Source organism: Sciurus vulgaris (genome assembly GCF_902686455.1).
Source record: "Sciurus vulgaris genome assembly, chromosome: 18".
Classification (NCBI taxonomy): domain Eukaryota; kingdom Metazoa; phylum Chordata; class Mammalia; order Rodentia; family Sciuridae; genus Sciurus; species Sciurus vulgaris.
Window position 1 is genome coordinate 9,357,963 of NC_136479.1, and position 532,367 is coordinate 9,890,329.

The window sequence follows — 532,367 nt, forward strand, 5'->3', positions numbered from 1 at the left end:
ATGCGCCGTTTGATGGTTTTCTTTTGAATGGTCTGAATTGTTAAAGCATTGCCATAGTTCTTTAGTGACTGCATATCACTCTTACAGGTTATGTTTAGGTAAACACAGGGAAGAGCAAAGAGAATTAGTTTGCATTTCGTCCTGACTGGTGGAGTAGGAAAATGCGTTGTTCTGAGTACCTGTAAAATTTTCCTGTAATTCACACATTAGGAGCCCAAGATAGAAAAATACTGTTGTTATTTTCTGAAAGGAATAGAGACAGAGTGTAACTAACTTACCTAGACATTACAGCCTAAGGGAGTGGACAAACAGAAAATAGATTAACCACCATAGGTCGCTTTAAAAAAAACCAAAAACCTAGGTCTCAATTTTAAACACTTATTTTATAAAGATAAAAGAGAATTCAGCCTAATGAGATAGATCAAAAAAGAAGCCATCAGTTAGCTTTAAAACAAGTCCCATGCTCTAGTGGTTTGTGTTTAATGTTAAACTAGCCAACTTTATGGATGCCTTTTTTCTCTAACACATAATGTGGGAAGTTGATTACTATAAATGTAAACAAACCAGAGATCTCCAGTAGAACAAGATTCAAGATCTTCATCAAGTCTGAGGTGCATACTCCCTGAAACCTTTTGGAAATTGGTTTTGGTTTTTGTTTTGGCGAGCTTTCCCCCCATGTTCTGTGATGAATGCTTCTGCTTAAATAGAAAGTTCTGGTTCCAAACTCTTAATATAGTTCCCTAAAGACCCAGTGAAATCCTTCTTAAGAATGGTCATTTTCGGCTCAGTAGTAAGTAATTGCTCTTGGATTTACAGAGAACTTATTAACAATTGATATAGAGATCAGAGATTCTTTGGTATGTAAGAGATGCACATTACCATTGAATAAAAATATTTTCATTTTTTAGTCTTCAAAAATACATTGTGTCTGAAATCACACAATGCCTTTTTACTCAAGATTTGCACTTCCCAACCCATTTCTGAGAAAATGCAACACACACAGCTGACGCAAATAGTAAACCGCACAGTCCTCCTCCAAGTGGTTTGTCATTGGAAACCATGCCTCTCTAGGGCGCTGGATGATCACACTCCGATGGGTCAGCCCTGCACTTCTAATTAAATCGGCAGTGCTTCTTTGTGCCAAGTACTTTTTTCTAAGGGCAAAGGCAGAAACTGCTAAGACTGGTGCTTAGAAAAGCAGTTGATGTCATTAACTTCCCTGCCTCTGAATAGGATAATTATGAATATTCAGGGAAGAATTCACTCCATTGACTTTCAAAAGCTTTGACCGGCAAGGCCCAGCACCAGCAAGAAAGTGAGAAATTCCCATTAATTACTGTCATGCCAAGACAGAGAAACTTGAGGACAGGGTCTTAATTTTCTTTAAATTCCTACTGTCTAATGTAATGCCAGGCGTAGAAGGGTGCTTGATGAATGTTAAATTGGATGATCCTGCCCTTTTATACTCATTTAGGGCTGTTGAGACACAGGACTAATAACTCTGAAAGATATTTTTCCAAGGATATATTGCTATTAATAGGCATGTGCTTGCAGGATTAGTTTGACAGCAGTTTTACCTTCAAAACTATGCTCATTCAAGGTCTGAACCCCATCACGACAGGTAACTCCCATCTTCCATCTACCAGCTGGCATTCCTAGCAGACCCTCCCTACCCCACCCGCCTCTCTGTATTTTGGTTTGGTTTTCTTGGTGCTGGGGATTGAATTCAAGCCTGGTGCATGCTAAGCACAGGTTCTACCACTAAGCCCACCTCTAGCTCCTCTCTTTTTGTTCTTTTCCTTCTTCCTTAAATTATCATCCCTTTAAAATGAGTCAGGGTCTCAGTATTTGTACCATTTAATAAACTGCAGAGTGCTTGCTTTGTTTTGCTTTTTAAGATCTAAATTAATCTCTTATGCTTCCAAATACAGGCTGATATGAAAATTCACTGATTGACCAGGGTTTTAACAGATGAGAATGTGTCACACAAATGGACACTGGTGTAGTTCCACACCTGAAATTTTTTCTGCAAAAATATGACCACAGGCTGGGTGCAGTGGCACATGCTTGTAATCCCAGAGGCTCAGGAGGCTGAAGTAGGAGGCTTGAGAGTTCAAACCCAGCCTCAGCAACTTTGCGAGAACCCTGAGAAACTAAGCACGATCCTTCTCTAAATAAGAAATTTAAAAAGGCTGGGAATGTGGCTTAGTGGTTAAGTACCCCTGGGTTTAATCCCAGTACCAAAAAAAAAAAGTACAAGTGTACAAAGATTTACCAAGTTGTTCTTTCCAGAATTTTTGAAATATCTCCAAACTGGAAACAAATTAATTGTCCATCAACAAAAACGTTTCAAAAAAAGTGATGGTATTTCAATATTATGGAATAATATGCAGCCATTAAGAAGAGTGAATCAAGCCAGGCTCATGCCTGTAATCCAGCAGTTTGGGAGGCTGAGGCAGGAGGATGGAGAGTTCAAAGTCAGCCTCAGCAACTTAGCAAGTCCCTAAGCAACTCCATGAGACCCTGTCTCTAAATAAAATGCAAAATAGGGCTGGGGATCTGGCTCAGTGGTTGAGTGCCCCTGAGTTCAATCCCTGGTACCAAAAATAAGAAGAGTGAAACAGCTGAGTGCTATAGCTCAGGCCCGTAATCCCAGGGGATCAGGAGGCTGGGCAGGAGGATCACAAGTTCAAAGCCAGCCCTAAGCAACTTAGTGAGATACTGTCCAAAAATAAAAAAAAAAGTTGGGGGGGGGCTGGGGATATGGGGCATGTTTGAGAGACCCTGGGTTCACCCCAAAAAGGAATGAAAATAAAGAGTGAGACAGACTAAGTGCTGAAGTAGAAATACATTTAAAATGCATGGCAATGCAGAGGAAAAATGATAGTTAGCCCTCTGTATCTGTGAATTTCACATCTGTGGTTTAAACTAACCATGGATCAAAAGTACTTGGGGAAAAAAATTGGTAACTCGGTGGTAGAGTCCTTGCTTCAAATGTGTGAGGCTCTACAAAAATATACAATTAAAATACTGTGTCTCTATGGAATATGTGCAGATTTTTTTTTTTTTTTTTGCATTTTCCCCTAAATAGAACACTATAACAACTATTTGTGTCATATTAGTATTATAAGTAACTAGAGATGATTGAAAGCATATGGGAGGCCACGGGTAGGCTGTAAACAAATAGGAAGCCACTTTATAAAAGGGACTTGAGCGTCTACCAACTTTGGTGTGGGAAGTGGATTCCTGCACCAGGCTGCGTGGACATCCAAAGACAGCTGTGTCTCTGTGTGTGGAGTGTGCACCATGAAATTGCTTCGGAGCATCTAGAGTTTCCTCTCCCTTGATTGCTCTGCCCCAGATTGTCACATCCCTACTCTTTGCTGTCCCTCAGCTTCTAAGCCCGTCCTCAGGGCAGAGCATCCCCTGATCACCCTGGCCTTCCGCCAACCCAGATCACTCCTTTCTTCACGACACTTTATTGTGATCTGAAATGGCTGTTTATTCCCATGCTTAATGACCCCCTTCTCCCCCTAAAAACCACCCCATCGTGTTGTTACTCTCCTCTGTGTTCTGGGCACCAGACATTGCCTAGGCTTGATAGAGTGCTCAGGAAAGGATTAGGAGAGGAAAACATTTTTTTTTCCCTTTGGACATTATAAAACTTCTTTTTTTTAGCGGGGGGTTGTTTTCTGGGGATTTAACCTGGGGATCCTTTACCACTGAGCTCGATCCCCAGCCCTTTTTTATTATTTTTATTTTTATTTGGAAACGTGGTGTAGGGCCTCCCTAAGTTGCTGAGGCTGGCCTCAAAGTTGTGATCCTCCTGCTTTAGCCTCCCCAAGTTGCTGGGATTATAAACTTGGGCTACTGTGCCTGACATAAAACTTATCACAGTGCGAAAAGATACATATTAAACTGCAAATGTGGACTGGAAAAACAGTTTAAAGGTGGAGTGCTTGTGTGAGGCCCTGGTTCCATGCTCAGCACTTGCCAAAAAGGAGAAGAAACAGTAAATGTGAGGTGTGTTTGTGACAGGGGATTGGAAGTACAAGAGAAGACCAATGGGAGAAGAAGAAAATGCAATGTCTTACATTCTTGTGTTTGCATTTTCCTTCAACAAAATGCTTTGGTTTTTAAAAATTTTTATTGTTTGGTGCTGGGGATTGAACCCAGGGCCTTACACATGCAAAGCATGTCCTATATCATTGAATGACAGCCTGGACAACAAATTGCATTTAATTTTTTTTTTTATTGAGATGAAATTCACAGATAAAATTGTCCATTTTAGCTGGGCATGGTCGTTCACACCTGTAATCCAGCAACTCCAGAGGCTGAGGCAGGAGGATCATAAGTTCCAGGCCAGTCTGGGTAACGTGGTGAAACCCTGTCTCAAAATAAAAAATAAAATGGGCTGGGGATGTATCTCAGTGGTAAAGCACCAGGTTCAGACTCCAGGACCAAAAGAATTAATTAATTAAAACATTATCCCTTTTTATTTTTTTGGTACTGGGGATTGAACACTGGGGTTCTTTGCCACTAAGCCACATCCCCAGTCCTTTTTTAATATTTTATTTAGGGACAGGGTCTCACTGAGTTGCTCAGGGCCTTGCTAAATTGCTGAGGCTGGCTTTGAACTCACGATCCTCCTGCCTCAGCCTCCCAAGCTGCTGGGATTGGCGTGCACCACCACACCCGGCCTAAAACATTATCCATTTTAAAGTAAGCAATTCAATGACATTCAACACATTCATTGTATTTTTCAACTACTGTCTCTATTTAGTTCTAAAACATTTTCATCACCCCAGAAGGAAGCCCGGTAACCAGAATCGAGCTATTGTGGACAGCTACTATAAATGGAATCCCCTAATAGGCCGATATTAGAGATGGAAAAAACACCCAAGCGTTCTCCCTCCGCGCAACCACCCCCGACTCAACACAGAGGACCTCACCTTGGGTGTGGAGAGCCACCAGGCCCTGCTCTGAGCTACTCCATGATGTGCAGAACAGCAGTCTCAGGCTGTGCCCGGAGATAGCCCAGGTTATTGGCTCAGCTTGCCCCAAGCTGCTGCATTTTGAGTGTGGGAGTTAAGGCAGAGAGGTGACCACCAGGTGTCCCATACAGAACTTACGGAAGGGAACAACCCCCAACCGCACACTATAACCATAAGTTACAGATCGATGAATGAATTAATTATACTAATAAAAAATGACCAGCTGTGAACTTGTCAAATCAGAAGCGCATGGATGTATGGGAGTATGGAAATCATCAGAAGAACCAGGTCCAAGGGTTGTCCACCTCTCAGATGTCCTCCTCGCCCCTGGAACCCAGAGGCCATCAGGGGAATGTGTCAGGAGATCAGCAAGGGGCAGGCCTCTGGCTGTCTGTCCCTAGCGTCAGCTCAGCTCAGTCTTCCTGCTTGGCAGGATCCACCTTGAAGACCCTGGCCGAGAATAAGTTCTACACTCTGACGGCATGCAGGCGAGCAAGTTCCTCAGGGGGGTTCCCAGCCCCAGCTGACCCGCAGGGACCCATTTGCCTGTGTCTCCCTGACCTGGCTCTCAGGGTAATCTCCTAAAACGCTGTTGCCACCTGGACCCTTCCTCAGTCTTTCTGTAACCTATCTGCATCTTGGTGTAAGTGTGATTGTGGACTTCAGTGTTATCGTCATCAAGACTGGAAGAAGCACCTGCGGTGGCCCAGCCTGTGACTACCAAGGATTCGCATGCTCCATTGCAACCCATGAAAATGGCGTCACATATGACATTCTGACACTGTTGAAATACACACACCTGTCCCCTCTGTGTTAATGGCACAACGTGTTCATGACTCTGAGTCGCTGAAGTCGTGGGCGTCCTCTGCACCAACAACCAAATCTGCAGTGCACACCAGCAGGGTGTCCTGCGACTGAACTCGGTCCTGACACAGGCTGGAGTTGGCGCACACCCCACAGTCCCGAAGGACTGCTCTCACTTCAGATGCTACCAGCAAGTCCCAGATGGAGGGCTGTGCTTCTGAACCACCGGCTGTGACTTGGGGTTCCTACCACCCGCTCCTCGGGTTGGGTGAACTTCTCAGAGTGGCTCGCAGGACCCAGGGAAACTCTGTCCTCGCCTTTACCCATTGACCATGAAGGGGATCTCAACGGGCACGGCAAACATGGAGGACCGGCACAGGGCAAGGTCCACGGAAGGGGTGGAGCTTCCCCACCCAGGCACGCTGTCCTCCGGTAGGCCAGGAGCTCTCTGAACACTGTCCTCCTGGGCTTCTGCAGAGGCTGCACTACTTGGCACGATTGATTAGATCATTGTCCATTGGTGTCTAACTCAACCTTCAGTCCCTCTCCCCTCCCTAGAGGCTGGCTGGGGCTGAAAGTTCCAAGTCTCTAATCATGGCTTGGTCTTTCTGGTGGTGTCAGGAGTTGCTGTATTAGACCAAAACCCACGCCTGTCACCCAGAAAAGTCCAAGGGATCAGGAGCTCTGTGTAAGGAGCAGGGTCAAAAGTCAAATACTAAATCGGACACGCATCCCTCCATTTCCATTCCACAAGTTTGTCCAGGAAATTGTAAGGGTTTTAGGCGACCTGTACTAAGAAAAGGGGACTGAGACCAAATATATGATATACCTATATTGATTATTCTATCACAAAGACTGTGTCAGGCCTCTTTCACGTAGCATATTTTCAAGGTTTATCCATGCTGTCGCAGGTCTGAATGCTTCTTTACTTTTTTTATTCCCCCTGCTACTGGGGATCAAACTCAAGGATTCTTTACCATTAAGTTATACCCTGGGCTGGGGACATTGCTTGGTTGGTAAAGTGCTTGCCTTGCAAGCACAAGGCCCTGGGTTCGATCCCCAGCACCGGGAAGGGGGAAAAAAAAAAAAAAAAAAGCATCCTTCTCTAAGTTATATCCCCAGTCCTTTTTATTTTTATTTTGAGACAGGGTCTCATTAAGTTGCTGAGGCTGGCCCTGAACTTTCGATCCTCCTGCCTCAGCCTCTTGAATTGCTGGGATGACAGGCATATACCACTGTGCCTGGCACTTCATTTCTTTTTAGGACAGAGTAATATTCCATTATATGGATAAGACAATTTGTTTATCCATTCATCCATCGAGGGCAAATTGACTTTGTAATTAAAGAAGTTAGCCAGGCACAGTGGTGCACACCTGTAATCCCAGCAGCTGGGGAGGCTGAGGCAGGAGGATTGCGAGTTCAAAGCCAGCCTCAGCAAAAGCAAGGCCCTAAGCAACTCCATGAGACCCTGTCTCTAAATAAAATACAAAATAGGGCTGGGGATGTGGCTCAGTGGTTGAGTGCTCCTGAGTTCAATCCCCAGTACTGCACCCCATAAAAGAAGTTAAAAATAAGAGTTAAACAGATAAAAATCCCAATGAGGTGGATAGCCTGGTTAATTGTGCCACCCAGCTGTCAATTTCTGATGTCCGTGTCATAGCTGTCATTCATTATGGACGAGTTGAGCTGCGGGTCAGAGGCATGTGGGACCTCTCCGCTACTTTTGTAGCTTCTTGGGAGTCTATAATTAGTTTTTCAAAAGTTAAAAGATAAGAAACTCATACTAACCCAAAGGCATGTTTTCCGAACTCAGAACCCAGGCAAAGTCACAGAGCTGAGCCTGGTTCCCAGTCCCTCTGCCTTCCTTGACAAAAGGCGTTTGGGAAGGGACTAGCATTGGGGAAGGGGTTTTTTTCATCTTTGAGAATTTTATAAATACAGGTCAGCGCAGAGAACCATAAACACGTACCTTCCTAGAATCCCAAGACTGCCCGTTGTCAACATCTTGACACCCTGCTTTATGTCTTAAGATCGGAAATGAAGCAATTCCAATACCATGTTGCCATGTTGCCTCTTTGACTCCCCAACCGGGTTCCATTCTGCAATTCTGCTGTCACATACTCGATGCAATCCCTGTGACCTATTTTAAAACACATTTACATAGAGCATAATCAATGGCACACTATTGATTTAAAATTTGCATATAATATATAAAACCTGCTGTTCCCTTCAAGCGTTTGGCCGTGAACTGCTGGAGAGTTAGTCGGTTTCTGTTTGTACTTCTGTTTATCTATTTATCTACTGTGGTGCTGGAACTTGAACCCAGAGCTCTGAGCATGCTAGGCAAGTGCTCCACCACTGAGCTACATCTCCAGTCCCTATTATCTTTTTTTTTTTTAATTACCCATTTCCTTATTGATAGATTTTTAGGTTATTCCCATTTTTTGTTTAGTTTTTTTTGGGGGGTGTGGAACGGAGATTGAACTCAGGGGCACTCAACCACTGAGCCACATCCCCAGCCCTATTTTGTATTTTATTTAGAGACAGGGTCTCAGTGAATTGCTTAGGGCCTCACTTTTGCTGAGGTTGGATTTGAACTCGCGATTCTCCTGCCTCAGGCTCCCGAGCCACTGAGATTACAGGTGTGCACCACTGTGCCAGGCTAGTTTTTGTTTTACCAGCAGTACTTGTCCAAGTCTTAGAATCCTTTCTGATGCAAGTCATAGAAATTTAAATTCAAACTGAATTCTACCATAAGAAAACATAATGATGAATTCCAAGACAGATCTGACTGCATAGTACATTGGCTCCGTCCCTTAGCAATATCATCAACGATTTACTTTTTAAAAAAATTTTAGTATTTGGTGGTGGGGGTTGAACCCAGGGCCTCCCACGTTCTAGGCATGTGCTTCACCACTGACTCACCCTTTGGCAGAAATCTGTCTGCTTTGCTCTGAACTGGGTGTTGGCTTTGTCCTGAAGTTGGTCCCAAGAAGACTGCAGAGTTCCAGGTGCCCAAGTGTCAAGAGAGAAATAAGAAAGAGCGTCTTAGCCGGGTGTGGTGGTGCACGAGACTTGAGAGGCTGAGGCAGGAGGATTGCTGCATTCAAGGCCAGCCTCAGCAACTTAGCAAGTCCCTGTCTCAAAATAAAAATAAAAAGGACTGGAATGTAGCTTGGTGGTAGAGTGTCTCTGGGTTTAATTCCTAGCACTAAAAAAAAAAAAAAAAAAAAAAAAAAAAAAAAGAAAGAAAGAAAGAAAAAGAAAAGAGAAAGAGAAAGAGAGAAGGAGAGAGAAAGGGCCATTTTACTTGCAGTTTTCCTAGGAATGAAGAAACATTTCCCAGAATCCTTGTAGGAGGTTCTTCCTCTTATGTCATTGGCCCAAATTCAAATTCAGTCACATAACCTATTCCTGACAAGGAACCTCCCTCCTCTTCTCCACTGTGGTAAATATACATAACATAGAATTACCTCTCGGCCACTTGTAAGTGCACAGCCCACGGTGTTAAGCACGGTACCATTCTGCTGCAACGTCACCACCATCCTCCTCCAGGACTTTTCCATCTTTCCCAGCTGAAAGCTTCTCCCCGTTGGCCCCCACTCTACTTGCTGCCTGTGAAATTGACAACTCTAGGGACCTCATGCACGAGGAGTCATACAGTACCTGTCCTTTTGTGACTGGCGTATTTCACTGAGCATAATGTCCCCGGAGTCATCCATGTTGCCGCGGGTGACAGACCCTTCTTTTTGAAGACTGAATAATATTCCATCGTCCGCAGGTCGCACATGTCTCTGGTCTGTTCATCCTTTGATCGACACTTGTGGGCTGCCTCTGCCTTTTGGCTACTGTGAATATGGATGGACACCTGTCTGCTTTCAATTGTGTAGGCGTCTATCTGGAATTGCATGTTCACTGTGTTGACCGACTTACTTATTTGGAATCATTAGGCTGTTTTCTTTAACATTCCCACCAGCGAAGCACAGGTTTTCCAATCTCTCCACATCCTCACCTCCCTTGTTATTTTCTGGTTTGTTGTTGTGCATTGTCTTTTGCTTTCGTTGGTTGGTTTTGCAGTCCTATACCCTCAGGCCTTTTGGCTTGTTTTTATTTTGAGATGTGGTCTTGCTAAGTTTCGGAGATTGGCCTCACACTGTGATCCTCCTGCCTCGACCTGCCAAATAGTTGAGATTATAGAGGTGCACTGTGGGTGCGTTCTCCTGCCACACCCCGTGTGGATGAGGGAAAGAGTTTCCGTCAGAGGACAGAAATAGTCAAATAAACACAAGAACCAATAATCTTTTCAAATGGAAGGGGCTGTGATGGATTGGGCCATGCCAAGATCTGGCCTCAAAACCAGATGGAAAAGCTCACCTTCCCTTTATTTATAGTCACATAGGTAAAGGGGGACCGGGAGGGACTTCTGTGAGGAACAGGATGGGGGAAAGTCCTTTGCTTAGAGAATTAGCATTTCCTCAGGGGTGAGCCACCTCTGCACAGGGCCACCTACCCCAGGCTGTCTCAAACAGTCCCCCATGACTGCCAGTTCCTAGGAATCGAACCTCAGTACCCCATGGCTCTGCCGAGCCTGATCCTGCTCAACACGGATGTCTTCCCACAGTGCACCAATGCACTTGGCTTTTTTCTTTTTTTTTTAATATACAGGCAAATGTGTATGAGGTGGTATTGCTTCAACCAGTCATTATTGTTGCTGGTCGCACATTAAATCTCCTGGGGGAAACTTAAACGTAACTAATCCTTAGAGATTCTTATTTAATTGGTCATGGGTGGGACCTGCAGGGTGGTGAATGTTAAGTACATCCATCTACTTCTACTTGAGGCCAAGTTTGAGAACCACTGGCCTATTGGCAAATTATCTTTGAAACACAAACGGTGAATGTTGGAGAAGCAGTTACGGTGTTCAACGCTGCTTGGAAATGAGGGTCCCAAGTCCGTTGAGTTCTCGTTCTTGCTGTGTGGACCCAGTTGGATTATTCATGAGAAACTTGGAATCGGAGTAATGTTAGCCCAGATCATTAAAATAGAGTACATCATCTTTGCAGCTTAAGTTCCTCATAGATTGACAGGTTCCTGATAAATTGACAGGCTCCCATTTTAGTATAACTTTCTGGTTCTGTGTGGCTTAAGCTGCATTTAACAGCTTCATGGAGATCTCGCTCACCTGTCGGAGAATTCGCCCACTGATGGTACCATTCAGTGATTCTGGTATCTTCACACTCATGTGGCCGCCACTAAATGTCACGACATTTGTCTGTTCGAGTCTGGATCAGTGGAAATGCAGTGTGGTATGAAATGAGCCAGGAGCAGCCAGCAGGCAGAAAGGAAGTAGGAAAAGGAGCCTCAAAAACGGATAAAACACAGAGATGTGCACTAAGAAGCCTGTATTGTGCAAGACTGAAAAGAAGAAAGGAAGGACTAAATCAATAGTGGACGATGGAGATGAGGCTGTTAAAACTTGTCAGTGCCAAAGTCATAGGAATGACCTTGAACCCAAGAGCTCTGTCTCTAGGAGAGTCCATTGACCGGTTGGGTGCTGAACTTGGCTTTCTTACCAACTCCTGTGGGTTAACCAACTTTTCAAAACCAGTTGTTCCGGTTTCCCTGGCCACTGGAGACAATCCTGTGAGTAAATCTTCTCCACCGCTCAGGCCTCCTTTCCCAAGCCCATCTATCTGGGGGAAGAGCGCTTAGCCTGCGGATCCCAGGTGCCCCCAGTGACTCAAATTCAGGCATTGTTAGCAATCGTTCACCCCGGGCTTCCCTGTATTTCAGGGCTTTGTTCCTTTGAAACAGAAGGGAGCTAGCTACCAGGCCCATGGCCAGTTCTGCTCAGCTCTACCCCTGTACTGACAGAGCTCGACTCCCTAAAGGAGTCTAAAGGTGCAACTGGCTCATCATTCACACCGGAAAGAGCTATGTCATCACTAACCATAGTGCCATTACGTCCCCTCTGAGCCCGTAAAAGACCCATAACCTGAGAGAACAGAGAAAACCCGAGAATGATCATTCAACCTTGTGAAATTGATTCATTTGCAGAAACCAGGCCCATTATTCCTGAGCTATTAACGTATTGCTCGTTGTGTTTTAGAGCTGAGAGTCCCACTCCTTTCATTCTGGGGTCCCTGCACAATCTTTTCAGATCCTTTGTTGGGGAAGGTGCTTTATAGATGGGAGCAGAGAACCCTGCACTAGGTAACTAGGTTTAGTAGGGATTTTTTGTTTTGTTTGTTTGTTTGTTTTTGGTGTTGATAGAACCCAAGGCCTCGCTGTCCCTGGCAAGGGCTGTACCCCTGAGCTGTTTGTAGTAAAATACAAACAACACACAATTAAACATATCGTTATTTTATTTAAATAAAATTTTTTTTAGCTGTCAATGAACCTTTATTTTATTTATTTATACGTGGTGCTTAGACTCAAACCCAGTGCCTTGCATATGGTAGGCAAGCGCTCTACCACTGAGCCACAACTCAGCCCTATAATTATTACTATTATTACTTATTTATTTATTTCAACTCTGGCGAGAGAACTCAAGGGTGCTTAACCACTGAACTGCGCCCCAGGGTTTTTTTGATCCTTTATTTTGAGACAGGGTCTTGCTGAGTTGCTAAGGCTGTGAGCCTCCGGCCTCGGTCTCCCAGGTTGCTGGGATTACAGGTTGTGCCACCACAGCCTGCTCATTTCTCTTTTCTTTCTTTCTTTCTTTCTTTCTTTCTTTCTTTCTTTCTTTCTTTCTTTCTTTCTTTCTTTCTTTCTTTCTTTCTTTCTTTCTTTCTTTCTTTCTTTCCTTCCTTCCTTCCTTCCTTCCTTCCTTCCTTCCTTCCTTCCTTTCTTTCTTTCTTTCTTTCCCAGCATCCTTTCATTCTAATACTTGTGGCAGCTGCCACCTGTCCAGCGATTCCGTCCAGATCTCTCTGTCCCTAAGGTGTCATCTTGTGCCCCCCCCCCATCTTGGTCCTTATCCACCATTTTCAGCCCCTCCAGGGCTTGGAGGACACGGCGGGCCACAGTCTTGGAGCCTCTGTGAAGTGGCTGGTCGTGACACCATTTCTCTGACGTCCCCCATAGATCTTGGCCGTGGAACCAACCCCAGCGCCACCCGGAGGTACAGGTGCCGCACCGTGGAAGCGGCTCCTGTGCAGAACCAGTTCTCACCCTAGGGAGCGAGCTCTTCATGCTCAGCTTGGCTGTGTCGGCCACTCGGGGACTTCCAGCTTGCCGGAGTTTTGGGGGGAGGCGGCCAGAGCTCTGGGGAACTCTCCTGGTTTACAGTCGTTCACAGGAACTCTGGCATCGTGCGGCCTCCGCGCTGCCCGCCAGGGGAGAAGGAACTATTTCTTAGGTATAACAGTTCAGTGGCTTTAGGAAAGCTCACGTGGAGGATGGGTACGTGGCTCAGTGGTGTGGTAGACTTGCCCATGTGACCGGGCACCCTGGGTTCAGCTCCTAGCACCACCCAAAATATGTTTAAAAAAATTTTTTTTTTCAGTTTGGCATGATTTATCTTCAGGACGTTTTCATCTTCTCTTAAAGAAACTCTGTACCCGTTAAACACTAACTCCCCACTTTCCCTTCTCCCATTCTTATTCTCTATTTTGCCTTCTGTTCCCACAAATTTGCTTATTTTAGCCAAGTCATTAAAGTGGGGTAGCGTAGTGTTTGTCCGTAGTGCCTGGCTTAGAGCATTCAGCTTAATGTCCTCAAGGGTCATCTGTGCTTTAGCATGAGGCAGAACCTCAGTTTTGTTTGTTGGTTGGTTGGCTGGTTGGTTGATAACAGGTATCAAATCCAGGGGCGCACATCCCCAGTCCTTTATCTTTTTCTTTTCTTTTTTCTTTTAATTTAGAGACAGGGTCTTGCTAAGTTGCTTAGGGCCTCGTTAAACTACCGAGGCTAGCCTTGAACTTGAAATCCTCCTGCCTCAGCCTCCCAAGCTGCTGGGATGAGAGGTGTGTGCCACCACGCCCGGCAAAATCTTCTTCTTGTAAGGCAGAATTACATTCCACTGTATGGAGAGGTCACACATTGCTTGTTCATTCCACTTGGGTTCTTTCCACCTTTGGCTGTTGTGACTAGTGCTGTCCTGATAGGTGTGCAGGTATCAGAGTCTGTGCTTCTATTCCTTTGCTGGTGTATATTTAGAAGTGGAATTGCTGGCTGGGTACAGTGGTGTGCACCTGTAACCCCTACATCCCAGGAGGCTGAGCCAAGAGGATTGCAAATTCAAGGCCAGCCTGGGCAACTGAGTGAAAGTAAGCAATTTAGCAAGACCCTGTCTCTAAATAAAAAAAGAAAGAAAAGAAAAAGGACTCAGGATGTGCACCCCTAGGTCCAATACCCAGTACCCAAACAAACAAACAGAAGAGGTTCTGACACGGGATACAACAAAAAATGCAGACTCACTTCACGCAAAGACGCTGGTTTCATCTCATTCTTGGAACACAAAGGGTGTCTAAAGTCGGTGGGGCCAGAAGAAGGGCGGAGTGTGGGGTGAAATTGATACGGAGGGAGAGTCAAGTCCTGCAGAGCCTGCATGATAAATGCGCCCGCCACGCCAAGCTCCCTGCTTCTGCTGTGGTTCCCCATCATCTCTCCTCTACACAGTGTCTACGGTCATCTCAGGTCATTCTTCTGTTCAGAATGGTCTAGCGGACGAGTTCCCGTCTCACAGAGACGAAAGTCAGTCTTCAGCACAGAATGTAGAGCCCTGTATCCCCTGGCTGCAGCCACCTCTTTGATCCCTCTGCTCGGCTACAATGACCTTGCTTAAACATGCAAAGAATATACCCACCCCAGGACCTTTGCAGGTACTACTTCCTCCACAGGAACACTTAATCCTTACCTCCTTCAGGTCTTGATATAAACGGTGACTTAGCAAAGAGGCCTTCTCCAGCGTATGTATGACCACCTACCATACTTAATAAAGGTGTAAATAATGACATGATCTTCTTTCACTGGCCCATTTGTTCTTTATCCACTCCGTGATGGCAGAGGTGACATCACATTCCAGTGGAATGATGTAACAGAGTGCTTCCTTGCACAAGTAGGTGCAAGTAAGGAATTGTGTTTAAAACACCCCCGTACTTACCACGTGTAAATGTGCATCCAATTCAGCCATCTCCTGGGCTCAGTAGGCCCAGATCTTTTCTTTGAGGTGTCAAATAAAAATCACTGCAGGGATAAGACCCTGCACTGACCTGAAGAGACCAGGCTAAAAAAAAAAGAAATCAGTGTGAAGTCACTCATGCTTAAATTCCCTGTCACCAAGCTGAAATTAAGTTATCTGGCTTTCTGAGAAGTTAGGAGGGAAAGTAAATAGCCAAAATTTTCAGACAGGCCAGCTTCAATCTGCATGATAATGAATTTCCCTCTGTGCTAATTCTCTCCTGGAAAAAAAAAAAAAAAGCATCCCGATGTGACATCCATCAGTTGCTTTTCTATTATTCTGTCTTCCTGCTCCCCTTACCAGGAGAGTAACTTTAAAATAATCGATCCATCCACTTTTTGATCTAATTGTTTCTGCTTTCTTCAGCCCTTTTTTGTCTAGAAAACCAGCCTCCTCTCCTCAGCCCATGGGATCACTGATTCTGTTTTATGGAATGAAGTGTTGCCTAATTCTAGCATGAAAAATAAAGCCAAGTAAGATCTTTAAACAAATCTGGGTGGACGCCGTGGTGCACGCTTGTAATCTCAGCAGCTTGGGAGGCTGAGACAGGAGGATCACAAGTTCAAGGCCAGACTCAACAAACTTGCAAGGCCCTGTCTCAAAATTTAAAAATTAAAAGGTCTGGAGATGTAGCTCAGTTAAATCTCCTGTTCCCCACCCCCCACATATGTGTGTGCACGCACACACACGCGTGCACACACACACACACACAAAAAAAAAAACTTAAACTAAATTTGTTGTAATTTTGTCTGTGACACATGGAAAGGAACTCACTCCCCTACTGAATGGGGTTCTTACAGATCAGCCTCCTGGACAGTGAGCAGGGTGGGGGTGACCTGGAGGGGCGTGGGAAAGGTCTGGCACAGAGTACTCGAAATGGGACCATTTCTGCATGACCTCTTTGCTCTCTTGGGCTACAGGAGTCTGAAAGTGGGCCCTGCCCACTGCCTCCCTTGCTAAGGCCCCTGTGCTTAGCAAACTCAGAGTATTTGTCGCATCATTGAGTGAAATGAATGAAAAGATCCATCCATGGTATTCGGGAGGGAGGGTCAGGAGCTGCAGTCCATTGACTGAATGACCACCTGCAACATGTGAGCAGATGGCAGAGGAGCCAGGAGCGGGGATGGGCAGGAGCAGGGCCCCCAGATTGGGCCAGTCCTAGACTGGCCTTATCTGCTCAGGCCCCGCTCCTCCAGTCTGCTTCCTAGACCAGGCTGGATCAACAGCTGACTCTGCCTTACCAAGACAGGATTTAGCCCAGAGGCGGGGACTGCTGCTTTTCTGAGTCAGATCTGTGCTTGGGTTTTGCTGACTCGTCTCTTTGAAGCCCTGCAACTGGCTCTGTGGGGTTGGGATTATCCCCTTAGGAGATAACGAGGTCCAAACTGAAACCCTAACTGGCCCAGGATCACAGAGCCATCCTGGAGCACAGCTGAAATCCACACCCAGGTCAGCCCGATCCCAAACGGGGCTCCTTAGCCACGGTTCCCCCAGCTTCGAGCTCCGAGTGTCTGCCATCTGCTCTTACCATCTGGGCTGTTATTTATTTAGTGCTTTCTCTTTAAACTGACACCTTTTGTCACCAAGTGAATCTACTTTAAATGGAAACTTAATTACTACAAGAAATGAAAAACAAAGTGTCCTTTGCCATGAAAAGAAGGGAATTTTGGAAATACATACAAAAGCAATAAAATATTGTTATATGTTGGGCCAGATGCTCCGACCCATCGAGGCCCACTCTCTTTGTTCAAAATGGAAACCAGGAAACCCTGGAGATGTGTTCAGGATAAAGGGGATCAAGTGAGACTGTCCTGTAGAGCCAATGGGGATGCTCAGAAGAAAACGGAAAGGAGAGGAATTGTCCTTTGATCTGATGCCATGCCGTCTAATATGGTACCTCTCGCCACACACAAGCTTCTCATATTCCTGCTAGCACCGACTCAGGAGCCTCTGGTGGCACCGTCCCTGGCTTCAGAAAATACTCGCAGACCTCTGTGGCATCCTACCTTGATGAACTTCACGTCTGAACATTAGGAGGAGAGATGCTGAAGACTTGGCCTTTCATCTCTGTGAGGTGGGGGATCGTAAGGGGCCAGAAATGCAATTCCTTGAGCTGACATTTGATCTAGTCCCAAGGAACAGGCCAAGGGATCAGTGGCCCTAGACAATAGGTACACTTTCTAGGGACATAGCGAAGTCAAAAGGTAAGGGTGTGTGGCTCAGTGGTAGAGTGCTTGCCTAGCATGCACAGTCTCTGGGTTCCACCCCAGGTATCAAGGATAAAAAAATAAAGTCATCATGCTGGGCTTTAAGTGTTTTGTTTTAGTAACTGGGGTGAGTATATTCTCATTCCTTTTTATTTTTTATTTTTGAAACAGGGTCTCCCAAAGTTGCTGAGGGCCTCGCTGAATTGCTGAGGCTGGCTTTGAACTTGCAATCCTCCTGCCTCAGCCTCCTGAGTTGCTGAGATGGCAGGGCTTTGAGAATATTAATAACAGTGTTTGGAGGAGGATACGGTAGGGAGGGGCATCGATCATTGTGGGGCAGCAACAGAGGGAGAGTCAGGGTGTGCATGTGTGCGTGCGCGCATGTGTGTTACTGGGGAGCAAACCCAGAACTCACACAGACTAGGCCAACACCCTACCACTCAGCTACAGCCGCAACCCCTAGGAGATAGCTCTGTCTTCTGCCCTGAGTCTCGCTCCTCAGACTTTCTGGAAAACAACTCAAGATGTGTGGAGAGAAAGGAAAGACATACCTGGAGGAGGAGAAGCAGAGGAGGAAGTGTCCAGCCGGAAGGCGACAGGACTCCTCTCGGAGCCTCAGGTTACAGGGCCTGGCTGTGACAGCGACATTGGAGGATCGGGTGCATCTGTCGCGTCAGCCCAGGGATATGGAGTCAGGTGAGGTCTGCGGCGTCTCAGAACCGACCTGGAGCTTGGCTGGTTGAGGGACGAGGCTGCCAGAGTGGCTTGGGGGAGAGGGGGGTTGAAGTGAGGTGGCATGCTGTCTGTCTCACCCTCCTCTCCCTTGTCCCTGTGTGTCACCTTGGTTATTTTAGAAGGCGTGAATCTTCATTGAAAGGTGAGATAGAGGTTTGGAGGGATCTCTGTGTTGCGTTAAAGTTCAACTCTTCAGCAAACATTCCCAGTCACCCTCTGCCAGGCACCAAGCATCAGGCAGCTCCAGCTGCGGAGACGTGGCCCCTGTTCTCGGGGGTTCACGGTCTTCATGGAGAGTTGCTCTGAGTGACATATGGATGAACATGAAGGACAGGTCGTAGTTTAGAACGCAGGCTTTGGACGAAGCAGGCCTGCCTGGATTCAGCTCCTTTCTTCTTTCCAGTTCTGCAAGCATCTCTGTTTCCTTGCTGAGGAATCAATATTTCACAGGGTTAACTGCCAGGGTTGCAGGATTAATCTAGATGGAGACTCAGCACAGGACCTGGGATACCATAGAGTTCTGTAACTCAAAACTCTTCTAATCAACAAAGGAGAAGGTGAGGTAGCACGGAGGGAGAGCAGATAATGAGCAGCTGAAGAAGCTTCGGGCAAGAGGTGGTGGTTTCGTAGGTGGGTCAGAGGTACCAGGGCCTATGCCGGGTGCAGGACCCTGCAGGAAGATGCACACTCTCTTCTTAGAAGCCAGTATCAAGTAAAATTTATTGGAGCCCATTGGTTTGGACTCAGCTCCTGCTGAGAGCAAATCAAAATGGAGTCGCTCATGCTAACGAGCTGCCAAACCTACACTAATTCGTTCATCTGATCTTCCAAGACAGAAATCAGGAGAGAGATGAGAGCCAAATTCTCAGACAGACCAGTTTTAGCTGGCATGGTAAGAAAGACCCTCTGTCTTAACCCTACAAGGAGAGCAACCCTATGCTCACCGACTGCTTTCTGGGTTTCTGCTCAGGCTCCCTCGTAAAAACCACTGTCCCACCAGGCTATCTCTAATTTTAGATGAGAGGCTACTGATTTATGAACCATAAATGAAAGCTAATTAGGTCATTTAACTGAATCTGTTGAAATGGTTTCTGGTGCCGGTCAGTATCAGACCCAGGGCCTCGTGCCTGCTAAACACATGCTCTACCACTAAGCTGCACCCCCAGCAATGAGCCAGGGCTATGGAATAGGTTATTTAAATTGGTCCCTACAGCCTGCTGCTTTGTGTACAAAGGTGCAGGGACTTCAGCATCCTGGTGGCAGGTTCCTAAATGGTGTTCTGACCTGTCTGTCCACAAGAGAGTCACTGGAGGAAGTAATGAAGAGCAGAGTGGGTTTCCATCCCAGAGATTCTGGCTCCGGAGTCTGCCGGTGTGAAAGCTGGAACAAATAAGCATCCTAAACACCTGGAAAACACTCACCTAGGTTAGATCATAGGTAGAAATTACAGCCAAGACCGCGAACCAGGAGAAGACAGAATATGATTCAAGTGAGTCTTGATGGCCTCCTGGCGCTGGTCTCATGGGTAGCCCATTTGTTACTTCAGAGTTGAAATTGGTTGCCATTTCTTGAGTTCAGTACCTGGTCTTGTGTGAGGGGTCCAGAATGTAAAAATAATTCATTCATTCATTCATTCGTTCATTCTTTCTTTCTTTCTTTTTTATTGTTAAGAAACAGAATCTTACCACATTGCTCAGGCTGACCCTGAATTCCTGGGCTCAAGAAATCCTCCTGCCTCAGCCTCCTGAGTGGCAGGGACTATGGGCATGTGCCCCTCTATGTGGCAAAAACAAACACCTCCCCACCCCAATTTCTAAACCAAAGCTGTTTGTTAGAACTTTCTACAGTGATGGAAATGTTCCCTATCTCTGCTGTGGCTTGAAATGTGGCTAAAGAGACCGAGGAATTAAAAGTTATTTGAACATATTTAAATGGCCACGGGTGGCTGTCACATTGGTCAGCAGGTTCTCCGTGCTGGAATCCTGCTGAGCACACAGAATGTGAAAGGCCCCAGTGAGAGAGCCTGCCTGGCTCTGGGCAGAGTGGGGACACTCTGTCTCTGTGCCTCTGTCCCTCACATTCGGGCATACATAGCTGGACTTACCAAGTTTGACACAAGTATCATGTGACTCCACTGGGTGTAGCTTATCAGTGTCACCTCATGATCTGGTTTTTCTGTGATTCATATAGAATTTAAAAACTCTATGGAATGGGAAAAATATTTTAAAATCAGCCATCTGATAAGGAGTTACTATTCAGAAAGCATAAAGAACTCTTACAACTCAACAATAAAAACCAAACAACCCAATTTGAATGTGGGCAAAGGACTTGAATAGACGATTCTCTGTAGGAGATGTTTACGTGGTCAAGAAGCACAGGAAAAATGTGCTAGCCAGTTAAGGACATGCAAATCTAAACCACAGGGAGACATCGCCTCTCCCCCCTTTGGACGGCTGCTACAGAGAAAGCCGCTAGGGAGAAGCCTCTGAGGATCTGGGGACACTGGAGCCCCTGGGCATGGCGGGAGGGATGTGAAAAGGTGTGGCAGAAAATGCCAAGGAGAGCCCTCAAAAAATAAAAACAGAAGTATGATGTGGCCTGGCAATTCTGCTCCTGGGTATGTAACCCAAAGGATTGAAAACGGGGACTCGAACACTCATATGACTTATGACTCTCGTGACTCAAAAGGTAGAAGAAACCCAAGTGTCTGGTGGCAGATGAATGGACAGTGTGTTATAGTCACTCAAAAGAACATTACTCAGCTGGGCATGGTGGTCACACCTGTAATCCCAGTGACTCGGGAGGCTGAGGCAGGAAGATCTCGAGTTCAAAGCCAGCCTCAGCAACTTAGTGAGGCCCTAAGCAACTCAGTGAGACCCTGTCTCTAAAAAAGTATATTAAAAAGGGCTGGGGACATGGCTCAGTGGTTGAGCACCCCTGGTTACAACCCCTGGTACCAAAACAAACAAACAAAAAGCAACACTGTGCAAGAGTGATCCTTGTTGACACTGTTTATAAACCGCTACCTACATAAGTAAGACACGCAAATCTTGAGGCAGAGCTCACAACTGCAAGGTAATCACCTTATAAACAGCTGGCTGAATCAGACCAATCTCCATGGCAATGACCTTGATGGACACTACTATTATTGGGTTCTACAGTTAGACTGAGACTTGGAGCTCTGGCATTAATGCAGCCACCTTCTTTGGATCCCAGGCCATCCTTTGCTTTTGAGCCTGTCAATTTCCTAGAGTTCCTAGTAACCAGAAGGAGAATAAAATGAATTATCCCACTTTTTACCCAAAAGTATGTTGATGTACAACGAGAAAGGAAAAGACCAGGGTGGAGAGAGAGAGAGCCGGTTGCAAAGTCAGCGCTGCAGCCGAAGTTCCCCGACAAGGCCGATTCTGCAAAGGCTCTGGCACGTGGCTCTCTATTTTAAATCTCCGGGGCCATGAATTCACTGGTTACAGTGAAGAAAACCCCAGCCCCTAGACACAGGGTTTCTGCATTTCTTTTTCAGTATTATGGATTGAACCCAGGACCACGCACAAGCCGGGGAAATGCTCTGTGTCTGAGCTACATCCTCCTCCCCACCTTTTTTCTCTTTATTTTGAGACTGGGTCTGACTCCGTTGCCAAGGCTGGCCTTGAACCTGTGATCCTCCTGCCTCAGCCTCCTGAGTAGCTGGGAGTATAGGTGTGTGCCACAGAGCCAGGCTCCAGAAAAAGCTTTCTGAGAAATAGAAGCATGAGGCCTGAGGATGTAGCTCAGTGGTAGAAAGCTTGCCTGGGTTGATCCCCAGGAAAAGAAATCATTTATTGGTGGATGAATGAGTGAACAACACGTGTTATAGTCATACAGTGGATTTTTCCCCTCCTCCCTCCCTCCCTCCCTCCTTCCTTCCTCCCTCCCTCCCTCCTTCCCTCCCTCCCTCCCTCCTTCCTCCCTCCCTCCCTCCTTCCTTCCTTCCTTCCGTCCTTCCTCCCTCCCTTCCTCCTTCCTCCCTCCCTCCCTCCTTCCTTCCTTCCTTCCGTCCTTCCTCCCTCCCTTCTTCCCTCCCTCCTTCCTCCCTCCCTCCCTCCTTCCTTCCTCCCTCCCTCCCTCCCTCCCTCCCTCCCTCCTTCCCTCCTTCGTCCCGTCCTTCCTTCCTTCTTTCCTTCCTTCCTTCCTTCCTCCCTCCCTCCCTCCGTCTTTCCTCCCTCCCTTCCTTTTTCTTTCGTGGGGCATGGAACCCATCGCCTCACCCATGCCCAGCAAGCACTGTCCCCGCTGAACGTCACTCCCAGTCCTACGCTAGACTATTATTACTCAGCCTTGGAAAGGAAGGAAATTTTGGCCCTGGCTACAAAACGGATGAGCCTCGAAGACCTTACGTGTACTCAGTGAAACAAACGAGGCTGGAGGTTCTGCTTCCGTTGCTCTGGCTGGGACCTGGCCTCGGCCTGGTGTTTTAGCAGGTGACCCCGAAGTGAAACTGGGGTGGGGGCCACTGTCCACGCGTTTGCCGCTTACTGGGCTCCTAGCATTTGAGCTTCGACCCAGATACCCACTCAGGGAGGCCTTCCCTGAACCCTCTCCGCTAGACACCCTGCTTCTAGTGACAGAGGCTCCCTGACGGGGCTTCAGCTTCCCACGCTCTTTCGGTTTCATGATAGTGTGAAAGCGATATGCGTTCAGTAGAAACCGCACCTTGAGTTTTGCATCTGGATCTTTTCCTGGGCTAGCAACGTGCATGCCGATCATCCCTGGAGAGGCTGGGCAGTGGCGGCGAGCCCCGGCACCCAGGCATCCCTGCGATCAGCGGGAAGCAATGGACGCACGGGAGCGTGCCTGCGGCTGGCCAGACGCTGGGCAGATGGGCTGCAGCAACGCATTTTCAGGTTCCGATGGGTTTGTCAGAATGTGACCCTGCACTGTAGGCGGGAGAGCACCTGGGTTCGCCATTTCCAAGAGCACTTTTCCTTTTATTTGTTTATTTTTGTGCGTGTTGCTGAGATGCTGGGGATCAAACCCAGGGCCTTTGCATGTGCCAGGCAAAGCGCTCTACCCTGAGCCACGCCCAGCCCCTCAGAGCGCCCTCTGAGACCTTCACTGTCTCAGGGCTGGCACGCCTCTCCTCCCTGATCCCTGAGAGCAGGAGTGGCATTATACCCCTGCTGTGCCTTCACAGTCTGGTGTGCCCAGGGCACCATAGACCCTCCGTAAGTACTGAGTGAATAGGTAATCAGGATTCCTTTTTCTCAGGCAGATGATACTCCCTAACCACTTTGACCTGTATACCTGGCCAGTGTCATGTTATGTCTGGCTTTTTTAGTTGGAGGGGGCGTCTCTCCATGTTACCCCCGTTGGTCTCCAGCGTGTGTGCTCAAGCCAGCCTCCTGCCTCAGCTTCCCGAGTAGCTGGGACTGCACTTGGGAGCCACCACACCCAGGTGATTCGTACTTTGAACATGTTCAGGGTTGCGGGAGTATGTGTTCATTGTAGAAAAACCAGACCGTTGAAGTCTGTGGTTTCCAAAATCTCGTGGCCAGATCTGTATAAGGTGCACTGCTTTAAGTGGATTTTAAGCGCCCGGCACAGAGGCACTGAGCACGCTCAGGCTGAGGCACGCCCATCACCACCATCTGAATTCTGAACGTCCTCCTCCTCCCAAACTGAAGTAGCAGACTCGTTAGGCAATAATTTCTGCCAGGGGAAGGGTGTGCAGGGGCCTCACTCACCTGTAAAACCAGCTACTTGAGAGGCTGAGGCAGGAGGACTGCAAGTTCAAGGCCAGCCAGGGCAACTAAGTGAGACCCTGTCTCAAAATCAATGAAAAAAATAATAATAATAATAAGGGACTGGGGATGCAGCTCAGTGGTAGAGCGCTTGCCTAGGTGGGTCCCAACCCCAGTATAGCAAACAAACAAAAAGCAAACAGAACAAAACCCCAGACACACAAACAAAAGACCCTGTAGAGTTCCTTGATTCTCCCTATGGGCCAACTCCAGTTAACCACTCTTCTGCTGTCCCTGCAGATTTGCCATCCACGTCTTCATGTAAGAGGGTCACGTGGAATCCGTCCTCTTGTGTCCGGTTTCGTTCGCTTAGCAGAACATCCTTGAGGTTTGCCCATTTTGTAGCATGTGTCAGACTTTCTTTCCTTTTTTAAGGCTGAATAATATTCTACCCATTTTGTTTATCCATTCCGTCGTCAGTGAACTCCTGGGTTGCTTCCATCTTCTGACTGCTAAAACAAACATGTAGCTATCACTGTCAACTTTGGGGTATAAATATCTGTTGCAGTCCTTGCTTTCAATTCTTTTGCTTGTATACTGGGGAGCGAAATTGCTGATTCATTCAGGAATTCCATGTTTGACTTTTTGAGGAATCATGATGTCGTTTCCACAGTGGTTGAATCATCTTTCCTTCCCAGCAATAGTGCACAAGGATTCCAGTCGTCTCTTCAGATCATCATCAACATGACCTGTTTTGTTCTCAAACGTCACTCATCCGAACAGGAATAGAGTGGTACCTCACTGTGGTTTTGGTTTGCATTGCCCTGACCATTGCTGATGTTGAGCTTCTCTTTTGTTTTTGTGGTGCTAGGTATTGAAACCTGGGCCTCACTTGAACATCTTTTTTGTGTCCTTATTGGCCATTTACATATCTTCTTTGGAAAAATGTCTGTTCAAGTTCAGATTCTAAGTCCCATCTTCCCTTCCCCTCAAACTTTTTTTTTGATATGCCAGGGTATCCAGTTTTGTGCCATCTTTTTCATAGCTACATAGTACTCCACAGTTAACAAGTTATACAATTGCTCAAACTAATTTTACAGGTTAAGATATTTCTTGCTATTTTAAACAACACGAGGATGAACGTCCTTTTTCTCGATTTTAACATATTTTTAAATTGACAAAATTGTACATATTTATGGGGTACAGGTGGCATTTCAATACAGGTATATGGTGTGTAATGATCGGATGAAAGTAAATCAGCTCATCTATTCCCTCAGACATGTATCACTTCTTTGTGTTGGAGACATTCAAAGTCCTTTTTATGAGCTGTTTTGGAATCTTTGAAGGCTTGCTGTTAATGATAATTACTCTATTCTGCTGTGGAACATTAGAGGTTATTCTTCTTGCCATTGGATGAGTGTTTTTCTCCCGCTTTTTATGCATTGTATTTGTACACAATGGTGGGATTTGTTGTCCTCTCCAAACATGCACATGATACAACAACAATCATTTGTTCAATATCATTCCCCAGTATCTCCCCTGTCCCTCCGTCTCTCCCTCCCTGGGTCCCTCTCTACTCTACTGGTCTCCCTTCGATCACCCCACCACCTCCAAACTTGCTGTTCCTTTTTTCTCTCTAGCTTCCATGTGTGAGAGGAAACGCAGGATCTTCGACTTCCTGAGCCTGTCTCATGGTGAACGTGATGTTCTCAGTTCCGTTCATGTTCCTGAAATGACATGATTTCACTCTGCTTTATGACTGAATAAAACTTCAGTGTGTGTGTGTGTGTGTGAACATTCTTTTAACCAAATCTTCGAAGACTTCCTTAATGCTGTAAAATAAATTTCCTGTTTGTGAACTTCTGATCAAAGAAGCTTCCAGAACCTCTCAACCCACATCTCCTGATGGCCCTGGCAGCAGAAATCCCGTTTACACGGCTGCCTGGGGCTGTAGGCGAGAGGGCTAGTGTGTGAGTTCAACGTTCAGAAACACATTTTATGCTTTACCCCCTGTAAATATAACTGCGTCCTGTTTCTTTCGGGTTGAAATTGCCTTTGTCAGATTAGTCCGGCTGGTGGCTCTTATTAAATACGGTGAGTGTTCCTACGCAGGTCACGGCAGCCAAGTGAGACTGGAAGAGGATCGCCTTCCTTTCCAGCCAGGGAGGAGAGTCTGTTTATAATCGCTGGCAGAAAGACTGGCCGATTTCCCATCAGCGAGCCAGACAAATAACACTCGTTGGAAATTTTTGTTTGTTCACAATAAGCTTAATGTTTTTGTGATTCAGTTTCTAATTAAACACAGATTTGGAGAATGATTCTTGGCCTTGTCTCCTGACTCTTCCTGGACAAACATTTGCGCTCCTGTTATTCAACCATCGGTTTCTGGAGACGCGCTGCTGTCTGTCTGCGCTGGCTCGAGATTCCACGGGGCAGTGACACCAAAGACTCCAGCTCTGGTCAGTGACTTTGCACCGGGGATGACTGGGAGGTGGAGCCGGGCTCTTGCTTCTCCTGTGTGGACATGACCTTTGCGTTGTTCATTTGCATCAGTGGTCACGGGTGGATGCGCCAGTTCTGGGCAGATGCCGGGACTCAGACGCACTTGATTCCGCCAGGTGCCAGGTGTGTGACCTGGGCAAGTGATCCAATCTCTCTGTGCTTCAGGTTCCTTGCCCATAAAAAGCCATGATAATGACGACTTCCATTAGGGTTTTCAAGAGAATTAATGAGCGTACCAATGCCTAGCATGCCCCCGGAGTGTGGAGCAGCCCCCGGGTGAGTACTTGCTCTCGTTGTTGCTGCTCATCAGCATCATGGTCAGTGCCTTCGGGATCTCATGGAAATCTGCAGGAGAACATTTGAGAATGCAGAGTTATATCAAGAACTGTATTTGTGGTGATAAAATTTGTTCTGTACATTCTATTCTGAGTTCCAGTTTCCCTAGACCAGAGCCAATTGAGCTTTTTTTTTTCAAAAAATTTGTTTTGAACATAATCAGGGCTCCCATTTCTTGTAAGGAGGTACCACCTTTCAACTCATAGATTTGTGTGGGCCAGCAGAAGAACTGGCCTCCAGGTCGTACTCTGACGCATTCACAGAGCAGATGCTCAATGAATTCCTGTTGAATGCTGCTCAGGGATTTAGCTATGAGCGATTGGGGGACACACACCCCTTCCTCGGTTTTGATCAACTTTCCACGTCTTTGCAAGCGTTCCTATTGTGTTTTCTGGAGTGGTGGCCCGAGGTGGCCAGGTTTGTAAGGGTGATTCCACCTCCTTTCCATGAATGATTGAACCAAGGTGGACTTCTGGCTCGGGAATTGCCAGCAATTCTATAGAGGAGAACGCTCCTCCCTGGTCGCTGCTGCTTCTGGTGTTGGCCGGCAACGCTGATGGTCCCTGCCTTGGAGAAGCATCTCTCCAGTCCCTGCTTCTGTCATCGCATGACCTTCTCCCTTGCGTCTCTGTCCATATATCCCTCTCCTTACGAGGGCACCAGTCGTTGGATAAGGGCTCATCCCACTGACCTCATTTCAACCTGACCATCTTCAAAGGCCCTATTTCCAAGTACGGGCACATCCACAGGCGTGGGGAATGTCGTGGTTTGGACAGGAGGTACCTGTGTTAATGCAGGAGGTGGGATGAGTTCTTCCTTGCTCCCTCTGCTCCCTGGCTGCCATGTGGTGGCAGCTGTCCTGCGCCATGCCTTCCGCCATGACGTTCTGCCTCACCTCCGCGCTAGAGCAATAGAGTCTGCTGATGAGGGCAACGAGGAGCCCCAGTAAACGTCTCTTCTTCCAAGTTGTTCTGTTGGGTATTTTGTTCACAGCTGCGAAGGGCTGACCAACTCAGGAGGGCAGGTCTTCAACGTCTTTGGGGGGACACAGTCCAGCCCTAACAATGGGTGGTGGTGTGCGTGCTGCTTTTGGGGGTCCAGCGCTCTGTACGCTCTTGATTGATGAAGAATGATGGAGGAGGCGCCAGTCTCCAGCTGGTCCAGAGCCATCTGGGGAAGAGGACACAGTCTGTGTCCTTTGATGGGAAGGAGCTGGGCGTATCTGAGGAACAGGAGAGGACAACGTACCTGAAATGGCATTCAAGGCAGAATAGAGCTAAGCTACGTGGTGGGTCTCTGGACTCATCTGAGTGCAGACCCTTCCCCCTGGACCCCATTCTTGCTAAGGGGCAGTATGGGTCCTGGATTACCCAAGTGCCCAATTTGTTAAGAGAAGCCAGAAATCTAGACTCTTAAAATGCGAAATTTCCCAATTAGAAAAGGAACCAACCTAGATGCCCTTCAACAGGTGAATGGATAAAGAAACTGTGGTATATATACACAATGGGATATTATTCAGCCATAAAGAAGGATAAAATTATGGCATTTGAAGGTAAATGGATGGAATTGAAGAATATCATGCTAAGTGAAATAAGCCAATTCCAAAAAACCAAACCACTCTGATAAGTGGTTGATGATACATAACAGAGGTGGGAGGTAAGGGAAGGATGGAAGAAGGTTGGCTTGTGAAGAGGGAAATGAAGGGTGGGGAGGGAGTGGGGGAAGAAAAGATAATAGAATAAGACACCTATCATTACCCTATGTACATGTATGATCATGCAAACAGTATGACTCTACTTTGTGTACAACCAGAGAAACAATAGTTGTACCCCATTTGTATACAATGAATCAAAAAAATATAAAAGGTTTATAACAAATTCACTTTAAGAGGGCTGCCCCGAGCTGTGGTCTTGGACAGGGCAATGTGGTGTTCTGCAGGGAGGGGGCCCAGGGTGTGAACACCCCAGCCTCTTTCCTCTGTGCTCTACTCTCCAGCCAGTACGGAACCTCCACTAGCTGAACCCAACTCTGAGCGAGAGGGCAAGGATCCACTCTGCTGGTGTAGTCCGGACTGGCCGGGCTCCTGAGGCAGGAAGGAGGAGAGGAAAGGTAGAGCGGATCCAAATGGGGGAAAAAATAGAAAGAGTCATCTCAGGAAGCAACTCCAAATGTCCTCTGCAGCGAGGAAGAACTCTAACTTCCAAAAGATGGAAAGAGCTACCTGATAGTGTAGCACTCACAGTCAACCTGGTGGGACTAGACGTCAGTTGGGAGGTTGGACCCAGTGATCACTGAAGTTCTGGTCAAGAAGTTTGAGAGATTCAACGATTCCATGAAAGCTGCTGCCTACCGATTGCCCTTCTGCTTCATCTTGAGAGGAGTAACAGTGTTAGTAACAATAACGACAATGACCAACGCCTCTGTGATGGCCAGCATGCATGGCTTGCTAAGCATTTGCATGTATCAACTTATTTATTCCTAAGACCCTATGAGGCAGCTACTTTTACTGCTTCCATTTTACAGGTCAGTAAGTTGAAGCTGAGGAAGAGGTTCAAGAACTCACTGCAGGTCACACAACTAGGAACCGGCAGAGCGGGGATTTGAACCCAGGTCTCTGCAATGGATGGGTGAAGCCGGACAGGCAGGAAATAGTAGTGGTCTTGCAGGGAGAGTGAGGAAGAGCACAGAGGTCCTCTGAAAAGAACAGCGCCCCAGGAATAGGACTGTCTGAGAGTGGGACCTGAGCTGGCTGGGCCGCTCCCCAGTGTGCAGACGCTTGGGGCTGTAGAGCAGTCGGCTCTCCAGCTTCAGTTCTCCCTGCGGGCTCACCAGGGCTCTGTCAGCTCTTCAGTCTGGCTGAGTCATTGTCCAGATGAGCACCCAGACAGAGCTCCCCTCCAGATGGGCCTGTGAGAGCTAGAAATAATAAAGCTGGGGTTCCGCCTGGAACCAGAATTCTCATGAGAGAGAGGACGCTGGAGACGGCCAGAGCCCATCAGCCTTCCTCTTTGCTGAATTCCAGGCCTGCTTTCTGTTAACCAGTGCATCCTGGCACACAGAGGGAACAATGCCTGCAGGGGCCTCCGACCTAGAACACCCAACTCATTGTTTTTGTGACCAGTGAGAGGGAAATTCCAGCTTGAGGGCCACGTGGCTCATAGTGGGGAAGTCTACTTTGTTGTAGAAGGGGTTGTCAATAAAAAAAAAATTTTTTTTTTTTTGTACTAGGGATTGGAACCAGGGATACGCTACCACTCAGCTACATCCCAACCCTTTTTATTTTTTATTTTGAGACAGGGTCTCACTAAGTTGCCAAGGCTGGCTTTGAACTTGTGGCCCTCCTGCCTCGGCCTCCCAAGGCACTGAGATTGCAGGCGTGCACCACTGCTCTTGGCTGAGGATCGATTTCCTTACGTTGAGCCATCCTTGCATTCCTGAGGTAAGCACTACTTGATCCTGATTGTTGTGGTTTGAATTGTGTCAACCCAAAAGGTGTGTCGGAGTCCTAACCCCCAATAGATTGAATGTGACTTTATTGGAAGTGGAATCTTTGTAGACATAATCAAGTTAAGATGAGGTCATTAGGATGGGCTCCAACCCAATGTGACTGGTGTCTTTCTAAGAAGAAGATAACATGTGAAGGGCTGGGGACCCAGCTCAATAGTGGAGTGTTTGCTTAGCCTGCTTAAGGCCCTGAGTTTGATTCTCCACACTACAAAAACAAAACAGGGGAAGAACACCACGAGACACTAAAGGCAGAGATTGGAGTGTGGCAACCGGAGCTGAGGAATGCCGGGGTTGCCCGCAAATCGCCAGAGATAAGGAGAAGCAAGGAGGCGATCCCACCGGGCCCAGAGACAGCACAGCACTGCTGACACCTGGGCTTCAGACCTCCAAGTTTCAGAACTCTCCGACAATAAATGTCATGCAGTTTATGGTATTTTTATGAGAGCAGACCTAGGAAACTATTTCAGTGACATACACTAATCCCCCTTATCCACAAGTGAGGTGTTTTGAGACTCCCCAGCAGATTCCTGAACCAACGGAACGGACTGAACCTTGTAGACACTGTTTTTTTCCTACACACGGATACCTATGATAAAATTCAACATGCAAATTAGGCACAGTAAGAGATCAACAGCAATATCTAAAAGTAAAATAAAACAATTCTAGGAATGTACTGTGATAGAAGTTATGTGGCTGTGGTCTTTTTCTTTTTCTCTCTCAAAACATCATCCTGGACTCTCACCTTTTCACTGAGAGGAAACACTTTATGGATTCTCTTTGGCACATCTGAATGGCCAGCATCACTACTCTTGGGGCCATTATTAAGTGTAATAAGGGTTCCTTGAACAGCACTGAGATAGCGATACTGTGACAGTTGGTCTGATGATCAAGAAGTCACAGGCAGGTAGCGTATACAGCATGGAAACTCTGGATGAAGAGAGGATTCGTGTCTCAGCCAGGAATAGGGTATGATGGTTCATGAAGCTACACAGAACTGCTTGATTTAGCACTTGAGGATGGTTGCTGGAATTTTCCAATTTCCCACAGTTGACTGGACAATTGAAAACTTGGAAAGTGAAACTGTCGATAACAGGGACCTAGTGTGTGGGACTCAGTTACACAATATTCCATTTAGAATCTCAGCCTTTATGCACGTAAGTGAATGACCTATCATTGTTTCATATTTATCTTATCTTTTTTTTGAATCAACATGACCCCCATCTCACATCCTCTGGATAGCTTTAAGATTCACATGTAAAGGAAAGGTATTCTTGGTTCATCTGTTTTTTTGTTTTTGTTTTTGTTTTTTTTTCAGTGCTGGAATCAAACTCAGCCTCACACCTGCCAGGCAAGTGCTTTACCACTGAGCCACATTCCCAGCCCTACCCTTCAGATTTAAAAAAGGCATCACTTTATTTCAGTCATCCTGTTTCCATTTTTTAAAAATGCCAATTTCTTGGAACCTAATGATTCCCCAAGTTATTGCTTATAATGGTTACAACAGAGCTAGTAAAAATAAGAAATTGTCTAAGAAATACCTTTCGTAGCCAGGCGCAGGGGTGCACATCTGTAATCCCAGCAACTGGGGGGGCTGAGGCAGGAGGATCTCAAGTTCAAGTTTGACCTGGCAACTTAGCAAGATCCTGTCTCAAAATAAAACCAAAAGGCCTAGGGATGCAGCTGAGTGAGAGAGCATCCCCAGACTCGATCCCCAGTGTTGTCAAGAAAGAAAAAGAAAAAAGAAAGACCTTCCATCCCGCACCCCAGGGCCTATGGAAACCCCAATCCTCAATCCTAGATTTCTGGCTCTTCCCAGAGGTTTAGGCTTGCCTGGCTTCCCCTGCCTCTGGAGGTCCGGCCTGTGAAGTGCTCCCTCTTTCCCGCAGCAGGTCAAGCCTATGTGACTACACCTTCTTCTTCAGCTTCCACAACTGCTAGAGTTTCGGGGTGGGGAACTGTGGGGCGCACCTTGCAGAGCCCTCTGACTTTTCTTACCTCCTCTTCTTGCCCCGCCTCTGCTCCTCCATCTCGGGGTTCCCCGGGGAGCCCAGCTTCTTCTCTTTCTGCTTTTCTGTTTCCCCCTCCTTTGAAGCCTTGGTTCCACGAGACCCGAGACCCGAGGCTGAGACGGAAGAGGAAGCTCACTTTCCAACCCAAGAACTTAGCTTGCCCACCAGGGCAGTTTCCTCCCTAGAAGGAATTCTCACTTCCCCTTTAAGGCCATATAACTTGCTTGATTTAAAAAAAAAAAAAAAATTTATCTAGTCATCAATATTTGGACTTCATTAAGATGAGAAAAGATGGGTGAAGAATGACCCAGGCATCTCTGGGCTGGAAACCCTGCAGCTCTAGTACCGATCCTAAGGCAGAAGGGGCTGTGCGTTCTATGCACGGGATGCATTCCGATTCTCACACGGACACTGTTAACTATCCTTAGTTCTGGCTAAAATGACGTTCTAGGCCGTGGCTCAGTTTTTAGCTGGTTCTCCTTTCTGTTCCTCTCTCCTCTTGTCTTCGACATCTCTGCCGGAGTCAGTCGCCTCTACAAGTCCTCTGGCTTATTTGGAGGGTATCTCTGGTCCTCGCCTCAGTGAGAGCGCAAAGCTGACTTGAATATCGGATCTTTGCTTCAGAATGGACAAGCAAGTTTGGCCCTCTCCATCATGCCCAATAAAAGACCAGTCACAGAAAAGCCAACTCACACTGGCCTAAAGAATTCACAGGATTTATTGGCTCCCGTGGGTAAAGAGGCCAGTACTTGAGGTGCTACTTCATTAGGGCTCCAATCCTGTTCCTACTGGAGCTCTGCTCGACCTAGGGCACTGGGAAGCTCCTGGGCTTCTTTCTCATCAATTTAGAAACAAGACTGCTGTTTCCTCACGCTTTGCTCTCAGGAGTGAGGAAATGTTTCATGAAGAGATGTTAAAACCACACTGCTCATTTCAGAAACGCAAATTAGAAGTGCAATGAGATACCGCTCCCTATCCACTAGGAGGGCTTTCATTAAAAAGGCAGAAGAACAAATGGTGGGGATGGGGAGAAACTGGAAACCCCGTGGTGCATGGCAGATAGGAATGTGAAATGGTACAGTCGCTTTGGAACTACAGTGGTGCACACCTGTAATCCTGGCTACTCCGGAGGCTGAGGCAGGAGGATCACAAGTTTGAGGCCAGCCTCAGCAACTTAGACCCTGTGTCAAAATAAAAAATAAAAAGGGTGGGGGATGCAGCTCAGTGGTAAAGTGCCCCTGGGTTCAATCCCCAGTACCAAAAAAAAAAAAAAAAAAAGAAAAAAAAGTCCTTCAATTGATGAATGGATATCCACTGATCTATCTATACAATATCATACTACCGGACAATAAAAAGGAATAAAGAACTAAATAGAAGCCACGACATGGATGAACCTTGAAGACATCACACAGAAGTCAGTCAAAAAAGATCATGGATTGTATATTCCACTGCATGAAATGTTTAGAAAGGGCAAATCCATGGAGAAAGGAAGTAGATTAGTGGTTTTCTGGAGCGACTATAAATGGGTAGGAGGGACCTTATTGAGATGAAGAAAATGATTCAAAATTGTGGTGATGATTGCACAACTCAGTAAATTCACTGAGATTCATTGAATTGCGGGCTTAAAATAGTGAAAATGAACGCTATCGGAGGAGAAGACAAAGGAGGAGGAGGAGTGGGGGTGGGGGATGAGGAAACATTTTCCAGAACGTTCCTAGCAAACCGCCTTTGTGATTCACTGGGCCAGGCTGTGGCTTGGGGAATGGCACGTACCGATGGCCCAGGCTCCCATCCCTGGACCTGGTATGGGCTCTGGGTAGGGCGCGCTGCCTAAGGAAATCAGCACCGTGCTGGTAGAACGGATGCCAGCTAGGCAGCCACCAAGGCGCCACTGCACCCAAGACCGCTTGGGACCACGGCCCTGACCTGTCACCTCCACGGTGACTTCTACTTCTCTGCCCAGTATGATACGGGAGAGAGGCGACATGGGAGAATGGCTTCCTGAAAACCTGGTTTCCCGGTAACGGGAACTAACTGTCCTGGTGTGCCTGGAACGGAATGGTCTCCGGGGATGCAGGACTGGATATGTTGAAGCTGGGTGAGCCCCAGGTGAACAGGGAGGGTCTGGCCACCCACCCACCTCGCCACGGAGCAGTCCACAAGTGCTCCCAAGGAGCCAGAGCAACAATGGCGGCTTTTTTTTTGGAGGCCGAGTGATGGGTGGGAGGATTTCTCTCCTGTCCTGACTTTCTGCAGCACTGACCCGCTTGACAACTGACCATGGAAGGAGGGGCTGGTGCTATTGTCCTGCCTGCACGGCACTGTGAACCCCTGGCCCCCTGCCCGCTCCGCTCAGGGGGTGCCCTTCATCACAAATAGGCCAGTGTTTCCACAGAATTTAATTTCATAGATCAGTGAATCTTCCAAAATTTGGGGTTAGGAACCAAGTCATTTCATTTTGCCAAATTAAAACAAAACAAGACCCAAAAGTTCCATCTCCCTCCAGCATGGTTTCATAAAAGAAAGAGCATATACATCCTCATAACGTCACTTCAGAAGAGGGCTGGCCTTTCCGCTGGACGCAATTAGCACAACGAACAAACTTGCTCTGGTGTCCCTGTTCCCTGGATTCACCCGACACTGGCTGCCAAACACCCTGGGGAGAGGAAGCAGGGCTGCCGGCTCTGCTCCCGCCCTGCTTCCTGCTGCTGAGGACCCGCTGGAGGCACCTGTCATTATACTGTGCAGGGGGGCTGGGTTGTTTTTGTTTTTGTTTTGTGGTGCTGAGGATCAAACCCTGGGCCTCTTATGCGAGGTGAGCAGCCCACCTCTGAGCCACACCCCCATCTAGCAGGTGCAGGGCTTAATGTCATCAGCTGCTCAAGGGGTACAGCCAAGGGTCCCCCCACGTCAAGTTCTCAGGGAGTCAGGGAGGCGCTCGCCTTTTCAAAACCCTCTTCGGTCTCGTCCTGGCTGTGGGGTAGGTCAGGGAGGGGAGCTGCCAAGCCAGGAGGCTGCTGGGAGCTCCCCATGTGGGTTATTAGAATGAATTGCTTTTTACCAGAGTGGAAAAGAACAGATGGGCCCAGAGCAGAAAGGGTCTTTCTGTCTGTGCTCAGCTGACATGGAGTCCCCTTGGCGATCACAGCAGAGCAGAGCCATGGGTCTCAGATACCCTGTGGCATGTCCTTGAGGCCCAGGCGTGGACTTCTCATCTGCTCTGATGAGATGCATCTCTCTCCTCCCCTCCTCCCACCTGCATCCTACCTCGCAAGAGGGTTTGATATTTTCACAAGACGACATATTTCCGAATCAGATAAGAGGCTCTTTTCCCCTGAAACTCAGGAACATGAGAGACAGATTGTTGGGGGTGATGAAAATATTCTGAATCTAGACTGTGGGGATGGTTACACAACACTGAGTGTTCTGACTGCCACTAATGGTAAATTATGTGCATATCTTACTCCAAAGTAAAATGCCTGGGGCTGGGTCATAGAGCCCTTGCCTAGCATGTGTGAGGCCCTGGGTTCAAATCCCAGGACTGGAAAAAAAAAAAAAAAAAAAAAAGATACAATGAAAAAGAAAAAAAAAATCAACAAAAATTGTGAGAAGAGATAGATATATTACTTAGCCTGATTGACTCATTCCAGTGTGTACATATATCAAAACATAACATGCCATAAATATATAAAACTCTAATTTGTCAATTAAAAATCAACTTCTGGGCTGGGAATATAGCTCAGTTGGTAAAGTGCCTGCCCCGCAAGCACAAGGCCCTGGGTTCAATCCCCAGCACCGCACACACACACACACACACACACACACACACACACACACAAAATCAACTTCTGCTACACACGAACTCCCAAGCAGGTTGTTAGCTGGGTTCCCTCTGGGGCAGAGCCTTAAAGGAGGTCAAATTTTAGAATATCAGAGATGAAAGAAACCCTAGAGGACATGTGGTCTCCCCCTCATTCCACAGAAGAGGAAGATCCTGAGGTTCAGGGTGGGAAAGGGAGGTACTGAGGCTGCACAAGAAATCAGGAGGAAGGGGTCTGCACTTCACCTGTGAGCTTTGCCCTCTGCTCTTGGTCCTGGTGGGGGACCTGGCAAGGAGCAGGTTGCCTGCATCTCCCTTTTCATCATCATGGGCTAAGTCAGAGAGGCCACCAACTGGTTGTCCTTGAGTCAGATGGAGCCGCCAGACCTAGTTTTTAAATTTTTTTGGTAACACCAAAAAAATGAATCGCCTAAAAATGAATTGCCAGCATTTGAAAATCAGGCCAATTCACATAAAAATCCAGGTTTCCGGTTGCTTTTAACAAATAGAAAGCTCTGACAGGATCGGGCCCTCATATTTGGCAATTGGCGACAAGGGGAGCTGACAGGCACGTGTTCTTTCTGGTTCTCCACAGCCACTGCCACTTCCCAAAGCTCCCCCCGCCCGACCCTCAGGCTGTGTTCCCTAACACCAGCCTTCTCCAGTCACTTTATCCATTTATTTGGTCCTGGGGATTGGTCCCAGGGGCTCTTAGCCACTGAGCCACATCCCCAGCCCTTTTTGTTTTTTATTTTGAGACTTTGAGACAGGGTCTCACTAAGTTGCTTAGGGCCTTGCTGATTTGCTGAGGCTGGTTTTGAACTTGGAATCCTCCTGCCTCAGCCTCCTGAATTGCTGGGATTACAGGTGTGCACCACCATGTCCAACTTTAGCCACTTATTTTGTTTTTCTTTCTTTTCTTCTCCTTTTTTTTTTTTTTTTTTTTTTTTCAATATTGGGAATTGAGTCCAGGGGGCATTGTACCACTAAGCCACATCTCCAGCCCTTTAATTTTTATTTTCAGACAGGGTCTCACTAGGTTCTCCAGGTTGGCCTTGAACTTGTGATCCTCCTTCCTAGCCTTGCTCTAGCTGTCTCCACTGCCTGCCTGCCCTGGGAGGATTGGCCTCGTAGCTTCAGCCCTGGGCTGCAGAACTGCAGGTCTCTGATGTTTGTTCATAGGAGGTGTTTGGGCAGATGGTGCCTTGCTCTGTGTCTGACTCTCTTGTGCTCCATCTACACCGTGGCCTCAAAATACCATCGGCCAGCTTTGGCTTCTCTGCAGTGCCTTGCTTTTAAGAAATGTTCCCATTTTTTTGAAATTGACCAAAGGACATTATTATACTATGTGCAAATATGTAACAACAAATCCCACTACTTTATATAATTATAATGCACTAGTAAAAGAATCTGAAAAAAAAAGGAGAAATGTTCCCATTTACAGTTACAGTTGTGGAACTGGGGGAGAAACAACTTGTCCAAAGCAGGAACCCAGCACTGTGTCTGAGTGGATGAGACCATGCAGAGGTCTTCCCAGGCCATGAAATACTACTGGGCCTTAACAGGAGGCGAGTTCTGACACCTGCTTCAGCAGGGCTGAGCCTTGAAAATCCTGTGTTGGGAAAAGTAAACCAGACCCCAAAGAACACATTGTATAGGCTCCACTTGTTACGAGGCACCTAGGACAGGTGAATTCACAGAGAAAGGAGATTAGGGGTTACCACAGGTTGGAGAGAGAGGGAAACAGGGAGTTGTTTAATGAGTTTGGAGTCTAATGGGTTTGGGGTGATGAAAAAACTTGGAAATAGTGGGAATGGTTGTACAACATTGTGACTGTAATTAATGCCACCATATTGCACACTTAGAAATGGTTAAAATGGGGCTGGGAGTAGAGTTCAATGGTAGAGCACTTGCCTAGCATGTACAAGGTCCTGGGTTCCCTCTGTATTACTGTCAAAAAGAAAAAAAGGTTAAAATGGCATATTTTATGTTATTTATAGATGTGTGTTATATACATATAATATGCATGCAATATATACATATACGCACACAATGTGCATATAACATATACATATTATATATGCACATATTGTATAGGCATATTTATATATGTAATATAATGATAGAAACATACAATATATGCATATGTATATGTGCGTGTAATGTATACATGTATGTATAACATATACATGTTATATAGTTTGTTATGCACATACAATATATGCTTATATATGTTACATATTTTATACAATGTATATTATATAAAAACATATATATGACATGTATAATATACCATATACTGTTTATATAATATATATGTTATATATCAACACATTGCATATTATATACATTTTACATGTTATATGATTTAACATGTTATAATAAGATATAAAATATAACATGCAAATGTTTATATTTTATGCATATTAATAATTATAATACATCATATAGATTACATGTATATAATTATATCTGTTCTATTTTATGTATATATAATGTATACACATGCACATATGTATAAATCATATATAAAACATATACATATAAGTCCACATCTATTTCTCTGCCCAGCTGTCCATCTTACTACAGTCCAAGAATTAACAAGGTGTCCTCCCAGCAGCCAGGCGCCCCAGGAAGCCCACATGGTTCTGCTGCACAACGCTTCCAGGAGCAGTTCTACATGTGGGGCCCGGAGATCAAGAAGGAACCAACCCCCTGTTGTCACCTGAGACACAGCAAGGAGGCGGTGACCCTTCCCTTCCAGCTTTGAACACTTGGTGGCCCCGGCTTGCCCCTCATGGGTCACTCACCTCTGCCACCTGTCGTCTGTGCTCACGCCATTTCCAGTTCATAGTCCTCAGCACAGCCGTGATGCCTCGCCCTCCAGGGTGACAACCTGATGGCTGTGCCTTCGCTCTTGGCTGTGGGGATCCCGGCGTCACCTGGGCAGGAATCCTGTCTTGGTTTTTGCTCCCTCGGCACAGTGCTTGGCCTGTGGTAGGCTCTCAAAAAATATTTCATTAACGAGACTTGATGCCCGAGGGAAAAGTGTCCTGGGGATCCGAGAGTCCTGGACAGTCCTGTGATCAACCCCCACCGTGTCCCCAGCTTTCTGGCTTGCTTTAGCTACAGTCATTTTCTTCTGCTTGCAACCAAAAAACATTTCTTATTATGTAGCCTTGAGTCTCAGTTTCCTCATCTGTAAAACAAGGGTAATACCTGTAACTTGCAGTCACTCATTTTAATAAAGCGTACTCAGCAGACTCCATCACCGTGAGGAGGAGGAGGAGGGAGAGGGAGCAGGGACTATGTGTAGTGTTTATCCCTATTGCCGCAGTGACAAACGACCGCGTACGTCTTGGTTGAAAACGACTCATACGTATTCTCTTACAGTGCCAGAGTTCAGAAGTCCAAAGCGTTGGCAGGGCTGCATTCCTTCTGAAGATCCTGGGACAAAAAACACATTTCCCTGCCTCTTCCATCTTCTAAAGGCTGCCTCAATTCCATGGCTCATGTCCCACATCATAAGCACCGTCCCACCTCCCCTGACTCTGAGCCTCCTTCCTTCTTCGTACAAGGGCCCTTGTGATAGTGACAGGGCTCCCTGGCTGCCAAGCCAGCCACTGGCCTACCGGTCCCAGCAGAGAAGCAGTGGAGCAGCCGAGTGGTGAAGCCCCTGGGTGGCGGTCTGGTGGGCTGGGCACCAGGGCACGCATGACCTGCGGCTGCGTGGAGCCCCCCATGTGAGCGTGGCGGGTGGGCCAGGTGCTGCGAGCCAAGGAGCGCCAGCCTGTCACCCTTCGGTGGCCAGGCCTGCGTGCAGCTTGGACACCTGCTCCACACCCACTCCATGCAGTGCTGCCTGCAGCCCGGAACCTGTAAGCACAGAGCATCCCCTGACCTTACCCTCCCACTGCCCTACCTGTGGGGCAGACCTGAATGGAAACAGGGACTCGAGAGTTGACCCATAGGGTTAGCATGTTTCCAGACCCTCGTTAGCATCAATGTAGACCAAGAGCACTGGTACTTTTTTCAAACCCTAATTAGGATAAGTTTGGAGCAACAGCAGCGACCTGAGTGCTATGTAACCCCCAGCCCAGCACGTCCAGTGGGCAAGTACCTGGGTCTTTTTCTGTCCCAGCAGCTGCAGAGAGTGCTGTTCCTGTGTGCAGTCTTCAGTAAATCTCACTGTCACGCTGGCTTGTCCTGGTCTGTGGATTTCATTCTTTGAATTCACATGACAAGAACCCAGAAAGAAGATCCGCAACCCTTCTCGGAGGCCTGCAAGCTTACACAGACCCCACCCACCAGCAGCAGCGGAAAAACTCCAGTCTCAGCGCCAGCAGAGTCAGGGGATCGAGTTGCACCTCAAAACTTCGGCTTCAGTTGCACAGCACCCAGGTGAAAGACCCATGAGAGTTTCCCCTCCCAAGGTCCTGCGAACTCATCTGCAAAGCCTCTCTCCTCACATAAGGTAATAAGTGCAGGGTCTGGAGAATAGGATGTAGATATCTTTGGGGGTCATTATTCAGCTACCACTCTATGTGTCCAAAGTTTTGGCTTCTAACTATTTATGTGGAATATGCTGTGAAAAGTAAGTGGTATTTCCTGTCCTCAAATGGCTTACAATCCTGCTGGGGAGACAGTGTCTATCACAGAGCCAGGCGGCATGGTCAGTGCTGCTCTGGGAGGCAGAGAGGACAGATCACAATGAGGACGGTGGAGATGAACATAGGAGGTTTTCCTCTTCCCCTGGGAGTTTCCTTTCCTGGGAATGACATTCAGAGGAACCATGGCCAGGTGCCTCTTGTCCCCTGGAGGAGTGTGATAGAACATCCGTGCCTTCTCACGCGGTAAGCAGGAAGTTTTGGGAAAGGTGAGGAGGAGTCTCCCTGCTAGATCCCTGAGGTCTTTCTGCTTGTCTGATGCTTTGGGGTGTTTCATTCAGACTCTGGGGAGAAGGTTCTGACTGTTAAGCTTGGCTCAGGGCCTGGCAGGTGCACTGATGGTAAGGAAGTAGTGAGGAGTGAAAGCAAGGGCATGTTCCCCTCCTCTGACTCCCCAGAACCTTGGGGAAATGGCAGCAGGAACAGGAGTGTTTCTAGCCAAAGTCAAGTACAGAATGTCAACCACTCCCTTATACACACTCGAGTTGTTTAGTTAAAGCATGAACTGTGCAGATCTTCCATTGAGATAGTGAAACCACTGCCCACAGCCATGGAGACAGGCATGAGCAATTCAGCGAGGTATCTAGGGCACAGACCCACAGTGAGTGTGTCAAAATAGACTTTGTGCACCCCCCATTCCCCACGGGTTCTGGCACATTGCTGGGATGCAGGCAGTCGCTGAGTGTCCAGTCCTCAGCTCTCACCTGGCCTGACCTGGACCTGTGGGAATTGCATTGCCTTGCATCTCAGTAAAGATTAGTTGGTGTGTGTAAGCTTTGCAGCAAAGTCCTTAAAATCTATCTGTGAATGTAATCTTTTCTTCCAAAACAGCTTTGTCGAGTTATAATTCACAGTCACATGTGGCATGATGACATTCCAGTCAACCACACAGGACAGTGAAGCAATAGGCTATTCCATCTAGCCCTGGGGTGCTATGTGCTATATCATCTGGGTTTGGATAAATACACTCTGTAATGTTCATAAATGACACAATTGCCTGATGAGGCACTTTGGGGACGCATCCCTGCTGTTAAGTCATGCATGTGCAAACCCACTCGTGTCAAGCGAACCGTTCACTGGTTTTTAGTATTCAGTGTTGCATAATCATCACCTCAAGCGATTTTAGAATATTTGCATCACTCCCCAGAGAAAGCCAGTATCCATTAGCAGTCACTCCCCATTTCCTTCCAGGGCCCAGTCTCCAGTCCTAGGCACTGCCAATTGGACTGTCTTTGTGGATTTGCCTATTCTGAGCGTTTTATAGAAAAGGGATCATATGCTCTGTGGTTCTGACTGCTGTCGTTCATTTAGCCCAATGTTTTCAAGGTCCATCCATGTTGTAGCATGAATCAGCACTTCATTCTGTTTTTCTTATTTGCAGAACATTTTTTAATTTAATTTGTTCTAATTGGTTATACAGGACAGTGGAGTGCATTTGGACACATTGCACACAAATGGAGCATAACTTCTCATTGACTGTACATGGTGCTAGTCACACCAGTAGTGCAATCATACATGTATAGGGTGTAATAATTCATTCCTTTCTATGGCCAAATAATCTTTGTATGGAGAGACCACATTTTATTTATCCATTCCTCAGTTGATAGGCATTTGGGTGATTTACACTTTTGGGCTATGAGCCGAGAGTAATGAGAGTACAGAGAGAAATGTTGCAATGGACATTTGTGCATAAGTTTTTGAGTGGACATGTTTTCAGTTCTCTTGGGCTTATCCCTAGGAGTGGAATTGCAGAGTCTTATGGGCACTTCCTGTCTACCCTTTTGAGGAACGTCTGTTTCTTTTCCGCAATGATGTGCCATCTGACCTTCCTAGCAGCATGTAGGAGGGTTCCTGTTTTTACACATTCACTGTAATACATTTCCTATTTTTTAAAATGGTCATCCCAATGGGTCTAAACAGGTTAGACTTTGGGGTTAGATTTGCATTTCTCTGATGGCTAAAGATAGTGAGCATCTTTTCATGTGCTTATTGACCATTTGTATATCTTTTTAAGGTAAATGTCTCCCATTTTTAAATGGGTACAATTAATTTTTTATGAACCAGCAGTCCATAGTGGGTGTTCTGAAGACAGGCAGGTTGGATTTGGATCCCACCTTGGCCACTTACTAGTCCATGGCCTTGACCATCCCCTCTGGACCTTAGTTCTCCCACCTTCACAATGTGGAAGGACATAGTAGACATGAAACTAGCTCTCACTAATCTTTTTCTATTTTATTATGTGCACCTTGGTAATCTTGTTTAATCTGCTTGACAAGTTTGTGAAATAGGTATCATCATCTCCATTTTACCAGGGAGAAAACTGAAGTTCAGTGAGGTGCGGTAATGTGTCCAGGGCTACAGAGCTGGTAGGAGGCAGAGCCCATTCCTTCCGGGACCTGCTGGACCCCAGCATTTTGCTCAAATGTTAACCTCAGTCAGCTTTTTTTATCCCCAAATCTGCCTTTCCTTTTGTCATTTCTGCTGTTCGAAAGCAACAGTAATTTAGCAAGTGCTACCAAGGAATCAGAAGAACCCAGATAACAAAGTCATCAGCCGCTCATCTAGGCAGAGAAAAGACACAGCAACTGTGAGAAGAATACAGCTCATCTCGCTCGCTTTGGGCTCACTTTAGAGACTTCACAGTCTTGGCCTGGCCTCCTCCTTTAGCGCAGCTCAACCTCCCTGGAAAATCCTAGAGGGAAAGGACCAGTTTTGTTCTTTCTTCTGGAACGCTCCACTTAGGATTTCCATGTAGTTCCCTAGAGAGACATTGGGTGTCACCTGTGAGTTGTGTGAAGTCAATTTTCCCAGCAGTTGGCAGCTTGGGTCCTTTTCCCCCAGAGCTTCTGGTCCTCTGAGATCCAGCATGGAGGTGTATTCATTACTAGGACTTCTGCCCCAGCTCTGCCTGGTTCTCGCTTGTCCTAAAGAAGAGGGCTCCTGCAGATGGCTAATCTTCAAGTTTGAAGACTCCAAGGCTGAGGCCAGAGACCTCCGATGGAAAGGAAGATGTGCTCAAGGAGGAGGGGGGAGTGTCTGCAAAGTCTGGGGAAAGTGCTTTCTCCCAGAATTCCATGCATTCTGCCCACAGGCTTGTCCATACCAGGCTGTGAGCAACTGGGAGCAATTTGAGAGCAGAGACTATTTATCCCTCTTTCCTCCCCCCTCTTTTCTTCTTCCTCCTTCCCTCTCACACGTATTTATTTAATTTTGGTACCGGGGATTGAATCCAGGGGCACTCAACCGCTGTGCCCCAATCCCCAGCCTTTTGTGTATTTGAGTTAGTGACAGAGTCTGGCTGAGTTGCTTAGCGCCTTGCTATTGCTGAGGCTGACTTTGAACTCATGATCCTCCTGCCTCAGCCTCCCGAGCCGCGGGGATCACAGGTGTGTGCCACCGAACTGGACCCATAAGTATTTATTGAGTATGCCTTATGTGCCAGGCTCTGGGCATACAGCAGACAGCAAAATAGAAAAGTTCTCTTCCTTCCAGGAATTTCCATTCTAATTTCTTATTTATCCGTATGTTCTCAGCACCTGGCACACCATAGGCACTTCATAACTGCTTTCATAGCCTGGTGTATACTCTTCCAGTTTTCTTTCATGCATATCTGAACATGTACACAAGATATTTCAATTTTAGGTGGAAATGGGATCATGCCTTAGTACCATTCTGTGACATATCCTCCTCCACTTATTGTGGCCATCTTTCCATATGAGGCCATACACATTTGTGATTTCCCAAATGTTTTTTGGGGGTCACTGAAATCTGCTTTTTAGAATGCAGAAAAGATTGGCTGGGACTTTGAGTCCATTCCCTGTGAATTCTCAGGGTCTGGCTAGGACGGGGGCAGGGCTGGCAGGGTCCATTCTCACGATCATGTCTGGTCCCTCTTCACGTGTCTGCCGAATAGGTTCCATCACAGTTTGTTTGACCACCCTCCCTTGCTGGACTCGGAGGTTGTTTCCGGTCTTCTACACAATGCCATGGTGAATGACCTTGTTCGTCTTTTGTTTTATGCGTGGGGAATACATTGCTAGAAGCAGTATTGAATGCTGGGTGAATGCTAGACAATGCTGAATTCTCTCCAATGAGGTTATATTAATTTTCATTCCTGATAGAGTGTGTTATCAAATTGTGATCTTGCTTATCTGTGCATACACACACATATTTCTTTTTCATATCTTGGACTATTTTGTGTGTGGGGGGGGGGGGATAGGAATTGTTAATCCAAAGAAGCTTTTCATGTGTCAGGAAAAGTCATCTCTTTGTAATTTGAAATGTGATTTTTTTCTTATGTTATGATTTGCTTTGCTTTCACGTCTTTGTTGTCTTCTTTTTTTTTTTGTACTAGGGATTGAAAACAAACCGAGGGGCACTCAACCACTGAGCTAAATCCTTGGCCCTTTTTATTTTTTATTTTGTGACAGTGAGTTGCTAAGTTTCCCAGGCTGACCTTGAACTTGTGATCCTCCTCCCTCAGCCTCCAGATTAGTTGAGATTACAGGCCTGCACTGCTGTGCCTGCCTTCCAAATTTTTGTTCTTTTAAGTCACTCTTTCTACTAATCTGTCTTGCAGCTTTTCCTAGAGTGGAATTGCTTGGTTACAAAGTAGAGTAGCTTTAAAAGGACTTTGGATACATACTGAGTCTTAGATATTATATATTTAAAAACCAGTAACTTTTATTGGTTGAGAGAAAAGATTCCCCTTATACCACTCACTCGTCAACTTGGGCTGACCTTCTCTAATAAATACTTCCACCCACTTTTTAATTTTCCTATATTATTTGAAGCAAATTATTTCATCTTTAAAGATCTCAGAATTTAGAGAAGTCATAGTCTTTGCATAAGAAATTCGCCACCTCTCTTCTCTGTTCTTCTAGGTATTGGCAATGGAAAGTTCCCCCCTTTTGCTGTTTGGGAAGCTGTCCCTGAGAGGCCACTTGCAGGTAAATATTTAATCACACTCCTCGCGCCCCGGGTGGAGTCCTGCTCTCATTTTGCAGACAGGAAAAACAAGCATCCCGTGGATGAGTCAGCCAGTCCTGGGCCTTTCCTCGTCCACTGAAAACTTCCCACAGGTCCCCAAACTCTGCCTCAAACACGAGTCTCCACGTATTTTTTGATTCTTTCCAGATGTGGGCAGGACGTTGCCATGGGTCTGTTAATACGTCCAGGTCTTTCCTTTGCCCGCTTCTCTTGGGATGCTGCTTCCATGACTAACAACCATGTTGATGTGTGCTCCCTCCTGGATCTTTCCTTTTATAAAATTAGTTTCTTAATCGACAGACAATAATTGCACATCTTTATGGGATGCAGTGTGAAGTTTCAGTACATTGCGAATGATTCACTTCAAGTATTTATCCATCGCCTCAAGCATTTACCATGACTTTGTGATGACACTAGGCAGATCCTCCCCGTAGCGCACTGGATTTTTAAGATACAATGTAAGGGGCATCTGGCAGCACAGCAGACTCTTCATTTCCCAGTCGAGGCCATCTGGCTGCAGAGGGAAAGAGGGGATGGTGGCCGGGGGTGGGGGGCATAACACATGTGGCCTGTGAGTGAGAGAACTGATGCTTGAGCTCTTTGGGGGCTCCTTCTGCTTACTCAGAGTGCATCAGAAACATGACCACTCCCTGTTCTCAGTCACCATCCGGATGGGAGAAGATCCCCAGCACAACCCCCAGAAAGACTAGTAACTGAGCAACAGAACTTGCCAGTGGCATTGCCCCCAGCCTCCACCCAGCTTCCACCCAGCCTCCACCCAGCCTCCTCCAGGCCATTTCCTGAAAGCTTCTCCTGCTCTTGACAGGCCCCCAGTCTCCCTCTGCAGCTGCCTTCACTGAGGGACACAGGCACTGGGGCGGGAGGTAGACACCATGCTGACCGCGGCCCTAGGAAGGTTTTGTGGTGGCCCTCTCCATTTAGGTGGCACAGTTACTGCCAGGGTGTTGGAAGCGGAGACATCAGGGCATGGCACCATCCAGAGGTTCACTTTATCAGCTTGGAGGGGCCGCAGCTGTCAGCCTGCTACTCACAGTCTCATGTGTGCCTGCCGCTGTGCCACCAAGACCCCACCTATACACCGGCTCAAGCTTCCAGTTCCCCAGGGATGGGCATGTCGTGATTCTTATTTTACACCCAGGAGGAATTGGGTAGAGGTGAAGAAACTCCTTGAAGCCAGCAAGTCATGAGGCCAGAATTTTGGATCTAGGCCTTTCCCACCCAAAGGTCCTTGCTCTTAATTTTTGACTTATTTTTAAATCCCTCCCCCATACTGGAATTGAACCAACAAGGACCTTGAGCATGCTAAGTCACAGCCTTTTTCTTATCTTTGGATTTTCTTTTGATTCATGGGGAGGGAATTCAAGAGGAGTAAGATCAGGCAAGGGGTGACAGGGTATTAGCCAGCGTCACTTTTCCAGGTTCAAGTAGCGTCCACCCATTGGAGCCTCCTGGTGGGACAGCGTGTTTGCAAGGAAAGATGTGTGGCTTCTTTGGGGTACTCCTAGAGATAAGGGGCTGGGGGTCTTCAAGGGAGGACTTCCTATTCCCTGGTGGGCCACGCTGGACCTTTGGAACGAACTCATATTGCACTGAACGAGCAGCCTTGGACATCCATGCACAGTGGAGGCTGTGGCTGGGGTCCGCTCTGCCTGCCTCATTTGGACTCTGAGCCACTGAGAGAGATACGGACACCACCATGCAGGAACGGAATGAAGGCCTCCTCATATTAAATGTTCCATAACGACCAGAGACCAATTTCACGCTCTCCACTCAGCCCCATTAAATTGAGGCCCCCCCGTGGTGGGGGTTCCCAACTGGGAGCTCCCACGCGGGTCAGTCCCTGAGGTGAATTTGTGACACTACCCTTCATCTGGGTTCTCAAATTAAAAACATAGGCAACATCCTTCGCTCTCCCAAACCCTGCATCCCATCATTGACCATGGATCTAATTTATTTTCTTTACATCATTTCAAAACTTTCAGCAAATTTTATTAAATTTACTCCCAAATACATCTCACATCTTCCGAATCTGGCGCGTCTGTTCGCCCCGCCGCCCCGTCTCCAGCTGCTGCATCCACCAGCTTGGGGATCAGGGGTGGCTGTCCACTCTCACATGTCTGCAGCTTCCTCTCTTTCCCCACAGAAAACGGTTCTCACAAATCAGGCAGGGGCGGAGGTCACTGGTAGAGTGTTTGCCCGCATGCACCAGGTCCTGGGTTCCGTTCCCAGCACCACGCTGCCCACCCCCACCATCCGCCAGTCAGGCAGAATGAGCTTTTAAAAATACAAATCAGATCAGATCCTGTCACTATTCTGTTTACGATTCTTTGATGGCTCTTTTCCCACTGTCTATAAGAAAACTCTAAACTCCCCTGGTCTCTAAGGCTCCACGTAAGCTGGTTCTGCCACCTTCCCCTGATGGACTCTGACGCAGGAACTCCGACTTTCTTCGGGTTTCTACCCATGCTCCTGATCTAGCCAGCCCCAGGGCGTGTGCACTCACAGCTCCTTCACTGGTCCTACTACCACTGGAAAGACTGGGTGCCCTGTCCCTCTGCTTATGTGCCTGCCTCTCCTGCAGAAAACCTCCCTTGCTCTGCCGGGCAGATCTCTCCACTTCTTAAGTTATAGCATTCCTTTTATTTTCATCTGATAATTTATCCCAGGTGGTGTTCTAGATAGAATTATGTCCTCTAAAAGGGTAGGTCCACCTTCTAAACCCTCAGTACCTGCGAATGTGACCTTACTTGGAAATAGGGTGTTTGCAGATGTAATTTAGTTAAAACGAGGTCACACAGGTTAGAGCAGACTAATGACTGGTGTCATAAGAAGAGGGAAATTTGGACATAAGCAGGCACAGGGGAGGACACTTTGTAAAGACGGGAGCAGAGATTGGGGGGGATGTGGCCAAGCTAAGGAACCCAAGAACTACTGGTAGCCCTCAGATGCTGGGAAAGACAGGGAAGGACTCTCCCCGAGAGTTTCTAGAAGGAAGAACCCCACCAATACCTCAGTTTTGGACTTTTGGACTCCAGAGCTCTGAGAGTAAATTCCCATGGTCATAAGCCACCAAATTGTGCTAATTTGTTACCTAGAAAATGAATACAGCTAGTAATTATTTTGTTTGCTTCTTTTTTATATTTTAGATTTTTCTTTCACTTGACCAGACTTTTATTTCATGATCTTTTGTATCCCTGGTGCCCAAGTGTGTGGAGCACATAGTAAATGCTCACCAAATATCTTCGGGTAGGTCAGCTCTCCCATGTCCAATCAACCAGAACACCTTATCAACTTTAGCTCACACTGTGTTCATTGCTTTGTACATCCTCTGTCATTTCCATTTCTGTTCATCACCTCCCTCTCACTTTTAGTTTTTAAAAACTTTATGGGAGGGGTGGGGGGGAAGGGAAAAAATAACAGAATGAATCAAACAACATTACCCTATGTAAATTTATGATTACACAAATGGTATGCCTTGACTCCATGTACAAACAGAGAAACAACATGTATCCCATTTGTTTACAATAAAAAAAAAAAAAGAAAAAAAAATGAGGATTAGTGAATAAAAAAAAACTTTATTATTTTGCACTGCTGGGGATTGAACCCAGGACCTTACACATGTTGAGCAAATGCTCCACCATTGAGCTCCAACCTTGGCTCCTTCCTTTCTTTTAACACAGATCTGATCTTAGTTTTCTGCTCTAAACCCTTTTACTCTCTTAACCATTGCCCATGCTTGTTGTTGGGCCTTGGGCAAGTTCTGTAGCCTCTCAGCCTCTGTCTCCTCATCTGTGCAAAGGGAACAATACAGCACCTGCCTTACCAGATCAAGGTCAAAACTGACCAAGAATCAATGCAAGGCATGTCACATCAGTGTTATGAATGCCAGCTTCTGTTCAGGTCAGGCTATGTGAAACACAAGGCTCTATGATACGATATGAGTCCGATCTGGCTCACCCAACAACTGTCAAAATGATGAAAAAAGCAAGGTTTGCCTGGCATTGTGGCCTGCTGAAGTTTGGAAAAGACATCAATTTTGAAAGCATGGGTTTGCATATCATTATATGCATGAAGAAAATGCATTAAGGGAAAGATTTAATGTAGGTTCACATTTATATTAAAATCATGTCATTTGCACCAGAGATGTAATTTTAAAAATAGAAATAAAGGAATTCACTTTAATCATAGCTGTGTATCGATGTTCTCCATTTCTGAAATCCTTTTAATCAGGAAATTTCAAAAAATGGGTGGTAACACACATCAGAGCAATTCTGAAATTTAATGTGTGCAAATTATTCATATATTCATAATTTTATTATAGCACATAAGATTTGGGGAATCGAGTGCAGGGTAAAGGGAATATCCATTAGCTACTATAAAGAGGCTCCTAAGTGAAATGAATTTAAATAGTGTAACTACCTTCCTACTGACTTGGAGCTCTTGCCAAAGCCCTTGCTGTTTAATAAGTTTGGCAGTTCTCATTGATGGGAAAGGCTAAATTAGTGGGAACTTTTCTTTATAAAAAAGCTTTCTTTCACAAAATGAGACTTTCTGTAGTACTGAACCAGACTGTGATGTGGCCAGCTGCTTTTCTGCAACTGCTTTTGTTTGTTTGGAAAAGCTTTAAAAACGGGCCCAGCCAGGAAGGGAGTACTGATTGAAAACAGAAATATGAACAGGCGTTGATATGAGAGCTAGCCCAGGAGCTCCCGGCAGGAGGAGCATTCTGTGAATGATTAGTTATGAAGAGCTGAAACTCACCTAAGCATTAGGAGGAGCGGAAGCTTTGGCTCACATTCTGTGGCCTGGGAGGGGACAATGGAGGACGCGCTCTGGTTTGAATGTGCCCCTGGTGGGACCTTTAAGAGGGGATCAGATCCTGAGGGCTCTGCCCTCTCCTCGAATGAATGCTGGCATCATTATAGGCGTGGGCCCGCTATAAAAAGATGGCTCGCTCTCTGCTTCTCTCTCTTGCTTTTGCCCCTCCACCCTCTGCCATAGGCTGACACAGCAAGAAGACCCTCACCAGATGTGGACCCCTTGATCTTGAACTCCCCAGCCTCCAGAACCAAGAAATAAATTTCTGTTCCTTTTAATCACCCAGTCTGTGTATTCTGCATTGCTGCAGGAAAGGACTAAGACAAGCAGTTAGTTAGAACGTTCTGCTTATCCTTCCCCGTCTCTTTCTCCCCGCCCCCATGTGTGTGATCTGACTTTCCCACCTGGTGATATGTCTATTTCTGAGCCCATGTCAGCAGGAGTGGTGGGTCTCTCAGAGGGAACTGTTTGACGGGAAGATTCTTTGATGATTTTAATGACTCTGGGGAATGTACCAAACCACGAGAATTGAATGATGACCTGGCTCATGCCCAGCAGAAGAAGGGAACTTTCTTCACTGCTTTATTTTATTAAAAAGCAAGATCTTGCCAGGCATGGTGGTGGCTGTAATTCCAGTGATACAGGAAGCTAAGCAGGAGGATCATTAAGTTTGAGGTCAGCCTTGGCAACTTAGCCAGACCCTCTTTCAAGATAAAAAAGAAAAGGGCTAGGGGATGTAGCTCACTGATAGAAGGCCTGCCTACCATTGGCAAATTCCTGGGTTCAATTCCCAGTAGCAGAAAAGAAAAAGAAATGGGAAGATCACAAAAGACTGTGATTAAAGAGCTACACTAGATTCAAGGAGACCAGATAGATGCTTTGTTTGAAATTTGGATCGTGGACTAGGAAGGATTTATTTTTATTATGCAATAAACGGCATTAATGGGAAATGGATGAAATTTGAATCAGATTATATGATAGTATTGTAGCAATATTAATTCCCTGAGTTTTGATAACTATACTGTGGCTATATAATATACACTGAAGTATTTAAGGAAGAAAGAAATACCATGTCCGTAAATACTCCTAAATCATTCATAAAAATGGTAATTCTATAAGAGTATAGTAGTCTCCCCTTATCAGTGGCTTTTCTTTCTATGATTTTAGTTACTTGTGGTCAACCATGAATACTACCAAACCCTATATATACACAGTACAATGAGAGAAAGAGAGAGAGAGAGAGAGAGAGAGAGAGAGAGAGAGAGAGAGAGAGAGAGAAAGACCATATTCACATAATTTTTATTACAGTATATTGTTATAATTGTTTAATTAGTTATTGCTAATTTCTTATTGTGCCTAATTTTAAAATTAAACCTTATCATAGGTATGTATGTAAGGAAAACAGTATATACAGGGTTTGATATGATCCAAGATTTCAGATATCCTCAGGGCTCTTGGAACATATACCCTGGGGCCGGGTGTTGCTACTGTCCTCTAGGGAGGTAGGATGATAAAGCAGATACAAAATGTCATAAGTTGAGAAGTCTAATAGAATTCCTTGTACCATTTTTACAGATTTTCTGTAAGTATAAAATTTTGTCAAAACAAAGCTAAAAACAAAATGGCACAATTAGGGAACTTTCTGCCATTGTGTCTCGGTGCTGATTTCACTACAGTAAATTTTCTGCAAAGCAGTTTTCAGGTAGGATGCAATTCTTGCTCACGTAATGGCTATTATTGTTATATTTTTTAAATCCTATGCATGGAATGCACTAAATACTATAGAAAAATTAAAGATTTGCTCAGTACCTGGGCTCTCTGGAGAAGAATTAATGAAGCATTTTTGCTAATGTCAGAAGTGTCAAAGAAAGTACAAGGCGAGTTGCTTTTCAAAATTTCCAATGCAGCACTGGGGTGGAGGGGTGGGATGGGGTGGGGAGGGCAGCAGTGAGAGGCCCTGGGTTTGCAAAAAAGGAAAAAAATTCTAATACTTCTACACATTTTGCAAATCTTTTAGATGGTGTAAATATTTATTTGCATTCACCTGAGAGGTTTATGAGGCTTATAATATAGACTACAATGTTGATACATCAGGTCCTTCCAAAGAATTCAACTTAGTTTTCATATACACACTCTATTTTAGCATGTATATTTTGCTATGTGATATTTACATAAATAATTATAATAACAAATACAAATGCCATAAATAGGTTGGGAACACACACGAGTGACATTTGAAATTAGCGCACAACTCAGTGAATAGGAATAAACGCTCGGCACTTTCTTGCTGTGGGTGTCAGTCAGGGTGTCTTAGGCTGATGGGGAGTGTTGACTAACCCACCTAGTCTGTTAACTGGAGATCATGTAGGAAAATCTACACTTTGTTAAGTAGCGAGTATTTACTGTCAAGTGATCAACCACTCCCCTTCCTGTGGATATTTCACCAAGATATCCTGAGCCCTGGTAATAAAATGTTATCTAGTCATCTCCCATCACTAAAGCAAGACAAATATCAACAGGGGAAAGGCTGACAGCTCCTGATGTCAGCGTGTTCAGGGGCTTTCTACATTCCAAGGTTTGCAACACCACTTGTAAAGCCAGCACTGTATTTGAGGAGTTAGCTGGTAACATTTTTGTGTGGATAGGATTGAGCACCTACCTGTCTGAGACATCCAGAAGTAGCTCCATTGTATTGGTCAGGAGTGTTTTTTTTTGTCTGCCGTACCCGTGGATTGAACCTAGGGGCACTTTACCCCTGGACTCCATCCCCAGTCCTTTTTATAGTTTTTATTTTGAGACAGGGTCTCTCCTGCTAGGTTGTCCAGACTGACCAGGAACTGTGGTCCTCCTGCCTCCGCCTCCGAGTCACTGGGATAACAGGCATATTCCACCGAGCTCACCTAGCTTGGCAAAGGCTCTCAAGCAAAAGAGACAAGAAATGAACTCATCTCTGTAAAGGAAGAGGAATTTATTGGCCTGTGTAGATGAGAAGTCCACGGTTACTAACCTCAGGCGCTGTTACTACCAGCAGCTCAAACAAGTAAACATTTCTATTAAATTTATCTCTTGTGGGGGTGGAAGTCCACACCGGTGATCCCATTGACTCAGGAGACTGAGGCAAGAGAATCTCGAGTTCAAGGCCAGTCCAACAACTTAGCAAAACTCTCACATTAAAAAAAAAAAGGGCTGAGGGTGTAGTTCAGTGGTTGAGCATTTGCCTGGCTTGTGTGAGACTCTGGGTTTAATTTCCAGTACCATAAAAACAAAACCAAAGAAAAAACCAAAAGAACTCTCATCTTGTCCACAAGACACTGAGATTCATTAAAGGGGAAAAAATCTTCCTGCTGGAGAAACATCCTGATTGGTCACAAGTGCTCACACACTGAGCCTAAGGTGTGCGGATGGTAATATGTCTCCATGTGGGTCCCTTAGAGCACCAGTTCTGTTAATGGGTGTTCCGTGAGAAAGGCCCATTATCACAGGCATTTGGGAAACACTGGGGTCCACAGTATCCTCAGTTGAAGGTACTGGGTTCAAAAGAAGACACCCTAAGGCACTTTGGCACGCTGGGGACTCTGAATCAAAGGAGATCGGAAGGCCTCCGGGGTGAAGTCTCTCTGACCTCCTGTCCTCATGTCTCCTACCTGTCTTTCTCCTCCTCTATCCCCAAGCAATTCTTAGAAACCAGAATAACCTCTTTCCCAAGGTGAGTCACAGAAACTAGAAATATCACTCCAACCGTCTCCACCCTTCTGCATAGGAGTGGGCCACAAAGGAATGTTCTCGCCTACCTTGTCTGGTTGCAGGTGATAAGACCCTCCTTCTGGAGGGGTCCTGCCCCTACCCAGGAGGAAGGAGTGCCACGCAGAGGCCAAGGAGAACCTGAGTACCGGCCTCGCCAGCTCCCCCCAGCCTGTTCCTGTTAGGTCATGGTCTTTGTCCAGCTGCATTTCGACACGGCTGTGCATTCTTCATCAGATCTCACCATAAAAGTAGACGGCTTCCCCTGAGTCTTTGAGTCTTCCTTTCTCAAGTTCCACTTAAAACCTGGGTTAAGTCAATGTGTGATGTTTTTCTATTGTGGATCTGTCTTCGGATCCAGCAGCGTGGGCCCTGATGCTTATGATAAGGAGGAAAGGCACGGCCCCCTTCTGCCCGCACACCAGACACTTGCCGGAGCATCCAATACACAGACGTGCATTTTGTGGAACGCGTGGTTTCCCCAAATTCCTTTGCATGGAAATCTTCCTTTTGGTGATGGAAACCAAACCCAGGGCCTTGGGTATGGATGGCAAGCTTTCTGCCACTCAGCTACACCCCCAGTTTTTGAACTCTTTCATTTATGGAACTTTTTTTTTTTTTTTTTTTTTTTTTTTTTTTTTTTTTTTTTTGTGGTGCTGGGGATTGAACTCAGGGACTTGTGCTTGCAAGGCAAGCACTCTACCAACTGAGCCATATCCCCAGCCCCGGAACATCTTTTAAGACTAGTTTTTCCTTTAAATTCATTTTAGGAAACACTGATCTCTGCCCTTGAATGCTGGGTAGTTGTGGAAGAATGGGATTTTTTGATTGAGATAAAAACCGTAGTGAATAATAAAATAATGTTCAGTGGCAGGTTTTGGTGCCCAAATAAATTAAAAATAAGAAGTAAAATAATAAGATGATGGAAGTTCCTCAGAGAGCTAAACATAGAATTCCTATTCGGACCGGAAATTGAACCATTTGGGGTCTACCTATGAGAACCGAAAACATGTCCACATGGAGATTTGTACATGACGGTCAGCGGTTAGAGCACTTGCCCTTATGTGTTAGGCCAGGATAAATCAAATGTGGTCCATCCACTCAATGTACTTTTATTGAAGCATAGAAAGGAATGAAGCCCTGATATATCCTAGAGCATAAACTTTGAAATCATTATGCTTAAGTGGAAGAAGCCAGACACAAAAGGCCACTTATGGTATGATTTTGTTTACATGAAATGTCCAGACTTGTGACTGCTTATAGGGACACAGGTTATTTTGGGGATGTTAAAAATGTTCTGGAGCTAAGTTGTGGTGTGTATTAGTCTGTTTCCTCTTACTATAACAAAATGCACAAGGTTGAGTACTTTAGAAAGAAAAGAGGTTTACTGAGCTCACAGTTCTGGAGACTGAAAGTCCAAACAGCATTGTGCTAGCTCTGTGAGGGTTCCTTTGGCTCCTCATGGTGGTTGACATCACGTGGAAGGAGTGTGTACCAGAGGGAGAGATCACATAGTGAGGCAGCATGGGGACCAGCCTGGCAACCTGTCACTATGGAAATTGAGTAAAATAAAGTCTCACTCTTCTCATCAATTCATTGTGTCACCAATGTGTGTGTTCCAGAGTTACTTATACCTTAGGAAAGTATTTCCTCTAGTGTACTGTAAAAGTTCCTGAACTTGACATCTTGGTGGGAGAGGTAAACAACCAGCTAAATAATTATATCATCTTTATTTTTAAGCCATAAATTATATATATATATATAATATTCATGTTATTATTGTTTATAAATAACAATAGCATTTAACTGATACTGTTAACATTTCTGATGTACAATATGCTTAGATTATTAGACTGTATAATGCTATCAAATATTTGCAGGTGGGCTTTGCTGGCATGGTACAAAATGTACTTACTACATTAACAATGTTCCTGAAATTCCTCTAGGTGGTTAGAAATTGTAGAATACGGAGCTCTTGAACTTTTAAAGATACTTATCCTACAACCTGTGTGACATGCTGCAAAGAGGTCGTGTCCTTGACCCAGGCCCCACAGTGGTTGCCTGCGATGCCCTCCCAGCAACCACACAGAGTAAATACTAGCCCCCGATGGAGGTCTCATCATGCCACAAGTCATGCAGCTAATAAGTGGCACAGTTGGGACATGAACCAGGACTGACTGCCCGATTCTAAAGACCACCATCTCTTTAAAAAATGCATACTAATTACGTAGAACAATGGGTTTTGTTGTGACATATCTGTACATGAATCTATCATTTTTATCATATCCCTCCTCCCTACCCACCCCTTGCCCTCCTCCCTCACCTCCCCACCCACTTCCTTTTTTCTAATAGTCTCCTTTCTACTTTCCTGTTGTAAAGAGCATCATCTTGCTGGGCAAGGTGGTGCACGCCAGTAATTCCAGCAACCCTGGAGGCTGAGGCAGGAGGATCACAAGTTCAAAGCCAGCCACAGCAACTTAGCTAGACCTTGTCTCAAAATAAAAAATAAAAAGCACTGGCTATGTAGTGCCCCTGGGTTTCAATCCCTAGTTCCAAAAAAATAAAATAAAATAAGATTGAGATCTTAACCTACACCCAATGCAGCCTTTATTCCATATATCATCAGTTATTAAATAATTTTACATTTTAATTACCATGGTGTATAGATGGATTTGATGGATTTAAAACAAATCCAAGAATTCTCAAATTGTCTGCTATTCATACAAATACTACAGTTTGAAGTGTTTTTACACTTCAAAAATATCACTGGAAAATGTGCATTTAAAATCTCCTAATTAGGCTGGGGGTGTGACTCAGTGGTGAAGTGCTTGCCTGGCATGTGGGAGGCCCTGAGTTCCATCCCTAGCATCCATAAAAACCCACCCCCCCATCACCACCAGTTATAATTAAGATGCCTTTTATTACTCTAGTTGTACTTGTGAAGTCATGAAAATGTATCGCTCAAGCCTGCGGTGGGAGCAGAGGTAATGGTCCCAGCTGCGGCAGAGGGTCCATCCTCACGTGGCTCCATACCTCTCCTGGGTTGGTCTAGTCACCGCTTGGCCTTTTCTGCTGGCAGAGTCTCAGCTGGCACCACTCTCCAGAGGTAGAGTGGGATGCCTGATCCATACACCTGATCCGTCCCACAGACATCTTCATAACGACCCACAGGGAGCTCTGCACCTCAAGCTCTGCAGAGTTGTAGGTCCTGGTCCCCAGAAGGACACATTCTTGAATTACGACATGACAGGAATCATAGCAGAACCACAGGCTGTGCCAGGATATTTTGGACCCCCATGCCTAGCTTTCTGCAGGAGGCAAGGGGCATCACCAGGCTAAGAGGAATAACTGGTCCTGATCAGTAGGAGAGAAGGCTGCTTTTACACAACAGGGTCAGGGAGGAACATCTGTGAAACTAGGTGATCTACTTGGGGGTGTGTCAATCTGATTATGGTGACTATAATAAAGTACCTGAGATTAGATGACTTATAAAGTCAGGAGGTTTGTTTAGCTCACAGTTCTGGAGGTTCGAAAACATGGCACTGAGCTCTGCTCTGCTTTGGTGGGAGTCTCATGGTGGGTGGCATCACACTGGCAGGAAGATATCTCACAGCGAGACAGGAAGCAAGAAAGAGCTGAACTTGTTCTATAATGACCCATTCTCATCAGAAATGATCTACTTTGTAAGACCAGGATTAATCCCTTCGGGGGTGGTGTCCCCCATGATCTAGCCCCCTTCGATTAGGCCCCACCTCTTAAAGGTCCTGTCACCTCAACACCACTACACTGGAGACCAAACCTCCAGAGCATAAAACTTTGGGTACATCCTCAAACCTTAGCAGGGGGCTCCCTGGCCCTTCCTCGCACTAGTGAAACTGAATGACCTTGGTCTGAGAAGGACACGATTTGCTTAGACCTCTGGGTTGAACAAGCAAGCCATTAATACCCATTCAGGGGAGGGTAGAAGGTAAGGAGAACTTGGGTGGATGGTGGAGGAGAGGGTGTGTGTCCTTTGCAGCCCCAAGACCAACCTGCAGTGACAAAGGCTATGGTGTGAATCACTGATGTCCCTCTTTGAGTTTCCCCTCAGGGAGGAAGGATCAGGCAACAATGGAGGGCTGCTTCTTGAACATGCATGGGGAAGTGCGAGATGGGGCTGCGGTGGCCCACTGGTCCCTGAGATGTGCTGTAGGGGACAAAAGCAACTGACTTCCCTACCTAATGTCACCTACCACTGCTTGCTCACTGGGACTCAGCTTCCCGTGGCTGCTCCCAACCAGGCCTGGGCACTGTAAAGATCATTCTGCAGGACATAGCATTCTCTAAGGGGCAACTCTGGCTTAAGAACTCCCCATCAGCTGGACGTGGTGGTGCACACCTATAATCCCAGTGGCTCGGGAGGCTAAGGCAGGAGGTTCTCAAGTTCAAAGCCAGTCTCAGCAACTTAGTGAGACCCTGTCTAAATAAAGTATAAAAAGGGCTGGGGATGTGGCTCAGTGGTTAAGGGCCCTTGGGTTCAATCCCTGGTTACCCCTCTGCCATAAAAAAGAAGTCCCTATCAGACTGGTCAAGCTCTTTGGATTGTGCTACAGTCTGAGCCCCTTTTTCTCTTGTGATGAGGATGGAACCCAGGGCACCAATATGCTCGGCGAGGGTTCTGCCACTGAGCCACAGCCCAGCCCATAGTTTGAGTCTTCCTACCCGATTCCCGTCTTTCCCTCTCTTCCTTACTGATGTGAGCTCAGGAGCCTCATCTCCCTTCTCTGGCTTTTCCCCTTCATTTTTCCCAGGTGTCCCCTATAATAGACGCCATCTTGGCAACTGCTTCTTGGAGGACCCCAACTAATGTTGGAGTTTCTTCCCCTTTCACCTTGATCTTTTTCCAGCTTGGTGTTGGCACCATGCTTTCTCCTTAATGGCATTTTCACAATTTTATGTTCTGCAGTTATTACTTTATTGTAATTATTTTGCTTCCCCAACCAGACTGTAAAGTCTAGTGGGTCAGGCGCATGTCTAAAAGAGGTCACGGTTGTCCCAAGGCTCCTACCCCAGTGTCTGGTATACAGCAGGCACATACTCCGTATTTATTGGGCAGAGGCTTTTTCTCCATCTCTCAAATCATCTAACGATGCAGACACTGTGTCTGGTGGTGGTTGGTGTTTAAAGTGGAGATAAGAAGTGTCACAGGGAGAAGTCAGTGATTAAAAAAATAAAGAAAGAGAAAAAAGAAAAAGAAATCAAATTGCCTTGGCACAGTGCACCTCACAATTGTGAACAACTGGGACACCCTGGAAATCAAAGTGAAGTCACTTTGAAAGACTCTGAAAGAGCTGACGGAACGTGGCTCTTGTAATGGAGCCAAGAGGAAGAGTTCAGAGGAGCTGGTCTTCAAAGGGAATCTTCAGGGAAGCCAGCAGAGCCTGGAGAATTGGCCCCAAACCAAATTAGCCTTTTCATGTCCTCAAGCAAACGGGGCTTCTGGAGATGTGCGGAGATGGCAGCAGGCGGGAGGCGGGGAGGCACCGCTGCACACTGCCCTCCCCTTACAGGATGGCTCTCGGGCGCCCTGCCCTGCGCCTGCCTGCTTGGATCCCAGCCCTGAGCTGCTCCTCTGAGCATTAGGCTCACTCCCTCAGGCTCTGTTTCAAGGTGAAGAAGAAACTCACCTGTCTGCAGTTCATGGGCTCACCAAAGCTCCAGGCTTCCGTTTTGGTGTTTGTTGTTCCTGTTAGTTTGGGGTTCTTTTGTTTTGGGTTGCAATACACTAGAAAGATGTGCCTGGTGATATTTAGTTATCAAAAAGAAGTTTCTAGTGAAAGTAAACAGGCAGTGTTGCATGGCAGCTAAGTCAATGGCTTTGGACCCTTGTTAGTCAGTATAGTTGAGGTTCTAGTGCAGTAACAAATACCACTCGAATCGGGGGTTTATTTTTTATTTGTGCATCTGGTGTCCTAGTTTGCTTGGGCTGCCATGACTTAATACCATAGACTGGTTAGTTTAAGTAACAGGTTTATTTCTCAGAGCTCTAGAGACTGGGAAGTCCAAGATCAAGGTGGCAGTAGACTTGTTGTCTAGCAAGGACCTGATTCCTGGCTTATACACAGCCACCTTCTCCCTATGTGTTTCCCTTGGCCTTTCCTTGGTGCATGTCGAGAAACAGAGAGTATACAGATTATTCTTCACATAAGGTTACCAATCCCACCACGAAGGCAACCCCCTCACGATTTCACTTAAACTTCATCACCTTCCAAAGGCCCTTCTCCAACACCATCATACTAGGGATTAGGGCTTCAACACGTGACTTTGGGGAGCATGAACGCTCAGCCCATAATAGCATCAGCTGGGGCCATGTTCACATCACCCCCATTGGAATCCAGGCCCACAGGGCTGTCCCCCCGTGCAGCATTCACATTCACCATGAGCAAGGGAAGGAGAGCGTGGCTCTGCAAGCTTCTGCCTTCAGGAGACACGTACCTCTCCTGTTTGTACTTCCTTGATCAAAAGCAAGTGCACACCCACCTGTAACCCCGTGGGAAGCACAGTCTTGCCTTGGGCTCAGGGGGAGAGGAAAAGCACACTACTGGGGACAGCTGTCGTGACCACAGAGACCCAGTGTGGATATTGCTGAGAAGTGCTTTAAAGAAGCGATTAGTGTTTAAGTCAAACTTGAACAAAATCCTTTTGGCCAGCCCATCCTGAACCATACAGCGATGGAGACTCTGGGCACAGTTTCCAGGGGAACCAGGTGGATACGACACAGAGGTCACTCAAAGACATCAAGGGCAGGTGAGGGTGGGTGTGTAGTCAAGGGCTTTGTGAAGCTTTCATTTGTGTCTACTTGACTGGGCCATGGGGTGACCCAGATATTAGGTCAAACTGGGCTGTGTGTGTGTCTGTGAGGGCATTTTTGGACGAGATTAACATGTGCCCTAGTAGATCGAACAGAGCAGACTGCTGTGCCTAATGTGGTCGACCTTGTCCAATCAGTCCATGGCAACAGAGGGCTCCTCCTGCCTGCCCGAGCCGAGACATCGGTTTTTCAGCCTTGAGCTGAAACATCGCCTCTTCCTTGGGTCTCAAACCAGGGCTCTGGGGCTAGAACTTGCAGATTGGCTCTCTGGGGACTCCATCTTGCTGGTTGCAAATCTTGGGACTTCTCAGCCTTTATAATCACTGGGTTTGATTGCTTCTAATCTCTACATACATATAAAGACAGAACCCCGCTGTGATGGTTTGACTTAGGATTTGTCAGTTTTACAATGGCTGAAAGTGATATGCAATCAGTAGGAACTGTACTTTGAATTTTGGTCTCTTCCCAGGAGATGATGTATGGTACCACCCCCTCTCTCATGCAGCCCCCAGCCAGTTGCTCAATCAGGAGGGAAAACCACACCGTAGTGATGTGTTACCCGGCTGTGGTGTGTGGTAGGTCACATGCATTGTGAGATCTCCAACTCTCCATGTTTTTTATTTATTTTTTTCATTTTTAAAGTTCACAGGCTTTTATTTTATTTTATTTTTTACATGTATTATGCCATGTTTAACAGGACATAACCCCATTGTAAGTCAAGGAGCACCCAATATTCATAACATTGTTTCCGTTTCTTTGGAGAACCTTGATGAATTTCAGGCCTGGTTGTCCCTGGCCAAGTGAAAAGTCTACTGAGGGTCTTTAGAAGACATTGTGAACTTTCTGATTGGGGTTAAGGTTTAAAGGTAGAGATGCTCTTGGATGAAAACTTGCCTGTAAATTGGTAATTTTGGAAAAAAAAGAATCTTTTAGTTGGATGACATTTTCCTTGTAGAACAAGCTTCTGTGCAGACTGTCAGAATCCAAGGGAAGTCACTTTTATCAAGCACTAACCAAATAATAATAATAAATAAAGCCAGGGCTTATGAAAGGGGGCTCTCAGGCATGTGTGCCTGAGTCACAAAAGACTCTTCAGGGACCCTGGCCTTGCATAAAGGCCACTCACACAGACAGTACTTCTGGGAGGACATCTGCCCAGCAAAATCTGTTGACTCTAGCCTGACAACATCTCTTATTGAAGATCTTCATGGCCAAGGATTATCATGGTTTCAAAGTACCTAATCTTCCTCACCTGCTGCCTCAGCGTTTTGAACACACTCAGCTTACCCTGACATGCGTATTCTCAATGTCATGCTGCGTTATGGCCAAACAAACATCATTTTTCTTTGCAGAGTCCCTCTCTGATTGTTATTTCGGGGGACAACTAATGGCTTCAGAAACTTCAGGCAGCCGCTTTGCTTCCCTGCTGCTGTGAGTGAGGGGCAGAGCTTGGGATCTGTTTTTCTGACTGCTGTGGGTTCTCCTCTGTTCTTTCCATGCTGAGCAAGGTCAGGCACAGCACTCTTTTGGTGATATAAGGACATCGACACCTTCTCTCGTGAAACCTGAAAAAAATCTTCACATGAGTATCTTGCTGTTTCTGTTTTATTGTTATTCTGCTTAGTCCCCAAATCACAGTCTTTGAGAACTAGAGAGAATCATGGAGTTAATTAAATTTTCCCAAATTGTGTTCCACAAAACTGACATTCCTAAATGTTCATAGGGTACCCTTGGGAAAAAGGAATTTGGTATTCATATAGGTTTGATAAAGTCATCCTCCTTTGGGAGAATCCAAATGGAATTTAACATAGTAAAGTTTGAGACACTGATTATACTTTGAGGTGGAGATTTCAAGTAGGCAGCTGGCACATGGGTCTGGATTTCAGGGGTCAGGATGGGGTTGGATATGCAGGGTTTGGAGTTAACATGTTTGAAACCATGGGAACAGATGAGACTGATGCTGGGAGAGTTTAGATGAAGTAAGCAGTACGTTAGGTCTGGAGGTGCTGCAGCTTTCTGTGCTCATTTGAATGGAGCCAAGACCCTGGATGACATTGCTGAGCCAAGTGAGAGAAACCAGGACACTGATGGATTAACTGGCTCCCCTAAATCTGATTCTACCACTGGACTTTGAAGCTATAAAGCCAGTCAATTCCTTTTTCGCTCCAATTTTTACATAATTTCTTATGGAAAGAGTCCTGCCTGGTACGCCATCTCCCAGCCTCTTTGCATGTTTATCTCAGTCTCCTCTTAGTCTTTGCTTCCTCATATTTCACCTGTTCTGGAGCATAAGCAGAATTAAACTGTTACTCTCACCTTGAGGAGCAAATGGGAGGGCATGGCTCACCCAGGTCTCTGTCTGTGGTTGACATCTTAGGTTTCACTTAACAATTGGTTGATATGGCTACAGACTTCACTTTTATTTTTGGGCTAGCAACTCAAACTAAATGTGTGTAACTTATGCTAGAGAGGGCCTTATTGGAAGCATTGCAGGATTCCCCACAGAATCAAAGATGGAGCTAACCAACAAACCTGGGTGCATTAGTCTGTTTTCTGTTGCTGTAACAAAATACCTGAGGCTGTGTAATTTGTAAAGAAAAGAAATTTGCATAGCTCACAGTTCTGGAGGCCTAAGAGCATGGGGCTGGCATTTGCTCAGGGCCTGAAGGCAGAACTACCCAAATCCCTTCCATGCCCCCATGACTCAACAACCTCCCAGGAGGCCCCACCTCATAAACATCCCACCACTTTCTAACATTACCACAACGGGGACGAATTCCCACACACAAATCCTTGTAGGACACAGACCGAAGCCCTGGGGAAGGGAAGTAAGCAGAGCGACCCTGAGGAGCCCCAGCAGACTTCTTTTGAAATTTCCTCTGGCCTAACTACTCTGAGGCCTGCACTTTACTCACTAGGAGTGGGCTTTAAGCTACTCACCAGGAGAGACAATATGCTGTGGGGAGAGGAGATGAGGCCAGAAGCAGCCCCTGGCTCTGGTCCCTGGGAGCCTACCCTGAGGGCTGGGCTGGGTGACAAGCCATGAGGGGCCTGCCACCTTCTCTTGGAGAATGGAGCCATCCTGGGCTTCTCTGAGTTGCCTACAGAGCTTCTGCAGGTCTCTGCTGCTCTTAAGGCCGAGGGAGTGTGTCAAGGGAAGCCTGCCTCTCACTCTGCTTTTCCTCTTCCTTAAGCTCCCTACACTTTAAAACACTTTCCTATTCTAATATAATCATTCGAATGATGCTTCAATGGAAAGAAGTCTTTTCCTACCCTAGTTCTCCTGTCTCCTGGCAGAGGCAGGAACTGTCACCAATCTCCTGTATCTCTTCATGTGAGCCTGTGTGTCTGGTCAGAATTTTTGCTGCTGTGACTGAAAGACCTAACAAAGCTGGGAGTCGTGGCACGTGACTATATTCTCAGCAGCTTGGGAGGCTGAGGCAGGAGGATCACGAGTTCAAAGCCAGCCTCAGCAATTTATCCAGACTCTAGGCAACTCAGTGAGCCTCTGTCTCAAAATAAAAGAAAAAAGGGCTGGGAATATAGCTCAGTGATGAAGCACTCCTGGGCTCAATCCCCAGTAATAAATAGATAAATGAATAAACAAAAATACCTGACAAGGACAATTTTAGAGGAGGAAAAGTTTATTTTGGAGGTCATGGTTTCAGAGGTCTCAGTTCATAGATGGCTGGCTCCATTACTCAGGGCTTGAGGTGAGGCAGAACATCACGGCAGACACGTATGGTGGAGTAAAGCAGGTCAGAACATGGCCACCAAAAAACAGAGCGAGCGAGAGCGCTCTTCTCAACAGACAAAATATAAATCCCAAGACATGCGCCCCAATGACCCACCTCCTCCAACCACACCCTACCTGTCTATGGTGGTCACTAAGTTAATCCATTCCAGTGGATTAATGTACTGATTAGGTTAGGCTGTCAACTCAGGCATTTTACCTGTAAACTTTCTTGCATTGTCTCTCACATGAGCTTTTGGGGGACACCTTTTATCTAAACTATTTTGCCCCAGGATCCCAAAAGTTCATGTCCATTTCACAATGCAAAATTTACATTGAGTCCATTTCCAAGCGTCCCCATAGTCTTAGCAGTTCCAGGATCGCCCAAAAGTACAAGCTTGAAGTCTCCTCTGAGACTCAAGGCAAATTCTCAGTGTAAGCCCTGGTAAAATTCAAAACCAAGTTACATATTCTCAATCTATAAAGGCACAGAGTAAACATTTCCATTCCAAAAGGGAGAAATCGGGGCATAGAAAGAGAATGGGACCTAGCTGGGTAAACAATCCTGTAGCTCCACGTCCAACATCTGGGGCCCATGGCATCCTGATGTTCTCTCCAAAGGGTTTGTATCTCTGTCTTATGATCTTGCTGGTTGCAGCCCACCTGGTCACTCTTTTGGCTTGTTTATGCTTGATTCCTGCAGCTTTCCTCCCCACACATCCTACAGTATCTTTTACTCTCGGGGATCTCCACTGCAGCTTTGGCTTCCTTCTCACTTCTTCATGCATTGTCCTCTCAGGGGCAGCCTGCAAGGCTGCAACAGCCTGCAGCCTGTTGTACTTTACTTGGCCTCCCAGGCCCCCCTTTGCTATCTCAGCGGAAGCCTCCATAAATCCCTAATTTCAGCATTTTGCAGTCCTACAGAACCAGCACCCCCTGTCTATGCCACCATCTTGAGCAGTAGCCCAGCCCCCAGGGATTCTGGTTGCAGCATACCTAGTGGCCGAGCATGGTGGAACTTGCTAGCCACCCTTATGTAAGCCGGGGGCCTACATGGTCCTTCTCAAAGCAATTTTTTCTTTTATATCTTTGAGCCTGAGATGGGTATGGTCTTGCCAATTCCAGAGATGCCCTCAAGTCATCTTTCCTATTGTTTCTGAGGAAAGTCTCTTTAGGGGTTGTAATGTCTTTAATAACCAATTAATGTCTTTAATAACCGGAACTAATGTCCTTAGTTCTGGTTTTACTTGCAGTTTTCTGGTCAAACTGTAATTTTTATAAAAATCTTTTTGCTTTGATTTCTGCATCTGGTTGTCACAATTATCTTGGCTAAAAGTTGCCAGCAATACCCATGCCACGCCCGAAGGCTGTGCTTCCTTGAAAGTTCCTCCACCAGATTAGCTAGTCCAACACCAACAGCCTCACAGGAAGTCTAAGGACATAGGCAAAATGTAGACAATTTCTTAGTGAGGACTAAAATCAGTGGCCTCTAGTCCATTTTCTAGCAGAGTATTCCTTCTCTTCTGAAACCTCAGGAGCCCAGTCTTTACTGTCCACAGACCTATTGGCATTCTGGTCTTTTGAACTTCCACCAGAATCTCCCATTAAGCTCTGTTGACAACAATTAAAAAGTTTTTTCAACGTGCATCTCTAAACTTCTCAAAATTTTCTCCAGAAAAGCTCTATGGTCAGGTTAGTCACAGCAATGACCCCATTTCTCAGTACTGATTTCTGTTTTAGTCAACATTTTCATCACTGTGATCAAAAGATCCAATAAGGACAATACAGAGAATGAAAAAATTATTTTGGGTTCACAGTTTCAGAGGTCTCGGTCCACGAATGGGTGCTTCTACTGCTCTGGGCCTGAGGTGGGGTAAAACTTCATGCCAGAGAGTGTGGCAGGGGAAAGCAGCTCAGGACATGGCAACAAGGAAGCAAAGAGAGACTCAAATTCAGGGTTTTGATTAATATCTTAGTTCTAACTTTTTTCTAGGCTGGCTCAAATTCTGCATTTAAAAATGTGCTGCTTTTTAAAAAAAGTGTTGCTTTTAACGTCCACATTTTATTTCATTGTCATAATTTTAACATGTGTTATGCACTATTTTTAAAACACAAAAACCTGTAAAGGATAACAAAACTACATTAAAGTATTCATTCAGCTTAATGAATAAAACTTAATACTTAACAATGAAGGCTGTTTTGAATTCTCCTCCCTGCAACCACTCCAGAATCGCTACACTGAATTTGGAGTTTGTTTCCTCAAATTTTAATTGAGTTCTGTATTTCTGATGGATCTTAAGACCCCTCTACATGGGTGCTGCATTCAGCAAACTCAAGTGATTTCATTTGTTTCAAGGAAAATCCAATGAGTAAGTCGGTCTGTCTGTCCATCTGTCCATCCATCCCAAAATGCCTCTAGAAGGGTATCTATCAGGGACTGGCCAAACAGAACACATCGGCAGCCGGTCTGCAATCCCTGGGATATGGCCAAGGGTAACAGCAATAATTTTTAGATGCTTGGACCATGCATAGTTTTTCTATCTGCTTATTTGTATTTTCTAATTTCAGCAATGGAACATGGATTATTTTTATTTTATTTTTTAGTGCTGGGGATCAATCCTGGGGTCTTGTATATGCTAAGTAAACACTCTATCACTGAACTACATCCTTAACTACCACACCTTTTTAATTTTGAGATGGGGGTCTCCCTGAGTTGTGAAGGCCGGCCTCAAACTTGTGATCCCTTGCCACAGCCTCCTGAGTAGGTGGGGTAGCAGGTGTGTGCCACTGCCCTCAGTGGATCTTATTAATAGCAATAACAAAACACTCCAACTCCCTGGTTCTCCTTGTTTTAAGTGCGGTGCAATTGTTCCTACATTCGGAACCTGGTGGTTGTGCTTGACTTTGACTTGTCCTTCCGTCTCTCACATTCTGTCATTTATTACTGTACCTTGTGGTTTTCTTAAGTACATTTCTAGCTTCCTTGTCAGATTTCAAGTTCTTAAGGGGCACAGACTTGGTCTGGTCTCTCCCTGGGGCTTATCACAGAGGACAGCTCATAAACAGATGCTCTGGAGATGGTCATTGAACTTGCTGCCTGATGCCCCAGGCTTAACTGCATCTTGCAACTGTCACCTGGTTGGGAAACTTCCTCTAAAAATAAGCAGTTTCTGTTTCAGATACCGCTTGTCCTGATATTTACATTCCACCTTACCCCACCCAGCCTCAAACTTAGAAATGTGAATTGAAGGTGGTATTCAAATCCTTAGCACAGTGCTGACGGCCCCCAGAAGAACCAATGGAATGAGGTCGAGTTTGTTTGTTTTTCCCCCCTCCACACTCAAGCTGCTGTCACTACATTTGCTGGGACATTCTTGAAGATATTTTACTTGTCCTTTCATGCTGTTCTTTTTGTTGTTCCCCGGTTTCTCTCTGAGATCAAGTTCCAGATGGCTCAGCAGTGCTTCCAAAATGAGTATTTTGACAGTTTGCTGCATGCTTGCAAATCTTGTCACCTTCGATGTTCCAGTACCCCTCCTCTACCATGCCAGCGTTACTGTAATGCAAGTAAGTAAGACTGCTTCAGCAACTATGCGTTGGTGTGAAGTATTCTATATCGATTATTTTTTCGGAGGATAAACAGTATGGGGAAGATGGTGAGCTTTTTCTGAATCCAAAAGAGAAAGGAGACAAAATGATTATTCAAACCTGAACTCAGTTTTATTCAGCACTGTTAGCAACATAGATTTTCATCTGCTGTTCTAATTAAGTGGTATTTAGAATTTAAAAGTCAATGCTAGTGAATTGGGGAAACTGAATGGCAAATAATTCATATTTGATGTGATATTATGATATCAGCCTATTTCCTTTCTGACATTCTTTTAATAAAGGTATGAACAATTCAGTGAAAGGAACAAATGCCATTCTCTGGACCTGTTTGGGCCTGAGCTTGATGATTTCTTTGGCAGTGTTTGTGCTGATGTTCTTGCTCAGGAAGATGAGCTCTGAACCACTGAAGGATGAATTAAAAAACACAGGTTGGTTTGGTGGTGATCTTTCCAGTCTGTTTCCAAGAGGGGCTGTTGCAAGTTTCATTTCCTTTTCTTTTTTAACATTGACTTTTTCATCTGGTCACGGTTCTTTCAAGTGTGTTAGTTGATAGCAATGTTAGAGGCAAGCAGCCTTCATTTGGGCATTCATGCCTTCTTTGCAGATCTCCTGACAGTATCAGCCTTCCCCAGTTCTTTTCTTGCTAATTAATCACTCTATTGAAGTCCTCAGGCTTTCTTGGAAAACATCTTTGACTAAAGTTAGAACACTGATTAAATGTCCTACTGTAGGAAACTGCGAGCCAGGCCTGCTACTATCAGGAAAAGCATACTTGGCAAGATATGTGGTCTTGTTTTTAGTACAAATGTGTTATTTGCTTGGATGAATGTTTTACTACTGAAAAATGCTAGAAATGAATAACCAGTTTCTCCTGGATTATTTGAGTATTCATCTGAAAAAATAATTGCTTATTAGGCAGTTGAGAATCAGTCCCAGAGAAGCCAATGTTCTGCTTAAGTGCCTCTCAAGATAAAAATATTTCCGTAGCACCTTTCCCCACGTTCTGATTTTAAACAGAGCAGCAACTGCCCTATTTCTTTATACATTTATTTTCCATGCATAATCTGTAAAGCATCACCTCATCTGCTTTCTAGTGCAGGGTTGGCAGGTGATGGTTCCATGTAATTTACTAATTTTTCTCTTATCCTGGGGTCAGTAGAGAAGTGGAGAATATTTTAATGTAAGATAAAAATTGTGTATATTTACGGTGTACAGCATAATGTTGGATACACACATGGTGAAATGATGACTAGTCAAGCAAACCACCATGACCATTTCCTCAGGTACCTTGAAATTGACTCGTAGCTAATCTGTGTTACACAGTACAGTGCTAGCTAGAGTCATCAAGCCCCACTGGAGATCTCCAGATGTATTTACCCTACATAACTGCAACGTCAGATCTTTTGGCCAACAGCTCCCATTTCCTGACTCCTGCCCATGGTACCCACTATTCTGCTTCTACGTATCCAACTTCTTTAGATTCTACATATAAGTGAGGGAATGCAGTATTTTTCTTCCTGAGTCTGCCTTATTTCTGAGGGACTCCAAATGTGACATTTAGAAGATAAAAGTTATACTGTAGAATGCTGGGAAGTAGAAAACTTATCTTCACAGGTGTGGTTGGTCATAATAAGACTTTTTATATGATCATAAGAGATTCACTGAAAAAAATTCACCTGCTATCAAAAGCTCCGTAAGAGAGCCTCTTTTCTTCTGTGTTCTAAAACGTCACCAGAGACTGATTTTGGTGTGCTGTATAACATATGGGCACTTCTGTCATTTTCATGTGGGAAGATAAGGTCAAAACCTCAACGCCTGCAAGGGTCCAGTGGGTAACCAAGGCAGGTTCTGGGCCAGGTGGTGGCTCTGCCAACGGGGCCCAAGGCAGGCCTGAAGGTGACAGCTGCTCTCGACTCCAGCCCATTGTTTCCGTGCTGTTTCTCTGTTGCCACATTTTGTTCTAAAATTTAGTCTAATTGTCCAGATTCACATGTGCAATCTCTTGATTTTTAAATGTGATTGTCACAAGCAAACACACATAACACTGTCCCCAAACCAACCACACTTTAGAGCCCGGCGTGGTGGCCTGTGGTCTGTTAGTCTACCACTCCCAGTTACTGCTTTGCCCTGCGGGGACATGAAAACCGAGGGGGGTGGGGGTGAGGTTAATGTTTTTGTTTCTCGCCATCAGGCTCTGTCCTGCTGGACGTGGCTAATGCTGACCTGGACGTGGCTAATGCTGACCTGGACAAAAGCAGGACTGGCAACAGCACGGTCCTTCCAAGAAGCCTGGGGTACACGGTAGAAGAATGCACCTGCCCAGACTGTGTCAAGAGCAAGCCCAAGGTCGATTCTGACCCCTTCTTTCCGCTCCCAGCCATGGAGGAGGGTGCTACCATTCTTGTCACCACCAAAACCAATGACTATTGCAAGAGCCTGCCAGCTGCTTCAGGTGTCGCGGGGACAGAGAGGTCGACTTCTACCAGTAACTAACCCTTTGACTGGTGTGGAGCTGCTCCGAAAATCGTCTGTCAGAAGATGATGCTTCAGGTCCCTTTGGGGTGACTGTCAGTGGCGGACACGTCACTTTCTGTCCGCTAGTTCTGGAAGTGGTTACATGCATTTCCCTAACTCACTGTTAGGAGCTCATCTGTGGAAACTTCCTTGGTTTCATGATTAAATTCTTAACTCAATGAAAAAAAAAAAAGAGTACTGCAATCTGTAGACCCCACAGAGTTGAAACCGGGGAGGGGTCGACCACGTGTGGCACTCTACTGAAACTCCAGACAGGTTGGCGAGGAAAGTCAGTCTTATTCAAAGCCAGGTTTGAGAAAGACAGTTGATCATTTTCTTTCTCAGATTTCTATCTTCAGGGACTTGGAAGTGAAAGGTGGCGCAGGGGGACAAAAGGCAGGAAATACATGTATGCAGCTTTGGCTAGGCTGTGCTAATCAGAAGCAAGCCACAGACCCAGGTTCCCTGGTGCCCCTTAGGCCCCCAGCCTCCATTTTTCAGGAGGAGGAAGTTCAGAAGTTAAAACAATACGGAGCTTCTAATCTCAAAGGGCTTCTGTTTCAGACTCACACTTAGACCACCTCTCTCTGGTACACACACACATTTGGACAGACTGGATTTTTTTTGACTGTTAAAGGAAAGCAAGGTTATCCTGGGTATTTCTGTGAACAGGAGAAGCCTGCAGTCAGGCTGATTCAGCACCTGCATGCACAGGTGGTTCTAGGCCTTGCAAGCTTCCAGCCTAATGGGGACATCAGGCATTAATATAATCATACAAGAACACGGATAGCTGCAAACTGATAAATAGTCCTGAGCACCCAGGTGCATGTCATAATGATCACAGGTACACAGAAGTAGGCTTGCTAATGTGCTCAGGACTGTTCTGAGTGCTTTACTTGGACTAACTCATTTAATGTGCACAAAATACAAGCAGGTAGATCATTATTATTTCCATTTTACAAAGATGACATAAACGGAGCAAAGTAACACAGCCAGTGAATGGCTGTCCCTACTTGTGCTGCTGTAACAGCAGCATACCTGACACTGGGTAACATATGAAGAACGAAAACTCATTTTCTGGGGCTGGAGTTGTGGATCTGTGGTAGACTGCTTGCCTGGCACGTGTGAGGCCCTGGGTTCAATACTTGGAACCACGTATAAATAAATAGTTAAAAAAGCCATTGACAACTTAAAAAAAATCATTTTCCTACAGTTCTGGAGGCTGGTGAGCTCAAGATCCAGGTGCTGGCATCTGGGGAGGGTTTCCTAGCCATCTTCACAGGGCAAAAGGTAGAAGGTCAGGCTGGCTCAGCAGGGCGGGAGACTATAGTGGGCTTGACGACCTTTGTGAGGGAGCCTTCACGGCCTACTCAGTTTTTTATGGCTTGACTTCTCCATATCATCATATTGGCGACATCTGAATTTTGGAGAGGACATTCAAAGTAGAGGTGGCAGAGCCAGTGTTTAAATGAACAGCCTAAGACCAATTTGTTTTACCCTTCCTGTCAACTGGATTGCACTTCCTAGTTTACATCACCTTGGGCTGTTTTCTTAGTCATTCCTGGGGGAGGGTTTCCCTCCTGGGGTTTATGCAAAAGGACTTAGGGTCTTATGGACAAGCCCTTGGGTCATCTACTGGCTTTGGTCAGTTAGGATGCCTACTGGCACCACAGCATAGGCTGAAGGTCTTGGGGCTATGGCTTCTGCACACATTTGGAATATGGGGGAACTTTGTAGGGAACTTTTTGCACATTTGGGGGCCATCACTGCTTCACTGAGGGCCTTCAGGGTTAGAATACAGAACAGGGGTTAAAGGATTAGCTCCTGGAGCCAGAATGCCTGGTTTTGAATCCTGGCTGTTTACTAGGACATTACAGACCTTGGGTAACTAGGAGAAAGTCACTGAACTACTTACTTCAAACTCAGTTTCCCTGCCTGTATGATGATGATGATAGTATCTACCTGGGAAGCCAAGGCAGGAAGTTCACAAGTTCCAAGACACTCTCTGAAACTTAGGGAGACCCTGTCTTAGAAAGTAAAAAGGGCTGGGGATGTAGCTCAGTGGTGGAATGCCCTGGGTTCAATCCCCAGCACCAGAAAAAAAAAGTTCATATATATATAAACAGTGTGTAAGAGTGTGTGCTTTGTAAGTTCCTTATCAGCTGCTGTCAGTTATCAGTGTCGTCTAGTCCCCTTGAGGTCTGGCACACACTCTTTCCTGTTATGTGGCCACTGAGTGTCGGCCCCAGGATCTCCTGCTCTCTCTCCTTCTACCTCCCACTACTCCAAGCTCCTTGAAGAGTTTAGATTTCCCAGACACAAGAGTTGTTGCCTTTAACCTCTTGATTCTTGCTGTCCAGGCTGATTCATGTCAGATCCCACAGGCTAAGGGCTCAGTCCTACAAGACAGCTCCCCACTTCAGATGCCAATCAAACGTTCCAGGCTGTGCCCTATGCTTCTGATTCACTGATGATAAACTGCAGTTTTCACAACCCTCCTCCTTATGTTCAATAATTTGCTAGGATGGCTCACAGAACCAGGGAAATACTTTATTTATATTTATTAGTTTATTATAAAAGATACAGATGAAGAGTCAGAGGAAGGGGGCAGGGTGCTTTCTTGGGACATGCCATCTAGAAACAGCTTGAATCTTGCAGTGCTAGTTTTAAAGAGCTTCATCTTCAGACCCTCCCTGCCCCTTCCCAGAGGTTGGGAGGTGAGGCTGAAAGTTGGAACCCTCTGATGACTTGGTGTTCCACCCCAACTCTATCACCTCATTAACATAAACTCGGGTGTGATCAAAATGGGCTCATTATGAGTCAAAAAAGACATTCTTACTAGTGAGGAAATTCTCAGGGTTTTAGGAGTTGTGTGACAGGAACAGAGGACAAAAACCAAATACATTTCATAGTATACCATACAAAATTAGAACTTCAGTAAACTACCCTGTCCCTCCTATTACAGAGAGAAGGTCTGAGACAGGATCCGCCTGACGCCTGCATGAAGCAGGCATGTGCTGCCTTCCAGACGCTCTGGAGGCAGGTGACCAGGCCAGGCTCTCCAGGACTCAGGCACGATGACTCCTCAGTGGGAATAACAAATTAACAACTATGAGGTGTAACTTTAAAGATGGGAAAATCAACCTCATCGACCAGACACAAGAATTCCCATTTTTACACTCTCTCCCAGTCCCTACACATAGCTGTATTTTGGCACGACTACAATATGACATTCAGACTTCTATGCTGGGGGCTTTTTCCACTTTTTGTATTATCATTGGCATCTTGCCACATTTGTTACCGGACCCAAGTTGGTCTGCCAGCCACCTGAAAATTAACACTTGAGAGTCAAGAGTTGATGGGAAAGAGGACTGGGGAGATAGTTCAGTTGGTAGAGTGCTTGCCTTGCAAGCACAAGGCCCTGGGTTCAATCCCCAGCACCTCCAAAAAGGAAAAAAGAAAAAAAAGTCAGCAAATATCCCGTGGATATTACAGGGCCAACCAGTCTTATGAATCAACTTACTTCTGACACTGACCCTAACCCAGGGGCAAGTTCCTCAGCCACCAGCAGTGAGGATAGGTAGCAGTTGGAAAAATGTCTGCTGGATCTAAAAAAGTAGAGTATTTAATAATGAAAATGTTGGGAAGGTAGACATGGTTATTTACATTGATCCTACTTTGGCTACAGATGCCAAAGAGGGGCAGGATTACACACAACAGGGGCACGGCCCCCCAACTCTCCTCCTTTCCATTATCCACCCTTTGTAATTGAGAATATCTCAGATTTTTTTTCTTTTTCTTTTTGGTAGTGTTAGGGATTGAACCCAGGGCCTCCGTTGTGCCAGGCAAGTGCTGTACCACTGAGCCACAGCTCCAGTCTCTGAACTTTTTTCTTATCACCACTTTTTTTCCTATTATAAACAATGCTGCAGAGTATCCTTCCCCAAAGAGTTCTGGGCCATTGCTGAGTTGTTTCCTTAGAGGTAAATTCCTGGTATGTGTATGTGTGGGTTGGGAATATATGTTTACAGGCAAAGTAGCAGAAGACTGTGGGGACTCTGGAGCTACAGAAAAATGGGCTGGAATTGTGGCTCCATTTCCTAGGTGTGCTTGGTTGTAGTGTTTTCAACTACAGATCAAAACTTACTACTGGATCAATGGAGAAAGTCTCTGTCAGCATTAAAAAAAGAAAGAAAATGAGAAGATAATACATTACCTACAGAATTGTTAAACATCTCAAACGTTCGTGTGTGTGTGCTGGGTTATGATGTAAAATACTTTTTTTCATTTTCCACTCTGGATATGAACAAAACAAACTGGAGGGATCCTTCTTCAACCTCTCTGGATACCCTTCCCCATTTGTAAAATGGGACAACGACCTTGCTTCCTTTGGGAATGTGCAGCACTTGGCTTTATACTGCATCTGTCCACCTTCTCCTTTGCAACCGCCAACACCGGGTCCCAGGCACTATTACCTCTGGCCGGGAAAAGCCAGTAGCCCCTTAACCAGCTACCTTTCTCCCCTTCCCCATTACAATTAATTCTCCTTCCAGAAGAGCAAGGTCTTAAGACCAACGCAGATTGCGTCACTCCGTTTAATTTCTTACAAGGACCTCCCTTCCCTCGCCGCCTAGAGGTGGGCGGGCAAGCTCGGGGCACCCAGCGCCGCAGGGGCTCCCGCGTCCTCGAGGACCGCCCCCGCCCCGCACTCACCGCTCCTTCCTCCTGGAATCCCCCTCCCGGGGGCTCCCAGGTCCGGCTCCCTCTCGCTCTGCAGGTCTGGGCCCCGAAGTCGCCTCCTTAGCGAGGCCCTCCGGGAGTGCCCTCTGCCCGTGCCCACGCTAGTCCACGGCTGTGTCTCCTCGGGTTCTCGCCCAGGTCGGGAGCCCTGTTTTCCCCTTACTCATGGCCTTGCTCACTGCGGCAGCACTGAGGTGTGGCGGAAAGCGCCCCTCACCCGACCCCGGCTCACCGGCAGCGGCCACCACCTCCGGGCGGTCCCCGTCCCAGCCCCAGCCCCAGCCCCAGCCCCGCCAGCGCGCCGCCGCCCGCGTCCGTGTTTACCTTCCGGGCCGGGGGCGGGGCCTCGGCGGCGACGAGCTCTACTTCCGGGGCGGGGCGGCGGGCGGGGCGCGCGCTGTCTCTCGGCCCCTGTGGAGCGCGGCGGCGGCAGACGCGGCGGCGGCGGCGCGGCGCAGGCACCCGCCGGGGGAGCGGCATCATGAGCGGTGAGTGGCGGCCCCGCCGCTGTCACCCGCCCCGGCCGCCCCGGCTCCCGCCGCTGCAGCTGCACTCTCCGGCCCCGAGTCCCCCCGCCCCGGTCGCCCGCAGACCCCGGCCCGTCTCCCTGGCTCCCGATCCCGCCACTGGTCCGCCGGGGTCCCGGCCCCTGGCCCCCTGCAGGTCTCCGACCGCCCGAGGCCGGGCACTCCGCGTCCCCTGACTCCTGTCCCCGGGCACGGCCTGCCCCCAGACCCTCCCCGTCCCCCAGCCCCGCGCCCCGGTACCAGACCCCCAGCTCGGAGCCTTCGGGTGGGCAGTGCCTCCTGCCTGGTAGACCCGCCTGAGTCCCAGTCCCGGCTCCGGCTGCCCGCGCCCTGCCCTGTCATCCCCCGCCCAGGCCCCTCGTCGCCTGGCACCCCGGCTCCCCCCGGCAGAGAGCGCCTCCGGGCATCCTTGGGCGGCTGACCCCGGGACCTGCTGTCAGCAGACCCGGACCGGCAGCTCCGGGTCCCCGGGGCTCTCTCGGCTCTCCAGCCCCTTTGTCTCCCGCCTCTCTCTTATTCCCTCTACCCCTGACCCCCAGCGCTCTTCCAGCCACCAGTTGTTCCTACTTACTCGCTCCGTTTCCCTCCCCGGTCCTAGGTTTTACATTGGGGTTATTCCTCCCTACTCCAGCCCCTTCCATTTCTCCTCTCAGCTCATCATTTGAGGTCTCTCTTGCCCTGTCCTGCAACACCTTCCCTTCTTGCCCAGTGCTGAGCCCATCTGGCGACTGTTGCTTTGGCCCAGCCCCTCCCAGCGCCACCAGAGAAGTGGTGGGTGGGTTTGGTGGGGAGACTGGAAGTTAGACGGAGGTAGGTGGGTGTAGACCGCTGGTCCTGTTTCTGAAGTTTAGTGCCTTGACTCTGTGTTCTCCCTCCTGTCCTCCCTCTGAAGAGTCCTATTGGTGTTTTGGTGCTAAGTCATTCTTGTGTTGTGTGTGGAGATGGGAGTGACTCAGGGAAGCCTCTCAGCTGGTCCCTGACTGTTTTTCTGGCCACTCTGGGATCTGGATTCACTTAGGAGGACCCGCCTACCGGCATACCGCCTGTTTTTCTCTCGCTATTCGGTTGTTTTCAACAATCCCCACATCCAGTGCCCTTGGCTCTAGCCTTCCATCCAGGCATTTCTGGAGGTATTGGAGGGTGGGGGTAAAGCAAAGGTGATAATTTTCTTTTCATGTTTAACTTTTATCTCTGTGGATCTTAAAGATAAATTATGTGCCTTTTGTGTTTGCTATTTAAGAGCAAGATTTATGAAATTGATGCACCTAATGAATGGCCTGGTGACGGGGGTGTCTGGGAGATAGTCCCCCTTCCATTGCCAAAGCAAATGATTGGCTCTAATGAAGGTTTCTGATCCTCAGACATTAGTGATACCTCTGCAAAGATGTCATGAGCTGGCTTTCACTCCGAGGTGATGTCTCTGGGTATAAGTACAGGTTCTGGAGCCAGACATTTGAGGTTGACTCTGCTACTTAAAGGTGTGTGATTTAGGATAAGTTACTTGACCATTCTGAAAGTCCCTGCTAAATGAGGATACATAATAGCACCCGTCTCCTAGGCTTGCTGTGGCCACTAGATAACATTGGTCAGGTAAACTGATTGGTACTGTGCCTCTCACATGGTCCACTGACAGGAGCTTAGAGCTGTCATTGCTGTAAAGACTCCATGTGGGGTGGAGTGAGGGCAAGGCTGTTTCTTGGAACTTGGGCTAGGACTAGGCAATCTCTCAAAATCTTTGTGGCCTCATGCATGCTAAACATGCGCTCTGCCACTGAGCTGCACCCTCAGCCCCAACATTTTCCTTTTTAAAATTTCTTTTCTTTGCAGTACTTGGGATTGAACCCACTGAGTTTCATCTCCAACCATTTTGATTTTGAGACAAGGTCTCACCAAGTTCCCCAGGCTGACTTGTTCTTGGATCCTTGTGCCTCAACCTCCCTAGTTGCTGGATTACAGATGTACACTACTGTACCTGTCTAATCTTTTCCCTTTAACATGGCTAGGGGGTCCTTGCCATAAACTCAGAGTTCTGGACCATTCTCTCTTTTGCCTTTATCAGAGGAGGAAATGAAGTTGAGAAGCCAAAGGAAATTGATCAGTTTCTCTTTCAAGGAGCCACTTAGTATCAAAACTCTTTTAAAACTTCCATTTTTTAATTTAATGAAAAAATCATTAGGTCTAAAGACAAATTATAAAAGGAGACCAAAACATAGAGATAAAAAAAGGATGAAAGCCTTCTTTTGGAAAGGTTGCAATTGAGGTGGAGAAAGTGGTTGTTGAGGGTGGAGGGGGAAGTCCAAGGGTATTTTTAATTGTTTCTTGAGAATGCATTTTAAAGTGAGTTTCCTCACCTGTGAGATTGATAATTGACACTCAATAAAGTAAGTGGTAGAGAAATAATTCCTCTCTTTCCTTTGTAACCCTCCTCCCCTTTTATTGGGAATTGAACCCAGGGGCATTTAATCACTGAGCCACATCCTCAGCCCTTTTTGTATTTGATTTAGAGACAGGTTCTCAGTGAGAACCTCCCCCGTTTTTAAATAGAGGATTTAAAATATACTGAAAATGGAAAGAGTAGTATAGTGAACCGTCACACGGATTTGACAGCCTGTGATAATTTCATCTATCTCTCTGCCCACTTTCCCTCTTCCCAGGTTATTCTGCAGCAAGTCTCAGATGGTATATCCTTTTATCTGAACATATTTTAATGTATCTCTCTAAAATACAGGAACTCCTTTGTAAAGACACAACTTATTTTTGTTACCATACCTATGAAAAACAAGTAATTCCTTAATAGTATCAAATATATACTCAAATTTCCATGATTGTGTTATGATTTTATTTTATAGTATACTTTTAAAACTCAGCATCTAACTTTACATAGTAAAGTTGGTTTGTCTTTTAAATCATTTAGGTCTCTTTAAAAGAGACTGTTTTTAGTGTAATTTCTTATAAATTTTTTAGAGTATTCACAGAATTGTGCAGACATCAATTGTATAATGTTTCTGTCACCCCAGAAAGAAGCTCTGTATTTATTAGCGGTCACTCCTCACACCCACTCCAGCCCCTGCTGCTTGTTTACTTTCTGTCTCTATGCATTTGCCTGTTGTGGATATTTCGTATAAATGAAATCTTGCAAAATGTGACCTTCATGTTTGGTTTTTTTCACTAACTGTAATGTTCTTGAGATTCAATCATGTTATAGTCTGTATTTCATTCCTTTTTTTGGCCAAATAATGTTCCATCATGTGACCATTTCATGTTTGGTTTCTGCCTTCATGGGTGGATGGACATTTGGCCTGTTCCCACTTTTTGGCTATTAAGAATAATGCCGCTGTGACATTTCACACGCAGGCTGTTGTGTGGGCAGTTTTTCATTTCTCTTGGTTCTTAGAGCTGAGTGGAGTCTCGGGGTCGTATGGTGATTTGGTTTAACCATTTGAGGAGCTGGGTCACACTTTCCACTGGGCTGCAGCATTTTATATTCCCAGCAGGATGGAAGGGTTGTTTCTCCACATTCTTCCCAACAGTCTTGGATAATTGACATTCTAAGGGGTGTGAAGTGCCATCATCTCTGTGGTTTTGATTTGCATTTCCCTAATGACTAGAGTGACACCAAGCATCACTTTATGTGCCTGTTGGCCAACTGTATTGTATACTTTGGAGAAATGTCTATTCAGATGCTTTGTCCAGGTTTAAAGTTGGGTTTGTCTTCTTATTGTTGAGCTGTGAGAATTCTATGTAATTGCTGGATACAAGCCCCTTATCAGTGTATTTGCAAAATTTGTTCTTGTTTTAGTTGAAGGAAACCAAGTCATTTTTCCTGTGGATTCTTTGCAGGATTTGACTGATTGCCTCTTTTTGGTGTGGCTTAACATGCTTTTCAGTTTCTTTTAGAGCCTACAAATTGGTAATTAGAATCTGCTACATTTTTGAGTTAAAAACGTTTGAGTAGAGTCAGAGGTCAGATGGGTTCAAGGATTAATACATCAAGTGCAAATAACCAGGAAGTGGTATGGCCCTAGATAATGCAGACACGTGATGAATGGTATCGTGAGGCCAGAAACCACCGAGATGACCATTAATAGGGGAGTGGAAAAACTTAATGTGGTATGGTCACATGACAGAAAACGCTCGAGGATGTTAAAAGGAATAGTGTGAATTTAAACCTATCACCTTGGCTACATCTTTTTAAAGTTCTGTAGAAAAAAAGCAGGTATAGAATCATACCTAAAATGTATGCTTTGACACAAAGTAAAGCATGCAGGCAAGACAGCATTGTGAATTCATGTGCATGTGTGTAAGTAAACAAAGTGTCAGAAAGACACCTGCCGGGGGTGTCTCTGGGAGGCAGTGGCCCCAGTTGGTTTGCTTTCCTTGGAGAATTCTGTAGATAGGAATGCTTGATTGCCTGCCTCCTCTGGCTAAGGAATTCTGATTTCCAGTTGATGCTTTTGTTCCTACTGGGAAAGGAGAACTAGTAGGGCCAGAAAGCTGTTGTTCTCAGGCACAGTCTTCTGTTGGACTATGCTGGAAGGTCCTAGGTGCACCTTTCCACCTGTGATTATTCTTCAGGAATTGTTCTGACGTTTGAAAGACACCGAAATCCCGGCTCTAAGGATGGGGCTGTCAGGTCCAGAGAGGTTGAATGATTTGTGGAACAGATAAGCTCTAAGGGCCTGATGGGTCAGAGTTTTGGGCTTAGTGGGTAACTTATGGCTATTTCTTGTCTACTGTTTTTGTACATTTTGGCCACTTTTTTTTTTTTAACCCAGGAACACTCAACCACTGAGCTACATCCCCAACCCTTTTTTGTATTTTATTTACAGACAGGGTCTCACAGAGTTGTTTAATACCTCGCTAATTTGCTGAGGCTGGTTTTGAACTCGTGATCTTCCTGCATTTGGCTGCCTCTTCTCATTTTTCTGAAATGTTGAAGGTCATGTTTTTCTGCTTGGCTTTGACTGGGTTCTCTCCAGCAGCAACTTGTACTTGGAATAAAGAATCAGCTGAGGGCTGGGGAGATAGCTCAGCTGGTAGAGTGCTTGCCTCGCAAGCACAAGGCCCTGAGTTCGATCCCCAGTACCGCAAAAAAAAAAAAAAAAAAAAAAAAAAAAAAAGAATCAGCTGAAACAAGTGAATGGAAAAAGAATTCCTGTGGTTTTCATTCAAAGCAGAAAAGGGATGCTATTAATATATTTTTTCCTCAGGAAGGCATGGGGTCCGCCTGTTATGTAGAATGTGAGAAGTCATGTTGCTGTCTGCATACATTCCGCCACCTCGTCTGCTGGAGGTGCGGAGGACTACATCCCACCAAGGACTGCTGCTGTCATGTGTATGACTGTCTGGTGACTAATAGGAAGTCAGATTCTTTTAAAGTTGGAACTAAAATCCAGGATTTCTTGGACTTCTCGAGATTCTGGCAGTGTGAACGGCCCTTCTAGATAAGCACCTGCGTCCTGCCACCCTCTGTATACACAGGCTGTGCCTGCTCAGTGGGTGCTGGTACCCTGAAGCGGGCAAGAGGTTCTCAGAGCAGGTGAAGATCCACTCCTGTGTGTAAAGCACAGATAAGCATGTGGCACACAGCCAGGTGTACCTTAAATCTGTGGTGTTAAAATTTCATGGAGTGCGTGATTAGGATAAAAATGTCTAAGATGAACCCTAATGGGGAAGATAATGAGAAAAGATTGTGAAACATGATATAGGATGATGTAATTGTATCATCATATAAATATTTGCATTTTGCTATTCCCTCACATTTTAGGATACAGCTTTACATTGCTGTCTGGACTCCATACGGGTCACTTTTATGGATGGCATCCATATGAACTCTTTGCTGGTGGAGACGCCTGCTGGCCTGTCTTCTTTTCTTGCTGTCTTCCTCCCTTCTTTTCTGTCGTAAGTAATGATGCAGGGAACGTTTTGGGCAAGTTATGTCTTTAGGGTGATTTCCCAGGAGTAGCACTGGTTGCCTTTTTTTTTTGTCAAAGCAGTTGTGCTAGTTTAAAATGTTGCCAGTAAGGGTCAGGTCTCCAGTGGCAGCAGAGACTGGCCAGAAGTTCAGGAAACTTACTGGTGGCGGTTTGGTGCATCCTCTATCATTTTGCTAAGGGCTGTCCATTGGTGTCTGTTGGAGCAAGCTAAGTAAACTTACAAAAATGGTTCTGCTGGAGTGCTGCTGTGTGTATTAGCCAGCACTCTTTTCATTTGAATGCGGCAGAAGTTGATTAAACTGATTTCAGCAACATGGGAATATATAGTGTCTTTTTATGAAAAAGTTTAGGGATAACTCTGGCCAGCTTCAGACTCGGCTGGATCCAGGTGCTTAGGGAATCATCAGGGCTATCTGTCCAGCTTTCAACTCTACTTTCCTCTCTTTTGGCTTCATCCACAAGCAGCCTTTCCTCCACAAAGGCAAGAGAGCTTCCAGCGGCTCTTGGACTACATCCTATAACATAACAATATCTGGACAAAGAGTGGGCCTCTTTCCCATGTGCTCCAGGTAAAGTCCTAGGGCTGAATCAGGTGTCTGGTGGCCCACATGGTCATCCTGGAGCCTGTCCCTGTGAGTCTGGTTGGCCGGGTGTGGATCATGAGCATGGTCCAGAGTCTGAGGGTGGAGTCTGTTCTGCTGTGTGCCTCCGTGGAGGAAGAACTAGAGGAATGGACTGTTGTAAATTTGGGTAGAGTGGTCAGGAAGGCCTCACTGGGAAGTAACATCAGAGTAGAGGCCTTGACCCCGTGATTTTGCTCCTGAGCAGCTGGAAGGAGTGAGAATTGACTTTTACTGAGGTGCGAGAGGCTGTGGGGGACCAGGTTTGGGTGAGGACTTTTCCTGGCCATGGCTTCTGCGTGCTGATCCAGGAACCCCTAGAGGTCTGTCCAGTGCTCCTTCTGCCACCCAGAAGCACTCTGTTGGGCCTGGGGCACTGCTTCCTCGGAGGAGGGAACCAGACCCACACCCATCTCATTTTTCTTTGCCTGCGCCTGTGGATGCTGTAATCTGCTCCTTCCTCCCCCAACTTAAAAAAAAAAAAATTAAAGCAAAAAAGCCAAAATTACATTAGAGACAATTATGAGAAAATATAGAATATACCTATAAATATATCTTCCTAGCACATTAAATATTTAGGTATTACATTTCTTTGTTCAAAGATTATGTATGTGTTCTACATGATTGCATTGAGTCTACCTTTGAATAAGTTTTTCTGCTTTATAGCATTTACCCATGTTCCTTCTCTTCACAATTATTTTAAAAGGCAGTAAAACATTTGGTGAAATTAATGTACTGTGGTTAGTTAGCCTTTTTGCCATTGTAGCTAAAGAAGTAAATTCCATTTGTGATGTTCTAGGACAGGAGTGGCCAATGTTTTCTGTGAAGGGCTGGATACTAATTATTTTCTGCCTCGTTGGCCATCCGGATGGCCTCCATCCCAAGCACTGTAGCATGAGAGGAGTCGCACGCAATACAGAAATGAAAGGATGTGACTGTGTTCCAATAAGACTGTATTTAGAAAGACAGGTGACAGCTGGATTTGACCAGTGGGCTGTAGTTTACTGATCCCTCTTCTAGGACGCTGCATTGAAAATCTTTGTCCCCTTGATGCTGTGTTCAGGCAGTCATTGTGTTGTGGAGGGAAAAGCGTTGGTGCAGCCGTCCTGGATATAACTCTATTTAACTTGGGCAAAGTATGGAACTTCTCTGACTCTTCCTCTTCAGAAAATGGAAATCAAAGCAAAAGTGTAGTTCTTTATTCAGTACCTGGAGGACAGAGGGACTGTGAAGTCTCTATTTATTCTTTTTCTCATTTCCCCATTTCTTCCCCTTTAATATTCAAGGTGTTAAAAGGGTATTGTGTGTATATGTGTGTGTGTGTGTATACACAATCCTTTCCATATATATCTATATTATATATATATATATATAATATACACACAGGTATATGTGTATACATATGTATATATATGTGTGTGTATACACACATTCTTTCCATATATAGGTGTGTGTATATATATATATAAAATACACTCAGATATATGTGTACATATGTATATACGTGTGTGTATACACACAATCCATATATGTGTGTATATATATATAATATACACACACAGGTATATGTGTTTATATATATGTATATATACACACACAGCTGAACAGCTGGAAGGAGTGAGAATTGCCTTTTACTGAGGTGGAAAAGCTGTGGGGCAGCAGGTTTGGGTGAGAGGAGCTGTGTATATATATGTATATATATGTGTATATACAGGTATATGTGCATACATGTGTGTGTGTATACACATAATCCTTTCCATATGTATATATATATATACCATATATAATATACACACATGTATGTATGTGTGTGTGTGTGTTTAGCTTCTGGTGTGTGCTGCACATTGTTTTTCAGAACTCACTGTGTCAGTATATCGCTATCAGTGGGTGCACCTGATTTACTGTAGCTTTAGCACACAGGGAGTTTCCTTTTAAATGTGTTTTGGTTAATTTAATAGTTATAAAATGTTGTTGTATGGTGGTTATTAGTAAGTGTATAATTAGCCTTTTTTTAACCATGAGGGAAGGTACACTTTCTCTTCAAAATATTTGCACATTGCCATTGTAGTATTTTTCCTACGGCAGAGATTGGCATGCTGGGCTTGGGCAGGCCGCCTGTGTTGTAAATAAAGTTTTATTGGCACCCAGCCATACCCATTCATTGCCTATTGTCTGCAGATGCTTTCATACTACAATAGCAGAATTGAGTAACTGTAACAGAGCCCCCATGGCTTGCAAAGCCAGAAATATTTACTACTTTGCTCTTTTCAGAAAATGTTTGCCCATCCCTGCTCTAGAGAAAATTGATGGCTCTATTCTTTGCTCATTTGTGAATTGCTGTTGGTTTGATCTTTGATCTTAGACATCATGAGCCCATCTGTCTCAAGGCAGAGCCTGCCTCTTGCCACTGTGTGATGGTGGCCAGCCTGTCCTTTTGTCCTTGCTCAGCAGTGCCACTTTACCCCTCAGTCCTGGGAGGAAGAATAGCCATCCGTTCATCTGTGTATGCCTAATGTTTGAGCAGATGGGCTACTGCCTTGTCCACTGCTGACATGCTTGGGACAGCTGCTGTGACCTGGGTTGGTCTGGTCCTCCCCATTTAAAGCAGTCCCTGGAGAACCGCAGAAGGAAACATCACTCGAGTCTCTGTTCAAGAGCTGCTGAGTGTTCTGTGAGTGGGGGTCCAGTCACTCTCCCTGTCAGCCCCTAATGGGCTCTCGTCCAGGGTGTCATGACTACCCGCAGTCCTTTCTGTAACAGGGAATATGTCAGGGATGTGACTTGGCTGGAGGGCTAGGGAAGCGCAGTGCAGAACAGTTTATTGTGCCCTTGAGGACTCTTGGCAGGAAGGTTTCTCTGAGAAGGTACCATTTGAGCCAGTCACCAGGAGATTCGTTTTCTTTGGTGATGCTTCGCAGAAGGAGCCTTTTAAAGTTGAACTGTCCAAGGGGTTAGTCTGGTCTAGAGGTTGGAAGGCATGAGTTTGGGGATAAAATGTTGGCTTTGTCACCTCTGGTCTCTTTCGGTAAAGGATCCACGTTTCCAAGCCTTAGTTTCCTTGTCTTTCACAGTGGGGCCGCCAGCCCCGACCCTACAGGTAGATGATACACAAGTGTACTGTGTATCAGAATGGCAAGTTGTGTTTGGTTCATGAAGATCTGACTGGAACACAGCTGTAAAAGAGTGTAATTAGGTCCCAATGAGGTGATGTGAAAATCACCAGGAGATGGGGCATTGCCAGTATGGCTGTGGGGTGCTGTTGTCACCTGCCAATGAGCGGCAACTGCCATCGAGAGGGGCACCCGCCCAGCTGCAGCTTCTGCCTTGCCCTGCTGTCTGCACTCCCTGCGCCTCTTTCATTTCCGTCCTCTGCCTGGCATCGGCGGGTCTAGTGTTGGTTGTGGACCTGCCCCTGGCATCTATTGACCGTTCTTTCTGCGCTTCTCCGTCACTTCTGGTCTCTCTCCATTTTAAAAAGATTTGGAATGGTGGTGTGCTTCCCCGGTGGGGGGAATTAAACAATAGCAACAGCATTGTGCCGTCCCTGGGGCCAGCAGTGACGCCTGCAGGTGTAGGTGTGCTTCAGCAGTGGCAGGTGGGTGGTGTGCCTGTCCTCTGCAAAGGTCTCCCCCGGGTGAGAGGGTGAGGGCAGATGGCCGTGTGATTATGGTGTGGCTGCAGCCTGCTGGGGGATCTCTAACGTGGGGCTAAATGTGGGCAGCCGTGGATCTGGAATCAGACTCTATTATTTATTTTCATTTTTAAGCTCCTCTCCTCCTCCTTAGTTCTGGGAGGGCTGTGATCTGTTAGATTCAGCCCAAAGCCTGCTCGTTAGCACCTTGTGTAAGGCTGCTGTCACATGACAGTGGTGGGGGTGGGGAGTCTTGAACGCAACCCTGTGGCACACAAAGCCTAAAATATGGACTGTCTGGCCCCTTATGGGAACTGCTCACCGACCCCATCCTAGGGTTTGCTAAAGGTGCAGGTTTATCCAGGGAACATCAGAAGCACAAATCGTCAGAGACAGCGCACTCCAGACACACAGGCAGGGGTGCAGTTTTGCGGGCATGTTGAATGAATCGCGCGGTATCATATTGTGTGTCCTGTAATCTCAGTAAGTTGTTTATACTGTATTTGCGCTTCCTGATGTTCTGACCACTGTGTAGATCATCAGTGCAGGGTCAAGGAGTTCAGAGCCTAAGGGCCAGCCCGGAACAGCAGGCAGGCCAGGGTGGCCACCCCAGGGCCTGGAGGAATGTGGCTGCAGCTGGAGGGGCTGTGGGAGCAAGGCCTGGTTTTTTATTAATTCGGGGGATAGTATGCCATCCTGGCGTGCCGTGGGAATTGTGTAGTGAGAAGGAGTGATCGATGTGGGAAACGGACAGTTGCTGGGTCATGGTCTTGAGCAGGTGAGAGGAGGTGGGATTCAGAGCACAAATGCAGGTGTAAGTTACTTAGCTTTTGGTAACCTCAGTTTTGCCATCTGTAAAATAGGCTGGTTAAGCTTAGAACTTCTCAGCTGCGGCACTGTGGATGTTTGGGGCTAGATGGTTCTTGGTGGTGGAGACCATCCTGTGCACTGCAGGTGTTCAGCACACCCTAGCCATCTACCCACTAGATGCCAGTAGCACCCTCCCAGCTGTGATAGTCAAAAATATTTCCATACTGATCCAGATGTTAGGGGCTCTTATGTCAGTCGCTCCCCTCTGGGTAATTAGAAATGTGCAAGAGAAGCGAAGGTTTTCTATTGTGTGCTTCAGTTAGGACTGGGTGTTCCCTGGAGTCCTCTCCTTCTATCCTTGGGGGAATCTCCTGCTGTTGTTCCTCTGCCTTGGGATGTTCTCTTGGCAGCATTTGCCTGTTGCCGTCCTCACAAAAGTTGTTCTCTTGTGGGTGGCCTTCATGTAGAGGTGACCATTGTTTTAAAGTGAGCAGCACAGTGGCATTTAGCACATTTTCAGTGCTGTGCAGTGATCACCTTTTCATCAACCAGAGGACGCCCTAACTTCTTCTCTATCCCCCAGGCCCTGGCGACATCTAGCTGTGTGTGTCGCTGGACTTATCAGTCTTACTCTTCCCAGCATGGCTCGAGCTTCGAGCTTTGGGTTCTTCAGTGAGCCTCCCCTCCTCCCCCAGCAGGATGGCACACTGAGTCATGGAGACCAGGGCCCTACCTCCAAATTAGCTCTGGCATTGCCGTGTGATCTTGGGCAGAATTCCTGGCACAGGGTATGCCGCCTTTTTCTTTTCTCTCATTCCTGCCTGTGTATTGCAAGGATTTCACAATGAAGAGTAATGTCTCCACCAGGCAGTGAGAGGCAGCGAAAACACCACTATTTAAATATGTATGTGGCCTTGATCAGGTGGCCTGCCTGCCTCTGGACCGCCAAGGCTGTTGGCAGGGGTGCAGAGGCACGTGGAGAGCACCTGCTTGCAGTTGCTCATTGCCCCTCCCCGCTCCCCAGGGACCCTGTTTCACCTTTTCATCCTGCAGGACACTAAGCCCAGGAGTATGGAGTAGATTGCTTTGCCTGTTCTTTGGAGTTGAAAGGACTGCTTGGAAACAGAAGTCTCGATGCCTCTAGGGATATAAACTGCCCGCAACAAAAACAATGAAATCTGGCATGTATAAAGTCCCTGGTGCACACTAGGCCTGTTCTAGGTGTGCCATGTACGTTCCCTCGCTTCAGGGTCCTAGGAGGTAGCCTCTCCGATGAGGAGCGGAAGCAGACAGGTGAGTAATTTGCCCTAGATCTCATCGCTGGTGGACCCTCTCCTGTTCTTCCACTCTTCCTTCCCAGGAGGCCCGATAGCTTGAGTGGAGACTGCAGGCAGAGGGCCAGAGAGTCGTGGTAAAAATTAATGTAGAACCTTAAAGGATCTAAACGTGAAATTAAACGTTAGATCCTAAGGATTCTACACATCAAAGACAAAGAGAGACAACAGGTGGCACCTCCACCAGGTGACAGGATTTCACCAGTCGTGTGATTCCTGGTTGAGAGAGTGGCAGGATGACCAGAGCTCTGATGGGCTTGTGGAGCCTGGAGGGACGCCCTGAGCTGCCGTTACATTTCCTATTTTCATTTTGGTAGTGATCTAACCGGAAATGGGAAGAGAGCCTCTTCTGGCTCCCTGGTTGGCGGTGTTGGCTGGGGCTGCCCCTAGAGAAGGGAGGGAACAGGAGGGCTGGGGTTTGGTCTCTCTGGTGTCACCGAAAAATGCCTCTAGAACTGGCAGTGGGCTGTGGCTGCAGGTTTGTAATAGGGGTGAGCAGGATTTAGCAGATGGCACAGCCAGGAGCCAGTGGACTTGGAGTTGACTCCCTCCATGACACTTGGGTTAAGGTCACTTCCTCTCTGGGCCTTGGCGCTCTCTGTTGAGCCCCTGTACCTTCTATGTTAAGGGTTGAATAAGCCAGTCATGTACTGACTTACTCATAGTTGGGGCTTAGCAGCTGAGCATGGGCTCCCTGTCTTCTTGGGTGGCTGCAGTGCTTGAAGCTGGAAGATTCTTCTGGGCCTTGGTGTGTGTGTGGGTGCATTCTCTTCCATGTCACTGGGAGAAGGTAAGAAAGAGGACATTGATTTCTCTGCCAGTCTTCACAGGGTCCCTGGGTTTGTAGACTGCAGAGTTAGGAGAGCATGATCTCATGCAGAAACCAGTACCAGGGAAGGAAAGTGATTGTCCCTGTCTTATGACCACAAGCAGCTTGGCCGGGATGAGGACTCATGTCTTATGACTTCCTGCTCAGTGTTCCTCCCACTATTCCTCATAGCCAGGGGCCTCTCTGGGTGCCTTACCATTAATAAGTGGCCTCGAGGTCACCTGGGCACCCTGTGTCCTATGAGACCCTCTTCTCATAGCCTTTCTTCAGGGCTAAGATGGCCACAGGTGTCCTAAGGTCGGGGTTGTCTCATTTGAGTGCTTCTGGCTTGCAGAGAGATCACAGCTAGGGAGGTGAGCCTCTGAACTGAGACCTATATAACCTCAGGTTGCTTTTCTGTAGAATACAGGCTGCCCCCCAAACCCATGATGAAAAGAGATTTTGCAAAGTAAGGCAGAGGAGGCTGCTCACTTGTCACCTACAACAAGCAGGTCAGCAAAGTACTCTAGGAGATATCTAGGATTATTATGCATACCAGGAGGTATATGTGCTAAATTCTTGCTGTTCCAGTATAGATCAGGAACCAACCAACGTCACCTGGAAGCCTGTGAGAAACGCAGAATCTCAGGCCCCACTGTCCACCTTCTAAATCAGAACCTGCCTTTAGCAAGATCCCTGTGAGATGCATATGCATGTTAGTTTGAGAAGCACTGTGTTAAAATATTGTCGGTAGTGAGATGATGGAAATTATTTTCCTTATACTTTCTTTAAATTTGTTTTTATTTCATTTTTTCGCATAAATTCCTTTTATGATGTGAAAAATAGCAAAGCATTTCCAGGGACAAAACTCTGTCAAGTTTCCCATTGGTATTGCCCAAGGACAAGTAGTTGTTGGGTCTAGCGGTGGGGAAAAAGGAAGACAGGCCTGACTTCTGTATTCTGATGTTCCGGAGGGAAGACCAGAAACTGTAGCTCCCACTAAGCAAGGAACAGGGTTTATCTTATTTTATTTTTGGTACCAGGGATTGAACCCAGGGGTGCTTAACCACTAAGCCACATCCCCAGTCCTTTTTATTTTTCATTTTGAGACAGGGTCTCGCTAAGTTGCTGAGGCTGGTTTTGAGCTTGCAAGCCTCATGCCTCAGCCTCCTGAGCTGCTGGGATTACAGGTGTGCGCCACCATGCCTGCCAGGAGCAGGTCTATTGGTAGACAAGTGTCAAGGCAGATGTTGGAGGGTCATGGGCAAGGTAAGGTCTGTACCCATCCTGAATAATGATGGCCCTGGCCATTCTGTTCTGGTGGGAGTGGTGTATACTTTCCTTGTTAAGAACCTCTGGCAGGAAAAGTGAATGTGAACATTTGAGGTGCCAGTTGTTTTCCTGTGTGTGGAGTATCAACTTCCTGGTTTTCTCTCTAGGCCTGGAGTTAGGCCGGAGCCTTGGTGTGGTGGTCCCCACACGAGCTGTGGGGGGCATTCTCGTGTCAGAATCACATCAGTTAGTGTTCAGTTGGAGCAGATCTAGACCTTTATTCTTGTCCACAGCCCCCCGTGCCTGGCCCCTGCCTGCCTGACTGATCTTTCCTTCTCCTTTTTTGTGCTCAAGTCACAGTGGACTTCTTTCTAGTCCTAGAAGACCAGAGCCCTCAGCTGCTTGCTGTGCCTGGAATTTTGTCCTTCTGTTTTTTTTTCCAAGTCTGCTCCTTCTCTTTGTAGAGGGCTCAGCTCATGCCACCTGTGCACCGAGACCCCATGGCTACACTGGCTAAATGACCCTCTTCCTATCTCATTGCGTCGTTTGGTTTTTCTTTATGGCACGGCTCTCTAACATCGCTTCCTGTAGATTGTAGTTCTGTGGGAAAGTGGCATCCTCGGCACTTACGACAGTGCTTGGCACGCAGTAAAAGTTAAACACATTCTGAGTGGATCAGGGCACACAATTGTTTGATGCCTCCGAACTGGTTTCCCTATGCATCGTTTGGTGTCCTGGCTTACAGGGTGGTTTTGAAGGTTAAAGGAGGTGATGCATGCAGAGTGCTCAGCTTGTCCCTTACATGTGGGAGTGTCCAACACATGGTGGCAGTTGTTATCAACTGACTGGCCTTTGCTTGACTGGCAGGGATCAGGGACTATCTCTGAGACAGTGCCCTGCTGCACCTTTCTGGTACAGTCCATGTAGAGTTGCCCATGACAGAAGCAGCTTGATGGCAATTCAGTCCCTGTGGTATGGAGCATCTTTTGAGTTTGAGTATCCTTTGAAAGGCTGGGCTGTGGGTCTGGTGCATCATAACTTGCAGCCTTGTCTCTGTTGATTGGAGTCATTGTGCTTCTGTGGAACTATTTTAGAATAACAGTGGCTGAACTGGTTCTTCTTAAACATAAGTTTGGTGCATGTCATACATTTCATTTGGGAATGCTTTTGGCTGCAAGTAACAGCCAGATGTGTAGTGTCTTGAACAAATGAGGGTTTTTATTTGGTGAGAGTTACATTGTTTCTAGTATTGGTTTAGGAGTGATATCTGGTATGGTGTTTTTCTAATTCTTTTGACCTTTCCCTGAGACACTTGGCTTCATGGTGGCAAAATACTGCTTTGGTCCACCTAGCGTGTTTACGACTAAGGCATATGGATGACCACTAAGGTGTGTGGGTGGAGGAAGCATGATGGCCTGCATTCTGTCCCCTGTACCAAAAGGCGTAACTTCCCCAGAAATCTCCCAGTGCTCCTCGGCTCACTTCTAACTGGCCGGACTTCCTGAGGTCATCTTACTGCTGAAGAGGAATTATTAGGGTTTAGTGTGTGTGGCTGCGGGTGGCGTGGGAAAGGAAGCTGAAGGTGATGATGAGATCAGCCAGCGAGCAGGGCCTGCCCTCCTGGGAATCTCATCCTTTATGTTAGACTGCTGGTTGTCAACTGGGGTCAGTTTTACTCCCTAGAGGACATTGGCAATATCTGGAGACATGTTTGTTGTCACAACCCAGGGGTATATGTGTGCTCATGGCATCTAGTGGGTAGAGGCCAGGGATGCTGATGAAACCTACAGTGTCCAGAGTGCCAAGGTTGGAAAACACTTAGTTAGACCATTAGCCTAATGTTCCCCAAATTTGAGGAACATGTCCCTGTTTTCCTGTGATGCGGAAACAGGCAAATGGCCCAACGTCATTGTGATGATGCAGATTCCTGGTACCTCGTCTTGCTACTGATTTTGTTAAATATCAGCAAAGGACTGATCCTAGTTGGGGACAACCACATACTGTAATGTCAGAAGGCTTCATTAGAAGGCTAATGTCCAGCAGAACTAATTAAACCTCATTGCATTTTAGGATCACAGAACAATGACAAAAGACAATTTCTGCTGGAGAGACTGCTGGATGCAGTGAAACAGGTAAGGAGAATGCACGCCGTTGACTTTTGGGCCGAGCAGGTGTCAGATAATTAAGGTAGAAGTTATTTCTTGCCTTTTGTATGAAAGAGTTACTTTGTGTGTGGGAATGCTGTTTTCCCCAGGAAATGGTAGAGCAGGAAGGTGGTCCAGTTAGGGGTGGAGGAGGTCTTGTGTCTTGAGTTTCGAATCCCTTAGGAGGACCTCGTTCCCCAGTGATGTCCCTTTGGGAGAGCATTGGTGAAAGGAGATGGGCTTGGGCTCAGACATGGCTGGGGTCACAGGCCAGCTTCATCTCTTTGTAGCTATTTGTTCAGGGGCAGTTCATCTGCCCTCTCTGAGCATCCCTCTTCTCCCCAGGATCTGGTCCCCAGCTCTCCATTGGGTTGCCGAGTTGCCCAGGCTGTCCTCAAACTTGAGATCCTTCTGCCTCAGCCTCCCAAGCGTCTGGGATTACAGGCGCCCACCTCTGTGTCTGGCAAATTATATGTACTTTTGATCATGACTTTAGGAATCTTACAAGTCTGTGATCCATAGCAGAGTTTCTGCCCCTTTAAAAGAGAGTAGTGGATAGTAGTGATGGTCATGTATAACATTGTGAATTGAATTTTATAGTTAAAAATGGTTAAAATGGTAATTGATGTTATTTCTATTTTGCCACAATAAGAAAAAGCTAATTTGGTTTTGTTTGTACTCACACTGGATAGATTGTCATTCATTAAAACCGAATGACTGGTTTGAAGGCTGATCCGTGCAATCATAATTTTACAGCCAGTCATAACAACTTGGGGCTCTGTCAAAGAGGAGCCGTCCCACAGGTCTGTGGAAGTCTTAATCACCGCCTGTCGCGCGCTCCTGGTGTGGGTGGTGGGCGGCTGGCTGCCGGGGCAGCTTCCTCGAGGTCTGCAGAGAGCCGTGTTTTCTGCTTCCCCGCCAGCCTGTTTTCCCTTGGGGCTGGCTTCTGCAGAGTGGCTGCTGAGGCTTCCTTTACGTGGCAGAGATGTTCACCTTCTTAACTCTTGTGCTGTCACCAGGGCACAGGAATGCCCAGATGCGGCACCTGGAATTTATGACTCTGTGTCCTACTCCTGACCTTGAGGGTCTGTGTGGGTTGTTTTGTGATGTTTGGAGCGTCCCGGGCCAACAGCTGATCTCAGCAGTTTCTTTTTCCATGCAGTGCCAGATCCGCTTTGGAGGGAGAAAGGAGATCGCCTCGGATTCTGACAGCAGGTAAATGTGTCCCTTCTAAAACTGCTTACTGTCAAGAAAAGGTGGCAAGAGATGGTCAGCTACTTCTGCAGTTGTCTAAAATATTTTCACTTTCCCATAATTTTCCTTTTAGGGATGCTTTTCTTTCTTTCTTTCTTTATTTTTTTTGAGCTACTAGAAATTGAACCCAGGACCTTGCACATGCTAGGCAAGTGCTGTACCTATATATCTCTGGCCCTTTTGATTTGATTTGATTTTTATTGGTATCAGGTATTGAACCAGGCTCTTAACCACTGAGCCACGTCCCCAGCCCTTTTTGTTTTTTATTGTGAGACTTTGAGACAGTCTCACTAAGTTGCTTAGGGTCTCCCAAAGTTGCTGAGACTGGCCTAAACTTTGCAATCCTCCTACCTCAGCCTTCCAAGTAGCTGGGATTACAGGCATGTGCCACCATGCTTAACTCTAGGAGCCTATTTTGAGGGAACTACTTGAAATTCCTCTCTGTGTAAAGTTATTTTTACGATGATTTGTAATTATGAAACCTCAGGAACCTAAATATGTAATAACTGGGAAATGATTAATCAAGTGCAGTGCAGCAATAGGCTGAAATGTTATATAGCCATTAAAAATGATGCTGAAATAGATTTAAAATTTTTTTTTGTAGTTGTAGATGGACAGCATGCCTTTATTTTTATGTGGTGCTGAGGACTGAACCCAATGCCTCACATATGCTAGGCAAGTGCACTGCCACTGAGCTACAGCTCCAGCCTTCATATAGATTTTTAAAAGCAGAATAATGCATATGTACTAACTTAAAAATTATATACTTAGTAAACATGCTTGTGTCATAACAATGAAAAATGTAAGATACCTAATTATATGGTTGCATAGTGGCCCTAGCTATGTTAAACAACAACTCTGGGAAAAAACACACCAAAATATGAATAGAGGCAGTGCTGGGGTATGTATACTGAAAGTCTTTATGTTTTCTAGTATTTTTGATGCTTTTAATTTTGATCATGTATTCCTTTTATGATAAAAGTGTCCCCAAACTTGCCGTTGACATTATGACCCAGGAAAGACCGACATAATTGCATAGGCTTATAACATTGGCTAGACGAATGCACTTTGGCAGAGGTAAGAGACACACAGGCGTCCAGTCCTTGCTGGAATTGTTTTGTGATGTCAGTCAGAACTGATCCATGGAGAGGCTGAGGAACGTTCCAGCTTGGTGTTTATCTCAGCCTGGAAACTGTTCCTGTCCCCCAACCTCTTCTTCCAGCCCACCCAACAGAGTCAGTCATTCTCTTTTCATCCTCCTGTTCTTCTGGGAAAACTTAATGGCCATGAGCACAGCATGCGGGGCCACATTAGCAGAGCAATGGGGATTCTTTAGAACTGGCACAGATTGAAAATGATACTGCCTCTCCTTCCCTTCTTTGTTTTCCTCCACCACATTTACCACCCAACAAACTACATTATGCTTTTAAATTTTGTCCCTTAGTTGGCTCCTGTCCCTGTAAGACCAGCTCTTGTGTTTACTGATATATGTCCATTGCCCAGAAGCATCTAGAAGTTGCTCAGTAAAGATTGGTTATCCTGATGAGTGTATTACATTGTTTCTTAGCCAGGTGTTCAGATGTCTGTCTAGGCTGTGAACTTCAAGGGCGGAAGTGCTGCTTCCCCATTTTTTTTACTCATCAGCATTTTGCGCAGACATTTTGGGTTTTCCATGTGTTAGGAGGCTCAGTATATGTTAAGCATCAGATTATTAGACAGATGAATGGACTCAGTTCTTCCTGAAGGCCTACTATGGGGCCTGGCCTTGGTAGAACAAAGTTTATCTTTTGGGATCCAGGGTCTATCTGCATCAGAATTCATCTAGGAGGTGTATGAATTAATGATGCAGATTTCACATCCCAGTCTAGATCTACTGAACCAGGGTGTGTGTGTGTGTGTGTGTGTGTGTGTGTGTGTGTGTGTGTGTGTGTTTGGGGAGGACTGACTTGGGAATTTGCATTTTCAGTAAGCTCCCCAGGTGGTCCTAGTGGACACCAAGCTTTCAGTCTAATCGTTCCTGGCCCTGGAATATGGAGGTAGTTAAGGGCTCACACTTCCCTGGCCAGGTTGGTCTGTGTGTGTGCGTGTGTGTGTGTGACTGTACATGGTGTGTGTGTGTGTATCCATGACTTCTTCATCACTTTTCTTCATAATCGTGCCGTCCATGTCCTAAGAAAGGCAGTCGCATTCTGAATGTTAGCTTGATGTGTTCCTATATAATAAGAAAATGCACTGCTATGCTTCTATTATGTAAAATGTTATTTTTATAGTAGAATTTAAAAAGTTAATTTCTTTTACTATCACTCTTGTTCATCTCTAAAAGTAGCACCCTGCTTAATATTAATATACTGTTTTTATTGCTTTTCCTTGTCTGATTTTGATGCTTTAGAACAAACCTCAGGAGGAGCAGTGGTGTTATGATGTTTTAGTTGATGAGAAAACACACTTAGGCAAGATTATAAGACCTATGTTAGACACCTTGGAGGTGTTAGAGTCAGGAGTTGGACCCTGGTCTCTTGGGCTCTGTAGTATATAGTTGGCCCTCTGTGTCTTTTGTTTTCGTTGTTGTTTTTTTTTTTTTTCAGTGCTGGGGATTGAACCCAGGGCCTTGTGCTTGCAAGGCAAGCACTCTACCAACTGAGCCATAACCCCAACCTGGCCCTCTGTGTCTGTGGGTTTCACTCCTGTCGGTTCAACCAACTGCGAAAAATATTTAAAAAGGGCCAGTAGTGTATCTGAGTGGTAAAGTGCTTGCTTAGCATGTACAAGGCTTTGGCTTCTATTTCTCATACTAAGGAAAGCGGGAAGAAAGGGAGGGAGGGAGGGAGGGAGGAAGGAAAGAATTGTACCTGTACTGAACATGTGCAAACTTCTGTTTGGCAATGCAGTATACCACTGTTTCCTAGCATCTCCCTTGTATTAGGGAGTGTAAGCTAATCTAGAGGTGATTTAAAGTACATGGGAGGATGTGCATAGGTTCTGTGAAAATCCTGTGCCATAAGGGACCTGAGCGCCCTTGGACATTGCATCTCCTGGGGCTCCTGGAACCAATCTGCCATGTATTCTTTCTGTTCAATCACATTTAGTGATTCCGTTGGTTTTGAGGCCAGGTTTCCAAAATAGATTTCCCCCTTGCAGAATTTCTTCCCAATTATTAGGCCCTGGTTGTATCTTTGGAGTGTGTTTGGCTGAAGGGCAGCACCAGCTTTCCAGGGAAAGGCTGTTTCATGGTCCCACTCTGTGGGTGGTTTTCACCTGGAGACAGAGGGGCAGTGGCCATCTTGAAACAGCTGTGTTGTGGCATGAAAAGGTGGATGTGTTCTCCCCATACCAAGTATCCTGGCTCCAGAATGCAGCTCCAGTCTAGGGTGCTTCCTGTGGCCCTCTGCTGTTCCCCTGGCCCAGTCACCAGCATCTGTCACAGGATGGCTTCTGGCTTCTCGACTGGCTGCCGTTCATTCTTGTCCTGCCTCTCCTGTGCTTCCTCTGTGTTGGGGGAGCATTCTGGAGAGCGTGTGCTGTCTCGTCTTGTCAGGAAGATCTCCCCACTCGCTTCCCCAGTCCTGCCCTCTGCACCATTTCCCTGTTCTGTGTCGTGGATTGGCAGATGTTCCTGGTAAAGGACTGGATTGGCCCTTGGGCCATGCTTTGCCTACCCATGCTCTTTACCGTCATCTTCCGTTAGACTGTTTCAAATCGTACATTCATATGGTGAACTGATGACCCCTATCCTGTCTGCTCAGCTGGATGACAAGCTGGAATTAAGTCTGTTTCGCTCATACTTACGTCCACAGCACCTGTACATAGTAAGTGCTCAGTAAATATTTATTGGATCATCATTTGTTAGTTACCAAATGCGTATTTGGTGTCAGGCTCTGTGCTGGACAGTGGGGCTTCCCAAACATTTCGGACACATCTCTCTCCCCCTCTGGTGGCTTTCCAATCACTAGAAAGACAGTCCAGTAAGGCAGTGACTACCAATGGGATGCTGAGGGCTGTGTCTAGCGGGTGTTGCTGCTCCCTGGGCGGGCCATCTTGAGGGCGTGTGGATGCTCGTGGCCTGGTTGAATTGCATCCCGTCTCCCTCAGTTGTGCAGCACGCCCCCCTGGGTCTGAAGATGGGGTGCACCTTGTGAGCCGTGAGAATGGAGACTGTGCAGCGTGCCAGCCCCGGAGGAATGTCGGTCTCATCCATGGCAGGATGCTCTGGGAGTCTGGTCTGCTTGGACACACTGGTCCCCAGCTTAGGACGCTTGCCCATCACTCGCTGCCTGTTGATGGCGAGGGAGCCTGCCGAAGGAGTGGAGGGCAGCTGTGAATGTGTGGGCTGCGTCAATGCGTGTGTCTGCTCTCAGAGGAGCAGCTGAAGTGGGGAGCTTTCTTCTTATGTAATGGCGGGCCCTTTTCTGGGTCCCCTGGGGAAGCAGGCTGTCTGGTGTGCGTGTCTTCTGTATCAGTCTTCTCCAGGAGTCTGAGAGGCAGCATCTCCTGGAAAACAGGAGGTGATTGAGAGAGATTCGACTTACAGGCCAAGTGCTGTCTTTGACTGCCACTGAACATTCACTGTCTTACGGAGTTCTGGACAGGTTTGTCAAGTGTTGCTTTGGTTGCAGCTGGAGTCAGCAGGTTGGGAGGACCATCCCCAGGAAGCTCTGAAAGGATAGCCGCTATGGTATGAGTTTGTCATACCCCCTAAAATTCATGTGTTGGAACCTCAGTTCTTCAATGCACGTGTCAGGAGGTGGGCCAAGTGGGAGGTGTCTGGGTGATGGGGACAGACCCCTCATGAATGATTAGTGCCTTTCTCATGGGAATGAGTTAGCTATGAAGGAAGTTCAGTTGGCCTCTGGTATGTGCCTGCGTGCCCTTCCACTTTCTTCCTGTAGTTGAGAAAAATGAGGCCCTTGCCAGCACTGTGCTTTTGAACTTCCCACTCTCTTGAACCATGAGCCAGAACAAACCCCTTTCCTTTATAAATGATCCAGTTTTGGGTGAGTTGTTATAGCAACAGAAAATAAGCTATGGCAGTGGTACACTGGTGTGTCTGTCAGGACTCTTTGATAACAAGTAACAGAATATTTACTGAGGGTATTGTGAGCTTGGAAAACCCATGGCTAGCAAGGTTGGGAGCAGGAAGGAGTCAGGCAGCTTTGGAAGGCCCCTAAGTCAGAAGGAAGAGCTCCAGAAAGTGTTGCCTTGGAGGAGTGGCCCTGTAACTGGAGGAAACACCGGCTGTTTTCTTACTCTTTTCTGTTCAATTGACATTCCAGGGAGGAAGCATCTGACTGGCCAAACTCAGGTCACTCGGCTTCTTCTGGGCCAGCAGCAGCAGCAGGATTTGGCTGAAGGAACTTTCTGGGACCCTGTTGGCTTCTTTTAGTGCAAAGCTGTCTACTTGGGTTCACTGTCCCAACAAGTGTGCAGCCAGGGAGGAAGAAACGAACCTTCAGAACAAATAGGGGCCAGGTGCAATAGTGCAGCCTGTGATCCTGGCTACTCAGGAGGCTGAGTCAGGAGGATCATAAGTTCAAGGCTGGGCTTAGCAGCTTAGACCTGTCTTAAAATAAAAAAAGGGCATTAGTCAGTGGTAAAGCAGTCTGTGTTCAATTTTTAGTACTGAAAACAGAAACAAAAACATGGGTGCTTTTATAAAGGTGGAGTGGTGGCCAAGCCCAGCAGCTGTTCGAGGGTCCAGCAGTTGTGGTGGTGACCTTGTAGTGACAGTGCTGTGCAGTGTGAGCATGCTCTTGTTAAGTCACCCGTCTCATTTTGTCCTCACAGCCACTCGGGAGTAGGTGGGCAAAAGGGGACAGTCTTCCTGCTTACGGGCATGGAAGCGTGGGGACTGATCGATCATGCAGCATTGTTTATCATCATCTCCCAAGTGCTGATGGGGGACTTGTCTGTACTGGATTGGGGATCGGAACCCAGACTTCTGGTTCCAGTGTGGTCCTCATTCTCTAGCACCAGGTCCCCTTTGTTCTTATAGCACACACTTTCCTGAAATGAGAGATTTGTGTCACTGCAAGTATTTGACATCATTTTAGATGTTAAATGTCATGGTGTTAAATTCCTTTCAATTCCTTTCCAAGCTCACTGATATCAAGGGGAAAGACTCGGTTTGATATTAAGTTGAACTAAATGAAATTGCAAATATTTGATCATTTTTGACCTACAAAAATGTCAGTTTGTTCAAAATAGTTTAAAATACATGTCTCTTATACTTCTCCTCCCCGCTTCTGAAGTGTGTAGAGGTTTCAGTCTCAGAACTTTTTTCCTGGCCATGTAGAAGCAGAATTTAATTGTTCAATTTCATTGACTTGGAGGCCTCCTGTTTATGTCACGTGATGCTGGTTATAGTAGCAACGTGTTTTTTTAATTTTTAAAAACAGGTATATTTAAGGAAAGGGAGTCAAATTTAAGACATATAATTAAATTATAGTGCAGCTGGGCATGGTGGCACACGCCTGTAATCTCAGTGGCTCAGGAGACTGAGGCAGGAGGATTGTGAGTTCAAAGCCAACCTCAGCAACTTAACGAAGCCCTAAGCAACTCACAGAGACCCTGCCTCTAAATAAAATACAAAAAGGGCTGGGGATGTGGCTCCGTGGTTAAATGGCCCTGGGTTCAGTCCCTAGTACCTCCCCCCCAAATGTACACATCCTCCAATGTGACAAAGTGTCCAAGGTGTTGGTGAAGGCTGGCGGTGGGGGAAGAGCGTGCCAGCAGGACCAGAGTGCTTGCTGGACTTTAGGCCTGCACCATGCCCATTCTTCTAATGCCAGAAATCCTAAGTGTGTGTGTGAGAGAGGGAGGGAGAGGGGGCGGGAGGGGGAGGGGAGGTTTGTTCCTTCGATCTTGTGAGATTGACAGCAAGATGCAGCAGTCCTCACATGGAGTCTAAAACCATCTTTAGGGGAAATGACAGCCAGGACTTGATTTCCCTTCAGGTCTTGTCCCCAGAAACCTCCCCAGGAGGAAGCGGTGGCTGTCTCTGGGCTGTCATGAGTGCTTGCTGTCACTTTCTGTCGGTGTTGCTTTTAGCTGTTTTCCCCTGAGAACAAAGGCTCATTCTTGTGGTTCATTAAAATTATCCCATTTTCTGCCAGACTGGCCTGTGGTGAGGATTTAAAATAGCTTTTGATTATTTTGCCTTCTAGAAATAATGGCCCAAGAACTCAGCAGGCCCTGGAAGTTACCTCAAAGGCTAGATATGTTACTGTTCCACAGAGGCATCTTCTTCCATGTGGACCTACAGAATGTAATCCAGATGTTTCCCTGCAGAATTATAAATAGTAATGAAACAGAGGGGTAGTGAAATGATGTGGGGTTCAAGCCTCAAGAGTTTGAATCTGGGTGTTGCTAGTTCCCGGTCATGTTGTGATTTTGGGCAGGTTTCTGACTTTCTTGTGTCTCAGTTTCCTCATCTGTAAAATGGGGATAGTGCCATTAATATTTATATCATGGAATTGAGAGGTAGCTCATGTGCAGGTCCTAGAACAGCACCTGCCAGCTGGTAAGCTTTCAGTAATCGTTAGCTATTGTATTGTCCTTGTAATTGCATGTGAAGAATCTTCACACTTAGTAGATATCCACTGTACGTGGGTCTGTGCCATGGCAAGTGGCACCGAGTTGGCTTTAGGCCTGCCTGTCAGAATGCTTGAATGCTGCAGATGTTTGTCAGTCTTTCAGGTGAGTGGGGCAGGAGAACCAGAGGGTTTCTTCTTTGAGAGTGTGCCAGGGAGCAGGGTGTATGTGTGAGTGTGTGTTTGATTTTTCTTTACCTATTGAGGAATTAGAAATAGCTTTGGACTTTTCAGGAAGCTAAAAAACAAAACCAGCTGCCCTTTGCTGTTCCCTAATGTTATTCTTAATGCAGTTGAAATTGTCACATGTTCCCCTGGACACTTACGAAACCGAGCAGCTTTTTGGAGGCATTTTTCCTCTTTTCAGCGTCTCTGTGGGTTCATAGGTGACTTTGATCTTTGGTGTGTCATGTGTTTCTTGCTAGCCTCTTTAGTGTGAGGTGTTGACTGGGTGTTATAAATCTTGTTATGCTGGCAAAACTCCCGGGGTTTAATTGGGTTTGACATCCACCCTGAGTACTTTATTTCCACTTAGAGACTCCCTAGTAGATATTCACACATATGCCATCTAGACTTGCTAGGCAAGTGCTCTACCCTGAGCTACATCCCCAGCCCTGTGTTTTTATTTCACTGTATTGATCAAATGAATTGATTTCTTTTTGGAAAACGTTTATTTTTAGCAATTGTGGAATTCTAGGACTTTTAACAAATCTGAGCATCTCTGTATCCAAATTTAAATCACTATTTATCTTTTATGTATTGCTGGTTGCTAAGAAGGAGCAATGCACGGCCCCCAGGAAACAGCACGTAAGCACCGCTGTGACCGCCTTCGCATCATCACCCTGTGTTGGGGAGGCAGTGAGCCTGAGTGTGCACTTTGGTGTTGGATATACCCTCCTGCCCACTGCGGGCACAAGCCACTGATGACCAGCCATGTGGTTCTGGGCTGCTTTATCTTCTCTAAGCTTCAGTTGCACCACAGAGAATCAGAGGATGATCTTGGTACCTACATCCAAGGGTTACGGTGAGGACTGGCTGCAGTATTGTTTGCTGGCACACCAAGTGAGAACTTGATAAACTTAATATGCTTTTTAAAAAATGACTAGGCATACATGCTTGTGTGTGTGTGTGTGTGTGTGTGTGTGTGTGTGTGTGTGTGTGTGTGATGTTATGGGGATTGTGCGTGCTAGGCCAGTGCTCTACCACTGAGCTGTTCCCACAGCCCTTACCTGTGTATTTGAGTACGTACTGAAATTAAAGGCCAGAGTGATCATTCATGAAGTCCTCCATTCAACAGATACCTATTTTGAAGGTGCGGTGTGGCATTTGGGAGGCAAACTGGATGAGATGGTTGCTGTTGTCAAGGAACTCCAAGTGGAGCCCAAGAGATGGACGTGGAAATTGTGGTAACAATCTCGTGGCCTGGGATGATAATAGACAGTGTCAGGCTGACTGTGGGTAGTCAGTGGTTAAGTGGGCAGGGTGGGGACTCTGGGCTCTTCCTGGGTAGGGGGAAGAGCTAACGTGATGTGCAGGGATGTGAGGGAAGTGTGGCAGCATTGCTGGGGTGTGGGGGTACTTCTCCATCTGTTAAGGCTTTGTTTTTTCAACTTTGGCCTTTTGTGTACCATTTTCACAACTTATGCCCTTCCTGTGTGCCACCTGAGCCAGAGGTTAGCTCCAGGTGGGACTGCAAGGCACCGTCTCCTGTGTTCTTGTCATAGGCCATCAGAGAAGTCAAAGACTGGTGAGCTGGTTCATTTTCTTTCTTGACACATTAAGGTGATGACACAAACAGCGTTCCCTGGGTACAGAGAGGAAAGTAGGAAAGATACTACACAGTCCTTTCTGTGTTCCAGAAGCACAGCTTCTGCTGTGGATGCAGGTGGGCAGGCGGGCAGGCTGGCAGTGGGGCCTGGGTGGGCAGCAGGGACAGCCTCTCGGCTCTGCTCAACCTTTGCATCTGTGGTGGCTTGAAAATGGCTCTGCGTGAGTCTGCACTGCTGCTCTGCTTGTGTTCTTTTGTCCATTGTTTTTTGTCGTTTGAGGGGAAGGGCCCTGTTTGATCTCTTCTGCATGCTTTTCATCCCTTTGGGTAACTTAAGCGAATGACCCAGGAACCATCTGCTGTGTCTGTGTGTGGGGTGGGGGGTGGTCCTAGGGCTCAAATCCAGGGCCTCTCATGTGCCAGGTAAGTGCTCTGCCACGGAGCCACACTCCAGCCCTCTCTGCTTGCTGTCTTTTTGTTTTTTTTCATCCTCATGTAATCATTTCAAATGAAACACGGACACACAGAGCAGAAATGGGATCCTATCTAATGGTCGGTCCCTTTATTTTTTCTCTTAGCATTTCCCTGCCAGAACATTTCCAAGTAATAGTCCTAACAATTCTGTTTTAAAGGCTGCAGTATATTGCATGATAAAGCTGACCCAGGACGGAGTGCTGCCTGCGAAAGGACACTGACCAGCCGCAGGTGTCTCTCCTCTGGACGGTGAAGCAGTAGACACCCTGCGCACCTTACCTCGCGTGCAGGCCTTGAGTTCTTCTGTATTGATGTCCAGAGCTGGGCTGCCGTGCCCGGGGAAGGGCTGCTAGCTTTCTAAGAGTCTCTACTGGCAGCGCTTGGGACTCCCCGGCTCTTCCTCTCTGCCGTAGTCTTCAGCGTTCTGATGTTTTGTCAGCCTGGAGGGTGAAGAGCGGCATCTCACTGCTACTTCAATTTGTATTCCCTCGGTTGCTAATAAATTTTAGTGTCTTTCCAAGAAAAGTATGTGTTTTGTTGACTGGATTTGTTCTTTTGTGCAAAACTTCATGCTATTTACTCATTTGCTTATTATTCTTCCCCTTGTCTTTTTGTGTATTATGGCAATCTGTTCTTTGCATGGCAGATATTGTTTTCCAATGCATCCGTCTTTGTAAATGCAGGCAATGGGATCCATTATGTTCCATGCTGGGAAATTTTCATATGGCTGACTTTTAAATTGTTTATTTTTAAAAATTTTTGTTTCTTTTAGATGTATATGATAGTAGAGCGTAATTCGACATATTATACATACATGGAGTATAACTTATTCAATTGCGATCCCATTCTTGCAGTTACATGATGTGGACATGGTCAACTCTTTATTAACCCATATAACTTCCTGTCGACCTCCCAGCTTCTGAGTCATCCGTATTTTTAAGATCCTCCCCAGTGTTAGTTTGTGCATGTGGTCTTTTTTGTGTCATTTTTCTTGGTAAGATTTTTATTATTTGCAGTTAAGCTTTTAATCCATCTGGAGTTTATGTTCATGTGACCCATGGCACAAGGCCTGGTTTGACTTTCTCCTAGATGGGTGCCATCTTTCTCACAGACCCCTTTGGCCCTTTGTCTCTGATCTGTGATTCTCTTAGCACACAGGCGGGTCACTCTGGATCAAAGCATGGAAACCAGACTGAGAGCTCTGTGCCCAGGCGCTTCTGTGGTCCTGGGGTGTCTGACCCAGCAAGGGCATGGGAGGACATTGTGCACCGGCTGACATGCCCGGCCTGCAGCCCCGGCTCCCTTGCTCAGTTCACCCAAAGATGTAAAGGGTGCATCAGTGGAGAGGGATTTCACTCCCAGACCGACTGCTCCTCCTCCTTCCAATGGAATCACACCACTTACATGGCTTGCTTTTTTGTAGCCTGCTTTTTCATTTTTAATTAACTTGGCTATACCATGGGCATTGTTCTAGAACAGTAGATAACATAATAGAGCAGCTTACCATTGTGGCATCTTTATGTGTAGCTAAGAAAGAAAAATCAATGCTAATTTTAATTCTATAATTTAATCAATAATGAGGCACACCCGATTTCAGAGATGTTAAAATGCATGTGGGCGGGAAGGGCTTCTCAGGGTTGATCAAATGTGGCATCTCATTGTTTTTTATTTTAACATTTATTTTGTGGTGCTGGGGATTGAACCCAGGGCCTGCGAATGCTAGGCAAGTGCTCTAGTGTGCCACTGAGCTTCAGTCCAGCCCCGTCTCAGTTTTTAAATGCCTGTGTAAGGGGTTGAATGTGGGAATGCTGTATTTTTGGACTATTTCCTTGTTAATGGATGTGTCTCCTATCGTGTTTTGCTCTTGCCATTGTGAACCGTGCTACCACAAACCTGTTCGTGTATACATATGTCTCAGCCTACAAGTGCTTTTGTATCATGCTTCTTTAGTTAAACTTTTAACTTGGAGATTATGATAGATCTACATGCAGTTTTAGGAAACAATGTAAGAGTGATCCCATTTGCTCTTTAGCCAGTTTTTGCCAAAGGTAACATCTCACAAAAATCCTAGGAGAGTTTCTCAAATTTCTATAGTTTGGTTGGGTGCAGTGGTGCCTGCCTATAATGCCAGTGGCACAGGAAGGCTGGGGCAGCAGGGTTGCAAGTTCAAGGCTAGTCTGGGCAACTTAGTGAGATAGTAAGAAGTGTGGGGATGTAGCTCAATGGTGGAGTGCCTGCCTAGCATGTCTGAGTCCCTGGTTTCAATCCCCTGTGCCACACACAAAAAAACCCCAAAACAGAAATGTGTGTGTGTGTGTGTGTGTGTTTGTGTTCGTGTTCCTGTGCAATCTTATCTTCCGTGTAGTTCTGGTTTCTCCCACCAGTAGGGACACATCATTTCACCCTCACAGGAGCCTCCTGTTGTCCTTTATGACCACACCTACATCCTTCCTTTTTCCTTCTTCTCTGTCCCTAACTCTTGCGAGTGCTGACCTGGTCTCCATTTCTATAATTTTGTCATTTCAAGAAGTGTATATAAATGGAGTCCTGTAGTATGTGGTTTTCTGGGATCCCCCCCCCCCCCCCCCCATAGTGCTCTTGAGACTCATCTAGGTTGTTGCGTTTATCAATAGCGTGGTGTTCCCTTGTAAGTTGAAGACTATTCCATGGTCTGGCTGCACCACAGCTTGTTTAATCATTAGCTCCTTGAAGGTCCTGTGGGTGGTTTTTGAGTTTTGGCTGTTACACATAGTGCTACTACAAACAAGGAGGTATGTGCGCATGTGCAGAATGCGAGTCTTAATTTCCCGGGAGTGAGTACCTCTGCTAGGCCATATGCATTTGCATATTTTTACAGAGTGGCCCACCAGCGGTGCTTGCTGTGGCTGATCTGGTTTCTCCACATCCTTGCCAGTGCTGGGTGCTGGTGTGGCTCCCTGCAGTGTGATTTGCATTTCCCTAGGATGCTCAGCGTCTTTTCTTGTGCTTATTGGCCATCTGTGTATCCCCTTTGGTGAACTGTCTGTTCATGTCTTGCTCATTTTCTCATCAGTAGTGCTTGTAGGGTAGCTTCCTAGAAGTGGGATTGCTGGGTCACAGGGTATGGGCATTTCAAAAATCATACTGCCTAATTTCTGTGCAGAAAAATGTAGCAATTCCTGTTCCAATCAACCATATGCCTGTCCCCACGCTTGCGTGCGCTGCGATTGGTTTTAGGTCCTTGGTCCTGCCTTGTGTCTCATTGTTGCTCTGCTTCATCTTTTTGTGTTTATTGGTCAATGCGTTTCCTCCTGTTCTGTTGTTCACCTTGCTAAGATTTGGGTTTTTGAGTTGCTTATCTTTTAAAAATCCATTTGTAGAAACTCACGTGGACCCTTCACAGCTGTGCGTGCTGTCAGCGTTTCCTCTGCCTGTCACTTATTGCTTCTCCGTTTTTACGTTGTATTTTAACATTTTATGTGATGAGCTCTGTGAGCTGGTGAATGTTTTGTCCTCAGGGCAGAAAGAATGATTTTTCTTATTTTTACACGTTTACTTTTTATACACTTAGCATTTTTGTTTGATCTCCATTCGTCTGGAATTGCGTTCCATCTGTGTTTTGAGATAGCGGTTCATCCTTACTTTCTTTCAGGCCCTGGTGTCAGCCCTGGCTGAGTGGCCCATTCTCGCCCATCTGAATGGACGTGCTCCCATTGCTATGTAAAATGTTTCCACCTTTTCTTGTCATTGGGGGTGGCTCTCTGTGCTGTTCCATCACTTTGTTTTATCTCTGTCCCTCAGACTTCTCTGTGCCAAGTCCTTATTGCAATTGATTGGGATTATATTAAATTTATTCATGAATTTGAGAAGAACTGACATTTTTAAAAATAAGTCTTCCCTTCAGGAAAATGTTGTTTCTATTTTTTATTTTTTCCCCCCAGTACTGGGATTGAACCCAGGTGCACTTTACCGCTGAGCTATATCCCTGGCCCTTTTTAGTTTTAAGTTTGAGACAGGGTCTCCCTGAGATCCAGAGGCTGGCCTCAAGCTTGCCATTCTCCTGCCTCAGCCTTCTGAGTTACTGGGATGACAGTTTGGTGCTTCCATATCCAGTAGTTTCTATTTATTTTTGATCTTTATACCCTTTAATAAAATTTTATGGTTTTCTTTATATAGGACTTGTATTTTTCCTGTTAAAAATGATCTATTTTGCCTTTGTCACTGTCGTGAATGGAATTCCCCTCTCTTATTTTGTCTGCTTATAAAAACCACCTTTTTCCCCCACATTTTTTAAATTGGCACATTATAGTTGTACATAAAAAAAGAATCTCCTTGATATTATTCTTTTATTGCAGTATTTTAAAATTTGTGGGTTAGAAACATTTCTATTCGTAGACCTGCTTTTTTTCACTTAACATTGTAGTTCAAGCTTTTAAAAATGGTATTTTCAAAAAAATGGTATTTTCCATTTCTGTATGCATTTTAAATAGGTGCATATTTGTTTTACTCAATATAACCTTTAGGCCATATTTATTCATTCTTTATATCTCTGGGTCGCTGTATTTCTGGTTCTTGAGTCATGAATACTTTTTTAATGCTTGTTTTAGAAAACAAGCTTAGTTCAAGAAAGTGTGAGGGCAAGAAAACCTGATCAATCTTTCACCAAATGACTCTTCATTTTTTAACATAATTCCCTTCTGAATTGTGTGCGTGTGTGTTGCACAGTTGAGAACAGTCTTAATATACAATTTTACAACCTGTTCATTTTTCATTTTACATTATATTATAAACATGTTGCATATCATATAAAGCTCTTGGTAAATGTATTTAAGGGCTAAATAGCATTTGATTATAGGCTGTGCTAACTTTGTCTAACCAGTTCCCCAACTGTTAAATATGTAGGTGATTTCTAACTTTCCACCAGTGTAAATAATATTGTTTTAAATGATTTCTATTATCTTTATCTGTCTTACAGATTATAGTTTAGGATTGATTTCTGCCAGTGAAGCTTGTGAGCAAATTGTGTGAATATGTTTGCAAACTTAATTTGTAAAACATACATGTAGGGCAGGGCCCATTTCACATGATTGTCATTTAGCAAGGCTAGTTGATTATTGTACCATCTTAAATCTGAGATGTGGCTAATGCTGCTAATTGGCTGAGTTTTATGGGTACTACAGACTCCATTCCAGGTAACATTGGAGCTTTATGAGGATCATCTTATTCATTTTTATAATTGTTCTTGGTTTTCTCAAAAAGATCCCACGAAGCTGTAACATAGTGGAAAACTCAGTTTGAAATATGCTCTTCCATCATTAGATACAGTTTATAAAAATGCAGCATTTATTACTTATCCTGTCTTGTGTTCTAGTATTTATCATAAAAAAATATACAGGATTTGTTTTCTTAGGATTTTTTTTCTTCTGGTGCTGGGGATCCAACACCAGGAGCATGTTAGGCAAGTGCTCCACCACTGACCTACGTCCTCAGCCCTTTTTTAAACTTTATTTTGAGACCGAACCTTGCTAACTTGCCCAGGCTGGCCTCAAACCTGCAATCCTCCAGCCACAACCTCCTGAGTAGCTGGGATTATAGGCATGGGCCACTGATCTTGTTCTTGGGAATTTTAGTATAAATTAAGGTTGCAGGTTGAGCAGTCTTGAAATACAGGACAAAGCTCAAGAAAACAAATGCTTACAGAGTCTTAGCAGTAAACTTGTCGAGCTCCAGCAGTGTCCTGCAGTGCTGGTGTTGGTGGATAGTTTCAGATTCAGCAGGAGGAAGTTATTTTATTTTCCATTCGTAAATTCTTTCACTTCTTCACCAGATTTTTCCTGAGCACTTTCAGGAAAGTTTTTCTTTTTACACTGCTGTATCGAGTTCTAATTTATATACCACAAAAATTTACCCCTTGTTGTGTACAATTTAATAAAGATTCAATACAATATTTTTAGTGAATTTATAGAGTTGTGCAACCGTCACCACATTTGAAGCATCCTCCTAAATTCCTTGTGTCCGTTTACACTAATCCCAGATTCCTGTCCCAGCCCTAGACAAATTGCCTTTTCGTTTCTATGTTTATCTTTTTGGGCCTTTTCATGGGATTATTCGTGCATGTTTTTTTGGGGGTCTGTTTTCTTCAACATAGTATTTTCAGGGTTCATCCATGTAATAGCATGTATCAGTACTTTATTCCTTTTTGTCTGCAAATAGTATTCCATTGCATGGATAAACCACATTTTATTTATTCATTCATCTGGTAAACAACTGTATGCATCCAATCTTGGAGTGATTTTGTCAACTGGTGCTTTTTTTAAAACATTAGAATATCCACTATAACTAAGTGCCCTCCTTAGTTAAAAACATCTCAATTCATTAAGTTGGAATGGAAGTTGATATAAAATGCCACTGAGGCAGCAGCCTGCCACAGTAAAGCAAAGAGCATGTAACAGAGAGCATTCTGGTAAATAGTGGGGACTGGGCTGAGCAGATGAAGAGCTGTGAAAAAGCAGATACTCCTTTCATTTTGTAGGATTGTCATCTTACTGACAAAGACAGGAAGTCATGGAAAGTCCTGGGTGACATGGTTACAGATCAGTGCTTCCATATGCCCACCATAAGCTAAAGGGAAGTTCCTGGATCGATTTAGAAATTACATAATGTCTTCTGAGATGCATGTCTTACCTGACTGAACGTCAAGTTCGGGATGTGTGTCCATGATGTGAGACCTCTCAGGGGAGGGGCATTGTCCAGAGTGCGGCGGCATCTCAGCAAGAGTAGGAGTGTAGCCAACCATGGACGTCACGTCATTGACAGAGGGAGTTGCAAGTGCTGATGTACAAAGAATGAGGAAGCACTCAGGAAGGCTTCCTGGAGGAGGGGACACTTGAGAAGTCTTGATGACCAGTCGCCTAAGCTCAGGTCAAATGGGGAGGTAAAGAGGGGTCCGGGGGGTGTCAGAAGGAATGTCCCTCTCAAAGCTGGCATGGTCACGTGCTCATACAGGACTGGTGGCACCTGGGTTTTCCTGCCACGTTGGCTTGGTTGTGAGCTGGTGCTTCCGGGAGGCAGAGCTCATGCAGAACCTGGTCCTCAGGGACTGGTTCCTGCTCTTTACCTGCTGCAGGTGCCAGGCTTTACCTGGAGCTGGCTGGGCAGTCACTGACTGCGCTTTGGAGCCAGGGGTTGTTAAACTGATCATTGTATTTGCAGAGGTTTGTTTAAAGGCAGAGACTTTATTAGTTACAGAGGACCCTAGACGCAGTCTGAGGTTGGTCGTTTGCTTTTCCTGAGGCAGGGCCTAGGGCTGGCCCTGGTTTTGGTTCCTGTAGAATTAGGTAGTTTGGTACGTGTCTAGCTTTTAGAAAGCTCTCAAATATAGGTAGAGAGGCCAGCAAAAGTACATATAATGTTTGAGTGACATCTGCCCGGCACGGGGGCTGTGTCCAGGTGGGGGAGTTGGTACAGGGGATGGAGATAGGGGGTGGAAACCCGAGAGTGCAGTTGAGACCAAGGGCAAGGTTTAGCCTCCTCTGTGGAGGGCCAGCTTTGCTCCCTTGGCAGTGGTAGCCTCGAATGCTGGACGGATTGGTGTCCACTGGCACGAGGGAAGGCGGGAGCACCATGCTTGCTGAGGCTGTGTTGCGCGGTGTAGACAGAATAGCTCAAGTAAGGGTTGGGCATGGGGATGAGATGACTTCTGAGTTAGAACAAAGCGTGTCGTGCTGGTGGGGGTGTGGCGGGTCAGCTCGTGGGGTGCGCCTGTCGCATAGATGTTGCTGCTTGTTGTTCACTTAGGAGGTCACGCGAGTGTCTTTAAGCCTCCGTTTCTTCATGTATAAAATGAAGATGATAACATGTGCCTCACCTATGTCATAATGTGGATAGGAGGAGCTAGTGAAATAATGGTATGAAAATGTTTTGCCACCCACAGAGATAAACAACTGCAGCATTATTACTACAGGTGTGGTAGGGGGTGGAGCAGGAAATCTGTAGTTAGGCAGAGTTGAGCCAGGTGGTGGTGGCCTCAGGGCCTTTGCACTGGGTCCTTCTCTTCAGCCTGCTATGTCAGGTTGTAACTCAAAGGCCACCTCAACTCAGGCCACAGAATCTGACCTTGCCCCATCCCCACCTGCCTTGTCATCCCGTTTAATTTTCTTCTAGGTTCTCATTAACTGAATGAACTGGTTAGCTTATTTGTTAATCTCCCGCTGTAGCATGGTGCAGGTGTAGTAAGGTGTGAGCCCCTGCCTGTCTCCCTCCCACCTTTGTATCCTGAGTCCAGACAGTACCTGGATTTGGGGAGATATTCAGGGTTTCTTAGCCTTGGTCACGTGAGTGAGTGGAAGGGTTTCGGAGCTCAAGACCCATTCGGGTAGAGGTCCAGGAGCCCTTTGATTGTTGCTAAGAATCGAGTGTTGTGGCTCTGACCTTATTTCTTTGTAGACGTGTTCCCAGATCTCCCATTTCTTTGGTTTTTGAGAAATAAATTCAGTTCAATGTATAGTATTGGTAACTTAATTGAAAAATTGGCCACCTCTGGATCTGAGTTCATGATGTAATCTCATAACAAAATAAAGAACAAGGATCAGAATTCATGTTTTTTTTACTCCAAGTAACAGGCCATGAAATTACACAATGTTTCCAATTAGGTAGGCTGGTGAATTCAGTCTCCGAAAATGTAATCTTGTTCCTTCAACTACCTCCAACTACACGTGATTTGAATTGATGTTGGAATTTGTGAGTTGGATGCAATTAACGCCCAAGCCCTCTTCACATCCATCTGATTTGTTTTTAAATCGGTTTCTGCCCCTGCTGGCTGGGGCTGATTTTTCTTTCCCTTGTTCCTGTGCAGTCACTGTGTGTTCAAGAGTCTGATGAAGGCGAGAGACTCAGGGACATCCCTGAGTTCTGTGAAACCAACATATACGGGTGTGTGGCCGGGTCGATTACCAAGGGCCCGTCCCACGTCCAGGGTCCCCCGTTTACCTCCAGGCCAGGGTTGCACCTGGCCACTCACTCCTGGGAGAGGCTGGGGCCGCCCTGCCTGCTGCTCCCTTCATGAGCAGATTGATGAGTCGCTGGTTCTCTCGCAGGGTAACCTGTCTCTGCGCCCAGCTGGAAGCTGTCCTGCAACATGGCTTGAAGAGGAGCCGAGGATTAGCGCTCACAGCGGCAGCGATCAAACAGGCCGCGGGCTTCGCCAGCAAGACGGAGACAGGTACCCCTCGGCCTGCTGTGGCTGGTGGCCGAGCCGCGCTCTCACTCCTTTTATTTAGTTCTGGTAGCAGGCAAGGCCGTCATTGTGTGTTTGTGTGTGAAAATCAATGTCTTTTTTGTAGTGAAAAAATAATGGTGGTGTCTGGCATGTTAAATGAAGTCATCCTTTGTGCAGAAATCTCAGCGCCACGTGTTCCTGACTCCTCTGGGCTCCGGGGCCTGTAGCCAAGGTGCCTATTTCAGCAATGTGGTGTGACAATTGCTGGGAAATTAATAATCTGCTTTCATTTCATGGGGGTAGCATGGCATTCCATAATTAAATGTCTTCAACAGCTACAGAAACCCCACAGGTCTCTGAACTGAGTTCTCTCATCTGTTTTAATGTTATCAAAACATGTCCCTGAGTGTTAGGATAATGCCAGTAACAGTAACTGGTTGTTGACTGGGGCCTCTGGGAAGGCAGCATGACTGGTGCTCAGTGCAGGCTTGGCCCTTTGTGGGTCTTTGATAGAAACCAACTCCTTCCGTCCTGACAACCCCAGGAGTGGTAGGCATCTTCAGTATGTCCACAGCACACATGAGGTAACTGTTCCCAGCCATCTGCTCCAGGTCTGAGCCCGGAAGTGAATCGTGTCATATAATGACATGGTGGCCTGTGGTTTCTCCCTCCCACATTCCCCCCCTGGTGCTGGGGTTGGAACCCAGGGCCTGGTCCTTGCTAGGCAAGGGCTCTGCCCGAGCCACACCCCCTCCGCACATTTTGGAGGGCATGTTCTTTCCAACGCCGCTGTGTCTGCCACCTTGAATTCCTGAATCCTTGCTCCTTTGCTAATGTTAGCGTGAGTGCTGAGGAAAGTGTGTTATCTTTTGCGAGTTCTTCTTTCTTTCACAGCAGAAAGTCAGCGGGTGTGTTGGGTTGAGGGAGGCGTCTGCATCCCTGGCCTTTCTCTCCCCCAGGTGGTAGTCTTTTCTTTGCCCTGAGTTCTTCAGCTGATCTGATTCCCAGGTTCAGTTCCCTGGTTGCTCCTTTTCAGAAACAAAAGACCTTTGAGGAGGGATTTCTACCTGATTTTTCCCAGGTGCTCCTGGGACCCCCCTCTGTCAGAAACCAGGGAAGGAGGGAGCCAGTTCAGAGAAAAGCCAACCCTCCTTCTCAAACTGTCACCTTGGTGATACCTGAATTTTGGAAAGGACACAAACTGTGGCAGTGGCAAAGTCAGGATTCACACCCAGGCGCCCAGTCTTTTTTTCCCCCGTTTGTGGATTTAATTGCATGTGAGCTCCCTGTTGTTTGGGACCATTATCTTATTCATTATTTAGTTCTTCCTGGGCTTTGTGGGAAGGAAAGGACCCAGAGCCTATGGAAAGGCGGTACAACAGGACATGCCCTCTTGGGCTTTATTGAAATCACTGCCAGCTGCCATGGCCACCTGGCTGTCAATCGCAGTGGCGTCTCTGACTCTGGGGTGCCCCCTGAGCCTCTGCCTGGGGAGGCTCAATGTATTAGCTTTTTTTTTCCTTGCGGTGCTGGGGATCGAACCCAGGGCTTTGTGCTTGCGAGGCGAGCGCTCACCCGCTGAGCGACATCCCAGCCCTGGGCGGCTCAATGCTACAGCACTGGCTGAGCTTTTCCCAGACTCCTGGGCTCTCTAGGCCTTTGTATTTTTGCCTTCTTTGGGCCTCACTGCCCGGGGGTTGGTTGTCAGGGAGGATCCTGCGGAGCACACGCTGAGGCCCCGCCTGCCTGCACCTGGTAGGGGAGCTGATGTGCCTGGGAGCCAGGCTGAGAGGGCGCGCCTCTGGTGACCTGAGGAAGCTCCCTCCGCGCTCCAGGTCGTCCCTCCCAGGGGTTGTCGGGAGTCTCCAGTGAGAACGGCATTCTAAACGCCTGGTAAGAGTCCAGCCACTTGACCTGCCCTGCCCAGCACTTGACCCTTAAGCCTCGCCTCATCTCGTCCTCCTTTCCAGCTCCACCGCTCGGCCTTGGTTCGTTCCGACCCAGCCTAGAGCCCTGCTCATTGTGCTACTCGGCCTGATATTTGGAGACAGGCCACGCGCCTCTGGCTGACCCGTGCTCCGGCCCCGCCCCTGCTAGCACACTGGGCCTCCACCCGCACCTGGGAGCGGGGCTGGGCAGAGGCTCGGCCTGGGTTCTGCTGATGAGGGTCTGCTGGGCAGCCTTCCCCAATTAGAAGCGGGAGCAGACCAGACGAGCTCGGCCTGGGTGGCTCCCAGCGCTTGGTCGTGGGCCTTGCGGGCCGAGTGGATGAGCCATTCGCGGGTGCTCTCCGCGTCCTAGCTGGTGGAGACCTCCTCCTCCTCCCGGTGAAAGGAGAATTAGACTCCTTGCCCAGGAGGAGGCTGGCGGTGTTCCCGCTGCAGTGCGTGGGGTGATCAGATCAGGGGCTTCTTGTGGCCGTTCTTAAAGCCATCGGAATGACCCTTTTGGACAGAAGGACGATGATGAAATCTGAAGAGGACGGGATGGAAGGAGCCTGGCTCCCCTCTCCCTCCCTCCTGCTGGCTGTGGGACTGGGTGCTTTATGCAGCTCTGGGGTTAAGACCCAGGCTCTGCAATGGGGCAGCAGGGGCGACCTCAGTGACTTGTCACCCAGGAGCCCTCTGGGACATCTCTGAACTTCTGTTTCCTCATATGTAAAATACAGCAGTCACAGGAGCTGCCTCACAGGTAGTTGAGGGGGCTCGATGAGGAAGTTCCTGCCAAGCCCGGAGCTGCCAGTGCCGATAGGGGGAGGCTAATGTGGCAACAGGATGGGATCCTTAGTTTTTCAATGCTAAAACTGTGGCTCAAATGAGTTAATATTTTGCCCAAATTTCATATTTGGTAGAGGCAGAGCTGAGGATTCTCATTCAACGTAGACTGACTTCAAATTCTGGCCCTGCCCAGCTCCTCCCATCTCTGGCTGATGCCCATTATTGCTCCTATTAAGAGTGCTGTGGCTCAGTTAACGAAATTAAAAGTGATAGAGAAAAAATAATGGCGAATTAATACAGGGTGCTCCTGTATCAATTCTATTTACAGATAATGAACAGTACCCTTTAAACTTTTTTTTTTTTCCTTGTACCAGGGATTGAACCCAGAGGTGCTTAACCATTGAGCCACAGCCCTTATTTTTTTATGTGATGCTGAAGGTCAAACCTGGTGCCTTACACGTGCTAGGCGAGTGCTCTACCACTGAGCCACAACCCCAGCCCAGAACACAACCTTCGGAACAGAAAAAAGTTGAGTCTCAGTAATAACTGAGCAAAATGATGCTGTTGAAAATCACAGTGGAGTAGGTGCTGCAGAGTGCCCGCTGGGGCCTGTCTGTGTCTGGGCCTCTGGGATTAGGGACTGGAGGGACTGGGTTTAGGAACTGGTGCTTACGTTGTTACTATTGTTGGTGTTTAAAAATTGTGGAATTTCATGTTGAGTTTGGACTTTTAACTTTTCTTGGGCTGTAGTCTGTGTCTCCGGCGACCTTGGCTAAAGTGGAACAGTGCCTGGCTCTGTTGGGGCAGATGAGTTCTCCTTCACCAGTCTCCATCTCTTCCAGTGACCCTGACCTTGAGATGGAGTGTGGGCTGCCATTTACTGCACAGTGCTGTTTTGCTTATTGTTAGGGTCAAGAGGAAAATACATTTTGATATTTTACTTTGACTCTTTGGGGGTCATGCCTAATATAGAAGAAATCATTTTTGAACATGTTAAGTTTGTGATCATGGGGCTTTCTGGAGTCCATTACTGCCTGGGTGCTGAAGGAGGGCTGCGATGTCTTTTTTTTTTTTTTTTTTTTTTTTAATATTTTTATTTATAGATGGGTGCAGTAACCTTATTATTTACTATGTGGTGCTGAGGATTGAACCCAGTACCTCACACAAGCATTCTGCTACTGAGCCACAACCCCAGCCCTGCAAGGCCTGTTTTTAACCTGAGCTTTGATAAACAAACAGATCCACTCAGGTTATGCTGTCTGGGATCAGGCACATGGTCGGCACCCCGGAAACCCCCTCATGCCCTCTGCCAGCTGCTGTGCTCCCTTCTCCAGAGTTAGCTGCTACTCAGTGTTCTCACACTAGATTCGTTTTGCCTGACTGAGCATAACTTAAGTGTGTTCCAGGTTTCTTTCCCTGGACATTGTTCGGTAAGTTTCTGCTGTGTCATCGGTGGTGGGCCAGTGGCTCCTTTGCCATCGCTGGCATTGAGTGTTTTACGGTTTATTCTTCTGCTTTACTACTGATGCCTTTAGTGCCATTTCCAGCGTGGGGCTATTATGAGTGGTGCTGCTGGATGGTTTTTGTACGAGTGGTTTGGTGAACATCTTGGTGCATCTCATTGGGCCCAGGAGTGGAATTAGAGGACGCATGCACCCTGAGCTTCACTGGAGACTGGTCATGGCAGATGACGTGTTTATTGGCAGTTGGTCTCATGCAGTGGCTTCACATTCCTGCCAGCACTTGACGCTGTCCTGAGGGTGGGTAGTGTTACACTGTGGTTTTGTCATCCCCTGATGACTAATGCTGCTGATGCTGTCTTTTATGCTTATTTGACATTCAGGTATCATCTTTTGTGAAGATATCATCTTTTGTGAAGTCAAATATTTTGCCTGTTTTTCTGTTGAGTTGCTGTGTTACCGATTTGTAGGCGTTCTTGATTTATTTTTGATGCAGGTCCTTCCTAGGATACAAACACTGCAAACATCTTTTCTCTGTAGTTTACCTTTCACTCCTACTGATGATATCTTTTAGTGAACAGAAGGACTTCGTTTTGGTAGCCTAATTTATCTGTCATCTCCTTGATCTATCTTTCCTGTCCTGCTTAAGAAATTGTTGCTTATTCCAAAGTTGTTGATTTTCTAGTTTTGTTACTTAGCATTTGATTTTTGTATGTGGCATATTAGAGGGCCATATTTAAAAATTTTTTTTCCTCTATAGATACCCAGTCGACTGAGCTCTATTCTTTCTCAACTGCCTGGAAGTATCACTTTGGTCATAAATCAGGTGTTCATATATTTTTAGATTTCTGAATTTTTTCTTCTATTAGTCTATCCTTATGTCAATAACACCTTGTCCTAAATACCATATTTTAGTGAAAAGTATTTATATCTGTTAAGTGTAAGTCCTGGATTTATTCAAGTGGTTGTGACTATTCTTAGCCTTTTGCATTTTAGAAGCATTTTCAAATCATCTTGTCAGTTCCCCCTATCTTGCCCCCTCCCTCCACAATTTGCTGGGATCTTGTTTGGGATTGCATTGAATCTGTAGATCAATTTGGGAAGAATTCACATGTTAATAATGTTGAATATTCCAGTCAGTGAATACAGGGTAGCCCTTCTTTATTTAAGCCCTCTCTATTATCTGTTTTGTAGGTTTCTGTAAACATTGGTTAGATTTATTCCCTGAGATGTGAGATTTTCTTTTGATACTGTTATAAGTGATATTTTAAAAAGTTGTAAGGCGTGGCAGCACACACCTGGAGTCTTGGCTAGTCTGTAGGGTAAGGTAGGAGGTTTGCAAGTTTGATGTCAGGGTGGGCATCTTATCAAGACCCTATCTCAAAATAGGAAACAGAAAAGGGCTGGGGATGTAGCTCTGTGGTACAGTGCCCCTGGGTTCCATCCCCGGATCTTGGTACACACGTTATTTTCTGGTATTTGTTGGTGGTACATAGAAAGGCAGTTGCTTTTTATAAATTGATCATGCATCTAATTTATGTCATGTACGCTAATGTCACTGGTTAATTACAATGGTTTATATAGAGATGTTTTTGGAGTTTTTACTTATGTAATTGTTTTTTCTTTTCTTTGCATTGTTTCTTTTTCTTGCTTTATTACTCCATTGAACCTCCAGTATGTGTTGAATAGCAATGGAAATATGGCCATATTGTCTTATTCCTGGTTTTAGAAGCAAAGCTTTATCAGATTAGAGAGTTGACTCCTGGAATTCATTGTTAAGAGGTTTCCCCCCCCCCCCCCCCCCCATGGGCAGGTGCTGAATTTTATCTGATGCTTTTCCTGCATCTATTGAGACTGAATTCTGAGTGTTAAAACACTCTTGCATTCCTAGACTAAACCTAACTGGGTAATGATGTATTATTCTTTTATGTGTCACTGAATTTGTTTTTAGATTTTTGCAAAAAGTAGATTAACTTTTTATTTTCTTGGAATTTCATTGTCCTTATTTGGGATCAGATTTATGCCGGCCTCATAAACAAGTTGAGAAGTTTTTTTCCCCTCCTTTATTTCTAGATAAGTTTGTATGTAATTGGCATTTTTATTCCTGAATTGGAATGATTTACTGATGAAGGTAGAACTGGAGATTTCTCTGTGGAAAGGTTTCCCGTTATAAATTTATTTTCTTCAGTAGCCATAGCACTATTATTTTCTACTCATGTCTTTTGATAAGTTGTGTTTTAAGGGAAATGTCTTGCTTTTAAAGTTTTAGTTCTATTGGTGTATAATTTTAGTATTTATCATCTTAATATAACATTTTAGGATTGTGGCTTTTTTATTAAAAAACCAATCATTAGTTTAAGCCACGGAAATGTTTCTCACAGTTTTGGGGGTGGAAAGTGAGATCAGGTTCTGGTGTGGCCAGGTGCTGGTGATGGCCTTCTTCCATGTTGTGTGCACCCATTCCTTGTTGGAACCTCCTGCTGGGTGGAAGGAGAGATGGTCACCCATTTTTTTTTTTTTTTTTTTTTAAAGCTTTATTGGGCTGAGATCAGAGTGCAAGTGGTAGAGCACTTGCCTAGCATGTGTGAGGCACTGGGTTTGATTCTCAACACTGCATATAAATAAATAAAGGTCCATTAATGACTAAACATTTTTTTTTTTAAAGTAAATACATAAACTTACATAAACCCCAGCTTTTGTGGAGTACAATTTATTCACCATTGAATTTATCCTCTGAGTGTAACTGTAGTGTTGTGCATTTGTCACCAGAGTCCATTTTTGGCACATGTCCACAGCCCCTCATGGCCATTTATGGTTCTGGTCGCCATTCTTCTTGCTGATGAGAAGGCAGCTGTTAATCAGGTCGGTGCCCCTGCCGCCTTCAGGAAGTCCTCTCGGTATTTGGCTTTCAACAGGCTGGGCTGTGGTGTATTGAGGTGTGGGTTTCTTTATCCTGCTGGGAGTTCGTTGAGCTTGGTTATATTAAATTTATATATAAATTTATATATAAATTTTTGGTTATATATAAATTTTATACAACATAAGTTTTTCATCTCTTCAGTCATCTTTTCCAGCCTCCTGATGGTCCCTGAATGTTGTCTTTGCATGCATGTGGCCTCGGGGTTGGCCAGCAGTGTGACCATCTTGGGTCCTGGCCAGTCCTCCTGAGATGCCTGGTTGAGGCTCCACTCCTGGACAGCAAAGCAGCCAGGGCCCAAGCTAGTCACACCTGGAAAAAGCCTCAAGAGCAAAATGGGCTCCAAATCTGGGAACAGTTTTGTCTTAATTTGCTAAAAACAAAACAAAAAAACAAACTAGCTTTTGGCTTTATTGCTTAGGGGATCCATCTGATTTGTGCTGAATGTGTTCCCTGCATTGACGCCTTTTGTTGTCTGCCCGTAACCAAATGTGCCTTGGCATGTGACCACCATCTTTTTTTCTCTACACTTCAGACACCACATTTCCGTCTGATACAAAGCCTGAAAGGGGAGTTTTCATGCAGCTTCCTTTAAGTTTAGTGGTGATTTTAATCAGTGTCTGTGTTATACCTTCTGCACTCAAAGGTGCTGCCTGTTTGGTGGTTTTGGTTTTGGTTTGGGGCCTAGCATTCGGGTTTCTATTTGTGTTTTTGATGTGGAGAGTTTTTCCTAAATGTCCCTGACTTAGGAAATGTTGGGAAGGCAGATATGACTTGAGGGTGTCCCCAAAGTTTCCTGTGTTGGGAGCCTGGTCCTCGGTGTGGCACAGTTAAGACATGGCTAGCTCAAGGCTAGTGGGAGGGTGCTGTCCTCGGAAGGTTTGAAGCAGTTCTCTAGGGACCCCTGAGATTGTTCTCCAGGGAGTTGTTATAATGGGTAAGCTGGCCCCACCCAGGGTTCTGGCTTCCTGTCTTTCAGTCCGACCTCTCCCCCTCACGTGTGCTCCTGCCATCCGCCACGTGATGCAGCTACGGTCCCTCTGCTGCTGGCAACATGCTGTTTGGGTTTTCTGCCTTACGAAATTGTTTACTAGATAAATAGCTTTTCTTCATAAGATAGCTTCTGATATTTCCATCACTGTAGCAGAGAATGGACTAATACAGCACTTAAAACACTAACTCCCTATGACTTGTCCAGGGTGGGTGTGGGAAGCAGCGTCCACCCAAATTCCAGTCCCCTTGAATAGATGGTTGCATTTCTGACTCCACCAAGGGTGGAGTCCCCAGTGTGTGTCCTTTAAGACTGGTTTGGATTCAGACCCTGGAAGTGGGGTCACCATGTCTTGAAACAGCATCTCCTCTGACTTCGACCAGTGGCCAGATCTACATGGTGACCGATGTGAGGGGAGGCTGGGTTGGAGTCTGGTCCTGCAGCCTGCACAAACGTTGCCATCCAGTTATGCACGTTAGCCTGCGTGGTTGCTGGTGAAGTGGGCCATGACCTCTCTAGTGTCCTCCCTCCTTGCAGTTGTTGGTGGTCAGGGGTTAAGGGGTAGCTGGAGGGCTCTTCTCTAGTTCCAGAGGGAGAGAATCTGGATCAGATTGGACTAGCCATAATAATTACCAGCTTGCCAGGAGGTGGTTTAGGAATAGACATGAGCCCCATTTCTAGCCAGAGAAGGGAGGAAAATTACAGTGAGGGGCTTCAGAGAAATTCCTCACTGTTTAAAGGAGGCACAGAAAACTTATTTTATTGTCTTGGGTGGTGTGTGAGACTGTGTGATGTTTGGGACTTTGGAGGTGATCTTGTGACCATGAAGAGGGGCAAGTCTGGGACAAAAGCTACACCAAGGATAGCCATTCAGAACGACAGAATGTACCTGATTCTGATGATTTCCCTGAGCTGTGGGGTTAACCAGCTCTGGAGCCGCCCTACTCTGCATTTAACAATGTGTGGGATCATTCGTTCTCTAACATGCCAAGCCATTTTGAGCTGGGTCTTTTTGTACTTGAATCCAAAAACATTTTAACTGAAACAACAGGGGGAAGCAAGATAACTTAAAAAAAAAAAAAAAAAGACTTTCCTCCAGAAGTGGGAGGATGATGTGATTTTTCATGTAAATCTTAGAAACGATGCCTGGATGTTTTCTGATCTTTGATTATTGGCCAGCCATCTCCTGTGACCCTTCCTGTTCCTTATTCCATTTTGTTCCTTAAATGTGTATGCATAATGAATGGTTAAGTCCCCATTTTACAGATGAAGAAAAGGAGGCTGAAGAAGTGAAATAATTGACTCATCTTGTAGGGCTAGCCCATGGCAGAGCTGGGATTCCTACTTGGGTTTACGTGATTGTGATTCTGAAGCTCCTGCTTTTATCTGTGATCTTTCCAGAAGGAGGGACATCAAAGACCTTGATTTTCCCACTCTGAATTCATGAATGAATTAAGCAGCAAGTACCAAGTAAGGTAGGATTATGTAGAGCAGAGTTGAGCAATTTTTGCCTGTTTTTGTTAATAAAGTTTAATTGAAACACAGCACAATCATTCATTATTATACTGCCTGTGGGTGCTTTTAGGTAGAATTATGACAGAGACCATCTGGCCTATCATGGATATTTACTCCTTGGCCCTTTACAGAAAAAGTTTGCAAGGATAGGAGAGACCACAGTTTTCCATCTCATGTTCAGTAGTTTGTTGTCCATGTTCCCCTGAAATGGTAAGCTTTGTGAAGGTGGATGCCACGTCTGTTTGGCTTCCTCTTATTCTCCAGCTCCTGGCATAGTGTCTGGGAATAGATGAGCTCTTCAATACACGAGTTCACCTTGGCTGGAAGGGAAGGGCATGATTTGGTGTGCACAGTACTGCACTTTATGGTTCCTGAGGTACTTAGTACACCAGGGTCACTCTGGAGTGCTACAGGCAGGTGATTAATTTTTTTGGAGGGGTGTGTATGAGGATTGAACTCGGGGGCACTTGACCACTGAGGCACAACCCCAGCCCTATCTTGTATTTTATTTAGAGCCAGGGTCTCACTGAGTTGCTTAGGGCCTTGCTAAGTGCCTGAGCTGGCTTTGAACTCTTGATCCTCCTGCCTCAGCCTCCCAAGCTGCTGGGATTACAGGTGTGTGCAACCACACCCTGTGGGAAGTGATTAATTTCTGAAGAATGAAACAAAAAAATAAGTACAAGTGACCCAGAGACCTCTACAAAGGTTTGGCATGGAGTTGGTGGACTTCATGGCCATTGGATGCCCAATAAGCCTACATAAAATGTGGTGTGGAAGAATGAATTACTTTCCTGGGGAGAGGAGAGGGAACTGCTGTAGGTTTTAGTCTTTGAGGTCATGATACTGGAATTTGATGTTCTTATGAACTAATGTGTCATCATCAGGTTATGTGTTGGTCGATTTCAGCTGATAGGCTTGGCTCAGAAGGTGTTGGAGACACAGTTGCTGTTACTGAGCCACCTAGGACTGATGTCACTGTGCCACTTAGTCTGGCAGCTTTATCTCTGGGCCTAGCCCATCCCCTCCAGCTCTCCTGAGTGGGTCTGTTTGGATGTACTGCAGCTAATCGGTCTCCTGGCCTAGATCCTCACCATCGCCCATTCTCACCTGTCTCTTGCTGTGGTGGCTGTGCCCTTAATCCAGCTCCCAGGGCAGCCCTCTGGCTTCCTTCCAGCTTCCTCCTCCTCTTCTTGGCTCCTGAACTAGTTCTTTACAAAGCCCTGCATTTGTTGATCTTCTAACCCCCTCTCCATGTAGGCAGAGGATCTTCTTAATAGACCCCCATGAACTTGACGTCTCTGATGGGTCTGCTTTGGAATTGGGACCCAGGACATGTGTCCTGCCATGGCTTCCACAGTTCTGCTGGAAGAACTGAAGACACACCAGAAATGGACCCGCTGGATCAGCTGGTAGTCCTGTGTTTGAAGTTCTGGGAAACCGCCAGTTTGTTCTCCTCGGCAGCCGCCCATGCGCACTGGAGCAGCGGTGCACGAGGTTCCACTTCTCCACTGGCTTTTTTTTCTTTTTAAGAGCCATCCTAATTGACGTGAAGTGGTACATCGCTGTGTTCTTTTTTGGGAAAGTCCTTCGTGATCTCCCCACCCAGTTCCATGGGATCGTGCTGCCCTTCTCTCCTCAGACCTCTGATAGCCTCCCTGCTTTTCTGGGTGCTTCTGTCTCTTGAAGGTCAGGGACGGGGTCCATCCTCACTCTTTCTTGGGGCTTCATTGTAGGAACCTACCATCTCTATGGTGGATGATCCAATAAGGGTTTCAGGACCTGCTGCCCATTTTTGGGGGAGGCTAAACCCCTGCCTTCCTTCTGATCACATTTTCAGTCATTCGGAAGCAGGTGGATTAATATACCCCCAGCTGTAACATTAGAGAAACCAATCTTCTTCATCCTCAGAGGGGATTTTTGAAAATGGTTGATTGCACTTTAAATCAAAGCAGAGTTTATATTTTGCTTCATTGAATCGCGTTGGGCAGCAATTTCATTTCTGTAGAAAATTAATTTTGGAGGAAGCTGCATGTGCCAGGCGAGCCTTGGGCACATTCTTACGTCAGGGGAAGTCCGCTCTGCCACCGTCCCCGCCCTGTGGTGCTTTCAGTTCCTCTTGGTGTTTGTTTTCATCAGCTTGCAGATCTACTTCTGGTGGAAAAGACCTTGGAAAGATGTCTGCCAGAGTGCAGACGCCATACTGAGCTGTGTCCAGGGTGCTCATGGGAACGGTCACCAGCTGGTGGGAATGGCTAGCCTCGAGACAGAAGCCAGGGTGCTGTTCCTCCTGGGCTAGGTCTGAACCCACATGTCATGAGATGACGGGGATGTCCCCAGGGTCCTTTGGAAAGTCCTTGGCATCTGGGTGGCAGGGAGCTTGGGCCTGTAAGGGGCATGAGACTTTCCAGGTGCTGAGATCTGCTGTAGCTGGACTGATAGCTCTTGGGCTGATGTAACTTCTGGCCATCTCAGAGGTGTTAAGTCTTGATGTCCCATAAACAAAGACTTGGATTTGACATCAGTGGTCAGTTTCCAAGCTGTAGTTACCCAGCTCATAAGTCCCATACGTCCTTTTCTTCTCTCAGAACGGAAATGGCTCTTGGCCTGGGGCTAGGGTATGCCCCTGAAAGGCAGCGAGATGAGACGCGCAGTTTAGAAGCCTTGCTTGAAGCTCAAGTCCCCGCCGTGTAATAAAGCCTTGGCTTACGTTGTGTGTGGTTCATATTTAAACCACAGTCCCTGTTCTCTAGTTTGGGGAGGCAGTCTGGTGGCTCTTGGAGGGTGTTTAAGGGACAAGGCTGTTGCCTCTTGTTGGAAACTGCTTTCCAGATCCACTTGCCTTGCATCAGGGCTTGTCTAGATTAGGGTGTTCCTGGCATCCGGAAGCACCTGTATTCACCCAGTGCCCACCCAGTGCTGGGGGCACAACCAGGGGCCTCGCACATGCTGGGCAAGTTCTCTACCACTGAGCTGCCCACCAGCCTTGGTTTGCCTTGTGTCCCTGGAATGGTGCCTGCCTGTTGGGCTGGTCCTATTAGCGTCCTGCCTCACATCCAGCCTCCTCTGCTTTGATTTAAAGCAATGCTGGTTTTGCTTGGGCTGTGGCGTGTCCTTCATCAGGTCGCGATGGCCGGTGATGATGCTGGTCTTGGTGTTTTCTCTTGCACTCTCCCTGCTCCCTGTAGCTTCGGGATTACTTGCTCGCCCCCATGAAAGGGGTAATAGAGCTGACTTGCCTGTCCCCTGTGATACCCAGAGTCGTGATAGTCCTCTGTGGTGGTGAGCTTTGGGTCCAGAGTGAAGATTTTGGCCTGACGAAGCCTTTGAGCCCGCTCCCTACCCCTGATCTAGTTATGGGAGAAAAAGATGTCCTTGGTTTACGAGGCGCCCAGATCCTGTGTGGGGCTGTTTCTCACTGAGCAGCGCTTTGCTCGTTGTGAGCGATGCTCGACGCTGGTGACATGCACCCTCACCCAGGCTCTGGAGGACAGGTACTCCGTGTTCTCCATCCTGAAGAGATGATCCTCAGATGGTCAGAGAACAGACCTGTCGCACTGCCCTACCCGTTAGCTGGTTGCGAGACACAGAAAGTCCTTTCCACCTAAGGTACTTTTTGGCTGAAGTAACTAGGAAATACAGGAGTGGAGCTGGACTCTGGGGCCCACGGTCTCCCCAGATCTGTTGGTCTCCCTCAGCACCTCTCCTTTGTGGGTTGAGGTCGTCCAATTGGGTGTCTCTGTGAGATACGGGAAAAATGGCCCCAGGTGGGTCCAGTTTGCAGTATCATCCGGTTTACTTCAAGAACCGGGGTCAGCAAAATCTTTACGGGCTCAGATAGTGCACGTTTTGGACTCCGAACCATGCACCCTCAAGTGTGGCTACATGTCCCTGCTGTCGTAGCAGGAAGGCCGCCACAGGTGACACGTGAGCCAATGGGAGTGGCTGCGATCCAGTAAAACTCGACACACAAATGTGTGCTGGCTGAATTGGGCCCCAGACTCCAGTTTGCCGCTCTCTGTTCAAGAAAGACCACCAGGCCTTTCCCAGGGCATCAGGTAGACGTGTGGAGGATCCTGTGGTCCAGGTCAGGACTCGTGAGACTAAGGAGACCCTATCTTTCACAAAATTTGAGTATCAAAAACTTACACTCAACATAATATTTTCAAATTAAAATTAGTGTGAAAAAGCCACAGTGAACAAAACATCAAATGGGGCTGGGACGAGGATGAGTTGTGTGCCCTGCTGTGACCTGGTGATGGCCAGTCTGGGTTAGCTGCCGCCCGGGGAGGTGGCGCAGGGGTAGTAGTGAGGGCAGCTCTACAAGGACTCCGTGGTACATGTTCCTCGAGGGAAAGAGGGGAGCTGTGACCAGAGGAAGGAAGGAGGAGGGGTGCTGTTGGCTTGTCCTCACACCTGGGCTTTTGCTTCAAGTGTGGTAATAATATTAATGGCTGTTTTCATTGAACATCAATTATATGTCAGGTGTGTTAATTATGGCTAACACCCAGCATTTATTGGTTGACACTTTCTCATATTCCCTTTATAATAAACCTTAGAAGTAGATACTATCATGCCCATTGTACAGATGAGGAAAATAGAGGACAAGGTAAGGCACCCAAGGTCACACAGTGCCAGGGTCATAATCTGAGCCTGGGCGTTTGTCTTCCTAGTAGTCTCTTGGCATCATTGAGGAGAGCGGAGGCCTGTTAGGAGCTGGCAGACTGTGCTGCCAGTCATCGTCTGTTAACGAGTACCCCAGAAAGCTCGCCACACCATCCCTTCCTGGCTCTTGATTTTGTTGGCAGTTGGCTTTCAGGTGTTGTGAGAACCAGAAGCCCTTGCACACTTTGGGAACTTACCCCGCATTTCAAAGCAGATCAGTATATATTCCCACATTAAACTGTGGACACAGCCTGCTTTAAATGGCAGGTGAGCTGCACTTTAAATAGACTGCATTAATTCCGGCGGTGGAAACGGAACCCTACTGGGATGATTCCTGGAGTCGGTTGCTCTGACAAGCTTTCAAAGGATTCTGTGGCAGTAAGCAGTTTACAAAATTGAAAGGAGAAAACACACGGTAAAGGGTTCCTGAGCATTCAAGGTCAGAGGGAGGCGGTTGCATTTTTCGAGAAAGTTGCAGTGCAGGTGAGAGTCACTTGATCCGCAGCATGATGGAAATACAGGAGGCTGGCTGAGTATTTGGAAATGTGTTATTGGCCTGCTGGCCTTGGACATTGCTCTCCCACATTCCCATTCTGAGAGTGGGAAAAAAAATACCATCTTGTACACTGTGTGGTTTGGGCAGCGGGTGAGTTGAACATGGGAGGATTGAGATGGGACTGTCCTGAGCCAGTTGCTCCTGTTTTGTCATTCTGGGAGTCTCTTCTAAAGGATCCCTGAGGGCGGCTTGTCCATCAGTATTGGTCCTTCTAAGAGGTGAGTTTGAAAACTGATTCTCCGAGGGGTCTGGGCTGTCGAGCGAGGGGCTGGAAGTTGGAACTGGATGCAGAAGTGCAGCATTTCCTCCCTTGGATTAGGCACTTGATGCGGATTCGGCACTTGATGTGCTCGTTTTGGAGAAGGCAGAGTGCTGTTTGTGGTTTGCAGTTGGGTCCAAGCGCCTGTTGAGCTGGACCATACCAGTTGTGTGTCTCTGGGCATGTTCTTCAGTGGCCCAGGCCTGGGACGTTGGCATTGACATGGAGATGGCCTTGGTTCTGAGGTCAGATGGCAGTATTGGGTACGACGCTGGTGCATAGTTGATGGTCAGGGAATAAAGAGTAGCTGCTGTGACCCTTAGCATGGGCAGCTCTAAAAAGTGTTGATGAGCCGATGTTAAGAAAATTGACAAAATGAGGTGTGATAAGTACAGCTATGGAAAGTCTGGGCACGAGGATGGGAAGGGTGGACTGGAGGAGGTGCAAAGACTACAGGGTAAAGACTGGCTTACCTTGCCTGTAAAGCCTAAATCCATCCCATTCTCAGACCTATGGCTTACCTTGCATGTGAAGCCTTAAATCTGTCCCATCCTCAGACCTGGTAATCCAGCATGTAGAAGGCTCTCTTAAGGCACTAGAAATGAGGACAATTATTTACATAAATAATTATAAATAAATGACAATGATGAATAATAAAGTATAAAATTAAAAATCAATAGATTATATAAATAAGGATGTTCTTTGCTGTATAGAGGGGAAGTTGGCAACATATCATTTTCTTAGTAATTGAGAAATAACTACATTGTATTCACTCGGAAGCCATCAAAGTCATGTTTGAAAGACTTAATTGTGGCAGGAAAATGTTCGTGATCTACACAAATGAACTAGTATACAAAATTGTTATCAGTACTGGGAATTGTACCCAAGGTGGCTTAATTACTGAGCCCTTTTTATGTTTTATTTTGAGACAGGATCTTGCTAAGTTGCTTAGGGCCTTTGCTGAATTGCTGAGGCCAGCTGTGAACTTGAAATCCTCCTGTCTCAGCCTCCAGAGTCACCGGGATTACAGGTGTGCACCACCATGCATGGCTAGGATACAAAATTATGCATATGTGCACGTATAATCATACAGTATGATTTATCATTTTTTGACTGCAAATTACTGCAAAGTTGGATTTTTTTTTTTTTTTTTAAACGAGTCAGGGTCTCACTGTTTGCTCAGGCTAGCTCAAGCAATCCTCCTGTCTCAGCCTGAGCAACTGGAACTGCAGGGACATGCCATTGTTTCTGACTTAACATGGGTGGCTTTAAAAACATCACAGAACTCTCTTCTTGGAGTTTGGAGGCCTGAAATTTAAGATCAGCTTCACTGGGCTAAGGTCAAGACGATGGCAGGGCCGGCTCCTGCCGGAGCCTCCGGGGCAGAGCTGGTCTTGTCGCTTCCAGCTTGTGGTGGCTGCCAGCCTTCGTTGTCTGTGGAGGCATCATTCCAATCTCTGCTTTCCTGGTCACATCACCACTTCCTGGGTCAAATCTTTGCCTCCTCATGAAGATGCTTGTGTTGGGCCCGCAGGGTTATTCAGGGAGATCCCTCTTTCCAGGACCTTCAATTAACCATAGTTGGAAAGACTCCTTGCTGTGCAAGGTGACATTCGTGGTTTCCAGAGATTAGGATGTGGATCTTTGGGGTCATGACTCCACCTGCCACAGGTGTTGAAAAGCGTTTGTGAGGGGAAGCCTGGGAGGGGCTTCTTGAGGACGTTAGCGGATGGCGTGTTTGGGGATCGTTTGCATTTTTGATGTTCTCTATTCCCCACCCCCGCTGTGCCGAGAAAGTGACCTGCACAATCCTCAGAGGTTGCCCGGGGACAGCGCTCTGAGTGACATGCTGTCGCCTCTGCCCGCAGAGCCCGTGTTCTGGCACTACGTGAAGGAGGTCCTCAACCGGCACGAGCTGCAGCGCTTCCACTCCCTGCGCCACATCACCTCGGATGCGGGGCGGGGTCGCGCCTGGCTGCGCTGCGCCCTCAACGAGCACTCGCTGGAGCGCTACCTGCACACGCTGCTGGCCGACCACGGCAGGCTCAGGTACCGGCCTTGGGCCGCGGGGCGGGCGGGCTGGGCAGGCGGATCTGGAGCCACGCTTGTGGATTTGCATCCCAGTCCCGGGGGCAAGCGGGTTCCCTTCTGCAGCCTTATCTTCTCGGCTGTGCTGTGGGGACACTTGGTGTGAGAATGCCTGAATGCCTTTAGCGGGCTCTGCATGGCACCTGCCTGTCGCCACCACTTGCTCTGTGCTTGTTATCTAGTAAGCCTCGGGGTGTGGAGGGAGCAGCTGTCTTAGGACACAGTCTGTTCTTCACTTTGTGGAATTTTAATGTGTTCTTTAAAGTGACTGAAAAAAATAGGTAAGTTTTAAGTTGGGGGAGGAAGTCTTTTGTTATTAAAAACTCTGATTTTATTATGTGTTCCTTTTTTCTTGATCATAAATAGAAAATTGACCTCAGTATAGGTCAGGTTATGCTGCAATAACAAATACCCCCAAAACCTCAGTGGCATGAGACAACCAAGCTTGTGTCTTCCTTGTGCTACATGTCTGTCGTGCTGTGCTTGGCTTTCTCATCTTGGGCACCCAGGCTTCGTTGGTTTGCTTTGTGTAGAGCCGAGGTGGGAAAGGAGACCTGGTTGGAGTAAACACTGGCTTGTGCAGCTGCTGCCCACAGCCATACTTCTGCTCTCATGGGAGGTGGAGTGAACTAGTGTGGCACAGGCAACGTGGTCCATTTCCTTAACATTTGAAAATGTCATAGAACCTGTGAAAACCCAAATCGCCCATAATTGACACAAAGATAACTCTAACATGTTGGAATTTTTTTCCTGTCATTTTTTTATATTCATGACATTTATGGACTCCCTGGCTCTGGCTGTTAATTTCTTCTCTGACAATGGTGGACCAGACATATTATGTCACCTGATACAAGGGGGCAGTGACCAATCCTGTCCTGCTTCCTTGAGTAACTTCCACATCAGCAAGTGTACAACCTTAACACTGAGATTTTATTTAACTCAATAAATGGGCGTTTCATCAGCACCATGTTGTGGTCCCTTGATTTTGTATCTTGCCAAGAGTTCCCTGGCTCAGGTCTCCCCTTCTGCTTCTGCTACTGGGTCTCCTCGCTACCAGTGGTGTGTGTGTGTGCATGTGTTCTGGGTTGTGCATTAGGGCTTGTAGAATACTCCTGAAGTTCTCCCATTCATGCTGCCTGTGATTCTACCAGTGATATAAGACTCTGTGACTCTGAAGTGGGAGGCTGAGGAAACCAGGACAGCTGATGCTGAGACCATGTGTGTGCTGCTTGGGGACAGAGTTAGGGACTGAGAACACACCTCCCAAGCACTAACTGGCTTTAAGGTTTCTTAAGGTGGGTTTTTGTGGAGCTCTTTCCTGTGGCTTACTGATGACTAGTTTAGAGCTGCATACTCAGTACCAAAGACAAATTGAGCAGCGGGAAGCTGCAGCAAATCCTTGAGAATCACGGTGGAACTTCTCCATCATTTGACACTCGCCTGTCTCGGGTGGGGAAACCTGGTTCATTCACATGCATGGAAATGGCTCACATTTCAGAGGAATCACATTTGGAGAATCAGGTGCAGGTGAGATGGCAGCCTGACCTTGGGGTTTGTGCTTCCACTAACATTGTGCAAGGTAAGTGTGTTGGAAATGATGTCTCTTCTCTCTTCCTGTTCATTGTATTCAGTCATGTTAGCAAATAATTGTTCCGGTCTGTCACTGAACTACAGACCACTCAAGATTCACTTGACTTGAGTAAAATTGAGCATTGAGCTTGGACTCCATTAATTTAGAATACTGTGATGTGGTAGCGGGTGTCACGGCGTTGTGGGTATTTGGTTGCCTGTTTTAAACCCAGCTGTACCATTTATTGGCAGATTGTCTTGGAAAGACCCTATTGCTTTCCTGACCTCCCACCCCAACTGCTGTTCAGATTCATGGGCCCTTCTAGCCTCCTGACCCTTTCCAGGAGAACTTGTACTTTTGAGTCTGTAGCCCAGGCAGGTATTATAAGCGAATGCTGTGATTGATGGCGCTATGGGGCTCTGTAGCTTCTTTCTTAAGTTGTCTCTCCTTGGTGATCATAGCAGGCAAGCCCCATGGGTCAGCTTGGATTTCCTGTCTGTCTCTTGGGAACCTTGGTTGAGTGGAAGTCACCCCTCTGTTCTCTGTACTTGGCTGCCTTATAAACACATTTACATATGTCTGTTTCAGTACTCTAAAGCCTGAGGTCTCGGGGGGCCGACAAGGAAGTTGTAGAATATGCACGTTCAGAACTTTGTTTATAGTAGGAAGCTTCACCCAGCAGAGACCTCGGATACCTTATCTTCCCTGTGATTGACCAGGCACAGATTTTCCAGAAAGCCCCCTAATGCAGTGATCTAGCCAGTGGATGCAGAGAACTACTTTTCAGAAGTTTTTCCTTTTCTCTTCACTTCACAGCACTTTTTATGAAGACTGGTCTTTTGTGATGGATGAAGAAAGGTCTAGCATGCTTCCCACCATGGCAGCTGGTAAGCCTGACAAGGCCAGGGGTGATGGTCCTGGGGACCTCGGTGAGCAGAGAGGTCTGCCTGGCAGTGGATTTACAACCCTAAGGAATGCTGTGAATTTTCCCATCCCTCACTGTTGGGGTCCCTTGCTGCTGATCTTCCTTTGTGACACTGAGCATTGGGCACGTTTGTCTGGAATTTGATACCCTGGTAGGCAAAGCCTGGGTTGGAGGGTTGGTTGTGGCTTGTCTGGTATAAGGTAAGGAGCCTGGGAGTTGAAGGGGGACCCTACCTTTTATTGGGCTGTTCCCGTGCTGGCTGGATCCTGTCAGCTTTGTCCCCTTTACTCTCCTTCTCCCTGAGGTGGAAATTCTGAGAGCTCCCAGTTGGCGGTGTAGGGCTGTGAGAGTCACCAGAGGTACAGGGTTGTGTGTGATCGTCAGCACGGGGGCCCTGGGTTGACAGCACCCGATAGGTTGCCAGGCGTTCACCATTCTTCTCACTCAAAGGCTGAGTGATGGAACCAGCCAGACAAAAGTGGGCAGCCGTGTCTTTCTTCCAATGGCCGGTTGCTTCCTTTCGATTCCTGTAAAGCTTTCCACTAAGCTTTGCATATTGAGGGTTTGTCTGGTGATAAGGAAGACTTGGGTTTGAACTTGAGTCCCCCCTTGTAGGCCTTTAGTGACCAGTGTACATTTTGATCTAAAGTAATCACAGTGACACTCTTGCTGCACATTTTGATGGCTTATTGAGCTAAGGTTTTTTGATATGTGATAATCTGTAATACTCGTGACGATGTGAGGGAGATGGTATTGTCCACATCATACAGATAAGGAAACTGAAACCCAGGGAGAGTGAGAGGTACTTGGCCAAGGCCTAAAGCTCATAGGTGGCCGTGCTGGGGTTCGACCCCAGGCTGTCTGCTCCAGTCCTTGTGCCTTTACCGACTCCTGGGTGACGCTCATGGACATCTGCTTTCCTGACCTTCAGGGAGGAAATCTGGAAAGTCTCACTCCCCTGATAACTGGTGTCTGTTGAGCCAGCTTTATGGAAGGTTTTATAAATGTTGGAAATCAGTGTGTGTCCTCTGCACGAGTTGTCCGTCCTGTTCCTCTCGTTGTTGGGGACTGCTTGGTAGCAGAAGCTCCAGGGTTTCCTCTTTTCTTCAGGGCTGAACTCCATACTCTTCGCGATTAACATTGACAACAAGGATTTAAATGGGCAGAGTAAGTTTGCGCCCACTGTCTCCGACCTCTTAAAGGAATCGACGCAGAACGTGACCTCCTTGCTGAAGGAATCCACTCAGGGAGTGAGCAGCCTCCTCAGGGAGATCACAGCCTCCTCTGCTGTCTCCATCCTCATCAAACCCGAGCAGGAGACGGACCCGCTGCCTGTCGTGTCCAAGAGCGTCAGTGCTGGTAAGCAAGAACAGGCAGTCGAGGGGGTGTGTTGGGGGGGGGGTCCCTTTAAGGATAGGAGAATGTCTGATGGGGACACACCTTTTGTCATCTGGAAGTCATTCCAAGGGGGATGAAATCCAGGGCACTTGATTTTTCAGTTTGTGTTTGTGTTTATTTTTGTTACCTTCATTCCCTCTGAAAGGGATCTGACAGCCTTACCTAGCCCAGAAGACAGTGGCACAAGAGCAAATGGGAAGTGAGAGTGTGGTCGCCACACACACCTCATGGGCTTGATCTTTGTTTACCCACTAGGGTGTCGAGGTGTCCCGTGTGTTAGGCAGCGAGCTTAGGACAGCTCGCCCACACTGAGCTTGCAGTCCCCTTTGGGATGTGTTAGGTGGCATTTAAAGACTCACTCTACGAGTATCCTTTTGGTAAATGTGATGAAGACCAATCACAGGTGCTTTGGAGAGTGAACACTATTTGTCTCTCCTGTGTTGGGAGGATGTTTAAGTGGAGGCCTGTGGGAAGAGAGGACTGGGTCAGCTTTGACTCAAGGGTGTGGGGAGGCAAAAGAAAGTTGGTTTGCAAGAAGTTAATGATAGCTGGGCATGGCGTGCCTGCCTGTGATCCTAGTGAATTGGGAGGCTGAGGCAGGGGGATCACAAGTTCAGAACCAGAACTGGCAACTTAGTGAGGCCCTAAGCAACTTAGCAAGATCTGTCTCAAGAAAAAATAAGAAGGACTGGGGATGTGGCTCAGAGGTAAAATGCCTCAATCCCTAGTACCAAAAAACAAACAAACAACAACAACAACAACAACAAAAACCCTGGACCATTGGATATTGCTATGGTTTAACTGGAAAGTTTTGGCTTAAGTTCTAGTCCCTGTGTCCCCAAATCCCTTAAGGCAATAAATGTGGCTATCTCTTTGAAATTATCAATGATGATGAAAACTCGGAATACCATAGGCTCTTCACTACAGAGATGGACCTGTCCTGCCTCCTTCTGTAGCAGAGACCTCATGTGCAAGACATAGGAAACAGGAATCTTAAGGGCTTGTGTAACAAAGGCACAAATGTGTACACCCAGAGCTTTCGTCTCAGAACTGTGCTGTGCTGCTGAAGCATTGCCAAGTCACACCTTGGTCTACATGGAGTTGTGGAATTGGCTCAGTGTCCCAAATCCAGGTTGAATGATTGATGGGTAAACAAAAGGACTCATCTTAGCTTTGACCTCTAAGTTAGCCTTTGCTGTGTAACAAATGATAATAAAAGGAGGTGGTTTAAATGTTTCATTTTTAAATGACTCTGAATTGGCATAGTAGGACTTCTGCTGATTTCACTCCAGCTTGCTCGTGGCAGTAGTGCTGGTGGCTGGGTTGGAAGACCCAGGATGGCCCGCCTGTGTGCCTGGGATTGTGCTGGGGCATCAGTTCTGCACACGGTGTTGTCTTCCAGCCAGCTGGACTGGCTGCTTGGGTAGTGCTGTCAGGGAGGCAGTCCAACAGGGCACAGCAGAAGCCATGAGACCTCTTGATGCCCAGGCTCTGGAGCTGGATGTTGTTTGTCACATTCCATTGGTAAAATAGGAACTGTACCAGCCCAGATTCAAGGGGGTATGGAAACGGATGCCCTCCGGTGTGGGAGGAACCACACAGGCCCGTGGCAAGGGAGATTTGTGGCTATGAAGCCGGCTGCACCCCCACGTTGGTTTTCCTGGTCTGGCCTGCCATCCACATGTGTCCCACAGTGAAACAATGACGGCAGCACCCTTGGGATCAAAGTGACTACTAGAAGGGACAGTTCCAGTATCTGATCCGGGTTGTGTTCACGGTACAGGCCCATGTCCATCTTGCTCAATCTTCCATAGACGGGTGTTCTTCAAGGATTTAAAAAGACGAGCTAGGAGTAGTCTGACTTCTCAGCAGCATGAGGAGATCTCCAGGGCTGGGTGAGCCAGCTCAGCCTCCTCTGTCTTCCCCACTTTATCTTGGTGTACTTTGCTTTTGGCAGATGGCAGATGTAAAAAGGAGCGGAAGAAGAAAAAGAAGGTGACCAACATTATCTCATTTGATGATGAGGAAGACGAGCAGACCCCTGGGGATGCTTTTAAAAAGCTCCCTGGGACTGGGGAGAGCTCAGAGGAGAACTCTGACCGGTCCTCGGTCAACATCATGTCTGCCTTTGAAAGCCCCTTCGGGCCCAACTCCAATGGAAGCCAGAGCAGCAACTCCTGGAAAGTTGACTCTCTGTCTCTCAATGGAGAGCTGGGGTACCAGAAGCTTGATGTGAAGAGCATCGACGACGAGGACGTGGACGAACACGAGGATGATGTGTACGGGAAGCCACCGGGGAGGAAGTGTGCGGGCCACCTGGGCTCCCCGGAGAAGTAAGTGCCACCTGAGCGTCCAACAGAGACGCGTGTTGCCCGTTTTCTCCTTCTACAGGAGTGGAGGGAACAAGCCCAGTGTGGTATCTGTTGGGACATTATTCATTTTCCAGTCTTTAGGACGTGGTAATGGCAGCTTGCCATTCTCCTGAGAGCTAAGAGGGGAAGGGAGTATATTTGAAGGGACTTAATGCAAAATTAATGCCAGGATGTGTGCCTTGAAGTTCTTGCTTCGCACACAGGTCTTAGGTTTTCGTGAACTGGATTTTCCTTCATCTCCAACTTGCCACATGCTTCTAAGCTCTGGAGGCGGCAGGCTGATCTAGAGAGCAGGCCTGTTCCTGTCCGTTTGCTCCCCCGCGTAGCTGCCGGAGGTTAAGCTCAGGGCGGGGGCTCATGGCAGGGGAAGCAGAAAAGCTTGGTTAATGACGAGTGTGGACCTCGGAGTCTAGACGACCTGGGATCGTGGACTCAGATGAGGTTGGCGAGTGTCCACACACCCAGAGCCTCTGGTCTCATCTGAGACCTGGGCGGATGGCAGCACCTATTGGTAGGGCATTGAGGAGTGGGTGACATACTGCATGTTGGCCTTTGTCACTGGTGCTGGCACAGCAAGTGACACAGCACAGGTCAGCTGCTGCTGTTCTACTCTTGGGATCGTTATTACGCTGTCTCCTCTTCACCCAGAACAGTGCCAAGCCAATCACAGCAGCCTTCGTAATCTAGACAATTGAAGTGTGAAACGAATATGCATCAACGTGTCTTTCTGTATACCTGAAGCATCCTGGAGCTGAGTTGCTCTGTATGCGTGCGTGTGTGTATGTGTGTGTTTCTGGGGGTTGAACCCAGGGCCTTGCATGTGCTAGGCCAATGCTGTACCACTTTACTTCATCCCAAGTCCTTCTGATTTTTTTGAGACAAGGTCTTACGTTGTGCAGGCTGGCCTTGAACTTGCAGCCCTGCAGCCTGGCCTTCCGAGTAGCTGGGCTTGCAGGCATGCTCCACTGCACCTGGTTTCATGCTCTAATATTAGTGTGTTTCTCATGAGACTCTACTTATCTTTACTTTTGCTTTGATCCTTATGCACTGCTGTTAGTGTTAGTGGTATTAGTTTATCAATTATCTGTGACGTGCTTGATGACGCAACCCCGTGAGGTCAGTGGGCATCCCGCCTGCTTTTTAGGTGAGAGAGCAGAATTCCATGGAGTGGAAATGTGTCAGACCTGGGGTTGGGGGTTGGATATGCTGTACTCTAAAGTTTATGTATCAAATCTTCTCCATGCTTTCATATAATTGAGTATTGATTGGCCAGCATAATGGTTGATACGGTGGCCCACTTGCCTGGGCTGTGAAACGCCCAGATGGAACATCATTTCTGTGAGGACAATCCTCGATGAGAGCAGCATCTGAATGGGTAGGCGCGGTAGGGCAGATAGCCCTCCCCAGTGTGGGTGGGCACCTTGTAGTCCCTCGAGGACCTGAAGAGAACAAACCGAAGGAAGGGAGGAACTGTTTGCTTCTGCCTGCCAGCTTGAGCTGGGACACTGGTCTCCTGTGGACAGGGATGTGCTTCTTACTCTCCTGGTTCTCGGGCTTCTACCTGAACTGGATTACATCACCAGCATTCCTAGGTCTCCAGTGTGTGGGGCTCTGGACCTTTGCTATGGATGAACCAGCTCCTCTGTGTAAGCCTCTATCTCTATCCTTTCCTCCCGTTGGCTCTTTCTCTGCAGAGCCCTGACCAACTCGGTTGTCCCCCAGATGAGTGTCATGACCTGCTAAAGATTTCCTCTGAGTAGTTGGATCGCTGGCATTTTTGTTTCTGCTTTCTGTCGTCGGCCATTTGAAGTGGACATTTTCATGCACAAGGCTGTTTTCTACTCGGAGATGCTTATATGCTAGGGTAGCTGTTGAGAAGCACTGTTCCTACTCCTAGGCTATGAATGTTTTTGTGCCTAGAAGCAAAGTCTCGTGACCAATTGTGTTATTCAGAGTTCTCCAGAGAAACACAACTAGGAGGGTGGGGTGTGTATGTATGTTTCCTTCCCTTGATCTCACTCTCGGTTTCCATCTTTGACTCTGTATTGCTGTCTCTCCCTTTCTTGGTTTATTTAGAGAAATTAACTTGTACTATGGAGGCAGGCCCGTCTAAAGTCTGAAGGGTGGGCTAGGGACAGCTTCAGAGGTGGTCAGCGCCAGCATTCCTCCTTCCTCTGGGAAGTCGGTCTGTTGCTTGTTGAACTTCCACCTGTGGGATGGGGCTCACCCAGTTAGGCAGGATAATCTGCTTAGTCTACTGACTTACATGCTAATCTCGTCTGCAAAATATGCTCACAGAGACACCTGGAGTAATGCTTGATCAAGTATCTGGGTGATGTGGCTGAGCCAAGTTGACACATACTGTGACCTTTCACAGCTGCATTTAGTTCTGGGACATTTAGAAATTGCCACTGACGGTGGCTCTGTAGGTGAGTGCATCTGAATTGACCCACTCCGTGGGTTCAGTGGCTGTAATTAGCCATTCCTCTTCCTACCCACAGGTGCCACTGAGTGGAGGCTGGAAGGGGAGGCCAGCTCCAGGTCAAGGTGGCTACTGGCATTATGATGTGTGAAGCACAAAGCAGTGCTGGTGACCTCCATGGGGGCTGGGTCCTCCAAAGCCAGTGGGCCTCCTGCAGACTGCTGACAGCTTCTCCCTGGCGTACGGGGGTGTCTCGATTGAACACTCACAGAGCAGCTGGGGACGTGCTGAGGAATGATGAGATGGCCTGCCAAGTAATACTTTGATTTGGATTTTGAGCTAAGGCTCCTAGGAAGGGCCCAAGAGCAGGTGTGTGGGGGCTGTGGCAGGCCAGGAGCAGCTGGTAGGTGCCACCACCCCTGGCTGTCTTGAGGAGGTGTGTTGTCCATAGTTGGGCTGACTCCTGGGACAGCTGTCTAAGCCATGGCCTGGTAACCAGGGCTCTCCCCTGCCTCAGTGTGGGCAACAGGTATTGGCTTGGCTTCGCGTTGCTCCTCAGAAGGATGATATCCTTACTCCACACAGGTGTTTTTCTGTCCCCTTACATGGGCTCTGACATCATTAAGTAAGGGGATTCAAAGGGGATTAAACATGAATAAATGTTGCACCTTATTAGCAGTTAAGTACATGCAAGGGAAAACGAGGGTTCACGTCTCGCCTGTCACATTTGCCAAGATCAAAGCAAGAGGAGGGCGAAGGGAGCCCTAGCACTGCAGCCAGCGTGGGGGTCGGGCTTGCTCAGTGCACCCTCTTCCCAGGTGCAAAGGTGGAGTTCAGTTCCTGTTGGCACAGTGAGTGGCAGCAGGGTTGGTGCCAGGGACTGCCAACAGTCCTGGGGAGACGGTTGGACAGTGTTGGGAGCTGTGCCAGTGTTGATCCCACTTGGTTGAGCAGGCCAGTGGTGGATGCCTGGGGTCGCACTCTGGAGTCACAGGTAGATACCAGCGTCCTGACTCGGAAGCGAGACACCGGAGCTGACCTAAACGTGCAGCTGCTGAGGCGGTTGCAAGTAAGGTGTTCAGGAGTCGAGTTTTAACCTCTTGGTGTTTGGGACTGGGAACGTTTTGAGTTTGAGTATCTGATAGTAAGAAGATGAGCTTAGGAATTAATTTCAAGTGGAAATGCAAGACAGGAAATTCTCCATTTAGTTTTGTTTCAACCATGTGAAGAAGAGGATGCCTAGCAAGCCAGGAAGGTGTCTAGCCCAGCTGTGCTTTAGATACTTCTGAAACCATCTTGTTTCCAATGAAAAGAACACGCACAGTTGTTTTTAAGCCAGTCTTGGAGCCATATTCAGAGGCCCCACGCACGCTGCTGGGAAGTGTGGAAATGTGGAAACGAGCAGAATACCCACTGCCCAGAGCTGGTGGGTGGCTTGGGAAAGGTCCTGTGGGACTAGGCAAGAGTCGGGCCTGCTGCTGGGACCGGGGCAGGAGCAGCCCTTCCTTAGTCTCCACCCTGCTGAGTGTCATTGCCTTGCCTGTGGGGTTCAGTGACAAGTTTGCAAAATTGGGATTATTCCCTCCATTTCCTGCTCGGTGGTGAATGTCCGCCTGATCAAAATCTCGAGCAGCTAGAAGGAGACCCTCTGCCTGACCAGCCTGTTGGAGTTGGCCAGCCTGCCTGCACCAGCTAGGAACAGATAAAGAAATACTGACCCAGGAAAGTGTGCCACAAAGCCTGGAATGCTTGCTAGCTGGCCCTAAAAACTTTGTCAATCTCTTCTATAAAATAAAAACTGTATGTAATGTCACATGGTGGACAGACAGAAGCTGGAGAACCATTGTAATTGAATTTGGAAAACCCACAACCTTGGTTGTGTTGTATATGGCTGTTGACCTTGGACCAGTCAGAGTTTCCTTTTACTCCTCTGCTCTCCCCTTCACCTCTTCCCTTCCCTTCCTTTACTAAATAGGTATGGTTATGAGCAGCATGGTTTTATTTACTGAGTTACAAAATGATTTTTACAAACTTTAAAGAACTACGTAGATACATCCTGGTATTTATTAGTGCTTGCTGATTGTCCAGAGGCCGGTGCTGCAGCAGGCAAACGCTCAAACTCCGTGCAGTCAGCCTGGCCTTATAAAGTCTGTATGTGTTGGTTTTGTAGCTGGCAGATTACAGAATAACAGACCATATGAGCCTGGTTAATACTTGAGCTGACTTCCTTTCCTTGAAATGGACCCAGGCATGACCGAGTCTGATTGTCCTTCGACCCACAGAGTCTGAGAACCAGCAAGGCAAAGCAACGCCGACCCAGACTTGTGTAACTGCCCTCATTTGAGAACCTAGACAATGGCATTTTCTCTTGCCTCTGCACTTTGCGTGGCTATCGCCTGCCCTTCCAGCCCTCCTGTCCCTTGGGTCCTGTTTCCTTCAACTTGCCCCTCAAAACTCTCCCTTCAGGCCAGTCTTCCATGATCAGCCTCACGATTCTGAGCTGCTGTTCGGCATCTTCCCCAGGATTACGTGATGGATGATCTTGCACCCTGCCAGGCTGTAACCCTCACGAGGGCAGGGTAACTACTTCACCAGCTTTGTAGTGAGCAGTGTACTGAGCTTCTTCAGTAGCTGCTCAGGAAGAATGAATGTCAGGGATCTGGATCCCAATTCCTTGCTCTAGACTCCCGCCCATCAGCCCCATCCTGGCCTGGGTGGCTCCCAGGATAGCACTTGAGGAGGCTCGGCAGATGTGTGTGGTGATCATGGGCCCTTCGGGGGTCTGGGCCCTGTCACGCAGCTGTCTTCTTTCACTACAGGCCGCTGGATGGGAACACCTGCCTCTCCCAGGTGCACGGCTGGTCTCCACTGCAGGTGCTCCACGGCGATGCTGAGGTCCTCTTCCCGGTCAGCGGAGTGGGCGCCTACGGCCCAGCAGGTGGGTGCTTCCTCCTTGCTCCTCTTCTCCAATAAGAGCTTCTGTTCTGATAACCAGCATGAGAATCTGAGCTACCTGCACAGGTAGGGATGGAAGCCCGGGCCCAGGGCAAGGAGGGGCTTGTGGGGAACTCGGAGTTAGAGGGCCTTGGTGTCCTAGGAATTTGAGCGTTTGAGGTCTTCCTAAGTGAGCTGGGCTGGCCTGGCTGGCGAGCCCCTGGAGGGGCCCGAGGCCTGTTGAGGTCCTCCCCGCGTACCAGTGGCTTGTGGAACTTGGCCATGTCAAGGTACATATAAATACTGATTGTTATTTGCCTCTTGGGTCCTTGGTTTCCTTCTAAACCTAACAAGAGGCAGCTGTGGTAGAGGGACTCACCAGGGCCCTGGGGGTAGCTTGCCTGAACTGGCCCTTGACTGTGGGTCGGTGTCCATGCACATGCCCTGGGGTGAGTGTGCTCTCATGTCTTGCTGTTTTCTGTAGCTAGAACGCATCACGGGACCAGGGTGCTGTGTGTGGGTGAGCCCGACTTGCCCACCAGGACAGGTGTGCCATGCAGCACACAGAACCTGTAGAGGGACCTTCTTGGTCACTGTCAGCCCCTCCCCAGCACCACGAGCTCAGAGAAGCCTGGGCCTGACTGATGGGTGTTCTGCCATTTTCTGGGGAACACTCGCTTCTCTGGGCCCAGAGTTGGGGAGTTGTGACTGGGGTCTTCCAACTGCTTAGGAAGCTGTTGAAATTAGAACTGGGTGAAAGATTATTCTTGTCGCTTGGTGGAGAAGAGAAATCCACCTACCCTGGCTGGAGCCCAGAGAGACGGGACCCCCAGGCAGCAGGGTGGACTCGTCTGTCAGTCTTGGTGCCCTTGTCTGGGAAGCGGATGCCGCTGTCGGCAGTGGTAAGAGTGCCCACCAGGCTGCGGAGGCACGTCCAGGGCTGGGACGGGAGGCTCACCGCAGCGTCTCCTCCCTCAGACCTGTGCTGAGGAGGCCAAGCGAAGACATGAGGGTGTGCACAGCCGGTGCAGAACTGGGTGGGGGCTGTGGATGGCGGAGGCACATTGTCGCCGTGCTGTCCACCCTGCCCTCCACCCTGCCCTCCACCAAGGGTCTGTCACTGCCTGCCTTCATCCTCAATTCTGCGCTTTCCACTTGGACTTGGCCCAGGGGCCAACGACATTCTCAGCCTCATGTCCTTTCACACCAACATGGACATCTCACTGGGCCTCAGCTGAAGTCCCAGGAAGGGCCAGTCTGACTGGCCTTGCTTGTGCCTACAGGCCAGACCACAGAAGCCCTGTCTCTCAGGCTGCCACCATCCAGGTGGCCAGGTAGGGGTCACCCTGTCCTCACAGTGCCATATGTTGGAAGGGGTGGGGGCTAGGAAGCTCGAGGTGGTCCAGGTGTGTCCAGGGCTGCTGGAGGGTTCTGAATGTTTGTCCACAGCCTCCAGGATCGAGTTCCTGCCCGGTGTCTGCCTTCCCACCCAGCCCTGTGACTTGTTCTGAAGTGATGGCTGGCTGGGGCGCATGAGGCAGGGTCTTGAACCCCGGCAGTGGGGGAGCCTGCACCCTTAAACTAGCGTCAGGAAGGAAGGTGGGACAAGCATGGCACTTCGTCTTCCCTCTGGTTCTTCAGAGGATCAGCAGCGAGCTGCTCTGTGGGGACAGCAGGGTAGAGGGAAAGGTGCAGGAGCTTTTTATCCTCAGGAGGTTCCCTCAGGGTCAGCCCTCAACCATGGCCACTCTGACTCTAGCAGACCAGGCTAAGCAGAAGCAGTGGTGCAGAGCAGGCTGTGCCGCTCGTTCTTTGTGTCCCTGCCCTGGACACAGGTCTGGTTTCACAGTGGGTGTTGATGAGAAGTTGCTGGAATGAGCAGGGTTTCCTAGGGTGGTATGGGTCTTAATGTCACCATCCAGCCCAAGGCCCAGGTCTTTACCTTTTCTGGAAAGGGGCGTGAGCAGGCGCTCGGCATGTATGAAAATCATCAAGATCTTTGGCCTGTTGGTTCTGGATCTTATTTGTGGCCTCACTTCTTGGGAATGTGCTTCCCAATGCAGCTTGTGCAGGGTTAAGCGGCTTTTGAAGAAAGCCACAGACATTGTCAGTGATGAGACTTTGCTGCCCTCTGCTGTCTGTCTCAAGTCACGACAGGCAGGAGAAGGTTTGTCCAACCTTTTTTAAAAAAATTACTCCACGATTCTGAAGTTGGCCCTGAATATGGACTTGAAGTGTAATTCCACTTGCCTCGAGATCGAAAGAGTCACAGGTTAGGTGGGAGATAGGGTCTTCTATCAGGGACTGATGCCAAGTCATAAAAATGCCTGGAGAAATGAAATGGCTAGCAGAGTGAGATCCAGTGTGCAGGTGGGTAAAAATCGATAAGTCAGCTGATGTAGCAGATGAATGAGTCACAAGAAGATGGAATCAAACCCCTTACTGCCTCTGTGATGTCTTTATACAGATGCTCCCCTGGGAAGCCTGGAGAACGGAACAGGACCAGAGGACCACATTCTCCCAGAGCCTGGGCTTCGGTACAGGTTAATGTTAATACTTTTGCTTTTGGTATTGAGATGTGTTATTCACAATTACGTATTTTATTCTTTTTGTTTGTTTGTGGTGCCAGGGACTGAATTCAGGGGCGCTGTGCCTCTGAGCTATATCCCTTGTTCTTTTTTGAGTAGGGTCTTGTCAAGTTGTTGAGGCTGGCCTCAGACTTAGGATCCTCCTGCCTCAGCCTCCCTAGTCCTCATCTTCACAGGCATGTGCCACCATGCCTGGCTGGCATTTTATTTGTTTTTAAAGACATGAGGGCACCTGCTAGGATCATGTGCAAGGCCTTACTTCACACTTGTGCTCAGAGATAGTCTTACATCTCAGTGTGCACTTGCCCAGAGGCTGATTCTTTCCCTGCAGAGTCACTGTGCAGGAGATGGTATTGGCCAAACTTCATTTTTATATCTCCTGTCTTTTTTGTACTTTGGGGTCTGTATCTGAGTACCTCCTGTCATTTTCTTAATCTAAATACTTGTTAATATTTGATAATACTGAGCAGTCCTAGTGTGAGATCTAAGTCACTTTGATACCATGTAATATTTAAGTACTCCATCTATAAGTGCAAACATGTCTACTTTCTTGCCTTCAAATTGAAGAACCTCCAGTGGGGAACTGAGTGGCCAAGTCATTGGCCAACGCCATCCTTGTCACTGTCACTTCTGCTGCTTTCCTCTGATGTCAGCTGGGTGTCTCGGGGATATGATCACCTGCGTCCCAAGCTCACCTTCAGGCAGACTTCTCGCCTGGTGTCCTGGTCTCCTTGGGAATTGCAGGGTTCCCCAGGTGCCACACCTGGAGGAAGCCTGTGCGCTTGGTGCAGGCCAGACTGTGGCGTCACAGGCGCTCCCAGGCCTCCGAGTTCTTTTTTCTGTTTAATTTTAGAAAATTTGCAAAATACAGCAATGAATGAAAAATACCACTCTAAAGCCCAGCTCCACGGCACGGTCAGTGCCTTCCGTGTGTGTCTGTGTGCATGTATACACACACACACACACACACGCACACCACTCGTGGCCCTACTGTTTTCACAAAGGGTGGTGGTATCTTTTTCACGTTGCAGCTTCATCACGCATAGCTGCCCCTCCTTACTCGCAGTGCGTGTGTTCTGACGGAGTTTCCGTGAGCGCTCCCGCTCTGCCGTCGCTTGGAAGGGGTTGGTTCCGGTGCGGCTCTGTCACGATGTTTTTATTGGTTGAGGAGTACGTCATCTGGTTTTGTGTCTGTGCCAGTTTAAAGATGGCTTTGTTTAGTGTCCGTTGTCGACTGTCAACACTGAACTCGCGGCTGGTGGCCCACAGCTCTTGCCTGAAGGAGGCTGCTCCAACACTGCCCCATGAGGCCCGTGGCGGCCTCTTGCTGGAAACACCAGGCAGCCGGACGTTTACGGACCACTTAAACAAAATCGCCCAGGAGCCCCACAAGAACATGGCACTAAGCAGACCATGGAAAGGACACTTGTTTACAGTTGTGAAGATTGAAACGAGGAGGCGTCTTGCTTGACCTTAGCTGGGGACTCGAATGTTCTGCTTATGAGTGGTTTCAGTCGGCTGTTTTGCTGCTGTGACCAAAGGACCCAGCCAGCACAATTGTAGAGAAAAGGTTCACTTGAGGGCTTCTGGCTCCATCCCTCAGGCTTGTGGTGAGGCAGAACATCATGGCGGAAGAGTGTGGCGGAGAAGTGGTCACAGGATGACCAGGAGGCAGAGAGATACAAAGTACATACCCATAGCCACGCCCCCAGTGACCCACTTCCTCCATCCACACCCCACCTGCTCCAGTTGCCACTCGTTAATCCCCTGGGGGGTTAATTCACTGAATTAGGCTGAATTTACAACCCAATTTCTCCTCTGAACCTTCTTACGCTGCCTAACGTGAGCTTTTGGGGGACACCTCACATCCAAACCATAATGGGATGACTTGTGGAAATATTCTGAATTGATTTTAGAGCTATAAATAAATTTCATTAGTAGACTAATTGGCAAATAGGGAGTCTGCAAATAAGAGGTTTGACGAATTTCCAGTGGTTGCCTTGCGCTCCTCCCAGCAGAGAACCTCCATAAACCATCACCTGCTTGTGCTCTGAGCAGGGAGGTTTGCATTTTAAGGACCAAGTGTAACGTTCTTCTCCCTACTTTTCCCCAGTGTGGAAGCCAGCTCTCCAGCCCAAGGAAGTCCTCTGGGCGGCCTCTTGCCTTCTGCCTCGGTGCCAGAGTCGATGACGATCAGTAAGTACTCTTCACGTCACTTCCACCATATTGGGCTGACTGTGGGTCCGCATATCACAGAAGTGTCTGTGCTTAATCCTGTGCGACTGTGGACTTGGCAAAAGGTGGGATGAAGTAAGCAGGTGCGCAGGTGGCTGTGGACTTGAGGCATGGTGTGTGGCTATTGGCCTCAGACCCCCGGGTGGCGGGTGGGGCTGGCGCGAGCACATCCTCTCAAGGCGTGTTTCGGGTGGAGTGGCATCGAGGTGAGGTGGACAGGAAACTTCTGTGGCTCTGTGTCAGGGTTTGGTTCCTGTGAGGTGGCCAGCAGCAGAGGAGCTAGTCCAGGGCTCCCCTTTCTGCTCTGGGGGAGTCATGTTTGCTGGTGAGGAAGATGGAGCCTCCCCAAGAGGGGGAAATGCTGATAATGATCAAACTTGAACTGTCTCCATCTTTACCACCCAGAGACAGCGTTAGAGAGCAAGTGAGAGGGTTCAAATGGCTCTGCATAACAAAAATAAGTCAACCTGCTGGCAAGATGGAAACCATTCTGAGGTAGGCAGGCTGGGCTGGGCATGGCTCTGTAGTCATCAGAGACCTGGGCTGCTCCTGTCTTGCCTTGTAGATCAAAATGAGCTGTTTTAGCCCAGCCATCCCATTCTCATCCCAGGTAGTAGGAAGGAGGGGCAGAGGAGAGGTTTTCTTTCCATATACTGGATTTAGGGTTCAAACTTGGGTTCAGTACAGATTATAGCTTTTTTTTTTTTTTTTTTTTTTTTTTTTTTAAATCAGCATCTGACTGAAATGTAGCATTCCCATCAATTTTGACAGTAGCAGCAGAACCTAGGAACTGCAGTGGTGGTGGCAGAGTAGGTGACTTGGTCACGGATAAGAGTCACAGGCACCTTCTATCAGCTGTGCCACGACAGCATCTCAGGGTGGCTTTTGCTTTGAAATGTGGTAGCTGTTTGTGATAATGTGGAAGCCTGCATATCACTACATCACTTTTACTTCTTACGTGCGGGTCATTGTCTTCTGACATGAGCGGTTTCCTTTGTGGTTTTATGTTTTACGACTTTTTAAATATTGCTTTTTTTCTGCAAAGAAGCCGATGGGCTGCCCCGGACCATGGCATAGGCCTCGTGGTACACAACAGCTGAGGCCCCCAGCAGTGGGGACCCATCCCAGGAGGTGCACACAGCATTGCGTTCTTGTCTTAGGCCAATGGTAGTCCCATGGGCTCCCCTGGCTGCAAAGCAGGAAATGTCCTCACCCTTGGTCCCCCTGCTGGGGAGGGAGGATGGAGTTCCAGAGGCACCTGGTGTTCAGCTTTGAGAACGGGAAGTGAGGAGCTGCTGCGAGGTGGGCGGAGCTTGAGTGGCTTGTCAGGCGTCCTGGGCTGGAGTTCGCCTGGGCAGGTAACTCTGGAATCCCTGGTACAGGATGGGTGGAGCAGGTGATCAGGTGGCTTGCTGTTCTTCAGATTTCAGTCCCTTGTTTACCACTGTGCCACTGCCCCACGGTTGTTTTTTATGATAAACCAACCCCCCCTCCCAAAACAACAAACCCCCCAAACAAAAAGTTGAACCTCTTTACTTAGAAGGGAAACTGTAGTCATTACTGTGTACCAAGAGCTGCTAACGGTTGACTTACAATGGTGTCCTTGAGTCGGCCTGGAGGCTGTTGCTGTCCTCGGTTCTGACGGAGACCCTCTCCACCGTTAAAAATGGAGATGGAGGCTCTGGCTTCTCTCTGCTGCTTGGGCCCATGGCACCTCCTGGATGGGCAGGTGTCTTGGTCTTCATACCACCAGGAAGGTCTCCAGAGGCCAGAAGCGTGGTAAATGGTGCTGGAATCCTGTCTGGATGCTGCCTGAGGCTGGCCCTGTGGGAGCTGCCTCTCATGCAAAGGGACCTACCAGAAAAAACAGGCGCTGAGGCAGACTTCCTGAGCCTGCCGCCAGGCAGTTGGTCAGGACAGCTGGGAGGCCACCGTCATGGCACCTGGCGATGGTTGCCTGAGCTGGACTGAGGGAAGCGGTGAAGCTCGGGTTGGGGATTTTGTTGTAAAGGTCGTGCTGTGGGTGACGTTCCTGGAGTCTGCTCCAAGGTCTCCCTTTGCCCTGTACAAAGGCAAGACGGAAGGACTGAATGCCAAATGTTGAGGGGACAGTACAGCAGTTGTGATGCACTTTCACGTGCCAAAAAAGTGGAATGGGGACAGTTGGCCACGTGAGCACAGGACAGCGTGGATGATGCCTGGTGCTGGACTCGCACGTTTCCTGAAGTCGGCAAGGGCCTGGACGAGCACGGGGTGTAGGACCTGCTTTGCTCGGCTTGTGTCTGCCTTGCCTCTTGGGCGAGACGTGAGTCTGGCTCTGTGTGGACACTCCAAATCATGCTGCCATTTTTTTGTACTGGGGATTGAACCCAGGGCTGCTTGATCACGGAGCCACATCCCCAGCCCTTTTTTATATTTTATTTTGAGACAGGGTCTCAGAATGCTTGGGGCCTTGCTAAGTTGCTGAAACTGGCTTTGAGCATGAGATCCTCCTGCCTCAGTCTCCCAAACTGCTGGCATCACAGGCATGTGCCACTGTGCCCAGCTGTCCATGCATGTTTTCCTGGGCAGTCTGCCCTCAGGGAAGCAGCTTTCCCTGTTGGCTGCTCTTGGGCTGGCGCAGGTCCTGGGACTGCCATGGCTGCACCTGTCGGAGGAGCCTCCAGCCCAGCTTGAGCTTCACTCGGGACGTTCCTCTGAACACTCGAGCAGTGCTGACGGCAGGAGGTAAGTCCTCTTCATTGACATCGTGTTCTAGAAACTAAGTCTAGTTCTATTATCATCTTTGGCAGGTAGGGGACTTACCAGAATTGACAAGTTGAATGTCTGGATAAAATGTCGTGTCCATGATGGACCCCTGACACTTGGTTCTAATGTGGCCTGTGGGTAGTGACTGTGAGGGGCTCTGTTTCCTGTGGCAGCTGAGCATTTAGAAAGTCACCAAGTAGTGTCACTCTTCTCCACTTTGTGTGCTGCCAGTGCAGGCGAGGGCCAGGGTTCTTAGAAATCGAGTGGAGGGTGGTTTTGATTTGTGATCCCCATCCCGTCCCCACCTGCTGTGTCACCTGAGAGAAATTGGAAGCATGGAACTAGGTATTTCCACCGTTGCCAGCTTGGGCTGCATAACAAAGGACCGCAGACTGGGGCTGTAGTAATAGAGGTGATTTTCTCACAGTGCTGGAGGCTGGAATGCCAAGGTCAGTGTGGGCAGACCTGGCTTCTGGCAAGGCCTCCCTGCTTGGCCTGCCGACAGCCTCCAGCCCCCTGCGTCCACATACCTGGCCTTTCCTCTGTGTGCGTGCACACGTGCACCCCTCACTCCATCCTTAGGAGGATGCCAGTCCCATGGGATCAGAAACCCCCCTTGGGACCTCATTTAACTTTATTACCTTCACAGAGACCCTCTCTCCAAGTATAGTCACATTGGAGGTAGGAGTTGGTTTTAATCTGTTTTCTGTTGCTGTAACATGATACTCCAGGTGGTTTATAAAGAAAAGTGGTTTATTTAGCTCACAGCTCTGGAGGGCCAAGAGCATGGGGCTGGCATCCGTTCAGCTTCTTGTGAGGGCCACATGCTGCAGGATGCCATGGCAGAGAAGCTGGCATGCAGAAGGAGCACGCAGTCAACAGAGGCCGAGGGGAGGTGTCGGGCTGGCTCTGCTGGTAGCTGACCTGATCCTGGGGCCCAGTGCACTCCTGTGCATCCTAACTCGCTTCCTGGATCACGTGCCTAGCCTTTTTTAAGGGCTCCAACATGTCTCAATATTGTTGTGCCAGGGACCAGTTCTCACCATGCGCTTTGGGCGCAGACCACAGCAGGCCTCACGTAAGGATTGAGGGGTGCAGTCGGGTCCCATAACAGGGTGTCTTGGGAGCTGGTGTCCCCAGAGTGCTCAAGTTCAGATGAGACTCTCAGCACGGGAAGCATACGCGGCTCCCCCATGGAGCAGAGCGCAACCCTGTGCACCTCCAGAGCGCGGTGCGGCTCCATCAGCTCTGTTGCCCGAAGCCTCGGCGTTCATCCTGTCGAGCGGCTTCCCTGGCTTCATTTGCCCCGTTAAGGCAGGTGGCTGCCTCTCTGCTGCAATGGATCCTGAGCTGGCTTATTTAATCTGTGGTGCTTGGGGACAGTTGGTGAGTCTTGTGCCAAACAGCCTACCCCCTTGGGTGTCTCTGAAGTTGCACAGGGTTTTTGTCCCAAGGCATCTCAAGAGTACCTTGTTTCTGTCCAGGAGAAGACGGTGTGGCCAGATCCATACTTTTGCTGTCCCTTTCTGCAAGGCCCTTGGGTACTTCAGGAGATAAAGGCTCATTATGAAAAGGTTTGTTAGCAAAGCATTAAAGAGGGTTTTGCAAACCCACACACTCATCGTCCTGCTGCGGAGAGCCTTGGTGTTCCTGTGGCAGATGTACACTTCCTGGTTTGGGGCCCAGGGCCTGCCTGTGGCTGTCAGAGGTGGTGTGCCACCCTAGCCAGGAGGAGGTGCTTTAGAGCTGGGCCACGCCTGGTCCCCTCCAGCTGGTCTTCAGCCTCTCAGTGCCCCTGTTGCCTGGCTCAGCCCAAGGATGGGATTCACACCAGCTTCACGTAGTGCGTGTGAACATTGACTGACTTTTAGGGATGTGTTGGTGTGTCTGTGTCCTTGAGTCTCCTGGCCTCTGTCCTCACATGAGGTGTCCTGCTGGATGTGGAGCAGATGAGACGGGGAGGGGTGGAACTGAAACAGTGGCTCTACTGCTGAGGGAGCCGTGTGACTTGAAGAAGTGACCGGAAGGATGGGGGGTCCCACTTCCTTGTCTGGTCTTGGGCTGTGTTTGCCATGAGAGCTGGCTGACGTGGTCTTCCGTTTCACGTCCTCATCTCTTCTGCCATCGGGAGCCCCCTGTCCCTTCAGGTTCATTCTTCCTGCCTGCCTTCTGGCTATCACTCTGTCAGCTTTTACTGCCAGCTCCTGACAGACCCTTCAACCAAGCTTCGGAATGTTTTCCTTTAAAACGGCAGGTCTGCTAGGAGAGTGGTAGTTTGTTTTTTTCTTTTTGTTTTCTGGTAGTGAGGATGGAACCCAGGGATGCACTACCACTCAGCTACATCACAGTTGCCCAGGCTGGCCTTGAACTTGCGATCGTCCTGCCTGGGCCTTGGCCTCCTGAGTCTCTGGGATCTCAGGCATGAGCCATGGCGCCCGGTGAGAGTGGTATTTATTTTTTGGAGACCTCATGCTTTACCCGCTGCCCGCCTGTTATTCCAGTGTTGACAATACGTCGCAACAGTGTAACATACTGGGGCGGAGCTTACTGTGTCCAGCCTCGCGCCTGTGTGTCCCTCCATCCCTCAGCAGCCCTCTGAGGCACAGGTGATGGCTTTCTCTTGGCACAGGGAAATCAAGGCTTAGCACGGATAGGTAACCTGGCCAGGGCCTCGCAGCTAGGATTGCATTCATTAGATATTAATTGGGCATCTGCCACGTGCCAGATATGGTTCCTAGGTATAGAAAGTGGTGCATCTGGTGATGACTTCAAAGCCTGAACTCCCAGCCACGCTGAATTCCCTGAGGAGACACATTCCACTGTCGCCTGCCAGGGCAGGAAGCATCACACTGACAGTGCATAGACTTCAGGGCTGAGGTCCTCGGGCTTGTTACTAACCCTGCAGCGAGCTCCTGAGTGAGGACAGTGGACTTTTGGGATGACCGTACCAAATGTGTTTAATTATTTTCAGAAGTACTGATGCTCTGTGGATTATTGGCACTGGAGGGGAGAATTTAATTTTCCTTTACTTTTTCTTGGGATTGAACTAAGTCACTTAACTACTAAGCCGCATCCCCAGCCCTATTTTGTATTTTATTTAGAGACAGGGTCTCACTGAGCTGCTTAGCGCCTCGCTTTTGCTGAGGCTGGCTTTGAACTTGTGATCCTCCTGCCTCAGCCTCTGGAGCTGCTGGGATTATAGGCATGTGCCACCATACCTGGCTGAGAATTTAATTTTCTTAACCCTCATAAGTTCTTAGTTGGGACGGATTCCTGTTAACAAAGAAGGCTGAACACGTGAAAGCCTGGGAATTTTATTACACCTGAGTGTCCGTTGAGCAGGAGAGATTTCATGCTCTTGGGCACGCTCAAACCAGTGGCTGGGCCGGGCATGGTGGAACATGGGCCCTCCAGATGACCCAGGGAGTGTCACTGCCTTATGTCCTCATTTTTAACTGGGTCGGTAATAAATGGTGGTTAATATTATCAAAGTCTTTAAAAGTCTCCCATTCCCGTCCCCCCCCTTTTCTGTCTCAAAAGTCTTTTTCTTATGGGAACAAAATTTGGCCTTGATTTCAGTGGGTAAAGAAATAGAAAAGTAGTTTGTCTATGCTGAAATCGAAGCAAAAGAAAGTCCTATATTTTTTTTTTTTTAAAGGAATTAAACATAAATCCGTGTTGTGAACCTGTGATGCCTTTTATAAAACCCAGTTCTTCTGAACTATCTTGGATTGGCGGAAAATAGCTTTCCACTTCATTGTTACATAAGTTAACTGTCTGCAGACCCCAAATTTTATGAAAATGTCTGATTCTTGTAAGCTTAATTTGTGGCAACAATGTTTAAACAAAGTTTGAGGTTGAATAGCCCTGGGGGTCATCACCTGGGGGTCCAGGAAGGAACAAAGGAGAATGGGAGGCGCGAGAGAAGCATCGTGAGCCATCGGTGGGTGTCTTTTCAGAGTAGCTAGGATCTGTTTCATCGTAACCTGCAGGCTTCAGTTATAAGCAGGATCACAATACTTGAGGCTGTGGGGCAAGCCCGGAGGGGTTCGCAGCGGTGGGTAGCAGGGCTGGTGGACGGTACTGGTTAGGTGGTTGGGCAGTGGGCGTATGCAGTGGTCTCTGACGTTTCCTCTTGCTTTGCACCAGCCCCCTAGGAGCAGGCACCACTGGCTCATGGTACAGACGGGAACTCGCTGAAACACACTAAATATGAGCTCACAGTCAAGTAGCCACACTCCCAGGGTGGTGGCTCCAGGATGCAGCTCCGCTTCCAGGACGTGGCCAGAGCCAGCAGTGCTTCCTCTTGCAAGCTAACCAGGCCTCCTGGTGGTGCTGGTAGCTCCGCTGCTGCCCTCAAAAGTGCTTCTGGAGGAGGAGGTGCCTGCAGCTGGCTTGACCATCTCCAGCGGCAGGGGCGCGGTCCATTGGAGCCGGCGCGTTGCGTGGAGGCTGCTCGTGGGGATTCCTTGCCGTTCCTCTCTGCTCGGGGAAGGGAGCTATGGCCTGCATTCTCATTCAGTGATGAAAAGCCATGGTGTAGACGTCTGGAAGCTTCTAGTGGCTGCCTGGCTGACCTAGGCGGTGTGACGGGGTTGGACCGGCAGCCTGGCATTCTGGGAGTGCCCAGGCTCCTGTGGGGTGTTTCCAAAGCTGCTGCCGTCCCACAGTAGGTATCGGGGAGGCCACACTCTGTTATGAGAGGAGAGGTCTGCTTCAGGTCTTAATTCTGAGTGACAGACAGTCCTAATGTTGTCATGGCCATGCTGCCACCACCAGAGCCGCTAGAGGATCAGGTGTGCAAATCCCTCCTGGCTTTTACACTTCCTTTACCTTCGTAGTGCCTGAATACTGATCATGGATGAGCTGAATTGAGAGACGGCCTGGTGGGGTGGGTAGGACACTGGGACCAGGGCCACTGGGATACGGATGTTCAAGAGCTGCTGACCTTGGGGAGAAACCTTAACTGCTCTGAACTTGGTTTCCCAGTGCACACGAACTGGAGGAAGTTACCCTTCTATGGGATCCATGGGAGGTATGTGAAGTGTCTGGACAGAGGCTAGGTATGCTGTATCTGGGAACTTCATAGGAGGCCAGTGGCCAGTGTCAGGACTTGGGTCTCTTGCCTGTTGTGTATTTGTGCTCACAGGTGGGTTCTCCTGGGGAGTTCTTTGCTCTCCTTTGAAGAGTTACAGACCCAAATCCTTCTCAGTAGTACAAATGTTGCTCGATAACCATTTGGGAGGAAGTGTGGAGGAGCACAGCTGCTCGGGTGTGGCAGTCACACCGTGTCTGTGCCAGCACTTGCAGCCCTGGTCTCCCATGGTGCTAAAACCAGCTAGACTGGTGACTTTTATCTGAATCCCTCCAGGTAATTGCAGTGGGACCTCACAAGGTCCATCTGTGCCTGGGGGTCCCCATCTGTGAAGCCCTCTGTGGGTCATGGAGGTTAAATGAACCAATGCATGGCAAACACCTGAGACAGAGTAAATAGACAAGAAGAATGAGAAGAAAACAGGAGCGTGACCCGCATGTTAAATGCTCCCTAACTGGCAGGTACAGTGTGATACCAGCACTCTGAGTATGTTGCTGGCTCACGTTGCTGCACGTGGACAGACTTGCTGGTACTTTCTTCTGCAGTGACCTCAGGGTGACTTTGCCAGGAGTTGACTCTGTCCTCCCTCTAGTGTCCAGTTTTCTCTCAGCTCTTCCAGGGAGGCTGGTGCCCTCAGAACTAGGAACAACGATCATACAGGATATGGTTTTTACCTGGGGGGTCCCTACTGCCAAGGGATGCTTGGCAGTTTCTGGAGCATTGTTGGTGATCACTGCTGGGCTGAGGGTGCCTGGCATCTAGTGGGTGAAGGCCAGGGGTGCTGCTAAACTTTCTACAGTGCAGACGGCCCCTACCACAGAGGGATCTGGTCCCAAGTGACAGGAGTGCTGGGGTTGAGAGACCTGAGATAGGCGGTGGCAGCAGCATGGGGCTGTTTTCTTGGAATGATACCTTGTTTCAGACACTTTTTGATCACTTGCCTGCTGTGTGACTCGGGGAAGGAAGTTTAGGGGAAAAATGAAATGCCAGATCCCAGAGAGCATTAGTTCTTGTGTGTACATTTGGAAGCTGTTCAATTCTGTTACCTCTACAATGAAAATGATTTGGGGGGGCATAGGTGCATAAAAACACATACGTGTAGAAGGTGCTGGAATAGATGATCCTGACCTGACAGCTGCAGAATCGCCTTCACGTTCAGCGCTGGTGCTCTTTCTTACTACTCTGTTGCAATATTGACTTGGGGAAAACTCACTCGGCAGACATGTATTGGTACTTATATCAGCTTCACATTCATTCACCTTTTTAACAGCCGAGTTCTTCTGTTCTTGGATTAATTTTTTTCGTTGTTACAGGATTACTTAGAAGCTTAGAGTTGGGATAAAGTGGCTCCATCCTTTCTGCTGGTGGCTGGCGAGCAGCGCACAGCCACCGGGGGGCGCTGTGGCCCTTCCTCCGCCATCCTCAGCTCCATTCTCTCTCTGTAGCCCTGCGTGTTGCAGAGTTTCGCTGTCCCGTGCTGGTGACTAGTGACGGGACAGCGGGCTGTCTGAGGGGAAGGGTGTGAAGCACGCACAGAGCTCTGATGTGCCTTTGAAACATGCCTTGATGGCTCTCCAAGGGGGAGGGGTGGGGTGCCTGGCCCTGTTTGAGAAGGGGGCGTGCAGCTAATTAGAAAACGTTTCCCCCTTGTCATTGCTTTTTATAGATGTAACTGATGAGACTTGGGTTTGTTGGGTGTCTTCCTCTTCGTGGAAGTGACAGGCAGGGGAGGGGGTGAGCTGGGTAACTGCCCCATTGTTGTTCCCTTCCATCTCTCACTTCTGATGTCCAGCCAGGGCCAGAGGGCAAGACCAGCACCCGCCCCTCAGTGACCGTGGAGTGGCCCTTTCCCTCCCCTGGCTATTACTGGAAGGGGCTCTGAATACCCTGTGCGGGCTGGTCGCCTGGCAATGTGGTTCCACGCATTTCTCAGATGGAGACCTGAAATCCGGGAGTGCCCAGCCGATGATTTGGGGAAGTGGCAGGGCCCAGCAGCTGATGGCTCGGCTGAGGGTTTAATAAAATTTTTGGACAAGCTGGTGGGGTGCACTTGAGCCCCATGTCCCTTAGCTGCCTGGATGGGCAATGCAGCCCAGGGCCCTCACGTGGCAACTTCCTTTCCCAGTTCTGTCCAGTAGACCTCCAGTGGCTGCCTTAGTAATCAGAAGTTTCCAGAGGAAGTGGGGATGTCTCACTTCATGATCTGTTTACCCAGCATCTGTCACAGGCTGGGCCGTGTCGTAGGTGCCAGGAGATCCCCCTCTGCTGCTCACGCTCTTGCCTTGGCTCCCCAGCACCGAGAGGCAGGGGGACTGTGGTGGGACTTGCTCCCTCTGCAGACGCTGGCTCTCGTCATGTGGACGCTGCCCCAGAGAGTCTGTAATCTAGTGGAGTCACGACGTCTGCATGGGAGGGAGAGACAACTGTCGAGTCACGTCGGGTGACACATTCTTTGTTACCTGTGAGCACCAAATGACTTCCTTGGGGACGTTCTGCCACATATCCCACTCAGGAGAATGGCCCTGAGGTCCCGCGGTGCCCCTTGCGGCTCTGAACTTGGAGCTGTGAAGACCTCTCCCCTGGTGCTGGTTGCGCCCGTCCCTAACACATTGTCCCCTTGTGGCCGCCAGACAAGAGTCCTTGGGGTGAGTATGGTGAGGCTGGGACAGCTAAGGTGGCGGGGTGACCGAGGAGGGGACGCTAGTGTGGGGGTGGGGGTGGAGAAGCCGTGTCAGAAAGGGGACGCGGGGCAAGGCAGCGGAGGGCCCTCTAAGCTGCCCCTCTGTGCTCGGCCTTCAGTCAGTGGTGTCATCTTAGGAGGCATTTGGGGAGGTGACAGAGTGTGCTGCCAAGGACGCCGTCTGACACTGACATGCTCCTAGCCCAGTCACGCTGGAGCTCGCGGAGGAGACGTGCCTGCCGGCACTACACAGCTTGTGGCCTGGTGCTGGGATTCGCAGCCCGGCCTTGGCCTGGGAGGGCATGTTGGCTCCCCCAGACCCTGCTGCAGGCCTGCCCGGACATTTCTTGAGTCTATGCTTCAGGGCGACTTCCTGCTTCTGGCTGGGGTCCCTGCCCTTGCCAAACTTTGCCTTGTGCGTGGCTGCTGATTAGGGCTGCATGAGCTCCCAAGGTCAGTGTCTTTCCCTGGATCTTGGCTCTTAGTGCGCCAAACAGGATTTTTTTTTTTTTTTTTGGTGTTTTAGTAGAGATCTGCGCTTCTTCTGACCACCTTAACAACTCCAAATTTGTTCCAGATTGAGGGAAGGCCCATCATTAGCTCCGTGCTAGGCTCCCTCTTGGGAGGATTCAGGTTGGCTGGCCCTGGGCTGGGCCACGCAGTGGCTTAGGTAACCATGTGATGTGGTTCAGAGCCATCTATAATGGGGTCGCTCGGGTGAGGTCCCAGTTGGACTTGCTAGAATGTCAGCTGTGTTTGACATCTGCCCTCGGAGCAGCCGGGGCCATGGGGGTTAGACTGGCTGGGAGTGGGCGTGGGCGGCTTCAGCTTTTTCTGTGAGTGCTGGGAACTAGTGGCATTAGGTAGAGTGAAGCAGGTGGACCCCCATCCTGGAAGGTCACTCTGGCTGTGGAGAGTGGGCTGCGAGGAGACTGGAACGGGGAGCTGACTGTCATTCCCCATGGAGGAGGGCCAGGCACCTTTGGAGGAGGATCTGTGGGGCTTTTTCAAAATGTACATTTTCTCTGCCGTCCACACCTGTAGCCTGACCCCCGACCTCCACCCTCCTCTGCTCAATTCTGAGAACATGCTTCTCCGTCCTCAGCTATCACTTCTGTGGCGAGCTGCTCTCCTTCTGCCCCTGGTTCTCGAATGGGCACATGTTAGAAATGACCATTTCCTGCTTCAGTGGCTGGGGTCGCACTTGCGGCCCCAAGCCTCCTGGGCTGGAGGAAGCAACCTGTTTTTCTGCCTTTCTCAGGCCTGTTGCTTTTCCTCATCCAAATCCAGGTGTCCTTATGCACCTCACACCCCTTCTGTGCCTCGTAGAACCTCCATGTGCTCTCATTCTGTTCCTCCTCCTGATAAACAGCTGACCCCTCTAATTTTAATCATTATAAAATATAAATTGGAGGGTCCCATTTTAGTCACAGGTGTCCCTTGGTAATTATGAAACTGATTCCTTAATGGATCCTAGTTTCCACTTGTCATCTGTGGTGTTTTCATGATCCATTCATTCCCAGAGCCCTAAGTGTGTGATTGGAACCCTTGTAGAATTTGCTGATAAAAAGATGAAAATTACTTGAGAAATTGATCTACACGTACTTCAGTTTCCTGGAAATAGAAATGCACATCTAAGCCTCCAATTCCAGATGAGGTAGCAAAAAGAAGAAAAAAATCCATTCACTTCTTTGCAGCTATGGCCAGTACTTGTTCCTAAGCCATCTGCCAGGGCTGTTCCTTATTGGAAAACCTGAACTGTGATGCTTGTGTGGGTGCTTCGCTGCAGGAGAGTCCCCGAGGACCACCAGGCGAGATCACCCTGGCCGGGTCCTTGGGGTCCAGTGTGTTCTAACATCTCCTGTCCCTTTGTTTTCTGAGTTGCCATTGGGCCTCTTCCTCAGCGTCACCCCAGGTTAGTGTTGGGTGGTTCTGCGGCTTTCATGCGTGGACTTGAAGTATTTATTCTTCAGCACGTGAAGTGGTAGACGGGCTCTTCTGTCAGTCCCGTAAACCTGTCGTTATATTTTTCCATGCAGATCTTTTGTTAAAAATCTGTGGCTATATATTGTATTCAGAGCATTTTTTGCTTTCCAGAGACAGAGCCAAAAAATACAACCCAATGGTAGTGAGGAAAAGGAACCGCAGAGAATGCCAGTCTTGCCTTCTCCTGCCACATTCAAATGTCTGCTGGGAATGTTGGCGGCAGCTCCTCGGCAGGTGTGTGGAGTTGGCTCCGAGTGCAGCTCCACTTGGTTTCCTTGTGGCTGCTTTTCCCGGTTTGCCACTCTCCCCGCAGGAAGCAGGGCGAGGAGCTTCGAGGCAGCCAGCCCCAGTCTTCAGAGTGTGAGACAACACAGCGAGCGGTGCTCTTCCTAGTGAAGGTCACAGTTACCCAAACACGAAGCCAGACTACACTCGGAATCTGGTTTTAAGAGTGCATCTTGGAAAAGACATTCATGTGCAAATCCTCATTGAAGTTTGGCCCTTCAGTCTAATCGGTGTTTTTTGCTTCCCCTTCTAAGAAGCAGCGCAGATGCCTCTCTTCAGATGATGCATTAATGATGAAAATGAAGAAATGGAGGCAGGGCTGTCCATGTTCCCGGCAGCTCCTCTCCCCACCCCCTAGCAGCTTCTAGGCTCATCAGAATGGTCACACTTATGAGCCATATTCCTTGAAGTGGGGAGATCCCTGGAGACACGAGTTTAACACAGTTGTTTTTGTGTCGATTATTAAGTGCAGGTGATTGAACTGCAGAGTCGGAGAGAAACCCGGCCTCACTGCATGGCGAGCTCAGCGGTGGGCCTCCCGTCTGCCCTGCGCAGGAGAGGAACAGCGAGCCATCACGTGGCCTTCACCAAACCTCAGCTTCTCTGGAGGGACGGAGCAAATGCCTCCATCTAAATGGCGTGAGGGAGGAGGGAGGAGATTCAGGATCCAGATTGTCACAACCTAGGATCCGAGATGCTTTCACTGGGACCCAAGGTGTTTGGTGTCTGTAAATGTCATCTGCCCATCCCTGGCCTGTGTGTGCTGAGGGGTGGGACTGAGACGTCCCCTTCCTGACATCTTGGTTTCCTTTCCTGGAGCTCTGGTGGCACATTAGGTAAGGGCAGGCTGCCGCTGAGGCTGCTGTGGCAAAAACGCCTGTCCCACCAAGCAGCACTGGGTTAAACGAGATAGGATTTCAGTTTGGGGCGCTTTCCCTTTTTATCTGGTTGCTGCATCTGTACTCCTGAGCCCAGGGCTGTGCACATTTTAGGCAAGCACTCTACCACGGAGCTTATCGCAGCCCAACGCAGCCGTTCCATGAACGTTGCCCTTGTCCACGTGTCCGTCACGGTCATGCTTCTGCCAGAGGAAGCCTTGGCCACAATCCCAGACTCAGCATCGCTTTCCTCTTGCCTTACCTTGGCTGGAGTGACTTGCGTGGCCATGTGCAGTTGCAAAGCTGCTGGAGAAGGCGGACCTGTGTTCATTGTGGGTGGTCGTGTGGCCAGCCGATAAGGCTCTGCTGTTCTAGATGAAGATGACAGGCGCGTGGGACAGCCAGCACCTGCTCAACACACACCAGTCAGTTCCACTGTGGCTCTTGGTTTTAAGTGCGTATATATGTCTTTTTAAAATTGTTAAACTTTCAAAGAATTGAAGCCTTATAAGGGGGTTCCAGAAAGAGTACAGAGTTTGCCTGTACATTGTCCACCCTCAAAGGATGGTGTCTGCAGATCCGCAGCCATGCCAGGACCAGGCATCGCACAGATGACATGAATGTCTCCAGGATTCACGTGAGCTGGCGTGTGCACTAAGTTTTATCAGTCAGATCCACGTGACCCCCACCATAAGTGGCACTTGGGCAGAGTCTTTCAGAGGTTGCCCTTCTCTGGGATCGAGCCCAGGATATGGCATGAGCAGCCACTGCCCCCGTCACAGCCTCATTGCCTGCCTTTTCTTGCTCTTGAAATGAAACACCAATGCCTCATAGCTGTCTCCTGTATCTGTGCCGTTGATTCTGCCTCCTGGCTTCAAAACGGCCTTGAAGAGGGATTTTTGTTTGAGCTGTGAAGTGTCAAAAATTTTTTTTTTTTTTTAATTAAATTGGTTGCTAACTTAAAAAAAACAAAAAACAAAAAACAAAACAAAAAACCACTTCGGTGGAAAAACCAGAACATCTTAATAACCACCAGATACTTCTGTGCACCATCTGAGGCCAAGCAGAGGCTGCTGCTGTTGGAAGGCCCTTCTCTGCCAGCTCCTCCCGGTCCCAGCCAGCTGGCCCTGCCCACTGAGCACTGGTGGCCTGGTGGGGCCTCACCTAATTTTGAGGGACCCTTAATATGTCCTCTGAGCCTTTATGCGAGCATTTTTCCTCTAAAGAAGCATTTCTTTACAAAAAATTTGTGTAATCAGATTTTTTTTGGTAATGGGGTGGAACCCAGGGCCCCACCCATGGTAGGCAAACGCTGCTACTGGGCTACGTCCCCAGACCCTTTTATTTTCTTTTGAAAGTTTCCCAGCTTGCCATCCTCTGACCTCAGCCTCCTGAGTAACTGGGATCTCAGGCACGTGTCTCCGCACCTGACCCGGAAGCATTTCTTGACCCTCCCGACCCCACAGGTGTCTGATGACATCGCTCTCCTCTTGGTGCCACTGCAACTCCTTACTCATCTGTTGGGCCTCACGGCCAAGCTGCAAGTTCTCCAAGGCGGGGGCAGGGGTTATGCCTCTCCTCGACAGCATCTGTGTGCCTTGCTCCCTGGGGTGATACCCCATCTCGAGTTGAGAATATCCCAAGTTATTGATTCCACACATCCAGCCTACCAAGAATCAGCTCAGCAGCACGGCACGTGGCAGCGTGTTGGCATTTCTCTCTGTGGCTGCCTGGCTGGCTGGGAGCTGCTGCCACTCTGCACTGCAGCGCTAACCCAGGAAAGGGTCAAAATGCAAACTTTGAAGTTCTCTTTCTTTCTTTTTCTTATTTTTTATTATAGTGTATTATTATTTTTTATTTATATTTTAATTTTTTGCAGACTGCATTTTGATTCATTGTACACCAGTGGGGTACGTCATTTTGTTTCTGTGGTTGTGCACGATGTAGATTCACACCATTCGTGTACTCATACATGTACGTAGGGTCGTGATGTCTGTCACTCCACCATCTTTCACACCCCCTCCCTCTCATTTCCTTCTGCATAATCTAAAGTTCCTCCATTCTTCTCTCACTCCCCACCCCACTGAAGTACTCTTTCTGTTGACCCTGGCTTTGGCACCAGCATCAGGCAGGGGCTGTGTGTGATCAGCGTGTGTTTAGTGTCTGCACCTGACGAGTGGTTACTACTTGCTGGGTCAAGTGAACGGAGGAGGGTCGGAGTAATGCCCAGGGGTCCAGTGGCACTGATGTGTTTCCTGCCTGCCCTGTGCCTGGCCTCTGCTGGGGTTTGAACTTGACCTTCCCTAGGACTCTGTCTGCAGGGAGGCATTGTCTTACTACCTGGAGGAATGAAGAAACTCTTGGAGAGCTGACCGAGCTTGTTTTAAGAGGTAGAGTTAGATACTGATGAAGCGATAAAATGAATTCAGCCGTGAACTTTTTTCTTTTTTTTTAAGGCTAAGGATCGGCTGACAGCTCTGGAATGACTTAGAAATGTATGAGGACTTGCTAGAAAAACAGGGAGAAGGGAAAGGCTAGTGTGAACCATAGAGATTTTCCTGTTGATATGTCAATTGCTGCTCGCTGTCCCATGGAGGATCATTATGCCATGACGGCGGAGATGGCGTCTGCCTGGCATGCAAAGGCCAGGCTCTCCTTGGACAAACCTTAGGGTGGGAGACGCCCAGGGTAGGAGAGGCAGTGGAAGTTAATCTTGCCTGGTTCTCTCTGAGAAGTTGGGAATGGGTCAGGCTGAAGTTGGAGGCTTGCTTTTGTGACTGGGATGCCAGGCCCAATGTCCCTTCTACAGGATGTGCCCTGCCAGGCTGTGGGGAGACTTGGTAAGTCGCTCCCATTAGAAAAGGGTGACTGAGCTGGACAATCAAGGTGGGCAATCAAGGTGGCAGCTTCAGTGGAAGGACCGTTGGCATCTGGACACTGGTTCTGCTCTAGACGCTAACCATGTGTCTCAGAAGTGTTGTCTCTTCTTTTAGGGGAGAGTTGGAGGCACCCAAACTTGTTGGGGTCCCCACTGTGTCTGGGCACCACGCTGACGGGAGCTTCCCCAGCCTGCAGCTCACTTAACGGCCACAGCAGCCCTTTGAGTCGGGTGACCACATCCCTGTGCTCAGCTGCCACGACTGGGAACGGGAGGATGAGTCCGTTGGAGTTACACAGCTGTGATGGCCAGAGAAAGATTTGAGCCCAGGCTGCAGCCACTGTGCTGTCGTGTCGATGCCAGGCCAGGCTGCTCTGTACCCGAGTGGTAGCTTCACTTTTGCACTCGTTCTGATTGCCTGAGTGGGTCCTTGTGTGCACCCAGGGCTACTGCCACCTGGAGTGGGGACATATGTCCAGAAGGAAGCTGTCCTATGATCCACTGAGCAGCCCAGCCCAGCAGACTCTGGGAGGTTCCTGAGTGGGCCCGGGGTCGACTGCGTTAGCTTCTGGCTTCCTTGTCTCACGTGGGAGTGGGAATGATCCCGCCCCCTGCCTTCCTCCCCCAGCAAAGTGGGCGTGGAGTGTGCGGGTCCTCTGCAGCCACAGGGGGTGCACCTCCGGAAGCTGGATGTGGCATCCATGTTGACTTGGATAGAAGCCCTGGAGCTGCAGCTTGCATGTCTAAAACATCAACAGTTTTAGGTGGCTCCTCCTGGGGACGTCCCCACCCACTGCGAGCTTCTCCAGACAGGATGGAGGTGGAAATAGGGTTTGTTTACATCTGCTTAGCCAGTTCCTGCCCTTGTGGGGTTAGGCTGCCATTCCTCCCTGGTGTTTAATTTCTTAGACTGAATAAAGACCAATTTTCTAGCTATAAAGGTGGAACTTGGACAGTTTTTGTTTCTCTCCAAATGAGTGGGTTGCACACACGTGGTCCAGGTTGTAGCCTCCGATGGACTCGGAAGCCAGCGCAGCCGGCCCAGCCCAGTGGTGAGGAGCACAGGTGAGAGGCTGGCTGTGGAGCGCCCTGGCTTCCAGACCCCGAGGGGCTGGGCTCCTCTGCAAGGCTCAGGCCAGGTTTGCAAAGGCGTGCGGCCTGAGCTGCTCACTGTCGTTTCACACAAGGTGCTCGTGTCCAGTGCCAGCTTCAGGCTCCAGTTCAGTTGCATTAGCCAACTTCCGACTGCGGACTTGGGCCTCTGTAAGACAGTCTGGCCAGAAAAAGTACACCAGTTGCTAATAGAAAATGCTTTCCCATGGGCCCGAGGTCTTAATAGGCTGGGGCACTTACGAGGATGCCTAGAGACCATGAGATGGTGGCTTATCTGGGCAGATGAGCCCCGTGTGTACACGACCCTGCTGTTTACCTGCCACCATTGGTGCCCTCCCTCAGCACCATTTGGGCCTTTTTTGTGCACTGAAAGGCAGATCCAGGTTCCTGCCGTGGCCTGCCCAACCTGCCCGATGCGTCCACTGTGCCCTCTTCCTTCCGTGTCCCTGTGCCTGTCCTTTTCCAGCCACTTTGGCCTTCAGGAAGTCCTGCAGACCTGCTCAATTTCTTCTTGCCTTCGAGACTTGAGCCAGGCCCCACCTTCTTCTTGGAATGTCCTTTGTGTTTTTTAGAAAAACCTGGCATACTGGCTGCCAAAGGTGGATGGTGCTAAGAGACAGAAGAAAGGCAGACAAAGCTAGGATTGCAGAGAGTGTGATTTATGAATGATTTATGGACAGAAGCGTGTCTTGGACAACAGCAGGACAGGAGGATCCTGGTGCCTGAGTTAGGAGAAAGGGGCTTATGTGCAAAACGAGACAAAGATGTATACCTTCCTCAAAAATTCTTAGCGCGTCAGGTGTCGGCATCAGTGGCATGTCCACTGACCTGAAGGACTTCATTGATCCTGTAGGGTTAGGACCATGGCAGGGTGGTTTCAACCTATGTGGGGTAGGCAGGCCTGGCTGGACCCACACCCTGCTATTATTTAATCACCTTTTGGTTTTCCCCCTTTTCTGTCCTCGGCCCTCCCTGACTGTTCCCTCCTCATGTAATGAGCCTCTGTCCTATCCCACCACCCCCCAGTGTCTCTCAGTTCATGATCATTTTTCTGCTTCTGTTCAGTGTCTGCCTCCACTAGTCTGAAGTTCTGTGAGAGGGACGCCGAGTTTCCAGGGTCCAGTGGCTAGTGCCCCGTGTGGCTTGTAGCAGGTGCTCGGGAGACAGGTTGATGAGTGGATGGTGTGTGGCATTGAGGGCCGCCAGGTGGGGTGCAGGCCTGGAAAGCCCTGGGACCCTCCTTCCTTGAAGCCGATCAGTGAAGGAGGCTCAGGACTGAGGAGGATGCGGAACAGCCATGAGAGCGGGTCAGGGGTGTCTCCCCCTCCTGTTCCTTGGTTTTAGGACAAGCTGGGGCAGCACCAGTATGAGGGGCCAGTTATAAGCTGGAGCCTGGGTTTAGGCTCAGGCCTGAGTTCAGTTCTCCCAGTGCCACTCAGTGTGGCTGTGACGTGGGCACACTGCTCCACCCCAGGGCTGGGCAGGTGATGGGCATGAGCCCACTGCCCTGCCTTCTGCCTTCGATTGACCACAGCGCCTGCTCCCTTCTGCTAGGGGCTTCAGGCGGGCAGCCTGAGGGCACTTGGCCTCCGTCTGGCACCTCCTCTCCACTCGGGTTGTGTTGGCAGTCTGGGGTTGTGTGAGCAGCATCACTGTGACGAATCGGTCCAGCCGGGGATTTCTAACTAAACACAAAAGGCAGAGTGCAGGGTCTGCAAGCGGAGGGACCATCATGGTGGCTTCCTCCACCCTGGAGAGCTGAGTGGAGAGGCAGCCATCCTTGGCTTTTCCTCTGGGGACGAGGTCGCAGGCACTGAGTGGGAGCAGGGGACCTTCCTTTTTAGGTCTTAGGAGCAGATTCATCATGAAAGAGTCGTCTTGGGCTGCTTCTTGTATGAGGTGCAAAATCGCACGCCGAGTTGGGGCTTGGCTGCTTCTGCCAGGGAGTCGGGAGACGCTCGGCCTGCTCTCGGGCAGTGCCTTTCCTCCCTTCCCTCCTGTGGGAAGGGCAGCCCGCAGGGTCGGGAGCAGGTGGGCTTTCCCGGAGAGCACTGCTGCCGGTCTTAACAGCAGCCTGGGGCACACAGGGGAGGGGTGGTGCCACATTTCCTCTGGAGGACTCCGTTTGGGGTGATTCTGCCGCGGGTGGGACATGTGCAGGAGCGAGGAAGAGGATGGCCTCTGTTCTTGCTGGATGTGAGGTGTTCTGTTCACTTAGCCCTCGTGACAGCCATTGAGGTAAATGCTGGGTTCATTTTATATGCAAGTAAATGGGTTCAGAGGGGTTAAGTCACTTGCCTAAGGTCAAACAGCCAGAGATTAATGGAGCTAGGAGTTTCCAACCTAAGCTCACTTCACCACTGAGCTGGAGTTCTTTCGACTGTGCTGTGCTGCCTCCCAGGGAAATGCAGAGACTGTTGAGGACCTACTGTGTGTCAGACTGTCATGCCCTGTCAAGTGGTCTGTCTCATGAGTCCCTGAGGCCAACCCGTGACATAAGAGGTCCCATTGTAACGGAAGAGGACGTAGGGCTGAGAGAAGAAGCAACTTGGTTCTGAGTAGTGTGGCTGGGACCTGTGCTCTGTGGGTGTGATGCCCAAGAGGGCTTCAGAGAAGGGCATGTCCTTATAGGTGGCCAGTTAGGCATGCTTCCAACTGCAGGCGATGGAACCCCACCTAAGAATGGCTTGCTCAGGTCTGAGTTTTTCTCATCTAGCAGGAAGTGAGGCAAGTGGTTGCTCATGGCCTGCCAGGCTGCGGGCCCCCTTTGCCCCACCTTCTTGGATTGGGGGTTGCCCCTTGTTTGCGGGTGGTTGCTGCTGTTCAGTGCTGTCCGTTTTCAAGCAGAAGTCAAGGGAGAAGGGTTAGCACACACACACACACACACACACACCTTGAATCGGAGCGAGAGTGGAGACGGAAGGTTCGTGGTGAACAGTTGCTGGCTATGAAGGATGAGGCCACCCAGGCATCCGCAGTGTCCTCTCTCGATGGCTGCTGAAGTTGTGGTTGGGTCCTCTCCCCATGTGTTCCTTAAGGTCCTGCTGCCAGGCAGTGTACTAGGCTGGACAGGCAAGGGACATTGAGGAGCAGGGCTTAGCCAGTGAGTAGGAGAGGCAGCAAAGGTGAAGATCAAAGTCCCCAGCTGCCCTGGGGGACATGTGTTGGCTTCATCTGATGGAGTAGGGGAGGCTTCCGAAGGGGAGCCTGAGAGCTGGTCTTCAAAGCTCTGAATATGAGTCTCCCTAAAATTCACTGGTAGAATGAAGTGGGGGGACGCCAGAGGGGTGACTGCTTCACAAGGGTCTGCCTCAGAGTAGCCAGCCCCATCCCCCAGGTGAGGACACAGCCGTAAGGCACTGTTAATGAGGATGAGGGCCCTTGGCAGACCCAGAGTGGTCAGCACCTTGCTCTTGGACTTCCAGCCCCTGTAACTAAGAAATTCTTGTTGGTGAGCCGTCCAGTTGACAGTCTCGTTACCGCAGCCTGAATGGACTAAGAAAAAGGTGAAATCGGAGTAAAAGGGTATTAAACTCCTGAGTGTTAAAGTGGCTGGATGTTCAGCTTCCAGTCGGTTCTTGGTCCAGCCCAGCTCCTCCCGAGTGTCTGCTCTTGGCTTAGGAGCAGGTGCCCGCTTGTGGGTGGGTGAGGGGCAGTGACACGCAGCGCCTCTCCCTCCTGCCAGATGAGGGCGCCCCTCTGCATTCCACATGGTGTCGGGGATGGCCTCTGCTCCATCGCCAGGGCACTTGGCGGATGTCCTCGGTGGCATTTGGCAGCGGAGATGAGTGTGCTGCTCCCAGGCAGTGTGGTGAGCTGGATCTGGGGCCTGGATCCAGGTGGCTTCCGTTGCTTCTTGGCAGCCCTGCTCCGGCGGGCATCTGTCACTCCACCCCTGTGGGCCCCACTTGCCTTGACACTAGGACTAGGGGCATCCTGTGCTTCCCTTCTGTCCAGGACTGAGGCAGGGGATTGAGGGGTAACATCACCATAACATCTTTCCTTTTACAGAGTTCTTTGTTTTCCTTTCTCCATCAATTGCCTCTGTAACGTTGGATGCACACAGTAGATGCCTTCATCCCCATGTCAAGGCAGAGAAACTGGGCCTGAGAGGAGGCAGGTAGCCCTCCTGTGGCTGCCTGGGAGGTGACACAGTACAGCTGGGACGGGCACCTGCCTGCTTCTATGTGGAGCTTGTGGTTTAGCTGTTGTGCTCACTTGCCAGAGCCGAGGTGTGGAGCAGAGAGTTGGGTGAGACCTCCTGTGCCTCGTGGTAGCTGCACTTCCAATTAATTGCAGACTGTGTGAATTTGCTTGAGAATCGCCAGTACACGCGACATCGCAGCCTGAGGCTGGAGGGAAGCTGCGCAGCTCTTGTCCTGATTTTTTATGAATATTTCGCACGCAATTAGTCTTCCTCGCCGTTGGTTACCCCCGTGTGTGAGGCCAGTCGGAACAGATGCTGGCGTTGCCGCCTCAGGGCCGCGGCTGGCCTGCAGCCTTAGACAGGTCGGGGATGGCTCCGCTGGCCATATTCGGCCTGGTGTCCAGGCAGCAGGCAGAAGCAGAGGCAGGGAGGCCTGAAGCACCACGTCCTGCAGGAGCCGAGCCGGGAAGGGCCCGCCTGCTCCTCCTGAGGCGGCACAGGGTCGGAGCTAGGAGACTTCCAGAGGGCCGGTGCTCTGACCTCCTCATCTTACAGCTGGGCATCTGAAGTCCAGAAGGGGGTGCAGAATGCCCAAAGCACTTGCCAGTTAGTGGCTGTCCCCCGAATCCCTGTTGCCCTTCCTGATGTGACACATCTTTGCTCATGAGGCTGTTCTCATCCTCCATGTCTCCCACCTTGCTGGCCACATCGACTCCAGTGCCAGCTCAGTGTGGCTTCCCAGCTGTGGCGTGTGAGATGGGGTGGATTTGGTTGCAGGTGACAGAAGCCAGGTAAACTAGGGGAGTGTTATGCTCCCCTGGCTCCAGCACCTGGGGTGCAGCTGCACCCAGGCCACCTCCTAGGGGCTCCCCTGTAGGAGCGCTGCAGAGAAGCGTTTCACACCTGTGTCCTGTGGCCAAGGTGACTCTTGCCTGCACCTGTGGAGGCTGTTTCTCCATGGGAAATTCAAACATCCATTTCTACAGAGCCTCCAGGGAGCCCTGGCTTTGAGGTCCCACTGTGGTGTTGGGGACACACTTTCATGTGGTTATGGTTATGGGTTCCAGTGTCCAGTGCCGTGTTCCAGCCCTACTTCTGTGTCATGAATCTTTGCCACCTCGGGCAGATTGTTTCCTGTGCCCTACTTTCCTCATAAAGCAGGTTTATTCCAGCACCTGCTTCCCAGGTGGTTTGGGGGCTTAACGGCAGTTTATTCTTGGTTTCTCCCAGTGTCTGGCACATGGCACGTGCCCTGCTAGCAGATATAGGGAGGTCACTTGATTCCCTTGGTGTTTCCATCTGTAAATGGGCAGTAACACCTTCAATTCCCCAAAGCAAGGAACTTACTGGTCCTTTCAGTATGAGTCCAGACCCACCTCTGAAGGTCGGCAGTGGATGGCAGTTGCCATGTGTGTGGGCGCAGCTGGAAGTCAAGCCCCCGCCCCTGCATCTCCTTTTCCTTTGGGTCATGCTCACCACTTATGCGCCCCTCTGCCTGTGCTGGGTGCTCTGTGCCCCTTTGCCACCTGTCTCTGGTGTGGATGCTGTGCTTCCGATGAGCCCAGGCTGGAATAGTTACTAAGGCTTGGGTGAATGTTGGGGTATGTGCTAGCTTTCCGTCTGCGACAGATACCTGAGAGAAACTGCTTAAAAGGAGAGGTTGGATTTGGCTCATGGTTTGAGTCCATGGTCGTGTGGCCCTGTTGCCTTTGGGCCTTTGAGGTGGCCGAAGTTTGTGGTGGAGGAAACTACTCATCTCATGGTAACCAGGAAAGGGGGTGGGGAAGAGAGAGAGAGAGAGGAGGGAACTGGGGTCCCACCACTTGCCACCAGCGCCATCAGCTGGGGATAGTCTTCAACACACGAGCCGTTGGGGGACATTTAGAATCCAGCCATAACAGGGTGTGTAGCAGTCACCCTGAACAGACTTTTCCCAGAGAAAGCCTGTGGTTGATCAGGACCGAGGACAGAGGCCTCCCCATCTGGCTGTACATCTAGATTGTGGAGGACACAGACCCCAGGCTTCAGTGGTATCCTCCCTTCTAGCTGCGTGACCTTGAGCCTAAATTAACCTCTCTGAGCCTCAGTTAGCTCATCTGAAAAATAGTAGCGGCAGCATCTGCCCGTGGGGCGGTTGGGAGGACAGGCTGAGCGGGGTTCCTGCCGTCCTTCGGGCAGGACGGGGCCCACTGGAGGAGCGTCGGGATGGCAGCTGCCGTTGCAGAGGGGCTCCTGGCACCCGTGCGTCCCAGCCTTGGTGGCGCATTGGGTCCTCTGAGGAGCTTTGAACAAAAGTGCCTCTGCCTGGTCCTGCTGGGAGCTGTAGTCAGCTGGCCCACGGTACAGGCGGGGCACTTGGGGGATTCCCTGGGCAGTTCTGGGGTGCGGCCTGCTAAGCTGGAAAGCCACCACCCTGTCAGTGTGTGTCATCGTCTGCTCTGTCCTCGTGGCTGGGGCCACTCCCACCACCTGGTGTCCCCCCCAGACCCTGGAGAGGGCGTTCTTGCGGGGAGAGGGCTCTCCTCCTCCAGGAGCGAGGCCAGGAAGGCCGTCCCCGCAGAAGGGCCTTCCGCCGCAGCAGAGCCGCAGCTCCACGGAAGAGGCGCACAGGCAGGGTGGTGGGCGGAGTGCCCTTCCCCTCCATGAGGGGGGCGTGCGAGGGCCAGGGACGCTGACAAGGTGGGCAGCCCCAGAGAGGCTGCTTTCTAGGAAGGATCTGATTTTGATTTATTTCTCAAAACCTGTGAAATTGTGTGGTTCAGGAGGCCTGCCATGGGGTTTGAGTGAGCGGGCAGGGAGCTGGGCTGCCAGCATTGCTTTCCTCCTGCATCAGGTTCCCTGCCCTCCCAGGTGCCCAGGGGAGGAAGTGGCTTCTTCAGTCTACCCAGTGGTTACCGATCCACGTGGCTCCAGGAGCCAGGCCAGAGAAACCTCAGGCGGGGGTGGTGCCCAGTGGGGGAGGACACACTCCGTCTACAGAAATTCAGGCTGGCGTCGGCCCGTCGCCGAGTCATCCAGCTTGATTTTGTGTGTGTTGGGGTGTGTGTGTGTGTGTGTGTGTGTGTGTGTGCGCGCGTGCACACACGCTCAGTGAATCCTGCTGCAGAGCTGTAGACAGTCCATCAACTCCTTTGTAAGATGGAGCAACGGGGGATTTGTCGGACGCTGTGGTTGTGGGCCTGCAGACGTAGTTCTGCAGTGCTGGCCGTTCACCTGCCACCACCTGACTGGCACCATCTTGCACCTGTCGCCCTAGCCAGGCACTGCTCTGGTGCCAGCTGTGCTTCTCTGCGGCCTTTCTTGGCCTGACAGGGCACGTCACCAGCGCTGTGCACAGTGGAGGAGGAGGTGAGCTTGCGGGTGATCCTCACGCTCCCCTCGGGAGCGGCCGTCTTCTCCTTTCCTCCCCACCCCGTGCCACTCTCCATCAGTGACTTGGCATCTAGGCCTGTCATGACTTGTTAGGTGACATTCGAGGTGAAGGTGGTGAAGTCAGAGCTGGCTGTGCTGTCTTGGGACCTGGATGTCCACGGTACAGGTGGTCTCCTCGCTGTGGAGGAGGCAGGTCCTCAAAAAGTCGACCAGAGCTGCCACGTGACCCAGCAGCGCCACTCCCAGGTGTGCACAAAAGGATTGAAAGTAGACCCAGGTGCGAGCACACAAGTGCCCACGGTGGCCTGGGTGTCCATTTTTGGTGGACAGAAGCACAGGTGGTCTCTGCATGGAACCATAGGAAGGCGGCCCCGAGCAGGCTGCAGCCCTGTTGGCCTGGAACCCGTGTGAAGGGCATAGCCGGCCCGGTCGGGAGGGGGCGGGCCTGGGTTTTGGAGTGGGGGATGGTTTTGGATCTGCAAGTCCAGGTTACGCAACATCATGAGCATTCGAGGTTCCGCTGAATTTCACCTTAAAATGGTTAGTGTCGTGTCAATTTTACCCCGATACGTTCTTTTTAAAAACCTAATTTCTAGGACCATCTTATTAGCCAAGTAGGTCTTGTACTCTATGACCTGAAATAACCTTTGAGGCCTTGGCTTTAGTCGGGTGGGTGCCTCTGCAAAGCTAAACTGCTCATCTTTTTTTTTTTTTAAATCTTTAGATGACTTCCTTCTCGATGTCGGGTAATGAGAATGTGGAAAGTTTGAGATAAGAGGTCCTCCAGCCCGTCACTCTTTGAGCAGTGGCCTAGTGCTGCTTTCCGGAGCTCTTCCCGAATGGGGCAGGGTGGGAGCCCTGGACCCCGTGTGGCCCTGGTTCTGTCCCTGAGGTTCCTGGGGGGCTGCCCTGACGTGTGCGGTCCCTGTGGGGTCTCTGCCTGCACTCAAGCCCCTCTCGGCCTCTCCCAGCTGCTTTCAGCTTTCTCTGTTGTAAGAAGGAGACTACTTTTCCGCGTTTTGAAGGCTGAGCACTCCGGCCTGTGAGCCACCTACTTTGGTATTGTCAAGCATAGGAATGGTCAGGAACTCGAGCTTTATGGCAGGTTTCAGAGTGGTGGCCTGCAGGGTGACCTGTGGGCCTGCACAGTGAGCCTGAGTTAGGAGCATTTCAAACTCGGGTTTGTGTGAAGCTGGGGGTTCTGCTCTCGTGTGACGCACCAGGGTGGGCTGCATCCCTGCAGGGAACAGTGGACCTGAGGCTGGGGGCCACCCTAGCTGGGCCACCCTCTGCCTTCTCCCCTCTCCCATGTCGCTCTGTGGACCTCAGGACTTCACTGTTGTTGTTGCTGGGTGGCCCTGTCCATGTTCACTTTCTATTTTGTACTGGGGACTAAACCCAGGGGTGCTGTACCATTGAGCTGCAACCCGACCCTTTTTAATTTTTATTGAGACAGGGCCTCACTAAGTGGCTGATGCTGGCCTTGAACTTGCAAACCTCCTGCCTCAGTATCTGGCACGTACCGCCACACCTGGTCCATGTTGACTTGGGAGGCACCTGCTATGAGGTTTCGCACTACAGCAAAAGCTGTGTGTGTTGAGGGGCTCTAGCATGAGCGAGGGAATGGGTACTGCAGAGAGGTTAATAAGGATGAAGAAATCAGAAGGTACCTTGTGATTTCCATGTATTTTCCCTTCTGTTCCCTTGGGTTTCTCAAACCTTCCCTTTCCAGATAATTTCATTATAGGAGATGAAAGTTTTAAAACTAGGAGGGGCCAGAATTTCGTCAGATGGCGGGTTTGTCCAAAGGAAGACAGAAAGGTTGGGAACTCTGGAGTCAGGCTTGGGTTGCTGGGTTGCTTCTTGGGGGGCACACCCTAGCCTGGGGTAGCCTAGGTTGCAGGCTAGTGCAGGTGAGGGAACAAGCCAGCCAGGAGCATTCCTGAGGTGGGAGTCCTGGTCCTGCTACTTGCTGGCTGTGTGACCTGGGGCAAGTTGCTTCCCTTCTCTGGGACTGTTTCTTTGGTTACATTGTAGGTACGGGTATAGTAATACTTCTCAAAGTGCCTTTGTATTGCTGGGCTCACAGAAAGCAGCTGGTGCATGGGAACTGCTGGCCAGCTGAGCTCTGGGAAGGGATTTTGGGGCATTTTTCTCCTTTTTTTCATTAAAACAAATGGAAAAGTAGAAGTCCCTGTGGATAGCAGGAAGGAGGAGGCAGGAGGAAGAATCAGAACCAAAAGCTAAAATGGGCCTGTGATTGATTTTTTAAAGTTATATTTTGAAGCTCAATGTAGTTTATCCTTTATCTTGGAGATAAAAGGAAGGGGAGTGGGTAGGCAGAGAGATATAAAAGGCAGGATGTTAAGTTTGAAAACGGTGATGTAGGTTAAGTACATGCCCATAGAAGCACACTTTTTATTTCTGTGCATGTGCCCTCGTGAGTTCTCTTTAAATATAACTGAGGGTGGGCCCCCGGGGAGTGTTCGTTAGTCTCTTTGAGGTCTGGGGAGGAAATGCTCTGCACATTCAGGCAACCGCTGGCCGGATGGGCATGTGCGAGTGCGCATGCGTGTCCAGGTCCAGATGCACCGCCCCGGTCCTGGTAGTCAGCTTCTTCCTTTTTAATTTTGAAAAGGGAGTTTCAGATCAGCTAGCCTCAGGGCGCTGCCCCAGGACCTTTAACACTGAAGCTGGGGCGCCTCTGGCCCTCCCTAGGTGGCTCATCTCCGTACCCCACGTGGGTGGGCTGGCTTGTCAGCCGTCTCGGTAGGGTGCCTGGGGTCGGACCGGGGGCTTGGTTTTGCAGGCTCATCCAGCTTAGGTCATGGTAATGACATGTTGGAATTTGTCACCCTTTCTTTTCCCCACCATGTGAATCACATCCCAGAGACACACAACGGAAAAAGCCCTATTTGAGCCTGAATCCCTGTCAGTGGGGCAGGAAATTACAGTTGTGAACCCAGTGGTTAGTGTTCTCTGCTAAGACCTTGAGCTTATTATTAAACGTGATTGACATTTCTGCCCAGCCCATTTCATGCTCGGTTCCTGGCGCTGAGGGGCGGGTTTCAGCAGCGGGTGACAGTCGGTCATTTACTCCTTTATTAATTCACTTACTCACCTGACCCATGGGTCTTGAGTGTGCATTGTGGCCAGATGCTGTGTTGGGCACTGGGCCTCTGGCCTGCAGGAACTGGAAGATGGGGGTGGGACTTTGGGACAGGACTGCACAGGCACAATTCTAGCCCATCAGGTGACGTTTTGTCATGGAGACGTGTGATGCAGGGGGATTTAGGGAAGGACGGGCTCAGTTACTATACGGGCTGTTTGGCTAGAGGATGTGGGTCCTGTCAGGTTCAGAACACAGCAGGGAGGCCCTTGGGGACTCAAGGAGGCAGGGGAGGGGTCTAGGGGGAGTGGGATGGCCGTTCTTGCAGGACCGCTTTATTCCCTGTGGCAGTCTCCGCAGGTCAGCCCCTGTCCCTTGCTCCACCCATCCTCAGGTAGCCATCTTGGCTAATTTTGTACTGCAGGAGGCCGTGTCACACCTGGTGAGCCCAATGAAGTGATACAGGTGCTTTGCAAAGTTTTGGTTCCTCTATGGCTTTGGCTCTTGGCGAGGGTGTGGTCTTATGGCACATGGCGACATTGTAAACACGTGCCATTTTGCCAAATGCTATTTTCCCTGGATCTTGTCTGGCACCTCTGTGGGCTTTTGCCCTGTGCCTGCATTTGCATTTGTTCACACCTAGGCTTTTGCACCTGGTGACAAAAGAACCACAACAAACTGTGGTTGGCCCAGCTCCAGTCTCCTTTGAGGATGGTGTTCATTACATCGATCTTTTGACAAATTCTTTTAGCAGATGTGCTTGAGGGAGTGAATGGAGCCATGTGCCCTTTGTCCAGAAGCTTCTGCTCCACCTTCTCTCACCTCTCTAGTCAGACAGTGACCTAGCCAAACTCAGAGACTGTGTTTGGCTCGTCTTCCTGGCTTGCGTGGGGACAGATGGCCTGTGGAGCAGAGTCTGGGCTGGGGCAAGAACATGGCAGGCCTGCAATGCCATGAGGATGTCATGACGTCACCGCTGGGAACCAAGGCCTACAAGCAAAGCATGTCCAGGGGAGCCTGGAGGGTGGCTTGGAGCTGGGAAAGACACAGGCTGAGAAGGAGCACCAGAGGAGGACAAAGGAGACTGGCCGAGGCCTGAGTAGTAGGGCCTGGAGCCCGAGGTGTCCTCAGGGTGGGGGTGATGCCTGAGCCCTGGGCATAGATCCAGGTTTTCTGGGGTCTAGAAAGGGTGAAGAAGGAAGATCCAGGGGAGGAGTGGAGGAGGGACGGGGGGAGCCCCAGGAGGCACGTGAGGAGGGAGGGAAGATCCAGGGTGTCCAGGCAGTCGCTTCTCATCTGCTGGTATCAAAGTTCCATCTGCAGTTCCTTGTTGAGGTACAGCCAGTGGCCCGCACTGATGGCCACATACCTCCAGCCCTGAATTTTGCAGGAGGAGGGGCATGAGGTGGAGGGAAGAGTGTGTGGGTGTCCTGAGACAGGTGGGCAAATGCTTTCTGGAAGGGGTCAGAAGGTAAACATTTTGGTCTGTGTGGTCCTGTGGTCTCTGGTGGCAACTTGATTTGCTACTATAGTGTGAAAGCGACATGGGCAGCAGGAAGGTGCATGGGCCTGGCTGTGTTCCGGCTCAATTCCTGCTGCCCTACGAGGCCCACAGTGTAGGGACGTTTTTCCAGCTGAGGGGGCTGAGACACAAAGCAGTTTTCCTTTGCTAGGACCCAGAATGGAGACCTGGGGACCTGGGGACCTGGGGTTTGGACATGGATCTGACTCAAACCTGCATCTTCTCTGTGTTCTAGTTTGCTGCCCCAGGAGCTTGCTGTCTCCACAAGGCCTGGGCCAATTAGTTTTTGTTAGACTGGACCTTGATGTACAGACATTAAAGCCAACCTGTAGCAAAACTGCCATCGCCTCAGTGAGCTTGTTCTTGGGTTTCCTGTTAAGAATGACTGAATATTTGTTCACATATTTATAGGGTTTAGATTGCTTCATTTCACATGTTTAAATATCATTTCTCTGCGTGAAGTTTATTTTAGTACCTAGCGGAAGTAAAGAACCCAGTCTTGTTTTTGCTTCCAAAATGGTCCCTGGCCCTGGCAGCAGTTGTGGACAAGTCCTGCCTTTCAGAGTGAATTGAGATGCTGCCTTTTTTGCCAGATCACTTTCCATGTGATGAGGAGCAGCTCAGTCTGCGGCAGCCAGGTGAGGAGCTGGATTTGAGGTGGTGGCCATTTACTGTCCAGCCTCGCGTGAGGAGGGCCTCACTTGGCCACATTCTGCAGAGGCCACATACAGGGAAGCTGCTCTGTTTTTGCTGGAAATCGGTGCTGTGGCGGGTGATAAAAAGGGGGAAAGAGGAAGGAAATCGCAGGAATGAAGACTAAGCAAAGAAGGGGCAGCACAGTGCTGGGAGGAGAGAGAATGACGTCTTGGGGAGCACCTCTGTTCCTGGTGTCACTTGAGCTACGAGGAGTATAGCATTTATGTGATGCGCAGAAACCATCTCAACTCTGCCTACTGGCTCTGCTGCCTGAGGAAAGGCGCAGAGCCCTCAGGGTGGCTGCAAAAATGATTTCGTATTTAAGTTAAAGCCTGTCGAGAGCGTGCGTGGGGGCGGTGCCTGTTCCAGGCCACGTTCCTTTCCACCCTTGGCTCGATGTTCTGCTGTGGCAGCGTGAGGCAGCCAGGAGGGGCACTTGGACAGCGCTTCTCTCTGGCAGATTTTTTAAAAGGTTCCACCATTAGAGTATCACTTTGGTGTGTGTGTTACCTGTCATTTTTGTGTTGATGGGAATTGAGGGCCCCCTCTAAGAAGCTGGAATCCCATTGTCTGGGCAGGGGGTGTCACAGGAGAGTGATGGGGTGGATGGGGTCAGCGTTGGTTGTCCAGTTGTTTCTCATGGGTGGCCTCTCTGTGCTGGCATTGGGCCCTGCAAGGTTAGCTGCTGGCCGACACCTCTTGGGGCAACTTGAGGCTGCTCTTGACAGGTGATCATTTGTGGTTTCTGGGTCATCCTGGGAACCAGTTCTTCTCCCAGACTTTGTCCATGAAGAGTAACAGTTTCAGCTACCAAGTCCGAGTGGCAGTGTTCAGGACTGTCACCCGGGACTTAAGGAGCTAGAACCCAGATGCTTGCTTGGTCTCCTTCCAGTGACACATCCCTGGCGGGGGCTGGGTTTCTGCATTTCCCATGGTGATCCAGTCTGTTGCTGTAGGACAGAGAGCACTTTGTTTCCCAAAGTCAAGGTACTCAGGAACTCACTCAGTAAATCCCACAACTCCCGAGAAAGTACCCAGTTCAGAAGACCTGTGCTTGTGAACACACACTGCTGCTTTGTTCCCACCTCTCTCCCCTGTGTTTAGAGGGAAAGACACTTGTCACAGTGATCTTAATACCTCTTAAAGTGCCCTGTGCTGGGCATTGTTCCAAGCGCCTCAGTTGCATGTGACTTTATTGCCTCCTTACAGCACCGTCTGAGACGGACTGTTAAGATTGGATCTCACAGAAAGATGCTCAAGAGGGCCAGTCACTGGCTCCAGGCTGCTTGGGTTTGGAGCTGGGATGTGAGCCTGACTGCAGAGCGTGCGCTCTGGAAACCCAGCACCCACCCGCTGTCCTGCACGAGCCACTCTGCACGCAGCCAGGAGCTTCAGCCATCCCACGGGAGCGCCATGTCGCCCTGCCTCGCAGCTTGCCAGGCAGGTATCTGCCATGGTTACCGAGGGGAGGGGCTGAGCTGTAGTTTGAACTCAGAGTCGTTGATGGCAGCTTCCCATGATACTGTTCCTGTCATTGGACTGGAAGCTGCTAGAACTCGTGATCCTCTTCTTGTCCCGTATCCTCCTACTGTTGCTCTTCTCCAGCTCTTGAACCTGCCCAGGACAAGTTGTCAACCTTAGGCCTTTAGAAAGCCTCTGGGAGTCCTACAGGGAACCGGCATGGACTGGAGAGTGGAAACAGGCTTGCTGGGTCTGTGCCCTGCTAGGCACATAGAAGGTGCTCGCTCTGTGACAGCTGTTGTTTTGGGACCAGCTTTAGGAGTATGGGGTTAGGGAGGAACGGCCTCTCAGGACATTCATTCACAGGGCTCAGTTCTGAGCACCTCAACTAAGCCATCAATGTGAAGGGGCCATGGACGCCAAGGTGTTGACGTGCTGTGTGCTCTGAAGTTATGCGCACCTGGGAACAGACAGGTGACTAATTAGCGCACAGCTTTTAATGTGCTGCAGGGCTGCAGGGTCAGGGAGGCCCTCACAGAAGAGGTCCCTTTTCATCTGAGCCTGGAGAGGTTGGTTAGTTTTTTGTTGAGAGTGGAAGTGAGGAAAGAACATGAGGAAAGCTGGGTTCTGGTCAGGAAATGCATGAAATAATGTCCCTTGAATTATTATCTTAGGGAAGAAGCTCTGTTGGTGGTTGAGGCCAAGATGGTTGCTCTGGAGGGTCCTCAGGAGGTCACGAGACCAGACGGTTGCTGTGTCTGCATTTGAGGCTAGGGAAGAGGTTGGGCGGCATTGAGGGGTGCATGGAGTGACAGATGGCAGCACATGACCGTGGTGGTGGCGAGCTGCTCCCTCGGGGCCTGAAGGCTGGTGCAGTGCCGCGCACCCCTTCTTCGAGCTCTGGCCGCAGAGAAGCCTGTGCTACCATGTGTCATCTGTTGGGCTGTCACCCCAGCCTAGACTCAGTACAAGCGGTCCTTCGGTGTCCTGCATGTGACATTCCACCGCAGAGCAGCGAGATGGCTGACTGGGATGCCAAATAGAGGGGTTTCTTTGAGTAAAAGGAAATTCCACCTGTTCTAGTCTCAAAATGACATCATGAGCATCTTGTCCTTTTGCTCTTATGAGACTCGGGCCAGCCAAGAGCTATAACGGGAAAGAGCCTTTAAGATACTCAGATTCAGACAGACCTTGGAGCAGGGAGCAACTCCCTAAGTGTGGGCCCTAGCATGTAGCTGCTGCTTGTCCTGGGCTTGCTGGAAATAAGAGCCAGAGGTTTTATCCTGCTTGTCTTCCATAATATATTGCATCTAGGGTCCCTCTGTCCCCTGCCACGGTAGCATGAGAATAAATGCCTTTTTCCCCACAGGCTTATCAGTGATGAGCTCTAAATTGTTAATGCTTCCAGCCGTAGACTGAGAGGCACCGCCCTGGCAGCACTATCCTGCCTAATCTCTCCTCTGATCCTTGGAGCGCCCAGGGAGGGAGGAGGGAAGGACTGTTCCCCCGTCCCCTAGAGAAGGGCTCTACAACTGAGCCGCTGGTGCAGGGACCCTAGTTACCCTAGTTACTAGGTCCTAGTTCAGAATGGAAATTCTTCCAGACTCTTGTCACAGGCAAATGTGAACGTGCTTTCTTGTTGGCTAGGAGTCCCCCTTCAGGGGTCCTTCCTTAGGTGACTTGGGGCCCTGAGTACCTTACTTGGGAAGGTGCTTAGCCCAGTGGTGCTCAGTATGAGTGAATGAACGTGTTTGCTCTGGGCCGCCTCCAGTCCTGCAGAGTGTGGCCCAGGCGGGCAGCTCACTGTGCTCTGGCCTCACCCTTTCCTATCCCGTGCCCTTCTGTTTCTCAAGACTGTTCAACTCCACTGTGGACTTACTGACCTTACTTTCCCTCCTGGCCCTCCTCTTTCTAATCTTTATTATTTTCTGGAAGTGTGTTTTTTTGCTTTTTTGTTGTTAAGAAATATTTCAAGATTGAGAAATTCTGCAAGGATCCTACATGGCTGTGGTCTTGTAGCATGGTGCTGGGAACTAAGCCCCTCAGTGTCCCTGTTGTGGCCTCATCACCTGGGCCTGTGTGGTTCAGTGGGCTGCAAAGTATACATACTCCTGCCTGCTAGGTAGACAAGTTTTGTTCTGGGCTTCTAGTAGCCAGTCTGCAGGGATAATACAGTTCGCAGGGTCCATTAAAGGAAGTAGACCCAACAACCTTGGCTCTCCGGGAAAAACTCTAATTCCCTTTCTTCAGTTCTGACTGAGTGATCTGGCAGGGACCAGCGTAAGCACAGTGGCAACACTTAGGTTGGAGGTGACGGGATGGTGTGGTTTCTGCCCACCCAGGCTTTCCTGTGGAGGATGTTGGGAGAGGAGCTTCTGAGAGTGCTCATGGCTGGGTTTCGAAGACCCCGGTGGTGTCCCCTGTAATAGGCTGTAAAGGGGAGTGAAGGCGAGCCAGGGCCTTTGTAAAACCTGAATGACTACTTCTGTGCCAGTGTGGAACCAGCGTCACTAGATTGGTAAACAACTGTAAGAGGAATAAATCATTATTTAAAATAGGTGTTGTCCAGGATCCGGGACTTTGCCGAACACTTAGGAATTGCAAGCTAAGCGTGTTGTCAAGGGAATGGCTCCCCATTTGTTCTCGTCCTGCCCGGCCCTTGCATTTTGTGCGTCTGGGGAAGTACACAGCTGAGCCTGCTGGAGCTCCTAGTCTATCCGGAATGATTTTTGAAAGGAACAGGGAACTTCCCAGACGAGTCATCCTAATGGCAGCTGATGCAGAGCGGTGAGTTGACGGTCTTCCAGGTAAGATCTGCTTGACTTTGGCTTTGTTTTCTCTCCGTAGGTGAACTACGACAAGCCATCGTGGCCATGATGAATAGGAAGGACGAGCTGGAGGAAGAGAACAGGTATCGTGCTCTTCGGTCTCTTTTGACATCGTTCCTCAGGCATAGAGAGTAACGGGTGAAGGCAGTTTTGCTTCATTGGCAAGTGCAACAGCAATGTCTGAGTTTTTGTCTGGGCATGCCACCTGGGTGTCTCGTGTGGCTCACGTGCAAGTGAGGAATGAGAACCTGAGAAGAAGGGCATGACCTTAGAACAAGAATTTGGAAGAGCAGCCTTTGATTTGCTTTAGAAAGTAGCCTTTATTGAGATGTGCAGGCCAGCGGTTTTCAGTGTACTCATGGGTACGTGTGATTGTCACCACAGTCAGTTTTAGAACATTGTTGTCACTTCAGAAATAAGCCCCCTGGGCACCCCCTATCCCAAGGCCCTTGAGAGTGGTCTTGGATTGAGGGCCTGTGTTCTGGTCCAGGTGCTCTAACCCTGTCTGAGGGCTTGTCTAAATCGGGGCTACCCAGCAGGGTGACATTTGGATTCTCTGGAGTTTCCCAAAAGCCCCTGGAAGACACCCAGAGGCAAAGGGTTTATTCTTTCCTTCCCAGTGGAAACCAGTGTCAGACAGCGCCTGCTGTTGGCTCCACTGCTCCCGCCTTCTCTGCCAGAAGCTGCCTTGGCGCTGGTGTGGTCGGTAGGGGCCTGCCTGCCATTATACAGGAAGTGCTCCCCTCTGGGGAGGTGGCAGGCCTATGCTCTGGGAGCATGTGAGGCTGTGCTCACGTTGCCCTCAGTGGGAATCGGGTCCGTCGTCTTTTAGATCTGATTCTGTGCTCTCCTTCACAAGCTTCTTCCTCATCCTTGTGGAACGTGAGAGCGAGCGGGTGTGATCTCCAGAGCAGAAGGGGAGGTTCTAAAAGGAGTCTTTAGAGACGGCACGATTTCCAACTAAAATCCCTTTCCTCAAAGGGCCCTCAGCCCTCGTGGGCATCTCTCCTTGCTGGGGGGAACTGTTCGCTTCGGAAGAGCACAGGATTTGTCTTCCCTTGAAGAACAGTGCTCACTGCCTGTTAATGTCTTCTTCCTAGAGAAGGAAAAAAGCCCTAGCATGTTTGTGCTGGGGCATCTGGCCCGGGAGGGGTCTGCTCAGCTCCCGGAGGGCTCGGTCACCAGCGGGCTGGGCTCCGGGGCAGGCACTTCTGTCTGCATCCTGATGCCGTGTGGCAGTATCCTCTAGGTGTTGCAGGGGCACCACTGTCCGTCACTGCTGGCTGGAACTAGTCACTTGGGCAAGCCAAGGAAATGGCCTACGGAGCCACGTGTGGCTTGTTTCTGGGTGGAAACTTGGGGCGAGCTACGGTCTCTTCCCTTTGTATGAGCCCAGGAGTGACAGACACCCAGAGAACATGTTTTGGAGGGTCACAAAGCCTGGGAATGTAAAGCACTAGCCCTGCCATGGCCCTGCACCTGTTTGCTCAGTCAGAAGGGCTGAGGACGATCGGGCTCCCCGTGTTTCGTGGGCGGTGAGGAAGAGCCTGGACAACTGTCCTATGATCCGAGTGTATGTTCTATTTTTAGGCTACATTTTATTCTTTTGGCCTCTTCTGACATTCTTTCCTTGGCTACATCTCTTACTCAGTGCATCTGTGACAAAATGAGTCAGTTTAATGTCCTACACCTTTTGGGGGTGTGTCTTTAAAAGGACTTCCCCGGACTTGCCAAGTCCTTGCTTTCCTTGATCCACACTGTCAGATGGCCAGCCTGCTCCTGGGTGAGCAGGGCCACGGAGCCTGACCACAGATGAGCCCGGGCTCCTGTGAGTCTTGCTCTTGGGTGATGGGCCAGTGTTTGCCATCTCCTAAAGCAGGTTTCTACGAGATCGACTTGAACTGGGGTTGTGCAGAGGCCTAAGGACAGTGGATGAGTGTGGACCTGACTTAGGTCAAGGACAGTTTTCTGATTCGATGGACCTAGTTGATGGCATCTCAACAGTCAGGCCCCTCTTCCCAGATCCCTGCGGAACCTGCTTGACGGCGAGATGGAGCACTCGGCTGCGCTGCGGCAGGAGGTGGACTCCTTGAAGAGGAAGCTGGCTGAGCAGGAGGAGCGGCACACCGTGAAAGTCCAGGCCTTGGCGAGGTAGGGGAGGGCGGGGCGGGCGAGCACGTGGAGGCCCACACCTTCCACACGCGTTTCAACCAGAGGAAACAGAGTTTACCTGTGCTCACTGAATAGGTGAAGTGATGCCCGTGGTGCAGAATACCAGAGGTTAAACTGAGCCCGTGCTCTCTGGTCCCGGCCACCTGGTGCTCCCTGAGGCCATTGCTGTCACAGCTGTGGGGAGGCTCTGTCTCCACATGCAGAGCGCGTGCACACGTGGCTGGCAGTGCCTTTTCCCGTTCCCACTCATCACTCACGTCACCTCTGGGGGAGGGTTCTGTTGTTGGGCAAGGGGCCACCATCTTTGTCCTGTTGGTGTCATTGTCTGATGGCACCAGAATTTGTCTAGCCAGTCTGCCAATAGCTGGGTATTGGGGATTTTCCAGTGTTGTGACTACTAATAGTGCCACAGCCAATACCCCGTGTCTGTCAGGTGTCGCTGCGAGAGTGCATTTCTTGGAAGCATTCCCAGAAGTAGAGCTGCTGGGGCCAGGTGCATTTGTAGGCTGGACAGCGGCCTCCACCTGCCCTCTGCAGGTGCTGAGCCCCGCTTCCTCCACAGCTGCCCGAGAGGTGGCGCTGCTGCCCAGCTGTGCACACCACGGTGGATCCAGGTTTTGGGTCTCATAAAATCACAGGAGAAAGATGAGGTGGCAGAATAGTTTTCATTTCTGATTCTCTACCTATGGGTATGATTGAGCCTATTTTTACTTAAGAGTCATGTTTTCTGTGATGTTTATCTTATTAAAACTGTGGTGGATTAAACATCCCCAAACCCCCAACCCCCATAAAACATCATTTTGTACTTAACTTTCACACGGGAACATGTTTTCAAAGTTGCACTCACAATCTCCAGCCCGTTCTCTAGCCTGCCTCCTTGCTCTGCTTCCTACTGCAGAAGCAGTTATTCCGTTAACCTTTTTTATATAGCTGGATGTTGTATTTCATGGAGTTAATGCACCATAGTAAATTGACCATATTAAATTGGTCAATTTAATATGGTCAATTTAACATTTGGGTTGTTTGCAGTATTTCCCCCCATTTTAGGTGCGATAAGCAGTTTGGTGGTGGTTCTTAAAAATTGCTTTTAAATAAGACCAGGAGAGAAGTACATTTTGCAGCTGCATCAGGCTGCCCAGCGTCAGGCAGATTTGCAGCGATGGCATCTTCCATCTTGGTGTGTGTGGTGATGTCAGCAGCATTTGTGTCTGTCACTTTGACCTCTTACCAAGCTCTGATCCTCCAGCTTCTCCCCTTTGTTCACATCCTAAAATGACGTCTCAAGAGCTTCAGATCCGGTTAAATGATGATCATAAATGGTGGTAGGTGCCTGACTTGGTGTTGTCTCAGCTGGCCCTCCATTTCACATGGTCATGCTAAAACTCTGTGGCATGCTTGCCTTCGATGTCTGTAGCAAGGGCTGAAGTCTTTAGAGATACCGGGTTTGAATCGTAAGTGACAGAAAGGATTAGATTCCCTGTCATTTACCGACTTCTGTCAAGACTTGACTTGTACTCTAGTCCCCGCTCCATTACTTGCAAATTGTGTCTCTGGGTGAATTGCTCAACTTGTGCAAGCCATGTTTCCCCGTCCACGAGACGGAGAGGGCAGCCTGCCCATCTGCATGGACTGCGTGGGGAGGGAAGTGTGTCAGGGTGTGTAAGGTGCCGGGCACGTGTAAGCTGCTGGGAGTATTGTCCCAGTGTGTTTTAGACTACGATAATTCTGGGAAAAACTTTATCCCACAGATAGGGTAGAGAAAAACAATTTCTTGACTAGGCAATTGTATAATATGAAGTCTCCTCATTGGAACAATGAGTTCAAACAACCTGAAAGTTTGCTTTTTGCAGGTAGAAGGTCATCTGTTCACAGATGAATATGTATATATTTGGTACTAGGGATTAAACAGAGGACCCAGGGGCACTTAACCTCTGAGCCACATCCCAGCCCTCTTGTTTTATTTTATTTAGATACAGGGTCTTGCTGAGTTGCTTAGGACCTTGCTGAATCACTGAGGCTGGCTTTGAACTTGAGATTCTCCGGCCTCAGTCTCGGGGACCTCTGGGATTGCAGGTGTGCACCACAACCATAGCCGGCTTCAACAGATGAATATTACAAAAGGAGAAATGGAAGAAAGCCAAGTGGTCAGTGGGATGTGTGGGTTTGCAGAAGGTCAACTGCTGACAGAGTTGACCTCTGCCAGCTGTCAGAGCTTTCTTCTGCTTCTGGCCGCAGAAGGAACAGTGTCTGCTGCCAGACGGGGACCTGCTCAGGTGGTGGGTGCTGGCTGGGAGGGCTGTACTGGTGGGGCAGTGAGTGCAGGTGGTGGGGAGTGTGTGCTGGCCCCACCCTGCTCTCGGGCCCATGTGTGCTCCAGTGGTGGGGGCGACAAAGCAGGTGGACTTTGGGGGTCAGATCGTGGCTGTGTTCCTTAGTAGTGGTGTGACCTTGGGAAGTTACTTAATCTCTCCTTTTGGTTCTCTTAGTTATAAAATGAGATAAGAAAATTCTCTGCTTCATTGAGTTATTGCATGAATAAAATGAGAGACCATTTGTCAGCTCAATAAATGTGCTTCATGCAAGCTCAGTAAATGTTAACGATCATTGTTTTTTGTTAATGTAAAAATTATGTTACTAAGAAACCTCGCCTAATCAAAAGATATATTTTAACAGCAAATGGTGCAGAAAGCATGGTGCAGGCGACTTCAGGTTTGGAAATGTGGAGTTTATTTTGTGTAAACATTCTAATACCAAGAGTGCATTCACGTGTTGCTGGCTTTGAGTGCATGTTGTGAGCCTGAAACATCACTGAGCAAAACTCCGCATTTGATGAGACTCCTTTTGCTCAGTTGATGGCTTTCCTTTCATCTGTCACAGTTCAACCAAGAACGAGTTCATGTACTAGCTCAGTGCCTTTGTGGCCCTAAGCACCTGCTAGGCCCCGTGTGGAGACATCGTAATCAGAAGCAGTTAGGGACGCACAGTCACGTTCCTCTGAAGAATTGACTGCCTTGCTTCCTGCTGAATTAAGAAAACTCAACTATGAGACAGATGTTAAAAGAAAGGAGACAGTTTACAGGAGCAGTTCCTGTGAAGGAAGTGGCAGACTGTTGTGCGGTGACAGACCGCCACAGACTGGGTGATCTGGTAACAGAAATGAACTGGGCTCGTGGTTCTGAAGCTGGAAGTCCAGGATGGAGGCGCTGCGTTAGGCCAGGCCTTTTGCTGTGTCACAACTTGGCAGAAGCATCACAGAGGAGGTTGTGCGAGAGGGAGAGAGCAGAGCTCACTTCTTTTAAACAACCCCGCTCTTGTAGTGATACCGTCGATCTACTGGAGAGGACAAAAGCCTTCATGACCTAAGCGCCTGTGACATCGCCCACCTCCCAACATGGCTGCATTGGGCGTTAAGTTTCTAACACCTGAACTTGGAGGGACACACATAACCGCAGTCGCAAGCAGATACATGTTGGATTATTGTGGGGACATGTTCTGATAGTGCTTATTGTATTAGTTAACCCTTGCTGTGTAACAAATCATCTCCAAACTTGTTTAGAACAACAAATGTTTATAATCCTCACTTTCTGTGAGGAGTTTGGGAATGACTTGGCTGGGGGGCCAGTGTCTCTCAGGAGGTGATAATCAAGCTGCTGTCCCAAATTGCTGCCCTCTGAAGACTTGGCCAGGACTGGAGGGGCGCTTCTCATGCTCCCTCACGTGACTGTCAGCAGGTGGCTTCAGTTCCTCGCCCTGTGGGCTTCTTTGTAGGATTGTGGACGATACTAGCTAATTCCCATAGTGCATAGCTCAAGAGCAAGAGCTTACACAAGATGTAAGCCACCATGTTTTTATAACCTGATCTTGGAGCTGACAACCAAGCTGTATTCTGGAGTACACAGATCAGCCCGGATGTAACGTGGGAGGGGTGTGGCACACGGCAGGGGCCATCTTGAAGTCTGACCAGGCCCATCAGACTGAAGCTACCTCCTGGGGCTACCAGTGCTCCAGAGAAACAACCAATGGTCTGCATCTCTAGAAAGAGGCTGATTGTAAGTATTGGCTAACGTGAGTGTGGTACCCACGGTCTGTGGCCTGTGAGCCGGAGCTCCGGGAAGCCAGTGGTACAGTTCCAGGGCCTGAGGTCCAGAGGCAGCTGTTCCACATGCGGTTGAAGGTGGAAAGGCCTGAGGACTGGCGGAGGAGGACAGTGCTGCAGCTCGAGGGAATTTGCCTTCCAGGTGTTTTGTTCTCTTCAGGTCCTCGGTGGATTTCACGATGCACAGGCACACGGGTGAGGGCCTCTGTTCCGCTCAGTCCGCATTCAAATGCGAGTCTCTTCTGGGAATGCCCTCACACACAGAAATAATGTTTGATCAGATACCTGGGCATCCTGTGATCCCTTCAAATTAACATATAAAATTAACCCTTATTCTGCCCTGAATTTCCATGGTGAACTACTCCTTCCCGTCTGTCCACCTGATTTAATGGGGTTGACCCTGTCCTTCCCTCTACCCCCATGTTCTGGAGGAGATTGGCTAATCCAGCCATGGACAGTCAGTGACTATCCTTTGGCCCCATGATTGGATCCAAGAAGATTGTATGGCCCAGCTGATAAGAGACATTGTTGCATTTTTTTAAAAAAATTATTTTTTTTAACTTTTTTACAGACTGCATTTTGATTCATTGTACACAAATGGGGTGCATCATTTTGTTTCTGTGGTTGTGCACCATGTAGATTCATACCATTTGTGTAATCATATGTGTACATAGGTAATGATGTCTGTCTCATTCCACCCTGTCTTTCATACCCCATCTCCCTCTCATTTCCCTCTACATAATCTAAAGTTCCTCCATTCTTCTCACTCCTCAACCCCCAACATCCACTTATCAGGGAAAACATTTGGCCTTTGGCTTTTTGGAATTGGCTTATTTTGCTTAGTGTGATATTCTCCAGTTCCTCCATTTATCTGCAAATGCCATAATATTATTATTATTTATGGCTGAATAATATTCCATTGTATAGATATGCCACAGTTTCTTTATCCATTCATCTGTTGAAGGGCATCTAGGTTGGTTCCACAATCTAGATATTATGAAGTGAGCTGCTGTAAACACTGATGTGGCTGTGTTACTGGATATGCTGATTTTAAGTCCTTTGGGTATAAACCAAGGAGTGGGATAGCTGGATCAAATGATGGGTCCATTCCAAGTTTTCTGAGCATTCTCCATACTGCTTTCCAGAGTGGCTGCACCAGTTTGCAACTCCACCAGCAATGTATGAGTGTGCCTTTTTCCCCCACTTCCCTGCCAACATCTATTATTGTTTGTGTTCTTGATAATAGTCATTCTAATTGGAGTAAGATGAAATCTTAGAGTTTTTATTTGTATTTCTCTAATTACTAGAGATGTTGAACACTTTCATATATTCATTAATCATCTGTATGTCTTCTTCCGTAAAGTGTCTGTCCAGTTCCTTGACCCATTTATTGATTGGGTTCTTTGTATTTTTGATGTACAGTTTTGGAAGTTCTTTATAATCTTTGGAGATAAGTCCTCTATCTGAAGTGCGCATGGAAAAGATTTTCTCCTACTCTGTAGGGTCTCTTTTCACATTGATTGTATCCTTTGCTGAGAAAAAGCTTTTTAGTTGGAGTCCATCCCATTTATTGATTCTTGCTTTGATTTCTTATGCTTTGGGGGTCTTGTTAAGGAAGTCTGATCCTAAGCCAACATGATGAAGATTCAGGCCTACTTTGTCTTCTATTTGTTGCAGGATCTCTGGTCTAATTCCCAAGTCCTTGATCTAGTTGTTGCATTTTTGAGAGGGTACAGTGAAATCCCCAAGTTTTTGGCTACTTTTATGCCTTGTGGTTGGATCCTAACCCCAAGTGGCAACAACCCAGTGGCGAAATGGGAGGAATGGAAATCAATAGTTCCTGATACTGTCATTTGAACTGCTGGTTCCAGTCTTTCCTGAAGGTGTCTTTCCATCTGGCATTTTTAAGTGTGTTGCTTTTTTTTTTTCTTTTTTTTTCTGGTGCTGGGGATTGAACCCAGGGCCTTGTGCTTACAAGGCAAGCACTCTACCTACTGAGCTATCTCCCCAGCCCCAAGTGTGTTGCTTTTGATCTTTGAGAGAAAACCAATCACAAGCTGACTCGATTATAATGTTGAGTCCTGACTAACGGGGTTTCTGGTTTGGGTGTCAGCATGGAGCAGGTTCAGTGTTCTCTGGGCCTAGGTAGATTCACCCCCACACCTGTCAGCCTGCCAGATCCACAGGGACTTCGCATTCGTCCAGGTTCATGAAGGGGTGGAGACGGTGTGCTGAGAAACCCACAGGGTTGTTTCAGAAGCCTGCCCCAGGCTGCTCCCCTGTCTCTCCTGCGGGACGAGCTTTGTCACGGTCCCCGTCCTCAGCTCTTCGCGGTGGCTGGGCAGCTGGCACTACCGGAACGTGCCCTGGGTGGTGTCGCCTCTCCCCCAGCCCTGCCTTTGGATCTTCATCTCCTTAAGCCCTGGGGGGGGGGGCGGCACGAGCAGGAGCCTGCTGGAGGGGGTGCCCTGCAGGACGGCCTGCTGACTGGGAGGCCACGTCCCACTCTCACTGAGAAGCACCGGCAGTGCCGCGGTTGCTGAGTGGCAGCACCAGGAGCAGTGTGTCAGTTTGGTCCTGGTCTGAGTGGCAGAGACCCAAGACAAAGTAGCTGGGGAGTTTATGGTGGCTTGGCTGGGATCCAAGCCCTGGTTCCTGTCTTCAGGTGGCCTTGGCTCTGGGGGCGTCGTGGTTTCTCCCCTCCTTTGGCTCTATGTCCTCTGTGCTGGCGGCAGTCTTCAGTGGGCTCTCTGCACACAGTGAAGATAGCATTCAGTAGCAGGATCCAGAAGGAATCTGGGGTTCTTCCGTGTCCACATATAACACGTTGGAAAGCCTCTTAGCTGGGTATGGTATGCTTGACGGGGAGCAGAAGGCTGTGACTGAGGGCCTCACCAGGTCCCTGAGGCAGCAGGTGGACAGAAGTGTGTGTGTGTGTGTGTGTGTGTGTGTGTGTGTGTGTGTGCCAATGCTCCTAAAGCACTCAGTGTGGCTCTAGGCCTCTGCCAGGAGCTTGGCGTGCTGGAGTCTGGCCGCAAGTGGCTAGGGATGCTGAGGCTGGGCTGGGGTCTTGTGGGTCCCCTTGCACTTCTCCCTCATAAGCATTTGGGGCCTGTTATGGTTTAGGTGGGGGGTGTTCTTCAGGAGCTCATGAGGGACAATGCAAGAAGGTTCAGAGGTAAAATGATTGGGTTATGGGAGTCTTAACCTCATCTATCCATTAATTTGCTGATAGAGATTAACTGGATGGCAACTGTAGGCAGGTAGGGGGTGACTGAGGAGGTGGGTCATTAGGAGCATGCTTGCGGGGGTTTATATTTTGTCCCTGGCCTGCGGAGCTCTCTGCTTTCTGATTTTCATGCCCTGAGTGACTTTCCTCCATCATACCTTTCCACCTTGATGTCTGCCTCACCTCAGACCCACATCAATGGAGTTGGCCATCTATGGACTGAGACCTCTGAAACCATGAGCCCCAAATAAATTTTTCCTCCTCTGAAATTGTTCTTTTCAGGTCTTTTGGTTGCAGCATTGAAAAAACTGACTGAGATGGCCTTTGGCCTCTGGTCTTCACTTGACCTTGAGCTTCCCTGGTGTTATTTTCCTAGCCCTCCCTGTCTAGTGTGTGTCCCCTGACCCCCTTTAAAATTTTTTTTTTTCTAATTCTAATTGGCTGTCCCTTTGTCTTTGTTGGGTGACTGGGCAGTGAGGTCTGCATAGGGACTGAAAACCGTGCTGTGCAGCTGACTTCAGGACCCTGCTCCGTCTCTGTCCAACACCCCGGGAGACCTTTATTAGCTTTTGATGAAAGCTTCAAATTTGTTTCTGCCTGGAGGTTCAGACTCTTTTTTTCTCCTTTGTGGAAAGGGAGAGTGTGCTGCTTCCGTGGCCCTCCTGAGGTGCAGATCGTTGTATTGTGAGGGAGAAGGCCAAACGTGGGGGGTGTGGGCTTCAATCCCAAGCTGTCCTGGGTTAGAGAGAGCCTTGGGAGCATGGGACTGGGCTTTCTCGTCACCATCCCCAGCTGGAACAAGGGCCCAGACAGGAAGGGTCTGTAGGTTTCATCCTGTTGCCAGCTCTGGTGGTGGCTTTCTGGGATTTGGCTGAGGATTCTGGGGCCTCACTGGGGTCAGCAGGAATGAGTGTGAACAGTGATTAGCCAGGTCTTCCATGGACGGAAAGGGGACGTGGTGGCAAGCTTGCCTGAGAACTTGCCCAGCCTGTGTTCCACAGGTGGAATCGCAGAGCTGCTTGAGACGGTGTCCTCAGGAGGGACGGCAGTGTCCTGTCTAACACTGCAAAAGGGAGCTAGCTTGCCGTCCTTCTACGAAGCCCTGTTGTGCTCCGTTTGGTAAAATAAACATGCACCAGAGAGGAGTGCAAGAAGGGTGCAGGAGTTTCCTCAAAAGGAAAGTGGGCGCGTTCCTCCCAGCAGGGGGCAGGCAGCGGTGGCAGATCCCGTTGTCTCCCCATTATGTGTGGATTCTGTAGATGTCCCAAAGCAAGGTACTGTGCTGTCACTCTTGTGCCTGTAGGTTTGATCTTGGCTTCAGGCACTCCATCTGTAATCTGAATGTCTCTGCTGCGTTCTCTCTGTGCTTTCCTTGGTTAGAGGTTGATGTCTGATAAAAGTTGACCTCCTGATCTGTCACCCAGCTATTTTGGCATTGGTAGCCTTGATCTTAGCAGACTCAGTGTCTCTTTTATAAACATACTTGGTAACACTCCTTTACTATCCTGAAATGACATTAGTAGCAAATATAATCTACCTACCAAAGTGATTGAAAAGTCAGTGTAATGCCCTGCCTCTAACATGGAAGAGGAATAAAAGGAAATTCCTTATAATAAAAAGGAGATTTTAATATACATTCGCCTGGTGCAGCTGTGCTAGAAAACACAGTTAAAGTGCTTGGCCTGCTTATAATGCATGAGTTTGGACTTAAAGTAGATAAGAAGATCAGAAGTCACGATTTTTAAGAAGTACAGAAGACGAAGAAGTGGAGTCGGGGTGGACCCTGGAGGGAAACCCTGTACATTTGGTGTCCAAGATGACATTTCAAGTTCAGATTGCAAACAAGCTTTTCCCTCTGAAGGACCACGGGAGGCTGATCTGGGGTGTGGACCACCTTGGCCTTTCAGGACCAGTTGAGGCTGCTCTAGTGCTGTCAGCACCTGCCGTCCTGATGGCCAGGTGTCCTTCACGTTGGCGCTGCCTCTCTAGAGGGGCGCTGTTTCCGGGGTAGCCAACACCAGCCCTTTCCGCATGCTTCATTCTTCAGACCATTTACAAATGTACCACCAGGACTGTGTGTTGAGGAGCCCTCTGGTCTCTGACCACACTGAATTATCTGTTGACTTCCTGCTGTGTCCGCCCACCCGGGCTCTGCTGCCACTCTCCTCAAGGTCGCTGGGCCTCATGCCCGAGTCGGGCTGCTCTCTTCAGCACATGCTCATCTGCAGCTGGCGGGTCTTCGATAATACACACCCCAGAGCCAGGGAGAGTGGCACGCACAGGTGGAGCTGGCCTGGGGGAGCAAGGAAGAGTGCGGGACGCGCTGCTGAGGCAGGGACAGAGTGGCACGGGGCTGGGGGCTGCTGACCTGCTGTTTCATGCTACTGAAATCCAGGGAGGGATTGACCATCAAGTGTGCTCATTTCTTTTTCTTTTTAAGTATATTTTTCAGTCACAGGCGGACACAATACCTTTATTTCTGTGTGGTGCTGAAAACCGAATCCAGTGCCGCACCCTTGCCAGGCAAGCACTCAACCCTGAGCTGCAACCCAGCCCCAAGGGTGCTCGTTTCTTGATTCTCTACTTAAATGTCTGCTCTTTTGATTAGGCTTTCTAAGATCTGAACGAGTTAACGATTCTAATCTAGGTGCTAAAATCGAAGGGAGGGTTTTACAGATTTTAACCTTTTGGTGGTCAATTTTGCACATCTTCCAGTTGGCCATTGTGTGTGTGTGTGTGTGTGTGTGTATTGCTGGGGATGGATCTCAAGGCCGTGCATGCTAGACAAGTGTTCTACTGCTGAGCTGCATCCTGGGCCTCTTGGGTACTTTGATTCTGAGATAGGGTCTCTGTTGCCCAGGCTGGCCTTGATTGTGATCCTCCTGTGTGGCTGGATTGCAGGCATGTGCTAGTTGGCTGTTCTCGGGAGGAACTATGCAACGGAACGGGGTAGGCCTGACTCCTTCACTGGAAGCCTGCTTCTCAGGGCTGAGGCTCAGGTGAGGCGCATAGGACACCCAGGCCACACAGTTCAAAGGGGTGCTTATTCTCAGGGTGAGGCAGGGACTTCAGCCACTTCTACATATGCCATCTCAGATGGTCCACTTGCACCTGAGCTTCCCATCTAGACAGCCAAGATAAAACGGTCTGTTGTAGTTATTAAGAGATAAAGCATGAAAGTGCCAAGCATAGTGAGTATCCTGTGGAGATCCTTGGGGAAAGCCAGCCGATTTCATGGAAGTGAATGATTCTTGCATTTCAAGATTGCAGAGCCATTTCCTGTAGTTAATCCAGCCTCTTGTTGGTCAGATGTAACTAACTTTTTAGCCAAGAATTCTCTGGGTTGAAGAACTGAATATGTCGCTTAGACTTAGCTGTGAGTTTCAGTTACCAGGAAGCTTTTAGAATTCTTATGTCCCCATAACCATCTGCCTCAAGTGCTGTCGGTGGTCTAAAGGGGAAGTTAGCAGATAGTAGTCACAGGAGGGCGGAGACACTTGGGATTGTAATTCCAAATTGGGAGTCAATTTTTTTTGTGTTGGGTTATTTGAAAAATGCAAATCATACTACGATTAGCACCATGACATTTACAACATTTGCTTAAGATTTTATTTCAAGTAAACTATAAACTCTGTGTGGCTCACTTTGGGTTTTTAGGGGTCTACGTGTGGCTTCCGGGATGGCCTGCTGTCTGCAGTTTCCTCTGTCCATTCTGTGCTGAGTTGCTGCTGCTTTCGGCTTGAGGTATGGCAAGTAGGTCTCCACTGCAGTGTCCTGCAGTGACTTGGGATGGCTTGAGAAGGCTCTGGTTTCTGTACTTCAAAAAATCACCTCTTTCATGGTTGGAAATATAGCTCAGTGGTAAGGCACTAGGCTAGCATATGTGTACCATCCCCAGTACCATTTAAAAAAAAAAAAAAAAAAAAGTTACCTTTCAATCATAAAAGCATCATAGCTCCCAATGGGAAAGAGTCCTAAATTCCATGACTCCAGCGTGTGGCTGTCTCCACTCTCAGGCTGGTAAGTGCATTTTTTTTTTTTCACGTCCAGTCTCACCCGTGCTAGCTATGTACACATAATTTCTATTCTGTTCATGATGTTTTCTTTTGTTTCTACATAGATTTTAAATTACGTTTTAAGTAGGAACTTCCCTTTAGTTATGTAGGAGCGGTGTACAACTTGGAATCCTTAAGTCCAGGAAGAACAGAAGTTTAAAGAAAACCACCTGCACACAGTCATGGCTAATGTTTTATTTATGAGGAATTGGCTTCCCCTTTATTTCACGGGGCTGTTCATTTCGCATAATTCACATCACTCTGAATCTCTAAGTTGATGGTCAGCTTTGCAAAACAGTTAACTTTGTACACGGAGCAGTTCACACGCGTCTCCGCATCCTTCCCTGTGTGAATAGCACTTGTGATGGCCGCTGGGGACAAGGAGGGGTTTCTGTGCTTGGAGACATCTTTGTTTCTCACATTGTTCCCTTCTACACTTTGTGCTATCTCCATAGACGTGTTTTTTCTTGAAGCTACTCCTGTTTTAGTTTTTGTTATTCCCTTCGGCTGGTTCCTGGAGTGGACTTGTGTGTTGGAAGGTGGGAGTGTTTCTCAAGGCTCTTGATTGGTGTTATGGTTTGGATGTGCGTTGTCCCCCAAGGATTCAGGGGCAGGAAGCTTCCGTCCCCAGTGTGGTGGTATTGGGAGACGGTGTGGAGCCTTCGTGAGGTGGGACCTAGTGGGAAGTCCTGAGGTCACGAGTGGAGTTGGCCTTTGGAGGGGTTAAGATAGCTTTTGAGAGACTCCTGAGGGTGACTTAATGAGTGAGCTTAACTCTGAATCACTTTCTGGCTTCCCGTTTCAAGACGTGATCTTTCCCTGCCCATGCTTCTGCTATCCTGATGTCTTCTGCACTTGGCCCTCACTAGAGGCCAAGTCAGTGGTGCCGTCTAATCTTAGACCCTTAACCTCCCCAAATGAGCTCAGTAAACTTCTTGGCTCTATAAAGTTAGCCTACCTCAGGTATTTTGCTATAGTAATACAGAACAGACGAGTGCAGTTCATATTACTCAAATTATCCTTTTCAGTAAGAGGTCTTCCTTCCTACTCCACAGCAGGATGTGGGCAGGCTGGCACATCATCATTTCTATTGCTGTTCAGTGTATCACAGGTATTTGGCAGTTTCCACCTGGGTTAGTGCTGAGGCTGCATCTGCTCTGAATCTGCAGGTGAAGGCTGCCCTGAGTATCTGTGCGTTTCTCGCCCTTTCCCGCTGTCAGTTTCCTTCCTCAGTATAAGTTCCCGGGAGTGGGATCCCAGGCCCAGGGGGTGAATGTTTTCATGGCACAAATCCCACGTTGCTCTTGGCTCTAGGCTGAGGCCAGGTGAACCATTCACTAGAGCTCGGGCTGGCGCCATCCTGGCTCATCCCCACGGGGCTCCTGCTGTTGGGGCTGCGGAAGATGAAGGAATCCTTGGCATGAATGATTTCCTGGCTGGCTTTTCCTTTGGGAATAGTGATGTGGACTTGGTAAATACCGAACGCAGTGCTGTCTAAACTGGAAGTTATGGAGACTTTTTCTCAGGTACCCTGAGTCGCAGGGAGTCGCATGAACTGTTTCCTATTTTGGGACTAGTGTAAGTTTCTGGGGTATTTTTCTTTCTTTTGGCTGTGCTGGGGATGAGCCCAGGGCTGTGTATGTACTAGGCAAGCGCTCTGCCCCTGAGCTGCGCTGAGCCCACCTAGGTGTTTTTCTGCGTGAAATGATGGATGTACGGTGGGAAAACGGGAACATCACAAGCATCTCCTGTAGCATCGCATTCCAGGAGAAAGCTGGGCGCTTGTTTGTTTTCTTTGATGCTTTTAGACTCCTATCAAAGACTCGGGTTTTGTTGATGAACTAAAATTTATAGGGCGTAAGTAGCAAGGTACATTTGCAAAAACATCTGCGTTTTGAAGCACGTGCTCATGTGGAATGGCTAAGCGTCAGGGCCGTTAGTATCTGACGCCAGATGTTCCCCACAAAATCTGCACCAAACCCGGAGTGGGGTGGCTCATCAGAATGCTGAAGACATGCAGCTGTGGAGAAGGGAGAAGGGGGAGAGAGTCTGAATCATGACTTTCCCCACAAAGCACAGAAGCAGGAGGAGGTAGATAAAAAATACCAGAAAGCAGTAAGTAGGATAGAAGGTTTGAAAGGTTACGATAATGATCCGCGGGGGGCGGGGGGTGTGCCCACCATTCCTGATCTCGTCCCAGTGAGAAGCAGGCAGCTAAGTCCAGAGGATTAAGTGAAACAAAGGAGCAACTCGCTGGGGGACTCCTGCTAGGGCAAGGCCAGAGCGTGTGGCTTCCACAGTGAAGCAGCCCCATGAGCCCAGCCGAGCCGGTGGCTGGGTTTAGCCCCCTGGCTTTTCTTTGCCTTCAGAGAGGCAGAATTTGCAACCTGATTTTTCACAGGAAATCATTTTCCAAGTCTTGCCTTTCCTCACGGTTCACAAGGTGGCGATTTCCATGTCACTGCGTGAAGCCTGGATCTTAAATGGAGCCAGCGTGCGAAGGCCCCGCAGGCGGTAGCAGTGGCAGTGACGTAACTGCCCAGCAACTTCTCCTTATTTTGGAGCAACAGGAAGCTGGTGGAGGGGATGTTCTTGGCAGCAGTAGCAGTGCAGCTTAGAGACAACTGTCAAGTCCAGCGATGGAGGTTTGCAGAGTATTTGTTGACTGAGCAAACAGAAGTTCACCCGGTGTGGACGGGTGCTGAGCACAGAAGGGCCAAGACCCTCAGACTTGGCTTTTGCCCCCAAACAGCCACCACGGGTGGTTAGATGAAGCAGACCCTCCTCGAGAGGTGTTCGTACCTGGAGGCGCCAAGCGTAAGCTGGGTGAGGGCCGAAGCAGAGCCGAGGGTCCTGGCATGCCACCTCTGGGCTGCAGAAGCCCCGCGGGAGCCATGCCATTCAAGAATGGAGATGGGGCTGGGGTGTGGCTCGGTGGTGGAGCACCTGCCCAGCGTGCGGAGGCCCTGGGCCCCATCCCTAGCACTGCAACCACGTCTGCCTCCTCCGACCCCCGAGAAGAAACAGAGCACCCCAAAGCACCCAACAACACGTGTGCAGTAGCTGTGCCTCTGAGGCCCTGGTCTGGTGTTGGTAGCGTGGAGCGGGCGGTTGTTGCAGCTGCGCTGGCTCCTTCCTTTCCTCAGGTGGTGTGGGAGTGGGGTGGGCCACACCTTATCAGGTGTCCTTACTTTGCTCATCGTCCACTCATTTGTCCCTCAAATCTCCTAGTGCAATCTCTCCCACCTCCTTCCTTTTTAGTGTGCCGTTCTTTTCTTCCTGTGGCATTTCTCATCCCCTAATGTCACTACATTCACTACTTAATAATGCCTTTCCCCCCTGAAGCTTCACAGGACTGGAACCTTGGTTCTGTTTGGCTGTTCTATCCCAAGGGGCCTGCACAGTGTTTCACACCTAAGGGGGCTTAGGAGAAAGGGGTTCAGTGAATGCATGAGCCAAGGAATACAATGCCATTGACTCCCGTGTTGTGTTATACCGCCTTGGCTTGCGTTTCTCAGATCACTTCATGCTGTAAGATGGCTGCTGCATTCCCAGTAATCACATCTGCATCCTGGGCAGCAGACAAGATTCAGGAGAGGAAGGGAAAAAAATGTGTGTGAGGGATGGGGATGCAGCTCAGTGGTAGACTGTGCTTAGCATGTGAGGGGCCCTGGGTTTGAATTTCATCTCTGTCCACCCCTCAAAAGTTAACTATTTTTAAAGTTACCTGAAAGTCCCTGAAAACAGTTCCTTTTACTTCTCAGTGACATGATCTTACCCTGCTAGTAATGCTGACAAATTTGATTTTTGTTGTTGGTAGAGCACATTATCGCCCTCAGTGAAACGGGAGGAAGGGTCTTTTGATGGGCAAAGAGCATTTGGGCTCAGTGCCTCGCATCTGGTGAACGCTTACTGGAAAAATCCACTTGTTTGGTTCCACGGAGTGAGAAGGGAGCTTAATTCTGTTCTGCGGCCATCAGGATGTAAGATTGTCTCCACGTGATTAATAAAAGAGCTTTCGAGTGAGAGAGATCTTGACCCATCTCTGCATTCAGCACTTACTTTGTGACCTTGGGACGGTTCCTACATCTCTAAGCCTCAGTTTTTTAAAATCAGTTCCGTACAGTAGTGAACAGAGGGAGGCCGTTAAACCCCTCCCACCTCCAGTCGAGGGTGGCACTCAGGATCTCAGGCCGACAGCAGCATCCTTCCAGGAGCCCACGGAAGGGGATCCCAGGCAGAGAGCGCGGTTTGAGCAGAGGAGTGGGGCACAGGAGAGGGTGCCCTGTGGAAGCCTCAGGTAGCCCTGTGGCTCGAGCTTGGAACTAGGGTCCCAGCTGTGTTTGGGGATGGACTAGGGAGGGCGTCCTGGGGCAGATTCCACAGGTGGTGGCAGTGCCTCCTCCAGTGGACAGTGGGGTGAGAAACAGATCCCATCTGTTCTGCCTCCTGGGCATTATGGAGAACGGGGTGGAAGAGGCCAGGCTTGGGGTGAGTCTGGGCTGGAGGTTCCTTGAGCTGTTCAGCAAGAGGAGGAGGCTGGTCAGCTGTAGAGCAGGGTGAGGGATTCCAGAGGGACAGAGTAGAATCCCCAGTGATGAGTGGGCCTCTTGTTTGGGCCTTTGATTAGAGTCTGTCCTCCCAGTGGGCTTTGTGCCTTGGGGTTAAGGGGTCAAGTAGCATCATGCAGATGAATTTCTTGCATGGCTTCTGGAAGTCGAAGACCAGATCCCTCCAGGGCCTCACTGAGGATGCTGGCTTCCCTTCTGGGCTGTACCTGCTTCGCTGCTTGAGCCATTCAGTGACGGTCCTTCAGAAGGGTGAATCAGCACCGCAGCTGCACAACCTGAACCCTGAGGCAGGGTATTTTGGCCAGGAACAGCGGCTAATGAGCTAATTCTTGCCCAGTGATTGCATCTCCAAATAGTGTATGAGAGTCGCATCCTTTCCTAATTACCGGGGTCACGGTGTTGGGGGGCTTCAAGCCTGGTCACCAGCAGGGTCACAGCCTGTGATTTGGGTTCATTTGTGCGGATCGAGGCTAATTTGTTTTGGCTTCTTTCTCTGAAGTGGAGGTTGCACAGCTGTGCAAGAGATATGGTCATTTAATATGTGGCGGCTCTGGGCCCGAGGGCAGGAGGATGGTCGTGGCCTGGGTTTTCACCCAGGTTCATTGCTAATGGGGATGTGACCTTGGCTTTCAGAGGACTCAGCCAGGCCAGGATGCCTTTTCCCTGCCGCTACATGGCCACAGAGTAAAACTTCTAGCATCTGTTAGTGTCTGCTGCTTAACATTTTGGCATTAAGGAATTACAAAAATTGTGTTCTTTTTAGTTACACATGATGGTAGAGTAGATTTTTGACACATGTATACAGAGTATGCCTTGTCTTTTTATTTTAGTTGTCAATGGACCTTTGTTTTATTTATTCATATGCAGTGCTGAGACTTGAACACGGTGCCTCACACAGGCGAGTCAAGCGCTCTGCCACTGTGCTGTGACCTCAGCCTAAAGTATGTCTTGCTGTAATGAAGATCCCAGTCTTCTGGACATTTCCAACAAAAACGTGCAGAAGTAGATGGACGCTCTGCCAAACCTCTGCGCCCTGTCACCTGCCTTTGCAGCTGTGACCTGCCTTTGCGGCTGTGACCTGCCTCTGCTCTTGTTAGCTGCCTACTCTAGCTTGCTTTTTGGCTAGAGTGCCTAAAGCAAGTCCCAGATGTTAATCATCTATAAATACTTGGTTGTGCATGAATCTGCCAGGTAAGGATTTGAAAAAACGATGCACACTATTATTGTGCAATAAAATTGGCACCAGCCCTTGGATGTCATCTAAGTTTGACATTTTTTTGCAGTGTCTTCATTTGAATTGGTCCGCACGTCACTTTTTCAAGTGTCTATTAGCTCATGCCCTCTTATGCTTAAAACTCTCCCAGACCCACGCCTGCCTGCTTCCTTGCTAAGCCCCAGTGCCATTTCTTGTGCCAGTAACTTGAAGGCCCCTCGTCTTTGCGTAGCTGTTCCTTCTGGCACTCTGAAGAGAGGGCATCCCTGCCTGAAGCAGCCGTGCCTTCTTCCCCTGCCAGTTTTCCCCTGCTGTGCCCCTCCGCCCTGGGAATGGAACCCAGCTCTCCTGTGTGCCAGGCAGGTGATCTACCCCAGAGCTGCACTTTCCACTTCTCTCCCACCAATTCTGGTTTTGAATTCCCTCATACCACCTGTTGTGTGTGTGTGCACACGCGTGTGCTCTTTTTGAACATGAACTTCTTCCACTTCTGAGTGTTAGTTGACTGAGGGCAGCTGGTGGTCTGCTTGGCGGTTGCTGTCCCCAGTGTTTGTTGAGCAGCTACTGTGTGCTCGGCTGCCTGCTGCCTGCCCCACCCGCTGCTTCTCACCTCCCTGTCACCTCTCAGTATTCGCAGTGGAGTTCAGGCTCTGAGCGGCTGTGCCAGCAGTAGTTACTATTCACATACACAGCGCACTGTAGACTCTCTGGTCTCGGACACTTTCCTATTAGGAGTTGGCCCTAATTCTGCATCTGAATCCTCACCTCCCATGTCCAGGCCCAGGAACTGGTTCACAGACTGGGAAGAGGGGCACCTACAGGTAACCGCTGCAAACTTCTGCCTCCGCCGGAGTGTGGCGGGAAGCGGTGTGGTGTCCAGGCCTGGGCTGGGCTCTGTGGGAGCCTCGCCTGGCCAGCTGTGAAGCCTCGAGAGCTGGCATTCCTGAACCTCGGGGGTTCGTTCGTAAAATGGGTGAACCACCGTCTTCAAGCCAGTGGGTGGCACAGTGTTTCTTTGATTTTTTTCCCACGAGTCCTGCGCAGAGACTGATCTGTATTAGCAGCAACTTCACTGGGGCCCAAGTTGGGCTGAGCAGCGAGGGTAGCGTGGACCTCATAGGTCCCTGGCATGGCTGCCACCCCTTGGTGATAGACAAAATCCATTTTAATAGCTGTTGCTCCTCAGTTTTCGACGTTTTCTGTGCACGAGGAATTCTTCACGTACCTTGAGCAAGGTTAATTCTAATGGCGGCTGATGAGCTGGGTTGTGCTGTTTTCTCTCGATTCCCAGGAGGGAGACGGGTGTCCATGGTCCTACGCACAGTGGCAGGATGGAGTTTGGGCCTCTGTCTGCCTGCAGATTGTGCTAGAAACCCCCCATGTCTGCTTTTCATGGTGGCCAGGATGGTGCTTTGTGCTTTTCCGGGTCTCTGTGGTCCCTCCCAGCCCTGGCTGGGTCCACCCAAGTACGACCATAGTTCTGAATGGAGGCCACCTCTTGTCCCTCCCTGCCCCTGAGAGGGAGTTTCCTTCTCTGAAATGCTGCCTGCTCTGAGCCTCTGTCTCGTGCCCAGGTCTCTAGGCCTGTTCTTGCCGTGTCATGGTGCAGTCGCGGGTTCCCTGGGGATTTCCCGTTTTTCCTTTTCTGAAGACCGTCCCTGAATCTTCTGGTGAATTTTAAAGTGTAGCTCTTTCAGAAAGTTTCATGAAGCAAGGCATTGTGACAGGAGGACAAATGTTTGAGCTCCAAATTGAGACGAACAGAGGGCGATTTGGGTGACGGGTTCCAATGCTGCTCTTCTGTCTGCGGGTTTGAATGATGGAGACGATGTCCTCGTGCGCTGAGGGTTGCACTGCTAGGAGGTGTTTTACTGGAAGTGTTCCGTTAAGAACATTAGATGTGAAGTCCTTTTTTATTTTTGCAGATTGACATATAAATAATTAGAAGGTTACATGCCTTCTTCTTTTCTCTCCTCTCTTCCCTCTCTCTCCCCCTCCTGCCTGCCTTCCATTGCTTGGAAGAATTCTGAAAGCACTGGAATTAAGTATATTTCAGAGAATTTGTCAGCAGTCTTACAGTGACTGCCCCAGAAGGGAGAAAACATTTACTTTTGGAGGTGCAGATGGATCTTCCAGGTTTGGGTGTCTTTGCTAAGGGCAGGCTGTTCCCCTGCCCCACCCACTCCGAGGCCCCTGAGGAGGGACTTCACAGGCCCTGTTATGAGTTCCGAGATGGTGTAGGCTGTTGATTTGGAGATTCCAGCAGCATCTTCTTTTCCTCGTAGCATCTACTCTGGTTTAAAATGACATATTTGTGTCCCTGAATCGAGTCTGTCTCCTTTATTTGACTGGGAATCGAATGCAAAAGGGGATCCTGGCTGTTGCCCCATCTCCAGCGCCTCATCCTTAGGTCCAAACCCAGGCCTAATACTCAGCGGGTCCTTGGCAGCGTTCGAGGACCAAGTGCCTTTTTGTTAAACCAGCCCTGCCTTCCTACGTCTAGTCCCTCTGCTGGAGGCCCCACTTCTGGACTTTTCACTTGTTCAGTCCTGTGGGTGCCAAGTCTGGTGGGAGCCCCAGGCAACTCTGGTGCTTGGTGCATTTGCTAATCAGAAGAGAACACTCCATCTCAGGAGGAAATGTATTTGGTTATAAGATTTGTAATGGCGTAACTACGTGGCTGTGAGGGCTTTGGAAATATTCTGTATATTCTGGTAGAAAAGTACTGTGTTAAGTCAGTGAAGCCAGAAGAGCATGTACACTTTAGGAACAGCTCACAGTAAGAACTAGAGACTGCTTACCTTCTCAAGAGCACAGGGGCGAGGGAGCCCAGGACACGGGCATTAGCAGAGGGGAGGCTCTGGCCTGATTCACAGACCCCGGAGCCCTCTGGTTGCCTGGGTTAAGAGCCCCTTCTGGTTGCCATGAGGTTGTCTTTAGGAAAGCCACAGAGAGACCAAGCAGACTGTAACTGAGGACCGGCTGCTTCTCGGGAGAGATGTGTGAGCTGAGAGGCATTTGAGTGGACGTTGGTGTGTAGGAGGTGGAAATGAAAGGGGTGGACGGAGCTGCTGTCCCAGAGCTCTGTCTAGTTTCTCCTGTTGGAGTGTCCATGTCCAGCAGGATCACCTAAGTGCTCACCAGGCCTGGGGCCGCCTCTGTTGTGGTGACGCTGTTGGGAGATGACCTGCTCCGTTCTGTGGAGCCTTCCTGGAGAGCCTGGAGTCCAGTGGCCGGGTCCTGACTGCCTTCAGGCCCCTCCTGCTCTCCGTGGGGAGGTGCAGAGGCAGGGGTGGGCTGGGGTCCTTGTGCAGAAGGGCCTTCTTCCACACCAGCTGTAAGTGCCTGTGACTGGGTCCCCTTGGCCTCACCCGCAAGGCCCTAGCAAATGGCCGGGCAGCTGACTGTCGGAACCAGAGTACCTCTTAGGGCTGTCTCTTCATCCAGTCCCAGGAGAGTGGGAGTGCAGGGCCTGTGTAGGGTCCCTGTGGGCGCTGAGCTTGCTGTGGCTCCCCCACCCCCAGAGCTGGTCTGTGAAGAAGCATGGCCAAAATCAGATTGGCTTTGAACTGTGGGGTGAGCCTGCCAGGTGGTCGGAGAGGTTCTCTTAAGCAGAGCCGCAGGACTTGGCTTCAGGAGCGGGTCCCAGGAGCTGTGGTGAGAGGGCAGGAGTGAGGGCGAGGAGGACAGCGAGGGCCAAGGGTGCTCTTGAGATGTCCTGCTGAGCAGCGGGAGGGTCCTGTGAGGAGTGAGGAGAGGGCACCTCAGAAAGACCCCCCAGAGGCGTCCCCCACCAGCTGGCACTTGCCATTTGAGGTGCTAGTGGCCCCTTCTCTGCATCCACGCTGTCCTGCCTGGGAGCCTGACCCACTTCCATGCCTCTGGAGGAAGCAGAGACCACCCGGTGGCTGGGTGAGAAGTAGGCCGGGTGTGCGGCAGGGTGAGGGGCCTCCGGCCTGAAGTACGTCTCCCCCTGCTCAGGCTGCCCAGGCTGCTGCTGGGCCAGGGCAGGAGCATTCCCAGCAACTGCTCCTGGGCGCTGCTCTCCCAGAGAGCTCTGGTGTGATGCCGCCTTCTTCTGGGGCCAGTGTTGGCCCTGTGGTGACGTGTCACCTGCGGTGTGCCAGGTCTCCTTCACATCCTTCCCCTTGACCGTTTGCCCTGGATCTGGACGTGTGGTTATGAAGCAGGTGGCTTTCTGTGTCCTGGAGGTGAATCAACAGGGGTGTAGCTGCTTTGTTGTACTCGGGTCCCGTGAGCTAGTAGGAGAAGGGAGGTGCTGAACCCCTGTCCTGGCTGCACGGCCTTTGGAGGTGCCTGCTCCGTGCCACAGCGGGGTCACGCTCTGGGCCTTTCTGCCAGGCGGGCTTTGTGTGTGCCACCCCACCGCTGTCCCAGGGTGTCTCCACCTGTCCTTTGAGAGCCGCTGCAGTGTCCCCGTGCTGTGAAGCCTCCAGGATCCCTTGGGCTCATCCTGTGCCTCCTTGGGGTCCCGGTGTGCACTGCACCGCAGTGTCTGGCTGGCCTAACTGTAGGGCCTCGGGTAGGACGTAGAGCGTTGTCATCATGCCACAGTTGCCGCCCCTGGTGGCCCTGCCCCAGCCTTCTCATGCCTGTGGCCTGTTTTCTTGGTGGCTCCTTCTCTCAAATAGGGCTGGGCCCGAGGGCAGCGCAGCACAGTGGACAAAATGTGCCAAGCGCACTCGAGTCGGCAGCCTGGTGGGAGCCCGTTCCCTCGCCTCCTCTGTGACCTTGGGCTCCTTGACACTTAGCTCCCTTGTAAACTGGGCCTGGGGAGGGAGTGCATAGAGCCCTTTGCTCAGGGATTGGCTGCTGAGGGTCGACCTCTGTTGCCCTTCCCCTGCTGCTGTCTTGATCCCGACTAGAAGGAGAATCTTGGCCTGTGGCTTGTGCTACCGCTGAGCATGGGGCAGAGTGGAGAACGCGGTCTGCAGCGCTCCTGCCTGTGGGTATGGGCAACCCTGTCAGGAAGGCTCTGGACTTGACACGGTGTAGGTGTTGGTAGAAAGCGCATCCCCCGTGGTGATTTCAGTAATTAGCCTGAATGAGGGTGCCAGGTGACCCCTGCTGAGGACACCAGTCTCACAGAGGGTTGCTTTGGTTCCCAGCAAAGCTGGCACCTCTACAGGTGTGTGCAGGTTCCCAGCCAAGTTAACCCCCTGCCTGATCTCCGGTTGCAGGCGGGTCGTGCTGGGAGCCGCAGGGAGTTGGCCATCTTCCCCACCCGCCTTCTTCCAGAGAAGATGGCGGCACGCTCTGTGTGTCGGCTCCTTCTCCCAAAGACTAATATGTAGTCATCACAGATCGCAGGGTTGAGCAGATACTAGAGGATTTGGACAAGTCCCGCCATTTTCTTTGCCCGGCCTTGGCATTAGATATCTTGGATTAAAATTTTCTCTTTAAAAGATGGAGCTGAAGTTTCACCAAAAAAGTTGGTTAGATTCTAGGTCTTGTGGCCACATTTGCTTAACCTCACCTGAGGAGGAGGGGAACGGTGTCCTCGCTGGAACTGGGGGAGCGCCCACCTTGTGCGTGCCAGGCTTGTGCGCCTGTTGAGCCCTTAGGGGAAGGATAGAAAGGACGCGTCCTGTGCTGCTGCCTCTGCCCCCTGCTGTTAGTGATCTGTCACTGCAGTCGGTGTTTGAGCAGCCCCGTGGGTCAGACGTGGGCGCCAGTGACACATTCTTTTTACCCCTTCTTTCTCTTTGGAACCCTGAGGCAGTTCCATTGTAGAAAGGGCAGGGTAGTCCAGCATCTCAAACCAGCAACTCGGGCCAAGTGGGAATGAGCTTTAGCACAGCCGGGAAGAGCATGGTGCTGATGACAGCCAGGCCCGGGCTTTGGGCTGGATGTCCACAGCTTGCCCAGGGCCAGTTCTGCTGACCCTGAGGACTCCTCTCCTCCCTGGCCCACGCCACTGCCCTCATGCTGCGGGTGGCCATTGTTGGAATAAATGTTAGATTTTAACGTCAGGACATAATAGCCTGGCTGCTTCATTTTGATTTGGACTCGGGCTCTTTGAGCCCCGTGCGTCTGCCTCCTTGGTTACGTGACCAGGGGCTTACGCACTCTGCCGACTGACTTTGAAAGGTCACAGCCAGAAAACTGGTCTTGAACAAAGCCTTGAAAAATAACACGGTGCTCTGTGATTCTGTTCATATGACATGTCCACAGTGTGCAAATTTGTAGAGACAGAAATAGATGAGTGTTTGCCAGGAGCTGAGGATGGGGTGGGAGCAGTTGGCATGACTGCTGATGGATACAGGGCTTCGTTTTGGGGTGATGAAAATGTTCTAGAATTAGTGGTGATGGTCGTACATCCTTGTGAATGTGCTACGACTGCTGGGTCGTGCACATGAGTGTTGTCAACCATAACTCAGAAAACATGGAAAAAAGCCCATGCAGGTTTTGCCAAAATAAAATCAAATATTATTAACTATCGTTTAATGAGCACTTATCAAAGTCACGTGATGGAGTGTTAGTGCTGCTTCCCATTTCTTGGTGGCATTATGACACCAATGTCAAAGGAGACGCCTCTTGGCCATCCAGTACCAGGATCTGGATTGCCTTCGTGACCCTGTGCAGGCACGGTTCGCAGGCATGGGATTTTGGGATGGGCAGATCCTCCTCTCCCCGCTCTCCTGTGCTCTGGGGAATGCTGCTGTGTTGCAGCTGATCACAGAGCACACCTGTTTCTGACAGGTACCATGATGATTGCCATCTCTCACTTGCACAATACTTCCACCCGAGGAGCCTGTGTATCTGGCACTCACACCATTCCACGAGGTTGGCGTCATTACCCTGGCTTTGCTTTGGTTTTGCAGTCTGGGGATGGCACCCAGGGCCTCCTGCATGCTAGGCAGATGCTCTGTTGCAGAGCTGCAGCCTCAGCTCCATGCGTTAACCTGGAAGCCACATGGACTCCTTCCTGACCTTCAGATTACAGAGGGGCTGCCTGACTGCACTCTCCCTCCAGACTCACTTCCGCCCTCCTCCCTTGCCGCCTTGCTCTGTGCCTGCAGCTGCGGCTTGATGGTCGTCTTCGCTGGGCCCTCCTACCTCCAGCTTCGGGTTGACTCCCATTTGGTCATTGGGAGGCCCTGGCAGGAGGAAGTCTAGGTTGGGGCCTTTATTCTTGCAGCTCCCTCCTGGCCAGGCCTTGGGTTGGCAATGACTATGCTCCTGTGCTGGAGGCCACAGTTCTTTTGTTACTGAGTGTGTCACACTGAGTCCAGGACCTTCTGCCTCCCCGTATCCCTGAAGGCCTGGCAGAATACACGGCTAGGGGCTTCCCATATTGCCAGCCCCCCAGTGGTTTCTCTTCCCTTGGCCTCTGTGAATTCCCTTGCCATCCTGCGGGGCTTGATCCACCGTGGCGACTTCACCCTGGGTCGTCCCCTTCCTGCACGCTTTCCCAGGTCTTGGCGTGGTTGGCTCCTGCTTACGTCACCCAAGCTCAGCACAGCTGTGCCTGCTTCAGAGGGGCCTTGTCCTGCCCCCCACTTAGTCCTGGCACCATGTCTTACTTTCTTACAGCACTTTGACCCTCTGAAATGATCATTTGCTTGGTTGGCTGCCTGGGCTTGACCAGGGCATCTCTACCCTCCTGAGTGGACCAGTGGTCGGCAAGCATTTTCTGTAACTATTTTCAGCTTTGCAATCCAAATGGTTCCTGTCCCAACTACTGAAGTCTCCTTTTGGAGCAAAAAAGCAGTCACGGGACACACCCACTGCATGGGCCATCTGTGTTCCTCCAAAACCTGACTTAGAAAAATGGCAGAAATTTGAGATGGGTAAATTGTATCTCAGTAAAGTCACCAAAGAACAGAAATGCAGCAGGCTGGATTTGACCCGTGGAGCTTAGCATGCTACCCTCAACGTGGTCCAAAAGCTCACAAGCCCTGGGCCCTCATTGTCCTGTTCACTTGCAGGTCGAATGGCTCCTGACCCTGAGGGGGCTTTTTGTGAATGTTCCCTGGGCGCTTGCACTTGGGAATGACTGTCCTGTGTTGGTCGCTGCTGGACAGTGGCTACGATGGTGAAATGGTTCAGATGGTAGCCCCGGGGCCTGGGAGGGCAGGTGGGATGTGTTCGTGTGTTGGCTGGCTGAGGTGGCTCCCAAGGGGATGGGCTCACCCTGCTAGGAAGTCAGATACTAGCCTCCATGGGAGGAGGCCTGGAACAGCCTCCTGAAGGGTGATCAGGGCCTGAGCAGATGGATGGGTGGCACATCTGAAGGACTAGACTCTGCAACGTAGCCTGTTGAGGGTGGCAGGAGGCCAGCTTGGCCGAATGGAGGCCAGATCAGAGTCCTGCATGCGTGGGGTCATTGTCGTGCGGGTAGAGAAGTGCCACCGAGGATGCTGAATTGCAGAGGTCACAAGGGGCTAAGTGTTGTAGCGGAGGGTATGTGGAGGCTGGGCCGGGGTAACAGCAGGAGGCAGGGCACTGTTGACCTTCTGGCAACGGAGCAGGTTTTGGGCTGGGGTCTTGGGCGGATGTGTGTGTTGAAGCGGAACCTGGTGTTCACTCATGGCCAGGCCTGTTCCTGCCTTGGACCGTCTGTGAGAATGAGTGATGAGCTGATGCAGATTTTGTTTCCGACTTACGGGTGGCAGGATTGTTTCCTGGTGCAGAGCGGAAGCAGGTGTGGGTGAGGAGAGGCTGTGTCCAGGTAGAGACTTTCTGGTGGGGTAGGTGGGGAGGAGATTCAGAGACGGTAACAAGCAATGGAAGAGCAAGGTCCAGGTGTTGCTTACCAAGGAGAGTCCTGGTGAGGGGACGCTGACGGGACCCTGGGAGTGTCTGCTGGTGGGAGGGCTGCCCTCCTCACTGGGAGGGGGGGGTGTTTTTCTGGGAGGTGAGCACAGAATACTGGTTGGAGGGAGGAGAACAATCAGCTCTCTCAAGTTTTGGGGAAGACCCTTCCAGGCAGAAGGAAGGCACATGTGAAGGCACCCAGGTGGTCGCGTTTGGGGACCTGTGCCCTGGGGAGGGAGGTGCAAAGTTAGGCCACTGAGGCCCCCAGAGTTTGGGAAACAGTTGGCAGTTTATCATGTTGTTTTGGTGAGTAAGAGACTGACTGGGCCAGTTTAAGGGACATGCAGGAGTGAAGAGTCATGGAGCAGGGATTTCCACCATCCCTGGGGGGCCCTGGAACAGGGAGGCTGTTGGTTTGGGGAGTACAGCGGCTCCGTTTTTCCTTCCCGCCCAGTGCTACAACCTGGGGCTGATCTCATGCTGCCGGGAGTGTTCTTTCTTGGTGGAGAGTAGTTTTTAACTTCTCACTTTGAAATGGGCTGGCAATCGAAAGCCATGTGTGGAGTCGGTCTGACGCTTGGCTTGTTTTTAAAGTTGGATTTTCTTCTGGGCAGCGAGACACATATGGGTGGTTCATTCATTCTTTCTTGACTCGCTTCTCCCGCGGCTCTTGGATTCGCGTTGCCATTATAGGCATGAATCAAGCATTTGTCACGTTCAGCCTTTTAAGGAACAGCAGGAGCACTTCTCGGGACTTTTGGAGACACATCAACTTCTTTCATGGAAAATGGATGCTTTTCCTTGGAAGTGCAAAGCAGAGCAGCCTGTGTTGGTGCTGTGGAGTCGCCGTCGCCCAGTCTCCCTTGCAGATGTGCTTCTCCCAGGCACTTGTTGTGAGGTGCAGAGCAGCGTGAGCGACAGTCTATCCGCAAACACCTTTGTCCGCGTTGCAGTGTGGCACTTAGTTAGTAAGTGCCACGTCTGTGGCTTGTCAAGTGGCTCAGGGTTTAGTGGCATGGAAAGATGACTTGCTTGTCAGGTTTTGTCTCGGTCAACTTACACATGCCTTAGTAAAGAGGATGAGGATGTGTGCAGCCAAGTGTAGATTCTTCGTTTCTAAATGCTTACTTGGCTGAGCATTTTTTTGTAAGCCTATTTCTGTAGGTCTATTTTCTGTCATTCCAGTATTAAAAATACTTCTTGATCCTCTTTTGGAGGGGCAGCATGTTCTCCAGGGCTCTTGTCGGTAAGCATCAGAAAGTCGAATGTAAACTGGCTGAAATGGGAAGGGGCTGATGGGCAGGCATGACCTACACAGAGCCTGCTTCAGACTTGGCAGGCGTCGGGGTCCATCTCTGTTCCCCCCTGCGTGGGTCTTCTTCCTTTCTGCTGGCAGGACTGAGATGGCTGAGGACACCAGATCTCCTGTCTTCATTTTTCTATGTCCAGAGGAAAGATGGATTTTCTCGGCTCTCAAACTCTGAGGCTCGCCTCTTATTGACTTAGCTTGGGCCCAAATGTGTGCCCATCCCTGAGTCGCTCCCTAAGAGCTGGGGAGAACCACATCCTAACCTGCCAGCTCTGAATTACGTACCCATTCCTGGAGGGGAGGTGGGTGGACAGGTCAGCTCCAAATGAATGTGCAGGGAGAAGCTGGTGTGGAGCCACGTTCTTCTCCAGAGCAGAAACGGCAGCTGTTGTGGTTGCATATCCCGTACATCCCTCCTCGCAGGTGCTCCGCCCTGGTGTACTGGTTGGATTCAGTAAGTGTTCTCCGAGTCTGCAAGTTAGGTTGTGCACAAGCCAGCCAGCGGGGGTGCTGCGGATTTCGGGCCCTGCTCCCACGTTTGGGAAAATGAGAGGGTTTTTCTTGCTATGCAGTCTAACGTTCTTTTCTTCCATAGTGGTTCTTTTTTGCTGGACTGGGGATGGAGCCCAGGCCCTCATGAGTGCCTGGCAGCTGCTCCACCACTGAGCCACCCCGCTAGCTCCATAGTTGGGTTTGTCTGACTTTCAGATTTGATTGCTTAGGACAAGGTGATGTAAAACAGTGGGTGAATTGAAAACTGTGAGCACAGGTGCCACAGGACATGGTGGAAAGCTTGATGCACAAGCCTGGCTTAGGGATGCTGAGGGTTGGGCTCTTAGAGCCTGGTCGGCCAGAATCGACCGGTTGGTTCCACTTCAGGCTCCCTGGGACCGTTCTCTCCTCTCTAGTAGGACGACCTTCTTCCTGTAAGGGCTAGAAGGTCGTCAGCGGGTGGGATGAAGTGCTGATCACAGTGCTTAGCAGTGGTGATGGTTTAGTACCTGTATTATTAATACTACGGCTGCCTCATCCGTGGGTTCCACATCAGCAGATTCAACCAACTGTAGAGTGAATATTTGGAAAAAAAATTGTGCCTGTATTGAACACACAGAGATTTTTTTCTTGGCATTATTCCCTAAACAATACAGTGCAGCAGCTATTTACATAACATTTACATCACGTTAGTTATTATAAGTAGTCTAGAGATGATTTAAAACCACAGGAGGATGTGCACAGGTATATGCAAATCTTATGCTGTTTTTTATAATGAACTTGAGCATCTGTATATTTTGGTATCAGTGGGGTTCTGAAAACAATTCCCTGTGGTTACTAAGGGATGACTTATTACTATCTTCATCGTCATCATCGTTATTAGTATTAGAGACAGGTGTCTTGATTAAAAATGTGTTGGAGGATCACCAAAGTAGATGTCTTAATTTATTGGTGAAATGAACATTTATTGGTCATCTTTTGTGGATGAGTCATTGAGCAACGCCCTGGGCTGCAGAGAGGAGCAGACAGGACAGCTGCTCGGGAGCTGGAGCAGCCCGCCAGGTGAGCATGGGGAGGGGCTCAGCGCGCAGAGGAGCTGGCCAGAGTGGAGGACGTGGATGGTGGAACCTCCAGGTAGAGGGGCAGAGGAATGTGACACTCAGTTTGGTCAGGGCTGATCATGTCACTGGATCTTCTCATTGTCCCAACTTTTCCCCACCTGCTTTTCAGGTAGTCACTCTGTTGGAGACCAAGAAGAGGACAAATTGTTATATAGACACAGCTCCTGAAAAATCCAAGACGCTGGTAGCCCTTCCTGCCTTGGAGGCTGTGTGTGTGTGTGTGTGTGTGTTTGGCAACTGCCACCAAGAGCTTCAAGCATTTGAGTTTGGTGTGTATGGGTTTTTAAAATAAGGAAAATATAGTGTTCTTTTATTAAACTGTTCCAGAGAATCCACTGTCCAACTTAGTGAAGTAGGATAGAATAAAAGAAAATGAGGTAAAGAGGAGGATGGGGAGACTGTCACTCCAATCTAGAAGCCTCGTGCTCCTCACACCTCCACTCCCACCTGTCGCTTCCCGAGCCGTGCTGTCTCCCAGGTTTGTTGATCCCAAATTCCTAGAAATTGTGCAGTCCTCACTCAAAATCTTCTTGTTCCTGGAACTTCACCCACCTAGGAGAGTTGCCCTTTGTGCTCTTAATTAGCCCACTAATGCGTGCATTTTTAGAATAGATCCAGTGAAGGGAGATAGGAAATATCTATGCTATGAATTTAGTAGGTGTAGCTAACATTGGAAGTTCATTTAGCAGAACAAAGCTCAAGCCTCACTATGAAAATGAAGATGCTTCTGTCCTGGTGTTGCCTTTGGGCCACCACGTGGCTCTCCTCGTGTGGGGTCAGCGGTCGAGGGGGCGGCAGATTGGGCGCCCCGTGGCCACTCCTCACCCTGCTCGTTAGCACCATGCGTATCTCTCTTGTATCCAAAGGGATTTTTACTTGATGGGGGTCCTGTGATGAGGGCTTGGCCTTGCTGACTGAGCTGGAAGGCTGCCTTCCTGACTGCTTCTAGCTGGAGAGGTCACTGTCCCCTTGGGAAATGGAGAGACCATGTGGTTTTTCCTCGTCTTCCTGCCTCTTGAGAAGTATGATTCCAGTGGCCTGTGACTGTTCCACCTGGTTGTCTGGCCCACAGTGGGAGTCACCCCCTGGTCGTTGTCTGGGCTGTTGGGGACACAGATGGGTCATTTGCAGGTGACACTGGGTCCATCTGTCTGACCCTGCAGACTGTCCAGGCACCAGATGTCATGAGCCTCTGGGCCCAGGTAGAGTTCTCCAAATCTCTCATTCCTTGCTTCGGTTCACCTGGTTGCCTTTTGTCAGGATTGGCTCCCTGCCCCATTGTCACCTACCCCCTCAACACCATCGTGACAGCCACCACCCACAGCCTATGGTTGGGAAGTGCCGTCATTACTTCCACACACTTCTTGAGTGCTTGCTGTGTCTCTGGCATTTGGGGAGCATTAAGCTCCCTAGAGCCCAGTAAGGTAGATACTAGTATTGGCATCTCTTTACAGATGAGAGGACTGCGGCACAAAGATGGCAAGTCACCACTTGCTCAAGGAAACAGCAGGCGAGTGGATGAAGAGTTGAAATTCAGTGTTCCTAGATCTACGGTTGGCAAACTCTGGCCTGCCGGGCCTCATTTGGTTTTGTAGGCAAAGCTCTCTTAGCACACAGTGGCACCTGTTCGTTTAGGAGCTGTCCGTGGTGACTTCCACTCTGCAGCAGGAGTGTTGAGTAGGTGGGACAGAGACCATCTGTCTCTTTACCAGAGGAGCTTGCTGATCTCTGCTCTAGGGCCCAGGCTCTTGGCCCCTGTCCTCCACTGACTGAGGAAAAGCAAGCCCAGAGTTGGTGAGCGTGCCAGGCTCTGGGAAGGGGTAGTGAGCCAGCATATGCTGGGGGGAGCAGTGACCACATGCTACTTCAGTAAACACACGGGTGCTCTGCAGCAAGAGCGCAGTGTCCCCAACCCCACCCTCCACCTCGGAAGTGGGCAAATGGGCTGTGAATTGTATCTCCACAAAGCTGTCGTTCTTAGAAGTTAGATCGGTGAGAGGTTTCAAGGATGTCGACCCCATTGTGGTGGAGCCCCCATTACAGAGGGTGCCTGCTGCTGCTTCGGCAGGGCAGTGCCTCACGGCTCACTGTGCAAGTGAGGCCACCTGACCTGTGCCCAGGCTCCACGAGGGCCCTGAGGCTCTGATAGTCAGACCAGAATGCACCTATCTGGGCAGGAACTTGGATTTCTTTTGTGGGGTTTCTTCCCAGAAATGATCCCGAGAAGGCTTGGGGGGTCTTCTTGCTGGACACAGGCTGGGGAGACCTGGGCTGGGAGTCTTGGACTAGGCCAGGGCTCTGCCCTCACTGCCTGAGATCTGCTCTTGGGCAGGTCTGCGTGGACGTGGTGAGTGAGCGGGAGGGTGTGCAGATGCTTAGGAGGACTCTTCAGTCCTTGGTAGATGATGGTGCTGGGGCTACTGAAGGAGGTGAACAGGCGCTCTCCCTGTAAAGCTCGCAGTGGAGTTGGGGTTCTTACTCGGCACTGGTCACACTTAGGGGTGCATAATTCTTGTGACAGAGGCCAGAAGTGACCTGTCCTCCTGTTATGACAATCAAAAATGTCTCTGGACATTGCCTAGCGTCCCCTGGGGTTGCAGTTCCACCCGCTACCTTGAGAAGCCCTCCTCTAGATGGTGGGAGCAGCTGGTGCCCAGCCCCTGCAGTGCAGGGACCGTGGTGAGCATGTGGTAGGAGAGGCCAGCGATAGAGCCCTTGGGGAATTGGACGCACGAGCATGTGAGTGGGGGATTGGGAACGTGTTGTGGCATTTGCAATGGTGAGAGTGCTGGAGCGAGGCCCAGGGCAAAGCCAGCCCTGCTGCTGCTCTGTGCTGGGGAGGCCTTGCCCCTGCAGTCACCAGTGTCATCAGAGTTGGCGAGGAGATGAGAGCCTACTGCCGGCTCTGGCGCAAGCACCTCCGGGGTGCCTGGGTGTCGTCTGCCCTATGGCTGGGTATTGTTCTGGTTTTTGTTACTAAAATGAAACCTGAGTTTGAGAAGCTTCTAGAAGAAAAGAGGATTATTTAGCTCACAGTTCTAGAGGTGCATGGACATGGTGCAAGCTTGGCTCAGCTCCAGTGGGGCTTTTGTCATGCATGATGGTATCGTGGCAGGAGAAAGTGTGAGCGGGAGAGGTCCCATCCAAGAGCCATTTGGGGTTGGGCTTATGGGACCTCACTCAGGGTCCCTTGCAAACTGTCTCAGTCCCTTCCCAGGGCACCTTCCAGTAACCTGAGGACTTCGCATCAGGCCCTGCCTCTTAATATCCCCACTGGAGCAAACTCCCAGCACATGAATCCTTGAGGGACAAGCCACATGCAAACTAGAGCAGCTGATCCAAGCAAATGCAGACTCATGATAACCTTGGGGCTCAGGAACGGTCTGAGAAGGGGTGACGTCTTACTGGAGCCTTAGAGGATGAGTAGGAGTTACATGGAAGGGAGAGGGCATCGGAGTATGCCTGTGTACAGGTGTGCACAGATGCAGATGCATGCTCACGTGGGTGTGGGCATGCACCTCAGGGAGTGAGTGCCGCTCAGGCCACAGGACAGAGGCACTGCTCGCAATGTGCTTGGGATTGCTGAGCTGTGGAGGTCCGGACTCTGGTTTAGGGACTGGATGGTGGCGCCAGCAGGGTGCTCTTCTGTTTGCGGCACCTTCGAGACATCCTGGAGGCATTGATCTCTGGTTAGATGGCAGTATAGTAGGATTTATTGATGGCTCTGGAGCCCAGCAGAAGAATCACAGATGGCATTTGGAGGTTCTTGGAGAAGCTATGTGGCTTTTGTATCTCAGATCACTTTGCAGCATGGAGGAGCACTCAGGGCGACCTTTCTCCTGGACTAGGGTGCCTCTTTATGGTCTGGGATTCTGGAGCTCCTGGCAGGCTCTGGGACAGCACCGAGATTTCTCCCTGAATGACACAGGCTCTTTGAGAAGTTGAGGCATTCCTACAAAATTATATTTTTCCTGCTGGGCGCAGTGGTGCACACCTGTAATCTGAGCAGCTCAAGAGGCTGAGACAGGAGGATCACAAGTTCAGAGCCAGCTCAATTTAGTGAGACTCTAAGAAACTTCGTGAGACCCTTTCAAAATTTAAAAATACAAATAAATAAAAAGGGCTGGGGTTATGACTGAGTGGTTAAGTGCCCCTGGGCTCAGTCTCTGGTACATAAAACAAAACCGTATTATTCCTGTCACTAATTGGGACTTGCAGAAAACTGCCCAGGTCATCTCCATGTGCCAAGTGCACTCAGTTCAGTTGAACCTGGCTCTGATGTCTGCTGTAACTTGCCTGAGCCTTTCTGGAAAGGCGGGACTTTTTTTAAAGGAGGGAAAGTGTTCAGTTATTCTGCTCTTGTGGTCACCTTGAGCAGCCAGTCTGCTTTTAACGTTGTGTTATGGGAGTGTGGGCTTTTGAAGTAGCAGAATTCTTGTCGTGAGCCTGTGCTATTCCAAACAGGTGGCCCAGGGAGGGTGCTTGCTGCCCTGCTCTGACTGCAGTTAGGCTCCGGGGCCCTGAAGTGGAGGGCAGCTAGTGCAGATTGTAGCTGCACTGTTGGGTGGCCGTCCTCCCTGGGAATGGGGACTGTAGAGGGAACAGTATGCCTGAGGACTTTTTGGGTTGCAAATTTAAAAAATCCTAGTTCCAGTTATTTATATAAAATAAAAAGACAAAATAAAAAACAAGGAACCAATTGGTTCCTATAACTAAGATGTCTGAGAGACTGGTGGAGGCTTCAGAAAGATCTGGATCCAGAATGAAAATAGTTGTGGGTCTCTGAGTCATTGCTGTGGATGGCATGCCCAGGCCAGTGTCTCCCAGATGTGGCAGCCAAGGCCTTCAGCAGCCAGACTTAACCTTGCAGAGCCAGGAGTTCAGATAAATAAGCACCACCCTTCTTCCCTAGAGGCCCCTCACTGGCTCTGTCCTCAGTTCCCGAGGGATGGACCAGCCAGGGTCAGATGCCCTGGGTGTCCGCATGAGGAGGGAAAGTGGGACTTTGTCCCAACCTCTGAGGGCCCTGCATAGAGGTTTCCATAAAACTGCATGTAGGTATGGGGATGTAGCACAGAAGTAGAACGCTTGCTTGGCACGGGGGGCCCTGGGTTCAGTCCTCCTTTTTCTTATTTGGGTGGAGGGTTGGAAGTATAATTCATGCCGCGCATGGTGGTGCACATCTGTAATCCCAGCTACTTGGGAGGCTGAGGCAGGAATATCACAAATTTGAGACCAACCTTGGCAACTTAGTGAGACGTTGTCTCAAAATAAAAAAGAAGGGTTCAGGTGTAGCTCAGTGAAAAGGTGCCCTAGTTCAGTCCCCAGAACCAAAACCCCAAAACTGAATGTATCTTGGTCCCTGACTTTTGGTGGGTATGCAGCCCCTCTGCTTCTTAGTGATTTCACAAAATCGAGTCTGACTTCCTCAAAGTTGTTATTGGCAAGGTCAGGGTCTTGCTCGCTCCCCCTCACCCCCCACCCCCGACTCCACCGAGCAGGTCAGCAGTCTTCCCTGGAGCACCACTGGCAATGCACAGCCACCCCTATGGCGTCCTTGAGGCGCAGAGCACCCCTTTTCTCTGGAGCTGCTAGGACTTCTCAGGTGGGTGGGGGAGTGGCGTGAAAGCCACCAGGAGAGCAAGTGGCTGCAGTCGCCTTGTGACCGCTGACTGCGGAAAGCAAGGGCAGGAAATGAAGACCTCTTAGATTGTTCAGCCTTGACTTGACCCAAAGGGAAAGGAGTGGAACCCAGCTGTTGCTGCCAGCGTCGGCTCTGGGCAGATGGGAGGCGGGGAATTCGCTGCTGGGTTTGGCCAGCTCTGCAGTGGCCTCGGCTCCTCTGGACCCAGGCTGGGTTGCAAGAGGAGTTGGCGCTGGCAGATAGCTGCTGCGCCCGGCTTTTGCCAACAGGAGCGTGGGGCCAGCACAAAAGAAGCTTCAGAGCTCATTTAAAAAACCGAAGGAATAAGTTTATTTTCCACATGATAACACTGTTGGTGCTTCATAATAATGTGTAATAAAAAGATTAGGAGGTTACAGAATGACCCAAAAACCGAATCTGCTGCGTTTTGTGTGGAGTGACTGAGTGTCCCCCGCTCCCCAAAAAGCAGCATATTTAAGGAGATTTTGTTTGGTGGTTTTGCTCTTGGGATTTTGGAGTGGGGGAATGGTTCTATTATATTGTTAATATTTAAGAAAACCCAATTCTCTTGGCCCTGAGGTAGAGGGTTAGTAAATAGCTTAGTGTCCTCTCCTGAGAAGTCTAACAGATTTTAATTACATTTCATTTACTGCTTAGGTGACTCCAAAGGGAGATTGGTTAGGGAACAATTATTTGGGGATTATTCCTTTTTAGGGTTGGCATCCACGGATTATCTACGTTATTTCTAATGTATGACCAGGTTGCCTTTTACTGATTCTTTCTTAAGTTTATAGCAGGTGCTGGTCTGCTGTCAGAAATGGGTCACTCTTTGTTATGAACTGAATTATGTCCCCCAAAATCCATATGTTGAAGCCTTAACTCCCAATGTAATTATAATGGGGATAGGGCCTAATAGCAGGTGACTAAATTTAATTGAGGCCATACCGGGGGGCCTAACCCAAGTGTACTGGTGTCATTATAAGAAGAGAAGACCTCATTGGGGCTCACGCTTGCAGAGAGAAGGTCACACAAGGACAGTGTCCTCATGTTGAGGAGGGTGGCTCAGGAGGAACCTAGCCAGCTGATACCTTGGTATTGGACCTCCAGAATAACGGGAAACAAGTGTCCGAATTCCAGCCCCGCAGGATGTGATGTCTTGTGGCCACACAGGAGACTTGAGGGGTTGGTGGTGACGTGTCTTCTCTTGCAGCTTCTAATGGGTGCGGGCTCAGATCCCAGCCTACCATTGACAACTCAGGTCTTCAGATAAGCTGGTAACCTTCGCATGCCCCACTTCCCTGTTTTGTAAAATGGGGATCGTGTATGTTCCAGATATCATGTATTAAACGTCCACATGTTTTTATAGTGTGAGTCAGGAGAGGGATGGGCGGTGTTTGAGTCTTGCTGTCAAATGTTGTCTTCACTTACTTTCAGCCACTCCTTTGTCCCGAGGCCCTGGCTCCCCAGGGTTTGTGACTGGGACTTTGTGGTGTGGGGGGAGATGTGCCAACTGACCTGGGGCAGGCTGCTTGGGATTTCTTCTGCTCTGTCCCTGTTTGGGCTGATGGCTAAGGGCTCACCTGTGGACAACCTCAGTTTGCTCAGCTGTAACGTGGGGGTGGGGCATCTTCTGTGCAGTTGTCAGCGACAGGATTATGGCTCTAATTTAATCCAGATGTGCCTAGGCTGTTCCGGGGTCTTTCCCCCAGTGTGGAGGTTTGAAGCCGGCCTTGCTGGTCATGGTGTCTCACATTCTCAGCCCTCATCACTGCCTGGTTAGCGTAGATGCTCACTTACTTTTTTCAAAATAGCTTTATTGAGATCGGATTTCTATATCTTATAATTTAGCCAACTCGAGTATGCAGTTCATTGGTGGCGAGTGCTTGAGGTGTTCATTGCTTTATAGTTTCAGTCCAGTGAATGAACGAACTCTCCAGCTGGTTCTTCACGGATACATGACATTCCTGCATCCGAGCAGTGGGTACAGCTGAGTGCCTGCTGTCCGCGGTGAAGGTTCCGACCCTGGGACGCAGTAGCTTTATAGGTGAAGGTCTCTGCCTTGGGTGGTGCTCTCATCCTAGTCAGGATGCCCAGGCTTGGTCATGCCGTGGTCCCCTCGCTCTCATCTGGCTCTTCTGGAGCTGTTGAACGACCCCCCTGGTGCTGACAGGTACCCTGTCTTAGACGTCTGTATCCTAGCTGTTTGGGAGGATGCTGATGTCAACTGCATGTTGTTCTGGTTCTCATTTGATCAGCATTCACTGGATGTGGGGGAGGGAACCAGGGGCAGGAAATGCCTGGCTGGAGGTTAGAGATGCTGTAAACCAAAGAGGGTGAGATGGGCAGGGACCCTCTGAGAACGAGTCCACCTGGTAATGGGGCGGCGGGGGGAGCAGGTTCTGCTACCGAGCACATTCCTCTTGGTCTGCACCGTCTACAAGCTGTGGTGGGGAGGACACCGGTGTGGGTGAGCCAGGGGAATCCCGGCAGTGGGAAGAGAGGGGAGGCCTGAGCCACGCTCACCAGGGAGTGATATTCAGTCCCATGGGACACAGGCCTCAGGGCAGCCACCCGACACCCACAGCTTCTGCGGACCAGCCTGGCTTTCATCATCAGCCAAGTTCCAAACCTCCTGAACAAAAGGCATGGAACCTCAGACAATCAGGAGGTGACTTTAAAACAGGCCATTTTGTGATTTTGTTTTGGAGAAGAGATGAGTCAAAACGGGACCCTCTGAAGCATGCGTGGTGTCTTTCCTTCACCCTCTTCCTTACGTGCAAAGGCATTGTGGACCCTGAAATAGCACCCCAGGGATCAGATAGTTTATAAAGTGCGTCTGTCTCAAGTGCACACGTGAAATTTGGACGGAGCATATTTGGCTAGGTGGACATGTGGACTTCCTATGCTAATCGTGAGATCATTCTTCTGAGACTGTATATATTTGGTATAAAGCAAATGAGTTATTACGTATATTCTAATTCTACCACCTGCGTATCCTTGGGATGCTTTGTATGAGGAGAAAAGAGCATACAAATGTCATATAAAAGAGATTGAATAAATAACCCAGTAATAGTGAATTTGAATAGGAAATTTCAGTATGTAATCATGAGGTATTTTGTTTTTACAATAAATGTGTGTGTCTCAGAATAACAGTGTTACTACTGCAATATAATTGCTAAGAATGGATAAGTTTCTGCATTGTATTTGCCCTCTTTTCTTTCATTCTTGAGAAATATCCTAGGTCTACTTTCCCTGAGCACAGTGTGTCCTTCACTCTTGGACTTTGCATCCTGGTTTACACCGAGTCCCATGGGCTCACACCTAGGCTTCCCCAGTCCCTGTTGCCCTCTTGCTGGTCATTTTGGTTATCTCGAGCTTACTCTGGATCCTGCAGGGAGGCCTGGTGGGAACAGTGTTCTACACGCCATTCCTCGTTGCCGTACACTTCAGAATCAATCTTGCGGATCTCAATCTTGGATCCCATTTTCTTGAGTATCTTCAGCGTGTTACTACACTGTCTTGGACGTTGCTGTCCATGCTGGGCAGTCATCTGATTTCCCCTCCCTAGAAGGCAGTTGCCCAAGGAGTCCTCTTCCTTTAGAGTCGAGTGCTTTCACTCCAGGTCTGTCAGTCACTCAGAGGTGCTGCTCCTGCAACAACCCTTCGTTCCCATAAAGCTCTTTGACTCAGGTCTGAGTGTTGGGTGTTCCTCCCCAGGGGCTTCTGTTTTCTTTTGGTTGCCATCTTCAATGTGTGCCACTTTCCCTCAAATCTTCTTTTTTTAATCCCTTTCTTTTCCCTTTTTTTTCTTTCCCTTCTTTCTACCTCCTAGGCATTCATTCTAGTTGGTCTGCATTTCTGAAGCATTTCATTTAGTTTCCTGAGTTCGGAAACTCCTGAGTCTTTCTGATTGTGGGATGTGCTGGTCTTTCTGCTCTTGTATTGCTTCTGCTTCGTCTTCCAGCTTGTTTGGAAATCGAGGCTTGCATGGGCATTTCTGGAAAGTCTTCATCACTGAGGACTTGTTTTTCTCTGCCTTTACCTGGGTGTTCCCTGTTGCTCTTCTTCACATGTAGTCAGGTGAGACACCTTGGGAGGGGAGGTGTTTATGGGTGCGGGGCCAGAGCGCCCTCTTCTGTGGTTTTCCAGTGTGCTGAGCAGCATCACAGATTGCTTCCTGACAACTCTGGCTTTGCTGCTCCTGACCTGTTCGCTGGGTCTTCTGTCCCCTTGTTTCCAGCATCTCTGCTGCTCTGTGCTTGTGCAGTGTGGAGCCCTGGCCTGGAGGACAGTCCCGCAGACCAGTTTTGAGTGAGTGGAGGCCACTCAAGACTTGGCCCCAGTGCCCTGTGCTCCTCAGCCTCTGGGAACAGAAAAGTCACCTGAGCTGTGGTCGCTGTCAAGCTGCCGGCAGGAGACTTGGTGCTCCTCTTCTTGGCCTCCACAGATGCCTTCAGGCTCCCTCCGCATGGCCACCCTATGTGCCTCCTGGCTGTTGGTCTGCCCACCTGCTGGTGTCCGGGGTTTGCCAGGTACCTTGCCACCCAGCTTTGTTATCACTGCTGTCCACGGGCTTTTGGTTTTGCTGTCTAGTTGGTCTTCTTTGAATGTGGGGATTTAGGGAGATTAAAAAATTGTGTTGCGGTCACTGCCATCTTCCCAGAATCCCTTTCTAAATAGGCACTTAAAATAATTCTAATAATCCCTTGTTAATCAGAATCCACTGGACAAAGCTCAAAGGAAGGACGCCACCAGTGAGCGTGAGACTGAAAGCGAACAGGCCGCAGGGAAGAGGCCCGTCGATGACGGAGGATGAGAGCTCAGTTCGCCCCACAGCATGAGGCGGTCATGGTCCTCAGTGTTGGTTCAGAGCAGAGTGCCCAGCCTGGCACTGCCCATGGTCCATGGGGGATCAAGACGGGTTCCTTCAGCCCCAGTGCAGCCCTCCAGCCTGAGCAGCTGCTTCTGCTCACCCTCAGTGCGACACGGAAATGTCACTGAGAACTGCATGGGGATTGATTTATTCATCAAACATTTCTTAGTTTTTTAAAATTCCCTGACTTGTTAATCTTGGAACTTTTGAACCTGGAAAGTGTAAGACTAGGATAATGAACTTGACTACCAAGCTCTTCATCTAGATTTCCTAGCTGTTAATACTTTGTACATTGGTCTTTTAACTTTTCTTCCTAAATAAGCCCCAACATACAAACCCCCGTGTGTGTGTGTGTGTGTGTGTGTGTGTGTGTGTGTGTGTGTGTACACACACAGAGTCCACATTTCCTGCTGGTGTTCTCAAGAGGCTAAGATTTGATGAGACCGTTGTGGCTTGTTCTAGAGTCAAGTTGAGTTTTCACCTTGATGCTCAGATGTGGGATGTCTTGCCCTCAAATGCTGTTTCAGTAACAACTCCAGGCAGATCAAAATCCGTAGACATGGCGCCTCATTGCAAGAAAGGGCCTTCCAGGCCTTTCCCTTCCTCCTGCACAGGCTGCGGGATGATCACAGTGATGGTACCTCCTTGTTCCCACAGGCCCCTTAACGTGTTTTCTAGGTTCTGTCTCAGTGGCCCTGCTGGAATTGTCACACAGGAGCAGGGGAGTGCACCCTGGGCACCACTGCATCGTCGTGCGATGGTAGTAATTGGGTCTTGTATTACCAAGTACTATTTGATATTTATTATGTGGTATTTACATTTGCCAGGCAAACTTCCTGGTACCAGTTATGAGCTATTTAATTAATTCTTTAAACCCTTAGGCCATTATTATAATTTTTTTTCCGGGTTGGAGCTTTTTTCTTGTTGTTGTCAGTGGGAACTTTACTTTATTCATTTATTTTTATGTGGTGCTGAGAATCAAGCCCAGTGCCTCACACAAGCCATAACCCCAGCCCCAAGGTTGGAGCTGTTTTCCTCCTGAAGGTGTTGCTTTCTGTTAAAAAAAAAAAAAAAAATTTTTTTTGAAGTAAGATTTGTTGAACAATTACAAGAATCTTTAAAAAAAAAACTCCAGAAGATTCTTTACTCGATTCACCAATTGTTAGCATTTTCCCATACTTAAGATAAATGTGTACGTCCTTATCTCTGTTCTACATGAATTGTTTAATAACTGATCCATTTAAGGGTTGGTGGCACACATCATGACAGTTTACCCCTAAATCCTCACGTGCATGTTTTTATAAGAACAAGGACTCTTCCTTACAGGGCTATAGTCTGAGTGCAACATGCAGGAAGCGCTATGCATTGCATGCCGTGGGTCCGCTAAGGCCTGTGTGGCTGTTCTCTGCTGGACCCAGGACGGGTCCAGGATGGGGAGCCGCACTGCTGCGTGTCCTCTCCTTCACCTCCTTCAATCTGCGATGCTCCCGCAGATTCTCTTTCACGACCTTGGCTTTGCTTGCTTTCCTTGGCCAGATGCTTGCTAGGACATCCCTCAGTTTGGGTTTGTCAGCTGTTTCCTCCTGATTTGATTCAGGTTATGTGTTTTTCAAGGATCTCAAGGGTTTTGAACTCATTTCCTCTTGGCCTAACAAAGGGACACTAACTACCAAGTAGACTTCTGTTCTCACAGGTGGCAAACCTCAGTGCCAAGAGGTCAAATTCAAGAGCAGACATTTGGTGGCCCCAGGCAGGCTATGGCTCACAGATGTGTTTAATGTGGCACGTGAGATGTTTTTAAAAATTGCAAATCTGTCAGGTGTCACCTGTATTTCAGGCCCACCTGTGTGGGCCACCTGTATTTCCAGTGACTCAGGAGGTAGAGACGGAAGGATCTCAAATTCCAGGACAGCCTCAGCAACTTAGTGAGACCCTGTCTCAAAATAAAAAATAAGAAGTGCTGTGAAGTGGCTCAGGGGTAAAGCACTGCTGACTTCAATCCCCAGAGGCCCCCACCTCCAAAGAAAAGGTGAATCTGTACTTAAAGACCTCGGTGCTTCATGGAGAAATTGGGTTGCAACCACTCTGGAGGGCCGAGGATCTGGCAGCACAGGGCTCTACTTCTGCAGCCTGGGGCTGAGTCATGGGGGCCACCTTTGGATGTGCCTGTGCTGTCCATCTCCATTCACAGGGTGGGACCCCTGCCATACGTCCCCCGGCTGCTCTGCTGGACTCCTTGGTGTTACCTGCCTGGCCCCTGGAGGGCTGTGGCTCAGAACCTCTGCACCATCTTCTCCGTATTCTTCATAGAGCCCATCAGGAAACACCTGGCTCTCTCACCTCTGTTCCTCTTGCCTTTTCTGCCGTGTGTGTGTGTCCGTGTCCATTCTTGTGTGTTTGTTTGGCTTTTCATTGTCCCAGCAAGGATTTCTGTTTGCATTTCCTCCTCACAGAGGAGTCAGTTGGGGTGCCTGGGCTTTCCAGAACTAGCTTCCAAGGAAGCCCAGTTGAGGGAGAGGCTCCTTCAACTCCCAGTAAAACTTGGAAATGCTGCATCCCTAGCGGGACCTGAAGCAGCCTGGGGAACTCAGACAAGCATTCCCGAGGAGGCAAGATTCACTCAGCCCTGCATAGGGCTCGGCTGGGGGAAGAGGACTCAGGTTTTGATGCCTGACCTGGAAGTACTTCCAGGGAACGACTTGAGCATGATTCCATGCTCTTCCCTGGCCCTTGCTCCCAGGAGGAAACAGACTACTTTGATTTTTAAACATAATGACAGTGGGGCCCTGATTTTCAATTTACAAATAACAATGATAATTAATAGCAGCTAACATTTAATACTTACTATATGCCAGGCACTTTATGTATATTTATACTTAGACACACACACAGTTATCTAAAGTCTCTCTAGTTTCTGAAGTAGGGGCTTTAGTGTCTCACATAAGTGATACACAGGTGCAGAGAGGTTAAGTCACTTTTCCAAGGTCACACCAAAGCAGAGTAAGCATGCACGTCAGGCCTGTCTGGCTCAAAGCCAGCACTTTTTAATGGCACAAACTGTTGAAGCGACTGCGTTTCGATCAGTGAGTGCCTCAAGAAGTAACTTCTATGAGTTCTGGGTGAGTGAAGTGACAGTCAAGTAGGATGCCAGACGTTGAGTTTGGAACCCTGTGGCTCCCTGTTGTGCTCAGGTTATTTTGAGTGCGTGTCGTCTGCAATTAGCTACTTTCCCGAGTTACTGGAGATGTTGGGCTGTTTTCCTGGCTCTGCATCTGAAGTGCAGGGGACAGGATGCCAGTCTGAGAGGAGTCTACCAGGTGGCTAATGAGATGGGGTTTATGAAAGGAATTGGGGTGACAGGAGCAGGGGAGAGCCGTGGGAGCCAGCAGCTGTCCACAGCTCGCTGCTGGCCCAGCCCACTGTGGGCACGGCGAGGGGCCCCGTAGCTTGAGCCAGAGAGCAGCCAGGGAGGAGCGTGATTTCCTGAAATTGGAGCATCCGGCAACCTTTGAGCCCTGTCGTACTCAAAATTATTGGAAAGGAAGGAAGAGCGCGCAGACTTCCTGTGCACCGGGCACCAACACTTTCCGAACAGTGACGAGGGCTGTGTCTGGTTTTGTGTGGCTGCCGGGAGTGGCAGGAAGGCATGGGGGCGAGTGCCTGTGGGATGGAGTCTGGTGGGCAGGTGTCCTGGAGGCTTCTTCAGATGCAGGCACCAGGCCCACCCAGGTGGTTGCAGGGGGACCTCGGTCTGCTTGTGTACCTTGGATTTGCTTACTCCTGAGTGTGTGTATGTCCTGTGAGCAAGACCTTCTCCTTTGTAACCGCAACACAACAGGCAAAATTAGAAAACGAACATTGACACTTTCTACCATCTTGTCCTTACCATGTCAACTTTGACCAGTTGTCCCCAAAATATCCTCTCCTGCAAAATGGTTGAGACCAGAATGACCAATGGCGTGCCTGTAATGGTCACGTTTCTTCAGACTGGGATGGTTCTTTTCTCCTCAACTGTCGTGACATGGCCAGTTTTGAAGATGGCAGCCCGTTTGTCTTACAGTGTGCCTTCCGCGGGCTCGTTGGCTGTGTCCTTGGGGTCGAATTTGGCCGCGCATCTTTGGTAGGAGTAGCACAGGGCAGTACGTGTTGCGCATCCTAGCGGGTGGCACATGGCTTCACTGTGCTCCGTCCCTGAAGGGGTCCCTTCTGATGAAGGTGCCGCCTGTCACCCGTCTCTGCTGGTAAACTACTCTTTTCCCCTTGCCAAGTGAGAAGTATTTTGTGGGGAGGTTTTTGGAGGTTTTAGAGTCATAAATATCCTAATATACATGAAACTTTCCATTTATTAGTTTATGGATTCATGTATTTTAGTCAGTATCCATAATTAAGTACTATCATCGTTTTGAAGCTGGATTGTCCTAGAATTGAGAACCCTGCTGTGTCCTTTTGAGATGTCCTCATGAGCTTACAGTGATCCCGTGAACTCCACTCTGGCATCAGTGTATTGACATTTGGTTTTCTTATTTTCATATTGCCAGTCCCTCTTCAACAGCAGCAGCCTGGCTCCAGTTGACCGTGAGGCATTGGGTTATTTAATCTGTCCACCATCAGGTGACTGATCTCTAAGAGCTCTGGACTGGGTTACTCAGGGGGCAGGGTTGTGGGAGATCTGCTTTGTGGTTATGCTTCTCTGTTGATTGGATTGCGGGATGCTCTGCCCTCTGACCACATAGGGAAGGTCCCTGCTTTGCCCTGATACAAATCCTATTCCACTCTGGAGACGCGGCTTGTTACTGTGCTAAACCTGCTCTTCCTCACTTAATCCAATGCAGACAAAGGTAATAGGGTTGGCCCTGTGGATCCAGAAGGACCCATCTGCAGAGGTCTGTGGTGGAGGTGTCTGTTGGGAATTTGTAGACTTGCTTTCTCATCATTATTCCTAAGCAATACAGCATAACAAATGACTGCATTGGGCTGGCATCTAGGTCATCTGGGGATGATTGAGTGCATGGGGATGTACATAGGCTCATGCAGATGCTGTGCCATTTTTATAAGGCACTCAGGCTTCCAAGACTTAGGTATGCTTGGAGTCCTGGACTCAGTCCCCGTGGTGCTAAGGAATGACTGTCCCTCATGGTTATGAGGCCGTGTAGAGAGACCTAAGCCTGCTCTGCTCAAGAGTCGCACAGACCAGGGTGGCAGAGGAGCACAGGCCGGGGTGGCAGAGGAGCATAGGCCAGGGTGTTACAGTAGGGCCTGTAGTGAAAACTGTCCAGGCTCTGATGAGGTGGGAGACAGATGGAGCTGCCACAAACTCCCCCTGGTGGAGGTGGATTGGCGGGAAGGGATTCCAGGAGGTGGCCTGCGAGCTGCCCTGGGGAGCTGGGGAGCCTGTGGAGTCGGGTGGGAGCTGGGATAGGTGGCCATCTGGGCGGCTCTGGCAGCTGCAGGCAGGAGCAGGAGAGGGGTCCAGCCTGGAGCACCGTGCATCCAGTGCAGAGCCTGGGGCAGGTCCCCAGGTGGCCCTGAGGAAGGCGGGCTTTCCTTCCCCTCCCACCCTGGCCTCCTCGCTGCCAGTGTGTCTGTGTGGCTGGCAGAGCTTTCTTCCCCCAACCTTCTGACACTGTTCATTGTCTTCCCAAGGCAGCACAGGGGACTGGCCTCCTTTGGACTCTGGAGTCACCTGCCTGGTTTAAATTCCAGCTCTGCCACTTGTTGGCTGGTCATTTGCCAGGAAAATGGCAGAGCTTCCCATAGTACCTATGTCTGCGAGTGTTGAGAAAGCCTGCTGGCCTCCCCCTGCCCGTCCTGCTGGACAGCGGTAGCTGCCGTGTTGTCACCGTGAGGAGCACTCGAGGGTGTGCACTGATGACAAGGAGACGCGTTGTATTCGGCGTAGGGCTGGCTTTGGGAGGTCCAGAGCCTCCGGAAAGGTGGAAGCTGGTGGGCTGGAGCTGGAGTGAGGACGCTCACCGGGATGGGCAGTTGGGAGGAAGCAGTGATCGTGACCTTGAGATCTCGGGCGTGGCTGTGAACACCATGGAGCCGGGTGGTTTGTGCCGCCCCTCCATCCCTTTGTTGAGACCTGTTTTGGGGCAGTGCCCATTGCCCTGGGCAGCCTGGTCCCCAGTCAGGTTCTTCTAATGGTTGGGTGTAGTGACAGGTAGTGCCCACTCGACCCAGCAGACCGAGCCACTCTCAAGCCGTGCGTTCGTCTGGCTGGGAAAGCAAAATTCCCGTAAGTGTGTCGTCTTGTGATGTTTCCATGCCCGTGAATTACCAAGTGCACTTCACAGGTTCGTTAGTTTTGTTTGGCGTAATTACCCGTTGAGTGGTGCTGTCGGGGGTGCTGGTTGTTTATTCCGACATCGGGGCAGACGTGATTGCTTTGACTCACAAACATTAATTATTGCAGTCACCCGGAGCTGTGTGAGGTCCTTGCCACCTACTCCATGGTTGGCTTTCTTTCCTGATGCTTTTGAAGGAAGCTGCAGGGTGGCCAGCAGGCATATTCTGGGCTGGGAGCTGGAGTTGGCAAGGCGTTCTGGAATCCTGTGGGTGGGTATCTGCTCACTCCTCCCAGCCACCACCCCAGCCCTCCCACCCTGGCCACTGCTGCTGCTGGAAGGCTGCAGTGGCCGGCATCTGCTATTCCCACCCCAGTGTGTGTCTGACACCGCACATGTGGTCACGCACTGGATATCCTTCTCGCCAGAACTAGCCTCAACCCCTGCCCTGGCTGCCTGGTGATGCCTGCCAGCCTCAGCTCCCTGGCTTCCCTGACAAGCTCAGGCTGGCCTGGGGTTTTTCCTTGGCTTGCTCTTCTCCTGAACCTTGGTACTGGAGGCGTGCCTAGGCCACTGTCAGAATTAGCGAGTCCCAGGCCCCCAGTTACTGCAGCACTGGGGTTTGTGTGCCCCAGCACCATCCCTCATGGAAATGGTGTGGCTCCTCACCTCCTCCAGGCCTTGTCTTGTTTGTCACCTTCCAGAAAGGCCTTCTCAGAGTCCCCTATAAAACCTCCCATACTCCGTCCCTGCCCTCGCTTTATTTTTTGCGATACACGTTGTGACCTGAGATCATATTAACTGTCCCTGACTGGTTGGACCACTCCCCATGGTAAATGTCACCTCCATGAAGGTCAGGACCTGGTCTGTCTCCTCCATTTCTTTTGTCTGAACACCACCTGGCACTGGGTAGACGGTCCCTCCTAGGGTAGGTGTCAGCCATAACCCTGTCTTTTACAAATGCCAGGGCATTTCCAAGGCCTCTCATTGGCAGACTGCATTTAATGAACTGATCAACACCCTGAGCTCCTCAGGTTAAAGTTAGAGGCATTTTAGTCTGATAATCATAGTAGAGAGCTATGTACTGTTAAGAATGGTAAATTCCATTTGGTTTCTCATCTACCAGTTTAAGTGCTGTTAAGTGGTTGCAAATTAGTTGTTCCAAGTTTGGGAATTCTTTTCCTTTTTTTTTTTTTTTTTTTAACTTTCTCCAAATAGTGTTTAATAGATATATTTGAAAATAATATTTTTAACAATGCAAAATATTTTTGTAACATTTTTTTCTTTTTTCCATAGCTTTGAGATAAAATTGAAGTACAATAAAATGCACATATTTGAAGTATGCAGTTTGATCAGTTTTGACACATGTAACCAATGAAATCAATATAAAAAGCATTTCCATTACTTTTTAAAAGAAATTTGAAATCATGTAGGGGAATTATTTTCTAAGGCTAGTAACATGCTGTTAAAAAAAAAGCCCATTTTTGGGTTGAGGGGGTTAAGAGCCCTCCTGTTTGAGCAGAGGGGGACAAGACCTCGTTAGTGTGCCACAGTGCCCTGGGTCCTTAACCTGGTTTGTTTTACGCACAGGCACAGCCTGATTGCTGTCATCATTAAGGTCGTATTCTATCTTAAGAGACATACTGTGGTGAAAGATTATCGTGAGCATCAGTTACAGTAGTGGGCTGGTCATGTTCCATGCACACATGTGCTTGAGTGGATTTCCTGGAGGTGATGTTGCCCTGTAGTTATGTATGATATAACTGTTAGGGAAAAGTGGGCTGGGGTGTATGGGACTCCTTGGTATTGTCTTTGCAACTTTGTGTGAATCTACAGTTACTTCAAAATAAAAATTAAAAATCAAAAAGGGGCTTGGTCCTTTCTAAGTATCAGGACTTGGTGCCTCTGGGAGTGGCTGGTACATTGGCCAGGAGTTTGAGTGTCATTTAGGAAGGACTTGTCTAGTCCCAGAGACCCAAAAGTGGTAATTTCTCACAAAGGCAAACAAGTTTAGTGGTGGAGTTGGCTGGGGTGGATTTCTAGCCTGCAACGTGTTGTCCAGTGATTGGATGGACTTCCCACAGCTTCTTACCATTTTTATTTATGTTAAAATTCTTGGTATTGTTTTAGGTGTGATTTTTAGACATTGTCTTAGCACATTTAGGCATTTGATGCAAATCAGAAATAAAACAACCACCTGAAACATTTTAGTGCTGGCCAGAGTTAAAGATAAATGAGAAGCTGAGGACTGGCTGTTGATCTGCTGGGAGCCAGTGAGATAAGATCTCTGGTTGGTTTGTGAGTAGATCCTACCTGTTCTGTCACTTGAAAAATGTTCCTCAAATCAGGCATGGTGGTGCACACCTATGATCTCAGCGACTTGAAGGCTGAGGTAGGAGGATCATAATCTTAAGGCCAGCCTGGGCAACTTTGATTCAGTCTAAAAAATAAAAAAGGCAGGGGTGTAGCTCAGTGGTAGAGCACCCCTGGGTTCTGCACAGACAAAGTTCTTCCATAAATGGTTGTTAAAGTTAAGTCATGTAGAAAGAAACATGTTTAAATTTTCTTTTTCGACCCTGAAGATGGTTTGTGACTTGAATTCATATATGGCAATTGGGAGCTGGTCACAATGGGTGATAAAGTTCTGGTTAAAGGAATCCAAGGGAACACATTGTACCCTCATGTACACTGGGGAAGATTTCCCTCCCACAAATGTTTTCAGAACTTGTTTTAAACATTTGTTATTCATATCATGGGTGGGACTCTTTTGTGGCATACTTTCTTTGAAGCTTCCGAGATGAACATAGAATTCTAAGTATGTGATAGTTCCTGTGTTTGATCCTGACGCTCTGTCTGCCAAAACACAGTGCAGAGAAGCATAACACCAAGAAGGTGCGCTATGTAGACTTAGTTACAGCCAGGTGCATCGAAAACAGGCACACAGAACCAGTGGAGATTTCCAGCTAAGCAAACATGGCTGAGTTAGTGGCTCACTGTGGTAAATGGCTATATGAAACAACTTGGTTGCAGAACAACTTACAATATGATCCTGCTGTATCAGTCAAATCTTAGGAGCATGTTGAGTGTGTAATAATCATCTGGGCATTGAGGCAGGTAGACATACCCATGCCAGGATACTGTGGGTGAGGGGTGAACAGAGCAGTAGAAATGACCATGATCATTTTTCTCCAGCTCATATTTACCCTTTAAATGTGTCCTGATTTTGATTATTTTGCATTGAGTCTTTTTATTTTTATGATCATGGAAGAAACCCAGTCTTGAGTTCTTTTCATTGTGAAGAAAGAAAAAAAAAATATTCTGGCATATTTAAAGGATTCAGGCTCACGCCCTAGGGGGAAACGGGGACAGAAACCATATGGAAGGACACCTCTGTGTTGAGAGACCAAGTCTGAATTCCTAGAGAGAAGCTCTCGTGGGCTGTGGGGACAGAGACCTGATTTTGAATCTTGGCAGAGCCTTACTGGTCACCTTGGCATATGACCTTGATCACAGACCATCTGCCAACTCTTTAAAGTGGGGAGAAGACTGTGGGGTCATAGCGCATTTTCCACTGAGGGAAGAAGAGGTGGAGGAACGTGTGTGCACGTGGGTCAGTGAGATGACACCCTTCAGGTCTACACTCGGTGGTACTCAACAGATGGCAGCTCTCTCCCCGATCACGTCCCATCCTCAACCAGGGCACTCAGGAAGGGGACTCGGCAGGCAGGATCTTGCATGGCCTGGGGTCCACGTTCAGTAGTGCAGTGTTGGGTAGGGATGTGTGTGGGCTTGGCCAGTTGCTTCTTTTTACACCTCAGTTTCCTCATCTGTGAAATGGGAGTTGGGTCAGTGCCTGAGAAGGATTCAGTCAGGTGATGTACAGACACTTGACACCGGGCCTGGCAAGTGGTGTTTTGGGCACAGGGTAGTTAGCGACAATATTGGGCGTATCCCCAGGATAAATGCACAGTGCTCAGTATGTGCTGCTGTAGAAGGGGAGAATGTCACAGTGCCCGATGCTGAACAGGCACCTGACAGATGGGAGGCATGGTGGGTGCAGGCATCCTGAGTCTGTGGCACTGTGGCCAGTTAGTGCTTGCCTCCATTCTAGAGGGAAAGTTCTTGAAGGCATTCGACAAACGTGTGCTTGGTAACAGCCCTTTCCAGTGGTCTCTGGAACTAGAACATGGTGATATTTGTAAGATGTAATTTGTGTGTTTTCTGTACAGACACTCCCTCCCCTGCGTTGGGTCTACATTGCCAATTTTTAAATATATTTTTTTAACATTCTTGTACCTGCAGAGAAAACGAGGTGCTCAAAGTCCAGCTGAAGAAATATGTAGGAGCTGTCCAGATGCTGAAAAGAGAAGGCCCAACAGCCGAAGGTGAGGGAGACAGCCCAGGTGGGAGGGCCGAGCCGTCCCATGAGCCCCTCTGACTGCACGTAGGCGTCGCTCCACCTTTGATGAGCGCGTATTCAGATGAATTAGACAGAAGGTGCTGGTAAGGATTCTGGAGAGCTACCTACACGGAAAACCTGCTGTGAGTTGTTGCTAAGTGAAAACTACTATCGTAAGGTGGTGGTAGTGGCATCGTATCAGTTTGTGCTCTTGAAGTTTTACGTCTCCAGTCTTGAGACAAGTGTGTGGCGGTGCCGTCCCTGGCGTGACTGTGTCGGCACACAAGGCCCAGGTGGTGGAGAACGGGAACTCCAGCTCAGCTGACCAGGGTTCCAACCCCAGCTCATGTGAAAGTTTCTTAATCCTCCATTCCTCAGTTTTCTCATCTGGAAAATGGGGTCAGTGGGCAGCCACTTTCCTCATGAGGTAGTCCACAGACGGCATCCCACATAACACTTGCCAACAGACTAAGAACTGAATGAGTTTTAGCCCTTTGTTGTTCTCATACCAAATCAGCAGTACAGGGAAGCAGAAAACCCCCACTTGGCAAGGATCTCACTAACTGGGGTGGTGCCGTGTGTGCGCCTGTCATGGAGCTCCTGAGATGTGTCTCTGGAATGCTGGCTGATGTGTCTCGCAGCCCTCCACCAACTAGCAGGACAAAGTTTTCTTTAAAAAGATGAGCTCTTAGGCGTGGGCATTTTAACAGAAGGCAGGTTCTCAAGGCCTCTGGAGGCTGCCAGGCCGTACCTGACAACAGGCTCCCGCGCCGTCACTTGACCTCACGGTGCTGTTTACCCTCTGCACAAGGAAGTGTCACGCCAATGCCACGAGGTCATTGGGGTTTGCCAGGTCAATGCATGCACAGTGTCCAGCTATGGCACCTGGTGTATAACAAATGATCATTCTTCTGTGCTTGGAGACAGAATTGGAACCTGGACAAGGCTTGCATGGTAATAGCACAAAGGTGAATTTTCTTTGAGGCTGTGTATTTGGTTTGGTCTCTGCTTAATCAGGATCAGCATACTGGTCTCTGAGATAATGTGCCTTGCTTCACGCATGTCTAGTCTAGAACCATGACTGGGGATTGCGAGGGCAGCATAATGGCACTTCCTCTGTGTGCTTCACGGTCTTTCCATGCAGAACACTCAAGCTAGGAAGGAAGCCGCACTGCGGGCTAGCTTCTGATTTTAGAGCCTCAGCACTGCGAGATACATTTCTGAGGAGTGATTCTCCCTACCTGGGCCCAGGAGCCCACCATGCCTGGAACAGCCTCTTAAGGCTACTGGAGTTCCATTTCCCAAGATGCTGCCCAATGTGCTGAACCAAAGGTGGACAGGAGCCTTTGCAGGATGCAGTTGCAGTAGCCCTTCCGTGGACTGGAGCGGAGACAACTAAGCATCTTCCATGACCCCAGTAGCAGCCATGTCTTGCCGCTCTCTTCCCATGTGATTTAGGCCTTGCCCTGGACCTGTGTGTCCTCCCGCGTGGCAGGCTTTTATGAACCTGGAGCGTGGGAGTGTGTGGTGCCCTGCTGCTTACCGGCTGCTGCAGTTTGCTGTGTCTCACACTTCACAGCTGTCAGTGAGCGCTGGCCACGTGCCAGGTGCTGTGAAGCAGCCCACTGAAAGGCAGCCCTTCCCAGACTAATCATTACACATTGCACACACAATGATTCTCATGTGATGAATGTGTGCAATGATTATGTGTCAACTTAAGAAGTAGCTCTAAAAGCAACTCTTCGCAGGTTAGCCTTCTTTCGAGAGCTTTTATCTAATTTCCAGTGATGTCATCTGTGTTCTCAGAAATTGGAACTCATTCCTCAACTCCAGACACCAAACTGGTGTCTCAGTTTGTTGAAACACTTTGAGTTCATCCAGGCCTGGGGTGTGCCTCGTGGCCCTGTGGTGGCCAGGCTCCGGGTGTCGGGAGCGGAGGTGCCAGGGCAGGGCAGGCTGGGGAGGGAGGATCCATTCCTGACCAGTGGTTTCCTTGACGCTTCTGCTGGGGGACGGACACACCAGTGTCACCTAGCTTCCCGAATTCTAGGTGGGAATTTAGAACATGCTTTCTACAGTTGACTCCTTTTAGTTTGAGGATATAAAGGTTCTTTTAATTTTGGGGCAAAAAATTGTTCATGAAGCTGTGAAAAGGGGAAAGAGCGAGGAATCGTTTAAGCCCCAGATGCCTCCAAAGTTGAATAGATTCCTGAGGGCTGCTCTGTGGCTTTCACCTTCATTATTTTCTTTTGTAGAAAAAATGCCTCCAGGATTAGAAAAAAATCATTTTAAGATGAACCTTTAGAGTAGGTTGTTGGCAGCCTTAAAATTTTCGGTTCCACTTTCCGGATCCCCACCCTCTTCCTTTTTTGTCAGTGATCTGGTCCCTCCAGGAAACTTGTGACCTCACTGGGGAAATCTGCAGTAGAGTTTTGGGTGGCTCTTTCATCTAATTCCTGATGTGACCCTGAGTGGGGTTGGGTGCTTGTCACTTGGTGCTGTTTGGTTTGGTTACTTGGAGGTTTGCTGGACACACATTTGGGTCTCTGATCCTGGAGGAGGTTGTGCTTCTGCTCTTGCTCCAGCTTCAGGGCTATGGCAGCAGGGCCGCTGTGTCCCCCAGAACTAGCTTGGCATGTCTAGGGGTAGGCTCACGTTAGCTAAGTGCTCAGCAATGTCCAAGAGCGCTGTGCTCGACAGCAAGGAGACGGGAGCGCGGTGGTGCCTCTGGCTTCTTACTCCACTGCCGCCCTTTGTCAGTATACCTCCAGGTCTTGGTCGTTGATGTCCTTACTTGCTAATGACTGTTTTCTTCTGTGCTGTGCAACCCACAAGAGCAATGTCCAGTGACCTTGCTTGTCCCCCCGCCCTTCTGTGTTCAAAGTACACACTGAGTGCTGAACCCCTGGTGGTGCTCTGTAAGCACTTGCGCTGTGGAGGACAGATCTAACGCTGTCGCAGGACCTGGCGCCGTGGCTTCCAGGTGGCTGCAGATCCAGGACAGTCGTGGAGAGCTTTGCAGTGGGTGAATTCACAGATCTTTGTTGTGGTGCCGCACAAATAATGTGTCGTCCCCCCAAATAGCGGAGCCTTTCACCTGCGCTCCACCAGACTGCTGATCAAGTGCGGTGTCCACTCTTGTGGTGTCCACTCCTCAAGGCCCCAGTGAGCACTTCATTTAGACTCGGATCATTCAGAGTTGTTTTGATTACAAGAGTCATAAAATTCAATTTTGTCCAACCTAAAAACGTCCAGGAGTGTCTGTGTTTGGGGGTTCTGTGATCTAGGAGCTCAGCCAGCATTGGGAGTCAACTTTTCCCCATTTCTCAGCTCTGTCCCCACCACCCCCAGCAGTACTGCAGATCTCAAACAGCCCTCTGGAGAAGAAGGAAGGCTGGGTGCTGATCTTCATGGTGCCAGTCCTCCTGCGGTGGCTGACTTCCTACTGCCAGCTCAGGGCCACTGGAAGCAGAGTTGGAAAAGATGTACACACTGGGCCCCGTGAGCCTGTGACCCCGCCCTGCCCCAACCGCAGTCTGGAATTCCCAGCAGAAGAGAGAACCTCCCTTCTCCACCAGTTTCCTGTGGGCTGCTGGACCATCTTTTCACCCCACAGAGCAGTGGTTCTCAGGATTGGCTTCATATTGAGTCCCTTGGGGGTGTTTTCAGAAATCTCAATGCTTAACCCCACATGGACCCATTAAATCCAAAGTGGGGGACCAAGCATGAAGGATGTATCTTAAAGCTTCCAGATGTTTCCAGGGTGCGGGTTGGAGTACAGTGGTGAGAACCACTGCCTTAGAGGATGTCTCTTTCCAAAATGAGGTTATGCTACTAATACGCCAGTACTTTCTGGTTCTTGGCGGGTGGTAGACGTCTTGAGTTGATCAGGTTGTTTTTCTTCTTGAATCCAGACTTGGTCTCGGGATTTGTCTTTCCAGATAGGTAGCAGCAGTAAGGAGGCTGGCGGCTCCGTGGAGGCCGCTCACCACCACGTGAGAGTTAACACGTGCCCCACATGGCCCACACGGCTGGTGGCAGGTGTCCGTCACTGTTGGTCTCCATCCCCTGACTTCGGTGTCCTTTGGAACGTGACTCTTCTCATCTGTGGGCAGTGTCCTTCCCCCCTGACACTCGCCATGAAGTGTCACTACAGTCGCCTTGGTCTCCTCGTGGTCCCATCGTGACAACTTTGGCTCCCTCTCTGGCTTCTCTCTGAGTGCCCCTCCTACACGGTCCCTCCCTCGTGCTCTCCCTGGCCAGACGTTGCGCTCGAAGCTCGATCCAGCTCTTCTCCCCTCACCTTCGGGAAATCTAATTACACTATTAGTTTCCTGAACCCCTGTGGCACCATGAGCAATAACCGAAGCCTGGCGTTGAACTGGACGCTCTCGTGCGTTACTGTGATCAGGGCGGCCTTTCTTGAGCACCAAGACTGCCTTCGTAAGAGCCTGCTGACCTGCCTGAGGCTGAGAAAGGAGTGTGGGCTGGTGGAACAGTGCGGGCTCGGGGGCCAAACCAGTTTGGGTTCAAGCCTGTTCAGCTTCTAACCCCTTGGCGGGTGTGGACCTTGGATATGGGCTGGTTTTTGTCTACCCAGAATCCTTTTTCCTTCTCTGTTCACGCACCCAGCTCGCCCCTGGAGAAGGCCTCATCCGGCCCTGGTCCTTGCCGTCTCCCTGGGCCTGCTCACTCCTCCCTGTGGCCTGTGTTCCAGGTGTACTGGCCCAGGGATGTGCAAGGCCTCAGCTAGACAAAGTCCACCCTCATGCTGGAGGGTAATCTCCTTTACATAGATACCATGAATTTAAATGGAAATTTCCTCCAGAGAAGACCTTCACAGTTGACATTCAGATTCGTGTTTGAGCTAATATCTGGGCACGATAACCCAGCCGCACGGATACATGAAATCAGCCATTACCGTCATCCACATACCCAGCTGAGATTCCTCCTCTGACCTGCCGAGTCTCACCCCTCTGTTCACCTTGTCCGAGCTAGTCTCCCAACGTCATCTAGGTGATGAGATGCGGTATGTCACCTGGACCTTGCTGGTGGCCACCTGGGTGGAGCAGTCTGCCTGGGCTGGGTGTCCTGATGGCTTCATGTCTGCCACCTGGCTTTATCCTGAGGAAAATCCACTCCCTTCACCTCTGTTCCCAGATAGCAAGCCTACTGTGTGCCACAGGCATGTGGGAGCCGGGCAGAGGGGGCATGAGACAGCACAGAACTTGGGGAGCATAACTGTAACCTGCCACTTCCCAGCACAGCTGTGACCCGCCACATCCTAGCTGGGTGATGAGCTTGCGCTCTTGGCATTTTTTTTTTGCCTGTGACTCCTTCTCTTTCCAAAGTAAAGAAAAGTCACTGTCCCCCAGGGAGTTGGGGGGTGATGCTGGCCTGGAGGGCTCAGGCTTCCAGCGGGAGGGGTGGTGTCAGCTCTGCCTGACCAGCTTGGTGCTCCTGGGGTGCGTCGTTATGCCCAAGCTTCCGGGTTTTCGTTTGTGGAGTAAGGAGAATGATGTTGACTTGGGACTGTGTGAAGGCGACAGGGTGACTCACGGCAAGTAGTAGGTGGTGGTGTGGTCTTGGCTTGGAGATGCGTTCTGAAGCGGGCCCAGGAGTGGGAGGTCGAGGCCAGTTAGCAGACACCTGGAACCATCTGAAAGAAGGGGCACAATTATGTTGGTGATTGCAGAGGAGCCCTACTCTGAAAGCTTTGCCGTCCTTCATCCTGATAAAACAGCCTGGGTGTGGCTGGATAGTTTCCTGACCTTTAAGAATCAGAGGTCCCTCCAGTGCCTGCCCTGGCTGAGTCCTCCAGGCCATCAGACCTGGAAGTCATGGCAGGACACGGTGGCCAAAAGCTGATGTTTTTTCCCAGTGAGAATTCCCTGGAAAAGCCCAGGTAATAGTGTAGCTGGCCCTTGTGTACTTAGTCCTCGCACTAACAGCTGCTGGGTTTTCCATACATATTGCAAGCAAAATAAATAAATAAATAAATAAATAAATGCTAAATTGATACACGATTGACAGTGTCCTTAATGACCTTGCCCTCGGGAGTTTCCAGATGAACTGGATGGTCCATTTTAGGTGGCAGGTTATAGTGACCTGAGGACTTGCTTGGGTGGGCAGGCCACGTCTACTCACCCACTCGTGGAGGGGAGAGGTGGGAACAGCTCCGCTGAACACACTAGACTGGGAGTGGGAGGGGCGGCTCTGAGGAGAGCAGAGGACACTTGGTGAGACCCGGTGATCATGCAGCTGAGTGACATGGGCACCCATCACAGCTCCAGAACCTTCAGATGGGAGGCTAGCGTGTTGTGGGAAAGGAGGTGGAGGTGCTGTCTTGACACTGTTTTCCCAGCATGCTGTTCCCATTGCATCTGTTTCCTGGGCTAGTGGGCCAGGTAGGACTGGGTTCAGTGCACAGTGCTTGTCTTCTCCCTAACAGGAGCCAGGACACAGTCCAGTTCAAGGTGAGAGTCAGCATACGGTGGCCGTCAGGGACTAGGGCTGCTGCCTTTGTGCTATTTCTGACTGGTAGAAGCAGGAAGTGAGCCTGGCAGGGAGTGCACGTCACAGTTGTATTCTAGATGGATTTAAAGTTTTTAAAATAATAAGCTTCCTTTAAGGAGATCCCTTCTTCTCTCATTACTTGTATTTAAAGCTCCTTGGCTTCCCCTAATTGCAAGGAATGCTGGGAAATGTGGTTGCTTAATTGGCACATGAGGGAGAAGGGACCATTGGTATTGGGTAGGTGGCTTTGGGGAAGCCGAGGCTGGCCAAAGTCGTGTGGGAGGGGTGGATATTGCTGAAGTCCTCCCAGGCCACCCCTTGTGCATCATTCCTGTGAAGTTTCATCAAAGCTGCTGGGTCCTGGTCACAGAGGACCCAGGCCCTGGTTCTAGGCCTGGCTGTGCATCCTGGTGGCCTGTGTAAGGGTAAATGTTTGTTCAACCTGATTTTATCCCCAGCGGGACGCTTTCCTCTCTGAAGTCACTGCAGGAGCAGTTGGCTGAAAAGATTCTGTATCGATTTTTGTTTACTTCACTTTCCTTGTTTGGTAGGAAACAAAGGCCCAGAAACAACACGGGGCATCCCAGTGGCTCCCGCCTCGTGTGCTTAGCCTGACGGTTGGTTTTCAGAGCCTGGGCGTTTCGATTCTCGTGTGTTGGGCAGCTCTCTGGTTTTCAGCCCCTGTCCTTCCTGGAGCCTCACAGGTGGATTGTTTTGCTAAAGGTCACTCTGGTTTTGAGAAAGCACCTGTGTTTTAAGTTTCTAATTAGAGCTTTCCTGAGGCCACTGGTCACTTGCCCTAAGTGGGTGGTGATGGCCAGGTGGCTGCCTAAATGGCTTTCTCTGGGACTGGATGGAGCCAGACACCCTCCACGGAGATGGAGCTGGGTGGCTGAGGCTGTGTCTCTCCCTCCATCTTGGCACTTGAGTGGTAGGCCCCTCCTCTCCTCTGCGTGCCTTCTCACTCCATCTCGCCTTCCCTGCACCCGCATGCACCTGCTCACCAGTTGGGTCTCTCCGCCCCACGAATCCCTCTCTGCTTTGCCCCTGTTGACCGCTCCCAGGGCTAATAGTACCCCTGCCTATTTTATACTTTAAAGTTCTAATTTCTCCCTTTCGTTATCAACATTGTTGAGAGACACTTACCAAATATCAGTCCAGGGGAGCAGGGGCTGACTTGGTTTTCATGCCTTTGTGCACCTAGCTTCTGGGCAGTGCCTAGTACCTGGTGGATGCTTAGGTATTAGGTGAATGCACAGTGAATTAATTGAGCACCTCACAGTTTAGCGGCTCATGTGGATTAATCCCTGTACGCCAGGCCCCATGCTGTTTTAAGCAACCTTTCTGTGAGGTCCCCATTTTAGTGGGGAAGCTCAAACTTGGACAGGCCACAGAGTTTGTGTAGTGGGCCACACTGGGCCCGCGTCCCCACCATGCCCTCACACAGGCTGTTACTGTCGTCATCAAGTGCTCTGCCCAGGGTGTGCGGTGGGGAGCAGTGGGGCCTGGGGGGTGGGTGCCCGATGTGGAGGTGAACAGTGTACCGTGTCTGCCCCTCTGGAGCTCAGACCGATGCCTGGGTGGGCAAGGTGACCTTGGCTCTGCGAGGGGGTGTGCCTGGCCTGTTTTCTCCCCAGGAGGCCAATCCAGTGATGGGGACAGGTGGCATGAGGACATGAGCCATGGCACGGGCTGGGTGGGCACAGTGCGGGGCATTCTCAGTATGTGCTGTACCCGGAGACCTTGTTGGGCGCTCCATTACCCCCGTTTCTCACGGATTATTTCTTAATTGGGACCCCGCTCTCCTCCCTCCGGGTGGAGCCAGTTGGGCTGAGCACTGCTCTGTCTTTTCGCCTTCCTCATCTGTCCACGTTCATCCCATCATAAGGCCATCAGCAGAGTGCAGGGCTGCCCTGCACAGGTGCACGGCCTTGCTGTGGTCTGGGTGCCTTGCGGGAGGTCTGAACGCACACCCACAGGCCAAAAGGCCTCCGAACCCAGTGTGACCTGCCCGTTTCTTAGCAAGCAAACCAAGCCGAGTTTCCTTCCTTGGTTTAAAGAAAAAAAAAAGTACTCACCTGCTGCTCTCGTGCATGCCTGTCCCCTGCCTTAGCGTTTCCACGTGCCTCAGCTCTCCTGCGTCTTCAAGTTCGCTCACCATGTCTTCTGCAAGTGTCTCTGGTGCTGTCGGGCAGCCACACCGCCTGAGGGATCCTGGGAGGACTCTCTGGTATCTACCCAGGTGGCTGTTACCAGCCCAAGTTGCTGTTCTTGCTGAGGAGGAGGGAACGGCCCTCAGGAGACGCTAGCCATTTCTGCCACACCTGTGGATTAGCAGCCACTCTGCTTTTGCTGAACCACAGGGGAGGTGGGGCCAGGGTGGCTAGTGATGCAGGAAGGGGTTGGTTTTGGCAGAGAAATGTAAAAGATGGTCTCCAGCTCTTGGAAGCCTACTGGGGGCAGCATGTCTTCGGCAGTGAATTACCTATTTGGGTGGAATGGGTCTCTGTCCCCTTATGTTGAGGCAACGTGCTGGCCAGTTGCTTTCTGTCCTCTGCCCATTTTCCTGTGAGTCCAGGGTGCCCCTGTGGCATGAGGATTGAATTTGCTATGGGAGTGTGCCCTATTTGTTGGCCAGTGTCAAGGGAATTTTCTTGAGAGTAGAATTTAGACCAAGGCCCAAATCTTGGTGTAATGCTTATTTGTCATGTCATTTGGGACCTGCATAAACTGTCCTCACCCCATCTGCTGAATGGGATCACTGCCTGGCCCAATAACAGGGCATCCCAGGCTTGCACGTTTAATTTTAGGCTACTCTGTCATTTGGTTTCTCACTGGGAAGGAGAACGAAAGTTATTTTGTTTCTCATGACTTGATATCATTTCTACCTTTTGGGGATGTTTTCTAGCTGGAAGTCCTTTACATGACAGTTGGCATCCAATAATTAAATATGAATTATGGAAGGGTCTGTTACAATAAAAATACTGGTTGAAGATATTATAGAAAATCGATTTAGTGAAAGCAATCACTAGATACCTGGTATTTCATACAGTTGTTAAATAATTGACTATTTTATCAGAATTAAAGAGAATGACATGTAGTCCTCCTAACAAGTCCAGCAACGTGGAGCAGGGGGCGCCAATAACCCTCCCTAGGGCTGGCCCTGTGGGTGACTGGAGCTGACGGATGAACGTCACTAGGCAGACCTACACCCTGCAGGTGTGTGCCTGCTCTGCTTGTCCCCAAGTGGGGTCACAGTCTGGACAGGGCTGGCAGAGTGGCCCGCGACTGTGCCACCTTTCTGTAGATGAGACTTCTCCGGAGCAGGGCCACGTCCACTCATGACGTTGCCCGTCTGCCTTTAGCTATGGTGGAAGACTTGAATGGTCAGCAAGGACTGCGTGGCCGGGAGCCTGGACGTGCCGCCTGGCTCTTTGAGGAAGGGCTTGCAGAGCCCTGGCCTGCCTCGCTTTTCTCAGGCAGCGCTGGGTCGCCTCGTTGTCGTGAGTGACCCACTGGGTTGGAGACAGCGTGTGCGTACGCTGGGACTTGGAACGTCATCTTGATGGGTGGCGTTTAGGCTGGGATTTCTTCACTACAGGCAGCATTGAAGTGAGCTCCCTCCCCACGTGACTTCTTGTCCTGGCTTTGTTTTTGAAAGATACAGGTGGTGGAGTCACAAGTGCTGGGCAGTCAGAGAGCCTGAGTATGGGTGCAAGGCCACCTGTCACCCTTCATTTGAAAGCAGCATTTCATGTCATCAGATGTCATCTCTGATCTGACTTAAAAAAAAAAGTGTGTATATATATGTGTATATATATTTTTTAAATGTGTATATATATATATATTTTATATATATATATATTTTTAGTTGTAGGTGGACACAGTACCTTTATTTTTTTCATGTGGTGCTGAGGATTGGACCCAGGGCCTCATGCATGCTGGGTGAGTGTGCTACCGCTGAGCCACAACCCAGCCCCAGATCTAATATGTTTTTTTAATCCAACATGTTTCTGTCGGTGGTTTTCAGTCCTCACTAAGACGTACTTTTAAGCACACATAGGGACAGACGTATAACTGAGACAGCCCTTCCTGGGACCCTGTGCAAAGCGCTCACATTTCATGCCTTCCTCGAGTCCATGTTAGAAGCGTCAGTGGTGACTCGCTGACTATTTTGACCACCCCGTGAAGGCGGTACGGCCCGTGGTTTGAAGATGGCCTTTGTGGAAAGAGCCAGTATTCTGGATGTCATACTCTAGTGAAGAAGTGGGATATTTTTGTCTGCTGGGCCGTTCTCTCCTCCTCGTTTAATATGTAAACACTGACACATCGTCACAGATGCGCAGCAGGACAAAACAGTTTTCTTTGGAAATGGGATCGTCCCCTGGTTTTCGTACTTCTCTGGGAAAAGTGGGTTTGGGGGCTTTGCTACCACCTTGCAGTGTGAACACACCTGTTAGCCAAACTGCTTTAGAAGTCATTATCCTCTGTCGGGCTTAGCCAGGCACCTGTCCCTGGATCCTGACCATGCTTCATTCATACCCACCCCCTGTCCAGCCTTGACTCCCACGGGGTCACCTACTGAGTGTTCTGCGTTGCTGGCCTGACCTAGACCAGCAATGAGAGCGGAGACTCTGCTGTTCTCAAGGTCCGTTGAACCTGCAATCTTACTTTAGTAATAACTACCCCCAGTAGAAAGAAACCCACTGAAGGAAATGGGACATGTATTCTCTCACAGAACTGAGAAGTTTGGGGTGCAGGTGTGGCTGGATCCAGGTGCTCAGTTTACCAGGAAGATTTATCCCTCTGCATTGTCCGGTGTAGGTCCATTTCATTTTCAGGCAGGTTTTCGTTCCTACAGGAAGGCAGGCACAGAAGCCCTGGAAGTCTAGGGGATTCAGGGTGGCAAGGTGAGAGGAGCTGGAGGGATGGGGCTTAGGATGAGGAGAGCCCCCTGGGACTGGCTGAAAGACTAGTCTTTGATCCTCAGTCTTGGGGTGCCTGGGGGAACAGCAAAAGAGGGAGGCGCCAAGAGCTGATTTGCCATTATCTCCCCTCACGTGCTAGCCTTCCTTGTGTTGCACAGTTTCTGTTCATGTCAGAAACTGGACTCTGCTTTTAAAGGGGTGGTGACTTTTAGGCACCTAAAATATTTTCCTTTTCCTCTTTTTTTTTTTTTTTTTTTGGAAATTTTTGACATTGTTTGAATTTAGTGATTCATATTACGAATTATTCATGAAAATGATCTTTTAAGCTTCTTATAATAGCTGAAATTATCCTTCATTAGATACTGACAGTTCCTGTGATGGGTGTAATTATAAAAAAATATTCTTAGGCTAGCTATATTCTGCAGTGTTAAAATTACGCAAATGAGCAAGGACAAGAATAGAAGCTGAGTGGGATGGTCAGAGTTGAAGGGAGGAGGGGCGCAGTGTTGCAGAATTGCTAAAAATGAATAAATAGTGCTGTACACATTCAGTGCGCTCGCTCTTATTACAGTCTGCCTCGATGCTCAGCCTCCCCTCGCTGGCAAGGAGCAAATTGATGTTAGCGCCCTGGATTGTTAGTAGCACTTGCCCATGTATGAATCACATGATGGAGAAGCGCCTTTTTTCCCTTCCTCGGTTCCACTCGGCGCTGTCTGCGCGGCGCGCTGTAGTAATCTGACAGTGTGAAGGACAGCAAGCTTCTGGCTCAGGGCCGAGCGGGGCGAGGGATCAGCAGCACGTGGGAGAGGCATCGGGCCAGGGGGCATTCCAGCCTTAGGGGCCCGCCCTGCTTCTGGGGGTTGACCTTGGAAGCCTCCCAGGGACCATCCTTGGTGTTTGCTGTGACATCACGGTGCCCGTCCTCCGCTCAGAGGCTGGACTGCCTCCCCTCCATTTTCTGTTGGTGATGCCCCCATTCACCTCTTGCCTGTGTGGGGCCAGTCTTCCTTGGGGGCTGTAAGGAGCCCCCAGGACAGGTGGGTTGGTGACTGCAGGGCACTACCACTGGCCCCATGATCCCAGGTCCACTCTGCGGCAGTGACCACGGGGTGAAGCCTCCGTCTCTCCGTCTTATAATTGGTCCATTCAGCAACATGTTAGTGATCCAGAGAAAAGCTGCCCACGCAGGTTCAGCGGTGCTGACCCTGCCTGACGCTGCTTTAGGAATCGGACACTAACTTGGTCTTCGCACCAGTCTTGGAGGTGGGCGCTATGACAGTCGTCCTGTAAAGGAGGAAAGGAAGCAGAGCTTAGGCTGCTCCACGGTCACACAGCCACTGGGAAAGTGAGGCAGTCTTGTAAATGACATTGCTTACTGACAGGTGGAAGTGAGGCACGACGTCTGATCTCTTCACCCCAAAGGGCCCCGAGCAAGTGTGCCTGGATATTTTTCAGGAAAGCATGTCCCCCCTGCCTCTCTTGGTCACCTCCTGTTTCCCCTCTAGGCCTGGGACCCAGCCGTGCTGCCTGCTTTCAGGCCCACATGGATGTGTCCCCTGGTGCTGCACAGCTTGTCCCTGCTCGCGGGAGTGGCTTGGTGTCTGTAGCCCCTTGGCGCTTGGTAGGGTGCACCAACCTCGTGGTGCTCCACATGACAGGCAGTGGGCATTGGCCTTCTGAGACAGAGGTTGGCAGGCGTTTTGGTAAAGGCCCACCTGGTCGGGTTTGCTCGGCCCTCCTCCTCTCTCTGTTTCCCGCTCTCTTCATCCTCCTCGTCCTCCTCCTTTCCCCATTCTTAAAATGTGAAGTGTCAGCAGTGGAGCCCAGTCTGGCCTTTGCCCGGGAGGTTTGTCAGTCTCCCTCGCACACACCTGTGGCTGCTAAGCTGCTCTTTTTTAAAACGTTGCCTGTCCTTGTCCTCGTGGGTCTGATAGTTGGTACAGATCCTTCCGCCCTCACTTGCGATGACGTCTCAGTCTCCGGTACCGTGGACCCCCTTTCTTGTTCTCTTGTTTGCCAGTTCCCTCCGCTTCTCGGTTTACTCCCATTGTGCCGCTCGCCTGGGAACTGCTCAGAGAGGCAGAGCTGGGCTGCGCTAGCCAGCTTGCCGTGACTGACAGAACACCTGAGGAGTCAGTGTACATGAGGAAGTGTGTCTGGCTCAGAGTTTGAGAGGTTTCAGTCCATGGGCACTTGCCCCTGCTGCCTTTGGGACTGTGGTTAGATGGAATGTCACAACAGGGAGCCAGGAAGCATGGGTGGGGGGAGGGGGGTTGGGAGGGCCGGGTCCAGACACCCGTTCAAGGGCACACCTAGTCACTGGCAGCCCTTCCACTAGGCCCACCTCCTGAAGATGGCAGGGCCTTCAGCTGGGACCAGCTTAAACACGTGAGGTGGGGGGGCATCTACAATCTGCACTGCAGGGGGGTGGCCAAGGCGGCTTGATTCCTCCTTCCCCATAGTCTGCAGGATGGAGGAGCCTCTTTTCTTATCAGGAAGAGAGGTCATGGGGTGCAGGTGGCCATGGCTGTGACTTGGGAGGAGGGAGCTTCACGCGGGGCACCTCTTTCCCAGCCTTCTCACGCCGCCGGGAGAGAGCTGGGCGGGCGGCCGCACTTCTGGGTGAGGCTCCGTGCTTTGTCGTGCTGACTGCTCCCTGATCCTCGGCCAGTCTTTTGGGGTCTCTTGTGGTGGTGTTTTTCTTTTCATTCACTGAACTGGGTTCTGCAGCGAGCAAGTGTAGAAGTGCAGATTGAGTTTAGGTCTTCGGCTTCCACGTCTGGTGACTGGGGAATGTGTGTCCTCCGTGTGAGCTGTGGTCAGGGCAGGGCGACCGGCATCAGGCTGCGTGAGGGCGAGCCCCAGCTCTGCCCCTTAGCAGCTGTGACATGGGGCAAGTTGCCCCTGCTCCCTGGACTTCCGCTTGCTCACGTGTGAAGTTCAGGTGATGGTCGGGCCACCGTCATGGGGTTATGGTTGCCAGGTGACACAGATGAGAAAATGCTCACGAAGCATCATCTGTAAAGCTGTTTCTCTTAACAAATATTTTCAACAGTGATAAAATACACATAACATGGAACTGACCGCTGGCTGTTTGAAGCATGTGGTTGGGTAAAGGGCATCCCAGGGCTGTGCCCGTCAGCTCAGGCCACCTCCAGGGCGCTTCTTGGCCTGCAACTCTGAAACTCTGAACCCTCCAAATTACAGCTCCCCAGTCCACTCTCTCCAGCCTCCCCCCGCTCCCCTTAATAAACCAGTTAGGGCAGCAGGCTTTTGCCCTCCCGGTGGCCAAACACTGCTGGCCAGGTGAGGCTCCAGACCTAGCAGGCCGCCTCTTTGCTCCTCCCTGCTCTCTGCTTCATTGCTTGCTGGACACCTGTACAGACGGCTCGCCATGGGCCGGGCCCCATGCAAGATGCCAGGGTTCCCGGGTGAGACCCAGCACTGCCCTCGGGGTGCACAGCCCTGCAGAGAGCAGTTGTGACACGCGGAATGCACTCTCTCACATGTGCTGAGCAGAGTCCAGGTGTGACCGGAGCACCGTGGAGGGAGAGTGCCTGACCCAGGGAAAAGATGGAGAGAGTGACATCCATGGGAGGGTTGGAGATTGGGTGGGAGGTCTCCAGGCCAGAGACGGGAGGCGAGCTGGCCAGATGGCTCCTGTGTGCTGGTGCCACCCACGTGACTTGGGAGGCTGAGGCAGGAGAATCACAAGTTTGAAGGCGGCCTTAGCAATTTAGTGAGGCCCTAAGTAATGTCACAACCCTGTCTTAAAGATAAAAATGACAAGGATGTAGCTTGGCCGTAAATCATCCCTGGGTTCAATCCCTAGTACCAAAAAAAGAAAAAAGGTCCTCATGTGTTTAAGGAGGTTGATTGTTGAATTTTTCCATCTCTCTTTAGTCAAAAGATCTTGTTGTTGGCTTGTTTAGACAGCAGATAGGCTTAGAACCAGATGATGTACCAAGACAAGCATGGGGCGTCTGGGCTCTGAGTTCTTGGGGAGCTTCTGTAGTTCTCAAGAGTGAGCCCAAGGTGCAGCAGGCAGCTCTTGAGCAGGGTGCACTCCCATCACTGTGGGTTCAGGTCAGTGGCTGCACGTGGGCCGGGTCAGAGTGAAGCCTGGGTACCCCAAAGTGGGAAGGCCCTTGACCTCCCAAGATGTCCCAGCACGGGCAGCAGGGCATGCCAGACTCAACTGATAGCCCGTCCAGGGGCCTGTGCCCCCACCTACTTCAATCGGTATTCTTGTGTAGGGCGCCAGTACGGCTCAGTGGCAGAGCATTTGCCTAGCATGCACAAGGCCCTGGATTTAATCCCTAGCACCATAAGGAAAGGAAAAGAAAAATCATGTCTAGCATTCTTCCTTCTAGCTGATAAAGCCTTTGGTGTTCTTAGAGATAAAGATGGCTGATGTGTGTGCATGCTGCCTTTAAAAGGCATCTTAAGGGCTTGGCTCTGGGTGTGTTACAAAGGCCATGGTAGCATCTGGGTCTGGGTCTTTTGCAAGGTTGCACCCGAGGGACAAGTTCAAGGTCTTTGCTGAATTGTTTGAAGATTTGAGGAGCTGATGTTGGGATCTGACTAAATCCGAGCAAAGCCCAAACAAACCTTTGTCTGATTTCTGAACTCGGCACGCCCTCCTCATCTGTTAAAACATGCACGGCTGTTTCTGCAGCCAGCCCGTTTGCTTTGCCACCCCCATTGCAGTTGACTTGGCAGTAGCAATACTGCTGGGGTTAATGAAAAGGCTCTCCTGCCTCTCAGCTACCCCCATCAGACAGACAGAGCAACCAAGCTCTGGTTTTACCCAAGGAAACCAGCCAGCACCCAGCCCTTGTCCTCTGGCATTCTAGCAAAGGAGAGTTGATCCAAAGTACCAAGGGCCTTGCATACCAATGATTTCTCCTCCATCCCTCTCTTCCAAACAATTCTAGGGCTGCCTAGTCTTCTTGTTCTTACATTATCCAAAGAACAGTCTTGTTCAGCATTCTGGAGACCTGAAAGGTGCTGCATGTGTTTGGTGTTGATTTTGCAACCATCCAGAAAGGTGCAGACCACACTGAATTCCTATTGTCCGGGAGCTGGGATGCTGTAACCAGCAGAGGCCCAAAAGTGAGGTGTGTGCTGGCAGAAAGCATGAATCATGTCCTGCAGTAGGAGAGTGTGCTCATGATTTTTTAATAGTGCTCTGAAAATGAATGCGTACTGTTAATCTTTAAAAATTAAGATGTTTGTGATTCTGTGAGTTTAGAAGGGTATGTTCGGTGGGGAGAGGAACCTGTAGACGGAATGACTGACGGGCCACAGCCCTCAGGGCTGACGGGGTTTGCGTGGAGCCACAGGCTCTGTTTATTTAAGAAAGGGGGCTGTGGTTCTCAGGGAGGTGGAATGGTGTGGCCGGAGCCTTCGGGTTTTGGCAACATCTCTCTGATGGCCATGTGGCCACGGGATCCACATGCAGGTGGCAGAGTCTGGCGACCATCCTTGATGCAGACCTGATTTTAGCCTCTCTGAGAGGGAAGCCTGGACTATGACGATGTTTGGGTTAGTTGGGACTGTGAAGCAGGACCAGCATGCAAACCCGTTTGTGTGGCGTTTGTGTGAGCCAGCGTTGCTGTCATAACTGGGTATCGAGGGGTGCGTGCGGGGGGGTGGGGTGGTCTTCTGGGCATCTCCTCTTTTTCCTTCCTGTATTGCTGTTCATCCCACAGAGTCCAGAGTTCAGATCCTAACCCTGTTGGGACCAGTGCTGCTGGGCACGTTTCTTGCCTTGGGTTTTCCGCACTGCTGGTTTTGGATGAGGAAACTGAGGCAGAGGTTGGCTAAAGGGTGTGTGAGGTTCACTCAGGTGGGCCCCAGCAGCTACTCCTTCCTCTCCCCTGTGCCGGCCACTAGAGGGAGCTGAGGAGGCAGCTTCCTTCAACAGCTCTGTCCTCTGCACAGTGGACTCTCTGTGGGTGTGCCTGGCCTTCCTGCTCACCGTCACGGGGCCTTTCTGTCCTCGCATGGCCCACGTAGCCTGAGTTACGGGAGCTGCCGGCTGTTCTGTCTGGAGGACAGGCCAGGGTGTGAGAGTCAGCTGCCTGCAGTTGGGCTCTCCTTACTGTTGTCTTACGGAAAACCCTGAGGGAGCGTCCTGTGTGTGGACGCCCCACGCTTCTCATCGTTTGGGGAATCTGGTCCCTCTAGCAGAGTGGCCAGGTGACTCCTGCTGTGGATTTTCATGTTATTCCCCACGAGGACTGTGTTCCTTTCAGTGTCGCCAGCAAGCGATCCCATGGCCGTTCTGCCAGTGTTGACAGATGATCACCCTTTGGACTCCACTAGGCAGGACAGGAGCTGTTTGTATTTTCTGAGTTGCTATGGTGATGCAACGTTTTTCTGTTTTATGCATTGCATTTTGTTTTGGTGAATTATCGACTCATTTCCTTGGCGTGTGGGTTTGAGGGCTTTTCCTTGTGGGTTATTGGAGAGTGTGACGTTCATCAATGTGAGGGGCCTTTTTTTGAATGGGTTCCTAGTTTTGGTGTGTAGGAAGAGTCACAAATTGTCCTCCCCTCTCTGATGTGTCTGTGGAGGTTCCCAGCCATTGGTCTGGGTTAGGCTTCCTGATGGTCTGTGTTTTCAGGATGAAGCCTTGGGCTATTGTCTGAAGGTACTTTGAAGGGCTAGTGCTCGCCCAGAGAGTAACTTTATTAAGATGCAATTATATACGGTGTAAGTCATGCAAACGAAGTATATGATTTATGGGTCGTTCATATATTCAGAGTTGTGCATCCACCACCCATTTTAGAACATTGTCACCTGTCTACAAAGAAACCGTACTCGTGAGTAGCTGGTGTCACCACCTCCAGGCCTGGGAGCGGAGTTACTGGGTCAAGTGGTGGCTGCTTAATTTCTGGAGGAGCCACTGGAATGTTTCCAGAGGGACTGCTGTGTGCCAGCAGTGAGTGAAGGTCCTGGCCCATGCTGCACCTGCTCGTCAGCCTGTGAGATTCTCTGCCCGATTGTGCTTAGGCGCCCTGGCAGACAGCGTGGTGGTACCACTGTGGATGGGTCACGTTTCCTGATGACATGGTGTACAGCTTCTCTTCTGGGCTCATTGGCCATTGGTCTGTCTGGAGAGCTGTCTTTCCAAATCCTTTGCCCACTTTTTAGTCTGTCTTTTTGCTGCTGAGTTGGAGGCGTTCTCTGTATGTTCTGGATGCTAGGTCTTCACTGGATCCATGATTCACACATTTCCTCCCATCTCCTGGGGCGTCCTTTCACTTTTTTGGTGATATCCTTGAAGCACATGTATTCTTAATTTTGATGAAGTTCAACTCCTCTGTTTCTGTTATCACTGCTTATACTTTTGGTGATACACCTAATTTAGTTTGTTTTTAAACCAGTAGACTAGTGTTTCCATCATTTAGTTTTATGCATCAAAAATCTTGATATTTAGAGATTAAATACCCTTGGCTCCGGCCCACAGATGTGGGGGCCTCGTAGATAGGGCGTTTGTTTGTTCCCTCTGCACTGAACGGTTGACACCTGGGCGGAATCACTCAGTCTGTCTGCCCGCAAAGCATCCTCAGTACTCGGGAGATGTCGGCTGCATGAGTGGCATGAGGGTCTTGCCTGTCCCCAGTTTGCACCTGGCTGGTGGCACCCTTTACTTCCCCTGCTCTGTTCTTTCCCACTTCCCTCCCTCTCCCTGTCTCACCGTGTGTGTCTTTCTCTCCCATTCCCGCCCTCCTTCCGTCCCTCGCTCTCCCTCCCTCTGTGGCTTGGTCTGTTGATTTCTCTTGGAATCTCTCTCCCTGCCGCTGTCTCTTCTCTCATTTTTTTCAGCTTTTTCTTCTGAACTGTTGACTCCTGGGTGATTTGTGCACCAGCTCTGTCTCTTTCCTTCCTTCCTCTCTGGTTGTCTCTGCTCTTTTATAAGGTTAGCTGCTGGGCTCCTGGCCCTGACCTGCCCTGGCGCAGGCGGGTGTCTCGAGCCTGGCTGGCACCGAGCGTCTGCGGTGCTCATGGTTCTGCTTGCTGTGCACAAGCCTGTTCCCCAGGCCTCCTGCCTTTGATTGGAAATGTAGTTAGGAAGCCAAACACTGTTTTCCCATTCGGAGGTGCGTTTTTGGCATGCGTTGTGGGAGCCGTGCATGGGGCCGACTGCCTCGCTTCCCAGGCTGCCTTCACGTCTTCACCTGCGCACACTGGGGTCTTCAGGGCTCTGGCTTTCCCATCCAGCAGAAGGTGCACAATAGCAGGAAAGAAATGGAAAGACCCCTGGGTAAGGATTTGCACTCCACACTTCTGTTGAGAACACTGATTAATTTTCCTTTCAATAAAAGAAGACTTAAACACAAAGGGTGGATGAAAACAGGTTGTAGATTTGATCCGTGTGTAGATGTGTGTGCTTGGAGTATAAATTCAGACTTATCATCACAGTTCTTTTTGACACTGTGTAGAAGCCTTGGGGAACTGTGCAGTAACAGGTGAGGATTCAGAAATAAATAACAATTTAGGGTTATTGGAAAAGTACAATTTTCTGTTTCTGAGGCCTTGTTTCTGCCTGCAGGAGTGGGAATACACACGATTTTAAGCCTCTCTCTTTCTCCCCCCCGCTCCACTCCCTTTTAATATATGCTGCCTCTGGTTGTGTAGATGACCCAGAAATGCTGTTCATATTTATTTCCCATATAGTAGGTGTTGATTTTGTTTTCTCCACATCATTTTGACACAAATCTCATGAAATGGTTGAAACAGAAGACTGGACTGGAGAGAGGAAGGCGGTCATCGGTAGTCTTGGGTGAAGGTCTTTGAACACCGATGCAGAGGTCCGGGCAGGCCTGGCGTGGCGGGAGAAGTCGGCATCGTGTCCTCGAGCTTTGTCCGTGGTGTGGCATGGCCAGCGTTTCCTCCTTCCTTAGGGCTGCTTAGCGTTTACTTGTGTGCACGCGGGCGTACACACCCACCCACACACACACACACACACACACACACACACACACCCGCTCTTCATCCGCTGCCTCATGGCAGAGCCTTGGCTTGCTTTCTCCTTTTGGCTCTAACGCTGCCATGACTGCGGGCACACCAGTACCTCTTTCAGATCCTGCTTTCAGTTCTTCAGAATATACAGACCTTTTTTTATTTTAAATTAGCTGTCAAAATCTTGAGCATTTGATCTGTAAAGCGAAGAAAGCAGGGGACAGGAAGCTTAGCGCTTACCCCACTTTCTTGCCCCGGCCTCTTTCCAGGGCAGCCTTCAGATGGTGTTTCACGTAGCCTTTCTGTCAAGGTGACCACGACACCTGACAAGAACTAAGAGGAGGACGAGTTGTAGCTCATGGTTTCAGAGGTCGTCTCCATTGGCCAACTCCATACCTCTGGGCCCAGGGTGAGGTAGAATATCATGGTGGAGGGGTGTGGCAGAAGGAAGCAGCTCAGGACATGGAAGGAGGGGGTGGGGAGAGGAGAGAGAGAGAGCAAGAGCAAGGGGGGTGGGGGCGCGGCTAGCTCTGCTTACTAGGGACAAAATACCAACCCGAAGGCACGCCCCCAGTGAACTACTCCTTCCAGCCATACCCTGCCTGCCTACAATGACCACCATCCATTTAAGTAGATTAATCCACCAATTAGGTCATAGCTCTCACAACCTAATTGTTTCATCTCTAAATATTCTCACGATGTCTCACACATGAGATTTGGGGGATACCACATAGCTTAGATCGTAAGAGATGGGTACTTGCTGAGGAACCTCCGGGGTTCCTTTAAGCACAGTTGGCAAACTGCAGTAAACATGTCAATAATAGTTTCATTGGGTCTACAATTTTGGAATTGTGCTTGGGTGCTGAGTAACAAAGATGTGGCCCTGGTGACTTAAAGAAGATGACATGTCCTTCATAGAAGGGCAAGTTCAGACACGGGCCACCCGGAGCTGAGGCAGGGTTCTCTCTTAACCCATGTCCTGGTCTGCTTCGTCCATAGCTCAGGCTTTTACCCTCAGTTTGGCCTAAGTGGCTGCTGAAACTCCATCATGTCTGCAATCTAGGGCAGAAATGGGATGGAACAGAGGAGAATGAACGGGTTTCGTGTCCGATTCAAGGGGCTTTCGTAGGAGCCCCTCTGACAACTTGGGTTCACTTCCTGCTTGGTGGAACTCGTTGGGCTTCATACTTCGTGTGTGACCATGGGCTGCATGCAGTTGGAATAAGGAGTGCTGGGCGGGTCTCCTCTCTGGCCCTGGCCACCTCTGGGCTCCTGGTGTCGCTATGTCTCTTCTATGCCTGGTTCTCCTTTTCCAGTTGGTCACATGAGCTGATGATTCTCTGGTGAGTTTCTCCTGGACAGTGAGAACCCGGGACTCGAGGAGGGACTCATGAAGTTGTGTGGCATTGGAGAGCAGAACTTCATGGAGGTTTTCATCCTCCAATCCCTCTGGCTGCCGAAGTGGGGTCTGGAATTCTGAGGATGGAAGATATGGTTCTCTTTGCTTTTTCCTTCACGTAATTGCACACAAGTCTCGTGTGCAGAATGGTTTCTTGAGCTGCATAGAAGCAAAATGATCTTCTGGTCTCGACTCCGTGGAAGGTGGTTTACGTCTCCTGAGGGGCAGTTCTGCATCTCTGCCACTGTCCTTGGTGGAAGGAGGCGCGTGGTAGGGTTAGGAAGGAAGGTCCTGCTGTTCACACAGATGTGTGTCGCCTCCCTGTCACATTCCTCACCATTTGTTACTGTCACTTAATTTGACATGACAGTCACATTCCTCCCTCCAGGTCTGTCCTAGTCTGATGAGTGGATCCGTGGTGATGTGTGTTTGGTGAGGACTTGGGTGGGAGCTGCCTCCGTGTGACAGCACTGCTTTAAAAATGTCTGAAAGGGTGTGCTTTTCTCTTTTATCCCTACAAAAATTACTCCGGCATGGTGACCTCAATTTAAAAATGGGCATTTCCTCTTGTTGGATCCATCACAAGGTGCTTGAGAGCTGTGGATCTAGAGCTGGCCACTCTTTTTTTTTTTTTTTTTTTAATGTAAACAAATGGGATACATGTTGTTTCTCTGTTTGTACATGGAGTAAAGGCCTATCATTTGTGTAATCACAAATTTACATAGGGTTATGTTGTTTGATTCATTGTTATTTTTTTATCTTCCCCCCACCCCTCCCACCCCTCTTTTCCCTCTATACAGTCCTTCCTTCCTCCATTCTCGCCCCCCTCCCTAACCCCAACCCTAATCCTAACATTAAATCCTCCCACCCCCCGTTATGTGTCATTATCTGCTTATCAGCAAGATCATTCTTCCTTTGGTTTTTTGAGATTGGCTTATGTCACTTAGCATGATATTCTCCAGTTTCATCCATTTGCCTGCAAATGCCATAGTTTTATCATTCTTTATGGCTGAGTAATATTCCATTGTGTATATATATATATATACCACAGTTTCTTTATCCATTCATCAATTGAAGGACATCTAGGTTGGTTCCACAATCTGGCTGTTGTGAATTGAGCAGCTATGAACATTGATGTGGCTGTATCTCTGTAGTAAGCTAATTTTAAGTCCTTTGGGTATAGGCCAAGGAGTGAGATGGCTGGGTCAAATGGTGGTTCCATTCCAAGCTTTCCAGAGTGGCTGCACTAATTTGCAACCCCACCAGCAATGTATGAGTGTACCTTTTTCCCCACATCCTCGCCAACACCTATTGTTGCTTGTGTTCTTGATAATCGCCATTCTAATTGGGGTGAGATGGAATCTTAGGGTAGTTTCGATTTGCATTTCTCTTATTACTAGAGATGTTGAACATTTTTCATATATCTGTTGATTGCTTGTAGATCTTCTGTGAAGTGTCTATTCATTTCCTTAGCCCATTTGTTGATTGGGTTATTTGTATTCTTGGTGTAGTGTTTTTGAGTTCTTTATATATTCTGGAAATTAGTGCTCTATCTGAAGTATGAGTAGCAAACATTTTCTCCCACTCTGTAGGCTCTCTTCACATTGCTGATAGTTTCCTTTGCTGAGAGAAAGCTTTTTTAGTTTGAATCTATCCCAGTTATTGATTCTTGCTTTTATTTCTTGTGCTATGGGAGTCCTGTTAAGGAAGTCCGATTCTAAGCCGACATGTTGAAGATTTGGACCTACTTTTTCTTCTATAAGATGAAGGGTCTCTGGTCTGATTCTGAGGTCCTTGATCCACTTTGAGTTGAGTTTTGTGCAGGGTGAGAGATAGGGGTTTAATTTCATTCTGTTGCCTATGGATTTCCAGTTTTCCCAGCACCATTTGTTGAAGATGCTATCTTTTCTCCATTGCATATTTTTGGCCCCTTTGTGTCTAGTATGAGAAAATTGTGTTTATTTGGGTTTGTGTCCATGTCCTCTATTCTGTACCATTGATCTACCTTTCTATTTTGGTGCCAATACCATGCCGTTTTTGTTACTATTGCTTTGTAGTAGAGTTGAAGATCTGGTATTGCGATACCCCCTGCTTCGCTCTTCCTGCTAAGGATTGCTTTAGCTATTCTGGGTTTCTTATTCTTCCAGATGAATTTCATGATTGCTTGCTCTATTTGTGTAAGGTACGTCATTGGGATTTTAATTGGAATTGGATTGAATCTCTGTAGCACTTTTGGTAGTATGGCCATTTTGACAATATTAATTCTGCCTATCCAAGAACATGGGAGATCTTTCCATCTTCTAAGGTGTTCTTTAATTTCTTTCTTTAGTGTTCTGTAGTTCTCAATGTAAAGGTCTTTCACCTCTTTTGTTAGATTGATTCCCAAGTATTTTATTTTTTTCGAGGCTATTGTGAATGGGGTAGTTTTCCTAACTTCTCTTTCTGAAGATTTATCACTTATGTATAAAAATGCGTTGGATTTATGAGCATTGATCTTGTAACCTGCTACTTTACTGAATTCACTTATGAGTTCTAAGAGTTTTCTGGTGGAATTTCCAGGTTCCTCTAAATATATAATCATGTCATCAGTGAACAGGGATCGTTTGAGTTCTTCTTTTCCTATTTGTATCCCTTTAATTTCTTTGGTGTGTCTAATTGCTCTGGCTAGAGTCTCAAGAACGATGTTGAATAGAAGTGGTGAAAGAGGGCATCCCTGCCTCGTTCCAGTTTTTAGGGGGAATGCTTTCAGTTTTTCACCATTTAGAATGATATTGGCCATGGGCTTAGCGTAGATGGCCTTTACAATGTTAAGGAATGTTCCCACTACCCCTATTTTGAGCTGGCCATTCTTAAGGCAGAGTCCTGGCACTGTCCCCTGTGACCTGCATGACCTTGGCTGAGAGGCTCAGCACTGCCAGCCTTGGCGCCATTGTTGGTCACATGTGTAATAGGCTCGGTGTGAGATTGCCTGTGTATGTGGTACGCTGTGTGTGGTTTGCTTTCCGTCTCTGTGACAAAATCCCCAAGACAGTCAACTGAGAACAAGAAGCAGTGATGTGCCTCGGCGGTAGAACACTTGCCGAGCCCGTGAAGCCCTGGGTTCGGTCCCAGCACCACTCGTGATTTGCTCTGGGTCCGTGGGGCGCAGTCAGGTGGGAGTGTGAGGCCGAATGAGGCCGGTTAAACTCATGGGGGCTGGGAAGCAAAGAGAGGAGGGGCCGGGGTCCCAGGAGCCCCTTCCAGGGCACATGGCCAGCAACCTGACGTCCTCCCACTTGGCCCACCTCTGGAAGGTTCCACCACCTCTCGCTGGTGCCCTGGCTGTCATCCAAGCCTTCATCATAGGGGCCTTGGGGATGTTCAGGACCCAAACGGAGGTGATGGTAAAGGGCCCAGTCCACGTGACCATCAGGATCACACTCACCGACGGGGCGGTGTTCAGAACGATGAGGATCTTGTGATTGTGCAGCACCGTGTCCTCACACCCCAAGGGGACTCCGATGCCACTGGGCACCTGACTAGAGTGTTGTGTGATGTGACTGGGGTTTGAATCACGCTGACGACTTGTTTTGGTTCCTTCTGACGTAAGAGACGTTGACTTTTTCTAGTTCTCTTCTCTGTTTAAATTCTCTTAAATATCTCTAAAAATATAGTGCTTAAAGAAATCTGCGTTTCCCTTTTCTGTTTTGACTGAACAGAAACCCATTGCCGTTTAGCTGGGGTCACTGTCCTTGGAAGGGCAGCCTCGGTCCATGAGTTGTGAAGTTGCCTCCCGTGGGAGTGGCATCTGTTCCTTTGGTGGTACAGGGTTGTGCTGGCTGCTGGGTTGGCGGGTCCTGTGGTCAATGGCGCTGTTGGGGGGAGGAAGGATGTGCTTGGATTTGACCTCGGGCTGCACACTTCCTTGAGCTCCCTAACTGTGAAATAGGGATATTAACAGTGGTTAACGGGTAGGGCTTGGGCCAGGTAAGTCCACCAAAGGCTGCGCAGTGCTTGGTGTGCAGCAAGCCCCCCACGATTGCCAGCATCGTTGCTCTCTGTGGCAGTGCTGTCCTTGTGAGGCCCGGGCGGTGACCAAGAAGGTGTCTGTCTGTTGGTCTTGTCCTTTCCTGGAGCTGGGGCTTGGGTTGGTCTGTATTCGTGTATATGCATCAGAGGTGGCCCTATCCCCGAGGTCCCCAGAATGCCTAGTGGGCACAGATGTCGAATAGGAACAGACATGGGATAGATGTGACTGGTCTGAGGAAGCAGTCGGAACTGGGCGGCAGCAGCTCAGGGCAGACACTCGTGGTTCTCTCCTCATTTCCGGGTGAGTCACACTGGGGACCAGTCTCTGGGTTAAAATTGGTGCTAACTTGAAACTTGATCATGATAATTGGGTCTGTGAATCAAAGGCAGATGGCCTTTGTGTGTGACCAGCATAGAAGAGTCAATCTGTGGTATTTTGAGAAAAATGGCCCCAAGGCCACAGCCGCCAGTCAGAGGCCCTGTTGAGGCTTGGGACTGGGGGTGGCTCGGGCACAGCTGCGCTGAATAACAGGTCTGGAGGAGTGGGAGGTGGTCACCTTCCCTTGACAGTGTCTCCTTGCCTCACGTGTTCAGAGGAGGCAGGGCGTCCGGAGGACTGAAGAGGCTCCCATCCAGGGGGAGTGGGGTGGCATGCGGGACTCATAGGTTCCCAGAAAGGGTTTGATCTTATTCTCGGGAAAACAGGAATGTGCTAAAGGATCGGGAACGGGGTGTCCGGTGCAGACCTGCGCTTTGCTGGCTCTCCTCCCCTGCACCAGTGAGAACTCGGGCCCTGCGCTGGCGTCTGAAGCTGGGATGGTGGCGGGTGCTTAAGGTGCAGCAGAGGGAGGTGGGGTGGACAGGGCCCGGAACCAGCGTCTCGCGTGGCTGGAACTCTCCTTACCACGCACGTTCTGGGCCTTTCTGCCTGTCCTTGCTTGTCCTGTGGCTGCACAGTCCATTTCCTCCTGCTTTCCCTGGAAGTGATTCTATAGGTAGAAATAAGTGTCTTCCAGCTTACAGCTCCTCTTCCAGGTGAGCCAACCAGCGATTGGAGTGAGACGCGACCAGGGCGTGGCGGGTGCGGTTCCCAGCGTCCCTCCGTGAGCTGCTGGGCCCAGCATCCCCTTCCGCAGCACTCGGCAGGCCTGCTTCACAGAGCGTCGCCTAACGAGCTTGACGGCCCTGCTGGGTTCATTTTCAGCCTCAGTGAATTGTTTGAGAAGTCCCTTTCAAGCGGCTTGCTTTCCTCTACATCAGGTCCTTCCCTGGCCTGCTTGTGGGGTGCAACCAGAGTTCTGTTCTCGAAACAGAACCAGCTGTGACGCCAGCCAGGCCTGCTGCTTAGTCCAGCCCTGCGCTGCACAAGAGCGACATGAAATCCCATCCTTACCCCAGAGGCAGGTGGGCGATCCCCGCCTGGGATCTGCCACCCAGCTGGGACCCTTCCCCGCAGTGGGCTGTTTCCACAGTCCAGCTGTCCTTGTCAGGGGCTCGAGTGGTGCAGCAGGCAGCCCCTTGCTGCTCTGGCTGCTGCCACTCTTCTGGAGTCTTCCCTGAAAACAGGAGCGGGACCCTGCCAGAGTAAGGCCCCCAGCCTGCAAGCTTCCCTTGGTACCTGGGACACAGCCACGTCCTGTGCATGGTCCTCAACGCCCAGGACCTGCCCTGGCCTCTTCACCCTCTGTTTCCTAACTCTCCCCCGACACCCCCACCCCTTGCTCTCCATCACACCTCATTTCCAGGCCCTCGATCTTGCTGTCCCCATTCCTGGAGTCCACCTGCTGGGCCTGGCTTTCTTCCTCTCCTCCAACACGTCTGCATAAACGTCACTCTATGAAGAAGCCATCCTGGTGGAATGGCTCGTGGCACTGCTGTTTTTCTCCGTAACTCTTGGCATTACTGGACGTAACATGCCTGCGTGTGTCGGGGTGTCCAGCTCTCCTGTTAGAATCTGAGCTCCTTGAGGGAAGTCCCCTGTCTGTCTCATTCTGTGCCAAATCTGGGCATTCAGAGCAGTGCCTGGTACTCAGTGTGGTACAGGAAGGTTTGTTGATTGAATAGGAACCTGGGCAGTGCCACGCTGGCCCTGCGTCATTGCCTCTCTCAGTAGGGATGTGTATCCATTAGCTAGTTTTTCTTAACAAATCACCCTGAAAATTATATGATTGTATTTGGTCGTAATTTAATGAGTTGGGAATTCAGGCGGGGGCGGGGGCATGGCAGGGACAGCTCGTCTCTGCCCCTTGAGGCCTGAACTCAGATGTCGGAGGCCGTCTCAGCCAACTCAACCAAGCCAATTGTGTTGACTCTGGTTCTGGTTATTGGCCGAGCTCTTCAGTTCTGTGTCGCGTGGCGTCTCCATGTGGCTAGCTGAGGCTTATTCTTACCATGGAGTCTTGGAATCTAAGGGAACTTCCCCAAAGGACAAGCCCACGGGCATGTCATCCAGCCTCCGCTCGTCTCATGTTAGCTAACCGCCCAGTGGCTGGGCAGGTCTAGACACAGCCAGGACCAGAGTCAGGGGAGGGGCCCATTGCACAAGAGGCAGGGGAGTGGGAAGGGTGGTTCGTTCCTGGCTGCTAGTGTGACTCTTGGCCCCTGGCAGCCTGATGTGTAGTGGAATGGATGGATTTTAGAACCAGTCTGCCTGTGACCCTGGGTGAATCTTCACCTTCTGTGTCTCTGCTTTTCTCATCTGTAAGATGGGGCAGAGGCTAGTTCATAGGGTGTTATTGAGAGTTAGCTGAATAAGGCGTGTAAAAGTTCTTAGGCTACCTCCTGGTGCATTGGGGACACCATGCAAGCTATTGGGTGACCATGACCCGTCTGAGTGATGCGTGAGTCCGCCGTCCATTCACTCGAGCTTCCTTCATCCCCTCGGTCATTCTACTTGCTGTCTCATTCATCAGATGTCTGTGAGACACCCAGCCCTGAGCTAGGTTCTGGGACCCAGGAGAATCCACTCATGGGCTTGTTGGGGGAAGGCAGACCGACCTATCAAGACGCAATCTCCAATTGTGGACTGTGCCAGGTTGGGGGGCTCCAATGCAGAGGAACCCAGAGCAGGAGCCGCTTGCCTGGGCTGTGCAGGGCTGGGCTAGGAAGACTTCCTGAAGGAAATGGCACAAAACAAGCCTGGAGGGTAAGGTGGTCTTAGATGGGCAGAGGGTTCTGGGCAGGTGGAAGAGTTTGTGCAAAGGCCCGGACACCAGAGGGCATGCGGAGGGCAGACTGACAGGTGTGCACAGGAAGGATGGAGGAGGTGGAGGCAGTGCCCATGGGGGCTCGTCCACAGAGACAGGGTGCCAGGGGAAGAACCCTAGGAGAGGAACTGCCGTGGGAGCTGAGCAGGAGGCTGGCTGGGCCTCTGGCTGGAGGGGCTTGACAGGGAGAAGAGGGTCTGGAGAAGGACTGAAGGGAGATGTCAGAGGGCCAGGAGCCAGCCTGAAGCACATGTGTGGATTGGGTGGCTGGGGAGCTGGCGCCCCTGGGCAGTCTCAGGGGGTCCTCAGGGCCTGGCACATGTCCTCGGGCAGCGTTTGGGAGCAGGCTGTGGGTTCCACTTGCTTTCGTGCCGGAGGCGGAGCAGACAGACCCATGCGTGGGGATTGAAGCCCTGGTTATAACTGCCCTGTGTGAGGCAAGAGCAGGGGATGGGCTGTCCTGGTGGCTCGGCAGGCACCCTCAGTATAGAGCCAGCTCTTCTTGGTACTGGGTGTTGAAGCCAGGGCCTCCCCCTGCTACGCAGGGGCTCTGCCACTGAGCTACATCCCCCGCCCAGACAGATTTTCTGAACCAGCTAGGTCTGTATGTACTGTTGTGGCTTGCTTCTCTCCTAGGAGACACCCAGTCACCTGCAGTCTGCCTGGGTAGGTGCACAGGTCACTGGCCTGGGAATCTGTTGACTCCTCTGGGCCTCAGGGTATTGGGGAGGAGGGTGAAATGGAGGGCTGTCACTATTCATGCTCCAGTGCTCTGCCCTTTGGGCCGTGGGACACCCCTAGGAGCTTGCTTGGTCAGGAGCAGAGTCTCAAGTTAGACTGCCTGGGTTGGGTCTTGGTTTTGTCACTTGCTGCCATCCTGTCCTTGAGCAAAGACCCAACCAGTCTGGGACCCAGTCTGCTCAGTTTTAAAGAGGAAGCAATAACACCCAGAGCTCTCCCCAGGTTTAAGTGAGACGGCAGGTGGCGGGGACTGAAGCAGCAGTGAGGCTCGAGGCTCGTGTGGCCTGGTAACAGCCCTCAGTGGATTAGCATTTCCAACAACCTGTGGTGCCGAGGCTATTGCTTCACGAGAGCATCCGTTCCTAATTTCCTTGAAAGTGAGTTGCAGCAACCACTGGCCCAGGGCATTACCACAGGTCACCTCTTCCTGGCTCTGACGGGGTCCCCACATCCATGAGAGTTTCCGCAAACAAACCTGAATGACAAAGACAATGGATTCTAGTCTAATCCTCAAACCTCAGTGACATATCTCCCCTAGGCCAAAGGTCTTTGTGTTCCTGGCTGGCGACAGGGCGCTGTGCTGGTGCCCAGAGGCCTGCCCTGGTCTCCTGTCGGGTGCTTCTGCCGAGCTCCTCTGGAAGTCAGAGCCCCAGCCTCTTCCCTGTCCACTGGCCCTCAGCCTCTGGGAAATTCAGTTTTCCTTCCCTGAGATGCAAGAGCACACCTGACAAGAGGAGGACAGGAGCCGACCCGTGGCAGTGGTGACCAGTGAGTGCTGATGGTACCCTCAGCCCGCCCACTGCTCACGCTTACTCCTGAGCGTTTGCTCACTTCCTGGCTCCTCCAGGGCCCTTTCTCACTCCTCCCCAGACAGGTGACCCTGTCCCCTGACTTGGCCCCCCTCACCTTGGCCCCAAGGTGTCACATTGGAAGCTTTGCTCCTCTGGCTCATGGCCCTGAGAGGCACTGGTCCCTGGAGGGGTTGCCCAGGCACTTTGTTGGGCCTCCAGCTGCTCCTGCAGGGCGGCAGTGCCCACAACGAGACAGCAGCTGCCCCTGCAGCCCCAGTGTCAATGGGGCAGGGTTTGTGTGTCAGCTTGGAGGAATTTTCAGACCCAGATGGGTAAACCGTTGGCATTTGGCCCGTTGGGTCATCTTGGTGGGCTGGGAAGTTTCAGAGGAAAGTTCATTGGCTTGTTGAGTTGGTGGTTTCTAACCTGTGCCCTGCCAGGCAGGCGCTTAGGTGAGAGGTGCGGAGTGGTGAGTCGCAGTCATTGGGGTCATTTCTATTGACACCTGGCCCTCTCCGTGGAGTCCGTTCACGTCTTATTTCCGTACATACGGACTGCCTGCCTGCCCGTGGCGTCTGTTCTGGCCAGGGGAGACGGGTGACGCTCAGGAGGTCCAGCATGTTCCAGGGTGAGGACTGCTGGGGGTGGTGGCGGAGCAGAGCGGGTGGAGGGGACCAAGGTGGGGAAGTCACAGCTCTTACACACGCAGTGGCAACGCAGACCCTGATGTTGTCAACAGGAGCAGGCCAGAGCCTGTGGTTGGCTGGGCCCCTGGGTGGTCCAGGACGCTCTCCCGGCTCAGGGTCTGGGCCCTCATCACGTCTCTGTCCACAGCATCTGGGAGGCCGTTCTGCCTCCCACACCCGTCACCATAAATGCCACCACCTGGCCGCCCAGACTAGAAGTCGGGGAGCCATCGTTTGTTTCTCTGTGCATCTCACCTGTCATTTCCAATCCATCAAGTCCTGCCAGCCCCAGGGTGACTGGGTCTTTCTGACCGTCTTCGCTGCTGCCTCTGGGTCTACCCCCCACCCCCCACCAGCCTGCAGTGTTGCAGGGGCTGCTCGGGGGCCTACTCCCTCCAGTGCTGCCGCTTGCAGTGCATTCCCCACATGCAGCCAGTGGGATTGACACGTGCACACAGGAGCCCACCGACTTTGCTCCTCTTGAGATGAGGTGCCCGTTCCCCTGTGGCCTGAGGCTCGTGCAGCCAGTCTCGGCGTGCTTGTGGTCTCGGCGGAGGCCCCGGTCTGCGGAAGGAGCCTTCCCGAGGCACTCACAGGTACCGAGCGTTCTCAGCAGAAATTATCCTCCTTGTTTACTTGGTTTTCTACCACCTGGCAGTAAGTGCTCAGGAGGCGGCATCCTCACGGTCTGGTCCTGTTGGAATCTGGGCCCTGCCCCCAGCAGCCACCACTGTTTATATACTGTGTGAACAGACTCATCGCAGCCATGCCGGAACTCTAGAGCCTTTGGAGAATGCATTGTATAGGTGCCCCCCTTACGATGGTTACGTCGGGTGAGCTCACTGGGTTGAAAATGCTGTAAGCGGGAAGTGTGTTCAGTCCACTTGACCTGTGTGCACACAGCTCAGCAAGGCAGTGGGCTGGACAGTGGGCCATTGCCCTTGTGATCTCATTGCGGGAAACAGACTGGAGAAGCAGCAAGCAGCACACAGTGAGAACCCCAAACTTTGTTTTGTGCTGGCGGGCCTAGAGGAGAGCACACTGCAAATTCTGAACCCTGATCTACATTACTCATGTTTATAGGTTATTCAGTGTCACCTTGGATCCATCCTGTTATTGGGGCTGTTTTCCTCTTTAAAAAGAAAACTCCTAACGTACAGGGCGGAAGGCCTTGTGCAGTGTCTGAGGTAAAGCAAGCTCACGGAAGCAGATGAGAAGAAGGGGCTCTGTCTGCAGGCACCTGTCCAATCTCTAGCCTTGGAAGCCTGGCGCAGGGGCTCTGCATTTCTGGAGGAAGTAGTCAGACTCCTGGGGCAGTGATTCACAGGCCAGTGGGGGGGACCTGTGACGATCAGGCCCCGGAGAAAGGCTGATGAGGAGGGGCCCGACCCTTTCCCCAGGCGCTGGTTTCATACCACAGTGCTTCTGTATTTTCATTTCACAACCAGGTCTGGTTCTGCCATCATATTCCATGGTTGACCAGGAGCTGCTGCTGGCTGTCACTGGCAGAGGATATGCCATGCATGCCTAGCCTGGGAGAAGAAAGTTCTTTAGGCTTTGAACTACAGTTCCCTTTCACACCATCATGAAGTCAGAAATTGTACTTGAACCATCGATATATTTCTCCCCCTTTCCACCTTAGTGGCTGAAAAGGAAGTACTTTCCATCTGCTCATGTCCCATGGTACTGGTAAAAATTTGGGAGTGACAGGTTTGGACATCTCAGCTAAAGGCTCTGAGTGAGGAGAGAATTATTTCTTACCTAGAGTATAATCAGACTCCCTGGAGCACTTCCATTCCCCTTGGGAACTTTCCTTGTGTCCCCAGGGTGGTCGACTTGGATCTTATATCATTGCCTGTCACTGCAGCGGTTAAGTACAGTGAGCTGGCGGCAAGCGGACAAGAGGCAGCCCAGTGGACACAGGCAAACACGGCCCTCCTCTTGCCGAGTTCCAAATCCCTGCCAGATTCTTCTGCCTCTTTCTCCTGCCCTCTGCAACCTCCACATCTTCCTTGTTTGGGTTCCTGGATATAATTAGGACTTTGGGGGAAGTTGTCAGCCTGTAGAACATCTTGGTGGACTTTTTGAAATAGCCTCTGGTTTGTCATTTATTATGTTGTTCCATATGTCAAGGTCTCTATCTCACATGGGGAAAAAAAATGCACTCGGCTGGCGCTGGCAGGTGTACGTGGGAGTCTTTCAAAATAGAGTGTGGTGGGACGGCTGTCTGAGCTCTGCCCTGCCTGTGAGGGAGGGCTGCTGGCTCTGCTGGCTTAGGCTGAGTCCTTTCTGCCCTCCTCCAGCTGGAACCAGCCCTGAGTATGCTGGTGGTGTGGGTGTGACTCTCTTGCCCTGCCTTGCTGCTCCCAGGAGCCTGCCTTTCCCCTCTCTACCACTCCCTCCTTTTCCTTTTTAGTTTGATTTTATTTGTTGGTTACTCTTAAAACTAATTCATTACTTCTTCCAGGCATGGTGGTGCATGCCCCAGCTACCTGGGAGGCTGAAGCTGGAGGATTTCAGGTTTGAGGCTAGCCTCAGCATCTTAGCCTAGACCTTGTCTTTAAAAAGGGCTGGGGGATGTAGCTCAGTGTAGAATGCTTCTGGTTTCAATCTCCAGTACCAAAATAAAGAATTCTTAATTTTGACTGAACTTGGAAGTGGAAGCTTGGGCAGAGGACAGCCTGCCTGTCTTGGCAATGTTTCTCTGGTGTTTGTCTTTTGCAGCCTTTATTCTCTTAGCCAAAGTTTGGCACATTCTGCAGCCTGTTCCTTATTTTTCTTAGTAGGCTCTTTCTTCAGAGCAGTACGTAGATGCTTGTGTTTCAGGACATGTGGAGTGAGAAGATGCTGAATCCTGACTGCTGTTGTCCTGGGTTTCTTATTTATTTGGGGACTTTCTGACATGTTGGTAGACATCGTCGTCTTAAGAGAAATCGAAAAGTTTGCAGATCCTGCTAGCTCTTTTGTGACCTAGGTGACAAGTAGTGGCAGTTTCAGTTTAGGAAACCCTCCGCCCAGCTTTTTTATTTTTTAAACAATTAAGTTGAGAACATTGAGATTGACATCCACAGTGCATCCCTGAACTGATGTGTACTTTCTCCCGTGGTTCATGATCTGTAAGGGAATGGCCCTCCCTCAACAGCAGGCAGCCAGGCTGTGCATCCACACCCCTGCTGCACCGAGAAACCAGCGAGGGCTTCACTGGCTTGGGCCACGTGACCCTTCCCGTCTTCACCCAGAGCAGCAGCAGCAACTTCTGTGGGCACGAGCATCTCCTGAAGCGTGCAGGGTGCGCTCGCCGTCCAGGTGGATGAGTGCTGGCAGCAGGGCAGGGAAGGGGAGGCCCTGCTCGCCTCCATGCAGCTGATGGCTTGTGACGCTCCGGAAAAGAGGTCCAACTTGCGCTTCGCCCAGTCCACGCTCCCCACAGCCCTGCCTGGAGCCCAGCCCAGGCCCTGTAACTGGGAGGCTCTTGGAGTGCAGAGTCTTGGTCCTTGCTTCCTTTTCTTTGTTTCTCATCTGGATATTCAGTAAAGTGCAGATTCCTAGACCTCCCCTTAGGCCCGCTGGGTTAATTTCTGGGAATAGAGGCCCAGGAATCTGCATTTTGGCAGGCTTCCCTCCCATCTGTCTGCCCCAGTGATACTGATAAGGGAGGTCCACGGTCCGTTTCAGAGCCACACTGGACATGTGGACGGGCCTGCTCTTCTCCCGTCTCCCACACAAGCAGCCTTGGCCTTCAGCTTCCCTGTGGGCACCTGCCTCTGCCCTGTGAGTGCAGCCACTTGGCCTGAGTTCCGCCCCATGAGTGTCCACCTTACCTTGTTCTTACCTTCTGTCCCTTTAGGAGTGGCTGCCACATAGAGGATTCTTGTGTGCTTTTTTCTTTCCTTTTCTTGGTTTTTCTTTGGTGCTGGGGATTGAACCCAGGGCCTCGTACTTGCCAGGCAAGCACTCTCCCAACTGAGCTACATCCCCAGCCCGCCTTTTTTCTTTCCTTTGTGACATGACCCTGTGGTGTTCTTCAAGATTCATAAGAGAAGTGAGCTTTCAATATGATGTCTTTTCTAAACCATCTTTTTTTCTCTCTGTGAAACGTAGACTGCCATAACCTTGAGTTTCAGGGATGATGATTTCTCTTGTTCCTGCCTGTGCTGTAGGCATCCTTGACAGAGTTCTCCTTCTCGATCCCTGGAACAGGTACAAATCGCAGATTTCCAGCTTTAATTGAAGGTTTTCTAACATTTCTTCTTAACAAAAACCATCTTTCTTAGCCCTGATCTTCAGGGCGACAGACTGGTTGACTGACTTCGTGTCTTGGCTTTAGGATTCCTTCCCATGCTGCTGGAGGTATTTTCTGATGTCGTTTGTTGGCTGGAAAAGTGTCTTTGCAAAGCACAGAACCCTGTGGCTGACCTGCTTTCAACTTCTGAGATTCTCATTTCTCTCACGTTGGGGGTTTATGTCCTTGACCTCCAGCTTTCCAGCCCTCCAGTGGCTCCAGATCTGGTTTGCCTGAGAGCATCTTCAGCCTTCTGCTGCCTTTCTCCTTCTGGCTTTCCTGGGCTTTCCCATCGAGGCCTCCTGGGCGGAGTGCCTGTTGGCTCTGTGCTCAGGTCTGAGCATTTGTCCCAGCTCTGCTCAGCTCTGGATCTTGTTGAAAAATGCATGCTAGAATGAATGGGCTTGGAGAGTCTTTGGCTTGGTTTGGTAAACGTGGTAGCTGAGGCCCACAGAGGTGGGGTAGCTGGTCAAGGTCACAGGGTACTCCCTGGAAATTTGCCATTTATCATAATTTAAACTGCCTTTCCTTTTATCCAGCGGTTCCCTGGAGTCCAAGGAGTCCCTCACAAAGAAATATTTACACATGTGCACAGAGAGACGGGTACGAGGCTGCAGACTGTGGTGCTGTTTGATTTGGGGTCAATAAAAGACTGGTGGAACAGACCATGGCTCTGTCTGTAGTGCAGCTGTAGTAGAGAGCCGCCTGGGCCTTGTGTACCATGGGATGCAGGCACCTGGCCTGCTGTAGGTGGAGACGGCCACACACAACAGAACAAGCCACCAAAGTGTGCAACTGCATATGTATCTGAACACAGTAACACACTGGCAGACTTACATCCAGGAAGAGGAGCCCTGGCACAGTGCTGAGGAGCACGTGATGCGGTAGAGGCCGAGCTGTGCCCAAGGTGACCTGCACTTCCTACGCTCTGCACTTAGGTATTTGAATGAAAAAGAAAAAAATAGGGATAGGATTCACATACCATAAATTGACCCACCCCAAGTGTGGTCACTTCAGTGCTTTGGTTTTTAATGTGGTCATAAAAGGTTGCATCTGTCACTGCTCTGACTCCAGGGCATTTTGATGGAGTCCTGCCCCCGTTGGCAGTCACACCCCACCCCGCCCCCTGCACCTGCCCTGGTCAACTTGGAAGCAGCTTCCTGATTCAATGCGTTAAGGCAAAGACTGTGCTCCCTCCTGTATAGACGGAGCAAGGAGGAAACCCTCCAGACATGCAGAGGCTGACAGCATGCAGGGCACTTGTAAGCACCTGTAAACGCCAGCTGCCACTGGCACTGTGTCCTCTCGCTACAGTGACTCAACTTCCTGAGCAGTTACGTGAACCGAGAGGGGCACACCTTTGAGAGAATATGAGCCCTTGAGAAATCACATGGATTATGTATGATTTGCTGACTTAGTTTGGGCTTGTACCCACACTGTGCCTTGATTTGGGGGAATTGGGCCTATGTACAGCTGGGCCAGTTCAATGGAAAAATGGGTATTTTTACCTGCAGTGAACATGTCCCTTATATAACTTGAGGAAATAAACTTTTCAAAGGAGGAAAAACAGGCAGAATTGCTCATTTGTACTGAATATGCCTGTGAAGCACAACTCGCTCTTTGGACGGCACCCCAGCTGGAGAGACGGATGTTGCCTTCGTCGACTGATTTGTTAAGCTTTACCTTCTGTCTCAAGGTCGGCTGGGCCAGCAAGTCACCAGAAGTGTTGAGTCTGCTTTGTCTCCTCCGATGCTGGCTGTTCTTGGTGGGTTCCGAGATGGAGGGTGGGACCCTTGCCTTTTCAGAGCTTCTCATCACGTGCCCGTTGAGGCCACGACCTGGTGTCCTGCGAATCACTACCACGTTGCCACATACAGAGCTCGCCTTCTGCCCCAGCACCTGTGACCGCCTCATTCATTTCCTGTGTGAGGTGCTGGATGGAACCCAGGGCCTCACACATGCCGAGGGAGCACTCTACACTGAACTACAGCCCAGCCCTTTTTTACACGTTTTTAATTTTGAGTCAGGGTCTCGGCAAGTTGCCCAGGCTGGCCTTGAACTTGCAGTCCTCCTGCCTCAGCTGAGTACCTGGGATTATAGGCTTGGGCCAGTGCTCCTGGGTTCCATTTCCTTTTTCTCCTCCAACACTACTCATAAGGTAGCTGCAGTTATCTTCTCTGTACCCAGTGGGAGACTGTGCCCAGGGCAGCCGAGCAGCTTGTAGGAAGTGGCCAGGATTTGAATCCAGGTCTGTCTGACTGCAGCCTGGTCTATACCCTCTGTGTTGTCTACCTCATTCTGTTGATGTGCTGGGTGTTTTTTTTTTTTTTTTTTTTTTTTTCTTTTCTTTTTTTTTTTTTCAGTTGTACAATATCTGTGGTGAGACACAGAATCCTAGGATTGAAGCAGTTGAAAGAAATCCTTGTTATGAACTTTTGAAATTCCAGGGTCTTGTCTTAAATGCAGGATGTACAATAAGTTCCTGTGGAAGGTCTTGCTTCCCTTAAACCCAGCGCTTACTAATGCACAATTTCTGCCTCTGATGTGTGTAACTCTGCTGCTTCAAAATTGAATTGCAGAAGTCACACATGCTTATTCCCCCAAATCAAAATGATTCAGCGCTTTAGAATAAAACACAGTTACTGTTCTCCATGCTCCAGGGCAGCCAGGTCAGCAGCCCAGGGTGCCCGCAGGCACAAAGCCCTATCCCTACGTGGAGGGTGCATTCCTGCACTGAGCTGCACCACACTCCCTACGCTTCTGTTACTAGATTGACATTCAGACCTCAGTGCGCCTGCAGTTTGGGGGAAGCTGTTTTAAAAGAGTCTGGAGCCCTCTGTGCCACCTCGTCCTCTGCCGACAGGCTGACCCTTCCCGGACCTGTGGGCTGCAGCCAGGGTTGAGTGCTGCTGAGCCCAGGCGCCTGCACGGCTCCGGCAGCGGAGATGGCTCTGGCATGCTGCGTTCCAGCAGAGGTGGTCTCCACAGCGGACCGCTTCTCACGTAGGGCAGAAACGCCACCTGAAGTCCCACTAGGGCCTCTGCTGGACCAGCTCACGCGAGGGGGTGGAATGCGCTGGCAGGGTGTGAGGGCAGCAGTGGCCACTCCCGGCCGTGCTGGTGAACGTGTCACATTTGGCTGATCTCCGGGAGGAGGGGTGCAGCGTCTACACAGGAGGGCAGATTGCTCTGCAGAGGCTGATGGGACAGGAAACCCCTAGTGGAGACTTTCTGGTTGTAAGAAGACAGGCTCTCAGGACATCTGTCTTTGTGGAAATCACCTTGTCTTTAATGCTTGGGGCCAAGTGTGTTCTTCCCGTGTCCGATTTCCACGAGAGGCAGAACCAGACCTGGCTGTGAATGAAAATATAGAAACACTGTGGTATGAAACCAGCGCCTGGGGAAAGGGTCGGGCCCCTCCCTGTCGGCCTTTCTCCAGGGCCTAATTGCCACGGGTCCCCTCCCGTTGGCCTGTGAATCACTGCCCCAGGAGTCCAACTACTCCCTCCAGAAATGCAGAGCCCCTGCGCCAGGCTTTCAAGGCTAGAGATTGGACAGGTGCCTGCGGACAGAGCCCCTTCTTCTCATCTGCTTCCGTGAGCTTGCTTTACCTTAGACGCTGCACGAGGCCTTCCGCCCTGTACGTTAGGAGTTTTCTTTTTAAAGAGGAAAACAGCCCCAATAACAGGATGGATCCAAGGTGACACCGAATAACCTCTAAATGTTGTGAGGACCTGTGAATCGGGGATCAGAATTTGGAGTTTGTTCTCTTCTGGGCCCACGGGCATAAAATAAAGTTTGGAATCTCCTCTCTGCGTGCTGCTCCTGCTTTTCCACTGGACTGTTGCCTACAGCAGTGTCACCGTCCTTGTGTTAGGTATGAGCAAGCCCAGGCTCAAAGAAGCCCTGTGTGTGAGAGCTCGTGCTTGGTAGTGACATCCGTGGAGAAACGAGCGCTTGCCTTTCTGCACTCGCCTCGTACGAGCTTCACCTGTGACACCAGATCATGTGGTTCTCTACACACTAGGCGATTCTGTCATAGCTGGGTGTCCTCGGTTTATGACCTGTGCCATCCCAAGGTCGCATGCACTCCACTGAAGGAGGGGAGGGCTCAGTCCTTCAGGATGGCTGCCGGTGCCAGTTGCAGGTTCCAGGCTGACTTGTGCTTCTGAACCACCTACTGTGGCTTAGTCATCTGCAGGAGGGCTCAGGGAATTCAGGAGAGCCCTTCGCTGGCTGTTTCCCACTTGTCACGGAGCATGCTGGACAGAAGTCTTAGTAGGGCGTGTGCGCCTTGCTGGGCTCTTGGTTGCTGCCAGGCTGGGGAGGAAACGTGGACCCTGCTATCAGAGAGTCAGGCAGATCACAACCCCAGGGACATCCACGTTAGTGGACTTCATAGTACTTACCTTGTGCTATTTTGAAGACACAACATAGCAACGCACTCAGCACGGTGGCTGGTGAGAGGACCAGGTCACAGCCTCGCTGCGCCCGGTGCATTGTTGTGGTGTGCCGCACCGCCCCTGTGTCTCTGGGGGTGGGATTGCAGGCTGCAGCAGCAGGGAGCTGAGCTTCCAGAGACGCACACGTCACCTGCGCTTTCCGTCATCGGTATATTCTTGGATCATAATTTCGCACCCCAGATCTCTCCCCTGAACTCCAGACTCGCTCGTCCACTGCATTGTGACATTACTTCTCGGGTGGCCGGTCGTCCTCATTTGCCACCTACAACTGTGCTTGTTCTTCTCTCAGTTTTCCTAACTCCATTAAATGACAGCACCATTCTTCCTCTTTGGCTCTTCTCTTGGCTGAAACCCCAGGTCAAATCTGGCTTTCCCTTCTAGCTGCCTTCACCTACCTCGCCAAACCTGCTATACTCACTTGGCCCAGGTCCCCTGCTCCATTGCTTTTTGCTTGGACTGTTGCAGTACGCTCGTAACAGCTGAGTTGTGGGGTCTGTGGAAAGAAGATGCTAGATGCAGTCAGGAGGACCAGAGGTGTGTGGGGTGATGCTATGGAAGGTGGAGGGGCCTCAACCTCCATTCATTATCCTTTAGTCATACTGGCTTCCTTGCTGTTCCCAGAACACACTAAGCTGGTGCCTACCTCAGGGCCTTTGCACATGTTCCCTGGAATGCCTCCCCCATGGCCCCTGTAGGGCTCCCCTGCTTTATCTTATTCTCTGTTCAGTTCACACCTCGCTCCTAAGGCCTTCACTCACATCTTTTTAATCAACCTGCTTGCACCACCATCTTCTCATTTCACCCTCCCTTGGCACTTTCACAGCCTGGCACATTGAACTCTGGTCTCTGTTTCTGACTCTCCCCCAGAATGCAAGCCTTGTGTTGGCATTGGCTTTTTTCTTTTTCTTGCTAACATCCTTGAACTTCTACTTAGTGACATGAAATGAATCTTGAGTCGCTCGTTGTGGGCGTGAATACGTGAACGACTTGCCCAGGGTCAGCCCCTGGTGAGTGGTGGAGCAGACTTGGAACCTGGCATCTGTCCCACTGCAGAGCGCACGGCTGGCTCACCTTGCTCTCTGCTGGTTGGGCAAGCACCTGGAGGACGGGGGCCATTACGTTAGAAACTTAGGAATGCTCCAGCAGCCGTGGGGACCTTCCCAGCCTCGTGTCCCAGGTGCCCCACACAGGTAACTGGCCTGCGGTTGTACCAACTTCGGTCAGTTAGAACGTCCCGGGAAACCATCTCTGAATTTGAAGTGACTCACTCTGCTCTCACCAGTAGCTCTGCATGCTGTCTGCGTCTGGGGTCCTGCTAAGCTTGTTCAGATTGAAAGCAAAACAGTAACCTCCTCACGCTGTTTGCCAGGCTGTTCTCCATGGTATTTGAAGTTTTGCTTAAAATAATTTAGGCAGAATCCCCATGTGTTCTCTGGTGCCTGCTAGTGAGACCAGCATAGCGCCTATTTATCTCAGATGACTTATCACAGATGCCCCCAAACAGATTGAGCAGGCTGCATGAGGTGAAAAACTGCGTTGTGCTCTCCAAGTCCGAGGGACCTGCTAATGGTCCCGAGGAACCCGCGGCTTTCCTGGAACGTGAAGAGCACTTCTGATTTAAAGTCAGTGTCTTTGTGCTTACACCGAACAGTTTCAGTGTCTTGACTGTCTGAATTTAAAAGGAGCAGGCTTATTGTTTTACCAAATCACTCTTTTTTCATTTGAAGTCTGATTTCTATAATTTAGCCGTCTTGGAAATACAGGAGGAAATTGCTGAGCACTGAGGACAGGCAAGTGAACAACAGACTTCCTGTGAATGACGTGGATGCTAACTAGGGGGGCGAGTTGTTGGAGGACCTACCTACCTGCACAGGAAACAGGAGACTAACATGGCCAGGGCGGGTCCTCTTTGGAAGCCCCAATGAGATTATTTGTTTGAAGTACTCTGTAAACCCAAAAGCGCTGTGTATATTAAAGCAATATTATTACTTGATTTTTTTCTCAGAAGCAACTGACTATGGATATAGAGTTCATATTTTGGTTAGTGTTTTCAATGCAGCCCTTGTTTATTTATTTTTTGCTCTTGACCTTTCTTTGTCTTTTTTAGTACAGCTTAAGTTTCTTATTGAAAGTACAAATGTCTTGTCTCAGAGATGAAACTGTGTTTGTCTCATTGGATACTGACAGCTGTTCTTATTTAGTCCTTCACCAGGGCAAAATGTAAAGTTGTGAATACTAGTAATTTTAGAATATGTAGTGAAGAAAAATCAAACTTTAAGTTTAAAATAACATTGGTAACCAATGTCTTAGAGCCTCGTGTATTATTTATCTATGTTTTTATTTGGTACTGGGAATTGAACCTGGGGTGCTTAATCACTGAGCCACATCCCCAGCCCTTTTTTATATTTTATTAGAGAGACAGGGTCTGGCTGAGTTGCTTAGGGCCTCACTAAGTTGCTGAGGCTGACTTTGAACTTGTGATCCTCCCGTCTCAGCCTCCTGAGCCACTGGGATTACAGGTTTGTGCCACCACGCCTGGCAAGCCTTGTGTTCTTAAATTCAGTGAACTATTTTATTTTTGATTTATTTATTATTTATTTAGGTCCTGGGGATTGAATCTAGGACCCTGAGCCAGAGTGAGCTTTATTAGCTTTATTATCAACATAAATAGAGAAGTATGCTTTTCTCCTGGGATATTAAATCACCATTATTTCCATTTCAAAAGCATAGATCATCATCAGGAAAGATGGAACATAAGAAAATGTCTTGGTTCAATCGATCACAAATGTCTGCCCTTCAAATTTGACATTCAGGATTCAATCACAGCAGACCCTCTCCAGCCCAACGGGCTCCCTGGGCGGCACATGGAGAGGTGGGCCGTGCTCTAACCTGTCGCCTTGGCTCTCGGCTAACTGGGCACTGCCCACACCTCTTCTGTGCTGCCCTCTTTGAACACTCAGGTGTCCACTCTCTCCCAAGGCTCATGAAATCTTCTGGGCTTAAAAGTAAGGAAACCAGATGCTGCGCTTGTGCAGCCTCTCCTAGCACACACAGGGAGGAGATGGGCACCTGACCAAATAGGTGCCTCCCTCTGTGGAGTAGGCATCCCTATGCCATGGAGACAGGCTGGGCGAGTCTGCTGCTTAGGTGTCTCTTGTGAGCTTGTGCCACCCAGTACTGTCTCTGTTGCTTAGGTGTCTCCTGTAAACGTCAGCCGTCCGGGACTGTCTCGCTTTCTGCAATATACTGGGTATAGAGTAGTTTCTCCAGAAGCACCTGTCGGTGGTGTAAGGCGCTGTATCGGTCATCTGCTCCTGTGTAACAAACGTCCCAAGTGGAGCAGCCTTAACAGCAAACATTTACTATGTATGGCTTAGCCACATACCCGTTGCAAAGTCTGTCATGAGATTAAATCAGGGTGTCAGCTGAGGCTTGGTGGTGGAGGATCCATTGCTACCCAGGTTGCTGATCACAGACCCAGGACCTCATGGCTGTGAGCCGGATCGATCAGTTCCATGTGATGGGGTTGTTTCCATGAGGCGGTCACAAGACGATAGCTGGGGAGGCAGCCAGACAGGAGCTACCTGATCTTATAACTTAATCCCAGAGTGACAGCCCTTCACTTCTTCCATATACCCTTCATTAGAGACAAGTCCGTGAGTCCAGTAGAGATTGCACAAGAACGTGAGAACTAGGAACCAGGGGCCATGAGGAGCCATCTTGGAGGCCACCTACTGATGAGGAAAGAAGGGTATAGTTGGAATTAACTTTTAATTGTGTTATTTCATACATAAAATTAAAGTGTTGGACATACTTATTAAAGCTGCAGTAGCTGAACCAGGCCAGTAGGAGGTCACATAGTTGCAGGGAAAGTTGACTGAATAGATTCTAAGGTACCTTTTATAAACTCAGGACTGTCAAGGCTCTGTCCCCTGTCTTGAAGGTCAAAAGTCTTAATTTTGCATCTGCTTCCTCCACATGGAAGATTGCTGATTTTTAAAAAATACACTCCTAGAGAGCTGGTGCCTGGAGGGCAGAAGGCCAGCAGCCTGGTCACTGAGTTGTGTGGACACGTGGTGGGTTGGGTGGCCACGTGTTCTTGATTGGCAGGATCTCCTTGTGCTGGGGGAGGTAACCGGGTCAGGTGAAGGTCATAACATCTGGAGAGCTAGGCGAAGGGAGCTCTAAGTTAGACATTTTGGATGCATGTTAGTGCCCGGTGTGCCAGCTGGGTCCAGCTTGCCACCAGGTGCCGCCTGCCTGCCTGCATCCTCCCAGCTCACCATGCTGATGGGCACGGCGGCCGTCATGCTGACATTTCTGTCTCGTTTCTAAATGCAGTGCTCTTCAAATTCTTGTTAACTTATTTCATAAATATTTAGTTCGTGTTTTTAAACCACAGTGTTGTAGGCAGATTATAAAAGCCTTCTTATAAAAGGCTTATTAGCCTTATTATAAAAGATGCGAGACCTCTGACTTCACCCATTTCCTGCTCCCCAAAAGTGATGGTTTGAAACCGTTAAAACTGTTTCTTTCAGGCGTTGTCTCCGTATCTCTGAACAAGTCTGTCGCAACTTTCTGATTTTTCAAGTTGTAGGCATTACTGATTTCACTTTGCTTACACCAGTATTAAGTGATTGTTTTATTACGACTCTAAACATGCCGAGCCATCAGGCACACGGTCATTTTTCCGACCTTCTGGTTTCCCTGGAGTTAAAGCTTGTAATTATTTTTCTTTCCTGTCCTCGGTGCATGTGCTCTGTGCTCATCACTGATTCATCTCCAAGTTTCCCCTCAGGAGTCTCCAGCACATTAGGTCGCCTGTCCCTCACATCCTGAAGTGTCTCTCAGGGCCCTGCTGACCTGCTCCAGCTAGCAGCCTGCTACTTTGCGGCTCACACCTATGACTGAGTTTTGTTTTTATTTTTCAAATGATGGTTTTGAGATTTAACTCATACCATACTGTTCACCCTGTCAAAGCTCACATTTGATGTTACTGATTCGTGAGGTTGTACAACCATCACACACTAATTCTAGAACTTTCTTATCACCCCCAAAAGCAGCTGCAGACCCATTAGCAGTGACTCCCCCAGCCCCTGGGGGACCCTGTACTGGGTGCTTCAGGAGGACAGGCCCTCAGGATACGTGGCCACCGGGTCTTTGCGGGAGTGGCTGGGTCGCAGCGAGACCCAGGGCCACACTCCTCTGCATGGCTGAATGGAATGCTCTCCTGTGAGGACAGACCACACTTGGTCCTCCTTGTCTTCATTTGGGTCATTGCTGGTCTGGGGTTTGGTGAATAATTCTCCAGTTCACTTGCGGGTTTGCCCCTGTGCCTCGGATTCTGTGCTCTCCTGTGCCTGACTGACTTTCCTCGTGGGAGGTGGTGTTGGTGGGCTGTGTCTGAACCTCTTGCTGCCTCTGACGTGGTTGGTGTGCTGGGTGATTCTAGGTGGGAGACATTGTGTCTCTATCGTCCTGGTTTGTGGAGGGGCTCTGGAACCTTGGGTCATCTCCAGCGTGAGACCCTCGAGGGCACTGGGCTTTTGCTCGAGCAGCAGGCTGCCGTGACCCTGGTGCTGAGGGGGTGACGGTGGCCTCCCCCGTGCCGAGTTTGTGAGTGACGTCCTTACGTTCCCGTTCTGGGCTGTCTGCCCCTTTCTTTGGTTCGCTTTCTCCTCGTGTACTCTGTCATCTGTGCTCTACCTTCTGGAAACTTCTGCCCTCCTGCTTTATGGTCTGAGTTCCCTTCCTGCTGTCACAGTTTGGCTTTAGAACAGAGCTTTTTTGTTCTTCATTTTCCTTCTTTTGAGGTGTTTCCCTCTTCTGGTCTTATGACCCCATCTTCTCCCCTCTGTCTGTGCACATCACTGATAGTTTGCTTTTGAAGTCTGCCCCTTCCACAAGCTGCATTTGTTTATTCTGGTCCCATCTTTGATCTGAGAGGCTGTCTCACAAATGTGGTGATTTCTGGCTTCTGCTGGGGATTTGGAGCAGCCCCCAGGGGTTGATGGGCAGCTCCGTGGAGTCTGTGTGGGCCTCTCTGCGGGGGGCCGACTGTGCCACCCCTGAGGTCTGGTCTCCTCTCTTGGGCAGCTTAGGCTCACGGGGACCCTTACCCATCCCCTGGCCCGCAGGTGTGTGTCGACTGCTCGCTCTTCTGGGAGCGAGGGGCAGGAGGGGGGCGCAGCAGGAGAACCCAGGTTCAGGGGTTACTTCGCTTGTTGTGCTCAGCTGCCGGGCCCTCGTCAGCCCGCCCTGCTGCGTGGCCTACGTCACAAGCCCGGGGCGCTCTGCCATCCTCTCCTCACGCAGGCCTGTGGCCCCTCATTTTGGTTTCTGGCCCATATTTCACTCCTGTTTCCCAGAGTGTGTGTGAGCAGTTTAAAATACGTTTTCAGTTGTAGACGGACACAATACCTTTATTAGGTGGTGCTGAGGCTGGAAGCCAGGGCCTCACACGTGCTAGGCGGCTGCTCCGCCCCCGAGCCCAGCCCGAGTCCTTCATTTTAGCAGTGGGCCTCACCCCTTCTACCCAGGACTGAAATCATCTTCCTGATTCTCCGCTTCTGTGATTCAGTGGTTTCCTCTGTAGTTCTCTTTTTCCTTCAGGACGAGTTAAAAAAAATGAAATTGATACCTTAATGGGATCTCGAGAGAATATGGATGCAAATTAATGTGTTTCAGCTATGGTCTTTCACTGGAAGACCTTTAATTTTCCTGTGTGTGACTATTTCAGGCTGTAGGTCATTCCTGGGTCACAGCAGCAGGGGCTGCAGTGGTGGTCATCCCTGGCAGGGGAACGTCATCATGCAGCTGTTCTGTCCCTGGGGCCTTGCAGGCCCGGCCAGCTGTCCTGGTGGAGTCGTAGCCATTGGGTGGCTGGAATCGGCCACAGGCCGCGTGGGGCGTGGGGCTCCAGTGTTGCTTGGCTTCCCTGTGTTTGCTCCCTCCCTGGAGGCCACCCCTGTCATGGGGCGAGCCTAGATCCTTACCGTCATGGTTGCCGGGGCTCAGGGGCACCGTCGCTGGAGCCGCGTTCCTGGGCACCCTGGTGGGGGAGGTCTCTCCTGCTCTTGTCCCAGTCCTCCTCTGCTTGCTCTCTCTATGTGCATGTGCACCTGGCAGTGGGCCTCTGCTTTGGTGCCCTGCCCTGGGAGTGGTCTCCCTGTGACCTGGCCTCGCGTTCACTCACGCATCGCCAGTAGAGCGTCCACAGAGGCTGTCACCTTGGAGGGCTCACAGAACCCCATTACTGTTCTGCATTGAACTGGAGGTGGCACTACCTTGTGGGTGTTGTGGAAAAAGGAACTCGGCCAGTATAAAAGATGCCAGAGTAGGCCTGTGTCGCCGGGGCAGTGACGGATGGACAGAGGGATGAGGTCGTCCCCAGACTCGTGCGCCTCTCTCCCCACCGTTCTGAAATAAAGCTGATCCTCAGTCGCCGTGAGAAAGCTGTGGTGTCCAAGTGTTGACTAATTGTGCGTATGTGCGCGTTGCTCATGAAGAGCCTCCTCTCTGGAGGAGCCATCTGGGGAGGAAGGATTTTTTTGTTTTGTTTTGTTTTTAACTGGGAGAGTAGTTTTTGGTGAGTGTTAATATTCTTACAGATGGTCTTTCTGTTCCTAAAGTTGTGCCCAATCTTTGGAACGTCGATGGCGAAGTTACGGTTCCCGAACAGAAGCCAGGAGAAGTTGCCGAAGAACTTGCGAGCTCTTACGAAAGGAAGCTCATTGAGGTAAGGCTGCCTGGGCCGAGTCCGCGTCTCCATTTCTGATGTCACTGCTCAGGGAACTTCCCAGGGAAAGGCCCAGGCTGCTGCAGCGGGGACACTTGGAAGACAACCAGTCAGTGCCCCCTACCAACAAAGCAACGGTAAAACTAGCCTATAGATAAAAAAGAAATGTGGAGGTGATTCTTTGAAAAAAGTCACTTAATGGGAAACATGTGACCCTTGAGGAAATGAGGGAACGCACAGATACGTGACATTAAAAGTTGAATAAATGTGACGCAGATTTGGAGGACAAAGGCAGGAGAGGGGCCAACGGGCTCGTGCCTGGTAGCGTGGGGATGGGGGTGAGTCGGGCCCTGTCCTGGGATGGCATTTGACACCGAAACCAACTGAAGGCCAGGCCCACTGCCCCAAGGGGGACGAAAGTTGAAAAAGTAACTAAAGAACTGCTTCCCTCCCGGGGTCACGCCTCTGTGGTTTCATGGCGATTTCCAGGAACACTTTCAGGGCGCCACGGAGAGCCTTCTGCTGTTTGCATTTCCTTACACTGTTCTGTATGCTCACTGGTGTCTTGGTTCAAGGGTATATCACTGTTTTATTAAAAACCTGACAAAGCATAGAAAAGAAAACTATGGACTTGTTTCATTTAGGTATAGATGTACAGAGATTCTAGAAAGGTATTTCTCCATCAAATTCAGTCACATTAAAGGATCAATGCACATACAAAATAGAATGCATTTAGGATTTGAAGGATGCTTTAGTGTTAGAAATTCATCCATGTAAGGCATCTCATGAAGAGATTAAAGAAGAAAAACCAGGTATTGGGCTGTGCTTGCCTAGCATGTGTGTCACTGGGTTTTACCCTTAGCACTACATAAAAAATATAAATAATGTCCATCTACAACTAAAAATATTTTTAAAAACAGTGACTGGATAGGCGATGAAATTTGTCAGTGTTCATTGTCGGTACTGATGAAAGCGTTCTTGATGAATGAGGACTGAAGTCCTTTGGCATGGTAGTGTTTTATCATGAACCATCCACCACCGCCGTCCCTGGTAAGCTCCTGCTTGTGTGTGTATGTGTCATGGTGGCCAGCTGGGGGTAGTGATACAGGTCGTGTCTGTGTGTGCCTGTGTACACAGAGGTCTGCAAGGAAACATCCAGTACTTTCTAAGACTTCAACAGTGAGTAAATTTTATTTTTATAACCAGAAAAACACCCACTAATTGTGAATGGTAACATGCCTGTGTGGGGGTGGGTCTCAGAGGCAGGTCTTGGGAGAGGATTCCTTAAGCTCATCCTGGGTTCATTCTGCTGCCTTTGTGCTGTGCTTTCGGTGGTTCTTAAAACTACCTCTGAAGAAGGGAGGCGGCGTTAGCAGGAACTTGAGCTCTAACTCAGATGAGCTCTAGGGAAGGTGAGCTTGGCGGGAGAGTGTCCAGCCCTGTGTGGCCTCTTGTCCCCATTACAGGCTCCTCCTTGAAGACTGATTTTGTGGGGCATGAGGCTCAGTGTTGGTTGGTGGCAGTGGCAGTGTGGAACTGCCAGATGGGAGGCTGGGGCTCAGGGCCAGGCTTTCTCTAACAGGCCTCACGCTTCCTTCCTCCTCCTGTGACCCCACCTGGGAGCAGCCGGCTGTGTGGCCAAAGCAGAGGCGTTCTTAGAGGGCGTGTCCCGTCCAGACTGTCTCATTCTTCTTTGGTCGCACAGTGAGGTTCTGTGGTGTCCTTCCATCTGTGACGAGCTTGAGCCTTTCATTACACCAAGGCACTGGCCGAACCCTCAGTGCTCACCTGGACAGAGCCCGTGCTTAGGGAAGCTGCTCTGTCACCTTGTTCATGGGTTGAGTTCCATCCACTGTGGGAGTGGAACAGGACCTTCCTATTTCAGAGGGCAGAAGAAGAGGAGACCCTTCCTATTAGATAATACGACTGTTGGAACACCCCAAACTTGAGATCATCCCACTGTGAAGGGAGCTCCTGAGCATTCCTTCTCTCTGTGTCCGTCTTGGGAATCAGGAAAGCCACTGCCCCTTCACATAGCACATTTGTTCTTGGTGGCCTTGAGCCCAGGGTCAGGGCAGCTCAGAAACTAAAGTCAGCACCACCGAGTCGTCTGTTACTAGCGAGCGAGCATCAAGTGCCAAGGACCGGAAGTAAAAAATCGTTCTGGGACTGGGGACGTAGCTCAGTGGGTTCCATCCCCAGCACAGCAAAAGCAAAGAGAGCCCCGCCTCCTCCTGGACCAGAGTGACAGTGCTCAGAATTTCTTTTGTGACCCCAACTCTTGAAGGCGTAAGGCATCGGAGGAGGTAGGTTTGCTCTCGCTGAGGGCTTCGAAGGGAAAAGCCCTTGGACCATCAAGGACAGATCCAGCCCTGGCTTCTTTGCCTCTTTTAAGTACAGTCTCTTTGGTTCAGATTCATCTCCAGAGACTTTTGCATTCTATTCTGGCAGTTGGCTTCAAGAAAAATGTTAGATCTCAGCGGCATTTGGACTTTGATTCAGCCTGATGGCCTAGAGGGCACACCTTGTCCTTGTCAGATTGAGGTCGGGTTGCCACTTTCTGCCATGAGTCCCTGGGCAGGCCACCTAGCCTCTTGAGCCCCAGGTTTCTGTCAGCCAGTAAACCCTGCTAGTGCATTGCTTGGGGATTGAGCACAAAGAATGGAGGTTAGGACCTGGAGCAGACCGGAAGTGCCATCGCACCCTGTTTCTCCCTTGGTTCCAGCTTCCTTTGGAGGGGCTACCTTTTCCCACTTACTTGTTGGCTTAGGAAATCCAAGCACTCCGCCCTCTCTGGGCTCAGGGATGGGCATTTGGTCTGCAGTAGGCAGCTGGGTCTCGACTCCTGAGGCAGACAAGAAGGCCAGGTGCTTGGGAGGCCTCCTGGTCAGCAACAAAGTAACACGAAGCTTTGCTCCAACAGGCTGCTGGGCCTCTCCTGGTGTCCCTGGGTTGTACTTGCCACAACTTTGCCAGGTCCAGTCCCTTCCCTGGGCCATATGTTCCCACTTTCCGCACTGTTTATAGTCGGTGTTCTTTTGCCTTAGCTTAGAATCTGTTTCTGTTGCATGCCACCAAAGCATCACAACTTACAGGACATCTAAGATGGGTACATGTTGCTTCCCTCTGTTTCCTCCTGCACGCCCTGCTTGCTGGAGCTCAGCTCCTCTTGGCTGCCCTCTGACGGTCCCAAGTCCTGCTTGGCATCCGGCACCCCTGCTCTTTGCTCCTTCTGCAGCCCTGGACCCCAGCCCTGCCTGTTCAAACGGAACTTTGCTTCCTTCCGTATGGCAGGGCTCGGCCAGCTGTTGACTGGTTTGTCAAGTTCTAGGATGCCTAACCCTTTACGGTATGAGTGTAGTTAGTCCCTGGATTTTGGCTCACGGGTGAAATAAATGGGATATTAGCAAGATTCATTCTCATTGTAATGACAGGTTTACTATTTATGGAAAAAGTAAGTTTAAGCATCAAGCTGGTAAGAAGTAAACCCATAATCACACACTGCACAGAGCTGCGGTTGTAATCATCATTTTAATAAAATGTAAAAGTTCTTGAATCAATTGGGACCTTGGACACAGTAAACGGCAGTATTTGCTCACAAATTGACTCTGATAGGTCCTGACCCTTTTGATATATCTGGAAGTCATTTTCACATGAAAAAAAAAGGACTTTGACATGAAGTGTCACACCTAAAAGTTACAATAATTCTTTAGTATCATCAATTTAGTATCATCAATTATCTGGTCAGTGTTCAAATTTCCAGTTAAAATGGTGTTTGAATAAGAAGCCAAAGGAAGGTCTGTGCACGACAACCAGTGGTCTTTAATCTCTGGGCTCCCCATCGGCATCCCCCCCCCCCCTTCTGCTTTACTTGTGATTTATTAGATGAAGAAACTGGGTCATTAATCCTGGAGAATTGATCCCACCAGTGCTTTCTGAGGTCTGCTTTGCACTTGGTGCCCCGTGACCCACTAGGCTTCTGGTGACATTCATTTAATGACAGCAACTGAAAATGCCAGTGATAATGATGGTGACAGCAGTTAGGATAAGGAGAGGGTCACTCTACTTCCAGGCACTGTGTTAATTGCATTATTATAGAGATGGACTAATGGCTGCTTGTTATGGGTGAGGAAACGGGTGTGGTGGTGGTAAGTCACTGGCCTGCGGTCTCCAGGCTACCCAGCAGGTGGAGAGCCAGGACTGCACCTCGGCTGGCTGATGGCAGAGCTGGTGCTCTTTCCATCACTCTCTGGCCTCCTCGGTACCTGGCTAGAAACAGGAGTTGGGCCTTGCTTGTTGGCTGCTAAGGGGAGCCAGGACAGTGACAGAAGTGGCGAGCATGCTAGCTTGTGGCTTGTCAAGCCAAGGGGATGACTGAGGGACAAGGAGACAAACGGAAGCTGGTAGACAGTTCTGGATGTGAGCGTGTGCCAGTGTATACAAACCTGTGTCCTTGCTCAGGTGCCAGGCCCATCAGACACCTCTTGTCCCCCGCCTGTTCCTGATGTCGATGTGACCTGTCCAGTGCAGCAGAAGGAATAGAGCTTGCTCTTGGAGGCTCTTCCTCCTTCCTCATCTCCTGGCCGTCCAGTTGCCCATGATGTTTGGGCAGGACATGACAGTGCAGGTGACAGCTGGGTGCCTCTGCTGGCACTCCCCTGCTCCCAGGGAATTTGTCCTCGCTGATCTCCTTTCTTTTCCAGTAAATCTTCGGGTATCTCCTTCCCACTACTTCACCGCAGGGCCTCCGTCCTCAGCGGGCGACGGTGCCAAAGCTCTGCTGTGTGCCTTGTGCTCTGCCTGGTGTGTGCTATTGAGCTCCCCCGTTTCTGGGAGTGTCTGACGTGGGGGTCTGGAGTGCTTGAGAATGCACAGATGAACCTCCATGGAGAAACACTCGGAAAATGATCCAATGCTCCTTTTTGGGCAACAGATAAAAATACTTGTAATGACAGTGGCTGGTTTTCAACTTTTCAACCCCACACTATTTTGGTCTTGTTTTATATTTGCTTTCCTCCCTGAGGCAGGAAGTAGCTTCCTGAAGCTACTTGTGGGCCCCCAGCAGGAGGTCTGGTCTTGGTGGAGGGGACTCGGAGGACGCCGTCCTCTCAAGGTTGGATGTGCCTGGTGAAGGGACAGGGCTGTCCAAGTGCTGGGTGAGCCGAGCCTGCTTGTAACATTGAGGGCTCCTCACTGAAGTGCAGAGCCGTGGAGGCTGGGGGCGGGGCCGCTGAGCTCCCTGCTCAGGTGGGATAACCAAGACCTACTCCTGGCCGGCCTGCTTGGGTCATGTCCCTGCTCAGAACCCTCCAGTGTCACCTCTGCCCTTAACCTCCTCCACAGGAAGTGTGTGGTGTGCTGCTGTAAAACCCTCGGGCTGAGGCGCTCGCCTTAGTCTGAGCTCGTTTCCTTCCCAGGCGCACACCTTCACCCGGAGGCTCCTCTCCCGGAACCTGTTTCTTCTAGGCACCCTCCCCTTCCTGTTGTCCCGACTGACTTCTCGCCTTTCAGATCTCCTCCTGGAAGCCTTCCTGGTCACCCCCTGCGCCCCTGAAGACAGGGCTCGGTCACCCATGCTGTCTCGCGTATCCTGGGTGTCTCCTCTCCTACTCCTAATGGCGCTGTTTTGGGTTTGCCCGTCCTGTCTGTTCTCGTATCCCTCTTTCCCTGAGTCCTCCCTCTGCCGTCAGTGGCTTGGTGATGGCTGTTGAGCTGTGCTATGCACTGTTGCAGCCCAGCATCCAGCACAGTCCCTGGTACCTGGCGGGCACGTGTATGACTTAGCAGTCTTTTCATTGCCGGCAACAGAATACTCGGCTCAAACTGGCTGTGGCAGAGATGAGACTTCATCAAGACTACCTTCTTGGACAGGTACATTTCCCGGTGTCTTTGATGTATAGATTGGAACCATGAGGCTCTTTCTGGCCAAGGGACTGTAAGCAGAGGTGCTAAAGGTCACCTCAGGCTGAAGGACATTAGCGTTGAGGTGAGTTTCCTTGGTTCCTGTTTCCTCTGCCTTGGTGGTCCTGGGACTGAGGGTTCCATGTGGCATCCCTACAGGACGACACTAGCTTGGATCCCTGAGTCACTGCCTGGAAGGGAGTCTCCCTGTTGTGCTGCTGGGTCTGCTGTAGGCTTGATAAGAACAGGAACAGACCTTCGTCTGTGAGTCACTGGGGTACCAGGGTGCTGTTATTGCTGCAGGGCACCACCTGTCCTCTTGGTCTGTGGAAAGGGAGAGTCTGGTTTTAGGGATGGGATGTGAGCTGTGTCACTAGCTTCCTGTTTCTCCAGCCCTTGCCCTACTGTTTCTAGGTTGAAATCCTTCTTGGTAGGTTTCCCCTGCTGTGCTCACAGATGCCTGTGATCACCTCTGGGCAAATAGTTTTTCTTCCAGGCTCACATTTAGAGGAGAAAGCAGGAGTCTCTCCGTTCCTGGCAAAGCTTCATGTTGGTGTGGTGGAGCCAGTCCAGGTACCACTCTTGATGAGCTGCTCACGGGATCTGGCTCGTGCTGGGGCAGAGGGAAGCACCCACCCAGCTGTGGAGAGAGAGGGCAGGGAGAGGGGTGGCACCCGGGGACATGGTGCCACGGAGGCTGACGACCAGGTTCACCCTAGAGCTCTGTGAAGAGATGGTGAGCGAGGGCCAGATCTGTGGGTGCACTGATGAATCAACCCTCTCCCTTGACTCATGGGGCGCACATCCTACAGCAAAGTTGGCGCCATTCATGAGGAGTTTGTCTTGCGAGCCAGACAGAAGAGGGGCTGGCCGTGGAGGGGAAGGAGTGAAAGTCTTGGAAGATAGCACAGGAAGGTAGAAGACTGCCTGGAGGCTCGGTGGGGAGGGCGGTCCAGGCTGCTGGATGGCAGGTGAAGGTGTGACCAGCTGGCTGCGGGGCCCAGCAGTGACTGCAGACATTAGCTGAGGCACGGCAGGGCTGTCCTGATATTAGCACAGTTTGTCACTCTGTTGGAGAGGGTTTCAGATGCTACGATTTTTCAGGTGGAAGTTCCTCTTTCTCTTTCCTGTCCGCCTTGCTCCCCCAACACAGGCACACCTAGGCTGGGGCACCCCACCCCCTGCTGCTCCCGGCCATGTGACAGAACCCCCTCCGAATCCCAGCCAGCTGTTCCTCACTCACAGGGAAGATTTAGCTTTGCGGGGCAAGTCCGTGGTGCCCAGAGGCTTCTGTTTCTTGAGGACCTTGTGCTTATTGTCCTCAGGGTCTCTGCTGAGGACGTTCAGCTTGAGAGATTTGTGGCAGTGTGGCTGCGAAAGGTCTTGTAAAGATGCCCTGTTACTTTGGAGGTGGCCCTTGATAAGTGACCTGGGACTTGGGACTTTGCTTCTGATAGCGTGATGCTCTTGGGTGTTTTACTGGAAGGGCTAAAAGCCTTCTGTCGCCTGCTTGTGCTCCTCCCCTGTGAGGCCGATCAGCACAGTGGCCCTGGTGCTAAACTTACAGAACCAGAAGTTCAGCTGACCTGCTTGGCCTGGGCTTGAGGGTTGTTGCTGGGCACCTTTACATAGAATGCGTAGCCATCTTCCCCAGAGAGGCCTGCTGACCTAAAACCGAAGGAATTCATGGATGAATTATGTAAACATGCTAACGTAACTGATACTGCATGCTAAGCACCAACTGTATGCCCAGCCCTGAGCGGGGGCACATCACACCTGCCCTGCCGCTTGTCTTCCCTCCCACTCTGCATGGGGGTGACGGTAGGAGCTGAGGCTCAGAATGGTGGAGTGGGGGATCCAGGTCACGCCGCCAGGGAGCGGTGGCGCTGGGGTTCAGACCCAGTTCTGAAGCCCCAGTTCTGAGATCCTTTCGCCTCCCTCTTCAGTGTGTCGGCTCTCAAAGACGTCTCCAGGGGAGCGGGCTGGGGGTCCCTGGGCGGAGGTGAAGCTTAGCATGTCCGTTTTCCACTGTGTTTTGTGTACTTCTTCCCGCCAGAGAGTTTTTCTAAAGCTTAAAAGATGTTCAGAATTGGATTGGGAGCAACTTTGAGGTTTTGTTGCTTCTCCTGATTCATTACAGAGCAAAATTAATCAAACGAATTATGTAGCTCAGTTAATAACTTGCTTTGATTTAATAGCTCTATAGAAAGAACAAGTTGGACATTTTTACCTAATCCACTTTGGGGGCATGTTTGAGTGAATTGAAAAAATGAACGCAAAAAGAACCCTTTTTCTCTACTAATCTAGAGCCTTTCCGTTCTGTTGGGAAGCTGCAGGTATCCTCCTTAGTGATTGCCGGGATGCCTCAGCAATCACTCAGCGGCTCACGGTTGCTCAGTGCTTGTGCTGCGCCAGGCGGGTATCACTTGATCCTCACAGTCGCTCTCTGGTGGCATTCTTCCTCATTTCCGAGAGGAGGAAACTGAGGCGTGCTAACTTGCTGACGTTTAAGTTCACATGCGGAATCGGTGGCAGAGCTGGGAGTCAGATTCCAGACCTGGAGCTTGTGAGTTCAAATGACAAGACATTGGTCAGAATGTAAGGATCCCAATCAGGGCTCTGAGTGTGAGCCTGGTTCCTCCCACCTCCCCAGTGTCCGCGTTTATGGCCTGGCAACGGGCATTTCAAATCAGGAGGCGACCTGCTGGGGACACAGCACCACTCCCGAGGTGCCTCAGGTTGCTGCAGCCTCGTCCTCCCTTGGGCCTGCCTGCTCTGCTGGGCTGGGAGTGGCCAGTCAGCTCACTGAGGCCAGTCCTGGCCCTCTGAGCCCACAGTTGCTCCCACCCACACCCTGGGCAGCCTTGGGTGTATAGGTCAGCAGAAAGCACTGCCCTTTGTCCCTGGCTTCTGGTTCTGACTGCCTACCCTTCTCCCTTGCTCAGGGGTGAGGACACAGCTGCTCTCAGGTAGACTCAGGCCCTTTCCACAGCCTGGACCTGACTGTGTTCCCAGGCAGACTCCCTGCTTTCCTGTTGGCTGCTGTCACATGACTGAGGGCAGGGCACCATAGGAACTGCTCTGGACCTCTCTGGGCCTTCAGCTGCAGGCCCCAGGTGGGCAGGTCCCCAGGGAGAAGGCAGCTTTCCTTCCCACATCCCTGGTTCTCCGCTTCACCCTGTCTTTGTTTCAGCCTGATGAGGATGACCAGCATTGTGGTCACTGGTTCCCCTTGGGGAGGACTAGACACACTAGGGGACCCTGAAGTCCTGCTCTGCCCAGCCTCCACTCTTCTGGCATTTGCCAGGGAGTCGTTAGACGGGCCACCAGAATTCTTTGCCCTTCCTCCCCAGGAACTCCAACCCAGGAACTTTGGTTTGCCAAGTTACCTACAACTTTCTTAGTTTTCTTTTTTCCCTCCCCCAGAAAACAACTCTCTCTCTCACTCTCAGCTTTCTTTGTGGCTAATTTCCCCCTTCACCATCCTACTTTTTCTGCAGCTTCCATTGAAAAAGGTGAATTTTACCTCTGGAACCGGTGAAGCGGAGAGCCGAATATACCCTGTCTCCTCAGGCTTCCTTGGCGTGACTCACAGGTTCCGTTTTCAGTACTGAAGCTCAGCCTGCCAGGGCAAACTGTCAGCCGCTCGTTCACAGTGACAGGTGCTGTTTAAAAGTTCCTTTCCCCTTCATGGAACTTTGACAGTGCCCCATCCGCTGCTTCTCTGGGTCATGCAGGCAACTCTGCCCTGCTTTGGGCAAAAGATGCTATTTCTTTGCAGAGGAGATTGAAATTGGGTTCTGTTGGTTTCTCTCCCACATCCTCCAGGTGGTTTTTAAACATCTTTTCTTTTTTAAGGTGGAGAAGAGAGACCATCTTTGCAAACACTTGAAAACTTTATTTCAACAAAGACTTGGCCAAATGTGCCCACTGAGAACCAGTGCTCTGGGAGGTGCTAGTTCTTGGTGTCAAGATCTGGGCCAGAAAAGAGGACTTTCTGACTTTTCTTTGTTCTGTTTATGTGATGGTTTCATTTTTTTCCAAACAGAAATGATGAAAGCCAAAGCATTGCCCTGGTTTGGCATTCCCTGCTGGCCCTCCTCTGGATCCCTGGCTGCTTCCCCTCCCTGGTCTGCGCCACATCTGCCTCTGCAGGCAGCTCCCCATAGACGGGTGGTGAGAAGTCACCAGGGCTGGGTGGGGACTCTCTGGGGACCTAAAGTGCCGCCTGATGACCGTAGTCACCAATACTGTATTGAGAGTGGACCTTAAGTGTCCTTTACCACCGCCCCTCACCACCACTTGCAATTGTGGTGGTGACGGACGTGTTACTTGACTTGATTGTGGAACTCACTAAGCAGTGTTCACCGATACCAGATTGTCATGTTGTGTACCTTGAATGTATACAATTTTTATTGGTCATTGTATGTTGGTGAAGATGGATTTAACATGTGAACTGTGGATCATGAGTGACTGACTTCGGTCCTGGGTCCACCCTTTCTCCCTGAGCAATCCCGGGCAACCTTCCTGTTGGTCACACCTCACTCTTGGCCTCTGGGAAATGGGAGTGGAGCTCGTGTGCCATGGTATGGGGTGTGTATGAGGGCCACACAGGCGCATGGTCAGGGATGGCCATGTGACAGTAGCCACTCCAGCAGCGCCATGCTGCCCTGCAGTGCCTCTGCTGCAGGGCTTGGCTCTGCGTGGCTGCCACATGCGCGTTCCTCAGTGCTTCACACTTTGCCGGGCGTTGAGCAAGGCTGAGAATTGTATGCTTCTCTGCCGTGTCCTATGGGCAAGTTGTGAACTTCTCCAAACGTCACTTTCCTCATCTGTACGGTGAGAATGTTGATAGTTCCTATCTCATAGTGTTTTTGTACAGAAGTTAACGTGTGTAACGTTTAGACCCTTAGCAAGACACACATGCACACACACAGTATAGTTCTGCATTTTTCTGCCATTAAGGACAGAAAATATTCCCCTACTTTCACCTCCAGAGAGGTCAGACATGCTCAGTTCTCCTGTGGCATCTGTCAGGGGTAGCTGGGTGTGGGTGTCCCCTGAGGGCCAGGTGTTACAATATGGGTTATAATGACAGCAGTCGGAGTAGGTTTTGCATGTGGCACCTGTACAATATACCTGGTGCTGTTTATAGTTGTCACCTGCATTAATCCTGTATAATGCAGTTGGTTCCTGTCCATCCTCTAGATGTGACCAGTAGGCCTCTTAAAAGGCATTGTAAATTGACATATTTAAACTTATTTAATATTTTTAATATGATGTTTCGAATCGTCCTCTCTTTGGCCCATGGGGTGGTGTTAGTTGGACTCTGACTCTCGAACAAGAGTGGATCTCTGCTCTCCTGCTGAACACCAACACCCAAAAGCTGGGTTGTCCTGGCCCTTCTCCTTCATGCTCCAGGCCTGGAGTCGGCTGTTTCTCAAGGTACCCTGGTCCCTTTGCCAGGAAAAGGTGTTTATAATCATTGTGTGGGTGACGGAAGTGTTCAGCCTCTGCTCATTGGGTTGGATATTGTTTTCTATTATTTTTCATTTGTCAAAGGAGGAAATCTTTCCCTCCCTCCCTCCCTCTTGTCCTCTCTCTCTTCTTGCTCATTAGAATATATATTATGAGTTCTTACAGGCATTTCCAAATCAAACTTAGAAATACAGGGTTTTAATCCTCTTATCTTGGCATTGGGTTTGACCTTGAATGAGTTCATCGTTTTCTCAGTTTTTACTTAGACCCCTTGACCCCATTCCCTCTCCAACTTCCATAGCACTGCCCCTCCACCAGCAGAGCAGCTGAGCAGGGACTGTTGGGAGGACATAGGAACACAAGAAAGCAACTCCCGAGAAAAATCAAGTTCTGCTTTCAGCACGGGCCTTCACAGCGTCTTGCATCCTCCACAGCAGCTTCTGAAGCTTGGCCTCACTCATTTTGGTTCAGGCTGTTCTTTGCTGTGGGAGGCTGTCCTTGTAGGATGTCTAGCGACGCCTACCTTCTGGGTCAGAGTAGCCTCCCTCCCTCCTCAGCTATCTCCAGATGTTGCCAACACCCTTGGTGACAGTGACCTCGGCTGAGGATTGCTAGGCCAAAGGCACCTGACGTTGAGCAAAGCGCTGCAGGATTCGTGGTCTTCCCTCTCAACTGGTCCCTGTGACAGTTGCCTACATCTCTGCAGGTGGCTCACCTTCCCTCAAGTAGGTACTGAAGTTGAAAGATCCGGGTCAGCCCTGTCCGCACCCGGCAGCTAGTTACTGAGCGACGGTGTGAGTGCCCTCTGAAGCATACAGCCAGCTGTTTTCCACCGCAGGCCTAAGCTGCCACCTTGTTTTGCCTGGAGTGTCAGCAGACTCCGCCTGGTGTCCCTTAGCTGTCTCCCAGTCTGTCCTGCTCTCGGGTCTGCCTCCCTCTCCCACCTTACCTGCCAGACCCCACCTGCTCCTTCCACTCTGGTGCTCTTCGGCCTTCCTAGATACGCGGAGTTCACTCCATGCTCGGAGCCTGTGCTTCCCACATCTCCCCAGATCTCCGTGCGGCTCGCTCACGTCCTCAGCTCCAGGCTGCTCACACAGCACCTTCCTTCTGGGTGAGCTTCCACGTGACCCTCTTATTTTCCTCACTGAAATGTCATGATCTTCAGTCACCCTGGGAGGCAGGAATGGTGGTGATCTCTTTTGTCTACTGAATCCTGAGCTCAGGGGGTGCACTGTGCATATGATAGGCACTGAGTCACTATCTATGGCATGATATTCTAGTTTTCTCTGGGAGGGCTGCAGTCCAGCAGCTCTTGCCCTGTGGATTGGAAAGATCTCCATCTCCCTCTGAGGCACTCTGCCATGTGTGGTCGTGAGTTCACCTGCTGGCGGCACAATCTCCTCTATATCTAACACTGTGCCGTTGCTCGTCATCCTCTCTGCCACACTTCAAGGATTCTCATCTGAGAGTAAATTCTGATCATACACAAAAGATAATCTGCTTGGAATCTGGTTCTGCCTCAGGACAGATGTAGGAGGTTTTCTAATGTGCATATGGCTTTTTTGCTGGCACGTAGATGGGTATCGTCTGGTGATCTAAGATAGGGCTAGGTGGGAGACCAGGAGAGAATGCCCAGGGACAGGACACACCTGGTTCTGTCCAGGCCAGACTATGGACATTGCAGCCATCATCTTTCAGAACCTCTCCACTCTACCAGTGTATCAGAGAAACCTCTGAATGTGTATCCCGGTGTGGCTGCATTCCAGTAAACCTTGATGAAACCATTTTCAAAAGACAGAAATCAGCTTCTGCAGTTCAAAGTGGGGAGACTTACATTCTTTCTGTACAGGCACTCTGCTTTCTATTTATTATTGATGGTGTTACCCACTGTCTTAGTCTATATCGGCAACTATAGCAAAATACATAAATAGAGTAGCTTATAAACAACATAAATTTATTTCTTGTAAGTTAGGGAATTCCATGGACAAGGCAGTTGGTATCTCAATTGCTGTGCACTCATGTGGTAGGAGAGACAAGAGGTGTCTCTGGGGTCCTTTTTTCTTTGTTTCTGTGGTGCTGTGGATGGGGCACAGGGGCTTTTGGGTGCTAGGCAAGTGCTCTACCTCTGGGGTACCCCCCACTTCCTTCACTGTTCTGGGGATTGAGCCCAGACACAACTTTACACTTTATCGCCAAACCACATCCCTGCCACTTTTTAACTTTTGTTTATCATGGAAGGATTTTACTTCATCATCAAATCTGAAGGTTAGTTTTTCTGGGTTTAAGATTCTTGGTTGGCATCCATGTTCTTTTAGAGCTTGAAATATGTTGTTCCAGGTCCTTCCAGCTTTTAGGGTCTGGGCTGAGAAATCTGATATCTGTATTGATTTCCCTATATATGTAATCTGGTACTTTTCTCTCGTGGCCTTTAAAATTCTATCTTTATTTTCTATGTTAGGCGTTTTCATTCTAATGTGCCCTGGTGTGGATCTGTTGTGATTTTGTGTATTTGGTGTCCTGTAAGCCTCTTGTATTTGATTTTCTATTTCATTCTTTAAGTTTGGGAAATTTCCTGAAATTATTTCATTGAATAGATTGTTCATTCCTTTGGTTTTTTCCTTGTGCCTTCCTCGATTCCAGTAATTCTTAAGTTTGGTCTTTTCACGTTATCCCATAATTCCCGGAGGTTCTGTTCATGATTTTTTTAACATCTTTTCTGTGTGGTAACTTTACTTTTAAGATTAAATATTTTGTCTTTATTGTCTGAGGTTCTGTCTTCCAAGTAACCTAGTCTGTTGGTGATGCTGTCTATTGAGTTTTCAGTTTGGTTTATTGTTTCCTTCAAGGATTTTTTTTTTTTTTTTCAGAGTCTCTCTTTGTTGAAATGATCTTTTGCTTCCTGCATTTGCTTTTTTAACTGTTTATTGGAGCAGTCATTCATTGCCTGCATTATTCTCTTATCTCATCCTATACTTCTTGGATCATTTTAATTATGTACATTCTGAACTTCCTTTCTGATATTTCTTCTACCATGCTGTCAATGGATTCTATTAATATAATCTTGGTTTGTTTGGGAGGCTTTCTTCCCTTGAATTTTCATGTTGTTCATGTATCCGAGGTTTTACAGTTTCTCCCCTATAGGTTTATAGTGTCCCTGCAGGTTTCCAATACCATACCTTTAAGGGGGAGATCAATATTAGTAGCACCCAATACTAATTATATGCAGCCTTAAACCAAACAGCCCCTATTAAGACATTAACAGTATTGTTGTAGTAAATAGATGATGAGTTTGATTACTATTTACAGCATAAATAATAGGTTCACAATGAGGTCTACAATTTCTATTGATGGACAAAGAGGATGGAGAGGGGTGTAGGATGTAATGTTAATTTGATAAGAAGTAAGTTATAGAGGTACTAGATCATAGGAAGAATAAAAGTGGAATCAAAAAAAGTTGGTTAGCATGAGAAAAGGGAGAAAAGAAACAGATAAGAGGAAAATGGAGTAAGAAAAATAATAAAATAGATAGGAGCAATAATAATAATAAAATCTACAATAAAACTGTAATATACTATTCAAACCTCCCAGTCTTCAGTAGCCTGATGCATGAAAGGTACCTGATAATTTGGTTTCCCAGGATGGGAACTTCCCCAACTAAAGATGAAGGCATCCGAGTTGGGGCTAATCCATGATGGTGGGCAGAGGCATCCCCACGTGTTCATAGACGGGGAGCCACAAGATGAGTGCAGCCTGGTGGGCTTGGACAGTATGGCACTGGAGTTCCTCATGGGCGGGCTCCCCTGCCGCTTTTTAATTTTTTATTTGGGACAGGGTCTCCGTAAGTTGGAATCCCCCTTTCTCAGCCTTGCGAGTTGCTGGCTTGACAGCATGTACCACCCCCTGGCTCTGGGTCCCTCTGTCTGTGAAGACTAGCCCTAGTTGCAAGGCTCTGTCCTCATAACCTACTTTCTTCCCACAGGCCCCTCTCCTCACACCATCAGTTTGGGAACTCGAGTTTTAACATGACTTTTGAGGGGACAGACCTTCAGACCATAGCTCCTATACTGTTTGGGAACTTTGTTATAAAATACCTTTTAGAAAGCATCAGGGAATGTCTTGGGGGCCACATTTTAGAATGGATCAGTGTTAGAAGAAATCTCTCCAGTCTCTATAAAGGTGTTTCCAGTTGGAGAGAATCCACTCTGGGCTCTCCAGGAGCCTCTGGGCTCATGTCAGTGAGTTTAAGTTCAAATTCCTTGCCACCTAAAAGTTCTCAAAAACCGATTTTCAAGAAATGACATATACAAGCCCCTGCCTGAAAGTCATGTTGTCTGAACATCAGACTCTGTTGTCCTTGAACTTGGCAGCTAATGGGCTGGGACAGAGGTGGCCTGGGTGAATTCACTGTCTGACGGGCTTGGCTGCCCACTGGCAGCCAAGGGAGGCATCCAGTCCGTGGTGTTTTGCTTGTGTATGGAGTTAGCCCACAAATTTTTTAAAATTAGAATTAGTTTAGCTAACACCTAGATTTTAGCTCCATGCTAGAGAAACCCTTGCCCATATGCAGCAGGAGAGAGAGAGACAGTGATACTCAGATCATTGCCTGTGGCACAACATGCCCACAACCCACGTATCCACCAACAAGTGAGTAGATTTAAAAAAAAAAGGGGGGGGGGGGTGTAGCACAGCGTAGAGATCAGTGTGATGATAAAATGGCTCATTTTATCAGTTCAGCTCTGCACGTGTGTGGGGCATCTTGTGGATTGGGTGTGTGATGTGAAGATAGCAGGGTGCCCCGGGACTCGTGACGGGAAGGTGAGAGACGTAGATGGGAGAGGGGATGGGTATGGGGGTGGCACTGTGGCCAACTGTACAGAAAAGCAAGGGGTGACGTGTGTGAGAGTCCGAATGGTAATACCATGGGGGAGGGGTCACGCTGGGGGAGGGTCTCAAACCTACCAGAAGGTTCTGTGTGTCAGGGTGGGTGGCGGAAACACCGGTGTGTATTTGCTTACTCCGACTCATTTCCCCTAGTGCTGTTTCTTCTTTTGTGTGCTTGGAACATTTTGTGATTATGTTATCTGGAAGCTCTGGGCCCACATCCCCACATGGCAGCAGTGGGTGGAGCCAGTTCACAACTGGATCATGAGCTATGACATGCCCCTTCTGGTTCATCACAGCCCTTACCACCTGCCCCTCTCCGTTCCCCTGGCCCAGCCTGTCTCACATGCTTCCAGTGGTGCTAGACGTTTCAGCCTTGGCCTTGGGATGTTAGGAGATACGTAGAGCCTGCTGAGAACTATCACTGTGTTTTCAGTGTGCATGCTTATAAGGCGTGGTGTGAGTAGTTTCTATGTGAGAAATTTCTCTGGGTATAGATACCAGAATTGACTAAGTAGTCAATTTTTTCGGTGCTGGGAATGCTAGCAGTGGTCATGCTTCCTTCTTTGCCTTGGCTGCCAGGAAGCTCAGAAGTATGGGCTCATTTTCAGCCACAGTGAAGACATGAAGGCTTGTTTTTTGATTCCAGACTTCTTGTTGTCTTCATCTATTTTATTGTCCCTCTTTTCCCCTTACTTTAAAAATATTCCATAATTCACTGATTTATAAGTGGCCATATTCTTTTGAAAGAAGGTAGGATATCAGTTTTAAACTCTCATTTACCTAGAATGATGACAGAAGGTGGTTTTGAGAGAACATTCTGGAAATCCTGAGCTTCATCCAGAATGTTTTATTCACAAAGCTGCCTAGATCATCTATTTCAGCCGAGTGAGTTACTAATTTTCCAAGAATGAGAACATAATTAAAATACACTTAACACTAAAATGCAACTGAACATAATTTGATCTTCGATAATTTAGAAGGCAGTTAAGGAATGTGCTTGCCTCAGGGCTGTAATCACGAACATCAGTTATCGTAGTGACAACGTGAAGAATCTGGCCTATCAGCTTTCCGATGATTTGGAGCCTGGACCCAGAGCGTGCGGCCGCGCGTGCAGGTCTGGAGCCTCCCCAGGAGCTGGTGCTTTCCTGCCGCGAGTGTCGAAGGCGGAAGGTGGCGGGAGCCTGCCTCGCGCACAGGCACGCAGGGCTGGGGACCGAGGCCCTGCCTTCCCGCCTTCTGGAGGATATGAGTAATGCGTTTTAAGAAGCGGAGGCCGCTCCAGAAGCACGCAGCGGCCTTGTCCCCCAGCGGAGCGGTCACTGTGCCAGGGCGTGGCGTGTCCACCGGGGCGAGGAAGGGTCCCAGGAGGCCTGGGGCGGCCTGGCTCCGGCGAGGGCCGTCGCTCTTGATCCTGGTGGTGGAGGCGGCGAGGGAGGCACGCTGGCCCGGGGCGTGGAGCGCCCTGCGCGCCACGTGCTTTGCGTAGACTGCCCGGGTCCTCGCAGCGCCCGTGGGCTTGGCGTCAGGAGGGCTGAGGCGCGCAGACAGCCTTCCTCCGAGGCGGGGCTGGGAGGGCCTCGGCCTGCGCTGGGCGCCCCGCTTCTCCAGAGCCCTCTGCTGGGGCTCCCCTCCTCACAGCCTTTGCCCGACCTGCGCCACCCGTCCCCACCACACCCCACCCTCCAACCCTCAGGCGCCACGTCCCTCCGTCTCTGTCTCTTCCATGTGCTCCAGTCCACCTGCTCTAGGCCTCCGTCCCCTCTGGCCTGGAAACTGCGTGAGGGCCGGCGTGGCCGCTTGGCTCCCTGTACCCCAGCCCTGGAGTGCGCTGGCAGGCGGGGGCCGCGGCAGCTGGGGAGCAAGGCTTTCTCCCTCCCAGGCACGCTGTTGTCGCCTTCTGGGAAAATGGGCAGTGTCGCAGAACATTCCTTTTGTTAAGAAAAGACACGAGTCTGTTTTTTTTTTTTTTTTTTTTTTTTTTTTTTTTTTTTTTTTTAATTTGAAAATCTAGTTTTTAAAATACTGGCAACCGATTTTTAATTTAAAAGAAAAAGCACCTAGGGGTCAAACAAGATATGTTTGCTGCCAAATTCATTTTCTGGCAACACATTTGCTCCTGAGTGAATCTGGGTGAAGCTGCTGAGCTGAGGGCCCCACAGGTCAGGTGAGCAGTTGAGAAGGTCACCCTGGATCAGTGTGCCCCTGGGACCAGAGCAGGTGAGGCTGGCACCCGGAGTCCTGTCCAAGGTAGCCAGCAGTGTCGAGGGCCAGGACCTGGACTGTGGGTGCAGGTGACTTGGAATTCTAGGGCCCTTCGCTTTCCTGGGCCGAGCCTGCCAGCAAAGCACCTGCCTTTATTTAAAACTTCACTCTTCTACTTGTCATGGATTTTTTTAGCATTCATTTTGAATTTTCAAAATGCTGCATGTATGAAAGTATGACTCACCACAGTGATGGCGCCTTTCATCCCCCTTGACCGGGTGCCTCCACAGGGGCTGTTTAGGCCTGCCCTGCTCTTGACACTGGGCTGTCCACACTCTGAGAACCTGGACGCTTAATGGTGCAATGGATCCCTGGTTGCGTTTCTCCAGGCTTTGAGTAGGAAAGACCGGCTCCCACTTAGCGTGGGTCACACCTCTTCTCCTTTCATATGTCAAGGCAGAGCACTGATAAGCTGTAACCTGTTCAAGTTCAAAACAGACTTTTAAATTCATTGTGCAATTTGTTGAAATAGCAGTTGCTGACTGCAGGCTTAGAATGCTATGTGGCCTTTGAAATCTTGGTCCCGTTCTGGCCCAGGCTGCTGGCATGGATGTCTGAGTGGCTCTCACACCTCCTGTGCCCTCCAGCGAGCTGAGGCAGCTTTTGAGTTGAAGGATGGCTGCTGACGTCAGCTCCTGCCGCAGGGACATGACCTTCTGCGATGATGGTGGAAATGTTCAAAATGGCTTCCTCAACACTTCGGGAATTTTCAAAAATACTTACTGGGGCTCCAGCAGGCAGCTAAGGATGGACCTGGTGGATGAGCCGCGCCTTGAACTCACGGCAAACGCCAGGTTCTAGCTGGGGCCGGTCTGTGTCTGGAGAGTGCTCTGGAGGCTGAGCGTGGTGGGCAGAGTGTTCCAGAGCAGGCGGTGCTGGACGGAGCAGCCCAGGCTGGGTTCTCGGCTCTGGCCCTTGCGGGCAGGGATGCCTGATCAGGTGCCCCTTTTCTGACCTCAGTGTCCTTCTCTGCATGTAGTTATGAACAGGCTGCTCTAAGAAGAGATTTCAGAGGAAAACTCTGTATACAGCAATGGCTTTCATAACAGAAGGGCACGGTTAAAATCCGGGGCACTCTTAACCACTCAGGTCTTCATTTTCTCTCCTCAAATGGCAGCTATGCCTTGCCATGAGGGGCCTGCCAACTATGTACTGCCAGGGGACGAGGGTGTCTGGCAGATGCCATGTGGCGTCGACTGTGGTACTGAGGGAACAGAGAGGACCGTGTCCTCCACACTGTGAGATGCAGCTTCTGCCCTTCAGGGAGGATTGCCAGACCTCGCCAGGAGCAGGCTGCTGGGTGGACGTCTGACCGCGCGTGTCGTGAGTGCCACGTGGGGTGGCTGCAGGGGCCGGCCCCCGGGCAGTGCTGTGCCTGTGTTCCTCACCACTGGCTCCTGGGGCACAGCGTAGAGTCTAGTTGGCGTAAACGTTTGCTGGATCATATCCAGGTCAAGAAGAGGTGAGGCGTTTGCTGGTGGTAGAATACACAGAGCCACGTGAGGTCCTGTGTGGTCCCCTGTCTGTGGGAGTCTGGAGTGACTCTGTGACCATCTTGAGGCCCATCCTGGGTTGATGCCGCGGCTGGGGTGTAGCTGGTGTGTGCAGACGTGGATGTGCTGGTGACCAGAATGGTGAGATCCACTTCAGCAGCCTTGACCTGGACTCCCGGCCCACCAGCCACCCCTGCTGTGGTTCTACAGTCGGCAGCGGAGCTGGCACCTCCCTGGTTGTGTGATACCCTGCAGGCAAAGATGTGCTGCCCATCTGTCCCCACCAGCTGGCATTCCACTGGGTCACTAGGGTGGCTCCTGGGACCTGCACTTGCTGCTGTGCACAGTTCTGATTATTGAGTATTGTGACCATTTCCCTGCGGGGTGTGGAGCATTCCTGGATTTTCGGTGGCATGTCCATGTGGAATGCTACTCAGCAGAGACAAGTGGGGACCCATGGCGCAGATGGCACCAAGGACAGACTGCAGGATAGCTATGCTGAGGGGAAGACGTCAGGCCCCCAAAGAAAGTGTGCTCTTGGGTTCCATTTATAGAAATCTCTAGAAAACGCAAGCCACTCTATAGAGTCAGAAAGCACGTCATTGCTTGCGTGTGGCGGGGCGTGGGAAGGGGGATGGCAGTGGAAACCTTCACTAGGTGGGTGGTGGTGATGACTGACAAAGATCACTTGACGTGTGACAGTTACACACCAGCAAAGCTGTTTCAAGAAGACAAAGTGAGGCTGGACGGCCAGCGCATCCTGGCAGCTGAGGAGCAGTGCCACCCTGGAGGGGACTCGCTCCGATCCCTCAGTTCAGAGAAGAATTGAGTGTTTTCGTTGGCTTTTTTGCCCTGTGACTGAAAGACCAGACAGGAACAGTTTTAGAGGAGGAAACATTTATTTTGGGCTCAGTTTCAGGGATCTCAGTCCCCAGACAGCCAGCTCCGTTACTCTGGGCCTGAGGTGCAGCAGAGCGTCATGGTGGATGGGCATGGCAGAGGGCAGCTCAGGACATCCCAGGAGGAAGCAGAGTTCTCCTCTCGCCAGGGGCATGGTGTATACCCCAAAGCACCGCCCCACGACCCGCCCTTGCAGCCATATCCACTGTGTGGAGTCGCCAGCCGGTTAATCCCTGATGGGATCAGTACCCTGATGGGGCCGAGGCCCTCACACCCAGTCACTTGCCTCTCAACTTTCTTGCATTGCCTCACACAGCAGCTTCCCGGCGACACCTCATACCCAACTGTAAGGGTGAGCAAGTAGCGTGTGCCAGTCGGGGAGGGTGTTCTCTCTTAGAGTCTGGCTGTGGGAGGATGGAAGGCGATGTGCCACGAGACCAGACTTGCTGGGCCGCAACCCAGTAAGAATTTGTGGTAAAAAGAAAGTGAATGGGGATGCCTGCAAGAGGGAAGTTAGAAGCCAGGGCTGGTGGCCGGCAGGCAAGCCGCAGCTCTGAAACAGCACAGCCTGCAGTTGACGCTCTGGGGACTGGGAGGAGTCGTTGCTGGTTTTCCAAAACCCCTAGGGCCTGGAAACTTTGCCAGTGTTTTCCTTGCTGAAATACACCAAGGCCTCTTCCTCCAGCTCCCAGTACAAAGGGGACAGGAATGGAAGACCCAAAGAAAGTCCTGCAGGTGTTGGCTTCCACAGTACTTCCTGCCTGATCCGCCTTCCTGCCCTAACAATCTTGGAGACCCTGCCGGGGGGCCTCCTCTCCTGTCTCGTTCTCCCGATGTCACTACACGGCCTCCTTTCTCGCTTCTTTGAAGGACCTCGGGCTGTTGCTTGCAGTTCCTGTGCTGGAGGGCTGTGCTGGGGCTCTGAGCTTGGGGCTCTTGGGGTACACTGCTAGCACAGGTTTGTCTCCAGCCCCTGGCTGTGCACACTTCCTTCAGAACCGCAGTCTGAATCCCTTGTCTCCTTGGGCACTGTCTGCCTCCTGGTAGAAGGTGAGCTCTGGGGAGCTGGGGACTGTGGCAGTCACTGCCATGTCAGTGGCACCTGGGTTTGGAGGGCAGCTGCATTCCTGGCTTGTTTTATTTTAATAATTATCATTTTTTGATGCTAAGGCTTGAACTCATACCCTCCTGTTTGCTAGCATATGCTTTACCACTGAACCACACCCCAGTGTGACTCAGAAATGGCCATTCTTCCCATAAACCCCTGGCAGAGCGTAGTCATGTGCACTGAGCTGCACGGGAAGCTGGGAAGTGTAGTCTTTGTCTGGTAGCCCTGTTTCCAGCTGCGTCCTGGTGCGTTTTATTACTCGGGGATATTTGGCAGCTCTGTGGCAGTGCGTGACCGGTATTTTTGGAGTGGATTCCCCTGTCCACCCGCCTCGTGATTTCTCCAAGCATAGTGCTGACCATGCTGCCACGTACTCATGTCTCTCCACCTCTGCGTTCTTGTTGCTCGGCCAGGGCTGGATGGAGTAGATGCTTGGTGGAGGCTGAATTTGAAGACCTGTGACTAGATTGCAGAACCTTTCCCTTTACAATCTAGGGAGGAGGATTTGTTTTTGACAGCACTTTGTTCATCTGCAAGAAGAGCTTTTGTGTAAATGTAGATGAAACCGAGGTGTCCCTCTGAGGCAGCTTTGGCCAGGACACAAGACCCAGGGGCCAGAGGCAGGCTGAGTGTGCACGGCAGGGGAGCAGGGACTTGTTTCTTTGCAGTGTAGGTCTTACGCTTCATTTCCTGTCCTCCGGACCTCCGCTTGCTGAGCATCATGTGTTTCTGCTTGGCTTGGGGACTGAGCAGGAAGGTTCCCAAATGGTCCCATTGTTGAAAACGTTTGTGGCCAGAGAACATCAACGTTGTGGGAAAAAATGATTTTCTGGCTCTGTCGTCCACTTTCAGAAGGCGGAGGACTTGGACGAAGTTTGCTCCAAGTCATTCTTGTGGGTACATTTCCAAAAGCATAGGGAAACCAGCCCTGCCCCATACTTGTTCAGCTTTAAAAGCCCTTTCAGAGACGAGGGTGTGTGGTCCTCTGGAGATGGGATGGCCTTTGGAGTCAGAAAGGTTTGGCATTATCATTTAGGAGCTTTGAGACCCTGGGAAGGTTTCTTAACCCCCAGGAACTTGGTTGATACTACTATGAAATGAAGAGTATCATACCTGTCTCCTGGTTCACTAAGGTAATGTGGTGACACAACATAGGTCAACCTCAGGGCCTTAGCCCATGCCCTTCTCCCTTCTGGGAAGCCCCTGCCACCATGACCCAGCAGTACTAAAACAGGGCCCTCTGGTCACAGCTGGTAAGGCATCCGTGGTCCATTCACCTATTACCCTGGTTAATTCTGTGGTTACTTGTGTACATTTGGGATTCATGTGCATGACTGCAAGGCCCACGAGGGCAGGGACAGTTGAGTTTTGCTCTGCATGGTATCTACCACATCTTGCCCAGCTCCTGATAGGAGTGATCGCCTGTTGATGCTGGTTTAAGCAGTGATTCCATATATAATAGATGCTCAGTAAATAGGAACCACTTTAGTTGACCCCTTGACAATGGCTTCTGGTACCCTTGCTTTACAGCTGATGTGACTGAGGCATGAAGATGACTAGCTGGCTGCTAAGTGGAGGTCTCAGGATCAAGCCTAGCTCTTTGGCTTCTAAGCTAATTATTCTTTTAAATATTATTGCTCTAATAATTCTAGAAATATCTGGAAGAGCAGACCACAACTGTCGCCTTTCCTGTAGTTTTTACTGGAAAGAAGAAATGTAGAGGTGAGGAAGGTTGGGAGTAGACAGCAGCCAGGTGGCCAGGGCTGCTTCTCTGCTCCGTGGCTTGCCTGCTGTGTGATCTTGGCTGAGGTTCTTACCCTCTCTGTGCCTTGGTTTCCTCTTCTGTGAGGTGAGGGCCATCATGGTGCGTGCCTCATTGGTTTGTTCTGAGGCTCAGTGAAGAAGCATGTTGGGATGCAGGAAGCACTATTTAAATCTTTATTTATAAAAATTAGAAGAGGGCTTTTAGCATCATCTTCCCTGTGAGCTTTTAAATCTGAAATTCTTTGATTCTAATTGAAATTGGGGTTGAGCAGAAAGAACGAAGTCACAGATGAGGAGCAGCCCCACGTCTGTGCCCACAGTAGATGTTGGATAAAACCTGACGTGCACGCCATCAGTCGGCCTCGTGCCGGGAGGCCTGTGACCAGACGCCCCTGTCTCCCGAGTACTCCTTGATGGCGTCTGAATTATTAATAGATGTGGTGTTAGCGAGTCCCGTGTCCTGCTAAAGGGCTCTGGGGCTGTCGTTTGACAGGCAGTTCTGTTCCTTGATTTCTTGGGTGTATCTTAATTATGACTTTGTGGGCTGTGCTTTGTAATTTCTGATTTTATGCTTAGGAATCTTGGGTAGCCTGCTGACATCTCATTGGGGTGACGAAACCAGCGACGATGGGATTTGGGGGTTTTCCTGGTGGAGAGTCAGCGGGAAAGCAGGGTGTGGAGACGTGCTTGACACAGGAGGGCCTTGCTCGAGGCCGGGGTGAGCAGGCCCTGGTGTGTGAGGCCAGGCCGCAGTCCACAGCCCCTCTGTTGTGTCCTTGGCTCTGCCGTCAGAGCTCCAGAGAAGCCAGAGGAGGTGTGAACAGGCGAGTGTGGCCACGTTCTCTCATGGACCGGACGCCGTGTGTCTCTCTCCCCCGGGATTCATGGGTTAAAGCCCTGACTCCCAGCGCGACTGTGTTTAGAGAGAGGGTCTTGAGGAGGTGACTAGGGTTAGATGTCATCAACGTGGGTCTTTAAGTCACTAAGTCTGTGGCCTTAGTGAGGGAGAGACACCAGGGACGTGTGTGTATGTGTGCGCACAGAGAAAAGGCCATGCAAGGACACAGCGAAAGATGGAGAGAGGCCGGGGGAGAAATGAACTCTGGGGCCTTGATCTTGGACTTGCACCTCCAGAGCTGTGAGAGATGAGCTTCTGTTAAGTCCCCTGTCTCTGAAAACTTCAGACACTTGAGTAAAACTTAAATTCAAACAGCCAGACAGTAGGGTAGACGTGGCTACCTGACTCAGGGTTCCTAGGGCACTCTTCTAGAAGACTCCCTGCCAGGGAAACCAGCAGGCACTTTTAGCACCTATTGTGGGTCAGACGGGGAGTGGAAGGGGCTGACTGGGCTGGGGCCTCTGCTCATGTGCACGTGGCCTCGTGGTAGGGAGACGGACGGTCAGCAAAGGCACCACTGTGCAGGCAGCCAGGCTGGCTCCAGACGGAGTCGAGTCTCTGAAGAAAACAGCGTCATGTGACTGGCGACTGCTGGAGGAGGCGAGAGTGCCCCTGAGCAGAGATGCTCAAAGCACAGAGATTCAGATGTGGCCTGTCCAGGCCAGGACAGGGGCTCGCTCGGCAGTTGGCCGTAGCCAGTGGGGCAGGGAGAATTTGGGGTAGGTTCCCCAGAACTGCACCGACTTGTACCCACATGAGCGTCACATTTAAAAGGTCCTTTCTTACTCAGGTCGTCGTCTTACTCTGTGTCACTATGGGGCCGCCTCCTACCTCTCTCCGTCTCCAGCGTCCCCTGCTCTGCCTCCCTTCCCCGCCTCCATGGCTGCTGTGTGGGCTTGGTTTGGGCGGCACCTGCCCTTCTCTCCTGCCTCCTCTTTCCTTCTTCCAGGTTCTCTGCCTCCCTTTGAGGCAGGGGGAAGGTGCTTTGTCCTCGCTGGGAGGTTAGAGGACAAGCTTCAGGGACAGGGATCAGGGCTGGGACGAGGGGTGGCAAGAGAGGGCGTGAGTAGGTGGGCCTCGTCAGCCTAGGGACACCAGGTTTTCCAGGTCCCCAGGGAGCCTTCAGGAACGCCTGGGCTGATGGGGTGTCTGAGCGGCAGATGGGCTGTGAGGAGGCACACACCCGCGTTGACTCTAAGGCGCGAGAACACTGCCATGCTGTCCTTGGTGGGATGTGGGGGGAGGGGCTGGGGATGTCACAGCCTCCCAGGGAGGTGCCTTGGGGTCTGCTTTGTGGTGGTGCCGAGGATCAAACCCAGCGCCTCCTGCCTAAGAGCGAGCACTCAACCACCGAGCTGTGCTCCCAGCCCTGGGGATCTGGATTTGTCGGGTCCCTGGTTCTGTCCAGTGGAACAATTTGCCTGGATGTGGGAAATGCAAGTGCAGCAGGGCCTCGCAGGAGGCCGTGTGGGTGGCCAGTCTGGGGCTGTTTCTGTAGTGTCGCTCAGATTTGCTTACCTTTTAGCCAGATCTTGTTTCCTGCCCGATTCCCTTTATTGAGCAAAAACGGCTCCAGCAATGTCAGGCTTTCCCCGTCCAGAACACAGGGACTGGCGTTTGTCCTGGTATTGGGATGGGATCTGTGCCGTTCACACCTGTGATGGTGCCGGGGAGGCCTCCCTGACTGGTCTGAACTCTGTCCTGGGTTCTTCCCTGGAAACTTGATGTCCCTCACGGATAGCAGCGGCCTCAAGGGAGGATCGGGTTGGGGAATGAGGGATACTAGGGAGGCCACCATGAAGGTGGTGTTCACTCCAGACTTCTTGGGACTCTGCCTTGCATAAAAGCACAGATTTTCCCAACTGATAGAAACAATTGTAAGTCACTCTGCAAAATACATGTGCATGTTTACGTAACGAGATTCTTTATAATATGCAAGATAAAAATGAGAAATGTACAGCTGCGGAGTAAAAATGAGTCTCAGTCGGAGTTCTGGTGTTCGCTGGGTGTCTCTGTGGGTCCCCTGTGGCTTGTTGCTCTGAGGGCCACCATGCCAGTGCAGCGTCCTCCCTGAGTCAGTGCACGCCCACAGCATTTGAACCCGGCGGCCTTGAGTTGTTTAGTCTAGTGTCTGACGTTGCTGTATCTGCCCACCACTGTGGATTTCATATTTTCTTTAAATTTTCTCCCTTTTTTTAAAACCTAAAATGAATTTACATATAAAGGAAAGCAGTATCATTTGTCATTCATGGAGAATAACTGCAAAAAATATGATGAATACAAAGCAGTTACTAGTTTCGAAATAGAAACTGTTGCCCGCCCATGTTCAAGGTCAGAGGGCAAAGGCAGATGAGCACCACACTGACCTTGTTCTTCCATCTCCAACACACTGAAAATTCACAGGGGACAGCTTTGCTCTCAGGATCAGTGTTGGTTATTGTGGTCTAAGCACCAGATACCAGCCTGGGCTCTGACATGTGTGCCGGGGACAGTGATGTGGTGATTAGGACCTAAGGTTGGAAGCTGGGGGCTTTGGGTGGGTGCTGTCTTCCCGCTCCTCTGTGCCTAGTTTCTTCCTTTGTAAAATGGGCCTATTTCAGAGTTTGGGTGATTAAGGAACGATATTTTCAAATATCTTCATATATAACATGCATTTGATATACACGAACTTCTGTTATTTTTGGCTTGAGTTGTCATTTGAGCTGTCCAAAACTTCCAGATAAAATACTAGAATATTGATTTTACGTGTTTTCTGAACAACCTGACTCCACGGAAAGTCTAGCGAGCACTCAGTTTATCCATGGGGCCTGAGGTAACACTCGTCTGCAAAGACCCAAATGGTGGTACCATCAGCAATTATTTTTCCCTCTAAAGGGAGACTGTTGATGTTCTCTGCATTCCTGAGGGCCACTCCATGGACTTTGGGGCACCTCATTCATTTACATCAAGGATAGCATCCTTCTAGAATCAGAAAGCTGAGTGACCCATCACCACTGTCCACTGGATGCTGCAAGGCAGGGGCACCAGAATGAATGCAAGGTCCAGGCTGGTGGCTTAGGTGAGGGATGGAGACCACAGGAGAATGCTGAGCAAGACAGGCGCATCCACCAAGGGTGGCCCTTCACCCTGCTCTGCTGATCCATGCACTGTGGAAGCACTCTCAGTGTTTAAATGTTGACATCTGGCTAATGTCATTTTTAAGTCATCCTGGGTGAGAAGACCCTGTTCGTGGTCTTGGCCTCAGCCCACTTTCCTTGGGTCCTGCTTTCCTCCTGCCCCTCGTTGTTGACTGATGCTCCATCTTGGCTCTTGGCCCATCTCATAATCCTTTGATGGTCAGCAGCACCTTGAACACTACTCGACTAACAATCGGTGCTCCTGACCCAGGATCCATCTCTCTGGGAAATGACTGAAACCACCCAAGCTTCCTAGACCTCTGCTTCTTAAACCCCATGACCTCTGTCCTGTAGGGAAATTCGAGTAGCAGTAACCACCACCACAAAGTTCCAGCCAGGACAGTGGATGTGACGTTTTTCTCCTTCTGACCTTTTGGCATCCTCTGTGGTGGGAGGCATAGTATAGCACCAGCACAAAACAGCGGCCCTTTGGGAAGATAGACACAATGCGTAACTGCCCCTGATTTCAACTGACCCCTTTGCCCTGGCAGTTGGCCCCACCTGTGAGGTTCTACAGGCCCACCTCAGGGAAGAGAGGCTGAACGTCTCAAGCGTTTTGATCTCGACTGTCATGCCACCTTACCCCCGAAGGGCACCGTTAAGAAGAACGGCATTGTTAGGATGTCAGAAGACATTTATTTGCCTGGTATCATAACAAATTTTAATTTGACAGAGAAACTTGGCATAGAGGAAGGATTGGAAAGCCAATATGAGGTGATTTGGAAAGGTTTGCTTTGCAAAATTTAGTTAAATACATTCTGGCAGCTCTTCTTTGAAGGTTAATTGTGATACTGACTGTTAGGGAAAACCTAATTAATAATAACGGGAAAAAAACTACATTTAAGTAATATTAAGGTTGTGACAAGCAGTGTGTAAAATCAAGAATTCAACGTGAAGGTTTAGACTTGATCTTCCAACCTGTGGCCCATTGTTCCCAGGTGGTGAAGCAGATAAAACACGTTAATTAAATATTTGGGAAGCACTTTGCTGGTTCTTCTTATTTATTATCTTGTGAGAGGTTGACATCTTGGCAATTTCCAAGAACAAAAGAATATACAGAGAATTAGATTTATTCTTTATCAGTGGATTATATGCAAACATAATTCTTTTTTTCCCTTCTGTCTGGGTATGAGGGGCTGTCAGGGTAGGGGCAGCCCTGGGAGGATTGGGCTAGGTGGGAATGACCTGGACACAGGAGCGCAGGTGAGGTGGGCAACCTTCCTGTGGGCCATAGGACACATGGGTTCCTTTTTATGGGAATGTGGGCTCTGCTCTGTTCTGCCACTCTGTCTCAGACATAGTCACAGACAGTATTAAAGCATGGGTGGGAGTGTGTTCCAATAAAACTTTGTTTACAGAAACAATCCAAGCAGCAGGGCTGAATGTGGCCCAAGGGCAGCAGTGAGCTCACACGTATTCAGTCTGCACTCTGGTGACCTGGTTTGCATCTCAGCCATGCCCAGGTCTTCATCCCTGAGCTGCTCTGTGCTGTAGTGTCTCTGGAGCAAAATGGGTGTAATCACAACACCCAGTTGCATGGTGGTGGGTGGAGACGGCATGCACTGAGACTGTGTGAAGGTTGTGTGTGGGCAGTTGTGCCCAGTGGGAAGGTAAGGTGGAGGCAGCCCATTTGTGGGGAACAGTGTGTGCTACTGGGGGCCAAGGTCAAACTCAATTTGGAAACAGTGGATTGGGGATGAGGGGTGCCTGCCGGGGGACTCTGGGTGTTTTGTGAGAACTAGCGGGGTGATCCTGGGGGACCCACACGACCCCTTCTCTCTGCCCTCCTCTCCTTCCTCCAGCAGGTCAGGGAAAGAGTCCCTCTGGCTCAGGATAACAAGTCTCTCATGTCAGTCACGTTAACCTCGGATGAGATAAGAACCCTCATGAAGTGTCCTTCACTGGCCGTGGGTGGTTCTTCAGTCTTGCAAGTGGCTTTCAGCCTTCTCAGTGGGATGCACGTCCCTCTAGGTGGGGCAGTTTGGATGGTGAGTTACCTGGGTTCATCGTGACAGTGCATCACAGACTGGGTGACACACATGAGAAGTGTTTCCCCCCGTCCTGCAGAGTGGAAGGCTGAGTTGAGTGTTGGGTGTGTTCCTTCCGGGCCTCTCTGCTTTGGTCATGGAGTCTGTCTCCCCCAGGTGGCACATAGACAACCTCTTTATTAAGCTACCTGCCTCAGGTAATCAAGAACACCCAAATCCAGACCATGTCTTTTAGGCACATAGAGTATGGAGACCAGGGAAAATGGGGCTGCTGAGGCGTGCAGAGAGGACAGCCAGGAAGGGTCCTCAGTCGGGCCAGCTGTGGAGCCACTCTGGCGAGGGGACCGCTGTGAATCGGGTCTGCGTGGCATTCTTAGTGCTGGGCGCATAGTGCTCTCGAAGCTGCCAGGCTGATCCTGGCACAGTCCTGTTGATTCTCCGTCTTCCCGTGGAGGTTGGCCTGCTCAGTACACAGTGTCACCTGGTGGCACAGGTGGCCTCATAGTCTGCTGTGGGTTCTCTAATCGTGCTCAGTGACCTCCAGCAGTATGCCTGTGGGCAAGTTGTCACTCTCCTGAGCCTCAGCTTTCTCAGCTGTGGAATGGAGGTACTAGTACCTGCCTTACGGTGTCGGGAGGTTTATTGAGACTCTGCAGACAGAGGTTGGCATGGTGCCCCCTGCCCCAGAGCACACCTCAATGAGCACTGGCTGTCCTTGGATGATAACCGTTGTTTTTATCACCTGACTACTGCTACTAGTAGCGCCCTGAGCCAGAGATGATTCTGGCTTGTGGGAATGCCCCCGTCTTTCAGATACAGATGGTTTATTAAAGGAGCTCACTCTAAGAGTGACATGAGCATGCTCTGGTTATCTCTGCCAAATGTAAAGGAAATTCTGCAGACCAGTCAGCAAGCCCTTGTCTGCCACACCTCCATGAACTCTTAAGAAACAGAAGCACAGGCTGCATCTGTCCTGCCAAGCACTTGACCCTTGGCTGAGGCAAGGCTGCTGGTAGGGACATGACCATTCCTGCGTGCCCAGACTCCTGACCATTTGCCCTTACAGCACCAGATTGTTGGGCAGACCAGCCCCTCCAGTGTCTTACCCTGCCCAAGCCTTTCTTGAAGAGTAGTCGACTCCCTCCCCTGGCGCCCTCTAAGTCTGAGTAACTTTCTGCCACAGCTCCGATAATTCTTGGGTTTTCATCTGCGTGTGTCCCTGTTTTAGGTTTTTTTGTTGTTCTTGTTGTTTCCAGAAGATCTTCTCGGAATGATCTAAGCAGAGGGGTAGTTGATTGGCTCCATGACACACATTTCTAAGAGTGGTGGCTTTGGTTGTAGCTGGGATGTTCAGTGGTGCCACGTGAGGGTGCCACTCTGATTCTCTTGGCTCAGGGCTGCTGCCTTGACTTCCTTCTCAGTGGCTCCTCCCCTGTGTGAGCAAAACCACCAGCAGCCATGACTCCATCCTAGCAGCTCAGCAGCCACAGGCCCAGGATAGAGTCTGGGGTTGGGTGTTCCTGATTATCTGAGGCAGGCTAGCTTTAATAAAGAAGAGGTTTATGTCAGCTCATGGTAAGAGTCCCCTGGCTGCGTCACCTCATGGTGGGTGGTGTGTATGAGAGGAGAGATCACCTCACAGAACTCTTCCAGAGTGATGGAGGAGTTGTGCTTACTCAGAACAATTCAGTCTCACGAGGACGGCTTTAATCCCTTCTGAGGGTAGCTCCCTCGGTGACCAGGACCTTCCACCAAGTCTCACCTCTTAAAGGTTCCACACTGTCTCCCACCACTGCCACCCTGGGGATTGAGCTTCCAACACATGAATCGTTGGGGGACAAACCATAGCAGAGTCGTGGTGTTCTCTTGAGGCCTTGGGAGCACCAGCTGGACTGGCCAGGCCCTGGCGCCTGGGCCTATCCCTGATGCTGTGCACGCTGGGGGAAAGCACATCGTGCTTCCCAAACAGAACCTCTGTGCTCTTATGGTAGATGGGAAGGAGAGGCTGGATGGCCGCGAACAGCCCGCATCCCCTTCAGTTCTCCCGCGGCAGGGAGCTCTGGCTGCCTGGAGTTGTCCGCCCAGCCCTTTGCAGAGGGTCTGGCAGATACACCCAGCATCGAGCAGTACTGTCTGTGAAGACAACTTGGACCCCCACTTGGACCTGGCCTGCCTGAGGGCTTTTGTGATTGCATCTTCCAGTGACATAAATAACTGAAATGACTAGCGCCCTGTGCAGCAAGCAGGAGCATGCGCTGGTGTAGCATCTGCATGTGCCAAACGCCAAGCATGTCGTCTTGTACGTGTTGGCCTTCCTGGTCCCTGGTTCTCTGGCAGTCAGCCCTCCTGCGCGGGGCACTCGAGGGTGGCGGAGAGGAGCTGTGCACACGTGGACGGGCCCTTGGCCTTCGGGGCGCTGCGATTGACTTCACTGGTATTTTCCTGGCACGTGCCTGAATAGCACATTGCTCCTCCTCCTCGACAGCAGGGCTGTTTTTCTGAAGGGATCACGATGTGTTCACGGCCGTTCATACCCTGTGCTATTCCAAAAAGCGTCTGAAGCAGCCTGCGTCCTGCGTAGGTGCTGGGGCTCGGGCTGCGGCGTCAGGTTCCTGTGTCACGGACATTCTCCTCAATGTCTCCGAGCCCTGGTTTCCCCAAGGTGAAGTGGGGACAACAGCAGACCCGTCATTCAATGTTTAAGAATTTAGTAATTTACAGCTTAAACTGTAGTTACTTTTGTTGTTGCAGGAGACTTTGGAGGGGTAACATGAAATGAGTTGGCTTGTGCCTGGCACAGAGATGGCACTCAGGAAATGCTATCCGCTTTGGGTCCTTGACTAAGTCACTTAACCTCTCTGAGCCTCAGCTGCCTCACCTCTGAAATGGACTTGAGGCTTATAGGTAGTAAGGGTCAACGCTCACACAGGGCATCTGTGAGCCAGGCTTTCCATGCAGGGACTGTTGAGTCTTTCTGAGAGTCTGGAAGACAGGTGGGCACTCGTCACCATTTTACAGGATGTGGAAACTGAATCATGGAGGATTTCAATCGCAGCCTAACGTGGCGTCTTGGCAAGTGCCAGAGCCAGGCAATCAACTCCAAGAGCCCTGATTCTTAACCAAACCATCTAGTGTTCCCGGAACCTCATGTGCAGAAGCCTAAGATTACAGGACAGAGGAAAGCTGGCACCTTCTTGCTTTCTAGTAGGTCCCTTGACCAGGAATTTTCCTAGCCTACCTGTCTGCAAAAAATGGATGCAGAGGCTGCCCCAGACTAGGTTTACTATTTATTTATTTGTACCCTATCTTGTTCCCAAAAAACTGGGTATGCTGGTATGTGTCTGGAGTCTCAGGTTCTTGGGAGACTGAGGAGGGAGGATCATTTGAGCCCAAGAGTTGGAGGCCAGTTTGGGTAACATAGCAGAGCCCTGTCTCAAAATAGAACTGAATACAATGTATTCACTTCTATTTTGTATACAATTGTATACAATGGCCTCTCTTCATGGTTTTCTGTTCTGTGATTTGTTTCCCACAGTCAACCATGGTTTAAAAGTAGTACATGGAAAATTTCAGAAATAACAACTCATAAGTTTTAAATAACTTCTATTAAAGCTTCTTGTTATAATTGTTTGATTGTTAATGTTTTACTGTGCCTATTTATAAATTAAACTTTATCATAGATACAAATTTATAGGAAAAATATATTACATACAGCTTTTGTACTGTCCCTGGTTTCATTCACAGCCGGAATGTGTTAAGCCTCCCCTGGCCCCGGTAGAGGGGCTGCAGTAGTTACTTCCGTTGCTGTTATTGGCATCGTTACTGTTATACTCAGAAGAAAGTTGATGGTGAGAGGAGGTGAACTTTCAGTGTGCCCCAGAACCAGGGCTGTGTGGGCACACGTGTTCCTGTGTGCGTGCCTGTTTCCCATTTCACCAGTGACTGCCTCTGGCTTCCCTCTGCATGAAGCTCCGCCGTGTTGCATGGATTCTGAGCAAGCTGACATTTGTGTCTAGCTGGGATTGCTCCTTCAGTAGTTGCATCTTGTTAAAGAGTTTATTGATGATTTTTTAAAACGCATTACTCTGTGTTTCCTTTTGCTTGTTGAAGTGATGCTTCTGAACCTTCCTCTGTCCTGATTGTGTTTAGGACCATGATCAAAGCTTGAGAAGGACCCAGTGTGTGTGGGACGGTGTGGGGCTCCCCAGTGTCCTTCGGCAGATGTTCCGGCACAGCCCCATCTTGAGGCCCCTGCCAGGTTTGCCTGTTCCCAGCTCCTGGCTGTCCTCGGGTGGATGCCTTGTCTCTGTCATCTTCCCAGCCTGATCTCTGTTGCTCCCCTGTCCCCAGCCTTTACTGTTCTGGAGACTGCTTGCCTGCTCTGACCTCAATCCTATCATTTCCTCCTGGCTTCCACGGCCCTCCTCCCTCCTCGCTCCATCTCCCCAACCCTCCAAGCCTCGCCCCCAGCCTCGCTTCTCTCCTGGTCACCTCAGGAGACTCACAGTCTGCCTTGCCCACGTGGTTGGTGTGTGTCATGCAGGTTCTGCTGGTGGTTCAGAGGCAGGGCCTGGAGGCGGGAAGCGAGCCTTCAGCACCTGGGGCACGTGGGCCCTGGGCTTCGAGTCCGTTCAGTTCTGCGGCAGCGTTGAGATGGAGCTGGGCCTCTATCGGAGAGAGGAGAGCCTGAGGCTCCAGAGATTAAATAATCTGGTCAGCAATCTGGTTGGATAATTTGATCACTGACCAAATGTGGAAGTGTGGGATTCAGTGTCCCTTGGCTCCTCAGTCCCCAGTCTTTCATCGAGTGCCTAAGAGGGAGGGCTGGTGCTGCTGGCCTGGCCCCTGAACGCGGGGACCTGGCTCCCTCTCCTGTGGCTCAGGTCCAGGTTCTTCGGTCTTTTCTGATAAGGCTCTCTGCCCAACCAGGTGACAGGGCCTGGCCTGATCATTATCTGAGTCCCTCCCAGAGCCCGGGTCCGGGGACGCGGTGTGGTGGGGCGGCCTGCAGGGTCTCCTGAGGGAAAGCGGGCCAGGCCATGCCTTTGTGAGGGTCTGGCTCTCTGTGTCGACAGGCCCACTTGAGGGAAGGACTAAAACAGGCCGAGTCTGAGTGTGAGGGGCACTGTGCAGAGCCCTTCGCAGAGATGTCTCATCCCCACATGTGAAGTGGATGGATCATGGGATGCTCTTCTGATTTCAAAGCATGTTTCCCCTCAGAGTTGGGTTCATTTGTGAGGCTCCTTTAAATCAGAGGGAATCTGGCAAACTGGGCCACATCTAGCCCACAGATCTGCTTCATTTGGCTCATGGAGTTTGTTTATTTAATTTTTATTTTAAGACAGGGTCTTGCTAGGTCACTCAGGGCCTTGCTATGTTGCCAAGTTTGGTCTCAAACTTGGTAATCCTCCTGTCGCAGCCTCCCAAGTCACTAGATTACAGGCATGTGCCACCACGCCCGGCTTAATGTAGTTCCTAATGTTTTTCTTGACAAGTTGAGCCATCAGGATATTTCTGATGAAATTCACAATTTCTAATTTTTTTGAAAAAAAATGGAAGGGTCCATTATTGGATCCTGTTGTGAGGTCTGTGTTCACCTGGGCGGTAAGTGGCTGCCCACAGGCCTGTCCTCACCACACCCCTGCCTCCCACCTGGCCTTTCTCTTTCACCTGCCTGGGTCCCAGAGGCCTTTGCATTGGCCCCTCTGCTTTGTCACCAGCACCCCATCCCATAATTTTAAAGCCGCAGTCCCTCAGATTTGATTCCACAGGGAAAGTGGGCATGTCTTCCGTGGAGCATCTCTCACCATGAACTACCACACTGCACACCAAGGGGGCTGACTGTCACTTAACTGCTTTTCCTGTGGGAGATGACTTAAATTACAGCAGGGGTAGGTGAGTGGGACATTCAGGAGCACTTCCGGAAGTGATGTCCTGGTAGTCTCAGCATCTCCAGAGGTTTCCAGAGAGGCTGGACATCATTTGCCATGGTCCTGGGTGGCTGGGTTACACATCTTTGAGGGCCTTACACTGTGGGGAGTGGGGGTGGGAGGTCTTACAGGTGGGGAGAAGAATTTCTAATTTTGTCTGAAATAGTTGCGGCATGGCGCTAAGAATTCATTAAAACAGCCTCTAATCAGTGAAGACATGGGGGAGGGCAGCTAATGCTCTTGCACCCCATTTATATGCTAGACAGTGCAGGGCCTCCCCCTGCATGAGATGGGCACGCTGCCCATCCCCGATGGACTTCTGAGCTGCCAAGGGCCTCCAGGATCACTGCATATGCAGCTTCTGCAGCTCAGGGTTGGAACCAGGTCGCTGGACCCTCCCTCCACTGCCCCCACCACCCCTTGCTGCCCGTAGCCCAGCCAGGACCATGAGGGTTGCCTGTGTCTGAAGGGGCAGCAGTGGCCTGGATCTTGATGTCTTTAAGAAACCATTGTCAAATCAAAAGAATCAGTTGGCCTTTTGGGGATGCATAAAAATATAATATTGACATTTTGAATAAAATCAAATTAGGCCATTGATACAGACCCAGAGGTAGTGCTCACTCTTGGAGGAGCTAACAGAAGGCAGAAAGGATTTGGTATTCCGGGTCTTCAGCTTGTAGGGAGAAAGTTTCAGTCTGGAATTCATTGTATCGGGGGTAAAGCCAAGGTATGGAAAACAGTCTCTGCTCAGCCTCTGCGACAGCGCGGGAGCCAGAAATAAACTCTGCAGAGCGCTTCTTGGCAGGAATGTAAAAAAGGCAGCGACTTTGTAGCAGGTGACATGGAGCTGTTGGCACTGCCCCTATGTCTGTCATGGTGGTGTTCAGGTTGGCCTGGGCCCCTTGGCACGTTTCACCAGCTGCTCTTTGTGCCATTGTGACTTTAATACCTTAAAATTTTTTTCAGAGAAAAGTAATTGGAATGCAGCGTTTTCTCTTTGCCTGGGGTTTGTGCTTGGCGTTGACATTATGCAGCCTTGTGTGTGCTGAAGGAACGGCAAGGGATCCATCATGTGCCTTCCCATCTTAGAGATGGAAATGAGAGGTGTAAGAAAACCATGTCCTTTTCCTGTCATTGAAGCAGATCCCCTTTGAAACTAAGTGTCAAATTGTTTTAACTTCTGAACTTCCTCGTGCTGGGGCAGACTCCAGGACACTAAGACCGATGTACCTCTGGCGAGGTATACCAGCTGAGGCTACACAGTGGGTCACTGGCCTTTGTGTCTGCACGTTGTGACTGCTTCCATAGGGCGGACAGAGAAGGCTCCGGCTGCTGCTTCCAGGCCAGTCAAACTGAACAAAATTCATTTTTCCTTTTCCCATCTTTTGCTTATTCCTTCTGTGGTTGGTTGGCTGAAGCTGGCCAGCCCGGATCCAGGCTGTCTCTGGGTGGGCTGCCGGCAACATCACCACCCGCAAGGCTGGCGGTAGAGGAAGCCGGGAGGGCAGGTGAACCTTGATTGAGGTCCCACATTCGTCAGGCCCTTGGGGGTTTTTCCTCAGTTTTATCTTCCTGTCTACACGGCAGGTGGGAGTAGACCTTTTGCATGCACAATGCCACCTGTTTAGCCTTGCCCAGGTGGGAAGCGATTGAGCTGGGTTAGGGTTAGGTTTGTCCTCCCTCCTAAAGCCCTGTTCATGTCACACTGGTGCTAAAGTTGTTAGATGTAGATATTCTAGAATTTTTAATTTTTTTCAGCTTTATGAGGTGTAATGAGTAAACACAACTTGTATATATGTAAGGTATACAGCATGATGTTTTGTCTACATTGTGAAATAACTTCACACCTATTGCCTTCGGCAGTTACTATGTGTGCACACTGGATGCCCCCTGTGCGTGGGGGCTTTTCAGCTCTCCTCTGCAGTGTGCAGTGCAGCGTTGACAACTGCGGTCAACGTGCTCTACGTTGCTTCTCCAGGATGCATTCATCCTGCATGACTCTCTGACAGTTCGTAGTTCCCTGTTTCTGCCACGCAGTCCCTGGAGAAGATGTTTTAGGGCATCCACTAGTGTCCACCTTCCTGAGGCGTTAACTTTTCCTACTGTCACTGGCTGGCTTCAGTGTTCCTGAGCCCCTGTCCCATGATGTGACATGCAGGACCGCCCTGCTGGGGTTGGAGAATGTGATGGCAGTCACTAGGTGGGGGTGGGGAGGCTGATGGCCTGTGCGCTCACGTGGGCCCCATTGTCTCAGACCTCACTCACAGACGCAGTGACTCAAAGTCTCAGGAGGGTCAGCAGAGAGCAGGGTGCAGGATCTCGTGCGACTGCTGGTCACGTGCCCACGTCGCTGGCCTGGGTTGTTGGCTTTGTTTATGGTTTGTTTTCCACAGTGAAGTTTAAACAGCTTCTTATGGTGTTAAATACGATCCTATTTTATTTTAGTTCCTGGTTTTCTAGATCTTTGAAAGTGATTCTGGGAAAGGAGTAAGTGTGGGCAGTAACTAGCAGAGATCCTGTGCACGGAGCTGTGTGCAAGTTTGTAGGGCGTGCGTGTGCCTGAGTGTGTGTTTGTGGAAGGAGTGCATGCGATTTAGGAACATCAAGTTGCCTTTCCACATGGTGAACCTGCTGCTGCCATTTTTGCTCAGACACGTCTTCTTCCGTTGACCGCCATCCCTCAGGCGTGGTGTTGGGCACACGCAGATTTTCTTTGACAGCCAGCCCCTCCCAGCCCCTCATCGGTCAGTTGAGAAAAACTCCTGCAACCTGGAGAGTCCCTTCCAATAGGGAATGTTGCGTGGAAGGAGGATTGACTTGTTCTAGCTCTGGACTTAGGACCATGTCGCACTCAGGGGAAGGAGAAATGTGCTTCCTGGGATCGGAGGCGTAGAAGCAGAGACCAGGCGACACCTGGGGCTCCTGCCAGGCCGCATGCTCCAATCCAAACCAGGCTCGCAGCAAACGAAGACTTTTGGTTCATGAGAAGGTGACATCCAAGACTAGACTCCTTGCCAGGCTGCCTGGGAGGTCGAGTGACAGACTGCAGGTGTCCTCCTTTCCTGTTGCTTCTCTGCTTTCTTCTTGCCGTCCTTACTCCTGGTCCAGCTCTCTCTAGGTGGTGGTTTCCAGCAGTGCCAGGCTACATCCTCTGAGCTTAGCTCTGGTGAGATTCTGGAAATCGAGACCTGCTACCTGTCTTAACTCTCCTGCTGTCCCTGAAGGGGTCACTGTGGCCATGGGAAACATGTCCAGTGGGCAGCAGGAGTGGTGGTCCAGAGCTGAGAGCTGGTTCCAAGAAGGAGCAGGGTTCCATTACTGAAAGAGAGGAGAGTAGACTCTGGGAAGAGGGGCAGGAGAGGCTCACTACTGGCCCAGGGCCTCTGAGCGTGGAGTGGGGCATTGGCACAGGTGTCTCGAGCTCTGTTGATCTAAGATGTGACGGGTGACAAGCTCTAGTTTCTTAGCCAAAAAATGTGTGCTGCTGCTGATTCTTTTCCATCTCTGTCCTTGTCTTCATTGTCTTCATCGTCCTCACACCCTCCCCTTTTCCTGGAGCAAGAAACTAGCATGGAATCTGTGTAGAAATCCTGGTTAATTTCTCAGATGGGCTCAACACTCTGAAAATAAATTCCAGTTTTGATTGCAGCCTGACCTTTTGTTTGAGGTCTCATTTTCTGTACCTGGGTACAGAGACAAGGTTGCGTAGTCGATACCATGTGTAGCCTGGGGTGCTGGAGTGCACGGGGAGCTGTTTGGTCTGTCCGTCCTGTTGCATCCCAGTGTCTGGGCAGGGCTGGTTCCACGGTGGGCGCTTGGCAGACACCTCCTGGATAATAGGTGGACATGGGAGGTGGAGTGGGAGGAGCATGGTTTTGAGCAGCACAGGTCTGGGTTGGAATCTTGATTTCTAGAGAAACTACTCTTTGACTCTCTGGTGTAGGGTGACCACTCAGGGCATTGTGTGGTTACTACTAGTCACTTTTACCAGGTAAATAAGAGGCCAGAACCTCCACAACAGTTGGGAGGGACCAAAAGGCTCTTCTCCCTCTCCCCTTCAAGAGCCCACATCCCTAAGGTTCTGATTATTTGTGGATATTTGGGCATCAGAACATCCTCAGAATCCTCCCTGGGAGTCTCCTGTTGTTAGCCATTCACATGGAGTGTCTTCCTGCTTCACTGAAGGAGACTGCACTCTCTGCCCATCTGGTTTCAAGCCAGATACAGCGGTGCGCATCTATAATCCCAGCAGCTCAGGAGGCTGAGGCAGGAGGATCACAAGTTTGAGACCAGCCTCAGCAACTTAATTAGCCCCTGTCTTGAAATAGAAAAGGACTGGGGATGTGTTTCAGCGGTAGAGCACCCCTGGGTTCTGTCCCATGTATTAAAAGAAAAAACACTGACTCCACCCCTTGTTAGTTGTAAGACCTTGAGTGACCCGACTTGTTTGAGTACAGTTTCTCCCGTGGCTGCTGTGAGGCTGCCTTGGCAGACATCTGTGGCCCCTGTGCCATTCCCCATACTTGGAGGCCGGTTGTGAGAGAGCAAGGAGGATGCAGGGCTGTGCAGAGGCTCGGGTTAGTCAGGGTGGGGCTGGTTCTGCTGCAGATCAGGAGCCCGTCTGGCGGTTTAATAAACAAAGTGGCGTATTTCCCATCGGCATTGTGTCCTCTGTGGGCGTCCAGGGGTAAGGTGGGTGCACTCTGGTCCACACGGTGCCATGCCATCTGAGAACAGCGTGCTCTTGCCTTGTGGGGCAGAAGGAGGGGCAGTGGCAGGGTAGCACACCCTTGTCCTGTGCTGTGTCCCAGAAGTGACATACGTAACCTCTGCCTGGCGCCTTTGTGCCCAGTTGTGCACAGGGATTGAGAAGCTTGTGGGATCTGACCCCATGCCTGGTGGGTGCCAGTGTCCAGCCCGTTCTCCTAGAGCCAGGGCAGCTGTGGGCTCCTGACCTCATGGTGGCCATCTCATTTCCAGCTCAGCATGTTGTGCCAGGAAGTGAGGACCTTGGACCCGACCCCAGTTTGCTTAGCTCCTCCTGAAAACACGAGCTCCTTTCCTCCTTCAGACTCGGGAGTGGGCTCCCTCTTGCTCCCGGTCCAGCTGACTGCTCCAGCTCCTGCCGACGGGGCGCTGGCCGACTGTGACCTTGTCCTCGCAGAGTTAGGGATGGAGTTCAGTGACCCTGAGGAAAGGTGTGTTCTGTGGCCCCCGTGGAGGAAGGGGGTGGCTGACGTTTGCTGCCGCAGCTGCTCAGGAGCCCTGGGCTCGGCCTTGAGCACGTATGATCTCGGCTGTGACCATGGCCCCGAGGCAACAGGCTGGGAGCTCGGTGTTGCTGGTGGAGCGGAGGCCTCCGTGTTCACACCTGGACAAAGACAGCACCTGCTTCTATCCGTGGGCCAGCAGCAAGCGTCATCCCAGATTCTAGCCCCGTGTATCTGTTTTCAATCCCACGTTGATTTGCAAAACCATCCCGCCTTCGGGGTGGCCAGGGTCTGAAGGAAGTGGTGGGTCACGCGTTTGTGGACGCCAGTCAGAGGTGTGAGAACCAAAATCGCAGTGTGGCTTACTGAGCCTGGTTACGCATGGCCCCTGAGCCTCCTGACAACCCCACGGCGGGTGTCCCTGGGCTGCCATTCTGCAGATGCTGAAACTGAGGCCTGGAGAGGCTGGGGGACTCTCCCAAGGTTACCAGAAGGTCACTGGCAGATGGAGCCATCCAGCCCCAAGTGCGTCCTCCAGACCACTGCCCCACACTGCTGGTTTGCCCTTGGGCACAGGGGAGGCCCTGCCCCCTCGGTGCTGGTGTTTGTGTTCACAGATTACTGTTCGCACAAATAAACGCTGTGTCCTCTCCCAGCAGGAGCAGAGCCGCCACCTGAAGGGGCTGTGCTCTGCCTCCCGTGAGCTCTGTTTGGTATGACAAAGGGACTCTCAAGGAAGAGAAACAGTCTGATCCTCATAAAATTTAATGGTTTTCATTTACTGTCTTTCTTTTGAAACTTGGACATGATGTATTGAGCTGTGGTTGAAATATTCAGTAGGTCTCTGCTTTCCTTCCAGAGGAAGATGATTAAACAGGCACACGGGCCTCCCCTGATTTCTGGAAAACATTAGAATGTAACGAAGAGCCACATAATTTCAGAATTTACACCTTTATAGGAAAGTCTGTGCTTCCCACCATCCTGCAAAATAAATGTAAAAGCAACACTTCAGAGTGAAATAGTTTTTGGAGAAACCTCTGCATTGGGAAGCCCACCTTAGGTGCCTGGTGTTATGTAACTTGCTGGGCCTGGCAGCCAATTCTCTGGAATAATAATAAGCTGCCCTGTGGTGAGCCCCTGCTCCGTGCCAGGCTGGTTGCTCTGGAGTCAGTTCTTGCTAGCTCACCATCCCGCTCAGCAGGACGAGCCCCACTGTACCGTCCAAGCAGGAGCAGGTGGGAGGCGGGCTGGGGGCTGCCTGGCTTCAAACCTGTTCTGCGCTGCTGCCCTTGTCCTACACTCCAGCCTCTGCTTACGGCTGCGTCCTCAACTCTGTGCCTGAGCCCCGGCACAGTGGCACCTCTCCTCCCGGGGACCTCAGGGTACTTGCTGTCCCTGGCCACACCCCATGGGAACTTGATCAGCTGTATCCCCACGAGAAAGGGAGTCCTTGAATGCAAAGTGGGGTCCTCGCACCCTGAGACCCGGGACCACCCCTGGCGCACAATTGCCCCATAAATGTTGGTTGACTGAGGCAGGAACACGACTGAACAGCCTGTGGACAAGGGGCTTCAGAGCTGAGAGGTGGCCACGCGGGGCCTGCTGAGGGAGCTGTGTGTGACAAGAGGCTCCGGGGGAGGGCGAGCGTAGGAGGCCCTGGGCCCAACCCACGGCACGGCAGGCTCCGACTGCAGCCCAGCCTCTGCTAGCCTCTGCGTGCACATCTGTCAGAGGGCAGTGACGGTGGGGATGTGGCTGCCTTGAGGACAGGGACTGGATTTTTCTTTGCTTCTTGAGTCACCGCGTTGGAGGCGGCCTGGCCTTTGGTAGACGTCAACACGTGTCTGGAGTGAAGGCATGAGAATCCTCAGGTGTCGAAGGTGGGTTTCTGAAGAGGGAGCCGTGCCCTGGGTGGGCTGCCGGAGGCTGTGGGTGAGCCAGGTCAAGGGCATGGCCCTGGGCTGGCAGAGGTGCGTGGTCAGAGCGCGTGCTCCTGAATTTGCCCGGTAGTGCCTTCCTGCCCCTCCTCCTGCTCTGTGTCCCTCCTAGAAAAGCTTTCTGTCCTGGGAAGGAGACAAGGCCAACGCTGAGCTGCCAGCCAGCCTGGATCTTTAGAAATCAGCATGTCCCCGTGTGAGCTGCAGCTGTTGAGAGGGGCCCGTGAGCCTTTCAGAGGCCTTCCTGACCCACTGTCTGGGCTCAGGGGATGCAGAGTGCCGTACGCGTGGTGCAGGCAGACTGCGTGACTGCTGTGCGCACCGAAGGGAGCCTGTGCCTTCTCCGCTGCGTTCGGGCCATCGGTGGCCGTCTGGAGAGACTTGCAGAGCCAGGTGACATCCTGTGCTCGGCCCAGGGGAAGGCCCGCCTGCAGTGTGCTGAAACTAGGAGGGCATGGCCTGCAGCCATCCCTGTGTGACCGGGGATGGCCCTTACAGCCCCTGCAGCCTCGGTCTCTTCCTCTGTAAAATGGGAGCAAGGCTAATGCTGGCATGGCATCTAAGGCTGCTGAGTGACACTGCTCCATGGTAGTGGCCCTGGGAGCCCTCCACTCGCCGACCCCAGGCCCGTGGCCACTCAGAGGGCACTTGTTTCTTACTTGCACAAAAGAGGCTGGTGTGCCGGTGTATCAGTGAGTCTTCCCCATCAGCCATGGTTGTTGCTGCCCCTGAGGAGCCGTCATGGACAAGGGGGTGACTGATGGAAGGAGGTGAAGCCTGAGGGTGACAGGGTGTTGGGGTGTGCGGGAGGGAGGTGGGGTGGCGTGGTGCTCACTGGTTAGCGTTAGCCCTTCCCTTGAAAGGCGTCCCCCCTCTCCTCTCCTCGCTTCTGTCCCAGCTGGAGGAAACTACGGGGAAGCCCTTGCAGGGCTTTTTACACTTTGGATCATGGAGAAACGTGAAGGTAGACGAGAGAGTGCAGTACTCCTCTGTGGCCAGTGGGCAGCCCGCCAGCTCCAGTGCCCATCAGCGGGGGCCGGTCACTCGCCCCACATTACTCTGAAGCAGATTGCAGCAGTCAGCTCGTCCGCCAACGTCACTGGAGGGCTTTCAGCAGGGGGCGTGGGTGATCTGGTCTGGGTGCAGGAGTCCTTGGAGCATGGGCAGGGAGTGGGGCCGTGCCGATTGTCCAGGCTGAGGGCGGTCCGTGGTCCAGCAGCCAGGGTGGAGGAGGGGGCAGGGTTGAGGGAGTTGAGGCGGGGCACTGCCTGTTTCTGCAGGTGCTTGCTTAATGTGGTGCCAGCAGGTGGCATTAATGGTGTGCCCTGTGTGTGCCACGCCCCAGGCTGACCCTTCTGGTGCATTTCCTTGTTTAAGCCTCACAGAGGCCTCATTGTTCTTCGCCTCCTTTGTGGACAAGAAGCTGAAATGCAGGGGTGAGAGTGGGTTGCCCACGTTTGGGTCTGGGAAGCAGTGACTGCCAGCTCTGGAGCTGGCGCTGTACCTGCCATGCTGTGGCCCTGTCCTGGTGGTGCCCAGCAGTCGGGTGAGAGTTGCCAGCACCTGCTTTGAACCCACTTGGCGAGGGCCACACAGAGCTGGGCCTCGGGTTCGTTTCTGCCTTTTCTCACGCCGTTGGCTCATTTGTGTCAGGCAGCCACTAAGAAGGTGCTGGGTGCTCTGTTGACCTGTCGTTTCTGGGTCCTCTGCCCTTGCTCCTTCATGGTCACTCCAGGGAGGCAGCGAGAACAAGGGTCATCTGGGTCACTCGCAGCAGCTGCCCTGCCACCATGGCTCCCTTAGTTACGGGACACCTGGGTCTCGGAGGCCTCCTCTTACCGGTGGAGCTGGTGTTGGTGCTGGGTGATCCCAGCCAGGTGCTGTTTCCTCTCTGGGGCTGGGTGTTCCAAGCACAGAAGGCCTTGAAACGCAAGGGGATCTTTGAATCGCAAAGTTACCACCAGGGTTACCTAGGAGCCTGCACTCGCCTTGGTGGCTGTGTTAGTGCTGGCCCGTGGTGGCTTTATGATGTGGTGTTGAGAGGGCTTAGACCTGAGCACCTCAGGTCAGCCCTGCTTACAGCAGAATCCAGGCAAAAGGTGGACCAGAAGGAAGGGGAGATGCAGGACCCTGAACTCTGGAGTCAGACACCCGCCCCGCTTGAAGACTCTGGACTCCGGCACACGCTCTGCCTCTGTGCGTGTGGATTCCCTCTTCCGTGAGGCGGGGGCCAGTCTGCCCCTTGCAGCCCTGTCGTGTGCGGGGGGAGAGTGCTGGGAACGCTGACCCTCAGGGGTCGTGGGGGCTGGGCCTGTTTCTGTGCACCTCCTGAAGCCCTGTCCAGTAGGTGACAGCATTCTCACTTTACAAATACCATCCCAGGGACCAGAGATGTGTGACTGTTCACTGAAGCTCACACAGCAGTGGGAAGCAGGGCTGGACTTGACCTCCACGTCCTTCGTTTTTCTGTTCCATCTGGGTCAAAGAGATCCTCCATGGGACACACCCAGAAGTGACATCTGGCAGCCCCTTGGTCTGTCTTCATGCTGGGCTTTTCATTTAGAAACTTATTTCAAAAATATCTCAGCAAAAGTCCCTTTAGAGAAGGCCTCTCTGGCTCCTGGGGGCTCCCAGAATCCTCACTGCAGTGTCCTTTGGGCCCCAAGTTCCACAGGAGGCCCTGCCTTTGAGGTTCTTGTCTACTCTGTGCTCCTTACTGTGAGGGTCCCCCTGCCAGGGGAGTCTGCAAGCTGGCCTGTGACAAGACACACTGGCTTCAGGAGGCTCAGGGCAGTGGGAGACGAAGACAGCCCTTCACTGTGAGGTCGAGGCAGGATGGAGGAGTGCCGTCACAAGTCGGGGCTTAGAAGTGTGTTCGTCTGCTGCTTACTTCCTGTGTGGCCTTGAACAAGTTGCTTTCCCTTCCTGTGCCTCTGTTTCCTCAGCTGACCATTTAGGGACAGTGATAGCTCTTGCCTGGTGGGGAGTTGTGGGGTTCATGAAGCACCACGTGGATAGAAGGTGGACCATTCCTGGTGTGGAGGGGTTGCTCCCTCAGCCAGCCCTTTTCTGCCCTGCCTCCCTCACCCCCTGCCCTGGTCACCCTCACCCCTTATGTGGGGAGAGCACCTCAGTTTCAAGACTTTCCCCTTTCTTACCATGGAGGCTCTTATGACCTGGTCAGGAAGCGGGCACTTACCTCCCTGAGCCTGGATTTCCTCCACTCCCAGACGGTTGTATTATTTCCCTTCCTGGATTATTTGTCCCCTGAAGTGCCGTGTGATGGAAAGAGCATGGACTTTGGGGCCAAAATAACTGGAGGTCTGACTTTGCTGTCTTTCATGGACTTCATGACCCTGGGCTCCTACTCCCCCCAGCCTTACCTGCCTCCTCTGGTCAATGCGTGTGGCCAGGCATCTCCGAGAGGGTTCCACAGCTCTGGGGTCAAAGAGACCGATGGCAGCTCCAAGTTCTTGATGACTTCCAAGGCCTCTGCATCCTGGGTTGGATCTGGACACCAATCAATTTAGTTAACGTTCTTCGATTTTCTTAAAGACCACGGTGGCATACTATAAGAAAGTAGTGTTTAGCAGGCGATGTGGCACATGCCTGTCATCTGTAACCCAGCTACTTCGGGGCTGTAGGGGTTCCTAAAGCCCACAGAGGCCTGGCATTCAGTTGGTGTTCACAAGTGTGTTCTGGCAGAGTGGAAATCGGCCGGTGCCAGGCAGCCGTCACAGGTTTCCAGACCCCTCCGTCAGCTGCTGTGAACTGGGCCGGAAGACAGGTGTGGTTTCACTAGGTGGTCAGTGGATTTGAAGCTTCTCCGTAAATGCTCTTGGAGAGTTTGAGGATGTGACCAGAAGAGCCTCGGATGCTATGGAAATTTTGGGTGTAGGGAGGTGTCTTGTTCTCAACCAAGAAACATCTAATTTGTTAACTCAAAGAGGGTGAAGGATTATTTATTTGGATGTGATGACATGGAACTTTCTAGAATGAAAAATGCCAGAGGCTTAAAAAAAACAATTTATAATCCTTTCATGATTTGGCAGGTAATTATGATAATCCCTGGGATTTTCACAGATTTAAAGCTTTTTCAACCACATTATTTTTGGAGATCATCTTCCCCGATACTCCAGCTGGAAGGAATTTCTCATTCTCCTTAAACTCCCAAGACATCATCTTCTAGATCGCAACTTAAATGTCACCTTCTTGAAGACACTTTTCCCATCTTCTAGGCCAGAGCTACTAAATAGGTGTCACATGCTAGGCTAAGACCCTGATTGATTGGTATGGCTGCCTAGGGGTCCTCTTAAAGAAGTGCTGTGATTGATTAGTGCTGTCTGCCGAAGGGGCAGTTACTAGGGACGTGGGGACCCCTGGGACAGTTAACCAGTCCCCTTTGGGTGGGCATTGAGGTAAGTTCCAGCCATTGGCCGCTGAACTTGTGCTTTGAGCATGTGTGCAAGAAGAGAGGTGGGGTGAGCGTGGCAGGAATCAGGGTCTTCGACATGTTGAGAGGTGGTGCTGAGCAGCCCTATCCCTCAAACTTCCTAAATCTCTCCACCTTCTTCTCTCCAGCCAGAGGACGAAATCCAAAGGGTGACTCAGCCAGGCACCTTGTCACCTGATCAGTTGTGATTACAGCTGTCACAGCTGAGGGCCACATCTTCCACCTGCCTTGCCCTTTGGCTCATCCTGGTGCTGGGAGCTGACAGCTGGGCTCAGCTTGCTCAGCTGAGTCCACCTGGTTGTGGCTTTTAACTTGTCACTGTCATTGGTGTTGTTAAATGGCACCTCCTCCCTAATGCCCTTGGAACAAAACCACTAAGAGCAGAAAGAAACCTGAATCTCGACCTGGCCCTGGGTCCTGAGCATTGACGTCCAGAACACAGCGGTGTCTGGTGGGGATGAAGGAGAATCCGCCCCTGGAGGCTGCCTGGCACCCTTGAGGCCTACCAGATGGTGACTCCTGGGTGTCTTTTGGCGAGGCCTTCCCCGACACCCCTCTTCCCTCAAGTGGCTCTATCATGGTTGGCATGACCAAATGTAACAGGGTGTGAACTCTGTGGTTCCCTTGGAACCTGTCCTGGCAGATGGTTAGCAGCTCCTCAGCCTTCTTGCTTTGGGAACAGTGTTACCCACAGCCACCCAACTCCTTGGTGTGGCACATCCTGGGTTGGGGCACGATCTCGAGGGAAGGCCCTTTTCCAGCTGACCTCCAGAGACCTGCTTCTTTGCTTCCTCTACCATGTCTCCTATACCAGCACCCAGCGTTGACCCTGCCAGAGGTACCTGTGAAGTGCAGTACCGTTTCCTCTGCACAGTGGCCCAGTGAAGCCAGAGTGGCATTTAATCCCCATTTTGTAGAGGATGAGCCTCAGGCCTGTCTTGCAGCAAGCACACCATCAGTAGCCAATTGGGCCTGGGCCTGCCTTGCACCAAAGCCTGACCTTAACCTCCTCCCAACTTCCTGCCAGCCTCTGGCCCCTGCCAACAGTTTCCTCTGACTACATGGTGACTCCCTGGAGCTTCGTGTGGGTATGGAACAGACGTCCTGTAGGGCTGAGTGATGTCAGGGAGACACTGAGAGCAAGAGGAGGGGGTTGAAGAGAGGAGTTTGGATTTTATCCTTAGGGTGGGGGAAACGTTGAAGGTATTGAAGAGAAGGTGACAATATGAGATGTGACTTTGGAAGAACACTGCTGCTCAGGGCACCGTGGATTGGAGGTACCTGTTCTCTCCGTGTCCCATTCTCTGCATTTCTCTATGGCCCTCGTGAATAAGATGATCACGCGAGATCTGTGTGTGCCTGCAAGCCTGATGAAGGTTCCAGGCGGCAGTGGTTTTGCCGCCTACTTTTATTTTTCTGGTACTGGGAAATATTTGTGATCTCAGTTCCTTTCTGAGGCTTCTCTAAGTCTTGAATTTGTTTTGTGTTGTGCTAGAGTTTGGAAATTATTGAAGAACGGTGAGCTCATGGTTTATGTAAGAGGAAGTCTGTTCATTCCAGTGACTGACTGTAGGAATATGCAGTAGAAAAGCTCAGTTTCAGAGGTTAGCTTAACAGCATAGCTTCATGATGAAATTATTTCATCAGGCTTCATCTTCTCAATTGCATTGGGTCCCTCCCCCATTTCCCAGTGAAATGGAAGCTTTAATGTGGTCAAGTTCCTCTTCTGGCTGCAGTAGGAACCTGGGTTTTGAAGCTCATGACAAACCCTCCTAAACCTGAAATTTTCAATGTTTTATGCATTGATGGGAAGTCAGGGCAGCTCTCTGCTCCCACTGCAAAGCAGAGCAAAGGCAAGAATACAAAACTGTTTTTTGCTATTGGAATGACAGTGGCCTTTATTTAAGCTGGAACTTTGTGGGGCACATTAGCAGGTATTTAATGTGCTCCTGGCAGCTGTGAATTTCCTGCTTGCTGGGTGGTAAGTGGATTCGCAGCCTGAGGAAGCTCGCGGAGGTTTTATGTGACTTTTGTGTGAGGATTCACACAGACATTATTAGAGATATTGTATTTGTTTGTTAAAGGCCAAAAGAGGATCACCTAAGCTTTTCTTATACAAAAGGAATCAGGCAACCGGAAGTATTAATTTTGGGTCTTTACAAAGAAAGCTGGTGAGAAGGCTCCGTGACTTAGTGTCCTTGGCTGCTTGTACGCTTCTTGCACTATCGGTTGGCCATTTTCACTTGACGTTTCACATGGGTTGGGGGCACCCTGGGGACAGGAAGTGCATTGGAATTGACAAAAGCAGTCCAGTGAGAGGAGCTGGATGCATTTCATGCTGATCACACAGGGGTTCCTTTTGTTTCAGGTGAAGAATATCAACCTTTAAGGAGTTTAATGCCTTAAAGAGTTTCAGCCTTTGTCTCGCTGATAACCAAGAGCGTGCTCACTGCTGGGAATCCAAAGGAAGGGAAGTGGAACAATGGGAGGGAAGCACCTGGACCAGGCCGGTGCCTCTTGTCCTCGCTGAGACCCAGCTTAGTGGTCGGCCCACCGAGTTGCTTCTGTGTCCCTTCCTCATTCCGACAGTGTTTTTATCTCCCGTGACCTTTTCCAAGAGGCCAGCATCACCACGATGACGCTTGTGCTGCATCCAGGGCTTGAGCTCCTGGGCAGGCGGGGGCCGGGGTCTGCCTGACCTCATGTTCCCCGGGCTTCCCTCTCAGGTGCTTGTAGGAGTCTTCTTGCAGGTTTCTGGGCAGCATGGCAGGATGACATCTCATGTTCTACGACATTTAAAGAAACTGTAGCTGAGTAGCTGTATGTTGGTTATGGGCCACCCTATAGTCACCTCCATTTTATTTATTCAAGATTCACCCAAATATATTGGACTGCATCGTTGAGTTTGGAGAAGGTCCGCTGCTCACCACGGGCCCGAATGGTACGTGGAGGCACCGTGTGGCAGGATCTTAGGGCACAGCCAGGGCTCTCGCCTGCCCCTTGTTGACTGCACGGCCTTGAACCAGCTCCTTAGACTCCTGATATGCTCCTTAGTTCTCCTGCTGTAAGGTGGGAGCATCTGTCCCTGCCTCCCAGAGCTCCTGTGACAAAGCCAGGACGTACATGTGGTGGGGCATATCCTGCATGCAGTGACGGGGATGTCGTTGTGCCCTGGCTGGTATCTGTCGCCGTAGTTGGCACCATCCTGGAGAAGACTCTAGCTCTGCGTTCCTGGTGTCAGAACAGTGCTGTCACTCTCACTTGCTGTTAGCAGGGAGATTCTTGACACACAACACAGCTTAGGGGGAAAACACCGTTGCTAGAAAAAATAAACACTTGAGCCTGAGTTCCAAGGTCCAAATATGGTTTGATACAGCAGACTCTGACCACGAACTATGGACTGGCACCTCCAAAGTGTTAACATTAAGCAAGTCAAACCGCATTGCACTTATGGGTAGATTTACATGCTCATAGGTAAGCAGCGCCTCGTCTCCAGCCCTGGCACTGCTGAACCGCAGCGGGAATGAGGGTGCGGAGCAGGAGGGACAGGCCATGGGGAAGGTCTGCTCTGGGTGTTAAGGTGCGGTGCTTGTCTCTTCCAGGTTGCAGAGATGCACGGGGAGCTGATCGAGTTCAACGAGCGCCTGCACAGGGCCTTGGTGGCCAAGGAAGCCCTGGTGTCCCAGATGAGGCAGGAGCTCATCGACCTGCGGGGCCCGGTGAGTGCTCCCAGCTGGCAGGCCAGCCCTGCCGCCTGCCCTCCTCCTGTCTACCTGGCCTCCGCTGCCCACAGCCCCACTCATGTGTTGGTGTGTCCATTTCCGGGGCTGTCAAGGCTGTGGGAGAGCACAGGCACTCCAAGAATGCGCCTCCATGTCCCCACGGCCAGCATGTCCGCGTGACCTCTGCACACGTCTCCTCTGTGGGCAGAAGGGGCATGAGTGGGGCGGCCCCGCGTGTGCAGCCGCGCTCTGCGTTCTCTGTTGAGAGCGGCTTGAGCCTCGCCCTCCCTGTTCCTACCTCACTACACGAACTTCCACCAGCAGCCCGGGCTTGGTTCCTCACAGTACCCGCGTGCTGCTGTGCGTCCCACCTCTGGTCACCTGTTCTGCTTTTCCGTTTTTAATTCGGTGTCCTGGTTTGAGGAGCACAGCCCACCGTCAGGCATGCGCATTTCCTAGCCCAGCGCTGCTGCTGTCCTGAGCCACGTGGTTCCTCGTCACGGGGCTGCCTCCTGCACTGGGGGTCTCCGGCTTCCGCGCCCCAGAAGAGGGACAACCACAGACGGCTTCTGACATTGTCAGTGTCCCCTGGGGACACAGGTCATTCCCTGTATCTTACGATTGCGGCCTGATGAGCCTTCCAGCCCTGGTCCTCGGGTGCTCACAGCTGCAGCTTCTTCATTTAAACGCTTGAGGACTGTATGAACTGGCTGGAGGCAGAGGCCCACAGGGAGCAGGGGACCGGATGTGTGTACACGTCCATCGGTGGCGCTGTGCTCGGTCAGGGCCCAGCTCCTTTCAAGCTTCCTGTTTGTTTCCTTCTCGATACCTGAATTAAGCCCTGGGCATTATTTAATCTGTAGACTACATGTGTCTAAAAGTTAGAAAACTTAAATACACTCTCATTACCGCCCCCAATTACCAATTCCTGTTTATCATCAAATGTTAGTGTTCAAATTTCCATCATTTTATAATCTTTTTTATTCAGGATCCATATGAGGGTCACATGTAATTGGCTAGTACATCTCTTACGTGTCTTCCTTTTTCATCATTTAAAAAATTACTGAAATATATAAAACATAACATGCACCATCCTGACACTTTTTTAAAAATATTTTTTAGTTGTCAGTGGATTTTTATTTATATGCAGTGCTGAGAATCAAACCCAGTTTCTCACACATGTGAAGCCAGCGCTCTACCCCTGAGCCCCAGCCCCAGCCCCATCCTGACCATTTTTAAGTGTGTAATTCAGTCCACCCATGTGTCATGCGGTGACCACCTGTTTTCCAGCTGAAACCGTCACCATTAAATATCGACTCCTTTCTCCTCCCCTAGCTGGGGCACCTGTCATTCTACCTTCTGTCTGTGTTCAGCTGCACCCTCGTGTTTCTTTCGTTGTCCTCTCTCCACTCCTCCCCCCCCAGCCTGCTCACTGAAGACCCTGGGTCGTTTGCCTCACAGCTTCCACTCCTGAACCTCGCTGCTGCGTCCCTGGCGTCATTGGCATATGCTCTTTCCTGTTGCCTTAGGTTGGCACTTGAACTGGAGGCTGGATTCAGGTTTAAGTTTGCTGGTGACATAGCTCCATGCTGGGGTGGAGTTTTATGTGAGGTGAGGTGTGAGGTCTGCAGTCCCTCTCTTTGTGACATTAGCAGCCATTTGTCGTCACTTCCCAGGTGCATCATACACCTGTTTCTGTAGTGGCGAAGTGTGGAGTTGCCAAGTTTGGCATCTTGGACTTTTTTGAGTTCCGCCATCTTGTAATGTAGACGCACCTACCCATGATGCTTCAGGCCATGCCAGACCTCTGCCAACGCTTCCACACCCACCAGCGCTCGCGTGTGAGAGGGTCTCGGCTGTTTCCTGGCCGCAGGGACATTGGCCACCCTTTCATCGGCTGCTGCCATTTTGGTCTCCACTCTTGTGACCGATTTCTCACAGCTTTGCCCATTTTTCTCTTGGATTGCTTGCTTCCTTACTGACTCCTAGCAGTTCTTTTCACACACTTTCCAGTTACACATTTTGTAAACATCCCCTCAGCCTGTGGCTTGATTATTCACTTTCAATCGTGGTGAAAATTTCCAACACACGTGAACTCGAGGAGACGGACCTGAGGAACTCACGTGCCCTTCTGCAGCTTCTGCAGTGTCGACTCAGGGCCGTTCTCGTTCCTACGCACTCGGCCCGCCCGCTCGGGTCAGGTGCATAGCCTTTCATATTCTTTGATTTACAGATATTTCAGTCTGCCAGTGATCTCCTAATACGATAAATATCCAAGCAGCGTTCAGTAGTCTGCACTTGGACTGTGGTCGTAGCCCAGAGGTGGAGCGCTTGCCCAGCATCTGTGAGGCACTGGGTTCGAGCCCGAGCATCACGTAAAAACAAATAAATCAAAGGCATTGTGTCCGCAACCTGACAAAATCAGTCTCCAGTTTCCTCAGGAATTTAGATTTGTTTGCACTGGTCAGGATCCTAATAAAGTTCATGTGCCGTGACTGGGTGGCGTGCCTCCGAAGTCTCTTGAAATCGTGCTCCTGCCCCCGCTCTGCCCACCTTCGGTGTTGAGGCTTGGGCCTCTCGCCCTCTGGGTCCAGCAGGGCTCGCTGCCTCTGCCCGCCGGTGCTCACAGCGTTCCTCTGTCCCTCGCTCCGCGGCCTGTGAGTGTCGGCTGTGGGTTCTGGAGCGCTGGCCTGGGGAAGCCTTGGAGCCGCCTGTTCTGCAGGGCCAGCTGTGCAGTGACCCCTGCCCGTTGGCTGCAGCTCAGCGGACACCACTGATGGAGTGCGCTGCTTAGTTCCTGGCCGTTCCCAGACCTTGCAGGTATCTTCGTGGACTTCACTGAGGGAGTCCTGGGTTGCCCCGGGGGGAGCACATTTGGGACGTGCCCCCCTTTTAAGGAGTGACACCCCTATTCGCAGATTCTCTGAGGTTCCGAGAGCACCCAGTCGGAGTGACTGTGCACGAGCTGGGTTCAGCTCAGATCCGAGGTCCGTCTTCCCTCTCCACACTGCACCTAGGCCAGGGAACTGTGGGAGCGGGGGTGAGGAGAGTCCCTGCCTTCGTCCTTCCCAGGGTTTCTCTGCGGAGGTTTCTCACCCAGGTCCACTTTGGAGACTCAGGCAGTGTCTCACTTGGCGCTGCCTTTCAATGTGTCTGCAGCCCTGTCTCTGAGAATGTGCAGTGGGGTCGTGGGGTTCAGGAGTCCTGGTGGGGCAGGCTAGGCCCATGTCTCTACCAGCGCCGAGTGTTCCAGCCCCTTGAGGTAGGCCTTGTGGGTGAGGCTGTGAGGGTAGGCAGGAATCAGGCAGTGACTCCGTTCCTCAGTGTGGGCCACTGGACCCTGTGGAGTCTCTTATGCTGAGAGCACGTCGATGACTATGCACCATGTGTGCATCTTCAGAGAGCCACTTGGGGTGCCCTCTTCTCAGTGTGAACAAGAGCAAGCAGCTGCTGATGTTTACTGGGTAACTGCTGTCGGCCAAAAATTGACTACATACTTTTAAGCAGTGGGGCTATATTTAACCCTCATCCACCCTACAAGTAATTATTTATGATTCCCATTTTGCAGAAGAAGAAACTGAGGCTCAGAAATGAGGTGATTCACCCAGCATTCCACAGTGAGAAGTGGCAGATCTGGGTCTGACTTAAGAGATTAGATTTTATTTTTTTTAACAGTTGAGAAAGTATCAAATTTTTGGACTCTTGACAAATCTTATTTTACACAGGCTAAAAACGTCAAGTAGTTAAAAAAGGTTTCAGTGAAAAATAAACCTCTTCACCCTGGCCCTTGATTTTTCTACCCAGAAGCGAGAAGTGTTAGGAGCCCTGGGTTTATCTGTGCAGAGGTGAGCAGCTCCTGAGTCAGTCTGGGCTCACGCCTCCGCGTCTCAGTAACCAGTAGCCTGCTGAATCCGTTGTTCTTTCTGTTACTTTTTCCTCATTTAACAAGTACTTCAGAGATCTCTTTATCTCTGTGTGCAGACCTCATTCTCTGATGCTCCTGTGGATTCCCACTTCTCCCTTTGCAGCAGGGCTGGACTAGCAGCCCCGGGAGTGCTGCACGTAGGCTGGAAGGTTCTCGGTGGGCTTGGGGCTCAGCTCTTCTGGGCCAGGGCCCAGCTCTTGCCCTGCAGGATCTTGGCATTGGGAAGGGCTGTCACAACACCCAGTTTCCTCCACCTGCTGCAGGACAGTCCTTTGCAGAGGCCACAGTTTAGCAGGTTCCAACAATGTGTCAGGCATACACAAAAGGTACTGTCCTCTTACAAATGTGGCGCTTGCGACACCTCAGGGCTCAGCCCCACGACGCCTCCTCCTGCGCCCCTTGTGATGCTGCGCCTTCCCTTTCTTGCTCCATCTGCCTGGAATGCTACTCTGGGCCTAGGGGACCCCCCGCCACCCCAATCTACTCACGCATCCTCAGGAAACCTCCCCAGTGCCCCGGCAAGGTGAGATCTCCACACTCGGCGTGTTGACGCGGGTCCCTCCCTTCCCGTCAGGGTGGACTTCACGTTGCTCCATCACCGGTCACGCCAGGCTTCATTCTGCTTCCTCAAATCCCAGTGATCCGCGTGGTCGGTGCTCAGCAGTTGTGGTGGCCTCTTGGAGTGGACGGTCAGGCGGTGTCTAGGTTTCCCTGTGCTCCCCTGCTTCAGCCTGAACCAGGCCCGCGATAGCCACTCACGCAGCAGTGCCTCTCGTCGCTTCCTTTGCTGTAGGCAGGCTGTGACCGCCAGAAGGCAGGAGATCGAAACGGTCATTAAGGACCTGAACGCTGTTGGGAAGAGCCGGCCATTTCCATGGCTCCCCGGGGACACCCTTGGCCTTGTCATTATTGCCTCAGGCCTGCCCTGGCCATCTCCCCAGAGTCAAGAGCCAGGGTAGAAGGAAGGAGGCCATTTCCAGCCCAGTTTGAATTCCCGAGGCTTCTCTTCCTCGGCGTTGTCAGAGGTGTGTTGGGATCACCGGCTCTCCTCCCTCCCTTTCCCGTTGGCCTGCCTCTCTGGCTGGGTGACTAGACTCTCCCCAGGCACCAAGGGATTCCAGGGACTTGAGGGTCAAGCCTGTGTTCTTATTTGGAAACCTCAGTTTCCTCTTCTGTCAAGTGAGCATGAACTTGACACCAGCCACATAGGAGGTTCCACGGGATACTGCCAGTGAGTCAGGTACCAGACCGGTGACGAGGGCCCACCCCATTTTCATCTCTGAACCCCTGTGCATGGTACTGTGCCTGGTGAATAGTAGGTGCTCAATTAATTTCTCTTGATGACTTCATTTCCATAGAGCAGAAGTCGACTGCATAGGCCCAACGATAATTAAGAACAGGGTGGAGCAGGGACAGTTTCCTCTTTCAGTGTGATACATTGTAAGCTCAGTTATTTTAAGAAGGAATCTGGGATTAAGGGTTGATTTTTTTTTTTTTTTTTTTTTAATATAGGTATTTTTAGGACTCTGTTCTCATTATTTTTCCCCCTCTGGTATAAGATGTGAATGAATGCTGCAGTTTTTTTTTTTTTTTTTAAACCTTGTAGCAGGATTTGATTACACTCTGGGAGAACAGCTTCTAGTTTGAATAATAAATGGAGACAGGGAACTAGAACCTTGTAGAGACTGCAAGTCGTAGAGGTCAATTAAAGTCACAGTGGTGGAAGGCAGAGGCGAAGCAGCTCATTAAACCCAGGCTCTCCCCAGGGGAAGCACATGGCTCCCTTTTCTGTCTGCCCACTCAGTGGAGTGTTCTTTCTCCTGTCCCATTTCTGATCACCTCCACTGAAGCAGAAGAGCGACCTGGCCAGGTGTGGTGGCACACACCTGTAATCCCAGGGGCTTGGGAGGCTGAGGCAGGAGGATTGCAAATTCAAAGCCAGCCTCGCTGACTTAGCAAGACCCTGGCTCAGGATAGTAAATAATAAAAAGGGCTGGGGGTGTGTCTCTGTGGTTAAGCACCCCTGGAGTACAATCCCTGGTACGAAAGAAGAATAAAAGGGAGCAGATGGCCCAGTTTGGCATGGCTCGAGGTCTGTGGGGTATCTGCCCCGACTCGCAACCTGGGTGCAGCTGGCTGGTCCTCTCACTCTTCCTCACCTGCTCCCCACCCTTTGCTGCATGGATGGTGTTGGTGTGCATTTTTTTCCTCTCGCCTGAACAGCCCCGAGTCATTGACTGGGTAGGTTGGTTTTTCGATTTTTTTTTTGGAGTAGTCTCATGACTCCAAAGGCTTGGGCTTCAGGGTAGCACGGAATGGAACCCAGGGCTCCCAGGGCACCCAGGCCACGCCCCAGGCTGCTCACCCATGCCCAGCTGCTCCTCTCCCTTCCAGGGAAAGCTGGGTGCCTGCCAGGCCCCAGGCAGGACACTGGCATCTCTGGGAGAGCTCCCCAAGGCGCCTGTCCCTCCTGCTCACACCGTACCTCTGAGTTTTCCAGTCAGTCATGTGGGTCATTTGTCTTGATGTTGAAAGGGTTCTTTGGAAACTTGGAATCTGGGAGACTGCTGTTCTCTGCAAGCAGAAGCGCGATTCAGAGGGCGGAGCACTTGGTCCCTGCCGGGGGAGGGCCCTAGGGCGGGATGTGCTCAGAACATGGATTAAAGGCAGATCGAAGTGTCTGCTCATTTAGCCTATTTATTGATTGGGTTCTTTGTATTCTTGGTGTAAGTTCTTTATAGATTCTGGAGATCAGTGCTCTATCTGAAGTGTGTGTGGCAAAGATTTTCTCTCACTCTGTAGGCTCTGTCTTCACATTGTTGTTTGTTTCCTTTGCTGAGAAAGTTTTTTAGTTTGAATCCATCACATTTATTGATTTCTACTTTTATTTCTTGTGCTTTGGGAGTCATGTTAAGTTTGGTCCTAAGCCGACATGATGAAGATCTGGGCCTACTTTTTCTTCTATTTGGTACAGGTCTTGGGTCTAATTCCTAGGTCCTTGATCCATTTTAAGTTGAGTTTTGTGCAGGGTGAGAGATGGGGGTTTAGTCTCATTTTGCTGCATATGGATTTCCAGTTTTCCCAGCACCATTTGTTGAAGAGGCTCTCTTTTCTCCATTGTATGTTTTTGACACCTTTGTCTAACATGAGATAACTGTATTTTTGTGGGTTTGTCTCTGTGTCCTCTACTCTGTACCATTGGTCCACCTGTCTATTTTGGTGCCAATGTCATGCCATTTTTGTTACTATTGCTCTGTAGTATAGTTGAAGGTCTGGTATTGTCATACTACCTGCTTCTCTCTTCCTACTAAGGATTGCTTTGGCTATTCTGGGTCTCTTATTCTTCCAAACGGATCACAGCTACATCCATGTTTATAGCAGCTCAATTCACAATAACTAGATTGTGGAACCAACCTAGATGCCCTTCAATAGATGAATGGATAAAGAAACTGTGGTATATATACACAATGGAATATTACTCAGCCATAAAGAAGAATAAAATTTGGCATTAGCAGATAAGTGGATGGAGTTGGAGAATATCATGCTAAGTGAAATAAGCCAATCCCAAAAAACCAAAGGCCAAATAATGTTTCTGATAAGTGGATGATGATACATAATGGGGAGGGAGGCAAGAATGGAGGAAGGATGGATTGTATAGAGGGAAATGAAGGGTGGGATGGGGGTGGGGCAATGAAAGATAATAGAATGAGACAAACATCATTATGCTATGTATATGTATGATCACACAAACGGAGTGACTCTACTTCGTGTACAACCAGAAGAATGAAGATTGTACCTCACTTGTGTACAATGGATCTGTAAGATCAGATGGAGGTAACTGAAGGACAGATAGGCCAGATGTAATTAGAAAAGAACTTTAATGGGACAGCTCCTGGGCGAGGCTCACTGGTCCTCCAGGGTGAGGGCTGGGGAAGTCGCGCTGCAGCCCCGGCTGGATGGCCCTTTTGTAGTCCGGGGTGGGCGGGGGAAACTTGAGGACCTTGTGTCCTCCTGGGATTGGCTGGGGACTCCGCTGACCATCGGGTGCTTGCGAGGTGCCATAGGGTTTATCTGTCAGTGCCTGATTTTCTGTCATGCGCGGGCTGCGTTGCTCCTTGGTGCATGCATGGTCTGCCTGATGCCCCGCCCCATCCAGCCACCTCAGACTGCCCTAACAGAATCAAAGTAATAAAAATAAATAAATGTATAAATAACTTTTAAAAAGGTAGAGCGATAGGCTTTCTTGCAGGACCTCCCAGAGAGGTTATGCACGAGGTGCCTTGTGCCCAAGTGCAGCAGCATTTCCCAAATTATTTGCCCAAGGAATATCTTCTAAGATGTCCATGGAACTGTGTTCTCGGGAATGCATTTGGAAAAGCTGGGCACAGTTAAATGTCAAGTTATCCACATGCCAGCTAGCAGGGTGCTCACCAAAGCTTGCTGTATCTTGTGGGCCTGTCCTGGCTCTGAATCTGCAGGGCCAGGAGGAGAGGAGGTGACCTAGAGTAGCTTGGGGTACACTGGCCTATCCATAGTCCACTGGGGGTGAGCAGCCAGCCAGGTATCCATCCTGGATCTGAATGCCCTCTCCTCTCCTCCTCAGGTGCCTGGGCCTTGGCCTAAACAGCACTGGACTCCCCGGGCCCTTTCAGCCTCTTGACATTGGTTCCAGTGAGCAGCTTTTACTGGCTTTCTGTGATACTCTCCTTTTTCTGTTTTTCTTTCGTCCATATCTAGTTCTTTTATTCCTTTCTGTCTGCCTCTATCTTATCCTTTGTTTCTCTCTCTCTGCTACTTTCCTTCTTTGTCTTATTTCTGTTCCTTCCTCTCACTTCCTGCCGATGTCCACCTCTTTGCCTGTTTTCCCCCATGCCTGGGCCTCCTCTGTCCCCGCCTCCCGCTCCATCATCTCTCGTTTAACACATACTTACATTGATATGCAGCACAGCAGTTATTGCTGTTCACTGCAGGCACCCCGAAAACCTGCACATCTTCCCTTATCCTTTTGATGGTCCAAGACCTTCATGCTTTTGAGCGGAGTTCAGTGAAGCAGGGCGTGTAGGATCAGCTTCTGGGAACCCCCTTGTGGGCTCCCGCCCCTGCCCTCCCTGCGAGGGGCTGGCCTGTGTCTGTGGCACCTCCTGTGCAGCGTTTTGTGTTGACTGTTCTGCCTCCCCTGTGGACTGACGTCTTCCCTGAGGCAGGGACCGTTTCGGGTCCCTCCTTAGAGCCTGGTGCGCACACTGTGTGGATCTGACCTGCACCTGCAGTATCTGTGGTAACACTGCTGACCTGTGTTTGGATTATCCAGAAAGACACCCTCCCATCCTGCTGGCAAGGGACTCTGTGAGTGCTCTCTGTGAGCAGCCTGGCGTGTCCATGGGACGCTCCCTCCTGTAGGAATGCCTGGCTGGTGGGAGAGAAAGACGAGTCATTTAAGACTCAGGGGTGAGAGAAATGGAAAAACCCCCTCGCAAGTTTTGTAATAAGGTTCACTTCTGAATAAAATGCTTTAAAGCCTTCAGAGGGAGCGATCTCATTTGAGGGCTGATGCTATTTAAATGTGGAAGCTTAATAGGAAATATATTTTTCAGTTGGGTGGCACTTGCCGGAATATCTAATGATCAAGTACCAAATTGTCTGTGGTCCCATGGCAGCTCTAAACATGGCGTTCCAAATTTTAAGAGGCTTCTTAATTCAGCACTTGGCCATCCAGGTTTTAATCGTCTACCGTGTTGGAAGAGATTATTTTGAAAAGCGCCATTTAAGAGAAGCTGCTAAAAATATATCTCACATAGAGGCTTAACTTAGAAATTAGTTTCTGACACAGAATGATCGGGAAAGATGCTTATAGAACCCACTTTAAACCTCTCGTACCAGGGAATAAAAGCCCCCCTTCAGGCCCAGCTGTTTTTCTGTCAAGGCGCAGAGACCCCAAGTGGTCAGTCGCATACCTTTGATACCAGTGGACTCCGGGGCTGCTGAATGTTGGGCCTCCGTGCTGAGGGCCCCTGGGTTCTGCTTGTTCCCACGGTCCTTGCTCCCGTGGAGCCCCCAGGGGCTAGGGTGGGTTGAGGCAGGCAGAGCCTGGCTGAAGGCTTAAGAGTGGAGCTTTGAAAATCCCCTCCTTGAAGAGCAAACAGGACGCACTGGCAGACGGAGCCATCAGGTCTGCGAGCTGAGCACTGCAGGTGACTTCAGCCAGGAGTGGGGGAAGCTGTGCTGTCCTGCCTGTGGCTCACTCCTGTTTCCTCGACTGCTTTATGTGCAGCAGGCATGGAAGATCGGGCCTCTGCCCTTGAGGAGGCCAACATCCAGGACACGTTTGTGCGACACCATCTGTTTCCACGGTGTTGGGGTTTGGAGTGGAGACAGTCCAGAGAGACGATTCTGAGATCGTCCCTGCCACTGCTTCTGAGCAGATACGCCGGCATTCTGAGGCCACTGCACCTGACATTTCACCCCGTCTCCGTCCTCCAGAGGAGGGGTTTGTGCTGGGCTTGAGTTGACTGCTCACGGCCCACACAGCTGGAGGAATGATGGGCGGCAGCCAAGATGCCTTAGCTGTCCGGTCCCTTTTATTTACCACCCCAGTCCTTCTGAAACGTGCTCACTCCTCATCCTCTGGATTCCCCCTGACCCAGCTGCACAGATTCGGAGTAACTACAGCCCTGAGAGCGTGGCCCAGGCCGCGGGTGACACAAGCAAGGCTTGCTGATTGATCTGACATGTCGCCCCTGGCCTTGCTCCGTGGAGGTTGCTCCCAACCTCATCCCGCCTTGCCACTCGGGGCCATTTAGGCCCCTGGCTGCTGTGCCCCCAGCGGTAGGGCACTCAGTACTGGTGATTAAGTTGGGGGAGGGCCCGTGCCTGGGGTCTCCACATGAGACCCCTGCTGGGCTTGGCGGCCCTTCCTCCATATGGTCGCAGTGTGGCGCTGCCCTGGACCGTCGTTTCATTTTTGTCATTCCCAAAATATGGACCCGTCTGGCCCCTTCTGCTCTATCTCCCCCACACCCTCAAAGTTTCCTGACTAAGGCACATTCATCCAAATCCCAATTTAATTTTTCTCTTTCTGCTAAACTAACACACAGTATTTCCAAGGACACCTACTAAGCGCAGGACTGCACACGCACAGACCCTCTAACTAGACATTGGTGTGTACTTCCTCCTGGGTTCAACACCCACCCTTCTCCAGAAAAGAGTGTGGATGTCTTTATTATGCTCTTATCATCACTCACGCCTTCCTCGCCAGCTGCATGTCACTTTTTAATCTTCCTATTTAAAGGAACTTTTTCCTGAAAAATAAACGCCCCTCTCAACTTCCTTCTCTAAGGAACCTTAGTTCTTCAGACTGGCTGGGTTGGGAGTGAGCAGCTTCAGGGCATCTTGCAGTTGGTTCTGAGAGGCCTGATCTTGTCCTTGCAGCGAATGTGCAGAATCTTCTAGTCAGAATCAGTGTTGCCTTTGTGGTTGGTCTGGTGGCGTTCGCGTCCCTGGGCGGTGGTTCTGTGGGATCCAGAGCAGATTGTGCCGAGATTCATTGCTTTCTCTTTTCTTGGACGTGAGCAGAGTACACGTTCCCCTGGGAGCAGATGTGCCATGCGAAGCGGATTCCTGACTTAGTGGCATAAATTCCACCCACTGATTCCCCACCCTGTTCTGGAGATGACCTCTTCCTGACGGGGTGGGGTGTGCCCCCTTGCTACTGCCCATCTGCCTGTGTGTGAGCTGCAGCTGATTTGCCCAGGAGGCTACAGAACTGCTGCTCTGGTTTCCTTGTTTACACCAAAGCAAGGGGCCCTGGGTTCAGACGTGACCAATGTCGCCAGCCAGGTGTTTTGAGGTCTGATGTGGCCAGGGGTTCTGATGAAGTCGAAAATACCTTAGACCCTGCCCCCCTGAGAATTTTTTCTTTTCTGGGAACGTGTTCACCTCTTTTCTTCTTCCTTTCTCCTTCTCCTCCTCTTCCTCCTCCTTCAGGAACGTCATTGCTTTTGCCAACAAGGGTTGCATGTCCTCAGCTGCAAGTTCTGCCTCTCCCAGTAGAATTAAGCGTGCAGCCACCTGTTGACCCAGTCACTCTATATGGTGCAGAAACATTGTTATTTCTTTTTTAAAAATGTTTTTGTAGTTATAGGTGGACAGCATGCCTTTACTTACTTTTATGTGGTGCTAAGGATCAAACCCAGAGCCTCACATGTGCTAGGCAAGCGCTCTGCCACTGAGCTAGAGCCCCAGCCCCAATGCAGATATTTTTCATTTTTTATTTTTACTTTTTTGGTACTGGGGACTGAACCCAGGGGTACTTTACCACTTTGTTCATCCCCAGAGACAGGACTTTACTAAAATGGTGTGGCTGGCTTTGAACTTGGGATCTGCCTGCCTCGGCCTCCCTAGTTACTAGGATTACACAGGTGCCACTGCATGGGCATTGTTCTTTTTAAACTTAAGAAGATTATAAAACTGCATTTAATTATACTTACGCATGGAAAGTTATGTTATGGTTATAAAGACCGTAATAAAGATATTCATACTCTTTCTGCAGATTTGATGAACTTTAGATTGAAATGTTAAACCTACTTGGTGTTATGATGTATTATTTCAAATTTTATGTAGAAAGACAATCGGATATGAGGGAAAACATTATATTAGCTTTGCTCTAAAAATAATGAGACCTGTTCCGCCGCCGGACCTGACGTCTGCCCGTTCCTGCCTCTGGTGTCTGCTCTTTCCCCACAGTCCTGCCCTCCAGCACTCCACCTGGTGTGATGTGACTTTGCAGCACTTGGCTTTCCAACTCTGGTCTCTTGACAGACGTGATTTAATCTCTTTTTCTTCCTGCGTGGTGGCACACACCTGTAATCCCAACTACTTGAGAGGTTGAGTCAGGAGGATCTCAAGTTCAAGACCAACCTCTGCAGTTAAGCGAGGCCCCGTCTCAAAATAAGAATCATAAAGGGCTGGGGACATAGCATAGAGGCAGAGCACTTCTGGGCTCTATTCTAGTATAAAAATAACACAATAAAAGTACATTATTTGAAAGAATTCAGATAATGCACGACTTGTGTATGGTACAGACACAAGTTGTCCCTGTCCCAGAGGTCCCATGCACGTCCTCCCTGGTATGTTTTTATGCACGTGATATACATTCAGGCGTGTGGTGCATGTGCATGCACATAAAGTACACTTGTTTAATGAAGTGGGATAAATCTGAGATGTCCTCCATAATTCACGAGTATATTTTGACTCCTTCTTCCCTCTCAATCTTTCAATTTCCTGCATCCTTCAGGGTCTAGTTCAATCTTTAAAAAAAACCCAATGACCCTGTTAATGCTATATTTTGATCCTTTTTTTTTTTTGAAATGAGGTTTGAACTCAGGGGCACTTTACTGCTGAGCTGTATTGCCATTCCTTTTTTTATTTGGAGATAGAACTTCACTACCTTTCTGAGGCTGGCCTTGAACTTGTGATCCTCCTGCCTCAGCCTCCCAGGTTGCTGGGATTACAGGCATGCACCACTGTGCCTGACTTGATCTTCTCCCCCCGCTCCGCATTGTTCCTTCATTTACTAGTCTTATGGTTGTCTTGACTTTTCCTCGAAATAATGAAGTCCTTAAAATTGTAAGTGGCATTTATGCTTCTGTCTACAATAACAGGTATCATTAATTGAGCACTTATTATATACAACATTCTATTCTGAGTGCTGTAAATGTGGTAACAAGCCCGTGAGGTATGGGTACTCCTGTCTCCATTCTGCAGATGAGGAAACTAAGGCGCAGATAGGATGGGTAATGCCACAAGACCTAGGCTAGTAAGTGAGGAGCTGGTGAGTCCCTTTTTCAGTACTTGTGTCCCCATCTTTAAGTGGGACGGCTTAGGCTCAGTAAAGAGTTTTGTATGAGGTTTAAATTAAATCAGATGATGCCTCCAAATGGCCCAAGTTGGGGTAGAAGGCCACTCTGTCATTGTCCTGAATAAAAGGACTCTCTCCTGCTTCATTTTCCTTCCCAGCAGTCACCATCACTTAGCAAAGAGCTAGTCACGTGCTGCTTCCTGGTCCGTCCCTGTGTGCTTGGCTGGGCTCCCCGTACCTGCTGCGGGTGTTAAGCAACTGTTGAATGGGTGGATATTCGTCCCCACCGTGGACGTGCAGAAAACACATGGTTGACACTGGCTGAAACTTGGTATTCTCTGCCAGCGCCACGTAACAACAGAGGGCCCTGATTTTATTTGTGTTAAGATGGTCACATTGCTGTTTTTATGTTTTTACTTGCTGTCAAGTTAAGAAGCAAGTGTGTCAAGTATGTCACCCGCCCCTGATTTTCCTGATGTCTCATTTTAAACCCTTTCCAATTAGAGTATTGAATTATCCATCAGTCACACAGAGGACTCAGGCCTTCAGGGGTGGCTCTCAGAACATGCCAGACCTCAGCCAGGAGAGCTGTGGGGAGAGACGGCCTGGCTAGTGGAACCTGTCTGCTCCTGAAGTTGTCCACCAGAGCGGTGGGCAAGACTACCATTCAAAGCCCCAAGTCGCTGGCTCCAAGGAAGGTCACGACTCCTGAGAAACTGAGGAATGCTGATCAGGGCTTTCTCTGTTCTCCACCCCTGAAAAGCCTTTCTGCTTCGGTAGCTGTGTGGTTTCAGGCAAGATGATTTCCCTCAGTCTGTTTTCACATCTACAAAGCAAGTTATTGTATGTTAGTCAGGGTAGATTGCGTTACGCTGTAGTAACAAGTAACCCCCAAACTTCATAAATGGAAAATACAGTTTTCCCCTCCCTCACGTCACTTGTCCTTCAAGGATTGGCAGGGCCTCTGCTTCTTTTTGTCACCATCCTTTCACTTGGGGTGAAAGGACGAGAGCTTGACTGAGCACACGATGTCTCAAAGCTTCTACCCAGAAATGACATATCACTTCCCTTTAATTCATCAGCAAAGTGAGTCCCTATGGACACGTCTGACTGTGGTGGTGGGGTGGGCAGCAGTCTTACTGGACCCCGGGAGGAGAGAGCAGAAGTGCTCCCATATGTGGCAGCTGGCTCCCAGGAGTTCTAAGGACTGAGCCAAGTGGCATGGGAGCACTGAGTGGGCATTGGTGCTAGGGATCTGCTGGAGGCGGGGACAGTGCTGGTCGGAGGGTCGGTGCTGGTCTGTGAAAGCGCCGTCTTACTGATGCTTCCTGCAGCTCACGTGCGCGGAGTTCCTCAGCTCCCTGGGTCTCGGGAACTGTGCTTCGAACTGAGGATCAAAGCCAGACCTACGTGCTCTGCATCCTGAACGAGCTTGTGATCTCACCTTGGCAGCAGGGACGGAGGGGTTGCTTTGGGGTTTTCATTTTTAGGCCTTGGTCTTGCTAGGAGAGGTTGCAGACTAAGGTAAAATAAAATGTGGGAGCCAAGAAGACCTTGGGTTCCTGGTTTTCATCTCAGGCCGCCTCCAGGGAAAGACGCAGAGAATGCGGTGGAGACCCAGAAACTCAAGGGATCCTTTGCCTTGGATTGTGGAGAATCTAGAGGCAGGTGAGCTGCAGTTCCACGTGAGCCCCGCGGTCTGCGTGTTGTGGAGCCTTGGTCCACTTGCACCTGACTTTATCCTCACCCTGTGTTGCCAGCAGAAACCCCGAGGTCCACTCTGACTGAAGTGGACTAGTGCACCAAGCAGCCCAGAGCAGGCGGTCATGGCCAGGAGGCCAGGAGGTGCTGACCACTTTACATCATTTTGTGCCCACCTTGGGTCAGATCTCTCAGTGGGATGATTGCCCAGGAGAGGAGTGGACTCCAGGCAGCAGCCAGCCAGATGCGGCCCTTTCTCTTGCCCCCTCCTCCTTGTTGGGGAAGACATGGGAACTTGGAGCAGGCGATGGCCTGCCTGCTGCCAGCTGGCCTAGCAGTTGCGGGTCCAGAACTGGGCCCCTTGGTGCTTCGACTCGGTTCCACAAGCATCCTGTCCAGGAGTTGCCGGGCTCAAAGGCGTTGGAGACACGTGGACGTGGGGAGGTGTGGCATTGAAAGGGATGTCAAGTTGCACCATGCCTGGCATCCCGATCAGCAGAGCGCCCTTGTTGCCCCCTGGCAGAGGAGACTGAAAACAGACCACTTTGTCCCGGTAGGGCTACGTGGCTCTGAGGGTTTGGGTAATGGCTTCTTGCATCGTTGGCACTGGTCAACAGAGGCCACCCACAGCAATGGACCATTTCTTGTCCCTGGTGTGTGAAGGGGGCTGTTGGCCTTCATGTGAGAGCATTTCTGGAAGGTGCTATTTTTTAATTACTGCCTGTGTTCAGAGCTGTGGTCACAGCAGTTGTCCAGCAGGTGGGTTCCAGAGCACGACCCTTTGGTGTCTGAGGACGGAGAACTCGGCTCTAAGCAGTTTCTCTCACTCCGGCTTTGGGGGTCCTAATCTCTTAGCTGCACAGCGGCACTCCTGAGGCATGGAATGCCCCAACTGTTTGCATCCAGCCTTGCGCCCGCCTCTCTGGCATTTCCAGAAGCTGGTAGCACAGGGTAGGGTGGGTGGATGAACATAGAAGTGGACTCGCACCCACAGCCATCGTGCGCACCGTGAGGAATGTCTTAATTGCCCGCTCCCCTGCCTTTGGAGCACACCTGCCTGCCTGTGTGGAACCCCAGCCGTGCCAGGAGGGGGCGCCTGCTGCCTGCCCTTGCCTTGCTCGCCTCCCCTGTGCCAGGCACTGACTCCCTCAGAAGCCTGTTGGAGAAGTGTCAGTCCCGCTTCATAATCGAAAGCAGTAAGGCGCACCACGGCGGTCAAGTGCCTGCTGGAAGTAGTAGAGTCCTAGTGCCAACCTGGGCCCGCCTGGCCCCGGGGCCGTGCTCCTGGGAGCCGCTCTGATGCCCTCCTGTGGGCTCACACGCGCCTTGCCTGGCTCCAGTCCCGGCTGTGCCGCTTAGAGCGCTGTGCCCTCGAGCTGGCTGAGTGGACTCGACTCGGATCCCCACCATGGGATGACAGTGATCCTGTGCCTCCGCTCAGGGCGATGGGTGTGAAGTGCCAAATGGGGGCAGGCATTGGGCAAGAGGCCACTCGACATCAGCCATCATGTTTGTTCCTTGGGCCCCGTAACAAGTGACCACCACGTGAGGTCGTACAACGGCATCCTGCTCTGCCCAGTCCTAGAGGCCAGAGGTCTGAAGTGGGGTGTCAGCAGGCCTCGCTCTCCCGGAAGCTCTGGGTGGGATCGAACCAGGTGTTCCCTGGTTTGTGGCCTTGTCACACCTGTCTCTGCCACTATCTTCTCCTACCCCCTCCTCCTACCTGTGTGCCTGTCCTCTGAGTGTCTCTAAAGGACAACCGTCACTGGATATAGGGACAGCTGGACTCTGCAAAGACCCCTCGGCCACATCGGATCGCATTGTCAGTTCTGAGCCTTCATGTAGACGTGACCTTTTGGAGGCCACCATTCAACTCACTGCCGCTGTTGGTATTGAGTAAAGGTTTGTTTGTTTGCTTTTTAGAAATAATATATAAATACACTCTCATACACAAATATATTCTCAGTGTAAACTTTCAGATTTTGAGTTAAAAATCTCTTTGGCTACCACCCTTGTTTCTGTTCCCCTCCCCCAAAATAACTGCCTAGATGAGTTTGCTGCTCATCCTTCCAGACCTTTCTATCAGGATAGAAAGACAGTTGCTTTCATGCATTTTTGTCCTGTTGCCAGGTACTGTTGTGGGCCTCAGTGTCCACTGAGGCATTGAAAAGCCCCCATCCCTCACCTGAAGACTCTTCTTACAGGGGGGCCTTAACTCTGTTACAAGAGGGGATGGCAGCAGGGCTGGTGCAGCGTCCCATCGGGGCTGAGCTGGGGTGTGAGCGGCAACCCTGGGCTGTTGGCGTCCCGCTGCCTCTGGCTCTTCTCCACTGGGCAGCTGGGCAGCTGGGCAGCTGGTTGGTGGGTGAGCTGCAGCACTTCCCCTGGCTGAAGGCCCTCCAGGCTCTCCCGCCGGCCCCAGCCACTATCCTCCAAGCCACTCCCCCCCCACTCTCCCTTGGGAATGGCCTTCACGGCCAGGCCTGCACAGTCAGTTGTGTTGATGGGTATGTGAGGCCTGCTCTCCCGAAGGTCACGTGCGCCCAGGCTGTTTCCTTTCATCACCTCCCTGGTACTTGTACGGTGTGTGACTCTGATTTATGGGAGAAAAAGGAAGCCAGAGGAGTGTCAGCTAGCTGAGGGCCAGGTGGCTAAGTCAGAGCCAGTCTTCTAAAGAATTGTTTAAGACAAGGAGAGAAATTACTGCACGTGACCGTGACGAGAGCCAACACAGACCACAGAATCCAGAACACAGTTGGATTAAGTGACCACCTGGGCCCTTCGCAACTTGTTCTCTTCTTTAAGCCTTGTACTCTGGTAGCCTCTTTGTAAGCAGAGCTATTGTATCACTTTCTATACAGAGGACAGAAACGATTCAGTTGCTCTTCTGGTAGAGCAAAACTTATTTTTCCAACATCTTGTTTGAGAATTTAAAAGCAGTTACCTGAATGAATTTTTCAGTGAATACCTGCGCACTCGCCACTTAGGTCCCACCATTGTGTTTACTGTGCTCGTTACCGCGTCCATCCGTCCATCATCCATTGTTCACCTGCCACTCACCTGTCTACCCCTCCACACACCTATCATTGCATCATTTTTGAAAAATTGACTTTGGAGTAAATTGCAGATGTCAGTACGTTTTCTCCAGACACTTCAGGTTTTATGGAGCATTTTAATCCATCCAAGAATGTCCCTTTGTGCCCCTTCCTGCTGCTCCCCGTGGCCACCCTCCCAGAGCCAGTCACTGTTCTGGATTTTTCCATTATGGACATGTTTTTCTTCTCACATGATTGTTACATTTGTTTTTTGAAAGGTTAACAACTTGCACATGATAAAAATGTAAAAGGCACAGAGTTTTACAGAAGAAAAGCAAATCTTCTGCTCCTTTCTGACCCTCACTTCTCAGCACCCTTCTCTCCAAGGCATCTGTGATTGGCAGTTTCTAAAAATGACTGGTGCCCATAGACACATGGCTCCTATCCAAGCCATGTGGAAGTGGTCGCTTCCCGGACACTGCCTTGCATCTTGCTCTGGACGTTCTGTCCTGGAGACCTGGTGGCAGAGGAGGTCTGTGCTGTCCTCTTAGTAGCGGCGCCGTCTGGGTGCTGTGTTCTGTGTGGCTCTTTCGTTCCTCGTCCTCAGGTTCACTGCCGTCAGTGCTGCGGCGAACGTCCTTGTAGATGTGTCTTTGCACATATGTTGTCTGAGCATCTTAATTACTTGGAAAGGAACTACAGGTCCATTCTTAGTAACTTAGATATTTTTCTCACACCCCACCCTCCCTTTCCCTCCAACTATCCATTCATCCGTCTGTCTCTCTGGACGTCTGCTCATCTGTCCATCCATTGGGAACGTTCAATGAGTAATCTCACATGCCTGCTGCCATCATGGGCGCCCAGAATATCGTCCTTGAGACTGTCATCATCTTTTGGGAAAACAGACACATCAAAACCAAATTCGCAGAAATCTGATAGTCTCGGTTTCTGGGATATCCAGAGCACAAAATGAAAACTCGAACCTCTTATTTGCCATCTTCCTACTCCCAGCCAAGAGTCCTCCACCTTGACTGGTTTTAAAGCCACGTGGATTTGATGCCTCTATTTGTGGGTCAGTGACAAATTAACAGGTAGCGTGGAACCCGGAAGTGGTCCAGACCCAGGCTGGCTGCCTCCTGGAGGCAAGGCGTGCACATGCCCGCCTCACCAGCAGCTCAGCAGCCCGAGCCTGGCCGTCCTTGGGCCTGGCCACCCCAGCCAGAGGCCAGAGCCATGCCATCACACACTTTTTTCCTTATGCAAAAGGAAACGGGAAGACAGGAGTGCTGGTTGGAGAAAGGGTGCCATTTTTGGCAGAGCTAGCTAACGGGACAGGGACAAGAGAGACAGAGTCTGGAGACACAAGTTTTGGGCCACTTTATGGTCAGGATAAAGATTCGCTGCCCTGCCGTGTCTTCCTTCCTGCCTTTTCTTTAGGGTAGTGGATCCGAGCGCCCTGTCATGGGAAAAGAGGAAGTAAGATTCTTTTTCTTTGGTTCTTTTTATCTCCAAACTAACTTATTCTCACCATGCATGAAGATTTTGAGTTTGCCACAAAGCAGTTTAAAAATTGATGGATGTTTCAGTGTGGAAGATTGAGCTTGTGTTATGACTCATTCAGTTAATCAGTCACAGTCAGTACCCACAGTGTGCCGAGTGCCAGGCCAGCTGCTGGGTGTCGTGGAACTGGTAGGCAGGGTGAGCACCAAGGTGGGGAGGCTGCGCCTGGACTCCCTGACCGCAGAGGGGCTGCAGGCCACAGATCAGCATGGAGTGATTGCAAGCCGAGCATGATGGCACAGGGTGGCCTGAGGGGACCCTGTTTAGACGAAGAGGGGAAGATCGGGTGAGGACAAGAGGGACTGGTAACTTGTGGCAACACTGGCCATACAGGCTTCACAGGGTCAGGGTGAGGACACAGGCGACGTCCTTGGCGTACGGTAGGTGCTCCATCCTTGTTGGTCATACCCCTCTTACCTGTGTTGTTCACTTCTAAAGGGAGGCAGAGGCAGGGTGGCACTGGTAGGCGGGGAAGGAACCAGGGCTTGCTGATGCCTAGTGACTTCTCTGCGTCCGCAGGAGCCTGGGATCAGAGCTCAGAGCTCCTAACAGCCCTGCCCCTGAGAACTCCTGCTCTCGGCTCAGAGTCTGGGGGCTGACTGTGTGTGCAGAGGTCAGAGAGGACCTGGGCCAGGTCTGGCCTTGCCCTCCAGGCCTGGGACCTACCCAGAGCCATCCTGCAGTGACAAAAAGTGAAAAGGCTTAGAGTTTTAGGCCAGTGGTTCTCCTGTGGACGTCTGCTCCGCCCTGTCGGAAGTGCTTCCCCAACACCAATTTGGGTTCCGTCATCTCCTCACGGAGGCCAAGTGCTCAGAAGGGGCCTCAGAGCGAGGGGCAGTGTGGCGAGATGGCTGTGGGTGCTCTTCTCTGGGCCGACACCTGCATTCGAGTCCTGTCTCTTTCTCACTAGCAACTTCTGCGGGCCATCCGCTGCTGTGTCAGGCACCCAAACAAAACCGCTTGAAAAACCACAGCTGTTTTCTTAGATGATTCTGTGTGTTGACTGGGCTCAGCTGAGTGGTTCTTCTGCTTCACATGGTGTTCACCAGGCACAGTGATCTGAAGCCGCACAGACGGGACATCCAAGACTGTGTCCTTGGTCGCCCGGCCGTTGGTGCTGGCTGTCCACTGCAGTGTAGATGGACACTGAGCAGAGCTCCTCCTGCTTCCTCCCCACCTGCAGAAAGTTGAGCACTTGAAGTTGCTGAGGCTCCTGAGCCGGCTGGGAGGTTGAATGGAGTCCCTGACAACATTCCTCCCTCTAGGTTTATTCACACTGAGCCCTCTGCCCCCCAGGCTGCTGGGAGGGCTAGGGTTAGGGTTAGTCACCCAGCAGGAAGCCTTGGGTGACAGCTGGGGGCTGCAGTTGAGGGCAGCTCTGAGGAGGGGAGGCCTCCTGCCCAGCCCTGTCCATGTCCTGATCCACACATGGGAGAAAGCACGCTTTCTCGTGCATGGATTCCACAAGTTGGCTGATGTCCCTCCTACCCCTCCCTCCTCTTTTCTCCCCCTTCCTAAGCATTTATTAGGCAGTGAACTTTCCTGCATTTTTGGCAGAGCTTAGTCTCTTCCCAAGTTTGAGGAAGTGACGGTCAGGGTGGCTGGGAAGCCAGTGCTGGAGTCCATGTCGACATGGGCATTAGAGCTTGCGGCCTGTGAGGGAGCTGCCCTCGTGGCCCATGCCAGCCCCGCAGCCCAGGGAAGCCTGAGTCGGGGGACGGTGGAGCCTCAGTGCCGCTGCAGCCGGGGCGGGTTCTCCGCGGGGCCCTGCCAGTCCACGTCCTCGTGCATGCAGTGCTGGCGGTGTCTGCCTGGGAGGGGCACTGGGTTCTGCTTCCCCTGCACCCAGCTACTGCCACAGGCAGAGGGAGAGCCGCCTGTTCTGTGGGGTCAGCAAGAAGCAAATGAAGATACCATGCTGCTAGCCACTTCTTAGTGCCGTGTGGAAGGTGAATCAAGAGAAGGCCGTGTCCCCAAGATGAGTCCTCTAAGACCCCCAGGTTTCAGGAGGTGGTAGGTAGGATGTGGTCAGCATCAGTAGGAAGTTGGTTTCTCCTGCAGCACAGTCTCGGCCTGCCCTTCTTTCATGGCCGGGATGTGAGGTCGAGTAAGCTTCCTGGACGTCGGCTGTGGACTCCAGAGGAGATCTGGTGCCATTCTGGTCGCACGGCAAAGAGAGGCAGTTTTAAGATAGTGAGCTGGGCCTGCTACGGCCACCCTGCTGTTGCCAGGGAGCCTGGCCCATGCCCCGCAGAGGCTCGCCAGGTCCCGGGCTCTCTTCTTCTACGCGGCCTCCTGGGCCCACGGGTAGACACACATGGTGTGCTGCTCCTGGTAAGGCCGCAGAGTCGGGAGAAAGCGTCTGATTCAGAAGGACTAGGCCCCAGATCTGTGCACTGGCCACCTCAGAGATTCCCAGAGAACCAACAGCCTCAAGGGGAAACTGACTCGGACCTCCATTGGATCCGTCTGAGGAAGCTCTTTGCTGCTTGTAATTGTGAAACGATGTCTGTGCGTGAGACGCCCACCCTCTCTCTTCCTTCCCGCCCGTTGGCTACCCTGTTTCTGCTTTGTGGGGTGCCTGCACTCAGAGGTGCTTGTGAGCAAGGCCCTGGGGACAAGCTCTGTTCGCTTTGTGTTGGAGCTGTAAAAGCTTCAGAGGAGCAGGTATTTGTGCATCATGAGGGAATTGGTGTCCCCAGAGCCTGCCCGTCCCTCCTCCAGTCTGACCTTAGTCCTCACACCATGCCCAGAGCCTGTTCAGCACCAGGTGCCAAGGGGAGACTCAGAAGAGCTGTCACTGAGAGTTGGCTGTGGTCCCCTTTCTCCTGGACTCCACGTGAGTGCACAAGAGAAGTGGGTAGTGTTTGGAAGGCCACGTGGACACAGAACCCTGGCCTCATCCTTTCCCATCCCGCTCAGTGACGTGAAGGCAAAGCCTCTTCCGTCTGGCTTCCGCATCTTGGTGAGGTGCCTGGGGAGGGAAATGGATGCAGGAAGAATACTTACCTAATGATGTGACCAGCAGTGAAGTTGGCTCCAGATGTGTGTCTGCCTGCGGCCACTTGGCTGACAGGTGCCCACTGTAGAAAGTGCAGAAAGTTCAGATTCTAACCTGCAGACTCGTCTCTCAGAGGCAGGCCCGTCTTTGTCTGGCTTCTCTCCTAGACGTGGCCCCATCACCTCTGGCGCCTCTCTCAGATGCTACCATCGTCACCTGGCTTCCCTCCCCGAGGCAGCCACTATGCCATCTGACTGCATCTCACCCTAACCTGCCGACCCTGGGAGTTAGTTTGGGGGCTCACTGGGCATTCGCAGTCTCTAGCTGCTTGTCTTTAACAGAGACAAGAGCTTCTGTCTAGTCCATGAAACATTTATCAAAAGCACTCTTTGAGGGGACGCTGATACATTTGTATGACATTTTTTTAACTTATTTCACAGCTCGGATGTCATAAGAGTGTTTGCGACACTCATTCCCAGTGCTGCGTGCCCAGGCTCCGCCCCGGACACCCCTTTTATTGGTATCATAGATTTCACGTCTACAGCTTCTTGATGCAGAAACGGATTCAGTGGAATCTTGTCACTTCTCCATGTCTGCCCCCGAGGCAGCATGCTGGCCCTAATCTGCTCCCTGCTTTTGCTTCATTTACCGATCTGTCTTAGCGATCTTTTCAAAATAGCAGGGAAAGCTAGTGCATTCTTCGGAAGCACGTTTACATTTTTTAAAGTAATTCAAGGTATACTTTTTTTTTTTAATCTTATGGAAAGAGGAAACTAAAAATGGTCTTTTTTCCTCCTAGTCTCATTTGTAATCTGTTATCAGTGATAGTCATTTTTCCTACTTATTACATATTTTTTCCAGAATTACTTTTAGGTCTGTACCCTCAGGAATGTGCACACGCACGCGCGCACGCACACACACACACACACACAGGGATGCAAAGCCCATTTAAAATTCTTTAACCTTGCCCTCTCGTGTGGATATCATCATTTCTTGAGCCACTTCTCTGTAGCTGGATCTTTGGATTGTGATCTTTTATAGTTCTTTAAGAGTGGAAAGAGGGATGATCTTTGACATAAGTTTTGGCTGGTGTCTTTGAGTTTCTTATAGGCTGGTTTTGTCTGTGGGCTCCTGGGTCAAAGGACGTGGCTATTTTATTGGATCTGGTTCCTGTAGCTGCACGTTTCCTCCATTCCACCTCCTTCCAGCCACCTGTAGGAACGGTGTAGTCACCATAGAAGCAGGGTGACACCAACACCCAACCCAGCAGATCCGTGGACTGATGGGCTGTGAGACTCTAGGAAGCTGGGGCCTGTTGGGCAGCGAGGCAGGCATCTCCTGGCTGCTTTGCAGGAGTCCCTGGGCAGCACTGTCAAGGGACATCTGCCACCTGCAGCCCAGGCTGGTCGCTCAGTGCAAACGTCTCTGGAGGGCTGGACCTGGGCGGCTCTCCCTCCAGCAGCCATGCACGGGGTGAAGGGCACCCCTTGAGCTGGCCGACCAGGCTGTCCGAATGCAGTGCTGGAGGGTGAAGGACAGTGCTCTGCCTTCTCCAGATGCTGCTCTCAGAGCTCACAGCTACGAGGTCTTTCTCCATGACGGGCTCCACCCTATGTCCTATACCTATGGACTCATTCTGTCCTCGGGACAACCTTCTGTCACTGGCATGCCCACCTCTCAGTTGAGAACAGTACCATGCAGAGAAGGGATTGAATGGTGGCTACACAGGAAGAGGTGGGGCTGGGGCCTGTCCCTGGGCCCAGGCTCCCTAGACACTGCACTCCCGCCCTCAAAGCCAGAACCAGCTCTTCAGGGAGAGCCACCTTGTGCCCAGTCCTCTGCACGGGCAGAGCTGCTTCAAGCTTTGCCTTTTAGCTGGCTTTTCCTCTTTGCTGGAGGAAACTGAAGTCGTACCATCCTGGGTTCCTGTCTGCTTCCTAGATGTGACCTTGGGCAAATTATGCATCCTCTCTTTCCTCACCTGTAAAGTGGGTGGATAACATCTACTGCTGAGGTTGTTACAGAGATATCCGAAGCCCTGAGAGGCGAAGGTGTGAAATCGAGGGTCTCTCTTTTCCCCTCACTACCTTATACCCTTCCCGGTTCCACTGGGTTCCTCTTAGTCTTCGTCCCTGGCCTATTCAGTTTCTCAAGGAAGCTCGCTCCCTGGGTATTGGAATAACATCACTGTTTATTGAGCATCTACTAGTGGCAGGCACTTTGCAACCTGCTTTACAGAATGATTGTGAATCCTGTGACAGCCCTGAGGATTGACTTCCCTGGGGCAGAGCCACGGCTGGAGGGTGGGGCTCGCTCAGGATCCCATGGGCTGCTGAGTGCTGGCTGGACCCTCCACTCCATCAGAATCCCTGGGCAGCCCCATTGGGGACCATCATGCCTCAAAGTCTGGCTTCTCTCACCTGGTCATGTTCTCACAGGGCCCCAGGTCCTGCCTGAATTTACCCATCATTGTGGGGAAAGGTCAGGGCCATTTCAGAGTAGACATTGACCTTTTGTGTTCACATGTCTTTGTAATGCCCATCATGGTGACAATGGGTATTTTCCCTGTCGCCGTCTGATATCTTATATCTCAGATCCTAATTAGCCGTTTATAGCTCCCAAATTACATGCTTTTACATGCCTGTGATTATCTCAATAGGATTAGCAGTCCTTTTCCTGTAAAGATAATTGAGATCACTCATGGTGGCTTATTTTTATTACTGCAACATCGTCTCCAACCATCCCTGCACAAAATCTCTTACTATTTTCTAGTAACTGCTTCTTCACCTCAGTCTGAACTGGAAATGTTCAGGGATCATTGCGACGCAGAAATCGTCTGTGATTATGCAAACCATGGTAACCAGCGTGCATTTTCTCTCTTCCTTTCTCCTCTCCTGATGGTAGGTGCCTGGAGATCTGAGTCAAACATCCGAAGACCAGAGTTTGTCGGATTTTGAAATGTAAGTCCACAGCATATGCTCATGAGGGGTTCTTGAGAAACAGGACTCTTCTGTTGGCTCAGGTCAAGAAGACCCCAGGGGGAATAGAAATGGCCATTGAGCCCACACAAGGTCAATGTGGTTATCATACAGGGTGGTTCTCCTGCAGCCCGTGCCTTCTGGTGTGTTTTATGTCCTTCATGGGTATTTCAAACCTTTTTTCTTGGCTGAAATTTCAGATTTGGAAGGTAACACATAAAATTTTGAATTTTTAAAGTTTCCTTTGAAAGTTAGAGTCCCGTGCCTGCAAGGCCAGGCCCAGTCCCTGGGGCTGGGGAGCAGCTGCCCCTTCACCCAGGGCCGGGTGCTGCAGTTGGCTGCACTACCTATCTGCTCTGGTCTCACTCTGTCCCAGTTCACCCAGCTCGCTATCTGTTCAGCCCCTGTGGGTGTTGGTATCTGCATCTCCTGGGTCACTGGAGCCACTGGTAGTCAGTGCACAGCCCTGATGTGTGACCGACTGGTTCCACTTGCCTCTTGATACCCTAAAGAAATCGTTGGTCTTGAAATGATTTCTGTTCATGTTTCCTGGGGATTTGGATGTATGCTGAGTCCTGGCTTAAGGGCAAGCCAGAACCTTCTTCCCTTGTTCAGTTGTGGCCCGCTGAGGAAGGTTCAGCCTCCCCTCACTCAAGCCCAGGGGGTGGAGGCCAGCCTGAGCAGCAGGGCAAGACTCTGTCTCAAAAACAAAGAAGACAAGAAAAATAGAAAGTGCAGCCGCCTCCTCAGAGGGGATCAAACAGGGAAAGCCCCTTCTAAAGGAAGAGGGAAAGAACGTTCTTTCAGAGCCAGGAGACCTGCTTTGAAATACCAGACCCTGAACCTCTCTGGGACTTGAGGTGAAGCTCCTGGTACCAACCTCGCAGGGTGGTGGTGGCCATTTGAGTGAGATAATGGGAAATCCCAGGGCATCAAGGGCCTCTCAGTCCTGGGGGGCCGCCCTGGGAGGGGGATAGCATCAGGTTGGAAGAGCGAGGAGGTGAAGGACGGAAGTTCAAGGTGAGTTTGCTTCCCGTGGGCCTGTGGGTGGCCGTTGGCAGGAAGAGCCTAGTAGAGTGGCCGCTGGAGGAGAGCTGTGGAGGGTGGGCCTTCTCAGGGACCAGTCGTTTGTGAGCGGGGGTCCTCGTTGGACTATGTCTACCAAACACTTGCTGCGGGCGGAAGTCCTTCCTGTGTTCCTCAGAGCAGGCCCTCGCTGACCTCTGACTTCATCTCCGGTCCTCTCCCTCCCTGCGCACCACACGCTGGCTGGTGCCAGCCTGGTAGCCCCTTGCTCCCCCGCACCAGGATCACCACTTTCCTCACTGAACCCGCACGCACACACCACTTCCTCGGCCCAGGCCGTGTTCTGACCCAGTCCCCGGCACACCTCTCGGCGATGGGTATTCTCAGATGGCAGGTTGTTCTTCTCAGATGTTAACCCCCTGCCTGAAGCACCCCTCAGTCTCTCCTCAGCTTGCCAGACTCTCAGTATTCCCCACAGCCTGGCCCAGACCCACCTGGCATTCACTCTCCTCAGATCTTGTGCCCTTGGTGACACAGCAATGGTAATTAAATAATTTCTGTGTAACAACATGAATCTCATATGCACCTAACATCAGAGCCCCAAAACATGGGATGTAAAAATAGAAATGAAGGCAGAAATAGACACTTCTACAATAATAGTTGGAGACTTCAGGACCCCACTTTTACTAATAGATAGGACAACTAGATAGGAGATCAGTGAGGAAATAAAAAGCTTGGACAACACTAAGCCAGGTAAACACAGCAGATGTATGTAGAGCTCTCTACAAATAATAGCAGAATATGCACATTTGTTGACCAGTTTTCTGTTACTGTAACAAAATAACTGAGGTAATCAGCTTATAAAGAGAAGATGTCTGTTTCGGTCACAGTTTTGGGTGGTTTCAGCCCATGATTGGGTGGAACTGTTGCTTGGGGCCTGTGATGAGGTAGCATATCGTGGCAGGAACACATGGCAGGGAGCAAGCTGGGAAGCAAAGAGGGCGAGGCAGAGGCTGTGGTCCCACAGTCCTCATGGTTCTCCTGGTGACTGGAGATGGCCCACCAGGCCCATGGGCTAGGAGCGAAGCCTTTAGAGACACTGCAGATCCAAGCAACAGAAGAAAACTTCCCAAGCACACAGAACATTCTTAGGATGGACCATGTGTGCCAGGCTGCAAAACACATGAGTAAGTTTTGAAAAATCGAAATCACAGCTCAGGAGGCCGAGGCAGGAGGATCACAAGTTAAAGGCCAACCTAGACAACTTAGTGAAACTTTGCCTCAGAAAATAAAAATGGCGGGGGATGTGGCTCAGTGGTAGAGCACCCTGGGTTTCAATCCCTGGTAACAACAAAAAAGAAAAGCATAGTGTTGGTGACTTTTCTGCCCTCTCCCCAACTGACAGAGAAGCCACGGCGGCATGCCGCGGGCACTCGTACGACGTCGGGGACCTCTGTGGGTTGAACGTCGTTAGCTGCACAGTCTAAGCTGATGACTGAGAAGCACAGCTTGCCCTGTGTGCCCTGGACCCACCATGAGCAGGGTTCTTTGGTGCAGGAAGGAGGTCGCTGCCTCAGTTGGGAGCTTAGAAGAGGTGCTGCTTCAGGAGGACCCCTTGCTGCAAGGGGGATTCTCTTTATGAAAATAGAGGTCTTCTAGTCAGAGCTCGAGCGGACATGAGGCCCCGGGGTCTCCCATCGCTGGCATCTCAGTGGTGTTCCATTGCAGGAGGCCGGTGAATGTTCCTGAGTAGTTCCTGGGAGGGAAGGTGAGCCCGGGACACAACCTTTCCCAGTGGACAGCTGTGGACGGAGGCTGAGCTGGTGCCATCCAGAGTGGTACCAGCAGCCACTTAGACAGCTGTTAGGGAGCTTGGGGAAGTCTGAGCAGCAGTGGCCGCCTTAGCGCTGCAGGATTTGGACTTAGGGTAAAAATGTGGTGGGGGTTGTCTGTATACCCAGTGACTCATAAACCAAGTTTCAAGTCATCCCATCAGCAAAACTGTCACATAACCAGAATAACCTATGACTATGCCTTAAATACCCACATGAGGATTAGATGCGTAAATATAGGCATAGGCAAAAGCATAAGGCCATGTGTTATAGGTGCTCAGTAAATGATTTCGTATTTGAATTTTTTTCTTTGAGATGCAGGGCATGGAACCGAGGACCTTATTTATGTAAGCAAGTATTCTACCACTGAGCTAAGCCACAATCATGTATTTGAATAGCAATCTTACCTCATGAGACCCACATCCACAGTGGCTTTGGGAAAGTCAAAAGAGAGCACATTTGTGCCTGGCATTCTGGTTTTCCAATTTGTTCTTTCTGTCATTCCTCCTGCCCCAAGGAACTGTCACTCACAGCCATGGTATGAGCTCCTTTGTGGAGTCTCATCTGAAATGGGGGTCAGGGCAGCGAAGAGGCAGGTGTGCTCCACAGCTGTGGGTGTCCCTCTGCATGGCTTCCTCTAGTTCCCTATTGTTGTCCCCTATGCGATGTGGAGCAGATACACCCTAGGCCAAGGCATCTGAAGGCCAAGGTCCATCAGCATGCAGGAACAGAGGGGCAGCTCTTTCTCATTTCAAAAAATGAACTCGCAATATAAAACATGTATTATAAATTTATATGTCTATATATTAAAACTAGTCTTGGGAGCTGAGGGGTAGGACTTGAACTTGTCCCTTTGCTCATTATTAAGCAGTACATGTTGTATCAATTAGTTGTGCAGGATTTTAGGGGAGTAGATGGCTTCCTGTCCTGGTGTCTGCATGCTTGTCCGTTTGTAAGCGTAAAGCTGACTGTGCTCTCTCTCGGTCAGATCTAACCGGGCGCTCATCAACGTCTGGATCCCGTCGGTGTTTCTCCGCGGCAAAGCAGCGAATGCATTCCACGTGTATCAGGTAAGCGTGGGTGTTCAGGCACACCCCTGTTTCTTAAGCCACGCCATGGTGCTTAGCCTCTTGAGGATGGGGTGCTATGGTAGGAAGGAGGCCACAGCCCTCCCGTCGCCCTGAGGAGGTGGTGCGTGGCCTTCAGTCAGCAAGGAGGAACTCGGGGAGGTTCCCTGTGCCAGTCGTGCCTCCCAGTGTGGCTGCTGCTGAAGTGTAGCTCAGGCCGCTTGAGCAGGAGTGGGGATTTGTTGGCTTGTGTGGCGGCTGAGGAGTCCTGGGATAGCCCAGGCCCCAGGCACCCTGGCCTGGGGTCAGGAGCCTGCTGCTCAGCCAGGTGGCTGGCTTTGTGGCTGGTGGGGTTGCCAGCAGCACCAGGCTTCAGTGAGATCCTGGGCCACAGCTTGCTGGTCTGTCTTGGACCTCAGGTCCATTCTTGAACCTTGGGGTTGGGCGATGGACTTCCACAGCTGGCCCAATGTGGCTCACGTACTGTCACTGACGCTGGGACTGACATTGACCTCATGTCTGACAAGGGGAGAGGCGGTGGCCCAGAAGAAAACCAGGCCACTGTTCTCAACATAAGGGCACAGGATGCTTGGCAGGCTCAGACTATGGACGTCTCTGCTCCCCTGCAGTAGAGGTGGCCGTCCCCGGTGGGTACGTGGGTATCTAGGCCTGCAGACCCTTCTCTGCCATGGCGGTGACTTTGCAGTCAGAAGGGCCCCAGTTTTCCTCCTCCTCCCGATTTCCTGGTGCCTCTTTGAGCCCTGCCTACTTCTGGGCTTTTTCTTACCCTGAATCCTGACTTCAGCGTCTGTGTCCACTTACTCTGGAACTGCTCGTTTCAGCACCGACTCTGAGCTGCTTCCTGCTTCTGCTGGAAGCAGAAGTAATTCATGGAGTGATTTTTTGAAGTTTAGTTCTACTCCCGTGAGCTCCGTGGAAACCTGGGTGGGGTTGCTATTTTTCTTAGCAGGAATGGCCTCTCCCCAGGGAACAGGATGGTGAAAAGGAACGCTGCAGTTGCACACAGGAGCCGTGGATTAAGTCCGGTGACTTTACGTAAACCTTGTTTCTTTGTAAGTGGAGGTGACGGCACTTCCCCTGTAACACTGCTATGAGGAGGCACAGGTGGCTCGTTTCCTGCCTGCTCAGATGATCACCCTGGTTGATACGAGCATGACTTGGGCGTCTTACTTAGGATCTCATGGACAGATGAGCCAGAGTCTGGCACGTACAATGAGAAAGTCAAGTGTACACATTCAGCCGGGCTGCAGCGCACGTTAGTAAGTATTGGGACAATCTGAGCGTTGATGATGTGCTCTCAGCTCTGGTTTAAAAAGAGAATCGGATGTGACAGACTTCCAAATACCCTCTTTCTCTTTTTATCCCAAAGCAAAATAAACAAAAACAAAATAAAAAACCCACCCAAAGTGGGTCATGTGCGTGCCGTTCAGGTTCTGCTTTGCAGTCATTAGGATGCTGGGAGGTGTTGGCGGCGAAGCAGGCAGCTTTATCCTAGAGCAAAACTAAAATGTGCTGTCCCTTGAGAGTTTTCCCTGACCTTTCAGTGTCTGCTCCCTCCTGGTCCCATGAAGTGACCTGGCAGTTCTTAGCGTCTGAAAGTCAACTCGGAAATGAGACAGACACAGCAAGTATGCCGTTGCCTGGGCGACTGTTTCCACAGTGGCCACAGCGGCCTTAGAGCCGCTCTCTCCCCTCCTTTGCTGTCTCCGGTGCTCTCCAGGGCATGGCTCAGCCAGCACCAGGCTGTGGCCCAGATTTAAGCAGCTGTGGGCCCGGCAGCTCCCTCATCACCCAGAGCAGCCTAAGCCCACGCCTCTCCGGAGGCTGGAGCCGTGGCGTGGGACCTCTTGCACGCACGGTTCTCTTTCTAGCTAATGAGTCTGGGTGGCACCTCAAGAGCAAAATCCAAGCATGTTTGGAAGTATTTCCATAGTCTTTGCACACCATTTTTTTATGTAAGTGATGCTAGCTAGCAGGTAACTCCTTTAAATACTGGTACCATTGGACATTATTTGTTTTAGGATTTTAAAAAAATGCATGCTATTTAATTCTAAAAGATTTAAGATAATTTCTAGAGAAACACAGAAAAGGATGAAAAAAAAAAGAGAAGGAAAAATATCAGGTCTCATAAGATACAAATTAAAAGAGTTTAAAAGGAAAAGTGGAAAACCTATGTGTTCATCCCAGGATCCACCATGGTTGTTCTTACGGAGTTCTACATTCCTGAGAGCTTCCTGGTGGCCAGTGTGAGAAACAGAAATGTGGGTAATGTGGTTAATTCTGGTGCTGACAAGAAAATGCTGGTTCCTCAGAAGGAGCGTGAAAAGCCATCTCTACCTAGGACTTTTGACTAAGCAGTAATGAAGACTATGGTGACAAACCTCTGTTACATCCCTGTGACAAATCATTGCCTAATGTCACAAGACGTCCCTGCAAGGAAACTAAGGGCTTAACCCCCAAATGAACATGGCTGGTGTGGAGAGCCCGGACGTGCGGCTTTCTCGGGAGTGTATCCACAGCCACTGGCCATGTGCGAGTGTTGAGGTCTAAACTAAAGCAGACCAAAGCGAAGTATCCCATCTCTTGGTCACACGAGCCACATTTTAGGCACTTAACACACGTGTGCTGGTGCCTTTGTGCTGGAGAGTAAGAACTAGAACTGCCCCCTGCACAGAAGGTTCTGGAAGCCCTCCCCTCAGCACCATTGTGACACCGGTGTACCTGGAGAAGGGCTCTGCGCCTCTGACTCCTTCATCTTAGGACCTCAGGCAGGCTGGGGATTGGTGCTGTGACCAGCAGTAGGCTTGAATTTATGTTGCTTTGCTTTTGTTGTATTTATTTTTATATTTGCCTTCTAGTTATGACACAATTCTATTTTTCCCTTTGCCGAGGTGATGTACAATTCCCTTTTAAAATAAATTTAGGTAGAAAGGAAATGAGTCAGCTTAAAGAAAAACACTAAATAAACAATAGTGAAAAGAGCAAAAAATCAAGGATGTTGCTATGTGGGGACATGAAAGAATGACTAGACTGTGATTAAAGATTAATAATGAAAATAATAGCTGCAAGCTGTAGCCACTTCTGCTGGTTCGTGCATGTTTTATAAAATAGTTCACTCGGTCCCCCCAGCAACCCTGCAAGGTAAGAGGCTCTCAGTATCCCCATCTCATTGATGAGGAAACAAAGACACAGAGAAGCATCTTGTCCAGTGACCTTTTTGGTTTTTAGTCCAAATAGCAATTTTTAAAAAATATTTTGGTTGTAGATGGGCACAATGCCTTTATTTATGTGATGCTGAGAATCGAATCCAGTGCCTTTCGCGTGCTAGGCAAGCACTCTGCCACTGAGCCACAATCTCCGCCCCCAAATAGCAATTTCTGACTAATGAGCAGAGCTTGTGTGTTACTGTCTGAGGGATAGATCAAGCTTTGAAAATTCTGGAAATAGCCAGGCATAGCAGCACATGCCTATAATCCCAGCAGCTCTGGAGGCAGATGCAGGAGGATCTCAAGTTCAAAGCCAGCCTCAGCAATTTAGTGAGGCCCTGAGTAACTTAGAACCTGTGAAGGGAGGGGAAGGGGCATGGGGAAGGAAAGATAGTAGAATGAAACAGACATTATCACCTCACGTGCATGTATTGCTGTATGATCCATGTGATCCTGCAATATGTACAAAAAAAATGGAGATTACACTCCACTTATGTATGATCTATCCAAATGTATAAATGCATTCTACTATCATGTATAGCTAATTAGAACAAATAAAATTTTAAAAATAAAAAACAAGACAGACTTCCTTTTACATTGAAAAACAACAAGTGGGTTGGGGATGTGACTTAGTGGTAAAGCACCCCTGAGTTCAATCCCTGGTAAAAAATAAAAATCTAAAAACAACTGGGGCAGTTGCCCTTATTCTGAACAGATGGCGGGTAGAAGGCTTACCCGTGGGACTGACCACTCTGGGCCCTCTGCAGTGCATGGACACACCATCAAACCCTCTGAGTCCCCCAACCAGGCCGAGACAGTGTTGCCTTGGGAAGTCGTTGAAGCAGGTGCTCGTCCATGGTGAGGACTCTGGCCAGCGGAGTTCTTGGGAACGCCCCCTTAGGACATCTTGCTTGAGCAACATCGGGTCCCGGAAGCTGCCCGGAGGATGGTTTAGAAACCGTACACTTAAATGCCGAGGACACTCGGCACCCATGCTGCCTGGTTGCTGAGCTCTCGCAGCCGGTGTTGTGGAAGAGGTCTGGGGTTAATTTTAGTAGAAAGCGTCCTGGCAAGGAGCGCTATCCACTGCCTGGACTGAGCGTGATTAGTAAGAAAGGCTTGTGCTCTATGTCCCTGGGGCTGAGGTATGTGCTAGCCACTGCCAGAGGTAAGCAATGGCAGTACCTGACCAACTTCAGAACAAAAGTGGCACTGATACCAGGAGCTCCCAGTTCTGAGTTTCCGCCTGTTTCTTCTGTGTTGGGTCCTGTTGGTGCTGGGCCACCAGCAGGCACGAGCCAGAGTCAGAATGAGGAGCAGCCACAAGGGAAATGGAAAAGAGAACAAGACTCATTCTACTGCCTTCTCTTGCTCAGGTTTTCTCTTTCTCTCTCTGTTGATACACAGAAATGGTTTGATTTTCTGTCACTTCCATGTGGCAGTAAAATTTGCAATTAATACGTTTCTGGCTTATACCTTTGCACATGTTTGATCTTATCCTCCAAATACCCTGACTTCCAAGCAAGTGTGAGGTCTGCGTTAGTATCCAGCCCACATGTTTGTAAAGACATCTTGGACTTTAAAACAGGCCCCTCAGCAAATATTATAGCCACTGAATTGGTGTGAAATATACATCAGTTCACTCATTTTCTGGGCCCTCTGACTTTTCCCCTTGAAAAATACAGTTAGCATAAGTAAAGCTGGAGTTCCATCTTCTTTGTGGGATTAATTTCAGCCTTTGCATTTAGCTACCAGAAACACCGGCCCCTGGACAGTGTTCCATTTGCATAGAGAATTAATTAGGTCTCCTCTGTAAGGAGGCTTGCTGTGTTTCAGCAAAACTTTTTTCTTCTAGAGTAAGTCCTCTTTCCTAGGGGCTGTGGGCGTGGTCCTGGCTGAGAAGAATAGCGGCAACCCACGGAAGACTTGCTCCCTACCCGAGCCCTCCACCGCCCCTGCCCCACTAAAGGAAGTCACAGAGCTGGGCGGTCTTCTGAAGATTCTTTCCAGCCGAGTGTGGGGGCCACAGGAAGACCTGTTACTTTTTCTACTGAGAACGGATCGCAGGACTTGGCAGAGGTGTGGAGCCCCCTGGTTTGGAGAATGGTGATGTCCTTGGACTTTGGGTTTCTCAACCTGTCTTTCCGTGCTCCTCTTAAGGTGGCTTACCTGTCCTTTCGCCCTAGCTTGTCTGGTGTGTAGCTGTGCAGAGAAGTGGGGACTCTTCATGCACAGAAAGATGAAATGGTTGAGGCACGGGTAGAAATGTGGGCCGTGAGAAGCCTCTGGCCCAGCAGGCAACAGTCCAGATCTAGGGGACAGGCCAGCTCTGAGGCTGAAGCCACTACCTCCTCTTCCTGCCTGGTCCTTCCTGGTGCATCTGCTGGGTGCAGGGTGGGCGAGAGAACCAGCCATGGGCTGAGGCAGGCATTGGCTGTCTGCTGAGTTTCTTTCCAGCCAGCTTGGCGCCTGTGCTGCGTCCCAGTGAAGCCGCAGGAGCCTTGGCTCTTACTGTCGTCTTCCGCAGGACTCCCTGTCCCACACAGCCAAGCCCCTCAACCCCTCAGGATTGTGACGTTAGCCCCCTCCGTTCTTGCAATGCCCAGGGCTCCTGGGAAAGCCCAACATACAACATGGGTAACAAATGGGAGGCGACATCAAAGTCTCTTCCTCCCCTGAACTTGGTGCTACTGTTGTTCTCTGTTACTGCTTTGGAAGGACGCTTATTTTCTTGTGATTATTTGTGTGGTTATTCACGTAATGAAGCTGATACTGAGAGTCTGCTGTATGCCAAGCACATAGAGCCAGTGGCCACCCAAGCCTCACTTTGAGCTTGCCCTCACTGACCTCAGTCTGGAGGGAGACTAGAACCCCTCCCAGCAGATGCTACTGAATACAGTGACATCTGTCTGCAGAAGGAGAGACAGTGGGAGGGCGGAGCACTACCCGTCTTGGAGTATAGATGTGCTGTGTGACACCCTCTGAGTTACTGGGCATGGTGTGTGGCCTATGGCTTCTATACGAGCATTGCCTCGGCTGATAACTACGGAGAAACCTAGAAGTGGCATGAGAAGAGTGTCCCCGTGTAATCGAATGTCTTTGGGCACACTCCTGTGTCCACAACCTTGAGTTAGCCTCTGCTTTATCCAGGGCTCCATGTGGGCTGCCACAGTTGTGGGGAGCAAGATTCCTGGCCCTCAAGGGACCTGGGGGCTGGCGAGGAGTTAGGAACTCCAACAGGCAGCGGCAGGCCAGGGCAGAGGCTGCCCAGGGGAGCTGGCACTGGGCAGCCTGCAGCTCTCCATGGCACCTTGACGTCCATTGCCATTTCACCCTTGCCACAACTCTTGAGCTGGATGCTGTCGTCTCCATCCCCGTGTGGCAGGTGAAGCCACTGTGACTCCACAGGTGCATGACGTCCTTTGGGTCATGCCCAGGTTCCTGCCTCGTAGCTGCCTCTGCCCCTTCTGTGAAGTTTGCCACCCATCACGGAGCCATGCGCCAGGAGAGTGCCTTTCCCTGGGACCAGGCTGTTCCCATTATCCAACAAGGGCCTCTGCCCGCCATGTTACTGACCCGTCACTCATTGTCAAAGCTGTCATGGCAGCTGATCTTGGTGACAAGTAATATTCTCGCAGGAGTGAAAGCTGCAAAGTCCAGAGTGTGGGACTGATGGTCTCTGGGAATGTGAGACATTCGTTAGGTGGACACCTTCCCGGCCTTAAAGGTTCTAAGTTGCAGCGGAGCAGTTGGAGGGCAGCACATGCTCGCCTCTGTGTGTGGGCAGTGTGCCGTGTTTTGAAAGCTGCACTGTTAGGATTTGGTACTTGAGAGCTAAACAGCCGCGTGGACTGTGTAAGCAGTCGTCAGGTCCTCAGGTGTCTAGCCGCACAGCCAGGAGTGTGCATCACACAGGGACTCTACCCCTGCTGTGTCTTGTCCAGACCGTGCCCTCCAGCCTGTCTCCTCCAGTGCAGCGGGATGGGCTTGGGGCCCCCTGAGCTCCAGCGCCATTGCTTCCTGCCCCAGCTCCAGCCTAGTGCCCCCCAGGTGGGACAGGATCTGCCCAAGCCCCTGCCCACCTTTTCCCACCCCTCCATTGAGGAGGGAGGCAGCAGCTCCTCTGAGGCAGTGCAGGAGGCAACAGGTGACAGGGTCACTCTCCCGTGCCGCAGTGGCAGCCGTCCCTCCGTCCCCTGTGCCTGAAGTGCAGACGTGGGCAGCACCTGCACTGGCACAAGTGCTGGACATCCAGGTGCCTGGCACCACTGCCCGCGGCCTCTTTCTTCACCCTGCGCCTTTCAGAGCGTCGGGGACACCATGTGCATGTCCTGCTCTTAAATGGCAGTGTCCCCTGTTCTGAGGGTGTGCAGAAGGCTAGATGGCATTTGGAGTTGCTTTCTTTTCATCACAGCGTGTTCATCATGGCTGGAGTGGGCCTCCTCAGGGTGACCGCGTCCCATCGTCCCCTTCACCCCTGGAGAAGCCAGAGCAAGAGTAACTTGCGAGGTACCATCTGTATCCCCAGGAGTTTCTCTTTCCGTGTTTCCCATCATAGTCAGCAGGCTCTTGTCTTGGACTTTCTTCTTTTTTTTTCTTTTTTTGCTGGTTCTTGGCTGCTCCCCCACCCCTGAAGTCCCTGCCTGGGTCAGCATTTTTGGAAGCCTCGAGGTTGTTAGGTCTTGTTGCGTGTGGGGTGGGCCTTCCTCTGTGCTGTGAGAACTGACCGCAGGAGCCCCTGGCTGGCAGCAGCTGTGCTAGGGTGTGCGGGACGGCCCCCCAGGAGGCTGTGGGCACCACCGCGTCCTGGAGGCCGGGAGCAGGCAGGACCCGTGCAGTGGCCGAGATGTCCTCCCTCTCAGCTCAGCAGGCCTGCCCCGCAGTAGCGATCACGGGTCCCCTGCTGCTCTTTGGAGTTTCAGACCTCACAACACGTTGCATGAGCCTATCATTACGTGAGAAGGCCAGTTTCCATTTTCTCTGACCCTCTACCCAAATAGAATATACAGGATTCTAAATTTCTCAGGGGAACTAATTCAGTCCCAGGGCTCCTGGCAGGAAGGCTGCTGTTTATGCTTAGGGTACTCGAGGCTGTGGCCCAGCACTTGGTGGCCATCAGCCCTCCCTTCTGGCCTGGTGACTGGACAGAATGAGGTGTCTGACCTCCCAGGACAGGGTCTTGCTGGTCCAGGGAATGAGATGAGGCTGGGTAGGTAGACTTGATTGGGACCTGGGTCAATGGCTCTTCTGCCGGGAAGGAGATTTGAGGTGGAGGATGTGACGGGTGATCTTCCCTGTGCTGCTGCTCTGAGGGACGGTGGTGGGGCCCAGGCTTCTTCCAGGAGCGAGGCCAGTTGCTCCTTCCCTTCTCACAACCGTCGCGTGCTAGGCAGACAGGCTCAGGCCAGCTCTGGTTGTCTTGTCCCCTGTTTGGTAAGACTGAAGCTGTCCCTTTGCAATGGCCTGTGGGGATACTAGAAATCCAGAGTGGAGAAGACATGCCCCCCTCACGTTCTGCCCCAGAAAGCTCGCCACGGCCCCTCCTTAAAAGCCCAGTCCCTCCCAGCTTTTCTTAAACATCCCCTCGAGTCCCAGGGCGCAAAGCAAGTGCAGCCTGGAGCCTGGGGTCCCCCTGACATCTACTCATTCAACACACCTTTACCGAGCCCCTGCTGCGTGCCAGCTGCTGCGCAGTGGGATTCAGTGAGGCAGCAGGAGCGCCCGCCCCCAGCAGAAGACCGCCCGGAGCGGCTCTCTCCCAGCACCCACTCCCGCTGGCCAGCTGTGGGCCTCTATTCCACAGTCATCTGGATTGGGTGGTCGGCAAAATCTTGACTCCCGAGTTTCCCGGATTGGATTCCTCCGGGCTTCGCTGCCCTGGCCTGCTGCTGCTGGGTTCAGCACCGAGCAGTTCCTGCCTCCACAGGTGAGCTCGTGGGCGCTGCCCTCTCCAGAGGGACCGCTCTTCCTGGCTCTCCTGGTCGCCTGTCTGCCTGAGAGCTGAGCTGGGGCCTGTGGGCTGAGGTGAGGCTTCCCCCTCCTCTCTTTCTCCCTCTTTTCTCTTTCCTGTTGCTCACTCCTCTTGCCCTCCCCCGAAAGCTTTTTTAGCTCCACCCTGCCACTCTGCGGCCCCCACCCTTGCCCATCCCTCCCTCCCCTTTTCTTCCCTCCATCCCCTCTGCCTCCCCTCCTCCCACCCACCCTTGGGCCTTGGGCACGCAGGAAGCTCCTGACGCCCCACCTGCTGATTTTCTGGAGCGGGCTGCAGGGGTGCTCTTCCTGTTAGGCTGCAGACCTCCTTCTCCGGGCTTCTGGGAAGGGAAGGGCTTAAGCACGAGGGGCACAGTGCTCCTCCTGGAAGCCTGGGCCTGCCAGGCCGTGGGAGTTGGTTGAAACTAGCGGATCCCTGCGTGGTGGGGAGGTTCCCGGGCATGACTGCCCACTCATGCCTGCTGCTATTCACCCACGACTTCTTAGTGACCAGTTACTGTTCTGGTACAGATCTACCGTCACTGCTAATTGGTTAGCCTCGTTTTCATTCTTAAGATCATAATGCCTTTAAATATCTTTTTAAAAAATCAATTGCTATAGACCCATATGCCAGTGTCCTCTTAAATTAACCTGATGGAAAAAAAATGAGTCTCAGATGGAGGGCATTGGTATTGACCTTGACCACGATGATTTTCCCCCCAAAAGTTGTTTTTGGGGTGGAGTGGGTGAGAAGGGGAACGGAACTGGTTTCCAGTGGTCTTGAAGTTTCTGTCCTGTTTCTGGAATCCTCCATGTGCTTGGAAACTAAGCATGTTCTATCCTGGAGACTAAGCTGGGGCCTCCTGTGCAGGGTCCGCTCAGATGCCCACTTCCCCCAGAGTGGTAATTACAAACCTGCCTAAACCCGTCTGATGTCGCCCCCACTAGACTGTGGGGTGATTAGGGGACGAGGTGCCCCTGGCGTCTAGAGCATGGGCAGTGATGCCTGATCCAGAATACCTGCAGCCGAGAAGCCCCGGCCTGCAGCAAGCAGTGCGGCCCCCGCCAGTCTTCCCTTGTGCTTGTTCTCTGTGGGCGGATTTGCCTGGGAGCTGCGGCTTGGCTGCTGGGCTGGTAGTCGGTCTGGACTCGAGTGTTCCTCCTCAGGAATGCACAACCTGCCTGCTCCCAACACTCACATTCAGGGCTCCTTGCATCGGGCAGCAAGGGAGACTGGCTGACCCCAAGTGTTCTAACCTGATCTATGCCTGCGCTCTCTTAGTGGCAGAAGGAAACCCTCCATTGGCCTAATGGAAAAGACCACGGTATAGCGTGATTTTGAGGAGCACACATTCAGGACTCGGTCTCCTGTTCCTTTAAGATGGCTGCATTCACAGCCAGGCTGTAGTGGCACATGGTGGGAAACTCCAGACCAACATCCCCTGGACTCAGCGGCCCCAATGGAAAAGGGCTTTTTCTCTCCCTCAGCCAAGACGGTCCTGGCGATGAGCCTCAGTGGTGCGATTGTTTGGGCCACGCGTGTGTCCTGATGGTTCGTGGGGTGGCGTGAGGCTCCCAGGGCATAGCCTTCCTAGAGCTGCGCTCAGTGGGAGACTGGATGCTCGTACCAGCAGAAGGGCCATCCTCAGACAGGCCAATGTAGCATGTGTCCCCTAATGCCTCTGGGCTGGTGACAGCTCAGGCTTGGCTTGAGAGTCAGTTTGGTGACATTCACGCATCTCTCAAACTGCAGCACAGTTGACGTTTGGGACCAGATAGCTTTGTTGTAGGGTCTCCTGGGCATGGCAGGGTGCTGCATGGCATCCTGGCTCCTACCCTGTAGCACAGCTTCTCCCTACTAGTGAGAATCCAGGGCGCTTCCGGGAGGCAGCACCGTCTCTGCATGGAGACCGCCCTCTCTGCGTGGACCTACTAAATATCTGGGCCTAAATCAGAGCATGGTGCGGGCTCTCCTCCTTATTCCACAGACCTCCCTCGTGCTCACTCTTCCTCAATTTCTGATGAGTATTTCCTGGTGGGAAGGACCCCCTGTCTCCACAGGGCTCCAGGATAAATAGCCAGGGGTCGACAGGCTTGGGTAGGGAATGCACATTTCTTATTTTCACGGGCCAGGCAAATTGCTGTCCCAAAAGACTGAACGCATTTTCAGTCACACCAGCAAGGTATCCTGTCCTGATGCCCTGCTGACATTGGGTATTATCAGCCTTCTACGTCTGCCCAGTCCAATAGAGAGAAAAATTGCTTTCCATTGGTTTGTGAATTTACATTTTCGTCGGTGCTTATGAGGTTGGGCGTGTGTCTGTGCTTTAATTTACCATTTTAATTTACTTTGTAATTGCCCATTACTGTCCCTTTCCTCTTCTGTTGTGCTGTTCAGTGCTTTCGTGTTGATTTTTAGGGGTTCTTTGAACGGGAATCCTGTTTGTTTCAGCTCCTGCTTCTCTTTGAACTTGGTGAGACTTATTACTCGTTCTCTCGTTTCCTGTGCTGAATGCTCTTGGGAAGGCAGGGGTTGCTTGGGCGAGCTGCTGCAGTGCTGGGCAGGACCTAGCATTTTGTGGGCATCTTTCCCTCTTGGAGGTGGAGCAAGAGATGTTCAGAATGTGTCGTAAATAACTCACCTCAGGTCACATAGGTAGCTCAAAAGTGTCACTACTTCTCCTGCCCAAAGTCCAGGGTTTCCCCATATGCCCGGTGGTCTCTAGAGGACGGAATGAAGACCAGTGGATGGAACATGGGCATAAACAAGTTTGGCTCATCTGTCTACCAGCCTGTCCCTCTGTCTTTTTGTCCGCCTGTCTACACATCCCGTCATGGGCTTGGTGCTGGGATGTAATTGTAAATGGTAGAGACTGAATTTTGGTCACTGACTGCTTGATGTAAGAAAGATGGGCTGTAGAAGCTGTTCAGAGGCAGGACGGTCTCATCAAAGGTGGATCTGGACACCCTACTCCAAGATCCAGAAGCAGGTAAATCATTTTATAGATGTTAGATGTCCTCTTCCAGCCACATCTGACCTCTGACCCTTGCAGGAGGGACTGGCCAACCTCTGAGGTTCCTTTCTAAGTGTATAAGTTCATGAAAAATGTGCTGACTCAGACCTTGAAAATGAACCTTGGCGTTCTCTGTTGTCACTGAGTTGACCGTCACGGCATGAAAAGTGGGTACACAGAGATCCCTTGAGGCCTCCCACATGCAAGAAGCAGAAAGGTGCTGACTGGGGCCACTGCTTCCTTGCATATCCTGGAGAGAGCTCTGTCTGGGCTCTTCGTGGCCAGTAGTCCCGGGACTAGAGACGGAAGCCTCGCTCCCCAACACGGGCATCCTGGAGAGTGAGTGCACAGCGGAGCCTCTTGTTTCCGGCCATGGTGGCTCAAGACCAGGAGACCCCGGTCCTCACGCACCAGCATCCTCACAACTGCCATGTTCACATCCTCAGCCCTTAGTGCGCACCACGTGTAGGCTGTGACCGGCAAACGGGTGACATTCGCCAGCAGGCCAGCTCCACCAAGGCACAGCTGTGCGTGGCTTTCATTTACTGTGAACACAGCCACCCTGGGACTCAGAGCGCTGAGCTCACGGCACGGTAGATGGGTGGATGGGTGGACAGATGGCGGCTGGTGGGGGCAGTGGACAGACGGGGCATTCCGGTGCAGGGACCCAGGTCAGCGATTGACTTCACCATCTCAACTCGACTCTCCCACCGGGGATGGCCATGCACCCCCATCAGAGTTCTGGCTTCACGTTGATCCTCACTCTCCTCTCAACTCCAGCCTCTCCTGGGCCCTCCTCCCTGAGGTCGGTTTCGGTCCTGCCTCAGCTGCTCCTGGTTCTTACCGCTTTCCTCTGCCTGTGCTGGGCCCAGCCCTGACGAAAGTCTGACCTGCTTCAGTATCTTGCTGTCTTGTGGCACCTCCGTGACTGGTTTCGCTAGAGCTCCGTGCTCGGGGCCTGCATCCAGCTATGATCTCCGGATGTTCCCATCTTATCTTGATCTACTCAGGACCCCAGAGCCCACACCTGCGGCAGCAACTGGGCTACCTGGGAGTGAGCTCAGATCAGCCAGAGGGTTTGGGTTAGCCACTGGGGTCCCAGGGACACGGTGGTGAACAGCAGAGGCACGTCCCTCCCCTCCCATTGGAGCCTGCAGTCGTAGCGATTGCGCACCATGGTGGCAACAGCACGCAGACAGGCTTGTCATCAGACTGTTATGGAAGGATCCCAGTGTTCCTAGAAGGGCCCCGTTAGACGGGGTAGGATGGGATTCTCTAGGACACCTGCTCACTCTCAAATGGTTTAGAAGAGAAGAGGAACGTTTCAGGCCGAGGGGAACAAAGCACACAGCCTCGAGATAGGAGAGCATGGTGCTCTAGAGGAGTGGGCGGCCACTGTGCCCAGCGCGGAGCAAGGGGAGGGAAGGGGAGATGGGGCCCTGGGTCCAGGCGCTGTCAAGGCCTTGCAGGGGAGTCTGTCTGTCTGTCCATCTGTTCCTCTGTCCACAGGTCCACTCACCACTCACCTATCTTTTCACAACAAGGCCTCTGGGTGGTTTGCACACATGCAGCTGCCCTGGGAGGGGAGCAGGGGACATGCCAGAGGCGGACGTTTGCCGGGGTCTCTGGGCATGTGAAGTTGTGGTGCAGTGTGCAGCCCAAGTTTAAATCCTGGGTATGCCACTTCATCCGGTTAGATGTCCTTCAGTGATGATGTCTGTTGGTCTGCTGAAGTCACGGTGTTGGCATCTCTACCGTGGGGACGCTACTTCCCGTGTGGGGTTGCGTGAGAGTGGCGTGGGAGCGTGCCTCTGAAGCACCTGGCGCTGGTGAAGTGGAGCTGCAGCGCGCGCCCAGGGAGTTAAAGGTGTAGGTGGTGTGGTCGTTACCTGCTCAGACGCAGTGGCCTGGCGGTCCCAGGGACACTGTCCTCTCCATCCCCGTTGGTTTAACACTGGACCCCGTGCCTGCCTGTGCCTTACTCCAGGGCTCACTGAAGGCTTGAGCTGGAGGCTGTGGCTTCTGACCGGGGGCCACACCACAGAGCTGCCGCTGCCCAGCCTGCTGCTGCTCCTGGGGTCCAGGTAGGCAGAGAGAAACGGCCCCAAGCCCCATGCGTCAACTCAGATGCCTTCCCCAGGCCACAGCGTGCGAATGGGGCCTGTTCTGTTTCTGGGTTTATAGAAGCAGTCCTGTGTGGGTGTGGGTAATGCCTCCCTAGCCAGGTGAACTTCCTGACTGTCCGCCTTTAGAGCTGGACTATGTCAGCAGTGGGGCCTCCGTGTCACTGTGGGCCTCCCTGAACGAGGTGTCTGTGTGTGGAGGGGATTCGGGACAGGGGCCCAGGTTTGGGGCTCCAGGAAGCTGGTCTGGCCCTGTAGCGCATGGCGGGCTGTGCTCCTCTCCTCCTCCTCGTCCCAGTCCAACCCCTGAAGGTCACCGTCCCAAGATACTGTGATCCCACCTCGCACCAGGCTTCCCGGCAGAGTGACACTCCCAGAGGCGGCTGTCTGGAGCTGGAAGCAGCAGCTGGGGTTGGCAGCCGCCGGGAGGCTGAGAGAGGAGCGTGTCATTTGCTGTCCTGACGGATGGTTCTGACTCTAGAGTTGGTGGCAGAGGTGGGGCTGAGGGGTCGCCACTCTGGTTAGGATGCCACTGGTCCGATGGGGCCCAGAGACAGGAGGCAGGCACAGAAGCAGGGAGCCCAGGGAGGACGCAGGGGGAAACGGCTCTGAACACCCTGGTTCCCAGAGGAAGTTGAGGGAAGATGGGCTCTGGGCAGCCGACTGGGCTGCACGTGACTGTCACGTTACAGGTCTGCCTTTCCTCGCCCTCTTTTGCTTTCATCTGTTGATGAGGAAAGGACGGGGAAAGAGACGTATGTGGCCTGTTACTAGGAAGCGTGTGAGCCCTTCAGTCAGGCGGCTCTGATTTCTTGCCACCACTTCATGAGGTATTTTCATCTCTGTTTATAGATGGGTAAGCTGAGATCAGAGAGGTGCAGTAACCTGCCAAGGTAACACAGCTGGTGAGCAGCAGAGCTGTGCCACAGACCTAGGTCTGTCAGCATTTCAGTTTTATGTTTTCAGGAGGAAAATACCACCTCTTTCCTAACCGAGCTGCCTTAAGGGAGAGAGTGTGAACTAATGATGGCAACAATGTGTGCTAAGTGACATCAGTGATCAGGATGGTGAATGGCAAAGGTGGCGGCTGATGTGGACTCCAGTCCACTTGAGGCTGGGGCCACAGGAGGGCATTGGTGGGCAGAACCTCAGTCTTGGAAAGGAGGGTGCCGAGCGTCGGGCAGGGAGGTGCAGGGCAAAGGGCTGGGTCCCGCCCAGGCCTCCCGTCTGGCCCTGCGTCGTGAATGCAGCTTTCCTGGGCATCCCTAGGACCAACTCCTCCCTGACATCCAGGCCCCAGCTTGCCCCTGCCACCCTGAAGCGGTCTTCACAGCCCTTGTCACGTTCCGAGGTCCCGTGAAGTGTCACTGGTGGCCGCGTGTTGTCTGGCTCTCACACAACCAGGAGCGCCGTCGGCTCTCCTGCAGGGCCGCGACCGCCGCCTGCAGTGACCCTGAGAGAATGAGTGAGCAGGCCACGGAGCAGCTCTGCCCTGGGGAAACTCATGCTCAAGTGCCTCGCAGAGGTGTGACTGGAAAGGGTGTTTGAAAAGAGGACGTTGACACATAAGGGGGAGGGTGGGAGGAGTTAGTGTTAGGGCTAGGGCTAGGGCTAGGGAGGGGGCAAGAATGGAGGAAGGAAGGACTGTTTAGAGGGAAAAGAGGGGTGGGAGGGTGGGGGGAAGGGAAAAATAATAGAATGAATCAAACAACATTACCATATGTAAATGTATGATCACACAAATGGTCTGCCTTTAACCCACGTACAGACGGACAACATGTATCCCATCTGTTTACAATAAAAAAAAAAAAGAGGACGTGGTGGCACTCAGCTTCCAGAAGCCAGTCTGCCCCACCCGGCAGTGCGGGGCTTCCTCTTGCCTGTCTCCATCAGAGATCACGTGAGCAAGCCCTCAGTGGAGCGTGGGGCTGCCAAGGCCCGAATCTATGGCCGGGAGGCCCGTGATTAGCTTGTTATCTACTTTGCACAAAGGATTGTTTTTGCTATTTTTTCTTTCAGTGCATGTTTTACCAGGAAAGTCGAAAGGATACGTAGAGAAGCGTCATCTCTTGAACATGCTGATAACGTCCTGTCTTAGGTCCTTCCCTGGGCAGCCAGTCTTGGTAACAGTCCTGCTTTGAGAGAGCCAGAGACTTCTGGTCCCTGCAAATTAGTACTATTAACGCTTCGATATCGTTATTGGCATTAAGAGACAGTAGTCATTTAAGAGGACAGAGGCTTAATTAATACCAAAGTGTGAAGGGAATACGTCGCTTACATCCACTTGGTTTTTGAAACAGACCTTGTATTCGGGGGGGGGGGGGGGTCCCATCATGAAGCATGCCGACTGCTCTCCCTCCTGGATCAGACAGTGTTGAGGGTGGGGTGACAGGAGAGAGTAGACTAGGTTCTTGTCACCATCAAGTTACAGTCAGTGAGGAGAAAACTACTATTTACAAACCACACAAATAAGTGCACAGTAACAACCATGGCATGCTTATCCACAGAAGAATTCATAAATAAAGTGGGGTACCTTTACACAGTGGAACCCCAGACAGCAGGAGAATGAAAATCCGTACCTACATGCAGCAACATGGGTGAATCTCAGAAGACCAAAGAAGTTCACAAAGACACACATGAAAGCAAACACACCAGACGGCTGCATTCATCCAAGTGCAGGGCTAGAGTGGAAATGGGGGTAGGAGAAAGCAGAAAGATGGATCAACAGGCCCATGGAAGCCCGGTGTGACTGGCCCACCGAGGAAAGAAAGAGCGGAGCTGTTGATACCGGTCAGCTCGACGGACGTCAAGACAGGGTGCCCCGAGGATCCTGTTGTCTGGACATATACTGATTATTAGTCAAAAGGGCAGTGATCTGGGCTGGGGAGAGAGCTCAGTGGGTAGAGTGCTTGCCTTGCAGGCACAAGGCCTTGGGTTCAATCCCCAGCACCACAACACAACAACAAAAAAGACAGTGATCTTGGTTTTGACACCACAGGGCCCAGGAAGAAGAAAGATAAGAGCCCTGGTTGCACAGTAGTCTGCTGCACACTGATTCGGGTGCAAAGTCCAGTCCACTTTCCTGAACAAACAATTAAAAAAAAAAAAAAAAAAGGAAAACTGGAAGGGTATGAGGAATGGAGGAAGGGGCAGAGACAGAAACAGGTGGACAGACACACCTAGTCCCATTTCATCCTGGGAAGGCTGGGCCAGTTCTGCTCAGAAAGCATGTGCCCTGGAGTGTGTGTGTGCACTGTGGGGGTCTGCTGTGTCCTCAGCTGTCTTTGTTTCCGAACTCCTTTGCCATTGTGAGCATTGTGCTGCTTAATGTGCTATGACTTTTTGTATTGATTTCTTCCTCTCCTGGGCCCCATTGACGCAAATCACCATCTCTGTCTTAGCCTTGAAACTTGGTATGTTTTCTACAGTGCCAACCTGGACCCTCCTATAACAGACCAGCAGGCCAGACCTTTTTTAAAAGTTATTTTATTTAGTTTCTTTAGTTATTTGCTACTTTAATACTTTAGTTTATTAGTTAGCATAGGCTAGGTTGTGCTGCTATGATGAAGAGTCCTCAAATCTCTGTAGCTTACACTGATAGGTTTACTTTGTATTTACTTTCCATTCATGCTAACATATTCATCATGGCTCAGCCATGATCAGGATCCAGAGTGACGAGGTAACCCCAGATGGGGCATGTTGCTCTTGCGGAAGAGCGAGGAGAGAAGATGGCAGCCATGCTGTGGCCCTGAAAGCCTCTGCTGAGAAGTGAAGCATGCCACTGCCGCAAGATGCACGTTGAGCCAGAAGGTGCGGTCCTCCCAAAGGAGGGGCCCCGCCGAGGGGGTGCGGACAGTCTAGTGGAACACAAAAGTCTGCATCTCAAGAAGCAGTGCTTACCTGTTGTTGAAAAATCCAGGAAGATGTGTGTTTTTTAGCCATTGAAAGGGATGATGTGATCTTATATGTTGGCTCACAAAGTTATTTATTAAATATGCCCAAAGCAAACTAATGAGAATTTATACTTAAAAAACAACAAAACAAAACTTGTGTATATTAGCTTAGGAAAATAAATGGAAAGATCTAGACCATATGTCCTGAGCCTACAGGTCAACAGGGCCCTGATGGGAAGGGAACCAGGTCAGCGCTTCTCCAGGCCATTCACGGGCCCTCCCTGGCAGGATTACAGAGACTCTCCACTCTTGCAGCTTTGTTTCTTGTTTTGGTGAAAACCTGGACTTGAATGTTAAAGCCTTGTATCTTTAAATGTTGACTGCTAATTAGATTTTTAACCTGTGGAATACCAGTTTGCAACCCCCAATAAAACTAGAAGACTTTCTCTGGATGGTGAGGGTGTTCTCTTTCCCGCCCCGCCTTTTCTTACTCCATCCTGAAGTCCGACGTTTCTTTTTGACCAATAAGAGGGAAACACGCAGAAACATAGTTCGAAGGAGGACAGGATCCTTCAGCTACGGGAATTGCTCCTGACTTTGCCATTCTCTATTCAGTTGATCATTAGTGGTTAATTAAGAAAGTGACCTAAGGCCTGGGCCAGACTGGCGCTGCCAGCACCAATCAGTGCCTGCGGTCAGGCAGGGCCCAGCCCAGAGAAAGCTACAGCATGGGGAGGTGGCTGTTGTCCTTGATGTCTTCGTGACTTTGAGCCGAATTCTTTGTGCTGGCCTCTGTTGACACAGAGCCCAGTGTGCCTCCCCAAAATGACCCTGTGACTGGGAGCCCCTGAAGAGCGCCAGCTGACTCTAGGAGGAAGGCGAGCCCTCTGAGGGCAAGTTCCAGAGCAGAGTGAACCCCAGCTGCAGTCTGCAGCCTTGCAGAGCATGTCCCCTTCTGCAGCGCCTCCTGCCCCTGGAGACCCAGAGGCCCCTGGAGCGGGAAGGAGCCTGTGCTGGGTGTGGGCGGGAATGTAGGGGAGGCCTTAGATTCCGTGCTGATGAATATTCAGGGTTTTTTTTTTTAATTCTTCCCCCCAACTTTAATTTCCTGCCTCATCACCCATCATGCAAATGTGGTTCTTAGGCATTTTCTAACGTTACTCTTTCCCTAAACAAGTAATCAAAACAAGGTTTTGAGCTGTGTTTGAGCTGCAAATAAGTTTAGTATAAAACGTAATTATTCACCTAAAAAAATTCATCAGAGACAATTTGGACTTTTGAAAGGCTTGAATTACCCTTAATCAGAGCTCTGTGGCGTCCATTCCCAGGATGGAAATAAGCTAGGACTCAGCCCTGGCTGATAATAGCCAGTTTCTTAAGAAAGAAAAGTGAAAAGAAAACTTTTAAACATGCCAAAAGTAGTTATGCTATTATAGAAAAATGTGGGAAATAAAGGAAAGTTAGCAGGAAAGCACGTGACCTACGGAGACGCAATTGTAATTAACATCTCCGGGTTTTCCTGTGCGACTGGTCTTTTCATATGCTATCGTCTACAAGCTTTTGCACCCTACTTAATCTAGCATACATCTTTTCTCATGTTGCTCTTTCCTTGTCGATCGCCCCCTGCGGGGGATGGGTGGCCCTTGATATGATAATGGTATGGTCCCTTTGCTTCCACGTTTAGGTCTTTTCAATTTCTCACCATTGTCAACGGTCACAAGAGTCAAGTTCTCTATTCCCGATCCTTTTCCTACATAGGTTTGTGGTTGGAGGAGAGGGCGGCCGGGTGACATCATGGAAACAGCCTAGCCTTCTAGAGTAAACAAATTCCTGGGCCGACCCCACCTTGTTAAACTGCTCATGCCTTACTTTCTTCATCTGCACCACAGGAGCAGGATTATTATGAAGTCTCAAATAATGGCCGTGGAGCCCCCGCCTCTACGGGTTGCTTCTAGCAGTTGGTATACACCCTGTGCTGCTTTGACTGTGGGGTCAGACACTCCTACTCTGGAATCTGTCATTCCTGACTTAACATCTCAGCTCTTCCCCGAGAGATTCGGAGCTTTGGAGAAGTTAACTTTTCTGGCCTCTGTTTGTTCATTTGTAAGATGCAGATTGTGGTGAAAGCTCCTCAGGTGGTTTTGAGACTTGAACGAAGCTAACAAAGCGATGTCATGCTCGAAGCACGCAGCACACAGTGCCTGCAGCATAGCTCATGCTCAGTACCGATGGCCGTCGTCACTACGACTTTCTTCACCCTTATTTTGATCTGTGCTGTAAGTGAGCTGGGGAGGAGAGACCCCCTACTGCATTTGTGAGTCATGGTGGCAGGTTAAAGTTGCTTCCTGGAGGAAGGGGTGAACCATCTTGAATGCCAGACAGGTGAGGAAGTGAGGCCGAGGGCCCAGTGTGCTCCTGGGCCCAGAGAGGAGAGGAGCCGGGCCCAGGGGATGGCGGGAGGAATGGCCAGAACTCCTGATCAAGTATTGAGTCAGCACAGACCTGAGCACATCACCAGTTAGCTGAGCCATGGGGTTTGGTGAGGAGGAGAGTGGCAGGTTTATTAGACTGTGATTTCTTCGTGCTGTTCCCTTTGGGGCTAGAATGTTTTTTTAAGTTAAAGCTATTGATCGACAGCATTTGAATGATGCCCTCAGCTCTGTGGCATAATGGAAGAACTTCACTCTGATGGAACACCTGACAAGGCGAATAGACTCAGTGCCCCTTTAAAAAAAGTTGACCTTTTGCAAAATGTTCCAGAAAAATGGTTCCACCTGCATTATGTAGAGTGCAGGTCTTCTCCCTGAATTGAAATAGTCAGGAGAAACCCCTTTTCCTCTTAAGGGTGTTGAGAACTCAAGGGTAGTGCTCTTGCAGACAGTGTCCCCTGAGTGTGTGGAGGGACAGCTCTCCAATTTCTCTCTGCAAGTCTGTCTGCCCCTCATCCACTCAATTCCATCTTCCAACCAGTGGGGCCACCAACAGAGTGTATGGAGCACCTTCTGAGCCCTGGGGATGACAAGGCGCCGGGCAGATGAGCTGCCTGCTTCCGAGCAACTTGCTCCCCAGTGGTGTGGAGACTGAGTGGACACCAGACAGTAGCGCAGTTCTGTTCTGCACCTAGTGCCGGGAAGGAGACAAAGCAGCGCTATGTCGGAGGGTCCTGATGCCTTGGTAGAGGCTGCCTTGGGCGGGTGCTCGGGGAAGGCTGCTCCCCATCGTTTTGGGCAGGAGTATACCCTTGGGGTCATTGGAACTGACTGAGTGGCTCATCTTCCCATTCCGGGGTTCAGGGTGACTGTCACCGACTACGCATCTTCATGAGCTAAGACTTGACTTTGTCCTCAGGAAAGCCTAGAGGTTGGTGGGAAGCAGGCACATTCTTTGGGTAATTGCTGCGGGTGAGTCAAGGAACAGCCCCAGCCCGGAGTGGCCCAGGATTTAGCCTCAGCTCGGGCTGGGGGCCTGGGGGACATTCAGTCAAGATATACCTCCTGAAGAGGGCGCTTGGGCAGGTGGAAGTTGATCAGGAAAGTTGGGGAGGCATGGTGTCCCTTAAGAGGGAGCAGCACAATTCACAGTAGCCAGATTGTGGAACCAACTTATATGTCCTTCAATTGATGAATGGATAAAGAAACTGTGGCATATATATATACAATGGAATATTACTCCGCCATAAAGAATGATAAAATTATGGCATTTGCAGGCAAATGGATGAAATTGGAGAATATCATGCTAAGTGAGATAAGCTAATCTCAAAAAACCAAAGGACGAATGATCTCGCTGATAAGCGGATGATGACACATAATGGGGGGGTGGGTTAGCTAAGTGAGATAAGCTAATCTCAAAAAAACCAAAGGACGAATGATCTTGCTGATAAGTGGATGATGACACATAATGGGGGGGTGGGAGGGGTTAGTGTTAGGGTTAGGTTTAGGGTTAGGGTTAAGGAGGGTGGTAAGAATGGAGGAAGGAAGGACTGTAGAGAGGGAAAAGAGGGGTGGGAGAGGTGGGGGGGAAGGAAAAAATAACAGAATGAATCAAACAACATTACCCTGTGTAAATTTATGATTACGCAAATGGTATGCCTTTACTCCATGTATAGAGAAACAACATGTATCCCATTTGTTTACAATAAAAAAAAAACACCTTAAAAAAAAGGGAGCAGCAGCAAGCCAGGTGGTCCTCAGAGCTGCCGTTCACCTCTTACGTGCCCTGGGTCAGACTCTTCCTTACTGGCAAGTCCAAGTCCAAGGCCATGTTGGTCCAGCCCTTCAGAGGCCATGCCAGAAACTTGTCTAGCTTAAATGGGGGCAGGTGGAGGGGGTTCCTGAGCTGGTGTGGCTGGAAGAACACCCTGGAAGGGCTCAGAAGCACCATGGCAGGAGCCCAGGTCAGCGTCTGGAAAGCAGGACTGTGTGGCAGCTCACTGTGTCCTTCTCCTGCTTCTCCTGCGCTGTCCATCCCCCTGCTGAGCTGGGCTGAGGGAGGGCCCACTGTGTATTTGATCTTAGGGAAGGTGTGATGGGCTCCCTTCACATGGACTTGGCCACACGGGACAGTGTGACTGGCCAGGCCTGGGCCATCTCAGGGTGGGAGGCTGTGGGTAGAGATGGCTCTCATGACAGAAACCATGTCCAGTGGTGGGAGGGATCCTGGACAGGCAGGGCCCTGTAGTGGTCAGCTATCTGGCACTGTGATAGAACAGCTGAGATGATCAACAATTTAAAAAGGAAAAGTTGATCTTTGCTTATGGTTTTGGAGGTTTCAGTTCATGACCAGTTGGCCCTGTTGCTTCTGGTCCCATGGCAGGGCCGTACAGCATGGTGGAAGTATGTGGCAGAGCAAGCCATTCACCTCATGGCCTGGAATGAAGGAGAGGGAAGAAAGGCCTGGGTCCCCGTGTCCCTTCCGAGGCATGTTCTTGATGATCTCAAACTTCCCCAAAGTCCACACATCTTAAAGGTTCCACCACCTCCCAATAGGGCCTCTGTGGGGAACCAGCCTGTAGCACATGGCCCTTTGGGGACATTTCAAACTGTAGCAGACACCAAGAAGGCAAAACCCACCACGTTTGGGAGAGTTGCACTTGTCCCTTCTCCTCTCAGACCCCTGTGGAGGTCTGTCCCTGCTGCAAGTAATCACATCTGCCACATGTGGGTTCTGGGCAGCTTTTGACAGTTAAGAAATAAGAGGAGAAAGAAGGAAAAGAAATGCCTTCAAACACCCAGCACAAGGAGCCTTCCTCTGCTTTAATGTCCACTGATTGGAACGCGCCCTTTAGAATGTCTTCTAACAGGGACAGTGAGCACCGCAGAGAGCAAAGGCCCTCTTCAGCTTTCTCGTGTTTTACGAAAACAGCCCCAGGGCCCCGAGCTGCTAAGAAGACCGACCAGAGGACACATAGCCGCCCTGGCTCTGCTCTCCTTGGACTCGCACTCTCTGCTTTCGTTCCTGATGTGCGTAAGGCTCATTCTCTGCTTGGCTGGCCTGCCAGCAGGTGTGCCCTGAGCCTAACCCAAGGCCCTCACCGGGCATCCTTGCAGTTACCTCCCCACACATTCCCTGGCCCAACCCTGGGCAGCTTGCCACGTCAGGTGACGTGATGGGCAACAAGAGTCCGGGCTCTGGAGTCAAGCACCTTGGTTTCCTGCCCCATCCCACTGACTTTTTCCCTGTGTGGCCTCAGTTAACTATTTTGACCTCTCTAGGTCTCAGTTTCTTTTTCTTCAAAATGGGGATAATAATGGGAGCAGGTTCATAAGGTTATAGGAGTTGTTGGCCAGAGCGTCTGCAGCCTAGCAAACCCTCGGCAGCAGTTTGTGTTTGTTTGCCAGAAACACAAAGTGGCTGATCTGGTGAACTCTAAGACCAGAGACCTGGGTCCTGGAACTTGCACCCTGAGAACTTCAGAGCAGGGTGTTTGGTGGCCTGGGGTGAGGGAAGGGCAGGCCTTGGGGAGCAGGGAGGGGATCCTTGGGGGCTGGTTCCTCCACCCTTTTGTGTCCTCTCTCAGTGCCAGTGCAGTGTGCTCAGGAACCCCCCACCTCTCCATCAGGGCCCTGTGATGACCCATGCAAAGCCGGCTTCTGCTAGAACAGCCCTGCAGAGCAGCTGGGGCTTTTCTGGTGCACCTGACACCAAACCTTGTTGGCCTGACCCCCAGAGAGCAGGGAACAGGCAGGCTCTGTTCACTCCAGGCCCGTGGGCACATTCACGTTCACGTTCACTTGCAAGGACAGGCTAGTGCGCCAGGCCAGGCCGTGTGCCAGCAGAGCCCCTCCGTGCTCTGCATTTTGGTATATCTGTTACCAGAAAAGAAAAAAAGAAAGAAAAAAAAAGCCCTGTGGGTCCCAGAGAGAAAGGACCCATTACTGGTGTCTTTGAGGCCAGTGTGATCATGTACGAACACAGGAGGGCAGTGGCTTTAGGGGAGAGGCCATGACCATGTAGCGTTGCAGGAAGCTGACCTTGCACCAGCCTGTCCTTCCCAGGCTGAGGACTGAGGCCTCTCGTCTCCACCTGAAGCTTTGTGCTTGTTCTCAGTGAAGGAGGGGCTGTGCTCGCCCGTCCCCCACCCCCTGCACTGACAGATCAGCACAAGGAGCCCCTGATAGGACCCACCTGGGGTTGGCCGGGTGGAGAACAAAGGCACTTTGGAGGAGCACGTTTTTGCCTGACATCAGTCTCTTACAATTCCAAGCTGCTCTCTCTCCAGCTTAGAAGACGATGCCATTCATTAAGCTGAGGCCCCAAGGAGTCGTCCAGGGCTTCATTCACCCGGGGAAACCAGGCGGCAGCCCCTCTCTGTCTCCTCCTGGAGACTCCTGTGGCAGGAGGGCACGTGCAAGGGTTCCGAGAGCCTGCCAGAGGGACCTGGGTGTGGCTTCGGGGATCCACCCTTGCAAACACTTTGTAACCATGTCCTGGGACACACACCCTTTTCAGAGCAGTGTGAAAATGCCCCTGTGCCACGCGTGCCCCCCTGGCTGATGGGGCAGGGCCTGTGTTCTCAGCCCTGGCTTCTCTGACTGCTTCCCCGAGGCCCTGGCTGGAGTGGTGTCTGTGTCTGAGGACGGCCACCGTCACCCATGGCCTGGGGTGCCCTGCACAGATGGCGAGATGCTCCTTTTGGTTCACCTGGCCTTGCTGGGTCCGGGCGGGCTGAGTGGTGGGTTCCTGTTCGCTACCCTGGGCTAGTCACGGGCTGGCACCAGGATCAGGTGTGAAGCGGTCAGTGGTCCTCTCAGGCCCTTGTGATCCCAGAGTTTTGTGATGGGGACGTAGTTGCTGCTCAGGATCAATTTTCCAAAGGGAGTGAACCGTCTTCTTGGCAAGGCCCAGGAGAGCTGCCATGCTGCTCCAGCCCCAGCAAGTCACGTTGCTACAGGCGAGGGGGCGTCTCCTCCCCTGTCCCAGGTGACAGGCAGTGGCTTTCAACAGGAGATGGCAGGTTAAGGAACCCACAGACAGGCGTTTCTATTCAGAGCGAGGAAGGAAGGAAGGAAGCCGGGAACACAGCACTGTTTTTAGTAGGGAGCAGCAACAGCTTGGTGTAAGCAGGACGCGTGACATTCCCGCTCGAGGTGCACTGCGCCTGGCTGGCTGGGGGTGAGCACCTGGCCGCTCCCTCCCCACCAGATGCCATTTCTGGAGTCGCCTTTGCTGCTCCCGTGGGCGTTTGCATCCTTTACTGTTCAGCCGCCAGCCTGGCTCAGGACCAGCCTCTCGAGCCCCAGTTGTGCTTGGGGTGCGGTGGAGGGGCCTTGACCCTTGTCCGAGCACCTTCTGCTTGGTGACCTGGCTCTGCCCTCTGCTGCCCTGAGGCTCTCTCTCCTGTGTGTGGCTTGAGGCGGAGCTGTTAGGTTCAGCGTCCAGTCCAGGTCTGACCTCACGGGATGTGTGGGAGGCGGGCGTCAGACCGGGGGAGGCCGCATGTGGCCAGCGTGTGCAGGGCAGGAGGCCAGTGTGCTCGCAAAGGCTGCGGCTTTCCCAGCAGCCCCCGCATCCTGCCATGTGGAAGTGGCGGTGTCTCTCCCCTGCTTCTCCCCCTTCCTCTTCCTCTCCTGCTCTTCCTTGGCATTCACGCGTCCGCTGGTTCTCTTCAACCTGGGGTGCCACTGCTGTGCTGAGCTGGGGTGACTGGGCGGGGCCACGCCCCCGTGCCTGTGTGCCCTGCTCGCTGTCCCGTGGGGAAAGGATTTGTGTTCAGGCTGTTCCCAGGCAGCAGGGGGCAGCAGTGGGAGGAGCCCCGGGGCAGGGGAGGACAGAGGCTGCTGCCTGTGCCACGCGCAGGAGTCGGGGGCTTTCCTGGGGGACAGTGTCCCCTGACTTGGATCAGAGAGGCAAAGCAAGCGGGGGATAGGGCAGGGCTGGCAATTAAGACACTGATTCTGTCCCTGTCTTTGTTGGTCCGAATATGCCCCTCCCGTCCCCATCTGACCCAGCTACGCCCCCTCTGTGCCCCCTCCGTGGCCCAGGATGCAGAGGCTCTGGGGTCCCGGAGCACACCAGCACCCTGGTCTCGTTCCATCCTCTTCCCTTCTGGAAGGGCCCACCAGTCCTGAAAAACGCATGCTGGCTGCCAGCCCTTAATGTTTTGTCCGTTCACTTAACCCTCAGCATGATGGGCCAGGCTTCCGAGTCAGTCTGGGGCCACCCCCAGCCCAGGCCCACCTCTTGGCACGTTCATGCTGGACTAACCACAGTGTGCACAGCCTGGGGCTCCACAGTCGTGCGCTCACTGCGAGCCCCAGCTCTCCCTGTGTGGGCTCACTGGCCCCATATGGGGCAGATGCAGCGCTTTGTACCTGGGGCATGGGGCACTCTCCCTGGGGCTGCTGTGATAGTGGACTTGTCTGGTCACCTTTCCAAGCAGCTCGGGGATTCACCTCATGGCCTGGATCCCGAGGCCTCTGCACTGACCTCATTCGTACTTGCTCAGCGCGTCCGGAGGCACTGGGCAGCTGCCCACCTGGGCGGCCCCTGCAGGCAGTGTGCTGCAGACTGCTGGTCCCCGTCCAGCCCTTGGGAGCCTTTCACCTGACCAGGAAGCTCAGTGAGGCTCTCCATTCCCACTTGTTTACCTTCCTCTTGTGTTCCTTCTGCTTTTCTCCTTGCCAGCCAGCTCAGCTGCCCTTCTTTTCAACCCCTTCCCTCTGCCCGGAGCCCCGAGGCCCTGACAGGCTCGTCCTCCTGCCCAAGCAGGAGAGGCAGCCTCCCAGGTTGGGCACACGTTCAGCCAGGCTCCCTGAGGAGTGCTGTGCTGTGCCGGGTGCCGGGAGGCAAAGCCGACGTGGGTCCTGATCTCAGGAACTTGGAGCTTCAGTTCAGAGTTGAGAGCTAGCGGTTGACACATGACCACAGCAATGGAGGGATGGGTGGAAAGCCCAGGGCAGCTGAGAACAGGGGCCACCACCCTGTGAGAACACGTTAAAATCAGAAGGGTATGGCTTGAGCCGAGATGACAGCTGCATCAGAGTGAGCAGGTGTAAGGTGGGAAGAATGTTCTGGAATGCAGACCTGGAGTAGGCAGGAGCCTGGCCTGCCCGAGGAAGCAGAAGCAGGCTGACATGGCTGGGCACAGGGGGATGCTGAGCCCGTGTGGTGGAGAGGAAGGCTGGACATGACCAGCTGCCAGGGCTGTCGTATTTCCTGGTGGGCCTGAGCAGGGCGACCCCAGCTCCCAGGATGAAAGGCAGGGCCAGGGCAGGGCCACACACCACCCCCTGACCCTACTGGTGAGGCCAGTTTTTCCAGAGCCATCTGGCTGCTCTTGCCCTTGTCACGGGGGTGTCTGAGAAAGCCCCTGTCATTTGCAAGCTCTGCTCCGGGGGTGGCCTCACTCTTCCAGGAGAGCTTGAGACAGACAGCTGTTGGCCAGCAGCCTTGGTTTCTTCTGTGACCTGGAGAGATGGTGGTGCTGCCTGGTAACAGGGAGAAGTCTACAGGACGGAGTGGCAGGTCCTCACCTGCTGGTGGAGTGAGACGTGGCTTTGATGTAGCCATTCCTCGCCGTGCGCCTTGGTCTACTTACTCTGCCTCTCTGAGCCTCAGCCTCTCCCTGTTCCATGGTGGTAGTACTGCAGCTTCAGCACCGTGTAGGGGCGAGAGTACGGCACAGGCGGAGCCTCCAGACACGGGGTCTCGGCTTCCTGGCTCTCCCCCACCCCTCGCTGCTCCGATGGCAGGCTTAACTGTTGGCCCAGGGGCCAGAGATGTGGGCACTTCCTGACTCTGCCTCCTCCGCTGTCTGGCCTCCGCCCAGCTTCGCCTTTTACAGCCTCCTGTGTAAAGTGGGGTATGGGTTACCTCGCAGGATCGTTTTCAACCTGAATAAGGGCCCATTCAGAGTACGACAAGGGCCAGGCCCAGCAACTGCGACACAGTTCCGCGCAGCAGCCGCTCAGTACCTGTGAGACGGGGAGGCGAGCGGATGGACTCACTAAATATTGGGGTTCTTCTGGGCAGACCTAAGCTAAGCTTGTCCACCTCCAGAGAGGTGGCCTCAGTGTGCAGAACTTCCAGAACTTCCCTCACTGAAGTCCCTCAGCTTCTTCCCCAACCTCACAAGTAGGTATCGCCTACAAAAGTGGCCGACAGCCTGGTGCCCACTGTGTGCCAGGCCCTGAACTGGTGCCTTATGGACAGAACCACGTCTAGCCTCAGTCCAGCCTGAGGAGGGCGCTGTGCTGCCGTCCCGCAGATGAGGGCGGAGAGCTGGTGGCCCTGAGGGGAGGTGCTGCCTTCTAGCCAGGGGATACGGGAAGCCGTTCCTCCGCTGCAGCCCAGACATGCAGTGGAAGGCATGGCTGCTTGCGCGCCTGTTCTGAGACAGAAAGCTCCTCTCAGCGTCTCCACCTCACATCTTAAAAGCACAGCACGGTCAGCGATGGTTCTTTCTTATCTGGTGGCTTATTTAATGTATTAACCCCCTTTAATTGGATGGGTAATTCGGGATTGATCGGCGCTGCAAGAGGCACCGATTATGTGCTCACACAGCAGAGCAGGGAGCCGAAAGGTCTTCAGGCAGACACCAGCAGCGACTGTCTTAGTTTGGAGGAGTGGGCCCTGTGGAGGTGGTGCCTTTTAAGTTGTCATGGCGATGGGAAAGATGACTCCTGCCATTGCTGCCACAGGAGTGGGAATACTGAAGTGCCGTGTGCACGAGGTGCAGCTGGTGTCTGCTTCGCTCATCCGTTCGTTCAGTACGTGTGCCGAGCGCCAGGGTGGGTGCTGACTGTGCGCTAACAGCCAAGCTCTCCCTTCTTTGACCTTCACGGAAACCAGCAAAGTCCTGGGAAGTCAAGTCCTCATCAGAGGGACGCTATGTATCCCACAGGTCAAGGTGTGAAATAGGTGTCGGTACCAAGCTAGGGTGGCCGGTGTTGCGCCTTACAGTAGGGAGGACCTTGCCAACAGAGTCCCAGGTGCTGACAGTTTATTGGCAGAAGCTCTGTCCACCGAGCAATGCCCGGAGAGTCACACCAGTGCTGGCTTCTTCAGGTCAGCTTCTTAGGTTTGTGTCGGGCCAGACTCTACGACCCTTCCTGGCCCCCTCAGGCCCGTCAGTGGAGCAGTTTCCATGATTGCCACGCGCTGGCAATCTCCCGTGGCTCCCTGAACTTATGCTCTGTGTAGGCCACAGTCCCATCTCACTAGGCCGGTGCCTCCCTTTCCGAAGGTGGCTTGCTCGTTTGTCGTGCGTGGCTTCTACACCTGAGCTTCCCGCGCAGTCTCCTCTCCCATCTTTCCAAGTTCTTGGGAAAAACATCTTACGTTACCTGCCAACTGATGACAGCCCAGCTGGCCTTTGATGTGGGCCACACTCTCGACGTGAGCCAGAGCATTGGAAATGTCTGCCCGCATGAGGCCTAGCGTGTCCATGCTTTGTTCTTCTTCCTCAGAGCCAACCTGTTCTGTAACATTCCTACACTTCCTCCCATCCTCTGTTCTCCGCGGAATTCAGATGTCACTCCTCCTGGGCTCTCCCCCACCCCGTCCTCAGACGCAGCTAGATCTTCCCATCTGGGTGACTGCCCTTCATTGTTCCTGTCCCCACCACACTGTTTGCACCTGCTTCGTAGCATTATCTACCATCAGTCCTAAGTGACCCTGACATGGGCATGTGCCGGGTCAAGTTGTGGGCTCTGAGGCCCAGGTGCCAGGGTCTCCTCACACTGGGCCTCTCACTAGTGGTGTAACCTTGGACAAATCACCTCTCTGAGCCTCGGCCGTGAGGATTGAATGAGATAACCTGCAGGGAGCACTTAGCACTGGCCCCTGTGTGTACTAAGCTCTCAACCTGGGAGGGCTACTATTTATCACAGCCTGCTTTATTAAGTGACTCCACAAGCTGTGTTACATTCTTTATTCTAATAGGGCAGGATATAAATATTTAAAACAAATACTATAGACTAGCATTGTTTCTTCAAATAACACTTCAATTCTCAAAGTATTTGGGTAGTTGAAGAAGACTCATGGGTACCAGTGTGAGCTTGGGGTACTTCTATACCTTGCCTTTTTCTATAAATGGACAAATTCACATTAGTGGGCACTGTTAGTGGAATTGGAAGATCAAAAATAAAAACTTTGCTGGTGTGAAGCGTAGTCTTGGATACCCAAAGACACTCAATAGATACTTTACCTATTTTCTCTCTTCTCAAAGCTTATTTTTTACCATCCAGGGGCAGGGGGTGAGAGAAGAATGGAGGAACTTTAGATTACATAGAGGAAAATGAGAGGGAGGATGGGCGGGGGTATGAAAAATGGTGGAATGAGACATCATTCTATGTACAGTATGATCACACATATGATATGAATCTATGTTGTACACAACCATAGAAATGAAAAAATGTACCCCATTTGTGTACAATGAATCAAAATGCAGTCTGTAAAAATAAAAAAATAATTAAAAAAAAAAAAAAGGCTCATTTTTTAGCTTTGGAAAACAGAAGCCCAGAGAAAGCTCTTGGGCAAGGCTGAGATTTCACAAGTGGGCAGTGTATCGTGTAGGCCCAGTCTGCCGTTCTGGCTTTTAGTGCAGATCAGTTTCTTCCTGTTGTCCAAGAGGGATCACGGAATCTGTTCTGCTGACGGGCCTGAGGGGCGGATTTTGAAACCTCCCGGCCAGAGCTGAGACGCAGGTTAGCAGACAAGACGGAGCTCACGCGCTGTTTTCAAGCGCTCCCCAGGGACCGTGACTAATTAGAGTGCTTCATTTTACTGAACAATGATGGAAACGGCCCTGCTACTCAGAGAGCTGTCCTGACCCCTACCCCTGGTCCTCTCGAGGAACATCAGAGTGTCCTACTAGGGCAGGGCTCTCGGGCCACACATTCAAATGGTTACCCAAGGTCAAAGCGTCTCCAAATCAGGTCAGCGTGCCTCGGGTAACCCCAGGAGGGCCAAGAGTCGGGGCTGAGGAGCAAGGAGGAAGAGGATGCTGCTCCCGAGTGTGCTGGCCGCTGAGAACACGCCACGCCTGTGTGTACTGTGGTCCAGCAGGAAGTAGCAGTAATAACACACTTGACTCCCATTTTATAGACGAGTATCCAGGTTCAGAGAGGTTGAGCAGGCTGACCAAGACCACACAGTTGGTGACGAGACCAAGACTGGCACCCACGTCACTTCAGAGCCTAGGTTTTCTGCTGACCACTTTCCCTGTCCCTTTCCCAGCTCCAGGGAATTGGCCCATTCCCATGGCCGAAATTGCTGACTTGATCATAGATGGAGGTGACCGAGCATTTGGCAGTGTTTGACCTATGCGTCTGTCTTTCATTGCTGGGGAATATCTTTTTCATATAGTGAAAATTACTGAAATAATTCAGGCAATTAGGATTTTTTTTTTTAAAGTTACCAGCCAATGATCTCACCTGACTTATAGTTGTTTTTTGCTGTGACATCGCTTGTTTATGAGCAGCCCACCATCTGAGCAGCGCATGAGAAGAGAGCAGAGTTTCTCCAGATGACCCCTTGTCCTCAGTGTCACCTGGAGAAGCCTGGCTCTGCCATGGGTCTCACTGAAACCTCATTCTGCACTGCTAATAAGGAGAGCGGTGATACCGCCTTTGACCGGTGACAAGTTCTGCTCCCTCTAATGTTGAATTTGAACACTAGAGAAGCACGCCAAGGCAAGCATATTAATCAGGTTTTATTTAAAAGTAATAATAATACAGACTTCTCCCGGGAGGGAGAAGGGGGCCATGACTGATGTTCTAAAGTCCCAAGAAGTGTGCCAGCCTACATCTTTTGTAGGTTAAGGTCTCTTTGGTTCTCCATTTCTCTCCCCCTTATCTCTCCTTCCTGCCTCAGCGATGAGGTCTGGTTTTGCAGGTGAGATGTAAAAAGTGAGAATCGGTTGGGGCAGAGGGAGGGCCAAAGTGATTCAGCCAGGAAAGGCCCAGGGGGCATTAATTGGCAGCTCCTGGCTTGCAGTCCTTGACAAGGGCAGGGAAATTTGGTAATCACTGGGCTCCAGAGATCCTTAACATTCTCCCAGGGGCAGTCTCCAGCTTCCAGAGGCAGATGGCTTTCATGGCCTTCATTTCCTCGATCTGACCCGATGCCCTATTTCTACACTAACTGCCTGTCCCCAGTTCTGGCTTCAGCGGCTGCCGGGTCAGACCCAGCTGGACTTCCAGCGTCAGGTTCGCGGTCAGGTCTGTCTGTCTGACGCGACACACCATCCTACAAGGACTGAGGATTCACTCCCTGCATTCAGTGCGACCAGTTCCTCCCTGCTCACAAGCACCTGGCCTTTCAGTCCCGATTTGCTCTGGTTTCTGTGTCCACTGGACCCTGCCCCTTGGATTCCTGTCATCTACCGTCCAAGGTGTTGGAGTGGCTGCCGCAAGGCCGTTTGCCAGCGAGGAGACAGACCTGAGCTGTGCCCAGCAGTCAGGCGGGGACCTAGCCCTGGAAACAGCCAGGCCTCGACCATGATCTTAAACAGGACCTGACCTACAAGCAAGGGAGAGAGTGCTGACTGCCCCGGAAGTAGCTTTTGCCCTTGACCAGCAAAGTCCTAGAAGCCGCTACTTTTATTTATTCAACATTGCACTACCCAGCGGCCCCAGGCACTTGAAATTTATGTCCTCATTACTCCTCGACACGCTCCTCTAAAGTACACATTGGGTTTGTAAACAGTTTCAGGTTCTGAGAAAGCAAGATGCGCTGTAACAGAAAATTAGCTTCCCCACCAGCTCCGCCACGTTCAGAGCTCGTTTCCTTTGATGGCAGCATTCTTGGTGGGGGACAAGGAGTGCACGGGGTCAGGAGTCTCGGTGACCAATCACCGAGCGTCAGCCATCTCCTATAACCAGTCGTTTAACGACCTGGCGGCTGCCCAGCGTGCCGGATGACCCGGCCTGCTCTTTTTCATCTACCAACCAGAGATGCACCCCGCAGTGGCCTTCGAGCACCAGAATAAACACGCAAGGCCACCACCAGCGACGGCACCACTGCAGAAGACGGGGGTGGTACCAAGCTGGCCTTGCTGGTTCCTCCCTCTCTCCCTGTGCGGAAATGAGGAGGCCACGTCTGGCCATGGGCAAGCTGCTACAGCCGTTTGGTTCTTCTGGGCTCCATCTAGAGAAGACCAGAAACTCCCCGGTGTTGGACCTGGGGCGAGGTGCGGAGCCACTCGGAACCTCACTTTGGGCTTCTCTGGGGAGGGATGGCTGTGCTGAGACGTGAGAGCAGCTGTAAGGTGCTTGGCACAGGCACTTGCTGTGTGACCTGGGTGAGTGGCTGGGCTTTCCTGAGACAGTGTCCTTCAGTGACTCTCTGCCAGGGGTGATTTTGCTCCTAAGGGGACATTCGTTTGGCATCGCCTGAAGATGTTTTCAGTGTTTACAGCGGGGGTGGGGGAGCACCTAGTGAGTACAAGGCACAGGACGGTCCCCATGGCACACGCCCTCTGGCCCCTGGTGCCAGGAGTGCCGAGAACGAGAGCCCGGGCCTGGATGCCTGTGGTGTGGACTTCATGGGGGCAGATGGCACAGCAGGCGCCGTGGGCCAGAGACTTGCTGGATTCAGGAAGGCCCAGGAGGTGCCCCTCAGTGGTGGGACGAAGACCCTTGGAGACCCCGGGGGCTCAGAGCAGCGTCCCTCACTCAGCCTGGAGTCGGGACAGGTGTGGGCATTACAGACGTGCGGCCCTGGAGGCCTTGGGGCTGTGGTGAGGTGTTGGCAGGGAGGAACTGTCACTTCCGCTCCCACAGGAGATCACAGGTCTATCCTTTTAAAGTTGGGCTTTCAAATGGAATTGAACCTTGTCCTGACCGTGGCCGTCATTTCTCTGGTTTCTGAGACCATTCGTTAGTAAGGGGGACAACTTGGAGCTTGGAAGTGGCCTTCGCTTTCTCAAGGTCCCTGGCCCTACAGGCAGAGGAGAGTCTCAGAAGCAAGACTTCGAAGCGCGTGCTTCCCTCCCACCCTCTGCTCACCTGCGGACACCAGGGCGCAGACAGCTCTGCAGGCACACTGGCCCCGGGAAGTCTCGAGTGCAGGAGTGAGAGGCCCTCGTACCACCACACCGTCTCCATGTCTGCAGCAGACGTAGCTAGCACGAGAGGGCCTCGGCCGCTCCCTCCCTCCTGACAAGGCTTCCTTCTTCCTTCTAGAAGCCCTAGCCTGCCGGCCAGCTCTGAGCCCACCTTTCCACACCTTACTTGGGCCGCCAGTCAGATTTTGACTTAAGCCTGTTATTTCCTAAAGCACCCACGGGTCTTGGCCTTCTAGACCTGGGTCTGCGCCATGGAAGGCCTTTTAATTCAGAGCCTCCCGCGTACCAGTCAGCCACATGCCCAGCAAGCAATGGAAGCTGGCTGGCCAGCCTCAGCTTTGCCACAAGTGGCCTCTAGGTGGCGGTGGCTGCCTGCGGCGGCTCTGGCTCTCAGAGCCACTGCAGAGGGACATTGTCTTTCCTTCGCATCAGCCAGCGCGCCTGCCTAGTCTCTGCCCTCCCTGAATTTTGGATCCTGGCACCCACCTCTTTCTCCCTCTGTCTTGTGCGATCCCTTTCTCACCTGCCGTTTTCACTGCTGTGAATGTGGGTCATTTCCGGTAGGCATATAAAGTCTTTATTTGTGCAGGGGGCTGCAGAGGGAGCCACACAGGCCTAGACTGTCAGTCTTCAGACCATTGCTCGCTATCAGACACACATCAGCAAGGACAGGCGTGTATCCTGTGTGTGTCGGTGCCTGGATGCGGAGGACCAGACACCACTACCTCCCTGTCTTCCCTGCCTTGCTTACCTCTCTCACTCCCACCCAGACACCCTGTCGTCACCCACCCTCCACCTGCTCACTATCAGGCACCCCTGAGCATGGTTAGGAACCGAGGTGACCCAGGAGCATGAGCCAGGTGTCTTGCGCTCTGAGAATTTGTCTGGTAGAGAGATTTGTAAAGGCACAACTGCAGGCAGATGTTTGGGGTATTTGTTTATTCATTTGACCAAATTCACTAAATGGTGTTTATCAAGCATCTGTTATTTCATAGACACTGGTCTGGGTCCTAGGGCACCATGAATACAATTTGTGGTACTTCTAGTGGAGAGAAGAAAGAAATTTGTCCATGAATAAATATGTGAGGTAATTACTCACATGCCCAGCAGTGTGGGGGGAGGGGATTCTGATTGGGGATGGGTAGCACCTGAAGAGGCCACTGGGAAGGAAGGAACGAGGGGCTGGGTCACCTGGGGTGGGGTCAGGGCAGCAGGAGCTAAGGAGGCTGGATTCAGGAAACTCTTGGGATTTGCCCAGCAAGGCACTAGAGTCAGAGGGACCAGCATGGACAGAGGCCGCTGGGGAGGAGCACCCCTCCTGGAGAGAGCCAGCTTACAGGTGGAATTGGGGGATGAGGCTGGGCAGGGCCCTGATCTCCATGTCCGGGGCTTCCAGGTTCAGGACCACATGTCCTGGCTTTCCACTGACGCACCTCGAGTCCACATTGGGTAGAGATGACGGGTGGGGCCCTGTCCCTCTCTTTTCTCAGCCAGAGAAACTCTGCCTTCCTCTCTTACATGAATCAGATATGCGTTCAGGCTTCGGTGTGAACAGGGAGTTGGGATGGGACGTGACGGTTTAGTTGAGTGCAGTTACTGAGCACAAGAACTTGGCTGTCAAGTTCTGGGTGAGCCTTATTTTATTCGTCTGTGAAAGAGGGATGACAGTAGCTCCTGCCTCTTGGGGTGCAGCTGTTGCACATGCTTCATGGCCAAGTGTTCAGCCCCAGCACCTGCCAGGTTGTTGGACTCCGTAAGTGGTGGTGGTGGTGGTGGTGGTAGGCAGCACTGCCTTTACTGTCTCCCCAGTGCTTAGCATGATCCCGAGGCACAGTCAACACTCGGGAAATAAATGTGAGCTGCCATCCCTCCTCCTGCCAGTCCAGGATCCCATGGAGAGAGCTGGAGTTTGTCCCCTTGTTCCCTTCACAACCAACAAGATGGAGTCACAGGGAAGATGGTCGAATGACTCAGACTCTGAGGGCCACAGACCTGGTAGAGTCCCTGCTCTGCAGCTGTGTGAATTTAAGCAAGTCCTGTAACTCCTCTGACCTCAGTTTCTTGATCTGTGCAGTTCCTGTGAGGGTTAAGTAAGGCACATGAGAAGTAGTACAGTGCAAACTGTGATTGCGGCATAGTACTCGGTGACTAATGTCATGAATTCAGCTCATTTAGTTTCACGTAGGCCAGCCAGGTGCATCAGTCAGCAATTGCCACAACGATGTGGTGTAACAAACAACCCCAAACTCAGTGGCTTCAAACACGTCTGCATCATTGGTGGTTGACTGGATGAGGCTGGCTTGACCCAGGCTGTGGTTGGCCTGGCTCTTTCCATGAGGGTCTGTTCTCCTTGCACTGGAGCTTGTCTTCCTGGGTGGCACCAGTGCAAGACTTATAACCCAGCCATGCAAGTGCTTCCTAAGCCTCTGCCTGACTGTCACTGACTAAGTCTCCATTAGTCAAAGCAAATTACATGGCCAAGTTCAAGGTCACACCCTGCTTTTAATAGGAAAATTGCAAAGTCACATAGCAACCAACAAGCGTGAAAAATTGGGGTCAGTATTCAGCATACCTCAGTAGGCACAGGAAAGGAGCAGAGAATGATTTAAAAAGTGTAGCCAGCCTACCGTTCCCTCAGAGGAGCATAAGAGTCTGCTGGCCTTGTTTGGCCTTAGATGTAAAGTTGCTTCCAGAGTGTGGTGGTCTTTTAGTAATTAAAAATCTTCTATTTTCATGTTGCCCTTATGCATCGTGTAATTCTGTGTGCATCCTGTTGAGGGCTGTGTGTCAGGCCAGATTGGCTGTGCTTTATGAGCAAATTCACAGGCTTTCTGGTATAATTCTAACTAAGCCTGCCCTTCACCCTACAGCAGAACACAAAGTTCAACTTCATTTATTGGGTTCTTTCACTGCAGGTCCACGACCCCTTATTCAAAACTCTGGGGGTCAACACAGTTCAATATATATTTTCATCTTTCTTTACTTGTTGGAATTTAGAAAGGAGTAAGTTGTGATAAGCGGGTCCAGGGCGGCACCCTGCAACCTCACACGTCGGTGTCTCTACAGAGAAACAGGGACATTGACACCAAGCATGGTGACTCGTGTTCATAAACACCTTCCTCTTGCTCCAGTGAAGTTTTGCCTCCAGATGAGTTTGTACTAAACTCAGAGGCTTTCAGTTTTTAGGTTTTGAGATTGAGGGTGGTGGGTGGGGTTTGGGGGGCTCTATTAGTGCTGCTGTTGAAGGCCTGGCCACCCAGGGTCAACAGGCCTGCTGGGCCTGCGCCCTGTGAGTAGCCCCTCTGGAGCAGGAATAGTTGAGGCTTTGTTTTGCCCATGTCCTTGGCTTGGGTCAGCAGGTCCCAGGTTTGTGGGAGAAAGCTGGTCTGTTTGCTGCTGACCCCTGAGCTTAGCCATGAACCTGAGCCAGGGCCACGCAGAGGTCTTACAGGACTTGCAGGGGGACCCGTGATGGGTGATCAGCAGTGCCTCTGTGGGTAGCTGGGTTTTCTGGCCACCAAGAGCACAGGCCTGCCCCCATCCTCACGCTCTGTGTCCTGAGGGATTCTTAGCAGCAGGCCTCCGACTGCCCTCGGGCAGCAGCGGGGTCTGGTTTAGACAGTTCCAAAGCCAGAAGGCCCAGGGTGAGTCTCCTACTTCATCTGTCAAAGGCTATAAGTGCTGGTCTGGCTGCAGGGAGTCCTTGAGAGTGGACGTGCCCCGTGAGCGTTGGCCCTCGGGTGCTGCAGCAGGGGGTTTCCAGGTGGACACCCAGGAACTCGGGCTCCAGGCCCGGCTGGCTGGGGCTCCTGCACTAATGTGGCTGAATGAGCACCCGGGGTGGTTCGTGAGTGGCCCTGAAGTGCTGTGCGCGGCTGTGCAGTGGCGGCGGGACTGTGGGAGCCCCGTGGCATGCCTGGCGGGCTGTGTGCCTGCTGGTAGTGCGCCTGGCGAGGCCGCAGGTGCTGGTGTGCCCCCCCAGGTAGAGGTGTAGTGTTTTGTCAGGGAGCGATCCACAGCTGCAGGAGATCTGTGGTCTAGGAAAGGGGGCAGGCTCCAAACTGCTGGCCTGGGGAGACGAGGGCTGCTCGGGAGCTTCCCGACGTGAATCCTGTAGGGCTCTGCCCAGGCCTTCACATCATCTCGTCTGCCAGTGACGTGCAGAGAAGTGCTGGTGTCCAGTTGAAAGAGGTGACACTGGCCGCCTCTGGTATGGTGCCTCCCTCTCTGGTGGGCACAAAGCTGTGATATTAATACAGCTCCCCCCATTTCTCTCCTTATCAAGTAACCACACCTTCATGGAGAGTCAAACCAGTGTGTGTCCATTTCACATTTAATAAGACTTCGCCCCCTTGGAAGACCACTAGCAGTAGTCTGGTAGGTACATCAGGCATGTCACTGAACCATTGCAGCCTCCCTGTATCCCCATCGTACAGGTGCTAAAACCAAGGCTCAGAGAGGGTAAGTAGCTTGACCAAGGCCACCCAGCCAGCAGGCAACGGGGCCAAGCTCCACTGAGGCAGCCTGTGCTTCAACCCTCTTCTCTCTGGTGGGGCCTTCCTACTTACTCTTGGTGATCCTGAGGCATCATCCTGGGTTTTCAGGGGTATGGTGGTCTGAAGGATGCCCACTCTGTCCTCTCTGGGCCCAAGCTCCTTCCCTCGGAGGAAGAGAAATAGGTTTGGGGCTAGAAAAGACAGAAGTTGGCCTCCATCCACCACCTACAGGCTCTGGCTTTGGTCAAACCCATTCACACCTTGTTTACCTGCCATAAAAAAATACCGTGGTCAGGACAGTGTGGCCCGCAGTGAGCCTCTGCCATGTGCTGTGTGAGCCTGGGAGGTGGGATGTCTGTCTGATGCAGGGCCGTGTCGCGGGCACTGCTGTGAGGAGGGGCGAGTGTGGTGGGTCATGGCGCTGTGCCCTGGCTGCAGGGACGGAGGCAGGTTGTTCATGATGACTGGAGCCCACCTCGCGGAGGTGTGTGAAGTGCACGGGGCACGTCTGCATGTTCTATTGTTCTGTTTGTTTTTCATACTCTGAAACGATTACTGCAAAAATTCTTAAATTGGATGCTTTTCACAGAGAAAGATTAAAGCCCATAAGCACAGTCTTGCAGCTGTGTGGAAGGAGAGCCTGCATCTGTGTTGCTTGGCGCCTCTTTGGGCAGAGCGTGGTCGTTAGCAGCTCTGGCTCTGAGCTCGGGCTCGTGTGGCAGTGTGGGAAGAGGCCCAGGCCTGTGGGGAGTATGTCAGCAGGTTGTGTCCCCGAGCCAGTGGACCCAGCCCACCTGCTGTGGTGTGTCAACACCATCCTCCTGACACTATTTGTAGACTCCATGGCACATTGCAGTGGGGAGAGGGACCGAGAGGCCAGGTGGGGACCTGGGATGGCTGCAGAGTGGGCAGGAAGACCTGTGGCCACGCCCCCATCCCGGTCAGGCTGCTTCTTGAGAGTTGGGAGGTTGTTGCCATCGGATGAGGTGCCAGTCCTCGTCCCACAGTCCTGTTCTGGTACCCACGGGTTTTGCTGGAGAGTCACCACGACCTCTGGGTCTGCCGTGGAAAGGAGGTGTGTCCTGGCGCTGGCTGCAAGGCTGTCCAGCCCCAGTTCAGAGTCCCTGGAAGGGTCCAAGAACGAGGTTTGACTTGTGAAAATCAGCTAATGGGACACTTCAGGCCAGAGTGGGAGTTCCCTGGTGCCGAGGAGCGGCATCTTGGTGGCGTGTTTTCCCAGGCGACATCTCTGGGAATCGCTGGCTTCATGCACGCCCACCGCAGTTACACCAAGGCAGAGTCTTGCCCTCGCCAGTTGGCTCTGCATGGACGCCCACCCAGGGGAAAGCTACCTAGATGCTGGTCCAATCCAATTCTTTTTTAGTCTCAGTTCTTTTTATTACAAGCAGCCACGCCTCACCTTACACTGGCTTACCACAATCATTTTTGTCTTACGTAACTGAAGAGTCGGTTTGTGGTTTGGTCCAGGAGCTCAGTCATACCCCACTCCCTGTCCCTTCTCTGTTCTGCTTCCCTCTGGGGTGACTTTATTCCCAGTGGTCTCCCTTTCTGTGGTGGTGGCCATAGCTCTGACTGACATTCTCACAGGCCCCTTCCCAGACACCCTGGCTGGCTGAGCTCGAGTGACACGTCCCCCGTCCGAGCATGCAGGGCTTTGACTGGCCGGGTGTCATGCAGTGTTGAGGCTCCGAGCTGGAGTGGGTTCCACGGAGCAGACACAACGGTTGGGCAGAGGCTGTACTCTGAGGTGACGCTCTCCTGGAGCAGGTGGGGTCAAGCCTAAAGACGGATCAGTCTGAATGTACGTGGGGCTGGGATGGAGCGCGTCATGGTTGGACCGTGAGCTCAGGAGGTGGAGGAGGCAGCCTGCCTGTCGAGGGAACCCAGAATTGAGTGGGCTCGCCAGGAGAGCAGAGTGGGGACTCGCGGCCGCCTGCCCTGGGTTGGGCCGACTTCCTGTTCCTGGTCCAGCCCCTTAGGAAGCCTAGCAGCAGCTTCCATCCTTGGTCTCTGAGATGTCCACCCACTAAGCCTGCCTTTCCCCAAACCATAGGGAATTGGCTTTTCTTCCCTGTGACCAGTTCGTGATGAAGAGAGAGGCCAGCAGCACGGACACCACCACCTGGCTCATGACTTGTCCCCAGAGAGGTGCCTGGTGAGACAGAGCCCAGCCTAGTGTGGCTTGAGAAGCCGCAGTTCCTTAAGGGACGATTAGCGTGGTAGGAGGCAGAGGGTCATTCTTAATCACGTTAGAAGGTGACGTGCTCTTGGCCCCCTTGATGAATTATCGGCTCCCTCGTGCTTTGGTTCACGCAGGCAGGAGGCCAGGTGCGGCGCAGTAAACCCACATGCAGACTCTTCATTCAGAAGTGGAAGCCACAGCCGTGTTCGGGGGACAGCCATCCCCTCGCTGTCTTCCCATACCAACTTCTCTTGTGACCGTTTAATTCTTACTGATTTCCTGTCCTCAAGCACGTTGGATTTCCAAAGGTCTCTGTGTAATCCAGCAGACCACCCCTCCTAGCTTGGCCTGGCCTGCCCTCCTGTCACCTCCCTGGCCATCTCCTCCTCGTCCTTCAAGGCTGGGCCCACACAGGGCCTCCTCCAGGGCTGCATGCCCCCCGCTCCTTGTCTGAGGGCTTGTGGGGCGCTGTTTGTTACAGCACTTGCCCCACTGGCGTGTGACCTGCTTCAGAGCAGGCGCGTAGCTTTTCCTAATAAGAGTTAACTTTGATTAAGTATTTACATGCCAAGCAGCATGATTGATTTTAAACACAATGTAGCAGGTAGATACCGTCTTAGGTCAAGACATGGAGGCACATGGGGAAGCTTAGTGAATTGCTCGTAGTCACAGAGCTAATGAGAATATCAAGTCTAACAAGAGCTTGAAACCCAGGCTTGCCCCAGGCAGCCTGGGCTCCAGGACTGTGCCCAATCCCTGTTTTAGATTGCCGGGCCTGCCTGCGCCCATGCGGCCAGCTCGAGCACAGCATGGGCACATAGTAGGTGCTCAGTGAACACTGAGGACTGGAGTGGGTTAGAGACCCATGTACATGCAACTCAGGTAACCTAGCATGACATTGTCAGGGTGGCTCTGCTGCTTTCCCACTGTGGCTGGGCTGGAGGCAGGCCTGGTTCCTGCCTGGGGAAAGCCTTAGCTGGAGAGCAGGCTCTCGGCCCCTCCCTGGCCCCGTCCCTCTGAGGCTAAGAGAAGTGCATGCTGTCCTTAGACCTGGTCTCCTGCACCAGCAGCGGTGGCAAGGCTTTGGCCCCGGGGCTTTGGGGTAAAAGTGACCTCATCTACAATGGCAGCTGTTTGACAGTGAAACAATTTGGAGCATCAGCTCTTCCAAGAGGGCTTTCCTTCAAATTTCTTTAGGTTGAAAACGTTCAGATGGGGTGCAGGTCAGTGTTGCAGGGTGCCAGCTTGCTTTCCTGTGGGGGAAGGGACGGGCTGCATGGCACCGCCTGGTCTCCAGTCCTCAGGAGCGCTCATGCCTGAGCCCCACGTCCCTGGTCCATCCTGCATCCTTGGTCACTTTTGAATGTCATCTCTGTTACATTGCATTCGGGGATGTGGCCACATTTCTTCCAATATCTGTTTCGACATTCATCCAACGGCAGAGGTGCCTGTCTTCATGGTGCCCACTGGGAGTCCCCTGTACTTGAGGGATATTTAATTTCTCACTTGATCCCGAGTGCTGACAAAAGTTTCTCCATTACCAAAGTCAGGGTTCAGTAGAGGAAAGACATTTGAAAAGCTTGAAAAACTATAAAGAAAACAAAGGTTACCAACTTTCAGAATAACACTGTTAAGGTCTTGACTTGTTTCCTGGTCTTATTTTGGGATATGATTACACACACGTGATTGTAATCATATTGATCAACATACCATAGGTAGTCCTTAAATGACATTATTTCACAATAAATACAGCCTGGCTTCTGCTCCTCCCCAGTTCCTCCACCTCAGGAAGACTTGACTGGTCTTTACATCTCTGAAGAGAGAGGTGAACACTCTCCTGCCTTCCCAGCAAAATCTGAATTCCATGCAGAATATCAGGGCCACGAATGGAGCAGCCAGCGTCTGGCAAATGAGTGTCTCCTGCAGTCATGTGGCTGGGAGGGTATAATGTGCATGACTCAAATGCCCAGACTGCTCCATGTGACTGCAGGATGAAGTCACATTTCCTTTTACATTCTCCAAATGTGACCACTGGAGCCCCCGGCAGCTTGATTGCCGGAAATTAGTTCCCATCAAAGTGGCTCCAGCTATTCCTGGGCTCCCCAGGGGCTGTCTCACGTGTCCTCGGGGACCTGCCTTTTATGAGTCTCTCGGTGACCCCTGTTGCTGCCACCCAAGTTGAAGATGACTCTCATTAAGATGTCGGGCTCCTGGGCTCCGCTGCCCACCAGTGGTCACTGTCACTGTGTCATGGAAGGGGGTCAGGAGGGTGGTGTTTTCTCCTCTTTGCTCTTCGAGCCCAAATGTAGCTGCTGAGCCTCTGCTTCCCGGCACTATCCAGAATTCCTGCCCATCATCTCTCATTTTAATTTTTAAAATTTTAGAATATTTAATTGACAAATAAAGATTACAGATGCTCAAAGCTGTAATAACACCAAGCTTTGATATATGTCCACATTATGTAATGAGTACCAGAGTCCCATGCCTGTGGCCACCCACAGCTGAGTGGGTGGGTGTGTGCGTGTGTGGTGGGAGTAGGAACACTCACAATCGTCTCTCTGACCACGTGTCTAGTATATAACACAGTATTACTAACTCTAGGCACTGTGCTGTCCCTTAGGTCCCCAGAACTTAGAGTGAGCAAGGTTTTGTCCCCTGACCAGTGTCCTCGCCCAGCCTGCCTGCCTCAGCCCCGGCAGTCCCCTGTGCTTGCTGCTGTGGGCTGGACCCTTGGTGTCCACAGGGAACTGAGCCCGTATAGCATTTGTCTTCCTGTGTCCGACTGACTTCACTGAACGCAGCACCCTCCGGGCGTGCCCCATTGTCACAAGTGTCGGGGTGCCACGTCCCACTGCTGCGTGTGCCTGTGTTCTTCTCTCTTTGGTCATCGTCTTGTGCCAGGCCAAACACGTCTGTCACCGAACCTCCCTGCTTGCCGGCCTCGCCCAGTGAAAGAACCTTGCCCCTCCCTGCAGCTCTGGTCCCCACTGGAAATCACGTCCATGTGTGAGTATGGATGCCAGTCCGGGTGTTCCCTGAGCTCCCGGAGGACAGGATCTCGTGAGGTTTGCTCTCCACGATAGCTCCGGGGGCAGCCCTGAGCTTGGCACGAAGGGGCCGCCTGTTGGTGACCTTGAAGGGGCAGCACCCGTTCTGATGGAGGAAAGAGACTGACTTGGGTAGGTCTTGAAGGGGAAGCACAGACCTGAACCTGCAGGCCAGCTCTGAGCACCTCCGAAACCCCTGAAATGCGGGAAGGGTGGTCCTCGGGTACCACCGACCCAGCCGCTGTGAGAAGCGTCTGACGGGGGTGGCACGTCCAGGGCCCGTGGAGCCTGGGTGGGTGCGCAGCCATCAGCTGTGCACTGGGATGCGGCCCTGGATGAAGGGTCTGCTCATCAGCATGGACGATGGCAGCCCCGCTGGCCCAGGTAAAGCAGAGACCACGCGGGCCATTCCACTTCTACGCCCTTGTTCTGTACCCGCCTCTAAAAGACCCAGGGGACTGTGCTGGCGGTTCTTTGTAAATAACGCGTTTCCTCTTTTCCTCGCCTGCCTCATTTACATAACCCAGTGAACTGAAAAGTCATTTTTCTTTGGCTAAGTTCTTCATCTTATTCTCAGCATTTGGCTGCAATAATATGACTCCATCAGCATGGTCATCCAGTAATTCAGGCATTTTGTCCTCGCACTGAGGACACTTATAGTTAATAACACATGAAGCCGTTTCATTAAGAGGAAAGTTTTGCTAGGATACATTAACACAGGCCGCGAACCAAAACACAAATCATTTCACTCTTTGGCTATTAAGGACGCAAAATGAATTAGGAACCTCAAGCCATTTGTAAAAGAATCTTTGTCATCCTAATGTCATCAGACTGCCTTTGCACTTAACAGTCCTCATAAAGGGCGCTGCATTCTAGAGTTCACAGCGCGCTGGCTCTCAGGTGGGGACGGTGTGGCATCGCCTGGAGGCCCAGTTCTGACCTCTGCTCCCTCCCGGTGACGTCGGGCACATTTCTTAGTTACCCTTTGACACAGGGTTAAGGCATATGAAACTGCAGGGATCTGGAAACTGTCTGGCATACGAAAGGTCCTACTAAGTGGTGTGCCACTGTTCCTAAGTCCAAGAAAGTGCCAGTTCTCTTTCACTCTGAATGTTACAACATGCACAACAAAGTGTTTGGCTCCAAGGGGCGGGTTTTGCCTGATGCAGACTTTGCACGAGGTTGGGAATGGAAAGGGGGTGTCGTACGCTCAGCAAGCGGGGAAGCCGGCTGTTTGGGTTCTAAGCCAGCAGCATGTAAAGGAGCATTTATTTGTGACTTCTTGCCACATTTACCTGGATGGGTTTCTCCCTGGGGTCTGATCCTTGCAGAGGCTTACAGCGTCCGTCAGCCATCTCCTACGAGCCCCTCTGCCTAAAACCGCTCTGGTCCAGGACTCTGGATGCTTGTGTAACGGGGCTGTAGAAATACCCCGCCAGCCTGCAGCCAGGCAGAGGGCCCACAGCTCGCTCTGGGTTGGAAGCCTGAGTGGTGCTATCGGCTGAGCTCTTGAAAGCTCCCTGCCGAAGCTGTCCGGAGCTCCGCTGTCGAGTTTTCTGTGGGCAGAGGGGCTGCTCAGGGACCCCAGCCACACCCTGCACTTTCTGTTTGTGTTTCCTCCCCTGCCTGGCATTTGGCAATTAATTAGGCATGGTAATTACCTACTTTAATTTCGTGATTGCACATCCTATAATTACCCCTAATTCTGTAATAGGGAAGTTCATGTACACAAAGGCAGCGGATGATGGAGGTGACAGGGGTTGCTGTATGAGCAGCTGCCATTGCTGCCTGCCAGGCATGGCAGCCGCCCAGGGGTGCTGGCCTTGTCCCCATTCTACAGATGGACAAGCCGAGTCTCCAGGTGGGGTAACATCCCCAAGACCACAGCCAGGAAGGCGGAGGGCTGGGGACCCAGGCCTTTCCCCTGCGCAGCCCAGGGCTGGGGGCCCTGCCACGGGCTTTTGTGAAAGAGCTTGGCACACCTGGAACTAGAACTGGACTTGCACTCACAGCAAGCTCTTACCCCATCCTACTGAAGGGAAGCGTTTCCCTGAGGCGCTGTCCACGCAGGAGCTGGTTTGCTGATGAACTAAGGTCTTTGCCTCTGACCCCCTTGACTACCTCCTCACGTCGTTACAGGCATCCCGAGGGCCATTCTTCCCAGTGGAAAAGAAATCTCAAGACTTGAACTTGCTCTTACACGGGAGAAGAGAGGATTTGCCCTGGCCCCTGATCGCAGATGTCACCCTCCTCTTTTATTCTTTTGCTAACTCAAGGAGATTAGACTTGAAGTGGCTTTTTATTGCTCATGTTAAAAGGGAACTTGTGTTGGAGGAGGTTGACTCCTTTTATCCCTCCAAGGAATTATCTTTACTGCTCAAGCAGAGGGACCTGGAGCCAATCAAATTTAATTTGGATGGGGGAGCCCTTTAAAGGAAATAAAAATAAATAAACCAGGTTAACAACTTAGAGTATAAACTCTTTCAGGTCTTCACTGAGATAAGCCTATGATTGGTTAAGTGTGGTTCAAGGACAAATGCAAGTTTCCCAGTTTGGGATGCTAAAGCGTTGCTGTTGAGGCTCCACTCAGGTGATTCTGGGTGAGCCGAATGGCATTAGCTTGGATCTGAAGGGGAGGTGTGCTGAGCAGGTGAGGTTGGAGGCTCTGGTAGCAAGGAGACCTCCTGAGGTCACATGGTCTGCCCGGGGTGGGCTCCTGATCCTGCGGGCGACCTGCACTGCTGGCTTCAGGTCCCCGGGACCTCTGTGAGCTGGACGCTGTGGTGGAAAGCACAGGCAGCTCTGGTTCACCTCCTTTCTCTCCCACCTGCCTGGGCAGGTGACATGGCCTCCTTGAGCCTGGGTCCTTGGCAGGAAGGGGGTGATCCCAGCACTACCTTGGGGACTGCCTCGAGGGTGCCTGCCTGCAGTGACGCCATCACGTCCCCCTCACTATCTAATGGGCTCCAGGTAAATTGGTGCCAGAAATGCCCACTGGCCCCTTCTCACCCTTGAGAAGGCCTTGGGCTCAAGATTCTGACAGAGCACTGGACCGCGGAAGACCAGAATCCACTCTGCCCCCAGCCCCCACCACCTGTGTCCCCAGGCGCTGTCCCCTGTCCTGGCAGAGCTACTCTTAGGCAACTGAGCTCAGAAGAAAAAGGCCCCAGGGATGGTTTTACTGATGTTGAAAATTGAATTTTCCCAAAGTAAGCCTGAAGGCCAGGCCTCCCTGGCTCCTCTCAGTGAAAAGCGGGTGGGGTGGTGATTGGGCATGGCCCGGCGTGGCCCAGCGTCACCTGGAGTTTACCCACGAGAGAGCTCGGGGACCAGCACTTGAGGGCTTTCGGGAACTCAGACCGTCCGGTCCAACCCCTGCCTTTTATAGGGAGGGAACATATTTCCGTTTATCTTAATAGGCGGCAGCCAAAGCCACATTGAGTAGGACCAGTCTATTTGGAATGGAGCAGAAGCATCAGCTCCTGTGTCCTAGAAGTTTCATGTCTTTTAATGAGGTCTAGGGTCACATGGGCTGTTTTGGTGACTGTCTTGCATTGCTGGAACCCTCCTCCGTTCCACAGGCCCCTGCTGGGCCGTGTCCTCCCATGTCGTTAGGACCTGACACTGAGCTTTAGAATTTCACCACGTTGGATTAGTCGGATCCCTCAGGCCAGTTGAGAGCATTTGGTGTCTGTCACCTGTATGTTTACTGTCCCTCTTAGCTTGGGGCTTCTATATAAGCCTCCTGTTTCTCCACGTTAACTCCACTGGAAACTTCTACCCGTTAATTGAAATTCTTTGGTATAAGCCTTCCTTCCTTTGTTCACAGGAATATGGCGAGAGACCCTGTCCAAAGTTCAGGGACATAATGTCTACCTTTGGGGATTACAGGTGGCTTTCACCTAGAGGCATAATTCATCAATCACATTAGAGATGCCTATTTTTATGGCTGAAGACATTTTAACGTGCATATTGACATTCACTGATTGCAAATTACAGCAGCCGTTTTTCACTGGGGATTTTGCTCCCTGGCTGTTCTGGACTCGTGTAATTTCTTAGTGCATTGATCTCTCTGGGACGCAGTTGCTGTGTATCCCTGGAAGGCGCTGGGGCCCATAAAAGCTGGTGAGGGAGCCCTCACGTTTTGTGCCCCCTTAGCTCTCTCTGGAGAGTTACAACTTAATTAAAATAAAGGAGTTTTAAGTCCCAGTGTGCTTATCCCATCTGTATGTGACCTTCCCTCTGAGCGGTTGGTGAGATTCCAACTGTGATGTCTTTCCCAAATCCAATTCCAGCTCGTGTGCGTGTGCGCGGTGGTCCACGTGGCCCCTGGCAGAGCCACGTTTCTGGGAGACCGGCCGCCCTCAGCTGGATTGTGCAGATGGGAAGAGGGTGGCCAGCGAGGTGGGCCAGCTGCTCCCCAGCAGCCTGTTGGTGCAGCAGCACCACAGGACAACGTGGTTGTGTCCCTGCTCCTAACTGCGCCGTGGTCTCCGCTGCCGCTGGGAAGTGGCACAGTGCACGTCCTGCTTGCAGCCTGTCCTTCGCGTGCCTGTTTATTTAGCAGCCCCACTAGGGGCCCTGCTCTGGGGCAGGCACGGGTGGTGCATGGCAGACATGGCCCTGCTCCAGCAGGGCTGGTGTCCTGGGTGGAGCCTCGTGCCTCGGCTGTGAGGAGTCACGTTCTCTCGCTCTCCTCGCAGGTCTACATCCGGATAAAGGACGACGAGTGGAACGTCTACCGGCGGTACACGGAGTTCCGGGGTCTGCACCACCAGCTGCAGGGCAGGTTCCCGCAGGTGCGGGCCTACAGCTTCCCGCCCAAGAAGGCCATCGGCAACAAGGTACCGCCTCCAGGCCGCCCTCTGCCGCCTGAAAGCATGCTTTTAAAGAGAGACGGCTAAAATGAGAAAAATAGAGAGAGAGTGGTCCGCCGGCTCCCCAGTGAGCCGCCGCCATCCTCCTCTGGTCCAGTGCTGCTCTGGAGGGCGGGGGTGGGGGCCGACTCTTCCAGGAAGGACTGAGGGCACACACGTTTGGCTCTGTGACCACACGTGTCTGCGGACAGGCCTCCCCTCTGCCAGTGTGGCGGGACGCTTGGACAGTGTGGACACCCAGGGGGCAGCTGGGTTTGGCCTGTGGGTCCAGCGTGTGGCCCCTGTCCTGGACCCAGTTCCCATGCAGCAAGCGCTTGCTCGGATGGGTCACCCCCTCGGGAGGGCGGCGGTGTGTGCGTCCTGGCTTGCTTCAGGGTATTGGTCCCAGTGCCCCAAGGGGAGGCGCGCCCAAGGCCCACTGGTAGAGGGGAACACGCTGGTGCAGCAGGATCTCCTGAGCACCTGTTCTTGTCACCCTGTGAGGGCCAGCACTGGAGAGCGTGGCTGCGCCTGGGGTGGAGCCTATCCTTTGTCTGCTGCAGCCAGCTGGCATCGGTGCCACGTCCTGTTAGCTTGGCTGCACTTTGGTCACCTGGGAGCCTCCCGTCCCATTAGGATTTAACTGCTCCGTAGTGGGGTTGGGGGCCCCCCAGGTCTTCGGGTCTGCAGCTGAGCTGGAGAGCTCGCCCAGTCAGGAGGAGGTGCAGGCGCTTCAGCCGTTTCAGCATGTTAGATGGCTGGGCTGGGCAGGGACGGTCCAGTCCCACGAGTGGAGCCATGGCCCTCCTCAGGAAAGGAGCTGGGCCCGTACAGGTCCGATCCTCTGCCACTGGTGGGTCTCCGGGCGTGGCCTCCACCTGGCCGCGTCAGCATGCCTGGGAGCTCAGGGGACATGATGACTTGCATGTTTTTCTTTCTATTCTTCCTGTGGTGCTGGGGTCAAACAGGGCGTTGCACACACTGGGCCGCCACTGAGCTACACCCCCAGTTAGAGATGCACATTCTTTGGCTCCACCCCAGACCCACTGCCTCCCAGCTCTGGGGCTGAGAGCAGCCTGTGGGTGATGCTGACGCAGGAGGCAGCCGGAGACCACTGTCCTGTCACGTTGAGGAAGCAGGGGCAGGATCGGGTGGGTGGGTTTCCCAGCGTCTCTTCAGAGGACCTTGCCAAGGTTTCCTTGAACCTTTGTCACAGAGCAAGAGTTTCTATGACCCACTGCCAGCGCTTGGAATTCCACAAGGACAACCGCAGTTGACTTGCTCATGGATTTCTGTTGAAGTGTTAGCAAGCTGACCACCTAGAGGTCTGTTGGATTTCAGTAGGAAAGGTTTTAAAGCAGATTTTCTCAGGCTGAGAATAAATCTATCCTTCATTTTTCTGTTGAAGAACAAACAGTGGAATTGAACCCAAACACAGAAAACTTGTTCATAGCAAGGAGCACTATAATTCTTTTGCAAAGAGGAGGGGAAATTACATATTGATTTAACCTAATGACTTGCAGGCTCATACAAAACTTGGGACCCATCCAGAATGTCTTAAAATGTCATCAAACAGAAGTCAGCCTAAATAACACCTTACCGTTGTGATTTTCCATGTGCAGAGGTCTCCTGCCACCCTCCTCAGTGAGCGTGGCCTGTCTGCATCTGGCTACAGCACTGCTCTAGCACAAGGCTGCAGAGGGCTTCAGCTGGTGAAAGGTCTTGTGTCACATACGAGCTTCCTTCTGCTGCTGTAACAAATCACCACAAATGCAGGGCCTAAAGCGACAGACTCATATCTTACAGCCGCAGAGGTCAGAAGTCCAGAATGGGGCTAAGATCAGTGTGTTGGCAGGGAGGGTTCCTTCTGCGGCCCCAGGAGAGTCTCTGGCTGTTCTGCAGTTTGGCTCTTGGCCCTCTGCTATTTTCCAGGACAGCAGTCAAGTCACTGTGACTTCTGCCTGTGTCCTTGTGGTCACATCTTCTCTGCTCTGACCTCCTTGTGATCACGGTGAGCCCTTCCAGATGATCCAGATCAACTCCCACCTCAGGACCCTTCTTTCAGCCCTGGCTGCTAAATTCCTATTGCCAGGGAACATGCTGGGGAGGAGGCTGGAGGCTTCCTCGGGGCGTCCTTCAGCCTGCCACACACTGCTCACAGCTGACCCCGAACCTCTCCAAGCCCTGCGGTTACACCAGACTTGTTTAAAATAAAACAAGCCCACCATGGACACCAGAGAGTGGGGATCAAGTTGAGTGAGATGAAGCTCAGGCCTGGAGCAGGAGGGTGCTTCTGCAGTTCAGCGGTCTAGGAAGAAAGCAAGGCGTGCTGTCCTGTCCTGTGTGGGCTGGGGACCGTGAGAGGGCACCCCTTTGCAGAGGGCCTTCCAGGGCCTCCTGCCTGCTGTCCATCCTCCAGGCCAGGGAGGACTCGTCCCTGCCCATCCTGGGACTCCTTCCCACAGTGGACTTTTCTCTGTGAAGCCTGGGTCACTGGAGTAGTGGCTCCCTGCGCCCCAGTAACTATCTGCAAATGAGTGAGCTCAGGGAGGCGAGGTGCCTGGTGGCCCCGGCCCCCTGGTGACAGCCTTGTACAAGTGCACTGGCTGTTTAGTGACTAGATTTACCGTCCCATTCCCTGTGAATGGGGTGGATCTGAGCTGTCCGGGCCGCAGCCTCGTGTCCAGCCTGGGCAGCCCTTACCTTGTTGCTGGCTGGTGGGACGGTGATGTGCTGTGGCCTCTCTCCCTCTGCATCTGAGCTGTTGTGCCCACTTCCCTTTAGTCTACTTGGGCTGTTGCCAGGTCATCCAGCGATTCTTCCAGGTTTCAGGGAGATCGAGTCAGGATGCTGGACGTTTAGTGCCCAACAGAGGCCACGGATGAACTCGGTTTAGGTCAGCCTTGGGCAGCCTGACTGGGCCTAATGGCTCAGGATGTCTGCTTTGAGACCCAGAGAGCATAATGTCTACAGTGCTTTGATTCTAAATTGGCCCAGAAAGTACAGAATTGCTTCGGGATGACTCACGGTCTGCGTGGGACTGATAGGGTGGGCATCAGGCCTCTGTGGGTTGAGTGGATCTCGCACCCTTGTACCCTGAGCACGGGCCTGATAACAGACTCCAGAATCCAGGGACCTGAACATTATTCAAGGAAGTGCTCGGCACAGTTTAGCCTTTCCTCCGTGTCAGATGAATGTCCTTCTAGCCTGGGGTCTGTATATTTCCCCCAGCATGCCATCCCTGGTGATTGTCTGTCAGTTGCAGAATTAAAATGTGATCCGAACCCAATTCAAACCCATTTTTAATTGATAAAATGAGTGCATTGTGTGGTTTGTGACTCAGCACTGTCTTTATCAATGAGTGTCTGTTGCCGTGGACACCAGGTGTGTTTAAATGTGAATACACAGATCCCCAGAGCATCCGGAGGTACCCTGTCCTGGGACACATAGCACCCCAGGCCATGTTAAAGTAGTTGGCCTGAATGTGCGTCCACCAGTCCACCACGTCTGTTCCTCACAGCTCAATTAAGCCACGACAGATATTCAGCATATTCAAGTTACTCCTTAACTCTCATTGTCACGATGTGGGACTTCCGTCAGTCAGGATAGGCTTGGAGAGGCTGAGGTAACAAACAGGTCCAGAATCTTGGTGACCTAAACAGACAAAACAGTTTCTGGCTCATGTTCCACATTCATGGTGGCCAGAGTCTGCTCACCACGTCGGGGTCCAGGCTGCCGGAGCTCCACCTCAGGAATGTGGCCATGACAGTGATCCAGGTGGGGAGGGACCGCCAGGCAACAGCTCCTGGAGGTCCTCCTAGAAGTAATACTCCTCTCATATTTCACTGGCCGAAGCAGTTATGTGGCCACATCTAACAGGAGAGGAGCAAAGAGTTCACCTCTGCCCTGTGCCCAGAGGGAGAACCAGAATCCTTCGTTTTTTTGTTATTGTTGTTGTTGTTGTTTTGTTTTTTTGGTTTTTTTTAGTAGCCTTTATAAAAATTGTTTTATTCTTTTTAGATACACATGACAGTGGAGTGTATTTTGACATATTATACATGCATGGAGTATAACTTATTCTAATTAAGATCTCATTCTCGTGGTGGTAGAGTTTCACGTATGTATTCACAGTGTATTTATATATAAACATAGGAAAGTTATGTCTGATTCATTCCTCTGTTTTTCCTATTCCCATGCCCCCTTCCTTCCCTTCATTCCCCTTTGTCTAATCCAGTAAACTTTTATCTGCCTCCCCCATTGTTAGTTAGCATCCACATACCAGAAAGAACATTTGACCTTTGGTTTTTGGGGATTGGTTTATATTGCTTAGCATGATAGTCTCCAGTTCCATCCATTTACTGGCAAATGCCATAGTTTCATTCTTCTTTATGGCTGAGTAATATTCCATTGTGTATATATACCACATTTTCTTTATCTATTCATCTGTTGAAAGGCATCTACATTGGTTCCATAGCTTAATTATTATGAATTGAACTACTATAAACATTGATGTGGTTGTGTCACTGTAGTATGCTGATTTTAAGTCCTTTGGGTAAATACTGAGGAGCAGGATAACTGGGTCAAATGGTGGTTCCATTCCATGTTTTCTGAGGAATCTCACTGCTTTCCAGAGTGGTTGTACCAATTTGCAGTCCCACTAGCAATGTGTGAGTGTGCCTTTTTCCCTACATTCTTACCAATACCTGTCATTACTTGTTAATTGCTATTCTGACTGGAGCGAGATGGAATCTTGGTGTAGTTTTAATTCGCACTTCTCTAATTGCTAGAGGTTTTGAACATTTTTTTCATGAATTTGTTGACCATTCATATTTCTTCTTCTGTGAAGTGCCTGTTCCATTCCTTTGCCCATTTATTGATTGGTGTGTGTGTGTGTGTGTGTGTTAAATTTTTTGAGTTCTTTATATATCCTGGACACTAATGCTCTATCTGAAGTGCAGGTGGCAAAGATTTTTTTCCTTTCTGTAGGCTCTCCTTTTTCTTTGCTGCGAAGAAGCTTTTTAGTTTGATATAATTCCATTTATTCTTTTCTTTAAAAATGTTATTGTGGTTTTTTATACCTTCATTTTATTTATTTTTATGTGGTGTTGAGGCTCGAGCCCAGTGCCTCACATATTCTAGGCAAGTGCTCCACCACTGAACTACAAACCTAACCCCCATTTATTGATTCTTAATTTTACTTCTTGTGCTTTGGGAGTCTTGTTGAGGAAGTCTGTTCCTAAGCCAACATGATGTGTATTTGGGCCTACTTTTTCTCCTATTAGGCCCAGGGTCTCTGGCCTAATACCTAATACCACTTTGAGTTGGTTTTTGTGTAGGGTGAGAGATAGGATCTAATTTCATTTTATTACATATGGATTTTCAGTTTTCCCAGCAACATTTTGTTGAAGAGCCTGTCTTCTCTCCAATGTATGTTTATGGTGCTTTTGTCTAGTTTAAGATAACAATATTAATTGGGTTTGTCTCTGTGTCTTCTATTCTGTACCATTGGTCTACATGTCTGTTTTGGTGCCAATACCATGCCATTTTTGTTACTATAGCTCTGCAGTATAGTTTGAGGTCTGGTATTGTGATGCCTCCTGCTTCACTTTTCTTGCTAAGGATTGCTTTGGCTATTCTGGGTTTCTTATTTTTCCTAATGAGTTCCATGACTACTTTTTCTATTTCTATGAAGGACATCATTGGAATTTTAATAGGAATCACATCAAATCTCTACAGCATTTTTGGTAGTCTGGCCATTTTGGCAATATTAATTCTGCCTATCCAAGAACATGGGAGATCTTTCCATCTTCTAAGGCCCTCTTCAATTTCTTTCTTTAGTGAGAACCAGAATCTCCATAGTTGGCTTTCATGATCCCCATGGAGCATGGCGTTCCAAAGAGAGTCTCAGTTCATCTGCTTCCCCACATCCTGCCTGGATCATTGCAACCCACTGTCATCCCTGGTGCTGGCCCCTGCTGTGGCCGCCTTTCTTCTCCTGCCTTCTGATGATCAATTTTCTATGCTGTAGCCAGAGTGAAGTTTGCACAACACAAATCGAATTGTGTCACTGTAACTGAAACCTCCACCAGCACCCAGGGTACTTACAATGGGGACTCCTTACTGTGGTCTTTGCAGTGTCGGAAATGTACCCCACCTTGCTCTGCCACCTCATCTTGTGTCCACCCTCCCTCTCCACCCAGCCCACTGCGCCCCCCAAGACTTCCACATGGTTCCCACCTCAGGGCCTTTGCACCTGCTGATCCCTCTGCCAGGATATCTCCTCTGGTTCTTCAGCACCAACTCAGATTCCTGCTCCAGAGAGAGGCCTTTCCAAGCCTCAGTACTCATGCTGCCCGCAGCCACTCTCTCGCCCACTCATCTCTCTGCCTTAGTTTTCTTCCCAGCTTGTACCATTATTTGAAGGGACTTCTTCACGTCCTCACGTGTTTTCTGTTTCTCCCTCTGGTGTGGGGCCCGTGAAGCAGGGCCTGGTCTATTTGTGCACTGCCCTGTCTGCTCCTGGAAGAGGACCTGACATAATGAGATCCCTGTGGCCTGAACTAATGAATAATGAACAGAAATGAAATGGAAATTTTTGCCTGTTTTCCTCTTTACTTGACTGGGTCTCACACAAGTTCCAAAAATCTGAATTCTAGAAGTGAGTAGAAAACTTCCAGGGTGACCCAGGGGGCGGCTCCCACTCTGCATTTGGCTGAATGCCTCTTGCAGGGTGGGCCAGAGGCGGGCAGCTTTTGGAGACGGGAAGGTGGCTCCGTCGGCCCACAGGAGCCTACCAGCGGCTCTGGGTCCAAATGGGCTCTGCGGGCACAGGTGAGGGCTCGTCATTGGAGGATGTTGCTCAAAGTCTCCATTATGGCTCAGTGAGCAAATGAGCATCAAGAGACTGTCATTCCTTCCTCGAATAATAGATGCGGTCTCTGAAGTTCATCTGGCATTAAGACGAGGCAAATCGCTTTCCCCGGAGCTGCAGATAATTCAACTTGTTGGAGAAATTATGCATTAAAATCCTCATTTAAAAACACACCACCAGGCATGGTGGGGGAGCGACGGGTGTGTGCTGAGCCCTGGAAGGCTGCTCCGGTGCTGCGGGGTTCAGTGCTCGGGTTGGCGGGGATGCACAGGACCCCACGACTGACCAGTGCTCGCTCTGGGAACATGCCCAGAGCCAGGGCATGCGCCGGCCTAGGGAGACTGGCGGCTAGGTATGGGGTCTGTGCTCAGAAGTGAGGCGCGGGGAGAATGGCAGGCAGGTCAGCTCCCAGGCACCGTGGCAGTCAAAGGAAGGGCCTGCTGCAGTCTGGGAGGCTGAGGAGAGGCCGGGGGCCTGCTGTCCACCCTCCTGCCCCCAGCTCCTGTGGCTCCTGTGTGCCCAAGCCCACAGCTTCCAGTTGCTTTCCTGCTGCTCAGGAGCCACCATCCCTGGGGCTCCCCAGGGTGAAACCACAGGGCAGGTCCTCTCCCTTGGAGCCTCAGGGAGGGTGCCTCCCCTTTCCTTCCGGCACTTCTGGCCCAACGCTTCTCAGCAAAGGGACCCTAGCCATGGGTTCCCAGGACCAGAGCCCCAGCCTCCCTCTGGGAGAGGCGTAGGTGAACACCCCTTGCCCAGTTGGTGGGCATTTACCTTGGCTCTAAGTCCACTCCTCCTGGGTGGAGCCAGGTGCCATGGCCTCCCCACCCTGCTGAGCCCCCTCTTCCCCACCCGTCTCCCTCCCATTTTCTCATGGTCCACCCCAGGATTCTGCCAACTTTCCAGGTAACCCTGTGGGGAGATGTCCCTCATCCACCCATTCACCTCTCGTGGGTTCCTCAGCGGGACTTGGCCAGCTCCGAGTATAGGCCGTGGGAGGGACTGAGGTTCAGAGGAGGAGGGACAAGGTTTCCTGCGGCTGGGCTGGCCCAGTGGCCTGGGCCCGGGCCCATTTCCCCTTCTAGGTTCCAGGAATAGTCTTGGCCTTCTAGTGCTGTTTTGGGGACGACCAAAAGTGGTGACACCTGGGAGGTGCTGAGGACAGTGTCTGGCACGTGAGGGCTGCTTCCCCAGGTGTTAAATGAAGAGGAGTGGGGGACGGGTGGATGGAGCACTCGGACATGGAGGGGCACCCCTGACCTGGGCAGCGGGCCCTGGGGACCCTAGCACCTGTCTGTGGAGTTGCCCAGTGCAGCTCCTGTGTGGGGGTCACGGACACCGGGGTTCGTGTTTATTTTCTCATCACTCAGCGCTTTTCAGCTCCTTGTCAGGTGGCTTGTAGGCGAGGGGACGAGGGCTCCAGGGCAGTTAGCATCCGCCCCGGGCCCAGGAGCTCTCAGTGCCGGACTAGGAGTCAGGCCCAGCGGCCACCGCACCCCTGCCTCCTGGTGGAGACGCCCCTTCAACCCACACCCACCTCTGGGAGCTGGTGATGCACAAAGGCAGTTCCTGTAGGTGTCTCTGTGGAGCTGCAGAACCTCGGGGGATTCTTCCAGAAACTCCCCTCCATGAAGACAGCCTCAAGGTATCTCAGTGCCCCCCACAGGGAAGACAGAGGGAGCTCAGCACCCGGAACTGCAGGTTTCCGAAGGATGGAGCCGCAGATGCAGTGCCTTCTTTTAGGACCCTGCCAGCCACTGTGTAAAAGCCCTGGTGCCTAATGTATTGCGCGGAGCAGAGACGGCGACTCGGTAACCCGCGTGGGTGTTTCTCTTCAATCCCGTAAAGGCCTCTTAAGATGTTTTCCAGGAGGGCAGTTGCTCTAGTCGTCTTGCCAGAGATCCTCTCAGGGGAGAGACACTGCGGAGCTCAGACCTGGGATGTGTGTGTGTTTAATAAGTGGGTTTCTTCGGGAGACTTTGTAATATCAAATTAGAATCCACCACAAATCATGGTCATTTATAAAGAAATAATGCAGAGCCAGCAGCCAGAAGTGGGTCTGCTGCTCTGTCCCGTGTGTTCTGTGTGTCACACACAGGGGGCTTGAATTAAGGGGACCCTCCTGGCTGTCCTGCATCATGGACTTTGAAGTCCTCAAGTTCTCTCCCCAGTGACCCCATGGAATTAGGGGGCAGAACCCGGCCCCCTGAGTCTCTGTCATCTTAGGATCTGTCAGAGTACCTGGGGTGCAGGAGGCACGGGGCACACCGTGTTCGAAGGCTGCGTGGACTCTGGCATGTGGCGCTAGTGCCGTCGATTTTCAGGCCCTTTCTCCCCAGCTGCCTGCCTCACTGTGACGTCAGGTACTGTTGTGGGTAGTCGCTCAGTTCTCCCATGGAGCTGTCCAACTGCAGGAGGTTCCACAAAGTCCCTGCTGTGTCTGGTGACGAGGAGGACTTGTTTGACACATCTGGGATCTGGGCTTCCCCACGAACCAGCCATGGTGACCATTCCCCTCTCGCGTCTTGGCTGAGCGCGAAGGCCTGTTTCTGCGTGGAGCCCACCAGTTTGTGGTGGACGTGATGGCGAGACACTTGACCCTCTGCTGTGCATCCCACGTTGGTTCTGGGCTCTGGATTACCTGTGTATCAGGTTTGATCTCTCCGTCCAGCTCCTGGGCCTTCTCAGGATGCTCAACCTGTGTTGTGTCTGCTTCTCCTCACAGTTTTGGACCACGGATTAAGCCCGCCACATAGAAGAGTGCTCCTCGGCTCTTACTCTCCTCTCGAGTAATTGAGAGTAATTGCTCCCTTCCCCTCCAGTGGCCCCATTAGTATCCGAGGGCTGTGATTGGCAATCTTTGTTCATCTTGAGCATGTTGGAAAACAATATTTTCGGTGCCTCCGATTGCAGCCGTTTGAGCTCTTCCCCTGGTGCCAGCTTCCTGGGGTTCAGAATCCCATGTCCTCTGCAGCTTCGCTCAGGGGGCGACATGCGTCTTCAGAAGCCATGCAGTCCAGAGGCTAAGCTGGGCCAGGGAGCCTCTTGGGCCTTGATTTGGACTGTGTGACCTTGGGCAAGTCACCGAGCCGTCACCCAGGGAGAAGGTGCTACCTGCCTGGCTCTTGTGAGACCCAGCCGGGTAGCAGCAGCCAGCTGTTCAACGTGGCATCGGGCATTCCTGGAGCCCCCAACTGTGGCTGAGAAATAGGCCCTCGGGGGCTCCCCACTTTGGCTTCCACTATTCTAAGATTGGTAATGGCTTGGGTTACGTGGGCCTGGTTCTCCTCTCACCTCCCTTCCTCGTCCTCTGCATCTCTCACCTGGCCGTCCTGGTGCTGGGGTCTTGTTGGCCTGTGTGTCGATGGAGGTCTGATGGGCCTCCGGGCCCCCAGTGCAGACGGAGGGGTCCTCGCACCGTGAACACGCCAACAGCACCGGCTGCGGCCCAGGCCTCGCATCTCCAGACTCCCTCTCCCAGGGGCCTCGTCCTGACTTCTGATGCTGAAGAGTGTTTGCCTGTGTGGGGACCTCGCCTGCCTCTGGAGCCTGTGCCCTCTGCGTCACGTGGTGGCACAGGTGGCGGTGGCAGTGCAGGTCGAGTGACCTGCTGTGTGGCCTCCCGCTGCGTGAGCACCTCCGTCACCTTCCGCTGTTGGCAGGCCATGGGAGACACCATGTCCACGTCCTCACACGTCCCCTGCCGCGCGTGCCTGGGTTCTGTGGTAGTACGTAGCGGGAACTGCCTGTGTGCACGTTCCACTTCAGGGGACGCTGCCAGAGTGCCCCAAAGTGGCCCCACAGTGACCATTTGTTTAAGGAAGAGCAAGGGCCCCCTAGAGCAGGTGATGAGCGCTCGGTCCCTGCCGGAATCAACTGTTCTCAGTTCCTCGAATCTGCTTCTCCGTTCCTGGAGAGTCTCACAAAATGCTGCCGACGTGCCCCAGAATACACAGACGGGGCAAGGAGCACGCACGCGCACGTGGAGACACAGGGAGTGTCGCTGCTGAGCAGTTAGCCGGTCCTCGCCTCCTTCCGGGCAGCCCGCGGAGGGCCTGGTCCACCCTGGCGGTCTTGCACCTTTGTTAGTGCCCATGCGTTTGGTTTTCCTGCTTCGCGCAGGTGGCGTCCTTCTCCAGACCCTCCCACCACGTCCACTGTCACAGCAGGCAACGTGGGGATTCGTGCCCTGGGACGCAGGCGTCTGCCTTGTTGGCTTCACCCGCAACCCCGCCTGACGTTGTGCGGTGTGTGTGGCTCAGGACTGCGCTCGCTGTCCCCTCTGGGAAGGAGCAGGGGCGTGCCACTTTCCCGTGTCCCTGAGCTCATCTCTGTGTCTTGGGAGCCTGGCTCCTCCAGGTCACGAGCCTGGGCGAGGTCGCGGGCACAGGCACTTGGGGTGCGCCATCGCGGCCCGCCTGGCTCTTGCCCCGCGACCTCCAGGGTGGGGCCCCGTGGTTCACCTCCTTCGCAGGTGCAGATTCCCAGGGTCTGGCGTCCTCCACCACACGTGGCCCCCCAGACCTGAACTCTGTCGGTGTTTCGCCAACACGCTGGGCACCCAGCAGCCCGTCGCCCTGGGTCTGGTTCACGTGTCCGGTTGCTGATGAGTTGGCACCCGGGACTTTGAGCAGCCACCTTTCCTTCCCCCTCTTGCCTTCGCGGGTCCTTGCCCGCTCTGCTGGGGTGCTTTGCTCCTGGTTCCTGGCTGCTTCCTGCCTCCTGTGGGGGCACCTCCCCCCACTCGGTGGCAGTCCCTGCTCACCTTCGCCCAGGGCCTGCCGCCTGCCCCCTCCTGCTTCCCGCACAGCGTCCCCGCTGCAGGGAACACACGGTCAGTCTGCTTCCCTCGCCACCTGACCAGGAGACTGGCGTGGCCGCCTGCATTCGTGGGAGCAGGACTGGTGTGGTTCCCAGGGAGCACAGGCCCCGACCAGGGGTCATGGGGACGCAGAGCGAACCCTGTCCACCTTGGAGAACGGACCCAGGAGCCGCGTGTCCTGGAGGTGCGGGCGCAGCGCAGTAGGCTCCTGGAGAACCGGTCCTCCCTACGGCTCATAGGCACCTTGAGCTTGGCCAGTCCCCTGGAACGTCCTCCCCATTTAATTTCCCAGCCCTCTGCCTTCTGAGGGAAGCACGGTTCTGATCTGTAATGAGTTTTGAAGCTTTAAGTGCCTGATCCTCATAAGCTGGTGAAAATGAAACGGTTTCGTGTCACAAAGAGCCTTTGATGCTGGCTTTCAGCTCTCCCTGGTGGACCTGTTAGCAGGGAAGAAGCAAGCCCCTCTTCCTTCAGCGAGAATGGCACTGCTCTGGAGCACTGACAGCATGCCAGGTGCGGTGCCCAGGACTTCCTGGAGTATCGTTGGCCACACCTCAGGTGACAATGCATGTCTCCCTTGAAACCCGCAACCCTCCAGCCCTTTCCTGCAGCAGGACCTTTGCACATGTGGTTTCTTCTAGGACATGGTCCCACCCTTCCTGTGGCGGGGCCTGCTCACCTGTCAAGCCTCACCCGGGCCCCACAGGACTGAATGATCCCTCCAGCGTGTGCGCTCCTGGCACCTCGTTTTCCCCTTTTGAGTGTTGGCAAAGTTTGCACGCACTCTCTCATTTGGTTTTGGTTTCTTGGTACTGGAGGTCGGATCCAGGGATGCTTCACCACTGAGCTACATTCCCCACCCACCCCAGGACCTTGCCAAGTTGCTGAGGCTGGCCTTGAGCTTGTGATCCTCCTGCCTCAGCCTTCAGAGTTCCTGGGATTGCAGGCGTGGGCCGCTGCATGGGCTTTTATTCATTTGCTTAAACGTGGTTCTGCATACGAGGTAGGCGAGAGCTGTGGAAACGCTTCAGGGCAGTGGCGAGATGCACTTTGTGTTTTAGAGATGCCGCTGTCGTGTGGAGGATGGCTAGCGGGGCAAGCACAGCAGGGGGCAGGTTCTGATGGGGCTGGAGCTTGCAGAGCCCTTGAAGACCGAGAGTGGAGTGAGGATGCGTGGGGACGTGGGGGCTGACCTGGCAGAGATGGGGCCTTGCAGAAGAGCCAGATGCATGTAGGTGACGGTCCTCCTTGGGGTGAGGGGCCGTGAACAGGGGTCCAGCATAGCTGCTGTCAGCATGGGCCACAGGCCTCCTGCGCCAGGGCTTGTTTGGCAGCGGGGTCAACCGTGTTGGCAGGCCGGGGTCCACAGCTCCCCAGCAAGGAAGATGGGCTCCCTCTTGGTCCCTGGTGGCAGTGACAGGGAGCTGACCCCTGAGTAGGGGCATGTGCCCCCGGGCCACCAGCCCGCCCTGGTTCCCACACTTGCTGGGCGTTCGGGCAGACTTGAAGAACAAAGCAGGTAGAGGAGAAGGGCTTTCCCGCCCCAGCAGACCTACTGCACAGGAGCGGGAGGGCAGGCCTCTGGACAGGGCAGGAGTGGGGCCTCAGATGAAGTCCAGGTGAGCAATAGCTCAGCAGGAGTTGACCCTGGGCCCTGGGCCTTCTCGCAGCTTGGGTCCACCCTCCTGTCAGCGCCAGGGTCCACCCAGAAGTCTGAAAAACAAGTTCTTCGGGGCAGAGGTGGCCTCGAGTTCTTGTCAGACCTACAGTAGAGCAGAGAGAAGCGAGGCTGCTCCTCCATCTGGCACCACACTGGCACCACGGCTGCGGACGGGACTAGGACACGTTTCCTGCCCAGGGAGCCCGCAGCCAGCGGGGCCCCAGTAAGTGCCGTGGGAAAGGTTCTGCCCAGAGGGTGGACCAGGGGAGAGGACGGCATCCAGGATTCTCTCTGCTGCAAGTGACAAACCGACATCAATCGCTTCCTGATTTTGGAAGAGAATGTGTTTCTCCAGGTTACTTGAGAGGCTTGGGGTCCGACTCCAGGAACGTCGGGTCCAGGAGCCTGAGGAGGCGTCACAGTGCCTGCTGGCCCTCCTGGTGCTCACGACTCTGGCGGTCACTGGCTCTGGCTTCTCTCTCTGCCTGCCACTGTCTGCGTTGGCTTCGTCCTCAGGCAGACTCACATGGCAGAGGCGTCTCCCCGTGTAGCTTCCCGTGCTGGCCCTGCACCTCCACAGGGGGACGTGGCCTTCCTCACAGTTCCGGGCTCAGTGCTGACATTCACTGGCCCAGCTGGAGTCCTGTGTCCACCCCAGACCCACAATAACTGACGCTGGTCAAGGGGGAGGAAGGACAGGTCACGTACACACACACGTAGGTCATCACTGGTCATCTCTGACGTCATCAACTAAAAGAGATGTCCTCGAGAGCCGCGGTGGCTGAGGGAAGTGCGAAGGCAGACTCCGCGTGGTGGAGAACGTCCTTGCCTAACAAGGAAAACGCGACTCTCGCCCGTCGTTGCCGGCCATGGTGAGACCGTTCAGCTCCCCAAGAGAGAGCCAGGGGTCCAGAATCCCCGTGTCCTCTGCAGCTTCGCTCAGGGGGCCACATGCGTCTTCAGAAGCCGTGCAGGTGTGCTGATGATGCCGGCACCCACGCAGGGCCAGAGGCGGCTGCTGCTTTTGCAGATCTTCAAGTGAATAAGTAAAATGCAGCCTCCCAGGATCCTCCTGTGTGCCACTGGTCAGCACCAAGAGCCGTCCACTCACCTGTCATTCTCCATCAGCTTCTCATCCGGTGTATCTGGCTCGGACTTGGTGGGCAGAGTCCTCGGGTGGAGCCCCCCACTCTTTTTGAAAGGTCCTTGGATGACCCTGACAGCTGGTCTGCAGACCAGTGACGAGGCACTTCTCAGGGGAGGAAGAAACCTCCTTGAGCTGCAGTGTCCAGAAAGCCAGGACTGGAGCTTCACCTGCGTCCACTTCGAAACCCCATCAGGCTCATCCCTCTCACCCTAGGAGTCCGCGGGGGAGCCAAGAACATGGCGGCCGATGTTGTAGTTTCAGGCTTTCCAGCCAGGCCGTGGCTTGAGACCAGTGCCGTCAAATAGGTCTCCAGGACTCGCTTTCCAGTTGTCTCATCTGTCCTTCGAAGGCCTTCTGCCTACAGTGGGTCTGTGGGCCAGCAGCCTCAGCATCACCCTGGAGCTCGCTCTGCTCTGCGTGCAGCCTCAGGCCCCAGGCAGCCCTTCCCAGCGAGCAGCAGGTTAGCAGCCTCCCCTGGGGGGCGCACGCAGGAAAGTTTGAGAAGCTGTGTTCCATGTCATTTTCATGGTCACTTTCTGATAGGACTCTTCCAACAGGGTTCCTTCGGCCTGGTTAACCTTTTTGTCCTCTAAGGAGGAAAATTGCTTGGAGCCACACCTGTTGATGGACAGAGTGGCCACGTGTTCAGTTAGCCTGTCTCACCCCCACCCATGCTGAAACAGGAAGCTGCTTGAAGAAGACAGGGCGCAGCCGCTTCCTCCACGTGCCAGCCACTCATGCGCATTCAACAACCGCGGTTAGGACGGTGGTGAGACAGACGTGGTCCCTGTGCTGGTGGGATGCCCAGTACAGCAGAGACAGAGGGACAGTAACAACCCATAGGTAAAGGGGCCAGGTTGTGCAGGAGTGAAGCAGGCGCTGCAGCAGAGGGACCGCGGGAGTGGAGACGGGCTACGCAGGCCTGCCGTCGTTAGAACCTGGAAGCCGCCTTCCAGGCACGGTGCTCGGGGCAGCTTCCGGCCTGCACAGCCCACAGTAGCCCCGGGTCCTCTCTTCCTGACTAGATAGTCTCTCAGCCTCACCTGGAGGCAGGAGGACTGGGGACATGTAGACCCTGGTGGGACCACTGCTCTCCAGCCACAAGTCACCCAGGAAGGAGCTGCTGTCTCTGTACATTGCTTGAGGCAGCTCCATGCTCCAGTGACTACCCTGAGGATCTTCGGGGTGTCAGACTGAAGATGGTTTGCTCATCTTCCTTGACCAGGTTGGGTTTGTAGAGGTTTATTGGCATCATTCTCCCCTGCGGCCTGGGAATGCAAGCTCTTTCCATGGACTGACTCCGGGACATCAGCTGACCCAGCGGTGGAGTTATACTCAGAGTGACCTTGTGGGAGGAGATCCCGGCAGGGCCCGGAGGGGACAACCAGGTCGGTTTCCTGCGTGGTTATGGGAATCACTTTCTCGTGTTATTTCTATAGTTCCGGGAGGGACACCCCGTGGGGTCAGGATGGCGTGGTTAGTAGCCGAATGCTGAACGTTCAACAGTGAACCTGGTGCTAAGTGAGCTCTGGTTGCCTTCCTGATGCTTCACACAGATCGGGGTGCCTGTTTATCGGCCTGGGCTTCCCCTCATCTCCAGATACAGCCCCACTCCAGACACTCTGGGGAACCCTGCACCACCCTCCTCTGGAAACCTCTGAAGTCCCTCTTGGTTCTCAGATTCTGGACACTGGAGGCCCAGACTCACCCTGGCAACCAGGCCAATCCGTGCTGTGCTGGCCTCATCTGTGCAACAGAGTTGACAGTCCCTCCTGGGCCACTGTTGGCCATTGGTGACTAAGAGAAGCATGGAGCACATTGTAGGGGTGGGGAAGGACCACCCCATCTCTGCAGCCTCCTTGAAGTCCCACCCTCCTGGAACCGGGTCCTGCCACTTCTCACCACCCTCCGGCCAGACCTGCTACCATGGCCCAGCCTCACTGCTGAGGATCCCGGGAAATGGAAAGGAACAGACGGGCATTTTGTGAGCAGCAGCTTTCTGTCCTGTTTCCCCTTTCATCACTGGGTCCCGGCTCCTAGCACAGGGCCTGGCTCCTCATCGGGGCTGAGCACAGGGTGACGGCAGCTCCCACCCTCTGGCGTTACAGATAAGGAAGCCGAGGCCCTGAGTCGGGGAACGTCCTGACTGGAGCTGGGATGGGTCCTCACCTGGTCTGATTTTATTTTTGCTTTCCTCCTTATGGGAAAACCCCAGAAACTGCGCCCAGGGCAAATAACCTTCTCAAGCAGAACTTCAAACTAATCCCTTTATCATCCTTCCTTCATCTGATCCATTTGTTTTGCTCTAAACTCAGGAGTCCTGAAAGAGGGGGTGTCTGTCCTCCATCTCATCTCTCCAGACGTAGCATGGACCCAGGCATATGGTAGAGGGTCAGCCAAGGTTTTTAATTGAATATGATTTTAATAAACTGCCCATATTGACAAAGGGACAATGTGGGGCATAGGGTAGCTGGGCCTGGAAGTGGTTGGACCTGGATTCCAGCTCTGACACTAGTTAGGGTGACCGTGGACACGAGCATTCATGACTGAGTCTCGGCGTTCTTTCCTATGAAATGGGGACACCATCATCTCTTTGAGAAGAATGTGTGAAGGTTTAGTAGAAGGCCGTGTTCACACCTCTTGCCCTGGTGGGTGTTCAGTTGTATCAATTCTAATCATGGCAGGAATCCAGGGAAGTGGCGTCAAAGTATGTCCTCAACCTGGTCCTGGAAGGTGAGCTGGGGCCCCACTTCCTGGTGTGTCTGGATTGTCCCAGGACACGTGCTTGGCCATGGGAAGCGTGGATCGGGCCCACCCCTCAGCATCACAGTGGTGAAACCAGTCCTGCCGGCTCTGTTCTGATGACCTATTGATTTCTTGCTTCTGGAAGACCTGCAGGTGTATTTGTTTGGCCTGCACCATGATATCAAGTGTTTGAATCAGCTGCCAAGTGATTTGAGAATTGAGATTTCACCCTCCGCTCCAGCTTTGCAGCTTCCCCTTGAAAAGTGGAAAGAGCGGGCCCTGCAGGCTCCTGCTCCCCGTGGCGTGGCCCACCGAGCACCCTGCTTCCCAGCTCCCCGGCCAGCTCTGTCTTGCAGGTGACTCTTCCCCTGCTGTCTGGCCCCGCCCCTGGCGGCACAGGAGGCTGCCATCCTCAGCCATGGCCGTGTCGAGCGGCTTTGGGCGAGGCTTTGCTGCTGGTCTGTTTTCTGTGTAGTTGATGCCTGGCCACCTTCTCTTCCTTGGCTGGCTTTGAAGGTCACTTGCTTCTCCCCAGCCACGTCCAACCTGAAGGAGGCGCCCAGGGTCGTGGTGGTGAAGCAAAGTGGAAGGACCGGGGCCCTGGCATCAGCTCAGTCCTGGCCCTGCCATTCCTGGGCTGCGACCGTGGCCACAGCACTTGACTTCTTTGAGCCTCATCCGTGAACCGTGGGTGGAGTAGGAGGCACGTTCACCAGGGCCTCGCCTCAGCGGCAAGTGCACGTTGGCTGGCACAGCCTCTGTCCTCCCCGAGCCATTTGCCCAGCCAGCCGTTTCCACCTGTGGCCTCAGCCACGAGGAGTTTGTATGATCATGGAGACTGCACTTAAGACAGTGAAAGATGGTCCACGTGACGTGTCCCTGCTGCCAAACCTCTGGGAACCTCAAACCAGACCCTGTGACCGGCGCTCCTGGGGAGCCTGTGCACTGATAACGAGGGAGTGGCAGGCGTGTCCTCTGTCACTGCGCTGATCTGGGGCCTGCCCAGCAGAACAAGTGCTCCAGAGGCTGCAGACAGGAGGCAGCCGGCCAGGGAACCCCCAGGAAAGACAGGCGCATAAATATCAGTGCTGTCGAGTACTGGTCGGAGTTCAGCTCAGCCTCAGCCACTCAAGTTGTTGGGCTTAGGAGCTTTTCAGGGCAGAATGTGCCGGAACCTAAGGTCCTGTGAGGGTCCTCAGGTGCCGTGGAGGGAGGTCCCTGCAGGCACCTCCGGGTTCCTGGACTCGGGTACACAGGGGGTCCACGCTGTTTCTTGGCTCCTGCCACTCTGTGTTGCTGCTGGTCACCGCGAGGCCCTGGCCACTATCGCTTCTCCCCTGGCCTCCTGGCCTCCCGCCCGCAAGCGGCTGCTGCGAGAGTCTGTATCTGGAGCGCGGTTCCTCCCAGCGCAGCGGTCCTTGCTAGGCCTGCTCCTGATCGCCGCGGGACTGAGCCCGGCCCGCCTCCTTCACGGCTCACTGGGTGATGCGTCTGCTCCCGGGGCTGCGCACACCTGCTCGGCTTCTGTGCCCGTCCTGTGAGTTTTGGGGTGTCATCACCCCATTTCACTCGTCCTGTCCCCCAGAGATGCCTCTGCGTGGCTCCTCTCTCCCCGGGGTCCAGCGTGAGAAGGTCTCCGGGGAGATACTCTGCGTGGATCTCTGGGTGGCGTACTCTATTTAATTTGACCAAATATTTCCAAGCTGCTCCACTGTGGTTGATTTGGACGAGGCTCCTGGCTCGTGCTTTCTTCTGAACAGGAGATTGGTTGTGTGTCGTCCGTCCTGCGCTGGGGTCAGCCCTCCTCCTTGCTCTGTCAGCATCCCCTCACTGGGTCAGCACTGATCCTGAGATGGGCCTTGGCCACATGGCCACTGCGCAGGTGAGAAAAGGACGTCCCCAGAGCCAAAGCGACCTGCTCATCTCCTTTCCTGCTGACCCCGGCCGCTGTGAGTTGTGGACAGTGCTCCAGTTTAAGCAGCGTCCACTTAGATCACACATCTAAATCGGTGGCTTTATGTGGCCTGTGTTTTGTTTGCTCCCTGTGGTCTTTAATTTTTTCAAAACTAATTTTCAATATTTTAAAATCTGAGCGTTCACATTAAACTCTCAGCCGTCTGGCAGTAATGGCTGCACCTTCCCGCAAGGCCACGGTTCTGTGGGAATCAAGCAGTGGCTGGCCTGCCCACACTGCTTCCCTTGCCTGAGTCACCCTGACCCTGCTGCCATGGGGCTTGCCTGTCCTGGAGGAGACACGTCTGGACACGGACAGTGCCGTCCCTTTGGGTCACTCCCAGGGAAGGTGAACCAGCCTCTCCCTTTCTTCCCCAGCCACCCAGCCCAGGGTCTCCCTCGACTGCAAAGTCAATAACGGAAAACCGGCCCCTGCTTCCCTGGGGCTCGCTTCTTTCCTGCCACGGGGTCATTTGAGTGTCCTGCCAGGGGCCCGGCCTGTGCCAGGCAGCACAGGGGTGAAGAGACACTGGAGGCCGGCTCCTGCCCGTGGGAGACGGGCCGCACATCCAGCCCGTCCTGAGCAAGAGACACGGCTGTGAAGCCCGCATGCTCCCCCCCCACCCCCCCGCAGCCTGGGGACTCTGTGGTAGGAGGACGAGAATCCCTCCAACCACAGACCCTCAGAGCTGTGCCAAGAGGGAAGTTCTCAGAACGATGGCATTTGGTTCCCCTTGTGAACTGCAGAGCTGGTTGGTCTTTTACATCTGACTTGGGCAAAGCTATAGGTGCCTGTGACTGTGGCTGCATTGGTCCTGGAGCCAGGGCAGCATCAGGGTGGCTGATCTCAGATGCAGCAGTGATTCGCAGTGGGGTCACCTTGAAGGAAGCTCTGACTCTCTTGGAACCTCAGTTTCTTCTTCTGGAAGGTGGAGGCATGAGTAGCTACTTCATGAGGCTGTGGCTGGGGATGTGGGAAACCCATCCACGGTGCTTGGGCACACAGTGAGCTTGCAGTGAAGGGCATCGTCAGCATCGTAGCTGTGTGAGGCATGGGGGGGAGTGCGCCTGAGTCCCCGGTAGCCGCCCCGTCGCTTCCCCAGACGGCAACACTCGCTCCTGTGCCTCTGATGGGAGCAGGTCTTTACTGCAGACGGCCGGGCGGCACTCACGTTCTGTCTAATGCTGAGCAGAGTTTGGTGACACCGCGATGCTGTTCCGTCGTCTCCAAGCTTGTCCTGGGCTTTCCCTCCTTGAGCCACCTGCCCAGAGGCTGTCATCTGTCGTCCCCTGTCTGACTGAAAGCTCTTGGAGCAGTGGTCCAGGTAGGAAGCCACACTGCCCCAGCCTCATGCAGGGCTGAGCTCCAAGAAGAGAAGCACAGCTGGGCCTGGTGCAGTGCTAGCGGCTCTCTGCGGAGGAAGCGCAGGTGGCTGTGGGATTGTGTGAGCCCCCGAGACTGGTTCTCCTTCCCCTCACGGGCAGGCCCAGGCCATCAGAACCCAGCCTTGGGCTGCCTGCTCGTCAGGAGTCCTGGAACATGTGTGGCAGCCACACCGCAGGTCACAAGGGGAGTCAGGGGGTCTTCAGGAGCCCCTCACCCCCTCCTGAGGGCCGCCAGCAGGTTGCTGAGGTGGAACCAGGGGACGTGGGCTTAACTCCCAGCTCCATAAGGACCAGGTTGGGCAGTCTCTTCGTCTTTCTGCGCCTCTGCCCACTCACCTGAGGTGGGCACAGTGCAGGCCTCTTGTGAGGCACTTCAAGGGCACACAGGACAGTGCAGTGGACATCAAGCAGCGCTCCAGGCGAGCCCCAGGTTGGCCGCTGCCCACCGTGCCTTGCATGTCTGTGGCGAGGCTGTTTTCAGTCCTTAGGAGCATGTTACCTGCTGGGAAGGCAGGGCTCACGGTCTTCCTTGCCATCCCACCACACCGTCCTGCACCAAGTAGGGGCAGAAATCTAGTGCAGTGGAAAGTCAGGGGGACTGGTCAGTCTGGACCTTTACCTCATGCATGGCCTTGGCGAAAGGAAGGAGCCTCTTGGATCCCAGTCCCCCAGGTCCCCGGCAATGGGTGAGACTGCCCAGGGCTCAGCTGAGGATCGGGACCCTGACTGCTCAGCTCGGCACCTTTAGGAAACGCTGACCTGCTTCCTCCTGCGAATGAACACGACCAGAAACACGGCCAGGTAATGAGGAGCCAGGCTAGATCCCAGCACCCCTGCTCTCTAGTGGTGCCCCGGGGGGGCTCAGGGCCCCAGGGCCCCGGGGGCCAGCTCAGCCCCGGCTGCTGTCCTGACTGCCGTTTGCTCCTCTTCCTCTGCTCCTGGTTTTCCCATCACTCCTATATGGGGAGAAGAGCTGAGGGGACACCAGGTGCCTCAGAGTACTCCAGGGAACTAGGGAAGGGACGGCTGCCGGACCCAAATACGAAGACAGCAGGAAGGCTGCACAGGGCGTGGCCATCGTCCTGCAGCAGAGCCAGGACGCCGGGCAGACCTGCAGCGCCTGGGTTCCCGCGGCCTGTGACACCAGGCCTCTGTGCCTGCTACCACTCTAGCCCGGTCACGTCCTGGGGGCACGGGCGATGTCTGTTGCGCTGCACAGAGGCCCTGAAAGTGACAAGAATTCCCAGGGTGAGAGGACTTAAGGGACCCTCTCTTTTTATCTTAATTGGTCTTGAAACTTGAATGCAAGGACGGATGCTGTCCTCAGGCAAGAGTTCAGTGTCTCCATCAGAAGGGAGTGAAGAAATTGCCCCTCCCATTCCCTTTGCAAGCTAGGAAACTGAGTCCCACAGGGTCCTGGCCTTCCCAAGGACATGCACAGCACGGGGGCAGGAGAAGGGAGCAGGTCCCCGTGTCAACACCTTAGACTGCTGAGAGAAGAGCGGTCGCGGTGCATCCCACATGGGCCTCAGATGGAGGGATGGGTTTCTTCTGACTTCAACTCATTGCTAGAGACATCTCCATACCAGCTTTTGTGCCCATTAGTTTGCAGAGTTTGTCATGTGGCACTCTCTGGAGCCTGTGCCAGCCATGACCAAGGGAGGACAGGGGCAGGGCTGGGAGTCTCCTTGAAGAACCGACCAGTCTGCAAAACAAAGCTAAAGGGTCGGAGAGAAGGCCCAGGAGGTGTAACCAAGAGGAAGGCCATGGTAGCTGGGCTGGGGTCACATCTGCATGTGACACCCCTTCCGTATGTCCCTTCCCCTCCCCCCCCAAGCCCCCACCCCTGCCAGGGGTGCAGGAGCCTGCTCCTCTGGTGACCTAGGAGTCTCACTGAGGACAGAACTGGGTTGGTATTTCATTCCCAAAGACGCTCACAGCAGAGCTGGCCAGGTGCGAGTGTGGCCTCTGGAGGGAGAAGCCGGGAAGACCCGAGTTCAGCCTCCAAGTCTCCAGCTCACTGGCTGTGAGCTCAGGCAAATTGTGCGGCTCCTCTGCCTCAGCGCGCCTGTCTGTGAGATGGAAGTGGAACGGTCCAAGCTCAGATGCTCCTGACCTGTGCAGATAAAGTGTGGTCTGCAGAGGGTTCCTTTAGAAGTACTAGCATCTACTGGATGCCAGGCACTGCCACCAGGCACCAGGGTGGAGCTTGTCGCCAGTGTGCAGAAAAACAGAGGGGCCGGGAGCCACTGCTGTGCTCTTGGAGTGACCAGAAGGGCATCTCAGAAGGCACGTTGGAGCAGAGACGTGAAGAAGGTTGTTTCAGTCAGCTCTTTTGCTGCCGTGACTACAGGACCCAGCCAGAACAATTGTAGAGGAGGAGGAGTTTATTTGGAGGCTTGGGGTTTCAGAGGTCTCAGTCCATGGACATTGTGGCGGGAGAGAGTGGCCAGGAAGCAGAGAGGTCTCCACTTGACAGTACAAATATGTATCCAAAGCCATGCCCCCAGGCCCTCCTCCTCCAGCCACACCCTCCACTCAGCCACCTCCCAGGTGATCCCATCAGGGATTAGCCCACTGATTGGGTTAAGGCTCTCACAACCCAGTCATGCCTCCTCTGGACCCTCTTGCACTGTCTCACACGCGAGCTTTTGAGGGACACCTCACTTCTACACCATAGCAAGTGGATGTGGCTCATGAGCTGTCTGGAGAAGGTGCGTTCCAGGCAGAAGCGTCAGCAAGTGCAGGGCCCAGAGCATCTGTGGCACGTCACAGAGGCCTGGGTGGCTCAAGAAGAATGAGCGAGGAGAGTGGAAGGGCCTGGGGTCAGGACGAGAGGAGCCAGGTCATGGGTGGGCTTGGTGCCAGGCGAGGCCTGGGGTTTCCCTCCCAGTGGCCCAGGATCCCCCAGGCTGTAGGGCCGGGCAAGGAAATGGTCTGCTGCTCGTAGCACCTCTGCTAGCAGTAGCCGTAACCATCCCGAGGGCTGGGCGTGATCCCACATCATGTGGGTGCTGCAGGAGGATGCAGCGTGAGACCCCCAAGGGACTGGCAGGGAGTGAGGGAATTAGAGTGTCTTCAGAGACGGGGCCAAGCGTGCCTGGTCCCAGGCCCCCTGCCCCGTGGCACAGTGAGCAGCCAACACCGCCCTCCGGCCCTGGGGTGGCACTGGAGGTGGAGTATGAGGAAGAGCGCGCCCGTCCTCGGGAGTGACCACACCGGGGAGCGGGGAGGCTGCGGACGGGCAGGCACGAGAGGAGGGGCCTCTCCTGCCGGAAGGATCAGATCTGGCGCGGAGCCTCTGCCTGCTGCTCCCATCCATCCCACGGGCCAAGGATTTGGGTAAGCACCGAGCTCGGGGCTCCCCCTTGCTCTCCACTTGGCTGGCGCTTCTCGGCCTCGGGGCTCACTGCAGCACTCACGCGAGGAGCGCGGCCAGCCGCGAGAGCCCGAGCACTGGGCCTGGCTGCCAGCTGCTGTCCCTGACCTGCTTCCTCTCCCGGCCTCACAGGAGGCTTCTCCTGTCCCTTTGGGAGGGACAGTGACTTTGGCCTCTATGTTGGTGGATCTCTCTAGAGGCCCTGGAGGAGAGTCTCACCACAGGAGCTGCAGACACACGACGCCTGCTCTCCCCTCCCAAAACCAGAAGGAAGTCCTCGTCCTCCCTCTCTGCCACCCCTGGTGTGTTCCAGCTCTGGCCGCCTAGGAGAAGCACCCTTCAGCCAGTCAAAGGACCCCTTTAGGTCCCTCTGCCAGGTGGCTCATGGCTGCTTGGCCTTGGTGTGAGCGCCAGGCCCTCCTGAATGGGCGGGTGCAGCAGGTCCCCTGCAGAGATCAGGGTGGTTTCTTCTGTGCTTGCGATTTCATTGCCCGCCCCCCCCCAAGTTTCTCAGGCGAGGCTACTTCAGACAGCTTTGCTGAAACGTCCACTCAGAAGCTTGTGAGGGGCGCGGGCATGTCTGGGAGCAGCTCGGAGCGCCTGGCATGGCCAGCTCTTCATCGCAGATGGCTCCATGGAGGGTCTTCAAAGTGGCACTAATGGAACTCTCTCCTCAGTTTCCCAATTAGCAATTGCATAATGTTCTTTCCAGAAATCGCTGCTCGGGCCTTGGTGTGCAAGACCAGGCATCACATTTGCCATAGAGCAAAGTCCACAGGTTTTCGGGCAGTTGTGGTGGACTGTGGCCCACAGCCTGCGACCCAGGAGGCAGAATCAGGCCTGCATCTCTGCCAGCCAGCACCTCACTCTGGAAAGCAGGAAGGCAGATTCCAGCACCCCAAGGACGAGGAGAGTGGCTTTCTAACCCGAACATCAGAACCCTTTCCGTCTCATAGGCGGCTGACTCACTGCCTGGCTTGGACACCTGTCACCTGAGGACGGAGGCCTACCAGGGGCGCCCCGCTTCCCCCTCCAGCTCCCGGGCTCACTGCCCCTCTGCTCACCAGTCTGTTCCACTGCCACCTGGCATCTCCAGGCTCCTCTGCCGGGGAACACCTGTCCCTCCCTTGGCCTCGCGCTCCCTGGCCCACTCCGTCTCCATCCCTGTCCTGAGGTAGTTGTGCTGAGTCTCTGGTGCCTAGCTCCTGAGCCCAGCTTCCTCCCTCCGAGAGGGGAATGTAAAAGCCCAGCCTCGAGGGTGCGGAGCCCGGCGCCCTGCCCAGGCCTGCAGAAGAGATGTTGCTGGACGCTCACGGTAGCAACGGCTCCTCCTGCCACCACCCCTGCATTTGTCCTCCTGGTAGTGACCACGGCCCTATCACAGTCCCTGCGTGCCCCCAGCAGGTCTGGATATGCCTTTGCCAAGTGTGTAGCATGGTTCCGTCACACTGCGTGGTAACGATCCCAGCTGACTGAGCTCCTTACAGGCAGCTTCCAGTCTTATTTACCTCTCTCTTCACAGAGCCTGGGTCAGAGTAGCCTCCAAAGAATGTCTGATGAATGAATGAATGAACGAATGAGCAAGCTGATACGTCACTGGACAGGTGAACGACCCATGAATGATCGCACCCGGTCTGCAAGCCCCACCTGGGTTAGGTCTGAAGGAGAACTCGGTTCCTCTACCCCCAGCATCCCCTCCCTGGAGGAGCAGAGCAGTCATCTTGTTGGCCTCTGTTCCTGGGGTTCCTTCCTCTAGTCCTTCAAGCCTCCCCTTCGAAGTCGCCTCCTCCCAGGCGCTTCCTTTCCTCCTCACCAGGCTGAGGCCGTCTGTCCTGGCGGCCATCCTTATCTTCTCATGACCTGCTTACTGTCTCTCCTGGATCTAAGCTTATGACCATGGGGACACCTCTGTTTCCCAGGGCACTGTCCTTCAAGGCACAGTGCCACAGATGTGGGTAGGTGTGCAGCAGTCCTTGAGTGACCAGCATAGGGAACATGGATGCCAGTGACCAGCACGTGGATCTAACTTGACAGCTTACGACACAAGTTAGTTGCCCAATCACATCCAAGGCCAGTGCAGATCTGGGGACTCTGGGAGCTCTTTCTTCACGTGGCTCTCCATCTCCACACAGGACCTCCGTGCTCCCACAAAGGGGCGGGAGAAGAGTCAGTTGCAGGGGATTTGCCTTGTTGTGGCTAGGCCTGAACTCTACTTGCCTCGCCTGGGCTCCTAATTGCAAGGCATGCTGGGAAACCTGGCCTGCCTTTGTGCTCTGGAAGCAGAAATGGGGTTGGTGGGCCAGTCTCGTCAGTGGTGCAGGATGCCATCTCGGGGCTGGGTCTTGTGAGAGTCTGTGAAAAGTTCTGGAATTCTCTAGCCAGCAATATGTTGTCAGATCAGCTGGATCTGATGTGGCCGTCTCAGGAGAGGCTCCTGATGGACTGGACCTCCTGTTTATCTTGTAGAATGTCAGGGCAGTCTCAGGGGAAAGCGGGGCTCAGCGAACGCCGTGCTGTCTCCATCCCCTGCTCCCAGCCGCCTGCCCTGGGGTGGGGGCTGCAGGAAGCCCAGGGACACTGGGCAAAGTGCAGGAGCCCTGCGTGTTGCCTGCTCACAGCAGTCCTTCATTCTTAGAACATTTATTCTTAATTTGATGGTGTCTTTATTTTCTTTTTTTTATTTAATAATGTATTTTTTTATTGTAAACAAATGGGATACATATTGTTTCTCTGTACATGGCGTAAAGGCATACCATTTGTGTGATCATAAATTTACATACAGTAATGTTGTTTGATTCATTCTGTTATTTTTTCCCTTCCCCCCACCCCTCCCACCCCTCTTTTCCCTCTATACAGTCCTTCCTTCCTCCATACTTGCCCCCCTCCCTAACCGTAACTCTAACCCTAACACTAACCCTACCCTCCCCCCATTATATGTCATCCTCCACTTATTAGTGATATCATTCGTCCTTTGACTTTTTGAGATTGGCTTATCTCAATTAGCATGATATTCTCCAATTTCATCCATTTGCCTGCAAATGCCATAATTTTATCATTCTTTATGGCTGAGTAATATTCCATTGTATATATATACACCACAGTTTCTTTATCCATTCATCAATTGAAGGACATCTAGGTTGGTTCCACAATCTGGCTATTGTGAATTGAGCAGCTATGAACATTGATGTGGCTGTATCTCTGTAGTGTGCTGATTTTAAGTCCTTTGGGTATAGGCCAAGGAGTGGGATAGCTGGGTCAAATGGTGGTTCCATTCCAAGTTTTCTAAGGAATCTCCACACTGCTTTCCAGAGTGGCTGCACTAATTTGCAGCCCCACCAGCAATGTATGAGTGTACCTTTCTCCCTGCATCCTCGCCAACACCTGTTGTTCCTTGTATTCTTGATAATCGCCATTCTAGGGTGGTTTTGATTTTCATTTCTCTTATTACTAGAGATGTTGAACATTTTTCCATATGTTTGTTGATTGCTTGTAGATCTTCTGTGAAGTGTCTATTCATTTCCTTAGCCCATTTGTCGACTGGATTATTTGTATTCTTAGAGTTTTTTGAGTTCTTTATAGATTCTGGAGATTAGCACTCTATCTGAAGTATGATTGGCAAAGATATTCTCCCACTCTGTAGGCTCTCTCTTCGCATTGCTGATAGTTTCCTTTGCTGAGAGAAAGCTTTTTAGTTTGAATCTATCCCAGTTATTGATTCTTGCTTTTATTTCTTGTGCTATGGGAATTCTTGCTTTTATTTCTTGTGCTATGGGAGTCCTCTTAAGGAAGTCTGGTCCTAAGCCGACATGTTGAAGATCTGGACCTGCTTTTTCTTCTATAATCTGCAGGGTCTCTGGTCTGATTCCAAGGTCCTTAATACATTTTGAGTTTAGTTTCGTGCATGGTGAGAGATATGGGTTTAGTTTCATTCTGTTGCATATGGATTTCCAATTCTCCCAGCACCATTTGTTGAAGAGGCTATCTTTTCTCCATTGCATATTTTTGGCACCTTTGTCTAGTATGAGAAAATCGTATTTATTTGGGTTTGTGTCTGTGTCCTCTATTCTGTACTATTGATCTACCTTTCTATTTTGGTACCAATACCATGCCGTTTTTGTTACTATTGCTTTGTAGTAGAGTTGAAGATCTGGTATTGCAATACCCCCTGTTTCACTCTTCCTGCTAAGGATTGCTTTAGCTATTCTGGGTTTCTTATTCTTCCAGATGAATTTCATAATTGCTTGCTCTATTTCTGTAAGGTACATCATTAGGATTTTAATTGGAATTGCATTGAATTTGTATAGCACTTTAGGTAGTATGGCCATTTTGACAATATTAATTCTTCCTATCCAAGAACATGGAAGATCTTTCCATCTTCTAAGGTGTTCTTTAATTTCTTTCTTTAGTGTTCTGTAGTTCTCATTGTAGAGGTCTTTCACCTCTTTTGTGAGATTGATTCCCAAGTATTTTATTTTTTTCGAGGCTATTGTGAATGGGATAGTTTTCCTAATTTCTCTTTCTGAAGATTCATCACTTATGTATAAAAATGCATTGGATCTATGAGCATTGATCTTGTAACCTGCTACTTTACTGAATTCACTTATGAGTTCTAAGAGTTTTCTGGTGGAATTTCCAGGTTCCTCTAAATATATAATCATGTCATCAGCAAACAGGGATAGTTTGAGTTCTTCTTTTCTAATTCATATCCCTTTAATTTCTTTGGTTTGTCTAATTGCTCTGGCTAGAGTCTCAAGAATGATGTTGAATAGAAGTGGTGAAAGAGGGCATCCCTGCCTCGTTCCAGTTTTTAGGGGGAATGCTTTCAGTTTTTCACCATTTAGAATGATATTAGCCATGGGCTTAGCATAAATGGCCTTTACAATGTTAAGGAATGTTCCCACTATCCCTATTTTTTCTAGTGTTTTGAGCATGAAGGGGTGCTGTATTTTATCAAATGCTTTTTCTGCATCTATTGAAATAATCATGTGATTCTTGACTTTAAGTCTATTGATATGGTGAATGACATTTATTGATTTCCTGATGTTGAACCAACCTTGCATCCCTGGGATGAAACCCACTTGATCATGGTGCACTATTTTTTTAATATGTTTTTGTATGCGATTTGCTAAAATTTTGTTGAGAATTTTTGTGTTGATGTTCATTAAGGATATCGGTCTGAAATTTTCTTTCCTTGATGTGTCTCTGTCTGGTTTAGGTATCAGTGTGATATTGGCTTCATAGAATGAGTTTGGGAGGGTTCCCTCCTCTTCTATTTTATGGAATACTTTAAGAAGTATTGGAATGAGCTCTTCTTTAAAGGTTTTGTAGAGCTCGGCTGAGAACCCATCTGGTCCCGGACTTTTCTTTGTTGGTAGGCTTTTGATGACTTCTTCTATTTCAGTACTTGAAATTGGTCTATTTAAATTGTGTATGTCTTCCTCATTCAGTTTAGGCAATTCGTATGTCTCTAGAAACCTGTTGATGTCTTCGAAATTTTCTATTTTGTTGGAGTATAGATTTTCAAAATAGCTTCTAATTATGTTTTGTATTTCAATCCTGTCTGTTGTGATATTTCCTTGTTCATTACAAATTTTAGTGATTTGGGTTTTCTCTCGTCTTCTCTTTGTTAGTGTGGCTAAAGGTTTATCAATTTTGTTTATTTTTTCGAAGAATCAACTATTTATTTTGTCAATTTTTTGTATTGTTTCTTTTGTTTCAATTTCATTGATTTCAGCTCTGAGTTTAACTATTTCCTGTCTTCTACTACTTTTGGTGCTGGTCTGTTCTTCTTTTTCTAGGGCTTTGAGCTGTAGTGTTAGGTCGTTTATTTGTTGAGTTTTACTTCTTTTATTAAATGCGCTCCATGAAATAAATTTCCCTCTAAGTACTGCTTTCATAGTGTCCCAGAGATTTTGATATGATGTTTCTTTGTTCTCATTTACCTCTAAGAATTTTTTAATTTCCTTCCTAATATCTTCTGTTATCCATTCATCATATAATAGCATATTGTTTAATCTCCAGATGTTGGAATAGTTTCTGAGTTTTACTCTTTCATTTATTTCTAACTTCAATCCATTATGATCTGATAGAATACAAGGTAGTGTCTCTATCTTCTTGTATTTGCTAACATTAGCTTTGTGGCATAATATATGGTCTATTTTAGAGAAGGATCCATGTGTTGCTGAGAAGAAAGTGTATTCGCTCTTGGTTAGATGGTATATTCTATAAATGTCCGTTAAGTCTAAATTATTGATTGTGTTATTGAGATCTATGGTTTCTTTGTTCAATTTTTGTCTGGAAGATCTGTCCAGTGGTGAGAGAGGCGTGTTATTATTATGTTTATTAGTATTATTATTAGTAGTAGTAGTATTATTGTGTTATTGTCTATTTGGTTTCTGAAATTGAGAAGGATTTGTTTGACATACATGGATGAGCCACTGTTTGGGGCATAGATGTTTATGATTGTTATATCTTGCTGATTTATGCTTCCCTTAAGCAATATGAAATGACCTTCTTTATCCCCTCTGACTAACTTTGGCTTGAAGTCCACATTATCTGAAATGAGGATGAATACTCCAGCTTTTTTGCTGAGTCCATGTGCATGGTATGTTTTTTCCCATCCTTTCACCTTTAGTCTATGGGTATCTTTTTCTATGAGGTGAGTCTCTTGTAGGCAACATATTGTTGGATCCTTCTTTTTAATCCAATCTGCCAGTCTATGTCTTTTGATTGATGAATTCAGGCCATTAACATTTAGGGTTATTAATGAGATATGATTTGGTTTCCTGGTCATATGGTTCATTTTTAAATTTTATTTATTTATTTATTTGACACAACTTGGTTCCTCCTTTATTTGACAATTCCTTTAGGATAATTCCTCCCTTTGCTGATTTGCTTCTTTGTTTTTCATCTCTTCCTCCTGGAATATTTTGCTGAGAATGTTCTGTAATGCTGGCTTTCTTTTTGTAAATTCTTTTAGCTTTTGTTTATCATGGAAGGATTTTATTTCATCATCAAATTTGAAGGTAAGTTTTGCTGGGTATAAGATTCTTGGTTGGCATCCATTTTCTTTCAGGGCTTGAAAAATGTTGTTCCAGGCCCTTCTAGCTTTTAGGTTCTGGATTGAAAAATCTGCTGATATCCGTATTGGTTTCCCCCTGAATGTAATTTGGTTCTTTTCTCTCACAGCCTTTAAAATTCTGTCTTTATTTTGTATGTTCGGTATTTTCATTATAATGTGCCTGGTGTGGGTCTGTTGTAATTTTGTGTATTTGGAGTCCTATAAGCCTCTTGAACTTGATTTTCCATTTCATCCTTCAGATTTGGGAAATTTTCTGATATTATTTCATTGAATAGATTGTTCATTCCTTTGGTTTGTTTCTCTAGGCCTTCCTCAATCCCAATAATTCTTAAATTTGGCCTTTTCATGATATCCCATATTTCTTGTAGATTCTGTTCATGATTTCTTACCATCTTCTCTGTTTGTTCAACTTTGTTTTCAAGGTTAAATATTTTGTCTTCAATGTCTGAGGTTCTGTCTTCCAGGTGTTCTATCCTACTGGATATGCTTTCTATGGAGTTCTTAATTTGGTTTATTGTTTCCTTCATTTCAAGGATTTCTGTTTGGTTTTTTTTCAATATCTCTAACTCTTTATTGAAATGATCTTTTGCTTCCTGTATTTGCTCTTTTAACTGTCGATTGGTGCGATCATTCAATGCCTGCATTTGCTCTTTCATCTCATCATTCAGTGCGTGCATTTGTTCTTTCATCTCATCATTCAGTGTGTGCATTTGCTTTTTCATCTCATCGTTTGCTTCCCTGATCATTTTAATTATGTACATTCTGAACTCCTTTTCTGTCATTTCTTCTGCCATGCTGTCATTGTGTTTTATTGATGTAACATCTAGATTTGTTTGTGGCATTTTCTTTCCTTGTTTTCTCATATTGTTCAGGTATCAGTGGACCATTGAGATATTGCAGATTTCCTCTATTGACTTACAGTGTCCTTGAAGATTTCTATATATATCCCCTCTTAGCCTTCAGTAGGCTGAAGTCTTGGAGGAAGTTGATAATGTGGTGTGCCACAAAGAAGCTGCCTCTCTAGGAGTGGTGGCCTTCAGGTGGGGTATATTCCCTGCTAGTGGGCAGAGGCGCCTCCACTTGTTGACCAATGGTCATCCAAAGGGGACCTAGGCTGCGGGCTGAGGCAAGGCCTGTTTGGGCCTGTGTCTCTGGTTTTACCGTCCTTGTGGGGAAACCTCACCCGGCAGGGAAGACTCACCCGGTGTGGAGGTCTCGCTGGTCAGTTCCCCTCCTAGAGGTTCCCCTCAATTTACAGCTACCGCCTGGGCTGGGCTGCCTTCCTCTGTAAAGTTCCCAGGGGCCCGGCCCTACCTCCTGGGCCTGGGAGCCTCACCCTTCGCAGATGAATCTCCTTAGGCTGCCCCTCCTCAGAGAATCTGCCCGCAGGCCTGGAACCTTCGCTCCGCCCTAAGCGTGTCTCTGTGCAGCTCTTTCACCAAGAAGCCTCCTAGATCCTGGGACCCTGTTCTGCACCTAATCGCCTGGCTATGTGGCCCCTCCTCTGAGCAGCCACCTGGGGCCCCGTACAATTGCTCTGCGTCCCAGAGACCCGCCGCACGCCTCTTCCTCCAGACAGCCACCCAGTATTCCGGTGCGGTCACTAGGAGTCCGAGCAACTCACTGTGTGCCTCCTCCTCCCACCAACCGCCCGTAGCCCTGGGCAATCAATCACTCCGAGTCGAAGTGACCCTCCCCGTTCCTCCTCCTCCTCCAGGTAACCCCCCGGGTGTTCAGGAGCGGTCGCTCTGTGTGGCTCTGAATCCACGTCACCTGCTGCATGCCTCCTCTGGGCAACTGCCCGGAGCTCTGGTGCAGCCACTCGAGACCAAGCGACCCACCGCGCTCCTCCTCCAGGCAGCCCCCCTGTGTTCAGGAGCGGTCGCTTTAAGTCCAAACAACTCACCACTCACCTCCTCCTTTAAGCAGTCGCCTGGAGCTCTAATGCAGTCACTGCGAGTCCAAACGCCCCTCCGCGCTCCTCCTCCTCCTCCTCCTACTCCTCCAGGCAGGCCCCGGTGTTCAGAAGTGGTCTGAGTCCAAACAGCTCGCCGCGCCACTCCTCCTCTGGCAACCGCCTGTAGCTCTGGTGCAGTCACTTCGAATCCAAGTGGCCACACTCCTCCTCCTCCTCCTCAGGGCAGGAGTGTTCAGAAGTGGTCGCTCTGAGTCCACACAGCTCTCCTTGCCGCTCCTCCCCTGGGCAGCCGCCAGAGCCCCAGTGGTTGCTCCAAGTCCCAGCGCCGTGCTGAGCAGCCTCCTCTCCGATGCTCCCAGTTGTCCGAGTTCACTGCTCCAGTGGGGGGAGGGGCGTCTCGCCGGCAGCTCTACTTCACAAAGTTCCCTGCGTTCCGGGACTACCGCCCCATCCGGGAGCCTCCCCAGTGGGAGAGACCCACCCAGCTGCTTTGCGTTGGTCCCAAGTCTCTCAATATCTTCTCTTTTGACTCCTGAGTCCTGGAGCAACATGAAATGCAGCCACCCTCTAGGCCGCCATCTTGAAATGCCGTCTTTATTTTCTTGAGGCCCAAAATTAACCTTTTTGGAGAGAAAAAATATTCCCATTAAAGTAGTCCAGAGTGCTTTTTTAAAGTGGGGACCGATTCCCAGTGCCGTTATCAAGGCCAGGCGCGGTGGGACAGAGGGGAGCAGGCTGGGCAGGCCAGTGGCACTGTGTTTCTCGCTAGTGAGGGTCCTTGCTGGTCAGCCCCTGCCCACCAGCAGGACTGCTCCTTTTACAGGGAGGCCAAGAATCTGGGTTTTGTACAGAAATCCCTTGGTTTTAGTGTTTTAAGCCACGCTCAGTCTGTGAACCCTCGTTAGCACCTGTGGAGAAAATGGTGGGACAGGCCACAACTTGATGGTCCCCTGGAAGGAATCGATCCCGAGCTGCGTGGCATCCACTGCTAAGTCGCTCACCCACGCGGGAGGCGCTGCAGCCCTCCAAACTTTGCAGAAGCAGCGGCTCATCTGAAAACCCAAAGGCTCATAAATACGACTAGCTATGAGATGGCATCAGCCAATTAGCGGTAATTTTATTAGGGGTGACGATGGTGTTGTGGTTAATAGGAAAATGTTCTTAAGTGTTTGGAAACGCATGCTCAGGTATGCCTTGACGGCTGTAACCTACTCCAAAGCACTTCAGCAGTGATGCCAAGCAGCTGGAGGAGGGTGGAGCCCCCTAGAAGAAGCACGATGGGGACTCATTAGAATGTGCTCTTTTGACATCTTTAATTTTGTTTACACTGTCCCAAGCGTATTTTTTTATTTGTTCTTTTTAGATATACATGATGGTAGAGTGTATTTTGACATATTATACACACATGGGGTCTAATTTATTCTAATTAGGGTCCCATTCTGGAGCTCGCGCATGGTGTGGAGTTACCCTGGTCCTCCTCTCACGTGAGCACAGGAGAGTCACGTCCGTTCCGTTCTACTGTCCTTCCTATTCCCGTCCCTCCTTCCCTTGACATCTTTAAAGATTTTCATCATGATTTTTTTAAAAAGGTAAAACTATCACAGTCACAGGAAGAACATAGGCTTTCATGACTCATGTGTCCCTTGGGTCACATTCTACCCAGGTGTGCAGAGATTCAGGCCAGGGATTAGAAGGTGACCAGGACGGAGGCTGGAGGTCATGCAGCCCCGCCTGCCTTGGCACAGAGGTGACAGGTGTCCTTCTGTTTACATGGTAGGTGGCTTCTGCTGGTAAAGCCTGGTAAAGAGGAAGCTGTAGATTTTTCTTCTGCAGGTTGGGTTGTCTTCCGAGTTGAGGGAGGTTGTAATTTTGAGCTCTTGGGCAAGAGCCTCAGTGACCAGGCTGGGTAGATCCAGCACAGGGAGAGCACAGAGCCAAATGAAGACGCTGCAGATACTGTCGCTTACCCGAACAGCTCAGGTAACACATGCTTGGTTGTCAAGTGGAGATGGCTGCCACCTTGGGTGTGCTTACAGCCAGACCTGGCACACGTGGTGTGGCCGTGGGCATTGGGGAGGATTTCGGATTCCTCGGGGGATAACCTTCATCTCAGCCAAGGTGCTATTGCCTGGGGCACCAGGGTGAGAGGAAGTGCCAGGAAGGTGCCAAGGGCAGATTAGACTCAAGGGTGGAATCCTCTGGTCTCCATTTGGGGGTCTCACTTTCCTTGGGCTCTGGCTCAGCCAGCCCCCCCACGAAGCATGAGAGACCATCTGTGATCTCTTCTGGTTTCTTAGAGTGTTTTGAGCATCCCCTTCCAAAAAAAGAACCTTCCCAAGTTCTTCCAGGGCTGATTAGCTCCTTTCTGTCTTCCTGCAGCAGCCTCTCAGGCTGTCTTCGAGGGTTTCTAATGCAGATTAAAAACGAGACTTGATTAGCTCCGTTTAGCACTGACCTGGTGTATCACCCACCTTCCTGAGGAAGAGTGTCTAATTGCTTAATGACGGGCTGGAGCTCAAGGAAAATTTCAGTCAGCTTTTTTGTTGCAGTGACCAAAAGACCTGACAAGAACGACAGAGGAGGAAAAGTATATTTTGGTTCACGGTTTCAGTGGTTCCGTTGGTTGTCGGCTGAGTCTGTAGCTCTAAGTCAGAGAAAAGGCAGAACATTGTGGCTAGAGGTTGTTGCAGTGGAAAGCAGCTCAGGCCACTGCAAGCTCTGCTCACCAGTGACAAAATGCAAACCCCAAAGGCACACTTCCTGTAGCCACCCCTCCCAGTCAAACCACCGCTGAGGATACACCTCTCATTACCTAATGACAATGCCACTCTCTCTCATTGTCTCACACTTGAGCTTTTGGGGACACCTCATACCCAAATCACAACAGACACCAAGGAACGCAGCCTGGCATGCAGAGCCCCAAGTGGCTTTGGCTTGGTGGCACCTTTCTTGGCCAGGTCTCTCCACTCATTGCCACACAGTCTCCCTCTTTCCAGGTTACACGAGATCCTAGCCACTGGCCAGGGCCTGTGCTGGCAGCAATGCTGGAGTGACCTGTGGCAATTCAGGTGCCGCGGTCCCTCTGGAGGAAGACCTCCGGTGATGCACCTCATCAGGGGGTGGCTTCGGGTGGCCCCAAGGGATTCCTGCTGGCAGCACGTGTTCCCTGGGTGTTCCTCTCACCTGGTGCTCAGAGGCGTCCAGAGAAAATACAGGGTGCCTGACGAAGTTTGAATTTCAGGGGAACAACTGTTGATCTCTCAGTACCGATGTGTCCCAGTACCGCATGGCGGTTATCTCGGGCAGGATACTGCTGCTGAAAATCCTTGTGTTGTTTATCTGAAGTTAACAAGCCACTGGGCATCCTGTGTCTTCGTTTGGTAACTGCCAACCCTGGATTAAAGAGGCCAAGTCTGGTCCTTGGCAGGACTTCATAGGAATGCTCCGTGGGGGACTGGGCGCCAGGCAGGTTCCGAAGGTGCTGTCTCGGCACATGGCCTTGTTTGACAAATCCTACTGAGCCCTGCTGTGGACCAGCTTTGTGCCAGCACGGGGAGCAGAGGAATGTGCCACCCAATCCACAGGGCCTGCGGGTGAGGTGCCACCTGCTCTAGCTGCCTGTCCTTTCCTGTCTGTCAGTCCACGCTGACAATCCTGGGAGGGCGAACAGCCCTGCTGGCTGCCCTCTCCCTGCTCTTCATTGGCCACCATCTCATCTTCAGCCCACAGGCACTTCTTCAGAGGAAGCCTTCACTGGTGCCCGTGCAGCCCAGGGCTGCTCTGTGAGAGGGCCACCAGGACACAGGTGTATGAGGGGAGTGACTGTAGACTCTGTGGGTCCCCACTCCAAAACTGTCAAAAATATCAGGGGAGGGGGCAGCAGAATACCACCCAGCAGTGCTGAGGAGAGGGGCAGAGTGGTGGGTGTGGAGCTCAGAGCCTCTGCGTGCCCCTGCCTTCAGAGGCCACTCCATGCACCTCAACTAGGCAGTCGTCCCTGGGGGACAGGGCATGGCCCCATGTGCACAGCCCAGCTGGGTGCAGCCATACTGCCAGATGGCCTCATTTTCAACAGTAGGTAGACACTGTTAATAAAAATCTTTCTGAAGCAATGACATCATTAAAGATCAAGGTGTTAATGACAATATTTTTGAAAACTGGAGGTAGCACTTAGTAATTGCACGTTTACCTGTGCGTGTCTTCGTCACTGGCCTGTGAACGCCTCGGCAGTGCCTGTGTGTTCTGGGCTCTGCCCTCAACCACGCTGGGCGTGCTGAGGGGAGCGGCCACCTGCTGGCTGGTGCTTGTTCATGGGGCACACTGCAGTAGGTCCTAGAGCAGCTGCCCCACCTACTAACGGTCCACCCGAGCGTCCTGTCAGTGAAGTGACGAGGAGTGACTGCTGGAGACAGCTGGGTGGGCTGACCAGGGCATGGTCCGTGGGGTCCCTCCTGGACCACAAGGGGAGCACACCCAGCACACGTTCTGTTTGTGTCCTCAGGATGCCAAGTTCGTAGAGGAACGAAGAAAGCAGCTCCAGAGTTACCTGCGCAACGTCATGAACAAAGTCATCCAGATGGTGCCTGAATTTGCTGCCAGCCCCAAGAAGGAGACCCTCACCCAACTGATGCCCTTCTTCGTGTGAGTACCTGGGACTGAGCACTGCTGCTTGGTCCCTTTGTGAGTTAGCAAGAGGCTGTCTGTGGTGGCCCCGCCTGGCCCCAGGTGCGCCCTGGGAGCTGTCCATGGTGCTGAAACGGAGGCTTGGCTCAGCACTTCTGAGACTCCAAAGTCGGCAGGCGAGTGTTATGTGAAGTCCTCAAGTAAATTCAGACTTTGTGGTTTTAGACTTTTATAGAACTTGATGAAAGGGAAGATGCATGTGCTGGTCAGCTTCTAGGTGTTCCAGAACTACAGCAGCCTGTGTCAGCTCGGTGATGGCCCAAGGAGACCTCACAGGCTCCTGCTGCTGTTGCCGGGAATGACCCTCTAGTACCATGACCTAAGTAGGAACAAGCCTGAAAGGAGGTCCAAACTCCTGCCCACTCTCCCTACACACTCACAGGATGGTCCACAGCTGCCTGGTAACATGGCAGATGCTGCTGCCTTCCGAACCCGGGTCTGCACCATACCTCTGCATCTGTGGCTGGGAAGCAGCTACTTGGACAGTGCCTGAGGTGTCCCTACCTTGTCTCAGTCCCCTGTTCTCTGTCCCTTCCTTGCCTGTGACATTTACATCCTGGAATTAGGGGAACCAGGATGCTGTCATCTGGGTTTGTTCTAGCAGGCAGCGAGGTTGTCTCTAGAATGTTCTCGTCATCGTGGAAACATGTGAAAACCTAGGAAAGACCTGGGGGTCTCCAGGGTGGGATTGGAGTGTGACTTGCTGGGGTGGAAACAGGCTCCTTTGGTGGCAGCTTGTTGTTGGGACCTGGAGGGCGTGGGGCTGTTGCATTGCAGCACAGAGCTGTAACTCAGAAATGGCTGTTTCCTGTGGGCTGTGCCCAGCAGTGCCAGGCTGAGCTTCTAGCAGGTGCTTAGGTGCTTCGCTGTAGCCAGGAGGCTGTTGGGGTCTGTTTCAGGGCTTGTGAGGAGGCACTTGTGCTGTGCTCCTGTGATAAAAGGCACCTTGTCCTGGGCCGAGGGCGCTCTGAGGAGTGTGGCATTTCCTCTGATGCACTTGCTTGTGATGCCTGGCCTTGGGCTCCGGCCACACTGTCATGAGAGAAGTTCTCATCTACCTCCCACGGGGGGACCCCTGGCCTTAGTGTGTGTGGGAGCTCACCTCTCGCTGAGCCGTGGATGTTGGCTCACCTCCCTGATGAAAGGTGAGTTGGCAAGATGGCTCTAAGACAGTCGAGACCAAGAGCAAGTCCCGTAGACGCCCCAGCCCTGCAGGACATCAGTGTCCCCCGCCTGGCCTGGCAGTCCAGCATTTATCCAACACAGCCTGCCGCCCTGGAAAAGCTGCCTGTTCACGCATGTGCTGGGCGTGTTGCTATTCAGCAGCACTGAGCAAGAAACCTTTGGTGTCTAATCAGCATGGAGAATGTAAGGCTCAATTTCATGGGCTTCAGAAAACAAAGAATTTCGGCAGAGATTGTGGCAAATAACACAGCATTGACACTGGCACTTGGACTGAACACCGGTTTGGACCCCGGTTGAAATCTAGCCGCTCTCTTCCCTGGTTTCCTCACAGATGAGTGGAGCTGCCCCCCACTTCTGAATGGGCAGGATCACAGGGTGCGGCTTGTCTCATTTGGGGGCGAGGGTAGATGAGCAGCAGCCACACCTGGCCTTGCTGGCAAATTCCACGTGGAGGTTTCCTTTCCGTGCTGCCCAAAACCCAGCAAGACTAGCATCTCCACTGCCGCCTAGCGAGGAGGTCCAGATTCCTTGTCTTCTCTAAAAACAAATCTCTTGGCTGAGGAGATAAACCTCTCAAAGCAGAAGTATTCTTCCAAATCTTGACAGACTTTTCTCTTACATACCAATTCAGGCTCCAAGAGGGTCTGTGTCACTGATCACAGGGGACTTGTTGCCTCAGATGCCACCCCTATCTGTGGGGCACTATGGGTACTGCCTAATGTGTCCACTGCTTTATTTCCTTTAATCCTCCTGAGAATCTCTTAGGAAGAATCTCACAAGGCTTCATGATATTTCAAAATTAGAACACAATGTAGCCTTCCACAATACTGAAGAGGAGGAGGCGAGCCCGAGCAGGCACCTGGGGGGTTGAGCCTGCCCCTCCCACTTGTTTTAAGGCCAGAACAGTGAGGTTTTCTTATTTTTCTTAATCAAAGTAGTTGCCAACCAAAAAATTAGAAGACATCAGATTAAAAAAAGGTCAAGTTTCTCGTGAACAATCAGTAAGCTGTCCCTCCATGCCACGGTCCTAGCCACAGTCAGTGGGGACCCAGTGCCCACCGAGCTTCTTACTCAACTCAGAGGCTCCTGGCACTGAGCCACCCTCCCCTGCTGGGTGTTGTGCTATTGGGCCGGTTTTCTCCTCTGCCTGGGTGGTGTCACCTGTGGTTCCTTCCTGACCCCAGGCACACTCAAGTGTGCAGGCCGCAGGTTTTGGACTGAGGACACTGTCACCAGTGGTGCATTTTCTGTGCGTCCATGTGTTTTTCCTGGGAGCCAGCCCACTGTTCAACTCCACTGCATGAGGTCCCAGGGGACACCAAGCTGGTGGGTAGAACTTGCTTTTGTTTTTCTTCATGAAAAATATTCCTTAGGACTCTGAGGCTAGCGTGGCTCCAGTATTGGGCAGGACCTGCTTTTGCATATGCTTTTCCATTTTCTGTGCATCGCACTGTTCTGCATGGGGCAGCATGACTTTTATTTAAACAATCTGCCATCTGCACACATCAGTTGAATCGACAGGTTGACCGTTCCCCCAATCTCTGGGCCTCCTGTTGCCTACCTTGTCAATACCAGCACCACTGGGTTAGAAAGTAAGACGGTGGGAAGTGGGCCATGTCTTTTCCATCCTGGACTCCATCAGGGTGGCCCAGGAGGGTCCCAGAGTCTACCTCCCAAAGTGGAGTGGCAGCCCCCCCAGCTCCCTCTTCTGTTGAGACCCCCACTTTGGTGGTGTTCTGTGCTGGGGTTGAGGAGAGGCAGACCCTGCAAAACGTGCATATGTCAGCCCATCCCAAGGGGAAGGTCAGGTGCCATTCACGAAGGGGCCTGAACTCCAGAAAGTCACCCTGAGAACTGGCTGCAAGGGGGCGATGGCATCAGTGATTTGCATGCTGTCACTTGGCGTATTATTAAAATGAGTGTCTGCAGAGTCATTCATCCCTGGGAAGCCACCCTGCTCCGCGAGGGGAGAGGAAGTTGGGTGGAAGGCAGAGTAGGTCCTGGCACAAAGTTCCCGCTTGGAGTCTCGGCAGGAGTGCCATCCAGGACTTCCGCCTCGGCACTGCTGCCACACACAAAGTTCTTGTCTGTTTCTTGCTAACACGTGAACTGTTCCCGCAGTGAACAGGTTAAGTTCGGCTCAGGGACAAAACGCCCCGAGCTGAGCCTAAGTTGAGACCTTTGGCCTTGGAAATCTCTGCGAACAGGAGTGATGTCCTGCCCAGAAATCTCCGCCTCCCGTGCTTTTGTGGATTGCCCAGAGCCTTGGGGGCACGGTGCTCGGCACCGCCCTGCTGCTGGGAAGGAGTGCAGGTGCCGCTCAATGTCTGGAATGAGCCGGCCATCTGGTGTGGACAGTTGGGAAACAGGCGTGAATGACTTTCTGTGGGAAGAGCGGGCCCCGGTCTGACCTCTGCTCCAGCCTGTCCCCTCCCTCGGCCTGCCACACTGATTCCCACCAGCCGCACGGCCCCAAAGGCAGAACTAGAGAGCACAGAGGTTTGGAGTCAGTCATAGTTCCCAGCTCTGCCACCGAGGGGGAGCCAGGGTCTGTGCCCACATGAGTAGGTTGCCAAGGTACGAGATGAGATCTTCCGTGTAAGAGCGCTCAGCTCAGGGCTGCTGTGGGTGGGAAGGAATCCCGAGGAGGAAGAGGAGGAAGTCCTTACAGAAACCTGGCAGGCGTTACTGTCTAGCTGTCCATCCACCCATATACCTTTACAGGTAAAAACTGGCCTCTCAGGAAATTTTGGTGACTTGCCTAAGATCATACCACAGGGATCCTGAGATTTGGGGATGAGTACGTAGTAGGTGCTCATTAAAGAGCTGTTGTAATGCTGATCATTCAGAGAGGCAGCCTTTTCCCCCCTTGCCAACCCAGGATCCCCCAGGAGGGACAGCATGTCCCGCCTCTTCCAGAGGCTCAGGGTCAGCCTGGACCCCATGACAGCTCTGTCCTCTGGGGGCCAGGCTGTTCCTGCAGGAAAGCTCATTGCTCAGAGGCCTCTCCTTTGAGGGACTCCAGCCTGTTGTCTGAAGACATGGAACGAGCCACTCGGTCACCTCAGGCCACCTGGCCTGGCTTTTGAGGGACACAGCACAGTGCAGGCCTCCTGGCTCCAAAGGTTCCTGCCACAGAGATCACATGACTCACTTTTTGAAAGTGATACGGGGACAGCTGTTCTTCTCTAATCCTCAGGTAGCCCCCCAGGCCAGGCAACCCCAAACACAGCGGTTATGCTCCTCTTCCCGTCCCCCCGTCTGCCTGGCGAGGGTTGGAGTCCATCTCCACAGGGCGGGCGATGGTGGGGGTCACGGGATTCCAGAGGCAGCAGGAAGGACTCGAGACCCCGCTGCCTGGACACAGATGAGCCCCAGAGAGGCCGGAATTCAGCAACCTGCTCCTTCATCGTCCCTTCGTTCACATTCACCAAGCACTTGCTAACCCTCAACAAGCCCTGGGGATGGAGCAGGCACAACAGCAACGCAGGGAAGGGGAAAATGGACAGGCATAGGCACGTAGGACCCTGCCTACCAGAAGGTCTTTGGAGAAGATTAATGTGCATGAGAGGCGGGGCAGCCACGTAGGTGGGTTTTCCCATCCTATGCCCAGGGAGGGCCTCCCTGAGGGACGGTGTCAGATTTCTAAAAGGCTGTTCCGATAGAGGGGCAATAAGTGCAAAGGCCCTGAGGCAGGCCCACGCCAGGTATGTCAGAACCTACACAGCCAGTACCCAGAGGAGAGAAGTGAGACTAGAGGTCACTGGGAGAGATTGTACAGGGCCTCAGAGACTAGAGCAGGGACTGCAGGACTTATTCTAGATGGGTGGGAAGCCATGGAGGGTTTGGCACAGGGGCGTGACATGATGGTCGCCGTTTAAAAACCTTCACTCCGGATGTTCTGGGAGAACGGAGTTGAGGCGGGCGAGCCCGAGGCTTTCCGAGGTCCAGGCAGGAAGCAATGCCGTCCTGACCAGGTGAGGAGGTGCCGCGTGAGTGGTTGCACCCTGCAGCTGCCCGAGGACTGGGCTTGGGTCTGCCGAGAGCTCAGTACACGCCCAACATCCTGCGGGCCGGGCAGACACCCGGAGGCCAGCTGCTGGTGTCTGAGGTGGGAGGCCACCTCCATCTTCCAGTTGGGTTTCTTAAGCCTCTAGCTCGAGACCGCTGGGCTGGCAGGTGTTGCAGACAGACGAGGCTTGGACCCTGCCCCAGAACGACCTCTTGGAAGGCAGCATGTGCTGGGTTCGTCATTTGGTGGGAATCTGCAGAGCACTTGCTGCGTGACGGGGCTGTGCCCCAGCCTGCCGCCAGCTGCTGCGTGCCTCAGTGTCTCCATCTGCAGTGTGGGGACGGCAGCAGCACCTCTCAGGATAGCTGTGAGGGTCACGTGAGCACGTGAACCCCAGGCTGTGAGAACCGCACCTCGGGAGTAGGAAGCAGCACATGTGGCCTCTTCCACGCAGGGAAGCCGGGGGCAGACTTTCTGGGGAACTGGACTGGTGACCTCGGGGGAAGACCTGAACCTGCAGAGAGCTGGCTGAGGACGGGGCCGTCGCCCCCACCCATGGCCTGGGGCAGGCTTCCTGCCCAGCACTGCAGAAACCCCACCACGTGCCGGCTCCGCCCTGCTCTGCCCTGGTGAGGCTGGCCCTCAGGAGGCTGTATCCCAGGCCGCCCTCCCTCAGCCACCTCGGGAGACTCCACGGGTGGACTCCTCGCCCTGCTGGCGAAGAGCGCTGCGCCTCGTCATTTGTGCAGGCATCGTGAGCCCGTCCTCTCGCCTCTTGGATATCCAGGATCGTGGTGGCACAGGAGGGCATCATCCTCCTCAGCTGGAGGACAGCAGGGCAGCGCCAGAGCAGAGGGAGCCCGAGCGTCTTACCCAGAGGCCACGGCGAGGGAAGAGGCCAGCTCGACACCCAGCCCCAGAGCACCGGGTAGAGCAAGCTGTCCTCTGCCACCACGTTGGCTCAGGACCCACGGAGCAGGTGGCGTGGCACAGCTGATGGCATCCCTGTCACCCTCGTGGGGACAGCGCCAGCAAGGCAGCCAGACAGCAAAGGGAACGCTGGCTGCCCCGGCAACAAGGGCTTCCCTCTGAACCCAGCAGATCCTGGAGCGGCCGAGGCCACAGGCTGTCGCCCTCGCTTCGCCAGGGCGGTGTCCTCTGTGGGCAGCTCTCTGCACCGGGGACCGTGGCCAGAGCCCTGCCAGAGCCATGGCCGCTGGCTCGGTGGATGTTTAAGAGCAGCGCTGCTCCCCAGGCCTCCACCACCAGACCAGAGATAGAGAAGAGCCCAAGGCCGCAGGGCTGTGGTACCCAGGGGTGTAGCAGGGTTGACGTGGGTCAGAAGCCACTCACTGTCACCAAGTCAGCACACAGCAGGTGCTCTGGGCCACCTTAACGGTGGCAGTCCGTTTGGGAGCTGAGGTGTGGTCTTCTGTGCCCTGACCCCCACCTGACCTACCACGGCTCTAGGGAGGCTTTCTGGGTGGCTTGCCACCTCTGGCTCTAAAGCCCCTGCTGTGGCCTCACAGCATGATCCGCTCTGGAGTGCTGGTTGGTGCTGCCCACGGTCCTGTCCGTCGCACCCTCACAAGCTGCAGAAAGGACTAGAACGTGGGGTTGAGGAACTCGAGAGGGCTTTGGCCCAGGTGGGGAACGTGGGCCTAGATGACCAGCACCCAGGCCTACCCAGCCCATTCCCAACCAAGTGCTCACGAGCTGTGGCCCCTCCTGTGTCCGTCATGCCTGGGAATTTCTAACTGGTCCAGAAAGAAGGGCGTTTGGCCTCAGGCCACTGACCTGTGAACCATCTGCTGGCCAGAGGCGGGCTGCTGCGTAAGAGCAGAGTCCCTGTGCGAACGTCTCTGGGTCACCAAGAGAGCCCGCCATGGCAGAGCTGTGGCTCTGTCCCCACCAGCGCGTCTGGAAGGCAGGTTGCGAGATTGCTGTGGGAACAGGAAGCAAGCCTGCTGTCGTGATGGGACGGGCTTATTTGGCATGATCGGCGAGGGGAGGGCTGCAGGCCGGGCTTGACTCGAGCCCTGCCATTTACTGTCCTTGTGGCCTCAGGTCAGATCCTTCGCAGGGTATGCCTCCGTCTCCTCATCTGTCAAACTTGCCTGAAGTGCTAAACAGCAGGCCCCTGGGGAGCTCTTGCTGGGTTGGCTCTGGCTGCAGTAATAACGAGTCCTTCGGTAGCAGGTGAGTGAGTGACGGGTCATCCACACAACCCCACTGACCAGGCGCTGGTCCTAGGTGGCAGCAGGAGGGAGCCCGTGGGTGTGCAGCACAGCTGTGGGGCGGGCAGGAGCGAGCCCCGGTGCCCTGCCCCGCCTCCTCAGACCATGGCTCTGCTGCCATCGTGTCAAGCTATCTCACGCTTAGTGGCTGAAACCACGCGAATTTACCCTCTGTAGTTCTGCAGGCTGCAAGCCCACACTCAGCCTCCCGGGACTGAAGACAAGATGGGGGCTGGGCTGGTTCCTTCTGGAGCCTTCTCCAGCTTCCAGCAGCTGCCCAGGTGTGGCCCTTTCCCGAGTCACTGCAACCTTTGCTTTCATCCTCAGACCCTGGGCCAGTTGAGCCCCAGCACGTTGGGGTGTTTGTCACTCTGACCACTCCGGGCAGCTGTGTTCTCTGGTGGGACCCATAGGAGTAGCCAGATGCCAAGACCCCAACAACCTCTGTGCGCAGAAAGTGTGGGGCAACCCTGGGTTCAAGGCCCCAGGCTGTGCTGAGCGGTGGGACTTTGGACAGGTTCTCCTTCCCTCCGACCCTCACATTGATATGAAGCATGGGCGGGGACAAGGTGGATGCAGCTCACATGAAACTGACACCAGGGAATTTGTTCGACCCAAGAAGCATAACACGGGGGAAGGCCTGGAGTGATCGATGGAGAATTATCAACAGTTACTAGGCAGAGGGAGAAAGTTCCTAAAACATTTAGAAATGCTGTGATTAAAAGTGTTGTTTTGATTAGAAAATTAACAAAACATGAGAAAATTACAGACATTTAAGTAGCTACCTCCATGCAAGTATGTTTATCAGAGGAGATTTTACATAGGAGAGATTAGGATGAGCTTTCAAAATATGTGAGAATAAGGATCAAAGTCAGTCAAAGCCAAGACCAGGCTCGTTCGTTTCTCTGGGAACAAGCCTGGAGGCTTCAGCCTGGGCAGGGAGGACGGCCTGAGGCCTGCTGCCCACCCGCCGTGCTTACCACACCCCTGCTGCGTGCGCTGCTCCATTTTAGATACAGTGAGGTCAAGAGCATGGACAGGCGGGTGGGGGAGACAGGACGTGGCCCGGAGAACTTGTGTCAGGTGGTAGTTACTGTGGAGAAAAATCGGGACCCGGAGCCCTTGATGGTGGCTGGAGAAGGCTAGGGACAGTTTGAAACTGCACAGAGACCGTGCCAAGGCCCTGGGGTGAGTGCTCACGCTGCTTGATAGCGGGGAAGCCAGGCTGGGGAGGACCCGCACATCACGGGCAGCCTGTGGTCACGGTGGGGACTCGGCTCTGTGCCGTGGGAGCTGAGAGGAGGAGAATGAAATACTGAAGGAGGGCTGGGCCCGGCCCGGCCCTGCTGGCTGCTGTGTTCTGAAGGCAGAGCCGACAGATCTGCTCCAGGGGGATGTGAGGAGAGCCAGGGACGTGCCCCCAGCTTGGCGTGAGGACTTGGAGATGCGCATCAGGCTTCCAGAGACCTTGAGTGGCATTGCATCTTGGAGCCCAGAGTTTAGGACAGAGGACAGGCTGGGCTTGTGACCAAAGGCCCTGTCCACGCAGAGGAACAGTGAGCCACAAGCCTGGGGTGGGCATCTGGGCCTGAGGCAGGAGGGGGCCCTGCCACCCTCACCCTGTGCAGGTTGGTAGTTGGAGAGGAACCAGCACGGGAGGACCTGGGAGCTGGCAGAAGACTCCATTTGCAAACAGTGCCGCAGGCAGCGACGTGAGGCCCTTCACCCTGGAAGGCGCTCAGCACAGGCCTCCCAGTGCCAACGGGGAAAGGCTGCATCCGGAGCAGGGGCCCCAGGCTCGAGCCCAGTCACATACTCGCCCTGGTGTGGGGCCGTGGGCCATCCTTGCCCGCTGAGGCCTGGCTGTCCTGCCATGCTGGCATCCATGGGGGGGGTGGCCCATGCATAGGCGTTTCTGTGCCCCATGGCCGCTGGGTTGGCCTCCAGCAAGTGCTGCATATAGATCTGGAGCCAGGCAGTGCCAAGCGTGCAGGACAGCCCAGGCCACCCAGCATCCTGGCCTTCAGTACGGCACCTTTGCCCTGTGAACCCTGCGCTGCACATACCGTCGGGTCCCCACCCACCGGGGCTCTCTCGGGCCACACTGTTATACCTTAAAGGCTCAAAAGGCAAAGACCCTATCCTGAGAGTAGCCAGCAGCAGCCATGGAGAGCAAGACCCCAGAGGGCTGAGCCCAGGCCGGAGGGAGGCTCGCCAGCGGGGCAGAGGAAAGGCGGGCCTTCAGCCAAGCAGCCAGGCACCTTTGCTAACTCGCGCCCCTCACCTCTGAGGGGCGGCAGCATGGTGGCGATTGCTCTGGAGCCGTCACTTGAGCAGGTGTGGGTTTTGCAGTGAACGAAAGGAAGTTCGGCTTCTTTCTCAGGTGAGCAGAAATCTGGGCACCTGCTAGCTGATTGGCAGGTTCCTTGAGTCCATAGCTTCAGCTCAGCCCCAATGAGGGGGCATTTCTAAGGTGCTACCAAGTTCAAGTGTGGATCTTGGCACCAAGTCCGTGTCCTCGAGGTGTCACCATGGAGGAAGCAGGGCCTTCAACTGGTCTCGGCCCCAGGAGCCATCCTGGGTTTTCGGGGTTGGGCTAGAGGATGGAGCCGAGTGGCGACTCTTGTAAAATGCCCTTGGTGGTGATAAAGGCAGCTGTCATTCACTGGAAGGCCCCATGGCCGTGGGAGACGAGCTATGGACTCCTCTTCATGGCCCTCAGTGGCACTGAGGGAGGCGGAAGGTCCCCTAGACTGTGGTCTGCTTCTTGCACCTGACCTTGGAAGCAACCCAGGCTGGTACACGGGAGGCAGCTCTGTTGGTCACCTCTGCAGGTCAGAGCGGTGCCCACGGTGGGGCATTACTGTCCCAGTAAGGGCTGGCTGCTGTCCTTACTCAAGCTCAGGTCCTCACAAGTCCCCGGAGGGTGGTCACTGTCATTACCCCATTCAGGTCACAAGGAACCTGGGGTGCAGCTGGACTCACGGGCGGTGACAGGTGGTATAGCCAGGGCTCCAAGCCAGGCAGCTGGACCCATCCTCTTGGTTCCTGGTCATGGCTCTCCAGTGGGCCCAACGCTCCAGACTCCAGCTTTCCCCTCTCCGTCCCACCCCAGTCCTGGATGGATGGTGTCCCAGTTGGTGGAGAGTAACTCAGCGTCCTTGCCCAAGTTCACCTAGCAGAGCCTTCAGACCCAGAAAGTCTGCAGACGAGTCCAGCGTCCTTCCTGAGGCTGAGCAAGCAACTTGCCGCCTCTCGGGCAGAGGGCTTCTGCCTGTCTGCGTTACAGGAATTAAAGAAGCCAAAACGTGGATGTGGGAGCCGGGCCCGTTGTACAACGCGTGTTTACGCGGCAGCAATCCAGAAAAACGCTCACCTGGGTTCGCGCCTAAATGTCACGCCTCCACAACAGCCACGTTGTGTCTTGGGAAGGAGAGAAACGGACATCCCGCCCCGGTAGCCTGTGGACCACAGGCTCGAGCGACCCAGGCGAGGGGCGAGCAGACGGTAGCGCTCCCTCCCTCCCGTTTCATGTTGCCCCTGAGGAAGAGGCACCTTTGCAGTTGGCACCTGCACTGCCATGGCCACTATGTCCCAGGCGACCCTGGCAGGAAAAGAGAAGCCACAGCCCAATGGCGTGGACCCCTGGGGTGGTAGCTGGGGCAGAGGGGAACTATGCTGGAAAGCTTGGGGGACCACTGGCCCTCAGGTCACCTCCAGGAGCCCTGGGGGAGGCCCCAGCAGCAGGTCGCGGTGGGAAACGAGGGCCAGGTACTCATCGGCCCCTCCCCACACTCTGCTCTGCCTCTTGTCCTCACCTCAGTCAGGACCCTGGACACAGTCTCTGTGGCCCGAGGTGGGGTTGACGTCCTGCAACCCCACCAGCTGACGGGGAGGGTTCAAGCCCTCCTGCAGAGGACACCTTCCACCTCACCTGGCACCTGGGCATGGACCCTGCTGTGCCACATGGGAAGGGGGCTGGCTGTCCCGCAGTCTCAACTGCCACCTGTCCTTGGGGAGTTGTGTCTGGGGTCTGCCTCCCAGTGGTCACCCCGATTTCGGCACCATGAGGCCCATGTTGGGCCTGTGACCTCCAGCATTGGTAGAGGACGCAGCCATGGTTTAAGGCTCCTGGTGACTTGTGCACAGCAGCACTGGGGAACCCAGCCTGCCCGTCCCCTGCCTGTTGCCCTTAGTCCTCCTTGGAAGTCCACATGTTCCAAGGCCACCCTCTGAGGCCATGCAGCTGTCGTTTGCATTTCTTCTGGACTGGGTGGCTGGAGGCCCCGTGGCTAGTGCCGTTGGTGGCCCTCCCTAAAGCCCCCAGCGTACTCTACCCAAGCCCAAAGGAAGGAGCTACTAGGGCCCCTTTGGGCTCAACTCAGCAGGAACCCGAGATGGTCCAGGCTGAGACCTGCAGCAGTGGGGGCCCCCCCACCCACTGTGAAAGCCTCGCCCTGGGGGAGACAGGAGCCCCCGCAGGGTCCCGGGCGTGGACCCCGAGCTGCGGCACCCACTCGGGCGGCAACCAGGCATAAGGCAGGCCCCTGCTCTCCAGGAGCTAGTGGGCTTGGCGGTGGCTTCGTGCTGACCGGGGTAGTTCCTGGGGACATAGCAGAGTCCTGACCGTTCCCTCAGCACCCTTCCTCAGGCCAGCATCAGCCACCCCGGGTGAGGGAGGGACGCCACGTCCGCTCCACCGGTCACTAGAAATGAATGAGAACAGCGCTGCCTAAACCACTTAGGGAAGTCTGGCACCTGGCCTGCTAATGTCCCAGATGCCCCTTGGGCCAAGAGTCACCAAGCAAGTTCTGTCCAGCCTTTAGCCTGGGACCTGGGGGTGACAAGCAGGTGTGCAGCTTCCAGGCACAGCCAGGCCCTGTGAAGGAGAAGCCCGTGCTCGGGGCAGCAGGCCTCACGGCTGTGATTAATGCCCAGGGGTTTAGGCAGAAGAGAGGCCAGGGCCAGGGCCAGGGCCCGCTTTCCGCCTGTTAACTGGGTGCAGCTCCTCTCCCACCGCAGGGCAGAGGTGGGGGGTGCAACGGGACCAGACAGTCCTCAAGCATTAAACACTTACCTCTGACCCTTTATGACAGAAGTTTGCCCGCCCTCACACCAGGATGACGTGGCCGACCTCGGGGCTGACACAGCTCTCCATGCTGCGTCACAGGAGGGAGACGCAGACCCAGCAGAGGATGCATCCCTGCCTTTAGAAAGGGCGAACGAGATATAGATGTGCGTGTACACACACACACACACACGTGTACATATACAAGTGTACACATACGTGTATGCATGTACATGTATGCATATGTATGTCCGTGTCCATCCACGCTGCGTGCACTCCCTGGCTCTAGAAAGATTCTTTTAAAAGTGATGACCCGCCTCTTGCGGGATGGACGGGAGACTTCTCGGTTGCTTTGCACTTTGCTTCATTATTTTCGGGAACAGGTAGCACAGCCTGTTTCCAGAGGGGTGCAGCAGCTGAAGAGGGGGACCAGGCGGTGGGGGAGGGTCTGTTCCAAGCCTCTCCCCTGGGCAGGGGGACGGAGCCGACTCTTTCGGGGGAACTACCTCTACCTGAGTGGTCATCTCCTAATAGACCTTTTCTGGGAGGAAACCCGAGGACGCGCCCAGACTGGCCAGCAGTCTTGAAACGGTACTGTTTCAGCTGGGCGGCAGAGGCGGGTGGCTCAGCCCCTGCCGGGCTCCCGCTCTCTTCGTCGCCTGGCCGAGCTGGTGCAGAGGGGAGGAGAGCAGAGCGTGCTTCGGTGGTGAGCCTCTCTCCTCGGGTGAGGCTTGGCAGCTGCCAGGACACTTCTGGACCCTTGGTGCCATGCCCGTGGCTCACACCTGCCACCCTCATGTCTTCCAAGGACAGTTCAAGATCATTTCTCGAAGTCCCGACATGGTCAGATGTTTGGCCCATTTGCCAGCCCACCAAAAAACCACCTCTAACCTCAGAAAAATGGAATCACTCCCATGCCTGGTCTTTCAATGTGCAGCGTGTCCCTGAAGGACACAGGCAGGGATCGCTGGAGCTTGGACTGAGCATCAGAGTCTTTAGAAGTTCCCCAGGTGAAGGCTGGGTGTGCTGGCACACGCCTGTAAGCCCAGCGGCTCGGGAGCCTGAGACAGGAGGATCACGAGTTCAAGGCCAGCCTCAGCAACTTAGCAAGGCCCTGAGCAACTCAGTGAGACCCTGTCTGTAACTAAAATACCAGAGGCCGGGGGAGCACTGGGGATGCAGCTCAGTGGTCAAACACCCCTGGGTTCTCTCAAGAGCCCCTGCCTTTATCAGACTGGAGCAAATTCTGGGGGCGAAGCTGAACACCAGCTCAGCCACCTGCTGTGCCCTGCTGGGGGACAGTCCTATAAGCTGTAGCTCCCGCCTCCCTGCAGGTGGCTTGTGGGGACTGAAGGAGATGATGTGGGCAAGGAGTAGCCAAGTCAAGTAATCGTCTTCATGCAAAACCAGGGTCCTGCTTCCCTCAGGTGCTTCAGGACAGCACGTGGGCCCTGAACACCTGTGTCCCCATGCCACTGCTGCAGTTTAGCAGCTGGGCCACCTGGCCAAGGTAAGCCGGGGTTCTGACCCCGTCTTCTCATCTGGAAGGTTGAGCCCCAGCCCCCAGCTGTGCCTGCTGTGGAGCAGAGGCTGCATGGTGCCAGCGCTGGCTGGGAATCAGGGCTTGGAGGGCACTACTTAGAGCTTCTGCAGGCCACCCCGTCTGTCGCACCAGATGTACTCTGCCACACCAGTGCCAGCAGAAACCCAGGCGGTAGGGAAGCGAAGGGTACTGCTGGTCGCCATGGCAGGCGCAGGCCCCCGGGGCTCAGAGGCTGTGGTGTGAAGGTCTGGGTTACAGACATGGCCCGAGCTCTCCCGGGAGTCCAGCGCTGGGCTGCCGCAGGGCACAGAGGACATGGGGCTGAGGGACTGCACAGGAGGAGGTCGAGTCAGAAGGCGCTGGGGCTCTGGGCAGGGCAGTCCCAGGAGCCACTTTAGTGGCCTGCCCGACACGCAGAGGGGTCTGGTGGTCAGCTGTGGTTGTGAACGCGAGGCTAGGGACAGTGGATGGGCCTGTTCTTGGGCTTTCAGAGTCATAGTCAAGACAACCTTGAAGCAACATTGGAGCCCAGGGTCTGGTGACAAAGGAGGCCACTCTCGGCCTCAGAGTCCAGTGTCCTTGCTGTGGAAGTGCCATACCTGAGGCTCAGCACAGCAGCTGTTCCCAGACCCTGCCTCCACCATCTGGTGTGCTTTCTAGTTCTCACACGTGGCTGTAGCACATTCGAGAACTTCCTCTAGTCCTGCTGTCTGTGTCACACTGGCCTGTGCACACCACAGCTCTGCTGCCATGACACCCCTCCTGCCCCTGCTTCAGGCACCACGGCCACTCGCAGAGCCTCACTACCAGAGGCTAAGTTCGCCCTCATCTTGAGTTCACACCTTAGCTCAGAAGTCAGCTGGTGGGGGATCCCCCACCAGCCCCCTCTACCCCCTCGGCGTAACTGTCCCCGATCTGCGTCTCCCTGCCAGGGCGGTTTCCCTTTCTCACAGAATTAGATGGATGAAGATGCCCGTGCCCCAGGTGCAGAGCTGAGAAGGGCAAAGTCTGCAGCCGGGCTCTGACGGGGCGCTCCCAGGTGCTGGAGGGACGTCTGTGACAGAGCACGTCCTTCCTCTGCTCTGCGCTATCAACCCCCATCCACGTGGTTAGCAAAGGCAGCCTGGGTCCCTGTCTGCAGTGGGCGCAGGCCATCCCGCTGGGCAGGCGTCTGGGACTGACCTCAGTGCCCCTCCTGTGGCCCTCAGAGCCTCGGACGCTGCTGCCCGCGGGCTTACTGAAGGTGGCTGCGGGGGGTCCTCTCCTGTGTGCTGCGGCCCTTTGTGACCTGGCATGCGTGTTCTCCAGAGAAGCTTCTCCTCTTAGAGGATCAAGGAAGACAGTCCTAGTTGGTGTATCCTTCATGACCCTAAAACAGGATGCAGAATGTGGCCTCGCCTGCCAGCTCAGACACATAGCTGGCTTGGTTGGACCCTTGGGTGACGTGGCACTCAGTGTCCCCTTTCTCCAAACTGCAGCCCACTCAGGGCGGACCTGGGTAGTGGCCGTCCCCTACTCTGCCTGTGCACCCCTAACTGTCCGATTCTCCTGTCTTACAGCGACATCGCCCCTCCTGGAGAGCCACTGAACAAGGACAGCCGGCCCAAAGTGGCTTCCCGCTTCCCTAAGCTGTCCCGTGGTCACCCCAGGGAGACGCGCAACGTGGAGCCCCAGAGCGGTGACCTCTGACCTCAGCAGAATCCCAGATCCCAGCCACTCTGTCCCTGACCTGGCCATGGCAGCTGGCCCGACGCCTTGGAGTGATGACCACATCCACCTGGTCAGCCCCAGAGATCACACCTTCCCTGCCAGTCGCATGCCACCTATTAAACTGGTCAGTCTCAGAGCCGCCAGGCCCGTCCTGAGAGCACGGCGCTCCTCATTGGACAGATCGGCGCACACAGCCACTCCTCAGACCCTGCCCGGGCAGCAAAGCTGCCCCCCCTTCCCGCTCAGCCTGGCGTGACAGGACTCCCAGCTCGGGGGGCAGGCCCTCCAGAAACCCCCCGCAGCTCTGCCTGCCAGGGCGTGAGCGCAACTGTTAGCCTCTTGTGAACGTGACTGCCCAACTCCGCCCTGTGGCGGGCGGAGGGGTCTTGTCCTTCCACCTTGCCCTCCATCAGTGGTCACCGGCCACCGTGGAGGCCCCACCGTGGCGTCACTTCTGCGGGCAGACGTTCCCGCAGCCTGGGATGCAGCCACCAGTGACACTGAACTTTGGCTCTTGGAGAACTTCCCTGCTTCCTCATGGTCAGCTGCAGGAAGCAGCAGCCGCATAGGAAAACTGAGGCCGCCATGCAGCCCGACCGGCTTGGCGCAGGCTCAGAACCTCCACCCTGCCAGCAGCAGCGACCAGGGGCCCTGGGTCAGAGAGCCCAGGCCTGGCCAAACATGGTGAGCTGTGGCCTCAGGTCACGGGCCCAGACTGGGGAACCGGTGCAGGGTTTCAGACTCAGATCCATGTATACTTCTCCTGAAGAGATCATGATCGTCCCTAAAGACAGTCTGTGATGTACCATCTATCCCTTACAATCTCAGTGAGAGCAGAAGCCCATGCTCCTCCTGTTCCAGGGCAGGCAGGGAGCAGGACGAACAGCGTAGCAGCCACCTCACTGCCCACAGCCAGCCCGAGTCAGGTGGCTTCACGGGCCCCAAACCATCAGCTGGCCAACCTCCAGAATCATGTCACCTCCCCACCAAGGGCCTGCTCGGTGACCGAGTGCACTCAGAAGTCTGTAGTGTTCTTTACCCCGTGGGCACGGGGACATCACGGCACACGTACATGTCCATGAGTGGGAGGGGATCGTGCAAGATGGCCGTGGGTTCATGCTAGAACCTTCTTCATTCATTGGCTGAGATCTCGAGCCACTGTGTGCCCACAGAGCATTTCCAATGAAAACTGGGCAGAGTCGCCTGGAAGATTCACGTAGCGAGGTCCCTCGTGGCTAGAGGGTCACTTCCTCAGGGCACTGGAGAAGCCAAAGCCAGCAACACGCCCAGCAGAGCAGCAGAGGCAGTCCAAGGCCCTTCACAGGGCACCTGGGGTCAGGTGGGGTAGAACGTGCCTGCTGCTTGGTGGCAGGCAGGGGACCCTACCTTCAGCTTACAGGGGTCCAGAAGGTCTGAGGGTGCTAGAAGACAGCATGGTCCCTGCCCTCATTGTCCAGGATAGCCGGCACACATGGTACACAGGCCTCACTGAGCAGACCAGCCACTGCCCTTGTGCCTCTGAACACAGAGCCCGCCTGGGCCGGGCAGAGGCCGTCTGAAGCTCAGGCCATCCTGTCAGGCCTCTGGAGTTGGGGTGGCACCACAGGGGCATTCTGAAGTGGGGCTCCTCCGTTGGCCACAGGACCACCCACCATCACCCCTGAGCAGGGTGTCTACACTGAGTGGTCTCTTTGTCCTGCTGTGCTCCATAGGGTGGAGCCTCCTACCTCCCACATCCCAGAACCCTGATCCACAGCACTTAGGTGCCAAGTGCGACTGGGTTCACTCTCTCCAGCCCCAACACCAGGAACTTCCAACATTCTGCACGTGAAGTTCAAAAAAAGAAAAACTTGCCCCCAGAGCTACAACCAACCTTCTCCTTGCTTTTTAATTATTAATGGAAAGCACGTCCAGCTCTCAGTGTGGATGGTAAAAGGATGCTCCCGTAGCCATGTGGGGATTGGCTGTTTGCAGTCTGCTCCCTTCCCCCGCTGTGGTCTTGGAAACCCTGGCATGGCTGCAGATCATCCCCTCGTTACCTCACAGGTGCCCCCTGCACATGTGACCCCCCCCCCCCCCGAGCTCTTACAGCAGTGGCAGGTTGGGGTGCCTTTACAAAAGGCAGGCAGGATCTGTTCGTACCTGTCCAGGTGGTAACAGGCCTACCTGGTGCCAGCCACAGGGGCCCGGGCTGGGCTGGGAGACGGGAAGGACGACACCACCTCCTGGTGGGTCCTGCCGGCAGCGCCTCCACGGACTGCCGGCTCCTTGTGGCTGAATCCTGGGCTGTGGCCCTGGCATGCTCGTGGACACTGCTGTCCCTGTGTTCTGCATGGGACAGTTTGCTCACCAGGGACTGGGCCACGGCAGCACAGGCCATGTTCCAGCTCCACCTATCTGCAGCCTGTGACACCAGCTGGCCTGTCATGTGGCAGCCAGGCCCTGTTCTCTGGGGGTCCCCATAAATGCCCCACCCCCAGCACCGTTGGCCTCGGAGGCTGCCCAGCCTCCACCCTCCACGGCTTCCAGCAGCACCCTCAGGCCTTGGTGTGCGACCAGCGGCCCTGCCTGCCCAAGAAGGACCAGCAGCCCCTGCCCACATGGCAGCCCGGCCTGGAGGCATCCGGAGCAGCGCCTCATCCCCGAGTCTCAACCCCAAAGGCAATAACCGTGTTGACAGCCCAGCGTTTCTCTGGACAACGCCTGCCCTTCTCCCTGGCCTGGACACCATGAGCAGGCACCCCGGCCAGTTCCAAAAGGCAGGCGTCTACTTACGAACAAGGTCTTTTGTAGTGAACATTTTTCCAAAATATTGTGCATTGCATCATCAGCCTAATGCTACATATTTGCTGTTCGGATCAACCTCTGTGCTAATCTTGCACAATGGTAGCACTGTATATTTTATCTAACGTTTCTGTGCCAAAAAGTTCATTTTAACGTTCTGTAACAGTCTCTTGGTTCTGTTTGAGATGGCACCTCGGCTACTGGGTCACTAGGAACAAGGGTGCAGCGCTCCGACTCCTGGCCCCAGGCAGACCAGACCCGTGGTTTGTCCCCGGGGCTGGAGAGCACGGGCTCACCTGGCGAGTCTCGCTTTACCACTGCCTCCTCTCCATCGTGGTAGCTCCAAGTCTGCAAGAGCCCTCTCGCCCCTCGATCATCACAGCCAAGTTCAGCGGCCTCCCCACACCTGAAGTCTGTTAGAGACCCGAGTTCTCTCGAAGTGGGCGCCCAGGCCATGGAGGACTCCCTGGGAGAGGCGGGTGTCGCTGGGGTCACTGGTATCTGGAAGCCAGGGCTCTGCCTCCCTCCAGGCCTGTTCCCACCTGCTTGGAAGCCACTAGCTGACCGCACAGGCCACCCACCCCGGCTGCTCAGCTCTGCTCCTGCCCACGGAGGCCACGCCCCACCTCTGGGTTCTCCCGCCATTTGCCCCCAGCACTGCTGAGTGCTCGAGCGAGGGGCCTGGAGAGTGCAGGTTCCAGGTGTGGGGACGGAGGAACCGACGGGCCTTCCGTCATCCGTCACCTGGAAAGCCTGGGCTTCGCAGGTGGGCCTCGCCCGACAGACGGGGAGTCTGGAACGCAGACCCCGGCCCCCAGGTGAGGCTTCAGGCCTGGACAGAGGTTCCAGTGACAGGGCGGTTACCGGCAAGGGCGGAGAGGGGCCTCAGCGCGCAGGGTCCCAACTACCCTCTTACGTTATGGTTTACACGATAGAATTTTTAAACAAAAATGTTTAATTTTCTAAAATCTCTTGTATTAAAACTTTCTTTTGGAATAAGCTGTGGTGATTTTGTCACAGACTGGTTGATAAACCTCTTTATGGTGACAAATAAAAGCGGCGACGTTTTGTAAGTCGGGCGCTCGCAGTGGGTCCGAGTCTTCTCTCCGCCTTTGCCAGCCCCCAGGTTGACGTGGACCTTCCATCTGCACCGAGGAAGCGTCCGAGCGCCCTCGCCACGCCATAGGGCAGCCTGGGCGGCGGCCCGATCGCCTCTTGGCCACTGCGCTCAAGTTAAATGCAACAAAATCCCAGAGCTACCGTGTCCCTGGGTGGATTCGAAGAACAGGAGCTGCAGGATCAAAGTTTCAGACGCTCCTCGTGACCGCTCCTGTCCATTCACTCACACAGTAAGTACTAGGCACTTACTGCATACCAGGCACTGAGCAGGGAACAGAACCAGAAGGGACCCGCGTCTTAGGCGGAGGTTCCTGGTGGGCAGAGGGAAAAGATATTTTTTTCTTTTAAGTCAACCAACCAGATAATTTCAGATGGCAGCAGGTTAATCCCAAGAATAAAGAGCAACTGGAGAAGGAGCAGCAGGGCGGTGGCACCCCGGTACAGCAGGCCCGGGCCTCAACCTCCGCACGCCGGCCCTGCTGGGCTCCTGGGAACGGCCCTGCGCTGTGGCCTGCGTAGTGGAGTCCCTGGCCTCCAGCCACTACCAGCCAGGGGCTGATGTCCCCGAGGGTGGGGGTGGTTGACAGCCAGGGCACTGGGCCTGGACGTCCTGTTGGGCGAAGAGGCATTTCGTCAGCCCAGGAGGGTGAGCAAGGAAGGCCCTGCCCCCCCCCCCCCAAGCGCACACCAGTCAGTCAGGGCGAGGCGCTCGGCTAGGACCTGCCCAGGGGACAGAGGGGCCTCACCAGGGGCCCACGAGGGCGCCTTATGGTCAGCCTGAGCCCCAGAAGGCTGGAGCGTGGGGCAAAGACCGAGTCCAGAGGGTGCGTGGCCGAGTGCCGGGCCAGGCCCTGTAGCTCCCTACTTCAGGAACTTTCCAGAACTCATGGTGGGTGCTTGTCCTAGTGTCTGAACCAGGAAGCCCAAGTTGGATGAGAACCTGGGGCCGGGTCAGTCCTGCCACTGCCTGGGTCACTGTCCCCACCCATCCTTGAATTCCCAGCCTGGAATTGAACAGACTCCCTCCCAGGGACTCGGCTGCCCAGCCACTGGCAGGCATGGCGGCATGGTGGCCTCCCGGGGACAGAGTCCCTGCTGCCCTGGGGAGGGGCTCCCGTCCCTCTCCCCTCCGTCTCCCTACCTCAGACCTTCCCTCCTGAGAGGCATGAGCCCTAGCAGAACGTGGCCCAGAGGCCATGTGCTGGAAACAGCCCCCACGGTGGGCGGGGAGCTGGGGACGATGAGGTCGCCCATCATCACAGGTAGGTCTGTCCTAGAGCCCTTGGCAGGAGGCCCTCTCCCAGGACGCTGGTGGACAGCCCCTCCTGCCGTCCACCTGCACCGTGGCTGGTGGCAGCTGCCTCCCGCCCTGCCCCCTCCTGGGACCCTGGCTCCAGGTTTCCCCTCACCCAGCAGCTCGGCCAGCACCCCCACGGGGCCACCCCACACCCCAGCCCTGGGTCCTCGGCCACGGCCACCAGGCTCCCAGCATCCTGGGCCCCTGCGCTGCTCCTCCACGTGCCTGGACGGACCCCAGCGCTCACCACACCCCCAGGCCGCACGGCGCAGAGGAAAAGTCCCCAAGCCCACTGCAGGGGCAGCGCTCTGCGGGCTGCCACCTCCTCAGCTGCCCCCGATGGACCTGCTCTCGTCCACCTCAGGCCGCAGACTCAGACCTCTGCTCCTGTCCCACAGCCCTCCGGGTGACCACTCTGCCGTCTCCACCCGGGCTGCCACAAACGTCACGTGAGCCACGCCATCCAGGGCTCCCCATGTGGTGGAGGTGAAGACGGTTCCACGTAACCCACGGGCCCAGGGCCCCGCAGGCAGCCACCGCCCTCAGAGCGGACTCCGCCTCGTGGGCTCATCCGCCAGCGTGTGCGTGTCACACCGGCCGCTGCGCTCGAGAGCCTGGCGACGCTGGCTGCCAGATTGATGGCGCAGCCCCGTGACCTGCCAGCCTCGGTCTCACGTCCAGCTGCCTGACCAGCAGCCCACCTCGCAGCTTGCTGGGCACCCCAGGCCTCGGGCTGCTCCCCTGGACCCTCCCCCCTGCGCCACCTGCCGGGAACCCCTGGCTCTGCTCTCTCCTCCCCCACCCCGAGCCGCTGGATCTGCCTGCGAAACGGCTCAGCTGTGACCAGGCCGCCGCCTCCCCCCATTCCAGGGGCCAGTAGATCCCATCTCGTCACAGCACCACGTGACCTCTAACAGGGGTCACAACCCAGCCAAGGTCCCCGCTCCTGGGCGACTCCCCATGGAGGTCAGAAGGGGTTTCCAACAGGACAGTCCCATCACCACCTGGCATGAGCGCTTTGGTGGGACCCTCCCCAGAGGGGACGGTGCCCACAGCATGGGGCAGAGCCCAGGTCCGCCAGGCTGGAGTCCTCAGGAGCGTCAGCCACCCCGCCCTGCTGCACTGGGCCACCCCTGTTCCCGACACCCAGCGGTGCCCTGCACCGCTTCCCTGGTCCTGGCGGCCACACCTCCAGACAGCCTCAGCTCGGAGGACAACCCTCCATCCCCCTCCAGGACGCAGGCCCAGTGGGCAGGGCCCTGGGTTGGCGTTGTCCACGTTGAGCACTGTGCCACGGAGCAGGCGCTTGGCGACGTTGTCCCGGGTGCCAAAGGCTGCACCACCGGTCCCCCGGAGACCTAGCCCCCACTCGTGTGTGGTGTGGACCAGCTCTCACGGCACGGGCACGGACGGAGAGACGAGGACCAGAGTCATCCCGATGCTGGCTACAGGGCCTCCCCATCTACCCTCCCTTCTCCCTACGAAAGGGACATCTGGGCTCCAATCAACAATGATAAGAAATGAGTGACCCTAGGAGGAGGCCCAGAGAGTTGGAGGAATGTGCCCAAGGCCACACAGCAGCGCAGACTTCACCAGGAGCCTGGCCTGCTGGAGGGGTGGCGCCTGCAGTGTCCCAGCCTGGCCGCGGCCTCCCCAGGGTCCCCACTCCCTCCCCGTGGGGTGGGCCTGAGCAATGAGAGCTCAGCCAGAGGTGCCTCTCCCAGGAAGGCCTCGAGGATTTGCTCCGCTCACCTTGGCACTGAGCGTCCAGACTGGACGTCACCTGTCCCCCTGCCCAATCTGCCTGTGCTGGTTCCCTCCTCTCACTTTCTATCACTGTCCTTTTCCTTGTGGGATCAGGAGGTTCTCAGCATCAGGTGCAGCTGCCCAGTGCCTGGCACCGATCACCAGATTCCCCAGTGGCCGGCCGTCACCCAGAACGTTAGCCGGGCCTCAGGCAGCTGGAGGAGGCCGGGCGTCCCCAGGGCCCCATTGCCGTGACCAGCAACAGCAGCACCAGAGCCCACCCCTGCAGCGGTCAGTGGGGCCGCAGGTCTGGTCTGGGTGCTTCCCGTCCTACAGGCGACCGTCCCCACCCCCGCTCCTTGGGGGCCTTGCACTGGAGCATGAGTCGCGGACTCCTCGAACCAGGTGGGGGCAGGAAACGCCCCTCCTGGTGGGGGACCACGCCCAGCACCGCAGGCGGGGGCAGCAGGCGGGGGCAGCAGGCGGGGGCAGCAGGTTTCCAGGCAGGGAAGCCGAGTCCCAGCGCCCAGGCCTCGTGCTCTTCCGGTCTGGGGCTCCAGGAGGCTGCTTCTCTAGTGCAGGAGGGGCCTTCTCCCCGCGCCCCTGCGCCTCCTTCCTGCGCCCAGCGCTCCAGGGCCCTGCCGGCTCGGGCGCGCCTGCCCCCTCTGCCCCCTGCCTCCTCCCCAGGGAAGCCTCCCACGCCCTCGTGGTCCAAGTCCTTCCTCCGCGTCAGGGACGCAAACCCCTTGGCGCCACCCCTTTTTGGACTTCCTTGGTGGCGGCCACTGTGGAGCTCGGGAGGGGCCGAGCTGGCGCTGTCCCTCCCCTGCTGGAGCACCGTGGACGCCCTGCGGCCCCCCTCCCCTGGCTGGCGGGCACTCCCCCCTTTCCCGCAGGCCCCAGGCTGGTAAGGGCCGAGGCCAGGGCTGGCTGTGGGGTCGCTGCTGCAGCCAGGCCGCCCACCGCGCAGGAGCTCCCTGAGCCGGGTGATGTAGGGGTCCCCTGCTCAGGGGGCTGCAAGCCCTGACCCAGGCCAGGCTTCCAACCACGAGACAACACACCCACCGTGAAAGCGTCCTTGGCTGGAGGCCCGGTGCTGTGCTCAGGGGCATCCTGTGGACCCCCCAGGCCAGGGCTCCCGGGAACAGCAGCCTTTTCGAGCACCCCCACATCCTGGGCCTCTGCGGAGGCTGCCTCGAAAGCTTCCTTTGTGGGAAGCTCTGCCGTCCAGAAAGAGGAACAAAATCCAGACTGACCGGAGGCTGGGAATCTTCTCCCCAAGCATCCTGAGGGCTTCTTTCCTCGAGAAGCCAGCGTTTCCCGTCCCCCGAGTGAATGAGGCGAGCTGGAGCAGAGGGTCAGGCGCACAGGGAGGACTTTGATGCCCCTCTGCAGCGCAAAGGCGTGCGCATCGCTTCTCCGCGGGCACTGCTCTCGCCCTACCTGGCTCCGTTAACCCGCGTGTGGGCTTCCACCTGCCCCCACTCAAGACCTCCCAAGGTCGAAGCTCAAGGCCAGCGCGGGGCCTCCCATCTCCACTCTCCCTAGAGGGTCTTACCTGCTGCTGCGGCACTGTCTGTACCCTGCCGACTCCATCAGGGATTTACAGATGCCCACAGAGGTGGCCAAAGAGCGGCCCTCGGTGCCCCTGCGCACCAGAGCTCCGCCCAGTGTTCACACGACTTCCCTTCCTCTGTCCCCACTTCCCACCGCAGCCAACGTGCCAAGTCCCCTCTGCTCAGCCTCCAAAACCTGCCTGAAGGGTTCCTCTGTTCCCCCAAGATTCAGGTCTACCTGGAACTTCAGAATGTGGCTTCACTTGGAAATAGGTCATTTGCAGAGGTAGTTGGTTAAGACAAGGCTACACCAGGTTAGAGGCCCACAGTCCAGGAGGGGACGCAGAGGTGCAGGGGAGGCCAAGCACTACTGGACACACCAGGTGGCAAGGGGCAGGCCAGAGCCCTCCAGGAAGCAGGGCATCGCCAGAGCACAGACTGCTGCCCTCGGCCACCGTAAACCCAGGGAGACGACGCTGGCCAGACCCACGCCTCTGCTTGCCTGGAGGCCCCACAGCCCTCCTGCTGGTTCCATCCTAAGCCCCAGGCCATTTTCCCCACGATGTCCCAGATAACGTGCACCCGTGTGCCTGTGTTCAAGTGGTGTAAGCGCACGTGTTAGTGTAACAGATGCACGCCACACGCGTGCACACGCGCCCAGCGTGACAGCCTCACAGAACAATTCCCTGCCCAGAACATTCCTGGCCCCTTTCCAGTCAACCCAGCCCAGCCAGCCTGGCCATGGTGTGTCTGTGTGTGCAGCGACTTGCAGCGGCCTGGATCCCAGAGGCCCCACCTCTGCGCCTCCCCTCACCCTCCCCGCCCTCACTCTGCTCTGTCGCCAAGGGCTCCCTTGCCCCTCCTGCCACAGGACCTTGGCCACTGCCCTGAAAGAGTGGGTCTCAACAGGAGAGCAACTTTGTCCCTTAGGAACATTTGGGACTATCCAGTGAGGGCTCCGATCATCACACCTGGGCCGCCACAAGTGTGTGGAGGCCAGGGATGCTCTACACGGGCTCCACTGCCGAGGACAGTGCCCACACAAGACCTGACTGTTTAACAGGTCCACAGCACTGAGGCCGGGAAACCCACCCTCTGTACCTCCCTGGAGTCTGCTAGAGTGCCCTGTCCCAAAGCTCCTGTCTACAGTAGCAAGCCTCCTGCGGACGAGCACACCTTGCTGCACCCCTCCCTGCTCCCGCACAACAGCTCCTGGTTTCCACGCGTGACTGGCTCCCATCCCCCTCTGCTCACCAGAACACACACTTGTGCAAGGCAGAGGCTTTGCTTCGCCCTCCTGGATTCCCACCCCTTGGTTGGTGCTCAGTGCACAGTGGCTGGACGGACAGATATATGAATATTGGACCCAGCCACAGGGCAAGCATCAAGGAAGCTTACCGTCGCGCCCAACAATTTTATCTGCTTTTGGTGTTGGTCAGCTTTGTGTTACCACAACGAAACACCAGAGGCAGCTAACTTCATAAGGATAGAAGGTCTACTTGCCCCAGTTTGGTAGGTTCAAGGGCATGGTACCTGCACTACCAGCTCAGTTCTCCACCGTGTCACCTCACGTTGGACAGCAATTACAGTAGCCAGCAAGCGCAAACATCGCAGGAACAGAGCACAGGCGCGACTGGGCGTGCTCCTTCCACAACACTCCTCTCAGGAGGCCCAAGGGTTCTCAGCCCTGGTCACCCAAGGGCCTACTGCCCTATGTGCTATTTCTCCCTCTCTCTCTCCCTCTGTCTCTCTCATCTGCCATGGGGTCCGTGCCAGGGCCAGAGCCCATGTCTTGCCATTTGGACTTTCAGCCTCTGAAAGTGAGATAAATAAACCTCTTTTCTTAAAGTTAGCTGCCCCAAGTGTTTTGTTGTAGTAGCACAAAACTGACCAATACAGTTTCCTCCAGTCACCAGGATCTATTCTACCCACCTTCCATGACAGCGCATCCAGTGTCCAATGAGACATGTGACCACCCAGGGTAGAAGCCACATTCCCCAGACTCCTCGCCATCAGGTAAGATGTATAATGTGAGTAGAAGTAAGTGCGGTTCTGAGCTGTGCGGGGTCGAGTCTCCTACCCCACCCATTTAGCGTGTAGCTACGGGCCATCTCAAGTGACATCAGCTGCAGCCCCTAAAGGCTAGACCTGAGGTTTTGGGGGACACTGACCTTCACAGGAAGGTCCAGCTTCTATCCAGCCCTAAATAAATTTAAACTCCTCGAGAACAGGGTCAATTGTTCACTGCCCACCCACTCGACCCCTCCAGATTCCCCAATGCCTGCTGCCTCGCTGGGGACACAAAGGCCCCAGTACTTGTTAATCCTCCTGGGTCACCGCCAGGTGTGTGATGCTCTGAGGTCCGTGTGTCCTCACAAAGGGGCGAGACGCACATCACTAAATCCTCTGCAATGGAGGCTGGAAATCACGCCATTATGCAGAAGAGAGACGAGTGTCTCACTGGCAGCCTGGGGGACTCTCAACTCCACAAGGAATAGCCAAGGGGCCCCAGCCACAGCCGTGCGGGAGGAGCTCACTGCAGCAAGACCACCCCACCTGTGGGGGAGGCTAGCCTCTGTGCTGCGGCCTGCCGTCGGCGTGGGAGTCTCTCCAGAACTCGCTGCCTGTGGACAAGGGTGCCATGCCGAGCTCTCAGGGCTACTTATAGACGGGGCTCTAAGGCGGAGGGTTCAGGGAAGAGCTTCGCGAAGACCTGGGTCACCACCCAGACAATTTTCCACTGTCCCTGTGTCGGGACGGGAAGGAAGAGCTGGAAAAATATCGGCCCACTGCCCAGTTTGAAACGAACTCACTGGGGTTCCTCAAGTGGAGGCGAGCAAATAACTCATCCGTCAGCTTCTCTCACCACCAAGCACTTTATCCTCATCGGTTTGGGAAGAAGTGGGAACACGGCTGTCACCTCCATTCCCAGACCTCGGGAAGAACAGGCACCTGCATAATCCTCCTCCAGTAAACAGCCCAGACTGGGCCAGGTAACGGAGTAACTGAGCTCAGACTGTGGACGGCCCACCTTGCAGGTCTGTGTTCCTGAGAGCAGGGGCCCAGAGAAGCCCGCGGTGGGCCTGGAGCATCATCTGGACCAGTGAAGGGGGGGGCGAGTGGTCCGAGCAGGGGACTGAGCAGACAGCAACCGGAGCCTCGAGCAACTGAGCTCGTTAGAATCTGTAGGGAGAGGTTCTGGAGAGAAGAGCGCTGGGGAGAGAAAGTTCTAGAAATCTTCACTGGTGTCCCTTTGAGTACTTCACTGAACATTCAGCTGTCAATGTCAAGGTTAAGACTGTGCTTCTGGGCCAAGAACCCCGGGGGGAGAAAGAACCACCTTGGAAAGAACAATTACCAGGGAGAGGAGAGCTGACCACATCCAGAAGCCAAGCAGCAGTCGAGGTCCAGCCAGCAGAGAACCCCCGCCAACACAGGGGCGTTCAGAAGAGGCCCAGAGGAACCACGGTTCAGGAGGAGCGCCCGTCAGCTCCTACCACCAGGGACACTGTACGCGGGCACCAACTTCAAAAGAACCACGCTGTCGCAAATCACTGCCTGCTGAGACAAAGCTGTTAAGATCCAGACACTCGGTGACATAGACCAAAGATGCCCAGTGTACAATGGGACACTTGGTACCACGCAATAAAGCAGGAAAACATAACCCAGAGAACAGTCAGTAAAAACAGCCCAGAAATGACAACATGGAAAGAGTGGACTAGGACTTTAGCCATTATCAATATTCAAGAATTTAAGGGAAAATGAGAAAATGATCGCCATGTAGAAGTGGAATCGCGGTGGCTGGGCTCATCCCACCACCACCCGGGAGCATGGAGTCAGGCCTGCTCCCTCCCCGCCCCCCCACCACCGCTATCCCTCCTCCAGGGGCGCTTTCCACACAAGGCGGGATTCCCTAGGGCGTGGTTTCACAGGCACCTAAGCGACTTGGTAGATCCATTCTGCGTCCCCTCCCCTCCCGTCCCCTCCTCCACCGTCTTATGACCTGCGATTCCCCTTCCTCACTTTGCTCAAGCTTCCACATGAGGAAAGACATTTGACCCTCGATTTTCTGAGTCTGATTTCACTCAGCATGATGTTCTCCAAGAAATGGAAATTTTAAAAAACTGGGAATCTCAGAACAGAAAAATACAATCTGTAATGAGCGTTTTCACTTGGTGAATTTGACAGATGTTGCAGAAAAGAGAACAATGAATGGACTCGAAATCGGGGCAAGAGAAATCGCCTAAACCGAAGCAGGGCGGGGCAGGGAGAGCAGTTGGTGGCCCCAGGACGGTGGCGAGCAGCCCCACCCGGGTAGCTGGAGTCGAGGGGAGAACCCGGGCCGCACGTCCTCCTGGAATGGCCCTCCCATGGGAGGGGTTGGCTGCACAGGGACAGACATCCAGAGGGACCAGCACGAGCCTGCGCCTCCAGGAAGTTAGGGAAGAGGAGCTCGTCCAACACCAAGCGGGAAGGGAGGGAAGATGGAAGATGGGAGGGAAGACAGACGGGAGTCCTGGAGACTGAATTACAACCGAAAGCAAGCAGTTGATTCTTCAAGGAGGAATAAGCTTCATAAACCACCAGCTAGACTAGGAAGGTGCTAAAGGACCGAACAAGTCACCAACACCAGGAATGGAGGCTCAGACAACTTGGGTGGAAGAAATAAACCCCTTAAAGTAACAAATAACCAAACATGGCCAGGAAGAGATAAAGCACCCTCTTCTCCCCAGTGCTGGATCAAGCCCTCAGGCTGCCAAGCTGCACCTACCTCTCAGCAGTTGGGTGTCCATTAAAATAATAAAGTCGGTGATTTAACAGCATCCCACAAAGAGATGCAGGCCCAGAGGGTCTTGCTGGTACACTTTATCAAATACTTAAGGAATACATGTAAGTGATGTGCAAACTCTTACAGAAGGGGAGAGGGTTCTTCCCAACTCATTTTTTTGAGACCAACTCTTACAAAACCAAGTGAAGGCATTAGTCTCTCTCATGATATGTACGTCAACATCCTTAAGTCATCAAAGTCACATCAAACTGTCATGTGGAGTTTGTACTGGGAATATAACACTGGTTTAACTTCTGAAAAATGCCGTTCACCATACTAAATAAAGGTGGGAAACCACATGATCATCTCAGTGGATGCAGGAAAAGCTTTGGAAAATGTCAATGACTAATAACATACCCAGAAACTGGTAAAGGGTATCGACGAAAAGTCTCTAGTAGCATCTACTTAGATGTCAAAGATAAGCGTCCCTTGAAGTTGGGCACAGGGCAAAGCCATCTGCTCTGACCTCTTCTATTTAGCACTTTACTGGATGTCTTAGGAAATACAGAGAAAAAGATGCAGGGCTTACAAATTAGAAAGAGCTGAAACTGTATTTACAAGTTACATAATCGTACATAAAAATATCCTATAGAATCCACCAAGAAAGGATTATTCCAACAAATAAGTGAGTTTGCCAATGCTGCAGAATATGAGGCCAACATACAAAAGTCAACTTGTTTTTATTGAGCAACAATGCATAGTTGGAAAAAAAAAATCAAATCTTTAAAACATCTTTTAGCAGCAACAAACATGATACTTGGGACAAATTTTAGCAGCTACATAAAACCTCTACGTTGAGCTGTACTCGTGTGAAGAAGACGTACAGACCAGTGGACAGGGGACCGCCGGAAACGAAGGTTCGCCCATGTGGCCAGGTGACCTTCAACAGGGTGCCAGCACTGGTCAGCCAGGGTACTGGGAAAACCGGAAATCTGTCGGACTCTTACCCAACATCACGCGCAAAACCCAACTCAAGATGGAATGGAGACCCCAAGGTCAGAGCTCACAGCATGGGACTCTCCTGGAGGGGGCCTGGGACAAATGCTTCACGCCACTGGACTTGGCAGTCATTTCTTGGATGTGACACTTGAGGTCACAGACAGCAAAAGAAAAGATAGAACCTCATGCAAACAATTCTGGGCTTCGAAAGACTATCAGCCGATCACAGTGGCAACCACGGAGTCGGACGAGGTCTGCAGATCATGTGATAAGGGCCTGACACCAGAACAGAGCGCTCCCAAGATGCAACCCTAAACACCCAAAAACGTGCAAATGCCTTAAACGGACAGTTCTCCAAAGAGAGAGCTGGCCAAGCCACACGTGAAAAGACGCCCACGACCCCTTCCGAGAAGGGAAAAGGAAACCAGACACCAGCCACTGCCGTGACTTCTGCCGAGAGAAGCATCGAGGACGTGGGGACATCGGAACCTGCGCACGTGGGTGGGATGGCAAAACGGCACGGCTGCCGTGGAAAACAGGAGGCCGACCCCAGAAAGCTGAAACGCGACTCGGTGACTCCGCTTCTGGGCGTATGGGCACGGAAGCTAAGGGTCCCGCTCACAGCAGCGCCACGCCGCATAGCCGAGATCGAGGGCGCAGCCCGTGTCCGCCAGCCGGTGGGCGGGTGAGCAGACTATCAAGAGGCTCAAAATAGAGGGAGCTGCTGACCACGACCCACACGCCGGCCTTGAGGACATCAAGCTAACGGAGAGACAGCTGCACTTCCATGTGCTTCTAGGGCCAAAAATCAAAGTGGAACAAGGGCCCTGGGGGCTGCCGTGCCAGGAGCCGGGGTTCGTCCCACAGGGGAGACGGCACAGCTGTGAGTGTTCAACCTGCAGCCCGACTAACATGGTGACTTGTCCCATGTCCTACCACAATTTTTTTTTTTATTAAATGTGAAATGATAAAAAATTCTACACTGAAAACAAGAGAAAGCAACCCAAGTAAATGCAGAGATTCAGCACGTCCACGACTGGAAGAACCGATATTGCAAAGATGCCGGCTCCTCCCTGTTCACCTGCAGGTTCAAGGCAATATCCACTCGGCCCTTTTTATTCTGGCAGAAATTTGTGCAGGTTATATGGAAATGCCAAGGACCTAAGGCAGGCAAGATAATTTTGGGTAAGTAGTAAGATTAATTAACAAAGACTGGGAATACATCAGTGGAATAGACAGCTTTGAACACACCGCACTTAAAAACAAAGTTTTCAAAAACGGTACCAGAAATGTTAAGTGGGGAAAGGACGATCCTTTGGATAAACGGTGCTGGAGAAATTAGGCTCCCACGTGGCAAAACGATAGCACGTTTGACTCCCACACATTCCACACACAAAATTAGGACGTTGCAAAGATCCAACACGACCGGCCCAGCTGTGGCGCTTCTGGGGAACACAAGAGCACACCTTCCCGCTTCCCGCTCTGGTTGCATTGGCTGCTCTGGATCTCTTATTCTTCCAAATGAATTTCATGATTGCTTTCTCCATTTCTATTTTAATTGGAATTGCACTGAATCTGTACAATGCCTTTGGAAGTATGGCCATTTTGATAATATTAACTCTGCCTATCCAACAACATGGGAGAGCTTTCCATCTTCTAAGGTCTTCAATTTCTCTTAATGTTCTGTAGTTCTCATTGTAGAGGTCTTTCACCTCTTGTTAGATTGATTCCCAAGTTTTTTTTTTTTTTTTTGAGGCTATTGTGAATGGGATAGTTTTCCTAATTTCTCTTTCAGAGGATTCATCACTTATGAAAAGAAATGCATTAGATTTATGAGTGTTGATTTTATATCCTGCTACTTTACTCAATTTGTTTATGAGTTCTAGAAGACTTCTGGTGGATTTTTTTGGATCCTCCAAATATAGAATCATGTCATCGGGAAATAGTAATAGTTTGAGTTCTTTTCCTATTCGTATCCCTTTACTTTCTTTGGTCTAATTGCTCTGGCTAGAGTTTCAAGGACGATGTTGAATAGAAGTGGTGAAAGAGGGCATCCCAGTCTTAGCCAAGGCTCAGCAAGAAGAGTGAAGTAGGAGGTATCAATACCAGATCTTAAACTATATACAGAGCAATAGTAACAAAAATGACATGGTATTGGCATCAAAATAGACAGGTAGACCAATGGTACAGGATAGAAGACAGAGACAAACCCACATAAGTACAATTATCTCATACTAGTCAAAGGTGCCAAAAATATACAATGGAGAAAAGGCTCTTCAACAAATGGTGCTGGGAAAACTGGAAATCTATATGCAACAAAGTAATATTAAACCCCCCTCTCACACTGCACAAAACTCAAAATGGATCAAGGACCTAGGAATTAGACCAGAGACCCTGCACCAAATAGAAGGAAAAGTAGGCACAAATCTTCATCATATCAGCTTAGGACCATTCTTTTTAATAAGATTCCCAAAGTGTAAGAAATAAAAGCAAGAATCAATAAATGGGATGAATTCAAACGAAAAAGCTTTTTCTCAGCAAAGGAAACAATATGATGAGAGAGCCTACAGAGTGGGAGAAAATCTTTACCACGCACACTTCAGATAGATCACCAATCTCCAGAATTTATGAAGAACTCAAAAAACTTTACACCAAGAATATAAATAACCCAATCAATAAATGGGCTAAGGAACTGAGCAGATACTTCACAGAAGATATAACTTAAATACATGAAAAAGTGTTCAACATCTCTAGCAATTAGAGAAATACAAATCAAAACCAAGATCTCATATCACTCCAATTAGAATGGCTATTATCAAGAATACAAGCAACAATAGGTGTTGTGAGGACGTGCGGAAAAAAGTATACTCATACATTGCTGGTGGGGTTGCAGATTGGTGCAAAGCACCAATGGTGCTTCCTCAGAAAACTGGGAATGGAGTCACCATTTGACCCAGCTATCCCACTCCTTGGTTTATACCCAAAGAACTTAAAATCAGCATACTACAGTGACACAGTCACATGTTTATAGCAGCTCAATTCACAATAGCTAGATTTTGGAACCAACCTAGATGCCTTCAATAGATGAATGGATGAAGAAACTGTGGTGTATATATACACAATGGACTATTACTCAGCCATAAATAATAAAACTGGCATTTGCAGGTAAATGGATGGAGCTGGAGAGTATCATGCTAAGTGAAATAAGCCAATCCCAAAAAGTCACAGGCCAAATGTTTTCTCTAATGAGTGGATGCTGAAACATAATGGTGGGGGGTGGGTAAGGGAAGAATGGAGAAACTTTGTATTGTACAGGAACTTTGTGGAAAATCAAATACGAGAGGCTTACAGAACACCAAATGTACAAAATCACAACAGATTCACATCAAGGCACATTATAATGAAAATGCCTAACAACAAAGATAGGATTTTAAAGGCTGTGAGAGAAAAGCATCAGATTACATATAGGAGGAAACCAATATGGATATCAGCAGATTTCTCAGTCCAGACTCTAAAAGCTAGAAGGGTCTGGAACAACATATTTCAAGCTCTGAAAGAACATGGTTGCCACCCAAGAATCCTATACCCAGCAAAACTAACCTTCAGATTTGAAGATGAAATAAAATCCTTCCATGATAAACAAAAGTTAAAAGAATTTACAAATAGAAAGACTGCGCTACAGAATATTCAACAAAATAGTCCATGAGGAGGAAATGAAAAACAATGTAGGTCAGGAAAGGGAGGAATTACCTTAAAAGGAAATCCATTCAAAGGAGAAACCAAGTCAAGTTAAAAAACAAAAATAAGCCCAAATGATGTAATACAAATCATATCAATAACAACCTTAAACATTAATGGCCTAAACTGTCAAAAGACAGACTGGCAGAATGGATTAAAAAGAAAGACCCAACAATATGCTGCCTGCAAGAGACTCATCTCATAGAAAAAGACATCCACAGACTAAAGGTGGGAGGATAGGAAAAAACCTACCACACACATGGACTCAGTAAAAAAGTGGGGGTTTCCATCCTTATTTCAGATAAAGTGGACTTCAAGACACAGTCAGAAGGGATGAAGAAGGACATTTCATACTGTTTAAGGGAACCATAAATCAGGAAGACCTAACGATAGTAAATATTTATGCCCCAAACAATGGTGCATCCATGTACATCAAACAAATCCTTCTCAATTTCAGGAATCAAATAGACCACAACACAATTCTGGGTGACTTTAACACATCACTGTCACCACTGGATAGATCTTCCAAAAACCAACCAAAGAAACCATAGAACTCAATAACACAATCAATAACTTAGACTTAATAGACATATATAGAATATTCCATCCATCAACGAGTGGGTACACTTTCTTCCTAGCAGCACTTGGAACATTCTTGAAAATAACCATATGTTATGCCAAAAAGCATCCCTTAGTAAATGCAGAAAAATAGAGATACAGCCCTGTGTTCTAATGGAATGAAATTAGAAATCAATGACAAAAAGAAATTACTCCAGCACCTGGAGACTAAATATGCTAGTGAATGAAACATGGATAACAGAAAACATTAAGAAGGAGATAAAAAAAATTCTTAGAGGTAAATGAGAATGATGATACAACATATCAAAAATCTCTGGAACACTATGTAAGCAGTACTAAGAGGAAAATTCATTGCATGGAGCACATTGAAGAAAATAAAAAGTCTAAATGACCTAACATTACAGCTCAAAGTCCTAGAAAAACAGAACATCACCAAAAGTAGAAGACAGGAAATAATTAAAATCAGAGCTGAAATCAATGAAATTGAAACAAAAGAAAATTCAAAAAATTGACAAAAAGTTGGTTCTTTGAAAAAATAAAATAGACAAACCCTTAGCCACACTAACAAAGAGAAGGAGAGAGAAAACTCAAATTACTAAAATTCATGATGAAAAAGGAAATATCACGACAGACACCACTGAAATACATAACATAATGAGAAGCTACTTTGAAAATCTATATTCAAACAAAATAGAAAATACCAAAGGCATCGACAAATTTCTAGAGACATGATCCTCCCAAACTGAACCAGGAGGACATACACAATTTAAACAGATCAATATCAAGCAATGAAATAGAAGAAGCCATCAAAAGCCTACCATCCAAAAAAAAGCCCAGGACCAGATGGATTCTCAGCTGAGTTCTACAAGACCTTCAAAGAAGAACTCATTCCAATACTTCTCAAAGTATTCCAGGAAATAGAAAAGGAGGGTACCCTACCAAACTCATTCTATGAAGTTAATATCACTCTTATACCCAAACCAGGCAAAGACACATCAAGGAAAGAAAATTTCAGACCAATATTCTTGACGAATATAGATGCAATACTGGCAAATGGTATCCAAAAACATATTAAGAAAATTGTGCACCAAAATCAAGTGGGGTTCATCCCAGGAATGCAAGGTTGGTTCAACATCCATAAATCAATAAACATAATCCATCATGTCAATAGACTTAAGGATCAGAATCATATGGTTATTTCAGCCAAAGTAATCCTGGGCAGGAAGAGTGACACAGGAGGTATCGCAATACCAGACCTCAAACTCTACTACAGAGAGCAATAGTAACAAATACAGTATGGTATTGGCACCAAAATAGGTAGACCAATGGTACAGGATAGAAGACACGGAGACATACCCACATAAGTACAGTTACTTCATAAGAGACAAAGGTGCCAAAAACTTACAATGGAGAAAAGATAGCCTCTTAAACACATGGTGTTGGGAAAACTGGAAATTCACATGCAGTAAAATGAAATTAAACCCCTATTTCTCACCTTGTACAAAACTCAACTCGAAAAGGATCAAGGAATTAGACCTGAGACCCTTCACCAAATGGAAGAAAAAGTAGGCCCGAATCCCCATCACGTTGGCTTAGGACCAGGCTTCCTTAACAAGACCCCCATAGTGCAAGAAATAAAAGCAAGAATCAATAAATGGGAGATTCAAACTAAAAAGTTTTCTCAGCATAGGAAATGATAAATAATGTGAAAAGAAAGCCTACAGAGTGGGAGAAAATCTTTTCCACACACACTTCAGACAGAGCACTCATCTCCAAAGTTTATAAAGAACTTAAACTTTACACCCAAAATACAAAGAACCCAATCAATAAATGGGCTAAGGAAATGGGCAGACACTTCACAGAAGATATACAGGTGATCAATAAATATATGAAAAAGTACTCATCATCCCTAGTAATTAGAGAAATGCAAATTAAAACCATCCTAAGATTTCCTCTAACTCTAATTAGAATGGCTATCATCAAGAACACAAGCAATTATAACTGTTGTCGAGGATGTGGGGAAACAGGTACACTCATACATTGCTGGTGGAGTTGCAAATTGGTGTAGCCACTCTGGAAAGCAGTATGGAGATTTCTCAGAAAGCTTAGAATGGACCCACCATTTGACCCAGCTATCCCACTCCTTGATTTATACCCAAAGGACTTAAAATCAGCATACTACAGTGATGCAGCCACATCAATGTTCATAACAGCTCAATTCACAATAGCTAGATTGTAGAACCAACCTAGATGCCCTTCAATTGACGAATGGATAAAGAAACTATGGTGTATATATACACAATGGACTATTACTCAGCCATAAAGAAGAATGAAATAATGGCATTTGCTGGTAAATGGATGAAGTTGGAAAATATCATGCTAAGTGAAATGGGTCAATCCCCAAAAACCAAAGGCCAAATGTTTTCTCTGATAAGTGCATGACAATAAGGGGGGGGGGGGAGGAAAAGAATGAAGGAACTTTGGATGGCGTAGAGGAAAAAGGGGTGGGAGGGGGTGGGAACAGAAAAACAGTAGAATGAGACAGTATTACCCTACGTATATGTATGACTACATGAATGAATGGTGTGAATATACATTGTGCACAACCACAGAAATGAAAAGTGGTACCCCCATTTGTGTACAATGAATCAAAATGTGTCTGTAAAAATAAAAAAATTAATTATAAAAAGGTTTGATTAAAAAAAAAAACTCCGTTTGTTAGAATCTTTTTATACTTTAAAAAAAAAAAAATTTTTAAAACTGGTTACCAAGTGATATCTGTGAAAGTTTTAATAAATGCCTCATTTGTTTTAAAAAAAATCTTAGTTTTGCTATCAGCAAAAATTTCTTTGACAAGGCAGAGTCAAAAATTTTAAGATGGTCAAATATACTTCATCAAAAGAAAACCTGCACCTCAGAAGACATCCTCAAGGACACAGGTCGGCCACTGACCAGGAGAAGAGAATCTGATGCACATCTCTGACAAAGGGTTTGTGTCCAGAACACGTAAATGAACTTTGCATCACTAAGTCCAAACTGAAGGAAGCAGAGGACCGCGTCCCTCGGCACAGAGGAAGATACAGGAATGCCCAATAAGCTCGCGAGAACGAATGCAATATACCTAGTCGCTGGGGAGACGCAATGTGCTTCCTGTGAGGGACACATCAGCTGTACAAACGCGTGGCACTGGCCAGGCTGTTTCCGCACATCTGGACAGCCTCTTCCTGGAGGTGAAGGCCTTCTGCCCCCCGACGAGGGTGTGGCCACAGGGACGCCACGCTGGCCGTCGCTGCCCCTGCACTTCAGCATGCAGAGCAGGTCTCGTGGCAACTGAGACCTAGTTAGAGCGCGCGGACCTCACCTTCCTGCGCGCATGCGAATCCACGAGCAGCGCAGCTGCAGATGGCCTTCCACCAGAGCGGGACGGAGACCGTGGCGGGTACGTACGTGTCAACGCGCCCTCCCGTCACGGAGGGTACGAAACAGTAGAACAAAAAAACAAGGACGGACGAGCCAGGAACAGAGCAGCGCCCTGGGTGCTGGCCTCCAGCCTCTCCCGGGCCCAGCCTCCTGTGCAGGGAGCACCGATCCAAGGCCTCTCCTGCTCCCCAGGGCCACACGGCCGACACCTATTAGGCACTTGCTGTGTACTGGCGCTGCTGCACGTGCTTATGTGAGCCGTCCACTGGGCGCTTGTGGGCTGACATTCATCCCGTCGTCCAACAGAAGGAAGCACAGACCCCACTCACCACGGTCCATTCGCTCTGCTCACGGAGATGCGGTGCCAGCCTCTCAGGTGGGGTCTGGAACCGGGTGTCCTGAGGCTCGCGGTGCGCCGGCCTGCAGAGAGGGACTGTGGGGTTCCCCGACTGCAAGGAGGTCCTCCTGCCCCAGGAGCTCAGGGGCCACGTCCAGTCAAGACCCCAGTCAGTTCAGAGGACAAACCTGCCGGCTGTCGTGGAAGAACCTAGGAGAAGCCCAAAGGCCTGCGCGTCAACACCCAGCATTCTCACTTCCATGTGCAACACTTACTCTACACAAAGCCCCTCGTTTTTCAGCACGCCCCACTGTGTGCACAGGGATGCGTGCGGCCAGAACGTGATCACAGCACCGTCGGGTTTCAGTTCACGTAGACCCGACACAGCCTTGCTTTCCAGGTTTCTGTTGGAGATTTGGGGAGAAAAAACCCAAACTTTTCCCTCAGCGCTCCAAATGAATTACGAGCTTTCATGGTGTTAGAGACGAGGTTACCATGAGCCCCGAATCTGTTTCTGCGAAGGAGAGACAGGTTCCCTCCCCTGCACTGATACGGCCCTGTACTAACGTTCCCAGGCGTGGCAGGTGGGACCGAGGTCAGCTTCATCTCCCACCTGCCTCACGGAGGGGGGGGTGGGAATCCTGGAATCGTATGCAACCTGTTCAACCACACATGACGGCTCTTTCACAAGCCCACGAGTTAACAAAAGCAATCAGAACTCTGCGTCCCCAAGTTTACTGCCAGGTCTTCCCATGGAGCCTGGCTATGGCGAGCAGGCTTCCTGCACGCCAAATGGGAACCCCATCTTGGCAATGAACTTGCCCTTGGCTAAGGCTCGGCTACTGTGTGGCTGTCTGGAGAAGCCCCTCGCACCAGGGAGGCTGGTCTTTCTGTTCAGGCCTTCAGTGATCGATACCGACCACCCGCGTTAGGTGGCCAGCAGCCTCTCACTCAAGTCTCCGACGACGCGTTGACCTATCCAAAACACCCCCGAGTTACCCATGAAGCTGACTATCAGGAGTCCACCCCTGGCACCTGGAGCATCTCCTTAAACCCTCACGTCCAAATAAAAGCAGCGACTTCTGCCCAACATGATGGAACTACTCCGCACAACCAAAGAGGCACCAACCCTTCCCCTAAAGATGCCAGGCTGTAGAGGCTTCGTCTTGTCCTTGAAGTCCCTTAAGTATCAAAGTCAGCCATGCTTAAACATGATGTAAAGTCACTCATACGTTACAGAAGGGTGTAAGGCAGGTAGAAAAAGATGTTTGCTTAGTACACACTTGTCTGTAATCCCAGCAGCTTGGGAGGCTGAGGCAGGAGGATTGCAAGTTCAAGGACAGCCTCAGCAACTTAGCAAAACCCCATCTCAAAAAACAAAAGGGGAGGGTCTGGGGATGTGGCTTAGTTAAGTGCCCTGGGACCAATCCCTAGTTTAAAAAAAAATAAAAATAAAAAAAAAAAAAAAGATTAAGGGCTTAATAAATCAAGGACACATTAGCACAATTTACTCTAGGACCTCACCCAGACCATGCACACGGGAATATCCATTCCAGTCCCATTCCACACGGGAAGTGACTGTCCCAGGACACCAGGGGAGCAAAGGCAGGACTGGGAAAACTAGGCCCTGAAATGTCCCCATCCCATTTATTGCATCAGAATGAAGGGCTCCTCCCTGCCCCCACCCCACGAGTTGGGAACACAAGACAGGGTTTTGATGGGGGAAGAGGAGGAAGAATAATCTGGGAGGTCAGACGCCATCATGTGGAGCTAACTGGCCCGCTGACCCCCACACGGAGGTTGGATGACATCGCTGAGCCTGCTCGCCTGCCCCCCTACTGCTGAGGGACACTGCACTTGCCTCTGTGCTGACTCAGCACACCCTCGCTGGGGCTCCCCAGCTTCCTTGGAGGCTGCTGCAGGCATTTCAAATTACTCCTGAGGGTGTGGCCATCATGGGAAGGGCAGCTCCCTTCCTGAGACACCTACAGGAGACTGGAGGCCCTTTGACAGGACTCAGGAGTCAAGAAGAGGAGGTACTGAGAGACTCAGGACCAACTCAGCCGCCAGGTGAGTCTCTCCCACTGGGTGAGGCTCCCTGGATGGGTCAGTAGTCCTGGAATGCAGGAACTTCGTGGAGTAGAGTTGCCCAGAGAGACTCCCCCACTGGAGCCATGAACCTGGACAACCGGGAGCATTGCAGAGGAGGGCCGCCCAGCAAGAGGCTTCGGCGCAGAGCCAGGGTCCAGGCGTGGGTGGTAGGTCCGGCCCCCAGGGAACGTCACAAAGGAGGGCTGCCCAGCGAGAGGCTCAATCACAGGGCGAGGCTCCCTGGCCCAGGAGGTAGGTCCAGACCCCTGGGAACGTTGCAGAGGAGGGCTGCCCAGCCCAGGTGGTAGTTCTGGACTGAAGGGAACTTCTCGGAGGAGAGTCGCCCAGCGAGACACCCCATCAGGTATGTCTTCCCCACCGGGTGAGGCTTTCCCACCAGGGTGGTAGAACCAGAGACACAGGCCCAGACCAGCCATGCCCCAGCCCACAGTCTAGTCCCCCTTTTGACTGACCATCAGTCAACAAGTGGAGGTGCTTCTGCCCACCAGCAGGGAATATACCCCACCTGAAGGCCACCACCCCTAGAGGGGCATCTTCCTTGTGGAGCACCGCATTATCAAGTTCCTTCAAGACTTCAGCCTACTGAAGGCTAAGAGAGTTATTGGAAATCTACAGAGAAAATATTAGTCAATGGAGGAAATCTGCAATATCCCAGAGTTTCACTACTAGAGGGGCAGATACCTGAGCAATATGAGAAAACAAGGAAAAAATGTCCCAAACAAACCTAGACAGTATAGCAATAAAATTCAATGACAGCATGGCAGAAGAAATGTCAGAAAGGGAGTTCAGAATGTACATAATTAAAATGATCAGAGAAGCAAATGAGGAGATGAAAGAGCAAATGCAGGCCTTGAATGATCGCACCACTCAACAGTTAAAACAGCAAATGTGGGACGCAAAAGATCATTTCAATAAAGAGACACTGGAAAAAAAAAAAAGACAGAAATCCTTGAAATGAAGAAAACAAACCAAATTAAAAACTGCATAGAAAGCATAACCAAAAGGATAGAACACCTGGAAGACAGAACCTCAGACATTGAAGACAAAATATTTAATCTTGAAAACAAAGTTGACCAAACAGAGAAGATGGTAAGAAATCATGAACAGAATCTACAAGAATTATGAGATATCATGAAAAGGCCAAATTTAAGAATTATTGGGATTGAGGAAGGCTTAAAGAAATAAACCAAAGGAATGAACAAGCTATTCAATGAAATAATATCAGAAAATTTCCCAAATCTGAAGAATGAAATGGAAAATCAAGTACGAGAGGCTTCTAGGACTCCAAATATACAAAATTACAATAGACCCACACCAAGGCACATTATAATGAAAATACCTAACACACAAAATAAAGACAGAATTTTAAAGGCTATGAGAGAAAAGAATCAAATTACATTCAGGGGGAAACCAATACGAATATCAGCAGATTTTTCAACCCAGACTCTAAAAGCTAGAAGGGCCTGGAACAACATTTTTCAAGCTCTGAAGGAAAATGGATGCCAACCAAGAATCTCATACCCAGCAAAAGTTGCCTTCAGATTTGACGAAATAAAATCCTTCCATGATAAACAAAAGCTAAAAGAATTTACAAATAGAAAGCCAGCATTACAAACCATTCTCAGCAAAATAGTCCAGGAGGAAGAGATGAAAAACAATGTAAATCAGCAAAGGGAGGAACTACCCTAAAGGAAAAGCCAAATAAAGGAGAAACCAAGTCATGTTAAGACACAAAAATGAGTCAAATGACTGGGAATACAAAACATATCTCAATAATAACCCTGAATGTTAATGTCAATCAAAAGACAGACTGGCAGAATGGATTAAAAAGAAAGACCCAATAATATGCTGCCTGCAAGAGACTCATCTTACAGAAAGAGATACCCACAGACTAAAGGTGAAAGGATGGGAAAAAACATACCATGCACATGGACTCAGTAAAAAAGCTGGAGTATCCATCCTCATTTCAGATAATGTGGACTTCAAGCCAAAGTTAGTCAGAAGGGATAAAGAAGGACATTACATACTGCTTAAGGGAAGCATAAATCAGCAAGATATAACAATCATAAATAGCTATGCCCCAAACAGTGCCCATCCATGTACATCAAACAAATCCTTCTCAATTCCAGAAATCAAATAGACCACAACACTAGGTGATTTTAACACATCTCTCTCCCCCCACTGGACAGATCTTCCAAACAAGAATTGAACAAAGAAACCATAGATCTTAACACAATGAATTTAGACTTAATGGACATTTATAGAATATACCATCCAACAAAGAGCAAATATACTTTCTTCTCAGCAGCACATGGATCCTTCTCTAAAATAGACCATGTTTTATGCCACAAAGCTACTGTTAGCAAATACAAGAAGACAGAGATACTACCTTGTATTCTATCAGATCATAATGGATTGAAATTAGAAATAAATGACAGAATAAAAAACAAGCTACTCCAAAACCTGGAGATTAAATAATGCACTATTGTATGATGAATGGATAACAGAAGACATCAGGGGGAAATAATAATATTCTTAGAGGTAAACGAGAACAAAGATACATCATATCAAAATTGCTGGGACACTGTGAAAGCAGTACTTAGAGGAAATTTTCATGGAGCACATTCAATAAAAGGAAAAAAAAAATCAACAAATAAAAGGACTTAACACTACAGCTCAAAGCCCTAGACAAAAAATAGAGCAACACTAAAAGTAGAAAATAGTTAAAATCAGAGCTGAAGTTAATGAAATTGAAATAAAAGAAACAATTGACAAAATAAAAAGTTGGTTCTTTGAAAAAATAAAATTGATAAACCCTTAGCCACACTAACAAAGAGGAGAGAGAAAACTCAAATTACTAAAATTCAGAATGAATAAGGAAATATCACAACAGACAGGATTGAAATACAAAACATAATTAGAAGCTATTTTGAAAATCTATACTCCAACAAAATAGAAAATCTCAAAGACATCAAGAGGTTTCTAGAGACATATGAATTACCTAAACTGAACCAGGAGGACATACACAATTTAAATAGATTAATTTCAAGTAATGAAATAGAAGTCATCAAAAGGCTACCAACAAAGAAAAGTCCAGAACTAGATGGGTTCTCAGCTGAGTTCTGTAAAACCTTTAAAGAGGAGCTCATTCCAATACTCCTCAAAGTAGTCTATGAAATAGAAGAGGAGGGAACCCTCCCAAACTCATTCTATGGAGCCAATGTCACCTTGATACCTAAACCAGACAGACTCACAGAGGAAAGAAAATTTCAGACCAATATCCTTAAGGAACATCGACGCAAAAATTCTCAACAAATTTTAGCAAATCGCATACAAAAATATATTAAAAAGATAGTGCACCATGATCAAGTGGGTTTTATCTCAGGGATGCAAGGTTGGTTCAACATCTGAAAAATCAATAAATGTAATCCACCATATCAACAGATTTAAAGTCAAGAATCACATGATTATTTTGATAGATTCAGAAAAGGCATTTGATAAAAATACAGCACCCAGCTCACTGTCAGGCGCCTATCATCTGCCATTTACCTGCCTCTCGCTGTCCATCACCCAACGCACGAGGTTCACCTCCCAATCATCTGACAACAGTCAGCAAACTGATCGCCGACCGCCAGTGTAGCACCAGCTGCCTGCTATTGCCTGGAAGTTCACTGTCACAGTACCTGCAGGTTTGACTACACGTGGCTGCTGCCATTTTGAGACAACAGCCAGGCCCCACAGGACCCCTGGCCGGACTGACTGAGCCCTGTCTCCAGGATCCCTCAGCCTGACGGATCACTCCCTGCCTCTGGGGCCCTCACATCGACTGACTGCTCCCTGCTGCCAGGACCTCAAGATGCTGACAGCGCCCTATCACCGGGACCCTAGACTGACTGATTGCACCCGGCCTCCAGGATCCCACAACCACACCTAACCTTCAGGACCCCTGCCTGACCAATCGCACCCACCTCCAGGACCTCCAGCTGACCACGTCCACCCCTGAGCTGCAGCTCCCCATTTGCCAACACATTTGGAAGCCAGAGCGGCCATCTTGGATAATCCTGGAAGTCCTAGCTCTGATCTTCGGGTGGGGCAAATCCCATCCTGAGACGCCTGCTGGAGGCATGAAGCTCATTGTCAGCTACCTCTCCTGCATCAGGCTACAGAACACTGGGAGGTTTCATTAGTATATGACTGTTATACTGTAGATTTTCTTTTTTTCTCCTTATTGAAAAAATTTGTTTTTATTTCTTTATTTTCTTACTCTCTTTTCCTTTTGTTTACCTGTTCCCTCAGAGTCTCTTTCTCCCTTTTCCCATGCTAACATCCAATTTCTTTTGATTACACTCTCACCCTTTCTATTACCTAGAACTTCTGTATATCCTTTTCTTATCCCATTAACAGCCACATTCTACATCCCTCTGCATCCTCTTTGTCCTCCATTAGAAACTGCAGACCTTATTGCAAATCTGTTTTACTGAAGATAATATTTGAACTCATTCTGTTTATTATGACAATATTGTTATTGTCCTCATAGGGGCTATTTGGTCTAGGGTCGCATAGTGTCTGAATTGGGCACTGCTCTCCCCTTAAAGAAAAGGTTTTGGAAACCTATAGGGCCACTATAAGCCTATAGGGGGAAATCTGCAACACCCCAAATCTGCACAGCTAGAGGGGAAGAAACATGAACATGAAAAAACAAGGGAAGAAAATGATCCAAACAAGTCTAGATTCTATATTAATAGAATCCAACGACACTATGTTAGAAGAAATGTTAGAAAAGGACTTCAGATTATACATGATTAAGATGATTCATGAAGCAAAGGACAAGGAGATAAGAGAGCAAATGCAGGCAATGAATGATAATACCAATAAGCTGAAACAGCAAGTGCAGGAAGCAAAAGATCATTTCAACAAAGAGAGATTCTAAAAAAAAAAAAAAAAAAAAAAAAAAAAAAAAAAGGAAATCCTTGAAATGAAGGAAACAATAAACCAAATAAAAAGCTCAATGGAAAGCATCACCAAAAGACTAGACCACTTGGAAGACAGAACCTCAGATAATGAAGACAAAATATTTAATTTAATGGTAAGAAATCATAAAGAGAATCTCCAAGAACTATGGGACATCATGAAAAGACCAAATTTAAGAATCATTGGGATTGAGGAAGACAGAGATACAAACCAAAGGAATGAACAACCTATTCAGTGAAATAATATCAGAAAATTTCTCAAGCCTGAAGAATGAAAATCAAATACAAGAGGCTTACAGAACACCAAATGCACAAATCACAACAGATTCACACTAAGGCACATTATAATGAAAAAGCCTAACATTCAAAATAAAGATAGGATTTTGAAGGCCATGAGAGAAAAGCATCAGATTACATATAGGGGGAGACCAATACAGATAGCAGCCGACTTCTCAACCCAGACTCTAAAAGCTAGAAGGGCCTGGAACAATATATTTCAAGCTCTGAAAGAACATGGTTGCCACCCAAGAATCCTATACCCAGCAAAACTAACCTTCAGATTTGAAGATGAAATAAAATCCTTCCATGATAAACAAAAGTTAAAAGAATTTACAAATAGAAAGCCTGCGCTACAGAATGTTCAACAAAATATTCCAGGAGGAGGAAATGAAAAACAACAATGGAGGTCAGCAAAGGGAGGAACTACCTTAGAGAAAAAGCACTCAAAGGAGAAACCAAGCCAACTTAAAAACCAAAAATAAGCCAGATGACTTGGAATACAAATCATATCTCAATAATAACCCTGAATGTTAATGGCCTGAACTCAAAAGACAGACTGGCAGAAAGGATTAAAAAGAAAGACCCAACAATATGCTGCCTGCAAGAGACTCATCTCATAGAAAAAGACATCCACAGACTAAAGGTGAAAGGATGGGAAAAAACCTACCACGCACATGGACTCAGTAAAAAAGTAGGGGTTTCCAACCTTATTTCAGATAAAGTGGACTTCAAGCCACAGTTAGTCAGAAGGAATAAAGAAGGACATGTTATACTGCTTAAGGGAAACATAAATCAGGAACACATAACGATAGTAAATATTTATGCCCCAAACAATGGTGCATCCCTGTACATCAAACAAATCCTTCTCAATTTCAGGAATCAAATAGACCACAACACAATAATTCTGGATGACTTAAAACATCACTGTCACCATTAGATAGATCTTCCAAACAAAAGCCAACCAAAGAAACCATAGAACTCAATAACACAATCAATAACCTAGACTTAATAGATGTATATAGAATATTCCACCCATCAACGAGTAGATTCACTTTCTTCTCAGCAGCACATGGAACCTCCTCGAAAATAGACATGTGTTATGCCACAAAGCAGCCCTTAGGAAATGCAAAAAAATAGAGATACTGCCTTGTGTTCTGTCAGATCACAAGGGACTGAGAATAGAAATCAATGACAAAATAAAAACAAATTACTCCAAAACCTGGAGACTAAATAATATGCTATTGAATGAAACATAGATAACAAAAACATCTTGGAGGTGATAAAAATTCTTAAAGGTCAATGAGAATGACGATATAACATATCAAAATCTCTGGAACACTATGAAAGCGGTACTAAGAGGAAAATTCATTGCATGGAGCGCATTCCAGAAAATAAAAAGTCAACAACTAAATGACCTAACATTACAGCTCAAAGCCCTAGAAGAAGAACAGAATAACAGCAAAAGTAGTAGAAGACAGGAAATAATTAAAATCAGAGCTGAAATCAATGAAATTGAAACAAAAAAAATTTCAAAAAATTGACAAAACAAAAAGTTGGTTCTTTGAGAAAGTAAACAAAATAGACAAACCCTTAGCCACACTAACAAAGAGAAGGAGAGAGAAGACTCAAATTACTAAAATTTGTGATGAAAAAGGAAATATCACAACAGACACCACTGAAATACATAACATAATGAGAAGCTACTTTGAAAATCTATATTCAAACAAAATAGAAACTACCGAAGACATTGACAAATTTCTAGAGACATATGCTCCTCCCAAACTGAACCAGGAGGACATACACAATTTAAACAGATCAATATCAAGCAATGAAATAGAAGAAGCCATCAAAAGCCTACCATCCATAAAAAGCCCAGGACCAGATGGATTCTCAGCTGAGTTCTACAAGACCTTCAAAGAAGAACTCATTCCAATACTTCTCAAAGTATTCCAGGAAATAGAAAAGGAGGGTACCCTACCAAACTCATTCTATGAAGCTAATATCACCCTCATACCCAAACCAGGCAAAGACTCATCAAGGAAAGAAAATTTCAGACCAATATTCTTGATGAATGTAGATGCAAAGATCCTTAACAAAATATTGGCAAACCATTATCCAAAAGTATATGCAGAAAATCATGCACCACGATCAACTGGGGTTCATCCCTGGAATGCAAGGATGGTTTGACATCCATAAATCAATAAACGTAATCCATCATGTCAATAGACTTAAGGATAAGAACCATATGGTTATTTCAATTGATGCAGAAAAAGTGTTCGACAAAATACAACACCCCTTCATGCTCAAAACACTAGAAAAAAATAGGGATAGTAGGAAGATACCTGAACATTGTAAAGGCTATTTATGCTAAGCCCATGGCCAACATCATTCTTAATGGAGAAAAACTGAAACCATTCCCTTTAAAAATGGGAACAAGGCAGGGATGTCCTCTTTCACCACTTCTATTCAAAATTGTCTCAAAACTCTAGCCAGAGCAATTTTACAGACTAAAGAAATTAAAGGGATACAAATAGGAAAAGAGGAACTTAAGCTGTCGCTATTTGCTGATGACATGGTTCTATATTTAGAGGATCCAAAAAACTCCTCCAGAAAACTTCTAGACCTCAATGAATTCAGCAAAATAGCAGGCTATAAAATCAACACGCATAAATCTAAAGCATTTTTATATGCGAGCAATGAAACATCTGAAAGGGAAGTGAGAAAACAACTCCATTTGCAATAGCCTCAAAAAAAAAAAAAAAAAAAAAAAAAAAACTTGGGAATCAATCTAACCAAAGAGGTAAAAGATTTCTACAATGAAAACTACAAAACATTGAAGAAAGAAATTGAGGAAGACCTTAAAAGATGGAAAGATCTCCTGTGTTCTTGGATAGGCAGAATTAATATTGTCAAAACGGCCATACTACCAAAAGTGCTATACAGATTCAACGCAGTTCCAACTAAAATCCCAATGATGTACCTTACAGAAATAGAGCAAACAATCATGAAATTCATCTGGAAGAATAAGAAACCCAGAATAGCTAAAGCAATCCTTAGCAGGAAGGGTGAAACAGGGGGTATCGCGATACCAGATCTTCAACTCTACTACAAAGCAATAGTAACATAAACAGCATGGTATTGGCACCAAAATAGACAGGTAGATCAATGGTACAGAATAGAGGACACGGACACAAACCCAAATAAATACAATTTTCTAATACTAGACAAAGGTGCCAAAAATATGCAATGGAGAAAAGATAGCCTTTTCAACAAATGGTGCTGGGAAAACTGGAAATCCATATGCAGCAGAATGAAACTAAACCTCTATCTCTCACCCTGCACAAAAATCAACTCACAATCAGACCTCAAAATCAGACCAGAGACCTTGCATCTTACAGAAGAAAAAGTAGGTCCAAATCTTCACCTTGTTGGCTTAGGATCAAACTTCCTTAACAGGACTCCCATAGCACAAGATATAAAAGCAAGAATCAATAACTGGGATAGGTTCAAACTGAAAAGTTTTCTCTCAGCAAAGGAAACTATCAGCAATGTGAAGAGAGAGCCTTCAGAGTGGGAGAAAAATCGTAGCCACTCATACTTCAGATAGAGCACCAATTTCCAGAATATATAAAGAACTCAAAAAACTCTACACCAAGAATACAAATAACTCAATCAACAACTGGGCTAAGGAAATGAATAGACACTTCACAGATCTACAAGCAATCAACAAACATATGAAAAATTCAACATCTCTAGTAATAAGAGAAACGCAAGTCAAAACTACCCTAAGATTCCATCTCACCCCAATTAGAATGGCGATTATCAAGAATACAAGCAACAATAGGTGTTGGCGAGGATGTGGGGGAAAAGGTACACTCATACATTGCTGGTGGGGTTGCAAATTAGTGCAGCCACTCTGGAAAGCAGTGTGGAGATTCCTTAGAAAACTTGGAATGGAACCACTATTTGACCCAGCTATCCCACTCCTTGGCCTATACCCAAAGGACTTAAAATCAGCACACTACAGAGATACAGCCACATCAATGTTCATAGCTGCTCAATTCACAATAGCCAGATTGTGGAATGGATAAAGGAACTGTGATATATACATACATACATTATATATATATATATATATATATATATATATATACACACACACATACAATGGAATATTACTCAGCCATAAAGAAGAATAAAGTTATGGCATTTGCAGGCAAATGGATGAAATTGGAGAATATCATGCTACGTGAGATAAGCCAATCTCACAAAACCAAAGGACAAATGATCTCGCTGATAAGCGGATGATGACATATAATAGGGGGTGGGAGGGAGGCAAGATTGGAGGAAGGAGGGACTGTATATAGGAAAAAGAGGGATGGGAGGGGTGGGGGGGGTGAAAAAATAATGAATCAAACACTATTACCCTATGTAAATGTATGATTACACAAACGGTATGCCTCTACTTCATGTACAAACGAACAAGATGTATCCCATTTGTTTACAATAAGAATAAATTAAAAAAAAAAAAAAAAAGAACAATCTGGGTACGGATTCTCTGGGGGAACTCCCAGAAGGAACGGTGGCTTGAAATTCTCCCCACAACCCAAGGCCAGCTGGTCCACTTGTGGCGGAGGGTCTCTGCAGCTATAATTAAGATGAGGCCATACTGGACTAGGGTGGGCCTGAACTCCAATGACTGGTTCCTTATAGAAAGTAGAGGGGACAGTCATGCAGAAAAGAGGGTGATGTGTCTAGAAGCCAAGGAAGGTCAGTGGCCAGCAGAAGCTGGGAGAGGGCAGCAAAGAACAGGTTCACCCCAAGCCTCCAGCAGGATCCAGCCCTGGTGGTACTCTGACTTCAGACTCTGGCTTCCTGTGCAGGGGCATTACGTTTCTACTCTTTAAGCTACCCGGTTTGTGGTGATTTGTCATGGTCTCCTAGGAAACAAACCTAGGGCCCAAGATGCTATGGAAGAGGAGCTGGGGAAGGGAGGAAAAGGGGCTGGCCCTGACTGCTAGGGTGGAGGAAGCACTTGGGCCTTTTCCAGGCAGGAGCTCTGGGAAGCAAGGTCACAGTGGCTACCCACTGGAACTCAGGGTGGGAGAGGATGGAGGAGGCACATTACACCTTGCTTGGGGTTCTTGGCATGTCCCTTACACCAGGTCCCTGAACTAGTCTCTTAAAGTTTCTCTGCATGCCTTAAAGCCACTGTAAGCTCCTGTCCCCAGAGGAACATTTAACATGAACAGGGTCGTCATTTGCCATCTGCTGAGAGGGGCCCTGGGGGAGGAAGTCACATTAATTAGGAGGGAGACAGAGAATGAGAAAATGATGGCCATCTGCTCTGGTGCTTTGGGGAGTGGGGAGGAACTAGGATGGGGAGCAGCGTCAGTGACCCCAATTTAGCTTAACTGCAGCAGTCTTGAGGTTTGAGCCAAAGGGACCGGATGTCCTTGGCAATGCCCTCGGCAAAAACGTGGTGTTTCTCTGGTCCCTGCCTGGAAAGTAGCTCTTGGGCTTTTCAGACAGTAGTGTCACTGTGGTCTGTGAGCACCAGGGGTCTGAGGGAGGGGCATTCTGGACAGGAAGTGTGACCAGCCAGAGTTGTGACAGTGCGATGAGATGCTAGCTAGCACAGGTGACAGGGAGAAGGGAGGCAAACTGGTCCAAAGGCAAGGGTGCCAGAGAACACTTGGGGTTCATGTCTTGCAAAACTGAGGTTTATCATCCAAGTTGTAAATTCATAAAATAGAAGCCAGAGAGAGTGGAAAGGAAAGAGATGTCTTGCTCCTAGGGAGAAAGATGACTAAATATTAGATGTTAATGATTTGAACGAGGACAGAGATGGGGACCAGGATGGGATTATTGCTCACTTCCTTTCCATAACCTCCAACCCTCCCAAATCCATGAGAAGCCTTTCAATGGCTGCCATTTGGGGAATAAATTATTCAAGAAGACACGTAAAAGAAGCTTAGTGCTGAAGATCAAAGGTAACCATATATGTCTGGTGTACACAAACTAGTTTTTGACAAGGCACTTTAAAAAGATAGCAAAAATAAGATCTGCACAAAGTAAGATCTTTCATAGTAAATCAAAGTAAGATTTTTTCATAGAGAAAAAAAACTACCCAATAACAAAGGATTTGTATAAATGGAGAGATATACCATGTTCATGAATGAGAAGCAATATCATAAAGTTATATATTTTTCAAATTATTTCTTAAATTTAATGCATCCCAAAGTCCCAAGAAAGTTCTTCACAGAACTTATTCTGAAATTCAAAAGAACCAGAACTTTTTTTTTTGGTACCAGAGATTGAACCCAGGGACACTTAACCACTGAGTTACATCCCCAACCCTTTTTATATCTTATTTAGAGACAGCGGCTCACTAAGTTGCTTGGGCCTCACTGAGTTGCTGAAGCTGGCTTTGAACTTATGATCCTCCTGCCTTATCCTCCTGAGCTGCTGGGATTACAAGGGTACACCACCACATCCAGCAAGTCAGACAATTTGGGGAAGAAAAAAAAGGGAAATTTGTTCCACCTGATATCAAAAGCATATTACATAACTACGTGGTACTCAAGTAGGAGTGCACCCATAGATCAGTGCGAGACTGCAAACCCAGCTTGAGATCCAAGTTTACTGTGTTAAAGGGCATTGTACATGAGCAGGGAAAGATTCTTCCATGAACAGGGTTCAGAAAATTTTCTATACATTTAGGGGGAAAAAAACCCCAGCTGGAACCCTGTTATCACATAAATTTTAACCAGATTACTAAAACATGACAAAATATGGACAAATATTCATGAGTTTGAGGTGTTAAACTACAAACAAGATTTCTTAAAGCTAAAAGTAAAGGACTAAGTTTGACCATATCCAAATCAGATAAGAAAGTATAGAACAGAGGACAGGCAGCAAGTCAGGAGGTGTCTGCAACCAATAATTATCTAGTGTTGATGTTTTAGGAAAGAAAAATCCTCTAACAGCGAGAACAAATCCAGAGGAAAGCAGGAAGAGGTTATGGACGAGCATCCGCAGAATAGGAGACACAGACCCAGTGACCACAATGACATTCAGCCTCAGGAAGAAGCAGTGGACTGCAGACTAAGAAATCATGTTTTTATCGAGTCGCCAGAAACTTAGGATCATGCATTTTTATTCACCACCTGGAAGGCCTGACTGGGGCGTCCATACAGTACTGTGACAGCCACGCCGGAAACATCCCAAGTGCCCCCGATGGTGTATGGCTCAGCTTGGATGCATCTGCACCTGAGCAGCAGTCGGAGACAAGGACACTGAGACAGCTCCCAGAGGCCCGTGGCCACGAAAGGCATGCTGCAGAGCAAGAACCTCGGCGTAGCGCTCACCCAGAAACAGAACAAACTTCGAGGCACAGACATTGACGTGTAGCGAGAGGCTGGAAAGGCACGCCCTAGACCGTAGCACAATCCCACACGGGGAAGGGGACAGCCCTGGGTGGCAGCTGGTGCGCAGGGGTCTTGGCCTCAGTCTTCCAAAGCCCAGGACAGCCTAGGCACACACTGAATGATTAAAAACTCATTTAAAATATAAAGTTGTTTCCCAAAAAGCTTCTCATGAGTCAGAAACTCACCTTATACCACATCCCCAAACAGAGCCCAAATGAAATCATGGCAAAAGGAAACCTAGAACAACGTCCTTCCTGAACCCAATTGTTGGCATATCTGATCGCGTGAGAACTTGGAGCCTCTTTACATCAAAGAGCATAGGTAAAAATACCCAGAGGCAGACAAGTCTAAATCAGCAACAGAACGAGCTTCTACAAACCAGTGTGAAAACCTCAAGTCCTCAAATAGAAAGATAGACAATTCCCAGAATTTGAATACAGAAAACCTGAGAAAGTGACAGGTCTCACTGAAGGGAAAAAAAATTTCAAAAAAAGAAAATTAAAGTGAGACCCCATTTTGGCGACCAGATCGGCTCAACCTGAACCCAATAGTCATGCCCAAGGGGGTGAATATGGACAGGGATGGGCTCTCCAGAGCAGAGATTCCCCAGAGGAAGGACGCAGCCACTTTGTGACTTTAAATATTTCCCATGGTCCATGTTAGTGTCAAAAGCAAGTCCTTTGATCAGCTATCAAAGGTGGGCCATTTTGGCACTGTTTTTGGAGGACCAGGGCTTGAAACGAGTCTGCATTTGATGCTCACAGCCTGTCTCCATCCAAGCGCACAGCATCCCTGGAGAAGACTGGATTCATGTGCTCGGTTATCTCGAACATCGACAGTTTTCCAATCAATGAGTTAAGTTCTGGTCACGTTTAAATTTCACGCCTGGGTTCCTTGTTCACACCTGCCACTTTGGGTGCCTGAGGCACCATGTGACCCGGGGCTGCTTGAGTGGCAGTTCTAGAGAAGATACCCACCGGGGTCCGTGATGGTGGGTAGGGCAGCTCTTGTGACCAGGGACCCTGCGATCGGCACCGTCACCTCCGACTCACCTGCCAGTCCTCAGATGCAGGTCCTCCCTGCGGTTCCTGCGGTGAGGTGCTCCGCGGGGCCCACAGCCCGCCCACCAACAGCACCTCTTGCTAGCGACAGGCGCATCAGAACCACGGTATCAAAGAGGCTCTCCCATGGAGCTCTGTGCTGAGCACCTCACGTCCTGCACGCCCGCTCATAGACCGGACACGCGGCCAGAGGAGCCAAGGGACAGGCGAGGGCCACCTTCGACCCCCTCCGAGATGTGCCTGTGTGGCTCCCTCCCTCTTCCCAGCAGAGCCTCCCAAGCCTCCGCGGGAGGGATGTTGGGATCCTATCTGGAGAAGCTTCTAGACCTTAGGCTGAGGTGGTAGAGGGGACAGCCACCATGCAGGACCCTACCACGTGATGGGCACGGAGGAGACCCTTTCCACAGTCTCTTAGCCATCTGTGCCAGAGAAACCGATGTTGCCATTTTACAAAAAAGCCAACTTGCCGCAGGGCAAACAGCAGGGAAGCTGCAGGATCCACGTTCTTCCCAGGGGGCTTGTGCACGGACACTGCCTCCCTGCCTCGGTCTCCCCAGGATGATCACACACCGGCCTTGGTCTGCACACTTTTGTTCCCTTAGGGGTTGCAGCTGCACCTAGTGGGCGGGGACCCAGGCGCTGCTAAAAGCGCCTGGATGGATGGTGTGAGCTGGCACAAGTCAGAGAAGCAACAGGGCCTGGGATGGCCAAGTGGGCTTCTGAAGGCTGGAGGTGGGTATGCGCGAGCGGGGGAAGCCCAGGACGCTGCCAGATGGTTCTGACCCGAGGACAGGAGAGTGACGCGCAGGTGGAGGAAGTGTTAACTGAGCACTTGGTGTTTCCGGGTGCCAGGGACATGGGCCACAGAGGACAGTACCCTCCTGACTTGACTGGTGAACAGCGCTGGGGACTGGATACAGGTAGGCCTGTGATGGACTGCACGGAGGACCACCACACGTGGCCCAGTGGCTTCTGTGAAATGCTGACAGCTCAGCAACTAGACAGCAGCCACCAGCCTTGCTGGCAGAGGACAGCGGATGCAAAGGCCCAGAGGCAGGGGGCACAGCTTCCTGCAGGGAGGCCAGGACAGCCGAGCTGGAAAGAGATGGGGTTCCTGAAAAGCCCTCTGGCTGCAGGGCAGTCCCTTCGTGTGGGGTGACTGGCCATCGCCATTTTTAAGGCGATAGTACTGGGAAGGGGCTGTGGAGACCCACGGGAGGCTCAGAGGAATTCTGTCCCAGAACCTGGGGATCAAAGCCGAGCTTGAACACAAGGGAGCAAACAAGGTGCTACAGCCAGGCTCTGAGCCTCTGGGGACCCCAGACCCCTGCTGGGCCACAGGCTGGCTGTGTGGGCGGCAACCATGCGGTCACCGTGTCTCCCGTGTGGGGCAGTGGCTCAGGAGGCTCTGCAACCCCCTGCTCGGACCCCTGCTGAGGGCCCTAAGCAGCGGAACCTGAAGAGCCATCTCCAGGGCCATCGAGAGTGTCAGCGGGCGGGCCTGGGGTGTGGCCTGCGCCTTCACGCTGGGTCCCCTGCTCAGAGGCTGGCGTGGCTCTCTGCTCTGCTGTTGGCGCCTGGAGGCTCCCAACGCCTGCCCGGGAGCTAGTGAGGAGCCGTCCTGGGCCCACCCGAGTGCTCCGCATCTCACCTGGCCAACCAGGCAACGGATGAAGCCCCTCAGTGCAAGAGCAAGCCCCCGAGGGGACGCGGGACCAAGGGTCTGCAGCGCCCTCCAGCAGCCTTCCTGTTGCAGGGAGGGCCCGTCCCCCAGGGGCTAACGAAGCCCAAGCCCTAGTCCCGTTTCCTACTCAGGACTCTGTCTCCTGGAGAGGCCCACGACCCGTGAGCTTCGAGGTGACCCTGGGTCTGTCCCAACTCGACAGGCCTGGGCGCTGCCCCACGGGGCGACAATGCAGTTGCTAGACAACTGCGCAGGGGGCTCTTGGGCTGCAGCGTGAGCGTCGCCGTGGCCGAGCAGGCTGGTCTGCAGCCGGGATGTGCATCTCTAGGGGCCCTGGGCCCCCGAGAGCCCCTCTCCACCAGGCTGTCCTCCTGCGCCCGTCCCAGCTCCCAGCCCTCACAGGCCAGTGAGCACCTGGACTCCCACCGCTGGTGCCCAGAGCCCGTGGGCAGCCTGGCCCCTTCGCCACCTTGGGGTACGCTTGTCCCTGCCCCCAGCAGATCACGAGAAGCTGGCCTTGTGGCAACACCGGTCCTGCCTGCTGCTCTGCTTCTGCCCCTGCTCATGATGCCTGGGGCCCACGGACCCCAGAGAGGTGAGTGGGGGGCATGCCTGTGGGTCCCAGGGAGGTCCTCCTCCTCGGCCGACTTTCAGGGGGTCCCTGGAGCAGCCTCAGGCTCTCCCAGGCCCGGCCAGGTGCACACTCCTTCCGTGTCCTTTCGTGGGACTTGGGCGTCTCTATTGCCTCCAGAGCCGCTTCCTCGTAGGTCACAGCCCGCGAGGGGACAAACGGGGCATCCTCCTTTCTGCACATCCGTCCTCTCTCCAAGAACAGCATCCAGAGTTCGAAGCGGCCACTTGACAAGCCTGCACCCAGCATGGCTGCCTCCTTCCTCCTACCCTGGGGTCCTCCTGCCACCCCTCGCTCCACTCCTCCTACCACCCAGGAACTTCTCAGGTAGCTCCTCTCCACCCTAATCCTCAGCAGCCAACCGAGTCCCCAAAACTGAATAAGACCTCAGGGTCTGCTCCAGGGCTGGGTCACCAGGGACGTGCGTACATCCTCCGTGATCGGGTAGAGGAAGAAAGGGGACCGCTCACCTCTCTGAGGACCTCAGGAACGGCGGGCAGGGAGAGGCCGGGCAGCCGGGCCCTGAGCAGGCTGCGTTAGTACTGACGCTGAAATGGCCCACACCTGGCCAAGCCCGGGCCACCTGCTGGGGCCTCGTGCTGGGGCAGAGCTGACTCCACCCCCAGTCTGATTGGCCCCAGGTGCCTGAGAAACACTGACTGGCAGCCCCCCAGGCCCACTGAGGCTCAGCTGCTCAGGGATGGGGGCCTGGGATGGAGCACGGAGCCCCCTCCTGGCCCTTTCTTGCCTGGGGACCTCGGGACCTGGCTGGGAGGGCTTTCCTTCTTGCCAGTCACTGACTGGACAAGAAGGCAGAGCTGGTTCTGCTCATCACCCCACCTTCAAATAGTGGCTCCCCCTGTTTGTTCAGGTCCAGCATGCCCCTTCTAGAGAGGTGGAACTAGTGAATCATAAAAATAAGGGCTACAATCACCCGTGGTCCCACTAGCCACAGGCGCCAGCACCCACTGGTCCTGAGACCTGGCCTCGCCCGGTGTTTTCCTGTGTGTGTATTTTAACACAAACGGAGCTCGCCAAAGGGAGTCACTGTTTTAAAGCTCTCTTAAGGTATAACTGACCTGCAGTAAACTGTGTGGCTAATGTGACATTTGTAGACACCCACAAAACAGTCGCTGCAAGGAAGATAACGAACATTTTCATTGTCCTCAACTTAATTTTTTAATGGAGTTTTTATTTTGGAATAATTTTAGCTTTAAACCAAATTTGCAAAGATAGTACAGAGCGTACCCATAAATCTCACATTCAGTTACCCCTAAGATGAATATCTTAGGTACACTAAAATCAAGAAGTAGCCAGGTGTCCTGGCACATGCCTGTCATCCCAGCAACTTGGGAGGCTGAGGGAGGAGGGTCGGAAGTTCAAGGCCAGCCTCAGCAACTTAGCAAGGCTCTGTCTCAAAATAAAAAATAAAAATGGGTAGGGAGGTAGCTCAGTGGTAGAGCAGCCTGGGTTAAATACCCAGTATCAAAAAATAAAATATAAAGTATGAAAGAAATTAATATTGATATATCACCATTAACTGAACTATAGATTTTATTTAAATTTCACCAGGTTGCTTTCTATTCCAGGATGAAACCCAGGATCCCATCTAGCATCTAACCAAATGTAGTTTCATATCTTACCTTTTATATAGCATTATAGGATGAAAATTACCACAAAAATATTTTTAAATGATTCCTATTTCTTGATACTGATTAACTATGTTGCTTACCATGGAAAATGGGCTGTGCCCTGCTGAGTTACTCCATGACATACAGAGCACCTGTTTCCAGGCTGTGCCTAAACCTGAGTCACTGCACTGAGTGAAGCAGAGTTGGCCATTGGCAAGTGCCGAGGTAGAATGACTTCACACCTTGTTTGCAAGTAAGCATCTGCCTGGCACCATCACAGGTACAAACGGACGGGCAACTTAGATGTGCCAGCTTATCAGACTGAACCAAGGAGAACCTGGACCCGTGGACTTCCCAGATCACACCAGGAACACCAGACACTGGCACTTATCAATCCACCAGCTGCAACCCCCTCGCCTAAGGTCCATAAAGGAGGACTCCCACCCCACTGACACTGGACCCAGAGGTCCCCGACCCCGTCACCTGTCACTCATCATGAGCCCTGGCCAGGAAAATTGCCACAGCAACGAGTCTCTTATGATTTCCTGACCACTGGGCTTCAGCAGAGCAGTTTCTCCTGCCCTTGATGAGCACGCATGCTCCACTCCATGCTGTCACTCCAAGCGGACCCTCTGCAATGCCATCTGAGCAGGCCCTGGCCCAGCAGAGCTCTGCCCTCCCGGTGGTCTGACCCCTACAGCGACCCTTTGCTTCCCAGCCTGCCCTCTTCCTTTGCTCTCAGTTCAGCCTCCTGAAGCGCATGGCCACCTGACCCTCTCCTAGCCTTTCTGTAACCTGTGCATTGCGTAAAGTGCCACGTGTGGCTTGAGCGTTTCAGATACCAGTAATTATGATTGGAATGAAAGAGCCTGTTTTATGGCTCTCAGGTGGCCCACGGGGCTTTGGTGGATCGCAGCTGCTGAAAGGAGTGCGGCTTGTGAATTTATGGCTCCTGGATGGACTCTGGCACTGTGGACACAGCACAGCTGGCGCACAGCACAGGATGCTTGTTGCCGTGGAGAATCCCAATGGGATTTGGAATTGAAGGCAGCTTTGATGGAAACGGGACTTTACATCTACAAGCTCAAAGCACCTCCCACATGCTACTCATTGACCACTGAGAGAAGCTGGTAGCTTGGCAGAGGAGAAACTGCAGGCACCACCTCAATTAAGTGATCAAAGTCAAGGACAGTGAACAGACAAACCAACGCAAAGGCCCCTCCTGCTGTGTGGGAAGAGGGACACCAGGTCACTCTGATTCTCCTGCCAAAGATGCAAACCCTGGAATCAGTCACAGGAGAACCGCAGGCAAACGCACACGGAGGGACATCTGCACAATAATTATCTTGCAGACTTTAAAAATGTTGAGGTCACGACAGCAAGGCTGAGGAACATTCTAGACGAAGGGAGGTAAAAGAGATAGGACCTCTAAAAGATGGCAGCGCTTAATCCTGGATTGGATTCTGAGCCAGAAAAGAACATTGGTAGACATTGTTGGGAAGTCGATCTGCAGATTAGATAATGATTAGGTCGTACTCCCATGTCAGGGTGAATTCCCAAACTGATAGACACTCGGTGGTTACACAAGAGGGTGACCTTGGTTTTAGAAAGCACATCCTAAGCAAGAAAAAAGTCAGTCGGTCTGCACCCTACTACTAAATAGCTCAGGACATAAAAATGTGCTTTCACAGTCATATATATGACATCTGTATGTATGAGATACATCTCACATAAACATTGTCATATGCCTTTATATCTCTCAGAGATGTAAAAACGTGGGGAAGCTGGGTTAGGTATGTAAGGGAAGTCCTTGTATCATTTTCACTGTAAATGTGGAATTATTTCAAAATGAAAACGTAAAACAGAAAACTTTTAATTTTTATTTTAAAGCCACCTTTTCCATCGGAGGAAACGAGCCTCAGAAAGATGAATAAACTCACCAGTGGTCCCGAGTACAGGAGGCCGGGTCAGGCTCCTGACCACCTTCCAGCTACATGACTCAGCCGTTCCCGGCTCTTCGCCTGAACTGAGGGTGACTGGAGAAGAGGCGGGAAATCGCCCCCGACGGAGAAGGGGACCGTCACTGGGGACGAGGGAGTCCCACCACTAGCAGGGCTGAGGACCGTCACGATCTTTCACACAATCTGATAATGTCTATTAAGAAGACAAAACAGAACAACAGGACAAGGAACTCCAGCGCTGAGAATCTGTTTTAGAAATGAAAACACCTGGAACTAGTTGATGGCCTCGGACCCGGGGGCAGAAGAGAGGCCAGCAGAGGCTGGGAAGGGCAGGGCGAGGGGCAGAGGAGAGGGATGCCGGGCACTGGGCAGCAGAGCCACCAGGGCTAGTGCCCCCTGTCGAGCAACCAGCTGACATGTCACCGCGCAGTTCTGCTCAGCTGCAAGAGAGGATTTTCAAAGTTCCCAAGAGAAAGAAATGGTAAGTGTTGAAGGTGAGGGGACACTAATCACCTCATTGAATCTCTACACACTGATACATTATTGAAATGACTGGCCCATAACATGTAATTGTGTGTCACTCTTAAAGATCAGGCCACAATTGGGCCGGGTTGTAGCTCAGTGCTGGAGCACTTGCCTGCCATGCACAAGGCCCTGGGATCAGTCCCCAGCACCACTAAATCAATCAGTCAATCAACTAGTCCACAAAGATCCACCTCCTTGAACGTGTATGACATCATCATTTCATGTGGCCTAAAGCTACACCATCCAAATGCCTACTGATGGAGATGTCACCCCTGCCCCACGGGGCACATTCTGAGACAAAGCTTTGGGTGCTGGGAGTCTCGCAGGGAGGTGGATGGGAGCAGAGGAGAGAGGGAAAGCCAATGGCAGGGTGTCACCAGGGACACCCTGAGACTATGGAGCACAGCACAGAAGTGTCCCCTGATGGGGGAAGACTGGAGCAATCACAGCCAGGGTCTCTTTAGAGGGCCAGCCCTCCGGCTCCCTGTCTTGCTGCATGGTCCTGAGAGAACAGAGCCAGGCAGAGGATGCAGAAGCCACGGGCTTGCAGGCTGGTGGACCTCCAGGGTGTCAGGTGCATCTGGGTGGGGCTGTTGGGGGAATGAGCAAATAAACTGTGATGAAGCCAAACCACGAAGTAGTATGCAGCTCTTAAGAGAATGAATCAGCTCTTTGTCTGCTGGCCTTTGTCCACAGAAGTAGCTATGACATATTAAGTGACAAAGAAATTTGTGGAGGGATATATTTAGCATGAGCTCCTTTTTGTGAGAATAAAGAAGAGGAACAATGACTTTGTGGCAGGCTCTGTTCAGTGGGGTGACTTCTCCATTAGGCCCCGAGGGCACAGAGCCAGGGCCCACAAAATGTTTTCATGTCCTTTACAATCAGAAGAAAAATGAACTTTCAGGTCAAAGAAAATGTTTTAACACATTGTACTAATACGTTACTGTGCCAATTTTATACTAATAGTATAGCTGTGCAGCCACAAGATATCTTATCTTCTTTTTTTTTGAAGATTAGGGGGTATAGGGCTCCATCTGTAAGGTACACCAGAGAGGCCTAATATTAGACTGTTTTAAAGTGTTCAGAGGCACGTTATGGCCTCTTAGTATTCAAGCAACAGAGAAGATTTCTTATCCCACCAAAGTGATAGCGAGATGCCTTTATGAAAACTTAAAGTTTCCACTTTACAGCAAAATTGCAAAATCAGAACGATGAACCCCCGTATTTCCCTCACCAGAAACCTCCCTCGAGTTTTGATAATTGTCCCAGAGGTGCTTCAGAACAAAAAGACACGGTTCAGTGTCACGTGTGGTAGTAGTCTCCTAATCTCGCCAGTCTCCAGTCTGGACTGAACGAGGAAGGAAGGGAGGAAGAGAGGAGGGAGGGAGGGGAGGGGGAGGGGAGGGGGAGGGAGCCCAGCTGTGTTAGAGCATTCACTTGTTTTCTGAACATCAACATTTCTGGGGAGGAATTTGGAAAGTAAAATACCGCACAATTATGGTATCCAAAGACAAAGCATTGTTCGCTCTGCTAGATTCGCCATTTCTTGTTCTTTGATCATATTTGAGATAAAGTGAATATATAGCATTCTGTGGGCGCCCACCATCTCCCAGGGAGAGACTCTGCTAACAACAGAGTTTCACCCTGGTCCTGTCCCAGGTCCACTGAGTGAGGATCTCTGGGGTTGGGTCCTGCCGTGCGTATTTGTAACTAGTCCCTGTGGATGTGGCTGTGTCTGCCCAAGATGAAGAGCACTCTGCACGCTGCATTTGTCACTTGATATTATGCCATCAACATCCCCCTGACTTACAAAGGAAGCTTGCATTGTTGACTTTTCCCTAATGATTTTAAGAAATCTTTTAGCAGACAATTTCATAATCCCGGCTTATCACTTGTGGGAGAGGACCTGCAGGAGCTGGTGGAACCAGCTCATGGGGCCTCCGGGAGACCAGGGGAGGGGGTGAGGGGACCTGGCCTGGACAGCCTCCCCCATCTTTGGAGAACAATGAGCTGGTGATATGGGGTTGGGCATTAATAGGTCTGGAAATTAGAAGTACACTTAGCTTTTGACTCAGCAAGCCTAGCATCAGGATTGGCTTCCTGTGGATTTACTGCACATAAAACAAAGATGGATGAACTGAAGAGGTCATGGCGGCGTTGTGCATAACACAGGAGTGTTATGTCCACAGCGTAAGGCCACCCATGTAGTATGGAATGATGTAATGGTGTACCAGGAAGCCATGGAGAGAAGGTGGCAGTGCCACAGGAGGGATCTTGGGTGACATGCAACCTGTCTTACTAAGCACAGAAAAGTCGTGTGATGTCTGTGTATGCACATGCATGCCAAAGTGCATAAATAGTTTGGGAAGGAAAACAAGAGACTGTGAACATCCTTTGTGGGCAGGTGTCCTCAGAGGGCTATGATAAAAGGAATTTGGTTTTTGTCGTATCTCTTCTGCTATTGGAGAACTTTACAATGTGGATGTATTACCTGTTTAACTGATTCTTTAAAAAGCTAGCTAAAAATAAATAATGCTAATGAAACCTTAGCTGGAGCAGGAAGGCAGCGCGTTGGTGTCTGTGGCATGTACGGGTGGTCCTAATAGATCTTAGCACCTCCACCTAATTAAAGTGGGTGAGCATGGAGGAGTCTGTGGGAACGCATCTCTCACTGGCCCTCACCGCTGAGCGCACTCTGCCTGCTGAGCTCTTGGAATGTGGAGGCCCTGCCTGCTGTGGGGAAGCTGGGGTCCAATGCACACGTTTCCAAATCAGCTCCCATAACAAATGCAGGGCATGCAGTGTGCTTAGTTCCTGGCCCCTGGGCAGCCACTGCCCTGTCCACACTGCTAATGCCTCCCAGGTTAACCAAGTGGCTACTCTGCCTTACAGTCTACCATGTGTCCAGCCTAATGGGATGTAAGCTCAGAGGGCAGAGACAGCAGGCTGCAAGACCTGCTTCTGCCTTTGCTGTGCAGCCTTGAGGAATTCACCCAGCTCCTCTGAGCCTTTGTTTCCATATCTACAAGATGGAGTTAATAATAATAGTATCTAACTATCTCAAGGGGCTCTAAGTTTAAATGCTATCATCCATAGCAAGAGCTCATTAAATATCAGCTATGTATTTCATTGACAACTATTTATCAAGCCTGGTAGTGTGTGCCAAATCCTGTGCTGAACTAGGAATTAAACATTTTTAAAAATTAGTGAAATGGTCTTTGCTCTTCAAAAACTCAGTCTGCCAGAAAAGGGGTAATATATAATATTTAATAGTTTTGTAATGCTCCTAGATTTATTATCTTATTTCATTTTTATTATAACTCTATGAGGTGGCTGTTATTCATAGTTTATAGATGAGAAAATCAAGGTCCAGAGTGGGGCAGGGCTGTGGACTGGGGTGTAAGGGAGGCTTGATGGGGAGAGAAGAGAATTTGCTGGGTTCTTGGGTGACAGCTAACAGACTCCATCAGGAATACTTGAGGCTATATAAAAATGGAGGAAATTTGACAAAAGGACCCAGGGTATGATGTGATCCAGTGTGACTGAGACGTCCACAGTGTGGTCCTCCCCCAGGAAGAGCAGGAAGTAGAAAGAAGTTGGTAGGTTCTTCCTGCACAGAAACAGCTCTAAATCCCCATCTCTCACCACGGCTTCCTTTTGTGCATCTGCCTCACTCTCCCTGTCAATCTGCCTTCAGAGTGAAGAATGGCCATCCATGGCCCCCGGTATACACTGCTTCCATCAGGAGACCAGCCCAGGAGACACGGGGCTTCTCCAAGGAAGGAGAAATCTGATTGGCCCAATTTCCCCCCGTCTACTTCTGAACAATTGACCTTGACCAGGGAGACAGTCATGTCACATGCCTGTGTATGTGGTGCAGCAGGAAGGACAGGGTGTCCATGTCTATCCTGGGGACTTACTAAAGCAGAGAAATTTCATCAGAGAGAGCTAAAGTGGTGTCCAGAAAAGGGCTTCTCAAAGAACATGACATTGAAACTTTCCCCAAAGCCCGGTCCTTTCTCCATGACATTTGTGTAATGTGGAAAGTCTTGTTTAGATCAACACATAAAACAAGAAAAGCAGAACAAATAAAAACAACCCTGGCTGCCTTTTCATCTGAAAGCACAAGGACTCAACATCCTTACTGTGTGGGCTAAATGGTGTTCTCTAAAAAGGTCCGAATCCTAACCTCAAGTGCCTGTGAATATGACCTTATTTGGGAATAGGCTCTTTGCAGATGTGAATAAATGAAGGATCTTGAGTGCCGTCATCCTGGGTTACCCAGGTGGGCTCTAAGTCCAGTGACTGGTGTCATAAGAGAAAGATGAGTGAAATTCAAGATCCACAGACTTGACCTGAGCAAGCCCAGCAGGGCTGTCCTTGTGGATTTTTCTAACCAGCAGTTCTTCTCTTGTAGTAAGTGATGGGAATCATGAGATGGAAATCCTAAGCCCTGTCAGTAGCCCCATCTCCATATAAACCACAGTGGGGGTTACGGTTTCAACATATAAACTTTGGGGGGAAACAAACATTCAGTCTACAGCAAGTAGTCAGGATGAGTAACACCAGCTGCTATAATAAAAAAGCATCCCATTGTATCAATGACTTACCTGACAGTTCCACCCAAGCCTTCCATGTGGCGTTTCCGTGGCCCAGACTCCTTCCGTCCATGGCTCTGCCTTTCTCCACCCTCTCAGCGCACTCCAGGTGGGAAAGTGAATGAGGCATTGTGTGTGGGAGGTGGCTATCCTGGGAGCCGGGATAGTGCCTGTGGCTTCCTTTCCCGTCTACCTGGGGCAACTCCCTCACATGGCTAGGCCGAGATGCAGGGGAAATGAGTGAATATCGTACCTGAAATAGGAGGAAATGAATAGGGCGGGCTGCTGGCCAGGTTTTGCCATCCAGGTGGAAAAGGACTTGCCATGGAACAGGCTCGAGAAAAATTGTGTTTAAGAGGCTTAGACAGACTTCATTACTGGGGACATCTTTGGGCCTGTAATAAAATTACTGGCGTTGTGAATGTGATGGCAGAGTAAAGAGTGTCTCTTAGCCATTTGTAAAGAGTGAAACCTATTTTGTTCTGAACGATTCTTGCAGCAAAAACAACAGCACGGAGGAATGGGTCTGGGTCTAACGGAGAGGGCAATGATGGCAGGGGACGATGGGCATTGCAGTGAGGGTTCCAGGGCATGAGTGAGTGGGGCTCAGGGTGTCGACGAGAAAAGGCGGCCTCACAGCACAGCTGCCGTGCCCCACCCTGACTTGGGAGGATGCCTTCTGGCTCCCCATGAGCTCATAAAAAGGCAGTGGTGGTCCCGGGCAGCGGGGGTCAGGTAGCTGCACTGCGTTGGAGGCATGAAAGCAATTTCACACTGCCCCTCATCTGCTGGGTCACAAGTGGAGATTCTTGGCCTCTTGGTCAGCCTCGGGATGTAGGATGGCTTTGTTGTGGGAGCTTCTCGGGGCTCTATGGAGCCACCAGCATGGTCTGATATGCTGGCAGCTTGGAAGTGCAAACTTCAATGCAGCAGACCTCTTTTCTGACTGCTTGACATATTCACTAGCACCCAGATGATGCCAGCTCAGGCAGGGCCACCTGAGGTGCGTCAGGCAGGTGGCTGGCTGGCTGGCTGGAGCATGGACTCTGAAAATACCCAGAACTCTGCTCAAAGCCTGGCTCTGGATTTGTTCCTTGACCTTCTGCAGGGGATAGATCCCACTCCAAATGCAAATGTGGACATAAATCACAGCAGTGCTGGACTATTGGACATTTCATAATCTGCAAGGCACGGCTACTCACCCTACACACTCCAGTCCCACAGCAGTGGTCCTCAGTCAGGGGTGGAGAACTCCCAGGAGGAGTTCTCCAAAGATGTGTGTCTCTTAACCAGGGAGGAAAGTCTCCCAAAGCCTGCAGACTTCCCCTTTCACCCTGCTGTCCCAGAACTGGGTCACATGTCCATGCCAGGCCCATGCTGATGTGACCTGGAAGGCTCTCCTGCTCTGGGTGCTGCTCCTGCCCCCCTTTGCCATCTGCCACTCTCCCCAGAGTGGCTTCTTACCCTTCCTCCTGCCTCAGGACTGTTGAAGGTGCTGTTTCCTTTGTCTGGAGTGGCCTTCCCACTAATACCACACAAGCTGAGATGTTGGAATGTCTTTAACTTCTGAGCACTTGGTGGAACAGTCAGGATAAGTATGATTAGCTGCTAAAACAACTCTCAAATCAGCAGCTCAGCTCAGGAAAGCTTTGTTTCTTGCTCATGCATTGTTCTTCCCAGTCCCTCAGGCCCCCAGCCTTTGTCCATCTAGTGGCTCCACCAAACCCCAGGCTACGGGGCCTTCCTCATCCCTCTGCATCCAGGAAGGAAGGTAGCATGGAGGGTTGTTTGAGATGGTTTATGGCCTGGCCTAGAAATGGTCTACATCACTTCCTGCCATGTTCTATTGGCCAAGGATGCCACAGGGCCTCAGGGAGAAGCAAGGGCCTACAGTGAATGGAGGAGAGGAGGACATTGACTCTGGGGAAGGACACATGCCAGACTTTAGGCTCAGAACATGCAGGAAGCAACAGGATCCTTCCAGAATCAAGTCACATAGTTGGGTTTCCAGAGTGCCTGTATACCCTTCTCAGTATAGGAGATAATAACACTGGATTTCCATTCCAGCCAATTCAGTTGCATCCCTTATCCACCCTTTTGCCTTCTGTGGTTTCAGTCAATTGCAGCCTGAAAATGTTAAATGGAAAATTCCAGAAACAAATGATTCACAATTTTGAAATAACTTCTATTACAGTATATAGCTATGATAAGTTCTATTCTATAGTATTGTTCATCTCTTACTTTACATATGGAGTTTGGTATTATTCAGTTTCAGGCCTCCCTTGAGGGTCCTGGAACATACCCACTGCAGATAAGGGGTCCACTATAACATCCCATTTCCTATTAAGTACGTCTTTTTTTTTTTTTTTTTGGTATCCATGATTAAACTCAGGGGCACTTGACTACTGAGCCGCGTCCCCAGCCCTATTTTGTATTTTATTTAAAGACAGGGTCTCACTGAGTTGCTTAGTGCCTTGCTTTTGCTGAGGCTGGCTTTGAACTCCTGATCCTCCTGCCTCAGCCTCCCGAGCTGCATGCCACCGCGCCCGGCTAAGCATGTGTCTTTTTAACAAGAGACTTGCCGTGACAAGGATATGAGGGTGGTCGACATCGTGAAGTGTGGCTCTTGAGCAACGATACTAATGGGACTTTCTGCCATGACTGTAGTGGTCTCTTCCCTGCTGCGTCCTAAGTGGTCCCTAGCCATGAGGGGCCACTGTGCATCTGAAAGGTGGACAGTGTGACCAAGGTGCTGATTTTTAGTTTAGTTTTACTGCGTAAGATGTTGCATATCTTGGGTGACAGATGTGCTTGGTAACCAACACCTGGAATGCCACCTCCGGGAGGGGTCAGAGGCCAGTGGCGTTGTGATGGATTACTGATGTCTGCTGGGCACGCAGTGGGAGGGGACGGCAGGACTGGCATTTCTTGGCCCTCGCTGGAGGAGAGCTTCCTGGTTCAAACGTACTAGACTCATGTATTCCTCCCAAGCCTTCCAGTTGATGACCTGTTAATGTGCTGGAAATACTTGTTTCTGGTCTCTGTGTCCCTGTAGGACCTCGCAGCGTCTGCTCCCTCCTGAGGAAGGCAGCGACTGTGATCAGGGAGATCAGCTGTGAGGTGTTCGCCCATATCGCTGTGCTGTGGCCTCGAACGAACGATTTCAGCTGGTGAGATGTGACTCACCATCTCCTGTTTTTAAGAAAGACACTGGAAACCTCTGGTGTAGAGGCAGGGGATCATTACCACCGGGAAAGGAAGGACTCGTCTGTTCACTGCTGGCTGAGAGTGGGATGCGGAAATAACCTTCCCCACTTGCCCGCAGAGGGGGCGAGCTGTCAGCGGGCAGGCTGTCTAGGAGAGGGGTTGTCAGGTGCTACGGGGAGAAGGGAGGCAAGGGGACGGGGACCCCTCCAGAAGCTGACTGTCCAGTGGGCTGGCGGCTCTCCTGCAGCCCCCACGTAACCGCATCCCTGCCTGGCACGGAGGGACAGGTCACAGGGCTGACCCCGGCTGGCATTTCAGACACCTTTGTAACCACACTCTTTCTTGACTTGCCTGTGACCTTGTGGCCCTCCCACTTGGGTGCACATTTCAGATGTGACTTTATCTTAGCGGACACCCCACTCTCCTGTCCTCTTCTCTCCCTGGTCTTGCTCCCTGTGTAGACCACAACCCTGAACCGCCAGGCCAGCTCGGCTTCTCTCTCCTTCTGCCGTTCCCTCCTCTTGAATGGCCCTGGATGAGCCCTATCTCCTTTAGGACCCTGGTTTCCCATTTGTGAAACCAGACATTTTGATCTGATTGCGAGAACTGCCAGTGTGACTCCTGACTGTCCACCATGCCACCATCACCTGCTGTCATCGCTGCCCTGAGTCCTCAGCGTCACAGGAAGGCCCATGGTGTCATTATTCAGAAATGGTCCCATCCCAGCACTGGGGCTCCCCGCCCCCAGTCTGTTCTCTGACCTGAGCCAGAGTCATCTTTCTGAAATGCCCTTTGGATCTTGAGGAAGGCCTGTGTGGTCCAGCTTCTGTCACCGCTCATCTCCATTTCATGTCCTTCCCCTCATGCTCTTCCTTCAGTCCATGCAGCCTTCAGTTCCTCAGGCATGCCAGGCTCCCTCTGACCACAGGACATTTGCACAGGTGGTTCCCTAGCCTTGAATAGTAGTCCTCGCATGTGGGTCACATAGAATCACCTTGGCCATGCCCAGGCTTCACTCCAGGCCATCTAGTCTTTGGAGAGAACATCTGGGCATCTGTGTATTTACATCTCCAGAGGTGACCCCATGAGCAGCCAGCGTAGTGACCCAGTGGCCCGGGGTGCTCTTTCTCCTCTCCGTCTCTCTTGCTAACTCGTTCCCTAGATGCCGCATGCAGGCGCAGACCCTGGTCCTCACCCACGTCTGGGTTAGATCCCCAGCTCCATCTCTCACAGAGCACGGTCGGAGCACACGTCTTGGTTTGCAAGTTCACTGTTTTAGTCAGCTTTTTCGCTGCTGTGACCACAGACCCGACCAGAACAACTGTAGAGGAGGAAAAGTTGATTTCAGGGCCCGCGGTTTCAGAGGTCTCAGTCCATAGACCGTGGAGTCCATTCCTCAGGCTCCAGGTGGGGCTGAACATCGTGGCAGAAGACTGTGGCGGAGGGAAGCAGAGAGGGTCTGCTTGCCAGATACAAATCTAAACCCAACGCCACGCCCCCAGGCCCACCTCCTCCAGCTGCATCCTCCACTCAGTCACCTCTCAGTTAACCCCTGTCAGAGGATTAACTCATTGACTGGCTTAAGATGCTCAACCCAACCATTTCTCCTCTGAACCTTCTTGCTCTGTCTTGCACAGAGCTTTCGGGGGACACCTCACATCCAACCATAACATGCACACTGGTGTGTGTGATCTTGGATTACGTCTTTCTCCTCCACCCAGGTAACCAGAGCTGTCCCTCTGCTGGGCACTCCATGTGCTCTCTTTCCACACCTACTAGGGTTGCTTCTGCCACCAACAGCATACAACAGAGGTGACAGCTTGTCATTTTCAAGATTAAGATTTCCTCTTGGATTCTTTACTTTGGGAAAAGCGAGCTGCCATGACACGGGCAGCCTCAGTAGAGCCACGTGGTGAGGACACCAGCCAGGAGACACGTGGCAGCCTCGGGGGTGGACTTCACAGGCTTCCAGCCCTCAGATGACTCCAGCCCCAGCTGCTCCTGGATCTGACCTTCAGGAAATGTGTGAGACAGTGAGACAGTGTGTCTATTGCTTTGACCTGGTAAATGCTGGCGTAACCTGTCACACAGAAACTAGTCACCAATACAGCCTCCGGACAGGCAGTTCCCTGAGAGAAACCAGGACAGCTGCTGCCCACGAGGGTATCTCTGCCCCCGCGTATGGGAAGCACTCAGCACACAGGTACCTTTTGACTCTGTCGGTGGATAAATGAGCACCCTACTGGCAGGCACTGGGTGAGGCAGTGGTGCTGGACGGGGCCTGGTCCACGAGGAATTTACCCGTAGAGAGATCTGATGAGTGGGAAGGTGCTCCTGGGTCTTGTGGGGCGGCAATGAACAGCTGGAGCCAAGGTGGAGAGGTGGCTGAGAGAGAGGCGCCGTGGGGCAGGGGCAATTCAGTCACGAGCAAAGGCTCAGGGCCCAGGGATCCCGGCCTCAGGGAGACCATGCCTATCGGCTTCGTGGGTCAGATGGTGCCCATGTGGGCCTCCTGAGGGTGGAGGGATTCTAAACGCCATGGCATTCCAAGAGGAAAGGCTGGGACGGCCGGTCTGGGGCGGATGGAGGTCCTCCAGCGTGGCCTCTCCTTGCTGGGGCTGTGGGTGGTCGGTTGGGGCCGACTCTGGGGTCTGCCTGTGGGCGGATATCTGCCGCCCGTGACCTGTGGACGGGCTATCGCTGGAAGCTTTGGTTTCTGCACGCGTAACTTGGGTTGGGAAGCCGTGACTTCCTGGGCTTCTGAAGATCCGCGGGATATGTATGTAAAGGTCAGGGCAGACCTGCGCTCCACAATGCCACCGATGCTGCCGAGTCTCTGCATGGGGGCAAGATGGAATTTTGAGCTCAGACACCTTTTTCTTCAGAGCTTTAAATGAAAACATTGAAGCACAACGCAATGTTGGCAGGTTCACCGAGAACACTCCCGAACCCGAGCCGAGACGCTGCCCCCTGGTTTCTGCTGGATCTGCCTTACCCACCTCTCCACCCTTTTCCCCTCGTCCCTCAGCTTCTTTTTGGTACAGTTCAAAGTGAATTTCAGATGCTGCACACCTCAGAGGCTTAACCCCTGATGCCTCCCAGGCGTGTCATTAATGCCATCGCTTATTCACAGCATTTCCTGCCCCCCCTCTTTTTTTCTCTTTTGCAGAGTGGGGCGTGCAACCAGGATCTCACGCATGCTGGGCCAGAGCTCTCCCACGGAGCCACATCCCCAGCCCTTCCTCTTGACACACAGTCCACGCACTGAAAAGCACAGGTCTGCAGTGACCTCGCCCGGTTCCGACAGACACATACAGCCGTGTGATACAGACCCTACCAGGACGTGGAATGCCACCGGCTCCTGCAGGTGCCTCCAGCCCCGCCCAGGGGAGCGGTGACGGCTGGGTGTTGCGATGTCCTTCACCTGAGGTGGTGCCCTGGAGGAGAGCCTGTGTGCGCGCTGGGGTTTCCTATCCACATCCAGACCTCTGCACGGGTCGCTGCCGGATCTACCGGCCCGGCCTGCCCAGGTAGAAGACGTCAGAGAGGAACACCTGACACTCTTGAGTAGCTTATCATAAGCCAGGGCATCAGTTCACAAGTTACAAATGCCCTAGTCTATTCTATTTGACAGACTAAAAGCCACCTGAGTGGCAATGTCATGGCATAAAAACACCAGGGCCTCCATCTTTTAACCCCAGGTAGGGCGGCAGGCTACGACCAGGCTAAACCAGGCATACGGACCTGCAGACTTAGCAGACATTCAGGCAGGGAGCCCGTCTTGCTTCCTCACTGCCATGCCCCTAGGCCTGGGAGGGGCCTGGTGTACAGTAGGTGTTCAATAAACGTTTGTAGACTAAACTGAGTGTCTCAGATGTGCCTCTGTGAAGCACTGGCCCAGGCTCAAGCAGTGTGGCCCTGAACTTCTGGCACCCCTCCCCTGAGTCTGTGCTGTCCCCAGATGACTCAGTGAGCCTGGCTCCCTCCCCATGCCCACAGCCCCCTCGTCCTGCCTCCAGCTCTTGCTAATAGGAGGGACGGGAAAAGCCCGGATGGAGAAGACAACAGAGTTGAGATCAGGCCTCTGGCAAGCAAGAGAAAGCCAGCTGTGCAGGAAGGACAGTTGCTGGCTGCTTTAACTGGGCAGGTTCAGGCACAGCTGGGTCCAGGGGCTCATTCTGGTCCCTTGCCTCTTCTTGTTCTCTCCTCCCTGTTTCTCTGCTCTTGCGTCCTCTGTGATGGCTTCTTTCCCTGGCGGCTCTTTCCTGGGGGTACCCTGGACTCTGCACTTCCCTTCCTGCTGACTCCAGTGGGAAGAGCACTCTCCTACTTGCAGCCAGAGGTCTGGAATGGTGTCCTGTGGTCTGACCTGGCCACGTGGTCTTCTGTGGCACTACTGGCATGTGGCTGGAACTGTGACTTCTCATATGTCACAGGTACTACTGCATCTACCACGGCCAGGCCCAGGATGAGACCAACCCATCTAAACGACAGTCAGACAGGTGATGTAAGCCACAGATGCGTGGCTCCCGTGGCTAAGTCAATCTGGATGGAGGTTAGACTTCAGGTGGACAGGAAGACTGTTGCCTCCCAGAGCTTTCCATGAAAGAGGAATGAGTTGCTAAGAGACTGGTGGATGTTTCAAGGAGAACTAGTCATGGAATGTGTCCCCAGCACAGAGCACGTGCCCAGTAATTTGCTGGATCTGTGAGCACAGGGCGCCTTCGGAGTCTGGAGACCTCCAGCTCAGTATGGGAACTGTGGGGGAGGAAACAGCACTTACTCATGGGGAGCAGTCGGCAAAGGAGGGCCCCACGTGGTCAGCAAGGTGGGGGTCAGGGCTCAGGGAAGAGGCGGAAAACGTGGGGCATCTGTCAACAGAAGCGTGAGCTCAGGCTTGGACGGAGGGAGAGAGCACCCTGGGAGAGCCAGCGGGGACGGCCAGGGAGGGACAGAGGGAGCCCGGATGCGCCTCCCCAGCCCCTATGGGGCTTCTCTTACTGATTTCCTGAAACTGAGTGCTGAGCGGAAGCAGCGCTGCCAGACTGTAATTAACACTGGTAAAAATCTACCTATCAGCTCCGCGGAATCCTGCCACCGGGAATTCAAACGATCCCTCTACTCTTCCTTTTAAACAAAGCTTATTGTGAAATTTATCAGTATCAGTTCACATTTGTATCTGCTGCAAGTCTTTAGGTACTGAACCTCTTTTCTTAAGCAGAGTTTGATTCTGTGACAACGAATGGTAACCAGAGGGGCAGGATGACAGCGCTGGTTGTCTATCAGGAATGTCTGATGTGCAGTGAGGCCATCCCAGAGCAAGTCAGCCCCCGCGGGACCTGACGGAACCCAGGGCCAGCAAGGTGCCGGGCATAGAGGAGGGAGACAGACTGCTCACTTGCAGATCCCGGATCTGGTACTGTCACCTCGGTGAAGCCCACCCCACTGGAAAGGGTGCTCATGATCATCGGCCCGAATGTGCACAACGTCAAAAAGCTTGTTTTCCTAACTGGCAAGCAGAGCATCTCCGTGGGAGAGCCAGTTCCTGACGGCGCTCCCGGTGAAACGGCTCCATCCACTCAGACAAGCCAGCGCGGCGCTGTGACCAGGGCCAGAGGCCTCCGCTAACGAGACCTGGCTCACACTCGGACTGCCCTGGCCAGTTACGTCAGGACAAGTAAATAGAGCTAATGAAGCTCCCTTTCCTTCCCTGCGAGTCTCCGCAGGAGCCCGGTTGGCCCCGAAACCCCTCTGCTGGAGATCTTTTAGGGCATGTGTGGCTCTCCTGCTAGAATTCCTTGGAGAGGAAAAAGAAAAATACCTGACTGAGTTGAATGATTAAACAGACTTGGACATGTGACTTTATGGTGGAGAGAAGTTGCTTTCCAGGGTGTGGCTGGAACGTGGCAGAGTGGCTTTTGCCTTCAGGAGGGGAGAGCTGGGTCCTGTTTGCCACACTGTCAACCTGATCAGCTGTGAGGCACATGCTGGGGGCTGGAGTGCCCACCATGCCAGATGCCAGCAGGCCCCTTGGCTGACTGTCACAGCGGTGGTCGCGGGTTCTGGAGTGGTTTTTGCTTGGGTTTGAACACCACCTCTGGCACTTATGAGCTGCGTGACCTTGGCACATTCCTTGACGTCCCTGTGCCTCAGCTTCCTCATCTGTAAAATGGGGACAATGCATGTGCCTACTTTGGTAGGCTGTTTTCAGCACTGAGTCCACACAAGTGACATATTTAGTAGTGCCTGCTGACCTGTCTCAGCTGCACCCTGCTTGACCCTCAGGGCCCAGCTGTCTGATTCTCTTGTGGTTGGGTTACTGAAGGGATCAGCTGACGCTCTGCTCCAGGCTGCACCTCCTGCATTGCTACGCCCACTCTCCTGGGCTCCTGTAATCGCCACCATGATGTTGACCTAGGAATGGGGCACACCCTGTGTTTCTGAGGAGCTAATCTGAGCAGCTCAGCACCTGAGGTGGTAGCATTTCTCATTTTATAAAGAAATGGAATCCCAGAAACATCGCTACCTGCCCCAGGCCACAGAGTCACTGAGGGAGTGGCAGGGCCAGGATTCAAACCCAGGTAGGCCAGCGCCATCCCGTGAACCACTTCTCTTTCCTTCCATTTAAAAATATATCTGTTGCAGGGCGTTGGCACACGTCTGTAATCCCAGCCTCCCAGGCTCAGGAGGCTGAGGCAGGAAGATTGCAAGTTCAAAGCCAGCCTCAGCAACAGCGAGGTGCTAAGCAACTCAGTGAGACCCTGACTCTAAATAAAATACAAAATAGGGCTGGGGACGTGGCTCAGGGGTCGAGTGCCCCTGGGTTCAATCCCCAGTACTCTCCAATGTATACACATGCATATCTGTATTTCTCAATATCTGCTATTTTAAAGAGGGCATGGGTTGCAAAACAATATTTTTATTTCAGAAACATTAAAATGTGAAAAAGTGTGAATCACAGAATCGTGGAGGCAGACTCTGCCCTTGAGGTGGCATTCTGTATGCTGTGACTTGTGACGTGAACAACTCGTAGAGAGCAGAAGCCAAGGCTTCTGCACTGTGCGCGCCATGCTCCAGGTGATGGGACCAGGGAGGGATGTGGTGTGGGTGTCAGGGAGGGCTTCCTGGAGGTGGCCAGCCGAGACGAGCCTGGGAAGAGGGCGAAGCTTGATGGATCAGGAGGCAGGGGACATTGCCAGGAAAGGGCTGAGGACAGCAGGCACAGGAGCTGGCTGGCCGAAGGAGGGTCCCAGCCCTCCCCACGCTCCTCCAGCTTCATCTCTGGTGTGCATGCCACAGCCCTCTGGCACCTGCTGCTGGAGCTCCGGTCCGGCCTCACGCTCCTCCAGCTTCAGGGTGACCTTGGCTCAGGCTCAGGCACTTTCTTTCGGAAGTTCCCCCGACACTTCCACTGCGCTCCTGTCAACTCCACCAGTGCCTTTCCTGGACCAGGTTCTGTGCGGGGATGGGAAGAGCAGCTCAGTCACGAGGTCAGGGAGGAGGCGAGCCCTGGTGCTGGCCAGGGGGCTGCGGGAATGGTTCACGTGGAGGTGGCATCTACCCAGCACCAGCTGCGTGTCTGGCACCTTGACCGGCCCACTTAACCCATGCAGGCACCACTGGTTGTCCCCATTTCACAGACGAGGAGGTGAGGGTTTGCGGGGGCCGAGGGGACGGGGCCAGAGCTGACGGAGGAGTTGCTGCTGTTCACCACTGTGCGAGGACTAGCGCCACTTTGGAATGAGGGAATGAGATGTGGGGCCCGGGTGCGGGAGAGGCAGAACCCGAGCTTCTGATTTAAGGTACATGGGTGGGGGATGCAGCCACTTGTTGAGAGAGAAGAACAGAAGAGGAAGTGCTTTGGGAGGGAGATGAATGGCACTTTGGAAATGCTGTGTGAGTTCCTTGGATGCTGCCACGCTGGGGGGTTGGCAGAAGTTCATCTTCAAAACAGTTTTTGAGGGACCTGTCACCACAGAAGTGGTGATGAGCGCTGCTGGCGTGGGTGAGGCTCCCACTGGCAGAGGGGAGCAGAGGAGCCTGCCCACGGGAACACCCGTAGCTAGATCGCCTGCATCCAGGGCAGCTATTCGCTGGTGCCTGGTACAGAGTGTGCTACCCACTTGGCTGACCTCCTTGGGGTGGATGAACACTCCGGGGGAGGCTTGTGGTGTGGGTGGGCTGCGAGCGAGGCACATGAACAGGGTCAACAGCTATTCGTGAGGGTCTGGACACGGGGACGCGGCTGCCAAGCAGAAGTCGTTTCCATCCTTGAGTTCATGATTCTGTTTCACAAACACAAGAGAACAGGAGAGCGCGGGCACCATGATGAGCACAGCGCAATTTCATTCCAATGGCTTTTCAGGAAATGGCGGTAGCCAAAATCTGTGGTTCAAGGTGTGATGTTCCAGTTCAGTCATTTTTAAAGGAGCAAATCGACAAAGTCTTTCAAAGATATTATGAAGTGAAACCATCAACTTCTCCATGAAAGCTTGAAAGGACAGCGTGGGAGACCAAAGACAGACTCTTACTTGGCACGGTGACAGCCGTGTCCCAGATCTGCTCCTCCAGAGCTGGCAATGCAGCCACATGGTCTGCTGGATGGGACTGGGTGGGCCAGAGGTGCCAGTTCTATTCAGATGGTGGTTTTTGCCTGGCAAGATGGGGGTGAGCTGTGCACAAGTCTGGTCTCGCCTGCTTCACAGAGAAGCACAAACGCGGAGCTCTGTGGACACGAATCTGCAGGAGGCAGAAATGGTCCCTTCATCCAGATCCAGGTGATCACCCCACGTCTCCACCCACTGACTGCGTCTGTGCCCTTCCCATTGTCTCTGTTCTTGTCTCTAAAAAGAAATGTCTCTTCTCACTGTTGGGGCTGTGCCCCAAACCCACGTCCCCGCTTCAGTGTCCTTGTCCCATCGACTACCTCCCATGTCCATTTCCCCCTTCACTGCTTCCCTCCCTGTACCATGCACCACAGTCCACGGGCACGACTCCGTCTACAGCCCTAACATGCTCCTGGGAAAGCAGGCCTTGGCCTGTTCCCTTCTGTCTCTGCACAAGTCACTTCCTCAGCAAGTCGTGTGACAGCAGTTGCTGTCCTTCCTGAGGTGCAACTTCACAACTCACCACTGGGCCTCACTCCTCTTCCTGGTCTTTGCCTCCACCTGTAACAACCGTTGGGCTGTATCATCAGTGTTATGGTCTGGATGCAAGGTGTCCCCCAAAAGCTCACATGTGAGACAATGCAGGAGGGTTGAGAGGAGAAGTGACTGGGTTGTAAATCTTAACACATCAGTGAATTGATCCCTGATGGGATCAGTTGATGTGGTGGGTTGGCTGGGGGAGGTGGGATTTGGGGCGTGGCTTTGGGGTATATATTTTGTATCAGGAGAGGGGACTCTCTGCTTCCTGAGGATGCACGCTGCTGCTCTCTGCCACACTCTTCCGCCATGAAGTTCTGCCTCACCTCCAGCTCTGAGGAATGGAGCCACCTTCTATAGACTAAGACCTCTGAAACTGAGTCCTCGAATAAACTCTTCCTCCTTTAAAATTTTTCTGGTCAGATCTTTTTTCAAGTTAATTTTTTAAATTTATCTTTTAATTTTTTATAGACTGCATTTTAATTCATTGTACACAAATGGGGCACATCATTTCGTTTCTATGGTTGTGCACGATGTAGATTCACACCATTTGTGTAATCATAAGTGTACATAGGGTCATGATGTCTGTCTCTTCTAGTCACAGCAGTGAAAAAGCTGACTAAAACAATCAGCCTCGCTGGTTCTGGTTGACTGGACCTGAGTGGAAACCACTGGGGCTTCTGTAGAGTATTTCCTTCACATTGAGAAAGGTCTCCTGGGGTAACTGCCACCCGGCCACTTCTTTCCTCCTGTCTCAGGACACAGTTCTGTGAGGACATGAAGCCTGGAGCAGGGCAGCCATCATGCAGATGGAACCAAGAAGGTGTTGACGGACAGACCTGACAGGTGGAGCTGCTGGAACATTCCAGAGCCACGGACACTGTGTGAGAAAAATAGCCCCCCTTGGCAAGGCCGCTTCTGATCTGATATTGTTATATCACCTAGAAGCACTCTTTGCTCTTGTTTACCAGTGAGGAAACTGAGGTACGAAGAGGAAGTCACTCCAGAACCCAGGGCACCAGAGCCGGGATTCAAACCTGGGCCTGAGGCCAGAGGCTCTGGAGCCCTGGAGCAGCACCTCATGTGACGAAGAGCCTCTCCAAGATAGAGGCTCCTTCCAAAGCACTGCCCTCTCCCAGGCTTCTACTTCTCACTGTGTTTAAACAATTTTATTGAGATGCAATTTAAGTAAAATAAACTTCTAAGCTGCACATATTTAAAATGCACTTTGTTGAGTTTTGTCGGTTTATATACCTGCAGAACAACTGCCCAGCAGAGTCCCCAACACTCCCACTGTCCCCAAAGTCTCCTTCTCAGGTCATCCCTTCTGTCCCCATTCCCAGGTAACCACAGATCTGCTCATCCCTCTAGATAAATTTGCACTGTCAAGACTTTTCTATAAATGGAACTGACTTAAATGCATGGAAAAAAGTCCGACTTCTTGACTCAGAATGAGAATCTGGGATTCATGCACCTTGAGGCTGCCAGCAGCTCCTTTCCATGTCTGACTAGTGTTGTAGTGTGAATCCACCACGTTTGCTTATTTACCCAGTTATTGGTGGACAGTCGGTTTTGTTTCCAGTTTTTGGTGATTATTAGAAACGTTTCTGTGAACATCAATTTGTGTGGACATATGTTTACCTTTTTCTTGGGTAAACTGGGTAAATACCTAGGAGCAGAATTGCTGGGTCATATGGTGATTTACTTTTTAAAAGAAATGGCCAGACTTGTTTTCCAACATGGGTATCCTGTTGAATGTTCTCACCAGGAATATATGAGTTAAAGCTGCACTGGTCATTGTCAACAATTGGTATGGCTCATCTTTTTCACATCAGCCACCCAAGTGAGTGAGAGATGGTATTATGCGGTTGCAATTTGTATTGTCAAAATGGCAATGACATTGGGCATTTTTTACATGCTGATTTGCCATTAATAGATTTTTTTGTAAAGTGTTTATTCAAGTACTCGGCCAACTTTTAAAATTAAATGTTTTTATTGAGTTGGAAGATCTTTACACCTTTCAGATACAAGTCCTTTTTCTGATGAATGTATTGCAAATATATGCTTCCCAGACTGATTCACTTTCCATTTTCTTAACACCATCTTTGAGGAGCAAAATCTTTAATAAAGTCAAATTCAATAATGTTTTGTTCTAGGGTTCATTTTTTTTTTTTATTGTTGTTGAGCATCTGGAATTTGTAACTTTTTATTATTTACCCCAAATGGGAATTGTTGGCTGTATCTTCATCAAATGTTTTTTCTGCTCTATTCTTTCTTCCCTTTCAGGGACTTATATTACCTCCTATTAGACCTTATGACATTGTCCCAAAGGTCCCTGAGATTTTGCTAATTATTTTTCCAATTCCTTTTCTCTTTGTCTTTAGAATGGATAATTTCTATTAATCTTATCTTCATATTCACTGACTCTCTTTTCCATTCTTCTATTTAGCTCATCTAGTAAATTTAAAAAAGTTGGGGATTCTGTTTTTCTCAATTCTAAAATTTCCATTTGATTATTTTTACATGTTTGATTGCTCAGATGAGAGATGTGTTCTTTTCATTTTAAGCATATTTTACTTTTTCTCTACCAACATTATCATAGTAGATGCTTTACTGACCTGGAGTGAAATAATTCCAACTTCTGGGGCATCTTGGGGTTGATTGTTTTTCTTTTGAGAGTCACTCCCATTTTTGTTCCTTTTTTGCTTTTGCATGTTAAGCCATTTGAGGTCTTAGGCATTGTGAATATTATCTTGTGTACAATCTGGATTCTGTTATATTCTTTGAAGAATGTTGCAGTTTTTGGTGCAGTAGGAAATTGACTTGATTAGACTTGAACTGGAAGCTGTTGCTGGCTCTGGGCAGTGGTCACATCTTGACTCAATTCTTCAAGCTCTTACTGCTCTGCTTGTTTGGTGCAGGCATCTTTGGGGGAAGCCAGAAATTAGCATGAATTTCCTGTGCAAAGTCAGGGGACTTTTCTCAGCCCTTTGCTTTCTGGGATTCCTCACTCACTCTCTAGTGACCTGGGCTTCATTCTGTGGTTTCTTTGGTCTAAGCAATAGCAGGATTTGCTGAAAACTTTATTATGCCTGGTATTTAAGGTATACAATTTGATGTTATAAAATACATATATAATAAACATGTTTACTAGAGTAAAACAAATTAATGCATCATCTCACATACCCACTGCCCACCCTGTGGCAAGAACAGGTATAATACTCATTTAGCAAAAAATCCTCCACACAGTACACTATTATTAATTACAGTCCTCATGTCCTACTTAGGTCTTTCAAACTGTTCATCCTGCCTATTTGCTACTTTATATCTTTTGACCAAATCCCCCATTGCCTCCCTAGCCCCACCCTGACCCTGGGAACCAGTTTTATTCTATTTGACCTTTTTCATATTTCACAAATAAGTGAGATCATGAAATATTCTTCTTCCTGTGCCTGGCTTATTTCACTTAGTACAGTGTCTTTCAGGTCCATTCTTGTTGTGGCAAATGGCAGGATCTCCTTTATACAGGCAGCAGAATCATATGTATATATTATTATGTAATTTTTCTTGTTATTACTTTTGGTACTGAGGACTGAGCCCAGGGATGCTGTATCATGGAGCCAGAGGTTTTCAGATTCCCCTTCACTTCCGTGGCTTCCCCTTTTCTCCTGTTCTGCCCAAATGAGGCATTGTCTCTCACGGTACTGCCTGCAGGACCGGCAGTGCTCATTTACCCAAGAACCTTGTTCACCCATGTGACGTCTCTGGGCAGCACACCCAAACACACCCTCACGCCTTTCCTAGTGCCCGTCACTTTAGTCTGGAGTCAGCCCTGTCTCTGGCTCTCCTGCTTTTCTGGTTCACAGCACTTATTCAGTGAACCAGGCTCAGGATGATTAGGAGTCAAGGACATTGATGTTTATTTCCCCAATTTCATCACTGTGAACAGAGAATCAAAGGTAGTGATATTGTTAATAATTTATTGACCTATTAAAAATACCTAACTGATGAGAGTCCCCAAAGAACTATAGGTTAGACATCCTCAATTTTAAAACTCCAAATTCATAATGCTCCAAAATTCAAAACTTCAAAGTTTGGCCTTTTGGATTAGGGATGATCTACCAGTAAAGTCTATGCAAATATTCCAAAATCCAACAAAAAATTGAACTCAAGGCACTTCTGTCCCAAGCATTTCAGGTAAGGGACACTCGGTGTGTACGCAGCTCAGGAACACGGGCTCCTGTTGGTAACTGCGTGCGGCACGTCGCACAGCTCCTCACTTCATCCCACCACGGTCGCCCCTGCCCTCAGGCACGGGCTAGGCATTGGGAAGGGGGAGGCCAACGACAGACGTGGGCCCTGGTGGCCAGAGCTGCTTCCTGGTCAAGGCACCTTTACAGACCACTGCACGAGCACCGTTCTCAGTGGACCTGCGGTGAAGAAGGCAGACAAGGAGATGGGCGTGGGATGCCGGGGCACAGGGGCAGAGCTCCGCCCAGTGTTGTGGGAAGGGGTGACCCTGAGCTGGGACCAACACGGTGATGAGCATCTGGGGCCCATCTGAGGGAGCAGCAGGTGCAGAGGCTGCAAAGGTGGCAGGAGACGAGGCTGAGAGGTGGGCAGGGGCAGCCTGAGTGGCGCCTGGGAGTCACAGCAAGGACTTTGTTCCAAGTGTGGTGCAGAGTCCCCAAAGTGAAGAGGCTTACTTCAGTTAAAGACAGCTGCCAGAACAGAATGAGGAAGGCGGCAATACTATTGAACCAAGTTTATTTACATAGGAAAAAACCTAAGGGAAAAATCCAATTTATATGTATCTGTGTGTATGAAATTACTGTTTTTTAAAAAAGGAAATGAAAATCAGTTGGAGAAATATTAATTTAGTATTTTCTGTAAAAATGCTCTAAGTCATTATTGAGAAAAGAATCCCCATTTTTTACACACACATACACACACACCCCTCTTCAGTGGTATGAGACGGTATTTCATGAAGCTATACAGAAATACTACCTGTCAAATACCATCTTGTCCATGTGCAACCAAAACTACTAAGGTTATCTGAATAAGTAGTCTCTGGTGTCTGTTACGGAAAGCTTTTAATAGAACATGCCTTGACGATTTATTACCCACCCCCCAATACAACACAGCTAGTTAATTTTGTGACTGCATAGAGCTGTGTGAGACACTACTTGCAGAATAAATATGAGGTGCTCGAATAAATGCACACCGTGTTTTAACTATCTTTTCTCCACAGACTTTGTGCTAGGAGGCAGGCTACAAGATTAAACTCTATTATTATTTATATGGTTTCTACAGTTGCATACATCTCAGCATCTTTTATGGGTATCTGAGGCAAGTGCTCATATTCATCTATTAGCTTTAAAACTAGTGTTTGCTTTGTAACTCTTTCAGTGCCTGACAGTCTCATAATATGGAAAATCACAAGAGAGGATGCAGTGGTCCACTTGCTGGTGACATAGTTTACTAGATTTCACAGCCCTCTTTACCCCAACCGTAGGAGAAACATGACAGAAGAGGTGAACTTCTCTGGGTGTGCTGGTGCATGCTTCTAATAATCCCAACAACTCAGGAGGCTGAGGCAAGAAGATTTCAGTTCAAGGCCAGCCTCAGCAACTTAGTGAGACTAAGCAACTTAGCAAAACCCTGTCTCAAAATGAAAAACAAGAAGGGCTGGGGATGTAGCTCAGTGACAAAGTGCCTGGGGCGGGGG

At 50.7% G+C, this 532,367-nt stretch overlaps 2 protein-coding genes and 1 long non-coding RNA gene across 8 annotated transcripts; 2 read left to right on the forward strand and 1 right to left on the reverse strand.

Moving 5' to 3' along the window:
* Positions 1-14,791: 14,791 nt before the first annotated feature.
* On the reverse strand, positions 14,792-18,452 carry LOC306650206. Its single transcript, XR_013760825.1, has 2 exons — positions 17,741-18,452; positions 14,792-15,027 (listed from the first exon to the last, which is right to left on the reverse strand). It is a non-coding gene; the product is annotated as an uncharacterized lncRNA (long non-coding RNA).
* Positions 18,453-66,797: 48,345 nt separating this feature from the next.
* Positions 66,798-72,059, forward strand: TNFRSF17 (TNF receptor superfamily member 17). The gene is made up of 3 exons (XM_079121424.1): positions 66,798-68,204; positions 68,528-68,674; positions 70,438-72,059. Exons 1-3 carry the CDS (start codon positions 68,087-68,089, stop codon positions 70,737-70,739), a joined length of 567 nt encoding a protein of 188 aa, XP_078977550.1. The 5' UTR covers positions 66,798-68,086; the 3' UTR covers positions 70,740-72,059.
* Positions 72,060-75,867: 3,808 nt separating this feature from the next.
* SNX29 (sorting nexin 29) lies at positions 75,868-465,259 on the forward strand. 6 transcript variants are annotated; one of them, XM_079121408.1, is made up of 21 exons: positions 75,868-75,988; positions 92,509-92,570; positions 93,745-93,797; positions 112,739-112,863; positions 129,806-129,986; positions 132,412-132,482; positions 133,631-133,879; positions 135,876-136,251; positions 141,532-141,650; positions 144,114-144,189; positions 146,348-146,430; positions 181,287-181,350; positions 183,290-183,418; positions 233,413-233,495; positions 281,134-281,240; positions 332,228-332,344; positions 358,330-358,385; positions 362,250-362,331; positions 411,512-411,652; positions 449,125-449,264; positions 464,911-465,259. In XM_079121408.1, the coding sequence occupies exons 1-21, from the start codon at positions 75,982-75,984 to the stop codon at positions 465,038-465,040; spliced, it is 2,451 nt and encodes an 816-aa protein (XP_078977534.1). In that variant the 5' UTR covers positions 75,868-75,981; the 3' UTR covers positions 465,041-465,259. The 6 variants fall into 6 exon arrangements, with proteins under 6 accessions (XP_078977534.1, XP_078977535.1, XP_078977537.1 ...); XM_079121409.1 differs by lacking the exons at positions 411,512-411,652; positions 449,125-449,264; positions 464,911-465,259 and adding an exon at positions 364,537-365,035; XM_079121413.1 differs by lacking the exons at positions 75,868-75,988; positions 92,509-92,570; positions 112,739-112,863 and having other exon boundaries at positions 93,764-93,797.
* The last annotated feature ends 67,108 nt before the right edge of the window (positions 465,260-532,367 follow it).

Excerpts from the sequence above, each read along its gene's own strand:
- TNFRSF17 (XM_079121424.1), top strand. The coding sequence starts at position 68,087 with ATGGCTCAGCAGTGCTTCCAAAATGAGTATTTTGACAGTTTGCTGCAT. Across the intron at positions 68,205-68,527 it reads CCAGCGTTACTGTAATGCAA|GTATGAACAATTCAGTGAAA; the intron begins GTAAGTAAGACT and ends CTTTTAATAAAG. Across the intron at positions 68,675-70,437 it reads GGATGAATTAAAAAACACAG|GCTCTGTCCTGCTGGACGTG; the intron begins GTTGGTTTGGTG and ends TCTCGCCATCAG.
- SNX29 (XM_079121408.1), top strand. Across the intron at positions 112,864-129,805 it reads CGCCAGCAAGACGGAGACAG|AGCCCGTGTTCTGGCACTAC; the intron begins GTACCCCTCGGC and ends CTCTGCCCGCAG. Across the intron at positions 183,419-233,412 it reads AAAGTCCAGGCCTTGGCGAG|AGAAAACGAGGTGCTCAAAG; the intron begins GTAGGGGAGGGC and ends TTGTACCTGCAG.